The 529,711-nt window shown below is 40.4% G+C and overlaps 6 protein-coding genes across 21 annotated transcripts in view; 4 read left to right on the forward strand and 2 right to left on the reverse strand.

Moving 5' to 3' along the window:
- Positions 1–22,815: 22,815 nt before the first annotated feature.
- TSEN15 (tRNA splicing endonuclease subunit 15) lies at positions 22,816–45,430 on the reverse strand. Of its 6 annotated transcripts, XR_003122101.1 has the most exons (6): positions 45,200–45,430; positions 42,616–42,697; positions 42,185–42,320; positions 26,323–26,437; positions 24,726–24,867; positions 22,816–24,195 (listed from the first exon to the last, which is right to left on the reverse strand). XR_003122101.1 is itself a non-coding variant. In XM_025403949.1 (5 exons), exons 1-5 carry the CDS (start codon positions 45,332–45,334, stop codon positions 24,182–24,184), a joined length of 405 nt encoding a protein of 134 aa, XP_025259734.1. In that variant the 5' UTR covers positions 45,335–45,430; the 3' UTR covers positions 22,816–24,181. The 6 variants fall into 6 exon arrangements, 5 of the variants coding, with proteins under 5 accessions (XP_025259734.1, XP_025259725.1, XP_025259714.1 ...); XM_025403949.1 differs by lacking the exon at positions 26,323–26,437 and having other exon boundaries at positions 24,830–24,867; XM_025403940.1 differs by lacking the exon at positions 26,323–26,437.
- Positions 45,431–58,855: 13,425 nt separating this feature from the next.
- Positions 58,856–159,940, forward strand: COLGALT2 (collagen beta(1-O)galactosyltransferase 2). The gene is made up of 13 exons (XM_025403910.1): positions 58,856–59,090; positions 59,242–59,576; positions 119,361–119,471; positions 122,784–122,901; positions 124,294–124,428; positions 128,307–128,511; positions 133,760–133,879; positions 142,811–142,887; positions 146,522–146,628; positions 152,302–152,434; positions 154,330–154,457; positions 157,856–158,062; positions 159,595–159,940. The coding sequence occupies exons 1-13, from the start codon at positions 58,887–58,889 to the stop codon at positions 159,869–159,871; spliced, it is 2,157 nt and encodes a 718-aa protein (XP_025259695.1). The 5' UTR covers positions 58,856–58,886; the 3' UTR covers positions 159,872–159,940.
- Positions 159,941–170,039: 10,099 nt separating this feature from the next.
- On the reverse strand, positions 170,040–459,974 carry RGL1 (ral guanine nucleotide dissociation stimulator like 1). Of its 5 annotated transcripts, none has more exons than XM_025368437.1 (19): positions 459,525–459,974; positions 358,773–358,936; positions 292,955–293,065; positions 251,186–251,394; positions 232,944–233,021; positions 218,125–218,309; positions 215,034–215,158; positions 214,006–214,221; positions 210,285–210,388; positions 206,703–206,787; positions 200,927–201,016; positions 198,590–198,676; positions 196,129–196,161; positions 193,733–193,854; positions 191,552–191,641; positions 186,174–186,360; positions 181,751–182,005; positions 176,112–176,226; positions 170,040–172,475 (listed from the first exon to the last, which is right to left on the reverse strand). In XM_025368437.1, exons 2-19 carry the CDS (start codon positions 358,902–358,904, stop codon positions 172,288–172,290), a joined length of 2,412 nt encoding a protein of 803 aa, XP_025224222.1. In that variant the 5' UTR covers positions 358,905–358,936; positions 459,525–459,974; the 3' UTR covers positions 170,040–172,287. The 5 variants fall into 5 exon arrangements, with proteins under 5 accessions (XP_025224222.1, XP_025224248.1, XP_025224239.1 ...); XM_025368463.1 differs by lacking the exon at positions 292,955–293,065 and adding an exon at positions 396,798–396,907; XM_025368454.1 differs by lacking the exon at positions 292,955–293,065.
- On the forward strand, positions 442,542–449,521 carry APOBEC4 (apolipoprotein B mRNA editing enzyme catalytic polypeptide like 4). Its single transcript, XM_025368483.1, is given in 3 exon segments — positions 442,542–442,783; positions 447,005–447,689; positions 447,692–449,521. Coding segments are annotated over 2 exon segments (1,086 nt in total). The 5' UTR covers positions 442,542–442,783; positions 447,005–447,034; the 3' UTR covers positions 448,123–449,521.
- A 105-nt stretch (positions 459,975–460,079) lies between the features above and the next one.
- ARPC5 (actin related protein 2/3 complex subunit 5) lies at positions 460,080–471,951 on the forward strand. 4 transcript variants are annotated; one of them, XM_025368502.1, is made up of 4 exons: positions 460,080–460,504; positions 462,655–462,736; positions 465,174–465,350; positions 468,039–469,427. In XM_025368502.1, exons 1-4 carry the CDS (start codon positions 460,362–460,364, stop codon positions 468,099–468,101), a joined length of 465 nt encoding a protein of 154 aa, XP_025224287.1. In that variant the 5' UTR covers positions 460,080–460,361; the 3' UTR covers positions 468,102–469,427. The 4 variants fall into 4 exon arrangements, with proteins under 4 accessions (XP_025224287.1, XP_025224297.1, XP_025224306.1 ...); XM_025368512.1 differs by having other exon boundaries at positions 462,664–462,736; XM_025368495.1 differs by lacking the exon at positions 468,039–469,427 and adding an exon at positions 471,762–471,951 and having other exon boundaries at positions 460,238–460,504; positions 462,664–462,736.
- A 26,896-nt stretch (positions 471,952–498,847) lies between these two features.
- NCF2 (neutrophil cytosolic factor 2) overlaps positions 498,848–529,711 on the forward strand; it is a 36,255-nt gene continuing 5,391 nt past the window's right edge. The window contains exons 1-14 of one of the 4 annotated variants that reach the window (XM_025377249.1): positions 498,848–498,932; positions 499,419–499,622; positions 502,767–502,849; positions 511,412–511,520; positions 514,487–514,621; positions 515,815–515,922; positions 517,202–517,261; positions 518,867–518,910; positions 520,703–520,844; positions 521,062–521,130; positions 522,269–522,344; positions 524,024–524,049; positions 524,469–524,620; positions 524,747–524,858. In XM_025377249.1, coding sequence (XP_025233034.1) covers positions 499,449–499,622; positions 502,767–502,849; positions 511,412–511,520; positions 514,487–514,621; positions 515,815–515,922; positions 517,202–517,261; positions 518,867–518,910; positions 520,703–520,844; positions 521,062–521,130; positions 522,269–522,344; positions 524,024–524,049; positions 524,469–524,620; positions 524,747–524,858 — 1,290 coding nt within the window. In that variant the 5' untranslated portion in view covers positions 498,848–498,932; positions 499,419–499,448. The other 3 variants (XM_025377257.1, XM_025377263.1, XM_025377270.1) reach the window with 3 other exon arrangements.

The following is a 529,711-nucleotide window of genomic DNA, read 5'->3' on the forward strand; positions in this document are numbered from 1 at the left end:
AAGGGCACAGGTGCTCTCCAGAAGAATTCTTGCCCCCCATTCCCTTTCCTCTGGCCTGGTTGGCCACCATATGCACTTTACTACTGGTGCCCAATTCATGTGAAAAACAGTCCTTAAACTGAGCTTTAATTCAGTTAGCTACTACATCTTTCTCCTGCCCCTCACCTCCATTTTTCTTGTGGGCAGTACTACATTTGTGTAGCTATATGCTTGGACCCATCTCTGGAAACCTACTTATAGAATCAGGCAATTAGGATAGCATTCCAACCCATTTGTAACAGGTTTGGCCACCAACATAACAAATTCAAAGCTACATGCTAATTAACTATATGTTCAAGCCAGATAATAATATATACTTAATTTTATCCATCTTAATATCACCCTTGTAACAAAACACATCTATTTTTATAGCCTTTCCTAAGTCAGTGCACTTGAGGGTTTGGTCCAAGGCAAGTCCATTCTCCAGTCTTCTGAGAAACAAGAAAGGCAATAAACTTGGTGGGGTATTTTTGTTAGATTTTATGGAAGCCACAGAGAACCTCTAATAGACCAATCTCTCAGCTCCTCCTGAGAGAAAGGGTTGGAATTTTGGAATAGAAGAAGATGGATTCATTGATGATATTTTCTCAAATATTGAAGGTGATTTCCTTTGTCCCTCCCTCCTTTTCTTTCTTTCCTTTCTTCTCTTCTTTTTTTCTTTCTAGGCCAAATCATTATGTCATGCAGCTTATCAATACCAACATCACCAGCTGCCTTTAGCCATACAGCAAACAGATTGATTCTCTCAAAACAACCTGCTGGCTGCTTCTTTTTCCCAATTAAATTTTCTCCCTCCTAATGTTCCTGTCTTTTTCTTCCCTCCTGGAAGGTCACCTCCAGGTCCCTGGTGCACTCTTCAAAGCCTTTCTCCATACCTTGCCCTTCTCCATTGCCATATGTTAGTAACTATTTCTCTGCCCCTCCACTACACTGGAGCCCTTGGAAGCAGGATCAGTGTCTCATTTGCCTTAGCATCTCCAGTGCCTTTAAGAGGGCCTGGCACATGGTGAGTGTTCAGTAAATGTTTGAATCTAATGAATACATTAAAACAACGTTAACTCAGTGAACAGTCTGAGAGGCACAAAAGAAGTTGGTTTAATGATACAGATTTGAGTACTTCATCCATCTGTGATGAAGTAATAAAAAGCAAGGGATTCTATAGGCTACAACACCCCATCCTGTGAAGTCAGGGCAGTGGAGAGGCAGTAACACCAAAGGACAATACAGATTTCAACTGTGCCTTATGTAGTCTTTGGGGACAGTTGGAAAATGCTGATTTAAAGAGAAACTTGGGGGAAAAACACACACAAAAAAACTCCTTCAACTGGTTTCAATCAAGCCAATGTAACCCCCTTCCCATGTTTCAGAAGTCAGCATAGTTTTCCCCCTCTTTATAAACCATTTGGAGCTCTGACCAATGGACTTAGATGGTTCTGTTTTTTTCAAATACATTTTAGGGCCATTTCTATTGCATTCATCTGAATTGAAAATGCAGGCACAAAGAACTGCAATTGCTGAGGGACCTTTTCTGCCCTCCTCCCTGATCTGTCTGCAACAGTCTGCAGCCCACAGGTCCATGTGGAGGGCTTGACTGGGGTGTCCTGAAGAATGTGAATGTTATTGATATGGTTTGGCTATGTCCCCACCCAAATCTCATCTTGAATTCCCACGTGTTGTAGAAGGGAACTGGTGGGAGGTAACTGAATCATGGAGGTCGATCTTTTCCATGCTGTTCTGGTGATAGTAAGTCTCACGAGAGCTGATGGTTATTATAAGGGGGAGTTTTCCTGCACAAACTCTCTCTCTTTTTGCCTGCTGCCATCCATGTAAGATGTGACTTGCTCCCCCTTGCCTTCCACCATGATTGTGAGGCTTCCCTAGCCACATGGAACTGTAAGTCCAATTAAACCTTTTTCTTTTGTAAATTGTCCAGTCTTGGGTATGTCTTTATCGGCAGCATGAAAATGGACTAACACAGTTATGAAACCAGAACCTCAGAGTTTTGGAGAGAAAGCAGTCTTTTTTTTTGTTTGTTTGTTTGTTTTTGTTTTTTTTTTTTTGAGACAGAGTCTCGCTCTGCCGCCCAGGCTGGAGTGCAGTGGCGTGATCTTGGCTCACTGCAAGCTCCCCCTCCTGGGTTCACGCCATTCTCCTGCCTCAGCCTCCCGAGTAGCTGGGACTACAGGCGCCCGCCACCTCGCCCGGCTAGTTTTTTTTGTATTTTTTAGTAGAGACGGGGTTTCACCGTGTTAGCCAGGATGGTCTCGATCTCCTGACCTCGTGATCCGCCCGTCTCGGCCTCCCAAAGTGCTGGGATTACAGGCTTGAGCCACCGCGCCCGGCCTGAGAAAGCAGTCTTAAGAGGTCCCTCTCCTGATGTGCCTGTGAGTGAGAGTTAGCTGGACTTCTAAAAGTGATGGAACAATCATTAGTCAAGGCTAACTTAGACTTGAAGTAAAATCTGTCTTGTACCGTAAGCTCAACCCTGTGATTCCTAAAACCAACCACCTGGCCTGCTTCCAGACCACACAGCCTAAACCACAGAGAAGGTGGAATAAATTTGATTATCTGATTTTATTAGTGCCCCTTGGTGCACAGTCCTAGCCTCAGGCTCCCAGCTATCTAAGACATTCCCTTAGTTCATCCTCAGGATGTAAACATTTGCCTGATGGATAAGTAGTTGACATAAGCACATTAAGTTCCTCAGAGGAAAGATGCAGTCATATTACTTGACACAAATCATCATGACGTACGTACAGAAATAGGATCAGAAAATTTCAGTGAATGTGGTTTCTTTCTTTCGAGTGCCCTCAATTTCTCATCAGAAGCTCAAAGTGGATTTGCAGACTGTTACTGGAGTTTCCAGAATTCTTCCTCTCTCTCCTAGAAGGGGGGGTGTTTTGTTAGAATGAATAACAATGGCAATTATTGGTAGTGCCATTATCAATAATTATTGTTATGGTATTATTACAATTAATGAATCTCTACTTTGTGCCTGGTGCTGTATCAAAGCACTTTATGTTAGTTTGCTAGGACTGTCGTAACAAAATACCACAGACTGGGTGACTTAAACAACAGAAATTTATTTTCTCACAGTTCTGGACACTAGAAATCCTGATCGAAGTGAAGGAACATTCCATCTCTGATGAGGCCTCTCTTCCTGGATTGAAGACAGCCGCCTTCTTGCTGTGTCCTCATATGGTCTTTCTTCTGTGCACAACAGGGAAAGAGAGAGAGAAGAGAGAGAGAGACACACACAGAGAGAGAGAGAGAGAGAGACAAGGGGGAGAGAGATAGAGATCTCTGGTGTCCTGTCTCTTCCCCATTTTATAAGAATATTAGTCCTGTTGGATTAAGGTCCCACTCTTATGACCTCTGTTAATTTGATTACCTCCATACAGGCCCTAATTCCAAAAACAATCACACTGGAGATTAGAGCTTCAGTGTGTGAACTGGGGGGTTTGGAGGGGGATACAATCAGTCCGCAAGAACCTTACTGAGTCCTCACCACAAGTATGGGAAGCCAGGGGTATTCTCTACATTTTATCAATGAATAAACAGAGAGCTCAATTATTTGCCCAAAGTCTCACCACCAACAAGTAAGTGGCTGTTAGTGGTGTTGCTCTTTCTTCTTATTGAAGAGAAGTGGAGTTATGGAGCACTCATCTGTATAAATATGGGGGTTGCTCATAGCAGTGTCAGAAGGAAACTGTCAGGTGGAGACTAGAGCAGAGCACTGAATCCACGGCCACTCTGTTCAGTCAAACAAGTCATGGGTTACTCTGCTGAGTTCTGGGGAGAGAGAGACAAAAAGACAGTCACTGTCTTCCAAGAGCTCAGAGTCTCAGCAACAGCGAAGGAAGTCTTCCTTTCCAGGTCCTGATCTGGATACACGTGTAAAACAGGCAAATGACCCCTTCATCCCTTTCCTTTGCTGAGGGGTGCTTTTGGGTCCCTGTTTGTCTCTGTAGATGCTAGCATGGTACCTATTAACTTGAGATTTTTAAATGGACCTGTGTTCCTCTCCTTAGAGGCCATGTCCATCAGAGGCCACCTCCAGCCTGGGAGCTAGCACCCCAGCTCACCCAGACTCTTCAGTGATGGTGACCCACCTCTTATCCTTCCCTCATCCCCTACCCTACTGTCCAGAACTTTCTTGATCTGTCTTCCCTTGAAACATCTTTGTTCCAAGTCCCATCCCTTGAGGCAAATCTCTCAGAGAAGAAAGGAAAGATCACAGTTCATTTGCTACTTCTGGGTAATGTACTGCTATTTTATTGGTAGTCTCTGGAGACTGATGGCTTTAGCACAAATTTCAGGCACCACAGCAGGCAGTGTGGTGGGAATCATTTGATGGTAGGTGGGTTTGTCGGTGACCATCAAAACAGTAGTGAGAGAGACAGCGTTCATCCTGAGCTTTTCACAAAATAGGCTGTTCCTGCTATGGCACAGAATTATGCTAAAGGGTGTATCACAGACCCTGTCAATGCTCTGCTGACATCCCTTAGGAGAAATCAGCAGAGGATGGTGTGCAGGCCAGCTCCCTCCTCACACCATGCAGTTGGTAGCCCCTGTGGGAGCCTTCCAGGACTCACCCTTCCATCCTCTGCACAACTGCTGAAGGAGGGTGAGGATCCCATAACAGAACTGGTCTGCCTGTGAAATGCTTGAAGAGTACAGTCCCAGCTGATTGTGTTTTCTTAACTGTAGACTCTAATCTCTCCAGGTGGAATCTTAATTGAGGTTGGCTCTGCCAGGGCATGTACAGGGTCCTGGGAATTCAGCAGAATTAATTCAACAGAATGCACGGAATCTGATGTCAGGAATGCCTTGCTTGTATTCTGACCGTACCACATATGAGCTATGTGGCGATTTAACTTTTCTGGGTCTTATTTTCCCCATATGTAAAATGGGAGAATAACCGCTACATCAAAAAACTATTCCAAGATGATAATAATAGCTAATAAGATTCGGAAGCGGGGCATGAAGTGAATATAGCTCAGCAATCCTATGAGGGTATATCATAGATCCCCAAATCTCTGGAAACCAGATGAGTTTTGCAACTCAGAATGCAAAATTAATAAAGGCAACAGGGTACATGTAACAGATATTACAGAACCCCCACCAGGGTCTGAGGTGGTCCCTTAGAATCAAACCCAATATTTCTGCACCCAAAATAGAAAGATTTATATTAAGCAAGTAAAGCCTATAAATAGTTTCAATTTGAAGTCACAGATCAAGGATTGTGGCCCAGTGAACTTAAGCAACTGGTTCAATATCACACACCAAGTTTTGAACCCTGAGACTAGAGACTCTGCTCTAATTACTACAGTGCACTCCTGCAGTAATGAAACCCTCTCACCTGAATGAATGAAGGCGTTAAGGGATTTGGATCTGATTCACAAGAAGGTGAGAGCTGCTTTTTGTTAATACCATTAATAAATTTATACAGATTATTCCTCCTAGAAATAAAATTAAAGATATGGTTGCATTTGATATATTAACGCCACAAAGTACCTACCTAGAAAAAAAATAGCTACTATTTCTTGAAAATGTGCTAAGTTACATATATTCATCACATTTAATCCTCACAAGAACCCTAAGAGACAGATTTTATTAGTATTGCCCCCTTTTAGAAGTGAGAATAAGGAACGTACCCAAGGTCACCCCAAAATAAGTGGCAGGGCAGTAGATCCAATTGGGTTCTGTCAAATCCTGTGCCCTTTCCACTCCACCGCCCTGCCTCCAAGGGGCAGTACATGTCGCTGACCATGATTACGTGGGTTGCCTAAGGTCATAGGCAGAGCCAGTGTCCAGAGCACTGACCTCATGACCTTAAAAGGCCTGGCAGTGATTGACTTCCACTTAGAAAAGCTTTGCAACTCAATATCATCTCTTTTTGATGCCTACTCTTGCCACTCTAAGAAAAGAACAGTACCTAGTGTTCACAAGAAGATGCAACAGAATTGATCGGAAAGAAAATTTTATCTTATTCCAGTCCTGTTCATAGTGTTGTACCAGTCTATATTTAGATAAATGCTTCACATAGCCAAAGAGGCAATAAAAGCAAGTTAAAAGGTACTAGGTTCATGCCAGGAAACAATAAGGAGCTGCAAGTTCCCATTCTTTGCCCAAAGAATGACTATTTAAAACACAAGAGACAATAAAAAACAAGCAGTCTCAGCAAACACAATGGTGCTTTCAAGTCTGGGGCATCTCATCATCTCAGGGCAGTTGAAGAAAAATAAGGATGTCAGAGCCCTCTTCTGTCTTTACAGAAATGAGGCCTTCAGTAGGGAACCCACACAGGTCTCAGTCTGAACTACTTGTGAAGGCAGGGAAGAACACTGATAGGAAAGTCATGGGCTGGCCTGAGGGAGCTTCTCAATGCCCAGAGGATCACTACTACCCCAGAGACCAAATCTGAACTCTAGTGTTTCAGTAAGATGAAAATGAGTTTGAGAAACAACTGACGTTTATTAATTCATTCATGGGTTTCAGGGCTTGATGAGAAACCTAGGTCCAAGCTCCCCAGTCCTTTTGAGAGCCCCTATTCTGGGCTACCCTAGAATGCTGTGATTCTTGCATTATTTATAGCAATGTATGTTTCAACCATTAACTGTCTTCCACTGCAGTTATTTGTACACATTTTTGTCTTTTCTACTAAGTTATAAACTTCTTGAGGGCAGAGAAGAGTCCCTAGTTATTTCCTAGTCTCTGTAGATGCTAGCATGGTATCTATTAACTTGAGATTTTTAAATGGACCTATGTTGCTCTAAGACTTTTTCAGTGACATATTCTATGGGTGAGGACAATAATGCTTTTCCAATCCTGTGAAACATCAGATTTCTGGACTCTGTCTAGACTATTTCATTTCTGCACTCATACAAACGAGTTCTTAGCAGAGCACATCTATCTGGTTATGCCTTGCTGAATACAATAAGTAATAGCTAGCCTCTCTCCTGGAGATAAAGACTTGTCAGGCACTGGGCATACCTTTTAAATAATCACCAGCAACAGATTTACCAAATGCTCTGCCATCTCTTCCACAGGTCTCCATCTTCCCAGCCTTTGATATCAGTGTCTGTGCCACCCACTGTCCAACTGCTGGGTCGATGCAACATATCTTAGGTTTTTCTTACATTCACCTCCACTTCAAAGTGCCAATTTCTAAATTCACCAGGGCAATTAACACTAATGGCTACAATAAATAAAACCCAGAATTTCAGGGACCTAACCCCAAATAAGATTGTTTCTTTCTTATAAAACAGCCCAATGCAGGTGTTCCTGGGTGAGAGGTAGCTGTCTCCCAGGTAGTGACTTAAGGACTCCAGGCTCCATAAATCTTATGGTTTCACCATCTTCTAGGGGCTCTTTGTTTTCTGCTTCCAGTCAACAGAAATGGAAAAAGACATTAGGGAAGGCCTGTCCTTTTCTAAAATCTTTACCCCAGGAGTAACACACAGCTCTTACATTCCATTGTCTCCATGTCCTAGATCCACACCTGCATGCAAGGAGAAGTGGGGGGCTGTCTCTGCCACTACAGCTAATAATAGTAATAGCTAAAATACATTATGCACCTTCATTGTGCAAATTGTATACATTAACTATATTATATAATATATATACCAATCCTAAAAAGTAGGAATTATCATCACTATTTTAGAAATAAAAAAATACTAAATATATATATCAATTTCTGAGGCTTGGTGACTATATATACTGTACTATACTACATAATATGTATAAAAACATACATTCTGGAGCTCAGAGAGGGTAAGTGACTTGCTCTAAGTCACCCACTCAGTAAGCAGCAGGTCAAGATGTGAACCCAGACTCCCATCACACTTAAGCCCCTTTTCCTTCTTTTGGATCATGGAACAAGAGATACATGTGCTTTGAGGCTGGAGGGTAGGAAGGATTCAGGACAATGACTCAAGCTGTATTTTGAAAAGTAAGTATCTGACCAGCCAGAGTGGTACTGAGACTGGAGAATGACGTTTCTGTAAAGGCAATGAGGCCTTTGGCAGTGGTATGTCTATGGAAGACTTAGAAATAATTATAGTGTTTAGATGGTATTAATCAAGGGTCTTAGGAATATCCAAATCATTTCATAAACCTCAGCCATCCCTCTCCAAAATGTCCCTGAGGGAGCTGTATACTACAGAAAATTGGTAAAGAAAAGAAAAGCAAGTGTCCCATTCTCAGCTGAAGTCGGTCCCCTACCCACAGTGCACAGCCCTTGTAAGCTGGGCTGGGACACCTGAGCAAGCCTGGAGGATCAGAGATGGAACACCTTTCCTCCTCATAAGCCCAAACTCAACTTCAACATTTCACCACACCTCATCTGCCATAAATGAAGACAGAAATCCAAACAGATGAAAATGCTTGATCAGGCAACATAAGAGCAAAATGTTGGCTGGGCACATCCTAAGCAGGAGGAATATCCCCATTCAGGCCATATGGAGGAAGAAAGAAGAAAAAAGAGTTAGGTCTTTAGACTGCTTCTGTAGCACACATGAAAGAGGGACAGGAGATAATACACCTTTGTATGTGACCTTTTGTTTACATCGACTCTACTGAGGTATAATTTACGTGAAAGAATATGCACCCATTTTAAGCATAACTTTGATGAGTTTCAAAACTATAACGAGACATGGAAACACCACCACAATCAACATATAGATCATTTCCATCATCTTTTGCCTAAATTCCTTCATGTCCTTTTGTATTACATACCCTCCATCCCAAGCCTCAAGCAACCATAGATCTATTTTGTCATTATAGATTAAGTTTGCCTTTTCTTGAGTTTCATATAAATTCAGATAGCATAAATGCTTTGGGTTCCAACTTCCCTCATTCAGCAGAATGTTTTGTGAGTCACCCATGTTGTAGTGTATGTCAGTGGCTTGTTCTTTTTATTGCTGAGTAGTATCCCATTGTAAAGGTTACTACTGTTTGTTTATACATTTACCCATTGGTGAATATTCAGGTTATTTCTAGTCTGACTGTTATGAATAAAGTTGTTGTAAATCTCATGTACAGGTCTTTGTGTGGACATTATGCATGACCTTTTAGTGGGCAGCAAACGTTCTACTAGCAAACATGGTCCAATGTCCTAGAATATCACCAATCTATAGCAACTCTGCCCCATAGGATAGAGCGGAGGGTGGAGGACTGGGGAGCATGATGGGGAAGCATCACTTCTCTTCTACAAACCTAAGACATAGAGCTCGATAACATCCAAGGGAAATGCCCATGAAACCCGTTGAATTGCATACATTTTCCTCCTATATTCTCTCTCGCCTACTTCCTTCTTGCATCTGATTTTTTTTTTTATGTTTAACTTTGAGCACTGGAAAGAATGACTGTTTATTTTCCACATGCTATCTAGCATCCTCATGAATGACTTTGATATTTCATTTACTATTAAATATGAGATCTACTTGAAGTAACCTGGCACTTATTAGAGGAGTCACCACCAAAACGTGGCCAATTGCACCGGGATCACTCCTCTCCCACCACCACTGTGGGAATCTGCCAGGGGAATATGCCATTTTCCATATGGTCTGCCGTTTTAGGTGCCTAAAAGAGGAAAAGGTCTCAATACCTCACATAGGTCTGCTCACCTTCCAGAAGTGGGATTAGCCAACAAATAGGGCCTTAGCCATTATATTTTTTTCTTAGAGAATAAAAAAAAACAAGTAAGCAAACAAAACACAACCCAGATGAGCACTGAAGGTTACAGTAGAAAATGTAATAGAAAAAGACAATGAAACACGACATGCATACTCATATAAAGCATTTAGATTAATGTCAAAGACTGGTGCACTGTGGGTTGGTAAGAACCCACCAACGTGTTTTATTTAATCTGTAGTGTTTAAATAAAATTGATATTTTGTGAAGTTAAAAGTGGGGAAACTTCACTAAAAAATTTCACACACAAACATAAGAACATCTGGCAAGTAGGCCCATGTTGCCACTTCACAAGAATCTGCTGGAGCTTCGCAATAGCTGCTCCCTTTGGCCAAGCTCATGTGCTATGTACGCTCACTTCTCTCGGGTGTATTATCTACCTGGCCGTGACAGGCATTTTAGTTTGCAACCCTTGCATTAAAGCATCACTCTATTAAGGAACAGGAAGTGGGCAGACACACTTCACTTTAGGTGCGTAAAAGAGGGAAGGGTCTCAATACCTCACATAGCTCTGCTCACCTTCCAAAATAGGATTAGTCAACAAATAGGGCCTTAGCCATTATATCGTTTCTTAGAGAATAAAAACAGGCAAGCAAGCAAACAGAAAACAACCCAGATGAGCACTGAAGGTTACAATAGGAAATGTAAGTAGAAAAACACAATTAAACATGGCATGTGTACTCATATAAGGCATTCAGGTCAGGAGTTCGAGAGCAGCCTGGTCAATATGGTGAAATCCCATCGCTACTAAAAAAAAGAAAAAAGAAAAGAAAAAAAACATTTTTTTCTTCACTAACAAGGATACATATTATCTGAGATGGAGAATAAAGGCCAAATTCCAAGGCAGGAATTCTTTTCTTCTTTCTTTCTCTTCCTTCTTTCCTCCTCCTTTTCCTCTTCCTCCTCCCGCTCCTTTCGGCAGCAAAGAATTCCACTTATTGAATGTATTACAAAAGAGGTTTTCATTAAAAAGACCAAAATCCATGCCGTCAACAGACTCTCAGAATCTAGGAGTTTTTAACTTCCGATGCTTTATCCAGACACTCCTTCCCCCTCCTACTCCCCTCAGTGAGCTCTAGCCTTCACAGCCTGGCCAGGGAGCTCTTGCCTCCAAGATAACGCCGCAGTGTGGTTCTTGTGGCCCCTCCCTCGCTGCTAATAGCCAGGTCATTCTGGGCCAGGAAAGCAGGCCTCCCTGGCTGGTGCCCACAGCTCAGAGGCATCTTCCTGAGGTGGCTCCACTCTTTCTTCCTCAGCTGATTCTGCCTCCACAGCAAGCTACTGAGAAAACTGGAACTTTCCACAGTGCCTGGTAGTTTCATAGCAATATCATAAAATTATGAAGCCTTGCAGTGGTTCTACCAGGAGCTTAGGTCTCCCCTAAGCTCCAGATTTATCCATCCACTGTCCACTAGATTTCTTCTCCTCCAGCTCCGATAGTATCTCGACCAAAACTTTTCCAAATCTATAGCTGTAATCTTACCTTGTCATCCTCCCAAAGCAAACCATGTTTTAACTCCTCTATTTCCTTTTCTTACAATTTTCCTCACAATGACCCGAGCCAGAAGCCTTGGAATCATTCTAAGTGTCTCTGTCTTATTACATCTACTTTCTCACAACCAAATGGTCATGGGACCTGCTACAAACCACCTCCTTACTATCTTTCATACATCGGCTCCTCTCCATCTTTAGTATAACTAACCCCATTCAGGCTCTCACATGGAATGTTCTGAAAGTCTCCCGAATATGTGCTTATGTCTGGGCTTGCCTGCTCCATCCCTCCACGTTCTACACGTCGAACAGTGAGAGTGACTTCTAAACCAGGAGTCTGATCATAGTGCTCTTCAGCTTAAACGCTTTACTGGGCCCTCTGTTTGGACAATGGATACAGACTATGGTTCTCGGTGACCTATTCTTAACTTCTGGCCTAGCTCTCTAGACATGCACTGTCCACATGTGGCTCCTGAGCACTTGAAATTGTGCTAGTGCAAACCAAGGGATGCTATAAGTATAAAACACACACCAGATTTCAAAGAGATAGTACAAAGAAAAAAGAGTCTAAAATATCTTGTTATTAATTTTTATATTGGTTATGCATTGAAATGAAAATATTTTGCATATATAGAGCTAAAAGCATATTATTAAAATTACATATTTTCTTTTTAACATCTTTTAGTGTGGTTACTAGAAAATTTTAAATTACATATTGTCTTGCATTATGTTCTAGATGTTTTCCTCATCACACCTTTCTACCCTCCACCCTGCTAAACAACAGGTATGCTAAATGACTGACAGTTTCCAACAGTAAGCCATAGTATTTAGTAATTTTATATAGTCCCTTTTAAGTGAAAATTAAAATGCTCTTTAACTATCACACTCCATCCCACCTGTGATGGTTTTAAGATATTATCCATAAATCCTTTTGATACTCCCCCCTTTCAAAAGGTAGACTCGAATACACCTCTCATTCAGTATGGACTACACTTGGCAACTTGCTTCTAATAGATAGAATAAAGCAGAAGTGTCAGTGTGTGAGTTCCAGGGTTAGGTCATCAAAGGTGTTGGAGCTTCTCTCTCTCTTACTCTGGTCATTCACTCTGAGTGAAGCCAGCTGTAATATCATGAGGAGACCCAAGGTGTCCTATAGAGAGATCCACATGGCAAGAAAGCAAGGCCTCCTCCTGCCAACAGCCATGTGAGTGAGCTATCTTGGAAGTGGATCCTCCAGCCCCAGTCAAGCCTTCAGATAATGGAAGCCCTAGCTAATATCTTCATGGTAACCTCATGAGAGACCCTGAGCCAAAAAGCTGCTCCCAACTTTCTGAACCACATAAACTATTGTTTTAAGTAGCTGAGCTTTGGGATAATCTGTTACACAACAATAGATTACTAATATACCATCCATACGCTATATCCCCCCCACCCCAACTTCCACCCAAGAACAGGAAGACAGAAGAGAAGCTGCTAAGAACTGCAACTTATGTGTTGCCTACTTAGATGTCAAGATTTGATTCAAAATCATCTCCTTTATGATGATTAAACCAAAAGGATTTATGGATAATGTCTTAAAACCATCACAGGTGGGATGGGGTGTGATAGTTAGAATAACAGAATATCAAACAACAAAATGGACTAAGACAGCCTTCTTCATACCCTGCTAAACATCTAGGTCTTATTCCTTGGAGGACTGGCTCTCAACTAGTTATCATGTATTCTCTCCCAAGGTGGCAACCTGCACATCAGTGGGAAGTGCTTGGAGGCTGCAAAGGGAAGGATTGATAATTTATTGTGTGCTGGGCTTCATTTATCCTCACATAACCATTTCAATGTGTGGGGAAAACACAACCCTAGAAGGATACATTTTGTCCTTCATTTTACAGATGAGAAACTGAGGTTCTGGGAGATTATACAACTGTCCCATGTCACTGTTGGTTTTCTGAAGTCAAAACTCTGCCTTGCAAGTCTCTTGGGCCTCAAAAATTCAAAGGAGCATAATTCTAATGGTGGATTAATAAGGCCTGTGATGGAAGGAATATGTTGTTATTGTTTTTAACAGGGGTAGAGGTGGAAGAGGGTGATGAGCGTGAGGGTGAGAGGGAAAGATCTATGTGGCAGAATCCTTCAATTATAGGATCACCAAAATATAGAGCCAGAGGGGATCACAGATAGTATCTGCACCAATTCCTTTCATTTTGTGGGAGTGGAACATTAAGGTCCAAAGTGGATGAATTATATTCATTTATATCTAAAGGATTGAGAATGTACAATCCAGAAAAAAAGCAACATTTATAGGACCCAAGTTTTCTAATGATCTTACTTGGGATGGGAGAAGAGATGACCAATTTTTCACCCAATATTCAAAACCACAGCATCCCCATCTGTGGTCATCAACAGAAGTGCAATCCACAATAATTGTATAATTATGTGAGAGGCATTACCATTTCTAAGCAGAGTTTCCAAATTTAGCAGTGTTTACATGTCTTCATTTCCCTCAAAAATGTTAAATAAATAAATGCATAGGTTTAGCATAGGAAAGTATGTGTAATCAAATAATAAGTAACCTTGCCAGGCAGATATATTTTGTTTAGAAATCCTTATTTTGATTTCTCAGAACTCTAAGGCAAGGGATCAAACTATAAAGGACCTCGTAGCATAAGCATGCTTACAAAAGCAAATTTCATGGGATGGTGATTTGTCTCACGGCCTGAGGTACGTGCAGCTCTGCTTTCTGTACAAAGTGGACAGGGCAGAAAAGCAGCTGGTCCTTGTCCTGCCACTGGAATGACAGGAATAGTATGGGGTGGGTGGTAGTCCATTTATGAACACTTGAATGCAGTCAAATAAGACTTTTATTGAGCTTCTACTCTGTGTCAAGTACTGCGTTATCATTAGGTGGGATGTAAGCTGATAGATAAGATAAAATGTACCCTCAGAAAATTAAATAGGTCTAGTGAGTATCAATATGAATTTTAATGACAATTAACACCTTCTGTTTGTGAATGTAGCTGGATAATTTTTGATACATTAACTGACATATTTTCGCTTCTCAGTAATTCTTGTTACCTGTGAACTTTTTTCCCATACAGACTTTCTTGGCACACTGCCTCAGGAACAGGATTATGCTACAGAACAAAAAGAGCAAATTCTTGACTTTCTAAATCCAAAATCTAAAATCTTGGCAAAAACAATATGTTTAGAAGGAAAATCGATCTGGAAATGGTCAGCATCAGTTTTTCCTACCCCTAAGACAAAATAAATCTGGAGGGAAAAAAACCTGTTGGGGATAAAAAGTAGCAAAAGCAGAAGAGTTAGAACCTTGAACTGGTCATGGAGCAGACACCTATGGTCCGTGCCCTCCACCCTGACCCCAGAAGTTGCTGGTGCGGAGAAGAGGAAATAGAGGAAATGAAAGGGAATCTGGCCAGCACCCCCCCTACCCTATACCCCCCACTATGCCTCCAGGCCCAAGTAAAGCTCCACATACCCCACATATCTCAGGCTCTTAGGATCTTTCTCCAACATGTTATGGAGACAGCAGAGAAGAACATATGGCTGGGAAAGTGTGTCTAAATGGAGAGGACCCAAAACAGCCTGAAAGTTCCCCAACATGTCCCTGGAGTTCAGGACCAGACCAAATATTTTCCAAGTGCTCAAGAGAAAAAGTCATGAGAGACCCAGATGGACCTCAGGCACTGCAGGATGATGACCAAATCAGCCACTACCCGTGTGACTGATGAGAAACCCTAAGGACTGATGTCTGTTCCCCAACTCTCTCCCTGTCAGATGCTAATGCACCCTGAAGGTGTCCTAGATCTATACAAACACTCCATGTTCACTATCCCACATAGACAACTATCCATCCCAGAAGAGTTGCCACCAGTCTCTTCATAAACCCAACCCCACCCATGCATCCATATTTAACCAGCTTCCTTCAGAAATATTCTCGCAGAGTTCCACTAAATCTTCTATACTACAGGCACACCTGCTTTCTTTTTTCCATGCTTACGGAAGTAAAGAAATGGCCAGGACAACATAGTCTGTGTAACATCTGGTGCATCAGAAGAACGGAAAGAATAAAGTCTCCAGCAACCTTAGGTTCCTGATCCATACAAGATCTTCTTTCTGATCTCCAGAACCTGAGCCATGAAGTGGGAAAAAGTCCTCTAGGTGGCCGTTTCCCAACCTGGTGGTACTTAGTGCCCTTTCCTTCTTGCAACGTCCTCTCACCGTCTTCCCAAAACAACCTGAAACTCACTCCCATTAAAGTGACGGGACTCAATAGTTTGAGGTTTAACTCCAACTCCTTTTCTGTTCACACAGCTATCCAGTTGTTAAATCTACCTGCTGGCTCTCTCCTCTCCTTTCTATTACCTGGAAGTGCTGCTCTCTGTATATTCCTTTTCCTCAATCCAGGAACATGACAGATTTGCACTTTCCCTCTTTCTTGAGGTACATCACGGCCAGTCATGTGGCTTCCTTTGGCTAGTGAAACGCGGACAGGAGTAACACGGGCTGCTTCCTAATTGCAGTAAGCAACACTGCAGCTCTCTGCCTCCTGCAGCTGGAACTGACAGCATTTCAGATGGTGGAGGCCCTGTCACTCTGATTTCCAGAGTAAAGGGCATGTTATGGGCCGTTTCAGTCAATGGGCATGTAAAGTGAGCAAGCAATAAACACTTGTTAAATGAACTCGCTGGCTGTTGCTGCATAATAATCTAACCCATCCTGACTAGTACGCCCAGGCTAGCTAGAACTGGGCATATGCCTAGAACTGGGGTTCAGGCTCTCGTTTCTCACCAAAGCTTTTAACACATGCCACTCAAAGTGTGGTTCATACACAGGTATCAATCCACAAACTATTGCTGCTCTGCAATGATGTAAGTATAGAAATTGAGAATAAACATTTAAATATTCTTGTAACAGTTAAGCTGATGAATCTGACCTATTGAATCTAATAATAACATATTTGGAATTGTCTTTCCCCCAGATCTTAGCACAATGTCTTACCCACGAAGGTGCTACCAAATTGGATTATTGATTCATGATTAAGAAACAGAATTATGTTAGGATTCCAAGCACTGGCAGGCAGATCTGAGGAATACTTGGGGTGCAAGACCCTTCTTCATTGAGGTGAAATGATCATTTATAAGTTTCTGGATTTTCTGTTTGTGCCAGCACAAAATTTAGCGTCAACAAGCAGAGAAACCTTATGAGTTCTTCTGTATTTACTATTAAATATTGTTTTAGGTTTGCCAACATAAAAGCATGAGCATGAATGTGTTTATCTTCTGGAATGAAACTCTGTAAATACATTGCTTATGAATATGTTTTTCAGAATTACCCACAAATAGCTTGACATTTTGATACATTTGTTCAAGTATCAGAGGATAATGTAATTGATCCCAAAATCACTTCCTAACTCCCTCCAGAACTGAATAATTTTTTCCTCCCAAAGACTCTTTGGCACACACTAATATATTTCTCTGCATCATACAAGAAAAAGGCAACATAATATTCTGAAAACAATAGAGTGCTAGGTATCAGGAGACCTGGATCTAATCTGCATTACCCACTCCATTTGCTTTCTACTACATGGAGCTATTAGTTAACCACTTGTGCCCTAACTTCTCTCTTTTATGAGGATAAAAAGTTAGTAACATGTAAGTAACATCAGCTCTGTTGTAAGCATCAAGATACAGGGTTCTGAAGCACTTAGTAGTGAATAAAGTACAATATGATTATAATTTTGCATTTATATATAATATTGTCCTTGTAATGCTCTCGAATTATTCTGTACCTAGATTTTCTCCTTTCAAGCGAGACAATAAGCTCCTTAGAGGTTCACTGTGCACTTTTTCTTTGCATATGATCCAATGCTGAGTCCTTTAGGACAAATAATACACATATGATGATGGTTTGAAAACTATTTATCATAAGTTGTCGAACCCCTTCACCCTTAAGTGAACTACACAAACTTTATACACTGCAAGACAAGTATTCCGCAATTCACACTAACAACAGGTGTTTAGAATTTTGGCTAAAGAGAGTTGTAATTGCCTGAGTTCCTTGAGGGCAGAGGTCATGTCTCACCAATCTTTATATCCCTAGACTTACCATAGTATCTGAGCACAAAGAAGGAGCCCAGTTTATATGGAATGCATTATGTATCCTTCAAATTCATATATTGAAATCCTATCCCACAATGTGACTGGAATTGGGGATAAGGCCTTTAGGGAGGCAATTAAAGTTAAATGATGTTAAAAGGATGGGGCCCTAATCTGATGGTGCTGGTGTTCTTATAGGAAGATGAAAAGATGCCACCAGAGAGCATGCACTTGCACGTGCTCTGACTCTCTCTCTCTCTTTTTCTCAATCTCGCCATGCCCCAGAGGAAAGGCCATGTGAGGACACAGCCAGAAGGCTACCATCTGCAAACCAGGAAAAGAGCCTTCCTAGCACCTTAATTTGGAACTCCCAGCATCCAGAACTGTAAGGAGATAAATTTCTGTGTTTATGCCACCCAGGCTATGGTATTTTGTAATGGTTGTCCTAGCTAAGATACCAGTTAATGTCTGAAGATAAATTGATAAATAAATAACATTTAATAAAATACTTATTACTTCCACTTAGTACCCAGAAACCTAAAAGGCCAATCTCTGATTTTGCTTAAATTGGCTTTGGGAAAATTTTCAGAATCATTTAAACATTATAATAGCACATCCACCTACTAGACATTTGATTTTTCCATCCACTTTCCTTAGTGAGTACAAGCAGTTCTTATCCAAGGATCATTAAGAGGATTAGGCTGCAAGAATGGGGGTGGTAAGGAACAGAAGAGTTATTGGCCAGAAAGAAGGGAAAATTGTACTATTAATTGTTCAGAGGATAGCACATCATTCTGCACATGTAAACACTCAAGGTAAAATATGGTAGATGAATAAAGAGCTTCTGTATAGAAGAACTATAAACTTTGGCAGGAACCACTGTGCTGCAGTAGTGAAGAGGTCTCCTGCTAGGGGCTGCAGTGGAAAAAGTGACCTCAGAGAGGAATTCAGAATAGAAATACTCAGCAAGAGATGAAACACCATGAAGTTTTGGTTAAGTCATTTGGTTCCAGACTTATAAAAGGGAAAAGCTGTTTTAGTAAAAAATAAAAAATAAAATATAAAAATGCTGACTACATGAACTTTGCAGATTATTCTTCTATTCTAATTGTAAATTTGAATTCCAAAGTACCTCTTCCTTCATGTTCTTGACAAGAGATCTATAGTGTTTAGTAACTTATTCTTCTAAAGAGGCTCAGCCAGGAGAAGCAAATACTTAGTCTGGAGCCATAGGACCTAGCTTAGCGTTCCACTGAGCTGCCCTAGCACAGAGGGCACATTGATTAGGGACTCCAGAAAAGAAAGGCAAAGGCAGCACCAGAGAGAAATCCTCACGTGCCATTTCCCTCTTTCATGCCCCAGCTAAAGAGGGCATCCCTTTTACAGAAAAGTTTATACTGGCATACCTTGGACATATTGAAGGTTCAGTTCCAGACCACTGCAATAAAGTAAATATTGCAATAAAACAAGTCATACGATTTTTTTGGTTTCCTAGTGCATATAAAACTTACATTTACACAAACATGTAGTATATGGCATCATGTCTAAAAAACAATGCATATACCTTAATTTTAAAATACTTTATTTCGAAAAAGGCTAATAATCATCTGAGGCTTCAGCAAGTCATAATTTTTTTGCTGGTGGAGAGTCTTGCCTTGATGTTGATGGATGCTAACTGATCAGGGTGGTGCGTGCTGAAGGTTGCAGTGGCTGTGGCAAAGTCTTAAAATAAGATACAATGAAATTTGCCAAAATCATTGACTCTTCCTTTCACAAAAGATTTCTCTATAGACTCTGATGTTACTTGATAGCATTTTACCCACAGTAAAATGTTCAAAGTTGGAATCAATCTTCTCAAACTCTGCTGCTTCTTTATTAACTAAGTTTATGTAATTTGCTAAATATGTTGTTATCATTTCAACAGTGCTCACAGTATCTGCACAAGGAGTAGATGGAATCTACTCTTTGCTCATCCATAAGAAACAACTCCTCATATGTTCAGGTTGTCTCATGAAATTATAACAATCCATTTATATCTTCAAGCTTTGCTTCCAATTCTAATTCCCTTGCTATTTTTACCACATCTACAGTTACTTCCTCCACTAAAGTCTTGAATGCTCAAAGTCATCCACAAGGGTTGGAATCAACATCCTTCAAACATTTTTACCTTCTCCCATGAATCACAAATGTTCTTAATAGCATCTAGAATGGCAGTTCCTTTCCAGAAGGTTGTCCGTCTACTTTGCCCAGATCCATCACAGGAGTAACTATCTATAGCAGCTACAGCCTTACAAAATGTAGTTCTTCAGCAATAAGACTTCAAAGTCAAAATCACTCCTTGACCTTATGGAATGGATAATGTGTTCACAAGCATGAAAACAACATCAATCTCCTTGTATATGTCCCTAGGGCTCTTGGGGGACCAGGCGCATTGTCAATGAACAGTTTATTTCGAAAGAAATATTTTTTTCTGAGCAGTAGGTCTCAATTGTGGGCTTAAAATATTCAGTAAACCATGCTGTAAACAGATGTGCTTTCATCCAGGCATGGTTGTTCCATTTATAGAGTATAAGTAGAGCAGATTGAGCATAATTCTTAAGGACTCCAGGATTTTCAGAATGGTAAATGAACATTGGCTTTAATTTAGTCATCAGCTGCATTAGCCCCAGACAAGAGAATTAGCCCATCCTTTGAAGTTTTGAAGCCAGGCATTGGCTTCTTTCTAGCCATGAAAGTCCTAGATGGCATTTTTTTTCAATATAAGGCTGTTCTGTCTACATTTAAAGCCTGTTATTCAATAAAGTCACATTCAACAATTATCTTAGCTAGATTTTTTGATAATTTACTGCAGCTTCTACATCACGATTTGCTGCATCACTTTGCACTTTTAAGTTGTGAAGACAGCTTCTTTCCTTAAACCTCATGAACCAAGCTCTGCTAGCTTCAAACTTTTCTTCTGCACTTTCTTTACCTCTCTCAGCCTTCACAGAATTGAAGAGAGGTAGGGCCTTGCTCTGGATTAGGTTTTGGCTTAAGGGAATGTGGTAGCTGGTTTGATCTTCTCTGCAGACCCCTCAAGCTTTCTCCATATCAATAATAAGGCTGTTTGACTCTCATTCATGTGTTCACTGGAGTAGCACTTTTCATTTCCTTCCATAACTTTTCCTTTGCATTCACAACTTGCTGTTTGGCACAAGAGGCCTAGTTTTCGGCCTATCTCATCTTTTGGCATGTTTTTCTCACTAAGTGTAATCGTTTCTAGCTTTTGAATTAAAGTGAGAGATGTACTACTCTACCTTTTACTTGAACACATAGAGGCCACTGTAGGGTTGTTAATTGGCCTAATTTCAATATTGCTGTTTCTCAGGGAATAGGGAAGCCAGAAGGGAGAGAAACCGCAGAAAGCCTGGTTGGTAGGGCAGTCAGAACACACATAACATTTATCAACTAAGTTTGCTGTCTTATATGGGCACAAATTGTGGCACACCAAAACAATTACAATAGTAACATCAAATATCCCTGATAAAAAGATGACCATATCAGATATAATAATCATAAAAAAGTTTAAAATATTGCAAGAATTACCAAAATATGACAGAGAGATACAAAATGATCACATGTTGGAAAAATGGCATCGACAATCTTGCTTGAGGCAGGGTTGCCGCAAACCTTCAATTTGTAAAAAACACATTATCTCCAAAACAGAATAAAGAGAATTGTAATACAACAAGGCATACCTGCTTGTATTAAAGCAGCAATACATATCTTTCACCATCAGCACTTAGCCAGTATATCCCACCCCATCTACTCCTACCCCAAACAGCCTTTTATTTCTAAATATAGATCTACATTTCAAGCAAAGCATGAATCAAGTCACGTATTTAATGTCAGTATAATTTTAGAGGCATGCCAGAAAGAAAAAGGGGAGGTGAGTATGTAAAATTTACTTATATTTTTATTTATGCTATTTCCCACAGATTGAAAATAAATGTTCAAGAGCATCACTTCTCCAGCCAATCTACTCTTAGTAGAGTCTGAAAATGCTGTGGTTATCTAGCAGTGCCCTCTGGTGTCCAAATGAATTGTTTTATTTGCCTTGAGGGAAAAAATAAGCCATTATATAATCAGACATGTCTATAATCAGCATTCATTCATTTGCCAAGTATTTACTGTGGGTTTACTATATGTGAGTTACTGTGCAAAGAGGCAGGATACAGAGATATATTAAAAAATACATGATTTCTTGTTATGTTCTTAAGGAGTCCAGTCTAACAAGGAGACAAATATAAACTCAATTACAAAATTACTTAAATCACTTTATCTAGTTTTTCATTAAAATGAGACACACACAGCTGGGTGGCCTCCCTTTCCAAACAGTTCTGGGCCATTATTCATGTTAGGATGTATCTGGCTGGCTTTGGACAGAACAACTTTGGTCAAGTACACAGGGAACATTCTGAAATAGAGTAAACATAGCAAGACATACAGCAGGATTGAATCCTAGTTTTAAAGAGTTGAGAAAGCACCTTTCACAGCCAATCCCAAATGACACTTTCGGTTTTGTAGTTATATAGGAGCCCACTGGTCAACAGATCTGACATACAGATCTGACATTCATTATCCTTACACTTCTTTCAGAAAATGCTATTTTCTGGAATTATAATGAAAGACCTCAAAATTAATCAAATGAGAGACTTAACAAATCAAGAGACCCTAAGAATTTATCATAAACTGTTTTAGGATTCTTAGGCCTGCAAATTTTCCACTAGAGTCACCAAAACACATATCGTTCCGAATAGGTGCATCTTCATGTCTTCTGGGGAAGCAGAGGGAGCCTGAAGGAGTTTTGGAGACCTCCCACCAAGAATAAAAGTGAAATTCAAATACCATCCAAGGAAGGAGTCACAAATGACTACAGATGAAGAATGATGCTTTATACTATTTTGTGATGGTCCTAATTTTCATCATTTTTTCCATTCTTGTTAATGTTGTTTCCTAATCAGCCATGAAACCCTAGTGTGTAGGCAGGACCTATGACCTGCTTCCAACCAACAGAATATGGCAAAGGTGATGGGATGTATGTGATTACATTATATAAGATTATACAGTCCATCTTGCTGAGACTCTCCTTTGCGGGCTTTGAGAAAGCAACCAGTTATACTGAGAAGGCCCATGTGGCAAAGAGTTGAGGGTGGCCTCCTGCCAATGGCACATAAGCATTGAGCACTCTCAAGGAACTGAAGGCTACTAATAACCATGTGGGTGAAAAAGCTGACCCCTCCCCGGTCAAGTCTCAGATGAGACTGGAGCCCTGCCCAACACCTTGACTGTAGCCTCACAGAGGACCCAACTAATCTGTGCCCAGGTCCCTTACCCACAAAAACTATAAGATAATAAATGTGTGCTGTTTTAAGTTGCTACATTTGTGGTAATATTATTTTGCAATGATAGATAACTAATACAGATTTCAAGACACTTTTTAATTTTAAAACATTTTTATTATAAAAGTAATACAAATAAAAACATTAAGAAAAGACAAAGTCATCCATTTTCTGCCTCCCATCCCACTATAACCGGTTAGTAATTTGATTTACTTTGTTATCTTTTTATAGAATGCTTGGTCTGTTATTTCAGCCATGATTACATCCACTCATACACTTTTCCATCTTGCAATTTTTACTTAATGTAACATTTTCATGCTTTTAATAATATTCATTACTAATTTTTAGTAAGTACATTATGTACCATTTGTATATATCTGTTTATTGACTATTCCTTAGATGCAGGGATGCAAACTATGGCACCACATTTGTAAATAAAGTTTTACTGGAACAAAGCCACGCCCATATTGTTTATGTATTGTCTGTGGCTGCTTTTGTGCTTCATACAGCAGTGTTGACAAGTTATGACAGAGACAGTAGGTTTAAAAACCTAAAATAGTTACTTTCTGGCCCTTTATAGAAAAAGTTTGCCAATCTTTACCCCAAACTTTAAAGTGGTTAATAATCTGGGCTACTAAAAGTAATGTCACTTGGAATATCTTTGTGCATATAATTTTTCACACTTTGTACAATTTGAGAGACATTAACAAAAGTGGAATAACTGGGTCTAATTAATGAAGACATTTTTAAGGTTCATACTCTCCCACACTCTTGTAACATTCAAGCTATGATATGTGATAAGAATGAAAAGGATAGCCCAGAACTCTTGTAGGTAACATGTCTCTGGTTCCTGTTCCTCAGGACACTTAAGTTTACACTCTGGATGAACATATTTTGAGTTTTGATTTAAAGTTAACCAAAAAAGAGAAATAACAGTAATTGCAACAGGAAGACCAATTGAAAGAAATCTTTTACTTTCTACTGGAGAGGAAAAAGCAGACAGAAGTAGGTGACAAGGTATATATAAAATGCCATTCTAACATAGCTGCAGTGGCCAAAACGCACTGGGGAGAGTTGAGTAAGAAAAAGAGATGGCAGTCTCAACAATGAGCTGGCAGTGGCAGCAAGAAACAAAGAGGCAACTATGAGTGTGGGATGACAAAAGCAGCAGACAGGTCCCACCCATTTGAACACATCCTAGGCATAAACCTGTATACAACTGTAATTAAACTGTCTCTAGATAAGAAAGTTTTAAAGAAATCACTCTATATTTTTTAAGAAGGAGAAAGTCTTCTATCTAGGGAAGTTTTATTCTTCAGAATGAAAACCTTATGGAATGGGGAAGTCAACCCTCACTATTTAAGTCAACCCTGACTATCTCTGAGATAAAAGCAGTCTGATGGTTCTCAAATCCAATCTTGTATGAATAAAACAAGCATCAGGAAACACAGATGTCATCTTCTAAGAGAAATATTCTGGAAAAAAAAAAAAAAAGATCAGGATGGACTTTTCTCCAATAAACAATGTAATCCAAAAGCAAAATTAGAAAGCTATTTAATGTAATTATCCAAATTATGCCAACAAAGTATGTAAAGAAATCACATATAGCCCATTTATCTTATTAAAATGTTCCTGTCAAAATGTCAACCAATTTAACATTTCTTAAAGAAGCGTTTTTTTAGTTACAACTATTGTTAGCCTTTACATTCCACCTCAGTTACTCACTAAATAATTAAATGCATGATGACTTCATAAAATACTTTGGAAAACCATGAAATTCCCCATAGAGTAAGGAAATCAATTTTTTTGCAACAATAACTAGGAACACACTACTTTGAACAAAATATAACCAATTTTCTGAGGTATGAAAATCAATACTTTTTTTCTTAAATTTTCCCTATGGCAAAGGAAGTGGCAGTTCTGTGAATGACTTGAGTCACACTTAAAATCATGTCATAATTTTCCTCTTTTTGTACTTGTTGCTGTCAGTTACCTCAAAACTGACCTGAGGGTCTGGCAGCATAAATCCATCAGTAAGTTTATAATAGACTATTGTAGAATCAGACTCCACTATGGCCAAAGTAAAAGACATCGGCAAATCTGGATCACCTTGCAATTTTCGAGATGCCTTCAAGATCTCCCTTATCCTGAAAATAAAGTCACAATATACTTAGCAGTTGCGGTCACTCAATTAGACTAGATGTGACACAGAAGAAAGCACTAGAAAACTTGAAAACAGGTCACAAGAAACCAAACTGAAGTACAAAGAGAAAAAATAATTTTAAAAAATAACATCAGAAGCTTCTGGTATAGTATCAGATAAGTTTAACATACACATCATTGGAATCACAGACGGAAAGCAAAGAGAATGGTATAGAAATAGTTGACAGTTTTCCAAAATTGATGTCTCTGCATCTGAAGTATATCTTTTATAGACAGCATATAGTTGGATCTTGTTTTTAGCTCCAATCTGACAATCTCTTGTTTTTAGCTCCAATCTGACAATCTCTGCCCTTTTGAGTGTTTATTCACATTTAAAATTAACATTGGTATGGTTGGATTCATGCCTGCCATTTAGCTATTTGTTTTCTATATATCACATGTCTTTTTTCTTCCTCTCACCCTCCTTTATCACTTTGTTTTTCTATTAAATAGGTATTTTCTAGTACGCCATTTTAATTAATAATTTTTTTTTTTACTATAGTTTCTTGAGTTTCTTAGTGGTGACTCTAGAGATTACTATTGTGTCTTAGTTTATCACAATTTCTCTCAGCTTAACACTAACTTGATTCTAAAAAATATAAACTGCTCCAATAGAGCTTTATTCCTTTCCTCCTCCTTTATGCTATTATTGTCATATACATTTATATATTTAAACCCAGTAATATAGTGTTATAATTATTACTTTATATAATTTTCTTTTTATAAAGTTAAGAGGAGAAAGGAAAATATATTAGGGTCTTTTTACATTCACATATTTAATATTTCAGGTATTCTTCATTTCTTCATGTAACTATCTGGTGTCACTGTTTACTCCAATATAGCTTCATTCCTTCCCCCATCCTTTGTGTTAATACTGTCATATAAGTTACTTCTTAACCTGCTATAAGCCTGGTCAGTTGACTTTTGACAAAGGTACAAAGGCAATTCAACGGAGAAAGTCTTTTCAAGGATACTTGAAATGAAGATAGTAGTACACCCTTATGTCTACACATAAGATTATTATATGAATCAATTAAATGGCATATATGAAAAGACTTCGTAAACTGTCAAGTGGTCATATTATGTAGTACATATACCAGCTTTGCTACCTTGCAAATCGGGATATAATATTTATAGATAACCCTGCCTCTATGATTATTGCTAAAACTGAATACTAACCCAAACATACTAAGGTACACTGTGCCATTAGTGGAATTATAGAAAATGGTTATTTTCTGAAACAGTCTGAATCCCAGAAATTGACTTAGTCCTTAAAAAATTATTTCCACCTATGCTGAACTATATTACAATTAGCTAGATTCTTATTCATAAGAATGATTTACTTTAGAGAAAGATATTCTGATAAAGCAACTATAGATATTAATCAGAAACTTCATTACTCAGCACTGATGGGAAATCACACTGTGATAAAAGGCAGCATATCACAATGGATTCTTCAACGCAAATCTTTTAGTAGCTAAGTATTTTCCTTCTTCAAAAGTGGCACACCAATATCTAAATTAATAATAATAGAAAAAGATCAATTTTTATAGGCTGTCCATCTTGAATTAATTTTTTTCTACAAAGATGGAAAAGAAGAAACAGACAATGGATCAACTAAAATTTTAACTTATCTACATCTTTTATTGTCAGCATGTATCATGATTACTTCACAGTATGCAACATACATAAAACCCAGTGTATAATGCACATAAAGCCACTTCAATGCCACAAGATATATTTCTCTAAACATCCCCAACTGGTAGACTGTGATGAGAATGGGACACAGACAAGAAGGAAGCCTGTTAACACAACTTTTACACATTTTCCATTTCTGAAGATATAATGTTATTTAAATCAGAAAGTGTGTTTGTATGTGTGTGGGGGGGGGTGGGGGGTGTTCCCTAAGGAAAACTTTATGGGAATTCTAGCCCATATACTGAAATTTAGAATAGAAATTTCCATCTTATTCACTACTCTTTTTCCATTCTCAATTTATATTTGTTTCCGGAGTTCTTTGATTTAAGCGGCAAAACATTTTCATACTTACCCCAAATACCCACGCAGGAAACCCTAACATTTGAAAACTAACTCAGAGTTGTAAAAGGGGTTTTGTTTTCAGAGTTGAGAGAAATCACTGTCAAAAATGAAATGGAAGTTCCCATTTCTGAGGCCTTGTTTATGGTACTTGGTTGGCGGGGGGCAGGGATTGTGAATTACTAGTGAATCTTCTCGGTAGTAACAGAAAAAAATAGTTTATCTGCCTCTGTTACTCAAAGTACACTCCAGAAGTCTCACACAGTTTCTTGTTCAGGATCTCTTCTAGTCGATTTTTCAAGTATGTTTAAAGCAAAGCCATCATCTTTTCCTCAACAAACAAGAACAAGACCTTTCTTGTTTGCTTCCATTATAGGATATTGCATAAAATCCTACAAATGTTTACTGTGCCTTTTAGTCAACAGGTTATACTTTCTCAATCTATTAATAATAACAGTAAAAAAAGATTTTGAAGTTCTTAAAAAAACCACATATGATTGTAAAGATCCCAAGAACATTTAAGTATCAACAGACTATAATCTCATTTAATTTCTAACAAGCTTATGGCTTGAAATCTTACTTTAGAAATGACAGAATATTTCCTTATATGTATAAATTTTAATAGCTCAGTTCTTTGGAAAAATATTGTGACAACATTAGAAATATTGTATGTTTCATCACACAAATCTACAATTATAAACGACAAAATTCTTTATAGTTCATACTGGATAGAAATCAACATATGAAAAATATCACCTATGTATTAATAATAACAGTTTCAAGTTTTAAACTCAGTTATATCTAAAGGGAAAAATCCCACCTAAAGAAAAATATATATCAAAAATAATAGCTATTTTATTAACAGTAACAAAATTTGATACTCACAACAGGTGTTTCTTTCTCATAACTGTTCACAGAAGAACTCTGTGTACAGAAAAAAAATTATTCCAGAGCTTCATATATCTAACTTGAAAACAAGCCTGAAGCAAATACACAGTTAACACTATTTGGCTAACACCTTCAGTCCAAGCTATTTAAATGCTTTCCATAAATCTTAGCATTGATTTTTCTACAATGATTCTAAAACAGAGACTAAGTAATCTCTGAAGATTTACAAAGAGGACAAGAAGTTGAAGACCACATTACTTTTAACTTCAAATGCTATTGAAATGAATGTATCATGGGTTAAAAGTAGTATTAATTTCAACCCATAGAAAGTATCTCTTTCTTTGCTCTTCAATGTGGCCAAATAATATACGCTATAGCCTTATTAGTAAAAGAGAATAACTCCTTGATTTGCCTCATTATGATATAATGCAATGACATACCATAATGCAACTCTGAAACATAATGCAAAATTAAGTTGGTGCCAGAGGCACCAAAGAAGCGTTATTCATCCACAGGCTCGGTTCCAAAGAAAAGTTTCAGGGATAACAGACCTCCTCCTTGAGATTCATGCCAATGCCTTCCTAGTAAAAAATCAAGGCAGCTAAAATTCCAAGGGGGTTTACTGAACAATCAAGCTATCCACCCCAGTGGGAAGTCATTCTGTAATAAACTGCAAGCTTTTTTTTAAGGGTAAGAGAAAAAAAAATGCTGTATCAGTTAAAAGAAGCTACCAGAATTGAGGGTTTCACCAGCAGCAGATTTCTAACAGAGGTAAGGTGAGGACACACATCCTAATATGCAGAGAGGCCAAATGACAGAAGTCATTTTGCAGTTATGAGACTTCGGGACTCAAATAAAAAGTGGTCATTATAATGAATTTGTAATAAGGATTATGCTTTCAGAAAGTGGCAACATTTTTCCATTACAGGAAAATAATAATGGATGGTCCTTCAAGAAAGTATGTAGCATTTGAGGATTAAATCTCGTATCTAAGAATATCTGCAGAGACGTTCTAAAGAAAGAACTAGTTCTGGTAACCCTTTACTCCAGAATTAATATTAAGTCCTTTTCCCAAGGCACTAGGGAAAACGAAGGGTGAAAGGGCAGAGAGAATATAAATGAAAAGAAATTCAACTAAAAAGTAAAGAGGTTATTCATAACATTGGCAGGTTACAATGTAAAGCGTGGAAAATGGTGATAAATCCTGCAAGTGGATGGATTTTGCAGATACGTGTGTGTGTGTGTGTGTGTGTGTGTGTATTTGTTTGTTTGTTTGTTTGTTTTTTGAGAGAGTCTCGCTCTGTCACCCAGGCTGCAGCACAGTGGTGTGACCCTGGCTCACTGCAACCTCCACCTCCTGGGTTCAAGTGATTCCTTTGCTTCACTATGCCTCCCAAGTAGCTGGGACTACAGGCACACACCACCACACCAGCTAATTTTTTGTATTTTTAGAAGAGACGGGGTTTTGCCATGTTGGCCAGGTATCAAACTCCTGACCTCAGGCGATCTGCCCACCTCAGCCTCCCAAAGTGCTGGGATCTGCCCACCTCAGCCTCCCAAAGTGCTGGGATTACAGGCGTAAGCCACTGTGCCTGGCAGATTTTGCAGATATTCTAATTTTTTGGAAACTCTTAAAAGGTTGCTTATAGTACATTCTTATGATCTTTAAGGTATTATTTAGCAAGTCTCTGCTGCAGGAACACAGTTAGCCTAAGATAGCTTACCCAATCTTTCAACAAATACTTACTTAGCACCATGTACGAGGTACCAGGTTAGACCCTAGGGATATACCAATAAACAAAACAAAGTTCTCACTTTCAGGGAACTTACTTTCTAGTGCAGGAAAACAGACAGTAGATAATCAAAGAAAACCAAATACGCAATAGGTTTACTAGCATTAATATAGCAAGTGTTTTAAAGGAGGACCACTTAGTAGGTCCAGGAGGTGAGATAATAGCAGCTTAAGCGAGAGTGGTAACAGTTGTAGAGAAGTGGTAAGACATGGACAGATTCTGGATGTATTTTTAAGGAACTGACAGGGTTTATTGATAAATTAATTTGGGGGTATGAGAAAATGGAAGAATAAAAACTAAGAGATTATAGCAAGGTTACAGGATACAAGGATAATATACAAAAGTCCACTTTATTCCTATATATCAGCAATGAACAACTGGAATTTGAAATTAAAAACAAAACACCATTTACATTAGCTTCATAAAAGATAAACATTTAGGTATAAATCTAAAAATATTTATAGGATCTATGTGAGGAAAACTGTAAAACTCTGATGAAAGAAATCATACGAGATCTAAATAAATCGAGAGATAGTCCATATTCCTGGATACCAATTCTTCTCAATGTGATCCACAGTAAGTGCAATCCCATTCAAAATCCCAGCATGTTGTTTTGTAGATATTGACAAGCTGATTCTAAAATTGATACAGAAAGGCCAAAGAGTCAGAATATCCAACAAAATGTTAAAGAACAAAGTGAGAGGACTGATTTTATCTGACTTTAAGACCTATTACAAACCAGGCACAGTGTCTCACACCTGTAACTCAGCACTTTAAGAGGCTAAGGGAGGTGGATCACTTGAGGTTAGGAGTTTGAGACCAGCCTGGCCAACATGGTGAAACCCTGCCTCTACTAAAAATACAAAAATTAGCCAGACGTGGTGGCACGCACCTATAGTCCCAGCTACTCGAGAGGCTAAGGCATGAGAATTGCTTGAACCCAGGAGGCAGAGGTTGCAGTGAGCCGAGATCATGCCTTTCCACTCCAACTTGGGCACAAGAGTGAGACCCCATCTCAAAAAAAATACACAAAGAAAAAAAAAAAAGACCTATTGTAAAGCTATAATAGTCAAGATCATGTGGTATTGGTTAAGGAATAGATAGGTCAATGGAATAGAATAGAGAGCTCAGAATTTACCCACATAGTCAGTTGATCTTTGACAAAAAAAACAAAAGCAATTTGATGAAGAAAGAAACATCTTTTCAACAAATGGTGCTAAAGTAACTGGATATTCACCTGGAAAAAATCAGTCTAAACACTGAACTTACATCCTTCATAAAAATTAACTCAAAATGGATCATAGACCTCAATGTAAAATGCAAAACTATAAAACTTCTGTAAGACAAAATAGGATGCCTTGGATTTGGTGATGAGTTTTTAGATAAAATACCAAAAGCATGATCCAGGAAAAAAATTTTATATCAGATTATATTAAAATTTAAAACTTCTGTTCTGCAAAACACAATGTTAAGAGAATGAAAATATAAGCCATGGATTGGGAGAAAATATTTGTAAAACACATATCTGATAAAGGACTTGCATTCAAAATATACACAGAACTCTTGAAAGTTAACAAAAAGAAAACCGAATTTAAAAATGGGCAAGAAATCTGAACAGACACCTCATATGTGGCAAATAAGCATATGAAAAGATGTTCAACATCATATGTCATTAGGAAATTGCAAGAAGTTTAAAAAGCGGCAATGAGATGCCACTGTGTGCCCACTAGGGTAGCTAAAACCCAAAATGCCATGCTAGCAAGGATACATATTGCTGAGTGAAAGCCAATCTGAAAGGCTACATACTGTATTATTCCAGCTATATGCCATTCTGCAAAAGGCAAAACAACACAGAAAGTAAAAAGTTCAGTGGCAGCCAGGGGTGGGCTTGGGGGTGAAGAGAGGGATGAATAAATGAAGTATAGGGAATGTTTATGGCACTAAAACTATTCTGTATGTGACGATGAATACATGACATTATGCATTTGTCAAAAACCACAGAATTATGCAATAAAAAAACCCCTAATGTAAATGACAAATTTCAGTTAATAATAATAATAATGTATGAATATTGGTTAATTGTAACAAATATACCTTACTAACACAAGGATGTTAATAACAGGGGAAACACTGCTCGACTGGGACTTAGATGGGAAATCTCTGTACTATCTGCTCAATTGTTTCTGTAAATCGAAAATTGGTCTAAAAAATAAAGTGTGCGTGTATATGTGTGTGTGTGTGTGTGTGCATACATTTTAAAATGACTCTAAGGTTTTTGGCCTGAGCTTCAGAATGAATACAGTTGCCATTTATTGACATAAAGAAAACTACAGAAGGAGAAAGTATAGGAGCAAATCAAGATTTCTTTTTGGACATGCTAATTTGAGATGCCTTTTTAGATCGCAGTAGAGATGTCAAGTAGGCAGTTACATATATGAGTCTGAAGTTCATGGAAGAGGGTGAGATGGAGATAAAAATTTGGGAGTCATCAGTATATCGATGATATTTAAAACCTTGGAACCAGATGATGCTGCTTAGGGAGTGAGTATAACGAAGAGAAAAGCTCAGATGACTGAGCCCTAGTCACTGAACCTCCTCAAATCCCCAAATTAGGTTCTTGCATTAATAGCTAAACATCTATATCCTTACACATTTGCACATTGTAATTGGTATCCATTACAGAAAACAGAAACAAGCATTACAATTCCTAATATCCCGACTCAATCTTCTCACCTTTGTTTCAGGATTTCCTAAAGATTTTGTAGTGGCAAACTCTTGATTTAACTTTCTCTTACCTTCGACTTCCTTAATCCTTAAGAGGTTGCTTTTCCTGAACTGTTGCTTCCCAGGAGGAGAGTTATTTGTTTGTTTTTTCATATTTTTTCTATGTCTATCTCTCCTTTCCTCCACTCCTTTTCTCTCCATTCCCATCTCTCTTGTATCACACATACTCACTCCTCCTTCTCCACCCACCCCACACCAATCTAGGGCTTCTCACCAACGGCAGGCAGGTACTCTCTCTGCCATTACTACATACCCAGTCATAATGAACTATTGGCAAATTTCAGGCCCTCTCAGCCCTCAATACCTTGCTCATATTATTACTTTAACCAGGGCATCCATTCCCATCCTTGTTCCTTGTTCCTGTATATTTCAAACATCTTGTCCTCCAGTAAGTTTTCCCAGACTCTCTCATCTCTTTATCCCACCAGTCGAAGTTAGGTCTCCTCCCTCTGTGGTCTTCCTCAGTACCCTGCACATATCTGTCATTACATTTCTCACACTGGATGTAAATGTCTGTCCACCTCAGCTCTAGACTGTGAGCATCTTGTAGGCAAAGTCTATGATATTTTGTACCCCTTGAGCCCAGGCAGCCAATAAATAAATAAGCAACTTAGAAAATACTGGAATAATTTGCAATTTACCTTTTTATTCTATCCTAAAACCAAATTTTGCCTCTAGATAGTATATATGTTTATATTCATTATATTTAAATAAAAAGTATAATTAAATACATTTATAACATTTTTAGTGAAGGGTAAGACCACTAAATAAACTTTTAATTTTCCTTACACATCACAGTGTATTAAAATATTAGTTTTTTTCTTCTCCTCATGAAAACACAAAGGCAATGGATTTAAAAATAAATAATCTGTCCATTTATATTATCTGGGTTACTGCTGTGATAACACAAACAGCTAATAAAATGTTCTTTAATCATGTCCTTTAAAAAAAGAAAAATTACTATTGACAGCCTTTAAAAGCTATATTGGGAAAAATTAATTCTGACAAAGAAAAAATAACTAAAATTCATTGGATTCAATGTATGAGAAAAAGAGAGTACATTCTTTTGAAAACAACATTGAGGGAAATAGGATGTAATATACATTAATAAGCTAAGCATCATATTAAGCAAAGCACCTCAGGCTAGGAATCCTAACTTTGGCTCTGACATTCATTTCTAATGTGCACAGAATTATTTTCACTTCTCTTAAGGCATAAATTCCTTTAATTGTACAATAATCTTGCCAAAATAATTTTATTCAAACTAACTTTTAAAAGCTCTTAGACTTTTAGCTTCATGGTAGCTGAGCTTGCAGAGGAGCAATTTGGTAATTGAATGTTTACATCTTTTTCTAAACTTCTCAAGTAATATGCGGATGCCAAGAAGAACTTTTGAAATATTTTTGTCTTAGATAAGATGGCTGAGTGTATTCAATTTAGAAAGGTTACCAACTGCCATGAAACAATAAAAACAAAAGAAATGCCACTATTTGGGGTCCTAGGGAAACAAAATGGTGATGGAAGAGGCTCCATTCTCCCATCTACTATTCTTCTTTGACACTGAGAAGAAAGAACCATTTATAATTTCGTCAGGTTTGAAAGGATGAATGATTCACATATTACTAAAAAAGGAACTACAATCCTTTGGGGGAAAAAAAAGGAGATTAAGTTTTAGAAAGCTGTATCTTAACTGTGCCTGGATTTTATAATTGTATAAGACATTTCACTTCGCTCAGCTTTTTTTTAAACTTATATATAACCACAGATGAGCTTAAAATATGTCAACTAAGGTTTTCCCACCTCTTGTATCTTACTGAAGAAACAAAATTTACATTGGAATTGGGAGGTGACATAGAGCCTATGAGGGGGAAAATAAAAAACCCTACCAGTAGTTAAAGACTAGAAAATCATTTTGTTCCCTTATCATTTGAGTCCCTGTATAAGTCACTTAAGATATTTTCCCATTTGCAACTACCTGTAGTACTACTACTATTACAGAAAAGTGTAATACTATTATCCTAACTTCGGTATAGTATACTTCTACCATTTAGGGCACTCAATAAATACTAACGGACCCAAGGTGGTCCAAAGTGAAGCTAATCAGGCTATCTGAACATAAATTTGACTTCATTTGCAATCTTAGCACTGAAAAAGATAGGTCACTAGTTTTAGTTTGTATTCCTCTTGTTGTCTCATCTTTAAATCCATCAGATCTCTTTCATCTCTGTGTATCTATGAATATGATTTTATATCATTGCTGTGTCTGAGGAAACTGTACCTCTACAGTCATTTACCAAAGTTGCTTCATGTATTCCTTAGATTCAATATAGCATAGAAACAATCTAGAGTACTCTCCATATGGATGCCATACAAATATACAATTTAATATGGCATTATAATGCAAACTAAAAATTATTTTACGTTAGCTTTAGGAAGTATTTTTAGATGAGAGAAACAAGAAACACTAGCAATTAATTACTTCATAATCCATCAGCAAAATCTTCCCACTAGATAATCAGAAATGGGCACTTTATCAATTGTATTATCCCATTACAGATCAGGAAATAACATTAAATCAATATTTTCATAAGGACTGTTACACACAAGACCTTCTGAAACTTGAAAAACATGACAAAGTGTTTCAACTGTGATCACATACCATATATAACTGCTTTAGAGAAAACATGAATCACAAACCGTACTTATGCTCAAAGTAATGCATTCACTCACAGTGATTCAAATACACATTCACCCTGTAAAGGAATCTGTCTACTCTCTTGCCAGAAAGTATGTATACAAAATCACCAGGTCTAAAGCCTGGGAAAGTAAGTGGGAAGCCAACACTAAAAACTGTTCAGGTATTCTTAGAAAAGCACACAGATATAATGTTAAACACTGCCTAGAACAATTACCTTTTAAGGAGGCAGAAAATACATATACACCAAAAAATAAATAATAAACCATATAAATATACATGCCACTCTGCCACATAACAGTCAAGTGGTGACTGAAACAGCGGGACTATTTGTCATCACTAGGGAAATATTTTATAACTAAGTTGTAGTTAACTATGTAAATGACAGACTTTGGTCCAGTTTTACAAACAACAGATTATAAAATTTGTCTCCTACAATAAAAGAGACAGTTATCAGGCCTTATGTGCTATGCTCTTTGTAAATAATAAGAAATTGTAGCTCCAGGAAACTGCCAAGTCCTCTGGCTCTACAGCTACGTATGCCACCCAACTCTCCTACTAATAAAAATGTTATTTAAGGTTTTTTGAGGAATACGAAGCATTTTTTAAAGCACTATATTCAAGCAGCTAAGAAGCAGAGTCTAAAATGGTGATTTACAACTGCTGTGCTGAGGTTGGTTGTACACTATGTGGCAAGTAATTCGTTTCTAACAATAGAGTACTAAAGTTGGCAGGGTATTTTTAAATATAAAACTAATATTCCTGATAATATTATCAGTCTCACCAGTGATATTCCAACATTTTTTCTTGAGTGAGAGTCAAAAGACAAAGTTAGCGCTAAGAGGTCCTGGGAACAATACATGGGCCAAAGCCCATTATTATTATAAAAGAAAGAATAATGGCTACTTTTGGGGGGAAGAAAGATTATGATTGGGATGGGGCACATTGAAAAGTTTGTGAGGTACCTAGAAAAGTTCTATTTCTTGACTTAGTTATAATCACAAGAGTTCTAGATGTTTGCCTTATAACTCATTAATCTATACATTTGTATTGTGTGGTTTTCCGTAACTAGTTTCATTTATAATAAAATATTTTTAAAAACCAATAAAGCAAGAGAAACTCTAATAGCTGTGAAGCTAACTGAGACCCTGGTACAGCTCACTTAATCTTTTATTATCTTTTGGAAAAAGTGGGGGTACAAATAAAAATACACTTTTAACCTCAGCTTTTTGTATGTAAAGTTAGGATAAAACAAACACCCTGTATACCACTAGAGATTTTGTTGCTTTTAATGAATTTAAGCAACATTTAATGAACGTCTACTTGTAAAAATATTTTGAAATACTTTGAAATTCTGTAACATTCTCTGCAAATGCAGAGTATTCTTAAAACCACACAGAATAAACAACAGCCTCACTTCCTTGCTTAAAGCCCTTCAATGACACCACCCATTTAGCAGTAATTTTCACAGTGTTCTTTATGGAAACCTAAGACTCCGTAGACATGCTTCAGGGGCAGGGCATCATGCACAGATATGCAGATTGTGCTTTGCACAAGGGTGCCTGGCACAAGTGGATCTAAAATCTGGCCTTTGCTGTTCACCAAGCCTTGAACCTTAGTGAAGAGACATTTTTCTTTGTATGTCGAGAGGGAGCTCCTTTTCCTAAATTGTTCAAAGACTCTCTAAGTGCTAGCTGGAGTTCTATTCAAAATTTCCCCATAACAGTACCTTATTTTTGTCAAACAATAAAAACAAACTATCTGAAAGTCTTCTTCAAAGTTAAGACAAATCACAGACAAACACATTTTATATTTTTAATTCCCTGATTTACAAACATACTTGAGCATTCGAGTTCCTCTTCTGTGAGTTGCCTGTTCATATTCTTTGCCCACGTTTCCCACTGGGATTTTTTTTCTGAAGTCACAGAAGCAAATTCTAAATTAATCTGTCAGTTATGCACATGCTATAAATCTTCTCCCAGTCTGTGAAAACTTACACATTGCAAGTGCAAGTATAAACTAGTAATACCCCTTTTGGTAACAATTTAGCAATAACCAGTAAAGATGAGGGGATAGGCCAGGCCCAGGGGCTCACACCTGTAATCCCAGCATTTTGGGAGGCCAAGGCGGGTGGATAACTTGAGGTCAGGAGTTTGAGAGCAGCCTAGCCAACATGGTAAAACCCTGTCTCTACTAAAACACAAAAAATCAGTTGGGTGTGGTAGTGCATGCCTGTAATCCTAGCTACTCAGGAGGCTGAAGCAGGAGAATCACTTGAACCTGGGAGGCGGAGATTGCAGTGTGCCGAGATCGCACCACTGCACTCTGTACTCCAGCCTGAGCAACAGAGCCAGAATCCATCTCAAAAAAAAAAGAAAAGAAAAGAAAAGAAAAGAAAGAAGTATAAATGTCCCAGCTATTCTTAGGGAAACTTTCATACATGAGTACAAGGAGGTACTCATAAGGCTATTCATTAGAATACCATTAGTAATAAGCAAAAAAGTAAAAACAATGATGGCCTTCATAGTCTAAATAAACTTTCCCATCTAATTTTCCATCCTTTCCCTCTTTTTTCTGAAATTTTATTCATTCATTTATTCATTTGCTGTCTTAAGGAATATTACTATACACCTACTGTGACTAGACACCATGCTAGGTAGGCAGTCATGCTTAATTACTTACAGTTGTCCTACTAAACCATGATCTCTTACCGGCTAAAGAGACTTTTCCTGTCCTTCCTCTGAGTTTTGACATAACTTTGTACATAACCCTGTTAAAGTACTTATCAGTACTCCATTATCCTTGTTATTCAATTATCTAGCTACAAAATAAGTGAAGGCAGTCCCAAATCACACATTCAATTAAATATCTGAACAAAGGGCAATTCTGGTTTTTTAGATTCCATCCAACAATTACCAAAAAAAAAAAAACACATGTATTTTCTAAGCTAATATTCAGTGCTAGGATACTACTTTCATGAGGATGTCATGAAAGTATTTGTTCATCATGGTATCCCCAGCACCTAGATCATTGCCTGACACGTAAGAGTCACTCAATAAATACTTGTTAAGACCAAAAAGCCCAAGCAATATTATCTGACAAATAATATTTAAAAGTGAAAACAGAATCATTAATTTATGTAGATGTTTTATCACTGAATAAGTAAAAGCTGTTTTCCTTCTTAAATAAAAAGTATTTTTTCTTTCATGATGAGTTACCCTCACATCCTCCCACCAAATACTTTTAGGACATGTCCCAGTGAATTTCTCTGCTATACGAGGTTATCAGAGACTCAACATCAATCATTTTCTTCTCTGTGTTACTAACACAGAAAAATTCCCACATTAACTATGAAAGGCTGGAATTGCAACATTACTGTTAGACATATAACATTTTATATCATAAAATACACTAAAAGTAAAAATAGATAAAAGTATGCCTACTACCTAAAAGATTGCCCTGTTAAAGACTTGAGTAATGAAATCACACATACACACATTTCCATTTGTTAAAATGTTATTTGCATAGTTTGAGTTGAGAAAATGTTATGCACTAAAAGACATATAAATCTAGTATGTATCAGGCCTCATTTGTGCTATTTTCTATATTAGTATTCTACTGTATAGTATAGTTAAGAATATTTATATAAAAACAAGACATAAAGATTTAAGCTCTCTCAGTTATTAAATGCAAGAGCATCAAAATGGCTTACCAAATTATCACTCCAACTAATTCTACTTGAAGAAGAAAACAAGCTTTAGCCATTCAAGCTAGAAAAGCATTAATTACCACTTGGAAAATACTAGAAATTAACAATAGAAACAAATTTGTACTTCTAGACTTATGAAATGATTTTGATTAAAATAGGCTATTGCTTTCATTAATTTTATTTTTTAGGAATAAATGCAGGTTAATTTCAAATAGTAGCTCCTTGTCCAAACAAATAATATAACATTAATACTAGCTAGGACAATATTTGTTACAGTAATTAAAAGACAGAAATAATGAGTTCTCAGGAAAGAATTAAGACTCTTGGATATAGGATGGCTTGAAAAACATGCTAGTAAAAACTGGAAAGTACTAGTGATTAAATCTGATGTCAACGCTAACAACTATTTGTAATTCTCAAACACAGAAAAAACCCCACAGTAAGGAGCTTCTCAAAGAAGCATATGAATAGACTGATATATTAAAAAACAATTCTCATTATGAATCATAAATCCAAAAAATACTTCATAGAAATTGCAAATTTAGTTTAATATGGCTTTATGAAATATGCACAATGAAAATAACCAGTTATAGTAGCTTTAATTTAGAAGGGATCTTGCATGTACTGGTAATCTAAATCCCTCAACGACAAAAAAAAGACAAGGAAACTGAAACCCAGAGAAATTAGGTGTGTTGCTAAGCATCAATCAAAATGTTAAGTGTCAGTCCCAAGACTAGAACCCAGGTCTTAAGACTTTATAGTCTAGGGTTCTTTCTATTAGACTGCTATATATTCAGTTATAGTCAGCTAGAAAAAAATGTAAGTATTCATCGACGGTATTCATGCTGGAATTTAAAAGGCTTTGCTCTTTTCCCTACTTATATGCCACCCAAATAGAGCTGTGTTTTCATTTGTTCATTCTTCCCATACCCCAGTCTCAGAGGTTTACAGCTCCCCTTTACATGCCCAATATTACTCTCTTCCGTTATCCTCTTGAATCCATCCTTCCTCATCTCTCAAGAATCTTGCTCCATCAATAATTGCCATCTCTTTTCTATTTTCAGACTTTCTGTAGGACAGCTCACGTGGCAGCTGGCTTCCTTTATAGCAAGCAAGAGAGAGTGCCCAAGATAGAAGCCCCAGTCTTTTGTAACCTAATCTTAGAAGTGACATCCCATCATTTTTGCCAAATTTTATTCATTAGAAGCAAGTCACTGAGTCCAGATCTCACTCAATGGAAGAGAGTTATACAAGGGAGTGAATACCAGAATTATAAGAAGCCATCTTAGAAGCTGCCTGCCACAGCTTCTAAAGAAGAAATGCGTAAGGGAGGTTTGCTAACCAGATACCAAGACTTCTTACGAAGCAAGCGATTAAGCGATGTGGTATTGGCAAAAAGACAGATAAACTGACTAATGGAATATAATAGAGAACCCAGAAACAAATTAATATGTGTTTGGAACTTTGGAAAATGGCAGAAGTGATATGTCAGATAGTGAGGAAAGGAGGGCCTATTCAGTAAATAGGGGTAGAAAAAGTGGTTATCCACATGGCAATGGTATCCCTAACCTCCTCTCACATCATTAAAAACAACAAGAACAACAGAACTCTTAGTGAAAATATAGATGAATATTTTTTAGACCATTAGATAGAAAATATTTCTTAAACTAGACAGAAAGACGTTGATTATAAAAGATGGATAAATATGATTATATTCAAATTAAGAACGTTATTCATTGAATGACATCTTAAGATAGTGAAAGACAGATTTAAAAACTGGAAAACACAATCAAAAAACTATTAGTGTCAAGAATATATAAAGAATTCATACAAGTCAATGAGAAAACGAAAAACAACCCAACAGGCAAAAGATATGAACAGATATTTCTTATACATAATACATATATAAAGAAATATTCAGTATTATGAGTGATAAAAGAAATGTAAATTAAGACCACAGTGAGAATAATCCATTCCGTTGGCAAAAATTTAAAAGTCTGACAATACTAAATGTGAGAGACAATACACCTCCAAAGGATCTTATTTACATTGCAGGTAAAAAGTAAATTGAGGCAACCACTTTGAAAATAGTTTGAAATTATCTCCTAAAGTTAAACATTAGCAACACTCCATCATTGAGGGAGTGGATGTGAAAATGGGGGTATAACCACACAATGGAATATTATGTGGCAGCCCAAAAAATGCACAAGAATGAATGAATTTTAGCAAAATATTAAGTGTATAAGGTCAGCCTTAAAAGATAAGGTTTTTAAATTAAAGTTAAAAACATCTAAAATTTAAAACTTCCCAATGAACATGGAATTCGGAATGACAGTTACCTCAGGTCAGTGAAAGCACGTTAAGGAAGGAACTTATAAGATTAGATGTTCGTTATTGTCCAAAATCTAGTTTTGCTCTGGGTGATGGTTACAGAGATACTTATTACATTATGAAAAATAACTAGGTAAATAAATAAACACCAAGCATGAACTAATAATGAGAGTATGTCATGAAACAAAGACATGTTTAATCCAATGCTATGTACCTAAGTTTTTTAAAAAAAGGTCCCACAAGCTACATGAAGCTTTGATTTCAACTTGCATGTTAATCATGCTCTTCACCAACTCCTATATCAAGTATGATTTGTATGATATGGTACATCTTATAATATCTGTTATTTCAAATGTAATGGTCTTACTTCCTTACCAAGAATATAAATATTTCTACCATACATACTGTCTCTGAAAAGTACTGACCATAGAGTAAATGCTAAATACTTGTTAAATGCTTGATATACTTTGTATATTTGTTCCTGCCCAAATCCCATATTGAACTGTAATCCCCAGTGTTGGAGGTGGGGCCTGGTGGGAGATGTTTGGGTTATAGGGGTAAATCCCTCATGGCTAGGTGCTGTCTTCAGGACAATGAGTTCTCGTGAGATCTGGTCATTTAAAAGTGTGTGGAACCTCCCCCTCAACACTCTCTCTCTCTCACTCCTGCTTTTGCCATATGATGTGCTTGCTCTTGCTTCATGAACTTCTTCCATGATTATAAGCTTCCTGAGGCCTCCCTAGAAGCCGAGTAGATGCCAGCACCATGCTTACTGTAAAGCCTGCAGAACTATGAGCCACTTAAACCTCTTTTTTTTTAAAGAAATTACTCAGTCTCAGGTATTTCTTTATAGCAATGCAAGAATGGCTGCATATAACACTCATATTTAACTTATTCCTCAAATAGCCAAGAGTAAAGCTATGAAACCTGCATCCTAAATTTCTTTAAAAATATTATATCACCACATTTAATGTTTCCTACTGCTTTACTTGGGAAAGGAACTTAGACCAAAATCACCTTCTCACCTGTTATGGCTGAGGGAAGCAGTGATGGGGGTCGGCACCACAATCTGTAACCCCTCCCCTTCTATCTCAGTACCAACAAGGCAGATGAGCTGGAGTTCTGGTAATCCTACACAGTTTACTTCATGCCAGCTTTTGCCTGAAAGAACATCATTGAATGGACAATAATGTTTATTAAATACAAAAGATAAAAACTCCAAACTTCTACCTAATACTCAGCTGAGCAAATATCACTCATAACACTACCTCCTATCTTTGCTTTTCTAATAGCTTCTGTTACTCAATAATTCCCAATGTAAATAAATAAATTGCAAAATTAATAGCAAATGCATAAAAGATTGCTTATTATAATGTTAAGAATGCTATAACCCAATCCAACCCCCTAAATCCCTACCACAGTCCCAATAACAAAACAATATAAACAAACAACTTACTTTCCATGAGGTCCAGGTAAACCAAGAATGCTATATAAACTTGAGTGGCATCTCCTATATCTAATTCCATCATTTCTAAATACTGAAAATAAAATATAATTGTCAAATTAAGAAGGAAAAATTATTTAATATTTTCTTTCAATCAACAAGTAGTCATTAAGTATATATAATCTATAAAATTCTTCTAGGTATAGTGGAAGTTAAAATGCAATATAAGGTCTTAGAGATCACTGTCTCTAAAGAACTTGTGACTGTTAAATACATGCACACTTAAAATTGTTAGGCAAATAACAATATATGACTGTAAGTGATTAAAAACCAGGTAAACGGAATAAAAAACATGACACAGCAGGTCAGAAGAGCTCTATTCAGAGGGATTGGTGAAAGATTTATAGCAGAAGTGGGATGGGATACAAGTTGAGCACTGAAGAACATTATGATTTAAGTAAATGGAGAAGTAGAGTAATAGGGCAGGTAATCACACAAAGGTGGGATTAAGCCACATACATTCAAGGGCCTGTAAAGAAACCTATCTGCCAGCAATAGGGAAACCTTTTTAATAAAATTTGTGTCGGGACATGTTGGTGGGTACTGTGTATTTCCCTAGCCTCTTATTTGCATATGGAGAGAATCTGCTAAGAGTATCAGTCCTAACCTCTCTACCCACTCTTTCTCACTTTAAGAGTAGGGAATTATTTCATCATTAGATTTTTTAAAAGGGATTGACAAGGAACTAGAGAAAGCTGCTTCTTTCAGACTACTGGTCAGCATAAGGGGAACACTTTCCAGGGGCCTACACCTGCAGGAGAATTCTGAGGCTGCCCAGCTATGCCAGTGACTAGGTGGATATGCAGGGCTAATGCTGAGTTGAATTATTAGCAGACCTGCATGGGGACAGGCCTAAAGTCACATTCTCCCATCAGCTTCCGTGTAACTGGAGGATACAGTTACAGGAGGATAAGGGTTATTAGTTGTCTACTTCAAACATGTTTTGAAAATAACACCCAAAACAATTTTGAGCCAGGTTACAAGGCCTTGGTGGTCAAGCTATACGTGTGATTTTATCAGTATGGAAACACTGAGGATTTCTAAGCAGGAGAATAATAAAATAAAAGTGTGTTAGAGGATAATAAGTCTGATACCATTTTACTGGATGAACCTACATAATTTTCAAATTAACAGAAAGGTGAAATTGGAAAAACAAACAGCCCCTATCGCTTTATTACTTCTTTTCTTTTTCTTCTAAAAATTAATCTGATCCTTCAAGAAGAGAAATCAAAAGGGGAGATTTGATGGTCAGGGTGCATACAGCCATTAACTTGAAAAAGAAAACAATCTACAAGTATATAAACCGAATAACAACACCAAATCTAGATAAGGTTTTAAAAAGTTGTTACTGGTGTTTCATTTATTAAGTACTTATATAGTGCTCTCTGTATGTTGAATGTCTTACAAATATTAATTAATTTAATCCTGTAACAACCCTATAAGTAAGTATGGACTATTAATATCCCCATTTTTCAGGTGAGGAAACTAAGGCATAATGAGATCAAGCAATTTGTGTCAAATTACAAGGTTGATACGTGACAGAATCAGGATTTAAACTGAGTCTGATTTTGAGTTCACGCGCCTAACCAATATGCTGCCTCTGCATGTTATTGTTTCCCTAAAAGGGCACTAAATAATATTTCCATGCTATTGTTTCTTTTTCTCACCTTTTGGGAGGATGAAGGGGACAGAGTAGGAAGATAAAATTAAGCAAGAGAAGCTGAAAAAGGTTAACTCTTCAAACTTATACCTTTAAATTTTTTCTTGGCTGCTTTTAGATGATCACGAATTATTGCTCTCTAGCAGAAGAGCGCAATTCTGTTAAAGTACCGTACAGACCAGTTTTTGAGATTCTTACAAAACCCACATCTCCATTCACTGCCTGTTCACTGCTTGGAACCTTACTGGTACAAGGCAGTAATGTCTCAAGCAGAAGCAAGCAAGGGACTATCTTTATCTCGCTTGCTGCTAATGTAGAAAAAGACACGCAAAATGTGAGTAGCTCTGCATTGAGCAAGAACCTATTCAAACTTTCGAAGAAATCTGAAATACTAAGAATCTGCACCTTTGCAAAATAAAGATGCACTCTGGGCCCAAGGCTAAGTGTAAACGTGACTGTGCCTAAATCTTTATCATTATGGACCCGCAGACCTTACCCATTGCCCACAAATTGTCTTGCATGGTTACTGTGAGGATTAAATAAATTTATCCCCCAAAGGGGATCTACCTAGACAGCAAAACCTGTGGAGCGCTTATTAGGGATCTCCGGCTTGAGAGGGGCGGAGTTACTGTCTGGCTCTCAGTTCCAGAATGGCTTTGGCTGGGGGGTTGGGAAAGTGTCGGGGGATAGTGCAACTTGTTTAAACAAACAAAACCGATGCTGCCTGAGGCTGGCAGTTGTGCACACCGGTCCCCCTCGGTAAGGGGGACGCGCGTCCTCAGCTCTCCCGCTGAGGGAGAAAGAAAGACAGTTGCCTGGGAGTTCTCCCCGGGTTAGGGGCCTGGACGGCGCCCTGCTCCTCTCGCGCCTCCTGACCTTAGGGTGGGTGCCCATCCAGGCGTCCTCGGGGGCCCACGAGGGAGCTCCGCCGCCGTCGCCAAAGCCGCGAACGCCGCCCGGACCCAGGCCGCTGCAGCCGGGGATCGGCTCGGAATCGCCGCGCTCCTCCATGCCGGCCGGTGCGGCGCTCCCGTGGTGCACCACTACCCGCGCCCGGCCAGAAGCAGCGGCGCGCGCGCCTGTGGGTTCCGCTTCCCCGAGGCTCGCAGCGGCCGCGCGAGAGGGCTCAGAAACTGGGAGGAAAGTTGCATCAGCCCCTCCTTCTGACCAAGGTAGCTAGAACTTTCGCGAACGCTCTCTAGTTTCGCACTGCGTTTATTCAAATCTGAACAAATTCTAGCGTGAAAAATATTAAAGAGTAGCCTGCGCCCAGAAGCTCTTAATCCTCTTTAAGTCAGTGCTGCCGATGACTCTCTGAGAAAGTTGGGGGATACATACGTCCTCTTTGCCTTCAGTAGTGGGGTCCTGGTTTCTGATTGCTGGGAACGGGAAAAGCCTAACTCAGTGCCCTGACATAGAACTTTAAAGTAGAACCATAGTTTCAGGGTGGACCCACGTTTCAGGATTAGAGGAAACACGAGTTGCTGAATGAGTGTTCAGAAAGGTAGGATACAAACTAGCATAAGCATGTGATCTGGAAGCCAAGGATGAGGAGTTTCAGACAGGCAGAGTAGCACATTTTAAGTGTTTTTAAATTTACTGTGAGTGAAATGGGAAGCTATTGGAGGCTCCTGTCATATTTTCATAGGATCACTCAGACTGATATGTTAAGGATAGACTGGAGGGAGCAAGGACACAAACAGGGACTGGTTAGGAGGCTATCACATTGAACAGGACAAGGGTTACTCAAAATCCAAAGTCCCAGGCAGGACATAACTTCTGTTTTCAACCATGATAGACTAAAACCCTACTGGACCATCCCCCAGCAGAAAACAACTTGGACACAATGCAAAAAGCTGAATATACTAGAATGTGAACAGTGGACTGGTAGGAAGGGCAAGCTTGCTTGAAGATGAGGAACTCCACTTCAACACAATACAAAAAGCTGAATATACTGGAATGTGAACAGTAGACTGGTAGGAAGGGCAAGCTTACTTGAAGATCAGGAACTCCACAGGAAAATTCCTTTCTCTTTGGCATTTAGCTTGTGGCAAAGTGCAGTCCAGAAGTTAGGCTCAGCAGTACCAAGTGTGCATGTATAAAACTTGTCAGTTATTCTTACCTGGGGAAGCAGAAAAGTGAAGACAGAAAATTTTGAATTCTGAAGAGATTAAGAAATCCCAAGGAAGGAGTCAGAGAGTGGATCCCCAAACTGTCAACCCACATCTCTGAGAGCTCCTGAACCACCCAAAACAGAATCACAGCAGCTCAGTTAAAAACAAAAGATCTGAGCTGAGACCAGAGCTATCTCCAAAAGGGAGAGAGTTTTCAGTTACAATCTAGCCAGGAAAATTACCTACTAATACAAAGGAAATAACACCCATCAGAGAAGAATAATAGAATCCAGACTCTCTCCTTAACACTCATGAAGTCCATAATACTATCCAAAACTGTCTGACGTATGAAATTCAAGGAAATGGATTGCATACTCTAGAGATCGACCCTGAGACGAATCAGATGTTGAAACTGACAAATAAGGATTTTAACGTGGCTATTATAACTATCCTCAATGAAGTAAAACATGTTTTCAATGAATGAAAATCTCAGGAGACAAATAGAAAATCTCAGCAAAGAAAAAGAAAAAAAGATTTTTAAAACGAAACAAATTCTGAAAATTGAAAATTATAATTTTAGAAATAAAAAATTCACTGAGTGAATTTAACAGCCAAAAAGAAATTACGGAAGAAAAAGTAGGGAACTGGAAGATAGAGCAATAGAAATTATTAAAAGTAAACAACAAAGGGAAAAATTATCTTTAAAAAGTGAGTAGACACACAGAGATTTGCTGCACGTCAGACAATCCAACATGCATGTAAATAACAGAAGTAGAAGAAAAAAAGGACAAAAAATTTTTGAAGAAAGATTTCCCCAAATTTGATGAAAAACATTTACCAATACAAAATGCTAAATATACAGCAACTAAAATAAACACAAAGAAGTCTACATTATAATAAAACGATTGAAAGTCAAAAAGATAAAGAGAAAAGCTTGAATGCATCAAAAGAAATAACACAGCATATACAGGGAAAAGAAGGGCATCTATTATTGAATGAAATATAAAGCCACACATGAAGATTCATATGTTGCCCTCAAATATATTACATTTGAATGAGCGTTTGCCACCACAAAGCAGCTACTAAGCCCAAAAGAAGAAAATGGCACTGAAATTAGTAGGGTCATTGAAGCACGAAACAATGACACTAATTCAAGTGATTGGAAGTGAATAAATCTCTCCGACTCCTAAAGATCCAAATCAATTCATATGATGGCGTTTTTTAAAACCTTAAGAGTATTTTGTTGCTAAACTGAGTAGAGGGAAAATTTTGTAAATCAGTAAGGATATCCAATGTGATTAGGGACTGTATGAACCAGCCTCAAACATCTTCAGGGGAAGAATTTCAGCTTATGTTCAAGAAAAAATAATTGGGGGTATGGAAAACTAGAAGGATGAAGAAACCACAAATCAAAAAAGCAACAGATAAATGCCATCCTTTGGCAAATAGATTAAATACTGTTGCTTAGAAAAAGCATGGTACGTTCAAGCATGAATATTACGTGCTTTTCAAAAGAGTTGAAGAATGAAAAGGGAGTGTCTCTTAGCTTCCCTGTTAGTGCAAACTTTTAAATAGGTCTTGGTGATTGGGAATGGCTAAGAATGAGCACAAAGGATTTGGGAACACTTAGACAAACTAGTATTTAAAGTACAGAATCAAAATGGCTATTGTGTCAATCTAGAGTGAAATCCACTAGAGAACAGAGGAGAGTTTCAGTGTCTGGTAGCCTGGAGGATTTCTCCTTTTGTAAATGCTTCAATAGTTCACTCTATTAGAGAAGCAAAGTGGGGGGGGGGGGGAAGCTAGATAAGAAGCTAGATAAGAAACAACGAATGAAATCCCCTCGAGTATATTGGATTTAATCAAATTCATTGTAATCTGGCACTTGCTGAACTCATTTCCCAATGATATCCTGATTCAGATCATTTTATTCCTACAAAAATCTGTAATGTCTAGCCAGAGACATATTAATTCAGTAAGAGTCTCAAGAGGAAATGCGAACACTAAATTGTGATGTGAATCTCTAGTGTGGAAAGAAAATTTTAAAAAAGAAGAAGAAAAGCTTTTACACAGTGTTGTGTGAGACCGTGATTCCAAGCTGAAAAATGTAACCTAGCATTCTGGATCAGCTTTTCATTCACTGGTTGTAAGGAGGTTCATATGTATCTTGTTGCTTGTTTTGTACACAAAACACACAATTTCCCATTCTCTGTGTTTCAAGAACAGAGAAAGATTCAAGAGAATGATTCAATATTGTAAAGATGGCAATTTCCTCCAAAGTTATTTACAGATTCTAGCAATTCGAATTAAAATCCCAATAAGGATTTTCTTAATACCTGATAAGCTGAAATGTGGGCATAAAGGGCCGAAAATAACCAAGACTCTTTTTGTGAACAAAAGGAAGGAAACTTTTGAAGTTAAAGTTCTGAAATATAAACATCTTATAAAGATAAGGTTTTAAGCCAAATTTAAATTCTTACAAAGATCTCTAATTACAAGTATGTGATATTGTCACACGGATAGGTAAAACCAATGAAACAAAATAGGGAGCCAGGCAACAGACCCATACAAATGTGGACAGAAGTAACACTGCAGATGCAAGAAGGGAAGGAGAGAAAGGATGATTGACTACATGATGTAGGCAAACACTTTTAAATCTCTAGGAGAAAATATAAAAAGAATATTTTATGACCCCAAGATAGAGAGCGATTTCTTAAACAAGACACAAAAAGCACAAACCATATGCAAAAAAAAATTTGGTAAATTTAACTGTATCTCAGTTAAGAATTTCCAACCCTAAGAAAATGGAGGGAAAATGACATCTGTAACACATCATTGAAAGAAAAGATACCCAGAATATATACAGAACTCCTAAAAATCAATTAGGAAACAAAACAAAACACTCCTTAGGTTAAAAAATGAGAATAAACAGAAGAAAAGAGACAAAAAGTCAGCAAACATAACTTGATGTTCAGCCACAATGATTGAGTGAGAAAATGCAAATTAAGGTAAGAAGATACCATAATACACCTATCAGATTAGCAACAAAAACCAAGAGTTGGCGGAAAAGTAGACCAAAGGAAAGATGCACAAATCTATGATCCAACAATTCTAGTCCCAGGTATATATTCTAGAGCAATATTTTTAAATGAAGTGCCAGGACCTGTTAGTGGTTGTGAAATAAATTGAGTGGGTTGAGTACAGTATTTAAAAAGGAATTATTTAAAACATACATAGATTTCCAATCAACAACTTGAATGAATCTCATAAAAACCTAATGTATAGTCAAAATGTTCGTTATAGAAGAGTATATACGATATTTGATTTGTAAAAAATTCAAATATAGCAGCTTTATTCATAATAGCCCAGAAGTGGAAACAACCCAAATGTCCCCCAACTGATAGAATATATAAAGTGGTATGTCCATACAGTGGAATATTATTCAGCATTAAAAAGGAATAAAGTACTCATGCTACATCAATAGACCTTGAAAACATAGTAAGTGAAAGAAGCCAATCACAAGGGATCACATGTTGTAGAATTCCGTTTATGTGTAATGTCTAAAATAGGCAAATCTATAGAGACAGAAATTAGATTAGTGAGAGAGTAGGGTGAGCTGGGTGACATGAGGATTGATCACTAATGAGTATTGGTTGCTTTTTGTGGTGATAAAAATGTACTAAAATTGATTGTGATCCTGTTGCATAACTATGAATATACTAAAAACCTTTGCAATGTATACTTTAAATAGGTGAATTGTATGGTATTTGAAGAAAAATTCAAATGCAGCAAAACTAACACAAATTTAAGAGATGTACCAGAGTTCTCCAGAGAACAGAAACAAAAAGAGAGAAAGATATTAATTTTAAGGAATTGGCTCATGTGATTGTGCAGGTTTGAAAACCTGAAATCTGTGGAAGGCAGGCTGGCAGGTCGGAGACCCAGGAAAAATCTTATGTTGCAGTCTTGAGTCCAAGGACAATCTGGAGTCAGAATTCCTTTCTTCATGGAGAGTCCCATTCTTTTAAGGCCTTCAACAGATTGGATGGCAACCCACATTATGAAGCGTAATCTGCTTTACTCCAAGTCTACTGATTTAAATGTTAATCACATTTGAAAAATATCTCACAGCAATATCTAGACTGGTTTGATCAAGCAACTGGGCACCCTAGCCTAGTGAAGTTGACTCATAAAATTAACCATCACAGGAGGCAAAGTTCTAAACAAAATGAAGAGACTGATTAACACAAAATTCAGTCTAGTGCTATCTCTGGAGAATGGAACAAAGCATTGTGACAAGAAGGGACTCAGGGCTTCAGACTTAATGGTCATGTTCCGTTTCTCAAGGTGGGTGCTGAGTATATGGATATTCATTTTATTAGTAATATTTAAATTAATATATTAGTTTATGGATCATATCTGTTAGTTTATAATATATTTCATGTTTATTAAATATTTTTATTAAAATTTTTCTAATATCTAGTGCAAAGGAATAGTAAGTTAGGCAATTTCTATAAATAAACAGATGCGTATATGCAACCTTAAATAATGCCTGGCTTTGTAAATATGAAAAGACATCAAAAGCAACCCATGGCCCAAAAAATATCCCATCTCTATCTCTAGATATTTAGTCAACATCTGTTATCAACATGGATATTGAGTCTCACTGAAGAGGACTGAGTACAAACCCACATTGAAAATGTGCAAATTAAAAATGCCCTATTAAAATTACCCCAAAATGTTAATGGTTGTGGTGGAGTAGTGAATTATGAGTGTTTTTTTTTCTTTTTTTACCCCATTTTCAACATTTTTTAAAGTTCTGTAGTAAAATAAACTTTAATAAATCATTGAATTTTAGTCTTTAGCCTAGAAGGACTGATCTAACACTCCACATTCATGTTAAGATATCTCTTACGGCATATTTACCTTGCTTTAAATGTCCCTCCCTGCTTTCTTCTATTCCTCTCTCCTTCTCCCTCACTCTGTCCTTTCTTCCTTATTTCCCTTCCTTCCTTCTTTCTTTCCTTCCTTCTTCTCCTCCCCATCTAAAATATCCAGTACAACATTAAACAGACACAATGAGATATGATATTCTTATCTTGTTCCTGATCACAGGAGGAACACTCAGTCTTTCACCATTAAGGATGATGTTAGCTGTAGGCTTTTTGTCAATGCTGTTTATTACATTGAGGAAGTTCCCTTCTATTCCTATATACTGAGAATTTTTATGAGGAATGCATGTTGGATTCGTAAATGCTTTCTTTGCATTTCTTGAGATGATCATATGGTTTTTCAAGTTTGTTAATAAATCGCATGGATTGATTTTTTCTCATTCTTATTGTTGTAAAATACCTATAACATAAAATTTACTATTTTAAGTGGTATTAAATATATTCATAATGTTGTGCAACTATTACCCATATCCATCTCCATGACTCTTTTATCTTTAAAACTGAAACCTATACCCATTAAACAATAACTCCCCATTTCCCCAACCTCATCCCCTTGGTAACTACCATTCTATTTTGTCTCTGTAATTTTGACTAAGTACCTTATAGAAGTTGAATCAATATTTGTCTTTAATGATTAGCTTATTTCACTTAGCATAATGCCCTCAAAGTTAACATGTTGTAGCATGTCAGAATTTCCTCCCTTCTTGAGGCTGAATACTATTCCACTGTATGTATATACCACATTTTTCTTTTCCATTCACTAGTCAGTAGACGCCTGGTTTGCTTCCATATTTTAGCTATTGTGAATAATGCCGCTATGAACATGGGTGCACAAATATCTCTTTGAGACCTTGCTTTCAATTTGTTCAATTTGTTTGGGTATATAGCCAGAAGTAGAACTGTTAGATTATATGGTAATTATATTTTTAATTTCTTGAAGAACTGTCATACTGTTTTCCACAGCAGCTGTACCATTTTACATTCCCACCAACAGTGCACAACGTTCCAATTTCTCTCCACCCTTGCCAATATTTGTTATTTTCTGTTTTTCTAATAGTGATCCTAATGAGTGTGAAGTGATAAATCTTATAGTTTTGAATTGCATTTCCTAATGATTAGTGATGTTGAGAAACTTTTCATGTGCTTATGGCCATTTGTATATCTTCTTTGGAGAAATGTTTATTCAAAGTCCTTTGCCCATTTTAAAGAAATGATTATATATACAATTATATAAAATCATATAACTTTTTAGCTTTCTCTTTTGCTACTTCCCATCCTATCTCCCAGCCATGCTCTGTTCATTGTATCTCTCAAGTGTGTCATGCTGTTTCATTCCTTGCTCCTGCAGTTCCACCTACCTGGAATTTCCATCTGTTTCCCCTTCTGTGTTCCTTTTCTTAGTCCATGCTACTCATTCTTCTATTCTTATATTATGAATCAGATTATCTTTTTTCAACTTTTATTTTAAGTTCAGCAGTACATGCGCAGGTTTGTTACACAGGTAAACTTGTTTCATGGGGGGTTTTGATACAGATTATTTCATCATCCAGGTATTTAACCTAGTACCCATTACTTATTTTTCCTGATCCTCACACTCCTCCCACCTTCCATCCTCCAATAGGCCCCAGTGTGTGTCGTTCCTCTCTATGTATCCATGTGTTCTCATCGTTTAGCTCCCACTTGTAAGTGAGAACATGTGGTATTTGACTCTCTGTTCCTGCATTAGTTTGCTAATGGCCTCCAGCTCCATCCATGTCCCTGTAAAAGACATGATCTCATTCTTTTTTATGGCTGCATAGTATTCTATGATATATATGCACCACATTTCCTTTACCCAGTCTATTATTGATGGGCATTTAAGTTGATTCCATGTCTTCATTATTGTGAGTAGTGCTGCAAGGAACATACACATGCATGTGTCTTTATGATAGAATGATTTATATTCCTTTGGGTATATAACCAGTAATAGGATTGCCTGATTGAATGTTATTTCTGTCTTTAGGACTTGGAGGAATTGCCACACTGTCTACCACAATGGTTCAACTAATTTACACTCCCACCAACAGTGTATAAGCGTTCTTTTTTTCTCTACAACCTTTCCAGCATGTTATTTCTTGACTTTTTAATAGCCATTCTGATGGTGTGAGATGGTATCTCATTGTGGTTATCCTATAATTGTCAGCCTATCACAGCTGCCCCAGAGGCATTTATTTCCTCCTCTTCTTGGCTGTGGTTTTTACTTGAACTTCTCTAATAATCAGTGATGTTGAGCTTTCCTTCATATGATTGTTGTCCACATCTATACCTTCTTTTGAAAAGTGTCTGTTCATGTCCTTTACCCACTTTTTAGTGGAGTTGTTTGTTTTTTTCCTCTTGTAAATTTGCCTAAGTTCCCTTAGACTCTGGATGTTAGACCCTTGTCAAATGCATAGTTGGCAAAAATTTTCTCCCATTCTGTAAGTTGTCTGATTACTCTATTGATAGTTTCTTTTGCTATGCAGTAGCTCAGTTAATTAGATCCCATTTGTCAATTTTTGCTTTTGTTGCAATTGTTTTTCACATCTTCTTCATGAAATCTTTGCCAGTGCTCATGTCCTGAATGGTATTGCCAAGGTTGTCTTCTAGGGTTTTTAGAGCTTTGGGTTTTACATTTACATTTATAAGCCATCTTGAGTTAATTTTTGTGTATGGTGTAAGGAAGGGGTTCAGTTTCAAACTTCTGCATATGGCTAGCTGGTTATACCAGCACCATTTATAGAATAGAGAATCCTTTCCCTATTGCTTGTTCTTGTCAGGTTTGTCAAAGATCAGATAGTTGTGGGTGTGCAATCTTATTTCTGGGTTCTCTGTTCTGTTCCATTGATCTGTGTGTCTGTTTTTGTACTAGTACCATGCTGTTTCGGTTACTCTAGCCCTGTAGGATACTTTGAAGTTGGGTAGCATGATGCTTCCAGCTTTATTCTTTTTGCTTAGGATTGTCTTGCCTATTTAGGCTCTTTTTTGTTCCATATGAATTTTAAAATAGTTTTTTTCTAGTTCTGTGAAGAATCTTGATGGTAGTTTAGGAATAGCATTGGATCTATAAATTGCTTTGGGTATATGGCCATTTAAAAAATATTAATTCTTCCTATCCATGCATGCTACTTATTTTTCAATGCTCAATTCAAAGACATCTCTTTAATGAAACATTTCCTAACTATCTCCACCTCTCTACTTCCTTACTTATGCTCTTTTTCCATCATAAGACATAAAATGACTTATAGTATTTGTGCATTTATATGACACATCTTAGTTATTCATGCATTTCCAGCAACTATATCTTGGCACAGAGTAGGCATTGAGCAAATGTTTGAAGGAATGGGTTAATATAATTTAAGGGATGCATCTATTCTTAAATGAGACATAGAAGTGTAGTTTAAATTTGTATAAACTTGTTTTGAATTGGAAAACATTCTTCTGTAGTAACTATTATATATCTCTTGGATGCAGCCAGAGCATAGACAAAACTTTGACACTGAGATAGTATAATTTCAGCCTTTCCCACCTCAGTCAGTGCTCTTTTTCTCCCTTAATATTCATTCCCTTCTTAGGACCCAGAGTCCTCAGGCCTACGTATCAGAAATCCATAACATTTGCTTTGTCACCAAAGAGTCCTATGCTTCAAATTAGGATCCCATTCAGTTCCCTTTATCAAAGCTTCTTATAGTCCATTTCAGTTTAGGTGCTGAGATTTAAAAATCTGATTGAATTAAAAAGATATCATCAAATGTTCCTCTATCAAGGATTTTCATGTTGAAATTGGCAGAATTGTCAATTCAAGTAAATTTTACATTGTAGGATTTTAGGCTGGATAAGAAAAGTGAGTAAAACAAATCAGATAGTGAAAGAAAGATATTTCAGTACAAAAGAAAGAAGCCTGGATAATTCAGCCAAGATACTCTTTCTGCCAACTATGGCCCAGCAGGACTTCTGAGGGGCTGACCACTTTCTCCCTCTTTTTCCAGGGGAGAAGTATTCAAATATTCAACGCTCAAATGATTGGCATTTAGCAATTTCATAAATGTTTGTTGAATGAAAAAATGAGGCAAGCATTTAAAACTTTTTTACATAAGAAGGAATTGATGATCAAAAAGGTCAAGTTTCCAAGGTCACAAAGAGAATAAGTGACACAAGTGAGATGAAAATTCAGCTCCAAGTGTCAGTTGCTCTTTCAAGCCTATCACAGCTGCCCCAGAGGCATTTATTTCCTCCTCTTCTTGGCTGCTGGAGCCATAGACATCTTGAGAAGCTTTCCTGCAAGAAGTCCTCTGGCCACCTCATAGGCCCTGCCCCCACCAGATTGCACTAAGGGTGACAGTCCAAGAGGTTTTGTTGTCCCAGGAGGAAGTCCCTTGTGCTGGAACAGTATGGCGAGGGGATATGAGAGAAAGTGCTTACTTCTAACTTTATGTAGAATCTGTTGGAACAGTCTACTGGCAGTGGAGACAAAGAGATATGTGTGTACAACCCTGACTTTCCATTCAGCTGATTTTCCATGGAAAGAGCATTATAAGCAATGAATATTTTAAAATATAATTGGCTTTTATTTTTAAATTAGTTTTTTTTTTTTAAATTAACTGTCTTATAACATCACTCCTATGAGGGGGGGAAACATTCAAATTCACATTACTGATTTCTGAAGAACTTATGAAACAAATCTGTTAGTAAGATGGGGACTTAACTTTTCCCAGGCTTCCCCTCCACTGCCCCCCAGCCATAATTACAATGATCTTCTACTGTTGCATACCCTGTTATGACCTTAATATTCTCAGTCACTAAATGAGCACTCTAAATTAAAAGTTTTAAATAGGTGCTTTGTAAGTTATGTGGTTGGGAAACCCTTGACTTCATCTACAGAACAGGTTGTAGTTATTTCAAGAGAACTCCGTGGAGCCGATTTCATTATAATGTCATTAGAGATCATACAGGTTTAGATGCTTCATCATTGAAAAAATAGACTCAGATAAGCTGTTGACTTTAGGTAACTGTATTTGTCTGTCCTCATGCTGTGAATAAAGACATATCTGAGATTGGGTAATTTATAAAGAAAAAGAGGTTTAGTGGACTCACAGTTCCACATGGCTGGGGAGGCTTCACAACCATGGTGGAAGGCAAAGGAGGAGCAAAGACACATCTTACATGGCTGCAGGCAAGGGAGCATGTGCAGGGGAACTGCCCTTTATAAAACCATCAGATCTTGTGAGACTTATTCACTATCACGAGACCAGCATGGGAAAAACCTGCCCCCATGATTCAATTACCTCCCACAACACGTGGGGATTATGGAAGCTATAATTCAATATAAAATTTGGGTGGGGACACAGCCAGACCATATCAGTAACAGAAGGAAAATAAGACAGAAATGTGGTTGCCTAGCTTTAAACTCCCTCTGTTTGCAGTGAAGTGAACAAATGATAACTATCAAACCAAGTTTGGCTAAGGAGTGAGGATTTTAGAATTGAAAGATGAGTGGGACATAGTTCAAGAAAGGGAAACAAGGAAGACAGAACAACATGGAGATTGTCTCCATGAAACCTTTCTAACAGTCCCATCACTACCTCCCCTGTGGAAATGACCACACCTTCCTCTATCCCTTCACTGTTGCTGGTACATCTGTTATGGTACTTCTAACAGATGTTTAACTGTCAGCCTCCCCTATAAGACTGTGAGCCCTTTGAAAGTGGGAACAATTCCTGAAAATGGATGGAGGGGAAGGAAATGTCTGTAGGCCATTAGATATAAAAATATGAAGATTAGAGAAGAGATTAGAGCAGAAGACATAGATTTTGAGGATATAACCCCAGAAGACCATATGGAGTGGGAAGACTAGCACACTGTAGGGAGGCACACAGTGAAGGGGCTTGGCTCAGAGACAAGTAGTATCAGAGGAGATCTAGGATGGGAGATTATGTAACCGAGGTCCAGGAAGGTGAGAACCGAAGAGTTTACTGAATCCGCCAATGCTGAGGCCATCTGTTGGTTTTGCAGAACAGTGGGGAGGGCTGACGCCTTACTGCACTGTGATGGGAAAGATGGGAGATGAAGAAGTGGAGAATACAAGTATAGCTCTCTCTTCCAAGGAGCTTGGTCAAGCAAAGGGATTGCTAGAAGAAGACACAAGATTTTTTAAAGTTTTTTTTCCTTTTTCTTTTCTTTTTCTTTTTCTTTTTCTTTTTCTTTTTTTTTTTTTTTTTTTTTTTTTTTTTTTGCAGATAAGAGAAGATTGACCAAGTATTTAGCTTCAGAGAAAGGAGTTGACAGAGATCAATTGAAGATTCAGTAGAGAGTGGAATAATAGAGAAAAATCACGGGCTCGAAAGGGAGGCCTCTCTTTCTAGGTGGTGATATGCTTCAAAAGACAGTGGGGAAGACGTCTAATAGTTGCTGAGAAGGATTGATAACAACTAATAAAAAGACTATGGGGTAGATCTGAGGGTGAGTTGGGATTGGAGATCATTAATGTTCACTGGCACCAAAACATCCTGTGTACTTATCCATCAAAGGCTACACAATATATCTTCAAAAGTAAATTTCCGGTCAAGCATGGTGGCTGATGCCTGTAATTGCATCACTTTGGGAGGCCAAGGTGGGCAGATCACTTGAGCCCAGGAGTTCCAGACCAGCCTGTACAAAATGGTGAAAACCCGTCTCTACAAAAAAAAAAAAAATATATATATATATATATACACACACACACACACACACACACAAATTAGCTGAGCGTGGTGATGGACACCTGTGGTCCCAGCTACTCGGGAGGCTGAGGTGGGAGGATTGCTTGAGCCCAGGAGGTCGAGGCTGCAGTGAGCTATGATGGTGCCACTGCACTCCAGCCCCAGCAACAGAGTGAGGCCCTGTCTCAAAAAAAAAAAAAAAAAAAAAAAGTGAATCTCCTTTCTTTAGCGGTGAGTGTATGCCAGCAGTTTCATTTTATGTACTAATTGTGTTCTTCCTTCACCCCTTCGTTTCTTTCTTATCTCTTCTCTACTCTCCAACATGCGCGAATTTTCCCTCTTTGTTACTCTGTCCTATTGGTTAATTATGGAAAAAGAAAACCAGCTAAGTGAATCTACTCTTTCACAGCCCTCCTGTGAGGAGGCTTACTGGATTCACAGTAAAGTGAGGCTTCAGGACAGTGTCTACCAAGGGCATTCTTTTATTTTGGGAGGTCTGATCTGGCTCCAAAATTCTCCAAGTCTTAAAACTTTGTGTTACTGGGTGTCTACTCAGTCAAGAATGAATTTCAGAAGCTGAATGTATAAGAAAATACAGACATGCTGCCTTTGTGGTGGTTAAACAAGTGTTTATCATAATCGTGAATAGTTGGGGAGACTTTTCATTTTAGAACTCTACTCAGTCAATAGGTGCATTATGAAAACTGGATACATTGCATCACTGTGAAGGGCTTCAGTCTGCGGTTTGCAAAAGCAGAATAAATTTTCTTGGGGTTGTACCGTTATGTACACACACACACACACACACACACACTCACAAGCCCATTGGCAGACAGGGCCACACCTCACGGCTCTGGGGAAGGCCACAGACCTCAGCTGTACGAGCGGAGCCTGGACTAGAGGAACTTTCCGCAAGACTCAGGGCACAGAGCCCCACGGCCACTACTGCCTGCGGGCCGGAGGCGGAGGGGAGCGCCGGCGGCTGCAGGTACGCTGCGCACCCACATTAGGGCCTGGGCGGTGCAGCGGCGGCGGGAGGGTCCTGGGAACCGCAGCCGCCAGGGCCAGTGTGTGAGCCGGCCGGCCCCGGCAAGCCGCATCCCCCGGCCGCCCCTCGTAGCCTCCTTGCTCCCTGGCAGCCGCCGCCTCCCTCAGGCAGCCCAGCCGGGCGCTCGCGGCAGGACCTCCCGCAGCCCGCCTCGGCCCCGAACATGGCTGCGCGCCCTGCCGCCACCCTCGCCTGGTCGCTACTGCTCCTCTCCTCAGCCCTGCTCCGCGAAGGCTGCCGAGCGCGCTTCGCCGCCGAGCCGGACTCGGAGGACGACGGAGAGGAGCCGGTGGTTTTCCCGGAGTCGCCCCTGCAGAGCCCCACGGTGCTCGTGGCGGTCCTCGCCCGCAACGCGGCGCACACGCTGCCGCACTTCCTCGGCTGCCTGGAGCGGCTGGACTACCCCAAGAGCAGGATGGCCATCTGGTGAGCGCTCACGGGCCCCGGGCCGGCGCGGCGGGAAGCGGGGGCGGCCTGCCCAGACCGGACAGCTCCCGGAGCAGCCGCTGCAGGGCGAGGGAGCCGCGGGGGGCGGGGGGCACGCGGGAAACCTGGCGCACACACCCCCTCGCTGCCCGCGCCGCTGGCAGGCGAATCGGACGGTCGGGCTGAGGAGGGACGCGCGGGTCAGTGTGCGCAGGGGCTGCTGATGGGGAGAACCGACCCGCTGGAGCTCTGGAGGGTAGCCTGCGAATTGGGCGGCTTTGTCCCACAAGGGCAATGGGGGACACCCCTCAAGGAGGCTTTCAGTTCCCTCCCTTTCAAATCTTGAGGATTCCTCTTTCCCCACCTCATACTGCTAGCCCTGACATGAGGGGATACGGTGCCTGTCGCCGTATTCCCCTGTAGACGCGACAGATGGAACGTAACTGCGGTTGGCCAGGGGTTCCATAGTGGCTGGGGCGCCGAAGTGCGCTGCTCTGACTTCCCGGTGCCAGGCTTCTGCTCCAGGCTGGAAATGTGCTTCTAGCTCTCCCAGGGGGACCTGGACCTAGGGGTGGAGATTGGGCGGGGCCCGCGGAGAGTGCCCAACCATGGCACCACCTGGGCCTGGTCTCCTGAGAGCGCTCCGCGCTGTCCCTGCCAGTGCGTCGGGGTTCCATGTCCTGGGGAGCGACGAAGACGCCCTGGGAAAGATAAACAGCCAAGTTTTGTCCCCGGAGGAAAGAAGCTTGGACTTGGTCTCTGTGTCTGCTGCGGGGAGGGCCAGGGGATCAGTGCGGGTGGCTGCCCGCCCCACCTCGTAGAACTTGGTCGTCTCGCACCTTTTATAAACGCGAAGATCAAAGGGCGAGAAGTTAGTTGGTGGCGAGGCGAGCCGCTGAGGAGCTTGTGGAGGACGAGGAGGTGGACGCTGGCCAGGGGAGATGGGCTGTCAGGTACTCAGACAAGAAGACTCTGGCCCCCTGAGGAAGACAGAGCCCAGGTGACTCTGTCTTGTGTTGATAAAGGGAGCTGTTCTCAGTCGAGACAAATCCTTAAAGCAGCGGTTGGGCAAAGAGAGGAAGAGGACTAAAAGCAGCAGCTAGAATTGGCAGCCTCAGAGTACCTGGTGGGAGAGGTGCAAAGGTGCAAAAGCAAACATGTGATATAGTACAGCACTGTGCTGTACACTGCTTTACTATACACCCTGCCATACGTGACTGCCTCGCGGAGAAGGGCATATTACGTGGAAAGAGAGCACTGGGACAGCCAGGCTTTAAAAGAGAAGGAATATTTTTTTTTTAACCACTTCAGTACCAAAATAAATTCACACATATCAGTTACCTTAGTTGTTTTTTTTTTAAAGAGATATTTTAAAATATGGTTTTGATCTTTATGCACGATTTAGTTTTTTAAAACGTTACAGTATTTACCATAAGAAGTTGGTGAGTGGTGAAGCAGGTGTCACGCACATGTTTTGCTACCCGATTTAGAGACATTACCTCTTTTTATCATACAGTAAACTTTTAAGAGGATACTATGATGTTTATTTTGCAAGGAAGAGACAGACTTGCATCAGTTCAGTAAGTCACTTAAAGTCACAGAATTAGTACATGGTGAAACTGGAATTTGAACCCAAGCATATCCCTAAAGGGCACTCTAAAAAGGCAGGGAACATGATATAAACAAAATTTAAATCAACCTGTAATCCACAAATTAGGAGACTTGACTTGTTTATCACTAGTCTGATATGTGATTTGGGGCTGGTTGCTTGGAATCCATAGGCATCAGTTTCCTCATCAATAAAACAAGGAAGTTGGAATAAATGATTTCAAAAATTCTTTATGACTCTTGAATTCCGTAGATTCTGCAATATAATTAGGATCAACCAGCATCAATGTACATCCTAAGTTCCCTGTAAGTTCCAGATAGTATGGACACGGGTGTCTTATTTAGATGAGAGAATTCCAGTTCTGCATAGACCTTTGAAATCTTTTTTCCTTTATGTCAAGCATTGGCAGGTTAAGCGAAAAGTACAAGGCCATGCTTACATCAGTCATTGAAGACTCTTCTTTGAACAATCTTGGTTCTGTCTTTAAAACATTGTATAATTCTTTAGGTAACAATAATACAAATCCCAGTTTCGAAACAGTTCTTTTCAGCTCACAAAGGAGCTGTAAAGAACCTTTGGAAATAACTTTCATGTACTGTTATCTCATTTGATTCTTACTATCATTCTGTGAAGAAATAAAATTATCTCTATTTCCCAGAAGAAGAAATGTGTTTAAAGTAATTGACTTACTCAAAATTACATTTATTTATAAATTCCACACGTCATAATAAGAGCTCATGGTTCTTCTAAGAACTTTACATTCATTTTCTAGTTTAAGCTTCCAAATGACCCTATCAGATATGCACTGTTGTTATACTACTTTACAGGTGAGAAAACTGAGGTACAGAGAGACTGTATAAGCACATTCTTCTAATGCATTTTTTAAATAAGAACCAGCCAGGTCAGGGCTGAAAAAAATGTATTTAGATATGTGTGGTTTTTACAGATAAATATGATTCATTTTATTGGGCAGTGTAAGGTGATCTGAATGGCTTTTAAAGGGTTTGGGGAAGAACCAAATGATTTATAAATCAGATTGGGGCAGTTGTATGGATATGGATGGCTCCTTGATGAGTTGACACTTAGTTTGAACTAAGTTTTGAAGGAAGAGTAAAAATCAACTAAAACCTGGGAAAGAAGGATGGCTCTAGAAAAAGGGATCAGCAAGGCAAAAAACAAACAAACAAAAAAGATGATAGGGCATCAACCAGAGTTTTCTTTCAGGGAGTTGAAGTGGGTGGCAGGTCTAATGACTGCAAGTCTACAGATGGATTGTATTGTACCATAGAATCTCTCTGGAAATGCTGACTTCTGGTCTGGCCCTACGGGAACATTTGGCTGGGAAGTTTATGGGATATAACACTCTGATGGGAGGTGGTACCTCAGTTTAGGATGTTACAACTTTGAGGTGCTTCTGCCAATTGCTTGCCTCTAGTTTCTCATTCCCAAGCTCTATGCAACATTCCAAGGTACCAAACTGATTAGTATCCATTCTGCAAAGTCAGCACATGCTGATGTCAAAAATGGCTGTGAGCTACCCAGAACTTTATACAATAGAACTGCAGTGAATACAGAGCCACATGGAGTTCAGCTTCCTCTGAATCTGATCTCAATAACTCACTCTGTGCAGACTCACTCTTCTCATTCATCCACCCACGGGCTAAAGGAGCATCTGATTTCTGTCCTAGGTGGGTCAGTGAGAGACCTGGCTTATTGATCACATTCAGACTTCCCTGTTATGTGATCATTTTTCTCACTTTAAGTTCTGGACCAGATCTGCACTGCACATACAGGTAAAATGAGTATCATCAAATCGACCTGGAAGATCGTGCTGTTAAAGAATGTCTGCAATTATCTCAGTTAGCATCAAGTTTATTCAGATTAGTCTGAACAAAGGAAAATTTATATTTTATAGATACTTTGTACAAGCAAAAAGGAAAGCTATTTACATTTACCTGTCTGATCTCAAAGTCCACCAAACTAATTGTTTTCCTTCAAATATCACAATCCTGTGATAAGAACCTAAGGAAGATATCTGTCTCATGTGTCCTAAAACCTGCACTAAGTTTTAGGGAATTGGCAATATGCTGAGGTGAAGGGAACTGTGAGGCATTGCGACAAGTGGCAGTGTACTTCAGTGGGTTATCCTTAATTCAGTGGAGCCGTGAGCAAGTGGCCTTAGCAACAGAGGGAAGGCTGACCTCATCTCCCTTAAACCTATGATTAGGGAGAGTGGGGCTAAGTACCATGAGAGTGAAAACTGAAGCATGGCACAGGGAAAAACATTTGCCCCAAATGAAACATTAAGTTTTTCTTTTGGAGAGCCTGCTGTTGCTTGTGGGAAGACAGTTGGGATTCACAGAGCCTGTGCAGGCACAAGGCAGTAACTGCTATGTAATTATAGAAAGATCTGGGCATTTTGTTTGGTAGAGTTTTGAAAAGTAACATACTAAATTGGGAACCACTTTATGGATTTTTAAATAAAGAGATGAGCTTCTGTTGACATAAACATAAACAGTGATGAGCTGGGGGATGATCCTAACATTTTGCATACTACTTTATTTCTGCATTGTTTGGGGATTATCTTGAATTTATCTCCACACTTTAATGTCTAATCAGTAGCATTTTCATAACTGTTTAACTAGAAATGCTAATATACTTTGTGTTTATAAAATGTTCCAAACTATTATCAGTGACATTTTTCAGCACCAGTGGTAAGAATGGTGTCATATTTTATCATTACAATCTTGACATTAAATATTGTATGTTATCCCTACAGATAGAAGTCTTGGTTTATGACTGAAAAAGCAGATGATGCCTTAGTCCCCTTCTCTCTGTTCATCTATTTTCCTCACCTTTTTCTTCCTTTCCTCGTTTTCCCAATCTGGTAGTTTAGCGTGGAGGGCATCAACCAGAGTTGGAGGAAGAAATATACAAGCTTAGGGTCAGATAGACTAGAGCGCAAATCTGTGTGTTTGTGGGCACATCAGTAAACTTCTAAGACATGATTGCCTTGTCTTCAAATAACTGATAGTAACAACTGTCGCAAAGAGTTATTGTTACAAGTAAATGATACAAGGTATGCACAATGTCTTTTACATAAATGCTACTAAGTCAATGATAGTTGGTATTTCTTTTCAATCTTTTCCTTTTTCTCCTATCTCCTTTACCTTTACCTGTCAAAATCAAGATTTTAAAAAATCTTCAAATGGAAATTCGTTTAGTTTCTTCTTTCCAACAACAACAACAACAAAATATTAGTATAGAAAACTAGCATTTACCTGGATGCAGTGGCTCATGCCTGTAATTCTAGCACTTTGGGAGGCCAAGGTGGGCAGATTTCTTAAGCCAAGGAGTTCAAGACCAGCCTGGGCAACATGGTGAAACGCCATCTCTACAAGAAATGCAAAAATTATCCAGGCACGACGGCATGCACCTGTAGTCCCAGCTACTTGGAAGACTGAGGTGGGTGGATTGCTTGAACCCAGGAGGTGGAGGTTGCAGCAAGCCGAGATTGAGCCGCTATACTCCATCCTGGGCAACACAGCAAGACCCTGTCTCAAAAAAAAAGAAAAGAAAAGAAAAAAGGGAAGGGAAGGGAAAAAGAAGAAGGAAGGAAGGAAGGAAAGAAGGTAGGAAGGAAGGAAGAAGGGAAGGAAGGAAGGATACATTCATGGAGGCACTGTTCTAAACATTTTGGTATCAAAACTGATTTACTCCAGAGAACAACCCTAGGTGGGAGATGCCATTACATTCTACTCTATTATTTTACACAGAAGGAAACTGAGGCACAGAGAATATAAATAACTTGCCTGAGGTCACTAGGCTAATGCATGATGGAGCCAGGATGTGACCCAGGCAGCTAATGTTGCAGACCGAGTATAGATGGTCTGCTTAAGATCATGAAAAGACCAATTAGTTCTAGTTTTTGCTTCTGTCAGTTGACCCAACTTGGGAAGATAAGAACGCTAGTGTTTCTTTCAAATAAGAATTGTCGTTTCCACTTGAATGATGCAAGGGTCTCAGTGGTTCTCTTCCGCTGTCTTGATAATTTCATCACTTAGTTCAGGCACTTTTTAGTGAACTCTAATCTGTTTTGGTATATTTCGTAGGGACAAATTACGACTAAAATGTGAGTTATACATAAATAGGTCACTTGCTGTGATCATAGCTACATAACAGTAGAAAGAAATTTCTCAAGTATTATTAGTGGCAAATGATTAAGGCGGCACTGATCATATATGTATTGGCTACATTTTCAGTTTGCAATGGTAAAATAGAGGTTCCATTTTTCAGCCTTTTTAATCAGTAGTCTTAGATTTGGTTGTCCCCTGAATTCAGCTTAATTCCAAATGATTGAAGAAATTATCAATCCTCCCTGCAACCTCCAATTTCAAAACATGATTGGACCTCAGAATAGTTCCTTTTGGTAAAAACTGAAGTGACTAATAAATGTCACCAGTCCTGTTGTTCCAATTATGACAACTTAACTGCAGAATTAGAAAGGATACCTAAATTGCCCTGGTTTTATTACATTGAGTTCCATGACGAGGGATCTAAAGCACAGGGCAGTGAAGAGATTTCCATGGTGATTATGGAATGAGATAACTGATTTCTAGATTTTTAATCCTGTGTAGCTGTTTTAATGCTGATTATTTTATCATGAATATTCTTCTTGGTTTAAAGGAGCATGGGGAGTATTTTAAGCAGAGTTTGGTTTTCCCAGATTTGTGTTAGCTCCTTTATCCAAGTGATTATGCCAGGGAGTTTCTTTGTGACTCCAAATACATAAGCATGTGCTTCTTAGATTCCTTTTGCTTGTCTGTCTTTGGTGGTCATAGGCATGAACAATGAATGCCTTGTAACTGAGAAGGCTGCTGGTCGTCCCTTGGTTCTTTTTCCAACACTTAAACGTGCACATGGGTCATATTGCTGTGTGGCACCGTCTCCAAGTCTGTGGCACAGTATAGTAGAACCATTATAAGGCTTATATAGGACTATAGTAGGACAATAATAAGGCTTGTTTCTGCACATTTCTTGACATAGCATAACAACATACCGTAAAGTCTGAAAGAAAATCATTAGCCTATGGTATGGCCACTACACCTATTCCCCAGTTACCATATCATGAAGAACTTTTACTGTATGTGTTTAAATTATGGCTATTATTCATCAGGAATTACAAAACATATGTATTGTATGTTTTGACATTTTTATTTCAAAAGACTGACTTGTTCATTTAATTGCATTTAATTGATATGTTGTCAGCCTATCAAAAATTGTTAATTTTTTAAAATCTGAAGCCCTTAGGGTCTTTGTGGGTTTTTAATAGTAATTCAGTTATTTTAAGAATTTGCTCTTCTGGCTTTTTAAAATGGAAAAGTAATATACTTGCATAATAAATTTTTTTTAAAAGTATGGTTGGGAATATAACAAAAATTAAATCTCCCGTCTACTCTGTACCACCTGCCAGTAACCAATGTTAACACTTTCTTGTGTATTTTTCAAGAAACCTTCTATACATGTACATATATCCTTTTCATTTTATCCCAAATATGAGTGTTTTACATATCCAATTCTGGATAAGTGTGATATGTTAAAATCTATCTCTCTATCCTATGTTCTTTAAACACTGCCAGCCTACCTACAGCCATGACCTGGGTGGCACAGTAAAAGCCAGCTTCATATAACACCTGTTCCAGGCAGGTACTCTGAAGGCCTCTCTGATAACACCCATCCTGCTCTCTTGTCCTTGTCTCTCTGGCCTCTAGAAGGTCTGGCTCTAACAAAAAAAACTTTTTGATGAGGAATAATATTCATCCAAAAGTTCATTTATCATAAATGTGTAACTTGATAACTTTTCACACACAAAACATGCCATGTAACCAGCACCTGACCTTGCCAGGCCTGGATTCATACATAGCAACTATTGTTGGAGCTGAGTAGCTGCTGTCCCCTGGATTTTGTCCAGGCAGCCCAGTCCCCATCAGACACACACTGTGTGCACTTGCAGTTAGTCCTCGCTGTCTTTCTTTGACTTGACTTGCCTGACCCCTGTTGGCATTTGGGTGGTGACCTTTGCTCCCACCCCAGGCTGCTGAAGGAACCCCAGGACCCAAGCAGTAACTGCTTTGGGGAGCCAGCAGGCTTGGCAAGCTGCCAGCAAGTGACCTAGTAGTAAAAGGATCAAGATTGTATTACTTCTCCCTTAGCTCTCTACTCCTCTGGTAGGAAAGCTGTGCATTAATGTTCATAAAAATAGAAAAGAAGCTCATTATAGGTAATAATTGAAAAGTCAGTCAGAATATAAATAGAGTGGCTGTAATTAATTTGCTGAAACTTTCTGTAGTTCAGATCCATGAAAATGCAGCATTTGTGGTCGGTGGCATTACCCAAGCCTCTTGCATGAATTAAACCTCAGATTTGGCTGCAGGGCATTTCTTTTCCTCTTTAGGAGCACCATACAGAAATCCTTTCAGAGTTAGTCTTTGAATAATAGCTCCATGATATCCTGCCAGGGCTGACTTTGTAAAACGTGTTTCACTTAATTGAAGCAACAATTATTATTTTAGTTGTGTGTCAAATTCAGCAAGCTAAGGCCTGTCCCCTGACTTGTTGGTTTAACTGATAAGATTTTGTTCCTCTGCAAACATAATGCAAAATAATCTCCTTCCCTCCAGTGTTTTCTGATTAGTGTTTGAAGACATCTTAGAAGATATGTCTTTCAGAAACACAAATAATAACATAAAAAATGATCTTGGAATAGTGATCTTGGGCTGTATGCCCCCAAGAGTATGGTAGAAGATGAATCCTGGGACGAGCTGCTGAGCTGAAGCATTTTCATAAGTACCTGATTTCATTCACACATTGGCTTTATTGGAATAGTTCATTACCTCCAGGTTGAATCACTTCAAGGCCTATTGAGGGATACATCAGGCTGCAGAGAGGAGGTTCCTTACATAGAGCTTTCTGCATTTGGACTGCCAAGTCCAAAGTGCGTACAATTGCTGCCAAGAGGGAAGTAGGACTCCTTCTTTCCAGCCCCTTTTCTTTCTGAGAGTGATTGTATATGTTTTGGAGATGAGGCGGGCAGTGGTGAAGGCAAATATCTTACTCTCACAAGAGAGAGAGAGACATAACTCTAAGACAGGAGGGTCTATGGAGGTACATTGATTGGTGTTCTCCCTGAAAGCCATATTAAGTGAGAAATTGCTGCTTTTTAGAGTCTTGGGAAAGGTAGAATTTTCTAGAGACTAACAGTGGAACTTAAATTCTTGGGATAGTTGTGAAAAATGTGGTTGTAGACATTTGGGGCCATGGCATTCCCGACACAGAGTCCCTTGCTGGACTAATAGACTGCTTTTTAGTTTCTTGGTTGCCAGCCAGCCCCATAATCCTGTCTCAGCTCCACACACCACAGTGATTATGGTTTACACCCGCCAAGATAGTGGAAAGTTGCTGCCAAGCGGAATCAGGATTTTTCATGTCATCACTGCACCATTGAACAGTAAGCTTGTATGTAGCTCCCACGCCACTGCTTTCCCTGTGCTAGAAACAGGTTGGGCAGTAGAGCATTCCGACAGTCAGACCATGTCTTGTGTTGCAAATGGGTTTTGTGGAATTGGCATGTAAGGCTTGAAACAGCCAGCATACAAAAATATTTTAGAAAAGTACAAGCCTCTTCTCTGTCTTTCCTCAATCTTGTTAGATTTTAATAAGATTTACTGGGTACATTGGTTTCCATTGTAGGCTTTTTATTTAGCAAGACAAACTATGGATTTCTAAAACAATGGATTTAAAAAGTGTTAGGTACTTTCTTTTATTTATTCCACCATCATTGATTGTCTGTATGGATAAATCCAGGTGATCACATTGAAATTAGTAATTGAGGTGGCCTAAAAGTGACTTGTCCCCATTAGTCTAGTTCATTGGCCATGAATGGACATGGTCCTTACCATTGTTCTGCCAACACTTTAGTATAAAGCTGCTGGATTCAATAGTGTTTCCCAAATACAGGTTCAGAGGCCAGTTGCATCACAATGCCTGGAGCATTTGTTAGATACACGGATTTCTGGGGCCCACTTCGGTCACATTCATCAGATGGTCCACAGCGGGGGCCTAGGAATTGGTGTGTTAAGCATGTACACAAGTGACTTGGATGCACTTCTTCTTGGTTTGGGAACTGCAGAAGATGAGCTCCTAGACGGCTATGTATGCACTTAAAGTACAGATCATGGGGTTTTCAGAGTTTGGAAAGTTGGCATACTCTGGAATATTCTAAACTCCAGATTCCAGATGCTTAAACCATCAAAAAGACCAAGGGGTTTTCTTATTCAGAGAAGTCATAATGTACAGGATTATACAGGAGAAACCCAGCCAGGCATGCATCATTTGTGTTATTATTATTATTATTAAGTCAAGCACATATGTTCTGTCTCTAATAGTAGCAATTTTTTAAAAGGATTTTTTAAAAGACGGTGCCCCAAATGTTTTGCCCACTGTATGAAGCTCCTTGCACTGGGACTCAGTATAAAACGGCACTCTGTCACACTCTTTCCTCAGTGTATCTTACACAATGAGTTCATTAAGCCTTTAGTATTGCAGAAGAAAAAATGCCTATTAATGAACATCTTTTAATAGAGTACAGGGAAATCAGACCAGTGCATTTCCTTAAACTAAATAGAATTCATTTGAGCCACTTCAGTCGCCATGTTCCCTAATCTTGGTTTCTTTGTTTCTCATATTTAATTTTCTTTGATTTTTCCCGTTGGCATGCCATTAAAAACTCCTCCCCTCATTTGTGACAAATGTAAACAGTCTACTAAATTAGCCTGTTTTTAGTAGCTGGCAGTTCAGCCTTAATTACATGATATTACAGAGTCCCTAAGCCTGGTGTCTTCACTAGCTATGAACTCAAAATATGGCGTTTTAGAAATTCACACAGTTCTGTTCTGCTATACAGAGGATTGTTCTGAGTTTGCTGCTGCTGCATAACAAATATTTTTTAAGGAGTTGATATGGCAGCATTATTATAACTGCATGTACAGCAGCCTCCTGTGGGAAATATTGCAACTTAGTTGTTAAATCTTAAACTGTTCCATATCCTATTTTCTTGTGTTGTTTTGGTGGCAGGGCAAAAATTCTACAATAAAGGTTCTTAAGTGTATGCATCCACTTTATTTTTGTATCTTTTTTCCTTCTCAAAAATGTGAAATGCATACCACAGCTTAGCACATCCCATCAAGAAAACAACAATCACCTAGGGATGAAGTGAGGCTGGTGGCAGTGGGGTCCCCAGGACAGTTGCCTCTAGCCAAAAGCATCCTCTTTCATTTTTCCCTAGTGTGAAAATATGCTATCTGTGTTGTCCTGTGAAAGGTCTTGGAAGCATTGCTCATGCTGGGCTGCTTTGAACAAGTCACTTACTATCTCCGGGCCTCAGTTTCCTTTCCTGTAACATAAGGTAAATGTGCTAAAATTGTGGTTTTCAAATGCAGCCGCCTATTGGAATCATTTGATGATCCAGGTCAATTGACATATTTTGAAAACTTCCCAGAGGGTGGTAATATGCAGTCTTGCTTGAAAATCTCTGGATGAGATGTTCTCTGAGTCCTTTCCTAACCTAACACTTTCCTCTTCATGGAGGTAACCATTTCTGAAGAACGTTCACATAACTGCATACTCGATGCTTCCTGGACCCTCAGCCCAACTTTAGATCTCTGTGGGGTGGTCTTAAAAACTCTTTTTCTAGGAAGCTCGTGGTATTTTATCCTATTGAATACTGTGCCAAAGGTGTTTGCTAAGAGTGTTGTCTCCTTGGGAAGGCATGTGCTTGATGATGACTGAACTCCCAAGGAACGTGGCAACATGAGAGCTAGCCTTGCAAGGGCATATATTGGACCTTCTTATGAAGGAGCTGTGTGCACCAGGTAGAGAAGCAGCAGCAGCCCAGGAGGTCCTTCTTTTAGCACACAGATGGCTTCCTCTTCGCTAAGGGAGCTGCATATATCAAGGCTTCTTCTGAGCACATCTAGCCAGGCTCTGGCCAGCTCAGGATTCCTTCCTACAGTATGTGTTTTGGTGTGTTGCCCAGCTTTGCTTTTAGGTTTCCTATTTCATACTGGTGTAGGGCCTCTAATCATCTCTGGGTATTGAATTTCTGATGTTACTTCTAATGGCTTTGGAGTTTAGCTTCTTTTGTTTCCAGATTTGCATAAACAGTGCTGCCTTTGTCCCCTGGTCTTGACACAACTTCAAAGCTTTGATGGGCATCAAAGACACACTGGATCCTCATTTCTTAGACGTCAGATCGCAGCAATGCCAGCAGGTGACTGAAGGTTATAGCCCCACTTCTGGGCCAGTTTTCTGTCTCTCAGTCAGAGAAGATTAGGTTACATTCTGCCAAGTCCTCTGACAATGGTTCTGAATCTTAACAGCTTTCATAAGGCCTGTGCAAATACCGTTGAACTAAAGGGGAACTGCTGGTGTTTGTCTAAAGTGGAAAGGGCAGTAACTCCCTAATATTTGCTGAACTCTCCTCACCCTGAGAGGCAGATTATTAAGTGTACCTCTGGAAAGCATGGAACCTCCAAGCCCATTGGCCAGACTTTGCTACTGATAATCGTCTTATGAGAGCCAAGACTTCATTTTCCCATGCATCTTATCAAAATAACAGCAGTACTAGAACTATCAGTTAACTATGCGGGGATTGTCAGTATGTTGGATATATAGAGGCCAGTTTTGATAACAGGTCAGCTTGGTCCAATCATGCAACAAACCCTTGAGCTCTATCTCTGTCTCTATGTTGCCTAATAGTTGTATGTTTAGAGAACAGAGCCTAATTTTTATCTCTGCTCAGGAAAAAAAAAAAAAAAAAAGGGTTAGGCTGGGTGTGGCTAACAGGTGGATTTAGCCTGTGGGTTACAGGTGGCTTACGCCTGTAATCCCAGCACTTTGGGAGGCCGAGGCAGGCAGATCACCTAAGGTCAGGAGTTCGAGACCAGCCTGACCAACATGGTGAAACCCCATCTCTACTAAAATACAAAAATTAGCCGGGCGTGGTGACCGGCACCTGTAATCTCAGCTACTCGGGAGGCTGAGGCAGGAGAATCGCCTGAACCCAGGAGGTGAAGGTTGCAGTGAGCCGAGATCATGCCACTCTACTCCAGCCTGGGCGACAGAGTAAGACTGTTTAAAAATAAAAAAAAGAAAAGGAAAAGAGAAAGAAAAAGAAAAAAGCTGAAAGGTATTCGGCAACATCCCATACAGAGCATTCCAGTACCACCAGTAATATCTGATTTCTTAACTGCTCTTTTGCATTGTCTATGTCATGTACCACTGTATTTTCAGATTTTCTTCAATTATTTGCCTTGCCTTGCTCTCCTCACCTGTACAATGAGGGTTGCATAGACTGATCTTTAAAGACTTTTCTAGCCACCATATGCTGTGTATTTGAAGTTCCACCGCTAATGCCATGACAAATGAAACAACTCACTCTATTGCCACATTATTTAAGATGGCATTTTGAGCTTTTTTCCTTTATTTTTACTTAGATTTGACGTCTTCTGTAGTTTTGACTTTTCCATGTCTCAAGTCCTTGGTGGTTAGACTGATGATTCATGTCTATATAAAAATTGTAAACAATTATTTGCCCTCTAACCTGAGTGAAAAATGCTCTTTTTTCATGAAGAACAGTAGCAAAAAAGGGTTATAATGAGAAGAAAAAAAGCTCAGAGAATTATGTCAGAACTATGTTAGAGGAGATAGTTCCAGGTCTGAAAACTGGGAAATCTACTGCTGTTGACTCTAGGAGTGGAATATTTGCAGCATAAGTGTACGTGTTGCAGGTATTTGGTTAGATTTAACTTTTATCATGCATGCAAAATAAGTAAGTGCAAGTCTTCCCTAGAATGCTCCCCCTCTACCCCAAGCACTTTTGGAAAAAGCAAAAACAGCCGTTTGACATTTGCCATTGTGATGGGAAACAGTATGTGTATTTGTTCTTTGCAAAAGTTACTGGTGTTTTTTGCTCAGTCTGCTGTGTAAGGAAAGCGGCCTGCATGTGCACTTTGGAGGTTAGAAGAACCTGCCAGTTGGAATTCAAGTCTCACCAGGCTAATGGATTATTACACTGAAGTGATAGCTCCTCCTATGGAAAGACTTTACTTCACAGTAGTATCATTATATAGAAATGCTAAACATTGGCGATACCTTCAGAGGCTAAAAGCATGAGTGCCATGAAAGGTCCCTGTAACATGAAGCCGGTTGGGGCTACCTCCCTCCTTGCTGACACTTTAGTGTAAGAGCAAAACAAAAGTCAAAGGACGTAGAGATACGGGAGACTGAAAATCACTTGTCTCCTGAGTTTGAGTTTACATGCTACAGGAAAATCAAAATCAAGACAGCAAAAACTTGCTTTTTCAAGGAGTCTTCCCATTAGTAACTCTTTGACTTACACTAGAGGTTTGGTTTCTAAAATCACACTCTTCCCTTTCTGAGCTATAACTAATAAATTAAAAAGCACATCCTGCTAGGTCAGAATTATCTCGAGAAAATACTGCTCTTTGGCTGACTCCTTCGTTCCTCTCCAGTCTTGTCTGTTCAGCTGATACTCTCCAGCTGTAGGCCAGCTGCCTCTTTTCCCTGAAATCTGGTGCCAGCTGTTTTGAGTTTCTGAAGGAAGGTTTCTCTTGGGTGCGTTGGTAACACTAGGGCTCAAGCATGAAAGCGTAAAATGCCCTAATGAGTTTTCACTTTGATATCATAGTCAATGTGATTTAATGAACTAAGAGTGAAACTGTTTCTGCCCTGAGGCAAAATAGATTTTGTAGCTTTTCTCTCTCTTCTTTGTAATAGAGTATCTGAGATTTAGCATTGCTTCCCCTAATCTATATATCAGTTGTTAAGTATTAGATAACAAATTGTCTTCCTGTTCTATAGCTTTGAGCCAGAAAGCAACAGTTTCCCTTGTTTTGATGTCAAAGGAGCAGAGGAACCATAGTCTGTGTTTTACCTTCTGAAATAATTTCTCCTGAATTGATTTTTTGGAGTGAATGTAGAGTTCTCATTTTAATTTAAATCTCACTCCTACTTGTACTAACATCGTTTATTTGGCTCTATTTTCTCTTTTCTAATTATTTTCTTTCTGTGTTTCCAAACAGGCATTTTTCTAGGCAAATCTTAAGGCTTCTCACATTGGGGATCAAGTTTCCAACACGTGAACTTTGGAGGACACATTCAAGCCAGAGGAGTCACTAAAAAGAAATTCAGACTTTCTTCGGGCTCCTTAGTTAATTTATTGATGGATTGATCTATTTATTTTTTCATGTAATTAGTTTTAGTCATTGTAGTAGAAATTCAACTGTCTTATCTGAAATAATTGGGAGAAGGTGTTCTTCCTTTCACCTTGTACAAAATGATTGTGACTTTTAAAAAATCCAGACAGGTAATTCCTGTCTTCAGCAACTTTACAAATATATTTGCCTTCCCTAGCTTTTGAGCCCTGAGACAATAAAGGTTACACATGGCTACAGCCTGTAGTTAAGTTTACTCTGGGTGCCAGAATAATACAAGATCCTTTCCAGACCCCTGAACAATCAGCTGTTAACAAGTGAGATCATTTTTGGTAGAAGAATTGCATATGTCATTGTCTCAAAAGAGACATGGGCTGCAAATCCTGTCTGCGGACTTGCTTCCAAGTACTTGTTCAAACTCCTCCCAGCTTTGTCTGCACTTGGCATTAATCCCACATTGACATTCAAAGAGCTTGAGTGCTGCACATTCTCAACTAAATAGATAGTAAAACAAAACCAGTAACTTGTTATTAAATACAAAGTGAAGGGGGCAGTAGTCATTTTATGATTCTTTTCATTTATTCTGTCACTGTCTTAGTCTGTTTTGTGTTGTTATAACAGAATACCACAGACTGGTAATAATTTATAATGAACAGAATTCACTGGCTTATGATTCTGGAGGCTGGGAGTCCAAAATTGAGGGGCTGACGTCTGGCAACGGCCTTTCTGCTGCATCATTCTATGGTGGTAGGGCAAGAGAGGGTGAGAGAGAACAAGAGATGCCAAACTTGTCCTTTTCTAAGGAACTCGCTCTCATGATAACAAACCCCCTCATTCAATAACAATAGCAGTCCACTCATGAGGGCAGAGCTCCAGTCCCAATTACCTCTTGAATGTCCCGCCTCCCAACATTACCACATTGGGGATCAGGTTTCCGACACATGAAGTTTGGGGGACACATTCAAACCATATAAGTCACTAAAAAGAAATTCATACTTTCTTTAAATGCCTTAGAAAAGCAGAAAGCTTTAATGATTTTTAAAAGTCCTTTAAATGTTGAAGTAATGTATAAAAATATGAGGTTTTGGAACCTCAAAGGCTTGCTTTTTTTGAACAGTGAACTGTAACAGCACCATCCTCTCCCAGTGGACCCAATGATCCTTGCCTCCTGGTAGTCACTCCTTCTATAGTCTTCCCATGCTGAATCATGTGACTTGACAGGATAGGCAGAAGTGAGATCCTGTGACTTCTCAGGCCAGATTATAAAAGGCATTGCAGTTTCTGCTATGGATTTCTTGCTCTGGGGAATGCCAGCCCCCATGCCATGAGAACATCCAAACAGACCCAAGCAGAGGCCTACATGGAGAGAAACTAAGGCCTGCAACCAACAACCAGCACTGCATCTACGTACAACCTCATGAGAGACTCCAAGCAAGAATGTCATAAGTGCCTGACCCATGCAATCTAAGAACGTAATAAATGTTACTGTTTGAGGTGCTGGTGGCACAGAAGTAGACCCTGCTCTCACAGAATTTATAGTGCGCTGGGAGAGGCAGATGATACACAAATAAATAAACAAAAAAGATTATTTTGAAAGATGTATTAAGGAGAAAGTAAACCAGAATAATGGGGTAGAGCTCTGATAGGTGAGTACTTTGTATATAATGTGATCAGAGAAAGGCTTTTTGAGAAGGTGCTATTTGAGCCCCAAGATAGAAAGAGCCATCTTGTCAAGATGTTGGGGAGGGGAGGAATGGAGAAAGGTGAAAAAAACAAAGAAAGTTTGTATGGCTGAGTCTTTTTTGGACTTATGTCAGATTTGCCTTTAGAATAGCATGCGATTCTTTGAGCTTCTTGAGAGAAATATGGTCAGTTTTCAATATCGTCAACAACAGTATAATATTTTTTCATTTTAATTCTTACCAATCCATTTAACTATACTATTCAACATCTACCAGTTAGTAGAATGAAATATTATTTGCTCTGTTAACTCTTGTTTATTATATTAGCAAATCTGCTACCTTAACATCCTCTGCATCCTTATTTCACAGTGGAATATTCTCAACTTTTTCTTGGCTCTCCTGTCATCAATGGCAGTGTCATTACTAATAGGATTGGGGGGGCAGTATTTATGAAAAAATGCTTTATTTGAACATAACAAAATTAAACAAAATGTACCACTTTGACCATAAATGAAGACTTTCTACACTGCCATCCAATGAGTCTAAAAACCAGGCGAGTGCTGGACACCAACAGATCTGCATTTATCTCTTCTCTTACTTACAGCACAGGTTAGGAGTTTTGGAAGTACGTGCTAAATTTACAGCATGCATCACTGCGTTTTAGGTGAATTTTTTGCTGTTCCCTTATGCTTCTCCTTGTTTTCTTTAGGCATAGGGCAAACATTTGCAGCAATATATAGATCAGTGTTTTGGATCCTGCTCTGTATCTTCCCACAGAAATCATTTGAATACTGTCCACTTATGATGTTTCTGTTTCCTTGGTTGACATCACAGCACATCTCATCTTGATTAAAAAGAGCGTTTCTCAGATTGGCTCTGGGCTAAACAGAGCAATTTATTTTTGGTTTGCTTCAGTTTGTACTTAAGTTCTGAGTCTCAACAATGCAGTATTATTCCTCTGAAAAGCTCTTCTATCGTTTTCAGTTCTTTGAGGCTTTGATTTCTGCATCTCCTAAAATAGGAATGAGGCCACCAAACATAAAAATGTGTATTAAGAACAATCTGCTTTAGTTGAATATTTATTTTCTATTTAATCTAGTTCATCAGTTAACATAACAGAGAACTTTGTCAGGCCCAAGTACAGGTAAAGCATACTCATTACTGATTTTAAAAGAGAAACCCCGTAAATCAATATTTGAGCTATGTTTCCTGCATAAACCCATTAGCTGTGTCCTGAAGAAAAGTCTCAATGCGTAATTATTTCAAAGCAGTGAGCTCATAGCTGTCTGCTTGGCACAGTTCAGCTCTGGTTTCTTCATGAAAAATAAGATAACTGCCAGGATTTTTTCTGTCTCCTACCTGAGCCCTCACAAGTACTGCTTTTCACCTCAGTGGACTTCGATTCTTTAAGTCAATGCCATTTATTCTGCCTCCCACAGAGTGCAACCAAGAAGTGAGTTGCTATTGAGAAGCCAGAAATCAGAATAGAAAGCAATGATTTATTTCTCTTTGAAAGGAGAGGCACATTTTTAGGGACCATGAGAAAGGTCCTCGGCCATTTAAATTCAAGTGATGAAACTCAAGATGTTTGAAAGTCTAATCTCTAATAAAACACGAATTATAATCTGGTTTGCTTTAGGCAGATGTATGGTCCCACGATGAACCCCATTTGTTTTTTAAAAGGCTTCCCTTGCTTCCCTGCATTTGGCATTTTTACTGCTTGCTACTGGCAGGAAATATTTCTTCCTTCTCAGTTTATTCTGATCCCTGCTGTCTGGAGAATCTCGCAGCATACTAATTTATGACTTTGAAAGATTGTGTATTCATTTATGTAGAGGCTTCTGTGTCAAATTTGACTCTAAAATACCTCATGCCTTCTCACGTAGATATTTTGTGCAGTATTACCTATTACTTAATAAATATTTAGATTTTCAAGGTAAAATAAAGAATTTATATAGTCTGAAAAAAGTTTATCGTGTTCCTAGATTTTATTAGCAATGAAAAAATTTCCTATGAATAAAATTATTGTTAGGATTTGTTTTCCATTTCGTTTACTTTGCTTCTGAAGATATTTTGAAACCTTGATTTCTGGGAATGGAATTCTTTATGTGCTTCCTAGGAAAGGAAATATAACACACCAGTTAGAATAATTAATACTAGAAAAGAAACATTCTTCTTCCTCCTAAAATGCTATAGGGCAACAAATCACCTACCCCACCCCACCCCCATTTCAATTATAGTGAGATGGGAAGAGGTGGCATTCCATCTGTACTAGTTAAATCTCTCAGATATAATTTTTTTTTTTCTTTTTGAGGTAGGGCCTCACTCTACTGCCCAGGCTGAAGTGTAGTGGCACGATTGTAGCCCACTGCAGCCTCAAGCTTTTGGTCATATATAATTTTTAAAAAGTAGTTTCATTGTTTTCAAATATATACAGTTATTTAGGGTAATAATAAAATTACAAAATTAGCTTTAATTAACATATGACAATTGTGTCTGCTTAATGTCTTTATTGTTTGTTGGTATATGAATTATTCTTCTAACCAGTTCGTTATGTAGTATCCTGCAATTTATAACATCTTTTGCTTAATCATGAAAGCTAATATTTATTAAACATTGACTGTTATTAAACATTGTGATAATGGTTCCCATGAATTAACTCATTCTGAGCTCACAACCACCCTGTGAAACACATATTAGTAGTAGTAGCCTCATCTCACTAAGGGGAAACTGAAGTTCAGACAAATTAAGATTTTTCCAGAGTGCCATGCTTAGGACAAAACAGTGACCTGCCCAGGCCCAGAAGTGGTTAACTGTGAAGCTAATGAAGCTTGCACTTTACTCTGCCTGCTCCAGGGGCCCATCACGACGTATTCACATTTGTTTTGGTAAAATCTGTGACAGGAAATGTTTTATAAGCAATTGGCTAAGACCACTTAGCCAACTTCCCCTCCATCACACTTCTTGTTTTGGGTAGCACTGGGAATGACCCTGGACATACCTGTGATCTGGTTGAGAGGAAATTAACTTGGGGATGCATTTAGTTTGCGGTCGGTAGAATAATGTGGTTTATAGGTACTTCCACATGTAGTAGGTTATTACTCTTGTGGTTCACTTGACACGTGGAAAAGGACCAAAGGCTCTGTCGTCTGACTGGTATCAGAAGTAATTGAGGGCCAGAGGAGAAACAACAATTGAAACTTGTCTCAGGAAAATACTTTCAATCCTCAGACATGAAAAATTTCAAGTGAATGATTTACTTCTCATTATGCCTTGTCAAAACAAAACTGCCTGAAACATGCTTGACAATGCAGTGAATACAATTTAATATAATTATAAGTACATCAGATACATTTCTTTTTTTGCTGTAAAAATCACATGAATTAAAAGATACCAGAATTGCTGTGTTGGAAGAGCACAAACTTGTGGCAGTACTATGAACAGAGAGTATGTCCAAGTACATAACATTTTCTACATTACAACACCTTAGGTTAGACTGTGTTCTAGCAGATCAAAGGCATTTAGCCTGACAAAGTTTGGCAGTTCCATTTGAAATGGCACGTAAAACTGTCATCAACACAGTGAAATGGCTTGAAACTTTTCTAAACTGTTAGTAAAACCAAATTTCAGTCAACTTTGGTTGACGGAAGACTAAATTATATGGCTTTTCTTTTTATACAAAAAGATATAGATATTTGTTATATGAAGAGGTTGAGAGTATATAAACAATAATATTTAAGGAAGTAAATTAACAGCAGTATGTCAGGCAGTTAACTAATAAAATATTTTTCTGGGTTTTGAATGCTTGTGGCATTACTCAGCTTTTAAAACTGTTATAATTTCTTTTCTCATTTTGAACAAATAGTTACTTTTTATATATATATAAAAAGTTCACTTTTGAAATTTAATTTTACATTTGGAATTTTGTATCCTTTTTCTTAAAATGGGTTCCCCCAGGTTATATAAGCTTCCAGCCCCACAAGAGCTAGATTCAATCCTGCCCAGGTCTTTAGCTTTAAAACACAGCACGTGCCCTGCTGCCCCACAACGCCACTTGAGTGGTAGAATTATTCCTTTTGAAAACTTGTTTTTACTTTTGATTACTTCACACACCAGCTGTTCTTTTAAAGTTCTATGTTAGAGCTTTCCGAATTAATGAATTTCAGCCTTAACACTGAAATCTCACTGCTGATAAAAAATAGCATGCCTAAATTTGTGGTTATACATAGTATTTTAACACCCACATTTATTTCCCACAATAAAATGCTTTGCAAACATTCCATATGGCTGCTTTTGCCACATTGACTTAGACAGTTCTTAGCATGAGAAGTCCTACTCCAGATTTGCTACATAATTTTTCCTGAATCTTTGGTGTAATTCAGTGAATGATAAAAAATTTAGTGACTGATAATTTATAATCAAAATGAAAAATTCTAAATCATTTTGTCTCTGAGATAAATTTAATAACCAAGGGTTATAGTGCATGAAAAACTCATTCTGTCACATTTTATTAACTGTGTATGGCCTCAGAAACCACTATGTGTCTATAAATAAAGCCACACATGACAGTTTGAGGTCTGGAGTAAGAATTCATTTTTATAGCATCACCTTTGACATTTTAACTTCTGCAGCATATTCACTAAAGTTAATAGTGACTGTCAATAAATTATAGTGAATTAGAATATCTAACATTTAATAGTTTGACTATCACACATCTACGGCATCTACAGCTGGGACTTAGGAACTCCTTATAGTTTCATGTAGATAGCTTTTTACTCAGTTTACCAAATTCTCTACACTGCGAGGTGTTCTATGAACTCCCTGGCTTGTCAACTGCCACTAAAACATCACTTCTCCTTCACATCAGCCCCACAGTTCCTTCTAGAGCCTCTTCCCTAACTTTCAACAGAAGAACGTCATGGCAGAGGGCCAGGGATCTGCTGCATGGGATCTCAGAACTTAGAATACTCCATAGGTACCTACACAGGGAGAGTGAGCACAACAGTCTGCATTTCACCAAATTAGAAGATGTGCAAACATGCGGAGACATTCTTTCATTTATTCATTCACTACAGGTATCAAGAATGTCCTCTAATGGCAGGAATTGGACTCTTAGAATGAGTAAAATACTGCATCTCTCCCCTTGGGAAGACCAGCATCACAAAAGAAGCTCAGTGGGTTGAGGAACAAGACACCGTTCTGAGAGCCGGGGGGGCAATGCGATAAGGTTGGTAACATTGGTTAGAGCACCTGGTCATGGTGGCCAGATCCTAAAGCAACAGGATAGATGTGTATTTACCTTATATTCACATAGAATATCCCTATATAACAAACCTTCAGCTCTCATTCTGCCATGTCCTCTATAATCTGATCTTACCTTCTTTAAGACCCTCTTGATACTTTACTTGCTAACAAAGTTTCCTTTGGTCTTCAGTTCCTTCTAGTGTGGACCAATTGCAAATATCTGAGATTCCCTTCCTCCAGCATCTTTTTATTTTACCCACCTAAAAAAAGCCCAATCCCAGATCAGTCCTCCTGCAGTCTCTAGTTCTGAGGACTGTTCATCCGCCAGTCTCATGTCAATGCTAATTTTGCCACGCAGGGTGAATCTCTCCACCCTCAAGTGGGCCCTCAGCTGCCCAGTGATCTTTCTGTTTCCCTAGTGAGTTTGCTATTTACTCTTCTAGATCTACTTACTTCATCATTTCCACTGACATTTTCAGTAGATCACCTTGCTTCTGAATTCATCAACAAAACTAAAGCTAGTGGATGAAAATTATTTCAATTTTGTGACCTCTTCTACTCCTGTTCTTCTGGAAGAGAGATTTCATCCTGTCTAAAGTAAACTTCTCATTTTCACTCTGAATCTCATCCTTTTCCTTGACCCATCCTCCCAGTAGCCTTTGCCTCATCTTCTTCCCTTGTTTATAATTAATCCAATAGATATTTATTTATCACTTGTTGATATTATACCTCAAGATACAACAGAGAATGAGGCACAGTGCCAGTGCCAGCCTTCAAGTACTTAGAGTCCAACTTCTTGAGAGAATGGTCGACATTTGCCAATTTTCCATTCTTACTTGCATTCATTTCTCATCTGGTTTCCGTAATCTAGTTTCCACACTCACCACTCCACTGAAAGTTTCCTTGCCAAGATCACCATTTAATGAACAATCCCCCTTATTAAATCCAGTGTCACTTTGACTTTACTTTCTCTTCAGTCTCCTTTCTGCTGCCTTCAATCATGTGGACCAATTTCCTTTTTTATAACAGTGCCTTTGCTCGGATCCATGGTTCCACCTTCCTAATTTTCTTCTTACCTTGCTGTCTTCCCTTTGGCTTACTCATTTCTCACTGCATGTTTCTTAAAAGTGGTGTTCCCCTGGGATCTAGATTTGGCTTTCTTTTCATTGGAAAACCTCATCTCAAGTAGTCTGGTCCATTCCTGCTTCAGTTACCAAATGTATGCCTATGACTCCCAACTCTTTATTCTCTCCCTGATGGTGTCTCTTCAGCTCAAGACCTAGAGATCTCTTGGCATTTTCATGTGAATGGTCCAGAGATTCCTCTAATTGGTATCTCAGACTGAGCTCTCCACTTTCTCCTTCCTTTTCTCAACCAGCTCTGTCTCCTATATTCCCACCACCATGCAAGCATTTGCCCAAAACAGAAACATGGACCTCTCCCCCGTCATCCATATCAAGTTATTAAGCAATTTTTGTCAGTTGTTCCTACTTAATCCTCTAGAATTTTTTTTCACTTTTTTCACTTTTCCCTATCTGCTCTGCCATTTCCTTAGTTCAAGTCACTGTCATCTCCCATCTCCTAATGGATTGCTCTGGCCTCTGTTTTACCCCCCACCAATTCATCCACTGTAAGCTACATGACCTTTCTTTAGGTAAAACTTGGCCATGTTACTCCCAAACCTTCAAAGACCTTTGAGGGTGAAATCCATATACCTTGGAATGACATTCAAGACCCTTCAAGATATAAGGGTTCTGCCAGTTTCTCCCGCCTCATCCTTCCCCATTCCTCCCTCATGCTGCAATCATGTTGAACTGCCTTCTGCAAGGCCACAACTCTCTCTGGCCTCTGGACCTTTATAAATGCTCTTTTTAGATCCAGACTGCCTCTCTACACGACTTGCCTATTTTTTAAGGCTTGTAACAGACCATACCTTCTTTGAGTAGATTCTTGCAGGCGTTGAAATCTGGGCTGAGACCTATTGTGTGCTTTACCGAATCTCCCACAATGCTGTTTTGTTTGTTTGTTTGTTTGTTTGTTTTGAGATGGAGTCTGACTCTGTCACCCAGGCTGGAGTGCAGTGGCACAGTCTTGGCTCACTGCAATCTCTGTCTACCAGGTTCAAGCAATTCTCCTGCCTCAACCTTCTGAGTAGCTGGGATTACAGTCATTCACCACCACACCCAGCTAATTTTTGTATTTTTAGTAGAGATGGGGTTTCACCATGTTGGCCAAGCTGGTCTCGAACTCCTGACCTCAAATGATCCACCCACCTTGGCCTCCCAAAGTGCTGAGATTACAGGTGTGAGCCACTACGCCCGGCCCCCCACAACACTCTTATAACTATTTTTAATTATGTTTACTTTTTTGGATCTGCCCCCTAGGCTCAGCTTCTTTCTTTTTGAATCCCCAGGTTCTAGCACTGAGGTGCCTTATAGGAAGCTGCTCAGTAAATATTTGGGAAAAGGTAAACAAGTTACTGTAATAGATTTTCACATCAATACCCACTTTATTTGCATTTTATGATAAAACTGAGATCCTCAAAGACAGCTAATGGTTTCCTCCAAGTTCCTCAATGGCCTATCTGGTTACAAAGCTTTTTTCAAGAACCAGAAAAATTGGAATTCTCTTCTGTGGGACCCTTTTTCTTATTTTGCTTATTTGATGATAGGAATAGACTGTGTTTTGAAATGCACAGTGAGGATGAATTTTATGTTTATTAGAATTTCCATATCCACACTGAAAATGTACAGTTTCTTGATTTTACTACTAAGTTCAGTAAAAACAAACAATGGTTCATTGTTTCCAAGAGTCATCCACACTTATTATGAAAATAGATTCAATCTTTTTTCTCTCTCTTTTAAGAAAAAGAACTGGAAATGTGACCCAGCATCGTGTTTTCATTTTGTTTAAAAGAAAACATTGTTTTCCTCTAACAATCCTAGATGCTGTGGGAATACCACACACATGGTTGGCTTTAGATTTGGTGACTATCAAAATCTCTGATTAAATAGTTTCTTTTCTGTGTTTGTATTAGTAGTACAATATTTTACAGTGTTTTTAAATACTTACAGAGACATTTGCACAAAAAGGCTTATAAGATTAGTGGATTGGAAAAAATCATTTTTACTCATCTTCCTAAAGAAAGAGGCAGCAGAAATGTAGGATGGTGAACTATGATGGTCTAGATGTAGGAGAGATCATGGGAAAACTCTATTCTCTTTTATTTGATATCCTATTTTTCTTTATTCTTTTTTGGAGAAAAGGAGAAATGCCATCCTCAGCAGGCATGAGAAAGGACAAAGAAAAATCATTCCTTTTCTGCCCTTTTCCTTCCCTTATTTTCTTATAGTTTTCTTGGAGATTACACAATTATGAATTATAATTAAGTTTTCTATAGTAAAGGCCAGTGTGAGTGCAGAGAATGTGTAAGATTTTCATTTCCATTCAAACCCTGCTGGTCAGTTACACTTATTATTGGTTTATGTAACAGTCTGGGAACATACTAACCAACTGCCCAGACTGATATCCACTTGCACCTCACATGTTGGTTTTACATACAGGGTTTACACCGTCTAAAAGTAAGACAAGACAGACAGCCGAGAGAGCTGCCTACTGACCGTAACTACACAGTGACATTGAGCGCAAAGGAAGAGTTTGAGATGGTGACCCCTTAAATTACTAAGAGAATGCTTCCTGATCACAGGTTTAAGCATGACAGCGGATTGGAACAAGGAAGCCGGGTTTGTACCTACTGGCTGGCTCCTTAAATAAGAGTAGTGAGGATGGAGGCTGTCTGGGTTTCTTATGTAGCAGATGGCAGTAAACAAGGAAAAGGTTTTCAGCAGACAGATTGGAAGGTAACTGGAGATTGGAATTACTCTGGAGTGAGTTGGAAAGAAAAAGGAGGTTGTGCATAGTAGAATGGTTTCTACTGGCTGTCCTCTCTGGGTAATTTCTCTTTCCTAGTTAAGTTGTCAGACAACTATGTTGGAGAACAGGCCCTGAAATGAAAGCTTTACTGGTCCCAATTCCAGCTTTCATTAAATCAGCTCCCAAAGCAAACCATGGGGCTGGCACCTGCATAGCTAGCGTTCACTCTACAGCTGTGAACAGTGTCTTATGTGCTTGACTCTGGTAGGGAAATGCACGAAGGAGAAAGAGGAAATGTGGATTTTATTCTGACAAGGTTTTGAATTGTTTCTTGAAAAGGCTGAAATAGCCCTTGGATCTCCACAATCCTCTTTGGTAGATTGCTGCCACTGGTAATAATATATGTCAAGTAACGGCCTTCTCCAAATTCAGAGTCCCTCACTGAGCCACAGCATGATGCCACTGAGAATTAAAAACAGGCCTCCCTCCCCACTGGCCTGTTGTATTTGCTTCCTCTCTGGCTGGAGGGCACTACTGGCTTCCTACTCTATGGCTGTCATCCATCTCCCAGGAGCTGATGATCCTTTATTTCAGTAGCCAAAAGTCTGGACAGGAGATTCCATTGATGCCATTGTGAAAGGTGGCCAGTACTTTTGGAGCAAAGGCTGACTGAGTTCAAAGAAACTTTGAAGCTCTTTCCTTCAGATGTTGATCAAAAGCAAGGTATTTGGTGGCCCTCAGTTTGGATCTGTAGTTACTCTGTCATATTTCCTTTCTGTCCTCACAATAGCCACTGTTCTTTGGTCATGGTTCTAGGAGATTCTCCTTCATTCAGGCCTGTGTACCTACCTCATTCTTTGAGAGAACAGAGCGGGAGACTGGTAGGAGGAAAGATGGAAACAAAATCTCATCATTTTTAGAAAACAATTATTTACCTCTAAATCACCATGATGTCTTTGGTTCAGTTAGCTCCTTGCCCCACTGTGCCTTTCAAGGTTTGGAGACATTTGGTGATTCCACAGCAGAGCTCTCCCAGGCTGCTAGACTCTTTAGTGAGGAGACACAGTTGGTAAATACCTGTAGCAGAGATCCTTAACTAGGTGCCTGTGGGCCAGATTGAACCTGCAAATGTGTTTTGTTTGCCCTGCCTGCTCTTTTTAAATTGCCAATATTTAAGGATTTCCTATAAAAATCTGAATCCCTGCCTTCTCTTCAAGAATTGGAAGCTTTGGCATTACTGGGCCTGAATTTCAAAATGGCAAAATAATGGCGGTACCTTGAGTTGGGGTATGTAGTCTCTCAACCACATCATTCACTTGCATGACTGGCTGGTCCCTATAGATTTTTAAGTAAAAAAATCTAGACCCCAGAGCCATGCTGGGGACCTCTCTGTATCCAATGGAAGATTTTGCAGGATCCTCCCCCTTGATGAAGTGACAGCAGCTGGCAATTCCTGGTACCTCCAGGAATCTATAACATGGACATAGTCATAACTGATGAGTTTATGGAAACTGGACTTGTCTTTGGAATGTTCAGTACTTTTGTATTACTTAGCTCTCTGCATCAGGCAAAGCCTTGGCATGAGATCTGTGATGTCTACAGAACACAAGCAAGAGTAGAATAAACAGAAATTACTACAAGGCTACAGTAACCAAAACAGCATGGTACTGGTACCAAAACAGAGATATAGACCAATGGAACAGAACAGAGCCCTCAGAAATAATACCACACATCTACAATCATCTGATCTTTGACAAACCTGACAAAAACAAGAAATGGGGAAAGGATTCCCTATTTAATAAATGGTGCTGGGAAAACTGGCTAGCCATAAGTAGAAAGCTGAAACTGGATCCCTTCCTTACATCTTATACAAAAATTAACTCAAGATGGATTAGAGACTTAAATGTTAGACCTAAAACCATAAAACCCTAGAAGAAAACCTAGGCAATACCATTCAGGACAAAGGCATGGGCAAGGACTTCATGTCTAAAGCACCAAAAACAATGGCAACAAGGCCAGGCTTGGTGGCCCAAGCCTGTAACCCTAGCACTTTGGGAGGCCGAGACGGGCGGATCACAAGGTCAGGACATAGAGACCATCCTGGCTAACCTGGTGAAACCCCATATCTACTAAAAAATACAAAAAACTAGCTGGGCGAGGTGGCGGGCGCCTGTAGTCCCAGCTACTCGGGAGGCTGAGGCAGGAGAATGGTGTAAACCCAGGAGGCGGAGCTTGCAGTGAGCTGAGATCCGGCCACTGCACTCCACTGTCTCCTGAGCGACAGAGCAAGACTCCGTCTAAAAAAAAAAAAAAAAATCAAAAACAATGGCAACAAAAACCAAAATTGACAAATGGAATCTAATTAAACTAAAGAACTTCTGCACAGCAAAAGAAAATACCATCAGAGTGAACAGGCAACCTACAGAATGGGAGATAATTTTTACAATATACTTATCTGACAAAGGGCTAATATCCAGAACCTACAAAGAATTCAAACAAATTTACAAGAAAAAAAAAAACCATCAAAAAGTGGGCAAAGGATATGAACAGACACTTCCCAAAAGAAGACATTTATGCAGCCAACAGACACATGAAAAAATGCTCATCATCACTGGCCATCAGAGAAACGCAAATCAAAACCACAATGAGATACTATCTCACACAAGTTAGAATGGCAATCATTAAAAAGTCAGGAAACAACAGGTGCTGGCTTTGTTTGTGGGTGGGACTGTAAACTACTTCAACCATTGTGGAGGACAGAGTGGCGATTTCTCAAGTATCTAGAACTAGAAATACCATTTGACCCAGCCATCCCATTACTGGGTATATACCCAAAGGATTATAAATCATGTTGCTATAAAGACACATGCACACGTATGTTTATTGCAGCACTATGCACAATAGCAAAGACCTGGAACCAACCCAGATGTCCATCAATGATAGACTGAATTAAGAAAATGTGGCACATATACACCATGGAATACTATGCAGTCATAAAAAAGAATGAGTTCATGTCCTTTGTAGGGACATGGATGCAGCTGGAAACCATCATTCTCAGCAAACTATCGCAAGAACAGAAAACCAAACACGGCATGTTCTCACTCATAGGTGGGAATTGAACAATGACAACACTTGGACACAGGAAGGGGAACATCACATGCTGGGGTCTGTTGTGGGGTGCGGGAGGGGGGATGGATAGCATTAGGAGATATACCTAATGTAAGTGATGAGTTAAGGGGTGCAGTACACCAACAAGGCACATGTATACATATGTAACAAACCTGCACGTTGTGCACATGTACCCTAGAGCATAAAGTATAATAATAAAAAAAAGAATATAAGTAAATAGAACAGACAAAAAAATAAATAGAAATTATGACCAAGAGGCAGGAAGAGAAGTCATATTTTAAAATACCACAATAATTATACATTTTAAATTTAAACAAAAATATTTTGTCTTAACTTTCTCTGTCTCTATTAACTTCTTGGACCATTACTACCAGGGTTCTGGGCATTCAGTGATTTGGAAAAAAGTGGTATTGTCTTCTGTCAACAATATGAATATAATCCCCAAGATGATCTACTCATAACTCTCTGTTTAAAATCTGAGAGAATCATAAAAACTGTTGTTTTGAGGTTTAGAGGAAGTAAGGCAGACTTATATGGAGGATAAGACAAGAAAAAACAGAGGATAAAATAAGTAGACATAATCTGAAGAGTTGCCATTTACAATCCAGGTTTAGGAACTTTCTGGCATAACTGACCAAATATAATATATATTGAGAAAGGGACAAGGTAAGAATCATACATCTGTTAATTTTACTTATACCTCACCCATTTCCACAAAGGATTGAAGGAAATTACATTGATTATGAAAATGTCAATCTCTTAATAAAATGCAATTTCAGGATGTTGAAATAGAAGGAAAATTTTATTGCTCTTAATTCGCGTTTAACAAATCATGTTTAATGCTGACAACTGCCTCTCTGATCTTGACTTCGTTCAGGTTCATTTCTCAGGATGTGGAGATTAATGTGTCAGAACTCATAGCACTGAAATTTGCAGGCTTATTTGTCTATACTTCTTGTCTATTAGATCTTATCTTTTAGTTTAAGAATAGAGTTATCTTTAATGGTACTACAACCTTACAAGTATACACAAAAGACTTTCATGTGAATTATCTATTGTTTTACTTTTTATTTTGAAATAATTTCAAACATTACAGAAAAGTTGCAAGAATAATACAACGGTCTCTCATATACCAACATTTTGTTATATTTGCTTTATCATTCTCTCTCTATGAGTGTTTTTATACATATTATTTTTTAATTATTTGAGATAGTTTGCAAACCTCATGCCCCTTTACCTAAAAATACTTCAGTATATTTTTCCTAGGTACAAGAATATTTTCTTTTACACATCTGTAGTTCAGTTATCATATTCAGGAAGTTCAAACTGATGCAATGTATTTTTTAGAGACAGGATCTCATTCTGTTGCCCAGGCTGTGGGCAGTGACATGGTCATAGCTCACTGCAGCCTTGAACTCTGGGGCTCAAGGGATCCTCCTGCCTTAGCCTCCCAAGTAACTGTGACTACAGGCGTGCACCACCATGCCTGGCTAATTTTTAAAAAAATTGTAGAGATGGAGTTCTCAGTATGTGCTCAGGCTGGTCTCGAACTTCTGGCCTCAAGTGATCCTCCCACCTCAACATCCCAAAGTGTTAGGATTACAGGGATGAGCCATAATGCCCAGATCTGATACAATACTTTCCTCTACAATCTACATATCATCATTTTATTAATTGTTCTAATGTCATTTATAGAATTTTCTTTCTGAAACAAGATCCAGTCTAAAATCATTTATGGCATTAAGTCATTCTGTCTCTTTAGTCTCCTTTAATCTGAATTAATATTTAATTTCAGCCTTTCTCTTTCATACTATGACCTTAAAAAATACAGGCCTGTCATTTATAAAATATTCCATTGCTTCTCCAGTGTTTCCTCATGATTAGCTTTTGTTTATCCATTTGGAATATGGTATAAGTCGTGTGTCTTTGGTATCACATCTGAAGGTTGATGTCTGTTTGCCCCTTTCTGGTGATGTTAATTTTGATCACTTGCTTAATGTATTTCCAACTTCTCTAGTGTATAGTAGTATTTTCCTTTTGAGATTAATAAAATTAGACTTCTAGTTCCTGGTTAGCAGGAAGGATTCTGTGTTCCTATTTCATCTCCAGTGCCAAGCATGGGCCCTGGTAATGGTGGGTGATGAATATTTGTTTAATAAAATGGATCTGTGTATATATTCTACTTTAACAGTTCTGAGAGATTTTTATTGAGAAAGGTGAGGTAATGTTGGTAGAGGAAAGAATAAAGAAAAACAGTAGGGTAGAGCTCTTTCCAAAATGTTTGAGGAACCTGGGATAAACTTGAGGACCCTGGGGGCTATGGCCACTGTGAACCAATTTCACAGAGCTCCACACCAGCTGGAACTGTGGTCTTGGTTCTTGGCATAGCTGCAGTCCCCAGGAAATGTGCCCTATTCTAACTCTTCTCTAAGGAGGAAGGAACACATTAGGAGGGCAAGACCTACCCGCAGATTAAGGTAAAATTCACATGATTTGTTGCAAGTATTACATATCGTTTGAAAATTACTTCCATTTCCATTATTATAGAATAATCTCATATTTTAAAATATGATATTTAATCAAGTCTGATATACCATGATTTTATGTATTGTAGAAAAAGAAAGGAAAGCCACAAGTTAAACTGTAACATAATTATTTCTTATCACTTAGAATTTTTATTTTATATTTATCAAAGTATCTCTTTTAGAGTTGTTGAGACCTAGATGTTTATCTCTTGTGAATACATACAATAATAAAAGAAATAAAGGGATTGAGATTTGCCAAAAACTTCACAGGCAGAGTCCAACTCTCCAGAATCACCTGGTTTCCAAGAGTCATAGAGGTCTGCACTTTGCACATGGTGTTACTCCCTGTGCCTTCATGAGCTTGGGGTTGCAGCATTGCATTGTGCTCTGCTTTTGGTTCTAGAATTTTCTTCCAAGCCACTGAGACCCATACCGCACATTTTAATGCTGCCTCTGCCTTGATCTTACCAGGATGTGTTAGCAACCCTGGCTAACACTGCTTCCTCAAATGGTCCCTAAGTGCTTTTTGACTGAAATCTTGAGGGATAGTCGTCGTTCAATGGTAAAACTAGAATGAACAACCAAGTTCACTCATCACAGATAACTAAGTGACATATACTGCCTGGCCTAAAGTGATTGGAAGACGCCAGGTATTGCAAGGTGCCAGTGAATTCAGAGATGTTAAGATACAGGAGGGAAAATATGTTATTAGAATCAGTAAGGTACAACTTGTATATGGGTTGTTTAAAAGTAATTAGCAAAGTTAAAACAATGATATTATGCAGGGTTGGTGAAGATGTGGAATCAGGCATTCCTAGTACTATAAGTTATTACTTTTCTGAAGGGTAGTTTAATACAAATAAATAGCCTCAGTTATGTTAGTATCCTTTGCCCTCATAATCTTTTTGTTGTTGTTGTTTGTTTTTGAGATGGAGTTTCGCTCTTGTTGCGCAGGCTGGAGTGCAGTGGCGCGATCTCGGCTCACCATAACCTCCACCTCCCGGGTTCAATCAGTTCTCTTGTCTCAGCCTCCCAAGTAGCTGAGATTACAGGCATGTATCACCATGCCCAGCTAATTTTGTATTTTTAGTAGAGACGAGGCTTCTCCATGTTGGTCAGACCGATCTCGAACTCCCAACTTTAGGTGATCTGCCCACCTTGGCCTCCCAAAGCACTGGGATTACAGGTATGAGCCACCGTGCCTGGCCCATATTCTAATTTTTTTAGCTCTAGTCTAAGAAAATAACCAGAGTTGCAGTTAAAGATTTATGAACCGAATATTCACCATACATTATTTATAAAAACGAAAAATTGGGAACAAGTTAAATGTTCAACATATGGGAGTGGAATGAAAGAATGTTTTCAAGGAAGATTTAATTATATGAACAAGTGCTCCCTAGAGCATACGAAACTGTACATATAGCATGCTCCCAATTTTGTTTAACCATGTACGAGAAGGGAGAGAGAAATATAGCGGGATGGAGAAAGAAACTGGTATAAAGATGGTTTCCTTCCAATAACTCTCCTCCAACAGCAGGGGAAGAGCTTTTATTTCTTATATACCTAAAACTCTTCCCAGGTTTCTATGATAGCAGCAACAGATTAACATTTGCCACTGGGTCCTGTTGACTGTCTCTGACATTCTCATCCATTCAATAACTTGCACTTTCTGTCTCATGCTGGGGTTTAGGCACCACTGGCCTCATCTGTGAACTCCTGAGACAGGCCCAGTGGAGGAGAGGTCTCATGATTCGTACCAGGGCTGAGGCGTCTCCTGGGAAATAAGTCAAGTTCTATCAGCACTCAGGGGCCAGCTCTGCAGAGATATGACTGGTGACTCGGTGGAGTGAGGACGGAGAGGCAGAATGTGGGTGGGCTGTGCAGAGTGCTGAGAAAGCTTGCAGGAGAAAAATCTTCCTACCAAAGACTTCCAGGTAGGAAAAGCATAGGTGGGAATTCTGAGTATAACCAGGTGACTCTTTTCAAATTGATCCTTAGCCTAAATCCCACAGAGTTGTCTGGGCCTTAGAGATCACATTCTGTGTCACACTGAAGGCTTTGCCCCACTAACCAGAAATATCCCCACTCCCCATCCTTCTGCCACCGGCAAGGAAATACTATGTCAAGGGAGCAGTTTAGCAACTAGGAGAGATTAAGATAACCAGCTCACATGAAGTGATGGGGTCAGGGAGCCTCTGCCAGGACTAGAGGTCCTGTGTGAGAAGGTGAAGGAGAAAGCCAAGCTTTTTGAGGAGCTGACACTTTTTAACAGGTCTGTATCCATAGGCCCAGGGAGCCTGGAGAAGTTTGGGACTTCCTTGCTAGTCATTCATTCCACAGATGTTGACTGAGCCCCGACTCAGTGGCGTGCGCTGGGTCCTTGTCATGGTTCCAGGCAGGCTGAGACAAAGAGGGCTGTGGAGCACTTCCGGGAGCCCTCGGCCAGCATTCCATCATGCCTCTGTTTTCAGGGGCCTCCTCCCCCAGTGTGGAGACTCTTGCCTTGTTAATGGAAACAACAGCTTCCTTTGAGTGTAAAACATTAATTATTCCCGATGATTTTCGCAAACTTCATGATATGAGGAAGGTTTTTGATGGCCTTCAGAATCAACTCCATGACAAACCACCGATCCCTCGAGGGAAGGATCTCTCTGTGACTCCCACCTCCCCCTCCTCTTGTCCTGTGCAGTGGCTCCCTGTGGCTCTGTAGTGAGACTGTTTTGCAGTCCAGCAAAATGAAAAATTGGGAACAAGTTAAATGTTCCCAATGACTAGAATAATTTTTCTACCAAATTCCCAGAACATTAATGTTCTCTATGGTGTCTATCAAGGGCCATTGTCCCTCAGGATGTTTGTAAATCATCCACGGTACCAGCTTAGAGATTAAGGAAATAGAAAATTCTGTATCATATATACTGTTTAGTTGCTGAGTGATTTTTATAGAGAACTAGTTGCCTCTGGTTACATCTCCTTCTAAAAGGGTTAATTAAAATTAAATGAAATAGAGAAACTTAAAAATGCCTAAAAATGTTATAGAACACAGTTAAGGATGTAGATTGCTCCGCTTTGCTATTCTTTGCATATTTCTGATATTCTTGGAATAAATCCTTTGTGTTACTGGTTACCTCCTACTTTTTCCATTAACTTCAAAGTTTTGCAAAGTGGGTAGTTATGGGTTTTTTTCTCCTATTATTACCAGACTTCAGGACACTTGTATGAATTCCAAAGTTGTGCTGCTTTCTTGCACCTTGCCATGGTTAGGGCAGAGTGACAGCCTTTTAAATCTTAGGTTCTCATTTAGCCTCCCAAAGCCTTCCTTGGATAAACTAGACACGAATTTTAACACTGTAGCTAGCTTACCGTTTGGAAGATGTGAAGTGAAGGTTATATTCAACCTGCACCTTAATCTATGATTAAAATAATGCCATTTTAGATCCTGCGTGGTGGTGGTTTTCTTTTTTAATTAATAATTTGTTGTGAAAAGAAAATACTGATAAGGTTTGTATCATGTTGACATACTGTAGTTGTGGGAATATGATATCTGATTTTAAAAACTAGAAAGCCTGGAATATCCATTTCATCTTCTTTGAACTTTTTCACATGTGCTCAGTGGGGATTTGTGCTTTTAGGGTCGTGTTACTAGTGGAAGCCGGCAGACCTGCTTGTCTCTGGCATCATAGAGTTTCCTAACAAATGTCCTTATTTTACATAGACTTGGAAAATGTAATGATGTATGTACATGGTAATAGAAAAATTGAAATGGTATGAAAAAGCAAACAGTGAAGAATAAGTCTTTTAAAACATACTATCTGTGCAAGAAGCCACCTCGAACTTGGTATCATAAAAGGACAACTATTTTACTACAATCATCAATTCTGTGATTTGGAAATTCATAAAGGGCACAGCAGGGATGACTTTTCCCTACTCCATGATATCTGGAACCTTAGCTTAAAAGATTGGAAGGCAGGGAGGCTGCAGCGATCTGAAGGCTCATCACTCCCATGACTGGTCCCTGGACTGGATGGACTTGAAGATGAGGACTATTGAGTAGAGCATCTATTGGGAGTAGATCATCTACTCGGTAATAGATCATCTACTCAGTAGTAGAGCACATGGTCTCTCCATGTGGTTTGACTGGTTTGGCTTCCTCACAGCATGGCAGCTTCTTACATGGTGACTTTGGACTCCAGTCATGAGTCTTTTTGCCCAACACAGAAAAAGCTGCCTTGCCTTTTCTGACTTAGCCTTGGAAGTCAGACGGTGTCACTTCTGCTTCCCAGATTTGAGAGGAGGGGACCTAAACCCTATCTTTTGATAGGAGGAATATCAAGGTCATATCATGAGATGAGAGATATTGTTGCGGCCGTATTTGGAAAGTTCAATATATGATCTTTCCCCCTGAAATGTGGAGATTATTCCATATAGATCTCTGAGACTGTTTATGGCTACTCAATAATGTATGTGTCATTTTCATACCCAGTCACCTACTGTTGAATATTTAGTTTGTTTCCATTCTTTTGATAGCACAGTATTTTGATATTTTTATTATATATTTATTTCATTTCCATTCTTTTGATATCACAGTCTTTTGATATTTTTATTATATCTTTTTTTAGTTTGTTTCCATTCTTTTGATGGCACAGTCTTTTGATATTTTTATTATATATTTTAATGCTATTCCAGTGTATTTATAGGATATAGTCTCATAAGTGGTATTGCTGGGTTAAAAATATGAGAATTTTAAATTCTGTTAGATATTAAGCCCAGTCTTTTGCATCAAGAGTATTTTGGCTGAGAGCGATGAAAAATCCAAAATAACAATGACATAAAGATAGAAAGACAGAAAGCATGGAATAAGAATTCAAACCTAAGTCCTTTTTTCACTGTACCAAACTAGAATAGGACTACGTTATAAACTCAGCATTTATCAGCCTCTTCTAAAATATTACCGCTTGTCTCTGAGATCCTATTAAGGTTATTTGGCCCTATTTTATATTTGTGGTATCTGCATTGTATATACAAAGATTAACTTTCTCTATAATAATTATTCTTTAAGTGGAAAATTCTCTTCCTGTCTCTATAAAGCTGCAGTCAGCCTAGGAAAAGCTTCATTTTCACCTTGATTTGAATGGCTTAGTAATCTCCTTTGCTGTTTCTTCTTTCAGATCTTCTAGCCTCCTACTCCTCACACAGTAAATCCTTTCATAAAGAACGGCTGAGTCATGAAAGGGAATGCAGATGGCCATGAGTTTATTTCCTGGCATGGAGTCCAACCGAGGTTTCTTCTCACAGTCTGTGGCAGCCGTCACCTGACAGCAGTAGTCCTCTCCAGGCCAAGTGGACCTCGTTTACTGATGGGGCCAGGCCCTCAAACCCTGCTGGTGATAGAAGCACAGCCCATGGGACAGGCTAGATAGGAGCCCAGGATGGATGTACAGTGAGCACTGGACTGGCTCCCAACCCAAACTTCTACTAGTCTAGTGTTTGCTTTCAGTAGCAGCAAAATGGGAAAATCATAATCTTCAAAATGGTGCGAGGAAGATAAAATAGGAGCAAGGGGTAGCATAGCTAGAGGGTTTAAACTTTGTCATTCAAAGGCTGTACTTGGAAGAACCTTAAAAAACAATGAAATTTTCTGCCAGAGAAACGTTAGGCCCAAACTTTTAGACCTGTGGGGTATTCCCAACTACACCTAAGGAGTTGGCCTTCCAACTTTACCTACAGATTATAATGACTACGAGATTCAGGGAGTAAGAAGCAGGAAGTAGGGCATTTCATGGGATATTATAAATGATACAGAATATTGCTATGTGATTTCAACTGACTTTCCTAAAACCCAAGAGACCAAGAATCATAGTTCAATAAGTATGTAAATTAAATTGGTGTGAAATGAATGTGCTGGGGAATATTTGATTATCTGCATATATGAAAATGTGAAATAGGGATATATTAGTCATCTCTAGAAATGAAAAAATATGATGCTTTAAGTACAGCACAAGAACAAATTAACAAACTGGAAAATAGAGTTAAACAATTATACTGCATGCAGTATATAAAGTCAAAGAGATGGAAACTATGAAAGAGAGATTTAGACGTATGGAAGAAAACATGAGAAGCTTTAATATATGCTTGTTGTAATTCCAGAAGTCTATTTTTAAAAGATTAAGGGATAGACAGTATTTGGACAGAATATGGCTAAGAATTTTCTAAAATCTATAAAAGATACCAATCTTCAGGTCCAGATTCCAATGAATCTCAAGCAGAATAAATAAGAAGAATGCCACAACTTGATGCATCATAGTTAAGCTGAAAAATATTTATTTTTTTTAAAGAAGTAAGAGACCTTTAAAACAGCAGAGAGAAAGGATAGGTTACCAAAAAAGAACAACACAGTACAGCTGACTTTTCAAGAGCGAGTATCAAAGCCAGAATAATATCTTTAAAGTGCTGAAATACACCATCCTTTTAGAATTGGACACCTAGCAACACTTCCTGTCAATAAGGAGAGTCAACTGGAGACATTTTCAAATAAACAAAAATTGAGAGAATTTACTACTAATAGGTAAAGAATCACCTAAATCCATGTACTTCAGGGAAAAGGTAAATGATACCAGAAAGACTTAAGATGCAGAAAGCAATGTTGAACAAACAAAATATTAAACATGTGGGTGGATCTTAAATTAATTGACTTTATAAAATGATAACAATACTGTGTAATTTAAGGGATTACAAAATCAAGATAAAACTAAAATATGATATAGCAATATTTCATTTGGGATGGGGGTGACTGGAGTTAAATCATTCTAAGTTCCTTGTATTGATTCGCAGAGGGTAACATTTTCATCAAATTTAGACTTTGGCAAGTTAGACATACATGTCTTATTTCTATGATAACCATTAACTACTGAGGGAGAAATATAAAATGAGAGGAAAACATGTCAATCAATCAATAAGTTAAGAAAAGAAAAATTGAAAAAAAGTACCACCACTGCAGAACATATTTTCTTCTCTGACACACATGCACCTTTTACAAAAAATAGACACAAAAAGGCCAAAAAATGAGACTGAAAAGTTGAAAGGAATTCGCATCATATCACATTCTCAGAATATATCACAACTAGACAGAAACCGAAAACAAAATAACTCAAAAATTGCCATGTATTTGGAAAATAAAAGTCACAATTATAAATAAGTCAAGGATCAAGGAAGAAATAATCATGGAAATTTAGAAAGCATTGACTTTTATTTTACTAAATAAACTAAGTGGTGAACTTAAGACATTAGGGGGGTTAAAAAAAAAAAAAAAAAAAAAAACAGAATAAACCCAAGGAGAGGAGGAAGAAAATAATACATATAAAGACAGAAATTAATGAAATAGAAGCTGAAGATATCAAAGAGGACTAATAATCCAATATATGGTTCTATGAAAAGAATAATAAAATAAAATCCTGGTAATACTGGTCATACAAACAGTCTAAGGGATGAAAAGGAGAATACGTATTATAAGTAATGATGTAACTAATATTGAGAATATAAGAATACTATAAATACATTTATACTAATAAATTTGAGAAATTAGGTAAAATATTTAAAATTCTAAGGGAAATACATATAACAGTCTGACTTATGAAGAAAGAAATCCTGTATGTTTTTATAAACATTGAAGAAATTGAGTCAGTAGTTAAAAATCTTCCCCCAAGGAAACCATTAAGCCCAGAAGATTTTATAGGTTTGTTGTATTATTTCATGAAAGATCATTCCAACATTATATATACTCATTGAGTGATTAGAAAAGCAGGGAATACTTTTTCCAATTTATTTCATGAGGTTAACATAACCTATTACTAAAACCATATGAGGACAGTATAATAAAAGAAAATACTCCCTAATTTTACCCATATACATAAATGTAAAAATCCTAAGCAAAGTGTTAATAAACCAAATCAGACGACATGGCAAAAAGATACTGCATTGAGTTGAGTTTATACCAAGAATGGAAAATTAGCTCAACATTAGAGAATCTACAGATGCATTTTATCATATCGACAAATTAATGGGAAAAAGCCACATGTTCATCTCAATAGATGCAAAAAGTGTTTTATTTCAGCAATCATTCGAAATAAAACTCTCACCAAGAAAATTTTCTCAAACCAATAAATGCTACCCACAAAACAAAACAATAAGAAAAGCCAAACACCAAAGCAGACTGTAACAAATATCATATTTGATGGTGAAATGCTATAAAATAGGAAGTAAAAGGTTAAAAATTATAAAGGAAGAAGTAAAGCAATCATTAGGTATGTATTTAGATATGATTATCTACAGAGAAAATGCAATAGAATTTGCAGATAAATTATACAAATTGGTAGAAAAATATAGCAGAATTCATATATGAAAGTCAACTGCACTTCTGTTAGCTACCAATAGAGTCATTTATTTAAAAATATTATTTATAGTAGAAACCAAAAATGTAAGGTACATAAGAATAAATCTAACAAAAAAACTTTATGAATTCTGAAACTTTATTAAAAACATTAAGGAAGTCCAAAATAAATGTGGAGACATAAATGTTCATGGATAGGAATAATTGATAAAGATAATGATTCTCTCCAGACTGACTATTAATTTAATGCAATTCTAATAAAAATCCCAAGAGGATTGTTCATGCACTCTGAGATGCTGATTGTAAGATTTATTTGAAAGAGCAAAGGACCAAGAATACTCAAGTCATTCAAAAAGCAAAACAATAAGATGAGGGGACTTTCTATCAAAAGACACCCTAAAAATAGTGGACAAACACCAATAAAGTGGGAAATTATTTTTGCAACTGACAGAGGAATAGTATTGAGAATCAATCAACCAACAGAGGAATAATATAGAGAATCAACAAAGAACTCATGAATAAAAGAGAAAAATCAAAAAACCTAACAGAAAAGTGGGCAAAAATACAAACAGGTTTCACAAAAGAGGAAGCACATGAATGACTGTAAATATATGAAACATTCCACCACCTGATCAGTAATAAGGAGATGCAGATAAATACCACAATAATATATCATTTCTTAGCAGCCAGGTTGGCAACAATTTTTAAATCTGGCAACATCCCTAGCATTGCTGGGGATCTATATACAACAGACACTTGCATATACTGCTGCTGGGACTATCAATGGGTGCAACTACTTTGAAAACAATGGAATTCCCTAGTAAAGTTGAACATGTTCAGACCTATGATTGACCCATGAATTCCACTCCTAAATGCACTATTGTTCATATACAGCAGGGGATACATGCAACAAAGGTCATAGCAGCATTGTTTGTAATTGCAAAAATCTGGAAATATGCTAAATGTCCATTGGCAGTCAAATAGATCACTAAATTATAACATAATAACACAGTGAAGTATTACAGCATTGGCAGTGAATTTATTAACTACAGATACAAGTATCAACATGTATAAGTTTTATGTCAGTGTTAAGGTTACAGAAAACACATGTAACATGAATCTATTTACATAAAGTTCAAAAACAGCCTAAAGTATAGTTTGTTTGGGGTTATATACGTATGTAGTGAAACTATAAAGCAAGCTTGTCCAACATGCAGCCCAGGACGGTTTTGAATGCAGCCCAACACAAATTCGTAAACTTTCTTGAAACATTATGAGGTTGGTTTTGCAATTTTTAAATAGCTCATCAGCTCTCGTTAGTGGTAATGTATGTTATGTGTAGCCCAAGACAATTCTTCTTTCAATGTGACCCAGGGAAGCCAAGAGATTGGACACCCTTGCTATCAAAAATCCTAAGGGAATTAATAACCAAAAATTCAGACTGGAGATTATTGGCCAAGAAGGAAGAGGAGTAACTAGGGAAGGCACAAAGGGGACTTCAAATAAATTTACTTCTTAAGCTAGGTGGTATGTATAAGGGTTCATTTATCATTCTCTTAAACATCTATATAATCTTACATTATAAAATTTATAGTAACACGTATAACAATTTATAATGTCTTACCTATACAGATGACTGTTGGAGGAATCTTTTTATTTTATATTTATCTTCACAACACCTCTGTTAAGCAAAATGTAGCTTTTTTCTACAGAAAATAAACTTGAGAAGTAAATTGATTTGCTTGAAATTCCATGCTAGGTTGATGATGGGCCTTTGACCAGACCTTAAGCCTCTTGTTCTATAGAGCTTTTTCCACTGCCTGCCCCTGATCCATGCCATGAATTTGTTTATTCATTTGTTCACTTGTCCATTCACTCATTCACCTCATGTGTATTGACCCCCTTCCCGACTCAGGCACTATACTATTGAAATTCTTTCAAGGATAAGCTCAATAATGTAAAAAAGCCTAAGTGGCAGTGCCCTCTGGGTGCATATTCACCCCATTTATAACAGGTCATTTCCTCAGCCCACGTAGTATTTACTTTCTTAGGGTCTGGACACCTGCTGTATGTCCAGACCTTCAGTTTCTCTCATTAGGTATTTCTCACTCGAGAGAGAACTGCAGGCTTCTCCAATTAGCACCCTCACCCTGTGTTTAGAGAAGGCCACTGCACTGAGGTTTTAAGGCAGATAAGCAGTGTCAGCTGACAGGTCCTCACCTCTTGGCAGGCCTTTGTTCACCAGATGGGGAACTCACAGAGCCTACAGGAATGTCAAAACATTTACTTTTGTCTGAGGATAGATAACTTGGCAGAGAATATCCCTTTTCAGAGCTCCAGAGTCCAAAAAATGTTTTGAGCTAGGTCTCCTTATTGTATCTTCATGGAGTTTTCTGCCCATTTTGTCTCATCAGTCCTGATTTTCAGATCTCTTTGTTCAGCACTGAAGCTCAATCACTGTCTACACATTTAAATCACCTTATCTTTAGATGGGCATTCCAGCTTCTAGGGATTCTAAACATTGTTATCACTTCAGCTTTCTGCCTTCTCTTTTTCATATAGATTTTCTTCTGTTATCCTGAAGAGATCACAGGGTGATTTCCCTGAGAGTTTATCAGAGGTGCAAGGAAAGGGTGGGAGAAGCGTGTGCGCCTCCTCCCCAGCATGCAGGCGCGCTGTGGTCCAGTGCAGAGCTCTTTATTTCCTAACATTTGTGGCCTGTCTTTCATGGGCCTGGCACTGTACAAGGCATTGGAGGTAAAACTAGTTGGGACAAGGCTAGAAAAGAATACTATAAGACTTAAAATACAAGAAATACAAGATTCGTTTACCGAGATAGCTCAGATAAAAGAGTTTAAAAGAACAGCACTCAATACGATTGAAAAGTTAAAAACATATTATAGTTGGGATTGAAGATAAGGACAATAAACAAGGAGTAAAAAGGAGTAAAAATATCATAATAAAATGGGCTATACATAATTTTTAAAGTAAAATGTAAGATTCAAAAGGAGAATAGGATAAGATGACAAATTAGAATACCCCATAAAAGTGCAATGAAAGGGATAAAGAAAGACAATAAACTTATATGTGTTAAGGTAATTGGAATATTTTAAGTAAATTGGGATATTAAAGGGGAAAAAAATGTGAAGAAAACCCAAAGGTTTCCTTAGAAAAACAAATAGTCAAACCGAAAAAAGAAAGAAAAAAAAAAAGTACACACCAGCTGGAAGCAAACATACAAGGTAGTATACAAGAAGCCCTTGAGCGCTTGCTAGCCTGACATGACTCTGGCTTCTGGAGGCTGCGCCTCCACTGGCACAACGTCCTGCTTGAAGAACTCTCTGGATGGTGCCTAGGGATTTCTCCTGTTCCTCTCCCCCCACTCGCCGCTCACTCAAGAGGATGTTTATTTTACTGAGTTTGACATGTTTGCTGTATTCTACTTTGCTACGGTTTTAAGATTTTTGTTCGTCTATGTTCAGGCACGTCTATGTGCGTTTTGAACTGTTCATTATAGGTTTGGAGTTCCAAAATCACTTTTGCCAATAAGTTAGATTTTTTTAAAATGTTTGCTTGTTTGAGAAATTTTTTTCTCTCAATCAGGGCCAAATGCCTTTTATTGGATTATAGCACTTATTTCTTTTATTGGTGAAGTACTTATATTTGCAATTTTCTTGCTACAAGTTTGGAAATTTTATGTATTCAAAAATGACTATTGATATGTATTCATGTTATTGTTTTTCTTCTCTTTGTTTTTTTTTTCTAATAAGTTTATTCTTTTCATATGTGATTTCTTAGTCTTTATAACAATGCAAATGTGGAAACTAAGGCTTATAGAGATGTTAAGTAATTTAGCCAGGATTAAATAGCTGAAGGGTTTCAGAAGTCACTTTACCATACCGCCTTCTGGATAAAATGGAATTTATCTATAGGCAGTATAGTCAGATACATTTGGCTTTATTTTCTGTTTTTAAAAAATCTGACTAGATGTAAGATCCTTGATTTTATGCCAGATATTTTGTTATTACTCCTCATAAGACCTCACCAAAAAGAAATCTCTTCATTCCTTGCTTTTGAAAACTCACCTTTAATTTGCAGATTAAGGCCAGGCGTGGTGGCTCTTGCCTGTAATCCCAGCACTTTGGGAGGCTGAGGCGGGAGGATCACTGGAGGTCAGGAGTTCGAGACCAGCCTGGCCAACGTGGTGAAACCCCATCTCTACTAAAAATACAAAAATTGGTGGGGCGTGGTGGCACGCACCTGTAATCCCAGCTATTCGGGAGGCTGAGGCAGGAGAATCACTTGAACCTGGGAGGCGGAGGTTGCAGTGAGCCGAGATTACACCGCTGCACTCCAGCCTGGGCTACAGAGCAAGACACTGTCTCAAAAAATAATAATAATAATAATAATTTGCAGGTTAATTAGGCTTGAATCATGGAACCATTACTTACCAGCTTTGTAACTATTTTCTCATCCATGAGATAGGGAGAATACCTACTTCCTAGGATGCTGTAAGAATTAAAGGAGAAAATGAATATGATTTATTTTACTGAATCCTTGTCTTGAGTGCTACATTATACCGAAAGGCTTCTGTTATGTCTTCATACACATAATAGTCCTGATGAAAATTTTGGTTCCTTTTGGATCCTCTGCTGAAGAAACTTGGGTCAGTGAGTTCAAATCTAGCTCTGGTAATGCCTAATTCCCTCTCCAAACATTAGGATGTGGGAATGAAATTAAGAATTTTAACAGTGAAATATTCTGAAATAATTTACAGAGGCAATTGAAAAATTAGGAAATTCTGGGGATGTGAACTTTGAATGTTGAACATTGTTGACTTCCTTCACATGGCACCTCCAAAAGAACGTGGTGGCACCTAGAGACTAAAGCATGCCTTAGACATGGCCTGACCTGGGGCTGGGGAAGGAAGGGTGTTCAGAGCTGCCCTTGGTCTACTTGTTCCTCAGGGAGTCATTGGGTCCTTTTTTGTGTCTGAAATGTGGGTTGCAGTCTTCTCCCTGCGTTGGCTGGAGCTGGACTCTGTTTATAATGATGCATACCAAATCCTCTTGATGGATTTCTAATTTGGCTTAAAAGACACACCCCAATGAAAGCCAGGAAGAAAAATTACTCACCTGTTGCCATATTTACCATCTACCACAATATATTTGCTTGAACCTCTGTCCTGGCCAGATATTTCCTGGGTGCTGCCTTCAAAGCAACTGATTACATTCCCCACTTCCTCTTAGATAGATTAGTGGGCTCCCCTGGCCTTCAGCAGCTTAATACCAAACAGCATCTGATTCCCTCCTGTTTCCAGAGCCCACATGAAAATCAAACTTTCCAGATATGGATTATGAAAGATAGAGGAAGTGCCCCAAAAGACATTTTATCATCTTTATCTGATTGTGTGTTTCATTTTTACTGGTGAAAAATACATATTTTAAATATTTAGAGTTTTATTTAAAAAAGTGAGGACAGCATTTTTGCATCAGGTTATTCATTTAGCAACCATTTATCCAGTGCTGATGCCAGGCACCGTCCTGGGCTTGAGGATACAGTGATGAGCAAAGACAGACATATCCCTGCCCTCATGGAGCTTATAAACCATTGGAGGAAAAATAAATTATTGAATACCATAGAAATAAATGTAGAATTACAACTCTGATAAGTACTAGAAAGAAAAGATACATAGTACCAAAAGCCATATAACTGGGGGATTTCACCATTTGGGAAGGTTGGGGAAGGCTTGAGCACCTTGGAAGTCTAGAGCCCAGTATCCGTGTCCTACCTTCCAAAGTCACCAGATGAAATCTGGAGCAGGCTTTTAAAAAGCTAGTGTATCAGGCATCCTTTCAAGTGATTACTCTATTCACAGCAAGAGCAAAGATTCTTAAACCTGTCAGATGCCAGATAAACAACTTAACTGAAGGTTTTGAGAAATATTAAAGAGGAGAGTCAATCAATCATCATTAGGTGTCATTCCTTCTTTAAGACACCACTGAAAATTATGAGCGCTTCGTTGACTACCTTTCTGAGGCCCATGACCCATGGGGGCTTTAAGCTAACTTAAATGGCCTGTGGCTGCAGCAGTTTTACTGATAATGTAAAGCCTGCTGATATACCTAGCACTTCGAAGACAAAGTTAAAATTTACCCTCTACTGTCTTTAAAAATATTTCCTTCTGTTTTAAACTTCACTCCAAAGGATAACTTCAAAATAAGCCTCTTGGAGTAGTGGTAGATGGGACAGTCATGAGTCCAGCTGTCCGACTCACGTCTGGCTCTAATTCTTACTACCTCTGAGACTTTGGGCCTGATGTGTCACATCTCTGGACCTGATTTTCCTCCGCCGTATAATGGAGATAGTAAGTATAGCACATCATAGGGTTGTCGTGAGGATTAAATGAGATATTACTAGAGTTCTAGGTCAATGCCTGGCCCGGAGTGAGCACTTAGCTGAGGTTTGCTTTCACTGCGCCCCTCTCTGCAGAAGCGCAGTGAGTAGTAAAGGCAATAGCAACACATGTATATGCTGTGTATTTATGCGTGCGCCTCTCCCGGGAGCATGTGACAAAGCCACACAGATCCTGAGAATGTTAGGAGCACACAGTGTTCCTTCCCTCTGACGGTAGTTTTCCAGAAGAGAAATGGAAACCCCCCCCCCAAAAAAAAAAAAACCATCAGAATAGCCTCCTGTTTGCCCTGACACTACGACTAAGTAAAATAACTCAAAACTCCTCAAAAATATGACTTGGTTCTGTTCAACTGACCTGTGGCTGTGAGTATAGGATATGAACATGTATCTAACACCTGCCAAACTGTAGTCTCCCACAACATCCCCACCCCAACATGTGAAGGAACCACAAATGAAGTGATATGGGAAGGCCAGACTGAAAACTTCTCCAGGCAGGTAAACGCAAAGCAAACATTTTTCTCTGCCTCCTGAGATGGCCAGGAGTGTTGTTCCTGGAACCAAGGCAACAGGTATTGGATAACAGTGACTGACTGGGCTGACATTTTTTTTTTAGTCAGGTCCAAGTTCTCATTCTGGGATACTCTTTGGGAAAACAGCCTTGAATTCAGTTTGTAAATTTATACTTTTTCTCTTTGTTCATGTTTCTAGTCCAACTTTCTCAATGGAGAAACAAATACTATAGCAGAGAAAAGTGTGATGGCTTTTTACAAAAATCAAAATGATTTATATGCATCGAATGTTGTTCTATTACCGATTTGCTGGTGCTTTTCATTAAGTAATAGACCCTTAACAAATATAACCACTTTATTTTCGTTCATGTCATTGATTTTTACAAGCATTTATTTGTTCACTTAGTCATTCAACAAGCACATGTTAAGTGTTTACTTTGGACACATGATCTGGGAGGTACAAATGAAGTTGTGAAGAAAATGGGTCGGAATGTTAGAAATCACACCTTTCCCAGAAAACCCAGACTATGTGGCAGATGCACCTGTGGATGGAATTGGAACTGAATAAAATAGGCCAGCACATCACGTGTTTTTTGAATTTCCTCTGAGGAATCAGAGAATAAATGCATGCTCATGCTAACGGCAATACCTGTCACAATCTGGAAAAATACATAATTTCAGAGAATTATACATCAGTTTATTTTTTTAAAGGAGGGCAGGATGCTAGGGACCCATGAAAGGGGGTCACCCTTCTTCACTGTGTCCTGTACCTACCCCATCCCTGACAACTGCATCAGCCCTGACACCTCACAGCCATCTCACCCTCTCGGCTTTTAAGTTCTAGCCCAACAAATTTACGTGGAGTTCAACAAACACATCAGACTGTTACATCCCTTTCTGCCTCCACATATGTTGTTCCTTTTTCTGGAACATTCTTCTTTCTACCTTCCCTTAATATCTGCTCAATCTTCCAATCCCAGTTCAGGTCTCTGATCCTTTGAGAAGCCTCTCGTGGCCCTTCCCACACCTTCCTAGCCACTCCCTCCTCCCTGGTACTTGGAGACCTTGTCATATATCCATCGTCGACAATGTCATACCGAATTACAGTTATTTATTTACACATCTGTATTTCCTGTCCAGCTGTGAGAAACTGGGTGCATCTTGATGTGAGTGACAAGGTGTTGCTTTCCAGCAAGTGCCACGATCACTGGCACAGAAGAGATGCATAGCTGGTGTCTGTTGAACTGAGAAAACTGTACAGGTGTTTTTACAGTTCTTATTAGGCTAGGAGTTTGATGTGAGAGGAACCATTCAGCAAATATTTATTGAGCACATACTATGTGCAAGGCACTGTTCTAAGTGTTAAGGATGGAGCAGTGAACAGAAGAGACAAATGTCCCTGCTGTTGTCGAGCCTAAAGTTTACTCTTTAGACTCAGCTAAAAATTGTATTACTAGGGAGAAAGAGAAGAACTGATATTGAGATAATTAGCAGTCCTTGCTGTACATTTCTTTCACTTTCTCGGTGATAATGGGCATGTATATCTTTTTTTCTTAAAAAATGGTAGGCTGTAGTAATTGTAGTTTGTTTGCCTCAAATGCATGTGTTGAACTTTTTTGCATGTGTCTTAAGAGCGTATTCAACAAGCTGTCTTATTTCTTATTTGAGGATGTGTGTGTGTGTTGGGGACAGCCAGGGGAAGGAAAGTATTCTCGAAAGCTCCTTCACATGCTGTTAGCTCCTCAGAATAACCCAGTGAGCTAGGTAGATGCAGCAGATGTTATTGTCCCATTTTACAGATGGAAAAACAAGGCACAGAGAGTTCAAGTAAATTCATTAAGATTACAGAGTTAATTGGTGAAAGAGCCATGCCTCCTGACTTCATACTTTTTATTTGATTAAGGATATCGTTAGCGAAATAGTAGTGTCAAGGAACTCAGGATTAATAGATAACTTAAATATTTATTGTCATTCTTAACTGCAGTTGTTTTCAGAAATGAATGAATCAAAGTAAATCTTTCTACACAGAACACAGACACTTCCTTCAGCTTTCTCCCAGTCCTCAATCCAAGAGACCACTTTGCCTTTACATTGTCACTGCAGTTCAGCCAGTTCTCCTCCATATAACAGAGCAGATCCTGGTGGGGAGATCCTCCTGTCAATAATTGCTGCACGTAGCAAGCCCAGTCCTTGGGCTGTGACTTTCCCTGTGGTTGCACTGGCTCCAGTTCCCCATGACCTCATATTTCAGAGGCTCCATGTTTTGCTGTAGCATCGCTCTGCCAGGCCCAAGAACTAACTGTTTACATGGACCTAGCCCCATCATTAGGCAGTGCTGGACATCCCCCCTCAGAGTTTAATCATCCATGTCCTGTTTCAGCTGCTCCACCTAGCTCCTCTGCTGAGACCTGACACTTCTCACTTCCTTGCAACTGCCCACACATTCCTGGGCCCTTGCATCTGCTCATCTCATGTACAACCAAGATACTCATGAAGCAGAGCAAAGGATTCCTCTCTGCTACACTGGAACAGAAAACTGAGAATTTCAGAAATTAAGAAAAATACATATCAAAGATCAGGTATAAATGGAAAGAAAACAGTATTTGGAAGAGAGTCTCTAAGCCTCACATTCCTCTTCTGTAAAATGGGGATAATAATACTTACAGGAGAATTACTTTAAATGCTAAAGTTATATATGTAAAATGGTCAGCTTAGTGCCTGGAACATAGTAGATTCTCCACAAAGGGTAAAGAATAAGAAAATAATTTTTTTTCTTTTTCCATAGTATTTAAAGTTTGAGCAGCCATACTCAAGGTAAATGAAACCATATGTTCACACAAAAACTTGTACATGAATGTTCATAGCAGCATCGTTCATAGTAACTAGAAAGTGAAAACACCCAAGTGTCTATTAACTGATAAATGGATAAACAAAATGTGGCATATCCATACTATGGAATATTATTTAGCCATAAAAAGAAATTAAGTACTGATACGTGCTACAACATGCATGAACCTTGAAAACAGTTGCAAAGTGAAAGAAGTCAGACACAAAAGGCCACAATCGTATGATTCTATTGATAAGAAAGGACGAGAATAGGCAAATTCATAGGGACAGAAAGCAGAAAAGTGGTTACCAGGGGCGGGACGGGTGAGGAGTGACTGCTAATGGGTGTAGGGTTTCTTTTTGAGGTGATGGAAATGTTCTGGAATTGGATAATGGTGATGGTTGCACAACTAAAAACCACTGTATTTTATACTTTAGAAGAGTGAATATTCGGTATGAGAAATGTATCTCAATAAAGTTTTTAGTAAAAAGTTTGTGCAGCAGTAATCATGTCTTAGTTGCTGCGCAATGAGAGGAGGTATGTACGGTGTTTGCAGGAAGTGTACACTTATACTCATCCCGTGGTGCCGCCATCATTTTTTTTTCTTCTTTCCAATTCTCTTGATATTAGACTGGTTGAGAGAATTACTTACACCTTGCTCAATCTATGCATGTTTGTCTTTTCTTTCTCATGGAAGATGTTTTCTGTTTTGTGAAAGAAGCGAAGTTATTATTGCTATCCTCCCAGCCATATTTGAAATATTTAATTACTGAAATATGTGCCCTGAGTATGTGTGGATGGATGGACCTGGGCTATTAAGAGATAAAACAATGTGTTTTTTATGTTGGTTTCTGAGACCTCCTGCCAGGCTGGAATATTTTCATGGCATTTCAGCCTAAAAGTTTGTACAGGTTATAAATAGACATTTATCTCTAAAAAGTAGATAGCCAGCTTCTCTTGAAACAATTTGAAAGCCTAGCATTTCTGGGCACACATTCCAGCGCAGCAGCAATCAGCTGGGGCCCACATGTGCCTATTCTCAACAGTCCTTTCAGGCTGTTGGCTCATACACGGCCCATTTCACTTCTTTGTTATCTGTGCTCAGCCTTTGTAGGCATTTGGGTTGGATGAGGAGAAGTTCCCTGAAATTGTTCATTCATTCACTCATGAAACTCATGATAAGTGCTTATTTTATAGTGAACTGTTAAGTACTGGGACAGTCCCTGTCCTCAGAGGAAGAAAGTCGAGTAATGAAGAAAGAAATAGAACCAATTAATTATAATACAGGAGCAGCCTGTATTATACATATACTGTATACATACAGTGCTGGAAGCACGGCAAGCTAGTGTTGCATAATTACAGAAAGAGGGTGTCCAATCTAACCTTATGTGTTTGGAGGGTGCAGAGGTTCAGGACTCCTGGAGAAAATGTTATTGGATCCTGCTGTGTCTTCTCTTTAGTACCAGTGCTACATTTAACTAGTAACTACATGTCTTCAGGGTACATCCACAAAATAAAGAACTTATCAGAATTGGAAAATCCAATAGGGACGAGAAAACGGGCCATGATGAGTGGGTAAAAAGGGTGGGAAGAAGAATAAATAAGGGACAAAGGAGAACAAAAACAGGAAGAGGGTACTTAGACAAACGAGAAACATATTTGTCTTGTCTCAGATGCTCCCACTGATATTTTCATGGAATTCCAAGGGTTGTGACTCCAAGGAAAATCATGCTGAAAGTAAACCTAAGCAAAGCTTTCAGGGAATGGATGAATCTTCCCATTTTTCTTTTGTTTTTTTTTGCTGGGACATTTCCATCCTGTCATCCTGAGATGATCATATTGGTCATATTGATTTATATTCTTGACAAGGTAGAGAACTTCCAATTTGACAGTGTTTCCTGGTCATCTACTCTCTGTTGGACAGGTGTGGTGGGGAGCCTGGGGTCGGGGGGTGGGTGTTGAGGGACGGATTAGAAGGCCTAAATAAAAAGGCCAAGATCTAGTACCCACCATTTGCATGACTTGAGCAAGTCATAACCTCTCATCCTCAGCCTTCTTTTCTATAACGGGGGAAATAAAGATAATGAGTAATTTAGTTAATCATAAGGCTAAAAATGGATTTGTATGTGACATAATGTTGACAAGAAAAATATATCTCAGAATCATGAGTATCAACAATAGCTCAATTATAATATGCTTAATTAAGTTTATTAATTTTATTAAAAGATGATACTGGGCTTTTGAATTGACTGTTAACTGGTCAATCAGCAAATTTTACCATCAGGAAAAATTTAGGTATGCTGTTTAGGGATGAAATTGATTGGTTGCTTGAATTTCTAGAATCAAATATTTATTTTTACATCACACATACCCAGACTTCAGGTGTGTTGTGTCTATGATTGTTTCTGGGATGAAATGAGACATACTGAGGAGGGATGTTGAGGCAGTATAAACATTAATTTTGCTGGTGAGGAGGTTTTCATAAGAAGTGAGTTTTTCTGATTTCTTAGTTCATTGTGAAGAATTGCAACTAATTGACTTGGTATGAATAGGATCTAGGAAAAGCTTTTTGTGGGAGGAATCCCCAGGTCCCCAATCCATATTCATGCCTTAACTATATCCATATCTAGTTTCCACCCACAAGAAGGGTTCCGGATCTTTAGACAGAACTCTACCCGGTAACCAAGAAGCAAGAATCAATTGGCATATTTTGCTGAGTAGCTGAGCGTGTCTCTGCCTTTGGCACGTCTGTTGCTGGGGAGGCGTTCCTTGAGACTGGACACAGAGGTGGTGGGACTCGATAATATGACCTCTCTTGAAAATGAATTACAGTAGTTGCTTTCATTAGTGGAATTTTATTTTTAGGTGGAGCTCTTTATTTTCTACACAAATGAGTCTTCTTTGCTGGATGAAAACAAGAAGCATCTGAGAGGGTAGTTCAGTGTTTGAAGTCTTGAATTGGAAAATTTACCTTTGCCAACTCACTAGTCATGGTGAGGATTGTCCAGGTGGTGACTAACTTTGTTGTTCATTCCATTGCCATTCCCTTGAGCCTCTGGGGAAAGTATTTTGTGGGTTCTCAGGCACCAAGATCAATAGATCAGTCGCTGTCCAGTGTTGCCATCCTGCTGCTCCACCAGTCGCAGACCTCTTCTATAGTGACAGAGGTCTAGACTTTCCGGGGTGTGACAGGGAAGCTGAGGACATTCCCTGAGTCTCAGTACAGATGGAAGTGATCAGAAGTACCATGTCCTGGCTGGGCGCGGCAGCTCATGCCTGTAATCCCAGCACTTTGGGAGGTTGAGGAGGTGGATCACCAGAGGTCAGGAGTTCGAGACCAGCCTGACCAACATGGTGAAACCCCGTCTCTACTAAAAACACAACATTAGCTGGGCATGGTGGCACATGCCTCTAATCCCAGCTACTTGGAAGGCTGAGGCAGGATTATCACTTGAATCCAGGAGGCGGAGGTTGCACTGAGCTGAGATTGTGCCACTGCACTCCAGCCTGGGCAAAAAGAGTGAAACTTCATCTCAAAAATAAAATAAAACAAGGGAGTACTGTGTCCTCAATTTCTGTGTCCCACCTGCTGAGAGATCCAGTCTGCATCTTTAATATGATTCCAGTGGCCCCATGCTTACCAATATGAATTTAGCCCTAACAACCTCAGTAGGACTTGTGGTCAAAATAAATGAGTCAGTTCTAATTATTTCTAGTTGGCGCTGAGTCTTAAGAGGCAAGACTTAGAAATGAAAACTAACTTCTGGAACAAGGAGAAATGTCAGTGTTTTTAGACATTGCCAGATAAATCTCAATATTTTTTTTCCCACAGCCAAGCATCCTGCAAGGATCCTTCCAAGCTGTCTCATCCTGCAGACATGTTGACTTCTTGGCCTGCTCTTTGTGCTCCCTTCCATGTAGTGGTGACAATGCACCTGTTGACCTGGGAGCATCATCAGTTAAGGGGATCCCTACACATGTTGTGATCACACCTCCAATACGTGTTTCCCTTAGTCCCAATTCGATTTTGAATTCAAGACTCATGGGCCTTTACTAACTTGCACAGCTGGAGAAGAGGAAGAAGGGGAAATAGGAACTAAAAGCAGAATCAGAGGGAAAGCAGACGGGCAGCACTAGGGTGAGAGGTGGCCAGTGTGGATGTGGCACCTGTTTCTACCAGCGCTCCCTTTTCAAGTATTAGCTCCAAAGAAAGCAAGCCAGGACTCATGGACAGAGAGGAAGCCAACTGTGAGCACTGAAGCTGTCTCAGGGCCACAGCTCCCCTAAAAGTGGAAGGGAGAGACCTTGGGGCTGGCCGGTACCAGGGCTCCTTAGAGGTAAAGGAAAGTTATTGTCCCAACGTGACCTTCAAAGAAAATTAAAAACAGCTCAAGAGCTGAGCTCTCCTTGCTGTCTTTTTTGTTGTTGTTGTTTTTCTTTTGAGACAGTCTCGCTTTCTCACCTAGACTGGAGTGCAGTGGCATGATCTCAGCTCACTGCAATCTCTGCTTCCGGGGTTCAAGCAGTTTTCCTGCCTCAGCTTCCCAAGTAGCTGGGACTACAGGCACGCACCATCACGCCTGGCTAATTTTTGTATTTTTAGTAGAGACGGGGTTTCACCATGTTGGCTGGGCTGGCCTTGAACTCCTGACCTCAGATGATCCACCTCAACCTCCCAAAGTGCTGGGATTACAGGCGTGAGCCACTGCACCCAGCCTCTCCTTGCTGTCTTATCCTGAGTCAGAGAGACCCAGGGAAGAGAGAGTGAGTGGAGGTGTTGATTTAGGTGTGAATCCACTCTAGTAGGAGAATGGAGGCAGACTGAGCTGTGTGAGCCTCCCGGAAACATGGTCACCCAGCCAGCCCATGTTTGTATTTTTCCAGTTTGATTACTAACTGTCAATTACTTGCAGATCACCTCTCCAGATGTCCAGCTGTCCTTGCACATTATTTGTTTTCTTCAAGTAATCTGTTAGTGATGTCTGCAATTTTTCCGGGTGCCTTTTCTGGTCTGATTGGGAGGAGGATGACAGATTCGAGGCAGTACTCATTTTCCACAGGAACCGCAAGGAGCCTTCAGACTGAGAGAGAGGCCACTGTGCCTCACCTCCTCCTGAGGGGCCTCACACATTCTGGGTTCTCAGCTTCCTAACTTCATGGAAAAATCTACCTCAGCCGCAGAGGTTTTTGTGTCTAGCTGCTTGTGGAGTGCTGCAGCAGGACAAGCACCGCGCTGTTGTTGCCTTGTGCTACAGGGCTCTGAAAATAGAACCGTTAGCACCAGCCTCGGGTTTCCTCCAGAGAGCTTGCATCTGAGCCTTTGGTATCTCTCTCTGTCCAACCCTCTGAATAGCCCAGGGCCTGTAATGCTTTCATTATTATGCATTCAAATGGAAACATACTTTTGTCAGAGCGATTACAAGGCAGCAGTTAGGAGTGTCTGCCTGGATTTCTTCGTTTTTGCCTTTTTTTGACAGTGGGGAGGAGGAGCAGGGAAACTCAGTCTTCAGTGGGGCTGCGAGGCTTCCTCGGTGGGCTGGTGTGGCCAGGGCCTCTTCCTCCTCTGGGAATGAGTGTAGGAGAGATTGGCCCTGCACTTCAAAGACCAGGATGGATGCACCTGTCTCCAACCACAACTGGAGGACATGTTCATTTCCTCAGAAGCCTGAGAACAAAGAGAATCTTAATTCAGGGAAGTAAGAGTACAGACAATTTTTTAACTCAGTAAAGAGAATATTTGAAATCTGTGCATCTGTTTTTAATTAGACATCTTTACCTCTGCATACTTCTAAGGCAGCTAATTTCTAAGGGTGTTCATCAGGAGTGGATGCTTGGGCAGGTTTTAGAGTTGTTTAATCTGTACACCAGGAAAATGCATTTCGTACAATAAGACCAACTCTGTCAAAAGGATTAGGAAATGGGAATGCATTGATGTAGAGAAGGCAAAGAGAATTTAAGAAGTCCTGTGTAATGAAGAAACAACAACCAGGGAAAGAAGTAGATGATGTATAAATTACCTAGACTATTTCTTTAAGAGATGGGGTCTCGCTATGTTGCCCAGGCTGGAGTGCAGTGACTATTCACAGGCACAGTTGTACTCACTGCAGCCTGGAGCTCCTGGGCTCAAGTGATCCTCCTACCTCAGCCTCTCAGGTAGCTAGGACTAAGGGGGTGTGCTACTGCACCTGGCAAATTCTCCTACACCATTTATAAATAATTTAAGAATAATGTAGAATTCTCATAACTTTTGGCTAACACTGTGATGAGGAATTTTTGTTTTGTTTAGTTTTAACTTACTCCTCTTCATAATGTTTTGAGTGAAGAATAAGGTGCTTTATGGTAAATTCCGAGTTTCAAGAATTGCTCTCTGCATGCTTCCTGTTACAAGACCAGTGGTAGGACTCTCATTGTGCTCTTCATGGCCACCTGTTACCCTGAATGTTGGTAGCTTGTGACCATGAGTCAAAATGGATGTGACTTTTGCTGACTTTGCACTTTTTGGCACAATCACAAACTCGGTGGAGCCTGTGGCCTTCTTCCACGTTGCTTTCTGGGCCACTTTCCCACCTCTGTGAGTTGCTAAGGGCTCCTCCTACCCCATCTTGGTCCTAAGGTGCTCACCTCGCATCCCTCAAAACTGTCAGCTTCACACATCACCTCTCTCCCTCTCCAGGCCATGGAATGTCCAGGTGGACCTGTGGGTCTTTCTCCCTCCTAGACCTTGCCGTGAAGAGAGGAACTGGTTCTCATCTAATTTCAAGAAGACACTTGAAAGTAGATCAAGTTGGCCATTGGTGTCATCTCTAGTTATTGGATAATGTTTTTAATTAGCCTAGTTTTAGTTTAAGTATCTATTTTACAAAATAATATTTTCAAATACTAGTTATGTACCTCTATGTCCCATTTTTCTATACCCTATGACTTAAGTTACATAGTTTTAAGTTACTTGGTATTTTACAGAAATGTATTCCCTATCTAAATAGAGTTCCACCATGCATTGCTTAACAATGTATTTTTCTCTCTTGAACATTTCTGAACATTACCTCTCTTCAATGTTATTTTTTTAGGAGATAAAGAAATTTGAATATATTTAGAGGCAATTTAAAATCAAGTAAAAACTATAATGGTTCATTTTAATGAAAAGCACTGTTTTTTATGTGTATGCTTTATTTATTTATTATATTTATAGAGACAGAGTCTCACTCTATCACCCAGGCTGGAGTGCAGTGGACCAAACTTGGCTCACTGCAACCTCCACCTCCCAGGTTCAAGCGATTCTCCTGCCTCAGCCTCCTGAGTAGCTGGGACTAATAGGCACGTGCCACCATACCCAGCTAATTTTTTGGTTTTCTTTAGTAGGGATGGGTTTCACCATGTAGATCAGGCTGGTCTCAAACTCCTGACCTCAAATGATCTGCCCACCTTGGCCTCCCAAAGTGCTGCAATTACGGGCATGAACCACTGCACTCGCCCTTTATTTATATTTTCTTTCAATTTATTTTAAATCATCCTACAAATCGCAGTGGAAGTAATGATGCAATAAAAACTAAATTATTTCATGTGTACCTCTGATCATTTTTCAAACCTGTATTATATGTATATATATTTTTGGTGAAACTTTATTTATTTGTAAATTTCCAATTTCATTTTAGATACAGGGAGTATATGTGCGTGTTTGTTACATGGGAATGTTACATAATACTCTTATCATACACTAAATTTCTATACTTTCTGTTCTGTGCCGCTGGGCTCCCTGTGTCATTTATCCCTGTGTCATTACCACGCAGTTTTAATTGTAGTGGCTTGTTTTTTTAGTATCTGCTTGCATTTTATTCTGTGTGGTTATTAAAAACCAGGAATAGGTGTGGAATTTTGTTAAAGACTTTTTACACATTTACAGAGATAATCATGATTTTTCTCCAGGTCCATTAACATAGTGAATTATGTCAATGAAATTCCTTCATATTAAACATTCTTAGACCATGCTATATTTTCTTAATAAGATGTTGGACTCTGTTTGCTAATACTTTATTTAAGATTTTTGCAGCATATGCATTAAAGGATATTGGCCTATAGTTTTGTGTGTGTGTGTAAATCTTCATAAGGTTTAGACATCAATATTATACTTGCAATATTAGAAGAACTTAGAATTTTCATTTTTTTCCCTACACTCTGGATAACAAGCTGTAGAGCACTGGAAGTATCTATTGTAGGATTTGGTAGAATTCCCTTGTAAAAACACATGAGCCTAGTTGGGTTTTTTTTCCTCCTTACTGTCTTCATGGAAGTTATTCATTTAAGCTTTATATCTCTTCAGGAGTTAATTTTGCTAACATGCATTTTTTTAGAAAATCTTCTATTATATTTAGTTTTCAAAGTTATTTATCATTGAGTTGTACAAAGTAGTTGATTACACATTTTTAAAATTTTTCTTTCAAATCAATCATATTGTTTCCCATCCTTACCATTTCTTACTGTTTTATATTTGTTTGTCTTAGGTAGATTAACTAGGGCTTGTCTTTTATTGATTTTTCTCAAAGAAGCAGCATTTTAGTTTGTTTCTACTCTTTTCCTGTTTTATATCTCACAACTTTCTACCCTTATGTTTATTAATTTCTTTATATATGTTTACTTTGTTGCTTTTCTCCTAGCTTTTTGAGTAGAAATTTAACGCATTTATTTTTATTTATTTAAGCATATAAAACTGAATTTTTCTCTAATTACTGCTTTAATTGTATCCCAAAATTCTGGTATGTAGTGTTTTCACTATTAATTTTTGGAAGTTCTGAAATTGTCTTGTATTTATTTTTTAAAAAAGGACTTTGTAAGAGAGTTTTTAGTGGATTTAGGGGGTTTTATTTTATTATCAACTTCTATGTATATGTCATTTAGATCAGAGAATGTTGTTTATATAATTTCAATTTTATGGAGGCTTTCTTTGGGATGTAATTGTTGGTCAGTACTAGTAGATGTTCCATGTGCACTTGAGAAGTCTCTATTAAGTGCGTTGTATAGATCCTATATATACTTACTTTTTCCCCATTTGTACCATCTTTAACTGGAAGTGGTATGTTAATATCTCTTATTGTTATTTCTGTTTTTCTTTACAGTTTCTATACTTTCTACTATATTAGGGGTCAGCAAATTATAGCCTACAGACCAGCTGCCTGTTTTTATAAATAAAGTTTTGTTGGAACACAGTAATGCTCATTCATTTACATATTGTTTATGGCTGATGTATCACTACAATGGCAGAGTTAAGTAGTAGTTGCAGATAGTATATAGCCTGTAAACCTAAAATGTTTACCATCTATTTCTTGAAAGAAAGTTTGCCAACTCCTGTAATATATGAAAGTGCATAGAAATTCACACTTGGTATATTTTGATGTGAATGGCCTCCTTTAGTATTATAAAGTCTCTTTCTTTGTCATCTTAATGCTCTTTGTCCTGAATTCTACCTTGTTTGTTGTCCGGATTACAACTCCTGCTTTTTTCTCTTTTTCTGTTTTTCATTTCATTATCTCTTCATTTATAGGTGTTCTGAATAACTGTTTTACATGTGTTGGGTTTTGCTTTGTGATACAATTTGAAAATACTTTTTTTAATAAATGAGTTAAGCCCCTTTACAAGCGAATTCATTTGTTAAACTTTCAAGATAGAACAGGCACAAGTTTTGTATACATTATTTAAAGACTTTTGAAAATGCTCTATTTTGTAAATGTGATGATAAAGTTAATCCAAAATAGATAATGGAAGATACCTTAATTTTTGAGTTTTATATTCAGAATTATTATTGTAGCTTCACAATGATTAAAGCAGCACTGACTAGATATTTTGTGGTGGTCAGAAATTGACTTGAAATGAAGATAAAGCAGAATTATTGCTCAAATTGAGGGTCATTGTTAGTGAAGTTGAAAAGTGGAGTTTACATCCCGGGTAACTGAAAATTAAAACATATAGAAAAATTTCCAAGAAGATTCATTAATTGACCCTCAGTTAATTCATTTTATCCTTGGTGTTTTCATGTGCTTATTTATTAATGCAACTATTTACACGTTCTTCAATTGGCTGAGCCCTGTTTAAGGATCTAATGACACAAAGATGATTTTAAGCAGTGTCTCTCACTTTAGAAATTTATTGTCTAGTTTGGACTATGAGGGAGTTACTTTCACATATACATTTTTTTTTTTTCCAGGAGTAGCCATTCTTCTTTCAGTTAGTTTGGTGTCTTTGGGATTTCCCTCTCTTTCTGTGGATGACATAGTTAAACTATATTGTGCTTTCTCTCATGCAGGGCAGCCACTGATCACAATGTGGATAATACAACAGAAATACTCAGGGAGTGGTTGAAAAATGTACAGAGACTCTATCACTATGTCGAGTGGAGGCCTATGGATGAACCGGAGTGAGTAGCAAGAGCAAAATTTGTAAACTCATTATTTACCCTTCCTCTTTAACTAGCTCTCTAGGGCTTCCAGGTTTGGAGGCACATGTGCTTTTCATTGTCTTTCATTTCTGCACCTATGTGAGTTCTGAATATCTGCGATTTCTCCCTTTTAGAGATCTTCACAGTACTCTCTTCCTGTTTACTCCCACAGCTGCCAGTCAAGTTCAGGTTTTCATTACTTCATAAATAAATTGACATGACAGTGTATATTTTTAAATATTGATATTATTTATTCATATTTTAAACATAAACTTTTATATTTGAAGGATCATAGTGAAAATGTGTATACTTTCTACATATACCTTGCTTTTTTCAACTTATATCTTGGTAATCATTCTATAGCAATAGTTAAGGAGCTAATTTTCTTTTTTTCTTTTTTCTGCATAATCATTGTTGTGTGTGCATTTACCATAATTATTTAATCAATCCCCTACTGATGCTCATTTAGGTTATTTCTTATCTTAACCATAGAAATTCCTTCTTTCTTTCTTTTCCTTCTTTTCTCTTCTTTCCTTCCTTCCTTCTTTCTTCTTTCTTTCTTTCTTTCTTTCTTTCTTATTTTCTTTCTTTCTTTCTTTCTTTCTTTCTTTCTTTCTTTCTTTCTTTCTTTCTTTCTTTCTTTCTTTCTTTCTCTCTTTCTTTCTTTCTTTCTCTCTCTCTCTCTCTCTTTCTTTCTTTCTTTCTTTCTTTCTCTCTGTCTCTCTTTCTTTATTTCTTGACAGGGTCTCACTCTGTCACCCTAGCTGGAATGCAGTGGCATGATCGTAGCTCCACTGTAACCTCGTACTCCTGGGCTCCGGCAGTACTCCTCAGTCAGCCTCTTGGGTAGCTAGGACCACAACCATGCACCACTGTGCCTGGCTAATTTTATTTTTATTTTTTGTAGAGACATGATCTCACTATGTTGTCCAGGCTGTTCTTGAACTCCTGGCCTCAAGCGATCCTCCCACCTTGGCCTTCCAAAGTGCTGGGATTACAGGTGTCAACCATTGTGCTTGGTTACCATAGCAATTTATTTTTCTTTTTCTTTCTTTTTTTTAGATGGAGTCTCGCTCTGTCACCCAGGATGGAGTGCAGAGTCGCGATCTTGGCTCATTGCAACCTCCGCCTCCTGGGTTCAAACGATTCTCCTGCCTCAGCCTCCTGAGTAGCTGGGACTACAGGTGTGCACCACCACGCCTGGCTAATTTTTTGTATTTTGAGTAGAGAGGGGTTTTCACCATGTTAGCCAGGATGGTGTCGATCTCCTGACCCCGTGATCTGCCTGCCTTGACCTCCCAAAGCGCTGGGATTACAGGCGTGAGCCACCGCACCTGGCCACCATAGCAATTTCTTAATTGCTTCTATCTCCAAGTCATCCTACGTACCATACAGTCAAATCAATCTACCTCAGATACAAATGAAATGGTTTCATTTCTTTACTAAAAATACTTTACTTACTCTTTAGGACCTGAACAAAGTTCAAACACCTAAGACTTATATTTTTAAAATCCATGAATTTAGCACCAAAAGAAAATGTGCTTTATCCAGAACGTTCCTTTTATTTCCAAACCCCACACTGTTGCTTATGCAGGTCCTGGAAGACCCTTTCCTTCTTTATAACTAACTCTTACCTTAAATCACGCCTACTATAGAAACCTATTCTTAATCATTCAGTTATAAATATCTACCTTTGTCTCAACAATTGTATTGCTTATATTCTATGTCATCCTTTTTGGCACAATGATATACGTAACTAACATCGTTAATTAACTATGCAATTAGTGTATTTTTTTCCTAAATAAATTGTAAGTTCTTTGGCAGGGGCTAGAATATATAAACACTTTACATTCCCCCTATCCCCTCAGAGCCATATTCTTGGCAGGCACTAAATTAATACTGGTTGGATGAACAAATAAGAACAAGAATAAATGTGTTTAAAACTTACTATTATAAATGTTCCCAAAGCTACTACAATTTTACCTTCACCAATTGTAGAAATAGAATGAAGGAGTTGCCTGAATTTCTTCCCCAGATAAATCATTTATTGAAAGTCGAATTTGTATTATAGTAATAGTAAATGCTATTCCAGAACAAGTTTCTGTTCTTCTAGTCTCTCCATATGTAAGAATTCTTATAAATATTTATATTATAAAATAAATATATACAATATAATATAATATATACCTATTTATTTCTCAAATTCAAGCAAAATTTAACAGTGAAGTCTGAACACCGTAAAAGATTGTAAACACTCGTTTAGAGTGCCTTATAATGGAGTTTGGCCTAATAAAAATGGCATAGAAATATTTTGTGTCCCTTCTTTGCATCTTGGTAATGTTCTCTGCAGCCAGGTTTTGACTAAATCTATTATATGCCAAGGTCAGTGTGAAAAAATATTAGAGCAGGCATTTTTGGGGGGGAATATATTTAGAAAAATGAGAATTCCATTGATTTTCATTGAAACAATAATTGGGGAAGACATTCCAGAAAATTCCTGTGCTGTATATAGTTTTATTAACCTTGTTTGTAGAGTTACAGTCTCATTGTTCTTGCAGTTTTTTGTTCACTAAAACAAATGTACTGCCAGTGCAGCTATGAGATCTTGAAGTGGTGGCCAGTTTTGGGTTACTGCAACAGTATCAATGTCCGTGCCAGTTGGGTGCCTTCAGAAGGGTTTTGGAGTGTGCTCCAACCCACTTGCCTGTGTGGCCATGGAGGAGTCTTGGCCTGGCTGTTTTGTGAATCTTGATAGAGATTCCATGACCTCACTTTATCTAAGACAGATCAATGTGTTAGACTGTGTGGAATCATTTGTGGAGACACCAACAAGTAAATTAAACCTTTGTTTTTCCTGGGAAACTCATGTTTTACACTGCATACTCTCTAAATTTATTTGATGTTGGGATGTATAAAAATTGTCTAGGAACATGAGCTTTTTGCTTGGATTCAAATCTTGATTGTGCCCCATTGTGTAACATTGGATGAATGACTTAACTGCTCTACCCCAATATCTTCACCTATGAAATGCGGAGAACAGTAGTACTCACCTCAAAGGGCTCTCATGAGAACCCATTGAAATATTTCATGTAAAGATTGTTGTTTACAGTGAGCAGTGAGTTACTTGATTCTCATTGCTCCAGTTTCCTCATCTGTAATATAGGGATGATTGTAATAATAGTATCTACTTCCTGTGGTTGATAGAAGATTGAATGAATACATATAAACATTTAGGACAGAGCCTGGTACATGTAGGTACTCAATAATGATGAGCTATCATTATTATTTTAGGTCTTACCCTGATGAAATTGGACCAAAGCACTGGCCAAGCTCCCGGTTTGCCCATGTGATGAAACTACGACAGGCAGCCCTTCGAACTGCGAGGGAAAAATGGTCAGACTACATTCTGGTAAAAACAGATGTTTGATTTCTTGACAGCTGTCATCTTGAATGTATCCAAATCAGTCATCCAAAAACTAGAACCATGGAAGCAATCAAAACAACTTTTGGCTTAGGCAGTGCCTCCCCAACTTTTTAAGAAAGGAACAAGGAAATTTTTGGTAGTTTAATATTGGGCTACCTGGACTTCATCTTCAGGCCCACATGCATTTTCGAGGGTAGGTGAAGAAGCGCCTGAATTTTTGGTCTCTGTCATGCAACAGGCATAAGAACTCTGCATATTTCTAGTTCATGGGAAATGCTGTAGGTAAAACAATGTAAGTTGTTCTTATAACTTTTTGGAAGAATTTGGGGATATGAAAAGTAATTATCTAAAAAAATAATTGAGCCGAACAGCTCTGAAACAGTTCCCTTTTGCTCCTGAATGATCTGGGGAGTAGCATCTGTTACTTGGCTTCCTGGTTGCTCCCAGTGATGCTCTCTTTGAGAACTTATGTCCATCCCCAGTCCCTCCACCACAGTGAAAATCTGCCCAATAATGTGTCATGCACACTTGTGACACAAATCCTTTCATGGAAGTTTTCAAATTGTACTGACAATATTTAACGTTGTATAGCTGTTTAAATGCCATTGAAGTGTACAAATGCTAAATCACAAAATTTTGGGTAAACAGATGGACTATCATAAAAATGAAGACTTCTGATTTTTTTATTGTGATAAAACCTACAAAATGTAAAATCTGTCAGTTTATCCCTTTTTCAGTGTACAGTTCAGTATGATTATTTCTTTTATATGTTAGAATCTGTTGTTATACTGTCTCTGTAAATAAATCACCGTTAACATGGACTTCTAAGAATAGGAAATAGTTTCAAAAAAAAAAATTTAAAAAAAAAAAGGAAATAGTTTCACTGGTTAGCATGGGTTGATATAATGTACTTAAACAAAAATTCTACTTATAACATTAAACTACATTGATAGATCTGTTTTGAGCTACTTTGGCATTACTATAGAAAAACTAAGTAGGTATGCCCATCTGTACCTAGACTGGGCAGTCAATAAGTGTTTTTGAATGAACCTTTAATGGCTTGGGAACCATTAATATCTTGTGCCTAAAACACTAGCCAAAGTGTAGGATGGGTCCTGGTTGAGGCTGTGCCCAGTGTAGCAGCACCGATTTATTGCTTAGTGCCTTATGCAGAGCCCAACGTAGGAAAGTTAGACTACATGTATTTTGACTGAATGAAAGTCACCTAGCTGCAATGGGTTTCAATAAGGAGGACATAGATAACTAGTTCCATATGTCATGAGCAAGTTTCTGGGATCCTTCAGAAGGGTTGGGTTATTCTCAAACTCATTACTGAAAAGTACCTTTTCACCTAACATTATCCTTTTCTTTTCCTAGTTCATAGATGTTGACAATTTCCTGACTAATCCACAGACCCTCAATCTACTGATTGCAGAAAACAAAACTATTGTGGCCCCCATGCTGGAGTCTCGGGGCCTGTATTCTAATTTCTGGTGCGGAATCACCCCTAAGGCAAGTCTTTTGCTTAAATGAATTAAGGCTACTAGTTTTAACAAGGCAATACCGGGTCAATGTAGTCCCATTCACCTTTCTCCTGTTTACTCCCTTGAAACGTGCATGTCATTGTGTTCCCAGAGCAAGCATGTTTCAGGAAGGGCAGTAAATCTAGGTCCAATGCTACCACCCAGTTGAGCCCTTCTGTATTAATTAATTATTGAAGAAAATAGTCTAAAGAGCTTAGCCTTAGAAACTTCAAATTAGCCAATAAAGCATGCTGGAATTTGTACTTTCCCCCCACCCAATTCAAGAATTACTATTTTTAATTAATTCTTTTTGTCATTACAAAACTAACATAAGAACACTATAGAAAAACTTAGAAATTAAAAAAAGTTTAAAAGAAAACCAACAAAACATGTTAAATCCCCATCACTGTGACAACATCATAGATAGAAACTTGCACATTTTTAATAACTGCATTATCATCAAGTGGCTATATTCCAATTTACTTAACCTTTATCTTGGTTTGAAAAACATTTAAATTATTCACAACTTTTAACTATCATGACCATCATGATTAATATAATTTTTCAGCATTTAAGATTATATCCTTAGGATAGCTTTTCAGAAGTGGAATTACTGAGACAAAGACTATAAATATTTCAATGACCTTTGATGTATGTTGCCAAATTTATTTCCAAAGAGTTCTAATAATGAAAACTACCATATTAGGTTATTTTTATGAAATTCAAGTTAAAAAAGGTTTGAATTTTTATTATTTCTTTTTTTCATAGTAAAATCTTCAAGGTGTAGAGGTCTGTTTTAGTGAATGCTCATGGCTGGTTGTATTTTTTATTCTTTAAAGAATTAGAGAGATAAATTCAACTGATTAATATAATATATATCAATGTAGGATAAAAATGTGCTAAGCAAAATAAGGTATATTGGCCAGGAGCAGTGGCTCACGCCTGTAATCTCAACACTTTGGGAAGCTAAGGAGGCACAATTACTTGAGCCCAGGAATTCGAGACCAACATGGGCAACATGGCAAAACCTCATCTCTACAACAAATGAAAAAATTAACCAGGTGTGGTGTTGTGCACACCTATAGTTCTAGCTATTCGGGAGGCTGAGCAGGGAGGATTGCTTGAGCCCAAGAAGTTGAGGTTACAGTGAGCTATGATCACACCACTGCATTCCAGCCTAAGCGACTGAGACCCTGTCTCAAAAAAACGGAGAGTATGTTCAATGTATTCTCATGGCCAAAGGGCTAAAGTTTGAGTCTCCCCTTTATATTTGGTTTTATTTTGGATGAGAAATAAGGCCAGTAGTGTGCTGATAAATGTTTAATAACTGGCTTTTTGTGGGAAAAACCGTAGTTGATAGCATTTGCCAATTTTTATGGTTTAAATGCTCCCACCATGCAAACAACTTAAATGTTGTTAAGCTAAGGGAAAGGTTAAGTAAACTGCAGTATCGCCACTTGATGATATAGCTATTAAAAATATGCAAAACTGCCACCTGAGGTGTCATTAGAGTGTTGGGGATTAACGCGATTTTTGTTTTTATGGATTCCAAGCTATCAACATGTCAACTGGTTTGCAAAATTTCTGAAAATTTAACAATATGTGGTCTGGTATACCACTGGATGAAACATTCCTCTTTTGTTGTAATTATTTCTTCTAGTTGTAAGAGATTTTGAATGTGTGCTATTTTCTATGTCTCTTTTGGGAAGGTAATATGTTCATATTTCTAAAGGCCATTCACTTCCTCACTTCCTTGGGAGAAAACATTATATTGGTTTAAATTCATACACTTTCAGTGTTTCCATGGCAGAGTCACTTGAGGGTTGCTTTTAATGAGTTGTGCTTTGACACCAGCAACAAGGGTGGGTTATCCTAGTGGCCACAGCCTACAAATTTGTATTATCTCCTTATTTGCTTTCAGGCTTAAAAGCAAATAGGAGAAATGTGCTCACTTATTTTGTACAGTAAAATTAAATTCTGAGCAACTTAGGGACAATTATTATTTTCCTCCATTTATTTTTGGCTTTCTACCATCCCAGTTAGTCTCTACTAGAGCAGGATTAGAAAAGGCCAGTGACTTCATAACCTCAAGTAAGGGCCTGGTTCCCAGAGTCTTTAAACGCATTCAAAATAAAATGACCTTGATGTTGTCTGGCCAGTGAACAGGAATTATTACCAACAAGATTCAATTTATATGGAAAAAGAAACACATTCATCATCTCTGCCTCTTTGCAGGAGGCATATTTATTCTCTCTCACTTTCCCTGCTTCCTTCCTTCTCACCCCCACCCCAAGGATATTCTGTGATTCATCATCATCATGGATTTTCCAAGCTTCTCATTCTGGGAATATTGTTCCTAAGTAATCTAGAACTTTATATTGGACACAAGTACTTAGGCAGCCTTTTTAAAAACCCAAGTTCCCTTTATCCCTTGGAAGACTGCTCATAAACTGAAGTATTAGGAGAAATCATAGAGGATGTTAAATGATCCTTAAGTTAAAGGCTAATAAAAAATTATCGTAATAATAATACTTCATATAATGAATTGCAGTTTCCAAAATAGGTTCATAGACCTTATCACATGTGATTCATTCTGCAGCTCTTTGAGATTGACAGAGCAGCTATTATCCCGTTTTTCAGGAGAAAAAGCTCAGGCTCAAAGAGGGTAGCCATGGGCTAAGATCAAACAGCTAGAAGGTGATTAAGATGACTCTGAGACCCACATCTTCTAAGTCCTCATTTGTGATCCTCCTCCCTTATCATGGGGTCAGCATTAGGGTTAGCTAAGCTAGGACACTCTTCTAGAACTTGAAGGGAATGTCAGAGAAGTAGATGAGGCTGTAGCGCCTTATGTGTGGATGCTGAATGACAACAGGAAATGTGACCATAAAGTGATACAACTGATTAATGAGCACATAAGAACTTCTGCATCCAGAGTGCCGTGCCCTTCAGAGTGCTGGCCTTGCAAAACTTCACACTCGTCCGAGTGAGCTGCCATCACCTAGAATGTTTTCCAAAATGCCTGGCAAAGCTTCCACAAGTATGTTTCGTAAGCATGTTTTGTTGAGATATATCTTCATCTTTTCTGGAAATGACTTGAGCTTTGGAATAAGGAAACTGGTTGTCCCGTGTTCTTGTGCAGAAGGAAGTTTCAGAAGTTGAATCCCCAAAAACTGTGGAGCAGCTGCAGCTTCACCAGTATATTGACTAAGTAACTGCATTGAAAGAAGACCCTCATTTGTATATCTTAGTAATGCATGTTTAACTACAAATATTAACCATAGTGTAATGTCATTTTAATAGGAGCCAATATTTGTTGATACATTCTTGGTGCTGGGCAGTACACTCAACACTATTCAGGTTCTACCTTACTTAAATTTTACAGCTAACCCCGTGGAGTAGATAGTGCCATCATCCCTGTTTTGGAGATGAGGAAATAAGTGCAGTAAGGTTGAGTCACTTGCCCCATACCCACAGACAATAAGTAGCTGAGGTGGGATTTGAACTCAGGGAGTCTGACACTGGAACCTGTGCTCTTAACTGCTCTGTCACTTCTTAATACTCATGCTTCATATTTCATCATAAGTCAACATAAAATACACTTTTATGAAATTATTAAATCAAGAGATATGTTGAAATCAAAGTGATTTCTTATATCAAGACCCTTTTAGTATTATTTTATATGTAGATAGCATTTCCTGTGCTCACCTGGAAGTTCATAGGCCATGATAAGAGGAGTGAAGGTGGCTTTGTTTGGGAGCTTGTATTTAGCTGGTGACGACTTGAAAGGAATCAGTCTAGCAAATGACTGAGAAGGATGAAGACTTCAGGTCAGAAAACACAACCCACCTATTTGCTCTTTTACAGGGCTTCTATAAGAGGACCCCAGACTACGTCCAGATTAGAGAATGGAAGAGGTCAGGCTGCTTCCCCGTCCCCATGGTCCACTCCACCTTCCTAATTGACCTCAGGAAGGAGGCCTCGGACAAGCTGACTTTCTACCCCCCACACCAGGACTACACCTGGACCTTTGATGACATCATTGTCTTTGCCTTCTCCAGCAGGCAAGCAGGTACCTTTTGTCTTTGGTTGTAGTACCACCATGGAGACACAGCAAAATGACCAGCTCCTTTGTTTTGTGCATCTTATTTTTAAAAATACCCTCATATTTCGGGTAGTGAGAGGCAATAAATTGTCTGCAGTAACCTTACCAGCACCCTCTATGTTGCTGTCCCTGGGAGCACCAATTACCAAGAGCCAGGGCTGGCCTCTACCCAGGAACCCACTCTGTTTTGGGTTGGAGGGACTGGTGGTGATGTTGGGAGTTATGGGAAGGTGATTGGTTCTCTATGGTGCTACTGCATTGCAATTGTTTATCACAGAAGTCCATTTATTAATTAGGAAACTGTCACAGAGGCCTAAAACAACACTGGCAGAGATCCCAGACTTTAAAAATGGAAGTTTATTTCTTCTTGAAGAAGTCTGAGTTGCTATAGTGGCTTTGTTCCACAAAGTGTTCAGAGTCCCAGGCTTCTCACTCTCCACGAGGTACTGCCCTTAACTGTGGAGTCCCAGGTGTCTCACCACCACGGATGCGTTTCAGCCAGCAAGGCAGAAACAGCAGGGAGAACTCTCCCTGTCCCTTGAAGGGTGCAATCCAGAAGTTGAATGCAGCACTTCCATGCAAATCCCGTTAGCCAGAGCTTAGTTACAGGACAATACCTCACTGTAAGGGAGGCTCAGAATGTCATCTTTATTCTCTGCATGCATGCACTGCAATTTTCACACTCCAGAAGAAGGAAAGAACAGATAAAGAGGCACCAAACAGTCTCGGCCTCAGTCCCTGTGGAAGGAGAGGCAAAGCGAGACTGAAGTCTTTTATGAACCACTGGGAAAGCATTTCTAGTGAGGCCTGTAGATTTTTGAGAAAGACAAGTCAACAGGAAGGAAAGTTATTTTTCTCATTTCACCCTACACTTGCTTCAGGAGGACACAATTCACAAGAGCAGTTCAACAGCAGGACACATGGCATCTAACAGAGCAAAGCTTTATTAGGATAATTCAGACTTTCCTGACAGAAGTTGGGTCCCATTATTAATGTGCCAGAAATGTGTCACTTAACTACTAGCACAAATAGGTTATAAACCAAGAAGATGGTGAATAAACTCAGTGTGGCCATATAACTGAGGGTGGAAAACATGGTGCAAAGATCTTCAGGCAGCTGAGAAGGTGGCTGGCAGATGAGAATGTTAATACAAATTCAAGCTACAGTTCACACATCAGATTCTCCTTAAAGCCATAGGTGTCCCATTCATCAGTTGTAGATTTGCTGAGAATGAGAATATTTGGTAGAAATGGATCAGGCTGATTTCCCCCTTGGCTGCTAGAGCAATTTAGACCCTTTGGCCAGGTGCAGGCATTTTGTAGCCCTTGTGTTTAGGCAAAAGCAATCTTCATATGATTGGAAGTTTTTTGCAAAGATTCCTATGTCAATGTTAATGGAACCTGCTTTTTTCATCTGGTCTGTGATTTGCTCTGACTTCCCCAGGATAGGAAACAAAGACAGAGCCATCTGAGTCCTTGAGTGCCAATCTCTTTCCTTCAGAGGCTGAAGCTAAGATGTTCCAAGAAAGTGAGATATTAACAATTACACGAATGGCACTGCCTAACAGAGTCCTCCTTTATAGTCACTGCACAAAGCGTTATTATGAACCCATGCACTAAATTATGATGATACATTGTATGAAACCAATACCTAGATACTGGGGTGGGAAAAAGTGATTCAGGTCAAGCAGGAATTTTTCAGCTCTGCCCTGTGCTTCGCCTGTTCACCAGGACTTTGTGTGCTGTTGGTCAGATTTTGCAAAGGCTTTTTTAGAACACTGAAAGCAGGTAGACACCCACAGTTGTTTGGTGACTCATTTGGGAAGAGGAGAAATAGAAAAGGAAAGAGAGAGATGAACTCCTAAGTGTTTCCTTCTGTTCCTGGCACTGTGTTAGTTGGGAGTTAAGATTTTTATGTGTGAAAACACAACTAATAGTCATGAAGCAGTGAAAGCTAAGGGCCAGATTGGCGGTTCAGACCATGAACAGGGCAGGAGTCAAGGCAGGAAAGATTCAGTCATTTTGGGGAAATGAAAGGTATTTCTTGACAACTGTGGATTTTAAGGTAATATTGTACTTATCTCTAAGTATTTTCCAGAGAAATGTGAATGAGCCTGGGAGTCATGTGCAGCCCGGGGCATGTCTCTAGGCTCTTCTTCCTTAGTTTTAAAGCAAAGCACCTTCCCTCTTTCTTCATGAAATATGATTGGTATTCTTTTGTTCTCACTCTTCTGAAGCTCCCTAGCTGTGTATCATCTATGTCCCAGGCAGGACCATTCAACCACAAACCTCGGTCCTAAATCTTTCACCCCAGACTCTAGCCATTGCGCTGTGTGGGTGATGAGTGAGGGGCAATCCAAGTGTGCTGGTGAGTGGGACTTGGCCACCCAGCTAGCCCAAGAAGAGAGCACATATGGTCACAGGTGAGTCTCTGTGACTGTAATGAGTCCAGGGTCAAGAGTTCACTTCCCATTGTGGCTCATGATCTGGTTTCTGTATTATGGCCACAGGAACCATCCCGGCGCCAGTCAGTCATCTTCCAAATGTCTGATGTGAGTCAAAAGAGGCAAGTGATATGGGCAATAGGCAGACAGATCCTGGACACCACTGGTAGTGGTCACATTTGTCCCCATGTGGAGGGATGGCAATCCCCTAGTGACTAATAGTCTTGGAACTGAGTTTCCAATTACCCGGTGGGTAGAAAGCACTTGGCATTGGCTCTTTAGGGACAAAGAATTGGCACTACTGACCTACTATGTGGCCTTGGACAAGTGACAGCCTGAGTCTGATTTTTCATCACCAAAGATAGGGATAATTTTATCAATCTGCAATGTTAAGTTACTATGTGAGTACAAGAAAATGTTTTATATGTTTAAAAGAAAAACAAAGTCCTTCAAAATGTAGTGTAATTCACTTTTCTTTTTCAAAAGAAAAATTGTCTTCCCCAGAAGCAGCTTTCACTGGGAGTGCAGACTCTTTCATAGACTTTATCTAATTATTAATACATTTTCTTTTATCAAACTGCCCGTGCACATGGTTGAAAGTATTCTTATAGTTCCCCATGGTTTATTAAGAAAAGAACAGTCCGTTGCACATCACCCTGCATCATTTCTGTCCTCCAGAAGGCAACCACTGTTATCTCTTTTAAGTGATCATTTTAGTATAATATTTACATCCATGTTAAATAATATGCATACATTGCTACTTCTTGATTTTCTGGCTTCACCATAGGCATTATATATTGACTCTCCACTGTGGACAGTGAGGAGTTAGCTCTCTTTCTGCCTTTTGCCCTCTGCATGCAGACACATTCTTCGCAACACCCTGTTCTCCCAATGTCATTTCAAACAGATTGATGGTCAGTGTTCTTGTTGTAATCATGCAAGCTTAACTACAAGCTTGGTCATTTATAGGCTATGATTAGTTTTCCTTTGCCATTAATTTTCTTTGGAGGCAATTCCTTTAATAATTGCCATTTTTTGTTTAGTTTTATTATTACTAGTATGATCCAAAACTAATCACTAATTACCTCAAACTCCTCTTAGAATGTTCAGATTTGTCAGATGTCCTTTTTTGCATGTTTGTGAAGATGTCTGTCCTGGAGCCTTCTAATATATTCTAATCCGAGTGGTGCTGCAGCTATTGACCTAAGACTTATTTCTCTTCTCTTATACACTGACTCTTCTGTTCGTGTTGTTTATAATCTTTCTTGCTGGTTATGATCGTCCTCCTCTTCTTCCTCCTCCTCCTCTTCCTTCCTTTCCTCCTCATCCTTCTCTCACATCATCCAGTAACTTTCTGAAAAAGTATGATGGCAAGTAAATATATTATGGTCTTGCATGTCCAAAAATGCCTTCCTTGTACCCTCACACTTGATGGATAGTTTGGATATGTATCATATCATTTTTTTATGGAAGCCTCAGAAAGTTAATTGGTAAAATGGTTTGTCTAATTAGGGTGGAGATGCAACTTTAATATCTTTTTCCTTCCACTTCCTGAATTCATCATGACTTTACAAGAAGGTGCACTTTGAAGCTCCCCAGAAGCATTCATGTGGGCAAATAGCAGAGCTAATGAGTTTGCTCGGTGAAGGCAAGAGAAGGGACAGTGCTTGGTAGACCAACCTTGATTCAAGCCAGATTCCATAAAAGCAGGGAATAAAGGTTATTTGCTTTTCTCCTTCCTCTCTGTTAATTCCATGAGACAGCTTCACCTGATTTGACAGATGATGTAGCCGACTGGAGGAAATTTCATCTGCACAAAATAGAGGAGTCCCTATGCAGAAAATTCTCTCTCCAGAAAACAGTGATGATTATCACAATTAACAAATCAGAGGCTTGGATACATGGACCAGAGGCTTGGATACATGGCGGACTCATCCTTTTCACTAAGCAGTCTTTTCATTGATCAGGAGTGTCAATTGCTGACCAATGATCTGTATAAGACCATCCTGATTCCTGTATTTCTAGCTGTCTGGTTAAACACAGATGCCTTATAACTGTGCAAGTTATCAGGTGGGGCTATGAAGACCAATTTGAATATGAGAAGGGTATTGCATGTTTCTGGTATTGTCACACTACAGGTTCTTAAAAGGACATTCTGAAATGCAGACTCTTTTGTCTCTATAGGAACTGATTTTGGAAGTTTCATATCTGTTGGTTGGCTCCAAATCCATGCCTGCTAAGGGAAGCAATAAAACCAAGGAGAATCTTGGAGAATTTTAAATTTCCTTTGTTTTTTTCGTTTTTTGTTCTATGTATGCCTAGATTTAGCTTTAATAATCTGTCAGCGTTACAGAATTTTCCTGTTTGCTTTCATATCAGATGTGGATTTCATTCCTCATTTTCTCGTTATTTCCTGTAGGTGGATTACAGTGTTCCATTCTGCTCTCCGGAATGGGAATTCCTTGCCTCCCTTTTGATCCTTTCATGCCTTTTGTGTTCATTCCAGGCCATGAGTTTGGTTTTTCTTCAGAGAGAAAAAATCAATTTCCTCTGGGTTGAAGAATAGCCCAGTGTTTTTATTAGTCCCCAATGCTGTGTTTTACTTTTTGAATAAAGGAGCATTTTTAAGGTCTATAGACATACCTGAAACAACCACTTATGTAATTGCAATGTCAAACTCAGCATCAGACACAGTTCAGGTTCCTTCTCCTCACTTGTCACTCAGCAGTGTGTTTTCTGATTGTTGGCTTTGTCCCTCTCTCGGATCCTCAGGCATCCAGATGTACCTCTGCAACAGAGAGCACTATGGCTACCTGCCCATCCCCCTGAAGTCCCATCAGACACTGCAGGAAGACATCGAGAACCTCATCCATGTGCAGATTGAAGCAATGAGTGAGTGACCCAGGAGCGGGGGGGATGGCTGTCGTTCCATTGCCACAGTGACCGTACCAGCCACTTCCCTTCTCTTCCAGGATTGGAATCTCACAGCTGTCAGTCTCCTCTGGCTGAATACATAGTTATTCATTTGTTCATTGTTTCCTAAACTTTTCCTATGGGAAACATGAATATGACAAGGTCTTTGCCTTCTGGGAGCTTCCCATCCTGGAAGAGAGCTGGGTACACAAGTCAATACTTTCCAAAAGATCTGATAAGTGCTCTAACAGTGTTTTGTGGTGTGGACTTAAACCCTAACTTGGCTGCTTTCTAATTATATAACTTTGAGTAAATAATATCCTTAGTTGTAAAATGGAAATAATGAAAACTTTTTGTTTTTGGGCAGATTCATCATGATATATGTAAAATGTCTAATACAGCCACAGTAATTATGATTTCAACTTAACAATAGCTCGTGATGTAACAGATACCACTGTTACATCATAAAGTGCTAAGCACTTTTTGTACATTGTTTCATTAATCCTTGCAACAACTCAATGAAGGGGTTTTATTATGCCCATATTAAAGATTAAAAATAATGAGATGTTGCCTTAAGTAACTTGCCCTAGAGCATTCTGCTAAACAAATGACAGATTGGGATTTGAACCCATCTTGCTATCTCCAAAGTTCATGTCCTTAAACACTATTGTTATTGCCTCTGGGTCTGGCATGATGCATGAATTGCTGTGCTCAGTCATCAGTAGCTATGCTTTTTATTATATGTGATGTACAATGGTAGCTAAAAGAGAAAGTAACCAATCCACCTAACCTAGGGGAAGATGTTGAAATGGCTTCCCAAAGTGGGGACTATTTTCTGTTATTCATCAGTAGAGCATAGGAGGTATATATGTGGGCAGTGGAGGTTGTTAGGGAGGAACAGCAGGAACTGAGGCTAGAAAGTGGGCAGGAGCCCCGCCAAGAGGCTCTGATGTATAAGAAGGTATTTGGGCTTTAGCTGAAAAGATGGGCGCTCTCAAAAAGATTTTAGCACAGAAATGTCAGGTTGAATTTGGATTTAGAAAGGTCACTCTAGTGGTTAGAAAAGTGTAGGTGGAGCATGCATGGGATGCATGGGCAGTGGCTGCTGGTCTCAGACCAGAGGTGAAGAGACCACTTTGGACATTTCACGGCTACTGGGCAAAAGGTGGTGAAGACCTGACCTAGAGCAGTAGCAGTGGGAATGGAGAGGAAGGAACAGAAGCTTAGGACATAGTCTTGAAAGGACACAGCCAAGAGTTAATTGTAGGTGGATGAGCAAAAGGGAGGCATAGAGAAAACTCCTAAGTTCTGTCTTCAGTGTCTGGGGATGATTTTAGGAAATTTAAATGGAATAGGGCATGTAGAATAAAGGAGAGGTTTGAAAAGAGACCATGGCCGGCGTGGTGGCTCATGCCTGTAATCCCAGCACTTTGGGAGGCCGAGGCAGGTGGATCACCTGAGGTCAGGAGTTCGAAATCAGCCTGGCCAACATGGTGAAACCTGTCTCTACTAAAAATACAAAAATAAACCGGGCATGGTGGTGCATGTCTGTAGTTCCAGTTACTCAGGAGGTTGAGGCAGGAGAATTGCTTGAACCCAGGAGGCGGAGGTTGCAGTGAGCCAAGATTGTGCCATTGCACTCCAGCCTGAGTGACAGAGTGAGACTCCATCTCAAAAAAAAAAGAAAGAAAAGAAAAGAGAAACCATGAGTTTATTTTTAGATTCATTGAGTTATCTATGAGTATCTGTTTCCCACTCCCTTGCTACTACACTATAAATTCCTTTTTCATCATGTTAGTCTCAGGACCTAGCACATTGTCTGTCACCTGGTAGATGCCTAGTAAATATTTGTTAAATGACTGAATGACTGATGATAAAATGATGGAATAAGAAGCTGGTTCACTGTGACAGTATTTCTTGAACCAGCCCTCAGTAATCTCCTTTGTGAATTTCTTTAATACATACTTTTTCTGCCGCTTTCCCTATGTTCTAGGCCCTAAAGGATATGGATGGCATCTTATTGCTTTGAATCTCAAGCACTTAGCACAGTGCATGGCATGTACTTGTTATGAAAAAATATCTGCTGAATGCATGAACAAATAAACAAATGAATGAATGAAAACTGTATTGACAAGAGCACTGAAACCAAAGCCAGAATAATGGGCTTGAACGTAGACACTGTCACTTATGAAGAGAGAATCAGATTTCAGGACTTTCGTTTCTTCATCTATAGAGCGATTTTGCAATGTTGAGAGGAGCAAACAAAAGAATATATCAACTCTATGAAATCGTGAGGTGCTGCTATTATTATGACTCCTTTTAGCTCTCGATAAAGTGCTGTCCCTTATTATCCCTGTTTCATGGCTCTTGGTCTTGACTCCCAAGTAGGGAGAGTCTCTCTGAGCTCAGAGAGAGGCCGGCCAGACCTTATGTTCTCTTGTTTTCTTCCACAGGGCTGAGAGTGTAAGTTCTCAGTACATAGAAATACACATGTCATCAATAAAGATTTTAATGATTGCAAATTACAAATATGCACACTACCATGCTAGCCAGGTAGAGTTCATTTGAGAAGAACCTGTAAATTATAACTTTCATCATTGATCTTCCAACGCATGCCACCTCTAGTGCTAAGCACTTTACATATCACATTTTATTTTATTCTTATACTTACCTCCTTTTCTGAACTTTAAAAATATGAGCATAATCGGGATAAGAAAATGTTGGAAAAATCAAATTTTGAAGGGTATAATGCAGAAATATGGCCTAGAGGTCCATGTAAGATTAATAAAAAGTTGGCAATGACAAAATCCTGTCAGTCAAGTATCCTTCTCTAGTAAAAGATTAACTAGTTGTTAAAACTACTTTGCATAGTGCCTGGAACCCAATGAGCAGCAAATAAATGGCTGCTAATAGTGTTGTTAGACTGCACTGATTGAAGAATAGGAATGGGGTGTCCAATATTTTGACTTCCCTGAACCACATTGGAAGAAGAAAGATTGTCTTGGGCCACACATAAAATATACTAACACAACAATAGCTGATGAGCTTAAAAAAAAAAAATCACAAAAAGAATCACATAGTATTTTAAGAAAGTTTGCAAATTTGTATTGGGTCACATTCAGAGCAATCCTGGGCCACATGTGGCCGGCAGGCCACGGTTAAACAAGCTTGCATTAATACATGCAGTTTATTCATGAGCAAACATAGAATGCCTGTAATGTATGTGTCTTCTATGAAGGTACTGGGGATTCAAAACATTTTATGATCAATTCTCTGTTTTCAGGTACTTATGATTTAATAGGAGAAACAGACAGACGTTTAAAAAGAAAAAAACACTCACAATGCAGTATAGCATTTTGAGAAAGGAGAAAATATCAAAGAAATAGGAATTTGGGATAGAGAGAGATTGCTATGGCCTGTGTGATCCAGGAGAGCCTCAAGTCCTAATGGTTCTTAAGCTAAGCTTGGGTAGAAGTGTAAAATTTAAACAAGAGGAGTGGTATGGTGAGGACTCTACAGGCAGAGGAAACAGACCAAGAAAAGACAAAGTATTCTCACTCTGAAGGAGAGCTGACTTAAAACAGTAGGCAGAAATACAGTTTGAGAGGGTGAGGTGGCTTCATTGTTGTGGTCCTTGAATGCTCAGATCAAGAAGAATGGCCATCTTAAGGAACCAGTGAAGGTGTTAGAAGAGATAATCAGGCTGTAAGGATTTATTCAACACATACTGTACCCCGCAGATTGTTCAAGATGCTGGCATACAGCAGTGAACAAAACAGACAGAAACCCTGCCATCAGGGAGCTTATATTCTAACACAGAGAGTTAGACAACAGACAAAATATCCGGGAAGCAGCCACATGAATATTTGGGTGAAGAATGTCCCAAGTAGAAAGAATAGCACATGTGAAGACTGTTAGACGGGAAAAGCTTGGGGGTGTTCCAGGGACAAAAGGCCAGCGTGATTGGGGTATAAAGAATGAGTTGGGTCAAGGGAGATGGAGTAATGGGAGAAGAAATGTCCAGATCCCACCGAACATTCTGGCCATGGTAAGGAATTTAGATTTTACTCCAAGAGTAATGGGAATCCCTGGAAGACGGGGGGTTGGCCTGATGTGACTTGTGTATTTAGAAGGCTCATTTGGGCTGTGGTGAGGATACCAGAGTGTAGGGGACCAGTACACTCTGGTGAGACATGATGGTGATTGGGATGTGAACGATAGCAAGGAGGTGATGAGAAACAGACAAATTGAGGATATATTTTGGTGATGGAGCCAATAGGACATACAGAGACCTGAATGTAGTCCATGACGGAAAGAAAGGAATCAAGAATGAGTCCAGGATTTTAGCCTGATATGCCATTTACTGAGATAGGAAAGACTTTACAGAAAAAGACTCAGGGGTGGGGAGGTAGTTTTGGTCACGTAAGCTTAAGATATTTATTAGGCATCTAAATAGAAAAGCCAGAAGATAGTTGGATATATGAGTCTGGAGTTCAGGGAAGAAACTCCAGCTAGAGACAGACATTTGAGAATCATCAGCATCGGAAGGATATTTGAAGCCGTGGAACAGTGTGAACTCATGCAGTAAAATAACACAGGACGAGAAGAGGACAGATCCCTGGGGAAGACAAACAGCCAGAGAGCTGGGAGGAAAAATTGAGAAGTGTTTCAAGATGGAGCCAAGATGCTGCTGAGAAGCCAAGGAAAATGAGGATAAAAAATTGGTCATTGGTTCTGTCAAGACAGAGGTCTGTGATGACCTTGATAAGGGCCACTTCAGTGCAATGATGAGGACACAGATCCATTCAAGTGTACTGAAGAGAAGCCAATGGGGAGATGAGAAAGCTGAATCTTGATGGGATGGGGAATGGAGAAATCAGATGGAGGCTGTTGGAGGTGGGACGTCAAGGGAAATATTTTTCTGGTTGGGTTGGGTTTGTCTGTTTGCACTGTTTTTAAAAAAAAAAAATAGAAATATAACAGTATGTTTGTATGCTAATCACAAGGATCCAATATATAAGGAGATCTTGATGATGTAGAAGAGAAGGTAATTGTAAGGTGAAAACAAGAGGGTTTTTATCCTTGGTTGCAGCCCAGGACAATATTGGAGAGGCTATACTAGATAGACATTTCATCTACTGTGGCAGATAGGATGGCAGAATGTATCGATACACATGCAGTTTGGTTTGTGGACTTGAGGTGGATTGAAAAGGTAGATCTAATTTGATTTTGAATATTTTCTTTCTGAAGTACATAGGCCAGTCATGAGCTAGACAGAGATTTTGGAGATTTCAGGAGAGAGAAGGCATAAGATACAATCTCTCAAAGAGTGGGAAAATAAATTTACTATGAAGGGAGAGTTACATCATTTGGTGGTATCAAGTGCCAATTTGACATCTGTGATTGTAGCTCCGAAGTGACTCAGTCAGCACAATAGTGTGTGTTTCTAACAGTAGTCCTCTTGGTGCTGAGTAAGTGGGCAACGAGTTTAACCAGGATTAGGGTTTTATCGGGCATCAGTGGATGAGAATTGAAAATCTTGTGAAGGGTATGGTCAGGAAGTTTCTGAATTGCAGACTGGAGTTTTAGAAATCAGAGTTGAAGAATTTGAGTGAGGTGAGGGAAGGGTTATGATGACAATGACTGACACTTATTAAAAGCACCGTACCCATCTCTTTTCATGTGATAACTCATTTAGTACATTAGAAGTTGCACAGAGAATTTGGGGGTGTGCTGCCTTTGGAAGATGAATGACAGGAGGCCAGATCTTGTAAAGATGTTAGATTTAAATGGTTTATAAAGCATGAGGAGATTACTCTTGCAAATTACAGCATAAGGTGATAGGAAGGCTCAGGTACCTGCTCTCAGTATTGACATTTTGAAACAACAGTACTTCATGTAAAAATTACTAAGATAATTGGATTTGAAGTCAGGTCTAAAACTGAGTTCCAGCTTTGCCAGTAACTCAGTATTTGACCTTGGACAAGTCTACATCTGGCTTGGTCTCAGTTTCTTTATTTGTAAAAAAAAAAAAAACAAATAAAGAAAAAAAAAAAACCACAAAAAATTGAAGATAAAATTACATGGTGACTATGAAAACACCTAGCAAGCTGTTAAACCCTTAAATGTAGCATTGAGTGTGACTGTTATGGTTGAGAGCAGAGCTGTGCAGCAGAATATTATTTTGACAACAGTGAGCATGATTAATTAGAAAAGGAAAGACTGAGAGCATGTTAGTGTTTGAAAAAAATCAAAAACAGCCCAGACACAGTGGGTAAGCACCCAAGCTAGGCTACAACAATGGAAGAAGTTTAGGAGAAATTATAGAGAAGAAGCGGTAGAATTTGATCCAAGTACAATCTATCAGGTACTTTTCCAGACATGACTGGGCTTAAATGAGCTACTCTAGACCAAGCCCAGTTGCCTTGTTGGCTAATACCAGTGGCCACCAAGGACTAGCTCTGGGGATGATGTGGAATGGGAATTAAGAGCTCCAGTGCAGGAGTCAGACCTGGGTTCAAATACCAGCTCTATCAGCTCTGTGATCTTGGGCAAGTTATTTAATGTTTGTTACCTTGTCTCTAAAAATTGAGGCACTCATACATATCCCATAGTACATGTGAACATTAAATATTTGTGATTAGATATGTCAAGTATATATGTGACATATATATCACTCACAGAACCCAGAGTTCTGTGAGTGATAAGATCCCTGTAACAATGGCTGTAATTATTCACACTAGATCTTGAAACTTTCCCGAAAGCAATGAAGCCTGTTGTCCCAAGTGGCAGTGCAGGGAAGGATTATTTCCAGGAAGGGATTTAATGAGAGATCAGATGAATTATGAATGATGGAGTCAGAAATGACTACAAACAGAAGCCAGGATATACCTAACCTTCAAGTCTGTTGTCAGCAAAGATACATCCTTCTCCCCACAGACTAAGTTTCTTAGGTGACTCACTGTATCACTTCCTGTTTTCCTCTATGGCTTACTGCTGCCTTCAGTGGCAAAACCCAAGCACACTTCTCTGATATTTTTGCTCAGTGATGACTTTTGGGAGCCAACCACTTGTGGCTTTTTTTGCAACACTTGTCCTGTGAATGCAATGACTGCCTGTGTTTGATGGAAACAAAGTTGCTAAAAGTAGTCTCTTTGGCTGAAATGTTAAAGCCACACAGGCCATGTGAGTCCAAAGGAGACCAGCAGCCTAGAATGGGTAACTCAAAATGTAACGTCCTCCCAAGTCTCAGGCCCCAGGAAAGAGAGCGAGACAGCTCCTCAGACAATGTCATGAACAGGAGGAAGCTGGTACATTAAGCTTCTTTCTCTTAAAAACCTAACCCTGTACATGGTGGACCCTCCCTGTTGATAAGGAGTGGAATGGAGCAGAAAGGACCAGAATATTCTGGGCTGCTGTTAGGAAGACAAACACAGGCGCTGCATATGCACAGAAACATGATTGTGTCAAGTTTGAAGTAATAAGACCAGCTCTTGTGTTTGGCCTAAGAACTCTGTCTCACTATGTTCTGGAATTTCACATCATTCGCCAATAAGTAAAATTGGATGTCAGGATTTCTCTATAATATTTCAGTGAAGTTAAACAGATCATACCCTTTGGACAGTATCTCAGGATGGGCAAAGTTATGCTGGAATATAAAAATCTGATTGGCATCATACAACAATGGCTTATTTCTTGCTATCCAAGTCTGCAGAGCTGGTGTCTTTCCTGGGAGCTGCCCTCCATGTGTTGATGCTCCACGTTCCAGGCTGCTTCCAATTCGCAGCTGCTCCATATCCACACATGCCGCTACGAGCACTGTGGTGGGACCAGGGTCAGGGTCAGGGGAGCTCTTGGAGAGTGGAGCAGCAGCATTACACTGTAAACTTTCCCCAGAAAGTCATATAGCCCTGAGTAACTTCAAGGGCAAGAGAGTGTATTCCTCTCCTGTGCCTGGAATAGAGAGGAACAGATACATTACAGTAGTCATGGCTATCACCCATAGTTCTTTCAACAACCCAGTTATCAGCTCTCATTTTAAATTTTCTTTGTATTATCCCTTCAAGGAAAATCAAATGAGGACTTTGAATTTGTATAATACTAAACATCCTTCAAGGCCTTTTCAGGTTTCTTAACCAATATTACTTCCAAACTTTAAAATACCCAGTTTGCAAAGGAAGCTTTTTTAGAGTATCAAATAAATAAAACTGTCATTATTGGAGAAGTAGTGTCGCTCCCAGCTGGAATCTTCCCATTAGATGAGGGCCAGCTCTCCGTGGTTAGATCCTGTTAAAGCAAAGGACCTTTTGCGCACCCACAGCTAAACCTGCCCAGGTGGGATAAAAATAGTCCCACACTTTGACAATTTTAAATGTAGAGAAAAAAGTATTTTTCAGTAAAAATTCTAGCCTATTTCTGAGCTTTTTCAATAGCTAAGAGTTGTTGGGCATTTACCATGTTAAAGTGATGAGTGTTTTGCAGCAGGTCTCATTTAAATTTTATAACACAGATACACTTCTATTATCCCAATTTCATACCAAAGAAATGAGCTTAAAGAGGTCCCCTACCTCTCCTACTCCTTCACAAACCAAGATTTGGACCCAGATCATCCAACTCTGGAGCCCTTCCTCTCCACCATTATCCTAAACTGCCTCCCAAATATTCTTGAAATAAGTCTTAAGGGAAGTGGAGCAAATGTTGCAATTTCCATATAAACAAATGCTCTTGAAACCAGTGCCCTGACCAGCAGGGTTCCTGTGTGGCTACTCAGTCCTGGAGAACTGCTACCATTGTCCCCTGCCCTGTATTTCCAAGTTGTATTCCAGCCCTAGAGATCAGGCATGCGGATGGAATTCTGATTTCTGACCCTTTCATTAACAAAGCACTCTGCATGTTTCTTGTGTCTTCCAGTTGACCGTCCTCCAATGGAACCCTCCAAGTATGTCTCACTTGTCCCTAAATATCCAGACAAGATGGGATTTGATGAGGTAGGAAAGGTGTCTATATGTGTGTGCACGTGCACGCGTGTGCAGGCTTATGTGTTCATTTTGTAACACAAGCCTGAGCTTGCATCTGAGAGCCAGCAAGATTGGCTTGGCTGCTGAAATGGCTCTGAGGTCTTGGGAAAACTACTTGGTTTTTGTTGTTCCTTAGTTTCCTTATCTTAAAAAAGGGAGGATCATGATAAAAGGTAGTTAATCATTTACTCAGAAGGAAGTTACCATTTAGTAATGAAAGTGAATTTGATATTTTCTAGGAGCAAATATTGTGATATTTTTAATCAACCTTTTTATCAAAGTTCAAGAGTAAGTTAGAGAGGATACATGTTTTAGATATGGAGGACTTTAGCTTTATTCTGCCACATCTGAACGAGTGGAAACTATTCTGAGACTTTCTGTGCTTTCTTTTCTTTCTACTAGTCTTCCATGGAAAAAGGTTGGAGAGCAGGGTTGAGAGGACAAAGAAAGAAAAAAAAAACATATTTGTTCTAAAATTCTGCCTTTCAGCAGGCAAGAACTTCCTAATAATATTCTAAGGGTAGTATTTGTTATTAAGTTTTAGTTGTATAAAGAATGAAGCAGAAATATTAAGAGGTACCCCTCCTGGTGATATGCATAACAGATACTTGGCAGGGATTGTGACTCCACGTCACCGTCTCTCTCGTGGGTCTCTCCGGTAGCTGCTGAACAGTATTCAGAAGGAGCTTTGTGGTCTAGAAGCTAGGGCAGTGCATCAGGAGTCCACAAACTGAGAACTCTTCCATGGACTCTGGATATGTAACAGATCAGGCTTTGAGCTTGGTGCTCATTGCCACTGCTTAATCGAAGGAAAATGCCTTATCACATGGTAACATATACATACATGTCCCCAGAGTACAGCCTTCTCAAAGGGATTTGACGCTAGAACTGGGATTTGAGATTTCTTCCATAAAACTGATTTGGAGCTATACTTCAGGAATGGGGAAAGGGTATTTCATGAATATTAAATGGGGAAGAGTTAACAGCTACTATGCTGTTTCCACAGAGGGCAGAATGAGAAGAGACGAGCCACATGTAGTAGAGAGGAATAAGACTCATTTGCAAATAGCTTTCAAAAATGATCAGAGCTACAGAGAAGGTTGTCCCACACCCACAGTGGACCAGCTTCCACATATTACTGTAGCTTTCCTTCCCCATACCTCTCTCTTGGTTCCCTAGGTGAAAGGACCCATGTCCTTACATAGATTCATTTTTCCTCCTAAAAACATTCCTATGAGGACAAAACCAAAGCAAATAAAATAAGACACAAAACCAGGATCTTCCAGTTCTGGTCTTCTTGGGGCAGGACACGGTGTAAAGACTGGGTCACTCCTAGAGCCCTTCAGGAGAAGGCCAAGTCCGTGAAGTGGCACAGGCTTGGAGACTCTACTTTCCTGAGTCTGGGGTTAGTCACCTCTGTATGGAACAGAGATAGCATGGTAGAAAAAGGGCTTTTCAGGGACTTTTCAATCCTCCTCGGACTCTGTGACCTCATTGGTGGTGTCTGGGCTGCATTTGGCTGTGAGACTCTTTTCTCTGTTTACTGTTCACTAAGTATGAGCGAGCCGTCTGTGTTTTTACTTCGTGGCTACAGTTTTATTGCACTTGTCCTGGCAGGGACTGGAACTGGATTGTTATTTACTAAAAGTCTTCCCAGACTGGAGGTCTCTGGTTTGGGGGACCTTTTTGGATTTATTTCTGTTGATTTTTTGTTCTGTTTTGTTTTTGTTCTCCTAGAGTGACCTCAGGTGGCTTCATGTTTATACCTGAGAAAATGCCCTTTCCTTTCTATATCTGGAAAATTAGGGAATGAGGCATGACCCATCACAGTATGATTCTGACTAAAAGAACACAACCCATTAAGTTACAAAGTCCCAAGTAATAAGACAAATACAGTCACCACAGAAAATTATGTTTTTTACAAAATAATTACCCAGTTAGGTAAACAAGGAAGGTAGTAAAATTAGGATGCACTTAATCTACTTGGCCCCAAATCAGGTGGACAGTTTCTTCAAAGGGAACGTCTTGCTCCTACATCAGTTTCTATGCCCAGGGATCTATAAACGGATAGAAATGAGAATATTTTGCAAGGAAGGGTTGAAATTTTAGTGTAGCTTTTAATTCCAGTGAAACATATATTTGTGACTGCATTCAGAATGACCATGTGAACCAAACCTTGACACAGTAAAATCTGAACTCCAGACTGGTTCTAAGGCAGTGTTTCTCCTTTATTCTGGCTATAGCAGAAAGCCAACTTTATTATAAACCACCTATCTTAGACATTTTAATCTGTACTGAATTTGAAAGATGAGTTTGTTCACCCCCCTATTTTTATAGAACTGGACCCAGAAACATTAATGTCTTCTTCAAAGTCATCCAAATGGTTAGTCAGGATGAAGTCAACACCACCTGACTTGTTTCTATAGGTTTATGCTTTACCATGCTATGTGTCATCATCATTTCTCACTGACAGTTAAAGTCACTAGTTTAACATTTAAAATGAGTTTCTTACTGCTTATAGCAAAAGGACTTTATTAAAACATTGATTTACCTGTAATGGCATTCACAAAGTTTTAGATACTTCTATGGTTCATTAAATCTGGGAATAGTGAGGACATCCTCATTATCTGTAACTCTTGTTGTCCTTGTCGAAAATGAGTTGACTGTAAATGTGTGCACTTATTTCTGGTTCTCTATTCGGTTCCATTGGTCTATGTGTTGTCTGTTCTTATGCCAGTACCATGCTGTTTTGTTTACTATAACTTTGTAGCATATTTTGAAGGCAGGTAGTGTGCTCCCTTGAGCCTTGTTCTTTTTGCTCATGACAGCTTTGGCTATTCAGGGTCTTTTGTGGTTCCATGAAAATTGTAAGATTTTTTTTCTGTTTCTATGGAAAGTGTCATTTATATTTTGGTAGGGATTGCGTTGAATCTGTTTATCACTTTTGATAGTATGGACATTTTAGCAATGTTAATTATTCCAATCCATGAACATGGGATATCTTTCTATTTTTAGTGTCCTTCCATTTCTTTCATCAGTGTTTTATAGTTTTCATTATAAAGATCTTTACCTTCTTTGGTTAAATTTATTCCTAAGTATTATTAAATTTTTTTGTAGCTATTGTAAATGGGATTGCTCTTTCTATTTCTTTTTCAGATTGTTTGTTGTTAGCATATATAAATGCTAATGATTTTTCTGTGTTGACTTTGTATCTTGCAACTTTACTGAAGTTGTTTATCAATCCTAATGGTTTTTTGGTGGAGTCTTTAGGTTTTTCTAAACATAGGATCATGTTGTCCTTTGACTTCTTAAAGAGTTTTTTAAAGTTTCCTATTTCAAGAGAAGGGAGAACATATTTATCAATGAACATCAGAGAAACAAAGAGAGTTAAGTCACTACAAAGAGTTGAGTTTTGAAAATAATTCAATTTGAATTAATATCATTTACCTTAAACACTGATATGAGATAGAAATGAATTTTCACCACAGTTCTTCCTATCCTTTCCACTCCTTCTTCTATCTAAAACATTTACTAAACTTTTCAAATAGCCTAAAAGAAGACTTGAGTAATTTATGTGTCTTTTCCCTTTTTCTTCTTGTATTAGATTTTCATGATAAACCTCAAACGCAGAAAGGACAGGCGGGACCGGATGCTGCGCACACTGTATGAGCAGGAGATTGAGGTCAAGATTGTCGAGGCTGTGGATGGAAAGTGAGTTGGGTTTCTTCTCCCATTGCAGATGTGATTGGAGTGGGGATGTGCCTTCTCTGACAGAGAGTTAGTCCTGGGTGGGGCTATAAGTCTCTTTGGTCATTAGAGGATAGTCATGTTTTTAAAACGGCCACCTACAGTAGCATTTAAGTTAATTTCATCCTGTAGAGCAGGCCTGAAATTCCCTCACCAGCCAGTGGTCTTTGGTCTTCATTACACTGAAGGCTCACATTGGATGTGATTGTCCCATCTCTCGGGGTTCTTGCAACAGTTGTGGTGGTTTTCAGCTTTCTGTAGTGTAACAGAAGGAATGTGTTCAGAATTGTGTTCAGAGCTGAATTAGAGCATAAAGTGCTAAAACTTGGGCAACTGGAAGAAAATGGATGGAAAAATGCATAAAGGTCTACATTTCCTGTTGCATGAGATGCCTGCTACAATCTGCCTGGACCGATCATAGTGGCCACTTTTCCTGGAAATATGGCAGGAAAGGAACACAGGGAACCTAGTTAGATCCCTTCTTTGTGTTTTATCTTGTTTGGCTTTGCCCTTTTATTTGACACCCTAAACTATTTCTAAGCATAGATTTTTATAAAATGTGCCTTTCCGTGTTATATGTTGGTTTAGAGTATCAGTAGCTTTGTTTTCTATTTGCATAACCCCAGCTGAGGAGTATGGCTAGCAGCTGTTGAAGTTCTTATGACTCCCTTAGAGAATCTCATCAGTGTTTCTCAAAGTATGACCTGGACACTCACATCAGAGTCCCCAGGGATGGTTAAGGGGGCAGCTCCCCAGTCCCATCTCAGACCTGCTGAATTATGCTCTCTGAGGCTAGATCCAGGATCTGCATTTAAGAAGCCTCAAGGTGATTCTTGGGTAGGATTGCCACATAAAATACTGGATAGCCAGTTAAATTTGTCCCAGACATCACATGGGGCTTGGTTATACTAAAAAATTATTCATTATTTATCTAAGACTTAAATTTGACTGAATGTCTTGTGTTTTTCACTTCCTAAATCTGTCAGCCCTATTTTTGGGTGCAGTAGAGTTTAGGAACCACTGCTTCAAATACCTCCAAGAGCCCCAATCCCATTCATAGACCACATGGACCAGGGAAACTAGTTGAGTAGTGAGAGTTCTTTATATAACCTGGATGCAAGTCCTTTATCAGATATGTAATTGTCAAATATTTTCTTTAACTTTATGCATTATAGGTTGTCACACTTTCATGATGATGTACATTGAAGCAAAAGAGTTTTTCATTTTGATGAAATCCAGTTTATTTTTTGTTCTTGTTGCTAGTAATTTTGGTGTTATACCTAAGAATCCATTGTCAATTTCAAAGCTATGAAGATTTACTTCATGAAGTTTTCTTCTGAGAGTTCTACGGTTTTATCTATTACATTTAGGTCTTTGATCTGTGTTGAGTAAATTTTTGTATATGGCATGAGGCAGGGATCCACATTCATTCTTTTGCACATGGTTATCCATTTGTCCCTTCACCATTTGTTAAAAAGACTTCCTTTCCCTCGTAGAATTGTCTTGGCACCATTGTAAAAAATCAGTTGCCCATAAATGTAAGGGTTTATTTCTGAACTCTCAATTTTATTTGATTGATCTATATGTCTATCCTTATGCCAGTACTCTACTGTCTTGATGACTGTAGCTTTGTATGTAAGAAGTACGAGTCTTTCAATTTTGTTATTCTTTTTCAAGTTTGTCTTAGCTATTCTGGGTCCTTTACATTTCCATGTGAATTTTAGAATTAGCTTGTCAAGTTCCACAAAAAAAAGAAAACAGCAGCTGGGGTTTTGATAGGAATTGCATTGAGTCTGTACATCAACTGGGAGAATATTTCCATGTTAACAATATGAAGTCTTCTGATTCATGATCATGGAGTGTCTTTTTACTATTTAGATCTTCTTTAGTTCTTTGAATGATGTTTTGTCATTTTCAGTATACAAATCTTGCATTTATTTTGTTAAATATACTCCCAAGTATTTTACTCTTTTGGTGCTATGGTACATGGAACTGTTTCCTTAGTTCTGCTTTCAGATTGTTCATTGCTAAATGAATAGGAATACAATTGATCTTTGTATATTGATCCTGTATCCTGCAACCTTACTGAACTCTTTTATCTGTTCTAATAGTACTTTTTCCTTTATATGTGTATATTCCTTAGGATCTTCTACATATAAGACCATGTAAAATGCAAGTAGAGATAGTGTTATATGTTCCTTTCAAACCTGGATACCATTTATTTCTTCTTCATGTCTAACTGTTTTTGCTAGATCATCAAGTACAAGGTTGAAAGAACTGGTGAGACGAGAGTTTCTTGATTTGTTCCTGATCTTAGAGGGAAGGCATTCAGTCTGTCACTGCTAAGTATGATGTTAACTGTGGATTTTTCACAGATGGCCTTTACTGGGTTGAGGAAGGTCCCTTTTAGTCCTATTTTGTTTAGTATTTTTATTATAGAAGGGTGTTGGATTTTGTCAAATGGTTTGTCTGTGTCTATTAAGATGAACATGTGACTTTTGCCTGTTAATATGGTATGTTACTTTGATTGGTTTTCACATGTTAAACTAAACTTGCAACCTTGGGATGATCCTGGGACCCATTTGGTCATGCTGTGTAATTCCTTTTGTAAATTGCTGGATTCTGTTGCTAGTATTTGCTTGAAGATTTCCACATCTATATTAATAACTGAAATTGGTCTGCAGTTTTCTTATGATGTTTTTGGTTTTGTATCAAAATAATATTGGCTTCATAAAATCAGCTAGGATGTGTTCCCTCCTCCTCTTTTTTTTTTTGGAAGTTTGTGAAGGATTCGTGTCAACAATTTTTAAACATTTGGCAGAAACCCCTAGTGAAGCCATCTGGTTCTAGGCTTTTCTTTGTGGAAACTTTTTTTATTACTAATTAAACTTCTTTACTTGTTATAGGTATATTTATACTTTCTGTTTCTTCTTGAGTCAACTTTGGTAGTTTGTACCTTTCTATTAATTTGTCCATTTCATCTAGGTTATCTAATTTTTTGCCATACAATTGTTCATAGTATTATCATATAATCTTTTTTACTTTCATAGGTCGGTAGGGGTAACCCCTCTTTCATTCTTGACTTTAATAGTATAAGTTTACTCTTTTTTCTTTTTCTTTTTTTTTTTTTGAGACGGAGTCTCGCTCTGTCACCCAGGCTGGAGTGCAGTGGCGCCATCTCAGCTCACTGCAAGCTCCACCTCCTGGGTTCATGCCATTCTCCTGCCTCAGCCTCCTGAGTAGCTGGGACTACAGGCACCTGCCACCACGCCTGGCTAATTTTTTGTGTTTTTAGTAGAGATGGGGTTAGCCAGGATGGTCTCGATCTCCTGATCTCCTGACCTCAAGATCAACTTTTGTTGATCTTTTCAGAGGACTGACTTTTGGTTTTGTTGATTTTCTCTATTGTTTTTCTATTCTCTAGTTCATTTATTTCTACTGTAGCCTTCATTATTTTCTTCCTCCTGCTTGCTTTGGGTTTAATTTTCTCTTTATCTAGTTTCTTAAGGTGGATGGGAGGATTATTTATTTGAGATATTCTATTTTACTGTAGACATTGGCAGTTGTAACTATATCTCCGAGTACTATGTTAGGTGTATCCCATAACTTTTGGTATGCTGTGTTTTCATTCATCTCAAAACATTTTCTAATTTCCCTTGTGATTTCTTCTTTGACCCATTGGTTTGGAGTGTATTGTTTAATTCCACATTTCTGAATTTCCCAAGTTTCCTTTTGTTACTGGTTTTTAATTTCATACCATTGAGGTTGGAGAACATACCTTGTGTGATTTCAATCCTTTTAAGTATACTGACACTTAATTTATGACCTGTATGGTCTTTATGGTCTAAAAAATGGTATTTCTTAGAGAATGTCCCATGCACACTTGAAAGTGTGTATTTGGCTATTGTTGGGTGTAGTGTTCTATAGATGTCTACTAGGTCTGATTGTTTTAAGATATTATTCAAGTTTTCTGTTTCCTTGTCTTCCTCCTGCCTAATTCTATTATTGCAAGTGGGAGATTGATGTCTTCCCCTATTATTGTTAAGTCGTCTATTTCTCCTTTCTGTTCTTCCAGTTTCATGGTTCTGAGGTTCTGTTAGGTGCATATGTATTTATAATTGTTATGTCTTCCTGATGGATTGACCTTTTTTTTTTTTTTTTTTTTGAGATGGAGTCTGGAGTCTTGCCCTGTCACCCAGGCTGGAGTGCAATGGCGTGATCTTGGTTCATTGCAAAGTCCATCTCCCAGATTCACACCATTCTCCTGCCTCAGCCTCCCAAGTAGCTGGGACTACAGGTGCCTACCACCACGCCTGGCTAATTTTTTGTATTTTTAGTAGAGACAGGGTTTCACTGTGTTAGCCAGGATGGTCTCGATCTCCTGACCTTGTGATCCGCCTTCCTCGGCCTCCAAAAGTGGTGGGATTACAGGCATGAGCCACCGTGCCCGGCCAGGATTGACCTTTCTGTCATTAAAAGATGTCCTTCTTTGGTTCTAGCATGAATTTTGTCTGAGATTTATTTTGTCCAATATTAGCATAGCTCTGCCAGCTCTCTTGTCATTGCTGATTACATGGTATATCTTTTTCTATTCTTTCACTTTCAACCTATTTTTGTCTTTTAATCTAAAGGCTGCCTCTTGTAGACACCACATGGTTGTATTAATTTTTAAAACTCACTATGCCAAATTCTTCCTTCATTGCAGTGTTTTATTCATTTGCCATCACTACATTTTTTTCCAGATCCTTAAGTTCAGCCAGAGGTGAGAGACTAGGGACTTTTCAAGTTTTTCCTGGGCATGTGGACAGCCCTGAATATGCCTGGGGTCTTCTAGATTCTCAGGGATATTTTGGAGCAAATCAAACTCCCTATGGATCTCTTATTCCTCGGTTTTTCCTTTTAAGTTTTTTGATTGGCTTCTTGTTAGCATCAGCTGATAATCCTGCTTAAACAAATGTAATGTTAAACAGTTGTTGCTCATGGGTTTTGACAAATGCCCTGTAGATAGTACTGTTCACAGAAAATGAACTCTGAGCCAGGTCAAATCAAGACAAGCTCTGAGAATGTAGCTTTTCAAGGAGCTACTAGACAGGTTGAATAAAGATTATTTTCTAGGGGCAGGTCTTTAGGGAAGTCTCAGCCCATTTTGTCCCTGCCAGTGGTGCTGGGTTGGTAGGGTTTGGAGCTGTCATAGTTGTGAGGCTACTGGTTTTCAAGACTTTTGTAGGGCTGGGGGGAACAGGTTAAGATTAGGGCAGCTGTGAACTTCACAAAGCTCACTGTGTTAACAGAGATTCAGCTGCGGGTCTGGATCAAACACTCCTTGGATTATTGCAATACTTTAGCTAATTTCCATAGGAGTGTACTTATTAAACATTGTCAAAAAACTGATGATGCTTAGAACTATGTTGGGCACTATGAAGGATACACAAAAATATGATACCCTCTTGTCTTCCCAGACCTCATAACACTACTGTGACACATTAGCCTGGAGGAACTTGTAAGGAATAAAGGGAAGCCTCTGGGTCTTTGTCTGTGTGGGGGAGGGGTGTTTGCAGAACTAACTCTCTCTTTCTCTGGCCTTTGTAGTGGGGACCTTTGACTTGTTAATTTCCAGACGTGTTTTCTGTGATGCAGGGCACTCAACACAAGCCAGCTGAAGGCACTGAATATTGAAATGCTGCCTGGCTATCGAGATCCCTATTCCTCCAGGCCTCTAACGAGGGGTGAAATTGGCTGCTTTCTCAGCCACTACTCAGTCTGGAAAGAGGTAAATAATGCTTTATTCAGATTGCAGTTTTATGACGAGGAGAAAGGAAAGCAAGCTATCGCAGGTGAATTAGGGCCAGATATAAAATGAGCCCACAACTGTTCTGGAAGTGTGTGTGAGAGCTGCTCCTGCCTTGTGTCTCCCTCTGACCCAAGACCAGCAACAAATGGGCAAGGAGGAGTCGCTTTGGTGCCACTTGGGATGGGGACGGGGAGATACACATATCCTATATGGTACACTCTTATTAATTCATTCTCATCATGAGCAGGAATGCCTTCTATTCTACCTATTATGACATCACTTATTAAGTGATTTTATACAAGAAATCACACAGAAGTCATGTGAGGTGGGTTGGGAAGGACAGACCACTTTTACCCAAGAAGAAATTATTAAGTAGCTTGTCCAGGTAAGAAGTGGCAGAGCCAGCATCATCACTAGCCATCAGAGAAATGCAAATCAAAACCACAATGAGATACCATCTCATACCAGTTAGAATGGCAATCATTAAAAAGTCAGGAAACAACAGGTGCTGGAGAGGATGTGGAGAAATAGGAACACTTTTACACTGTTGGTGGGACTGTAAACTAGTTCAACCATTGTGGAAGACAGTGTGGCGATTCCTCAAAGATCTAGAACTAGAAATACCATTTGACCCAGCCATCCCATTGCTGGGTATATACCCAAAGGATTATAAATCATGCTGCTATAAAGACACATGCACACGTATGTTTATTGCAGCACTGTTCACAATAGCAAAGACTTGGAACCAACCCAAATGTCCATCAATGACAGACTGGATTAAGAAAATGTGGCACATATATAACATGGAATATTATGCAGCCATAAAAAAGGATGAGTTTGTGTCCTTTGTAGGGACATAGATGTAGCTGGAAACCATCATTCTCAGCAAACTATTGCAAGAACAGAAAACCAAACACGGCATGTTCTCACTCATAGGTGGGAATTGAACAATGAGAACACTTGGACACATGAAGGGGAACATCACACACTAGGGCCTGTTGTGGGGTGGGAGGAGCGGGGAGGGATAGCATTAGGAGATACACCTAATGTAAATGACGAGTTAATGGGTGCAGCACACCAACATGGCACATGTATACATATGTAACAAACTTGCACGTTGTGCACATGTACCCTAGAACATAAAGTATAATTTAAAAAAAGAAAAAGAAAAGAAAAAAGAGGTGGCAGAGCCAGAACTGGAACCCCTGTCTTACAGATCAAGACATATCTGGAGGGGGTATTGGTGTGTGGGGTTCCTGATAAACAGTTTCCACAACCAAACAGAAAGTCCCTGAAGAAAGGCCCCTTGAACAGTTTCTCTTTTAATGATCCAGTCTATGCCTGCCTTTGTTTTCTTTAAACTTTAAGTGAAATGTGATTAAATAGGTATAAAAGTCTATAGATCAAAAGATACAGCTCAGGGAAATTTCGCAAACAGAACAACACACCCATGTTAATCAGTTCACAGATCCAGAAGCAGGTCACCAGCATCCCACAAGCACCCTCTGACCCCGTACTTCCTTCTAGTCACCAGTCCCCAAGGGTAGTCACCATCCTGACTTCTAAAGGCATTGAGTAGCTTTACCTTTGTTTGTACTTTCCTATATATGAATGGAGCCATGCAGTATGTGGACTCTCCCAACATGGCATTTAGGAGATTCACCCATAACGTTGCATTTAATTGTGGATCATACATCCTCACTGCTGTGAATATGCCACAGTTTATTTATCTATTCTACAGTTGATGGCCGTTTGCTTAGATTCCAGTTATGAATCTATGCTACTAGACTCATGACTTTTTAATACTTATTTATCTAATAAAAATTGGGTATCAAGCTTTTCATAGGGTATCTTCCTACTGATGACTTTTGCAGGTAATTGATCGAGAGCTAGAGAAGACTCTTGTAATTGAAGATGATGTGCGTTTTGAGCATCAGTTTAAGAAGAAGCTGATGAAGCTGATGGATGACATTGACCAGGCTCAGCTGGACTGGGAACTAATGTGAGTGACAAGATGATCTTATGAGAGGGCTCTGAGAGGCACTCAATCCTTTCCAATGGGCAGAGAGCCCTACCTCCACAGCCAGTAGAGATACAGCTTAAGCTTCTACTTACCTAGTTTTCTTTCTATAACTGTTCTCAGAAATAAAAGTGGGTAGAGGTTAGCCGCTGGATTTTGCATCCTTCTACTCTTCAGGGTGGGAAACTGGAAGACTGTGTGAGACCTGGAGTCTGTCTGCAGATCAGGGGCCTTCAGACAGAACCAAGGTGTGGCACTGAGCACTTACTTAGGAGCACAGCAGAAATCCACCCTCAAGCAACGTGGCACATGGAGTGGGTGTGAAGCGGGAGGGGAGGCCATTTATTCAAGCGCAAAAGTCCTGTGTCATATTTAAGCCTCAGCTCCCAGGACAGCAGGTTGCCTCTGCAAGTTCCGAGAAGGTGGGAGGTTAGAGGGTCAGCCAGGGAGCTCCTCTGTTGAAAAATGGAGTTGCACAAACATGGAGACCATGGACAACTAGATTTGGGGAAGGGTCTGAGGCTGACGCAGGAAAACCAGGCTCACCAAGTGAGTGCTGGCTCTGAGCTGACATTTAGTTAATGTTCTTTGTCTACTGTCTCTGGGAATTGAGCGGCTTCTACTTTTTTCTTCCCTTTCCTTTCATTTTTCCTCTCCCTCTCTCCCTCCCTCATTTCCTTTCTTTTTTTTTCCTTCCTCCTCTGCCTCGTCCTTCTTTCTCTCTCTCACTTTCTTTTTAAAACAAATGACACTTTCAGTTTCTCTCCAATGAAGCAGAAAGTTCTCAAGCATTGTGTTTGCTCCCAGCTGTGTGTCAAAGGCAATTCATCAACTCTGAGCCTGCTTCTTTTTTCTGCTTCTTTTTTTTTTTTTTTTTTTTTATTTGAGATGGAGTCTCGCTCTGTCGCCCAGGCTGGAGTGCAGTGGCCGGATCTCAGCTCACTGCAAGCTCCACCTCCCGGGTTTACACCATTCTCCTGCCTCAGCCTCCCGAGTAGCTGGGACTACAGGCGCCCGCCACCTCACCCGGCTAGTTTTTTTGCATTTTTAGTAGAGACGGGGTTTCACCGTGTTAGCCAGGATGGTCTCGATCTCCCGACCTCGTGATCCACCCGTCTCGGCCTCCCAAAGTGCTGGGATTACAGGCTTGAGCCACCGCGCCCGGCCTGAGCCTGCTTCTTTGGAGCAGCTGCAGCAGAGGAGCTGTCCCTGCTCCTCCCACCCGCAGGGGGTACTAACCATGAGCCCAGGTGGAATACTTGTTCCCTCAGAAAATGGGCCACTGTGAGCTCAGAAGAAACCTAGCAATGGCTCAACTAATGCATTACTGTGTAATAAGAAGACACCTGCGCCCTGTCAGATTTCAATCATGTGGTCATGTGGTTAGATCTGGCATTCTGCACAGTCCCTTAAGATCACTGTTTCTTCCTATATCCTCTGGAAGTTGCTGCACTTCAACCTTTCTCAATGGATGGCTCCGCAGCCTATGGTTAAGGCCTCACAGGCCTGGAAGCTGCTTGATGCCTATGTGACTTGTATAAAGGCAACTTTCACTTAAGCCTGATAATCACAGAAGACAACCCAGGGAATATAAGGTTTAGAGCTGGCATACGTTCCTGTTCACATGTAGTTCGGTGGGTGCATTTCTCAGGACAAAGTACCAACAGATCCAAGAAGGAAGAACAGTTGTCTTGATAAGGATACAGGAAAAGAAAAACGTTTTCTAAATTTCACAGATTGTCAAAATATCCCCTTAAAATCTATTATATAGTCTCAAAGAACTGTAACAGTTTTAAATTGTACCTGTCATTTTCTAAAACAAAAAAGAAACAAATGTTACTTCAACCTGAAACATGAAAGGTAATAAGCTGTTCGTGATTGCCACATTACATTTTTCTGGGAAAAGAGAATAATAAAAGGGGAGAATAGAACAAGTCATTGGAATCATCGAGGGAGTGTTGTTCAATAGAAATATAATGCAAGCCACATATGTCATTTTCAGTTTTCTAGTAATCACATTAAAAAGGTAAAAATAAATTAGGTTAAATTAGTTTTAATATATTTTATTTAACCAAATATATCCAAACAGTATCATCATTTTGGTATGTAATTAATATTTTAAAACCATTAATGACATAGTTTATCTTCTCTTTTTTTGTACCAACTCTTCAAAATCTGGTATGTATTTTACACTTAGAACACATCTCAATCCAGAAGCAAATTTTCAGCTGTTAAAGTAAACTGTAGTCCTACCAAAACAATGAACTTGTTTCATGGAAAAAATAAATATATTTCACACAGCTTCAACATTTTAAATTAAATTAAGTAAAGTTAGAGCACTGACTCAGTACCTCTGTCACTCTAGCACCTCTCAAGTGCTCGATAAGAGTTTCCCTTTCAGTGGATGAGATACGAGAGAAGCTCAGACTCCGTAATCTGAAGAGACAGTGGCTGGGGATAAATGTTTGCTGTCCTCAGAAGAACTGAAGGTTGAACATAGACTTGTTCTACAAATCCTGGGATGCTTTCACTAGGGGAAATTCCTTGAATGTTGAAAGAGATTGTTTTAGGGCAAAATAGAGGAAGTACTGCTTTACCTGGCAGGCAAGGAGGAGGCAACTCCTCAGCTTGCTCCAGTCAAGCCCAAACCAATAGGTTCCAGACAAAAGTAATGAAGCACAGACCCATGGGTAGACTAGGGAAGATGGGAGTGGCCAAAGGTGCATCCCGCGTTGTAGAAGTTCTTCATGGAGGACAGAAGGTGCCTGAGGGGTCTTTCTCTGAGCAGCATGTCTGAGAGGAAGCCTGGCCACAGCTGGGCGAGTGTGACGCAGGAGAATGTCTGTCAGGAGCTGTCATTCATACTGCCCAAAAGGAACCCTTAGGGCCGCTCTTGGGTTCCCAGAACCTTCACTGCAGACTGATTCTTTCCCCCAGCTTATTTGGTCCTGTGTTTCCCACCAGTACTTGGAGCGCTGTGCAGAAGGCATCCAAGGCTGACACTCTGGGGACCTGAAGACAGCAGCCTCAGGATTCTCCCATCTGGCCTTTTTTGTGCCTTTCCAACCTCTGTAAACACAGCTGGAAGCCTCATCCCATCTTTGAGAAATTATCTGAAATATCTTTTAATCTTACTACATCTTACTTTCTGGCTTGAAAACGGTTCACTAGGCAGGAATAGTGGGGTTGATAAATGCGGCCAGCAAAATGGCCCCAGCGATGGCAGATGGCAGTCATGACTGGTGATTGGATCCACTTTAGGGTGTGATACATCATTTAATGACAGACAAGAGTCAGTCCAGGATTTCAAAGCTGTTCTCCATCCTTATCATGGCATAATAGTCCAGGTAGAATTTTTCTCCTCTGCTATTTCCTTATAGTTATATTGGTAGGAAGAGGATGCAAGTAAAGGAGCCAGAGAAAGCCGTGCCCAATGTGGCAAACCTGGTCGAAGCCGACTATTCCTACTGGACCCTGGGCTACGTCATCTCTCTGGAAGGAGCACAGAAGCTGGTTGGAGCCGATCCTTTTGGGAAGATGCTGCCAGTGGATGAGTTTCTGCCAATCATGTACAACAAGCATCCTGTGTGAGTCTCCCTGAACTGACTGCCTTCCCTTGAGTACAGCCTCTTCATGAATTATGCTCTCCATTTCTGGCAGTACTTGATATTTTCTAAAGTTGTACTGCTTTCCTAAATGATCTTTTCATAATTATGATTAAGAGAGCCTAACTCAGATGATTATCCCTTTGTACAGATGGGAAGGTGAGGCAGAAATGGTGAGTGTCCTGCCCAGGGATTCTTGTAATACCCAGTTTGTAGTTGCACTGAATGTAATGTGCTTGGTCCCCTCCTTGTCTTTGCTCTTCTTATTTCCATAACCTCATACACCTCAAGGTGAAGGTCATCTTCCTAAGCACCTCAAAATTTCCAGTTCCTTTGGTTCAGGTCATTGTGTGTACTTTTGGCTAGGCAGAGATACCCATTTTTGAAGAGGTCACAATCTGGTCAGGAACCCCGACTCGTGAACAAATCATCACGATATATTTTAATTCCTGCAATCACAGGGATGTATAAGAGGTTCAGAGAGTGTGGACCTGATACCTGAGCATGATGTCCATGGAAGAAGGGCAGTGTGATGCCCAGGAGCTTACCCTGACCTAGCGCTTATCAAAAAGTGTGGCAATTAATGGTTTACCTGTCAGTCTCCCCAGTAAACTGTAAATACCCTTTGGGGCAGGAACAGTCTTATGCCTCTGTGTCCTTAGAGCCTAGTCCAAATGCTACACATAACAGCAGCTCCTAAATCATGAATGAATGATTCCTAAATTCATTAATGGAGCAGCATAAGTTCTAACCTTGGCCCCTTCTCTTAGTTGCTGGGTGATCTCTTCACTAGATGGCCTTCATTTTAGCGTTGAGATTTCCTATGCTGCCACCAGTTCATTTTGTCTCTTGTCCTCAGTAAAAATGGAGCTGTTTGCCTTCGTGTACATAACATGTCAGAGACTGACTTTATCTCTGTGTCCTGGCAGAAACATGGAGGTCAAACCATTATCCCCTAAACAAAAGGGAAATTACTACATTCATATGTCACCTCATATACTCTGTGCAGGAGCCCTGGGAGGGAGGCCAAGTTATCCGTCTCCTTTACACCTGCTGGAGCCCAAGTGGTGAGCAGGGAGCTAGCGCACAAAGCCAAGCCTGCATGCCTCCAAGCCTCCACGTGCCACATGCCCCATCGCTGCTGTCCAGATCTTGGGTGTCTCATTTATTAATCCAAGAGCAGGACATTTTTTGTAAAGTGATCGTAAATATTTATCATGGTCTAACAGGGCTTGCTTTTTAACTTTTGGAGTCAGACCTGAAATTCATCTTTTAAACTAGTCTATCCAAATACATCAGAAATATCCTGACCTTTTTGCTTGGGAGCTTGTCTTTGGAAAGCTTTTAAAGAAATCTTTGTGTTTGTAGGCTAAAGTGTTTCACAAATGACACAATTTAAATAATGAACTCATGACAATTTAAGAGGTAGCCAGCAGGGCTCCTTCACTCTTTGTCCCTGTTCCGTAAGTCTTCTTTCCACCCCCTCATGTGTCCGGCCACCTTCTTGTTTTCAGAGCTGAGTACAAGGAGTATTATGAATCCAGGGACCTGAAAGCCTTCTCTGCAGAACCCTTGCTCATCTACCCTACGCACTACACAGGCCAGCCGGGGTACCTGAGTGACACCGAGACCTCCACCATCTGGGACAATGAGACAGTGGCCACCGACTGGGATAGGACACATGCCTGGAAGTCCCGGAAGCAAAGTCGCATCTACAGCAGTGCCAAGAACACAGAGGCCCTGCCACCGCCAACCTCCCTGGACACTGTGCCTTCGAGGGATGAGCTATGAAGCCTCCCTGGGAGTGTGACCCACATCGGTTCAACATCCTTTGGTTTTTCTAAAGGGCTATTCATCCGTTTGCTCCAGTTTTCTGTTTTGTTTTTAGTGGTCACAGTCATCTAACCAAAGTGATCTCATGTGATAAATCGAAATTAACATACTTTTGACAGTGGAGGGAAATAAGGAAATTCAACACAAATTTCCCAAGATGGCTAAAAGACAGGCTTTCTGGAAACTGTTAAGATAAACTGTAATCCAGACACCTAATTCTTCAGTCCACTACCCATGTGACACTGATTCCCACATTGAGGTTGAACAACATGGCTCAGAGTCTTGTTTAAGAGAAAGTGATCACCAAGCTGTCCCATCAGCAAATAGGTAGTCAAGGCAGCCAGGCCAACTAGACCCACACTTATTGGTCTAGCTGGTCCATTTTATGTGACAGATGGGACCTTGAAAACGCCAAACCAATTGGACAACCTTCATTGGTCTAGTTTCTCCGTTTTATATGACATTGAAAACTTGTGTATGCAACGTTTGGGGGACAGGAATCAATCACTTAAAATCATATTTATTTGGCTTTTTATTTAAAGGATTCTGTCACAAACCTTATTGAAAAGTCAATTTTTAAAAAAAAAACAACTTAGTCCTTGTTATCTAATAGGGATGGATATTTGGGTCTGGCTGAGACTTGGCCTGTGACCATCATGACAGCTGGAGCTCCCATATAGAGGTGACCAGTTTGCCATGTGGATATAATTTAGTAGACATTTGACAGTTTGTGTAGGTATTTGAGGGAAACAACTCAACATTTGGCTTTTTTTATTATGGCCACTTGGGTCAGGATGCTCTATTTATAAAGATAAATGTAATATATGAAGGGTGAGGGCTGGCTGTGCGTCCTGCCCTGTCCCGGGTTTGCGCGCTGCTACAGAGCTTCACGCTGTCCGCTCCACCCCTTAGCCTGAGAACCCACCGCAGGTGTGAGTTCTATGAGTCACTGCTAGGAGACAGAGCACATTTTCAGGCCAGCAACTATTCTTGCCAGGGTTTTTCTTTATATTTTGAATTATTTATTTTGCAAAATATGGCGAAGACATTGTCTTTAGGATAAGGCAGAGAAACAGATGTTGCAGACTTCCATGGCACCCAGGGGAGAAGTGGGTGTGGACACATTGGTTCGGCAATCTGATTCTCCTGAATTTCCCAGCCAGGCTCTTTCAGGGAGGCCTGTGGATGGGGGATTTGAACTGTTTGGAAACAAATGATTCTCTATCTCAGGTGAGAAACCTGGTCAGAAACAAAGGGCTGGTCAACTGATTTAGGCCAGCAATCAGGGAAGCTCTTGGAATCAGAATCCCGGCAGACACCCTTTCTCAAAAGATATCCCCTGAGAGTCCTTTCTGCTTTCTTCACAGATTGATTTTATGTAAAATGCAGAGTTGGACTACACGATTTCTTCCCACTCCACAATCTGTCATCCTAGTATAGATCCTGGTGGTTTTCCTCAAGTTTATGTTCTCATGCCCTCAATCTATAAATTTTTGTCTCCAGAAAAACCCTCCCAGGCATCCCATACAAGCACCATTCCTCGTCAGTGTCCATGCACCATGCAGCCATATGGGGGGCCTGCACACCCCAAATCCTGAGCTTCACACTTAAACTCATGGGGAAGGCCCTTCAGAGCAGAGCCCACAGGCGGGTGGTGTTACATACACAAGCTTAGTGTATGAGTGTAAGATAAACTTTAAACCAGACACGTAATTCTTCAGTTCACTGTCCATGTGATACTGATTCCCACATTAAGGTTGAACAGCATGGCTCAGAGTCTAGAGAAAGTGATCACCAAGCTGTCCCATCAGCAAATAGGTAGTCAAGGCAGCCAGGCAGCCTCACCTCCCCAGGCGAGGGGCGGGTCCCCAGTTTAGGACAATAGGCAGCTTGCCTTCCACCAGACGCCAGCCTCGGCCTTCCTTCCCGACTCACTGTGGGTACCGTTCTACGCTGACCAGCAAGCCAGGCCGCTGAGGAAAGGGCTCTCGCCCAGCTCTAAATTGTGCCGCTTAGACTTAGCAGTCAGTGTGACTTCCTTTCCCACCCACCCCCAGAAAAACAGAAAGCGCATCTGGGGAGCGAGCGAAAATTCCTTAGGTGATTCCTAAGATTTCCTTGGGTATCTGGTTTTTGTTTTCATATTTGAGTGTGTGCATGTGTGCATGACTTTAATGATTTTTTTAATGGGGTGGGAGGTGGCTGGGGTGCTGGGGTTGAAGGAAGTTTGGGTTGATTTTTGTGGTGTTTTGTTTAATAAAGAAGTTTTTTTTTTTTCCTGTTCCCCTGTCAGCTGGTCTGACAGATTTAAGAACTCTCTTTCTTAAAAGACATTGGACTTACATTCTAGCATTTTAGACTAGGACTGTTCTACTGTGAAGTTCTGGCTCCTTTAGCCCGGTTTGTTTCTCCCTGCTCAGGTCTAGAATCTCAAGCAGTATTCTTTTCTGGTGAACATTGTGAGCTGAAGATGTGACTTTTTTTTTAAAGTCATCTCTTTAGCAATCCAGAGGTTCCTCGACCTCATTATTTGTCCTATCTCTCCCTTATAGTCCTAAACCAAGACAGTTGACCTTTGCAGTGTCACGTGAGGCCGTCAGTATAGAGGCCTTTGCATCTGGCCCTGGCACCCGCTCTCTGCCTCTGGAAGCTAAAGCCTGTCTGGATTCCTCTTGGGATCTAACGTGGGATCTTCTGGACAGACAACCGTGACGTCAGCAGTGCTGGTGCTGCTGTGTGTGGACTGAACACCTGCGCTTTGCAGGGGACGCACTGCATGGGCCCCGCTTGCGGTTCACTCAGGCCTGCTGCAGGAGCTCTGGAGAACCAGAAACAGCGGACAGCCAGCACACTGCATCATCTGTCTTGCATGCTGTTTCAGGGCGGGAAGTGATAAACTATTTGCCTTCTGGAGCTCTTTGTGAAAAATTAAAAAAAAAAAAAACTTAACGATATGATTGTCCATTGCTTCCGCAGGCACTCTTCAATGGCCAGCGCTGCAGAGATTCCCAGGTCTGCCCTTGACCAAAGATGTGGGTGGGGGTCAGGGGGAACGGCTATGTGATCCCCATGGCAAATGAGGGGAGGGTGGTTGTGCCCTTCCTGCGCAGTGAGGGTTGTTTTAAACTGATGGGCATTGGTATGTTAGCTGAAAGGATTCCAAGGTACGGAAAGATGGAAGAGAGCCCCCAATGGGAGGGAGTGGAGGTGTCCATCTTGCATTTTGTGCTACAGGTCAGTCTATCCATTCATCAAAACATACTGAGATACTGTGATACTGGTCCGAGGCCAAAGAGCTTTTTCCTGGGGAAAAATAGCAGCAGCAACAAACAGAGAATCCTCGTTGATCTCAGTGACTGCTTGAATTTTTAAATCAAGCTTCCCCCTAATCTCAAAAACTAGGCTGTGAACACTGCCTTGCTGCAGGCTTTGTGCTGGGCACTGAGACGCTCAGAGGAGTAGGTAAAGTCCCTACTGCTGTGTGGGGCCCACATCCAATGGAGGAGCAACATAAAGCAGGTGACTGCCAAACAGGACGGCTTTATTTCAGAGATTAACACAATGGGTGGAGGAGGACTATCAGAGCCGCTCTGCTGGGAAAGTGACATTTGAGTTGGGTTTTGGAGGATGAATTGGAGTTCAGAAGAGGGAGGAGGGTTGGGCACAGTGGGTGGAGATGCTGTCCAGGCATTGCCTGGCAGGACTCTGAAAGGGCCTCAGTGGGATTCATGGGAATTCGGTAGGGCGGAAGAGTTAGGCGTGCGTTGGGGTCGATAACAACAAACAAGACAGACACGATCACGCTGGCAGAGCAAGTTGGCTGCCTCCTTCTCAGGGCTGTCTCATCAGAAGTAAGAGCCCAGCGTTTCTGGGAGAATTCTAAGTTTGGTTACCATCTTGACAGATAATACAGAGGCTTCCAGTAAAATGTCGATGTCCAAAACAAGAAATGTTCCCACTCAGCTACAAATTTGGGAGTCTTATGGTTTTTCCTTCATGATTGGAGCAAATCCCTGCCGCTAGTAACTACAAAATAAAGATGTGTCTTCCCAGGAGGCTTTCTATAACGTGCTTTTGAAACGTTCTCGCCAACTAAACAGAGGAAAGAAATGATCCAGAGGTGATCTCCCTGACAGAAAATTCGCTAAGGAGTTAAATAATGACAAAGTAAAGTTAAAATGAGGCTGGCTGTGTGAGAAGAAAATAGCATGTAATGGGTGGCACGTTCTGAAAACTAAGAACAGACAGCTTTGGAAATAATTGTCACACCCACATGATGTTTTGTGGTGATGTTTATTATTTCAGGGGAACCTGCTGTCCCTCAATTAAATGCGGCTGAGGGAGGAGGGCCAGCAGGAGAAGGGGGTGCATATGAAGGGCTTCCCTGTGAGCCCACGGCCCTAAGTCAGTGTAGGGCAGCTGAGACAAGAACCAAAGTCTGGACAATATCCTTTTGTGCCTGCTTGAAGAAGAGAGAAGTAATGATGGTAGATTTTAGTACATTTTATTACAAAAGATTACGTGAAAAATGGTGCTCCCTCTTATCCCAAGGACAGAGCAAGAGGAGTTTAGGTGAGCTTGCAGGAAGAATTCATTGACAGAATTGTCAGACACTGAATGGGGTTCCAAGGTAAGTGGTGGAATGGCTCCATTAAACTTGGTTGTTGGGCAAAAGTGTGGCTTCCTTTCTGCTCTGTGAATTACTGAAATGCCCTAGTTTTTTGCTTCCACCCATAGCTGATCTTTGTTCAGTAGCCTCTGTGACACCAGCTATGTTGCTTCCAACCCAAAGCCATCCATCCTCCCATCTGCCCTCAAAAAGAGTGGAAAGAACGAAGAATCGTCTCTGAGGATTGCCTTCTCTTTATTTTTAATTTATGGAGTTTGTTTTTATGCCCCTCCCTGTAGTTTTCCAGTCTGGCTTCCTCTGGAACGGGTGCTTTAATAAACTTGCCATGTCTGAGCAATCCTAGGACCCACAGAGCACTAGCTCTGCCCCCATGGACCTGGCAAGGCTTTGCTGGGGGTTTCCCATTCCAGGGTGCCGGGGTGGATGTCTGGGCTCTTGCTAGTGGGGGAATTTGATTTTCAAAGTGGAGCAGGCAGCTCTCTCTCTGTTCTTAGATGCTTAGAAAATAATCAGCAACAATTTCCTCTCCCAAAAGGAAATGAGAAGTTTGGAACAGACCCTCAGACAGGAGTTGAGTTGTCCAGGCATTCTGATGGTGTGGTCTGAAGGGCTTTAACTGCTTTTTAAAACTGCTAGCATAAATTGCGAAGACTTGAAGGGGATGATATTGTTGCTCAGGCCTAGCCCAGGGGAGGAAACCATGAGCAGAGCTGAGTGCAAGGGACAGAGTGGTGCAAGCCTGTTGAGAATCTGAGGGGAGAGGAAAGAGGCGGCTTCCAGAGCACCACACATGGAGCAAAGTCCTGCTGCTCAGAGCAGTCTGGGAGAGAAGTGTAAGGAGCAGGGAGAAGAGACTAAGGCAAGCCCATCGCTGGTGACAGTGATGCCAGTGCACAGGCCAAGAAAGAGAAGAGGGAACCAATGGGGGAAGTAGTGTGGTAGGAGGGAGGCTTCAAATGGAAGTGGTGACAACCCTGTCCTTAGAGTTTTATCCTTTTAAGTCTGCAACTGTGGGAGAGACTGAGGTGGTGTTGAGTTGAATCGCTTGCAAAGGAACAAGTGAGGTGACCAGCGCCCCCAATGCTTGGGGAACAGCAGTCACTCACAATCAAGCATCTCCATTGTCCCTGGACAGGACCTCTGGAACCAGAGTCAAAAACCACTTCCTGTAGGAAAGACACAGGGTCTGTGGACAGACACAGGAGGGAGTACCTAGGAGCAGGGAGCAAAGCTTCTGGTGAGAGAAATCCACCCAAGAAGGTGGGACTCATGGGAATTGCTGCCAGCTCTGTGTGGTGGCCAATCTCTCAGGCCCTGAGAGGGACACTCCAGCCCAGGGCTGCTTGACATCAGCCAGTCTCTCCTGTCACAGCCCGTCCAGCGCGAGTGCACGCTGCAAAGCCTGTAGGCTGGCCAGGGAGGTTGTGCTGGGCCCACATCCCCGTCTCTGTGAACCTTTTTGGACCCCAGCCGTGGAACAAGCTGCAGGAGCCCTGGACGCCCTCCAACTCCATGAGTCAGTCCCTCCCCAGAGCAGCAGCAGCTTAACTTTTCCCAGGGTGCTGTTCCACACATGGAAGCCCCACCTCTAAGAGCTTCACATCTGGACCATTTGGCTCATCCGGGCAGGAGGTTGGAGGGCTTCTTTGAAGACATGACTTCCCTTAGGCCAGAAGCTTCCCAGGAATAACAGCAGCTAACTCGTATCATGCACCAAAGTGAACCGCACTTTCCCTACGTGTGCTGTGTAGTTTAATACAGCATGAACCTCAAGAAGTAGGAACTATTCATTAATCCCTATCTTTCAGATAAGGCAAAGAGCTAAGGGAAGCAACTCGCCTAAGGTAGTAAGTGGCCTGGGAGTCAGACAGAGGCAGTCAGATCTCACCAAACTGCACCCACTTCCAAGCTGCTGGGGGATAATCTGTCTCGTTTGTTTTCTCAGTAACATTTAACGTTTTAATCTCTCACTCTTGCACTCTCTCTCTCTTACCACACACACACACAGCCCGATACATAAAGCTGGCACCTCTAACCCATGTCTCTCTCCCCTATGAAACCTCATATACTGATTATTCAGCTGGTCATACTGCAAACTCTCAGATAACGTATTGCTGGAGACTTGGATGTTAGATACTGAATAAACGAGGAACGAAATTTATGTCAAGGGGCAAGCTAACAGTTTCATTTAGAATGCTTCTCCCATTTCAAAACTGATGCCTTGATTGTTTCTTATGGCAGGAACGACTCAGAAACAGCTTAAATCATTCGGTCTTTTTTTTTTTTTTTTTTTAACTTCCTGTACTGGTAACCCTTTTCATTCTTGTGTAAGAAATTGGAACTGTAGCACATAATGAAGCTTTGGTATGAAACAATGGTAGGAATAACAACGATTTCTTCTGAGAAGCCTGTGTTAAAGCACTTGGACACTGATAACTGGCTTACAGGGAGGGTGATCTGGGAGGTCTTAAAACTGGCTCTCCTGAACACCACTCAAGCCCCAGTCCCATCCGCTCCCCCTTTGTTAGCTCCTGTCAGTTGGTGCCTTTCCTAGGAGTTTCTCCCGCTGCAGCCACCCCTGGTAACACTCGAGTCTATAGATAAGAAAGGGATTTCAATCCATCTGGGGTGCTAACTCAAAATAATCATCTTTATGGCTGTTTCTTCATCAGTGGGATGGAAGTGATGCTCAGGATAGTAGGTGGCAGTGCTCTGACCCTCAGCACGATGTTCCTCAGACACTTCAAAGAACCAACCAGGTGTCCAGCTGACCGAGATAGTTTGTGGGAATTCACATGACTGGAAGGCTGGGGATGGAGCCCACAGATCCCAAGGATTCTCTCCAGCTCCGTGAGGCTGTGGAAGTGTCTGTCAGGAGAGCCTCCTCCATTTAGTGCCTGGCCCAGTGTTATATGCTCAGAGTGGGGTTTGATGATCCAGAGTTCTGTCCCTAAAACTTGGGCAACTTAACCGTTCTGTGTCTCAGCCCCGTATCTGTAATATGAGGCCGCTGACTACATGATTTGTAAGGTGCCTTCAAACTCTTAAGAAAACATTACCTACATTGGATTCCTTGAAATGTTAAATAAGAAAATTGCTTCCACAAAGGTTTCTGGGTAGAGATATTGAGAATCCACACCCGATAATGGTTGCCAAATTGTGAGTCTAAAATAATTAAATTTGCCTGGCTCCTATTTGATCTGTTGGGTTTTGCATAAATACTTACATTTCCTAGGTTTCTTTTTTTAACCTGACTTACATCTGTAAAGTAGCTCCTAGTTTCATCAAAGTAGGAACCACATCAGAAGAAAATGAATTGTTGGTGAGTGGCTGTATGTTAAAAATTAGAAATAAATTAGATCAGCTGGGTGCAGTGGCTCATGCCTGTAATCCCAGCACTTTGGGAGGCTAAGGCAAGCAGATCGCTTTGAGCTCAGGAGTTGGAGACCAGCCTGGGCTTCATGGCGAGACCCTACCTCTACAAAAAATACAAAAAAAAAAAAGCAGGGCGTTGGTGGCTTGCGTTTGTAGTCCCAGCTACTCATGAGACTGAGGTTGGAGAATCGTTTGAGCCCAGGAAGCGGAGGCTGCAGTGAGCTGAGATTGCGCTACTACAGCCTGCGCAACAGAGTGAGACCCTGTCTCAAAAAATTAAATTAAATTAAAAAATAAGATCAACGCTAATTCTAGACAAAATTAAATTGTTATTTCTAGTATTTTCTCCTTTCAGCATCTTTCTTCAACTCTTCCTCGTTTCTGTGCAGCCTCAAGTCCTCACTGCCATCTCTCCCAAACACTTTCTGATGACTGCCAGTGGTGAACAAACCCCTGCACCCTAGGAAGAAGGCATTACCCCTCTGTGGCAGAGGCGGTCGTGTGCATCAACTCCTCCGGGTTTCTCCTGCATTTCCCACCTCCCCTGCATTCACATCGGGGCCGGGGACTGGTCGATGGGCTGTGAACAGAAGTGACAGGTGTCGCTTTGGTCTAAGGCAGTTGGGAACAGTTGTGAGTTCTCTTTACTCTCTTTATCATCACTGTGACTAGAAGGGAAACACCGAGATGGCAAAGTTGCAAGATGGAAGCTGCCTGGATCCGTGAGCTGCTGTTAGAGAAAAGCTACTAAGGAATTTCCTGACTTGCATTACACAGTCCCATGAAAGAAAAAATAAACCTCGGTCTTAAGCTGTTGAGATTTCTTGGTTTGGTACTTCGGTCCAGCCTAGCCTAGCCTAACACATCCCTTCTGAAGGCATTTAATTTTAAGAGAGAGTCTAGGGGGAAAAGCAATGAAAAATGCAATGGAAATAACTTCTCCTAGTGGAAATGTAGGCATCTGCGGAAAAAGAGGTTTGAGTCAGGAACCTTCTTAGTCCCACTGAAATCAGGACACATAGGGCAATATTGTATGCCTCCTAATGATCCTGTGCTGCAAGGAGAATTTACAAATGCTCCAAAGAAGACAAGTTTAAGACAGTATTCCTTCAGGCAAAATGTACCCAGGCCCAGTTTCTAGAAAAAGGTAAAACAAGGGAAACAGGCTTTTAGAATGATCTTGAAAAAACAAGGACCAAAGACCAAATTTCCCTTTTTTCTGCCCCACCCCATATTATCAATTTCCTATTATTAAAATATCTACTTGGCTTCCTCTAAAAATTCCACAAGGGCACAGAACATTTGATAATTTGGATCCATTTAGGAATCCACTGGAAAATAATTCTGGGAACTTTTTAACAGTATGATAAATGACAATACTGTGCATCTGCGGTGAATCTGGCCTCAGACCTAATGCCTTTGGGGAAACTGCATGGATCAGTTTAAAACGATTTCAAGTGTAATTCTTTTAGGAATGCCTTTCCTCCCTCCATAGAGGTCCCCCTGGGTTCCAGGGCACCATAGGTGGTTTCAAGAACTATGCAGGTGGTATCCATCACAAAAAGCGGGGAAAGGCTCTCAGAAAAGCGACAAAATGCTAACTTGGACCCTCACTCTAAGTTGGATTTTATTAAGTGTCCCCATGCTGGGTGCAGTGTAATCCCAGCACTTGGGGAGACCGAGATGGGTGGATCATCTGAAGTCAGGAGCCCAAGACCAGCATGACCAACATGATGAAACCCCACCTCTACTAAAAATACAAAAACTAGCTGGGTGTGGTGGTGTGCACCTGTAATACCAGCCACTCAGGAGACTGAGGCAGGAGAATTGCTTGAACTTGGGCAGCAGAGATTGCAGGGAGCCGAGATCGCACCACTGCACCGCAGCCTGGGCGACAGAGCCTGGGTGACAGCAATCCAGCAAAGGCATCATCTCTAACTGCAGTTTCCTAAGGAAGTCATTCTTCCCCCCAAAGGCTCGTGACACTTGCCAGTGGGAAGGATCCCACCTGACTCGGCCACTGGCTTTCCCTGTGCTCCTCCAACCGATCCAGTGGGCTTCCCAAAAGCTTATTGACACACCTGGAACCCAAAACCCACCTGGTTAATAATCCAGATACAATCCCTTTGGGTCTGGCAGCACATGCCAGCCAAGTCCCAAACTAGTTTATTAGTTTAACCAAAAGGTAAACAGATGATGGAGATGCAGAAAGACAAGCATGCGAGCAGCTAAAAGCATTACCCGGCTGTCCACCAGGAAACAAATTTAAGACAATTTAAAGTGGCATTAAATAAATGAGGCTAAGTTTGAGCTACTTGGGATTTCCATTGTCTTTAAAAAAGGTAAATATATATATATATATATATTTTACATTGCAGTATATAAATCTAGACTCTACATATACAGTATAAATACACAGGGTGAGCACAGGGGCACAACACTTATGTCTTGGTGGCCACACCCTCACCCAGGCCAATGGTTTTCTATTTTCTTTTCGACCTTCACACCAAGAATATCAGGCTGGGGCTACATGTACTTCAACCTGCATGAGGGCTGCCACCCTGGCCATCTCTCCGACAAGCACAGAAGCACAAATTGATCAGGCATTGAAAACAGAAGAAAGTGCTTTTTGACTAGCTGAAACCCAGTCTTTACAATGTGTAGTCCAATCTCCTGGAAAGACCAAAGGAAATCGGAGGACTTCCTGGCCTGTTCTTCGGTCCATTGCCACAAATCTCTAAACTTTCCCTGGTGTTTCTTGCAGAATTCACATGGCTGTTTATGTAACACAAATCCCGCACAACTATTAGGAGCTGTATTACTGGATTAGGAAAAAAATAGCTCCATGTTACAATCTGCACTTCATATTCTGGGTTTGTTCTCTTTATTTTTGGAATAAAAACTGGTATTTTGAGAATCATTTCTTAAAAAGGACAACATTCTGAAAGTGCTTCTTACACATGTCAATATTCCACATATGGCTTTTAGTTCAAACCCCAGCACAGCTCAGACTTGGAAGGAAGAGTGTGATGGTGTTATGAGAGACAAAAATGTCACTTAACAGTGATACTGTGATAGCAAGCATGGGAACCTGAAAACCAAAGTTATTGATTCCATCTGGAAGAATGTACCTCTTAGACGAATGAGTCAGATAATCAATGCAGCCCCATCTCTTTCCCCATGACTAGGCACAGTAATGCTATAAAAGTTAATAAGTAAAATAGGATGCTGCTATCAGCAGGAAACATCTTCTGCGGGGCTACTAACAGGGCAATCACTGTTCAGAAATCTTTCACAAGCTCAAACTAACCAAATGTAGTCAGTTGCAGTAGAAATTTCCACACCTGAGGAACAAATTGCACATAATAAAGAGGTACTAGGATCCAGATGGCAAAAGACTCCAGACACATAGTTTTACATGCAAAAGGCAATCAGAGAAGGCAATGAAGTAGTGACATTCCAAGACAGGTAAGAGTCCAAATGAGTCACCATTCTTTTCGCGCTTTCTTTTCTGGCTTCACTACCAAAGAACATGGTTATTTGTGCAATGATTATGGTATGTTCTTTAGGGGAAAACAGAAATACACGGGGTTGCCAGAAACTGAAATGAGCTTGTTTCAGGAGCTTGACACCTCCAGAGGTGTCGTGATGGCTAGACCAGTGGGGCAATGGTCCTCCGAAGCTCCTCCTGGCCTCCCTGGGGTAGCAGAAAGCGGCAGATGCAGGCAGAGGTTGAAGGCCACCAGCTCATCCAAACCCTTTTCAAAGTGGCCTTTCATGCAGCCTGTGGCAGTTCCAGCCTCTGCAGTTGTTTTTATCTGATGGCACTTGATTGAGAAAGTCATCTTCTCCCTTTATAAAAATAAAGTTTGGGCTTCTTGTAATACTGGCACAAAGGACACTCTCTATTCCCAGGACTGATTCCATTCACTCGGAAGATACGAGACTAGGTTCTCAGTTTCTTCTATTTCCCTGTAAAAAGTGACCTCAGCTTCCCAGGCCATTGTGCAAATTTGTTTTTCCATAGTCCACACTATCCCCTAAAGTTCCTCTTACATATTTTCATATATATACACATGCATACCAAATATGTGTGCATATATATATTTTTTAAATGTGGGTAATTCTGCATTTTAGTCTCAAATAAGTCAAAGAGAATCAGTGAATCATTCATCCTTTTCATGTCAAATTCATTTCCAATTTCCCCACAATGCCTATCATAGTGCTCTGCACGCCACAGGAACTCAATAAATATCTGCTGACTTCACCAATGATCCTGGAACACTGGATGGTAATTGCAATCACCACAGCCTGTTCTCAGCCCCGGCCTGTCTGCCTTTGGCAAACAAGGGGCCATTGGTCCCTCCCTTCAGAGGGTGATTTTGCTGTGTCTGTTACTCCAGCAGCCCCGTTTAGCTGTCCTGGGCAATGTCAAGCTGGTCCGGCTACGCAGTTTCACTTGCTCTTCCATGCAGTTCTTTTTGCGCAAAATGAAGTCAAAGTTCACTTGGCTGTTCATGGCATAAAAGACATTGGCTGAGTCTGGAATCACAAGTTCTGAAAAAGATAAGGAAAGATAAGGTGGTCAGCTTGTGGAGCTCCGCTCAGCACTGACAATGGCAGCTGTAAACCTCGCCCAGACACAAGAATGGGACTATGGCCCTTTGTGTCTGGAACGTGACCTGAACCAGACAGTGACCACCACTGCCCCGAAAACTGACCCCAGCTTCTCAATCCCAATTCTAACAATTAGTACAAATGAGATTTTAGAAATTCACTCCATGAACTACATGTTCCCATAGAAAATGTTAAAGCTAGAAAAAAAGTACAGTAGGAAACAGAGACCAAGAAAAGTTCAAGAAAATTCCCAAGATGGCAGCTACTGAATGGCAGAACTGGGATTTGAACTCAGGTTTCCTTTCTCCTGCAGTCCATTTCCCACCCCAGTATGCAGATTTTCTCAAAGACTAAGAGAATCCAATGACATGGAAAAAACAGAAAATCTACAGCACTCCAGAATTCTACTTGAAATATTAAAATTTTTTGGAAGTAATCCCGTCAAACGAGTATTTTATTCCCCATGTAGGAAAGTGTGTATCTTTTTTTCTTTTTTTAATTTTACTTTAAGTTTCGGGATACATGTGCTGAACATGCATATCTTTGTTTTACTGTATTTTACTTTAAGTTCTGGGATACATGTGCAGAACGTGCAGGTTTGTTACATAGGTATACGTGTGCTGCACCTATCAACCTGTCATCTAGGTTTTAAGCCCTGCATGCATTAGGCATTTGTCCTAACGCTCTCCCTCCCCTTTTCCCCCACCCCCTGACAGGCCCCAGTGTGTGATGTTCCCCTTCCTATGTATCTTTTAATATTTAAACTATTTTCAACTTCAATGATTCCCAACTAGACATCTGTAATTTTCGAACAAGGATTGTTCCAAGTGTAATATGAAATCATCAAAGCAAAGTTATTTTGACTCAGTTTTATGTTATTTTATTTTGTTTATTTAAGTTATTTATTATTATTATTATTTTATTTTTTGAGATGGAGTTTCGCTCTTGCTGCCCAGGCTGCAGTGCAGTGGCACAATGTCAGCTCACTGCAACCTCTGCCTCCCGGGTTCAAGCGATTCTCCTGTCTCAGCCTGCTGAGTAGCTGGGATTACAGGCGACCGCAACCACGCCTGGCTACTTTTTTTTTTCTTTGCATTTTTTTTTGTATTTTTAGTAGAGACGAGTTTCACCATGTTGGCCAGGCTGGTCTCGAACTCCTGACCTCACATGATCTACCTGCCTTGGTCTCTCAAAGTGCTGGGATTACAGGTGTGAGCCACCATGCCCGGCCTCACTTTTATTTTTACTTTTTATTTTATTTTTACTTTTTATTTTATTTTTACTTTTTATTTTATTTTTACTATACTTTAAGGTCTGGGGTACACGTGCAGAATGTGCAGGTTTGTTACATAGTATACACGTGCCATGGTGGTTTGCTGCACCCATCAACCCGTCATCTACGTTAGTTATTTCTCCTAATGCTATCCCTACTCTAGTCCTCCACTCTGCGACAGGCCCTGGCATGTGATGTTCCCCTCCCCGTGTCCATGTGTTCTCATTGTTCAACTCCCACTTATGAGTGAGAACATGCAGTGCTTGGTTTTCTGTTCCCGTGTTAGTTTCCTGAGAATGACGGTTTCCAGCTTCATCCATGTCCCTGCAAAGAACATGAACTCATCCTTTTTATGGCTGCATAGTATCCCATGGTGTATATGTGCCACATTTTCTTCATCCAGTCTATCATTGATGGGCATTTGGGTTGGTTCCAGGTTTTGCTATTGTGAATAGTGCTGCAATAAACATACATATGCATGTGTCTTTATAGTAGAATGATTTATAATCCTTTGGGTATATACCCAGCAATGGGATTGCTGGGTCAAATGGCATCTCTGGTTCTAGATCCTTAAGGAATCGCCACAAGAAAGTATACAGTATTTAGCACTCAAGTGTAATGAGCATTTGAAAAAAACAAATGGAATTTAAAAAGGTAAAATGTACAAGTCTAGCTCTGCGGTGGTGGGGTGGGGGGGGCAATCACAGAGGCATATGGTTGTAAAACTGGACAAAGTGAGTCTTAATTCAACTTCAAACACTGAGATCCAACAGCAAGACTGATAGGAGCAGGTTCCAAGTGACTCTTGTACATTCTGTGCACAAAGGCTCAGTGGAGAACAACCCCCTCAGAGTGTCCCATGCTGCTGCCCACATACTCGTGGGTCAGTAATAATAGTCCTCACAGTTATATATCATTTAGCATCTCCCCAAGTTCAGGTACATGATTTCTTGTTATCTTCAGAATCGCCTTGTGACATATGAAGAACCAGCAGGGTATTGTCTCTAATTAAGGACCAAGGCCCAGAGGGTCCAGCAGCTTGCATTTAGGATCACACAGCTGAGGGGCAACACTGGGTCCTGGCTACCCCTCAGGACTCCCGGACCTTTAGACCCACCAGCCTCACCTTAGTGCTGCGTTGTGAGCAAAATGGTACAACTTGAGACCGTCTTTTAGGCTTAGAATTATAACTATAACTACATTAAAAGGTTATAACTGAGAAAGTGTTGCCCCACAGCCTAAGCCTCAGCTGAATGAATGAGAAAAGTTCCAAGAGGAAACTGAAAAAGAATTTCCCAGAGGCTGTAGCTTTTGATCTCTAGGAGAAGGTAGTGTTCTAATTTCAGCCACTCTCCTCTACCCAGCGATAGAGCCCGGGGTGCTATGTTGATCCTAGAGCCTAGCTTGTGGAATGCTTCTCACTGATAGGGGACGCTGCTTGTTGGTGAGCAGAGGACTACTTAAGGTGGCTGCAATGGACAGTTTGGGGTCTGGTGGCAGAAAGGGTTGGCTTTGGTCAACAATATTTGCTGCTCCTTCTGTACTTGGAGAAGAGACCTATCCTGACAGTCACTGTCTGTGAAGTGACAAAGTACAGAGGAGTTATCTACCAGCCTTGTTTTCTTCTCTCAACAAATGCAGTCCCCAAATTCATATTAGCAGACAGATACATGCAAAGGTGATTATTTGCCCAAAAAGTCTTCCATAAAAGATATTTCTTTAAATAACATGTTCCCAGGCATATTGAAGCCTTTCATAGATTACCAATTCTTTGCCTCAATACATGTGAGTTAAATAACCTTCAAGTTAGAGGTTTGTGTTATTTTTAAATTGATCATGAATAAAGAAAATAACTCTCATACATGATTAACCGGAACGATGAGAAATTATTATAGGAACTGCTAAATTTCAGATTCACACACAACTTAGAAACACATTCTTGGGTAAAGGAGGTGTGTGGCCACCTGCGATGCCCAACAGACTCCCCTACCCTCTGCCTCCTGGCGCAGGGAGACACTTCTTCCTAGAAAAGTGTTTGAAGAGCTCAGAAAGACTGGGCAGAAGAAATACTAGTCAAAATTGCAGGAAAAACAAGAGCTGGGGAATCAGGGAGGGCTTTGAGATACTTAATTCTACAAGTGAGGTGATGGCACGGTTGTTCACCATTGCGCTATCAAAAACCACCACGAGGTCCCGATAAAACAGTACGTATCCATTTTCTGCCTTCTAAGTGTGGAGCGCTGTGGACATGTGCTAGCCACCTGCCCTGGGAAGGAACACGCCTGTCTCAGGAAGATGCCCACCTTTGTCCTCCGAGATGACCTGCACCAGCTCGTACTCTTCGGCGGGGTCTGAGTCCAGATTGTGCTTCAGCATGGCTCTCTGGATCACTGCAGGGGTTTTATCCTGGCTCGTCAACTGCAAAGACAATGAACAGGTTTGTAAAGTACTTAGCTTCACATTTCCTGAGGGAGTTCTCCTGACCCTCTCATTCTTGCCATCTTGTGTTGTGATGCCTTTCCAGAAAGAATGGACTTGTGGAATTGGAACTGGACCAAGAGCCAGGATCCCTGGTTTCTAGTCCTGATTCTACCCTTAGTAGCCACAGACGATGGGCGAGTCACCTAATCTTTGAGTCGCAGCATCATCCGCTATTGAAATGGAGAGAACACTTTCCTTGCCAATCTCCTCCACAGTGGTTGAAGTTCCCGTGAAAGAATATATATGAGGGAATTGTGAAAAATGTAAAGTATTATTAGTCCTGGACCAACATTATCCTCCCATGTTGAACTGCTTCTATGGCACTGGTTACAACCCACAGGATAAAAACGGTCAGTTCTGCCCATTGACCATTTCAAAAAGTACAGGTGAACCTGTGATTCAGCAGTCCCACTCCCAGGCATTTACCAAGCAGAATAAAAACATATGTCCACAAAAGGACTTGTACACAAACATTCATAGCAGATTTATTCACAATAGCTAAAAACTGAATCAATCTGAATCTCCATCAACAGGAAAAGAGAATAAATCGTAGTACATTCATAATAGACTCCTACTGAGCAACTGAAAGGAACTAAGAACTGGCACATGCAACAATGCAGACGAATCTCACAAACATCTTCTTGGGCAAAAGAAAGTAGACACAGAAGATTACACACCAGTGGCGTCTATTCTTTCAAAAAAAGGAAAAACGAATCTGTGGCATTAGAAAATGAACCTCTAGGTTAAGAGGGGATTGATTGGAAAGGGCACAGGGAATCTGGCAGGCGAGATGGAAATGTTCTTTATCAAGATTTGGGGTAGTAGTTTCATAGATATATATAGTTATTAAAACTCAAAGAATCAAACATTTAAGATCTGCATATGTAAATATATGCAAATTATGCTTCAATAAACATGAACTTGTAGGTGTTTTAAAAGCACAAGTTAAAGGTTTCTCTCATTCCCAATTCTGATGTTCTCCCTTTCACCTCTCTGCCTGCCACCCAACTATTTGCAGGGTGTGCAGAGCAACATGAAAAGAAAGCAGACTTACGTACCATATCTTGGGTGATTTCTTTAAATTTGAAAGAAGTGAATGAAAACTCAGATTATTCTTACTTAAAAAATAAAGCTGTTCTCACCGGGGGCAAGAGAACTATACAAAGAAAGCCCCCTACGACCATCCTCGACACATACAGAAGCCTCATTTCCTCCAAGAAACTGCCATTGTGTGCCTGAGGATGGCAGTGCCGAGATGCCTGGCTCCGATCTGCGGCAGCAGCTGGTGTTTGTGATTCAATACACAATGTGCATTACAAAGGGGTCCTTGTAAGCAGCAAAGATCTTGTTCATGTGTCTGATACCAAAACATCTGGCATATTCATTTACAAAGGAAAAGTAGGTGCACACAAAATTCTAAATGAGGAACACATGCTTTTTGATAGTATGAAGAAAATGCTCCCAAAGCTGGGTCACACTGAACTAGTAGCAGAAGGCTAAAGGAGAAGATCTCTCCTCAAGGGATGCAGGTCAGGCTAAGGTGGGTAAGTTATATGACCCAGCCAGGCTACCTGCATTCTCCTTACCTTAAACTTCCCCAGGTATGTCCAAATGAGGACAAGATGACCAAGGGCTTTCCCTTGGGTGTTTATTACTTTGTACCATGAAAGCCATGCTGAATGGAACTGATGATTACAATGAGGATTCCCAGCTCAAGCGGGCATCCTTATGCGGAGAGACGGAACTAGCACTCATAGGTATCGAACGTGAGCCACATATTTCATTTTAAGTTTCTAGCAGCCACAATTAAAAAGTTTTTAGGATGGGTGTGGTGACTCATGCCTGTAATCCTAGCACTCTGAGAGGCCGAGGCGGGTGGATCATGAGGTCAGGAGCTTGAGATCATCCTGGCCAATATGATGAAACCCTGTCTCTACTAAAAATACAAAAAAGTTAGCCAGGTGTGGTGGTGGGTGCCTGTAACCCCAGCTACTTGGGAGGCTGAGGCAGGAGAATGGCGTGAACCCGGGAGGCGGAGGTTGCAGTGAGCCAAGATCATACCACTGCACTCCAGCCTGGGCCACAGTGTGAGACTCCGTCTCAAAATAAAAAAGTTTTTAAAAAGTGATATTTAACTTGAACACCCCAAATACTACATCAGCATATATAATTAGTACAAAAATTGTTAACACGGTATTTTACTTTTTTGTACTAAGTGTTCAAAATCTGGCATAGAGTTTACCCTCACGGCTCATTTCAATTTGGAGTATTCCCATTTCAAACGCTCCATCGCCACCCGGGGCCAGTGACTGCTGTACTGAACGCACGGTACTGAACGACGCTTTGGTGTCACCTTCGTTGACTTTCCTGTGACAGAAATACTGCATTCCCTGTGTAAGGGATTTTGGGAGACTGACTCTGTGATTGACATAATGGAGAGAAAGATCATTTTGAAAGAGTGATGGGCTCGGTGGTAGAAGACATTTTTCCATGGTCACTGAGGAGGTAAGTTTACAAGGGCTAATTGCTGTCTCTCCTACTTTCTATGGAAGGGCTTCGGATTCCAGGGACATGAGTTGCTCTTGCGAAGCAAGTCCTCTAGGCCACCAGTTCTCAGTGCAATCTCTGGCCCGTGGGGCCCTGAAATCCATGAGGGGATCCATGAGACCAAAATTATTTTCATGACAATACTAAGATGCTGTTTGTCTTTTCTTTGTGTGGACATTTGCATGTATTGCAGAAGCTATGGTGGACGGAAGTGCTGGCACCGTAGCACAAATCGGTACAGTGGCTCCTAACTACAAGTCTACTAGCTGTCACTGTATTCTTCAGTACACTGCACTCACAGTCAAAACAAAACAAAACAAAACAAAACAAAACAAAACAAAGCAAAGCCAGTCTCACTCACATTTTAACAGGCTTACAGAAATGGAAAACAATGCCACTCTTCTCGCTCAATAATTTTTGGATAAAAATAGATATTTTTCATTAAAAAATAAAATTTACATTAACATGCAAGGTGTCCATTATTGTTATTTTAAATGAATGAATCAACACTTTGAAAGTTTCTCAGTTTAAATATCTAATGTGGTAAATATCAACAGATACAACCCACATAGTCTGAAGCTCTTCGGAATATTCAATGCTGTTTCAGAGTACAAAGGGGTCCCGAAAACAAAAAAGTTTGAGAACTGCTAGTCTCCCCTGAACCTGGACTGATTTATTTCCATCCTCTGGTCAACAGCACACAGCATAATACATTTCACAAAGGGACTTCCTGTAGAGCCAAGTTTCTCCTGAGAGGCCTAACGATGAAAACAAGAGCACAAGAGCATTGTGTCATCTCTCCAGATCAAGCCTGTGACACATGCAGGATTCTCATGAAAGGGGAGGGGCACCACCTGGTGAAATATGAAGGGCCACAGGAACGGGTTGGCAGGAGAGGTGATTCTCACAGAGGCAGCCCATTTGCTGGGGAAGGAGGAATCTCCGGGCAGGGGGCAGGGGATCTTCTGCTCACTACCCTCCCAACACTCAGAGAGCATGCACAACCTATGACTCCTCCTGGGCAGTAGGGGTTCGTGCAGTTCAACCACTCACAGCTCTCCCCAGACTGAGCAGAGTGCACGTTGACCAGGCAAGTCCCAAAACATAACTGTCTGGTGTACAAATCCATGCTACAATTCAGAGACACCGCAGAGTTACACAGTGGAAGTTCTCTCTGGTTGGCGCAAGTAAGAGGTGCCAGGGGAACAGACCATGCTGAGAAGACAGTAACCACATGGAGGACCTTGGCTTCCCTGTGCTTCCTCTACCTCTCGGGTGCTCCTTTATTAGCCGCTCCCGCGTTACCACTTGCATTCTGCCTCATCCTACACTCACTCTCGCAAGACCGCATCCCCGCTGTGGGGCTTGACAACTCCCAATTTTGATCTCAGCACCAGCTTTGCACCCATGTTTCTGACCATCTATCAGACAATGCCATCTGATGTCATACTGGTACCTCTGATTTCAACGTCCCTGAAATATCCTGCTCTGGTAGTTCATATCTCACAGACCCACCAACTGCCCAGACAGCCTCTAGTCCTCCACAACAGTAACCAAAAAGTTGGTAACTAAATGAATGGATTCTACAATTCTACCTCATCAAAAGCTTTCAAAAATCCTCACCATCTCCAGCCACATGACCGTCATTCAAGCCCTTATCCTCTCCTACATGGAACATGATACCAGCTTCCTAACTTGCTTCCCCACCTCCAATCTACCCCCACACTCCAGCAAACACAATGCCATGACTTTCTTAATGAGCAAATCCCATCACTACTTAAAAACCTGCAACAAGACCCTATTGCCTGCAGGATTAACACACTCCTCTGTGTGGGCCATAAGGCCCTTTACAACCTGATCTTGGCTCTGTTATTTCGTACATTGGGAATAATGCTTTGTGAGCTCCCTTTCTGATTAAAACATCCTCAAAGGTAGAAATGTCTCACTCATCTCCCTATCCCCCAAGCCTGATCTAATGACTAGTAAACAATGTTTGATATTTTGTTGATTCAATAAATGCTTTAGCAAAGCTTTTATGTGGAGCCTCCATACCACTTATGCCACATTCAGACCTGATCTTGTAAGCACTCAGTGTGCCTTCAAAGAGGCAAGTCATAAAGATGAGGAGAGATGTGGAATTAGCTGTGGGATTTTGCTACAAAGGATAACGTGATTTCTAACACACGATTATCTCCCATAAACTAAGGAGTTTATATTCTTGTGATAAACATACCAGACCTTACATACCCGAGGTTATTGCCATGAGAGGCTCTGTGTGTATTCCCAAAAGACGGCCATTATTAAAAACATCTTTGTAATTGTCCTCAGAAACATACAGATTTTACAAGAAGCTCAAAAAGGCTGGTCTCATTTTATAAGCATCATTGCTCATTAACCCAAACTGCATTTCTAGCTTGATCATCCACTTTATTAACTAGGTTTGATCCAAATGACTAAATGACAAAAATTTGCCATCAGGGGAGTACACTGCTAAGAATGTGTGGAAATTCAATGATAAAACCAGACATATAATTCCATAGGAAGGCTTCCAGAAACGTGTGAAGCAGTGGCATACTCCTTGGAGCACATTGACACAGTCACCCAAATTGAGAATTTTCAAAAGGCTAATACTGACCTAAACAAACACGTTTTAGCATTTCTTTAAGATGTGAAAATTATATCCTATATACACTGTGTGTGTACACACATATGTATATATATTTTATATACATACATCACTCAGCATCTATGCCCAGGGAGACCTGGAACTGACACACATCCCTTCTGTGTGAATGCATATATATATATGCTAATATTGTGTGTGCATATTTAGGGTGGTTAGTCTGAGCGGCTGATAGACACAGACACACAATCTAAATGGAAGCCCGCTCCTGGGTCAGGGCTTGCTCCTCACCATAATGCTCTTGTACATGTTGCCGTTGTTGTCTTCCACACTGATGCGGATGATGCAGGTGTCTTCGTTCTGTTGGTTGTAAACAGGAGGCAGCACAGTCGAGGTAATGGATGTCACCGAGACAGAGCGCTTGTGGATTTTGGGGTTGTTGTTGCAGGATGGAGGGGAGGAGAGGGGGTTCATTAAGGAAGACATCCCTGAGGAATTTGTGTCCATGGAATGGATAGAAGAACAGGATGAGGAGGACTCAGAGAGCTGGAAGAGTAAACACACCCCAGAAGAAAACAGATTAGAACGCTGGTCAACAGCTTTGTAATTTTCAAAGCAGAGGTAGATATTAAGACTGATAGACTGCAGTTATTTCCTCCACAACAGTCCACAGCACACATGTATCTCATTCCTGGTGTAAGTACTCGAGTCCCCATCAGTGGTAGATGCCTATCGGTGACTCAGTGTGACCTAGTCACTCTATAACCACGTGAGGCAGAGCAGCTCTCTTTATTTCCCTAGGTTTTAGCTGTTCTTATGGAAGTTAACCAGCAGGTGGCAGCCGACACCAGAAACTGGAGGCAATATGGGTTCCCAAAGAAGTCAGAAGCTTACCCGGCTGGAGGAAAGCCTTACCAACAGTTGATTCAGTCCTACTGCAGTCAGATTTTGCAGTGGGAGAGAAAGTTTTGTATTTTTAGAAGTTTCTAAGAGAAGTACTCCAGATTATATGGCTCTGCATTGAATATTAGTGCTAGAAAGGCCTTGGACATCAACTAGTCCCATACCTGTTCTGCTGAGGAACCTGAGACCCAGGGAGAAAACTGGGGCTCCAGGTCCAGACAGCTAGTTGACAGCACTCCTAGAACAGGAACCCAAGCTGATTCCCACTACTGAGTTCCCAGAGCAAGAACATGGCCAAGGCTCAGCCTGTGGCTGATAATAAGAAGATGAATCAACATAATATGCCGCTACCTTGCTATGTTTAGCACTGTGGGGCTTATGATGAGCTTTCATATATCTTATCCCATTTTAATTCCACAACTGTCTTGTGAACAAAATGCAGAGCATTATAAAGACGAGGAGAATAAGATTGAGAACATAAAAGTGACTTGCTCAAGGGAAATACAGCCTTTAAGCAGCTTCACCACTTTCCACATTTGCTAGTAGAGCCAACTGTACACATTTTCATGATGTGTATCAAGGACAATTAAGAAATGGAGTGCTACAGTTAATGTGCTTTTCTGATTAATTACACATTTCTCATCCATGCAATACCAATAACCAAAGAAAGAGGTTATCGGAAGAGGTACTTTTAAAAATCATTAAATTGAACCATTTAAAATATCAATTCTTATTGTAGAAAATTATAAACAAATTCCTGGAATGACTGAAGCTAAATTATACCATGTTAATCCTATAAAATATTCTGGAAGTAATTTATAAAATAAATAACTTATGTCTTTCATATTTATCTGCCTTTCCATGGAAACAGTAGAGAAGTTGAGCTTTCTGGTTACCAGGCTTCTGATTAAAATGGAGTCTATTAGCTTATTTCCTGTAGATTTCCTCCTATGGCATAACTATACATTCAATTCTACTGCATGGTTAGTTTACAGCCAGCCAGCTGATGTGACAATTCTCATGGGTAGGGGTCTGATTGTGGCTCTATCATAATATGGTTTAGTTTTTGTTTTGGCTTTTGGGTTTTTTTCTTCCTTATGTTCCCAAGTGAATCAACTTAGTGGCTCAATTTGAGGACTGATGATGGATAAGTTAAAAGCATAAGTTTCTTTGCAGATATATTAGTTAAGGGGGTGCATTTTCCAATTAATCATTCGATTTTTTCACTTTCATGTTCCTCTATCCAAACTCTATGTCCTTTGTTAGATTTTTCTATGATTCTAGTGACATTTATAGTTAAGATAAAGCCTAGAATATGCCTGGGTTATAGCAGCTCTAAACAGACTGCCTGATGGGCCCCCAAATTCCTATTGAGAATTTAAGAAGTGAGGAGCAAGTGCAAAAATCAATGTTTAGAAATCATGATCAGGGGAATGAAGAAAGGAATGCAAATAAATTACCCTTCACCTTTAAGAGCAACCTCACAGTGTAGCCTGTGGGAAAGGAAGAATGACAGTCTGGAGGACTTTTGGAGAAGGCGGCTGTCACAGGCTCTCAGAGCAGGAAGGAAGTGTGGAGGTCAGTCCAGTCCAGCTATGTGCCAAGCAGGAGAACCAAGAGCCTTTCTAGCTAATATGCAGGGATTGTGCAGCCCAGGAACTACTTGCAACCAAGTGAATCACTCATGTTTAAGTCTACAGAAATGTATGACTCTGAGAAAGGTTCATCCAAAGAATAAAGAGTCATGACTTCTGCAAGAATTTAAAAAGCCAGTGTGATAAGGGATGGGACAGAAAAGATGAAGCAAGGGATGTGAAGGAGACAGCACACTGGGCTTCTGCACAGTTTTAAAAGGTACCATCTGGACCAATGTACATTTCCACTGTGCCACAAGGTGTGACTGTGATTCCATCTCCTTCCTGGAGAGACGGAGAAATCCCACAAAAATGTGGGCAATACCTCAGTTGTTACTTTCCTACAATGTCTACCATCAGAAATGGAGCCTACAAAACCTCCGAGGCTGTGAAAAAAGTGAATGTAGAGATGGCATTCCAGATTTTGACAGATTCAATTTGTATGTCAAGTCACAAAGAATGACTACATCCCGGGTTGACGAAAAATGCCTTTTGAGAGCATGGCCAGTCTGTAGGTGTCCACAAAAGCTTTCTTTCAACATTCAGAGCATGAATGATTGTATCCTGGATTTCAAAGCAGAAAGGTGAGAAATCCAACTAGAACAGTAAATTAGTCATCTCAGTTTGATGAATCCTGAATATGATGTTCTTCCTGGATTGGCCACATTATGACAAAGTCACTTGAGGGTTCCCCGATTACCACTGTTCTTTTAACTCCATGTGAAGCAACACACATGTCCCCTTGAAGAGCAGCAGATATAAATCGAAGGATGAAACCATTGCCAACATTCTACCTTACTGACCTATCCATAAGCTAATGAGCCAGAAGTCACTATGGAATAAGCTTGGTTAGCCAGAAACCTTCCCCAAATGGTGCAAATTCTAGTTATGTCCTAGTTGACTCTCTGATCCAAACCCTTCAGCCAACAGATTGAAGCAGATGTGTACAGAAGATTAACATTGATATTGGTGGGGTGCAGTGGTTCATGCCTGTAATCCCAGCACTTTGAGAGGCCGAAGTGGGTGGATCACCTGAGGTCAGGGGTCTGAGACCAGCCTGGCCAACATGGTGAAACCCCATCTCTACTAAAAATACAAAAATTATGCGGGCATGGTGGCACACGCCTGTAATCCCAGCTACTAGGGAGGCTGAGGCAGGAGAATCCCCTGAACTCAGGAGACAGAGGTTGCAGTGAGCTAAGATCACACCACTGCATTCCAGCCTGGGCAACAGAATGAGTGAGACCTCATCTCAAAAAAAAAAAAAGAAGACTGGTCTTAAGATTTTAAGATTAAGATATTTTGGTTTTTAAATTTTTATTTATGCAGTCATGGAAGATAGAAACTCAAAGGAAACTCTTTTATCACCTCTCATCAGTTTCCTTTTTTCCAACATGGGAGGATGCATCCTTGTTACCAATCCCTCATCTTCCCCTGCATCTGTGCTCTTTGCACTGTGATTTCAGAGTTCCTCCCACTAAAACTGGAGCCTATTTCTCTGCTTCATTTACTTATGTGGAATGTGGCCACATGATCACTTTAGCCAATAGAATGTTGGTTGATATGACTCAAGTAAAGGCTTGGTATGTGCTTGCGAGTTGGGCTTGCCCTCTTGCTTGTCCGTCTTAGCATGCTAGAGGCATGCCCTGGGTAGCCCGTTACTCCAAAAATAATGAGAGGCAAGTAGAGCAGACCTGGACCAAATCTGTGGCCTAGTGTCAAGCCCAACCCAGATCAGCCACCAGCAGATGCGTAAGAGAAATAAATGGTGGTTGTTTTAAGTCACTGAGTTTTGGAGTGGCATGCTATACAATATTATTGTGATAAATGCTTAGCTAAGACAAAATATGGTACCAAGAAGCTGACACATCTCCGTCTCTGACTTTTTGCTCTTTCTAAGTAGTCCTACTTCCCCTAAATAACTCCAGTGCCTTAAGCTGTGGGTATAGAACAATGTTTCAAAGGCTGAATGAATAAACCAAACTGCTTAGTGCTTTTACACCTGTTTCTATTAGGAGTATGTCCCCAAATTGAACTCTTCTTTTGATGCCTGTTCAAAACATGACTTTCAAAATACTATAGAGTGATACACTTAAAAACAGACATTCCTTGCTGTGGTGCGGCAAATAGCATGTAGGTGCCTGTATTAGGAATTAAGAGAAAGGTTGAGTATATACCTTTTTTTGAGGCTCATCAGGGGTGTCCATGGGAGTAATGGAGCCCTCCTCAGCCTCTGAGTGGTTTGACTCGCAGGATGACACGCTGACAGAGTCCATGCTCTCACCAGAGCTCCCGCTGGCGGTGGACTTGGGCTGCTCTTTGGTGGGAGTGGGACTGGTGATCAAGTCAGACCCTAGAAACAGTCTGGAAAAAAACAGAATGCCAAGCATTTGAGCTGTTACAAATCTGGAATCCATGATTAAGCAAATATTTTGTGTTGATTAAGCCCTTGATGTTTTTTCAGTCTTGTGTGTTCTGTCATTATTATTTTAGGAGGGCATTCGCTATAAAGTTTCTAATAAATAGCAGTAAACATCTTGTCCCAAAAGAGTATTTCCAACTTCAAAGAACACCTAGATTATTCGGTAGTAATCTGAAGTCTTTCTAGGTCGATGGCCCTCTACATTTTAACAGTCTATGGGCCACCTTGGCAGGATCAAGACACCATCACCATACCCCCATCACTTCCTACCATAAAATGATCATCACAGGCTAAGAAAGGATGGCACTGCTTTGGGTAAGAAACCAAGGAGGAAGACTTCTATTTCCAACAATCTGTGAACTACAATATCCTAAACCCTTCCTCTATAAAACAGCTAGATAAGGAATATTAAAAACTCTTTTTAGTTGAGCTTGCAAGATAGGAAGGGAAATCCCTACAGGCCTTAAGTGAAAAAGGAACTGAAAACCAGAAGCATGCAAGCTAGTTCTGCAGCTGCTCTGGTGGGGGAGTGGGAGGTGCCAATCTTGGCAAAATAGTGATGTGGGTTTTAATGCACACGCAGGGCCCAAAGATGAGGATTTCTATTTATGAAAGGTGAGGAGTTCGAACCAAAACTATATACAGCCAGGACCCACAAAGGGCTATACCCTTAGTAAAAAGACAGGCCAGAAAAGTATCTTTCTACTAGCATAGGAAGACAACAGGGAGCCTGTTTTCGCCTGCAAATGGAAAGAAGAAAAATGTCTCCTATGAAGTCGTGTGAGCTGGGTCTGTGCCTCATTCCAATTTGCTATTTATGTGGTCTAGGGGTTAGAAACTCTCAACCAGTGACACTGCTGGTAAACTAGACTTTTTCTTTAAAAAAAAAAAAAAAGGAAAATCTTGCTAGAGGGATATACCTTCAGCCCAGGCTTCAGAGAATCCCCTGATAAAGATAAACTTGTGGTACAAAATTACAAAATACACACAAGGAAATATTCCACTGAAAGAGAGAGCCAACAGGCATAACAAAAAGCAGGCTTAGACTCCTGAGAACTTCAAATTTGAGAACTGTCAGAACAAAACTAATAATGTGCTTATTCATCCAACAAATATTTGCATGTCTCATAAGCCAAGCTACAAAATAAGTATGTTAGAAAATATTAAAAACATAGAAGAAGAAATTGAAAACTGGAGCTCAGAGCAAGAGATTCTAATAAAGGAAGAATATAATTTGAAAAACATTTCACCTCTAAGTGAAAAAGGTGGTGACTTAAATTTAAAACTCAGTGGAAGGATTAAATAACTTGAAGAAAAAAATCATGAACTAGACGACAGACCTGAAGAATATCCTCAAAAATCATCATCAAAAGATAAAAACATAGAAAGAACAGTGAAAAGATATTGAGAAAGCAATAAGAAAGCCCCACATATGTGTAAGAGGAGTTCCAGAAGACATGGAGAGGATGGAAGAAGGCCCATATCAGAAGAGATGGTGGCTGAGAGGATTCCAGACTTGGTGAACCATAGGAATCCTCCCATCCAAGAGCCACATCCTGAATAGGGTAAGACTACACTCTCACTTAAACTGGTATATCAAAGACAAAAGGAATTCTTAACATCAACAGGGGGCCGGGCACAGTGGCTCTCAAAGTGTTCCCAGTACTTTGGGAGGCTGAGGCAGGCTGAGTTCAGGAGTTCAAGACCATGCCAGGCAACATGGTGAAACCCCATCTCTACTAAAATACAAAAAATTAGCTGGGTGTGGTGCTATGTGCCTGTAATCCCAGCTACTCAGGAGGCTGAGGCATGAGAATTGCTTGAATCCAGGAGGCAGAGGTTGCAGTGAGCCGAGATCATGCCACTACACTCCAGCCTAAGCAACAGAGCAAAACTCTTTTGAAAGAAAGAAAGAAAGAAAGAAAGAAAGAAAGAAAGAAAGAAAGAAAGAAAGAAAGAAAGAAAGAAAGAAAGAAAGAAAGAAAGAAAGAAAGAAAGAAAGGAAGGAAGGAAGGAAGAGAAAGAAAGAGGAGAAAGAAAGAGAGACAGAAAGGAGAGAAAGACAGAAAGAAAGGAAAAGAAAGAAAGAAAGGAGACAGAAAGAAAGAAAAAGAAAGAAAGAAAGAGAAAGAAAGAAAGAGAAAGAAAGAAAGAAAGAAAAAGAAAAAAGCAAGCAAGCAAGCAAGCAACAGGGATGGGAACATAAGACAGAGGAATAGTAATTAAGCAGATATCAGACATCTCAAAAGCAACCATGGAAGTCAAAAGACACTGAATAATATCACCAAAGTGCTGAGTGAAAGTAATAGTCAGTTTTGAATCCTATACCCATCTAATATAATTCTGAGAAGGACAGCAAAATAAAGACTTTCTCAGACTAATACTGAGAGGGTTTACCATTAACTGATGATACCACAAGTAGTGGTAAAAGGAGGGCAGGAGTCAGATGTAAGAAGGAATGGCATGCAAGACAACTAGCAAGTGGGCTGAACCTAAACAAGTACTGACTATAAAATAACAATAATGGAAATATTGAAGATGAACTTGATTTTTTATTAAATATTTTCAGAATTATATGCTTGAATTCCAAGAGCTCAAGCATATTTTTGCTCTGCCTCATCTCCACCCTGCTATCTCCAGCCCCATTTTCCATGTCTTCCTTTTATAACCCTCCAAGCATCACAGGGACTATAGGGGTATGAGCTAAACTCTGATCACAGAAGCAAAAATAATGCCCTTGTCTTACCGCTCCATAAATTACAAGGTAGATCTTTGAAGGATGTCAACTAGTGGTCCTCCATCCATTATCTCATCAGAGTCTCTAGCGTTCTTCCATTTCTACAATTCAATAAGGTCCTGCTTTGTCCTGCTTTGTGAAGGTTCATTCTGACTCAGTAGCAGGCATCTCTGACTTTCAAGGCCTAAGCACCCAAAGTTTTCCCCAACCTCTTTGGATGATGAGCCATTAAATGTGGGAACAGCAAAAATACATTTTCCAGATTTGTAAACATGCTAAGAAGATCATGAAACCTTTTGAAAATAATGGTATGCAAATATCCTTGTATGTACAAGAAATAAGATGGGGGCATATGACCTCCTTTCATAACAGAAGCTCAAACTCAACTGCAGATACCAAGGGTTATCCCAGCAAGATTTTACTAATAAGAGATGTACTGAGTGCCTACCACACTTTGTGAAGGACATAGCACCCTCACAGTCCTGCCCTCTCTGGATTTCACAGTAAATGTTTTCATAGGACTGAACACTTGTCTGTGTCAGTGAAGAGAGAGGATCCAGAGGTATTACAGCACCCACCACAAAACATATAGATCCCAGGCTTGGAGAGGAGTACAGAGAAGCAGTAGCATAGAAATGAGGATGGGGAGAAGGCAGGAGGACAGAGGTAGCGGCACTCAGGATTAGGCCTGCCTGCATTGAGCATTTTTGTTTTTTTCCTTAAGAACCTCTGACCACCATAGTGAGTCCAGAAGCTCCCAATTCCTTCTGCTGCCTCAGTTAGCAGAGTGGACACCCAGGATCCCCTGCATGTCTGGACTCCTCTATCAGGGAGCTGATTCCCTGTGCACATGCCAGTCTTACCAGCTGACAAGGCATGGTCAGTCCCCTCAGATTATCTCAGTAGTTTATTCCCCCATATCTGCAAAGATGAAAAGACAGCAAAATACTATGAAAAATTTCCTCAAGAGCTGACTCCAAAAGCTCATAAATTTAGAGTTCAGCAGGGCCAGAATAGCCATCTGAACAAAGAAAGGGTGAGCAGAACATAGGATTATCTTCCAGATGCTTTCTACTAAAGCGCATGTTCCAACTCATCCACAATGCCTCATATCATCTGATGGCAGGTAGCAGCCTGCATGGCCGCTGGTGGTGGGAGACCTTGCTATCCATGTCCAACAGAGGTCTTTATGTTACACCGGGGACATGGTAACACTCGAGGTCATGTGCCATCCCTGCCTCTGTGTCTCAATGTGACTCACTGAGGTAGGTGGAGAGACAGTGCTGGGAACGATCAAATGCCCATAAAGACAGTCGGAATCCTGATCCCCTCAAATCCTCAAAAAGATATTAACTAATTAATTTCATTAAAAATAATGGTGACTTTTCAGGCACATATTGAAAGTTAGACACTGAATATATATACACATACACACACACATAGCATGCATGTATACATATATATACACATATATATATAGTTGTTGTTTTGTTTGGTTTTGTTCTTCGAGACAGGGTCTCGCCCTGTCATCCAGGCTGGAGTGCAGCGGCACAATCATAGCTCACTGTAACATTGAACTCCTGGGCTCAGGCAACCCTCCCACCTCAGCCTCCCGAGTAGCTGGGACTGCATGCATGGACCACAATGCCTAGTTAATACTTGAAGTGATTTTTTTGTAGAGACAGGATCTCACTACATTGTCCAGGCTAGTCTCAAACTGCTGGCCTCAGGCAATACAACTGCAAGCATGATAGACAAGGTTCCTGTTCTCAGGTTGCTTACGTTCCACTGGAGGAAGCAGCTAACATGAATGAGAATGAGGGGTGGACAGCAACATTAGAAAGGGTTCTCTCTTGGCACATAACATTTTTGCTAATATTTGAAGGAGCCAGCCATGAAGAAAGAGCATTTCAGGCCAGACACAGCCAGTGCAAACGTCCTCAACACTGGTGAACAGAGGGCAATGCTGTGAGAGAGGGAAGGCTGCAGGTTAAATCACGTAAGGCCTAGTAAACCAGGATACAGAGTTTGGGTTTTATTTTAAAATAAAAGCTATAGGGGTTTTTATACAGGAAGCAACATAATCTGGTGCACATGTTAAAAGACAACCTAGCTATTTAGTAGAGAATGAATGGTTGGTAAGGGGCAGCCAGAAGACAGTGAAGATGTTACTGGAGAGATCCAGGAAGGAGAAGATGGTGATTCACGACAGAGAAGGCAGTGGAGAATGAACTTAGCAAATGCTTTGAGTTCATGACAGAAGGATAAACAGCTTAACAAATGAGTGGAGTGCTCTTCACTTTCACCCTGGCTCAAGGTCATCCTGTTGAAGACATCTCCACTCACGACTCTGATGGGACCCTCTTGGAGCCCCAGAACCCCTGGGGGACACTCACAGGCTGAGTCTCTTCACCATGCTCTTCCGAGGCTTGGGCGAGGTGGTGCTGGCGTCGGCAGCTGCTTCAATCTCACATGACAGGGCATAGCTGAGAAAGAGAAGGGGGCTCCATGAGGTCGAAGTTAGAGAATTGAAAAACAGATTTAAATTCACACAATGTGCTGGTTTTGTTTTAGAGAAGGCTCTTTGTTCAAAGTAAAGTCATATACAAACCTTGTTCTATCATAAACATCAGGGGGTACTGACTTAATGGCCCGATTTGACACATTTATCCTACGTGCTTCCTCCCTCACCTCCACTGGCATATGGATTGAGGCTATTTAATTCTGCGTGTTTCAAATACAAGGATATATGCACTTTGGCAGCATCAAAAACTAACTCCATTCTGATCAGTCTCATCCCACTGCTAGGCCAGGGGAATAATCTTCCTTCCTCTACTACCTCCCCCTCCTATTTCTTCTCTACTACCTCCTTCCTACTCTTCTGTATGTGTGTGTGTGTGCACATGCACATATCACTTAGTTTTATCCAAAGAAAATGAAAAGACTTTTGTAATCTATCTGCTCGTCAATGAATAGACATAGGCAATTATATTACTGATAAAGATATATATATATATATATATATATATTTATTTATTTATTTATTTTAGTAGAGATGGGGTTTCACCACATTGGCCAGGGTGGCCTACAAATATTTTTTTAAATTTTTTAATTGCCAAAACATCCTCAATTTAAAATGCTCCAGGTTCAGACCTCTATCTGCCAGGCAGATATAACAAACACAAGCACAAGAGGAATTTATATGTGATTCCAATTGTCTTTTACGAAAGCTCGTAGCTCTAGACAGTAGATGTATTTCGTTACTGGGTAGGTGGGGAAGGGTGCCCGACATTATACAGCCATCTTCAGAGCTTACTTAGGCTGTAGAGTCAGGCAGACCTGAGTTTGAATCCAAATGCTGTCATTAATTCATTCCAGTACTTCTCTAAACATCATTTTTTTTTTGTCAATACTTATTTTGCTGTCAATTTCACTCTCCCTTATGATAAACTTCCAGAGAAATTCCCTGGGCTAGGGTAGGGATGGGCCAACTTCTTCTGTAAAGGACCACATAGTATTTTAGGCTTTGTGGGCCATATGGTCTCTGTTGCAAATACTCAACTCTGTCTTTAAGGCATGAAAGCAACCACAGATGAGATGTAAATGAATGGGCTGTGTTTCAATAAAATCTTATTTATGTAGATACTGAAATTTGAATTTCAAATAACTGTTTCATGTCACAAAATATTCTTTTTTTGTTTTTTTCGCCCCAATCATTTAAAAATGTAAAAACAGGCAGTGGGCCACATATGGCCTGCAGACCAATCTGCCAACCAGCAGGCTATAGGACAGGGACAAGCTGGGCCAGCGGGCAGGGCACTCAAGTGAACGTGCCTTTCTATGCCCATCCCACTATTTTGAAACTGTTCCTTGTGTCCCTGCCACACCTGAGTTATCACTGTTCCTCCAAATGCCAAGCATGTCAGGCCACCAAGCTTTTGCTTGTGTTCTCTCTTGATCTGGAATGTTATTTTCCAGTTCTTCTTTGTTATTACGGCAAAATCTTGTTTCTCTTTTTTTTTATTGTCTCTCTTTTTAATATTTCCAGCCTAAATATTAATGCCTTTATATTTTCCTTATTTTCCCCAATTCTTCCCATAGGTTCTGTAGCAATGTAGTTACCCATCATATTTCAATGCCTCATGAGTCTCTCACCCCCTCTAGGTTGAAAGCTCCCTGGAAAGGTACCATCAATTAACAGGAATGACAAACACGGTGACAATGGTGGTGGTGATAACACTAAGGACACGCATTCTAACAAAGCAATCCCACAGAAGATCTTAGTTACGCCTCACAAACAAACACTCTACAGATGAGCATCCTGAAGATAGGGAGGAACAAATGACTTGTTAAGGTTACAAAGATAAATCAGTGGCTAAGCAAGAGTCTGAAAGTACATCTTGATGCTACCACCTCAGCTTTTCCTGCCACACCATGCGCCTTTGAAAACCAAGGACCTGGAACCTAGCAGCTGCTCACTAAATAGTTGTTGAATAAATGACCCGGCGAGGTATTAAATGCAGCATTTTTCTTGCCAACGCTTCAGTTCTCCCCTGATGAAAGACAGGTGAGCCCACCTCTCCTCTTCTGTCAGGAGCTGCTGCCTCTGGAACCACTGGATGAACTTTGGGTCTGGGGTCATGCAGTAGCTGTTGCAGGCAGACTGTAAGAGCTTTATCTGGGCGATCACTTCAAATTCCTAAAGCAGACAGGATACCAAAAATTTAAAAAAAAAAAAAAAAAAAAAAGACTGGATAATAAGGCCAACCAAATATAGACCTTTTCAACATGAAAATATACCACACTAGGATAAAAGATGAAGAAAACCATCTAGGAGGATTCTGAAATACTGCTTCCTTAAAAATAAAGGAGCTAACTCAAACTCTCCAAAGTCCTTGTATGCTTTAATTTTTAATCCTCTTTTCTCCTTGAAAAAGCAATTTATAGGAATAAAACAAGCTACCAAAGCAACCCAAACTGGTCACTATGTAAAGTCCCAGTGGCTTCCTTTTTCTCTTTTTCACTTTCATCCTTGGAATAGAAAAATGATTTTTAAGGTTGTAAGTACTTCATAAATATATGAAAAATTTCTATTCATATTTCTTAAAAAAAAAAAAAAAGAAAACAAATACTTTAATCAGGGAGCTCCCAAGTTCCCCATCCCCATCTTCTTCAACCTTTATCCCTCAATAAATAAGTTTTGGTAGGGCTGAGAATCTAAACAGTCCTAGGTCTCATAAAATTGAATGTTTAGATTTCCTGAATCCTTGGGTTTTTACTACGCCACTAAATCATTTAACTAAGTCTTTTAAAACTCACAGAGAGGCAAGTACATAATTATGTTGAAAATTATTTATACTTCTTTGGATGTTTCAATAAAAAAAATTTAAGTCAGCAATGGGTATAAGCTTTAGGTTTAGGTTTTAGAGTCAAACTTTCCAAAAGTTTAATATCCTAGTCTAAAAAGGAAAGAGATTACCAACCAGGGTTATTCTGAAGTTAAATGACCGAGAGGGGAACTGAGGGGGCAATAACTGAATTTATTATCATTACAGGACATGACAGAAGTAACTCAAGAACTGGCAGATTCTCCAAATCGTAACTTTCCATCCAGTGACCTCAGCCCTTGGTCTCAGTATCCTCAAGGAATATCTACCATCATGCTAAAGAAAAAAGGATCGTCTATAAGGGACAGAAAATTTACATTTGTCCAGGTTAGTATCTTGTTACTGAAGAGCCCAGCTTGGTTTAGCTCCTCTATGCCTTTTTGGTTTTAACTTCAATGTCATTTTCTCCTGGAAGTTTCTCTGGCCCTACAAGTTGGAGATAGATACCCCAACTACATACTTCTCTAATACCCACGACTTCTGCTTACAAACCCTTGTCAGGTTGTATTACAACTGCCTGTTTATTTGTCTACCTCTCTCCTGGATTGTGAACTTTATGAGGGCTGGGAGCTCTGGTCTTTCTCTGCTGTAATTCCCAAACCCCCTACATAAAGTAGACAGTCAATATTTGTGGAATGTGAAAGTACTAAAGAATAATGAGAATACTACAGGGTAAAGTTATTATTTTGCTCACTCATTTTCCTTTGAGTCTTTTAAATATCTATTTAAATATACCATTTGAATATAAAAATCATAGAAAAATTTCAAGAATGTTTTATCTTGAATAGCACAGTTCAGAACTGTGCTGTCCACAGAAAGACTGAAATTGATGTTGAGCACCCCTTCCTATGCTGACAGGAAAGGAAAAGAATAACTACCTACACCTAAGACAAAGACTATTTCCTTTCCTCTCTCGAGTAGACCCACGAGAGTTTACCATCTTTATTAACTCTTCTATGTCACTTGCACATCGGAAACCCCTTATCCTTAATAGGGTAAACCTGGTTTTTATTTTAATTGGCAAATTAAAAAACTGTTTGTATTTATGGTGTGCAACATGATGTGCAACATGATGTTCTGAAACATGTATATACCGTGGAATGGCTAACTCAAGCTAACGTACGCATTACTTCACATATTTATTTGTGGGGAGAATACTTAAAGTCTACTCTGTTAGTAATCTTCAAGTATAAAATACATTGTTATTAATTATAGGGGTGAGCCTGCTATTGCTGAAACTAATTGTAAAGGAGATAAGGAGTGGACAGGGAAGAAGTGTGGGCTTTGGTGCATCAGGACAGGATGAGAACCCTGGCTTTGCCACCAAGAGATTCTGGTCCAGTAATTAAATCTCTTGAGTCCTAGCTTCCTCACTTTTGAATTGAGGATGATAAAACCCACCTCATAAGGCTAGTGGGGGATAACGTATAGGAGCATGCCAAGCAAAATGGTCTATGATAAACGTTCAATAGGTGATAACTCATTTTTTTCTGCCTCTACAAAGAAACTTAAGTCCCCATTTATTTCATTTTTTTCATGGTCAGACAAAGGAAAACAGAAAACCACAGCCAATCAACTCTACTTACCCTTCTCCTTTTCTCAAAGTTTATCAGTCCACCCTGAAAGAAATTTTAATAAAAAGAGTGACCAACCAAGCTCCTTTAAAACACAGCCTTATGTTGCTGTAGGTCACATTAAAATAGATCAAAGGGGTGATAAAGTCACAGTTATCAATGATCCTATAATTATGGCTACTGAGGAAGAAGATAATCCTGTTTTGCTTTAAAAAATGTCATTTATTATTAAAAGGCAGGATAGGCAGAAAGTCTTCTCTTGAAACGTCTGAAACCAACTAAAATAGTAATGATAAATAATTACAAATCAGGATCCAAAGACACTTGCAGAAGCAGTAAAGATAAAAGCTAGAGTAAATATTCCATTACCCTTTTTTCCCTTACCAAAAGCAACTAAAACAGATGGTCATTGACTCATATGGTTTATCAAAAGGGAAGTCATTTCTCCATAGCATCATGAAAAGTTAAGTTTCAATTCTTCATCCCCTCAGCTCCTATTCTCAGTAGGCTGAATTTAACTTCTCAATCTTTGATTACTCCCCAAAATTCCCCAACGCTGATGGGTGTTTCCTGAGATAAGCTGAGGAAGAGGATGTGAAGAGACACAGAGGTCAGGAAATACAAAATGAATAAACATGTCCTCAACACTGTGGCAAATCCAAAGGTAGGTAGATCTATGCAAAATAACTTCTACTTCTTCTAATTAAGATACAGTAAAAGCAGGCTGGTTGCATATGATAACCAGGGGGTAGGATATGCTGAAATAGACAAGCAATCTTTCAATCTCATCTCCAATTTGAAATTTCTTCTTCACTTATTATTTTATTGCTGCTACTAACAAGTTGTTTGTCTGAGTTTTCATGTATTTTCCCTTTCAGAGAAGAGGGGGATGAAGGCAGTAGGGGGGTAGAGAGGGGGAACAGAGAGGAAGAGGGAGGGGGCACAGAGAGAAAGAGACAGAGAGAGAGAAAAATACCCCGCAGCAATACAAAAGAAAACAGCAATACAAAAAGAAAAGCACATTTGAAAAATCACAAATTTGACTAACTCCCTACCCCACCAAGCAGTCCTACTCAACATTAAAGTCTTGAGGGTTTTTTTTGTTGCTTGTTTGTTTGAGACCGAGTCTCACTCTGACGCCTAGGCTGGAGTGCAATGGCAGGATCTCAGCTCACTGCCACCTCCGCCTCCCAAGTTCAAGTGATTCTCCCGCCTCAGCCTCCAGAGTAGTTGGGATTATAGGTACCCATCACCGTGCCTGGCTAATTTTTGTATTTTGGTTTTGTTTGTTTGTTTGAGGCGGAGTCTTGCTCTGTCGCCCAGGCTAGAGTGCAGGGGCACAATCTCAACTCACTGCAACCTCCGCCTCCTGGGCTCAAGCAATTCTTCTGCCTCAGCCTCCTGAGTAGCTGGGACTACAGGCATGTGTCACCATGCCTGGCTGATTTTTGTATTTTTAGTAGAGATGGCGTTTCACCATATTGGCCAGGCTGGTCTCAAACTCCTGACATCGTGATCTGCCCGCTTCAGCCTCCCAAAGTGCTGGGATTACAAGTGTGAGCCACCGCGCCCAGCCTAATTTTTGTATTTTTAATAGAGACAGGGTTTCACCATGTTGGCCAGGCTGGTCTTGAACTCCTGACCTCAGGTGATTTGCTTGTCTTGGCCTCCCAAAGTGCTGGGATTATAGGCATGACTCACCGCGCCTGGCCTTGAAGTCTTGTTCAAACCCAAACCTACTCCTTCATAAGCCCTTTTCATCACAACCCCTCATAAGAGTTAATTGTGGGCCAAGTGCGGTGGCTCAATGCCTGTAATCCCAGCACTTTGGGAGGCCAAAGCGGGAGGATCACCTGTGGTCAGGAGTTCAAGACCAGCCTGACCAACATGGTGAAACCCTGTCTCTAGTAAAAATACAAAAATTAGGCTGGGCGCGGTGGCTCATGCCTGTAATCCCAGCACTTTGGGAGGCTGAGGCGGGCAGATCACGAGGTCAGGAGTTCGAGACCAACCCTGTTTCTACTAAAAATACAAAAAATTAGCCGGGTATGGTGGTGCCTGTAATCCCAGTTACTCGGGAGGCTGAGGCAGGAGAATTGCTTGAACCCAGGAGGCAGAGGTTGCAGTGAGCCAAGATCATGCCATTGCACTCCAGCTTAGACAACAAGAGCAAAACTCCATCTCAAAAAAAATAATAATAATTGTGATCTCCCATGTTCTCTCAATGCATTTGTTTGAATTTCTGTTACTACTACTGTTCACTGCTTATTTTGATATATTATTGCTTCCACTGGATTTTGAACCACTTCTGGTGTTAGTGTTTGGTATTATTCTTTGTATTCCTCCTAGCAGCTAGCACAATGCCATGTACTTTTGGACCTTCAAAAGATACTAAGAGAAGTTAATTACTCTTTGGGGTATCCAGTGAGAAGGAAGGCTGCAGGCCCAATCACACCACTCACATGGAACTCACCTCAATGTAGTCCTGCAGGGCAGTGTCAAGCATGGTCAGGTCAGTCAGGAAGGTGCCCAGGTAGGGCACAGTTCCCTGCATCACACCCTGAAGAGCAACCAAAGCAAAACTGTCTTTATTGTTATTGAAAAGTTGAAGGGTTTTAGGAATCTTCAAGCTGGAGCAAATGGATGTATTTAAGGCCTAACTGGGGGCCAGTGGTGCTAACCTCCATGAATAACATTTTTAACATTTCTACACAAATAGGATAGAAACTCCATGATCTAATGTCTAACTTGTGAAATCATGAAAACCAAGCCTCAAAGCCAGGAGATCATACACATCTGTTCAAAAGTGTTGACAGTGGGGTTTATGTTTTGCTTTGGCTCAAATGAGAAGGATATCTGTTCTCTCTCAGAGCATGGGGACATTCCTGGTAGTTTGGAATGGTACTGGATAGTCAATGTCTCACCACTGGCTGTTGCACACCAAGAAGTATGTACCACAAAAGTATGGGGCATCACTATTAAAATGACCCCTTGGGCTAGACTTAGTGACTCACTCTCATAGAGGGGGGAAACAGAAAAACAGTAACCTCTAAGGGAGAACCTGGCTAACTCTACCTTAACCAAGTAATAAAGATCACCATCATTCGTGTCACCATCAACATGACACCAGACGTCACACAGAAACCGTTCATTCACTCCTTGATGTGATATGACGAGAAGGACACTGCACTCTGTGATATTCTTTCTAAAAATCCAGAAGCTCAGTCTAATCACTAGAAAACAGCAGACAACCTCAAACTGTGGAACATTCTACAGAATACCTGGATGGACTCCTTAAGACCATCAAGGTAATAAAAAACAGTCAAGAAAACACTGTCGTAGACCAGAGGAGACTGGGATGACAGACAACAAAATGCAGTTGATACGCTGGATTGGGTCCTGGAACAGAAAGAAAATACTAGTGGAAAACTGGTGAAATCCAAACAAAGTCTAGATTTTAGTTAATAGTATTATGCCAGTGTCAGTTTCTTAGTATTGACAAACGTGCTATGGTTTTAGAAGATGTTAACAATGAGGGAAACTGAACTTCTAGCTTTGCAGCTTTTCTGTAAATCTAAACTCATTCCAGAATAAAAAGTTGGAAATGAAGGTGAAGGCACTTCTACCTACCACTGTAGGGATACACTATATTCATTTCACTAAATCTCCTTCAAAATCATCTCTCTTCTTCATGAAGCCACCAAGGCACTAACCATCCTAAAGGAAAAGTAAAAAGGGGTCCCCATGGATCCCTTATCCTAAATCCCATCGAGCTAATTCTGGAAATTTTAGCAGGAACACAAAGGCTCAACCAGGGTAAAGCCAGGTTACTTGACATGAGGCTGGCTGCTTCCTCAGCCAGAACTGCTTTGTGAGGTTCACACCAAGGAGGGTTTTGTCCTTCAGGAACTCACTGTCAGCTGCAGTGTGCCCTTCCCATTCTGTGTACAAGGTCTCATCCTGTACTAAAATAACGTATTTTTTGGTAACAGCTATTTTTAGCTTGTCTTTGAACAACCAAAAAAGTTTGTAACACTGTGAATGTTTTATAGGTTTCATGTTGCAGAAGAGTCCTATCATTCAAAAACACTTCTTACTTACGCTCAGCCTTCCAAAGAAAGAGAAAACCCTCTTAAAGCAGAATACTTAGAGTTTGTCAGTCTCTACTCTCCTCCCTCTGGTCTTCCATACTTTGTGCTAACAGTCGGAAGTTTAAAGTGAAGTTAAAGTTGATAATAACTATCTTTCAGTCTTAAGGAGGGAGGCATAATGCTCCTTTAAATATTGAAAACTATAAAGATTTGGTTAGCCTTGGGATTAGTAAGGAGAGCTGGGCAATGACTAGAGGGTTTAGAACAAACAAAAGGATCTCTGAGTACAATGACCAGGGCCCTGTGGAGAAGACACTCTTTCTCCTTGGTCACCACGTATCAGAAGATGACTACGGTAGGAAGCTCAGGAGGCCCTCAGGCCAAGGTGGAGCAGCTTCTAAGTGCAGGAGAGGGTGGAAGAGACTGCAAGAGGGAGGAAGACTACCTGCTGTAAACTCCCGCTCACCTTCAGAAAACAACTTTGCCAGAAAACAGGATTTGCAACCCAGTGTTTACTTCCTACTGGTTGAATGGGGGTAATCATCTGTCTCCTACAGACCTCCCAGGGCTGCTGAGAACAAATGGGGTAGAGAATGGGAGACCCTTTCTTGGAAACCTGGGTGCCCTGTTGACTGAAGGTGCCAGTGCCATGTGGGAGCCCAGCCGCAAGCGCCCCTTCTCCTCTGTGAGCTGTCAGGGAAGATGAGGGCCAGACATACCATGTCCTTCTGGAGCTGCAGCCGCCTCTGGGTACGCTTCTGGTTTTCTTTCACACTGCTGTCCAGGTTTGCAAATTTTGAGGTTCCTTCCTAAGAAACAGAAATGCACACAGAAGGAATTGATACAGGATGCCACAATGGAGAGAAGTAAAGAGGCATCTAGTTTCTCACACACAACCCTGCATAACTCTCGCTCAGAATGCCATGCAAAATGAAGAGGCCTCTGGCAGGCTCTCACAATATATATTATGCAAATACTTGGCTGGCTTGTTGCAAGTTGTCTATTTATAATGAGGCTGGTGGACTTGGATTTTCTTGTTCTTCCCTCAAATTCGGTTTTTTTTTTTTTTTTTTTTTTGAGACGAAAAAAAACCGCTCAGTCTCGCTCTGTTGCCCAGGCTGGAATGCAGTGGTGCAATCTCAGCTCACTGCAACCTCTGCCTCCCGGGTTCAAGTGATTCTCCTGTCTCAGCCTCCTGAGTAGCTGGGATTACAGGAATGCACCACCACACCTGGCTAACTTTTATATTTTATTTTATTATTATATATATTTTTTTAGTAGAGATGGGGTTTCACCATGTTGGCCTGGCTGGTCTTGAACTCCTGATCTCAGATCATCCACCTGCCTCAGCCTCCCAAAGTGCTGGGATTACAGGCGTGAGCCAGCCACCACACCCAGCCTTCCCCTTACTTTGTAAGAAGATTACCTGACTTGGTTATGAAAGTAATCATCAATATAAGCCAGGCAATTCGCATAAATGAAGACACTTTTACAGATCCCAAATTAAACTCAAAGTAATCAGATATCCTGAAAACAATGATCAACTTCCTCTGTACATTTTGTGATTTCTTGATCTTGGCCTGACATGGATGTGCCAGCATTCTGTGAAAGAAAGGGACTACTTCTGTAGTATTTCTTAGCTAAATGAAACTTTTGCACCAGAAGTTTTCTGAGGAAGTCCAATATTGTACTACATGACCAATCCATGAAAGCCGAACTTTCACACATCCCCAGCCCCCGGTCAGTTCTTCTAAATTGCCTCTAAGGTTTGAAACTCTTACAAATCAATCCTTCCTCCTGGTGCCTGAGGACACATGGCTACCCTTTCTCTCCTCCTGTCTATTGTAACAAACAACTCTTCTACATAGAGTAATCACGAGTTTGCTGACTGAACATTAAGTGCTTTTGGTTTTGTGGTTGTGGGGTCTTGCTAAGTTCTCATTTTCCAGGAACTGCATGAATGGGGGTAAATTGCACAATTCAGTAGTATATAACTTCTATACTAGTTTTTCCTTAGTCACTTTTCCTGAGATTTATGTATTACCAGAGCACATGACCTTCCACTACTATAAAACCGCAAAAGGATTTTTTTCAGTGGCTTGGTCTTGCTGATAGTGACAGAGCACCAACATGCTCCATCTCTCACCAGCCTTAACTCAGGTCCCAGGTACACCACTGGGACGGAACCCACAGTAACTCATTATCTATTTAAGTTCTTCCCATCACAAATGATAATAAGAGAGCTACTAGTTAATGATCTCCCACTCATTGTTTTTCCCAGGGATGGATGAAAATAGCCTATACCAGACATGGTGGTGTGCGCCTGTAATCCTAGCTACTCAGGAGGCTGAGGCAGGAGGGTTGCTTGAGTACAGGAGTTCAAGTCCAACCGCAGCAACATAGTGAGACCCTACCTCTAAAAAAAAGAAAGCAGCCTAATATGCGCCTTTCCTGTGCTAGATAGTTGTGAGTCCCCCCACATTTTTGAGAATTTGCTTAGAGTGAGAAATCAATTATGTCTGACTTGAGTACGAGGGCCCACCTCTTTCCGGTGTGTAGGTCCTTCTGGTCTCCCTTCAGTATGTCAGTTATGGGCAGAGGAATAATGTATCATAAATTATTGTAGACATGGCTAAAATTCCTAAAGAGGATTTCTGAAAAGTTCAAAGGTTCCTAAGAATCACAGAGTAACAGAGGTGAAAGGGATCTCAAAAGAGGACTTAAGACCACCTTCTCATTAGTCAGGAGAGAGAAACACCTGAGATGGGGAACTACAAGACTGGTTGATTCCATGACTTTATGATTTCATGAGAATGAGATTCCATCCCTGCTAGAGATCTAAAAAGACTGACAAGTCCCAATTATTCCAAATGAGGTGTCAACTGAAAATCCACTTATCTGCCACATCCAGCAGTTTCAGTTTTTCCTTCCTCAGCCCCAAATCTCCTACTCTGCAACGTCGCGCAACACCAATCCCTTGAACCTTCTTGAAAGTTTTCATAGGTTTTTGTGAGTGTATCACTCATTCTCTCCCCCTGGCTCTTCTGCTGTTTACATATTTTCTTAATGATTCTTCTTCTTGTCAAAGTCTTCCTCTTGCTTTTTGCTGTATTCATGTCTTTGGAAATACCATCCAATCTCATGACTTTAATCACCACCTATGTTTGGATAAATGCCAAATCTCCCTCTTCCTCCATCAATCTCCTTCTCCCTCTCTCTCTCCTTTTGTCTCCCCGCTCTGCCCTTCTCTTCCCTCTCCATCTCTGTAGTGCAAATGGCTTGCTTAAGTCTCACCTTTTCTTTATATCCATCTTTAGCAGAGTTCAGCTACCCTCATCCATGCTGTTCCTGGACTTCAGAGGGCCCTCTTCTACTAGGTCTAGATGGAACTTTTCTACTAGACTCTGGATCCATATCAATAAATGTTGGTTAACTTAAGCTCAGTAGTTACCAGCAATTACAGCTCAGAACTGTCACAGCTGTAACAGGCTCTTGCTCTAACTTTGAGTTTAGCATGTTTTGGAGTGTCACTGAACATACATCTCCATCAGGGTTGAATTTCTGGGACTTTCCAGCAGTCCTTTATATAAAGTCAACCAAAAAAAATTCTCACCAAGAGTCATGAGAACCAAGATTTGGTGGCATTCTGCTTTCTTTCCAGATGTTTTGAAATTTCCAGACTATAATTCACCTGCTTAGAATTACCCAGGTTTCAGAAATCATAAGGACATAGCAGGTTTAAGACAGTCTTTGAGAGGAGATGAAACAGTTTTTTAAAACAATTAAAAGGAAAACCACAGATTTTTGCTAATTATCATGTTGCCTGGGCCATATTATATAAGTGGCACATTACATCTTCCCAGAAGAAGAGAAGTTAGGTCATTTAAAACTAAGAATCCAGGAGTTTGAGACCAGCCTGAGAAAAATAGTGAGACTACATCTCTACAAAAAATAAAATAAAACTATTATACTATTACCCAACTATAAATCAGTATAAAACCAGGAGTAACTAGAAACAGAGGCCAGTAGTTTTTCCTAGTGACTCTTTTGAGAACTTAAGTACCTTGTGATTCCATTAAAAAAAAAATGTGCTGACAATTTACACTCAGAATTAGACGCTTCACTTGAAGAATGATTAACAAAAATGACTGGAAAGGGACCTACAGATATACATGGATTGCCCAAAGCATTTCACTATCATTAATGATAATGCACAGACCATATGAATTCACTGCGAAGTTTTTCCTTTCTTTGGAATCTGAGTCATATCTATAAGAAATTTAATTTAGAGTACTGGAGTAACGTCTGCATTTAAGAAAGGTTTATGGGATCTTTAATGTCTAGATACAGCTTTGCTTCTAAGCCTTCAGCCAGAAGGCTGCCACCAGGCAATGAGCTGCTCAGTATTCAATTTATCTACTTTGGAAGGATGACTCAGGGCTATTTGGATTTGAATGTGTGGCTCCAGTTAGTCTAGCTTCGTACTGCTGACAGGGAGACCACTAAGCCATCTCCTTCCAGCCAGATGGGTTTCCATTTAAAGTATGCAAAGCCAGGGGGATGTGAAGCAGGGAGTAACACGATCTCAGCAATCATTGTTTAGTGTGCAGTTAATCAGGTAGTCCAAAACTAAAGTCAGACATCAGCACATACTGCCCTGCTCATATCACCTACTCCAAGAAGGGCTAACAGTGGGCATATTGTTAAAAAGTCATGTGAATGATAAGACCCATCAATTCATGCAGCCAAACAATAGCTTCTGAACGCTTACTGCATGCCAGGCACTGGTTGGACTTTACGGATACAAAGTGAAAAGATACATACAGCCCCTGCCTGCAAGAGGCCTACAGACCAGTAGAGAGACAGGCAATTGCAATAGAGCATGTGACAAGTGCCAGGACAGAGAAATGACAGCTTCTCCTGGAGCATAGGGGAAGGCACCTAATCAGACCTGAGAATGAAGGAAGGCTTCCAGAAAAGGAGGAGTCTACACTGAAACATGAAGGATAAGTAGGACATAGGACAGGAAGAGTCATGAAGACCATAACAAATGCCCTTACAGAATCGACTAACCTAAGAGTTAGCACCTGGATGCCTTTTCTTACTAACCCCACCTCTACCTATTTTCACTCCTACTCCAACTATCTTCCCTAAGCTCAAATATGCAGCTTATTCTTTATTCATTTTCATTTGTTATGCATACTTTGGTTTTACATGAATATAGCTCACCAAATACAAAAAATAACTTATATTTGCATAGCACTTTCAAGTATTTTACCACAGTGAATCTTCAAAACAATTCTATGAAGTCAACAGACCAAATATTTTGATTGGCTCCCATTTATAGAAAAGGAGATTAAGGATAAGAATCACAACTTTTGATTGCCCAGTTCAGGACTTTCCCCTATGGTAGGACATAGCACACTATTTTATAAATGTTTTACCTCCTCCATGAGACTGTAATCCCCTTAAGATCAAACACTGCCTTTAATATGGTTACATCTCCAACACCTAGTGGGTGCTCCACCAATATTTATTGAACTACTAATTTACCTTCTCTATGAAGCTGGACCTGATCCATCCTGCACCCTACTCTAAAAAGGTCAGAAGAAATAGCTTTGCCTTGGTGATAAAAGCACAGGTTTTAGAGTCTCACCAGATACATTCATAGTTTAGCTCTACCACCTATTGGTTGTATGCCCTAGGGCAGGTTACTACCCTGTCTGAGTCTTGGCTATCTACAAAATGATGATGATAAAATCTACTTTATAGAAAGACTATGAGGATAATATTTGGTCTATGCTAGTTTCCCTCTGACAGTTGTTCACAACCTGTTAGTTGTCTTTGACTATTTATTCTTGTTGTTTAGTGTCTGTATACCCCAATTAGAAGGTAAACTCCAGGAAACAGTGTTTGTGTTACTCATCTTCATATTTCTAGAGGCAGGTTCAAAGCTTTACAAATATTAGGCATTTAACAAATGTCTGGAGAGATAAAATGAACTAAGCTATATCTTTACCTAGTGTGTCATTCAGAAGTCAGCACTTATTTGGTGTTCAATAAATACTGCTGACTGACAGATTGTGCAATTTAGTCCAAATAAAGGATGTGGAATTGCAGGCAGGCTTGGCCTCTGTCATTCTAGGAGATGTTTTGCTGAGAAGGAATATTCCAGGGCCTCTCACCCATCAAACTGCCAGCACTTGGTATTTGCAGAGTAGCTTGTTAAGGAGGTACATACGCATATGAACTCAAGTTTCACAATCTGCTTGCATAACAGGCAAGCTAAGGGAGGTAGAAAGAGAGAGCTCAACTGGACTTAGAATTTTCTCAGCCCCAAGTTTCTTAGATTCTGCATTAAAAAAAATTTTTGCCTTCTAGTTACTTTAGGCTTTCTTTGGGGTTGAAGGAACTTAAGGAGCCCTCACGCTACTCTTCCTTGAATGGATTCCAGAGCTATTAAGCACTACCCAGCACCCTCACTAAGAGCCTCACCTTCATCAGTAGTTCTCGGCTGGTCAAATGGTTATTATGGTCTGAGAAGATATCTGAAAGTTCTTCAAACATCAGCATTCGGTCTCTATGAAAAGGGATTAAGAAAATATTAACAATGAAGAGTTAGGAATAACCCGACACCTTCAGCCCAGCTGTCTTCAGGACGCACGTCTAAGGAGGGATTGTACTCCTCTCAGGGTTGGTGGGTACTGCAAGCACAGATGAGGCCCATGAATTTTTTTATGCGGGGTGACTTTTTATTTCTTTTAAGGTGGACTTGGCCACCCATGTGAAGAGAGGTATATTTCCCTAGCAATGCATATTATAATCATAAAAAAGCGTTATTCAATTGGGGCATCAAGTTGTTCAATTAGGACATGTTCTTGTCAGTGAGTTTTAAAAAAAAAAAAAAAAGACTGTTAGCAACACACACAGAGCCCACAGATCTGAGAGGTCATCTTGGCCAGGCCCCTAACTTCAGAGATGAAGATGCCAGAACCAGGAATTTTCCCAAATTTCCATGAATAACTGCCGAGAGTTGCAGGTATGGAAGCCAAATTTGCTGGCTCACAGGCCACTATTCCTACTCCCAGAGTCAGAGGAGAATGGTGGAACCAGGATGAGCTCTGCAACCAGAGGTGGTGAGTTCCAGTTGCAACTCTCCACTCACTTTCTGAATGATCCTGGACAAGCTGCTTAACTTTCCTGAGCTTCAATTGTCTCATCTCTACAAGGGAAATATGACAGCACTTTTATGGGACTGCTGGGAAAGTGAGTGAAACCACATATGCAAAGCATCTGCTCTGCCCTCTCCCTTTCCAGGATACTACATCTCTGTGACCCTTGTGGTTTTCTCTACACACCCTCCAGGGTTAATGGGTGCATGATTCTGAAGACAAAGAATTAACAGGGGCAATATCACTATTTATGCAACATTTTCATTATTATGAAAAAAACATATTATTAAGAGCCTGTTTGTTTTATAGTGAGTGTAATATTACTCTAAATAATAAAGAAAATCATTAAGCTACTCATATTTGGAGAAAATCATTTCAAAATTAACTATATGTGGCCCTAAATGAATAGGTATCCTCTCTGTCTACTTAAAGCAACAAATGTGAAGGATTATAGGGAAAGTGATAACCAAATAAGATATCTTTTTTTCTTTTCTTTTTTTTTTTTAATAACAGCTTTATTGAGATATAATCCACATACCATTGAAGTACACAGTCCAATACTTTTTACTATATTCACAGAGTTGAATAGTCATCCCCATAATCAATTTTAGAATATTTTATCACCTCAAGAAGAAATCTTCTATCCTTTAGCTATCACCCTGTGACCCTACCATCCTCCCAGCCCCAGCCCTAGGTAACCACTGATCTACATTCTGTGTCCACAGATTTGCTGATTCTGGACATTTCATATACAAGTCTAAGTATATGATGTGTAGCTGTTGTGGCTGGCTTCTTTAATTTAGCATGTTTTCAAGATTCCTTCATGTTATACCATGTATCAGTACTACACTCCTTCTATGCCTGCAAAATATTCCATTGTATAGATGCACCATGTCCAAATAAGTTATCTTAACACTGTTCCTTGAATTTTGCAATAGAGAACATGTGAAGCTGATATAGAAGTGTGTTCTCTAAGGAACTGTGACACTTCTGTAGTGTCCTCGCTAAAACACACGCAAACCAACTAAGAAACAAACCCGAAACATATGTTATACAGAATGCAGCTTAGAGGGTTTTTCATTTGTCTTTAGAAAATAGTTTTAAAATCCAGCTAGAATAAATCTTTTCATATGGCAACCAAGGAGACTAAGATACAAGTCCATTAATTTTTTTGCTCATGTTTTAGTCTCAGACTTGCTGTGGAAGAAATCTTAGGCTGGTTACTTGACTTTCCTTAGTGTTCTTTTTTCAACAACCAAAGAATTACCTTTCGTGGCAATCAGACAAGGCTGCAATCAGTCGAGTAAGGCTGCATTTTAACACTTGACTGTCCCTTTGTTTTTGATACTACAGTTGAGTGGGGAGTGGTGATAAGGGAAAGAGGAGGTGAAGTAGAGGTGTGGAGGGCAGGGACACTGCATGCTTCTGATTTTCCCATCGTATTTCACCAGTGTCTATCAAGTAATGATTTTATATGACCCCATTGTTCTTAAGGAGAAATGTGTGCAGAGGAAAATCAACCAACTAATCTCTCTTTAATACACACAATCACCTTGATTATTCAAAACAGAGAAGAAAGAACCCAAGAAAAGAGTAATAATCATGAAAATTGCATTGGTCTTTGAAAAGCCTGCCATTTCTTCTACTGATAGATATTGGCGTCAGAAACAAAGCATGGGCTTTGGAGTGCAAGTAGCTGTGGCTTCTACAGCTCTGTAACATAAGGCATTATAAACATCCACTTTATTTTTTTTCTTTTTACCCATCAAAGAATCACCTAATAAATAATTTGGCTTACACCAAGTGGACTATCTCCTGAATGAGAATATGAGCTTATCAGCAAGCTTGAGGATTGTGGCACTCATTTTTCAGCATAACTTTATGAAGCTCTGGTTTATCAGCTTGGGGCTCTTGCAAATTCAAACAGTGTCAGTCCCTCAGGGCTTGATCAACTCTGAGTAAACTTATGAAACTGAGGACCTAGACCTTCCATTCTGCCCCACTAAGGCAGCCTGGCTGGGAAGCCAGCTGGTCTCCCGCTCCTCCTAACTGAAACTGACTATACCATATGTGGTATAGACCATACAGAATTTATACATTCTTCCCTGATGTAGCCCAAATTCCTGACTAGTTCAAACCTAGGCAGACTTGTTTAATGTAGCTGGCCTAGTTGTACTTACAACACAATCCCCAGCCTCTAAATCTGTAGTGACAGAGAATCAGAACTTCCCCCTCCCTCACCTTTCCTTCCTTTGCACAAAGTTCTTTGATCTACAGTGAAGTTCCAGAAATGGAAGAGATGGCAGTAGTGCAAAAATCAGGAAATTGAGTTGTTAATTATTCCAAAGGTTGCACCAAGAAATATTGAAGAAAAACAGCATAGGATGTGGCCAGTTAATAATTTCAGGTACTTAGAAAAGAACATTTAAAGGTTTTTAATGCCAATAAGATAGCTTTTAAAATGCTGAAACTAAAAGGACAACTAAATAGTTTCCTACTGAACATCAAGAACTAATGTCCTATCTGCACACATTACCCCTTGAGTCCTAAAATAGCTTAGGGCTTTGCAGTGAGTCTGAAAAATAACCAGAAGTAATGGCAAATTGCTGTAACTTCATCACTCCATGACTTTATCCCTCAAAATCCAGATAATAAGCACATCCTTCAGATCATCCCCAAAGCCAATAACCTTGGCTTTGGTATACTTAGAATGAGTTTGATTTCTGCACGAGCCCTGCCTCAAAAGTCATTAATGATTATGTGTAAGACGCACCCTGCCTGAAACACACAGAGGATTTCAAATATGTTTATCTAGTTATGCGATATGAGCTTTGAAGGTGAGGACCCATCGCAACAACTAATTATTCTGGCCAAACAAAAGTAGAGCAGACACTTGGGAACTTACCTTGGGACAGCAGCCCAAGTCTTTTTTAACCGATAGATGGAATTAGACTGCAGTGCCGAAACGATGGCCCTCAAGGAGGAAAAATTCTTCAGGAGTCTACATTCCTGCATGGGGAGTGATTAAAACATAAAAGACATTTAACTATCAATATTACAGTGACTTGGTGGTTTCCTGTTTTAGAGGTATCACAGCTGCTATGAGTTCTTACCACTAAATAGGCAGCTGTATAAATACTGAACATCAAAAAGTGGCTCCTTCCTCCCACCCCAGTCATCGAAACACTTTTATAGATTTTGGCACAGTATGCTTGTTTTTCTCCCGTCAATATATTTTTTTGTGTTGTTGTTACAGTTTTATAGTTTCCAGCTTTCCTAGTAAAAACACTAATGGAGGTAAGTCTACAGAGCTATGCTAGAAAGAGCAACTTTCTTCTGCTGAAAGCACACAGACGTCCTAAAAATATGCACTTTTAGATCTTTAGATCCACAAAATGAGGTGGGCAGCAGCCACTCTGAGGTCAGATGGTATTGAACAGCTCATGACCAACCCTTGTCCACAGAGGTGTATATAATTTGGCAATAAAAATTCACCACAAGTTGAACTTTGGCTTTTATGCTCTTAGCCAAGGGGGATATTTTTATACACATTCATTTGGTTTCAAATTGGCTTGTTCTGCAACCATAAACATTCAAAAACACCTTGGTACTTCAATGCTTCCAAAATAACTTGGCCTTTTAAAATAAAATTCATTTTGGCAATGTTTTAAAACAAAACAGAAAGAGAACAGGAAACATTCTGGATGCCATTTTCTGGGTAAAGAGAGAGGCTCCCTATTTAAACTTAAGCTACCATAAGGATCCTATAGCATCAGCAGTTAGTGACCTTGGAGTCAAAGTCCTGTGACTGAATAGTAGGGACAGCAAAACAGACAGAGAGAAAGTCCCATTCTTGGCTGGCATGGGGAAGGTAGCAATGTGAGGAGGGTGGACCAGGCCTTATGTCAAAGGAGATGCTTCATATACAGGCACGTGACAGTGTAATAGGCCCAGTGTTTACAAGTAAGTACACCATGTGAGCACGTATTTGGCTTTGTGTACAGTATCTCAGGTAAGAGGTCCCAGAGTGACTGGGTACAAATGTAAATCACTTCGAGAATCATTCCACAAAGAAATGTTAATCCTGAATATGAAGGAAAAACAGCACTCTAAGTTAGCATTGTCAAAATCTGGACACTGAAAACTATGCCAAACAAACCCTCAAACGTTTTCTTTAGAGTAAATGCCAAAGTACTTAATAAAAGTCATGTCCACCCTTTTTAAATGCCTCAATGTCCTCCCCTTATTTGGAAAGATATAAAGAGAAAAAGAGAGAGAAGGAGAGAGAGAAAGAGAGAAACAAAGAAAGAGAGGAAGGAAGGGAAGGGAAGGGAAAGATGGGAAGGAAGGGAAGGAGGAAGGGAGGGAAGAAGGGAGGGAGGGAAGGAGGGGAAGAGACAGAGAACAAGAGAAATGTTCTGAATTGCAATCTGGAAACTAAGCCTATGGGAGCATGGTTCAACAAAGGTTCACAAAAGTTATATTCTAAAAATCAGGAAACTTGCAATAAAAAAAGGAACTCAGGCACAGATATATCATGCAAATTGAAATAAACATATGGAACACATTACTCAAAAAAAGGTTTAAACTGAGGGTTTAAAGGAGTACAAAAGGCATCTGGCCCCATTTCTAGAAAAAGAGGCATCTTCCAGGACATGTGATGCAAAAGTAAAAACATACCATTAAAGGCAGTCCAAGAAAATACAGTCATTTTAAGTCAGAAAAATTTTCTTTTTCAAACATTCTTTCAATAGAAATTGACTACGGTGAATGCAGGAAAAGTAAAATAAATCTTGGTAGCAAACCACTGGTGAGTCTCATTATTTTATTACATTTCCCCACACAATTGCAAAAGATACAACATACTCAATATTAGGAAGTGATATCACCAAAAAAAGTAAAAGCCCTTGGCTTTATTATTAGCACATGACATGGGATTTGAAATATACTTCAAATGATTCAACTTGCATTTCTTATTACCACATAATGCACAATTTATATTCAATTTGGACCAAAAGTCATCCCTTGAGCCCCACTATGTCATATACACAGATGTTATATTGTCACTATAGCCAAAGTAGTTGAATGAATTGGGGTAGACAGTCTGCTTTTGAGACATGCTGTGACATTTATGGCAAAAAAAAAAAAAAAAAAAAAAAATTCCTTATCATTCTAAAAAGACAGAGAACTTCCACGCTATATCTCACTCAGAACTTCTTTTGTATCTCTTACTTGCTGAGCAATAAGCTTGATTTAGAATAGGAGAAATACAATAAGTTGTTTATGCAACTTATACTCTTTGTTTCTTGCTGCCTTTTGTCATACACTAAGAAGTCTGTAATAACAGACTACCTGAAGACTCAAAACAAGGCAAATTATCTGGCACAATTGTGTCTCTGCTCTTTAATCAAAGACAACAAAAGAGAATGTAACATTATGCCCTATCGATAGGGGCTGAAGGAAAAATATATTTAAGGGGATATAAAGCAAAACGTGTTTTGGTTGAGAGTTGACCCATAGAGCCCAGAACACAAATTACTATGATATTTTCATAGTCATAATTTTTCACAATCATTATTTTGCTGATGTAATTTATTCTGCCTAGAAAAAAAAATACCCCTCTATTCTTCAAATACCAAAAATCTTATCTGTTATTCAAAGTTAATTTCAAATGTCAATTCATCTGTGAAACCTTCCTTGATCACCCAATCAGAAATGATTCCTCTCTCCTCCACTTTTACAGCGCTTATCTCCCATGGCCCCACTCCTCTACTGCCTCAGGCTGAGATAATTCCAGTGTATCTTAACTTCCTTGTTTGAGTATGGGTTCCTGTAAACAAACAATTATGCTCTATCCTAGTATGTCCTCTAAGTACATAATATTGTGGTTTACACACATTAGGAGTTCACAAAATATTTGGTGGCCCACTGACTGCACACTGTTGCCATTTTCTCAGTCATGACATAAGATGCTGTGAAGGGGAGGTCCCATGGTACGTAAGCAGTTCATCCAAGAGACTAGACTCCAACACTCGGAAGAAGGTGAGTCAGACCTAGGAATAGACTCTTCCCCTCCAACTTCAGATTAATATGAGATATGACCTCAGATTAATATGAGATCTCTGTAAGTGTCTCTGTCCTTTAGAAAAGAGATTCAGGACTCTGAGAAAGTACCAGCTCTTCAAAACTGCAGAAGATGTAACGCCTCCAGGTACTAGGAGGGGGCATAGGTAATCACTCTGGGTTGAAGAGCGGTCTGTTTTGACATGCAGACCATCCATTTATATTTACTGAACATGGTGCTGAAACCAACACTCAGTCTGTCGTGAATACAAAGGGGAAAGCAGACAGAATGTCTTACTCTGGAGAGGTAGCAGTATGAGAACCCATAACTGGGAAGAAGTGAGCAGGGGACCAATTTTTTAAAAAAGAGGAAAATAAATAAGCTGCCAAGTTTAGAAAGGCAACTTTTTTCTTACTCTGGAACAACAACAAAAACCCAGTGGGCTCTCATATATGGTCTTTTGACTGCCTTTTCAACCAAACAGCTAAACCATTTAAACAAAGTGATGGAGTAGTCTCTTGCATCTACCAAACACAAAGAATATTTTATAAAAGACAATTACATGAGCGATGTTGATCCACTTCTCAATGATTTTGGCTCTCTGCTGAGTTTTGAGTTCTTTGCCCCCCAGTATAGTGCTGACAACACATTTGGTGAGGGTATTAAACTGAGAGATGGTGGCACGGATCGTAGGAGCCAAATGTTTGTTTTCCTTCTTATCCCTTCGAGACCAAATGCAGCCCAGGCAGTGGTGAGGCACTACTTTCTTGAAGAGTTGCTGGAACAAAAGAGGAACTGACTTTAAGGACAACACAGACATTTCATATGGCAAAGCATGTCATCTGGATCATCTGTAAATTGGTAATTTTGTGAATGCCTGAATAATCCTTTTCTACTTGATTTGCCTCATGGTGTCCATTTCAACAGACAAAAGTAAATAATTAATATACTCATCGATAATGTTTACTAGAAGGAAAATCTCCACCATGTTCCATGCTGCTTTCTCAAAAGTGGTAAAGCAGAAGAGCTAAAGCTACCACGATAACTCCTCACAGTCCTTTTGTATTTATCAGCTAATGCCGACCTATGCAATGTGACTGACATACTCAAATATGTCCAGCTCACAAAAATATTCGAACTTCAAAAGTACAGAAAGCACACGTGGAAATGAGGAGCCAGATACAATCACATGTGGATTCTGTGAATTTATTTTATCCTAACTTATACTTTGATCCCTTTATAGTCCTCCAAATAAACAGTTCAGATCTTGAAATATTTATGAGTGTAAAGGGAGAAAAATACCCACAGAACAAGGCAGATTTTGTTTCACAGGGATTCGAATTCTTATTTCCCTCTGTGTCTTGAGCTCCAAAAGCACCTTCTCCTAGAGTTGCAAGAAGAGCTCAGGCCTGAATTATTCAGATGATTGATTCAAGTCACATCTTAACTCTGCATCTGCAGGCACAGCCTCTCTCAGGGATTCAAAAAAACTTAAAATCACATTATCCCACTGCTTTCTCTGGGGCACCAGTGCCATCACTCTCCCATGTTTTAAGTGAAAGTACACTGGATCACAAAGAGAAGACATACTGCATCCATGTAGGTCAGCTGCTCTGCCACGAGATCTTCTGAGAAGCACGTGAATTCTGCTGACCCTCCACCCTCCAGTTCCTCTTCCTCTTCCAGGCTGAAGGAGACCGTGTTGGGAAGCCCATCTGTTCACATATGGAAAAGATTAGTAATTTGGTGCCAGTGTATATAGTCTTGCTTATAGAGTCATCAGACTTCTATTATTTAGGAAGAAGAAGGCTAATCCTCCAGAACACTCTCAGGGAGACAACCACAAGCACAACACATCTAAGAGCAATGGAGATCTTCTCATCTCTGCTTGTTCTTGGATTCTCTATTAAGACCAGAGCCCTCATGCTCTCACTCTGACAAACCACTGGCTCCTAAGCCAAGGACAGAACCAGGATAGGCAAAGTCTAGAGACAGTCCTTCGTCTAGGGCTCTTGCAAACTCTTTGATCAGATCAGCTCCAGGACTAATCCAACTAACTCCTAAACCCTAACCATGCAATTCTTGGTTGCTGGGCGACTTATAACCAGAAGCCTGGAAGGACTCGTCATGAAGGCAGGTCAGACTCGGGCAATAAAATGAGCCATTTTGGTGTTAGAAATGCTGACGAAGCCCTCAAAATTCTCAAAATGTTCCACCCAAAGCTAAGAATGCGTGAAGCAGAACAGTCTTCAACTAAATTCACCTGAACCTATCACAGACAAGATCATCAATTAGCAAATTACATAGGGCACAGCATGGAGAAAATCCATACCCAGGACTCCGAATAAAAAGCAGAAGAACCCACACCTGGAATAGGACCTCCAGTCTCCATTTGGAAAGACTGAAATTTGATGAAGTTTTTCTGACTTAAATCCCCAGCCTTCCTTTCCTGGAACCTTTCCCCACTGCTCGGGTTGTTTCCCAACCTCAGCCCCTTCACACTCCTCGCACTGCTTCCTGTCAAACCTGTCCTCAAGGAAAGAAAACTCTAGTTACATTCAGTTATATCTTAGCAGAAATGTAAATCAGCATGTTACTACTCCCCCAGAACGCTTATATTTTGAGCCTTTTCTTTCTTTCTTTGTAGAATTAAAGACTATTGGGCATCTTGGATTAAGTCACAATGGCTTTTCTTCATTTTCCAGGGAAAAGGAGCTTCTGAGAGTGGACCCTACACCACTTCCCCTTTGGGGCAGCATGTGGGTATCTGCCTACGCTGGTGGCAGGTATGTGATTTAAGGATTGCCCCTCTATCCTGGACTTGAAGGTCCAGATGCGAATGGGGTTGGATTATGACTGGAAAACATAGGAGGGGATCACTGCCTATCCCCGGAGTCTGCGACACAAACAGGTACAAGCTAAAGGAAGCTAAAACCCCATGACATGGAGGATGTTAAGCAATCTAATTTCATAATTCTTCCTCCATACAACTCTGGCACTGTTTCATTTAGTGGAGTAATTAGAAACTTGGGATCCCAAATAAAGGTTCAGAAAGGGCCTCTCCCCTACCCTGTCAACAAATACATACATATATCCCAGTTGCCCTGCAATGCAGAGCCTAACCCACTTCAATCAAGGAGGACGGTATGTGCTAAGGCTTGATCTTTCCATTCATTCATTCATCCATTCATTCAGCAAACACAGCAGCTCAATGTGTGTCTATAATGTTGCTGTGCATGAAGATTACATGATCCTTTCTCTCTGGGGTATAGTCCATGCCTTCACTGTTTTCTGCTTTTGATTCTCCTCCAGAGGTAAGTAAAAACATGAAGCATAATTTTACTTTTTAAAAACATATAGGAGAGCTTGCTGCTTCTGCAGGAGTAAAATTGGGTAAAAGAAGCACATGGGAACTGAGGCAATCTCCCTCTCCCCTGCCTCAGCCTGCCAAATGAGCTCTGCCTTGCAGTCCCTGTGTTGGAAACAATGAATGACTGGTCCCACCGGTTCCCCCAATTAGGCTCGGAGCCAGGGGCAGCCCCAGTGGGGAGAGCTGGGCTCCAACACAGCGTTTTCCACTCCAGCACAAAGCCAGGCATGGAGGCCCTGAAGGGAGCTGAGGTCTGCAGCTGGAGGAGTGCCCCTGGTATTCAAACATTCCTGGCAGATGAAGTCATCTGAGATATAGAGTATTTGGCAGTCAGCTTCCAATGATGCAACTGCATTTCCCTCTCTCTGGGTCCCCCATCCACAAGAAATTCAGCAGGTATTGTTTGGAATTTAGGTCTATTTTCTTTGGAGCTGATGCAGCTTTTCCTTATTGGTTCTGAGGAACATTTCCTTTCCCTCACTGATGAAGTCAGCCATCCCTTCAGGGAAATGCCTGTCAGAAGCTCCAAGTGGGTCAGCCACCATGGCAACTATCACCCAGCACCCCAGTGAAGGGATACAACGTCACACTGGAAGCCTGTCCCAGCCTCTTTCTGACTTTCTTCAAAGCCTAATAGTTCCAAGCACCTCATGGCCTGCAGTGGTTGCCTTTCCTTTGTCCTTGAAAATAGGAGGTCAATTCCTCAGGGAAAAACAGCCACAGAAACTTCCTTTGATGAGGCCTTTAGAGATGCTAAATGACGATAATCTGCACTGGCAGGGGACCCATTACAGTGATGCTTTTCCATACTGAAGGACAAACACCTTTTCCAAGCTTTTGGGAGGGCAGGATCAGAACTGGACTTCATTCTTTGACTGCTAGATGGGGGTGGTTGGGATGGAAGGATAGAAGGAGCCATTAAGCAGGTAATAAAATGCAAATTCAGGTTCAGCATGGTACATGTTGATAAGGGAAGATTAAAGTTCATGAAGGAGACCTTCTTCTTGGTAACAGAAGAAACCAGGAAATTACTTAATTTTTCTGAGCTGGAGTTTCCACAGTTTCCTCATCCATAAAATGAGGGAGCCAGACTAGGTAGTCTTGAAAATCCCCTTCTCTGTCTAAAATTCTAGGCTCTATAATTAGTCCTTCAGTAACCTTGAGAATTTTATACCCAAGCCAATCCTCCAGCAGCATGTTGTTTTGAGGGTACTAAAGTTTCCTATTAGCGAGCACAGGGAGAAACTTTCTCCAGCGTGGAGGCTGGAGAATCAGAATCTAGCCTTGTACTGTGAACACACAAGTACTCACTGTCAGTTTCCACTTCTTGCTTCTGAAACTGCTCAAGAAGATTTTGTGCTCTTCTTTCTGGGTCAGAGCCTGGCATCATCCTTGTGAGATAATCCAGCAGTTTCTGCAAGCAAGGGAAGTGAGGGGGCTCTCGGAAGTCTTCTGCACACTGGTCAAGCCAGGCCCTCAGTATTGAAGCGATCGCACTGAGAAAGAGAAATGGAGAGTCACTGCACCCAACTGGCTGTGCGGAGGCAAAACAATCCCTGGACACCAGGGCAGATCCCAGGGACACCCCGGGAAACTTGGGTAGGTGGTCAACAGATCATTCATCCAAAAGTTCCTAGAAACATCAATGGATTTAAAGCACTTGAAAACAAACTAAACTTTATTGTTTTAAGTGGAGTGCTGCAGTGAAGCTGATAAGGTATTTTTGTTGTTGTTTGTTTGTTTTAAGGAGGCTAAACTTTGGAAAAACCCATACAGGGCAGAAAAATTGATGTGTAGAAGGTTTAGTGAGTCCTGAAGAAACTTCAAAGCAATCTGTACACAATAAGATTATGCTCAAATTAAATCCCACAAAATCTGCCACCTAATATGTTAGGAAATAACTGACTGCTGGTAGGCCAGAAATCCATCTGATTAAACGAAGTGCCTCAGGTTGGAAAGAAAAATGCATAAATTCAAGTTGACAAGGATCACGAGGGCTTCAGCATGAACACTGAAAATGTCCGCATAAAATTATCCTTTTGTTTCTCAAATTACAATGAGGAGAATATATTTCAAGTAGGAGAAATAGTAGGTAGCCAAGTTACATCTTTAAAAGACAAAGGAGAAAAACTTGATAAGCAAAGGTGATTTCTTCTGATGGCTCCGTGGATCACACAGAGTCCACCTTGGGGAAGACAAGCTTCCAGGGCACAAAAAGAGACCGGGTCATTTGTGTGTGCACAGCTCCCTCCAGTATGTTAGTAATAACACAGCATGTTGTCTTTAGGTTAGCGGCAGCCACTCACTGAAGGCAAGAGACAAATAGCTGAAGGATAAAAAGAATAAAATGTTTTGAGTGCCATTATTCTACGCTTCATCTTCAAAGAGGACTTTACCAACACTCCTGACTCAATCATATGCCACAGACAAGGAGAAGAACAGAATACTCTGCCTGCCTAGCAAGCAGTCACCCCATACAGTCCAGGCATATTCACTGCTGAAGGCTGGAGAAGATGACAGGGACTATAAATTAATCCATGCATATTTTATTGACAGAGACACAACACCTCATCTTAACTATACACTTTATCAAAATTTTTCAGCCAAAAAGAATTTTTTAGCACATTTTAAAATTATCATCTAATTATACTTCAAACAAATTGTTTTTTTTTAGTTAAACTGTAACTGGACTAAGTTATTACCCACATGTGTGAAACTGAAAGCTGGGCTTTCACAGGTGTGTCTAACTTTCTTCACATCTTGATTTCACACCAAGAAGCTGGACTATCATCAAAGCATAAGTATGACTAAAGCCAATTTAATGCTTAACTTTTGGAATTGAAGTACAAACAGAAGGAAAATAAATGCGTTACTGTTTTCACTATGGTGTACATCATTGTTTCACTAATGTGGAATGTTAAAGCAATTGGAACTATAATATTCAATTATCTGCATCTAAAGTAGATACGTAAAACCATCAAATGAAAGTCATAGCAATAATTCAATACTCCAAATATTTAGTCCAGATTAAATGAAATTATGAACAATAATTTCACTTCCTTCCAGAAAGCCAGAAGAAATTAATTGAAAACCTGATATTTGCATACATCAGCTTGACTTTTACAGAAAAAGAGTTTTGTACCTTTAAAAAGAGGGATGAATTAATCTAATTAATACCACTAGCTTAATGTTTCTTAATATTTCAGTGAAAAGATACTCTTACGACGACACTGATGGAAAAACAGATATGGAGAGGTGACAATTCACATCATATACTCAAGTCAAAAACAGCAGCAGCCTAACAAGAAGACAGTGTTTCACTGAAAAGAACACCCAGACAGAAGCACAAAATTACAGGTAAGAGTCAGTGATGCTAATATATTATTTACTTCTTAAATGCCTGTGATCCTTAATTATTATGATAAAACTCATTATTTATTCCAAAAAGTAAGTCTTACAAATGTATATAAACTAAAAAAGCGAAATACCTACTCTCTCCCTTCATCTTAATCCCATCCCCAGGACCTTTTGTTAACTGTTGGAATATATCCTTCTAGGCTTTTCTGTGGATATGTATACACATTTAAATATACGTAATATGTGCTGGGTGTGGTGGCTCACACCTGTAATCCCAGTACTTTGGGAGGCTGAGACAGGAGGATTGCTTGAGCCCAGGAGTCTAACACCAGCCTGGGCAACGTGGCGAAACCCCATCTCTACAAAAAATACAGAAAATTAGCCAGGTGTAGTGGTGCACGTCTGTAGTCCCAGCTACTGAGGAGGCTGAGGTGGGAGGACTGATTGTGCCCAAGAAATAGAGGCTGCAGTGAGCTGTGATCACACCACTGTGATCACTCCAGCCTGGGTAACAGAGCGAGATCCTGTCTCCAAAAAAAACCAGATAGATAGATAGAGAAAGAAAGAAAAAGAAAGAAAGAAAGAAGGAAGGAAGGAAGGAAGGAAGGAAGGAAGGAAGGAAGGAAGGAAGGAAGGAAGGAAGGAAGGAAGGAAAAAGAAAGAAAGAAAGAAGGAAGGAAGGAAGGAAGGAAGGAAGGAAGGAAGGGAGGGAAAGAAGGAAAGAAAGAAAGAAAGAAAAGAGAAAGAAAGAAAGAAAGAAAGAAAGAAAGAAAGAAAGAAAGAAAGAAAGAAAGAAAGAAAGAAAGAAAGAAAGAAAATCACATGGGCTTTTTTACTGAGCAGTATGTTACAGATACTTCATCATTACCTCTAGATCTATCTCATTGTTCCTCATGATATGGACACACCATAATTAAGTATTCTTCTACTGCAAGGCAGGTATTTAAGTTATTTTCAGGTTCTCACAACTACAAAACATGTGCATCCTTGCTTCCATCTCTGCATGCTCGTGTGAGTATTTCTGATGGGCACACAGCACGTACCTCCATGGAAAGCTGCAGCCTCAGAAGAACTAGGGGAGTTCTAAAGAGGAGCCTTCGTCCAGATTGGACTTGCCCTTAGGTGGACATTTTGTGTTCCTCAATCTGATGTTTTTAATGAACTCTGGCGATCTATGCATTTTTTTTTACCCTTTGTGACAGTGACCTTCCTGTAGCTTAGCCTAAGAAGGCTTTGACAGTTCACCGCAAACTCAGACACTGAATCAACCAGAAAAAAGCATTTTCACACAAAGGAGGAATGAAGGGGGAGGAGGAAGAAGAAACAGAGAAAGGGAAAGACATACACAAACAGCACAATAGAACACGAGGCAGACCCCTGCCCTCCTCATCGGCAGAGCGTTTCTCAGCACGCCAGGCAGGGAGGCTTTCTGGAAAGGCCTGGACACATGCCCAAGGCTCACAGTAGCTTTGTGTGTGCCAGCCCTGGGAAGAAACTTTCCGTTCTTGATAGATTTAGAAGCAGATACAAATGCGAAACTTTTAAGATTTCAAAAAAGAAAGCAACATGGCAAAATAATGATGAAAAGAAAAACAGGATTACTGGCCAATGCCTTTTCTGTCTTACCCAGCCTGGCACCACTCCTAAGATCTAACTTAAATACGAACCAGAACAGAGTCGGGGAGATGTCAAGAATCTTATAGCTGAAGGGAAATTCTAGTTTGAAGTCACAAATTTACAGGACTGGTATGTCTGTTAGATGACAGAAGCCACTTGGTGCTGTACACAGACCCAGACAGGATGCTTGGAGACCCGGAGAAGGACAATTCTATTCCTCAACCTGGCTGTCCCACTAGGGAACCAAGGAAGCTTGGATAGGTCAGTTAACTCCACTGACCCCCTCTCTGGGGAAGAGATATAATAACACCTTCTTCATCTTCCTGACACTGATCAGTTGTGATTTCGAATAGTAAAATGTCAATAAGGCCATTTTGAGATACCTGGAGAGAAACATTAATTGTCAACAGTCTTACAGCTACTTGCCAGAAGTCACAGAAGGAAGCGATTGAAAAGGTAACATGGCTCAGCGAAAATCATCAGCACTCACAGGAATTGACTCAAAGAATCTGCCACCTCTCACAGGAACAATGACACAGGATACAAGCCATGCTATGACACGTGTGGCTTCAGGCCTGCTGGAAGAAGATGGCTGCTGTGAACACACACACAAACACACATGCACATATGTGCCCACATACGTATACCTTGAGGTATCCTCTCTGGGACAAATCAAAAACATTAAACTGTAGTATTAACTGCAAGAGATGATTCTTGAATAACTTGTAAAGACAGAAGTAATTCCTGAAGCCAAACTGGATGATTACAATTGTGACATAACCTAAATTCAGTCAGGAGAAAAGTCAGTATGTGATTTCCTCTTCCAAAGTAATCTTTGGTGGATCACAGAACAAAACTCCTCAGTCACAAGGGGAAATATGTTGGGTAGCTGACCAAGGCCAGGGGCCCAAAACTGACAGCAGAGGAGACAACCAAAATTGAGTTTTCCACCTCAGGCATTCTTGGCAACATACAAAATTCTGTAGTGTGTGAGCCTTTTCCAACCGACTGCAATCATCTATAGGGGAAGGAAGACATGCTCAGATGTCACTGTGTGAAACGTACTAAAACAGCTTCTAGGACTTTTGCTTCTAAGAAAACAGACCCCTGGGGAGAATTCATTCACCAATTAAACTAATATTTGTTGAGTGCCCTTTATTTTCCAGAGTCACAAAAACAATTTATGCGATGAGCATCACAATACAGGAAGTCCAGGGTCCCAGGGAAGCACTGAACTTCAGAGGCAGCTGACCTGGTCAAGGCTTTAGGGAGGGTCTCCCTGAGGAAATGATGTGAAAGCTGAGATCTTAAGCGTTAGGTGTCAGTGGGATGAAGACTCTAGGGCAGCAATGAGGCAGAGGTCCTGTGGTGAAAGAGCTAAACACTTGTAGAGGACGTAAAGATCTGTCAAAGTAAAAAATATAAAGAGTTGGGGGAAAGGAGCATGATGAAATCTGCTATACTCATTGATTTTTTTTTTTTTTTTTTTTTTTTGAGACAGAGTCTCACTCTCGCCCAGGCTGGAGTGCAGTGGCATGATCTCGGCTCACTGCAATCTTCTCCTCCCAGGTTCAAGCGATTCTCCTGCCTCAGCCTCCCGAGTAGCTGGGATTACAGGCACCACCATACCCAGCTAATTTTTTTATTTTTAGTAGAGACCAGGTTTCACAATGTTGGCCAGGCTGGTTTCAAACCCCTGACCTCAGGTGATCCACCCACCTTGGCCTCCCGAAGTGCTGGGATTATAGGCATGAGCCACCGCACTTAACCACTCATTGATTTCTCAGCCAACCAGAAATCACACCTAATAACACCTGGTTAGAAGACATTAGACAGATGCACCTTGGCTGAGAGATAAAAGAAAATGGTTCAGAACTTCTAGCCACCCCAGGGATCTTCAGGCATGCAATGCAGATAGGGCTGAGGCAAGCATTTAGGCGGTGATTATGCGCAAACCACAGATTTTTTAATGAATGCAGATTTTAGGTAAACGTATTAAATCATATTAACATTCCATAGGCAGTAAAATACTCTATAATTGGTCAAATGTTCAATACAAATTTTTCCAGGTATGAAGTCACCTCTCCCATGATGTGTAACCTCTGAGCCAAGAAATAGTATTACCGTGACAAAAAGAATAACACTATCCATCTAGAGCTCTTTTCCTTCCCCAGAAATCTATTTGAAATAATAATTTTTTGCACTTAATCATCAGCAGAAAATAAGACATAGAACTATTTTTCAAAAGCAGCAAAATGTTTTTCTATTTTAAGACATTCTCTGAGAACTGGATCTTCTCTTCGCTGCAGATAATGAAAAGGTAAGAAGATTTACGCAGAGGGTGGGCCTTTCAAGCAATGAAGTAACTTCTGTCAAGCTCTGAGGGTGGGATCTAATACACTTCGTCCTTCAAGGACTTAAGTCTAAGTCAACCTTGACCCCGACTCTGGGCTGGATCCTCCACCTTGCTCTCCTAATCACAGAACAGTTTTCCTGTTTCAGGGAAGGCTGCCGGATAGAAGCTGCCTCTGAGACCTCCAGCTAGATGATTTTCCTGATGAGAAGGAACAAAGAAAGATACAGAGCTTTCCTCTTTGTTTTTTTCCTGCAAAAGATTAAAATATTATTATCTGGACCTGTCAAGGTTGTCCTGCATTGCTTTTTTACACTTTACATTGTCACATTTCAGTGCTATTGGTAAATAGAAATTCAAATACTAGGAGGAGATGTGGAAGAGAGATTGAGAAAAGACAAGGGAAATAAATGCCAACAAAGCCAGAGTCAGATCTAAGCACTAAGAAGGCAAGGGCAATGCAGGGGCTATGGGGAAGGGAGAGAAGAGAAAAAAAACCTCCACGGCAAGAAGGAGGAAGAAAAGGATTAGGAAAGGAAGACATATGGAAAGACAGTAAATGTGAGTGGGAGAGGGCCTGGAGTAGGATGGATAAGCCTGAAGCCAACTACCCAAAGTCAAGGTTATTTACACACCTGTCTTTCATTCCCAAGCTAAGTACTTAAGAGAAATATTTTCATTTTTATCAGAGGAAAAATAGCAAAGGTCACGCAGCACAGAGGCTAAGGCCTGGGTTAAATCCCAGCTCTTGCATTTATTCACTGCGTAGGCTTGGACATGTTCCTTAACCTACGCCCCAGGTTCCTCCTCTGTAAAATAAGAATAATAAGACATAATCATATGAGGATTTAACAAGTATGTACAGTACTTAACACAGGGACCATTCCTACTAAGTAGTCAATAAATTCTAGCTATTATTAGAAAACGACATCGCCAGTCACCAAAATTATCTTTCAGGGACCTCAATAACTCATTCCCCACAGTCCAAGAAGGGAGTTTTCATGTTATAAATAGAACTCTATTGAAAAAAATGGCTGAGGCCTTCTATAGTTTTCACCACTAGAACTGAGTTTCCGTTGCTAGTTATAGATGCTACAAGGCATGAGGAACAGGAAGCAGGTTCTCCTTTGATGGGCCTAATTTGGTCTTGTTTCCTCACATCCTTCAACCCATCTCCTTCCCCAGGAAAAAGGTCTAGCTTCCACATTTCTAACAGCTGTGTGCAAACCTTGCTCAGGGTATTCATTCAATAATAAAGCAAGAGCTAGGCAAAACAGCACTGAGCAATGGAAATAATGACAAATTAAAAGATCTCAGAATAATAACAATCTAAAACATTAGTCACAACAGTGATACTGTAATCTAGTTCTTCATGTACTTCTGCAGTCTTCTTATTATGATATAGGCAAATGGGGAGGAAAATCTTGAGTATCTGAGATCCCAACACTCTTCTATGAATGGCATGCCTGGGCTTCCCACTCAGGTCTTGGAGTCAGTTGGACGAGAGTTCAAATATCAGACCTGTCACTTAACCAGATGTCTGATTTTAGTCAAAATACATAACTTCTCTGAGGCTTCACTTTATATCCTATAAAGTGAGGACAATATCTCAGCATATTTACAATGGTTGAAGAAGACACAAATATAAAGTACTTAGCAGAATGCTTTGCACAAAGTAAGCATGCCACAAATTGCAGCCAATGGTGGTGGCAAGGGCGGTGTCATCATTTTCATTGTTTACAATGCTGTGCAGTGAATCAAAGAACACAGTCTAATTGTGATGTCTGTTTTCCTTTCTAAAAGAGACATTCTTTAATGTAGAAAATGCTACTTGCCAGAACTTAACACAGGGTTCTTAAGTACAGTACTTAAGACACTCATAAGATTGACTTGTCTTCTTTTTGAGTCATTGATTATCAATGTTGTTTTATTCTTCCTCAATTATTAGAACATCAGTTTCTGCTCGGGGCTTTCTACCCATGTCCCTAAAATGCAGACTTGACTTAGAATGCTAATGACTTATAAAACTACATTTTTTTTTTTCTTTTTTCTTTGTCCTGTAGGGATATTTTAAAGAAAATACCAGACTCTTCGCTATGGCATATCACTTCTTTATTTCTTTTGTTTCACTTAAAATAAATTCCTTTCACATTATAACCTTTAATTCTTGTAAACTGAAGTTTTAAATCTTGTTTTTGCTGTTCTTCACCCCTCCTCCTTTTCCCCATTTTTGTTATAATCACTCCAATTAATTTCAATTGCCTTCTTAGGGCATCTGAATTTGCAGGAATGAATATTGATTGCAAACTCTCTGGGAAGATTTTTTAACTTTCCACTGTGAAGTTTCTGAGGCAGTAATGTAACACAGCCAACTTTAACTCCTTTCCTTTTTCTTTAAAGTGTGTCCAATGTCTTGGATTACTACTATTTACATGATCCTTTACCAGTGACTGAAATCTGGTGTCATTGTTTACAACTTCTGGGAAAGATTACAAGAACAATATACATATCTTCGAATATGTGGAAATGAAAGCAGAACGATTTCAACAATTTGAAGTACTACTATGGTAGAGAATTTGATAAAACAAAACTTGGCATTCCAGAAGGAAACTGATGAGATTCAATTAAAGAAAAGAAAACAGAAACAATTTCAACCTTATAATCGTCATTAAAGGAAAGAAATAAAGCATCATTTCCTGAGGAGTTTTAAATCTCTTTAAATAAAGTTATATGTAGAGAGAGGGAGATATGGTCATCTTAAATAAAACTCAGAGAATGAAGATTCATGGTGTAAAAGCTCTACATGGTTAATATCCCTTCTTTACATTCTCTTCACTTCTGAATTCAATGACTGTAATAAATCTGCCCTAGAGACAATTTACTTTTTCCATCTTCTTCAGATTTTATTTAAAAAGACAGCATTTTATTGTGTAAAAATGTCAGCAGGAAAAGGGCACAGGTAGAATGAATATAGGCAGAAATGTTTTCTTCTGTCATAGAAAGTGAGTTTCCTAATTGATAAATAGTGGCCAGTTTAGGGATCCTAGAAATAAATGTGGCATACCTTATATAATCAGTCTAGCCCCAACATCAGAAATCACCGTGAGGCAAAGATTCCAACATCCAGAAGCTTTGGAAGTTGAATCCTTTGCAACTGAAGACATTCTTGTTTTAGCCAGATAACTTTAGAGGGTCCTGACATTGTACAAAGCCTGAACTCTGGACTGGAATTACAAGTACTCCGCATGTGGGAGTCCCTGCACAATCTGATACTTTTTTAAATGCATGAAGAACACTAGTCGGTTATGGCCCAAGACATCAGAAACCAATTTTTCATCTTGAATGCTTCATCTGTATTTCCACGTTTGCCTTCTTTAAAGTTCTTTTACCCTCTGAAAGGTTTAAATCCATATTTGGAAATACAGGAAAGATTGTACTTGGTACTTGGGAGCCTATATAAAATGTAAGGGTTGCTCTTTGCTTTACAGCAAAAACGGAAAAACAGACAATATTTGGGTATTTTTCTGCTCATGGTGAAAACCAATAGTGAGTCCCTGTCCCCACCCCCTCCTCCACCCAGGTCTGCAAAACTCAAGGCAACTGCCCTAAACAGGATGTTTACTTCTTGAATGTCGTTGGATTCCTGCTGTTGGTTTTCCACCTGAAATCACAAGAGAACAGATTCATAGCAAAAGAAAACAATGGGCATTTTGCCACTCCTTGCCTTACTCCCACAAGACAATGCTTTAGCTCAGCTCTTTATTCATGAACCCAGTGAGCAACTGTGATGTCATGACTAATAACAAACAAAGCTTGTGTATGTGTTTCTTCCTGTCTCTTCAAAACTGGTGACACACTTTCCAACAGAGAAAAGTGGTCGAAGGTACCGTACTCTCAAAAGTCCACTGTGCTGTGTGGACCATATCTCTGTTTCTGTTATTCATTTTCATTTTTTAAGAGAGAAAGAAAAAGCTAAATAAATTTTATCTCAGACATCACCTAACTTAAAAGGACCTCAGTGAGCATTTATTCCAAGCACTAACTTTTCAGGTGAAGAAACTGAAAGAAAGGGAGGTGAAGTGACTAAGCCAAGGTCAGATGACTGGTAAGTGACAGAGTGATAGAGAAGGAGTGGGATGGGAGTTCTCCAGGCTCCTTCACCAGGGCCTTTCCCTCTCCATGTGGCTGCCTCTGGATCACTTCCACATTTGATTCAGCTCCTTATAAAAAGGGACACAAATAAAGAAATTTCCAAATAGGCCTGCTCCTATTTTTATATATGTTAGGTATTCATAAAGACAGTTTCACTTGAGAACTAGAGCCTCAACACTATATAGCAGGGTTTCTTACTTAGGCACTATTGACATTTAAGGTCAGATCATTCCTTGTTAGGGCGGAGGAGAGTTACTTTGTACATGCTGAAAGATTCTCTCCCGGGCCTGAAAGCTTGAAGGGATGAGTAACTCCTCCCTTCTCAGGCCCAGTTCCAAGGCTCGAGGCCACTTGCACCAGCAGCACGCGTCAGCAAGACAGCAGAAGCAGGAAGAGAGCGGGCCGGAAGACACCTACCCTGGCCGGAAGACACGTACCCCTGAAGACCGACAAAGAGGCCGTCCGAGTACTAGGTAGTAGTCACGTCAGACTGGGATACTTCCTGTTTACAGAGGACTATAAAACCCCTGTCCTGTCCTCACTTGAGGCTGATACCATTTTAGGTCTCAGCCCGCCTGCACCCGGGCGCGCATTAAAACAGCGTGTTGCTCCACACCGCCTCATGTTGTCTGTTGGCACACTCTTAGGGTTCGAACCGATACAAGAATCTTTCCCCTGCTAGGATGTTTAGCAGCATCCCTGGCCTCTACCCATGAGTTGCCAATAGCATCCCCCCACCAAGTTGAGACAACCAAAACTTCTGTAGGGCATTGGCAAATGTCCTCTGGAGGATAACAGTCGCCCTGTTGAGAACCACTGCCATACCTCCTGCACATCTACTGGTCATCAGGAAGCCCTCAATCATTGCTGCAAGTCAGATGCCAGAGGTCTGGGATGACCAGGAAATTTACAATACATTACATACAGATGGGAGAAGGTGCTTGCCTGATTTCCTCTCACAAAGACAAAGACAAAGCAGTAACCCTATCTAGGCACAGAAATGATCAGGAGAAGGATAGTTTCAGAAAAAGAGAGACAAAAAATAATAGTGAAGTGAGATGAAAAACAATAAAACGTGGGGAAAAAACAGTGAGAAAGAGAGAAATAAGAGAAATGGAAGGAAGAAAGAGGTCACCCGTAAGAAGGAATTTTAACATTCCAGAATCTGTAGGACAGAGCAACCCATTATAAGATAAAGTGGCATATTTTCATCAGGCATAATTTTTTAAAAGGCAACTCAGTCTGAGGAAAAGGGTCAAGAACTTTCCACCAAGTTATTGTGAGACTTTAGGAAAGGGCCATTGTCCCCAGAGGATGGACCCCTCAGGGGAGTTCTGTGTGAAGCTCTTTGTTAAGCCCTTATATGCCTAAAACTCTAAAATCCTTTAAAACAGCTTAGCTTGGAGTTTCATTCACATTAGTGTTCCTGGTATACAACGAATTCGAATGAGACTTTAAAAGAATGAACATGACTCTTCATATCCAGGGTACAATTTTCTTAACTGCTACTTCCCAAAAAATCTATTTTATCTCAAAACACCTCATGGGACAAAGAAGCTCTGGATTTATTATTATTATTATCATTATTATTATTATTTATTTTTAAGACAAGGTCTCACTCACTCTGTTGCTCAGGCTGCAGCACAGTGGCACAATCATGGCTCACAGTAGCCTCAACCTCCCAGGCTCAAGCAATCCTCCTTCCTTAGCCTCCCAAGTAACTGGGACTACAGGCATATGCCACTACACCCAGCAAATTGTTTTAAAAATTTCTGTAGAGACAGGGTCCCACTATGTTGCCCAGGCTGGTCTTGAGCTCCTGCCTTAAGTGATCCTCCTTCCTGGGCTTCCCAAAGTGTTTGGATTACAGGCGTGAGCCACTGTGCCCGGCCAGCTCTGGATATTTTTCAGATTGTGACTCTCCTCAGAGTGGACAGGTGGCTAATTGAATGGTAGCTCTAGATTGGACTGAGTTCCAAAATATGTGCATAATAGCATGTCTATTTCTGAATCTGCTCACAAGTCTAGATTACACTCAATTCTTACAGTATCTCTTTTTGTATATGCTCCAGAATGTCCATTATAAAAAGGCTCTTCTAAAAAATCATTATCTTAGTGAGTTTTCATAGAATCCTATGATTCTCAAAACTCTAAAGTGCATAGGAATCACTTGAGAATCTTGTTAAAATGCAGATTCTAATCCATTAGGTCTGAGTGGGGCCTGAGAGTCTGCATTTCTCACAAGCTCCCACCCAGGAGATGCTGATGCTGTAGGTCCACGGTCACACTTTGAGCGAGAAGGATCTATGTCTAACTCATTCTGAAAAAAAAAACACCTTTTAGATTATATTGTTTCCCTCCTATAAAAATTCATTACTGCTGACTGCCCACTGCTTACCAGGGAAAGTTCAAACTCTCCTGCAAGAAATTAATGCCCTTCATGAAGTAAGTCTAATCTAGCTTCAGCTCCACTGACTCCCCTCTCACCTAACATGTACTCTCTGCGGCAGCCACACCAATTCTGTGTTGTTCCCCAAAATTCCATGAACAGTGCATTTCCCCAGTTTGGTCCTACTGTTCCCTACACCCGGACGGCTCTACCAACAAAATCTTCATCATGCTTCAGGGCCCAGATCAAAGGTAACCTCCTCCAAGAGGCCTTCCCCAAGCCCAAGAATTGTTCCTCCCACCGTACCTTGTGCTTGACCTTCAAATACCTACACTGGTATGTCTGGTTTTCTGGAAAGTTATGATCCATTGAATAAAACTGCAAAACTAAATAGAACCTTTCTCAGGATTTAAAAAAGATATTCAGCTTTCTACTTTCACATCCCTAGTTCCGGAAGAAAGAAGTCTATCAGTAACTCTTCAAGGAGTTAAAAATTCCACAGGATACCCCCCAGACTTTTGGCCCCAAAATGAATATTTAACACTAGTGGCTTCAGGCACCCAGGTGCACATTCCATCTACTCAAGAACATCACCCCTACAGTGGTCCCCACCCCCGCATCACGGATGTTTTCTCATAGAACATTCTCATCAGCATAAAATATCTTCCATCTTTTAAAAAACACATACACAACCAAAAAAAAAAACCCACCTTCCATCCATTTCTCTATTCCCCTTTGCAGCAAAGCTCCTCCTCTAACAAGACTCACTGTCCCCATTTCATCCCCTTCATTTCTCTTGACCACCTTTCCAGCCACCAAACTGCACTTGTCAAGTCACCAAAGACCACAGGACTTCAAAGGAGGAGTCACTTTTCAGACCCTCACACTCGATCTATGGGCAGCACTGGAAGGCGCTGGTCACTCCCTCCCTGAAATCCTTTCTTTGCTTGTCTTCTGGGACACAGCTTCTTATTTTTTCCCCTCCTCCATCCTTCCCCAAAGCTGCTCTGTTCCAGTCTCCTCTGCCAGACGCTCTACTTCTCTAACTCTAAACACCCAAGGAACCAGGCTCAGTCTCTGGATCTTCTCTCCTCTATCTGCCCTTAGTTCCCAGAAAGCCACATCCAGTCTCATAGCTTTAAATACCATGTATAAACTAAGGACATCCAAATTTATACCTCCATTCCATGCCTCTCCCTGAAATCTAGACTGAACTAATTACCTCAAAATGATGTCTGTGACTAAATTTCTGATACACACTCCCCATTAATCCTGCTCCCTCGATCTTCCTTGTTTTATAAAGCCCAGGTTCTGTCTCTCCGCTGCTCAAACCGCAACCCTGGGAAGCATCTGGCTTCTCCTGTTCTCTCACATAGCCCATGCACTCCAGCTCGTCCTGCCAGCGACACCTGGAAGATCTCTGCAAAGGCTGGTCGCCTTCACTGCTATTGCTCCAGCCGGCACCACCAGCAGCCCTCATCTGGACTCTTGGGAGGGTCCTGACCAGGCTTCCTGCTCCCACCCTTGCCCCCAGCCGCACTGCCACAGGCTACTTTCCAGACACAGAGCCACAGCAGGTCTTTTAAGATATGTCAGGCCACAGCACTCTTCTCAAAACCTTTTAAGTGCTTCTTACCTTCCTCAGAATCAAATTCAACATCTTTCCCCAAGTTCCTATGAGTCCCCTTGTGAGTGGCCACCTTCCTGCCCCACCTCACAGTGCTCATCCCCTAGCACGCACTCCAGCCACATGCAGTTCCCTGCTGTTTCTCAAACACTGCTCCTGCGTCAGAGCCTTTCCCATGGTCTGTCTGCCTGGCTATTTGCAAGGCTCAGGGCACACCTCATTCCGGCATGCTCCAATGCCAACAGACCAGACAGCTCAATCCGGGCACCCTACACGTAACCAAACGCTCCAGCCCTCAGACCCTGCTTCATTCTTCTTCACTTTTTTGTGTGTATTCTCTGTCTCTTTCTGGTAAAATACTCACTTTTTATAAGCTGGGACTGTTTATTTTGTTCATTTGTTTTGTTCACTTGTTTGTTTTGTATACCTTAGCTCAATGCCTGGCAGACAGTGGTTACTTAAGATACTTTCACTGGATACATAAATGAATATTGTTAGGTAATCAAAAAATAAGCCTCTGTATGCACTATGGAAAAAAATCATGGCAACATTCAAAGGAATAAAATACTGTACTAAACTACTTTAAGATATTGTCTTGACTGAGAGTTTAGAATGCAAAGAAAAGGGAGACTCACTTCCTGATCACCATTTTGGACTCTGATGAACTTTGGCTTCCATCTTCTTCACAGTTTGGACTCGTCAGGTTTCCATACCTTTAGAGATAATAATGAACAAGCAAGCAAAAACAGTCAGTGGTGTTGGAAAGCAACTCTCTTCAACTTCGACTACAAAGTGACAGTTATACTTTTCAGAAGTAATTAAGGAAAGCTATATCTATGAAATAGCATTGAAAATGATGCAGTATTATTGATGGTTACTTAATGGATATATCTGCATATTCTAAACAGAAAAGTCATTTAACAACTAATCACACTACTTAAAACTTTCTGTTGATATTAACACTTAACATTTCTTGACTTTTTTAGATTACATTAGAGTGTTCCTCTCAGCAGGAGAATCGGCTATTACACGATACGAAGAAGGCAGACTCCATGAAACCCTGTAGCACACCAAACCCACATGTCCAACCCCTCTGCGTGTCTATGCAAGCACAGCATCCACACTCATGCCACATGGGAGCACAAACTGATGGCTCCAGGCTACACTTAAGAGTCTGGTCTCCTTGAAAATAAGTCCTGTTGTAGAGGGATTATGGAAATAACTCTGGACCCTAAAATTAAGGCTGGGATAGAGACTATATCTATAGATATAGTCTATAGGATAGAGACCCTAAAATTAAGACTGGGATAAGGACTATAGTAAAAGCTCTCATGTCTTAGCAACCAGGAGAGCAGCTGTAGCTATAATAAGGCCAGGTTGCTCTAGACACAGCAACTGGGGAGGTGGGGTACAGGGGTCCGATTTTGGGGAAAGCAATAGGTGCTTAAATTTTAAGTTTTCTCATTACCAATTCAAAATTTACTCAATAATTCATCAGTCCCTACTTACACTGCTAGCTGTTTTCCCAACTCCACATATAAGCCAGCTTATTTCATACAAATATATCATATTTTGTTTGGTTTGGAATGTAAACTTAGTAAATGCACTTTAAATTATTAAGGAGGAATCTTTAATTAACTTATAATGCCTAGACTACTTCTTCAGTTTCTCCTTCCATCAACACAGAATCCAGAGATTCCTTGCAGTTTCACAAGTGAGTTGTCTGTCCCAAAGTTTTGATAAATTCTATAACTGATGAGTTTACATTTTTAAAGGGCACACTTTTGTTCTCTACTAATGGGATTAAAGGCCCCAGTACCCTTATGGTTCCTTGTTCCTAGGACTTACAAATCCTTTTAAAAATAAAAGCCCACCATCTGGTTTGACCCAATGCCAGTCCATCTGGTCTCCCTATCATCCCATCCCGGTAGGTTCCAGTTTGCGCCCTTAGGCACCAGCTCACCCATCCACCTGCTCCTTTCTCTAGTTCATCAGCCTTATGGATTTCTTGGCCTCCCAAAGATATTTTCCACTGGTCTCCACCCTCTCTTTTGCTCTTCATTCTGTGCTGCACCTGCTATTTAGAAGGCTTCCAGGGCTACCCTTTGCTCTTCCTGAGATAAGAACTCAGATGAAGATTTACTCAACCCCACGTGAGCAAGGCAAGGATGGAAAACAAGATTCCTAATAAATAAACAGACTGAGATTTTTCAGCTGTATCCTTGGCCAACATCATAGCAAACTATGTCCTCGTGCTCTCTCACGCAGCAGGCTTGGTGGTTTATTTAAGTAGGAGAGATTACGGTGGGTGCAATCAGGAGTGGGATCTTGGAAAGCCACTGTATCTTCTATGTATCTGACTAGAAGGATCCATAAACTCTTCTCTTGCCATCTCTCAATGACTAAATGTAGTACTCAACCTTTGTTTTTGTTACATTCCATGTTAGTCCATTAATTCCCACTCCAGTTACTGTGGAAATACCACATCTTTTTTATCTTTCAACTGGAAGCTATGAAAGGTAGATATAAAAAGGGAAAACACCAGGGAAAGATACACATTTTACTGTTCCTGATAGTCTTCTTTTCAAAGTGGTTTGTACGAAAAGTTTCCAGATCTCTCTATTCTTTATCTTTGCTTTAGCTTCTCCTCTCTTCTGCTCTTTTCCTGCATTCTTCAGCCACGGAACTGAGGTGCAGGTTTGGATGGCACCAACACCTATCACAGTTCCTCCCCAGAATGTGATGCCAAACGTGTAATGAGATGGTGTCAAGAAAAACTAAGTAACTTACACTGGTGAGCCAAGTTCTCTCTCATTAACTAACCTGGTAGCATCTTCTGAGCAATGGCTCAGAAGACCACAGAAGTATTTTTCCTGGCTGCCAGAGTGTCTATGCTTTCGCAATTGGGATCAGAGTGACTGCTTGATAATAACTTGGAGACCAACAAGGGCCATGGATAAAAAGGCATGTGTGGCAGAGCACACGATGCAGTTGCTGAGGCTCAAATCTTGCAGACATACCAACTCTTCTCCACCCAACCCATCAGGAAATCCTTTTTGCTCTGCCCTTCTAATATATCCTGAATCCAAACACTTCTCATCACTTCCATTGCTTCCACCCTGGCTCCAACTACACTATCTTGGATAGTGTAAATCAAGCGTAGCCTAAATCAATACAACAGCCACCTAAATGGTCCCCAGCTTCTGCCCAGCAGCCAGAGCAATCCTGCTCTATGTAGATCAGATCATGTCACTGCTCCACTCAAAACCCTCCCATAAAAAGTCAAGCATGGTGGCACATGTCTGCAATCCCAGCTACTCAAGAGGCTGAGGCAAGAGGATCTCCTGAGCCCAGGAGTTCAAGTCTAGCCTGGGCAACACAGACAACACACAGACAGCAAGATCCTGTCTCTCAAAAACAAAACAAAACAAAACAAAACAAAAAAAGAAGAAGAAAAAAGAAAAAGAGAGAAACCCTCCCATGACTCCCATCTCACTCTGAGAAAAGGCCAAAGTCCTATGTGTCTCACAAGGCCCTAAATGATCTGAGGAGACCTCCTCCCATGCCTCCTACAATTCCTCAGCCCTCACTCCCTTTCCAGCCTCAACAGCCTCCTCCCTGCTCTACCCACACACTGGGCATCCTCCTGCCTCCAAATCTGTGCCTGCTGCTGCCTCCTCCCACACCTGTGCCAAGCGCTCACTCTCTCAGCTCCTCAAGTCTTTGCTCAGGTATCACTTTATCAGTGAGGCCTTCCCAGACTGCCCTATTTAGAATACAAACCAACTGTAACATCAGCCCCTTCCCTCCTTTACTTTTCTCTATGGCTTTTAACACCTTCTGATATACTGTGTAGCTAATTCTGTTGTTGTGTTAATTGTACATTAGAAAATAAACTCCAGCAGAGCAGGATGTTTTCTTTTTGCTCACTACTCTTTAGAGCTGGCACCCAACTCTTTAGTGCCTGGCACCCAACAGCCATGTAATGGCTACTTATTGTCAGTGCTCTTTTGGGGTTTCAGAAGCAGACACAGTAATGGACCTCCCAACTACTAGGTTCAAATTTGCCTCTGCAAAGGCATCATCTGGCCTTATTTATGCTTCTACAAGTGTCAAGCCCCATTTCTAAGGGCTTCGGAGCACAAACGTTTTAAGATAGCTGTGATTATTCCAAAAATCTACAATTAAAAAGAAAAAAGTTTTGTTTTTTTTTTTTTTTTGAGACGGAGTCTTGCTCTGTCACCCAGGCTGGAGTGCTGTGGCCGGATCTCAGCTCACTGCAAGCTCTGCCTCCCGGGTTTACGCCATTCTCCTGCCTCAGCCTCCCAAGTAGCTGGGACTACAGGCACCCGCCACCTCGCCCGGCTAGTTTTTTTTGTATTTTTTTAGTAGAGACAGGGTTTCACCGTGTGAGCCAGGATGGTCTCAATCTCCTGACCTCGTGATCCGCCGGTCTCGGCCTCCCAAAGTGCTAGGATTACAGGCTTGAGCCACCGCGCCCGGCCAAAATAGTTTTAAGATGTTAGAGTTGAGATCTTAAAGGTAAAAACTATTAAAATGTGAAACAAAAGTATATACGCTATTCCAAAGAAGTCTTTTATAAGTGAGATAAAAGGAAAGAGCCTGTAACCTTGTGGAACTTAAAGGACTGGGATGGAGGTGATTATTTGCCTCTGCACCTTTCTTACTTGTTTTTGTTTTCCCATTCAAACAGGGTCTCACTCTCTCACCCAGACTGGAATGCAGTGGCACAGTCATGGCACACTGTAGCCTTGTCCTTCTAGGTTTGAGCAAGCCTCCTACCTCAGGCTCCTGAGAGGCTGGGACCACAGATGCATGCCACCATGCCTTGCTAATTTTTTTATTTTTTGTAGAGATGAGATCTCACTCTGTTGCCCAGGCTGATCTTGAACTTCTGGGATCAAGTGATCCTCCCGTCTTGGCCCCTCAAAGTGCTGTGATTACGGGCATAAGTAAACATGCCAGGCCATCCTTGCACCTTTCTTGTCATTAAGGAGAATTAGTGCTTTACAGAAAAGAAACTAGACTAGTGTTGAAATCCAGAACTCTTTAATGTTCAGGCTAGGTCCTTTGAGAGTCAGTCCTACTAGATTAAGAAGGTTCCTTTGATGTTTTCCTGGACCCTCTCATAGCTTCCCATCAAAAATCAAAGCCAAGTTCAATTCACTTATTCCAGGGTAGTAAATAAAGTGTGCGTATGAGTGTGTGTGTTTAATTAATGGCCGTAGAATAGCTACTAACAAACCTGTCAACAATGTCGTGTCCAATTTCTACAAAGCCTCCCTAGGATTTAAGATCAAAGCTCCAACCTCTTAAGAAGGCTTACCAATGATCAACTGCTCTTCTTTAAATGGTAACTCATAAAACTTAAAATGCAAATTCTCAAAATGACTTTTGACATGGTTTTCTCTGTTATCACAAGGCAAAAGAAAAATGTACAAATGTCTCCTAAAGTGCAGCCTTAAGCAATTATTTATTGCAGCCTAAAAAGTAATAGAAAAGGGAAAGAAAAAACCAGTACAATGTTTAACTGGTTCTTAAATATTTAAACAGGAAACAATTATTTCCAGAGAGGATGTCTGTATTCTTTGTAGCCTATCTGGTAAGATGAAATGTTTTATATGTGTTTGAAGGGGAGGACCAGGTGTATGTGTGGTTCAAAGAAACCGTTAGATAAACTTGTACTCAGGGACAGTCTCTCTAGTGGGGGTCCTTGATAACCTTTGCTCCCCAACAGGAAGTCTCAGTAACACCAGATCAGGAGGGGGGTGATCCTAAAGAATCTCTCAGGCTGTGCTTGATTCTGGCAAATGATCCAGTAATAATAGCAGTTAATAATTATTGGGAACTTACTATATGCCAGGCACTGTGCTAAGGGCTTTACGTGACTGCTTGATTTAGTTCTCCTATAATTCTATAGAGTGGTGTTATTCTTATTGCTACTCTACAGATGAGAAAAATGAGGCCCACAAGGCTTAAATTAAGTAACATGCCCTCAAAGATACAACTAATATGTGCAGCAGGGATTTCAGCCATGACAGTCAGAATTCAGCAACCAGCCTCTGAATCACTACCCTACTATACAAGCTATAGTGAGCCTTTCATTCATTTATTCCATCATTCATTCTTTTACTCATTTAGTCCTCATTCAATGAAGATTATTTACTAAGGACTATGTACAGGTACTATTCTAGACGTTGAGGATACAGCAGCAAACAAACCAAAGTCTCTGTTTTCATGGAGTATACATTGTAGTGTGGGGGAGACAAACAATAATAATTAGTTAATATATACTAAGTCAGAGAGTGAAAAGCACAATGGAGAGAAATAACGCAGGTCACGGTAACCCAGTATAATGGAGGGCCAGAGGTTGGGTATTTGGGGAAGGCCCAATGTGAATGTGAAAACAAAGTAAACTCTCCAGAAAGTGAGGAAGTGGGCCCTGCACATCTCCAGGGAAAGAGCCTTCTAAGCAGTCCGAAGAGCCACTGCAAAGGCCCTGGAAGAGTGGCAGGAGGATGTTTCTAAGAAACATTAAGAGGCCAAGGAGGGGCAGAGCTGAGTGAGCACGACTAGAAAATGAGGCATAGAGGTAACAAGGACAGATCCTGAGGGCCTGGTAGGCTGTGGCAAGGACTCTGGTTTTACTCTTCTATCTTGCTTACTGCTACTTCTACTGAGCCTGGAATAGAGCCTGCACAAAGTAGACAATAAATATTTGCTAAATGAATTAATACATGCCCTCTTCTACCATGAATAAAAGAAAGGCTGGGGCGGGAAGAGTTGGGAAGGAGGTACTTTACTGGGGATAGTGAAAGAACAGAAAGGAGGAAGTAAAGGAAAGAGAGACCTCACATGAAGCTGCTGACTCAAGGACTCCTGGGAATCTTTTCTAATAAACGCTGGCCTCAGAACATCTTAGGCATTTTTCTGTAACTGACCCAAAAGAACACAGGTCAGGTATGAAAAAAATGTTCAGAAGCCAACCTTGACTCTGGAGAATGACATGGGTGAAATAGCCTGCAGATGTCTGGTGAAAACCTTAGTGAAGACTTTGGACTGTATCCACAGATCAGCAAGACGTGTGGTTTTAATTACTCTGAATAATATCCTCCACGGCAGGCACCTCTCCGCCAAGTCTGACCTGAGAACTGGGTCACAGCCACCAAGCCTACCTTGGAAAGGTCTTGTTACCACTGTGAAGTTGCTTATTCAAGGGGAAAGACAAAGGTCAAAAACAACAAGGCAAAAACTCCTTGTTCTCTTGAAGGAAAGGAAGGGGCCAACAAGACTGAGCCGAGAACCCAACACTGTGCTTTCCATTTGTGAGGGCTAGTTCTCTAGGCCATTTTTCCATGACTAGAAAAAGCTAGAGACCCAAAAAGAGCTGCCCTCCTCCCCTCTAGGCCTCTGCTGTGAAGGACACTGTACCTTCCTTGTTCTTTCATTGTCCACACTATCTCCATACTAAGTCCCTGACACTTAAGGCAACATTAACAGCAAAAAAGTACCAGATATTTCTGCCCCACTTGACAGTTACAAAATGCTATAACATTTCCCTGGAGAATAACCTTTCCTTCCAGCCCTTAACCCACAACTGTCTAAAGAGGAGATCAAGAAAAGGACACTATTCATCCAAGGGAAAGAAAAAAAGGTCTCTCTTGCCACAACTTATATCTCATGCAGATTTAAAATTATTTAAGTGTGTTGGCTCTCACACTCTTGCTTAAGGTTTCCTCTATTTTCCACTCCAAGCGTCTGTCATCCGTTTCTTTTCTCTGGCCTGTTTCTTGCACTCAGAGCTTGGTGGCCCATCAGTAGCTACTCCTTCCACTTCTAGTTCACAGCAGTGCTAAACCACCAACTGCAAACACGTCTTGTTAGTGCACTGCAATGGATGCGGCTACAATGATGGACAACAGAAGAAACAGGTAGATGGGGGTAGGGAGGAGGCAGCACTCAGACTCTGTTCATGAGTCTAGATTTTTCTCAGGTTTAAGATGAATTAATACATTATTAACAAATCAGTACAAGCCTGTGGCTCGTTTTCCCCAACCACAAAAAGTTGCTATTGCAGAACTCTTCAAGAATCTTATGAAACATGCTTTGTAACATCACATACAATGAATATGAGTTTAGTATCATGGCATCCTTTCATTTTCAAGGATACTTTTCTTTTTCTCCTATAGCTTACAAAAACTCAACATAATATTAATTTATCTAAATGAGTGCTTACTGTTAGCTTTAGTAGAGGTCAAAGACAAAAGAATTGTGTTCCCCAGGACTAGGGGCCTGATGGCACTATCAAGGGCTAAGTTCACAAAAAAATAAATGTAAAAAAATTTTTCAAATAAAAGTGATATGAAAAACCAAATTAACTCAAAACCACCAGTATCTTCCCATTTTAGATGTCCCAAGATACTTTCTAAAACCATTAAATTTACCTGAATGAACCATGAAGCGTAATTTTAGTTAGTTAAATTGATTGGTTTACTTTTCAGAGCCACACTTAAGATCTGTGCTCCAGTTATAATAAAGCTAGGATCAGTACCTGCCTCTGATTCATAATGACCGCCTATGTATCCCCTGTCATCATGCTAGGGACACTTTGCCTAGGGGATCATAACCCAGGGTCCCTGGATGAATTTATAGAAGTCTGGGAAGTCCCTAAATTTTATGAAAAAAAATCTGATATTCTCTTTTTTCTAGAGAGACGGTCCATAGTTTTAGTACATTCTTACAGGGGTTTGTGATCAATCACTCCCACTAGCTACTGAAAAATGGTCAAAACCACTGCTTTAAATGATCACCTAACTGTCCAGTTACTAACTCAGTTACCACCCATTACATTTCAGTTTCTTGTCAGTTTTGTTTTGTTGTCTCCAAATGTAAGCACACTTTTTTAAAAAAAACCTGCTGGGCAATTTTATATTCTTTTCAAAAAAAGGATAATTGCATGTCCTTGCCTCCCTTTGCCAAGTGAAATAAAAAAACAAGCTACTTCATGGAAACATTTTTATCTCTTAGGTCTCTAAATCCCATTTCAAGACAAGAAAGCTAGCCTGATTATGATCTGAGGCAAAGTCTCTGACAGCATCCCTTCAGTGTCTACTTTAACAAAACCATCACTGTCGTCCCCCAAGCTAAGGCTCTGCAGTCGCCACATGTTCCCATCCAGAATTCCCATAGTGCTGGCTGGTGAGAGTTGGGTCCACTCGGCAAAAGTAAACATTTACCAAAGGCCACCAACCCAGCAGGGAAGAAAACTTATTTCCATTTTCCCTCAAGTGATTATGGTTGGATATAATTCTCAAACAGTACCAGATTAAATTTTTCTGGTTAATCCGAAGTAACTGGCATAGTTACAGGGAGAAAATAAAAACAATGCCCACCACATTCTGGCTCCGGCTATGCTTCCTGGAGCTGTGTGGACTGAAACTGAATAGGGCATGATGTCCTGAACAGAACAAAGATGAGGGTGGACACCAACCCTCAACATCCTTCAGCCTATGGCCACTAGATTTTTCAGAGTCAATCTCCCTGACAAGAATTCCTTGTTTCTTATGTTTCTTATCTGTGTTGCTGGAATAAATTATTACAAACTTAGTGGCTTATAACAATACAAATTTACTATTTTATAGTTCTGTAAGTCAGAAGTCCAACAAGGGTCTCAGTGGGTTAAAATCAAGGTGTTGTCAGGGCTGTGTTCCTTTCTAGAGGTTCTAGAAGAGAATCTGTTTAATTCCCTTTTCTAGCTTCAAGAGGCTGCCTGCAGTCTTTGGCTCAAGGCCCCCTTCCTCCATCTTCAAAGCCAGCAACGTAGCATCTATCTGATCCTGTTTCCATCCTCATATCTCTTTCTCTGTCTTCTGCCTCCATCTTTTACATTTTTAAGGACCCTTGTGATTACTCTGGGCTCACTCAGATAATCCAAGATACTACTAGTACCCATTTGGCTACTACTAGTTTCCATTTGGCTCTGTGGGGGGTTACTAAAATTAATGAAGAGAATGGTATGGAATTATTTTGAAAAATTTCCTATATAAGTGATAGAAGTTAAACATTAATAAATAACTCTTAGAACAAATGAAAAGTTTAGAAAAATATCAAATTATGAGTTTATGTTCTGTTCAGGACATCATGCCCTGTTCAGTTTTGGTCTACACACTCAGCTTTAGGAAGCATGGCTGGAGCCAGAATGTGACTAGCATTGTTATTATTTTTTCCCTGTAAAAAAAATATATATATATTTATGTATATATGTTAAGGTTTTATATATATGTTCTGTTATATATGTGTGTGAGTATGTGTATGTGTATGTAACCCATCCAAGTTTTTTGGGGCTTTTTTGCCTAGGAAGTCATTAACACCCAGACCTAGAGAAAATCTATTTAAACTCATCTGTTCTAGCAAAAATCTTAAATAGCAGCCTTCACTTACTAAGGAATTCTCACCCTAGTCAGGATATTCAATATGATTGTATGTTAAGCTGGAAAGGAAGCAAAGCAATGTTAAGATTTCCTGAAAGCTTTTCTACTAAATAAATGGGATGTGCATCCTGCAGCCACCAACCACTAAATCTCAACTGTTCCATGCATGGGTGGGTTGCGGGGAGGCACAAAAGACTTAACGAGTGACCGTCTCTGCTAGTTTCCATTTGGCCCTGTAGGAGGTTACTAAAATTAATAAAAAGAAAGGTATGGAATTATTTTGAAACATTTCCTATGTAAGTGATAGAAGTTAAACATTAGTAACTAACTCAGAATAAAAAGTTTAGAAAAAAATCAAATTATGAGTTTCATAGTAACAAGATTTAATGTAAGTGTTCATGCTATAAGAGACCAGCACCTAGAAGTGACCTATGGTCCCAGTGTCACCTCTAGATGCTGGTGACCCTAGAGGCGACACTGGGACCATAAGTCACATGAAAATGCTCAGAGACCCTTTGTGTGGGTTCAGTTTCCAGTATGTTTCCCAGTGTTCTCTCTGCTGACAACTTCCTTTCCTTGGACCTGGAAGAGGAGAGGAAAGATATTAGAAACCTTGCCTCTTACTGAAAGAAAAGGAAGTACAGGAACATGAGCACTGCATGCCAGCATGAATCTAGGAATATTTGGCAAGTGCCTAGTGTAATTCCAGCACTAAATAAAAAATTCAATTATTTTAAGTGAAGTTTAACAAAAAGTAAATTGGAACATATTGTACGCATCTCAAAAACACCAGCTTCTCATGCTACGAAAGCATTTGAGAACTGAATGGATTTGTATAATGGGCTTTTTATAGAAGGTTTACAACTACCAGCTCCCGGGGGGAAAACGTTTTCATTAAAAATGCATATTCAGCCTCATGGCCTTGACAGTGATGACACGAGTCTATAGACTTACTTGTCTCTCCCACTACACATGGGCAAAGACTGGGCAATGTTCACTGCTGGACCTTTCAAAGCACCTGCTTGGAACAGGCATGAATAATGATAACCATTATTTATTTGTTAGACAAATAGTTCCCAAGCACCTATTGCAGGCACGATTTTGAAGTCAGAGCAATGAATAAGACTACTACCATGGTCTCTGAGTAGGACAGACAGTCAAGAAATAAGCAAGATAAATAAGATAATTTCAAAGAGTAATAAATGCCATGAATAAAGAAAACAAGGTAATAGTAATCTCTTAAGCACTTAATATTTTTCAGCCACTATACTAAGAATTTTACCTACATTATCATCTTTTAACTTTATAATAACTCTATAAATTAGGTGCTATTTTTGTTATTTTATAGATGAGAAAAACTGAAGCTGGTAAGATAAATCAACTGCCCAATACCACAAAGCAAGTAAGGAGTGCAAAACTGGAATAAAATTCAAATTTCTGACTCCTAAGCCTATGTTCTTCACCATTATACTATATGCCTTAAACCTGAATCTCATGGCTAAAAAAAAAAAGACAGGAAAAATTGCTTTTCCCATAATGTATCCTAAAATTCTGAAAAGAAAAAGTCTGTTTGACATCTATGACAAAATCTTTGGAAATAAATGAAATTTTTCAAGCTTTATATCTGATCAACTCCTCTCTACACTGTGGAAGAACTGGTTGCACTAACAAAGGCAGCTCCGTTCTGCTGGTTATTGGCATGTCATGTTTTACATATGAAAATGTTACTCCAGGTGACATAAAGAATGGATTTCAGGTTTCTATTCCCACGGTGGTACTATACTTAATTCACCCATGCCTCTCTCATTTGCTATCCCTGACCCTTCAGGAAAAGCTGATCGAGGTCAGGGATTTGGCCAGAGCCCATTCAGTACACAGAAACATTCCAAACACAGACACAGCAATGACCTTTATGGCCCATGATCTAAGTGATCACCTAAGATCCTGGCCAACATTCAGTTTTATTTGGGTACAGCCCTCCAAAATATCCTCTATAACTCTGCGTTATAGAACCTTTTATCTCCCAGTGGTCTATCAATTTTAATTATATAAATGTATTTGCACACTGATTTGTTTAATGTTATTCTTTCCCACTAGACATTCAGCATGAAGAAGGCAGGTTTGTCCACCATTATACACACAGCACCTTGTACAGTACGTAGTACACATTAAAGAGCCGACAAATATTGCTTGAGTAGACAAATGAAAAACAGCACTGATGCTCAAGTGAACTGCTCACAATTGTGTGAAGGGAGGAGCCCTTGGGAAATACAGTTTCCAGGGAAAATCACTTGAGGTAGTAGTGAAAAGGATGGCTAAGAAGGATTCCCAAAAAAGGGTTCCTTTAAAGGTGATATTAACAAATCAAGAAAGGTAATATTGTACACTTGGAAAGAACTTTCAAGTCAGAAAGGGGTAGATTTTAATTCTAGCTCTGCTACTTACTGATTGAATGTTTCTGAGCCACAATTTTCTAATCTGTAAACACAGGGGTAAAAATAAGTGAACTAAATGAGATAAAGCCTGTGAAAACACATGGCAAGCAAACATGGGAAGAAGAAATAAGTTCAAAGACCTACTGAATTATTCTCTTCTTTGCAACATAAGCAAGCAAATTTAAGTCAGCTAATCTTAAAGCATAGTGTTTACAAATGACTCCAACCTTTAAAAACCCCGAATGTCCTCCACCGGGAGAATTCATTTGAAATTAAGGGAGTAATTCAGACTATCATTCAGTGCTTTCCACAGTGTGACCCGAGTGCCATCAGCTTGGCAAAGGTTTCTGGAGACCTAGTTAACCCCTACTCTGGTTCTTGTTGGCATTCTGCTTACTTCTTTTTTTTTTCTTTTAGACAGGGTCTCGCTTTGTTACCCAGGCTGGAGTGCAGTGGCACAATCTCAGCTCACTGCAACCTCCGCCTCCGAGGCTCAAGTTACCCTCCCGCCTCAGCCTCCCTAGGGCTACAGGCATGCGCCACCATGCCCAGCTAACTTTTGTATTTTTAGTAGAGACGGGGTTTCGCCTTGTTGGCCAGGATGATCTCGAACTCCTGGCCTCAAGTGAACTGACCGCCTCAGCCTCCCAAAGTGTTGGGATTACAGGCATGAGCCACTGCACTCAGCACATTCTGCTTAATTCTGGTAACAGAGTACATATCACAGAAAGAGAGAATGTTCAAGAAATGGCCCAAAAGGGAGTTATTGTGACAGCATCTGAAGAAAACTCTAGATATTTGTGCAAACATTTCATGGTTCTCACTGAAGGTCACTAGCTAAAGTAGGTTTCTACCTACATTTGAGGTTGGGCATATTCAGTAGTATCTAACACCCTTATGTTTAAATGGTATGGTGGAGAGAACAGATGATTTTTTTTTTTTCCTCAGACCAAGTCCTACTGCGTTGCCCAGGCTGGTGCAATTTCAGCTCACTGCAACTTCCGCCTCCCAGGTTCAAGCGATTCTCCTGCCTCAGCCTCCCGAGTGGATAGGACTACAGATGACTGCCACCATACCAGCTAATTTTTATATTTTTAGTAGAGATGGGGTTTCACCATGTTGGCCAGGCTGGTCTCGAACCCCTGATCTCAGGCAATACACCTGCCTTGACCTCCCAAAGTGCTGGGATTACAGATGTGAGCCACCACGCCCGGCCAGATTTTTAACTGAGTGAGTGTATGTTTGAAGTTAGATAAAAGAAAATCTCAAAGCCCCAACACAAACTGCTGGCCCCCAATTCAACAACTTCTTCTTGGGTTAAAAGTAGGCCAATGTGGTCTACAGTGAACTCCGAGCCATGTTGAGAAGCACAGGAAACAGTGGTCCTTGGGAAATGGTCACCCCAAGTAAGGGGTAAAGCAAACACATGGAATTAGCTATACGTGAACTCAAACCACTGTCTATTGGCCAATCACAAAAGGCTCATATTATAGTAGAATAAAAAACTGTCAAAAGATAAAAAAGAAATCCCAGAAAGCAAACAGTTTCATATGAGAAAAGCCACATTATTAGAAGTCTTACGGGAAATCAAAGCTTGACATCAAATAAGCTTCTCTGGTGGGAAATAAATACTGCAGTATCTGTCTTCAATCCATTCTCAACTGATTATTGTATGATTAGCACATGCTGTAATAGCTTCTCAGTGTTAATTTCACAACAGATAAGCAAACTACTATAAAAAAACAAAAGAAATTATTTTTAAAATTATGTCAGAGACCCATAAACAAGTCTACCACAATCTACTGACAAAATAATATTTCAAATGCTCATCTTCAGAATAGGCAAGTTTATACAACGTAATTGCTTCCTCTTTATCATAGAAATTAAAAGTCTCAACAACCAATTTAAGAACCCACTGTTTCACAGAACGCGCATTTTGGTTAAATTTAATTAAGACTGAAGCCTGGTCCAAGATCTAAGTGTGAGTAGGAAATGAAGCAAGGAAGAAATTCATGTTGAGGTTTGTACTTATTTGAACAAATCCAAATTTCTGCAGAATAATCTAAATAAATGAGATTTATTTATCTGAACTTCTATATCCTGTTTCATCTGCAGAACATGTTAGAACTTCATCTAATACCATCTCAAGCAGTTATCTACTTGTTTCAGAAATGCAAACCTTAATATTTTATCTTGTGCAGCAAAATATTAAGTACTGAGGGGTGGATCCAGGTCTTATGGATATGTAATTTGAAGCCATATGTAATCTGAGGGATCCTCTCAAAGAAAAATAATACAAAATCATGAATATAAAATTATGCAGAGGGCACTCCAAGTGAGTGTCCCTTGAGGTTAAGTACCAGTGGCTTCATAGTAAATCCACCACTAAACTATCTCAAGGCATGAACCAAGTCTCATATTTCTGAATTCCATCCGCATGGTGTCTTGCAGAAGCTGGGTATTGTGTAGGCATTGAGTACTTGTCAATTCTATTCATTTCAGAAGCAAGCAAAGGATCTGTTTATGAGATTAAATTCAAGGTCAAGCCTTGGCCCATCCAAATGGTACAAAATAAATCCTAACTCTCCATTCAGTTATACCTTACATGACAGCTTGAATTCAATGCAGTTAGATTCATGTTCAATGTTAGTCAGTCATCCAGTTAGTGTTTTAAAAAGCAAAAATATCTATCCTCTATAATAGAACAAAGAAAAGATTTTTAAAATATCAAGAGCTGGATGTACATGAGTCATAGACTAAACACTCCAGTTCCTGTGTGTATATGTCCTCTATTTAGGATGAACAGCTGGAATTTACGTGCACTCCTTTATTGACTGTGGACATCTGTGGCCTATTATCAATAGTCACCCCATAAATAGAAGAGGTTACCAATTCCAAAGTAAACTTGTAGGAGTTTTTTAATGTTTTGAACAGTCTATTCATACTGCCTGCCAACAGCATACTGCATTTTTTTTATAAACATGAAATACCAAAAAGATAAAATTCATACAATTTTTCAATTTCTATGTACAGGTATGATTTACTACATAAGCAAACAAACTATAAAAGAAATACCTCACCAATCCAAGTTTATATTCCAGGCTTATTTTGTCAAGCACTGCTATGCAAAAAACTACAGAACTTCCTATCTGTGCTGCAGCTCAAAGTATCATAACCAGATCAATGTATGACAAAGAACAGACATTTTGTGAGTGTTCTTGAAGATTGACATATTAATAACCATTGATCCAAATAATCTTACTCTATACGCATCTATGAGAAAACTACGTTGAGGGAAAACCCACTATTGTCAATAACCTTACTTACACTGGAATATAACTTTATTATTAAAGGTATTTCTTTAGACAAATAGATATGACTACACAAAAATGTTAATGTCTTTATAAAAAATTTTAATAAATAACTTTTAAAACGAATGAAAAAATTAGGAAAAATATTTCTAACATATGATAAGCAACAAACTAATTTCCTTAATATGCAGAGTTATAATTAGATGATCAATAATTAGATGAAAAGAGTCCAAAAGAAAAACAGGCAAAAGGATATGAAAAGACAGAGTTCAGAGAAAATACAAACAGCCAATAAGAATTTTAAAAGACACTAAACCTCACTCATAAATGTAAGAAGCATAAATTCAAAAACAACCACTGTCATTTGTCAGTGGTCAGGTCATGGTAAAGATAGTTTCAAAGGTACAGAGAAAATATCCACAGTTGGCAAGTGTGTGGGGAAAATGAGGAAATAGGTACTCCCGTTTTCTGCGGACAGGAATGTCATTGGTGCAATCTGGCAGTTATCTTTCAAATCTTTAAATGCTGATATATTTTGACCCATTAGTGACTCTTGTATGAAATTATCCTATAGAATTCTCAAGCAACTATTCAGAAGATATGTATTCAAAAACGCTCCTTGCAGTACTGTTTACAAAGTTTAAAAAACAAATTTGCTGGGTGCGGTGGCTCACGCGTCTAATCCCAGCACTTTGGGAGGCTGAGGCAGGCAGATCACAAGGTCAAGAGATCAAGATCATCCTGGTCAACATGGTGAAACCTCATCTCTACTGAAAATACAAAAATTAGCTGGGCGTGGTGGAACATGCCTGTAATCCCAGCTACTTGGGAGACTGAGGCAGGAGAATCGCTTGAACCCGAGAGGCAGAGGTTGCAGTGAGCCGACATTATGCCACTGCACTCCAGCCTGGAGACAGAGCAAGACTCCGTTTCAAAAAAACAAAAATTAAAAACTGGAGAGAACTTAAATGTCTATCCACATAATAACCCATTCAATAAATATTATAAAGCTATTGAAAAGAGTTTGATAGATTCATCTATAGGTGCTGATTTTGAAATAAGAATTACATTTTTTGAGCTTTCAATATGCCAGCCACTGTTCTAAGCCTTTTATGTATACTAATTCACTTAATGAGTAAAAAATCTCCAAGATACACAGATAAGTAAAAATCGAAAATTGGCCAGGCACGGTGGCATGTATCTGTCATCCTAGCAACTCAGGAGGCTGAGGCTGACCTCTTGAGCCCCAGAGTTGGAGGATGCAGTGAGCTATGATTATGCCACTGCACTCCAGCATGGACAACAGAACAAGACCCTGTTTGTAAAAATAGAAAAGAAATTAATTTTAAAAAATGAAAATTGCAGAACAGACTGTGTACTGTGATTCTATCTGTATCACAGATAAGTATATTATGTCATATGATAAATATATAAACATATCATATATATGACATACAGTACATAAATGCGTGTATATATATATACATACTTCCTATACACCCAAAAGTGTGGGAAAAATACAAAAGGAATGGTTTACAGTGATTTCCTGGGAGGAATGGGATTGGAGCTTGAGGAAAAAAATCTTTTACTTTTAATTTTTACAATTATCTGGACCTATGTGGTCCAGAAGGAACTTTACACCATATACATGGATTACTTCTATTTTTAAAATGTTAATATGTGTTACTTGCCTAGTAGATGGTCTATTTAATTTTCTTCTTACTACTAATATTTTTAAATCTAATAAATATTATTTGGGGAAAAGGTAGCAATATGAATAAACTTTTAATATTTTGCATACTCTTCCACAGTGTAAGAACTTTTAGCATGAGCACAAATTACTTTCAAAACAAAAAAATTTAGTTAACAAACATCAATACTCAACAAGCCCAACAAAAAGCCATATCTCATTTCCTTCCTTATGCAGGAAGCCTCAGAATATAAGGATTTAGATGAGGATTCTCCTGATTCTAAAATAATTGTTTGGCTGACAGTTTTCTTCCTCCCACTATCAAGTTGATTTAATGATATTTTCTGAAAGACCAAGTTTAATTCTAAATAAAACAGAAATAATGAGGCAAATCTAAAGATTAACAGTGTGTAAATTTCAATGTATACTGCTCTGCTACATGTAATATGTAGCTTAACAATACGGATCAAGGATGATATTTATGTGCATATCTACAAAACAGCCAATACATGCTGACTGTTGATAGTTATCACCAGCATTGCATCATCATCGCCACCGTTCCTAAGCTGCTTCCTGTGGGTGTAAGAATGCGCTCCTCACTGCACACATATTAGCACATTTCATCCCCACAACATCCCAGCAAAATTCTTGGTCAACTGATTATTTACTGAATAATATAAAATTATAAAAATATGGAGAAATTTAGGGTGGCAAATAGTGAATGAAATCCATAAAGTAACTGAATCTAGATTTACAGTATTTACTCTCAACTCTTTCATAAATCTTTTAGGAGACATTTTTCCCCAGCAACAGACCAAAAGTGGCTCCTGAATGATCTTCTTGCCATTTGTGCCAAAGGTCATCCCTTCCCGTTAATCTTTCCTCACATATCTCTCTCTGCATACCAAGTGCAGGTGATTCAGAACCTCGTGCTCCACTCCATAAACAGTCTATATTTCTTTCACCTCACAAGCTCCTTTACATTCTTACCTGTCCAGCAGCAGTTCCAGCACTTCTTTAGTGGAGGCAAAGCCTCTGTACGTTGACAGAAAGATGCTGATATAGGTAAAGTCATTGTCCCCAAAAGCTGTCAGCAGGTTCTCCACAAGCTTCTCCAAGGTGCCAGCTTTTATGGTCCTGATCTTACAGGTCTCATATTGACTGACTGTGTGTCCTGGAGGCAGCTGGTCCCCTTCAACCTGTATAATAAATTAACAATTACCATAAGGAGGAATGACTCCCTAAAGTAAAATTGGAAGCATTGAAATAGTTGAAGGCCATAGCCTGTTACGTTTCTCCTTATTCTTATGTATTTATCCCCTTTGTTACCCAGGCTGGAGAGCAGTGGTGTGATCACAGCTGACTGCAGCTTGGAGCTCCTGGGCTCAAGTGATCCTCCTGTCTCAGCCTCCCAAGTAGCTGGGACTACAGCTCAGGCAACCACGCTCTGCTAATTTTCGTACTTTTGTTTTTGGTAAAGATGGGGGTCTCACTATATTATCCAGACTGGTCTCAAACTCCTGGGCTCAAGCAACCCTCTCATGTCGGCCTCCCAAAATGCTGGGATTATAGGTGTGAGCCACTGCATGCAGCCTACCCTCACTCTTACTTAATTTCTCTACACGTCATGTAAGGCAATGCTCTCTCCTGTGAGTTTAGTGTGGTAGGGTGGCGGTGGTGGAGGCACGTGTGTTTCCTTCCTTTCTAGAAGTAGAAGTATTACTTCATAATGGTTACATTTGCTTCTACTTACTCCCCTATCAATAACTAGTTTGCTGGCATAATTTTACCAAGGACATTTTTAATGATCCCAGGATCAGGTTTAGCAAGCATTCCCTTTGTTTTGTTCCATGGAAAGTTTTCTAACTCGTTCTTTTTTTTTTTGAGACTCTTGCTCTGTCGCCCAGACTGGAGTGCAAAGGCATGATCTCGGCTCACTGCAAACTCCGCCTCCTGTGGTCAAACAATTCTCCTGCATCAGCCTTCCGAGTAGCTGGGATTACAGGCACCCGCCACCATGCCTGACTAATTTTTGCATTTTTTGTAAGGACAGGTTTTCACCATGTTGGCCAGGCTGGTTTCAAACTCCTAACCTCAGGTGATCCGCCCACCTCAGCCTCCAAAAGTGTTGGGATTAGAGGCATGAGTCACTGCGCCTGGCCAAACTCATTCTTTTTTGTTGTTGTTGTTGTTGCTGGGTTTTTTATTCCTTTTTTTATTATTATTACTATACTTTAAGTTCTGGGATACATATGCAGGTCTGTTACATAGGTATACACGTGCCATGGTGGTTTGTTGCACCCATCTACCCATCATCTACATTAGGTATTTCTTCTAATGCTATTCCTGCCCTAGTCTTTCACCCCTGCTGACAGGCCCCGATATGTGATGTTCCCCTCCCTGTGTCCGTGTGTCCTCATTGTTCAACTCCCACTTATGAGTGAGAACATGCAGTGTTTGGTTTTCTGTTCTTGTGTTAGTTTGCTGAGAATGATGGTTTCCAGCTTCATCCATGTCCCTGCAAAGGACATGAACTCATCCTTTTTTATGGTTGCATAGTATTCCATGGTATATATGTGCCTCATTTTCTTTATCCAGTCTATCACTGATGGATATTTGGGTTGGTTCCAAGTCTTTGCTATTGTGAACAGTGCCACAGTAAACATATATGTGCATGTGTCTTTATATTAGAATGATTTATAATCCTTTGGGTATATACCCAGTAATGGGATTGCTGGAACAATGGTATTTCTGGTTCTAGACCCTTGAGGAATTGCCACACTGTCTTCCACAATGGTTGAACTATGAGTGAACAGGCAACCTACAGAATGGGAAAAAATTTTTGCAAACTCATTCCTAAAGACAGCTCCTATGGTAGGGTGCTGGAGCCAACTCATACTGGTTTTGGAGAACGGATTGTTAAATTTTAAGAATTTGTGTGAAGCCAGCTGACATCATGTTGATAGCTTGAAAAACTGGCCATGGTTGGAGTATATTCTCCGTGGAAATCTATGGAGATGGAACCATGATCTGACTTTCTTCAGTCCACAGAGGGCAATGTGCATTTTGATTCAATATCATCAGCAATCAACAGAGCTGACTGAGAAAATGGTTGTACCAAGCAGCACTGGGTTAAGCTCTGGGGAGTGATGAAAAGGGTGGGTGGGTGTATGACCCTGCCTTCTGGAAACTTGCAAAGTCTAAAAGGAGACATTTACTCATGAGAAGCAGCTAGCACATGAAAATGAAACTGTAAATGAATATTGGTAGATATAATTGTACCTTGGTAGATATAAACCATAATACATAAAAATTCATTGGTAATAAAATCTTTACAGCTTAAATTTTTAGTATGAGGGAAGAGAATTAAAATGAAGAAAAATATTGGTGTGCCTTACATTCTGCAGTAAATCTGTGCCTAACAAATTATACAGAGATGCAATTTTGAAAGATTAACTCATCCTTCATAGGCACTAAGGAGACTGCTCTACAGAGAGGAGGTCTATTTCTAAAGCAAGAATAATCCTAAGTGATGCAAACAATCGCCAGGCGGTTTATCTGAATCGTAAGTTGAATTGTTTTATATCAGATTTCCTAAATTGAAATAATCACGTGAAAATTAAAGAAGAGACGCAAATAAGAGAGAAGTGGATCTCTAATGATGATATTGTGCTTACTAAGTAGCATGTTTGCTTTTCCTTCAACTGGCCTGTCAGAAATCAAACTACTGGAAGGAAACTAACAGATGGGATTGCTTTCAGAAAGACCAGAGTGGTGGCAACTGCTTTCAGAAGGGGGTTAGAATAGCTTAATGTCATCATGTCAAACTGCTAACAGGAATTAAAATTAAGACTCCAGCTTATGTGGTAGATGGCTTTATCTCTTTACTTAATTTTTTAAAGTTTTCTAGGGAGAGGGATCTGGTTCAGGCAAAATATCAAACGTTTCTTTAGGCCTCTTAAGACAGTTGACTCAGATCAGGGTCTAATAGCTGTTCTTTATCACTCTATATGTAGTTTTAGAATAAACCTTGTAGTACCCATCTGTTCCCCAGAAACTCCAATTAACTTTATCAGAAACAATAAGTGAAAAAGATATATGGTTTAGAATTCTGTATGTTATTAATTATTTGGTTCACTGTTGCTTTAAGTGTGTGCTGTAAAACACTAGTTCCAAAAAAAAAAGTCCTGTGGTCAAGTTTGGGAACTATAGAGTTCAAGAAAGTCAATGACATCTCTTTACTGCAGAAATCCTCATGCACTTTAATATGCCAACATGTGTTAGTCAACTCCAAGAGAGGGATATGGTATATGGCATTTCCAAATGGATTTCTCTTTAGTCTCACAGCATCTTGCAGAACTTCAGAATGCACATACTTTGAAAAATTTTGGCTTATTAAATTACTGTAATGCATTTAAAACTTAACTCATATTTACCACTTTTCATTTTAAAAAAGAAAAATCAAAACGTTATAAAATGTAATGTTAATTTTTATTTTCAAATGTGTATTCCTTTGATCTCTTTATTAATACAAAAATGTAAGGATGTTTTTGCATTTTGTACTTTGTCACTTCAAAAGACCTGGCCAAAATAATTGTCAGCCTGCATGATATTCAAAAGTAGAAGTTAGAAAATATACTTCAGGATGGAAGCGGTGGCTCACGCCTATAATCCCAGCACTTTGGGAGGCCAAGGTGGGTGGATTACCTGAGGTCAGGAGTTCGAGACCAGCCTGGCCAACATGCTGAAACCCCATCTCTACTAAAAATACAAAATTAGCCAGGTGTAATGGTACGCGCCTGCAGTCCCAGATACTCAGGAAGCTGAGGCAGGAGAATCACTTGAACCTGGGAGGCGGAGGTTGCAGTGGGCTGGAGATTATGCCACTGCACTCCAGCCTGGGCAACAGAGCAAGACTCCATCTCAAAAGCAAACAAACAAAAAAACCCATGAAAATATACTTCAATGTCAAATATTAACAACAAAAGGAATGGCTTCTCAGTGGTTAGGGATAGTCAAATTCTGATTTAAATCAAGCTTCCTCGCCTTGTGATAATATCAGTGTTCCCTTAACAAACGATGTTGAAATTTGACGATTCTTATTTTATTTACAATGGAAACTCTAATACTAAATCTTTCTTACCAAAAGTAATGATTATTTAAAAGAACTATTTTTTCACTGAGTATTGATGTGTCCCAAAATTCAAACACAGAGAAAAATGCTTGTCAAAGGATCTGATGAAGTGGGTCCCATTTCCTGCCAGAAAGCAGAGATTTGGCAGAAAGCCAGGGTTCTCCCTTGGAAATGGAATTATGTTTCTCATTAACCCAGCCTCTTCCTTTCAGTGCTTTTTTACTCAGAAAACAATTTCAATATGCATACATGATTCCCGTAAGTCCCTTTAACAGTATTTGTTCCTCAGTGTTTGCATCTGTGCATTAGGAAGAACCACATGTGACCTAACAGAAGACTAATAAAATATTTTGAAATTTTATATTTAAAAATAATTTTCAAAGTGAACATCAAAGACAATATCATAAAATAAGTGTAGAATTGCTCTTGTGCCTACAATCATTCTCACAAAAAATAACAATGCATGTTATCAGAGAATTCGCTTAATGTCATTTTCTGTAGATCGGCTAAATATCCTAATATCTGCTTATTATGGCAGGGGAAAGATCTGATGACTTCTAATTTGCCAACATTCAAATAGAGTACATTTTTTATGAAACAAAAACTTAATCTGCTTACCACTGAAATTATTTTGAAATGAAATTGTACAGAGGGGAAACACAAAAAAATACTCTGCCATATGGCCCGAGGAGAGAAGCTAAAATGTTAAAAGTTTCATTTTTGCAGGAAAAGATTCAATAGGTCTCTAAGTGTTTTAAGAGACTTTAGGACCTGTTTTTGCTTATATTATCTTAGTAACTTTGAATTAAAGTTTAAGACGAAAGGGGTGGAACCCTTGTCAGACAAGTGCTTAATAACCCAGACTTAGAAAGCAAGACACGGAGGCCTGAGCCTGCCCTGTGGGTTAGCACGCTAACAGGAAACAGTTCAGTCTGGATTTAATCATAGACCGTCGCTTTACTGACAAGATCATGGTACTGAGACCACAAAAATGTTTCATGTTGTTTTTTTGGTTGATCTTTGTGCCTTTAGAATCCAGCTTTTTCTAAGAGAACATGTCTGAGTTCTATGGGGTAAATATCTAAAATTGTGCCCAAGTGTCCTACCAGGTAATTTCCATAATTATCGATTTTGGCATGAGACAGAAAGCAAAAAGGGCGTGTGAGAGATGAAAGATGCCATATTTCAATTCCGTTTCCAGTCATGGAGAAATAAACTCTTTCACCTTTTAAAACATAAACTGTTAACCAGTTGGGTGTTTCTAATTTGGAAAAAAAAAAAAAAAAATCCCTTCAATCAAAATAGTACTTCAGTCATCTGACAGTTTAACAGGGAACGTGTTAAGTAAACAACCTCATTAGAATGGAGACAGTATGGAGTCCTCCACACCATGATCACTCTTCAGTGGATCGGTTCTCAGGCATCCTGGCCTGAGCAGCAAAGTAAATAGTGAGTACTATTCTAGCTGCTAACTCCCTCCAAAAATCTAAAACCCATACCCAATCCCTACATTCATCCCCAAACACCAAAAGTAAGTTTTATACTTCCTTTTCAAATGCCCGACAACCACCCTCTGGCAACAACAAACCACCACAATACAGGCTGAGGATCTTTTATCTCAAATTCTTGGGACTGAAAGTGGTTTGGATTTCAGATTTTTTCAGATTTTGAAATATTCCCATTATACTTACCATTCAAGCATCCCCATTCTGAAAATCCAAAATGCAAAACACTGCAATGAGCATGGATGTTGGAGTACTTTGAATGTAGGTTTTAAGATTAAGGATACTCAACCTGTACAGGAAAATCCACAAGCTGACTCACAAACAAGCTCTGCTCATCTCTCCAAATTACTCAAATGCATATATTTCTTCACCATGCATCATTCTCTCAGCAGAAATCATGTTTGTAATGACATGCAGCAGAACACGACAAGGCCAGTACACCTGAGTACTACAGTGACTATTTACACACAGGACACTCAGAGATGTTAAGGTAAAGTCTAGAAAATACTTTAGGGCCCATGATGTCAAGCTCAACACAAGCTTCTGCTTTGCGTGAACTTTTATTAGGTTGGTACACCAGTGATTATGGTTTTTGCCATTAAAAGTAGTGGCAAACTTAATAAAACTTAAACCAAAACTTGTCACAATCACCTTTGTGCTAACCTAATAATTTGCATGTGAACTCACTTTTTTGCTAGGTTAGGGTTGACAGATAAATTACAGGATGCCCAGTGAAATTTTAATTTCAGAGAAATAATGAATAATTACATACTGTGTAGTATAAGTATGTCCCATTCCATGTTTGGGATCTATGCATACTAAAAAAACTATTTGTTATTTATCTGAATTTGAAATGTAATTGTGTATCCTGTATTTTTATGCTACTAGCACATACACAGTGGCTGTCTTTTCCATTTATTCATCTACATATTCAGCCACACGTTAACTAAACAGTATTATGTGCCAGGCACTGTGCAAGGTACTAGACATATAAAGGTAAATCGCATGCGGTTCTGGCAACCAAGTTACTCAGTCTGGTGAAGGAAACAGACACAAAGAAACCACTACAATAAAATGTGAGTAAAATGATGGAGAGAGAGGCAAGACATGGAGGAAGCACCAAGAGGAGCCCAGTGTAAAGGAGGTATCAGAAAAGGCTTCCTAAGTAGGTTCTGCCTGTACTGGGTTGTTTTGTTTTGTTTGTTTGTTAGAGATGCAGTCCAGCTCTATTGCCCAGGCCGCAGTACAGTGGTGCAATCAGGGTTCAATGCAGCCTCAACCTCTGAGGCTCAAGCAGTCATCCCACCTCAGCCTCCCAAGTAGCTGGGACTACAGGTACGCACCACTCCAGCTAATTTTTTTTTTTTTCTTTGGAGAGACAAGGTCTCACTATGTTGCCCAAGCTGGTCTCAAAACGCCTGGACTCAAGCGATTCTCCTGTCTTGGCCTCTCAAAGTGCTAGCATTATAGGCCTGAGCCACCATACTTGGCCTGCACTAGGTTTCACATAATGAATAAGAGTTAACTATGTTGGGGAGGGCACAGTAGGCAGAGAAACAAGCATTACAAAGTCATGAAAATGATATCCCAAAGTATGGAATTTTGACATGCTGAGGACTTTGAACTAAAGGAATTGGAAGGCCTCAGAAGCAGCCTCAGAAGCAAATTCTCTCTCTGACCTTTTCCTGCCCTACTGTCTCCTGCACTTCTTTCTCCCTGAAGTGAATCATAGAAACCAGGATTCCTCCTTCCCCAAGGTGAGTCATAGAAACTAGAAACCCCTCTAACCCTAAAGCAAGGCTTAAAGCCTGGAAATAGTGCTCTAACCTCCCTCACCTTTTTGTTTAGAAGCTGGCCATAAATTCTCTGACCTACCTTGTCTGATAGATCGTAAGACCCCTGTTCCAGAGGGGTCCTGGCCCACACCCGGGGGGAAGAATGCTACACAGAGTGGCCAGGAAGAATCTGAAAAGACAGGCCTTGCTGGGTTCCCCCTTAGTCTACTACCATTAGATCATACCCTTTTCATCCAATCACATTTCCACATGGCTGTCCATTCTTCATTGACTCTTAAGCATAAAAATGGAAAGTTTCCCCTGGGTCTTTGGGCCATTATTTCTGAAGGCTCCCATGTCACATAAAACTTTGATTAAAGAAATCTGTTATGCTTTTCTCTTGTTAACCTGTCTTTTGTTATAAGAGTTACCGATGACCCTTATGACGGGTGAGGAAAGGCATACCTTTCCACCACTACAGGGGGAAAATGTGTGGTTGTATAAGCAATATGACAGAGGAAAGGAATGCTTTGGCTGGAGAGCAGCAGGAGACTACCTGATTATGGAGGACTTTGGTTGCATGCTAAGGAGCTGAGACTCCATGTCCTGTTGAAATGGGAGACCAATGATGAGGTTTTAAGCAGGGTCAAGGAAATCAATGTGGAGGACGGACTTGATGAGGACAGTTTTAAAGTTGGAAAAACCAGTACAAAAGTTGTGGATACTCCAGATAAGCAACTGCAAGGGCTTTAACTAGTACAATGATAATAGGAATAGAGAAGGTAGCAGATGGGAGGGACACATTTACCCTCCCATCAAATCATCAAAAAGAAGATCATCAAGACTTCTGATCAATTGGATGTAGAGGATAAAATGAAGGAAAATAAAGAATCTGGAAACTTCACCTGATTTCTAGTGTGGATGGCCGGAAAGATAATGGTGCCACCTACATGAAAGAAAATTGAGGGGAGGAAATCAGATTTTGGGGTAGGTACTGAATTCCATTTTGGAATGTAGGACTTGAGGTACTCTGGGGAACATGCCAATGTTAAGTCCAATAGGCAGTTAGAATCTGAAAGTTGGGAGAAGGGTCTAAGATGGAAATATGCAGAAATTACATCAATTAAAATAGGAAGAGTAGTAGGCTAAGGATGGTATCTGGATGAACACCAAAATTAAGAGGGTTTCAAGAGTAAAGATGGGCAGCACTAGAAGAGGCACTTGCACATGCGGCAAATTCATACGTTGTCTGATCTATGATGGCATTTCTGGGCAGAGAAACCAGAAGTAATCTTCACCATCAGATTCACATATATGCTGACATATGTACCTTCCCTCTAATTATGCAAACATATCAAGGCCCAGCCAGCGGTATGCTGGAGCCAGCTTGAATCCCTTGCATGAGCCAAATGTGCACACTCCTCACCTCCGTGTTCAATGGCATTACGTTGGTAGTGTGAGTTCAGCCGTGGTGACACTATTTATGCCATGAAAATTAGCAATGCTACAAATAAGGGCTTTTATTTTGGAGGGCCAGTTTATTAGCATACCCCTACCCAGAAGTCCCCCTCAGATTATGTCAATGTCAAGAGACACCTTCGCACTGGCTGAAACATTTTCTTTCTGTGTACGTTCCAGTTAAGGTATTTGTGTTGTCACTACGATCTTTATCTGATAGAAGAGGGGAATTATGCATCTGAAGTATGAAGCAAGTAGAAATGTGGAGGCAGGAGAGGCAGAAGAGCATGTGTATGACAAACGAATGTGCTCTGAAAAAACTACCAGAGCCCCAAGAGTTGACCTTGCTTGAAGCCACTTGTTAGAATGAAGCCACATGGTCAGGCTTCTATGATGAATACCCTTCATCCTCAGGAAGATGTTAAGGGAGCTGGAATAACAAACAATAGCTAGTGTTTTATCACACGGAAATCCCATCCCTCTTTGCCATCCTTTCTCAGTAGGGTTTCCTAGATAGAGTCCAGGAACCCTCCTGAAGGAAACAGGAAGCTATGTTTCTCATCTCCTGAAAAAGAGCAGTACTCTTGCAGTCTTGATTCAACATTAATCCATAACAGATTCTATATTCTCTAACACAAATCTCCATTTCTGACATTCTGGTCATCCTTTAAGGATTCCAAAGTTTCCCAGAAAGCAAATTTAAACATTAAGTGGATTTTAAGAAGTTTGCTGACCACATTTTTCAAATAAAATAATTTCACTTTTATCTGATACTTTTCTGCTTAAAACTCAGAATGCTAATAAATAAGGCAAGGGTCTCCAACCCCTGCACCACGGACCAGTAGCAGTCCATGGCCTGTTAGGAACTGGCCCACACAGCAGGTGAGTGACAGGTGAGCCAGCATTATCTCCTGAGCTCCACCTCCTGTCAGATCAGTGGCAACATTAGATTCTCATAGGAGCGCCAAGCCTATTGTGAACTGCACATGTGAGGGGCCTAGGTTGTACACTTCTTATGGGAATCTAATTAATGGCTGATGATCTGAGGTGAAACAGTTTCATCCTGAAACGAACACCCCTCAACCCCCATTCATGGAAAAACTGTCTTCCACAAAACCAGTCCCTGGTGCCAAAAAGGTTGGAGACTGCTGAACTAAGGTGCTATGAATGAACAGACTGCATTTCCATTTGGAACCAATTTACTATCAGACCTAGGGCAAAAACTTAGTTTCAATGACTTCATTACCTACTTTATAAAAGGAATACATCACATGTAATTTTGAGAAGTTCAAGGATTTAAGAGTTGCATGGGGGGAGGGGAGTTTGAATTAAAATAGTCACTGCTCCATTTGCCAAATAAGATCACAAATTGTCACATACAAATTAGTATCCAGAGTGAACTTCCAAAATTCATAGCTCCCTCCTTTTTCTCTCATTCAGAGCCTCAAATGTCCAAGGTCTTGATAACCTGAGGTCACAGGTTAACAGGTGCCCTGGCTTGCTGGAGTCCATTCTGTTTTTGTGCAGCCTAGCCAATCTCTGTCTGTAAAGGTCAGCAGCGGGTAGTGAGCGTCTGTGTGACCTAATAATCTCTGTGAATGAAGCCTGTTATGAATGGAGAGGCTTCCCCACAGCCCAGAAGCTTTCCCAGCATGCCATAAATCCCACAGACAGCTCCATGGGGCTTTATCTCCTTGTGAGATTTATAAGTGCTCCTTCACCAATCCTCCAGGGAGAGTACGGGGAAGGGTGGCAACTGACTGATGTTTCCAAACTTTACAGTCAAGTCATTCATTTTTGATTATTACTCTGTATACCACATTAAGGAATCTTCTTCACTTTCCCTAGGCAATTCCCATGAGAACATTTAGTTCCCACTATTATGATTACTTATTATCGTAATGTTAAAAACCAAAGCCCCATTATTCAAAATGACAATAAAATCATTACTCCCCTGAATCTTGGAATTCAAGTAATAATAACACTGTTTAGTTTGATCCCTTCCCCCCCAAAATGAAATCTTTAAAGTCTATGTGGACTTATAAATTCAGATGTAAGATGTAGCTTTATGATTCACACAAAGCTCTGGGCTGCAGGGCCTCTGGCAAGTATTCTATCCCTCAGTACTGTTTTTGGCACAGATAATATTCCTAGATCATGGGCTTGCTAGAATTGGCTACTGATAAACCCATCAGGTATCTTTCAAGCATGTTACCAGGTGATCAAACCTAGGGCAAAGTTCTATGAAAAACAATTTCTTGTATCCTGAATACATCTCTTTGAAAGATACACTGAAGGCCAGGTGCGGTGGTTCACGCCTGTATTCCCAGCACTTTGGGAGGCTGAGGCGGGAGGATCACCTGAGGTCAGGAGTTTGAGACCAGCTGGCCAACATGGAGAAACCCCATCTCTACTAAAAATAATTTAAAAAAAAAAATTAGTTGGGTGTGGTGGCGGGTGCCTGTAATCCCAGCTACTCGGGAGGCTGAGGCAGGAGATTCGCTTGAACCCGAGAGGTGGGAAGTTGCAGTAAGCTGAGATCGTGCCATTGCACTCCAACCTGGGTGACAAGAGCAAAAGCCCATGAAAGAAAGAAAAGAAAGAAAGAAAGAAAGAAAGAGAAAGGAAGGAAGGAAGGAAGGGAGGAAGGGAGGAAGGGAGGAAGGGAGGAAGGGAGGAAGGGAGGAAGGGAGGAAAGGAGGAAAGGAGGAAAGGAAGAAAGAAAGAGAGAAAGAGAGAGAGGAAGGAAAAGGTAAATTGGCTTTTTTTCTTAATAGGTTTTCTTCTGCAGAAGCTATAAATTAATTCTAAGAAAACCATTCTTACACTGTAAATGAAGAGGAAGAAAGAAGGCTAACTTGTATTTACCGAGTGCACATTATGGATTAGATGCTCAACTCTTGCAAAAATCCTGTAGTGTAGGAATTATTCCCACTTTACTTAAGGAAACAGAGGTTTGGAGAAGTAAGGGGTCACATCCAGAGTTACCCAGCCAATTAGCATAGGCATCAAAGCAAGGATATAAAACCAGCCCTGTCTTTCAATCGTGGGATATTGCCTAAAAACACAAAGCAATACGGTATTGGGCACTCAATCTCCATATCTGTACACCCAAGAATATCAGAACTCAACTGCCCAGAATCTACAGACTTCATAGGATTTTTGTAAGAAAGAGAAAATTAGATAACAGATCTAAAGCATGTTGAAAGATTACAAGCTATTCAGCACTCTACAAATACTTTTCACTTTCTTTCCCCTACACCAACTACTTTCACCTAAAATTAGGTCTGATTACATCTGGTATTATCTCTGGTATTATCCTTCTTACCTCTTGACACTGACTGAAATCCTTAACACCTAAAGACAAAAAATAATGTTTTAGTGCCAAAGACTCTCTTTGGAGGGAAACAAAATCCCTCTCATTATTATAGTTTCTCAAATGAGTAAATTTAGTCTAAGGAAGATGGATGAATGACTTAATCCAAGGGCTCAAGGAAAGCCAGGAGAAGCTGGCTTCTGGATGAGAAACTACTGGGTAATATAGACTGGGAATCCATGGGAAGCACTCGTGTTCTGCTCTGATTTCCAGATTATTAATTAATTTTCCTACCTGCTAGGTTTAGAAATCTACTCTCTAGTCAAAAGACAGTTTCCTTCCATTTTCAGAAAGAAAGGGAAATGAAAGCAGAATGACAATATGATTGATTATGGGATATAGCCAGACAAAAGGGCAGATTTATAAGTTCTGACTTGTAAAAAAACATTTAAAGAAGAAAGTAGCATATAGAAAGGTCTCGTAGCTGGCAAAAAAAAAAAAACAAAAAAAACAAAAAAAAAACCCCACACACACAGATCCAATTTGTCCACATGACCAGAAACCAAAAAAACAAACATTTTGTTTACTAGCTATTAATGGTCAAAAATTTATGTAAAAAGATAGGCATGTCGTTTGTAAAGAAAATATTTATCCTCCTAAGAGGATGCTCATCATTTCCATGGCTCATGAGCTGCTCTTGGTATCAGTCATTAACACAGCATTAAAAGCGCTTCGGCCAGGCACGGTGGCTGATGCATGTAATCCCAGCACTTTGGGAGCCTGAAGCAGGAGGATCGCTTGAGGTCAGGAGTTCAGGACTAGCCTGGGCAATACAGTGAAACCCTGTTTCTAAAACAAATTAGAAAATTAGCCTGGGTGTGGTGATATGTGCCTAGCCACTCGAGAGGCTGAAGTGAAAGGATCTCTTGAACGGACAAGTTCAAGGCTACAACGAGCTATGATTGTGCCACTGCACTCCAGCCTGGGCAACAGACCAAGTCCCTGTCTCTAAAAATAAAAACAAAATAAAAAAAAAAAAAAAAGAGAAGAACCTCCATTGTGCCAAGGACCCAAATGAGGTACTAAGGAAATCTATAAAAGAAGTAAGGGATTTCTACTCTTTAAAACCCTCATAGTAGAGATGATAGTATGAGTGTGAATTTCTTCATTTAATGACGTGTAAAGAAAGGGATGTACAGAGCTTAATACTAGTGCATATGCCACAGACATTAAATAAATGCCAGGTAAATAAGTAGGAGCCTCACACAGGGAGTTGCAGAACTGACGGGGTAAGGCCTCTGGCAACGTTAGAATTCAATGATAAGAGTGGCAGTCAAGAAAAAATAAAGGGGCGGAGGGGGCGGCAGCGCAAGGAACTAGATTCTGTTTCTAGTTCCAGTTCAATTAATTATCAACTACATGCCAGTGCTTTATAGCACTAGCTATCTTGGTAGTGAGCTAGGATAATTCCTTTTGACTTGGTTGTTTTTGTTTGTTGCTAAATACACTTGAGTAGATACATTCATTCATTTGTTGAGTTCCTACTATGGGGCTGCTGGAAGCCAGAGATACAACAAAGTAATAGACAGATAAGACGCCAACTCATGGCCGGGTGCGGTGGCTCAAGCCTGTAATCCCAGCACTTGGGGAGGCCGAGACAGGCAGATCACGAGGTCAGCAGATTGAGACCATCCTTGCTAACAAGGTGAAATCCCGTCTCTACTAAAAAATACAAAAAACTAGCCGGGTGAGGTGGCGGGCGCCTGTAGTCCCAGCTACTCGGGAGGCTGAGGCAAGAGAATGGTGTAAACTTGGGAGGTGGAGCTTGCAGTGGGCTGAGATTCGGCCACTGCACTCCAGCTTGGGTGACAGAGTGAGACTCTGTCTCAAAAAAAAAAAAAAAAAAAAAAAAAGATGCCAACTCATACAGATAAATGCACCTCCTCTACAATTAAATGAGAAGAAAGCAGATTCACGAGCCTTTTACCACATAGACCTGACCTAGACTCTTATGAGGCCCCACCTTCTAGAGACAGAGTCTTCAAAGTTACCTGAGCCTCAGAGTTTTATGCTGCTGTCCTAAAAAAAACAGAGAGAGATATGGCTCATTTCAACATCATATGCATACTGAAGCTATAAATATAGGGAGAACAACTCTTTCTAATCAATACTATATAACTAAAAATATGAACTGCAGGTAGGGCCATTAACCGAATTGATATAAAATAGAGTCCTCAGCCATAGCTTCTCTGTGGCATCTCCCGCAGTGCTGTGGTAACTTACCAATAGATTCTACTATTCAGTTGTATAGGTCAAATCAGTTTTACTTTTCACCAAAAGTACTATTCAACTCCAAAAAGATGGCAAGTCATACAATATGTTCAGAGCAAGGTTCTAAGGTTTTAGTTATAGTAGTTTGAGTTTCTGAATACAAAATATTTTAACACTTTTTCTGTGAAAAATCTCACTAATAAACAAGGTACATTTATGGATTTATTTGCCTGTTCCATTAAATACACTAAAGGGTTTTCAAGAGAATCACCTGGAGTGCCAGTTAGAAACACTGATTCCTGAGCTCATGCCCCAGAGATTCCGATCAGTAGACCCAGAATAAGGGCTAGGGGGTCTGCATTTTAACCAGCATCCTAGGTGATTCTAAACTGCAAAATATCTATTGATAACCCTTTGAGCTATACTATGCTTGACAATGTGAAAACAAGGATGACTAGGGTTTACTGATGGCATGATGGAGAAGTTGATTAGTATAAGCTTGGATAAAGTAATCTGGCCTCTCTTAGTCTTAGTTTCCTCAATTGCAAACTAAGAATATTATCTTCATCTTCCTTAACTCACCTTGATGTTATGAGGGTGATTCAAAAGAACACAGGACACACTTTGACCTGCTTTAAATTAAAGAAGTATATGTTAAACTAAGGTATTACTAGCATTCATGTCAGTAACCTGAGATGCTTTCAAGCAAACCATGTGATCTTTCTTGTGTGTTTATGTTATGAAATTCAATAGGTGTTCCTACAAAAAGGGAAGGTATTATGATTAGCCTACAGAGTTTGTTTCTGCCCTCATTACTCTTCCAGCTGGTTGTCAATCCTATGGAAATGTTTTAGCACTTACCTACTGTGAAATCCCTGTAGACCTGGCACTATTGATTCCCTCCTGAAACTCTACCTTTTGCTTGTAAACATCATTTTCTCAAGAATAACAATAACAATTCCAAGCCTTTTGTATATATCTTATAATAACCTTATAAAGCAGGTACATTTATTATCCCCATTTTACAGATACGAAAACTGAGGCCCAGAGAGGCTAAGTGACTCATTCCAGGTCACAACAGCTAAGAGGCAGAAAAGCCAGGATTCAAATTCAAGCAGTCTGGATCCACAGTCAGACTTAACCACACTATCTTATCTTCCTCAAAGATCTCCTGTGACTCTAAAGGCTCATCAACAGTTCCTCATCCTTCACTTACCATCAATATGGAAACATTTCTAACCACAACCTTCTTTCCTCTTTTTCTATACTCTTTCCAGTCATCCCACACATATATCCTCACAGTTTCACCTAACACAAATCTTTATCTACAGTTTTTACTTCTCTTCTGAATTCTAGACTTGAATTTCCAATTACCACGTTCACCTGAATAATTCATAGACAACTCTAATTTAACACATACAAAAGGAAAATCATTTTATTCCTCTAAAAGCTCACCCCTTTTCTGGCCTCTGACTTAATGACCCAAGTCATAAATGTAAAGATCATCCTTACCCCCTCATCTCCCCAGAATCCAACCCATTCCATCTCCTATAATATCTTTCCATTCCATTCTCATTCCTCAGCCTCACTGCCTTTGCCTTAATTTAGATCTCAGTCCATAACTGGGTATGAGTAATAGGCACCTAACTAGTCTCACTTGCCTCTAGTCTAATCACTTCAACCACTCATCCATATACAAAATCATCTTTCTAAAGTACAAATCCTGCTTTTATAATAAACTCCAACAAACTACTAAAGCTTAACATGCCTATCCCTATAATTCACCAATTCACTCAGACATATTCTCAACAGAAATGAGTGTATATGCCCACCGAAACACATGGCCAGAAACATTTATTACAGTTTTATTCATCCTACCCATATACCTTCCATATTAGGTTGTATTTATTTAATTACAGGTATCCCCCACTAGACTGTAAAATTTTTAAGGGCAAAGACTATTCATATTTATATCTCTAGAAATTGGCCTACAACCAAATCAGTAATAAGCTTTTCTTGAACATTAATTAAATGGATATGTTTTTAATCTAATGAATCTATCTAGTGACATTATTACGGTCCCTAAATAACCTGTACTTGCTTCTTCCAAATTCAGTCAAATAAAAATATGTACATATAAAGTCTGTACATACACAATAAAAGCATGTAATGCTTGATCATCACCTCTCAGCTGGACTGTTAAAATAAACAACCTTTTAAATTGTTCTTATGGTATCCATGGTGATCTTTTAAAAATACAAATCAGATGGTGCCGCGCCCCTACTTAAAACCTCCCACTGGCTTCCCATAACCCTTTGAATGAAATCCAGCCTTCTGCCAGACCTCGCAAAGCCCTTCCTACCTATCTCCTTGACTTCACCACCAAAACCATCTCCTTCCCTCTCTAGGCCCCAACAACACTGGCCTTCTTTCGGTTCCTAAAACACAGCGAGCTCATTCTCATGGAAGGCTCTTTGCATTTGTTCCTTCTGCCTTAAATGCTGCTCAGCCTGTGCATGTTCTCAAGCTGGCCCCTTACTCCCTTCTTTTGATTGGGCAGTACTTACTTAGATAAACCCCCAGAGCAGCCCTCTGGTCAGAGTCGCACTTCCCATCTTCCCCTGCCACACCAGATTACCTTATCTAGACTAATTTCTTGATAGTACTGACTTCTTTACTTGTTTGTTGCCTGTAAAAACTCCGTGAGTGCAGAGCCATTATCTGTCTTGCTCACCACTATGTCTCTGGTGCATAAAATAATGTCTACTACATAATGAATGCTCAATAAATATTTTGGAAAATGAATGAAAAACAAAGTAATACTGTAAGTAAATTGCATATTATTTTTAAATCTGAATTCGATGCATGCGAAATTCCATGAATACCTTGAAAAATACAAATATCTGTTTTTCTGAACTAAAAATTTCAAGTAAACAAAGTTAACTGGTCCCATCTCTTCATAGCAGTTGAGAACTGCAATGAATTTATTAAAATGACTGTTCTGAGCTTCTTTTGAAGATCAATTAATTCTATATTTGGTTATCATGATTTTAAAAATTACTGAAGTCATGGGGGTTTTTTTCTCCAGAATTCTTTTCCCATCAAGATTGAGATGCCGAATCAAGCTACACATAACAAGGATCTCTCATTCTCTGGGGCTGACATAGCTCTTATTGTTCTATCTGATGTAGATGCTATTGGGCCAACTGTTTGCTTCGAAAACAGAGAGTGGGAATATGCACTTATTTGATTTTTTACTACTCCAAGTGGGAATATCTGAGGAAATGAATATACAATCTAATCAACCAGCTACGTGATATAAATAACCTTTACTTGATTCTTCCAAATTCAGTCAAATAAAATGATGTACATATAAAATCTGTACATATACAATAAAAGCATGTAATGCTTGATCATCACCTCTCAGCTGGACTGCTAAAATAAACATAAATAAATATATTGCAAGAAATTTACTTGTGAGGCATTGGACTACCAAGCAGCTTCCAATACTTTCTGCATGCAAGATATCACGCAAAATATGTCAGGATTTCATCTGAAATCTTTATAACTTCCCTTTTTTCCCATACCAGGTTCTAAGCGTTGAACACAAAGGACATTGTTTGAGGTCTCCGAACTTATAAGAAGTTTTTATCACTGAAATAAACATCTCATTCTAGAATCCTAAGTCAGGCGCATTGCCACTTTATAAAAAAGCCCACCCACTGCCTCAGTCATTAAACCCTGGGGGTGGAGGTCTAGAGCATCACTTCTTTGCCACAAATCCCACTTTCATTCATTTATTTATTCAGAATATTTCCTGAGCTTCCACTATGTTCTGCATACTACTACAGGACACTGTGGATACAGAAATGAACAACACAGACACACTCCCTATCCTCATGAAGCCAACATTCAAGCAGAGAAGATAATTTAACAATTGTCTAATGGCAGTAGAAATAATTGCTCCCTATAAAAAGCTGCTTAAAAACATGAGAGGATCAGGTTTTGTCTTAGAGATAAGAGAAATTTCACTGAGGAAACATGGGAATAACGAGTAGGTGTGCACCAGGTAAATGGTGAGAGAGAGAACGTTTCAGGGGAGGGAACAGCATATGCAAATGCCATGAAGTAACTTGGAATACAAGAAGGATAAAAAGAAGATGATGTGGCCAAAGGAGAGTGAACCAAGGGAGAGTGGTGGAAGCTCAGCCAGAAGAATTTTGATATTAAACCTAATATCAGTGTGAAGCTTTTAAAGAGTTTTAAGCAGGTGGGTATATCAGGATCAAATGTAAGTGTAAATGTGAGTATATCATGATGAAATGAGTTTACATGAAGAATGAACTATATGAAAAAAAGAAAAGATCCGCTTAGAAAACTACTGGAGAAAGCAACAGTGATGGGAGCAAAATTTCCTAAATGTGGATCATGATCTACATTTTTTTTTTTAACAGAGTCTCGTTCTGTTGCCTAGGCTGGAGTGCAGTAGTGCGATCATGGTTCATGCAACCTCTGCCTCTCAGGCTCAAGTGATCCTCTCACCTCAGCTTCCTGAATAGCTGGGACTATAGCTATATGCCACTATGCCCAGTTAATTTTTTTATTTTTTTGTAGAGACGAGGTCTCACTATATTGCCCAGGTGGTCTCAAACTCCTGGGCTCAAGCTATCCTCCTGTCTCAGCCTCCCAAAGTTCTGGGATTACAGGCGTGAGCCACCAGGCCTGGCTAATCCACCTTCATCAGAATCACGTGGGGGTGCTTACTAAAAGTAGATTCATGGGCCCCACCTCCAACTTCCTAAATCCAAATCCCTGTAACTGAAGAAGGTGCATTCAATCCCAGTTATTATAACAAACATTGATGATTCAGAACCATGGTAACAATATTAGAGAAATTCCAATGAGGACAAAATGAAATAAACCACGACTGAAGTAAAGTCATCTGCTCCTACTGAGCACGGTGTTGTCACTCTCCTCGCCAACTCTCTTCCTCACCCACAGAAAGGCGCCAGTTTGATTCTTTTTCCATAGTCATTGACTGAAACCAGTTTTATTCCGAGCAGAAGCATACACTTGCTTTAACTTGTTCCTGACTGCAGCAGATCAGAGGAAATGAATACAGAAGTCAATCAGTGTTACAAGTTCATTTTTGACTAGTAAATTTCAGATTGGGAATCATTATCTTCGGTTGTGTCTAATATTCAAAGCCCTTTTATATACACAATCTCATTTGATCCTCACAATAATCCCAGTTTATAGATGAGGACACTGAGGCTCAAATGGGACACGCAATCTACCTGGTCACATTACTAGTAATTGACAGAGCCAAGAGTCAAACCCAGATCCCTCAGACTCCGAAGCCTCATGGAAAGAGCAGCACCAGATAGCCGAGTAGGTCAGGCCCCCCATTTGCTCACTGAAGACATCCCCATGTGCTGCCCTCTACCCTCACTCCACACATGCCAAGCAGTAAGGACCTACTCCATGTCAGATGCTGTGAATGAATCACAAACTCAGCAACAGGTCAAAATTCCATTTATGGGGTGCTGGAAGGGAAAAGACATCATCGTAGGCAAATTAAGTCATGGCTGTTCCATGTTACTGAAACCATTTGAAGACAAATATTGAGATTGCATATTAACAGGACAGAGGTCATGTGACTATGGGAAATTATAACTGTCTAAATTAAATAAAACATAGGTTTCTCTTTTCAAAGAGATGTAATGGTCGTGTCACTAGCAGTAATAGTACGTTTGGATTTTCAAAAATGCATTCTCCTCTCCTACTAAAAAAAAAAGTTGCAACATTTCCCTTTCCAGGAATGTGATTTAACTTAAAAGCTAAGCTAATAATCACTAGCTATTTATTTGGTGAAAACAAAGAAAGCACTGTCTCTGCAAGTGGACACAATGGTCCTGGATGTGAAATGGATTTAAGTATCTGTTGTGAGTGACCATTATATTATGTAACCAATGGAGCGGCATGAATACCTATTACATAACTCCATACTGCTTTGTCATTCTAATTAAAGTGGGGACACTTTCCCTTCACATTAAAAAGTTTTCCTCAGTCACTACCATAGATTGTAAGTTTAAAAACTTATATTATATTCAGCCAGAGAAATAGCTAACACAGCTATTGTATCCAATGTAAATAATGAAAGAGAGGGAATAAGAAAAAATGTTTTTTCAAGGACTAAGAGGCAACTGTGGAGAAGGGTAAAATGTGTAGGAGGTCAGGCTAGGTCTCTTGAACTGAAGAGCTATGCTTTGCAGCTACATCTTAATTGAAAATGCAGCATTTTTCAAATCTGCTTACGCGATTTGACAGGCATCTTGCAGTTATTTAGAAGCACTTACTCATTCATTTTGCCAAAAAGACAAGAGAGGAACAAACAGGCCACTGATGTCCTACAATAAAGCAACAGTCTGTGAAAGCAAAACTAGTGGAAGAGATTCCAGTTTAATAGTTTTTAAGTTTAGCTGCCATATATTTCTCTGTAGCTCCAACATCTAATTCCACACCTTTGGGTTAAAGGTCTCTGAGACTGGGAAGAAAGGAGGCAAAACCTTTAACACTTCCTTCCGTGGACCTGGAAGAAAGTTGTCCAGGGTGTCAATGAGGTTAAGGAAAAATCAAATTTTAAGAAACCAGTACACAGCCGGACGCAGTGGCTCACACCTGTAATCCCAACACGTTGGGAGGCGGAGGCAGGGGGATCACTTGAGGCTAATAATTCAAGACCAGCCTGGCCAACATGGCAAAATCCTGTCTCTATTAAAAATACAAAAATTAGCTGGGCATGGTGGCGCATGCCTCTAATCCCAGCCATTTGGGAGGCTAAGGCACGAGAATTGCTTGAGCCTGGGAGGCGGAGGTTGTAGTGAGCCAAGATCATGCCACTGTACTCCAGCCTGGGCAACAGAGACTCTGTTTCAAAAAAGAAAAGAAAAGAAAAAAAAAAGGTACATTTAAATCACATAACAATGGTCATTCGTGGGAGAATTTAGTGTTCAATATAGGAATATTTTCCCAAGGAGGAACTCTTTAAACATCAACATTCTAAAAGTTTCATTTATTTGATTAAAATGTTACTGAAATATGTTATTTTTCTGCCTTCAAAAACAGAACATCCAGAGCATGGTTTAACCTTTCATTTTCAGCTCAGTAGGCCATCAGTGCTACAAGGTACTGTAGTATCTTCCCCTAGAGAAAACGACATAAATAGAAGTGCTTATTTCAAAGCTAAATGATCTCATATACCTATACACTTTTCATATTTTCATGCCTGGTATTTAATCATCATCTCCTTCTTACATGCATTTATTTCACAAATAATCATGTGTCTTCCATCGGCTAGGTGCTGTTCAAGACTTTGGGAATACAGCAGGGGGCAAAAAACATCAAAACCCATGTCCTCATGGAACTTACATTCTAATGTAGGAAGCAGCACTCAATCAAACAATAACAAAGAAACAAACGAACAAATAAAAAGGTATGTTAGACAGTGGCGTTAAGGAGGAAGTAAAGCTGAAATGGAGGATAGGCAGTCCAGGGTTGGGGGAGTTGCGATTTATTGATTTATTGATTTATTTATTTATTTATTTAAAAATTAGAGACAGGGTTGGGGAGAGTTGCGATTGATTGATTGATTGATTGATTTTAAAAATACAAACAGGGGCTCAATACTTTGCCCAGGCTGGTCTCATACTCCTGGGCTCAAGCAATCCTCCCACCTCAGCCTCCCAAAGTGCTGGGATTACAGGTGTGAGCTCTGTGACCGGGCTTGATGGTTGCAATTTAGATGAGTGATTAGAGAAGGCCTTACCAAGAAGGTGACATTTGAACATAGGCTTCCACTGGGATTGTCAGTTTTTGTTGCTATGAGTGTGTCTGCTTCTAAAAGTCCCACTTCCTTCAGATTTGCTACTTCTACTCAACTGGAACAAGGAACTTCATGTATGACTTTATATAAACAACCAACTTTATTATGCATTCAGAAATGACAGGATATGCATTAAGAATGATAGCCTCCTGGCCTTTCCTATCGGATGAGAGCTATTTGGATTACTCAGAGAACTTTTTCATTAATGTTCAGTTTTAAAATATGCTTTGGAAAGCTGAAATGACCAAAAGCCAGAGGACGTTACTTGTTTTTAGAGTACATAGGCTCATGTATTTAAAACTTTGGCCTCCCCCAAAGTCTATGACAATGAATTAGCCTGTTACTGCTGCTACCTCCCTAGCTATGCTTTTCTGACTCCTAGGCTAACTGGTCTCTACCTTTTGGTCCCCTGAACATGACATTACCCACACTTGGCCTGCAATACTCTTTTATTTTCCATTTTCTCTATATCATTCATTCTAGCCACTTAAAGTATCACCTATGTGTAAATGATATCCAAATGTACACCTCTAACCCCAAATCTCTTCTAATCCAGAAATCCTTCCAGCATGATATGTCTAAAATTCAAATAATTATATCACTACCCTCCCACCAGCACCACAAAGAAGTTCTTCTCAGAATCTCTGTTTCTACTAATGATACCACTGTTCTCTTTGTTCAAATACGAAGCCCAAAAGTCTTGGAATTATCTTTGACTCCTCCCTGTCAGTGTACAAGCACTCACCAATAGATATCAATGCTTTCTTCTAGGTTTTTATCTACTCTACTGATAGGAGGAAATAAAAATAACTATTAGTCCAGACATAATTATGCTCAGTTATGAAAAATGATTGCTGCAGGATATGTAGAAACCTGGGCAGAGAGTGATTATGCTCTTGTAGAGGTGTATCCCAGACATGTATCCCAAACATTAGGAAAGCATTATTATATAAACCTTCTTTAACAGGGAAGAGGCTTCAAGAGAGGTGAGACAAATATTTAGAATATGCAATGAAAGAAATCATCTAAAGAGATCAAGGTGGTTGTGCATGTTTTCCAAATTATAAAAGACAGAAAGCAGCTCCCATAATTAAACTGTACATATACTTAGGGTAGCACATACTTATAAAACATAGTAACATGAAAGTGAATAGTATAATGAACTGAGCCTTGTCAAAATTGTTAAGGTCAAGTAAAAGGACTTTTTTCAGCTATTTTAGGAGCAAAAATAGGAAGGGAGTGGTTGCTGATAGTGGGGTAATGTTAACTGATAACACAGAAAAAGCAGAACTACTTCACTCCTCTTTTGCTTCTATCCTCCCTATCAAGGAAAATGATCTTCAAACTGGAAAGGGTAGGACCAGCATGGGGAAGAGGAAACTAAAGCCCAAGATAGAGAAGGTGACAGTAAGAAAGCACTTAGCCCTTTAAGTGATTTCATGTCTCCAGGGCTGGATAAATAACCTGGAAGGACACTAAAAGGAGCAGCAGATGTGACGAGTGGAATCTTCCCAGAAATGAAAATCACAGTGGTGTCTAAAGGGCGTACAAGAAAGTACACCAATTTTTAGGCAGGAATTAAGGTAGACTGAAAACAATGGACGGGCAGTTCTGCCAACAACTGTTGCCAAAATCCCAGATTTGGTTTGTAAGCAATGATCACTACAAACTAACATAAAATCACTGAGAAAAATAAAATCAGCCAGGCATAGTGGCTCGTGCCCATAATTCCAACACCTTGAGAGGCCAAAGCAGGAGGATCACTTGAGCCCAGGAGTTCAAGATAAGCCTAGGTAACATAGCAAGGCTCATCTCCAAAAAAGAAATTAAAAGAATTAGCCATGGGAGTTGCATAGGCCTATAGTCCTAGTTATTCAGGAGGCTGAGACAGGAGGATCTCTTAAGGACAGAAGTTTGAGGCTACAGTAAGCTATGATCATATTGAACTCCAGCTTGTGTGACAGAGCAAGACCCTGTCTCTAAATTTAAAAAAAAAAAAAAAATCTAACTTTCCATCCTTTTCTGATTCTATACAGGTAACATGGAATGTTACAGACATGATAGTCATTGACTTCAAATAACTATCCCACCAACTCTCTCCTTAGATCTCCATAGCTACAGTGGAACTCTGTAAGTTGAATAATTGTAGAGTTGGCTAGATATGTATCCAAATCAGATGTCACAGAATACTGAATGCTGAAAACAATGTTAACTGGCAAGCATTGCTGGGAGTGGGGAATGTCTCCAGCAATATATCACAGAGCTTTATCTTTAGCCATGTTGAATAAATCATTTTAATAAATAAAGTAGATAATTATACAGAACCTTATTAAACTACACTGAAAGTTATAGCTGATACATTGGTTTACTGAATCAAAATTTTAGATGATTAGCTAAGACAAACAAAATTAAAAATAGATATTTTCTATATTTAATTTTTTAAATGAAACTTCCAAGCACAGGTTTAATGAAACTTAGTTTAATAATAACTCACATTTTTGAAGAAAAGAATCAAAGAATATTTCTGGCTATAAGTCTTGGGGGTAATATGTTTATAGAGGCCTAACTGAAGTTCCATACAATAACACAGTTAATATCAGGTGGAAATGTATGAAGCCGCTAATATTTAACTACTTTTAACTTATAAAACTGGTGATTTCATACAGTTCACTCTAAGAAGATTATGTGTGGTGTTAAAAAAGAAGTAAAAAGTGCTTTGGCTTGAGAGAGGAATCACTTATTACCTTTTGAGAAACCAGAGAGGACTCACCGAAGTAGCATTTGAGCTAGTATTTGAGTGACGTCTGGGGATTTAAAGAGAAAGGGAATTAAGGAAAGGAGGACATTTTAGACCCTGGCAACAGTGAGAGAAAAGACCCTAAAACAGGAAAATAACCCAGTTAGCAAAAGTGTGGAGTTGCAAAGGTGAGACATAGGAAATCACACCAGAAACGGAGATTGGAACTTGACTTTGCAGCCCTCAAATCACCATGATAAGTGATCTAAAATCCTATGATTTTCCTACAAAGGCCACCATTTGGCATATAGGAAGTGCTCGAATTTGAGTGAGTCAGTGAGTGAACAAACAAATTGTTTGCAATAAATATAAAACAAGAGGTCAACATAAACATAGCTCCTGACTGCCATCTCAGTCCGTCACTGGAGTTATAGTACTTTCCATCTACAAAGGACCTTGACGATCTTTTAGTCTAACTCCCTGAAAGATTTTGGGCAGCTATCAACAGGACTGGAAATACTCAAGCGAAGTACAGGCAAAAGACTGCCTGTTCCTCTGCCAATTCCTAGGGTAATCTAATTCACCAGGGCAAAATCTCCAAAGGAGATTTTGGTTCCATAACTCCTAAATATTGCACTTTTGGATTCCTTCCTGAAAATGAACGCTATCTAAGTCTACAAGTTTCAGAAAAAAATGTTTGGTGGCTTTTGTGGGCAATTGTTTTTAAAAAGTCAAACATGTCTAAGGTATAATTTTTAAAGAATCTGGCTCCAGGAGAAAAAGCTGAAGCATTAGTCACATGGTTTACATTTCTTCCTCTTGCCTGCCAGATTTTTTTTTTAATTAAGAAAAGAAAAATGGGTCAGCCCAAAAGAATTTTTACAACTGTCAGAATAAATACGAGGCCTATGTAACCCCATAAACTTCATTTTTGGAGCCTTTTCTCCCTTCTCTCTGTGGCTTACAGTGTCATTTATTTAGAACCCAGCCAAAAGTACAGCCCTGGTGACCACCACTACATCTTCTGTACTGTAAGGACATGTTTTCTGTCAGGCAGGAAGAAAACAGATGTGCTCCTAGATTAGAATACAGCCTCGTCTGATTTCAACAGGATATGATGCAGGGAGGATCTGAGGGTCACAGGGAACCCTGTCCAATTCATTTTGGCTCTAAGGTCATTAGGAAATCACCCTGCTTCTTAGAAAGTATCACCACGCATGAGACCATTTTGAAAAAGTCTCCGAGAAACAAGTAACCGGACAAAAGGCAATCTTGGACTTCAGGGACACTTTAGGGTTGAGCACACAGGTCCAGCCTTCAGTAGGGAGAACTGCAACTATCCTTAGTTCACCCTTCACTCTGGAAGTCTCCTGAGTGGCCACTGCTTTTAGGATGAGCACTAATGTTTAGGTTTACTTTCCTGCAGGGTCTGGTCTAGTTGAAGAGTCCCAGAATAGCTTTTACCAACCAGACCTAAAATCTATGAAGTGTTCCTGGTACCAACGTGCCCTCTTACAGAGCAGACCAGGCCTCCTGCTAATGCTTCAGATTAAGTCAGGCCACCCCAGATTACTAACCTTCAAACTTTTTAGCCATGATTCATAGTAAAAAGAAAAAATACATTTTACATGGGATTCAGTCCATACATGCACATACTTAAAATAAAAAGTTTTACAATAATGACATGCTAATATTTTCTATTCCATCCTGTTGTAATTTTAAAATATTGATTTTTAGCCCACCTAATTGACTTCAGAATCCACAAATAAACCACAAGCCGCATTTTGAAAAGTAAGGCCGGAGAGCAACACTGTCTAGCAGAAATATAATGCTAGCCACAGGCAATTCTAAATTTTTTAGTTGCCAAATTAACATTGAAAAGAAACAGGTAAAATTATTATTATTATATTATTACTATTATCTTAGATGGAGTTTCGCTCTTGACGTCCAGGCTGGACTGCAGTGGCGCAATCTTGGCTCACTGCAACATCTGCCTTTTGGGTACAAGCAATTCTCATGCCTCAGCCTCCCGAGTAGCTGGGATTACAGGTGCCCGCCACCACATCTGGCTAATTTTTGTAGTTTTAGTAGAGACAGGGTTTCACCATGTTGGCCAGGCTGGTCTCCCAACTCCTGACTTCAGGTGATCCACCTGGCTCAGCCTCCCAAAGTGTTGGGATTACAGGTGTGAGCCACCGCGCCCAGCCGTAAAATTAATTTTAATGATACATTTTATTTAACCCATTATACCCACAATATTATCATTTCAACAGGTGATCACTATAGGAAATTACTGAGATATTTTACATTATTTTTTCAAATTCTGGTGCGGGTTTTACAGGTACAGAACATTTCAATTAGGACTGTCTATATTTCAAGTGTTCAATAGGCACATATGGCTAGTCGTTACCATATTGAACAGCATAGGCCTAGAGAGTTCTGGACCCACATCCCCCAGAGCAAGAGACCCGCAATGATGTCTGGAAGCAGAAGGAAGGAGCACCATCCACTCCAGCTGAATTCCATTGCACGTTTATCACATACCCTCATCTCATATGGTGCTATCAGTGTCCTCATGAAAGCTCCACACCCGGGATACAGGATGGGAGATTTTGTCGGGGTAAAAAACAGAAATGAGGCTCATTAACCAATAATAAGCATTATCACCTTAAAACTCCTCAAACACAAAGTCCAAATGCATTCTTTTGTCTGTGACATCAGAAACATAACAAATATCACAAACAATTAAACTAGAAAGTAAGTTTCAGAGAATTTGTTCTGAAAAATATTTCTTGCCTATCACAAACTGAATAGATAGCATGATTGCAACTATGTTAAAATGTGTGCCTGTGAACAAAAATTGGAAAATAACAAGTAAAAGTGAAAAGAACAGTGTTATCATGGCAGAATTATAGATGACCTTCTTCTTCTTAAAAAACAAAACAAAACAAAACGGGCTAGTCATGGTGGCTCATGCCTGTAATCCCAGCTCTTTAGGGGCCCAAGGTGGGAGGATCGCTTGAGGCTAGGAGTTCAAGACCAGCTTGAGCAACACAGCGAGACTCCCATCTCTACAAAAAATTTAAAAATTAGCCAGGCATGGTGGTGTGCACCTGTGGTCCCAGCCATTCAGGAGGTTGAGGCAGGATAACCCTTTGAGCCCAGGAGTTCAAAGCTGCAGTGAACTACGATCACACCACTGTACTCCAGCCTGGGTGACAGAACAGGACCCTGTCTCTTAAAAAAAAAAAAAAAAAAAGTATAATGTTGCTTCATCATTCTTTTAAGAATGGCATTCCTTAAGAAAATTCCATCCTTCTTTTCTAAAGCAAACATTTATACCATTGAACACCAATGCAAAGAAAAAGGTAAGGAAGCATGCAGGAAAGTTCAGAAGCCATCAGAACACTTGATTTTTTTTTAATTTTTTTATTTTTGAGACGGAGTCTTGCTCTGTGGCCCAGGCTGGAGTGCAGTGATGCGATCTCGGCTCACTGCAACTTCTGCCTCCCGGGCTCACGTCATTCTCCTGCCTCAGCCTCCCAGAACACTTGATTTTAATGGAGCCAATTACAGTTGGGACAGTGTAAATGAAAGCACCTAAAAACAGAATTCTGAATTTCTAGAATTCTGAAAACCTCCTACATAAACTTTACATTTTGCCTAAAGTAAAAATTTCAAAGTTAAGAATGTAAAACCACAGAATAAAGAAAAGTATTAGAGGGCCAGAGAGCAAGGGAATTGAGTTTTGCTAATGAAAATGTAAAAGTACATGGAAAATATTATGAAATTTATGTCACTTATTAAGACTCTTTTTGCCTGTGAGTTCTGGTAAGAAGGGTGCACCACAGAAAGTACACTACATGACAAGCCTGCAACATAAATCTCAGAGTAACAGGCCTCATCATTATGGGCATAACCTTCATTATGATGTTCATGGAGATGTGTCAGATCCCTTCACAAAAATGTGTTATGCAGGGCAAAACCTTACTGGTTTGACACTGGTTCAATGAAGGTTTGAAGCCAATTATAGGCCTCAGATACCAGATATAATACGATATATGAAAATCCTAAGTAGAATAACTTCAGAATTCAAAGCAGAAACTGAGTTCCCAGAGGTCTATCCTTGACCCATAACTCAAACCTATATGTCACTAAGAAGTATATGGATTAACTCTAAATTCCAAGTCATTCCATCTATAAAGGTTACTGTCAAAACTAGGTCACTTCTCATACAATCATGAAATGTATAGGTTAAGCAATGATGACAAAGATAAGGCAAAAGCATCACTTTCTTTTTTTATTGTATCAGTAGTTGGAGTGTAAAATATAAGTTAAATTTAGCTGCTTCAATGTTTTCCTTTTGTTTCAAAAAATGGAATTTACAATATTACCAAATACCAAAAAAGTCACTAAAGATACATGTTCTATAATAAAGATAAGGCCAAACAATGTATAAGATGCTCACTAAGTACTATGTCTCAAACACTGTCCCAGGTTACGGGAATGTGACAATTAATTAAATATGACACTCACCCTTGAAACACTGAAACGAACAGGGCAAAGATAAACTTTTTTTAATGTGGTAAGTGCTGTAATACAGCTTTCGGTAAAGTGCTAAGGAAACTCAGATAAAAAGATCATTAATCCAGAAGACAAGCTGGGAAAAGTAGAAGAGTAAAGGTAACATTTGAGCTGCAACTTGAAAGGTAAGTAGGATTCATCACTCAACCAGGGAACAGAAAAGCAGGGCAGGCAAATACAATGCCAAGCAGTGACACTATGATAACAGAGCTGCACATAAATGTGAACTTTACTGTGGCTGATGAAACCAAAAACTCTGGATTCTCTACTAAGAATAGGACCAGTCCTTCTCATGGAGACATAACCACAAAGGTTATGTCTGGAGGTTCAGATGGAAAGAAACCTTTGAAACCATCTTTTGCCACTGAGAAGAGGAACATCATCCCTGCTGCTGTAACAAGCAGCATAATAGTGAGCTCAGGTTGGGGCTGGGCACCAAAATCAGAGCTGCTGTCATCAGCACTTTTTATCTCAGCCATCTGAAGTTTTACGCGCCTTTATCCCTCAAGCAGACACTCATTTGTGGATTGTCTAGATCAACATTGGATAGGAAGTCATTTCTATAAAGAATATCATAATCTTCCAACTCTAACCAAAGAATGTTCATGAGGAAACACTTTAATCAACTTTCAGTCCCTGAGAAACACTTCTGTGGGAACAAAACAGCAGCAGATTCCTCCAGGACACCCTTAACAGTATGTTGTCTGAAAGCTGGTTCCTGAGGTTCAACTGGTCACAGGATCATTGTTTTGCACAAAAACGAGTGTTACACGCGTGCCTTGAGTCAGTGTACAAAGAGTCCCTTCTCCTCTACCACCACACACAGTCAGTAGATTCAGGGAGAATTCAGTGTTTGTTAGTAACACTTAACATAAGTAAATCACTTATTAAGCATCTTTGTAGGAGAGATTTAATTTTCAGTTACAGCTCTGAGTACAAGGGTCATTTAGCTCCGTAAGTCAGCTGAGTACAGGCACAAATGAACAGGGAAGGAATGCTGGCGTTCAAGTGTCTTGAGAGAGAAGGAAAAGATCTTCAGATGCTCAGGGGGATCCCATATGAATAGAAGGAAGGTCGGATTTGTGGCCGAGCAGCCAAAGACCCTGGAATCTATTTTTAAGTCAGAAGAAGGACAGGAAGGAACAGGAACAAAAAAAGGAACTCACACAAGAGAAATGGAAAGCAAGAAGGAAGCAGCTATAATCAGCAAATGGAAAGACAGTGAGAAAAATAGATCTTTAAAACTGTGTTCCTAACAGGGAGGCCAGGAACACTGCTGGAAACGACTGAAAGAGAGAAGAAAACATAGAAAGCAGCGACAGGACTCCTCAAAGGAAGTATTTTAAATGTCTACATTTTATGAGGGTCAGTGTTGGTCAGTTGGTATCATTCTTGCCTCTGGCATTAGGTCACAAGTTCAAGTCCTACAATGGGATTTCGCTTCAGACCAAAAGTTAATTTTCCAGGACCTCTGCAAAGATGGAAGCACTTTCCATTCCTTGGTGCATTATTAGCTTTACCACCTTTCTCACAACAAAGTAAAAGTACCAGAAAGAAAAAGAAGAATCAAAGAACAAACAGAACATATTCAAACACAAGATATCCACTGCATTTGTCTTAAGAATCCTGTGAGTATGGGGTATTTTTTCCCACAACCAACCTACAGACAGAAGCCTCGCCGTCTGCATTCTCAACGCACCTGGAATCCCAGTGGGGACACCGGTGGTGGCAGACGAAGTGCTACTCCTAGCTGAACATCACCTCTAATTAGGTAATCAGCAAGTGGGAAGAACAGAAAGTAGAAAAGATTGCCTCTGGAATGAAGGAAGAAAGGCAAGACTAATGAACAGAGCCACACGCCAATCAAGCACTTAGGTGGTGAGTAGAGAGAAAAAAAGAGAGGCCTCTAGATTAAATGACAGTAAGAATATCCTTTTATTTGTATAACGACTTACATATTAAAAAATATTTTTATATACATTAACTCATGTGATCCTCACAAAAATCATAGGCAGAGTAAAAACAGTTATTATCGCCATTTCACAGGTGAGGAAATGGAAGACTCCGAAAGTCATGTGATTCAGAAAGTCACAACCTCACAAGCAACTCAGCTCATTCCTGGCTGAGGCACTGGGGCTCAGGCATTGTATCAGCTAATCAACACGTAGCACAGTAAGAAATTTTATCTTTATCTCATGTAGTTTAGTCCAGGACTTGAAATTGATGGTGCAAGAACAATTTGCTAACATCCTAAATTACATCCTATTAAGAAAGATTAGCATAATGCTTACCAAGCAGTTTTTAGAAAAACTGTTTCCTACTCTTTGATTTTTCTGTCAGAAATGGCAAAACACAAGACAGAATATGGCCCACTGTTAAGTAGTGAAATATTTTTTAAAGCATAAAAATAATACCAACAAATTACTATAGAAAAACTGAAGGAATTTCCAACACAAAATGTTGGACCCACGGAATAATACAGTCTCTCAGTATGTGAGGAGCCAGAGAGATAAAATACAATAGATGTTATTTCTGATATACGAGGATTACTAAACCCTGCCATGATTGTTCCTTCCTCTCAAATGTACAAAATGAGAGAGGGATGTCAATGACATATCTTAAAACCTTGCTAATACTGTTTCTCACACAATCTGGGGTTACATAGAACACCAAGCTTCAGGAGGCCCATGTAAGAAAGCCACCCAGGTCTCTCCAAGGTTCCATGGCAGGGTTCGAGAGGGCCCTGACCGTGGGGGTGCTGACGAGAGCCCCACCATTCAGTGAGTGCATACCGTGCCAAACACCTTACATACACAGCTCATTTACTCCTCACAGTCATTCCATCAGGAAGGCACTGCTATTCTCCCCTTCACAGGCGAGGAGCTCAGGCCTAGAGAGGTTAAGTAACTTCACAGCTCAGGCCTGTATAGCTCACATGTGGCAGAGGTGAGTTTTGCATGGAAGTCTGGATCTAAAGCATAGGTTCTTGACCACTGCACTAAGCTACCTCCCTATACCAAGGTTCCTGCTGAACATACCTCTGAAAAGGAAAAGCAGCCAGGAGGTGCCCGTGTCTACAAAGTCCCCAACTAAGCTAATTCCCTAGCCAGGCCTTGATGGCTCCGGGCCCTAAAGTCATTTTTAAAACAGACATGTTTATTGTGTCATGTCTTTAGAAGGAATCAGCCTTTGGACAGAAAGTGGCAAGTCTTTTCCCTGTGCTTCACAAACTAACCAAATGCTTCAATTACCCGAGTTTTCTATTTAGGAGTATCAGTTATCTCAATAAACAATTTCAAGTATTGCAATTTAATTTTTTTTTTTTTTTAGATGGAGTCTCGTTCTGTTGCCCAGGCTAGAGTGCAGTGGCACCATTTCTGCTCACTGCAACCTCCACCTCCCAGGTTCAAGCGATTCTCCTGCCTCAACCTCCCCAGCAGCTGGGATTACAGGCACATGCCAACACGCCTGGCTAACTTTTGTATGTTTAGTAGAGATGTGGGTTTTCACCGTGTTGGCCAGGCTGGTCTTGAACTCCTGACCTCAAGTGATCCACCCATCTGGGCCTCCCAAAGTGCTGGGATTACAGGCGTGAGCCACCGTGCTCAGCCAAGTATTGCAATTTTAATTGGAAAAGTCATGACTATAAAGCATTTTAGTTTTAGCCAATGTCTAATCCAGTTTCAGTTATTTTTACCTACATACTTAAATGTTCTTTTCTTAGATAAATATTGTCCACAGACTCTAGCTCCATCACTTCTACTGCCAGAAATTACGGGCATAATAAGAACAGCACATACCTATGGAAGAATTACTAGCAACAGGGTTGCAGAGAGATTCAGTTGACATGACTGACCAAAGACATCCTACCCTTAGCAGAAAAGGTTGCTTTTGCCTTCAAATTGTCTTCAGAATTAAGAAACTGGAAATACTCAGCCTTGGCTTCATTTTTACAAAAGATGAAAATAAGTATTTGAAATAGCAGGAAACAAGGGAAAAAAGTTGAATTGCTGAATTCTTTGCGGAAAAGAAAAACATAAAAAACTTCTGGGCGAGTTTACATAGGATTAGATTAACTGTGCTGAAACAAATTCAAATGAATGGACCACAGATGGCATAAGCAATTAAACGCTAGAAAATGTAGGGTAATGAGTCTGTGAGAGTTTAAAAAAGATCTAGAACCACCAGCAACACCCCACCCCCAACCACCACCACTGTTATCCTCAGAAGTCATACGCTGCACAACATAAAGGAGAAGGTGGCTTTGAGGAAGCAAGCCAAGCAGAGGCCCGAAGCATTGGGAAAAATATGCAGTCACATCAGTGGAAAGACACAGGTACTTCTACAATGATAAGACAAAAGGATCAGTGGGAAATGACATGACTCTGTCTCTCTCTGTACAAGACTAACTGAGCTTCCTACAAGGTGGTGTCTTCTACCAAATGTTGTCAGCTTGTTCTCCTTTTAGTCCTTCCTTTCTTCCTCTGTTTTTATTCTTTTTGAAACTAAAAGTAGTTCTCCGAGTAAAGTCAATCAAACAATCTCAATAATGACACAATTAAGGGAAACCAAGCAAAACAGGACAAAGTCAAGCTTTGATCAATTATATAGAAGAGGCCATAAGTGACATTATAAGGTGAACCAAATCCTAAAAAATAAAATGTGAAAAGACATTTTAATATATAGGCTGTGTGTGTATTTAAGTGAGAGAATGAGACTGAGAGGTGGTAGCAGTAAACTAGGGAAGCATTCTATCTTACTGAAATTTGTCTTTTATACAAGGAGTGAGAATGAGCAATCAGAGTGAGCCTCCAAGAGCAGTCATGTCAGCTGCTAGGATAAAGAGTATCAGACAGAATTTAAACACATTGTGTAGGAAGATGGAAAAAGACCAGGACACCTAACCATAAAATTTCTTGTGTCCCTAACAACAAAATTATAAGTTTAACTGCTGTTTTCTAAAATACAACTCTGTAATCATAGTCCTGCGGGTTCCATATTTATTCTCTCTCCATGGTCTGCAGATTCAATTTGTTTGGTGTGTAGGGAAACAGAAGACTTTAAAAAAAGAAAAGAAGAAAGAAAAAGAAACCACCAGCTCTGCAAAGTTCTCTGGAATCTGAGAAGTCAAGCAGTGCTTTCTGCCTTATTCACGGTGAGCCTAAACTGAGATTTCATCTCTAGACATGACACATCAGGCATGCCTGGATCTGGTTTTTCTGCCGAGCCTTCTGATAGGAACACAGGCATTTGCTAGTGTATATGGAGGAAGGCTGACTTGAAGTCCCCAGTACATTTCACCCGAAGTCCCCAGTACATTTCACCCAGTGAGAAGAGGACAACACTGACTCCAGAAAGCCTTTTGCTGACCTGCTCTTTGAAACCAGTGTGCCTGCCAGGAATCCTCGCCCTGCGCCCCGCCTACACTCATCCCCACCTACCTTGTCCACTCTGCTGCCACAGCTTCAGTCAAGTCCTCATCCCTTTCTTCACCTCATTACCACTAAAGAAAGCCTCCTCCTGGGTCCCCATGCTCCAGTCTGGCTCCCTTCCGATGTATCTCCACTGCAGCTGTCAGTCATTATTGTAAAATGCAAATCTGACCATGCTACTCTGCTTAAAACTCTTCAATGACTATGCTAACATTAAAGATGAAGCAGATTCCATAGCTTAGCATTCCAGGTTCTTGGTGACATGACTCATGCCTTTCTCTCCAGCCCCCTTTCCTCCCCCTTTCCCACCAGGTTCCCTTATCTCTTCCCCAGGCTGAGCCTCACAGGGGAAGTCTCATTTCAGGCCTCCATGCCTTCCCACAGGCTGTGCTCTCTAGTTGGAATGCTGGCCCCCAGGGTCCCAGCCCTCATTTAACTCCTACTCATCCCTCACTTCTCCACTGAAGGGCCCTCTCCTCTGTGCAGCCTTCCTGGACTGCCCACCTGTCACTCACATTTGATTTAAATGCCCCCGATTCTGGGCTCCCCTAGCAATGGTTACACTGACCACAATATATTGTAATTAATTTAACTTTGTCTCCCTCACTTACTTGTAAGTTCCTCTAGAACAAGGAGTATTTTACTTTGTATTCTCAAGATTTAACATGGTGTCTGGCTTAAAGTAGGCTTTTGATGAATAAATGAATGGTATGGAAGGAGAGGTTAGCAGGCTCAAATGCAAATGACAGAATCATACAGAAATATGCAACAGCAGTGAGAGAGTTCACACTGGATGTGTTTACTAGCAAATGACCAAGAAACTGCCAAAATCTCCAAAGAACTCCAAATGAACTCTATGTCTCGAGATAGTCACACCTGCTGGCAACCCAGACACAGAGCTGAGCTTCTCTGCTGGAATGAAGTAACATTTCTTATCTTCCCCCATTTAACTAAAACTTTTCTTGCTCTGTTCATAGAAATTAATTTTTTATGTAAAAAGTATATGATGGTATAAATTAGAATGTTTTACTATATAGTGTATTTTTGCATATCTTAACATAAAATATGTAAGATAGTCAAAAGATTATGATTATTTAGAAGGGGTAAGCTTAAAGAGACACATATGCCATGGGCAAAGGAAACTAAAAGGAGTGGGATTGGGCAGTGACAAACTCCAGCTAAGCTCTAAAGTGGAAAGGCACAGTATTTACCTTATTTCTCTCATTTTCTTTCTAAGAGTAAAACTCCAAGAGGCTTTTTCTTTGTAATTTCACAGAAATAAGAATAAAATATGTTCATAAAATTATTTTAACAGAATATACATTTTTAAGTATAAGGAATTAATGTGCCTCTTATATTTATCCCATTATGTATTTGCCGGGAGTTGACATGTATTTTGAACTCAGTTGGGTATTCCCTGGACTGGTAAATTGAAATGGATATTCTTGATTACATGTCACATATTCGTAACACAGATCCCAACAGATTCTGAAAGCACCAAAAGGATCCAGTGTAATATCTCAGGCAATTTAAATTTACTGTATTTTCTTGATTGATAGAGGCTACCCTATCACTGGATTAATAATTTTAAAAACATATTTCTAAAGTCAAAATTAAAAATACCAGTTGGTTCATTTACAGATAGCTGCTAAATTCTGAAATCTACTTTCTAAAGCCTAAATTAAACATTCCAATAGACACATATAATGCAATCCAAAAACCTGTTTTCCTAGATGAAAACAAGGATGACCAACTATAAACTAAAGACTCCTCTAGGGCTTATCTCCTTACAATTCTAAAATCCCACTCCTGCACTTTCCAACCACACATAATTGTGATGCTAGCCAATGCTTTTTAACTCATGCATTGCGTTTTTTTCCTCAACATTCAGCAGCAAGAAAAGTACAACTGGACCTCTTGGTTTTAAAAGACACTGGGGAATGTTCGTTAAAATGAATAATTGATAACTTTGTGCCCTGCTTTGTTACCGAATGCGTGTAAGACAGCTATAATCAATATCTAATTGATTTTTCTTGCTCCCATGCCCCTCTCTTCTTCTTTGTAAGTGAACATCTTCATGTAGACTTTGTTTTAAATGAGAACCAACTATGCATTCATACTTATAAAAACAATTAGTCCCCCAAAGAAGGATGAGGCATGATCTATTCATTCAATAAACATGTATTGAGTTTCTGCCAACTAGATGGCCATGGTTGCAAGCTTACAGTCTAACGGAAGATAACAAACAAGTAAACAGGCAATTACAGCAGAGTGAGGTAAATGCACGACCGGGAGACGCAGAATGGACGCCTCATCCAGAGCTGGGGGATTAGAGAAGGTTCCCAGAAGTGAAATTAGCTGAAAATTCCAGGAACTGTATGCCATTTGAAGGCAACATGGATAGCAACAACGCAAAAAGGCCAGGTAGAGTCAATCCGAATAGAACATCCAAGTGAGAGTCAACTTCTCAATCCAGATGTGACACATGGTTATCTTACCACGGTACCCACGTAACCCACAATTGGTCACAATTTGCCCAAATGCCACGTTCTATAACCTAACGTTTCTAGTTTCTTTTATTTCTACATATATTCAACTTTCTCCATTCTATTTCACTCTCTTTACCAGTCTCCCAGTTATCTTGCATTTCAACTCGGTCCCACAAACATTTATCAAGAGCCTATGTGGGAACCGGTGTGACAAATACTGGATACAGGGCAGAAAGGCCCCAGTGCCCTCCCACAAGGACTGCACGATCACAGAAGCACAGGACTAAGAAGAGCGACGTGACTAACCACTGATCATTCCACTGCCCACAAATTCTGCAGAAGTGACCTAGCACTCACAATCCTGCTTGTAAAACAAATATCCTCACTTGGAACTTATCTTAGGCTGACATATTTTTTGGACCCTGAGTCTGTCACATTCTGAAGACAACAGCATGAACTCTTGACACCAAAGCCCTTCCCTAACAGTTGAATGCTTTTCCTCTGTCCCTTCGAGTATTCATCCTGAAATGGTACACTTCCTGTTTCCAGAGGATATTGATATTTTCTTAATTCATTTCTACATTATCACTGTCCATATACAACCACAACACTGGGACCAAAGACAAATAACAAGTTTTGACTCTTTGCTCTTCCAAAAATCACAAGATAAGTGAATGTCTGGGTGAAATTACTTCTTTTTTTAAGAGACAGAGTCTCACTCTGTCACCCAGGCTAGAGTGCAGTGGCACAATCATGGCTCGCTGCAGCCTTGACCACCCCGGCTGATGTGATCCTCCCACCTCAGCCTCCCAAGTAGCTGGGACTACAGGCACACACCACCACACTCAGCTAATTTTTTAATCTAATTTTCTTTTTTAGTAGAGACGGGGTCTTGCTATGTCACCCAGGCTGGTCTTGAGCTCCCGGCCTCAAGCAATTAGCCTGCCTTGGCCTCTCAAAGTGCTGGGATTATAAGAATGAACCACTGTGCTAGGCTCAGAATTGCTCTTTAATGTCTCTTCCAATCCTAAGATTTTTTAAATTTTGTGGCATAATTGAAGTCATTTTTCTTTGAGAATTATAGGTGGGTAAAATGATCCCAGCCTAAGATGTTATTGTAAAGGGAAAATAGGTCAGCATTTCAATATTTGGTTTTTCAAAGTTGCCAACATAATCTCACTGTCAATGGGCAAAGATGCAGCTGCATGTATAAGTAAACTGGGCCTGGGACATACTTGGTTGTAGTTTTCCAAACACAGAGTTTTACTTTAAAAGATCAACTGAACACAAAGTTTAACAGACAAAATAAAAAAGAATGACCTAAATGTTTTGGACTGTATAATACTTCAGGTCTGAGGATATGTAATTATTTTGCTCTCCTCCCCAAAATTGAATCTTAATTATGTTTTGAGATCTGAGTACTATAAAATACAAAAATTATATTCCATCTTTTAGGCATCTGGAATAAGCATTACAGACATGTAACAAAGCTATGCCTACCCTTATGTGCTACATAACCTCATACGTATCTTCATGTCTTCGATGCACCCTGCTTTAAACCTCCAAAATGGGGAGTTTATCAATGAGATACATAGCTTCACAACAAGTATCTCAATTTGCAGCTTAAGTTATCACTCTAGACATGAAGAAAAGAAAGTTACATCTCTCAAGTCTTGCAACATTAGGGAAAAGCACACCCAAAGCATCCTCAGTCTTTTGAGCCAATGTTCTTTCCTACTACTACGGAAACAGCCTCAAGGTCCCAGGAAATTCTTCATAACAAGGAGCTAACCATCTGGATTTGAATCTGGTGTTTACCACTTCATAGCTGTGTGACCCTGGCAAGCAATTTAAACTCTCTGGGCACTAGTTTCCTCATGTTAAAAAAGAGAGAGAGAGAGAGAGAGATCATCACAACACCACCTTCCTCAGAAGGTTGTCATACTGCAATAATTTCCTCACCTGACCCCATTCTCTAGTAACTCTGAAACTAGTCACTTTGAAGAATTTTGAAAGGGTACTGGAATACAGGAAAACAAACATGGGGAAGCCACTCAGTTCTAAAGAGAAAGGTTTTGTAATTGCTATGGCTCAGTGGGCTGAGTCACATTTAATTAAGTCTGGAATTTTCAAGGACAAAAACAGAACTTCCCAACAGGACACCTAAGACAAGAAAACATGTAGATTAGAGCTGCAGAGCCCCTAGGAACTTGCAATTAAGGAGTAGGCTGGTAGCAGCGAATCACACTTTATTGAAATGGGGGCGAGGGGAACAGATTCCTCCATCAGCTAAAGCCAATCTTTTCACATTATCCTCCTTCTCAATATTTCATATCTACGGTTGAATCCAGGGTGAATTAACTCTGAACTATGTATAAATTTGAGAACACTGGGAGAAGAGAGAGAGAAGAAAAGAAGTGAAGTCAAGTGAAGAGAACAGTCAGTGGGGATTGCTAAATAACTCTGAGCATCTAAATACATGACAGTTTGTAGATGTGGGGCATACAGAGTGAACCCCTCCATTTCCAGTGACTTACTCATAACTAATGTTGTATATGGCTAAAAACTAAAACAGTCACCCAAGCAACATCAGTCTCATTAGAAAGAGAGGAATAACCTGATACCAAAAAAATGCAATGACCCTTCTGAAGACAACTGGTTCAGAAGCTGTGAATCATTCTGAAACAGCTAGAGGCCAAACCACATGGACGCCACATTTAAATAAAATACATACACACAACCACCAAAAACAAAGTGATGACTTGTCAGAACTCTAGTTCTGCTTTCCCTATCAGGTCTGCTGGTGATGTACATAATTAATTTTAAAATCATATTCTGAGTAAGGTAGGTTCTTGGTAAGTAAAGACCTCTAGTTCTCACTGGAAGGTTCCTATCTTTCCAGACCACACCTGCAGATTTCATTAACAGTTTATGGCCCTCATGGGTGATACCTTGGCCCAAAGTACAGCAGCAGGAAAGGCCTAAGTTGAAGCAGCTGGGGAAGCCCAAAGCAACAAATGCCTGTGTCAGCAGACTCATGGCAGAGGAAGTGATTGCTGCCGACCATGGGCCATCATCCTGCCTTAAACTCCCTGGAGTTACAAGTCACACATTACCACTACTCTTAACACGAGGACCTGTGCAATTCTGTGTCCTGTCCTCCTTCACACTCCACCTTTGAATGCTGCTCAAAATATTCTGAATTTTCAGAGAATCCAAGCCACTAAAGATGGGATGCAAGTGCATAAATCTTCAACACTGTGAAGCCCATCGGCTAGAATAAGGCCAGCCAGGTGAAATCACACTCCATCCCCTCTATTCAGCCAACCATTCTTTTCTTTCTCTAGGCTTTTTGGGTCGCCTCTCACTGCCTGGTCTGAGAATTACTTCTCTTTCCAGATCAAGAATCCCTTCATTCTTCCACATGTTTGACACTTGCCCAAGTAGTGATCCTGTCACCGAGCTTTCCATTTCTCACATTCGCTTTATTTGGGATGTGTTGAAGGATCTACTAGGTGATATCTACAAACTTGCATGACCTCACCCAAAATTTTAGAATCTCAGTGGAAAAGAGTCCTGTTTACAGAAGCAGCATTTTCCCAAAGGCCCACCACTCTACACACAAAGTAGTAGGTACGAAGCATCCATTTGCCTTCTCCCAAGATATAGAAAAGAGATCACAATAGGAAATCTACCACGCCTCAAAGGATGCAGACTTGGAATGCTCTGTCTCCTGAGCAGTCTGGGTACCTCCTAGAGATATAGGAGCAAGGCAGACACTGACAACATCAACAGGGGGAGGGCAGAGAGAGACAAGGGTGCCTTCTGGGCAAAGCTGCTTATGGCTCTTGTCTAAGAGAGTGCTGCTCTCTGGGCCTGTATTGTGTGTGTCATCTTCTGCCACTCCACCCCCAATCTATTTGCCAAAGACCTCAAGATGTTTCTAAGAGGTTCTAAATTATTGAGAAGCCTAGGGAAGATGCTTTTGAAAACATTATATACAAAAAGAGACCTGTTCAGCTAGTGCAAACACTTGGTCATTAGCATTTTCCTTTTTAAAGTGAAAAGAGGAAGAAAAAAAAAAAAAAGCCTGCCTCTGTTAAATAATAATGATATTCACAGAACAACAGACACTGAAATTCCAAAGTTCACCATCTCGCCAGCTTTACTCACCCCTAGCCATCTTGCTCCTTTATTGGCAGCCTGTTGAATCTGGACTCTTTTGAGGGTGACATGGTAAACAGCTCCTTCCTCTACCTCTTCACCCCAGTCCTGAATCGAGCTCTGCCAGGGACGGGATAAAGAGAAAGAAAAAGAGTATTTTTTCCTCTCTGCTAACCACAATCTATCCCAGCTGCCTTGCTGCTTACAACAGCACTCAGGGCACAAGATGGGCTGTTCAAAATAAATATTACAATCCGAGCAATACAAGACACATTTTGATAGAGGGAATGCTGAGATTTTCTTGGCTTGTAGCCCCTTCCTGTGGTATCAGGATCCCCGGACTTTTCCATTTAGTTATTTCTCCTAGACTTGCTCACATATCTTAAATAGTTTGAAGTCTTTCTTTTTCTTTATAAAGAAACTAGTTTAGTCCTGATTAACTTGTCCCCCTTAAGTGAAAGGAAAAATAATTCTTTGTAAAAAAAAAAAAAAAGAAAGAAAGAAAAGAAAAGCAAAGAAAAGCAAAAGAAAAGAATAAGTTTGTACTCTTTAAAGTGTCATTGAAGAAACCAGATTTTAAACTCAGACACAAACAAGTGTTTAAAACGCCAAGAGTCCTCACTCCTTTGGAAGTGAAGTGGTTTGCTTGTCTCTTTCTCCACATTGTTTTGGAGCCCACAAAGTTAGCGGGGGTGGAAAGTTTATATTTCCGTAAAATAATCTGGCAAGTGCAGAAAAAGCAACACATCACCAGGCAGTTTCTACTAAAATCTGTGCAGCGACCCCCTGGATTTCCATGTCCCCAGCTAAACCTGAGGTTTGTGTTAAAGAGCCGCTGGGACGCAGAAGCGCTGCGCGGTTCACCCACACTAGCAGTTCTTTTTCCTTCAAAGTTCTCCCCTCCTGACATGCATCTGGCCCCAGACACACCACAGGCAATTGCTAAGAAAGTAGGTATGGTTGAAAGGGAGAAGACACGCAGAGAGAGAGGAATACAAAGTGGAGTGAGAGAGCTTTAGCTCACAAGTATAGAATCGGATTGCTCCGTTCACTCCGAGGGAGTCCAAAACACGCCCAGCGAAAGCGGGAGAAGATTCCCCACCAGAGAAGCCTCGGGAGAAGGCAGAGAGCTCTCGTTACCATTTTAGCTTGCCAAAGCAATTTCATTCTCAGTTTTCTCTCCGGTGCGCGAACGCTGCATGATGTGCCCTGCTCCGAAGCCAACGCAGTGTCTGCTGGGCTCAGCCCGCGGCGCCTCGCCCGGGTCCGGGTCCCGAGCGGCCGCCACGCACAGACACGCGCCGCGCTGCCCCCGCCGCCGCCGGTGCGCGCGACTCGGGCCACAAAGGGAGCGCGGCGAGCGAGCGAGCGAGCAAGCGAGGAGCAGACTCCTCCCCACGCCACTCCGTGATGTAAGGCTTTCCTGTTTGTGCTTGTGAGCACACTCTCCCTTTCTTCAGTCCCATGGATAAAGTCAGCATGAAAGCGTTTCTCTCCAGCGCTGAAGGTGATTGGGAAACAACACTTTCAAGTTTATCAGGTTTTCCTGACGGTCGCCAGATGCCAAAATAGAATAGTGTGGGATGGAGGATTTGTGTGTCTTCTTCCTTCGCTAAAACAATGGAAGGAGAAAGTCCGAAAAACTTCCATTATCTGCCTATTATCTATTTTGATTTTACAATAATTAAGTCAGAATGACCCCAATGAGAGCCGCAATACTAGAAGCCAGGAAGTTTTTCATTAGGACAGAGGATAAGGTCAGAGGACACCTGGGTATTCCAAAACCGTGTCCAGGGGCTATGCCCTCTCCTGCATCAGCACACTGCCAACAGGAAATCGCGCTGGGCTTTTCACCACCCATTATGATAAGGCTCAATTACCGAGTAACTGGCCATTGTGGGTGGGAAGGGAACAAAACAGGGTAAGGTTTTGCTGGGACTGACGGTGTCCTAGAGGTTCTGTGAGTCTTTGTGAGTAGCCACTATGGGTTGAGTTGTTTGTACTGTAGGGACACAGTAAGATCATAGCCACAGGGAAAAGCTCTTCATCAGATGACTACCAGCAGGAGTTTTATCATAATGGAAAGATCTACTATAGGGATAAAAGATTATTACATTTTTTTAGATCCAGTTTTAACAAGTCAACAGGAAGAGATACCAGATAATGCAGTCAAACTTGACACCTGCCAGAATTCCATGCAAATTGCAAATACCTTTAGGGCTCATGTCTTTCATACTATTCACCCTAAATGAATTTAATCACCTTCAAATTAAAAAAAAAAAAAAAAAAAAAGGTCTCCCACTAATTGCCATATTATGACATAAGCCCGGGTTTTGGTTAATAGTAAATATATCATGAGCTGAAAATTTAGAAAATCAAGTGTACCGATGTTCCCAGGAGAGCAGAATAAATGACAACAAGGGCACATTAAGGAAAAACAAAAGGATCTGTGGACACTTGAGAACATCTTCAAGTCATTCAGCCAGGTTATCCCCATACAACCAGAACCTAAGGGCACAGTGACTGTATAGAGATGAGATGCCCTTTTAGCAAGCTGAAGTGGTTGTTCTATAATGTAAAAAACAAACAAAAAACACATAGACTAAATCCTTCTATGATGCTCAGGACACAATGTTGCTGGGAACCAGAGGAAAATCATGTGGAGGACCTACCTCCCTGCTTGTTAAGCCATCCTCAGGAACCCAGGCCCACCTCTAGAGGACCTATTAGGTGATCTTGGAGACCACAAAATGCAACTGAGGACAGTTAAACAACCTGTAAGATTAACTTTGCCACTACTTTAACCTGATTTTTGGCTACACATTTGGCAGTAACTGAAATGTTTTCATTTCAGGGATATTAAGCAGTTTCTTCAACTTCACTCTTCCAGGAAACCTTCCTGGACAGAGTGGCTTATAATTCACAAGGCCCCACTCAGGTTTCAGATCTCCTCACCTTTCTCTGTACTCCAACCTAGTGTGTAAAGGGAAAAGAACTAGCTTCAAGGCAAGTGAATACAGCTTCACATCCAGCCTTGCAGTGAGTGAACCTGAATGCTACCACCCTGGGCCTTAATTTCCTTATCTGAAAAATGGGACAAACACCTAGCTGAAAGAGTTTGAAAGAGGATCAAATGAAATAATGCATGCAAATCATCAAGCCCATGGTAAGTGATCCAAAAAAGTTCCACTGCCTCCTTACTGCACTTATTGCCAAACCATATTGATCCAGACTCACTGAAAGGCGTGTTATGTATGCAACACTAGGAAATCTGAAATGATGTCTTCTCATGGAATTACTTTAAAATTTCAGAGAGGTTTTCCAAGAATAACTATTTGTATTTATACCTCACAATGTATGTAATTTTGTATAAATGCTGTTCTGCAAAAAAAAAAAAAAAGAAAAAAGAAAAGAGGCAGACTTTATGCTAAATAGAACAATTGTGTGTTGCAGTTTACAAATTTTTTAATATTCATTTAAAAATATTTCATCAGTAAGCAGTTAAGTCCATATTACCTTATTACCTGTACCTTTGGGTTTAAGTACTCCTGGTCAATATGTGGGAAGACAAACCAGTAAGCCATTTATAACTCAGTTGGTGTTTATTTACTACAGTAGCCTTCCTGCAACCTAACAGAGTCCTGAGAGGATAGGTCAAGTTTAGTTAAAAGATCAGGAATGTTTTATAGTTTTTAAGAGCAAGACTTGCATCTCTGGTTCAGTTTATTACAAGGTACTTTATTCTGATACTATTGTAAATGGAATTGCTTTGTAAATTTCATTTTTAGATTGTTGTTAGTATATAGAAACACATTAATTCTTTATTTTGCAATTGACTGAATTTGTTTATTAGTTTACAGGGTTTTTTTTTGCTGATACACCTAAATAGAAAGACATCCCGTGTTTATAGATTGAAAGACTTAATATGTTAAAATGTCCATATTACCCAAAACTTTCTGCATATTCAATGCAATCCCTCCCAAAATCCCAAGTGTATTTTTAACAGAAATAACCAGAATAACCTTAAAATTCACATGGAACTACAAAGGATCCTGAATAATCAAAGCAATCTTGAAAAAGAAGATTAAAGCTGCAGATCTCATGCTTCCCTATTTGAAAACATATTACAAAGCTAGAGTAATCAAAAGTTTATGGTACTGGCATGAAGACAGACATACAGACCAATGGAACAGAACAGAAAGCCCAGAAATAAACCCAAGCATATGTGGTCAACTGATCTTCAATAAGGATGCCAAGAATATACAACAAGGAAAAGATAGTCTCTCCAACAAATGGTGCTGGGAAAACATTTGTACAAAGACTAGATCACATGCAAAAGAATGATATTGGACATTTATTTTACACCATACACAAAAATCAATTCAAAATGGATTGCAGACTTAAAAATAAGACCTGAAACTATAAAACTCCTTAAAGAAAATTGCTATAGTTTGGTTTGTTTGACCCCTCATAATCTTATGTTGAAATCTGATCCCCAGTGTTGGAGGTAGAGCCTAATGGGAGGTGTCTAGATCATGGAGGCAAACCCCCATTAATGGCTTGGTGCCATCCTCAAGGTATTGTGTGAGTTCTCACTTTATTAGTTCCAGTGAGAGTTAATTGTTACAAGGAGTATGGCCCCCATCTCTCTCTTGCCTCCTCTCTCACCATGTGATCTCTGCACATGCTGGCTCACCTTCCTCTTCTGCCATGAACTAAAGCAGCTTGAGGCCCTCACCAGATGCAGATGTTGGCGCCATGCTTCTTATATACAGCTTACAGAACCATGAGCCAAATAAACTTCTTTTCTTTATAAATTACCTGCTCTCAGGTATTCCTTTATAGCAACACAAAGGACTTAGATAAAAATATAGGGAGAAAGCTTCATTATATTGGCCTTGGCAGTGATTTCTTGGATATCACACCAAAAGCACAGGCAAAAAAATTAAAATTAGAGAAGTGGAACTACATCAAACTAAAAAGCTTCTGTGCAGTAAATGAAACAATCAATAGAGTGAATAAATGACCTATGGAATGGGAGAAAATATTTGCAAATCATGTATCTAATAAGGGGTTAATACCCACAATATTTTAAGATCTCTACAACTGAATAGAAAAAAAAAAACAATTTTAAAACAGGCAAAACACCTGAATAGATATTTTTCCAAAGAAGACATACAAATGACCATCACATATATAAGAAAGTGCTCAACATCACTAATCATCAGGAAAATGCAAACCAAACCGTACTGAGATATAACTTCACACCCGTTAAGGTGGTCATTATTAAACACATACACACACACACACAAACAAGTGCTGGAGAGAATGGGGAGACATTGCAACCCTTGTGCACTGTTAGTAGGAGTGTAAAATGATGTAGCCACTATGGAAAACAGTATGGAGGTTCCTCAAAAAATTAAAGATAGAACTACCATATAGTCCAGCAATCTCAGTTCTAGGTATTTACCCAAAATAATTCAAGTTGAGATCTGAAAGCGATACTTGCACTTCCATGTTCATTGCAGCATTATTCACAATAGCCAAGATGTGGAAGCAGCCTAAATGTCCATCAACAGATGAATGGATAAAGAAAATGTGGTATTATTAAGTATTAAAAAGAAAGAAAATCCTGTCACATGCAGCAACATGGATGAACCTTGAGGACATTAATCTAAGTGAACTAAGCCACTTACAGAAGGACAAATACTACATGATCCCACTTATATGAGGTATCTAAAATAGCCAAACTCTTAGAAGCAGAAAGTAAAATGGTGATTGCCTGGGGCTGGAGAGAGGGGAAAATAGGGAATTCCTGTTCAGTGTGTACAGAGTTTCAGTTATGCAAGATGAATAAGTTCTAGAGATCTGTACATTGTACTTACAGTTAACAATAATGTACTGTACACCCAAAAATCTGTTAAGGGGGGGAGACCTATATTTAAGCATTAGTATGTTGCTAGGAATAGTTTTGTGTTGCCATATTTGGTGGGCACTGACAGTAACAACAGAAAAGTTCTAGCATATAAGAGGAAAGAGGTATGGAAGAGCACCAAACTGGGGAGGAAAAAGTTTTTCTTGCTTTACAGTTTTACCAGAGCCAATAAATAAAGAGCAAATGCAAGCAGCTGGTGTGTTGATTCTTTAAGAGAGTCTGTCTAGAAATGGAAGTATATAATATATATACCCCATTCATTTATTTATTTATGTAGTCATTGGTCTCTATGACACCACATTTTTCTACACTTTATTCTACCTCTCTGGCTGCAAGAAGAAGTAAAAAATACAAAAGTTATGACAGAATGTACTTATGTAGGATGATATGGAGTGATATTTATGTATCTGGGTAAACGATGGGACATTTGGCATATGAGTTTAAATTCTAGCTCTAGATGACTTGCCAAGCAAGAGTCTGACCCTCACTTCTCACAGCCTTATTTTCCTCATTTGTTTCTTGTCATGCTTGTCATGAGGATTAAATGAGATATACTACATGAAGTATCTGATAGCGCTTGGAACATAGGAGGCATTGAATAAAAATGTCTCTCCTCTCTCTACTCTCACACCATTTCCCTTTAATGTAATTTTGTATCTGTTTACTGCTTTTGGTTTGTAACCTGAGTGTTCTTTATACTTTTGCCTGGGTAAGATATTATATTGCATAACAGAAAAGTAAGGACAGTGAAAGTATAATGGACACTGTACTTCGAAATAAGTATGTAATAAAAACTTGTCTTAAAAACCATATATCTGATAAGCGGTTAATATCCAAAATATATAAAGAACACATACAACTCAATAGCAAACTAACCAACCTGATTTTAAAAATGGGACAGGGGACTTGAACAGACAATTTTCCAAAGAAGACTGACAAATGGCCAACAGGTATATGAAAAGATGCTTACTATCAGTAATCATCAGGAAAATGCAATAAAACCAGAATGAGATATCACCTCATACCTGTGGGGATGGCCACTATCAAAAAACAAATGATAAGTGTTGGTGAGGATGCAGACAAAAGGGAACCTTGATATGCTGTTGTTGGGAAAGTAAATTGGTACAGCCACTATGGAAAACAGTATGGTGATTCCTTAAAAATTAAAAATAGAACTACCATATGATCCAGCAATTCTAGTTCTGGGTATTTATCCAAAAGAATTTAAATCAGTATCTCATAGAGATACCTGTACTCCCATATTAATTGCAGCATTATTCACAATAGTCAAAATATTGCAGATACAATTATTATTCAGCCTTAAAAAAGGATGAATAATAGCCAAGCGCGGTGGCTGACACCTGTAATCCCAGCACTTTGGGAGGCCGAGGTGGGCGGATCATGAGGTCAGCAGATGGAGACCATCCTGGCTAACACGGTGAAACCCCGCCTCTACTAAAAATACAAAAAATTAGCCAGGCGTAGTGGCAGGTGCCTGTAATCACAGCTACTTGGGAGGCTGAGGCAGGAGAATGGTGAACCCGGGAGGCGGAGCTTGCAGTGAGCCGAGATTGTGCCACTTCACTCCAGCCTGGGTGACAGAGCAAGAGTTTGTCAAAAAAAAAAAAAAAAAAAGGGAAATCCTGCCATCTGTGGCTACATAAATGGACCTGGAAGACATACTAAGTGAAATACACCAAACACAGAAAGACAAATACTGTATGGACTCACATGTGGAATCTAAAATAGTCAAGCTCATAGAAGCAGAGTAGCATGGTGATTGGCAGGCTGAGGGGTGAGAGAAATGTGGTGGTGATGGTCAAAGGGTGCCAAGTTTCAATTATACAAGATGAAAACCTTCTAGGGATCTACTACAGGTCTATAACACAGTGCCTAATAGCTACCAATACTATATTATATACTCAAAATTTTCCAAGAGGGTAGATCTTATGTTAAGTGTTCTTCACATACACACACAAATAGTAAGAATATGATACTAATAATAATAAAGGAGGAAGGAGGAAGCTTTGGGAGGTGATGATATGTCTGTGGCTTTGATGGTGGTGATGGTTTCATGGGAGTATACTTACCCCCAAACTCATCAAGTTGTATACATGAAATATGTACAGCATTCTACATCTCAGTCATACCTCAATAAAGTTGTTTTTTTAAAAAAACTTGCCTTGAAGATGGCAATATCAACATAAAATGGTAAGAAATGACAAGGCCTTGGCTTTGTCATCCTCAAACTCAAGGCTGCACTGTAATGTCCTATGCCCAGTCAAAAGTTTAGAAGAAAGCGGTCCTGAGAGGGCAATAATAATAATAATAACCATGCGAAGAAAAATAAATAAGTGAGAGGGCAGGATTTCCATTCCACACCTTAGTACTACTGAGCACAAATTGCCTCTATTTACCTATAACCACTACCTAAGCAGACTAATGTGAAACTTCTCCCACTCACTGGTAGTGGACTTTTGAACAAAACTGATAATTGTCCTTTTGCAACATTTTACTCATAAACTATAATAAAGATTATAGATCCATTAAAACTTTTGGAGGAGGACATAAGCAAATAAATCTGGTACTTCTTGATTCCTTCCTCCAACAATATGAAAGCATTGTCAAAACACAAGGTTTTTAGTTCTTCCAATGTCCCTATGAAATGCTTCTCCCTAGGTTTGCAGGCTGTGTTCCTTACCAATCAACTCTCCATCTTCAGTTTTCCTCTATCAGTTGGGCATTCTGCTATGGTTGTTCCTAGCTATGATAACTGTGGTTTCACCTGCTTTTTGCTTGAAGTTTCAACCTTCCTTTGCAAAGGGTAAAGAGCCAGTCATGTTTGGTTAAAGATGATCAGGCCTCTGAAAACTCCTTAACCAGTAAGCAGTTGCTTCCATTTTCTGAAGGACCAAGTTGATTTTATTAGTTATCACAGAAATACTGTAAGGTATGAGTTAAAAATTCTCAATGCTCTGTTATTACATTTTTACATTTAGGCAAGCAAATTACAAGTCCACTTTAGGCAGACCTTTTACAACTAAAGAAGGAGGCTGCCTTAAGGTATAGAAAATGAAGACAGAAGAAACAAGCAAATAGCACTCAACAGATGGTAGGCCAAAGGCAGAGAGCTCCTCGGGCCATGATGGCAAACATTATTCAACTAATAGTTCACCAATTGTTGGCAATTATTCTTTTTTTTTTTTTTTTTTTTTTGAGATGGAGTCTTGCTGTCTCACCCAGGCTGGAGTGCTGTGGTGCGATCCCAGCTCACTGCAACCGCCACCTCCTGGGTTCAAGCGATTCTCCTGCCTCAGCCTCCCAAGTAGCTGAGATCACAGGCGCCCACCACCACGCCCGGCTAATTTTGTATTTTTTGTAGAAACAGGGTTTCACCATGTTGGCCAGGCTGGTTTCAAACTCCTGACCTCCAGTGATCCACCCGCCTCAGCCTCCCAAAGTGTTAGGATTACAGGCGTGAGCCACCACGCCCGGCCAATTGTTGGCAATTATTCTTAATCGTTGATGATGCTCTCCTGAGGAGGAAGCTGGATACTGAAATACTATTTGTAACTTGGACTAATGAGCATTATTACCTCATCTAATTATATATTTCTATAAAAGAAAAAAGGACAGCCCACCAGAAATTTGTTCACTTGGTTGAAAATATCAAAACATACAACCATCAACTCAGAAATAATGCCAGGTTGTGTGATATATAGTAAAATAACTGCAGAATGGGAGCTGGGTGAGCTGATGCCATGGAGACTTTGACCAAGATTGAAGAAGGATTACTGGGCAATTAGCCAAATCATATCTTTTTGTGGGGACTGAAGCAATCTCCTTTTTCATAATAGTGGTATTGAAATGGTACTGAAAACCAAGATAAACTATAACTTCTATAACAAAGTAGCTAAGAATAAAGGCTCTGCAGTTAGAGACAACTAGATTTGAGTCCTAGACCCACCACTTCTCTCTGAGGCAAGGTCTTTAACACCTCTAAGCCTATTATTAAGAAAATAGGGATACAAGCTGGGCACAGTAGCTCAAGCCTGTAATCCCAACACTTTGGGAGGCCAAGTGGGTGGATCACAAGGTCAAAAGATCGAGACTATCCTGGCCAACATGGTGAAAACCTGTCTCTACTAAAAATACAAAAATTAGCGGGGTGTGGTGGCACACGCCTGTAGTCTCAGCTACTCGGGAAGCTGAGGCAGAAGAATTGCTTGAACCCAGGAGGTGGAGGTTGCAGTGAGCCAAGATAGCACCACTGTACTCCAGCCTGGTGACAGAGCGAGACTCCATCTCAAAAAAAAAAAAAAAAAATAGGAATACAAACACCTTCCTCACTGGCTTATAGTAGGAATTAACTGAGATAATTGACAACATGCCTTTAGTACAGTGTCCAGCAGCATACATAATGTTTTCTATTATCTAGACACTAGATGCTAAACTCTAGATACTAGATAATGTTGTCTATCATCATCATCATTATTATCCGTTACTACTACATGTTAGGTCAATGAATTGCAAATGTTTAGGAGACTATGTTAAAAATTAGACCCATATTTTGAGTAGCTCAAGGTTCTTTAGCTTGAAGCCAAATACCATGATACAGAGATTACAGCAAGAACTATAAGCCCCACACACTGTCCAGTCGATGAGCAACATTTACTGAGCTGCTACACAACATAGAAAACCACCATGCTTGATTTTCTTGCCCACTTCAATTTATCCTCCACACACTGACCACAGTGATCTTTTCAAAACCCCATACTATCCTTTCCTGTTCTTAAATCCCTCCAGTGGCTCCTCATTGCTGAGTATAGAAACCTAAAGCGTTTTCACATGCCATAGGGCCTTGCCCAGGTTGGCCCTTGCCTACCTCTCCAGCTTCCTTCCACTCATCTACCTGTACTCTCTGGGCTCCAGCCACCCCAGTCTTCTTTCAATGTCTTGAACATATCTGGCTCCCTCCCTTCACAGAGCCTTTGCTCATGTGGTTCTCCATCTTTGGGACATTATTCCCTGTTCTCCTCTCCCACCTCAGTTAAATACCCCTATTATGTGCTCTCATGGTACCATATTCCTTTCTTTGTAGCTCTATCACAGTTGTAATTTTACACTTAATTGTATGATTATTTGATAAATATCTGTTTCTCCCGTTTCTCCCATTAGACTGTACACTCTATCAAAGCATGGGTAATGTCCGTTTTTTCTCATCACTGTATTTCTAGCACCTCACACTGTGCCTACCACATAGCAGATGCTCAATAAATAATTTGATATAGATAGATACCATGCTATAAATTCAGTAAGCATGGCTGGGCATGATGGCTCATGCCTGTAATCCCAGCACTTTGGGAAGCTGAGGCAGGAGGATCACTTGAGCCCAGGAATTCAACACCAACCTGGGCAATGCAGCAAGACCCTGTCTCATAAAAACAAAATCAGCAAGTGCTTAGTAATTATAGCTGAATGATATAAATAAATCTTAGATATTGTCTCTACCTTAAAGTTGCTTGTACTCTAAAAGCAGAGAAAAGGCATAAGGTAAATGACTACATGATGTTACAAAGCCACACATCAGCAAGTACAGATTAAGAGAGCAGGGCAGACTAACAATGTGGCCCTGAGACACTGAGAAAATGAGTCAGGTGGTGCTCACTCTTAAAGGACCAGGTAATTTCAGCTTTTATTAAGGCTGTGTTAACCACTACCTTTGAAGAAATAGAGAAATATGTTTGGGGAGGAAGAAAGAGGAGTCTTCCAAATGGCATGTTCAAAGGAGATGGAAAGAAATGATATTTGTTTGGAGAAGTAGACCATATAGTTCAGGTAAACAAGGTGTGAATAAAGTAGCCAGGTGACAGATTTTTAAAAATTTTTCTTGAAAGATAAATGAACAGTGTGAACAAGAGGACTTTTTTATTGATACATATTTATGAGGTACATGTGATAGTTTGATACATGCATACAATGTGCAGTGAGCAAATCAGGATACTTAGGATATCCATCATTTCAAACATTTAACATTTATTTCTGTTGGGAACATTTCAAATAATCTTTTAGCTATTTTGAAATATACAATAAATTACTGTTAACTCTGGTCACCCTACTGTGTTATCAAACACTAGAACTTAATCCTTCCAACTGTACTTTTGCACGTATTAACCAATCTCTTCTTCATTCCCTTCTCCACCTTTCCCAGCCTCTCTGGTAACCATCATTCTACTCTCTTCCATGAGATTAACTTTTTTTTAGCTCCCACATGAGTGAGAACATGCAATATTTGTCTTTCTGTGCCTGGCTCATTTCGCTTAACATACTGACCTCTAGTTCCATCCACATTGCTGCAAATAACAGAATTTCATTTCTTATGGCTGAATATTATTCGTGTGTGTGTGTGTGTCCTCATTTTCTTTACCCATTCATCCAATGATGTACACTTAGGTTGATTCTATATCGTGGCTATTATGAATAGTGCTGAAATACACATGGAGGTGCAGGTAGCCCTTTGATATACTAATTTCCTTTGATATACTGATTTCCTTTCCTTTGGATAAATACCGAGTAGTGACATTGCTGAATTGCATGGTAGTTCTTTTTTTATTTTTATTTTATTTATTTATCTATTTTTTTTTTACAAACTCCATGCTGTTTTCCATAATGGTTATACTAATTTACATTTCCATTACACTGTATTAGAGTTTCTTTTCCTCTGCATCCTCACCAGCATTTGTTATTTTTTGTCTTTTTGATAAGTCATTCTTTTTTATTTGTATTTCCTTGATGATTAGTGATATTGAGCATTTTTTTCCATATACCTGTTGGTGATTTGTATGTCTTTTTTTGAGAAATGTCTATTCAGATCCTTTGCCCACTTTTCAATGGAATCGTTTTGTTTTGTCTTTTTCCTGTTGAGTTGTTTGAGTTCCTTATATATTCTGGATATTAGTCCTTTGTCAGACGAATAGTCTGTAAATATTTTCTCACATTCTACAGGTTGTCTCTTCACTCTGTGGATTGTTTTGTTTTTTTGTTTTGTTTTGTTTTTGTTTTTTGCTGTACATGTTTTTAGTTTAATATAGTCCCACTTATCTATTTTTGTTTCTGTTGCCTGTGCTTTTGAAGTCTTAGCCATAAAAACTTTGCCCAGACTAATGTCCTAAAGCATTTCAGGTAGTTTTATAGTCTTAGGTCTTATGTTTAAGTCTAATCCACTTGAAGTTGATTTTTATACATGGTGAGAGATGTGGTCTAGTTTCATTCTTCTGCATATGAACATCCAGTTTTCATGGCATATTACTGAAGACAGTATCCTTTCCCAATTATATATTCTTGGTGCTTTTATCAAAAGCCAGTTGGCTGTAGGGATATAGATTTGTTTCTGATTTCTCTATTCTGTTTCATTGGTGTATATGTCTGTTTTAAAACCAATACCATGCTGTTTTGGTTACTACAGCTTTGTAGTATATTTCAAAGTCAGGTAGTGTAAGGATTCCAGCTTTGTTCTTTGTGCTTTGGCTATTCTGGCTCCTTTGTTGTTACATACAAATTTTAGGATTGCTTTTTCTATTTCTGTGAAGAAAATTGGTATTTTGGTAGGGATTGCATTGAATCTATACATTGCTTTGGGTAGTATTATTATTTTAACAATATTAATTCTTCCAATACATGAGCATGGAACGTCTTTCCTTTGTTTGTGTTCTCTTCAATTTCTGTCATCAGTGTTTTGTAATTTTCATTGCAGAGATCTTTCATCTTCTTCATTAAATTTATTCCTAGGTATTTTTCATAGCTATCATAAATGGGATTGCTTTATTTCTTTTTCAGCTAGTTCATTATTGGCATATAGAGATACAACTGATTTTTGTATGTTGATTTTGTATCCTGAAACTTTACTGAATTCCCTTATCAGTTCTAAGAATTCTTTTTTGGTGGAGTCTTTAGGTTTATGTATATATAAGATCATGTTGCCTGCAAAGAGGGAGAATCTGACTTCCTCTTTTCCAGTTTGGTTCCTTTTATTTATTTATCTTGCCTGATTGTTCTGGCTGGGACTTCCTCTACTATGTTGAATAAAAGTGGTGAAAATGAGTATCCTCATCTGTGAACAAGATGATTCTAATACTTACCCATAGGTTAGCTTAGAGTGGAGAAAGGACATAGGAGAGGATATTACAGCAATGTATACACCAAATAATTAACACCTAGGCTGAGTGAGGCAATATAATAACGCTTATATTGAAATAAAGAAATGAATCTGAGTGATATTTAGGAAAAATAAATGTTACAACTTGATAATAGGCAGCATGTTGCAAGTAAATGACAGAGTAAAGCAAAACAAAACAAAAACAAAAAAAAACACCAAGAAACTGCAAGGTTTTAAGACTAGTACGCTGAGATTGTGGCGAGGACATAAAAATAAAGAGAAAATGGGAAGGTATAAGGCTTTGGGAAAAAATATCCGTTCAGTTCTGGGGATAAAGAAATTGGATATATTGAAGAGTGGTAGAAAGGAGAGATAAAGACTAAAAATGAAGAAAGTGACTTGTAAGTTAGTACATACATATACATAAGAAATTATTTGAAACCATGAATTCACATGATTCTTACTTGGAAAATGAGCAGGCTAAAAAGAGTCTCAATATGCACCCATCATTGAGGAAGGAAAAAACAAAAATAATCAGGGAAACGAGCAAGAGGGAAAGAAGAGCAAGAAGAACTTGAGTTATGAAAATTAATGCTGCAATGTCAGACACATTAGCATCAGTCTTGGAATACAGTCAATGGACTTTAGAATACTTCAGGCAGGAGATTTACCTCCTACACTTATCAAAAGATGCTGCATATATTTTAAGAGAGCTTTCCCTGTTTAAAAACATACAAAAGTTTTAAAAAATTATCACCAGTTATTCTCTTCTATGACACTCTTCAATAAAACGCAACTGAAGTTAATTGGAAGTCTTAGTGTGGTCAGTTACATAACACTAGAATTGCTGAATAGCTTAAACACAGTGTTTTCCCAGAAATATTTGTCTTTTGGATGAAACCAAGAATGGAAAGTTTCTGCTTTAAAGGAGAACTTTTGAGAAGGTGGAAAGAAAAGAAAAACATATATAATGGAAATATAATTGTAGCAAAAATTAAACAAAATTCTACAAATATAACTACTCACACAGAGACACACCAAAACACAAAGAAAAGGGAATTTTACCACTTCAGAAAATCAACTGTGGATTGTATATCAATTAGATAACGTCTTTCTAAAAATCAGAAAATATCTCATATGTTGCCTTTGCCAAGAACAAATTTAGACAGATCTTTGGTTTTTGTTATTTTCCTATTAAACTGGCAGAATCATCTCATAATGACCCACACTGATCCTGTTTTGTCTAGGACACAAAGTGAGGTCTACAGAATGAAAATGTTTAGTTTGGGGAGGGGGAAGGGAAGGAGTAGTTACTTTCGTTTATTCAGCTTCTTCTAGATGAGTGAATAGCTAAAGGTCTAGAAAGCTGCACCCAGCTCTCACCCCTAACCTGATTCTTCTCCCGTTTCCTCTCTCTTCTCTCCTTCCCTCCAGAGATTGTGTGTGTGTGTGTGTGTGTGTGCGCGCGTGCGTGTGCACGCGCACATATATATGCGGTCTGTGCTATGTGTGTATATATCGTGGGAGGGGAGAACTGATAGAGTGGGTTGGCCTTCATTTCAAACTTCTATCATAAGAATTAATGACTTATTTCCAGAATGACATAAACCCAACAGAAAGGTGTTGTAAAGAAATAATGGTGCAATGGTATTTTGTGGCAACTTTATAGCCAAACAAGTAATATACTTTTCCTGATAGCTAAATAGGTAATATAGTTAACATTGTTCCAAGCAATTTCTCTTTTATAACTTGTTAGAATGCCTTTCTGTTAACTTAGGGTATCCTGTGCCTCAGGAAACCATACCACCCTTGTTGAAGGCTGCTTGACCTTGGCATAAGAACCAGCTGGCATTCTTATCATACATACCTAACTAAGGCTAAGTTATTAGTCTTTCCCACTTGAGAAGGCTTGAGGGTAAGCGTGGATTAGACAAGCAGTGAGAAATTGTCCAATTTGATTAATTCTATAAATCCATACCAGACGCAAGCTGCATTACAGGGTCCAGAAGGTCCTCAAATCAGTTCAGGTACCCAAAAGAAATTAAATTGGCTTTGGGTGTAGGTTCCAAGGATTCCAGGACAAAAGTGGACCTACTGGGACTGTGTCATGTCTGTGAACCATGGGAACGAGGGCATCATCACAGGATGTTGGAGCATCAAGACAGCAAAAGCCTGGAAGCTGGGCACAGTGGCTCACGCCTCTAATCCCAACACTTTGGGAGGCTGAGGCAGGTGCATCCCTTGATGTCAGGAGTTCGAGACTAGCTGTGACCAACATGGTGAAACCTCACCTCTACAAAAAATTTTTTTTAAAAATTAGCTGGGTGTGGTGGCAGGCGCCTGTAACCCCAGCTACTCGGGAGGCTGAGGCAGGAGGATTGCTTGGACCCGGGAGGTGGAGGTTTCAGTGAGCCAAGATCGTGCCACTGCATTCCAGCCTGGGCAAAAAAAAAAAAAAAAAAAAAGTAAAAGCCTGCTTCTGACTATTAGGTTGGTGCAAATGTAATTGCGATTTTTGCTATCACTTTTAATGGCAAAAAATGCAATTACTTTTCCACCAACCTAATATCCCAAAGAACAAAGCTGCCACACCATTCCATGACTGCCTATCTCTGGATTGTTTTGTGACAAAGAAAATTCCTTCTTGTTTAAACTGGCACAAATCTGTGACAGGCAGCCAAACCTATATTCCAATTAATATACCTGGTTAAATAGAACAGAAATCAGTAGAGGTAAAGGAGCCATTTAGCCAAAGCCTTGCTTATAATAACATCACAAGACTTACTCTGATGTACTCCGATTCCAAATTGCTCTGGCCTTTGCCTACTAATTATGTAATGAATATTTATTTTGTGACCACTATATACCAAACACTGTGCTACACATGGTAGAACTTTTTGTTGTTGTTACTGTTTTTTGTTTTTCTGTTTTTTGTTTTTTGAGACAGAGTTTCACTCTTGTTGCCCGGGCTGGAGTGCACTGACACAATCTGGGCTCACTACAACCTCCACTTCCCGGGTTCAAGCAATTCTCCTGCCTCAGCCTCCCAAATAGCTGGGATTACAGGTGCCTGCCATCACGTCCAGCTAATTTTTTTTTTTTTTGCATTTTTAATAGAGACAGAGTTTCACTATGTTGGCCAGGCTGGTCTCGAACTCCTGATCTCAGGTGATCCACCGCCTCAGCCTCCCAAAGTGATGGGTTTACAGGCATGAGTCACTGCACCCAGCCAGTAGAACTAACTTTCAACATGACAGACATGGTACCTGCCTCATGGTGCTAATGGATTAGAGAGAGAAACAGACAAAGCACTTACACTACCATATGATAAATGTTGAAAGAAAAGCTAAGAGTATACAGGCTAAGCCCATAGAATTCAAGAAAGACTTCCCAAAGAAAACAATCTCTAAGGTGACATCCAAAAGATGAGGTAGAATTAATCAGAAGTAGTAGAGGAAGGGGTGGTAGGGGAAGAGGGCAATCTAAGCAGAGAAGACAGAATGGGAGAGTTAGAGGGATCACAGATTAAAAAGAATCCTGGACATGCCCCCCTAGTTCACACACATGCCAAATAGGCTAATACTGTATATTTTTCCTAAATAAGAATAGCAGTACATCTTCTCTTCTTCAGCACTAATTTGTTTTAATAGTATAATATACTGTGTGTATGTTCCTTGGAAACATGAGATATGTTTTTGTTTTATTTTATGTAATCCCATAATCCCTCAAATAATCCTCTGTCAAGGGCCAGGTAAATAAATAACTATTTTAGTGACCTCAACAGAACATGTACTGTGCGTAAAGTACTGAATGATACATACTGCTCCTGGATCTAAAGTAAGGGAGGTGTGATGGTTAATTTTACATGTCAACTTGACTGAGTCAATGAGTATCCAGATTAAGCATTGTTTCTAGGTATGTCTCTGGATTTAGATCAGCATTTGAATCAGTAAACACTGTAAAATAGATTGCCCTCCCAATGGAAGTGGATATCATCTAATCCATTGAGAGACTGAGTGGAACAGAAGGAGAGGAGGGAGGAATTTGCCCCTTTTTTCCCTGCCTCACTGCTTGAGCTGGGACATCTCATCTCATCTTTTAATGTGCTTGGACTGGGATTTACATCATTGGCTCTCCTGATTCACAGGTCTTCCAGACTCAGACTGAATTTTGCTGCTGGTTGCAGACAGCAGATCATGTGACTTCTCAGCCTCCATGATCGTGTAAGCCAATTCCCGATTAAATATATTCCTATTATTTCTGTATTTGTAGTGAACCCTGACTAGTACAGGAGACAGACAAGGGAATGAACAAAGTAAGCAGGTAAAAGGGAAGCAAGTGAGTGTAGGCTTCTTTCCTACTCCATTTCGCGTTGCTATAAAGGAATACCTGAGACTGGGTAATTTATGAAGAAAAGGCTTATCTGGCTTATGGTTCTGCAGACGCATCACCAGCATCTACATCTGGTGAGGGCTTCAGGCTACTTCCACTCATGGTGCTACTTCCACTCATGGTGAAGGTGAAGGGGAGCTGTAAGAGATCACATGGTGAGAGAGGAAGCACGAGAGAGAGCAGGGAGGTGCCAGTCGCCTTTTTTTTTAACAATCAGCTCTTGTGGGAACGAATAAATCAGGAACTCACTCACTACAGCAAGGATGACACGAAGCCATTCACACGAGATCTGCCCCCATGACCCAAACACCCACTTTAAGCCCCACCTCCAACACTAGGGATCAAATGTCAACATGAAGTTTGGAGGGACAAACATCCAAACTATAGCGGCTTCTACGGAACCATCCTGACCCTAAATTCCATATTCAAATGCTAGTGTCACCAGTTGCTCCATTTAATTCAGCCATCCTACCACAGGTCTGGCACATGTCTGGGGACAGGAATACAGGCTGGATGGAATGGACTCTTTCAATTTCCGCCTTGGAAATACTTAGGTGTTAGTGCTATCCTTGACCAGGAAATGGAAGAGAAGATGATATTGGGATCTCTCTTGAGAGAGGAAGAAAGACAACTTTAGAAGTACTGAATGCTATGAGCTTTCAGACAAAGAACTCATACCCCATTGAGGCATCCTGAAGGAGACTTAAAATGTGAGTAGAGTTTTAAGGTGGTAGGGCTGGGGTTTAGTGAAGCAATGTAGGAATGAAGAACAGAGCAATGCAAGCAGAGAAAATAGTGCAAGCCACAGTTAGAGGTCAAATGTGAAGCCATCACAGACCGGGCACTGGGAAGGAAGCCACTCAATCAAGCCACCTCTTGCTCACTCTCTCATCAGCTCATTCCATGAGTTGTATTGATGGAATCTGTCACGTGACCATGTGTAAATTGTCCATGTTCCTCTGTGCTAGGATGGTTTGCTTGAGATTTACATTACTTTGAGTAGGTCCCGATTATGTACAATTTAATCACTACAGCAAGTTTATCACCTACTTGCAGGTATAAATATTTTTGTATTGGCAATAACTAGTGTTTTCTGTCACTTTTCAATTTGCAAGGTGCTTCTACATATACTCCCCTAATACTCACAATGAGCCCCAAAGGTAGAGGTATTACTATCTCCATTTTGTGACCTAAAAAACTGAAATATCAAGACTACAGACAACATAAATGCTGGGCCAAAGTCTTAAACCCGTCTTTTGACTCCAAGTATTACAATACTCTAAAAAGAATTTTTTTTCCTTAGAACATTTGTTCACATCATTGCTATTTTTAATATTATTTAGGACTTAGGGCATTTTATGAAGTGCATTAGTTCTTCATACTGATTATTACAGATTGAGTGCCAATGTGACATTCAAAGGGAATGCTCATTGGAACATTTTAGATTTCAGATTTTAGGATTAGGGATGTTCAGTTGGTATAATGCAAATATTCCAAAATCTTTTAAAAATCTGAAATCTGAAACATTCCTGGTCCCAAGCAATTGTTTTGGTGTGTTGTTTGTTTGTTTAGAGATAGGATTTCAGTGTGTCACCCAGGTTGGAGTTCAGTGGCATAGTTCACTGTATCCTCAAATTCCTGGGCTCGAAAGTCTCCTGAGTAACTAGAATTACCGGCATACATCCTGATGCTCAGTTAATTTTTAAAATATTTTTTTAGAGATGGGATCTTGCTATGTTGCCCAGGCTGGTCTCAAACTTCTGGGCTCAAGTGATCCTCCTGCCTTGGTCTCTCAAAGTTGTGGGATTACAGGTGTGAGCCACTGTGCCTAGACAAAAGCATTTTTCGTATTTTATTTCATTGATTGATTGATTGAAAGGGTCCTGCTGTGTTGCCCAGGCTGGAGTAGAGTAGTGTAATCACAGCTCACTGCAGCATCAAACTCCTGGGCTCGAGCAATCCTCCTGCCTTAACCTCCCAAGTAGCTGTGTCTACAGGCACACACCACCATCCCCAGCTAAGTTTTCTGTTGAGACGGGATCACACGATGTTGCCCAAGCTGATTTCAAACTCCTGGCCTCAAGAGATCCTTTAGCCTTATCCTCCCAAAGTGCTAGGATTATAGGCATAAGCCACTGTACCTGGCCAAAAGCATTTTGAATAAAGGATACTCAACCAGTAATTAGAGGTCAATTTACATGGTTGCCAGCACTCACAAATTACATTCTTGATGAGTGTCTTATCCTTTTCATCCTCAATGCCTCTATGCTGGTTCAGGTTCATTTCACCTGGCACATCTGCCCCATTCATTCATTCATACAATCATGCAGGCAGCTATTATGCTCCAGGTACTGTGCTGGGTGCTGGGCATGACGTAAGGACCAATACAAGTTCCTATTTTCAAAGAACATACAGTCTAGATAGAGGATAGAGATAATAGGACCTCAAAAATAATGCGAGAAATGCTGTAGTAGAGCAGGCACAGATGTGGCCCCTAGCATCAAGGAGAAGCACCTAATCCACAGTCAAGGAGTCAGGTATGCCTACAGCTGAGACCTTAATAGGAGGCAAAAGTTAACACACGAAAAAGGGGAGAAATATTCAGTTCAAGCAAAGGAACGGCATGAGCAAAGGCATGGATGCCAAATAATACAAAGTAATTTCACGGCTGGACCGAAAATAGTTTGATATACCTAAAGGATGAGTGCAATGGGAGATGAGCTAAGGCCAGATGACAAAGAGGGTGGGGGCCATGCTAAGGAATTTGGACTTTATCCTGGGGCAATAGAGACTATGGGGAGATTTCATGCAGTAGAGCTACATGAGAAGACTTGCATTTTAAAAAGCTCTAACCGAAATATGGAGAAAGGATTAGAGCAGCACTGCTCCATTGAAAAATAATGTGAGCCGCTTATAAACTTTAACTTTTTCCAGAAGCCACATGAAAAGAATGAACAGAAACATGTGAAATGAATATTTTATCAGTTTATTAATTATACTAATTTTACTCATGTAGTTTATGCCACAGTATTAGAAGGGGGCCTGGAGAGAAGTGAACACACTGGAGAAGTGCTTAGGAAGGGGAACGGCCGAAATTTGTTACAGGTGAGGACTCACTTAACTGGTTCCTTTTACACAGTAGGATCAAATTGATCTTCCTGAAATACAGCTCCAATTAAGATACTCCTCTGTTTTAATTTTTCCATTGTTATCCTTTTGCCTACTAAATAAGACCTAGACTCTTTAGCCAGCAGTGGACCCTGACTGCTTCTCCAGTATTTGCATCCTCCCCTCCAAACAGCTGGACCGCTCTGCTCCCACCTGTAAACGCAGTGTCGAAGATCAGTCATAACCTTAAGCAGATGGCATTAAAAGACTTTGGCTCAGCACTCTGGAATGGAGTATTGAACCATTCTTACTGCTAGTCAGGCCCATGTTCCAGGTCTGACTCCTGGCTTGGAAATCTGCCTGGTCCCTCTGGGGCTGGGGCCCAGCTTCTTGCTTTCCATTCTGCTGTTTCCTCCCAGAGCTTGGAAGTCTGCCCATGAACCTGAGCATAGCGGCTGGAGCCTGCTAACTGCTGACAGACTTTCTTATTCCCTTAGTCTTCATTACATTTCTAAGTGCCACCTGTTCCTGTATTTCCCAGTATCAGCACCTTCCCTCCTTGAGACTTGTCTCCTACCTCTCAGTACCAACTTGTCTGGGTGACCGCTTGTCATCTATTGCCATATTCTTCTGCACATCTCTTCTAACGCCTTGTCTGCCAGCCTAGACTTCCTCACAGTTCCTGCTCAATCCTCGAGGGCAGATCTGGTCCCTCCCAGTTTGTCCTGTCTTTTGCAGCAAACCAGGCCATTTCTAACAATTATCTGTAACTATGACAATGAACATTCAAAGCCCTGCAGATTACAGCCCCACCACACCACTGAAACTTCTTTCTAATATGCTTGTGTACCCTTCACTCAGAATAATCTCATCATTGTATGCTATTCACGCCCCAAGATTGCAGACCTCCCTGATTTATTTCTGACAACTCCACACCCTGGAAAGGTCTTTTTCCCATTCCATCCTTACTTAACTTCGGCATTCATAATAAATATTAAACTCAAAAATATGACAATCCATAATCTCCTCCCCACTCCAACTGGAAATTACATCTCCCTCCTCTGAACTCGTGTGGCTCATTATCTGGGCTTCCATTATAGATTTTATTGCATTCCTCCTTATTTTAAATGTCTTATCTCCCTAAGAATATAAATATCTTGGGAATAAGATCCATGTCTGATTACTTAGCAAAGCAAAGTAGCTAGGGGAAAGGGAAATAAGGAGAAAGGGGGAGAGGGAAAGAGAGACTTGGCTCAATTTCACAAAATGAGTAATGGTCCATCAAGGATTATTATTGAGCAAGCTCACATTGTCACATGCCTGTTTAGTATCCTTAATCAAATCATTCCTGAAGCAAGGCGGGCAAGGGCTCCTGTCCCTATGGACTTAAGGAAATCTCTGTGAGTCCTTAGGTAATAATATTGGGTTGGTGCAAAAGTAATTGTGGTTTCTGCTATACTTTTAATGGAAAACCGCAATCACTTTTGTGCCAATCTAAGTATTTATATGTGTGTGTGTGTGTGTATGTGTGTGTGTTCCTTATTTTCTTCCCTTTGCCTATCTATTTGAACTTATCTCTTCCCATCTCCCCTTCCCTCCCTCTCTTGTTGAATTCATCTGGGAGCCCCCACTCCTCACCCCAAGGTTTGAGAGTTCCCCAAAACGGAGCTGGAATAAATTCAGCAACCCAGTAGAAATCCCCTCAGTTCTTCCTTTCAGCACCCACTGGACCCACAAATAAGCAGCAGCTTTCCCCATTGATAGGAAACTCAAGGATCCTGGGAATGCAGCTCTACCCTCCCCCCGTTATCTTTTAGAAATTCAGTAGCAGTGGAAAAGGTTCAGGCCGGAGAACTAGATATTTCTGTTTATGATTAAGGTGGGCAAAGTTGATTCTTGCATCCAGTACAATACTCAGCCTCTTGTTCCCTGTAAAGCAGTGAGATCTACACATGGAGATCTGACTACCCTCTCATTTTGCCATTGTCTGCACCCCCATGGCACTGGGAGAGTTAAGGAGACTGTTCATCATTATTTTGTACTCATTTTCCAGCTTTCCTCTTAGGAATTCCAGATACTTTAGAAAATATGACAGCAATCTCACCAAATCCCTGCATGGTAGCTAGAGCACATTACCAACAAAAATAAAATAATTATAATCCACCCACTACAACATCTATTCTGTCTGCATTGCTCTGTAATATTAGACATCTGAGTAGCTCTCATGTGTATTACCACAGGCCATGAGTTATGAAGAAACAATAGTTGCAAGTTCTATGATGCCAAACAGCCATCAAAAATGAAGTTTTATGAAGAAGCATTTAACTATGATTGAACACACTTCAAAGTGCTTTTAAGTGGTTATTTCTCCCAGCTTCCCTGTCCATGTAATGAGCTCCATTTCCCTAATGAAGCTATAGGCACTGAGTTTCCTTTAGAAGTATCAAAAAAGATTCTATCTTGCCTCACAGATTTGATGGGTCTGTGTAAAGGCAGCAGAGTTGGCAATAACCTCTCAAAATACCATGTGTCTGGGTGGAGATGGAATAGTAAAGTCCTGTTTCCTGGGATATGTTTTCTGGAATTGAAGCCCTGGTAACTTTGTGGCTGGTATCTGGGGACAGAGTGCCCTCAGTGGACAATCCTCATAGTTAGAACCCACATCCTTTTCTGGCCAAGCACAGGATGAACATTAACTTGTAAGGTGTGGAAGAAGAGCTATTCTATTGATTAGCTTAAGAGCTAGATAGGAACATCACTTATTTATGTATCAGATGTTCATAAATTAGAACACAGAAAACACTTTAAGAATAAAACCAGAAACCAGCTACATGAGTCTGGGAAAATAATATTTTTCTATCTATCCAAACTGGATTTTTATACTCTTGAGAGTGCAAATGGGCATAACCTTTTTAGAACACAATTTATTGTGGTTTTAAAAACACATCAATATGTCCATCAGTTTAGAGACAGGTTAAATGAAAATGGCACATCCATATAATGGATTAATATGTAGTCAGAATGAGATGGATCTGTGTGGGCCAATATGAAAAGATTTCTAAGACACATCATTAAAGGAAAAATGCCAGGTATAGAACGATATGTACAGTATGATACCTTATATGTTAAAACACACACATATATGTAGAGATGGGTACACGTATATATTCAGGTATTCTTTCTTCTGTAAAGAATCTCAAGAAGTGGTTAACAGTGGTTAACTTTCAGTAAATGGACCAGCTGGGGTGGAGAAATAGCTTAACAGAGTGGAGTGGCATTTGGGAGAAAAACCAGGGCCTAGTTTAGGTTTCTTATACTCCACAGTATTAAAAAACTTAATAAATATTCCATAACTATTTAAATGGGTTTCTAAGTTAGTGTTTTCAATAGCAACTGGGTATGTGGCCAAAGAGGGAAGAAGAAGAGAGTTCTTAGCAGAGCAATCCATAATACTTTCAGCCAGCTAAGTTAAAGGGGAAGTATTCCAGTCTACATAAAAGAAATTGGTCTCTCCAAAAAAAAGTTTACTGTGTGTTAGGAAGGAGGAAGAAGTGGAAAAAAGAAGAGTAATAACTGCTTCATCTGGGTTTTTAATTGAATTTGAATTTTTTTCTGCTTATTTTACTTCAGAAAAGAGATTTTGATAAGAGAAACTAGTCCAAGCCTGAGAGTATGAAGAACGAAAATGTCCTAGCTATCCAGAAAGTCGGAAGGATCACTCTTATCCCTGCCCCATCCCGCTAGCCAATGGAAAGGCTAGAAAAGAGGTGCGTGGAGGAAATGTTGACAGACCTACTTAGCAATAGGCCCTGAAGTGTGAGGAATATAAACCAGCCGCAGAGAACAGGCCTTCAGGAGCTGCTGGTGGCTCCGTTTCCACTGAGCAGCATGACTCCTTTGTTTTCTTGGGCCTGGGAAAGGAAAAATGTCTTTTGCTCTTGTGTACAGTCTTGAACTGCAGCTTCATTAATCCATTTCATGGTCAGGGCTATTGTGGCATATTTGATTATTTATCCAGACAGTATGAAGAGATAAGGCAAAACTGAGACTCCAAAGAATCCACTGAACTGAAAGTATCACCTGTCACACACCTTTTGTTGTGACACACATAGAGGCTTTCAATTGGCCAAAACCCATCCTCAAGTCTGTACACAAATCCTATAAAATCAGCATGACTTTAACGTTTTTTTCCTACCTGATGGTAATCCCATAAAGCACTGAATCTCCCCCTCTTCTCACTCACCATCCAAGCATTCTGTGCTGGGGCAGAAGAGGGCAGGTTGGCAAAACGAGAAAACTTATTGGATAATTTCTAAATGCTGAAGCTTCTTCAGGGAAGCAAACCTCCCACCCAGGGCAGGTTACTTCAGCTAGTTACAGCACAGGGCTAAAGAGGCCAAGGTCATGAGCTTGTTTACCCTGAGGGCCAATTAACTTTGATCTACTTTATGGCCTATCTACTTTATCCCTCAATCCAAACAGCTGTTTCAAAAATGGATGCCCTTGACGACAAGGGGGACTGTTTCAAAGTAAAATAGATGTAACAGTTCAAATTTATCATGCTCCTGAAAAATGACACAAAGGATATTAGAAACATTATGAACTCATTTTTCCACCAAAATAATTCTTTGCAAAAAATCAAGTCACCTAGCACATTAAGAATGTTGCATTCATTCACAGGGACTAAGTTTTATCAAATTCTAGACCCTTTCTATCTCACTATTTTATATAAAACTAAACTGAATCAATGTTTTAGACACTATTTGATCTGAGCATTCTTCATGCTAATTAGATACTGATTTTCTCTTTTATAAATTGATAATTATTTGAATTGACCCAGTTCCTCCTTCACAAATACATTCTTCACCCACAGACTATGCATAAAATACCTCTGTTTTCAATGGGTTGCAGAACTCAACACTGATGCTTTCCTATCATTAAAAAAAAAAAAAAGATACAAATTTACAAACTGTCTTTCCTCACACTTCTACAAAAGTCCTTGTTTTTTAAAGTTTCCTATGCAATCCACAAATCCAGACCTAGAACAAACTTTGAGTCTATCTGACATACTCACCTTGACCCAGAATTAACTGGGGGCTACCTCACACACTGTCCTAGAATTAGCATCGAGGGTCATCTTACACACTCATCTTGAAATCAGAGCACGTCTTGATCTCAAGATAATAAAAGGAAATTTTGGCCAGGCACGGGGACTCACACCTGTAATCCCAGCACTTTGGGAGGCTGAGGTGGGTGGATCTCTTGAGGTCAGGAGTTCAAGACAAGCCTGGCCAACATGGTGAAACCTTGTCTTTACTAAATATACAAAAATTAGCCAGGCATGGTGGCACATGCCTGTAATCCCAGCTACTAAGGAGGCTGAGGCAAGAGAATTGCTTGGACCCAGGAGGCAGAGGTTGCAGTGAGCCAAGATCCAGCCTGGATCCAGCCTGGGTGACACTGCATTCCAGCCTGGGCGACAGAGCAAGACTACAAGAAAGAAAAGAAAAGGGAGGCGAGGAGAGTGGAGGGGAGAGGAGAGGAGGGGAGGGGAGCGGAGGGGAGAGGAAAGGAGGGGAGGAAGAAAATTTTGAAATTTTGCAATGCTCGAAATAAGAATCACCACTTCTAATGAACAGCTACATGGCTTCCTTACTGATAGCAGTCTGTCCTCCAAGGGAGGAGGAAGTTTCACCTTCTTTCTTCCTCCCAGCCACCTAATAGGTGTCTGTGAAAGACTGAGAGAAGAGTCTAAGCGGGGCACCAGATCCACCAGTGCCAGGTGTACAATTCTGCCAGGGGGCTGGAACAGGACCATCCCTTACAGAAACTGCTCCACCTATCACGGCCCATTTGTCTTCAAAGGAGCACTGAATCCAGGCCTCAGGAAAGATGCAGATAATTCCCTAAAGGATGAGCCCTCTTTTGTAATGATCTGGGAAAATCATCTCACATCACTCTGCTCAGAGAGACGTATGCTGACCATGTATATTTTGATCCAAAACCTGAGACATGTGGCTGAACCATGGATGTCATACATCAAATCAGACTAAGGACAGAGAATTTGGAATATATAATCCAGACCCTTTTTCCCATCCTAGATTTTCCACTCTCCCCAGCTTCTTTAGAGAACCCTCCCAGTTCTCCACGGGCTATCAAGCTACCCCACAGTTTCTCTGTTTACCCCCATAAAGGACAGAAACATATCATATAAAATAAGGTGCCCCAAATCCCTGAAACCGTAAAGGATTATATATAAACATCATTTTATTTAGTAAAACTTTACATAGTATATAGTTTTCCCCATACTACTTGTTTATGAGGTCACTAGGAAAACCCATATTCTTTTATGTCTTCCCTCTCCTGTTTATCTTTGATATCCTCCCTTCTCCCCCACTAGATTTTTCCTTCTTTCCTATCCTATAGTACAGAGCCCCTTTTCTTCTTTACTGTATAATTCTAAACACAAGCGCTGCCAATAACCCTAAGCTATGCTGCATCATGCTGATTTGCACCAGCTGTGCCTTATGGCGGTTAACCCATGCTTATAACAGGGTCTCCTTAGATCTTCCTGTGAGAACAAAATCCACATATACATCTAAAAGTCACAACCAGTGGGGTGGAAAGTGAGCCAAAAATAAATAGATCCTGCTTTGAACTACTGATCACATTAAATAAGAAAAAAATAGAGAGCTAGAGGAAAGAAAAATGCTAACCAGAGCTGCAACTTAAAAATTTTCGTGGACACATGAAACAAACTGTAAAGGTAATCTATTCCTTCAAACATCCCACTTCCAAATGAAATGTTAATTTTCTCAATATTAACAGGGTTGGGGAGAAAGGAAGATCAGGGTAGGGAGTGGAGTAAAGGAAGACTACCATCATGAAGAATTCAAATGACAATAAAAAGTACACAAAACTCAAATGACAATAAAAAGTATACTCTAAAATTAAAAGATAATGGCCAGGAACTTTGTCATGTAATTAGAGTTTGCAAAGCTTAGAGTCTTTGAGAATCTTATATAATTACAAAAACCAAGTCCATAGAGCAACAGTTGGGAATTAGAGTACAATGATGTTATTCTGCAACTTTGGGCAAATCACAATCTCAGATCATCAGTTTTACTATGAGCTCCCTCCCTGAGGAGTCACAGGCAAGGTCACCAAATGGTTTGTGTATACTGAATTGTCTGGATCGCTTATTTTCCATTATGAAACCTTCTGTAATGGTCCTGTGTTTGAACATGATCAGACATTGCAAACGACTGTCGCTGGAATGTAACCCTCCTTCATCCCTGCCCCAGAGTAACTGTGTTCTAGATTCTCCAAACCAAACTCAGGTTGCCCTAGCTCCATAGGATAATGGATACATGCCACTGGTTTTGTTAAAAGAAAAATCTTCCAGATTGTAAAATTATTTATTAGTTTCACAAACTCTGGCTAACCTCAAGATCAGGGACACAAACATGATCCATCTGATGCAAGAAAATGTCAGCAGTCTAAGAAAAATAAGATAAAGTTAACTTTGTATTACAAAGCTCATGTACTTATAAGTTAGGTTCCCAAAGGCCATCTTCAAGTCTGTTTCTCTGAAAGTCCAAAAAGAAATTAAACAAAATGCTAATATCTTCTGCTGATGGTAAGCAGAACTGGTACACTTTGGCTCAGGACAGCTTCAATCCATCTATAAAAGTCCTTAGGTTGAAAATGTGTAGGAGAAAAAGCCTCTATGCTCATTTTATTCACTTGAAACAGAGTAAGTTTCTGTCCACTAAAAATAGCAGCACCATGATTCTGGGTTCCCCAGAAACCACAGCATTCCATCAGACTTCAAGCACTGAATTATTGGTGCCTAAGCACCACAACATTAGTACAAAAAAGAGAGACCTCGCTAACAGCGACAGATGGGGGTCATGTTTTGGTGGATGAACTCTCCCCAGGAGGTCCAAAGCTTCATGGCCTTTCATGATCAGACCCCTGCCCTCCTTGCAAGCCTTGTTTGTCCCCACACCTTCTATGTTGAACCCTATGTTCCATCCATATCGAACTATTCTTCCTTTTCCATTCCCTCTAGCCTCTGGTAGTCACTTTTTCCTTTCCATGGGACACTCCCCACCTCCATCCCTCATTCCTATTCATTCTCTGTCTGCCAGTTTATACATCACTTACTCTTGTACATCATTAATTCCTCTTAGCTTTTCCTAATCTCCTAAATTTAGGTAAAATGTGCCTCATAATGTGCTCCGTTACAACCTTGTATTTCCTTTCAATTGCTCTGATCACGTTTTTTTAAAAAAATCTATATTCCCCACTGAACTGTAAGCTCCATGTCAGTCCTGTTTATAGTAGTTGCTCAACAAATGTAACTCAACTGAATGACTCAATTCACTATTCTATATTTATAAAGGTAGGAATCAATTGATTTTTGATGTTTTATTTAATAATATCTGTCATTTTATTTAATGCTTTTGTTTTTTATGTGTTTAATTTTTATAATTGTTAAAGACATAGAAAAGCACAAATATATATAATCATGGTACCATTACTACCACCAGGAATTAACAAATGTTAACAATTTTCCATATTACTTCCAGTCTATTCAAGACTATTTTCAAAGAGCCAAAGATCAAGTGGTTTTGTTGTCAATCCTGAGTTAACTAAAGTGAAGAAAAACAGAAATAATATTGTTAAGTCCTTGCTGTATGCCAATCATTGTGCTAAACGGTTCATATACATTGTATATTCAATCTTCCCATAAGGATATTATTATACACATTTTATAGATGAAAAGACTGAGACTTAGAGAATTAACTCTTGCCCAAGGTAATATAGCCAGTAAATGTCAGACCCATGTTCAACCTAAATTGTTTAAATCAAGAATCCATGGGCTTTTCTCTTTATTGACTATATCCTCAAATTCTGCCTATGTTTGGAAGTAACCTGAACTTCCTGAGCCAGAGAATGTGCTTTCACATAAGTTACTCATCCATTCATTTAACAAATATCAATTAAGTGCTTTCTATGGGTTGTATGTTATTATCTCATAAGCGTGCAGAAAATTAAATCAGTGCACTGCATTCACAAGCATTCTGGTTAATTTAGCTGAAAAATAAGAAGTTAAGTGGTGATACACACCATAGAAGTTTTTCCACTGAACAAACATGTAAGCATTAAGGCATATAGAAGAAATAGCATTAGAAGGCGGAATATGTTACCAAAACACCATGGGTTCAGTCCTGCTGCTCACAGCACAGAAAGTCAATCACTGAGACAATGAGTACTGCCAAGGAAGAAGGCTTTAATTGGCTGCTACAGCTAAGGAAACAGGAAATCAGTCTTAAATTCATCTACCTAAGGGACTAAAGTTAGGGGTTTATACAGTAAGGAAGAAATGTAATATTGTATGGGAAAACAATCTCAGGAGGGGTAAGGAAGCAATCATAATGAATGAAGGACCTGACATCTCATTGTCTGGATGCTGTGATCTGGTGAGTTTCAGTTATTTGATACCTTCTGAGAGGACTGGAGGTCCTCTCCTGAGGAAGGAATTCAGAAATAACAAACGTGGGCTGGGCATGGTGGCTCACGTCTGTAATCCCAGCATTTTGGGAGGCTGAGGCAGGTGGATTATGAGGTCAGGAGTTTGACACCAGCCTGGTCAATATGGTGACACCCCGTCTCTACTAAAGATACAGAAATTAGCCAGGCATGGTGGCGTGTGCCTGTAGTCCCAGCTACTTGGGAGGCTGAGGCAGAAGAATAACTTAAACCCAGAAGGCAGAGGTTACAGTGAACCGAGATCATGTCACTGCACTCCAGCCTGAGCAACACAGCAAGACTCCATCCTAAATAAATTTTAAAAAAAGAAAAAAAGAAATAACAAATGGGAGTTTCAAGCTTTAAGACCAGAAGAGTCAATTTCTATGTTTATCCAAAAGAACTGCCTGTGGGACTACTGGATTGCTTTCGGTTAAAGATGGCAAATGACAAGTTTCTCCCAGTCCCACAGTCGTTGTGGTTGTGGTGTGACAAGACTTTATAATGAGATTAGATACTTAAAAATCATCTGTCCCTTATAATTTCTGCAGTGCCCTGGGTTTTTGCTTTCATAACAAAACAAACAAAAAATCAGGAAACATTTCTTTATATGTCTTTTCGGTTCTCAGTTCACATTCTTATGGGTGCTTAGTGGCCGGCACCTGCTTGGTTCTGTAGTTCAGGTCTGGGACAGTGAAGCCTCTGCACCTTCTTCCCTGTGGTCCCTTCAGAAAATGGAAGACACCATGTTCCCTGTCCAAAAGGGGTTACTTGTCTTCGTATGCATACTTTGTATCAAGGGGTTTGCTACACTTCTTCCGGTAAGTTCTGTGCATCTGGCAATCACTCACTTTTGTTGTGACAATATTATCAGCACTTTGAACTTCTTTTAGTAAATTATAATATGTCTGCACTCCCATATGAAATCCTAGCTTTTTTTTCTTTCCCAAGTCTGTACTACCCTCAATTATTCCTTAAAAATAACTTCCCCTCCCACCTTGATACAGCATGACTCTTCCATCATAATGTTTCAAGTCTCTTTGTTTGCCATTTTTTTTATTCCTTGATCACATTTTTACTTTGAAGAAATTCGGATTTGTTCTTGCATTGTATCCATACTATGAATGTTTTGAGGCAACAATGAGTTAGTTTGGAAGCATGACCTGACCACAAGGGTAAACAAGAGTGGGAAGACTCTTGCATGCTAAAAACTCTTTTCATCAGGTTATTTGCTTTTGTTGTCACTATTTTTACTACACACATATGTTGCTGATTCTCAGAAATCCAGTAAAATTATAATGGTTCTTATTGTTGGCAAGCACAAGTCACAGAACAAAACATGTCGTTCTGAGCCTTGGGTCTGCTCTTCTACGATATCAGAGAAAACACCATTAATTCCCAGAAATCCTGTCACTCACGTGCTCATCTCAGGGTGAAGCACAAACAGGCAAAGATAGTTATATGCCCATTCCTTTATTTGTTAATTAATTAATTCAACAAACATCTCAACATTGCAGTGGTATAAATTGGATAAGTGCAGTTCCTTGTGTTAGAAGCTCATAGTCTACTAGAAAAGAATATAAAACAAATAACTGCCATATAATGTAATAAATGTACATAAAGGAAATGCAGAAAGAAAGGAAAAAATAAAGGAGAGAAAGAAGAAAAGAAGGGAGGGAGGAAGGAAAAGAATAAATGATAAGGGCACACAATGTGGTCTGCGGAGAGATCAGGGAAAACTTCCAGAGTCTGAAGGATGAGCAAGAGCTAAGTGTTGTGAGAGAACAATATAATGTACAAAGGCATTGGGACAATCAATATCAGAGTGCAATTTTTTTTAAAGAATGTTAACTGTTTCCTATACGTGAGCCCGCCACCCCCAAAATCTCCCCCTTTCTGAAATTTTCTTCATCAGCAAAGTTTCCTGTCGACCAAGGTTTCCCATCAACTAAAGCGGGTAAATTTCTCAGATGCCAGGACATGGGAGTAGAGTTTCCAGTGAAGGTTTTTCCATTTCTATTGCTGTAGGAAGAACTACTAACTTTCCCAGATACCCTACATCTGTTAGCTAAGGAAAAATTTAAATAATATCATTTCTTTCTCATTTCTGCCCTCTTAAAGTGAAATGACAAAAGTTCCCTTATCCCCTTCCCAGGACGTGTGACGGGGGCGTGGCTCGCTTCTTCAGTGTCCTGCTGCTCAAACCTCTAGGGGAGCGTACCGACATGGGCTCCAACCCCACAGCAGAGTTTACAGTTCCTCAATCCCAGTGGGCATGTGTTACAAGGTGCTTCTTAGTTTGCCATCTATAGGCAGCTTGTGTTAACCAGCTCAATTAGACCCTCCACCTTGTCACAAGAACAGATGGTTTTCTGTATCCCGGGTTCTTGCCTTGGAAGAATCGTGGGCTTGGGGAATAAGTGCAAAGTTTTATTGAGCAGAAGTAGCTGTCCGATGGGGGAGCCAGAAGGGAGATGGTTTATCCCTAGAGTTGGGTCGCTGGGCAGCAGGAGCTCTCCTGGGACTGCCCTGTCCAAACTCCGTCTAGACCTGCTGGTCAATAGCCTTCCACAGTACGTGTGTCCGTCAGAATGTTCTTCCACTGGCGTGTTCCCCTCCATGTCCTCTCACCGTACAGCTGCTTGTGTCTTCTTCACCTATTTGCTCCGCTCCATGTCCAGCCAATTCTGTCTCTGCCTTGCTAGGGTCTCGGGTTTTTATAGGCCCAGGATGGGGGCATGGCGGGCCAGGGTGGTCTTGGGAAATGCAACATTTAGAAGTGAAGGCACAAGTCCTGTCCTCACCTAGGTCCGTGGGGGTGGAGCCCTAGCCAGGGGCCATTCCTCCTCTACCCAACACTTCCCTTCCCTGCTTCCATATCATTTAAAGGGACAACGCTCTTCCCTTCCCAGCACTCCCATATCAAAAGGAAGGATGAGCTTAAAGAACAGATGCTTCTATTCCCTTTCATGGGAAATATTTCAGTGTTTAAGTTCTTACCCCATCCCCTACCTGTTTATTGCCTGATGTCAAGCTTCTCTTGACATACGGAGTTTTCAAAGGAATAAAAAGGAGACTCCAAGTTTTCAAAGGAATACAAAGGAGACAGTGAACATATTTTGGGAAACAATAGGCTAAAACAGAACTGCCTTGCAAACTTTGTCTTAGAGACCTAAGGCCCCAAGAATGAATAATTTCCAGGCCCTGAAGAAACTGGTCACTTTTCCTTTTTTTTTTTTTGTTTTAATTTTTTTTTTTCTTTGTTTACTAAATTCCACTGGAGTTTACTTAGCTCTCTACACTAAAATGTAAAGCAACGTTCATGTCTGGTATAGTGAAAGCAGGACTCATTCTAGGCCTGGGAGCCAAACAGAGGAGGCTAAATTGGCTGCAAATGTCCAACAGATTTTTACAGGACCAAGCTCTCTAGAAATAAGTCCTATCTCATTTTATCCTCTTGGAGAAGTTTTGCCTTTTCCCATTCAAATAACCATCACCTGAACAACCTGAATAAGCAGCCAGGATAAGGTAAGGTTTATAACCCAGCCTTCCACTTGGGTTCAGGAACACTTCCTCTGAGAAGCACAATGCTTACTGGAGTATGGTACCACCTCATCCACAGGAGACAGAGGGAGTAGAGATGAGTGGTTCTAACACTGAAACCAGCCCAATTGTCTCATAGAGCTGATCTTTATGGTTTCTTTTGACTGATCATAGAAATTGACCCTCCCAGGCTTAAAATTTGAAAAAGTTACATTTGTCTTATCTGGGTTCCTTTCTCAGGAAACCAACCGTAAGACCTCCCGGGAAGTATCAAGGAACTGAAACTTACCAGATCAACACATCTGGACAATGAAATGCCACACCCCTCACCCATCATGATTGCCTGACTTCCTACTTCCTGTTGCCCAACTACTTCTTTTCCCTCGCTAATTCCTGTCTTCCCACACATGGTTACATTTCTTCCTTGCCACATAAACCCCTAATTTTAGTTGAGGAGATGGATTTGAGACTGGTCTCCTGTCGCCTCAGGTGAAGCACCCAATTAAAGCCTTCTTCTCTGGCAATATTTCAGTAATTGGCTTTCTGTGTGGTGAGCAGCATGACCTAGACTGGCTCCCTGGTGTTTTGGTAACAGATTTTGGTTCCCTTATTGGGAATGCATGGTCCAGGAGTCTCAGAAGCCCTCCTAAGCAGCTGCCTAAAACCTTTTTTGGCCAGAGATGGGTTTCAGTCTCTCCCTCTCTCTAACATCACTGCTGGCTCCAACTTTTTTCCTGATTGCCTAGGAAGAACAGCCTTTGAAATTTGTCATCTGCATCTGGACAGATGATGTCTTTCCTGGGTAACAGACAGCAGGATCTGGTCCTCTCAATTAGGGGAATTCTGAAGGAGTTTCCTTTTGCAGGTTAAACAAGCCCAACCAATTGAGAAAGAAATACACCTCCACTGTTTCAGTTTGGACATGCTTGGGGCTTGTTGCTGCAGCAGTGGGACGGTGTTGTGATGATTGTTCACGTGTGTGTGTTAATAAAGTCATGGGAAATCAGAATTTTATAAACTGGTCTTTTGTAGTACTATTTTGCCCCAATATTCTTTGCAATCTATAGAAGTGTGGCCTTTCCATGGGCCTCATTTTTATGTTTAATGAAAAAGTGGAATGGAATTTCATGTATCCAAGCTTTTATGCTGTTGTTCTAAGCTGAGTCCGGCCTAGTTAATACATGATGTTCTATGGTGCTGTTCGAGCTGTTTTCTTTGGAGTGTGAGGAGGTTTGGCCTTTAAAAATCAAACTGCCACAGAAACTGCCTTACCCAAAATTTTGGGTCACCGCCTTCATTAGATTACCTATCAGGGCAAACAAACTGTAGCCACGTGAACGTGTTTGTAAACTGTTGAGTTTGTATTACTAACTCATGGCTACAGAGTTCCAAAGTAAAAACTACTGGAGCTTTATTTTTGTGTATTATGTTTACGTATAACATTTACTATATGTTGTGTCTACCAAATTGGCTTATAAATAAAAGAAAGCTCATAAATCTATCCAAGCATGTTTCAAGTTCATGTTACTTAACTAAATCTTTAATAAGCAATCTAGCTTTAAAATTATTGGTAAGATAAAAATAATGACTTTGGAATTGTCAGCATACATTTTTGCCTGGGTTTTGTATTTGTCTCTGTAGATATTTTGAGGTGTCAGGGTTTGGTACCGAAGATTATACAGTTATAAACTTAGCCAAAACAAAATGATCTTTGTGCAATTTTTGCCAAATAAGACAAATTTAATGTTGGTTTAATGAATATAGCTGAGTCTTCTGAGTATTAGTGAAAATGTGTCCGGAATTGGTGGGTTCTTGGTCTCAATGACTTCGAGAATGAAGCCACGGACCCTCGCAGTGAGTGTTACAGTTCTTAAAAATGGTGTGCCCGGAGTTTGTTCCTTCAGATGGTCAGCTGTGTCTGGACAGTGGGTTTGTGGGCTCGCTGTCAGGAGGGAAGCTGTAGACCTTTGTGGGGAGTTTTACAGCTCTTAAAGGCAGCGTGTCTGGAGTTAATCCTTCTTCCCGGTGATAGTCTCGCTGGCTTCAGGAGTGAAGCTGCAGACCTTCATGGTGAGTTGCTTACAGCTCATAAAGGTGGAGTGGACCAAAGAGTGAGCAGCAACAACATTTATTGCAAAGAGCGAAAGAACAAAGCTTCCACAGTGTGGAAGGAGACCCAAGCAGGTTGGTCCTGGCAAGCTAGGGCAGCCTGCTTTTATTCTCTTACTGGCACCACCCACATTCTGCTGATTGGACCATTTTACAGAGAGGTGATTGGTCCATTTTACAGAGCACTGATTGGTCCGTTTTACAGAGAGCTGATTGGACCATTTTGACAGGGTGCTGACTGGTGCATTTATAATTCCTGAGCTAGACACAGAGTGCTGATTGGTGCATTTACAATCCTCTAGCTAGACATAAAAGTTCTCCAAGTCCCCCACTAGGTTAGCTAGATACAGAGTACCAACTGGTGTATTTACAAACCCTGAGCTAGACACAGAGTGCTGATTGGTGTATTTACAATCCTTGAGCTAGACACAGAGTGCTAGACGGAAAAGTTCACCAAGTCCCTACTAGGTTAGCTGGATACAGAGTACCAATTGGTGTATTTACAAACCCTGAGCTAGACATAGAGTGCTGACTGGTGTACTTAATAATCCCTTAGCTAGACATAAAGGTTCTCCAAGTCCCCACTAGACTCAGAAGCCCAGCTGGCTTCACCTACTGGAGCCTGCACCAGGGCCACTGACAAGAGCTGCCTGCCAGTCCCCTGCTGTGCACCCTTACTCCTCAGCCCTTGGGCGGTTGATGGGGCCATGTGCTGTGGAGCAGGGAGCTGCACTCATGGGGCCACGTGGGAGCCCACCTCAGTCAAGGAGGAGGTTTGGGCATGGCGGGCTGCAGGTCCTGAGCCCTGTCCCGTGGGGAGGCAGCTGAGGCCTGGCAAGAACTTGAGCACAGCGCAGGCCGGCTGGCACTGCTGGGGGACCCTGCATACACGCTGCACCTGCTGGCCTGGGTGCTAAGCCCCTCACTGCCCTGAGCCGCCAGCTCTAGGCGCCACTGCGAATGCAGGGCGTGGGCCCGCCCAGCCCATGACCACCCTCACTGGAATTCGCACTGACCTGTGAGCACCGAGGGCAGCCCCAGTTCCTGCCCGCGCCTCTCCCTCCACACCTCCCCGCAAGCGGAGGGAGCTGGGTCCGGCCTCGGCCAGCCCAGAGAGGGGCTCCCACAGTGCAGTGGCAGGCTGAAGGGTTCCTCAAGCGCCACCAGAGTGGATGCTGAGGCCGAGGAGGTGCCGAGAGTGAGGGCTGCTAGCACATTGTCACCTCTCAAAAATACCCATGTAGTTAACTTTAAGGACCTTACTGGTATTCACAGGTTACAAAATTGTTAACAAGGAAATGATGACTAGCTTTGTCTAATATCTCAGTTCTCATGAGTAATCTAGGTAAAACTGTTAAAAAATGAAAAAAATGAATGAAATAGAAATGGAATGATGTAATTTAAAATCTTAAAATCATTTTTTATGTTAATTAGATGTCTAGGTAATTCCCAATTAAGAAAAGGTTATGATACAGGGAAACATGCTTCTAAAAATTGTGGAATTGGTCCTTATCTATAAAATGCTAATATCTTATGTGACAGTTCAGGATTTCTTGCTTCCTAGGTTTTCACTAAAATGTAAGGATACTAAGAATAAGAATTGTAGTTAATATGTAATATGTAATTCCATATATAAAATTGTTGAGAAAAAAAATAATTTTGTTTAATTCAAAAGTTACTGGCTGGCTCATGCCTATAATCCCAGCACTCGGGGAGGCCAAGGCAGGAGGATCAGTTGAACCCATGGGTTCGAGACCAGCCTGGGCACCATAGTAAGACTTCGTCTCTACAAATTTTTTTTTCTAATTAGCCAGGCATGGTGGCATATGCCTGTAGTCCCAGCTACTCGGGAGGCTAAGGTGGAAGGATTGCTTGAGTCCAGGAGGTTGAGGCTGCAGTGAGCTATGATCACACCACTGCACTCCAGACTGCACAACAGAGCAAGGCCCTGTCTCAAAAAAAAAAAAAAATTATATAAAGTTTAGTTCAAATTATGGGCTTGAAAATGTTATTTATGAAATAAGGTAGAACAGAACCAGTAAGTAGGGGAGAGAGATGTGAAGAAAGTTATGCATATGAAGATGTATTTTCGGTTTTAAAAAAAAAGTTTATAAAGTAAAAAAGAATTTTATATGAGAAAGAATCTTGGAATGGTAAATTTTTGTCCTAAAGTAAAATAACTGGCTATTTAAAATAAAGAGATTTTAGGACAAAACAGAAAGTCCATGCATGGTCTTTCTGTTGGTCTGTGTAAGTCATATGTAGTTTTTTTTTTTTTTTTCTGTTTCTCTGTGTGTCTACCTTCATGCACATACAGAGAAGATAGAAGTTTAGACAGTAAAATATTCTTTAAAACCTAAGAGAAAATTTGAGATATTGGGCTAATTAACATTGCTCATAGTTAAAGCTCTTAGCCTTGATAAAGTAAAACAAGAAATATTATAAAGAAATACATGGCAGTTTGGCAATTTTTTTTTTTTTTTTTTTGAGACGGAGTGTCACTCTGCCACCCAGGCTGGAGTGCAGTGGCGCTGTCTCAGCTCACTGCAACCTCCGCCTCCTGGGTTCAAGCAATTCTCCTGCTTCGGCCTCCTGAGTACCTGGGATTATAGGTGTGCACCACCACGCCCAGCTAATTTTTGTATTTTTAGTAGAGATGGGGTTTCACTATGTTGGCCAGGCTGGTCTCCAACTTCTGACCTCAGGTGATCCGCCCACCTTGGCCTCACAAAGTGCTGGGATTACAGGTGTGAGCCACCATACCTGGTCAGCAATTCTTTTTTAATATTGTTGAGCATGAAGCCAGATTTAGCATGGAGTCAAATTTCACTAAATGCTTGCATTGATTTGTTTCACACTATATTTTCTATTCTGCATAGATAGTACTAGCACTAAAGTACTTAACTGATCACATCCCTGAAGTGAATTTCTTAATTGCACAAAATGTATAGTGGTGTTGGTGGACTTAGACATTCATTTGTATATCAGGAGCAAAATATCCATCATATGCTTTTGTGTTTTAGGCTGTGGGTAACACTTTAGCCTCCAAGGTAAACTGAGTAAGAGAAAAATTTGGGGTTGGCTTCCTGTGTATCTGTTTCTGTTTTTAATTTTCATTTATTTGCTGTTTGTTCTCTTTTCAGTTTTACTTATATATACATATATAAAACCATTGATGGTCTTTACTTTCTTTTTTTTTTTTTTTTTTTTTTGAGACAAGATCTTGCTCTGCTGCCCAGGCTGAATAGACTGGAGTACAGTGCCATGATCATAGCTCACTGCAACTTCAAACTCCTGGGCTCAAACTATCCTCCCACCGCAGCCTCCCAAGTAGCTGGGACTACAAATGTGTGCTACCACACCTGGCTAATTTTTTTTTTTTTAATTTTTAGTAGACACAAGTTCTCATTAGGTTGCCCAGGCTGGTCTCAAGCAATCCTCCAACCCTGGCTTTCCAAAGTGCTAGGATTACAGGGGTGAGCCACTGTACCCAGCCATGCGTTTTTAGTTTCTAATGAAAAACTTGCATTTGGTTCTGTGAATAGCCATTTGGTTTCCCATGTATTTCCAACATTCATCATTTGCTCTATTTATCTAAAATTCCTAAATTACCTTCGTCAAGCCTCAAAAAAAAAAGAGCACAATAGTCTTTTAAACTTGGATTGGTTTTGTTCTCTAATGATCTATAAGATCATTAGCATTGGTTATGCTCTCCTTTAAAGGTCTGTAAGAGTTTATAAAGCTCCTGGACAAAATTAAAAGACTTACTTTTATAAGTTCTGAACAGAAATAGTACAATATTTTGTTATTTGGAAAAGTAGATGGGAGTAGATATGTTTAAATGGTGTTTATTTCCAAGGTAATTCAATTTAATCAATAATTTGAGTTGGTTTCAGATCTTTTCCTTTAGGAAATGAGGAAAAACTTGATATGGGTACAAAGTTGTAATGTTCAGGAAACACTGACCCTGTCCTTTGGAAAATTATATTCACTGGGGTTTCTCCCAAATTACTTTAGCTGTGTTTACCATTATTCATATTAAGTGACAGTCACTTGAATTAAGTAGTATTTTTTAAAAAGTGAAACTTTCTACTGATTTTTTGGTCCCAAACCTTATCACTGTTGGGCCTTCATGTGTGTACTTGACAACAAAGTATGTACAAGTGTTGTACTGGTTTGAAGATTCTAGTGGTAAAAGTTACCCAATCAGTTGTTAGTACTGTATCTAGAAACCAATCTTGGAAATGTGTGATGATACTTTTTTAAAAAGCTGAAAAGAAATCATGTGCTTGTTCTTACTTTGTCCCTGTTTTGTTATATAGTATTTAAGTGAAAGTAGGTTATTTACCCTCATACTGAATTTCTAAAACTGATGTTTACATTTACCATTTCTCAAATGATGGAGAGAAAATTTAATTATCTTACTTTGGTAAGTTTGGCTTAGGACCTATCATATTTTTTATGCTTTTGGTCACAGTTCTATCACTAGAATTCTAGCAATTAGACATATGCAAGGAGTAACATGAACCCTTTAATACGATGGTTTGAAGTCCTGCAGGCAGTAACAACTAGATACCAAATCGTAGTGTTTTAATTTGTGACATGATAAAGAGAATGATAGTATAAATATCCTATTAACTAAGCCTCATGCTGTTAAGTTATAGAACTTTGACTCTTGGGTCTGAACAAGAAACCAACTCCTACTAAATCTTGAACACTAATACCAGTCAAAGCCCTACCTTAAGACCTGGGAAAAAGTGACAATCAAACTGCTTTGGTGAGGCACAGGACTAGAAATTAAAACCATTCAATCCCCCTAGACCCAGGGAGTATTATGGAAGGGGAGGTCATGTGAGATTGTAAGGGTCGATTTTGAGGGATAAAAATGGTTCAGAGTTTTCCTATAAATTAAACGTTAACATCAAAAGCACACTGCCGCAAGGCCAGCATGTTGGCCCCTGTATCAGATTAACAGGGTTTTCTTGGAACATTGATCTTTTCTTCAATAGAAAATTGTAAAAAGTTATAAAAGGTTTATGGAAATCTTACCTATGGTCAAACTGATTAAAATTAGATAATTTGTTTATAAGATTTCATTAAAATTAGCTTTAACATTAATAATAAACCATATAAAGGTAATCTCTTTTGAACACAATTTTTGTATAATATTAATGAGATAATAAAAGATTTTTGTTTACCTTTTGAGTAAACTCCAGGAAAAAAAAAAAAAAAAGGAGGTAAGAGAGACAGATTTAGTTGGCCTCATGCTATCTTTATTAGCTCTTACTGTATGGGATACTGACTCTCCTTTCTACCAAAGAGTAAATGTTTTTGTTTTATTATTTTGGCTAAATGAATGACTATTTTACAGTGACCTATGATCCTATTTTGTGATATCAAGTGTCTTAAACCTTTGGTATTTGACAAGCTTCCTAAAAGCAAAATTTCAAGTTCTAAATTCAGTCCTTTTGACCTCAAACTATCTTTTTAAAGATATTTTTTAAAGATATTGGGTCCACTGAGGTCCAAGAGAGACATATTAGGCTTATTTAGTACACAGGAAGCATTGTCAAATGTGAGATGGTGGTTTTTTGTTTGTTTGTTTGTTTTTTGAGACAAGTTTCACTCTATCACCCAAGCTGGAGTGTAGTGGCATGATCTTGGCTCTCTGCAACCTCCACTTCCCACTTCTGCAACCCCCACTTCAAGTGATTCTCCTGCCTCAGGCTCTTGAGTAGCTGGGGTTACAGGCACATGCCACCACATCCAGCTAATTTTTGTATTTTTAGTAGAGACAGGGTTTCACTATGTTAGGCTGCTCAAACTCCTGACCTCATGATCCACCCACCTCAGTCTGCCGAAGTGCTGGGATTAGACATGAGCTACCACACCTGGCCAAGACGGTGTTTAACTTTCTTTGGGATATTTTTATATAGACATGTTTTAGGATTGTATAAGATTCCTGAAATTCTGATATGTCTCAATATATGTTATTAGTAATAATTATTATTTTTATGTTAAATTGTTGGATGCCACGGAAATAATCAAACTTTCTTGTCAATTGCATCTTTGACTTATAGCTATCCTAAGATTTTTATCATCCACAATTGCTGCTTTGCTTTGATTCTTCTCAAAAAGCAGCTTATAATCAGCTACAACCCAGGGCTTCCTTGGGAGAGTTCATGAAAAGAACTCCTGATTGCAGGTTTCTGATAACTTTGGAGATTGTGCCATTGGACCAGAGAGAAAACTTCCAGGACACTAATTGAAAGGCTGATGTGTTCATAAAGACTGCTAACCTAATATAAAGCAGAGCAAGAGTTGATTGCATGGACTGAACTACAGGAGGACTGAAATAATTTTCATGGCTTTTTTTTTGTTTGAAACGTTACTGATTCTTTTTGTTTTGTTTCTCAGAGTCTTCAGAATTTTTTTCTTTTGAGCAATTTATAGCCTTTAACAATTAAGTAGAGTATACAGAAATGAGACATATTTCTCTCTCTCTGCCAGATTTATCCAGAATTCAGAAACTGTTTGTGAATGTTCTTAATTCATTGCATTGTGGTTATTTGCATAAGATCAGTAAGAATCTGTTTTCTTTTATATTTGGAAACAATTGGAGGCACTGGTTATTTTCTAGGACTTTGACTAAAATGGCATGTTTTGGGATATGAACACACAGCTTTGAGGAACTGACATTGACTTTATAGAGCCAATGAGAACTCCTCAGGAAGATGCCTCATACCTTGTCTATGCAGTTCCTTTGCAGGATCCCTGCCCTGTGATAAGTAGAGAATCACCTTCCTGGCAGGCCCAGGAACCACAAGTTCTTTTGGGGCCTTGGAAGGAGAGGAGTTCACCCAATTCATGCACATATCTGTGACACAGATGGATCCTTGGCTAGGCTTGAGAGGCCTTTGGAGGTTGAGTCTGAGATTCCTTGTGAGAGGTTCCAGCAAAGCCAATGTAGAAGAGTCTATATGGACAATGATTCTTTCTGCAGTTTATGTGGGTAATAAGGCCAAGTATAGTGGGACTGATGTTTATTTTTCAGGTAGGTTGGTCCTGCTATTATTTGTCTTTGGTGGAAGTAGTGGGTTGGAGACATACAGATTGTATCGCAGAAGAAAACTATGGTATTAGATTAACGTTTGATTCCTGGGTGGCCACGTGGTCACCCATGATATGGAGCTGCTCACAATGCCCCGTTTTTAGCATGAAGCATCCTGAAAGATCGACGACCATATTCTCCATGATTCAGGAACTGATAAATAGAAAGACCGGGACCGGAACCAGCCCAATTGTCCCACAGAATTGATGTTTATGGTTTCTTTTGAATAAATATAGAAATTGACCCACTCAGTATTAAAACTTGAAAAACTTACATTTGTATTATCTGAGTTCCTTTCTCAGGAAACCATCAGGCCTCCCAGATAGTAGCAAGGAACTGAAACTTACCAGATCACCACATCTGGACAATGGGATGCCAGACTCCTCACCTATAGTAACTGCCCAACTGACTACCTACTTCCTATTGATCAATTCCTCTTCCTTACTCCTCCCTGATTCCTGTTTTCCCATACAGTTATATTTCTTCCCTGCCACATGAGCCCCTAATTTTAGCCAGTTGAGGAGATAGATTTGAGACTGGGCTCCCATCTCCTTGGCTGAAGCACTCAAACTCTTCTTCCCTGACAATGCTCATTATCTCAGTGATTGGCTTTTTGTGTGGTGAGCAGGAGGACCCTGAACTGAAGTCCTGGTGTTGTGGCAATAATACACCCATATCTGGTCTCCCCTGCAAATAATTTGTATATCTCAACACAATGCTATTTAGTTCAGGCCAATTGTCTTACTTTCCGAAAGGTCACCCTTTACAAATATTAGCAGGGTAGTCTCATTGAAGTCAAACAACTGTGTCACCCAGTAAAAATTCTACAGGCACTTAAAAACAAAGGATCCTGGGGTGTGAGGCTTTCCAAAATGTGAGGTAAATCTTGAATTTAGGCAGCAGGAGTCAAAAGCAACTATTGTACAATTGGTAGGCCCATGTGGTGTAACATTTTGTACTATTCCCCCACTGATTCATTCAATAATAACAAAAGTCTACATCTATTGCTTATTATGTACCAAGCTATATTCCAAGTAATTTACATATTATAGCTCAATTCTCATAACAATCCTATTAGTATACCCACTTTATAGATAAGGAAACTGAAATACAGATTAAGGAATTTGCACATCATGGTCAGTCTGTCTCTAGAGACCAACCTCTTAGTCCCTCTACACATTTTCTCTATTTAATAAGTACTTGTTAGGTTCTCACTATGTGCCAGATATTGTGAATAATATTGGGCACATAAAGATGGATTATGACAGAGGTCCTGCCCTTGAGGAGCTTACATTTTAGTTTGAGAGACAACAATATGTAAATATACAAGTATAGGCATGCAGCTTGTTTTCTTGTGCTTCACTTTATAGCACTTAGCAGATACTATGCGTGTGTGTTTTTTTTTTAATTATACTTTAAGTTCTGGGGTACATGTGCAGAACGTGCAGGTTTGTTACGTAGGTATACACATGCCATAGTGGTTTGCTGCACCCATCAACCCGTCATCTACATTAGGTATTTCTCCTAATGCTATTTCTCCCCTAGTCCCAACCACCTGACAGGCCCCAGTGTGTGACGTTCCCCTCCCTGTGTCCCTGTGTTCTCATTGTTCAGCTCCCCCACTTATGAGTGAGAAATGTGGTGTCTGGTTTTCTGTTCTTGTGTTAGTTTGCTGAGAATGATGGTTTCCAGCTTCATCCATGTCCCTGCAAAGGACACGAACTCATCCATTTTTATGGCTGCATAGTATTCCATGGTGTATGTGTGCCACATTTTCTCTATCCAGTCTATCACTGATGGGCATTTGGATTGGTTCCAAGTCTTTGCTATTGTGAACAGTGCCGCAATAAACATACATGTGCATGTATCTTTATAGTATAATGATTTATGAGCCTTTGGGTATATACCCAGTAATGGGATATCTGGGTCAAATGGCATTTCTGGTTTTAGATCCTTGAGGAATCACCACACGGTCTTCCATAATGGTTGAATTAATTTACACTCCCACCAGCAGTGTAAAAGCATTCCTATTTCTCCACCCCGTCTCCAGCATCTGTTGTTCCCTGACTTTTTAATGATGGCCATTCTAACTGGTGTGAGATGGTATCTCATTGTGGTTTTGATTTGTATTTCTCTAATGACCAGTGACAATGAGCTTTTTTCCCTATGTTTGTTGACTGCATAACAAATTGAAGGTTTGTGGCAACCCTGCATCAAGCAAGTCTTGCCATTTTTTTCAACAGTGTGTGATCACTTCATGTCTCTGGACATTTTGGTAATTTTCTCACAATATTTCAAACTTTTAAATTACTATTATGCATTCAAAGCATGATGTAGGCTGAAAAAGAATTGATCAAAGCTGTGTATGTTCTCACTGCTCCACTCACTGGCCATTCTCTTGTCTCTCTCCCTTTCCTCATGCCTCTCTATTCACTGAGACATGACAATATTGAAATTAGGCCAATTAATAACCCTACAATGGCCTCTAAGTGTTCAAGTAACAGGAAGAGTTACACATCTCTTGCTTTAAATCAAAACCTAGAAATGATTACACTTAGTGAGGAAGGCATGTCAAAAGCTGAGATAGGCCAAAAGCTAAGCCTCTTGTGCCAAATGGTTAGCCAAGCTGTTAATGCAAAGAAAAAGTTCTTGAAGGAAATTTAAAGTGCTACTCCAGTGAGTAGATGAATGATAAAGCAAAACAGCCTTAACGCTGATATGCAGAAAGTTTTAGTGGTCTGGTAGAAAATCAAACTAGCCACAAAATTCCCTTTAGCAAGGCCTAATCCAGAGCAAAGCCCTAACTTTCTTCAGTTCTGTGAAGGCTGAGAGAGGTGAGGAAGCTACAGAAGAAAAGTTTGAAGCTTGCAGCAATTGGTTCATGATGTTTAAGAAGAGATCTCTATACTTAAAAGTACAAGGTGAAGCAGTAAATGCTGAAACAGAAGCTACAGCAAGAGCAAGTTATCCAGAAGATCTAGCTAAGATCATTGATGAAGGTGTCTACACTAAACAACAGATTTTCAATGTACACAAAATAGCCTTATATTAGAAGAAGATGCTGTTTTGGACTATCATAGCTAGAGAGGAAAAGTCAATGCCTGAGTTCAAAGCTTCAAAGAAGAGGTTGATTCTCTTGCTAGGGGCTAATGCAGCTGGTTACTTTAAGTTAAAGCCAATACTCACCATTCTGAAAATCCTAGAGCCCTTAAAAAGTATGCTAAATCTACTCTGGCTGTGCTCTATAAATGGAAGAATAAAGCCTAGATGATAGTACATCTATTTACAGCATATACAGCTTACTGAATATTTTAAGCCCACTATTGAGACTACTGCTCAGAAAAAAAGAAATTCCTTTCAAAATATTACTGCTCATTGACAATGTGGCTGGTCACCCAAGAGCCAGAGATGTGCAAGGAGATTGTTGTTTTCATGCCTGCTAACATGATATCCATTTCACAGCATTTCATAACACAATATCCATTTCATTTCATAGGTCAGAGAGTAATTTTGTCTTTCAAATTTGATTAGTTAAGAAATACATTTCATAAGGCTATAGCTGCCATAGATAATGATTCCTCTGATGGATCTAGGAAAGTAAATTGAAAACCTTTTGGAAAGGATTCACCATTCTAGATGTCATTAAGAACATTCATAATTCATGAGAGAAGGTCAAAATATCAACATTAACAGAAGTTTAAAAGAGGTTGATTTCAACTCTCATGAATGACTTTGAGGAGTGCAAGACTTCAATGGACAAAGCAACTGCCAATGTGATGGAAATAGCAAGAGAACTAGAATTACAAGTGGAGCCCGAAGATAGGCTAAATTGCTGCAATCTCACAGTAAGCTTGAATGGACAACGGATGACTTCTAATGGATAAGCAAAGAATGTGGTTTCTTGAGATGGAAACTACTCCTGAGGAAGTGACTGCGAATGTTGTGAAATGACAACAAAAGATTTAGAATATTACATAAACTTAGTTGATAAAGTAGCAGCAGGGTTTGGGAGGACTGACTTCAGTTTTTTGTTTGTTTTTTAGAGATAGGGTCTTGCTCTGTTGCTCAGGCTGGAGTGCAGTGGTGCAATCATACCTCACTACAGCCTCCTGCGTGAGGATTGCTGAGGTTCATGCAAGCCTCTCAGCCTCCTGAGTAGCTGGGACTACAGGCACATGCCACCACACCCAGCTTTTTTGCCTTTTTTTTTTTTTTTTTTTTTTTTTTTTTTGCAGAGACTGGGTCTTGCTATATGGCCCAGGCTAGTCTCAAATTCCTGGCCTCAAGCAATCCTCCTACCTCAGTCTCCCACAGTGCTGGGATGACTGGTGAGAACCACCATGCCCAGCCTGACTTTGGTTTTGAAAGAAGTTCTACTGTGAGTAAAATGCTATCAAACAACATTGCATGCTACAGAGAAATCTTTCAAGAAAAGACAAGTCAATGGATGTGACAAACTTCATTAATGTCTTATTTTAAGAAACACAGTCACCGCAACTTTCAGCAACCAACCACTCTGATCAGCCGGCAGCCATCAACATTGAGGTAAGACCCTCCGCCAGCACAAAGAGTATGACTTGCTGAAGGCTCAAATCATCATTAGCATTTTTTAGAAATATAGTATTTTAAAATTAAGATATGTACTTTTTTAGATATAATGCTCTTGCACACTTAAGAGACTACAGTATAATGTAGGTATAACTTTTATATGCACTGGGAAAACAAAAGAAAATTATGTGACTCATTTTATTGCAATATTTGCTTTACTGATGTGGTCTGGAAACAAACCAGGTATCCAGGAGGTATGCCTGTGCCATTAATGTGATGAGTCTTTATGAGATAGATATGCAGAGATGTCATAGTACCACACAGGAGGGTCACTAACCCTGACCAGAAAAATCAAGGATGTCTTCCTGGAAGAGGTGATACTTCAGCACATTCTAATACCAACAATGAAATTTAACCATAATGAAAGCTTTAATATCCTCAGTGTCCACCTTTAGTTTAGACTAAGAAACTTATTAAATGCATCATGTCATATTCAGGTGGTCTTAATCACAAGGAATCTTGAGACTGGAAACAAGGGCCAATGGAAAAGAATAAGACAGTGGACAAACTGGAGCTGGAGAGACTTCCCTGACTAGAGGTATGTGTCCCATGGTAATAGTAGGCTGTTTGGTAAGATGTGTCCCAAGGACTGTATTGTAAATATTTTTTAATTTTCTGTATATTATGATGTTTTGATGTCTTTAAAAACTTTACAACTGGGAGAGACTGCCTTCCCTGGGCTAACTAATTCTTAAAGATAACAAAACTCAGAGAGCATGCCTTTGATGTGCAAATTAACCAAGAGCCTTATCTCCTCTGTTTGGCCTGGGTACTTCAGGAGACAGTATTTATCTGCCTTAATCATCCCAGGGCCAGGTACCAGGCAACTAGAAACTACTCCTATAGCCCAAAACCCACCAAAAGTGCTCAAACTAACCAATCCCAAACATTCTGCCTGCCCTGGCATGCCTTTTCCTTGAAAACCCCAATACAGAAGTAGGCTAAGCTTCCCCCTCACTCCTGTCTTCTGCCTCATGACCACCATCATGTCTTCCCATGCAGAATGCCTCCTGTCTCTAGGACCTGCGAGTGTAATAACCTTTTCTTTCTCTGAGCCTCTCTTGTATCTCTTATGGCCGCACATGACTAACCAAACTCAGAAGGAACACAAAATAGGGGCATAGGAAAACGCTGATGTGATTCTGGCAAGCTTTCATATCCAAGGAAGCAACAGGAGTTCACGGACTGGGTAAAAATAGCCAGGTTCCAAATAGACTGTTTACAATTAGACTCCAATTAATAGCTTGGGGTAAGTGGAACAGAGCTCAATTATGCAGAAGACAGAGCTACATGGAGCCTAGCAGAGTTCTAAGTTCTATTTAAACAGGATGGCGTTAAGGGCACCATTTAAATAGGTACAGTTTCTCTGAGAAACTGGGTCCTACTATGAACTGAATATTTATGTTCCCCAAACTTTGTTAGGTTGAAAACAGAAACCCCCCCGCCACCCCCACCACCCCCTCCACCTCCCCTGCCCCCCGCCACCAAGTGTGATATTAGGAGGCAGAGCTTTGGGGAGGCAATAAGGTTATAAAGGTGAAGTCTTCATGAATGGGATTCATGCCCTTACAAAAGAGACCCCAAAGAGCTCTCCACATGAGGACACATTGAGAAGACATCATCTGTAACTCAGAGAAGGAACCTCACCAGAACCCAACTATGTTGGCATCCTGATGTCAGAGTCCCAACCTCCAGAGCTGTGAGAAATAAATTTCTATTGTTTATAAGCCACCCAGTCTGTGCTATTTCATTGTAGCAGTCTGATTGGCTAAGACAGATGATATATAGGAGAACTGAGATAGAAGCCCAGCCACACCAACTGAGACAGCACTTTGAGGAATGGAAGAAGATTATGACTCAGTGGGCATACTGGTATTTGTTCGCATGGGCATTGCAGAGCCAAGGTCTATCAGAGCAAGATTGGCACCAGTTATTGAGCTGAAGTTGATGCCCTGGCCAGGAGTGGTTATGGTCTGGACAAGAAAACTAAATGTAAAATTAGAGCGATTTAACAATTTTGTTAGTTTGCTTCATGAGGAGATAAGAGTATAGAACAAAGATAAATGAGAGGCAAATAAATTTCAGTCTTACTCTGCCACCAAACAGCTATGTATATTTGAACATGTGCCTTAACCTCTAATCTTCATAATCCTTATGAGTAAAATGAAAATGTACCTATGGCTCTGACAAATACATTGATAAATATGAAAGCAGCAAGTACAGATCCTGACACAGAATAGATGCTCAATAAATGATATTTTCTTTTTCTTGTAAACCCAACAGAATATTATTCAGTCTCGATATTCCATGTCTCACTACTGATGTGTCTATTTTACCCATCTCAGAGATTCATACATCAAAGCATTTTTATGTATTAATAACTCCCTAGAAAGTAAATTTCTATCCCTTTGCCTCATGAAAATGTGTGGCAGAGAGAAATAGAAATTCATGCAGAGTCATAAAGAAGGACTCTACCTCTGTCATCAAACCACAATTCAGCAAATAGCTGGCTCTTCACAGTTTAATACAATATACTCCCACTGCTTGCCTAAATTGCCATCCAGTTTTTAAAAACTTCTCTCTTCCTGTCTCTCAGATGTGTATGATTTAATCTCCAAATCATGTATGATGAACACATTACTACTTCCTCCTCCAAGAATGTAATATTACATTCCTGAGCTGCATAGAGAAGAGTTCATATGTCCAGTCTCCATACAGACGTTCACCAGTTTAATTTCACACAGAGAACATCTCTGTTCCATAGCCACAGAGAACATTGCATATCGTTGTGGTATTCTTGTAAAACACTGAACATAGATAAGTCCAGCGCACAGTGGATGACTCAGTGCAAATTCAATCAGCAATTCAAAAAAAAAACCACCCAACTAAGTGTTATCCAATGGTGAGGCAAATGAATCACCTTTGTACCCAAAGATGACAACATTCTGCTTGATGTTACAATTTAGAGGGACAGTGTATTACCATTAAATAATGAAAATAATTCATTAGTCAATCATAAGGTATTTATTTCAACCTGTGTCTAGTGGTACCAGTGCTTTGGGAGTCATAAGTGAAGTAGAATTAAGACTAAGGGGGTGACCTATCAATATGGGAATATAAATTTTTTAAAAAGAAGAAGACTAAGAGGCCTGGTCTCAAGAACAGACAGTCTAGTTGGAGAGGAAGAATCACTATCATGAAAAAAAGAACAACCCCAAATAATCACTACTTGAGCACTGGCTAGCACAGGGTGGACAGAGAAGAGAGAGAGCAATGTGGGCTACAGAGGTTTTGAAGTATTTTCAGCCATCCTAAACATGTCTGACAGACTAGCATTTCTAAAAACAAATCTGAATATGTCACTAGCCTGCCGAAAACTTTTCATTGACTGAGCAGTGCCCACAGGATACTTCCTAAGTTTCTAAGTAAGGCACATGAAGACTTTCGTTATTTGTTTCCTCTTGGCTTCATCTCTTGCCATTCCTCTTCTGCTACAGATGCTCTAAGCGGTAGGACATTCTCTCTGACACTCCCCTTTACAGTTTTCCCTGCTCCAGAAATATTTGCTCCAATTCCCCTTCAAAAATTCCATTTGCCAGGCTAGTTTCTACTTTTCCTTTAAGCGAACCCGGGAGGTCGAAGTTGCACTCCAGCCTGAGCAACAGAGCAAGATTCCATCTCAAAAAAAAAAAAAGAATGAACTCAGGCCAGGTGCAGTGGCTCACATCTTTATTCCCAGCACTTTGGGAGGCCGAGACGGGTGGGTCACCTGAAGGCAGGAGTTCAAGACCAGCCTGGCCAACATGGTGAAACCCCGTCTTTACTAAAACTACAAAAAATTAGCTGGGCATGGTGGCAAGCACCTGTAATCCCAGCTACTTAGGAGGCTGAGGCAGGAGAATCGCTTGAACCCGGGAGGCAGAGGTTGCAGTGAGCCGAGATTGTACCATTGCACTCCAGCCTGTGCAAGAAGAGCAAAACTCTGTGTACAAAAAAAAAAAAAAAAAAAAAAAAAAAAATGAACTCAAGTATCAGCTCACTGAGAAGCTTGCTTTCCTTGACATGCACACCTATGAGTGCCCATACTCATGCTGGATTACATGCTCTAGGCTCTCGAAATACCTGTGGACACTTATTACAGCACACTGTATGACAATGACTGATTTATTTATTTAATTCTGTTCCCTAATCCCATTGCCCGTTTTTTAAGATCAACTTTGTTGAGGTATCATTTACATATAATAAAATATGTCCACTTTAAATGTATAGTTGAATGAGTTTTGACAAATACGTACACCCATGTAATCACCAAACAATCAAAAAACAGAACACATCACCACAAAACATGTCCAATTCTCCCATTGCTTCCTTGCTCATTTTTTTTTAAAAAAAGGTACTGAGATTATGTAAAGATATTTTTCATACTTAACCCTTTGATAAAGATTTCATTATTTTCTACTACATATAGATATTATTCATCTTTTAAATTTTAAATATTTGAATTTTAAAGGCATAGAATAGTTACAGTTAATCACTACATTGAAAACAAAAATAATATTTTCATTTTAAATATACTTGACAAACTGATTTGTGACCACATAAAAACTTTTAAATGATTACAAGATGTCAGTTATGAATATTCATGTGCAAGCAGGCACTTAACTAAATATGGCCAAAAAATTAACTAAATATGGCCAAAAAAATAGACATTCAACATTATCTAGATGCTACTTTCTGACCAAGTGAAGTAATTTTTAAAAAATAAGTTTAAAAATATAATTCATTAGTCAATCATAAGGTATTTATTTCAACCTGTGCCTAGTAGTACCAGTGCTTTGGGAGTCATAAGTGAAGCTTGTGAACTTTTAACTTTTAAGATCACATTTCTAAATAACTCACAGGAGTGTGTAGGACTCAGTTCCAGCAGTACGGTGGACTAAATACCCTAATTGACTCTCCCACTACAAATAACTAAAAAAAAAAAAAAAAAACTTGATAAAACTAAAATATCTTTTATAATACATGACAGGCTGGCAAAAAATTAAGAACTCTTAAAAGCCAAAACATAAATGAAAGCAGAACCCACAGATAGGCACTGAAATCAGCTTCCATTCAGACATCATTGGCCAAACCAGGTAAATTTAAACTTTGTTTTCTGTGACACTTAACTGCCCACCAAAATTCAATTTGTATTTCACTTTCCATAGTATTGAGTCATCACTGGTAAGTAGCAGCTCAGCCAGAGATTACATCTCCCCATCACACATCCTTCATAACTGTATGGAACAATAGGACTAATTCTCAGTCATAGAAGGTAAACTGATACAATGCATGTCTGGTCAAAGAGAGTTAAGAATTGGGTGTGTCTTCTTCAACCTCTTTTTTAGTGAATTGCCAGGTGAATACAAAAGATTCCCAGGTCCCAGAGGATGGTGGAGCTTCAAGAAGAAAGTAGCCTTGGTCCCTAAATTATCACATGAAGAAAAGGGGGACTCCCACCAGAAACACCTAAATTGGACTATTATATGATTGAAAAATAAACTTTTATTATGTTAAGCTACTTAAATTTTATACTGTATGTGTTACAGCATTAATGTTACTCTAACCAACACAGGACTTGTTACCTTAAAGCATGTAGGGAACAATATACAAAGCCCAGGGTTGGCTTATGGGAGAGAATCTAACAGGAAATTCCCACTGCATAAAACTGAGATCCTAAAATGTGATTCCTTCAGCATCAAGGTGAGCTAGTAATACTGTGTCTTCTGTGACAGTACAAGGAAAGTTGAGTATCTTTATATGTGATGCTGAGGAGGGGTAGAGAGGGGGAGTCATTTTCTCCGTAGAATTTACTACCACAAGCATGCTCATCTGTAGATTTCTAGCCTGTAGTCACATTAAGTGGTCTGAAAAACATCAAGCTAAGAATTTACTTTAAAGTAGTTTTCCGTTGGTAGTGCTCCCAGAAGCAAATGCAAATTCTCTCTGGAGAAAATTTCCTTCTTTCCAAGAAATAAAAAATGAACCCACAGTCAAAAATCACAAAACTCACAAAGAAACAAAACACCATGTTCAAGAGCCAAAAGAAACAACAGATAGTACCCTGAGAACCACAGTTCTTAGAATTACCACACTCAGAATACAAAATCACTATATATAATATTGTTAGGAAACAGTACTCCATGGGTCTCTCTTGTTCCTACATGTCTTGCTATATATGCCAAAAGTTCAAGGCCCTGGCTGATCATTACCCAGATTATTTTTCAGGATTGGGCTTGTAGCAAGAAAACTTGAGAGATGAGCTAATACTTCCCTCTTAAAATGCCAGCTTGTTTATTATCCACTATAAAATGGAAAGTTTCCCAAAGTCAGTGTTCCCTTCCTGTGCAAGTATCTATCTAGGCCCATTTCTAGGAATTGGAACATAGAAAACCAAAACAAACATGTTGACAGTCTGGCTGCTGCTCTTGCTGTGAGTAATAAAGTCTTTTGCTCTTAGCCAAGCGTCTCATGTCTTCTTTCAACATCCACAAAACTGTGGATTTTAAAAAATTAAAATCTCATAGCCTTCACAGTTCTTGACAAATATGTCTTAAAAACATAAAAATATAAATAGGAAGCAAGAGATTGAAAAAATTACTAGAAGATTTTTAAAGAACAAAACAAAACTTCTAGAAGTAAAAAAATACAATAAGTGAAATTTAAAAATCAATGATTGAGTTAAAGGACAGATTAAAGCTGAAGAGAGAATTATGGAATTGGAAGGCAGACCTAAGATTAATCAGAATGCAACACAGAGAGGAAAAAGATAGTAACTCTAAAAGAGAGGTTAAGGGACATAAGCAGAGAGTGAGAAAAGCAAACATAAATCTTGTTAGAGTTACAAAAGGAGAATGAGGTAAAATTTGAAAAGAAAAAATTTGGAGATATTTCCAGACTGATGAAATACACCAATTCAACTATTTGAGAAGGCTTTGTACCCCAAAGTGTTAAATAAAAGGAAATGGAAAACCAGAAGACTGAAACTTCAGGACAGCAAAAAATGTAGAGATGATCTAAACAGTTAGAGAGAAAAGATGTCACATTCAAAAGAATACAAATTAAACTTAATGCTAGCTCCCCTTCAGTGCAATGGAAGGCAGAGGACAATGGAAAATTTCCAATGTACTCAAGAGACCTATAATTCTATACTCATCTAAACTATTATTCTGAGAAGCACACAAAATAAAGACATCTTAAGGCCAAAGAGAGGAAAGGAGAGAGAGAGAGAGAAAGGGAGAAAGAGATGCGCTACTGTTAGACCCTCAGAATAAAAAGTATTAAGGAAAAAGAAAAGTGATCTCGAGCTGAGATGCATAAAGAATTGATGAGCAAAGAACGAGATTCTATTTTATATCATCTAGATTTTAAAAATTAAGAAATCTAGGCTTGGCACAGTGGCTCACACCTGTAATCCCAACACTTTGGGGGGCCAAGGTGGGCAGATCACGAGGTCAAGAGATCGAGACCATCCTGGCCAACACGGTGAAACTCATCTCTACTAAAATTACAAAACTAGTTGGGTGTGGTGGTGTGCACCTGTAGTCCCAGCTACTCGGGAAGCTGAGGCAGAAGAATCACTTGAACCCAGGAGGTGGAGGTTGCAGTGAGCCTAGATTGTGCCACTGTACTCCAGCCTGGTGACAGAGTGAGACTCCATCTCAAAAAAAAAAAAAAAAAAAAAAATTAAGAAATCTGACAATTCCAAGAATTGACAAGGATAGGGAATAGGGGAAACTCTTATGCACTGCAGGTGAGAGCATAAATTGGTACCACCACTTTGGAAAACAACTTGGCAATAACTTGAACAAGAGAACTTGCACATATCTACTCAAAATTCACCTAATAGGTATTAACCTGGAAAAACTCTTACATATGGGCAAAAATAAGATATGTAAAGTATGTGGGGATCTGGCAAGATGGCCAAATAAGAACAGCTCCGGTCTGCAGCTCCCAACAAGAACAATGCAGAAGGCGGGTGAGTTCTGCGTTTCCAACTGAGGTACCCAGTTCATCTCATTGGGACTGGTTAGACAGTGGGTACAGCCCACGGAGGGCAAGCAGAAGCAGGGTGGGGCGTTGGTTCACCCATGAAGTGCAAGGTGTTGGGGAACTCCCTCCCCTAGCCAAGGAAAGCTGTGATGGACTGTGCCATGAGGGAAGTTGCTCTCTGGCCCAGATACTATGCTTTTCCCACAGTTTTTACAACCTGCAGACCAGGAGATTCCCTCAGGTGCCTACGCCACCAGGGCCCTGGATTTCAAGCACAAAACTGGGCAGCCATTTGGGCAGACACTGAGCTAGCTGCAGGAGTTTTTTTCATACCCTAGTGGTGCCTGGAACTCCAGAGAGACAGAATCATTCGCTCCCCTTGAAAGCAAGCTGAAGCCAGAAAGCCAAGTGGTCTTGCTCAGCCGGTCCAACCCCCACAGAGCCCAGCAAGCTAAGATTCACTGGCTTGAAATTCTCACTGCCAGCACAGCAGTCTGAAGTCAACCTGGGACCCTCAAGCTTGTAGCAGGAGGGTCATCCACCATTACTGAGGCTTGAGTAGGCACTTTCCCCCTCATAGTGTAAACAAAGCCATCGGGAAGTTTGTACTGGGTGGAAACCACCACAGCTCAGCAAAGCTGCTATAGCCAGACTGCCTCTCTAGATTCCTCCTCTCTGGTCAGGGTATCTCTGAAATAAAGGCCCCAACCCCAGTCAGAAGTGTATAGAAAAAACTCCTTTCTGCCTGGGACACAGCACCTTGGGGAAGGGGAAGCTGTGGGTGCAGCTTCAGCAGACTTAAACATTCCTGCCCGCCAGCTCTGAAAAGAGCAGCAGATATACCAGCACAATGCTCCAGCTCTGCTAAGGGACAGATTGCCTCCTCAAGTGGGTCCCTGACCCCCATTCCTCCTGACTGGGAGACACCTCCCAGCAGGGGATGACAGACACCTCATACAGGAGAGCTCCAGCTGGCATCTGGTGGGTGCCCCTCTGGGACGAAGCTTCCAGAGCAAGGAGCAGGCGGCAGCAACCTTTGCTAATCTGCAGCCTCCATTGGTGATACCCAGACAAACAAGGTCTGGAGTGGACCTCCAGCAAACTCCAGAAGACCTGCAGAAGAGGGGCCTGACTGTTAGAAGGAAAATTAACAAACAGAAAGCAATAAAATCAACATCAACAAATAGGATGCCCACACAAAAACCCCATCCAAAGGTCATCAGCATCAAAGATCAAAGGTAGATAAATCCACGAAGATGAGGAAAAACCAGCGCAAACATGCCAAAATTCCAAAAACCAGAAGGCCTCTTCTCCTCCAAAAGATCACAACTCCTCACCAGCAAGGGAACAAAACTGGATGGAGAATGAGTTTAACGAATTGACAGAAGTAGACTTCAGAAGGTGGGTAATAACAAATTCCTCCAGCTAAAGGGGCATGTTCTAACCCAATATAAGGAAGCCAAGAACCTTCATAAAAGGTTACAGGAACCGCTAACCAGAATAACCAGTTTAGAGAAGAACATAAATGACCTGATGGAGCTGAAAAACACAGCATGAGAACTTCTTGAAGCATACACAAGTATCAATAGCCAAATCAGTAAAGCAGAAGAAAGGATATCAGAGATTGAATATCAACTTAATGAAATAAAGTGTGAAGACAAGATTAGAGAAAAAAGAATGAAAAGGAATGAATAAAGCCTCCAAAGAATATGTGACTATGTGAAAAGACCAAACCTACATTTGATTAGCGTACCTGAAAATGATGGAGAGAATGGATCCAAGTTGGAAAACGCACTTCAGGATATTATCCAGGAGAATTTCCCCAACCTAGCAAGACAGGCCAACATTCAAATTCAGGAAATACAGAGACCACCACAAAGATAATCCTCGAGAGGAGCAACCCCAAGACACATAATCATCAGATTCACCAAGGTTGAAATGAAGGAAAAATTTTAAGGGCAGTCAGAGAGAAAGGTCAGGTTACCTACAAAGGGAAGCCCATCAGACTAACAGCAGATCTCTCTGTAGAAACGCTAGAAGCCAGAAGAGAGTGGGGACCAATATTAAACATTCTTAAGGAAAAGAATTTTCAACCCAGAATTTCATATCCAGCCAAACAAAGCTCATCAGTAAAGGAGAAATAAAATCCTTCACAGACAAGCAAATGCTGAGGAATTTTGTCACCACCAGGCCACCCTTACAAGAGCTCCTGAAGAAAGCACTAAATATGGAAAGGAAAAACTTGTACCAGCCACTGCAAAACCATACCAAAATATAAAGACCAACAACACTATGAAGAAACTGCATCAACTAATGAGCAAAATTAACAGCTAGCATCATGATGACAGGATCAAACTGACACATAACAATATTAACCTTAAATGTAAATGGGCTAAATGTAAATGGGCAATTAAAAGACACAGATTGGAAAATTGGATAAAGAGTCAAGACCTATAGGTGTGCTATGTTCAGGAGACCCATCTCACATGCAAAGACACACAAAGGGGTTGCAACCCTAGTCACTGTAAAACAGACGTTAAACCAACAAAGATAAAAAAAGACAAAGACGAGCATTACATAACGGTAATGGGATCAATGCAACAAGAAGAGCTGGCTATCCTAAATACATATGCACCCAATACAGGAGCGCCCAGATTCATAAAGCAAGTTCTTAGAGATCTACAAAGAGACTTAGACTTCCACACAATAATAGTGGGAGACTTTAACACCCCACTGTCAATATTAGGTCAGTGGGACAGAAAATTAACAAGGATATTCAGGACTCGAACTCAGCTCTGGACCAAGCGGACCTAATAAACATCTGCAGAACTCTGCACCCCAGATCAACAAAATATACATTCTTCTCAGTACCACACAGCATTTATTCTAAAATTGACCACATAATTGGAAGTAAAACATTCCTCAGCAAAGGTAAAAGAATTGAAATCATATCAAACGGCCTCTTAGACCACAGTGCAATCAAATTAGAACTCAAGATTAAGAAACTCACTAAAAACTGCACAACTACATGGAACCTGAACAACTTGCTTCTAAACGACTACTGGGTAAATCATGAAGTAAAGGCAGAAATGAATAAGTTCTTTGAAACCAATGAGAACAAAGACACAATGTATCAGAATCTCTAGGACACATTTAAAGCAGTGTTTACAGGGAAATTTATAGCACTAAACGCCTACAGGAGAAAGCAGGAAAGATCTAAAATCAACAGGCTAACATCACAAATAAAAGAACTAGAGAAGCAGCAGCAAACAAATTCAAAAGCTAGTAGAAGACAAGAAACAACTAAGATCAGAGCAGAACTGAAGGAGACAGAGATACAAAAAATCAATGAATCCAGGAGCTGGTTTTTTTAAAAGATTAGCAAAATAGATAGACCACTAGCCAGGCTAATAAAGAAGAAAAGAGAGAAGAATCAAACAGACACAATAAAAAATGAAACCACTGATCCCACAGAAATACAAACTACCATCAGAGAATATTATAAAAACCTCTACACAAATAAACTAGAAAATCTGTAAGAAAATCCTGGACACATACACCCTCCCAAGACTAAACCAGGAAGAAGTCAAATCCCTGAATAGACCAATAACAAGTTCTGAAATTGAGGCAATAATTAATAACCTACCAATGAAAAAAAAGCCCAGATTCAGATGGATTCACAACCTAATTCTACCACAGTTACAAAGAGGAGCTGGTACCATTCCTTCTGAAACTATTCCAAATGATAGAAAAAGAGGGACTCCTCCCTAACTCATTTTATGAGGCCAGCATCATCGTGATACCAAAACCTGGCAAAGACACAACAAAAAAAGAAAACTTCAGGCCAATATCCCTGGTGAACATCGATGTGAAAATCCTCGATAAAATACCGGCAAACCGAATCCAGCAGCACCTCAAAAAGCTTATCCATCACAATCAGGTCGGCTTCATCCCTGGAATGCAAGGCTGGTTCAACATTTGCAAATCAATAAACATAGAGCTTCTGCACAGCAAAAGAAGCTATCATCAGAGTGAACAGGCAACCTACAGAATAGGAGAAAATTTTTGCAATCTATCCATCTGACAGAGGTTTAATATCCAGAATCTACAAGGAATCTAAACAAATTTACAAGGAAAAAACAAACAACCCCATCAAAAATTGAGCAAAGGATATGAACAGACACTTTTCAAAAGAAGACATTTATGCAGCCAACATACATGAAAAAAAAAGCTCATCATCACTGGTCATTGGAGAAATACAAATCAAAACCACAATGAGATACCATCTCACACCAGTTAGAATGGCCATCATTGAAAAGTCAGGAAACAACAGATGTGGAGAGGATGTGGAGAAATAGGAACGCTTTTACACCATTGGTGGGAGTGTAAATTAGTTCAATCATTGTGGAAGACAGTGTGGTGATTCCTCAAGGATCTAGAACCAGAAATACCATTTGACTCAGCAATCCCATTACTGGGTATATACCCAAAGGATCATAAATCATTATACTATAAAGACACATGCACATATATTTTTATTGCAGCCTTATTCACAATAGCAAAGACTTGGAACCAACCCAAATGCCCATCAATGATAGACTGGATAAAGAAAATGTGGCACATACACACCATGGAATACAATGCAGCCATAAAAAAAAAAAAAGGATGAGTTTATGTCCTTTGCAGGGACATGGAGGAAGCCAGAAACCATCATTCTCAGCAAACTAACACAGGAACAGAAAACCAAACACTGCATGTTCTCACTCATAAGTCAGAGTTGAACAATGAGAACACATAGACACAGGGAGGGATGGGGGGCAAGGGGAGGGATAGCATTAGGAGAAATACCTAATGTAGATGACAGGTTGATGGGTGCAGCTAACCACCATGGGACATATATCCATATATAACAAACCTGCATGTTTTGTACATGTATCCTAGAACTTAAAGTATATAAAAAAAGAACATATAAGAAAGCTAAAAAAAAATACATGTATAGTATGTTCATATCAGCATTGTTCATAATGGCAAAAAACTATAAATAACTTAAATGTTCATCCACTATGAATAATTAATCATGATATAACCACACAATGGTATATTGTACAATAGTGAAAATTAACGAAGTACTACTGTATATATTTTTGTGGCTGAATCTTAAAAATCTTATAAACATTATGTTGAGTAAAAGAAGTGAATCACCAAAGACACCATATATAAAAATATATATGTGTTTATATATACATACCTATGTAGGTGCATATATGTGTGTGCGTGTGTGTGTGTGTGTATAACTCAACAGTATTGTTTGAGGATACATGTATGCAGTAAAGACTTTTTAAAAAGCAAAAGGATGATTAAACACAAATTTCAGGAAGATGGGTACCTTTGCAAGGAAGGAAATCAAAGAGATAGTATGTGAAGCAGTTCACATATAGACTAAACAAACTGTTTCTTAAGTTGGTTGTGGACTTACAAGTATTTGTTCTAATACTATACTCCATAACTTGCATGTGTATTATTTTGTAAGTATCAAATATTATAATGTTAAAAAATCAGCACTTAGCAAAAAAAAATGAATTGAAGGAACTTCTTTAGCCTTAGTTATCAAAATCCTACAGCAAAACAATGTGGGATAAAATATTGGTGAAACATTAAGGATGAAATATCAAAGCATAACCTTTAAAGTCAAAAAGACGACAAGATAGTCATTGAATATAAAAATGTTGGTACTCCCCAAATCAGTCAATCAATGTACTGAAATCCTAATCAAATTCCCAACAAGCTTCTGCTTAATTTTTCTTCATATTTGCAGAACTGAACAAGCTCATCCTAAATCCATATGGAAAATCTAAGTTCCAAAAACAGCCAAGATAATCTTGAAGATCAATAGTTCAGCAGAGAAACATTCCCTATTGGATACTCGGGGCCTTTTTTAGAGTTAGAATAGTTAAAGGAATATCATATCCACAGAGAGGATATCTATAGTAACATAATACATGAAAAATAGCATTATAAACTGAAGAAGTAATTGACATTCAAAAATGATACTAGATAATTAACTATCCATATGGAAAAAAACATCATATCCCTACTTCAGACTGTGAAATAAATACTAAGGAAATAAAAACAAGCATTTAGAACTTTTAGGAAAAAATATAGGAGAATATCTTTATCGTCATGAGGTCAGAAAGAATTTCTTAAAGCAGAAAAACACTAACCATAAGGAGAAAAGAAGACTGATAAATTTTACCAAATTAAAATTTGAAACAAAAATTTAGGAGTTGGAAAATATTGTTTTAGTGCATAAAATCTATAAAAAGATTGTATAGTAAACAATACATTAGTTTCCAGAAATCAACAAGGAAAGACAAATGACCCAATGAAAAGAAACAAGCAAAGGATAAGAACAGATAATTCACAGAAAACTAAATGGCCAATATCCATGTGAACAGATGCTCAACACCACAAGAATTCAGGGAAATTTGTGTTATACAAGGTCCCATTTCAAAACAATCAGATTGGCCAATATTTAAAGGTCTGTCAATATCAATAACAGGTGAGGATATATAACGGGTGAACTTTCATATGCTGCTAACAGAGATACAAACTCATGGCCTCATTTCAGAGCTGATCTAGTAATATCTAGCAAAGCTAAAGGTATTCATACTTTACAACTCAGCATGCCACTTCCAGGTGTCTATACTAGAAAAAACTCTAGCATATGTTCATGAGGAAAAATATATTATACTGCCAACTGTATTGAAAGAAAACTAAAAGTTAATCAACAAGAGAATGGATAAATTGACTATATTAATCAAAATAATGTAAACAACAGTTAAAGATTAATAAAGTGAAACTACATATGTCAGCATAAAAATAGAAACAAATAAACAAGATGTAGAAATAGATGTACAGTACAAGGCTTATATAAAATTTACAAGATATAAATCAATACTGTATATTGAATATATAGATCCACATGCATGTAGTATAAATACTGAAATATGCATAAAAATGATAAACACCAAATTCAGATTTATGACAGGGCCAGGACTGGAGTGAGACTAGCATCAAGCCTAGGGTGCAAAATTTAAGGATGTACTCAATTTTGTGCAAGTATAGGGCATAAACCTTAAGTTTTGTGCCCTCGGCACAACACTCATCTCATCTTATCTTGGACCTGTTAGGTGAGATACAGAAAGACTTCATCTACCACCTGTGGAGTTTATTTCTTTAAAAAAATAAAAATAAAAAAGTCTGTTGTGCAAGTATATCCCTAGAGAGAAGGTTTGTATTTGCTTCTGCTGGATTTTACATGTTCAAGACTAGTTGTTAGGTTACTTTCTTGGATTGGAATTGTCATATTGTGTCAATATTAGGAATCTGAACTTCAAACACAAGTGTAGCAAGGAGTTGGTATAATAATTTCCCATGGAAGATTCCTCTTTCTCTTTACAGAATAATCAAAAGAAAGGCATGCAACTAAACTTGGCAGTGAGCTCCTCTCTCCCACAGCTTTGCATCCTGAGCAGAATATGAGAACATGGAGGGGAGGGGACCAGTTTGGAATTTGTGCCAGGGTTGGCGCCCTGAGCAGTTTCTACTGACTTGGTTCCTGTCTTATTTCCAAGCCTAGTTCTCCAAACTTCTTACCAATTCTGTAAGCTTCTCAACATCCTCCAGCAATTTCTCATTCTCCTTAATTTAGTCAATTTCTTTTGCTTGGAACCAAAGAGCCATACCAATATACTTAGCCTCATGCTGTCAAACAGAGAATTTATATATTTCCACTTGTTATGACTCCATCCTTAGGAATCAACTTTCTTAGCATTATTTGATTTCCCATTCGGTTTGCCTACAAGGAGAATATGTACTAAACATTTTAACTTGAGTATTTCAGAAGATAAAACTCTTCTATTTGTCTTTATCAATTAAGGAATTGCCATTTTCTTTTTACATATTAGTTGTATAAACTTAATTCATGTGAGTTTTCCCCACAAATTTCTGTTGGATACACGAGAAAATAAAATTTCCAAGCATATAAGCTAAGGACCAGACCCTAGACAACTACCCAAGATCATGAATATCACCCAGGTAAGCCTCTCAGAAAATAGCTGCTGGTCTTTCTGGTAGCCAAAATACCATTGACAAAGTGTTGTCTGTTTTCCCTATTACATTTCTATACTACCTCAGTTGTTTTGAAGTTCTTGCTTTGGTACCTCTCTCTGAGATGCTCTTTCCCATGTATTAAAACCTCTAGCTTTTGGGGCTGGGCACAGTCACTCACACCTGTAATCCCAGTGCTTTGGAAGGCAGAGGCAGGAGGATTGCTTGAGGCTAGGGCTTCAAGACCAGCCTGGGCAACATAGTGAGAGTCTCATCTCTACAAAAAAATTAAATATTATCCAGATGTGGTGGTGTGTGGCCTGTAGTCCTAGTTATTTGGGAGCCTGAGACAGGAGGATCGCTTGAGCCCAGGAGTTCCAGGCAGCAGTAAGCTATGACTGTGCCACTGCACTCTAGCCTGGACAGAAGAGCAAGATCCTGTCTCTAAAAAACAAAAACATACAAACCTCTAGCTTTCATTTTATTTGCTAAGCTGGTAAGATGTGCACAACCCAAGCTCAGGGAAGTTAGGCCTTTCCATGATCTGGTTAATAATTCCATTCTCTTTTCCAATCTTCCTTTTATACCTCTTCATGCCTATATGGAAATGGTTTTCAATATCTTGCCATTATGTATGATTTTACCTTTAATGCATAATAAAAATAAAAGCTTTAATTTATAATTTCCATTGAAAGAATAAGAGCATCTCTCTCTCTCTCTCTTTCTCCCTGTCCCTCTATCTTTCTCTCTCTCTCACACACACATACACCACAAATATACACACAAATATCAGCATTTTATATAAGTCAAAAGAAACTTCAACAACAATAGACTTGAGAGAGGGAAGTCACGGAAGGGCAGCCTTGAGAAAGAATATAGCTAACAGGATACCCGCAGCTACACTGCTGATATCTGAAGCTAAAGTGCAGATTATATGCGTATGAGCCTTAGATCACCATTTTTTAAGTGCTGGCTTTCAGTGTAGCCTCCTTGGCCTGAATCACTGTGTAGTCATTAATGTGCAAAGGACATGCTCCTGACTTACTTGTTCTCCAGTCATGGCTACGCCTACAGCACCTGAATAAAGATTTGCCAAGCTGACCTGTGGTGCTGGCTACACAAAGAATTATAGTCTCAGGTATGAACAAATCCAGTATTTCACCAACTGTGTCATTTAGAGTCATCTTACCTCCTCTGTCTTTAAAACTTCCCATATTCGAGCATGATCTTCCACCAGCCAGTGTCCCGTGCTTTCTACCTTGGTGGAAAGTTTGAATTTAGACACCTCCTGAGTAGGTTCTCCCACAGGTTTCACCTCCATCTTGAAAGAGGCAGGCAGGAGGCATTACGGATCTGTGTGGAAGAATAAAGTGTGATCCAGATTAAAACAATGAGTAACATTAAGAGAGACATGGAAGCAAATTATAGGCATCAACTTTTATGGCCACTTTTATATTCTAAATATTCATTATTGGTATCTTAATGCAGGCTTTGGGAGGTAAGAACGCATTCTGATAACGGCAAACTGGTACAAATTTTAAAGCAAAGCGCAAGCCATCATCTGCCTGTTATACCTGCTTATCACTTGGCTTTGGCGCTCTCAGGGGGAGAGATGGAAATGGGTAGCTGTCAGGCAAACCTGAGTGATGTTTTCGTATTTCCATGCCAAGTGCTCCATGTGGAAGAAGCACTGGCTATGATGTCAACAATTTTACTCTTCAAACATCTATTATGTACTTGTGTATATGAGGCTCCATGCTAGGCATACACAAATAATTCAGTAGTTTGCCTCTTAACCTTAAGAAGCTTAGAGCCTCAGGGCAGAAAGGTTGTAAACAAGTATTAACAATATGATGTATTACAACATAGTGTCTGAAATGCCACAATAATTGTGTTTCTAAACTGCAATGAAAGCAGAGGAAGATTCCTTTGATATTCACTGGCTGTGCACTTTCTTGGGCCTTGGTTTCACTAACAGTTACTGTAAGATATTATTTAAAAATTGATGCCAATCTTACAAGGTCTACCTCTTTGACATCTTTCCATTGGCCACTGGCTTGTTCAGAATCTCATCATATCTTGCCTGGCTCAGTCCCATACTATCATAAGAGTCTCCTTGCCTCCATTCAAGTCTCTTTGAGTCTATTCTTGGTGTAATTCTAAAAAGCAAAACTGTTACTGATGTTCCATCTACCTAAAAACTTTTCCTAAAGAATGAAACCCAAATTCCTTCATGCAGCATCCAAGGATCTTTACGTCTGGCTTCCTCCACCTCCCTTCTCCCACCTCATGCATGCACTGCTACCTCCTCAGCTACTGTTTCAGCCATTTGAAAGTATCTATGGACCCCAGATACATCTAGTGCCTATAGCCTTTGTTTGTGACACCTTCTCTCCAATCCCCACCCCAAGAGAATACAGGCCTCCCTCCTTTGTTACTCTATGTACTCCAGACAAACTTCTATCATGTCACCTGTAACACCTTATTATATTTATTTGCTTTCAATTCTATTTCCCCCTTCTAGTCTTATAAGCATCTTGAGACTAGAGATAGTATCATACACAGAGTAAGTACTAAATAAATGTTTTATGAATCATTAATTCAACATTTAGTAAATCATGACAATCCATTGAAAAGGAGGCAGCAGATCTTATATATTCAAGTAAAAGATGTAAAAGTTAGGTTACCTCTTCCTTTTAACTTTTTTATTGACTTAGTGGGCTATAAGTTTTTCATAAAAAAGAGGTAAGTCTAACATTCATCGCACACTCCCAAGCAGCATATAATGCAAGATAGAATTGCTCATTAGTTAACAACAGGCTGGTTTTCATGGAAATGTCTTCAAGGAATTATGTCTGCAAAACCCAGGTGTTAGGCTCACATAACCCACTACCCAAATAAAAGTAAGTGGAAATTGAAACCTATATGAGTGACAGGAGTGACAGGTCAGTGGATTTAAGAAAATCATCATCTGCAGAGAAGTTACTTCTCTGCTCTGGGGCTTCCCATGCTCCATCTAAGCTATGGAGAGTAAGCCCATCTGCTTGCAGAGAGCAATGATGAAGAAACTGATAACCAAAACCATCGTGAAGTACTTAGAAACACAGAGCACTTAATACCCTCCCACTAGGAACCAGGAAACAAAACCTACATAATTAATGAACAAAGTTCCTCTGAGTGGACACACTAATAAATGATGCTGACACACACATACAAGGAAATAAACAAAGCAGAATCATGTAGAGATTTCAGTCCAAAAAAAGGAAATTAAAATAAACAGGCAAAATGGAAACAGGCCAGATTAGTAGGAAAGGAAATTCCATTGTTGTTATTGGAGAAATACTGTAAACAACAACAAATAAATCAAAACAAAGTAGGAAAACTACATAAAATGGTTTTGGCTGTCTCCTTCGTATATTATGGAAACAAAACTGGATAAAATAGACAAAGTATGAAATCCCATGGGAACAATGGAACATCTGTAAGTGTAACGTGTTCCAGAGACCCCACAGCTTACTCTACTGTCTGCCCACAGCTGCTTTCTCATCTCCGCAGTGTGGGTGAAAGTTGGCAAATTTTCAGTGTTGAAGACTGAACTCTACTGTGCACTGACTTCCCACAGATTGCTCCTCACCCTGTTTGGGAAGAAGATGTTATTGTGAGTTTTAAACCATTCCAAAGCACTCAGGAACTAAGGAGGGACTCAAGAGAGGCAGCCAGTTCTTACAAGGCTCTTCAAGCATTCTGAGATCCTCCACCCTATCTGAGACTGGAAGTCTTTTTCATTTATCCTCAGTGTATCTCTGCACTTATTTAAATGACCATATGTAGAATATATCTTGAGCTTCCACTGCATACCAGCCACTGCGCTAGGCGTTTTCCACATTATCTGTAATCCACACAATAAACCTGAGAGGTAGATATCACCATTTTACAACAATGAAAAAATGAGATTCAGAGAGGTTAAATAACTTTACTACACTGCTAGAAAGTTGCAGAGTTCCCAAGTTCATGCTGTCTCTCCTAGATCAGTTCAGAAAGCCTTCAGCTCCATCCTACTCTCCCATCACTGGCAGAATGCAACCTCCTTCTCATGCCCCTTCCTCCATAGACTAGAGCCAGAGTGTCTGTGTCTCAGCTCACTGGCACCATGGTGCCCCCTTGAGATATGGTCACATCTGATAAGTACATAGGCAAGGACAGCATAGAGGTAAGAAAACATCACAGGGAATGGATCATTCCTTTTTCTTTTTACTGACATCTCAACTTCTGACCAGGGTGAGCTCTATGAGTGTGTGACCTACGAAGTCACACAGAGCCCCATGCTCAGAAGAGCTTCGTGCTTTGTTTAATGCTTTGCTGTTGCTACCTTAAAATTCTTAATTTTTGAACAAGGGGCCTTCTATTTTCATTTTGCACTGAGCCCCACAAATAATATAGCCAGTCCTGCTGCCAACCTGTCTTTTCCTCTTCAAATCTAACATTTTATTCCATACTTTCTTTATTCTTTTCTTTTTTTTCTTTGAGACAGGGTCTTGTGCTATCACCCAGGCTGGAGTGCAGTGGTGCAATCTCGGCTCACTGCAACCTCTGACTCCCGGGTTCATGCGATTCTCCTGCCTCAGCTTCCCAAGTAACTGGGATTACAGACGCCTGCCACCACGCCCAGCTGACTTTTGTATTTTTAATAGAGATGAGATTTTACCATGCTGGCTAGGCTGGTCTCGAACTCTCGGCCTCAAATTATCCACCTGCCTCAGCCTCTCACAGTGCTGGGATTACAGGCATGAGCCACCTCACCCAGCCTCCATACTGTCTTTAAACAATTCATGCATTATAGGTTTCCTACCTATTCCCTTCTAGCTCATTTTAGGAGCTAGAAGTCTATGTTACAGAGTCATCATTTATTTGTTAAAATTAAAATAGGAGGCATATGTAGACTTTCCACTACCTCTGATATATGGTGCATATTACAGTTGAACTACTGACTTCTTTCTTTCTTTTTTTTTTTCTTGAGACGGAGTCTTCCTCTGTCACCCAGGCTGGAATGCAGTGGTATGATCTCAGCCCACTGCAACCTCTGCCTCCAGGGTTCAAGTGATTCTCATGCCTCAGCCTCCCAAGTAGCTGGGATTACAGGCATCTGCCACCACCTCCAGCTAATTTTTGTATTTTTTAGTAGAGATAGGATTTTGCCACGTTGGCCAGGCTGGTCTGGAACTCCTGACCTGAGGTGATCTGCCCGCCTCGGCCTCCCAAAGTGCTGGAATTACAGGCGTGAGCCACCGCACCTGGCCTGCCTTCTTTCTTAAAACACATAGTCAAGGGTTACAAGACAACCTCCAGGCAATACCATTAATATGGGCCCTTCAACAGAATCATCAGATAATATGAAATCACTGGAAACCTAAAAGGCAGAACTTTCTATTCTAGTTAAGAATTGGTCTAAAATATCATAAGCCTTATGGACTCTTTTGGAAATCAATTTTGAATAATTTTTAATTTAAAACACCTGATGCCCAAAACAGAATTTTGTTTAAACCACTAGACAGTAAAATCAGCCTTAAGTTGGGAGTGGGGTGAAAAAAGGAACCTGTATGTATAGAAAGGTAAATCTGATCAGAGAACATAAAAGCAAAATTTTTCTCAAAAATTAAAAAAGAAAATTGCTTGGGAATTTTTTTGTAATTGTAAAAGGATTGTGATTGTACACTGCCTCTACCTTATGAAGCACAGAAATAAAATTAAAACAGGGAAGACAAGTGTGGTGGGATGGAAGAAACATGTGCTTGCTTGACAGAGAAACAATCTGCAGATGAGAAAGCCATGGAAAGATTTTTTTTTTTTTTTTTTTTTTTTTTTGTAGAGACAGAATCTCACTATTGCCCAGGCTGTTCTCACCCGGGCTCAAGTGATCCTCCTGCCTCAATCTCCCCAAAGTGCTAAGATTACAGGCATGAGTCACTGTGCCTAGTCTTCTTTCTAAAATATTTACTAACACTATGCTTATACTATCTATAATATGTAATCATAACTTATTTCTTCTATTCCTTCCAAAATAATCATCGACTGGAGGTCATAACATTTTCCACGGTCATAACAAAGGGCGCAGCTGATGGCTTCATATCCTAAGTGATCATTATGCACCAAAACTAAATGAGTGGCTTCTCAGAGGCTAATCTTGAAAACTAAGTATTAAAATGACAATCTAAGAACACAATAATTTGCCATTACTAGTGTCTGTTCTTGCTATCAGATAAAAATTATCCATCACTTCCATGGATGCCCTTTTTTTGAAACATGGCTTTAAAAGAAAGTGCTAGGACACAACTCCACTCAAGTCTGTATTTATTTTATTAACCTCCATCCTGAACTTTGTTTGATAAATCAATTTGTAATTTATTGAATTTTACTTTCCTTCTTATAATAAATAGCATATGAGACATCCCTCATAAATCATTATCTTTTTTCTCCTCTCCCTCCTCTTTAAATATGTTTGGAAGGAAAATAAAGTGTTTAAAATTCAGAAACTTACTGAAATGATTTGGTGCTTCTTATCTTTATCTATTAGGGTCATGCTTTTCTTCTTCCTTTGCAGACTCCATTATATGTGATAATAATAACATTTCTGCTTACTTCCCTTTTGCTTCACCTGAAGAAATCTTTCAGTTTTTCAAACTCAACTCAGATTTCTTCTAATCTTGAAAATGTCTGGCATTTACCCTGTTCCAGTCCCTTGCCATGATTATTTGTCTTTCTAGCATTTCTTTCCTCCTACATTCTCTCTTCCTCATTCCTCTTCCTAATGAGCTGAGGTTCTGTCCAGATAAGATAGGTTTGTTTATCTTTATCTCCTACTGTCTTCAACTCTTCCACCTAGAAGGCTATCAAGAGCAGTCTTTGCATTTTAGTTTTACTCAAAGGTTCAGAACTGCATAATGTAAAGTGCACTGAAATTCTAGTCACAAGACCTGAGTTAAAATCATGAAGCTACAGTTAATTCTCTGTGTAACCATTAAGCAAGCCATTTCACCTTTCTTAGCCTCAGTGTCCTCATCTTCAATATGAATAGGCTACAAGACTGCTGAGCCCTCTTACAGTTATAAAAATAAAGCATTCACCTCCCTCGAATGTAGAAAGCGAAACTAATGTGCATTGAATTGTTTTTCCAGAAGAACTGAAGGCTCCAAACCACTAAACAAAACAGTGAAAGGTGATTTCGGTGTTTCACTCACATATTGTACTTAGTACCATATTATGCATTCATTACTCAAAAGTCAAACAAACAGCATGATATTAAAATAGCCCCTTTACATTCATGTGTACAATATCAGGGCTTTGACTATTCAGAGATAACCCAAAACTCTCTGACATGTAGTCAATTGTAAGTGTGCCAAGGCTTTTTAAAGCTGGTATTTGGACACGCTCACTCATCCTTAGCATCTAACTCCTGGTTTGATGGTAGACTTCTCTAACCATGATTGCTATTGTGATATCTACAAATTGTGGGATCCAAGAAGGTCTCAAGATACAACCTCCTAATTGTGGAGGGGGCATTATAGTGATCTCACTAGTCTATTTCTTCTGAGAACACAGAGAGAACCAGCTATCCAGAATCGAAGATTACCATATGAAAATGGAAACTGGGGCACAGACAGACATCAGAAGGGAAGGACTCCAGAAAGCCACAGCAGAGAGACAGATTCCTACTGCCCTGAGAAAGGAAGCCCATCAGATTATTTCGTAGTAATACTAAACGTTGCTTGTGTTTGAACTAGAGGTATAAGTCAATGTACTAGGAGGTAAGAGAGCAACAGATTCCTATTATCTCTTCCTCTTTGGAATCTTAGCAGCATTTCAGGTCTATCTATATAAGGCAACTCAGTTATATCCTGAGTATTGCTTTCTTTGCTTTCCATAACTTACTCTGGTCTCCCCTGCTGGTCTGCCAGCTCTTTAAGAGCAAGATTAGACACACGTTTGTTACACTGCTTCAAAGTTTTACAAAACTCCATCACTCTTTTAAAAAATAGATTTTTACTTTTTTATTAAAGAAAATTTACTGGAAGAAGGAATTCAGCATTCAACATGATAAGTATTTTGGAATAAATGTCAATCATTGGGCAACCATTTTCAAAGGAATTTTAATTATATAGTGTCTCCCTGAATGCTGAGCAAGGTTGCACAATACTGTCTGCACAATACTGAAGTGACTCTGGGAGCAACTGTCTCCTGTTAAATGTAGAAAATTAAAGAAGTGCAAGGCATTCCTGCTTTATTCCAGTTGATATTTTAAAAGACTCGTCCAACTGGTCTTCACACCGCATACTTTCTCCTCCTTACTGATAGTATTTGGCAAAAGTTTTTAATAATAAAAAAAAAGAAAAATCCAGAGTGGGTTTGTACTACCCTGTGACCCTCCCTGGAGAAACGCTGCTCAGCAATCCCTGCTTTGCTCAACAATCCCTGCTCGGCACAGAGAGCCAACACAAGGAAAACAGTTGGGCTCCCCTCCTGGTCTCCATTCAGTGCAGCCGTCTGGTCACAAATCTGCAAAGACAGACGTGGGGGAGGGAGAGGATACCTAAACAGAACAGAACTGAGATCACAAAAAATACCCTTTAGCATTCTAAGAGAGATAGAGGGAATTCCAGGGGACTGCCTTTTTTATGGCCTATATTTTTATTATGATAAAAAGTTCAGTAATTATGTTGCTGGAAAGCATGAAACGAGACAAAACTGTAAATCACATGACTGTCCCAGGCTCAAATGTTTCACAATTCTGTAAACACCAGCTTTAACTGGGTGAATAAAGGCAAAATGCAAAAACCATTAGGAGAGCATCATCCAGTTCAATAGCCACAGGCTAATTTTTATCAAGTTGAAGGAAATTAAGCTGATTTAGGTCATAGCAATCCTTTAGGTCTCAACAATAACAGCAGCAACATTGACAACACGACCCCCTCCCCCACAGTTCATTCAATATTCACTACACCAGGTACTGGGCTAGCATGTCACAAGACTCAGTTTATCCTCAGAAGCTCAAATCAAGAGAGATTATGGAATAAGCCCTAGGGTTTCTCTCCGGTTATCCTGACCCAGAGCTGTGCCCTCACCACTCCACTCCACTGCTATCCTTTAACAGTCAGTGTTCCACGTACAAAATAACATCATGCAGATGTTCAAAAATCTGAGCTCCTAGGAATCTGAACTCTCGAAAGGATTCGGAAGTGGACTTCTCATGGGAGGAATGCGAAGATCTAGAAATGTTATATTCAGGGGAAAAAAAATCTGTTGAGTTTACCAGTTAATACACAAAATCATTTTAACTAGCTTCCAAATAGACTAGCCCTTCCACATTTCAGGTTAAAGAGCAATCTGTTCTCAATCTTTTACTTCACCATAAACAGAAGTTGAATCTATTTAATTACAGTCACTTTACTAAGCCAGAGGAAAATGGAAGGTCCCAATGGGGAAAAACTCTTTCAAGAAAACACTTCTGGGAGAGCATGTAGAGTGAGCTGGCTCTGAGCCAATCCTTATCCCCTCTCACAGTCTCTAAGTAGCAAGGACACCATGATTTTCACATATACCGTATACTGCCAAATGTCATCCTCCTTCATTTGATCAGATAACACCTTATCCCATTACAGAAGACTCTTTGATTAGTGTCACATAATAATGATCTAGTTAGTGCTGAAGACCAAAACACCAGGTTGCTAGATTAGGTGCAAGAAGCTTTATATACAGAGCAGCAATTTTATTCCCATCTAACTATGCTGTTTCTTCTCTGAATGGGAATAAATCCTCTGGAATGGGAACAAATCCTTGTAAGTGGTGCTAAGGACAAAGGAATTGGTCCAATACTCATCCAGCGGGGAGACGGCAGAAGCTACGTGCCTTGGTTAGAGGGAGTTATACTACTGGCTCAACATGGTGAACCTTTCACATGTGGGATCAAAGACTCAATAACCCAGATGAACACATGAACACAGGGACAATGAAACCAAGGGAAAACCACTAGAGATGCTGCTTCCTGACACTGCCTTTGGCATAGATCTTGTGACTTTTCCCTGATGACCTGGTGCCCAAAAGCAAATACAAAGTCAAAGCCATATCTTACAGAATCCTAAAAAACCCTCCCAAAGACTTGAGCTTGACATAATATAGTGACATTTTTATCAGTAAATTCAGTAAAAACTGTTGTGTTGGTCACGATCCATGTATACTAGAGAAGATACAATCCCTATTTTTAATGAGAGACCCATTTGTCCTTTAGCAAACCCTGTAAGGATACTCCAACATTAAAAAAAAAATTGTTTCCATATTTTTTTCCTCTTACTCAGAGCTCTGTGAGGGTGTACTGTACCATAGAGAATGCATCCTGCATTTATAAATATGTATCAGAGGAGAAGCAGCTGTTGAATTTACCCTCGATAGTCCATTAAAGATGAAACCCTCGCATTATTTTAGAGTGAACCAAAAGGTTTTAAGCCTAAATGAAGCCTTTGAAAGCCAAATTCTACTCTCAAATTTCAAACAAGTTTTCAAAACATGTTTGGAAACTGCTTCGCATAGCAACAGAGTCAGAGTATTTTCAACTCAGCCTATTGGAAGGACATTACTGGGATACATTCAATAGTTACTCAATTAGAACCTATTTTTTTCTTTAAAATTGCAAATATTCCTAGCAAAACCAAGCCTGGCTTTCTCATCAGGCCTTCACAATAGCACCAGCCGTTCATCACAGTCTTTCCAAGGGCTGCATTAAATGACTTGTGTACATCTGCAGGGCTTCTGTGTTTGATCCTAGATTATATTTTCACTGAGGTTAAGGGTTAGAGTTTTGACAGATGTGGCTGTGTTCTAATTGGCCCATTTTATCTGGCCCTTTTCCACACACATACAGTATTCGATAGCCAAGTTTGTGAAGTGCCTCAATTTCGATACTAACAAATGAGGGGTGGATGGAATGTAGGGCTTGAGCACTCAGTTGGGTGTCGGCTTTAGTTTCAGAATCCATATGAAATCCATGCTAACATCTGTCTTGGGGGGAAAGAGGATCATTTCATTCTGTGTTGCCATTTCATTCCAACTGGGTTACAGTTTCTTTTCTCTTCCTTTTATTCTTCCCTCCTTAAACTTTTACAGGACTTTCCATTTTTTTCATTGCCACAGATTGACCTTGCTATTTCCAATAAACCAAAGTGTAAACTGAACTAAGATTGTGTCTTGCGTTCTGACACCTTAGTGCAATAGCAATCACGCAAATATAAGATTTAGCATTCCTGACTTCCTAGCTGGAGGGTTAATGGGCCATATAACAAGATGGCAAATTTGCAGGGGCATGCCGTGTAGTTTGGTTAAATCTCACCAAGCACCATGCTGTCACAGGAGGGAAGAAGTCCCTAACATTTTACATTTTACGTAGCTATCGCCTAATTATTGTGCCAAGTGTGTACGGGGCAGGGCAAAATAAAGATAAGTAAATCTGTGTTCTCCACTAATCGGCCCTTGAGCTGAGAGTTCTTCATCTCAATTCCTGGGAAGTCTACAATCATATGAGAAGAAAGAGATACATTTCAAAATGACAGATTATACTTCAAAATGATAGGATAGGTGTTAGAAGAGAGAAATACACAAGTGTATTACACCAAGTGCTCTTTGAGGTAAGTATTAATTCCCCATCCAGATGAAACTGAAGCTCAGAGAAATTAAGTGAATTGCCCAAGGTCACAGAGCAGGGTCCAAATTTGAAAACAGATCTGTCTGACTCAGAACAAAGCTTTCATTTTCATTTTGTCATGGCCTTTCAAAATTTTCACAGAATTGTGGCCATGTTACTATTTGGCTTTCTAACTTTAATGCTTAAGGAGAAACACGAACTCTCTGCAATAAGGTATCAGGGAAAGGCCAAGAGGGTTATCTGAAATTTGTGCTTCCTTATCTGTGCTACCTTTTCTACCAAAGCTGAGAGTCAGTTTCTTCTATCTCCCTTCATATTCTGTTTTGTCAGCTCCTCCACATTCTCTAGTGCCTATCACACTTCCTCTGCCCTGCCCTTCAAGAGCTAAATAAATGAACACTATTAAAAAGAAGCGGCAGAAAACAGAAGCAAAAATTGGACAGTTATTTCACTTCTTATTCACATATGTAAATTTTTGCCACAGAAATATGGTAACCCGTAAGTCATTATTTTTAAGCCTTCTTTAAAACAACATATGGAATCTATTATAATATTCAATGACTTCACTTTTGCTTCTGCTCTAGAGATTGATGGGTTTATGATTTATAGCTCAAATGAATTCAGTTCTCAAGTTCATTGCTCCAATTTTGGTTGACATTGTTTCTGGATACCACAAAGATATTAATTGTTAACTTCATTGTGTACTGAAAAATGACTTATACACTAGCAAAACTTAAGTGGACTCAGAGTTACAACTTCTATGCACCCACTCCGTTTCTCCACTTCAGACAGGACAAAAAGATAGTGTGTTTTACTCTCTTGTGTGTCCTTAAAAGGAATTTAAGGCTTGTTACTTTGAAAGCATAATATCATTAACAGGATGAAGTATAGTGAAATTAGATCCAAATAGTTTTGACGTCTTACCTGAGAAATAAGTACATTAATTAAGTCAGCCTAGAAATCTGTCAACAGCCTGCCTGGGTGAAGGTTGATTAAATCTCTCCCTCCTTCCCTGTTTCATTGCCACAGACCTCCAGAGTTGTTTAGATTCTACTCTAGTTCCTACTGGACCAATTAGTCAAAATTATGTTCTGTACTCTACAAATTAAAATCTGCCAACACTAGCCTTCCATGTATAATGGACTGTCATAGTTGGTTTCACGCAACCACAGAGGAAATTGAAATAGAAAGACAGGGGCTTAGATACATTCGAGCAGTACATTAGCAGTGACATCAATTTTAAACATAGGAGTCCCTGACGCTTTAGTCTGAGCCACTGAGCCAACCTAACACACTCACTCCATTATCTCAGAGAGGGAAGGCAGTGAGTTTTGTGGTCCTCTGAAAGAGACCTGTGGCCGAAACAGACTGTGTTAGCACCTTCCTCTAGGTCCAGCTTGGGACTTCTAGGAGGGAACCTTGGCTCTTGGTCTTAGCCAGTTTTTAAGGGGGAAGTTGCTTTGTATCACAGCCAAGAGTCACAGGAACGCCTGACACAGTGCCCAATATGGAACAGGCTTCATACTATGGAGAAATTGTCAACAACTTTATAATGTTTCTCTTTACTGACTTCAAGACCTTGCCCCTCAAAAACAGCAACTACTACATACAAGCACAATTTTAATGAGGGATAATTTACATATCTCATGTTAAGGGTATATTCTATGACTTTTGACAAATAGTACACATCCATGTTACCACTGCTAAAGTCAAGATTAGAACATTTCCATTATTTCAAAAGGTCATTCTCTTAAGCCCCTTCCCAGCCGATTTCACCCTATCACTGGCCCTGGGCAACCATGAACCTGCTTTCTATAAATATATGTTAAGTTCTTCTTTCTAGAGGTTTATATTGAATATCTTACAATATCTACATTTTATTCAGTCTGATTTCTTTCACTTACCACATTTATCTTGAGACTCATCTATGTTGGTACATATTCAAATAGTTTATTCCTTTTTAGTGCTAAGTAGTACTCCATTGTTAAACATTTTATTTATACATTTACCTGCTGATGGACATTTGTGTTGTTTCCAGTTTGGGTTACTTTAAATAAAGTGAAACAACTCTTGTGTACGATTCTTTTTGTGGACACATGCTTTCATTTCTCTTGGATAAACACCTAAGAGTAGAATTGCTGAATCATATGGTAAGTGTATGTTTAACTTTATAAGAAACTGCCAAAACTGTTTTCCAAAGTGGTGGTACAATTTTATATTCCCATCAGTGGTGTATGCAGGAAAATCTCAGTGGTTTCATATCCTCATCAACAGTTAGTATTTGGGGTCCTTTTAATTTTACCCACTCTAATGTTCTAACGGATGTGTAGTGATATCACATTGTGGTTGCAATTTCCATTTCCCTAATGATGAATGATATTGAGCATCTAGTCATGGATATATTGGCTCTCTGTGTATCTTCTTTGGTAAAGTTTGTTCAAATGTGTCCATTTCATTGACTTTATAATTGGTTCTATCAGTGAGTTGAAAGAGTTCTTTATATATTCTAGATATCAGTCCTAATAAAATAGTATGCACACACACACACACATATATTTTCTCCATCTCAGGTCTGCCTTTGCATTTGCATTTTCTTATAAACAGGGGTTTTAAATTTTGATGTAGTCCAATTTATAAATTTTTTATATTTTTTATGTTTATGCTTTTTTGTGTCCTATTTAAGAAATCTTTTCCTACCTGAAGGTTATAAAGTTTCTTCCAGAAGTTTTATAGTTTTAACATTTACACTTAAGATTATAATCCAGTTGTATACCATAAAGTAAGGGTTGATGTTAATTTATTTAAATGTAGATAACAAGTTGTTCGAGACAATTTGTTGAAAAGATAATCCTTTCCATATTGAATTACTTTGGCATCTTTGTTAGAAATCAATTGGCCATGCACATGCTGGTCTATTTCTGGGTTCTCGATTGTGTTTCATTGATCTATGTGTCAAAACTATGCCAATAACACACCAACTTGATTGCTGTATCTTTACAGTAAGTGTTAAAGCCAGTAAGTTTAAGTCTTCTAACTTTGTTCTTTTTCAAAATTGTTTTGGCTATTCTAAGCATTTAGGTTTTAGAAACAGCTTGAAAATTTCTATAAGAAAATCCGTTTGGATTTTTACTGGAATGTCATCAAATCTATAAATCAATTTGGGGAACTGAAATCACAAACAATTTCAGGTCTTCCAATCTACAAACATCATAAATCAATTCACTTAGATATTCTTAAATTTCACATAGAGATGTTTCCAGTTTTCAGGGTAGGGGTTTTAACATATATTTTATTTAATTTAACCCCTTTGGAGTAGTCAGGGTTCTCCAGAGGAGCAGAATCAACTATATATGTGTATAAATTGGCTATATATATGGAATTGGCTAATGTAATTATGGAGGCTGAGAAGTCACACCATCTGCCATCTGCAAGCTGGAAACGCAGGAGAGCTGATGGTGAACTTCCAGTCCAAGTCCTTACACCTAAGAACCAGAAGAACCAACAGTGTAAATTCTAATCCAAGTCTAAAGGCTTGAGAATCAGTAAAACTGATGATATACATTCCAGTTCAAGTCCAAAGACCTAGGAGCCAATGGTATAAGTTCCAGTCTGACTGCAGGAGACCAGTGTCCCAGCTTAAAAACAGACAGAGAGAGGAAATTCTCCCTTTCCCTGCTTTTTGTTCTATTCAGGCTTCCAATGAATTGGATTAGATGAGACCCATACACACCGGAGAAGGCAACCTGTTTTACTCAGTCTACCCATTCAGATGTTCATCTCATCTGGAAATACTTTCATAGACATACCCAAAAGTAATGTTTAACCAGATACCTGGGTACCCTATAACCCAGTCAAGCTAATACACAAAATTCATCATCATACTCATGTATTTCATGCTTTGAGATGTTATTGCAAATAATATTGTCTTTTTTTAAATTTCCATTTCCATTTGTTTATTGCTAATATATAGAAATACAATTAACTTTGCATCCTGAAATCTTGCTAAAATCACTTATTAGTTCTACTAGTTTGTGATAGATTCATGAAGATTTGCTGCATGCTTGATCATGTCATCTGTGAATAAAGATAGTTTTACTTGTAGCTCTCTAGCCTATATGCCTCTTATTTTTCTTCCTTGTCTTACTGCCCTGGCAAGAGTCTTCAGTAGAATGTTGAAAAGTGGAGAGGGTGACCATCCTTGTCTTTTTGATCTTAAGGCAAAAGTATTCAGGTTTAACACTAAGTTACCAACAGTTCTTTAAAAAAAAAAGTTTAATAATTCACATACCATAAAATTCAAACACTTAAAGTGTAAAATTTGGTAGTTTTTAGTATAGTCATAGAAATGTGCCATCATCAGCCTTTTATCAGACTGAGGAGGTTCCCTTCTATTCTTAGTTTACTGGAAGATTACCACAGTATAATATGATAATATGTAATGGATGTTAATTTTATCAAATGGTTTTTCTGCATTTATTGAAATTATGATATGGTTTTTGTCCCATTATGACAATAAGATGAACTACATTCATTAATTTTTTAATATTAAGCAACCTTGTATTCCTAGGATAAACATTACTTGGTTATCATGTATTATGTTTTTTATATATTTCATTTTTGGTTTGCACATCTTTTATTGAAGATTGTTGGGGAGTTTAGGGATGGTATGAAAGGTTTCACTTCAGGGCACATGTGCTGTGTGGGTGCCAGAGGCAAAGGATTGGCTGTTCTCTGGTGTTTTTTAGGAGCCAGGCACAGACAAACTGTACTTCCAAGCTATCTTTTTACTCTAATATTCTGGCATTAAACTTTCCATTAATGATTTTTAAGGCCTTGCTATAACTCCCTGGTGATTCATCAGCTGTATTTTTCCTTTACTTCATTTCATAATTTTCCTTCTGCTATATATCTTAGTGAATCCTTCCTTTTGCTTTTGGCACACTCTATTTTTTTAAGGCTAATTTTTCTACCATCCTTTCCCTTCATCTTCCAGTTTCTTTAATCATACCTCCCTCAATAATTTTAAATCCTCTCTCCTTATAATGCTACCTTCATTCAGCTTCTCTTCTTTTCACCCCACCAGACCATGTTAATTTGCTCTCAAGGTCCCCTTTCCTTTGCAATTTTTTTTTTCTTTTTTCTTTTTTTTTTTTTTTTTTGAGACAGAGTCTCCCTCTGTTGCCCAGGCTGGAGTGCAGTGGCACAATCTCGGCTCACTGCAACCTCTGCCTCCAGGGTTCAAGCAATTCTCCTGCCTCAGCCCCCTGAGTAGCTGCAATTACAAGCATGCGCCACCATGCCCAGTTAATTTTTGTATTTTTATAGGGATGGGGTTTCACCATGTTGGCCAGGCTGGTCTCGAACTCCTAACCTCAGTTGATCCACCTGCCTCGGCCTCCCAAAGTGCTGGGATTGCAGGCGTGTGCCACTGCACCTGGCCTTTAATTTTTTTTTCTATTTTTTTTAACATTCTACAGAACACACTTTGCAAATATTTACATCTTCCTAGTAATCCCCAGTTATGTCACACAAAGGCCCTAAGGCCTTGGCAGAATAAAGAAGGAAGCCTCAGCAAGGACATCAGGAGACACAGCCAGTGCCATCAGCTTGTCCTCAGGAAGAAACCAAGTACTCTTCTCTAGATTGCATCTCCCTACACTCTAGAAATACATGGGCACAGGGAGAGAAGGAAAATCTGTAATTTCCTTGGAATGACTTCAATGAACTACAAGGAACAGAAGAGACCACACCGTAGTCAAGGTGCAGGCCTGCTCAGCAAGTGTTTCAAAATATACTCAACTTGGACTATCAATGAATGAATGAATGTCAATCAATAACACATAAGGCAAGTAGGAAGGAATGAAATGAATACTGTAGTTTGCCCCTAAGTGCTACTCCAGTTCAGCAAAGGGCTGGATTTCACAATTTACCTTTCAGCCTGCTCTGCAACCATATGAAAGATAATAGAGTTCAATCAGCACTATACAGTTGAGAGCAAAGTTATAATGTTGCTAATATAGAAAACATTGTTCAGCCCTTATTGTGAGATTAGCACTTTACATGCATTATCTCACTTAAACCTCAAATTTCCTCCTTCTTAGGTGCTTTTTTTGTTTGTTTTTGTTTTTTGTTTTGTTTTGTTTCGTTTGAGACAGAGTCTTACTCTGTTGCCCAGGCTGGAGTGAAATGGTGAGATCTCGGCTTACTGCAACCTCCGCCTCCTGGGTTCAAACAATTCTCCTGCCTCAGCCTCCTGTGTAGCTGGGATTACAGGCATGTGCCATCATGCCCGGGTAGTTTTTTTTATTTTTAGTAGAGACGGGGTTTCACAATGTTGGTCAGGCTGGTCTTGAACTACTGACCTTGTGATCCACCCGCCTCAGACTCCCAAAGTGCTGGGATTACAGTACTGTTTTACAGATTCAGATGCTGTTGCTCACAGAACTGACCCTTCATCACACAACCAGTAGTGGATCCAGGATTCCAACTTAAGCAGCCTAAACTCAAAGCCCGTATTCTAAGCTACTATGTCAGTGGTTTTGAAAGTCCTTTGCTCATGTACCCCCAAAAACATTTTAATAAACTAATTACCACTTATACATTTTAGGTTGATATGAAAAATTTTCATTATAAGTTTAAATATTTGCAAATTATATAATTTATAGTGTATGGAACTATTGAAATATTTTAAATATCATAAACTTACATCATTCCTTTAGATGTATCCAGTGGGAATATAAATACTACAGCAATTTGAGGTCCATCAGCATCCATTTAAAATACACATAAACAAGCTTCTCTTTTTTTTCTTTTGAGACCAACTCTCCCTCTGTCACCCAGGATGGAGTAGAGTGGCGCTATCTTGGCTCACTGCAACCTTCACCTCCCAGGTTCAAGCAATTCTCCTGCCTCAGCCTCCCGAGTAGCTGGGACCACAGGCGCCCACCATCACGCCCAACTAATTTTTTGTATTTTTAGTAGAGACAGGGTTTCACCGTATTAGCCAGGATGGTCTTCATCTTCTGGCCTTGTGATCCACCTGTCTCAGCCTCCCAAAGTGCTGGAATTACAGGCGTGAGCCACCGCGCCCAGCCATGAACAAGCTCTCTTTAACAGAAATAAGCTCTGCTTCCCTTCCACCATATCCATGCCCCAACCTGAGAAGATGTATTTGCTCAAGAGGAGAGAAGACCTCTTCTGTGCTCATACCAAATGCCACTTCCTCCGAGAGGCTTTCTTTGACCACCCTCCTGCTTACCTTCTTCATAGCATTTATCATGATCTAAAAGTATCTTGCACTTTTGCTAATTTACTTGTTTATGTCTCCTCCACTGGTTTATCCGCCACAAGGGCGAAATCTATCTGAGTCATCACCCGAGTACACAGTCATTCCTTTAGCTTCTTGAAATTGTATTTCTGTTTCGCCTTTGCTATAGAATTTTCTCTTAGGGCAAAATAGTTTTAAATTTTAAAGTATCAAATATAAATAAAAAAATTTTTAAGTTTCTGTCACTATAAGGCTATACGTTAAATAATGTTTTACTGAGCTGTATTCTCAATTATAAGTGGTACATAATTGATCAAAACAACATAACTACATATACTTTTCACAAATTATTACTAAACATAAAAAGCAAAACTTTTATTGTAAATACACTCTTTAATGTGCCAGATGGAGAAAGTATGTTTAATATCTTGAATATAAATGACACATATTTTTTAAAAATCACTTTGGTGCCCTAGAGGTTTCTACACTTGGAACAATGAACTATGTAAGACACAGGCTGAGTAAGCAGTAGACTTTTGTTTATAAAGGTAGAGAAGCGCAATTGTGAATGGGGAGGTGGGAAAGAAAAACTAACAAAACTCTTTCATTGTAGATGTTCTTTGATCAGTTTAGGAGTAGGTACATATAAAAATTAAAGATAACATCCTCTAAAAATGCTGGCTGTAACACCTAACCCTCTGGAAAATCTTCATGTGAGCCAGGGACACACACCACTTAGAAGACCCCTACAAACACAGTGAACCACCACCCATGAATCAATGCTTACTATGCCCAATGAATAATAACTTATCCAGTACAGGCTCAAAAGAGCCCCCAGACTTGGTTCCCTGATTTGCCAGTATTAAGTCCTACATGAGACAAAGTTTGCTGCATGAACCAGGACTTTCACTGCATCCAGGCAAAGAACTAGCTGTCTTCACATGGAACATTTTCTTTTAAAGAACAAAACAGAGCCATAGAATTCTAGAGCACGAAGCCATTTGGGATATCAACCAGCTTTTACATTTTACAGATAAGAAAAGATCACCAACCAGTTAATAAGAAAGCCAATTCCAGAACTCAGATCTGATTTTTCGTACAGGGTATAGTGGACAGCTAGCTATTCTCTGAAAATTTAGAGACATGCTGGGATATGGGCTGCCCAGCCAGGGACTACGTTTTCCAGCCGCCCCTGAACAGTTAGGTGCAGCCATGTGACTGAGTTCCATGCAAAAGAATGTGACAGAAAAGACTTGGGCCATTTCTGGTCTAGCTCATAAAATCCTCTCATGTGGCACTTCTCCATGCTCTTTTCTCCTCCCAGCTGGTTAAGATGAAGACAACATTTGGGCTGACTTCAGAAGCTACATATTAGAGATGGAAGAGGCCTCTTTTAGCAGGGACTCTGCTGACCTGGTAACTTGATCAGTACTTTGTAACAAGCAAGAAATGAACTTCTTTTATGATTAAGCCAGTATAGATTTTGGAGTTTATTTGTTATAACAGTTAGCTTACCCTAACTAAAACAGAGTTTTTTTCTGTGTTTATATTTTTAATAGCATATCACCTTTTTCCCCTTAGACTGACTGATTCACTTCAACACCTCTTGAAGTGTAGAAACATAATAGTTCTAGTATATTGTAATGGTTAATTTATTTGTCAACTTGGCTAGGCTATGTGGTATCCAGATAGTTGGTTTAACATCGTTCTGGGTATGTCTGTGGGAGTGTTTCTAGATAAGATTAACATTTGAATTGGCAGACTGAGTAAAGCAGATTGCCCACCCCAGTGTGGGTGAGCCTCATCCAATCCATTCATTGTCTTTGAGTTGGAACATTAGTCTTCTGCCTTCGGTCCTGTCCCCAGACTAGAACTTGCACTATCAGCTCTACTGGTTCTCAGGCCTTCAGAGTTGGACTAGAACTACACCATCAGCTCTCCTGAGTCTCCAGCTTGCCAACTATAGATCCTAGGACATAGCCTCCATAACCACATGAGCCAATTCCTTATAACTATAAGGAAGATATTTCTCCATCTTTCCCTCCCTCCCTTTCTACATTTATAGATATAGAAAGATATAGGTATAGAAAGATATAGGTATAGATATAGATATAGGTCTCAATTGGTTCTGTTTCTATGGGTAATCGAGACTAATATGTATCTGAAGATAATGGTTTGATCTATGAGCTAAGGATTGCATGGGCTAATTGGCAAAATAATAGCAATTCTTAGTTATTTGGTGTTATGTGAAAATAAAGTGTTAATAGTCTCTGTCACCTAATTATTTAAGATGCTAGTAAAAGCATAGTATCCTGAGAAACAAGGCTTACACCTAAAAGAAACAAACTTCTGCAGTCTCCAGTGGTCCTCTTAGCACACTCTCCTGGAAGACAGATGTGTGAAAATCTATATAACAATCAGTTCACCAACAGCGACAGAGGGGTGGACTAAATCTTCAAAGCCAAACATCACTTAAAAAAAAAAAAAAAAAACAAGATCACATGTGCAAACTCTAGAATTTGTGACCTGGAAGGAAAGTCAGAGATCATCTGAACATTTTCTTTTCAGTGAGGCTCAGAGAGGGAAATTGGGCAGTAACTTTTGGGTAGTATTATATAGGCTGGGGTTCAAATGAAGCTCTGCCACTTATTAGCCTGTGTGACCTTAATTTAAACAAGTTTCCTAACCTTTCTAAGCCCTGGTTTTCCTCATTCCTAAAATAAGAATAACCCATACCTACCTAGTAGGGATGGTAATTAGGACTAAACAAGGTAAAATACATATAGCATGGCAATGGCTCGATCAGAATCAGAATCCAAGCTTCCTCACTCCACCCCAGTTCAATGCCTTTCCACCTGCACCAGACTGCCTCCAACTCCCAGTTCACACCCTGTGAGCAGCGGGTCTTCACGTACTCTCCAAGACTCACCGATGCCAGCCCATCAAGCTCTTTCAGGTGGCCAGGTGCTAGTAGAGTGCAAATATCAAAACTGTTAACATCTATACTCTTCTTTCTGGCCTTAAGCATTTGATACATAGTTATTAAAAGATAAAAAGACATTTGTTCCCTGTGGCATGCTGTGACAGTACTATGGAAGGAATTTACTGTCAGTCAGAGGGCGTAAGTCTTAACTCCAGTTCTCACACATCCTTACTTTGTGCTCAGCAGGGCTTTGGTTTCCTCAGGTACAAATCAAGGGGCTTAAATTACATAATGAGGCAGAGATTATCACTGATTCTAAAATTCTATTTGTTCACTAATGTCTCATCAAAAGCATCATCTTCCCTTAATCCTGGTGTGTGATTCTCATTTCGGTGATTGTGTGGCATTGGGTGTTTCTGTGTATGCTGGCAAAGCTAAAATAGATGGAACAGTTTCTCTAAATGATCTTTTATACTAAATCAGTCCTCAGTTTTAAAAAGGACAAGATAGACCACCTTGCAAAAACAGTACGTAGTCATCAGAAAGCTGAACTGCATTGTTCTCTGGCATGGGTTTGAGTATGATTCAAACGTAAAAAAATGAAACACCCAGTAGTAGGGTTAAGTTAACATCACAGGGGACATCTGCATGAAATAATAAATGAAATAAGAAAATAAATGTCTGCCCAATAAGAGGAAAACTTCCCCACCCAGGACATGTATTCATTCAAAAAATATTTTTGGAAAGGGTGAAAAATCTTTGGGTAGTGATTTCACAGAAAATTACTGTGGTGGAAACAAGTCCATATTTCTTGTGGCTTAAGATTTTAGCACTTATGACATCCATGCAGATGATCCCAAAATGCAAGCATGAGCCAATACCCAGAGATCACTCCTAATAGGAGGTTATAGCCCTTTTTCGATTGGTTCATTCATTAAACAAATACTTATTAAGCACCTTAAATATATGTCAGATCATATCTAGGGCCTGGGGATACAGCAGTGAATAAAATATGCAAAATCTCTACATTCATGGCATCTTAGTCCAGTAGGGCTTCTATAACAAAAGATTATAAATTGAATGGTTTATAAACAACAGAAACGATTTCTCACAGTTCTGGAGGCTGGAAACTCCAAGATCAAAGCTCTGGTAGATTCGGTGTCTGGTGAAAACCCATCTTCTGATTCACAGACAGTGCTTTCTCCCTGTGACCTCACATGGTAGAAGGAAAGAGGGATCTCTGTGGAACCTCTTTTATAATGTCTTTAATCCCATTCATGAGAGTTCTGCCCTCATGAACTAATTACCTCCAAAAGGCCCCACTCCCAAATGCTATCACATTGAGAATTAGATTTGAACAAAGGAATTTTGGGAGAATATGAATATTTATAGCACATGGAAATCACGTTCTAGTGACTAATTTATCCCTTGTCCTGGAATTTTTAAAGATTAAGTTTCAGTCAAAGGGGTCATTATAAAAGAGGGGCAGGGGGTACTTCTAGATTTTTTTCAAAAAGGCAATACAGCTCCTTTTAAAATCCTCCATCCCAGCCAGGTGCAGTGGCTCACACCTGTAATCCCAGCACTTCGGGAAGCCAAGGATCACCTCAGGTCAGGAGTTCGAGATCAGCCTGGCCAACATGGCAAAACCCCGTCTCTACTAAAAATACAAAAATTAGCCGGGCATTGTGGTGCGTGCCTGTGATCTCAGCTACTTAGGAGGCTGAGGCAGGAGAGTCACGTGAACCTGGGAGGTGGAAGTTGCAGTTAGCCGAGATCATGCCACTGCACTGCAGCCTGGGCAAGAGAGGGAGACTCTGTCTCAAAAAAAAAAAAAAAAAAAAAAATCCTCCATCCCACTGACAGGCGATTATCAAAGGCAAAGGAAGGCCATGCAGGTGATAGCTATGCTGTGGTCTATTCAATGCCAACCAATAAAAATCACCTCCTCACAGTTGATTTGCTCACCTGGGGTCTTTAATAATCTGTGGTGGCAAAATTAAGATTCCACAGGGACTTCCCAACCCTTTCCTTTTACAAGAAAGCCACAAAACATTTATTTTAGACCAGAAAACTTGATTTCCACAATTCCATTCTACTTTAGGAACTGGGATTAAGGTCTGTATGAGACTATCATTCTCGACTGTCCCTTGCTATCAGCCAAACTCTGCAACAATGAAGACATAAACTAAATTACATGACTTACTATGTTCGCTTCCTTGTCCAAAAAACAAATCATCCTAGCAAAACATCCTTAATGCCAAGCCTCCAAAACCTAAGTAGAATGTGGCCCATTGGTAATCACAAGTGAGTGAACAGAAATTGTTCACATGAATGTGTGTGCATGTGTGCACACATGTGCACACACACTCTCTCTCTCACTCTGTCTCTCTTTTATTCATTCACTCAAGCACATATGGAGAGTTCCTAAGTCACAGGATTAAATCACCAGCAGGAGTTATTGCAGCTGAACTAAAAATGAATCGCTTACAATCTGAGGCTGCCCTTTTGGCCACTGAAGTTTCTCTCCCATTAGAGTTGACAATGGCAGGCTGTCAAGTGAATACCTCACGGCCTCCTCCCGCTGTCACAGGCCTCACACTGTAGCTTTACAAAGATAAAATAATAACCACATGCCAGTCAGCCCTTCTTAAACTAGTTCTGTGCAACATCTGTCAAGGGCCCTCCCAGGCCAGTTCCTGCCAGGAAATTACTACTGCCCAAGGAATGGCCAACAGTTCAAGCATAGCCCCTCACAGGGTCTCTTAGTAATTATTTTTCTCATTTCCATGGTTCTTCAAATTTGGAAAATACTTTATGTTCATTTTAATTATATGATTTAGGGTACTTTGATCCTGAGAAAAACCTTGCCAAGTAAGTCTGCACTGCTACTCTAGATTTATAGATGGGAAAACTGAGAGGCTTACTCAAGACCACACAGCATTTTCCATCTGTGACTAATGATTTAGCTCTTGGGTGGATAGAGTCTTGTAACAGTATCTATTTGCTATCAGAGATGTCATCAGAGGTGTTAAGTGTGAATGTCTTCTTCTCCTCCACCCGCCCCCACACCCCATTCCCAGCATTCTGTTAACATAGTAAATCTTATGAGAAACTTAATGAGTTATGGCAACTAGGGCTAAGCTTAAGACAGTTGCCGAATCCACTGAGCACCACAGGTTCAACTGAATGTAGAGCCGACCTCTCTGGATAATTATAACAGGACATGGAATGAATTGCCCTCCAAGGCTTTCCAAGCAGACAACTAAAGGCCCCTAGACTCTCACCTTTGTACCCCATTCGACCTTACTAATCTTAAGAGGGGGTTGGAAAGACCCAGTAAGAGTGGGCTGTAGTATTTCACTCCTCTCTAGAGTGCTTCTCTGTCACCTCACCCCCGGCAACACCTCCTATATACTCATTAAGTGCAGTGGTGGGTGGGAGAGTTGGAGCGTTCCCAGAAAATTGCTCACTGAAGCTGGGAGCGACTGCAGGCTCCATGGACTGAATGTCATTGAACTGCATCCATGGACAGTTCATGAGAGAAAATGACACATGTCCTCTGGAATCTGGGTGTCTATGAACACAGAGCTTGGGCTCTGTTTCTCACTGAAGAGTTGGTTGGAACCGGTGTGCAAAAGTAGAGTGCAGAGGGTGTGCAGCAGGCTACCCTTTGCATAACGATGTGAGTTGCCCAGGATCTGAGTGCACGCTGCAAAGGGTAACCCAGCCTTGAGACACTGTGTGTGACCTGGCCTAAAAGGGCTGACTCAATAACAGGTTGTGGGGTCAACCTCCAGGAGCAGGAGCTCAGGATAAATTCGAAGAAGGGTAAAGCACAGACATCCCAAGTGAGGGACCTCCAAAGATGCAGAAGTGTAGCTCAGGAGAGAGAAGACATAGGTAAGCATGTCGCATCTGGAAAGCATCAAGGGCCAAGAGAAAGATGGCACCCAGATAAGCAAGCGACTTTTGCCCTTTTTCTTCTAGTCAAATACTTCCACTACTTCTGTGATCCTGGTGATATGGTTTGACTCTGTGTTCCCACCCAAATCTCATCTCAAATTGTACCTGGTGGGAAGTGACTGGATCATGGGGGCGGTTTCTCCCATGTTGTTCTCTTGATAGTGAGGGAGTTCTCATGAGATCTGATAGTTCAAAAGTGGTAGTTTCCCCTGTGTGCTCTCTCCCTCTCCTGCCAACATGTGAAGAAGGTCCTTGCTTCCCCTTCACTTTCCACCATGATTGTAAGTTTCCTGAGGCCTCTCTAGCAATGCAGAACTATGAGTCAATTAAACCTCTTTTGTTTATTAATCACCCAGTCACAGGTAGTATCTTTATAGCAGTGTGAAAATGGACTAATACACCTGGGAAACACCTGTCAAAAAACAAGGTACGCAAAAACAGAAGAGCAAGAGGTCTGGCCTAGTCATGCCTTTCAGGAGTTCAAGTATGATAACCTTCCCCCCTCACCACCAGTGCCTTTCCTGACCAGATCTCTGCCTTCACCCTCCTCCCAGTCTATACAGGGACCCAGGCACCTTCACAGGTCTTGAAGAAGTAAAGATGGTTCTCAAGTAGTAAGTTGGGGCTTAGAAAAGGGTAGGGGGAGGCAGGCAGGATGAGCTCCCACAGCACTGGTAACAGTGTGCATCTGCAATACCGAGTGGACCACCTGCTGAGAGCCATGAAGCATGAGCAACAGGCCAAGCATTGAGAAGGGTGACCATGTAGAGTGAAAGTGGCACACAGGCCTGGAGGAGAGCAAGTTGTGGTTATGCTTCAAGGAGCTCACCAATGACACGATCACCACCAACAATAGCAGGAAGTTGTTTCCAGTGCTGAACATGTCTGGCCTGGATTTAAGAGCCATGCTCTCCTTCTTGCTGGACTTCATGGAGGTCCACAGTAAGCGCTGGAAGAATACCAGAAGTGGGCACCAGGAATGGGTGCCAGAGGGCAAGCCCGAGCTGCAGGCACTCAGCTGTGTGTCCATCCAGTCCAACTCCCCCAACTTAGGGCCCTACTGGATGAAGGTGCCCAACTCCCTCAGCAAAGTCAAGATCAACAACTAGCTACACAGAGGGGGCCTGATCATGTCAAAAGAAACACCAGCCTCGAATTCACACTGTGAGAGTGGCATGTCCACAACACATGATCACTAGCCATTGCTTTCCGAGACCTAGTTCATAAATAACTGTGACAGCTTATCAGAATGAAGAGCTCACAGCTCAAAATTAAACACAATCCATTTGCAAAAGCTTCCCTGGATGCAAAGGAAAGAAGCAATTACAAAGATATGATGGAAGAACGCCAAGGCTGCCAGGAAGAACCCCAATCTAGGTACTCCCATTTAGTGGGTAGCTTATTCCTGGAACCAGTACCCTCTGTCCACTTGCTAACTCCCATCCTCAGTTTGGAGGCCCCCCTCACTTCCTTCCACATACAGCTGTGAAAGGTACCCTGCCCTGAGGAACCAACATTCATCCTGCTACCCTAGCCCTGTGCTCACTGGAACAATTCTCCAACACATTCTTGAAAAACTTTCCCTGAGGCCTGGAAGCTGGGCGGGAAGGGAGGCGGTGGGTGAATAACTTGTCCCTCCTCAGGCCCAGTCCCAAGGCGCAAGACCACTTGTACCAGCACAGTGCATCCGCAAGATAGCAAAAGCAGGAAGAGAGCTGGCCGGCGGAAGACAGGTACCCCCTGAAGACTGAGAGAGAGGCCACTGGGGTACCATGTAGCAGTTACATCAGACTGAGGCACTTCCTGTTTACAGGAGACTATAAAACCCCTGTCCGGTCTCATTTGGTGCTGATGTCATTTTAGGTCTCAGCCCGTCTGCACCCAGGCACACATTAAAACAGCATGTTGCTCCACACCACCTTATGTTGTTCATTGAGGTGCTCTCAGGGTTCAAATTAATACAAGAGCCTTACATCTGGTGCCGAAATCCGGAAAGGGCTCCAGCCCGCGTCCCTTGTGTCCCTCCACCCCAGAGAGCAGGCCAAAGCAACCAGACAAAGGAAGCTCCTCAGCCTCCAGCCGCCTCTCTGTGCATGCACACCAGTCACTGATCTCGCCTACTGGTAAGTTTCCCGGGAGCCCGGTTAACAGAGAAAAATCCTCACGACCTCTCTTGGTTTCTTCAGTCCAAAAATCCAACGTTGGTCCAAGAAGGCTCCGGCATGTGCCAGGCACTCACTGATCACCTGGTCTTAGGGGGATGCCTCTAAGCCTGGTTGGGGACTGCCTCTGCATCACTAGGCTGGGCAGGAGCTTGGTGATGAATTGTATCAGCATGCACCTGAGCTAGGGTCCAGATATGGTCCCGGTCTTCTGGGGTGAGGGTGGAAGAGAGGATAACACAGAGGTCAGGCCAGGTTAGCTCATAAGACTGGGTGAGGTACTGAAACTCTCTAATAGAAGACGTAGGGTCTTCTGGAAATGAACCGAGTCTTGTTAATTTGAGAGAGATCAGTGAGGGAGAAGGAAACATGAACAAGTCCTTGAAAAAGGCAGTGGTGACGATCACTCCTTTTATCGTCTCCCTCCAGCCGTGCAGGATGGTCTCCTTTTCCCTGTTCTCCCGAGCCTACCCTCCGTTATGGGAAATTCCCAGTCGTCCATTCCAAAAGACAGCCCTCTAGGCTGCCTCATAAAAAACCTGCAAACCTTAGGCCTCACGCAAGATACCCGCCTTAAGCGCCTTGTCTTTTTTTGCAATTCAGTCTGGCCACAGTACAAATTACATAACGCATCCAAATGGCCCACAAATGGAACATTTGACTTTACAATTTTAACTAATTTAAGCAATTACTGCCAACGACTGGAGAAATGGGGAGAAATTCCTATGTCCAGGCCTTTTTGCACTCAGATCACAACCTGACTTCTGCAATTCTTGCTCACCTGTTCAAATCATTCTCCTCCATTCTCACCACCCAGATCTCCTTTCTCCTCCCCACCCCACCTTTTTCCTTGTTTGATCTAGCAGACTGCTATCCACCCCTCCCAGCCCCTACCTCTCCCTCTCAACCATCTTCTTTAATCCCTAAGCCTCCTCTTTATCTTTTCAGTCACCATCTTCCCAGCCGCCATCTTCCCAGTCAGCAGTATTCACTTCTTTTTCTACACCGTCCCCTCCTCAGGACAATTCTAGTATCACCTGTACCCATTGTCCTCCTCCACCGCCCTCTCCTGAGGCTTGCAAATTCATCCCACCACCTTACGCCCCTATCTATCCTCCACTGCCTGTTAACTCAACCTCCCTTTCCCCATTCAAACCCTCAGCAGGAACCACTTCCAGGTTCTTCCTTCTCTCCCGCCCATACTCGCTCAGGTGCCATCTTTGTCCCATGCCCCACCCTTACTTCAGTGCCTGTGCTAGGGTGCCCACTTCGGGAAGTAGCAGGAACTAAAGGTATTGTTAGAGTTCATGCTCCCTTCCCTCTCACTGATCTCTCTCAAATTAACAAGACTCAGTTCATTTCCAGAAGACCCTACCTCTTCTATTAGAGAGTTTCAGTAACTCACCCAGTCTTATGAGCTAACCTGGCCTGACCTCTGTGTTATCCTCTCTTCCACCTTCACCCCAGAAGACCGGGACCATATCTGGACCCTAGCTCAGGCGTATGCCGATACAATTCATCACCAAGCTCCTGCCCAGCCTAGTGACGCAGAGGCAGTCCCCAACCAGGCCCCCCACTGGGATTATCAAGACGGGGCCCTTGGATGCCGCCATCAAGACCATATGATTTTGTGTCTTCTTGCACCCTTCAAAAAGGGTGCCCATAAAGCAGTCAACCATGAAAAACGTTCAGAAATCACCCACGGTCCTGACAAAAACCCAGCCCTTTTCTCTCTCATTTAACTGAAGCCATGAGAAAGTATACCAACGTAGACCCAGACAGCCCAGAAGGAACCACTATCTTAAACCTTCAGTTCATCTCCCAATCCACCCCCAGTATTCGGCGCAAGCTTCAGAAGTTCAATGACAGCCCTCAGTGAGATCTTCTTAATTTATCCTTCAAAGTCTTTATCGATCGTGATGAGGAAAGTAAAAGGCAAAAAACAGACAGAGTTTCAAATGCTTGCCTCTGCCATCAGGGACCCTGTGGGCCCACGGGGCCACAGCTTCACACAGAAGCCTCCTAGCAATCCACCTCCACCTGGCACCTGTTTCAAGTGCGGCAATGAAGGCCACTGGTCCAGACAATGCCCAAACCCAGGTAAGCCCACCAGGCTGTGCCCCCTCTGACCCAACTGGAAGTCGGACTGTGAGCAGTCGCTACAAGGACTGCCCCCATTCCTTCCCGAGCCAGTCAAAACCTCCTACTCGGATCTCATTGGCCTTGACGCTGAAGACTGACAGTGCCCTGGAATGGACACCGCAGCAACTACCATCTCTTCATCCAAGCCAAGGGTAACCCTGATGGTGGCAGGTAGGCCAGTATGTTTTTTAATCGATACCTGCGCAACCTACTCTGCTTTACCTAATTTTTCAGGACCCACCCTGCCCTCCCAAGTCTCTGTTATGGGAATTGATGGACAAGCCTCCAAACCCCAAGCCACCCCTCCACTTTTCTGCTCCCTGCACACCTTTTCCTTCACTCACTCTTTCTTAGTCCTAGCTTCATCCCCAACTCCACTCCTGAGCAGAGATATCCTTTCAAAACTCCACACTACTCTCCACTTCCACGTTCCCCATAGTACCCAACACATCAACCCAGACCCCTCCAGGGCTTCTAACTTTCTTCTACTCCTCCAACCTCCCACCTTAAAACATGCAACCTTTCCTTATCCCCCATCCATAGTTAACCCCACTGTTTGGGATACTACTTCCACACCCTCAATCACAAAACACCACACCTCTGTCCACATTACCCTTAAAGACCCCACCCAGGTGCTATCACAGAAGCAGTATCCCATCCCCCAAGCAGCTCTCATAGGCCTAAAGCCTATCATTTCTCACCTCCTCACCAGTCACCTACTCTGCCCAACATACTCCCCTTTTAACACATCAATTCTACCTGTCAAAAAGCCAGATGGAACTTATTGCTTAGTCCAGGACCTCAGGCTCATTAACCAAGCTGTACTTCTAGTATGTCCAGTAGCTCCTAAACCATATACTTAACTTTCCGCAATTCCCTCCTGTTTTTCTGTTCTAGACCTACAGGATGCTGTTTTCACCATTCCTTTACACCCTGATTCCCAAAACCTCTTTGTTTTTACATGGGAAAACCCCAACACCCACCTTTCACGTCAGCTCACCTGGTGCGTACTACCTCAAGGTTTCAGAGACGGCCCCCACCTTTTTGGGCAGGCCTTTGCTTGCAACCTCTGTACCTTATCCCTAAAACTGTCCACTCTTCTTCAATATGTTGATGATCTACACCTGTGTAGACCCTCTCAAAGAGACTGCAACACCCATACTATCTTTCTTTTAAACTTCTTAGAAGAATGGGGGTATCGGGTCTCCCCTAAGAAAGCACAAATATGCACCCCTCCAGTCACCTATCTACGCCTAGCTCTTATCCTGCAAACCTGAGGGCCCACAACCGACCGCATATCCCTCCTCTAGTCCCTCCCACCTCCACAAACTAAGCAAGAAATTCTCTCTTTTCTAGGACTAGCAGGATATTTTAGGCTCTGGGTTCCCTCCTTCGCTCTACTTGCCAAACCGTTATACTAAGCCGCTAAAGGCCCTCTCCATGAGCCTTTAAACCCCGCACAGCCTACTACCCAACCTTTCCATCTACTCCAGAAGGCTCTCACCTCAGCCCCCGTCCTCACTCTCCCAGACCTAGACCTCACCAAACCTTTCTCCTTCTATACCGATGAACAGCGTGGAGTTGCAACAGGTGTTCTAACCCAGTCTAAGGGACCCACCCTCCAGGTTGTTGCCTACCTCTCTAAACAGCTTGAAGCCACAGTATTGGATGGCCTGCCTATCTCCAAGCATTGGCGGCAGCTGCTGTCCTCACCCCTGAAAGCTTAAAACTATCTCTTCACACCAACCTAACAGTTTATTCAACCCATAACATCAAAGACATGCTAGCTCACTGCAGTGTACTGAGTCTTATCTCTGCCCAACAGCTCCTCCAACTGTATGCTCTATTCATAGAAACTCCCCACATCACCGTGCTAACCAGCTCCTGTCTAAACCCGGCCATGCTCTTACCTGAAGCTACAACCACCCAAGACCCTACACACTCCTGTGTGAACACTGTTCAAACCTTTCTTACACCTTTTCCAAACCTAACAGACCAACACCTTCCAGATGCCTCCTTTACTTGGTTTGCAGATGGCAGCTGCTTCCTACAACGAGGACTCCAACATGCTTGCTATGCTATAGTGTCACCCCCCCACACACACTATTGAAGACAATCCGCTTCCCCTAGGAACCACCTCCCAAAAAGCTGAACTCATTGCCCTCACTCAAGCTCTCACTCTAGCAGCCAGACAACAGATCAACGTACATTCAAATTCTCACTATGCGTTCCACATAGTGCACTCACACTCGTCCATCTGGAAAGAACAGGGTTTCCTAACTGCAAAAAACACTCCTGTCATAAATGGCTCTCTCATCAACAAACTCCTTAAAGCTGCCAGGCTCCCACAGAAAGTTGCCATCATTCATTGCAGGGGCCACCAAACCCCATACAATCCTATAGCGGCTGGAAATGCACTAGCAGATCAGGTAGCCAAACAAGTACCCCTACAACCTGTGCAAGGCCAGTTTCTGTCGCTGTCCTTGTTCTCTCCTCTTTACTCCTCAGAAGAAAAGGAGGACTTCTGAGCCCAAAACCTTCAGAAGCAAGGACCATGGTATATCAAGGAAGGGCGCTTTGTTCTTCCTCACTCTCAAACAATCTCTATCCCCCAAAGTCTCCACAACTTTTCCATGTTGGTTACAAACCTCTCTTACAATTTCTCCGCCCTAGTCTCACTTATCCTCACCTTTCCAGCTGTGTTCGAGAAATCACCCAGTCCTACTCTATCTGCCACTCAGTGTCACCCCAGGGCTCCCTTCAGCCACTGCCTTTTCCTACCCACCAAGCCCAGGGCCAGGTACCCAGGCAATATTGGCAAGTATAGACTTCACTCACATCCCGCCCAATAAACAGCTCCGCTATCTTCTAGTCTTTGTCTGTACTTTCTCCAGGTGGGTAGAAGCATTCCCAACAACTTCAGAAGGTGGGGTCTGTGGTAAGTTTAATATATCCAATTGTTGTCTTAACATAGACGATAATGGAAAAACAGTACTAGAAATCGCTTCAAACATCAGAAAAGTAGCCCAGTCCAAACCTGTAAGGGATGGGACCCAACAAACCTTCTAGGAGGGTGGTTCTCTAATTTTAGGAGGATTTAAAATGCTGGTAGGGACAGCAATCTTCATCACTGGACTCCTCCTGCTTCTCCCCTGTATTATCCCACTAATAATAAAGGCTATTAAAAGTCTTGTTGAAACTATAGTTAACCACCAGACAATACAGATGATGCTCCTGCTGCAACATGATGAACACCAACCCATCTCTCAAAAATACCCCCAAAATTAAGTTTTTGTTTCCAAGGTGGCCACATCATCCCCCATGTCATGCTTGAAGTAGTTATTGAGAAAGTCGTCCCTTTTTTCTTTTTCTATAACCAAATAGACAAGAATGAAAGACTTTCCCCAGGGCCTGAATGCCGGCGGAGGGGAGGTGGTGGTGAATAACTCCTCCCTTCTCAGGACCAGTCCCAAGGCGCAAGACCACTTGCACCAACAGCATGTGTCAGCAAGATAGCAGAAGCAGGAAGAGAGCTGGCCAGAAGACACGTATCCCCTGAAGACCAAGAGAGGTACTGCCAACCAGGTACTGCATAGAAGTTATATCAGATTGAGACACTTTCTGTTTACAGGAGACTACAAAACCACTGCCCCATCCTCATTTGGTGCTGATGCCCTTTTAAGCCTCAGTCCGTCTGCACCCAGGCACACATTAAAACAGCGTGTTGTTCCACACCGCCTCATGTTGTTCATTGGTGCACTCTCAGGGTTCAAACCAATACAAGAGCCTTACAATTCTGACAATTCATCTGCGCGTTTATCCATGCTCCAATCCCCCGTCAGTCGGTCCAGCCTTGAATGCCTGCCCACGTCAGCATGTGCCCCATGAGTCATAACACCAATCCATCTACTAGCTCTAGGGTCCCCACTGTATAAAAGGACTGTCACAGACACAGACACGCCTGACAGACAGTACAATGCCTCAGCCCAACCTTACGTGGTAGCCTCATAGACAGCCATGTCACCACCTTCCATGTGAATCAAGACCTTTGTCTTGAAATATTCAATGACTTTGCAACTAGTGTTCATTTGATTGATCTACTACGTATAAAATGGAGGTCTCATGGGTCAAAGGAAGGAAATAAAGCCTTATTAACTTCATTTTAAAATAGAAGAAGAAATACATATTCTATTTATCAAAAATTTCCATCACCAACTCCCACTTTGCTGGTAATCTGCAGTGGCAGTGTTGTCCTCAGTCATATAGGTGAATTCAAGGATGGAAGCAGTGCAATACAGTTGGTCTAATTCACCATGATTCACAGAAAAAAAAAAATTGTTCACTAGGGTCCAGAAACTTCTTGCTTGTTTCTCATATAGCATATAGATGACTTTGGCCTACCAGAATTTGTAAACTCCAATGGTCCGCCTTTAGTGAGAAAAACTTTTATTCTCTTCCTTGTTGCTCTCAAGTAATGTTCAGGTCTCTTTTGCGTCAGCTAGAGTTGACATTCCTAGAGTTTTGACAAAGTAGCCAAAGACAATAAGCAGAAAGCATTTTCTAGAAAATAAAGACATTATGCAAAAAACAATAAAATCTTATTTTATTTCATTTTTTTTCTAGATGGAGTCTTGCTCTGTCACCCAGGCTGGAGTGCAATGGTGCAATCTCAGCTCACTGCATCCTCCGCCTCCCGGGTTCAAGCAATTCTCTTGCCTCAGCCTCCTGAGTAGCTGGGATTACAGGTGCCCACTACCACGCTCAGCTAATTTTTGTATTTTTAGTGGAGATGGGGTTTCACCATGTTGGCCAGGCTAGTCTCAAACTCCTGACCCTGTGATCTGCCTGTCTCGACCTCCCAAAGTGCTGGGATTACAGGTGTGAGCCACTGCACCTGGCCAATAAAATATTATTTTAAAAAAGAAAAATGGAAAAATTAAGAGCCTAACATTATTGAAGGCAGTGGAGGGTGGGGTGGGATTTTGGGTAGAATCTGTTCCCTATTTCACTTCCTACTGAATTCCATCCATTTAATAAAACTGGTTGCACAAAAGATTGAGAGAGGACTTCAAGCCTTTCTTGACAGACCATCCACCTCTGTCCTACTCTACCTCTCCATCCCATCAGTCATACAATACAGGGTAGGGAAATGGAACATACTTCCTATTCTCTGTCATCAGTACCTTGAAAATGAGGGTTTAGACTAATAACCAGGTAATCTCCAAGGTCAGTTCCAGACCAGCTCTAAAATTAAATTACCTTAAGGCTTCAGAGAACTAAAAACCATTCTTTCATCAAATAGTTGGAAGTCCCTGGGACAGTGGATTGTTATTCTCCAAAATCAAAACCTAGGATCTATTCTACCAACAAATCTGTGTGTGATCTCAAGGGCAACAATTGATCAATCTAAGTCTCAATTTTCCCATCTGTTGCAAAAGATTCTTTAATCTTGCAGCCATAAAAAAGAACGAGTTCATGTCCTTTGCAGGGACATGGATGAAGCTGGAAGCCATCATTCTCAGCAAACTAACACAGGAACAGAAAACGAAACACCACATGTTCTCACTCATAAGTGGGAGTTGAACAATGAGAACACATGGATACAGGGAAGGGAACATCACACACTGGGGCTTGTCGGGGGCTTGGGGGCAAGGAAAGGGAGAGTATTAGGACAAATACCTAATGTATGTGGGGCTTAAAACCTAGATGACAGGCACAGTGGCTCATGCCTGTAGTCCCAGCACTTTGGGAGGCCGAGGTGAGCAGATCACGAGGTCAGGAGTTCAAGACCAGCCCGACCAACATGGTGAAACCTCGTCTCTTCTAAAAATACAAAAATTAGCTGGGAGTGGTGGTGTGCACCTGTAATCCCAGCTACTCAGGAGGCTGAGGCAGGAGAATCACCTGAACCCACGAAGCAGAGGTTGCAGTGAGCCGAGATCACACCACTGCACTCCAGCATGGGTGACAGAGTGAGACTCTGTGGGGGAAAAAAAAAAAAAAAACCTAGATGACAGGTTGATAGGTGCAGCAAACCACCATGGGACATGTATACCTATGTAACAAACCTGCACATTCTGCACATTTCCCGGAACTTAAAGTAAAATTAAAAAAAGAAAAAAAAGATTATTGAAACCTGCTTTCTGTCCATTTTTCTGAGACACAGGAAGATGTCATGTGAGATCCCATATTTATGATATTATACACATGCTCCTGGAATAATACTACGAAGTTGAAATCCAGCCATTATGTTTCCCTCAGAGACTGGATCCAGCGCTACCAACTCAACAAAGCTACTATCATCATACTGCGTACTGCATACTACTGCATACTACTAACATACTGCAATTCCTTTCTTCCCATAAAACCATTCATCATAATTGAAGTGGCTAGTGGTGCAGTATGGTTTTTTGTGGGACTTAAATGGGTGGGCAATTTCCTATTACTGTCAGGTCTGAGCAGGTTGAGGGTAGGAGTGGAAAGAGGGATCAGAACTTAAAATCAGTCTGGTCACAGCCACTAGTATACTCCCATGCAATATGGGAAGGCTTGGTCTGGCAGGCAAAACACCATATCTGATATGCAATGGTCCAGTCAGCAACAGCAAAAACAAACAAAATGAGGTGTCATTGCACAACATAACATCAGAAAATTGTGAGGCAGACACTCCTAGGAAGGTCAGGAATGCGGATCATAAGCTTCAAGGAAGTCTGTCAACAGATGGTAGAACCCAGACTTCAAGCTGGAATTTGGGCTTGAAGAATGAGGAAGGGGCTGATGAAAAGGTGGGTAAACAAGAACCAAGACAGTCAAAGGCTGGTGATTTAAAAGAGAGTATAAGGGACAGCATATTAGAACAAAGTAAACATTGAAACATTCCACTCAGGGCTAAAAGGCAGGGGCAGGCCAGCAGCAGTGAGGGATATAAATCGGAGGCAGCCTGCACATACGATCTAGTGATCTAGTGGCTCTAGCTGGGCATAGAAGGGACCCCTTGATAAAGAAAACCAGACTAGGCCTAACCTGGATATTTATTAGATTGATCAGAATCTGCAGACAATAGGATAATATGAAAATCAACGAATCTTTCACATTAAATTTCATCACTTGCTCCACTCTAAATAGACTGATTATACAGAAAGATGGGCTCTCTAGAATGTTCCTTGGAGGACTCTGTAAGGTGGGCATAGAGATGAAGATGGAGTTAAAGTCCAAGTCTATGACCTGGAGCAATTTTGGAGCAAGCCTTGACGTAGGACTGTAGATGGGACTACAATATAGTTTCAAGGATGCTTACTCAGCCTGGACCTGTAGTATTCAAATGGTAAAAATGAATTTTAAAACATTGTTCAGGGTAAGTTACATCAACACATGTGAAGGAAACACACGGGGTAACCCCTATTACCTCCTGAGCTACTGACCCCACAATGAACGTGTTAGACGACCAGGCTGCCCTGCCTCTAAAATATTGGTACCATTGTCAGATATCACAGCTCACAGTACCCAAGACTGGGCATCCAACATATGTGATGAATAAGGCAGCTAAAATCTTTACAATTCAACTAAATGAGAGTATGGATGTTATAGCTCTTCCTATTCGCCATTTTTGTACACTTTGTTCCTGTGGCCAAACCTAAGGGAGTTTATAGCCTTGAAAAACACTCAATACATACATCAAAACAGAAGACGATATTTAAATGACTTTGAATATACCATGAAGTAACTCATCCACAATGTGACCAAGTCTACAAATGATGAGTAGGCCATAGGAAAGCAACTGAAAATGACTTACAAGAAAAGCAATTGAAAAAAGTGTTCGAGTAGTTCCCATAAGCTTCAGAAACAGTATTAGGAGATAACAAAATGGCAGCACCATTTAAAACTATGTTGGATAATGTCACATAAAGTGTTAACTATATTAGAGTACTGTCTTTAAGTTGTAGCATTTTGAAATAATTTGTAATAATTTTGGCAATGAGATCACAGATTTACTTTTTGTATCGAAGTATTTTTATGTGTTCCAAGGCAAGGCACTGGTGCAAATATTTCAGATGAGACGAAGATTTTTGTTTTGTATTGCTGCTAAAGGTTCTCTGAAGTTCACTCAAACATAGCATGGTTGTTCTACTTTAGGTGTGGTATCAAAATATAGGAAAACAGAAATCATTTCCTGTTTCTAAAAGGGAAGGGAATTAATGCAGGAAATTCTTTACAAAGGTGACCAAGGATTTGAGTCCTAAACAGGGAAAAGTGAGTAATTCAGGGATTAGCAACAGCTGGAAGCCACTACCGCTCCTAGACCCAAGAGAGAAAAAGGAAAAAGGGGTATTACAGAACACAAGGGCTGAGCCCACCAGGGTGTGCTGGTCAATGTTTAACAAATTGGTTCTCTGTCAGTGGAAAGCCAGGATTTGGCCTATTTTAAGTCATCAATGTGATATTGATGGAGTTGGAAAAACATAAGCAAGGAGTTGAAAAAAATAAACAAAACTGTCCCTCTTGAACTGGTGTGAGCTGGCTCACACACTAGGATGGAATCATTTGACAGAAGCTGTGGCCACGGCAGGAAGCTGACAGCAGCAGAGAAGGAAGGGAAAATATCGTGGCTTCTCCAAGCTGCCTCTCATCACACACTACTGCCTGCGATTGGGTCAACCCAGACAGAAAGATGCCCAAACAAGAGAAATGCAACCTGCGGGGACCAGCCCCGCTACAACTCACACAGAGTGAGAAAGGGAGAGAACTGAGATACTTGGAATCCTGCTGGTACTTTCAATATACTCAATTAGATTAACTTAGCAATGTAGGGTGGAAATGCATGAGGCCTACATTTGCAGATAAAGTATCAGCATGCAACTGAAAGTTCAAATTTGGCCTCAACATACAAAACCAATGACGGTTTTTAACCTTTGAATAAATATTTAGCAGGAGTGGGCACGGAGGTATCTGGATTGAACATCTCATGATGTTACAACATGCATTTATGAGGCATTTTGTGCAATACAAGGAAAATTTAAAATGATTAAAATTCCATTCATCACATTTCAAATTTCAAAGTAAACACTCACCATGCATTCAGTTCATTCAGGAACCATTTCTCTGTGCAAACTGTTCCAAATACTTGGCATATAGTAGTGGACAAGATGGACAAAATCTCTGCCCTTGAGGAAACTGCACACTAGTAGAAAAGCAAGACACTAAAAATAAATAAGCAAACTATGTAAAATATTAGAAAATAATAAGCACAATAGGGAGAAATAAGCAATGGAATGGGGATAGTGAGTGATTAGGGCCTTCACAATTTTTAAAAGGTTGGGAGGGAAAGGCCTCACTGATAAGGTGTCATCTAAGCAAAGACTTGAAAGAAATGAGGAGTAAGCCATAGGGGTTTGGGGCGGGAGCAGGGGAAACTGCCCCAGGTGGAAGTTGCTCAATGTATTTTAAGAACAGCAAAAAGACTGCAGCAGTCAGGAAAGAGGCACTACAGATCACGTAGGCCATTGTAAGGTTTCCAACTTTTACCATACATATTGTAATTGGGAGCTACTGAAGAATTTTTAGCAAAGGCCTGGATCACTCTGGCTGCTGTGTTTGAAATAGACTGTAGAGGTCCAACAATGAAAGCAGGGAGGTCAATTAGGGGGAATAGTTCAAGCTCTAGAGAATGATGTGGCTTAGGTCAGGGTGGTAGAAGTAAAGGTTGCAAGAACTGGTCAGATTCTGGATGTATTTGAAATATAGGTATAATAGGATTTGCCAAAGGATTGGATGTAAGATGTGAGAGAAAGACCAGAAGTTCAGGGATGACTAAAATTTGGGCCTTAGAGATGACAACTCCGAGTGGAATAGTTTTTGGGGAAAAGATCAGGTTTTGTTTTTGAACATGATAAGTTTGAGGTGTCAGATATTTACAAGAGGTTGCGTCAAATTGGATAGAACATTATCTTGTGTTCAGATATAGGCCTGGGCTGGAGATGTAAATTTGAGAGTTGTCAATATATAGATGGAGTTAAGGTCATGAAAATGCATCAGATGCCTAATGTTTGTGGATTGGGCCCGGCAACCTCTGTCAACTGAGGTTATGTGAAGAAACATTAAGACAAACCCCTAAGGCACCCATTGTATGTGAAGGATTAACTTCCTTCCTATGCACCTAGAACTAGTTATTTTTCTTGGAAAAAGTTGAGAAAATGTTCTCTGAAATCATTTTTTTTGTGTCCATGGTTCAGATGAGAAACCATGGTTGAAAAGGACTGCTAGGGAGTTTGAGGTAGTCAGGACAATGACGGGGGCGCAGGAAGGAAACTGAGAAGTCCTTTGCAATGGGAAGAAAGCCAGGAAAGCGGGAACCTTGGAGAGTAAGTGGAGTGATCAGGAGTGTCAAATGCTGCTGATGGGTCCTATGAAGTGAGAACTGAGAATTTATAGACAGATTTGGCTACAAGGAGGTCTAGGGACCTTGACAAGTACTGTTTCAGAGGATGGTAATTGGACTGGGCTTAGGAGAGAATAGGAAAAATGAATATTTTCAGGTATAGTTAGATAGTGATTCAAACTGGGTCCAAAACTACCTGTTAATCATTTCTCAAGTGTCTGATTCAATCAGATTGAAGAATATTTTCAGTAGGCTTAGCTTTTAAGAAAATTATATGTATTTTCAAGAATTTATCATAAACTTTGTTTTTTTTCCTTTTTTTCCAAGGCTCCAACTCACATCCACAAATCTAGATTTCAAATATTTGTGTTCATAAATAGCTCTGTTAATGTTACCGGTTAACTTGAAAATAAGTAGGTATTAGAAACCTAAACTTGTGAAATAAATTCATGCTAAAATAGAACTTGTAGCTTTAACATATTGAGCTTTTACTTAAGTTTCATTTGCAGAATATTTAAAAATCACTGACACAATCTAGTCATTTCTATTGTTTTAAACTTCTTTTTAAACACATTACATATATGGAGAGCTTCAACCACTTGAAAGTTGGTGGCTGACAGTATAAAATATACATTCTATAGTCCTCATGATCCACGAGTCTGTTCAAATAATTTGTGCAGATCACATAAATTCTCTGAAACCTGGTTTCCTTTTCTATAGAACAAGAATCGTAACACTGGAAGCATTCATTAAAAATGCTTTAAGAGTCTAGCAAATACAGTCTCTCATTAGTGATAGTGACATATTAACCCTGGACTAACTAGACCAATTAGAAAATGTAAGATGTTGGCTGGCTTAGGCAGATGGCCCAGCTGACTCAGGTGAATGGAACAAGAAAGAATCTAAAATAATAGAAAGTGGAAATATAATGTGCAGAGCTCCTATCAAGGACTTTTTGGCATATTCGCTGTCAAGCCAATGCTCTCCTGGAAGCTTTTGGGGGCCACAGGCATGATGTCATATCTGAAAGGGTAGCCTCCACACATGCACTGTGTCATACACACCTTCACTTACATGGCTTCAGCTCTTCTCCACTTACATCATCCAAGAGCTTTAGTGATTGGGGCATGGATACTTGAGATTCTGTGGACTCCTTTGCTTTTCACATTCAAGACTTTCTGAAAACAGCTGCAGAAATACCAAGACCTTTGGAAAAGGCTGATCTTAGTACATTTTCAGCCAGACTGCAAGCTGAGAGAAGTGGAAATATTACCAGCCTGTTTTCCTGAAATCCCTGTCAGAGCTGCTCCAGCAATTTCTTGGCTTTCCACATGACCTCAAAACAGGACAATCTCATTTTCCAAATCCATCTGCTTTTTTAGCTTTACTTCTAGCCTTACATTTAAATATGCAATTAAGTCAGGCACAATAGCCCCACAGTCCCAATAGTACCCAGATCTGCAAATCTGAGTTATGATGACCATAGAACACATAAATCCGATGGTAAACTCAAATCACAAATCCTCTACCCAATGGTTCAACTCCAAGAAATTCATTACCAGCAACATACTGCAACATATTTTCAGACAAGCTAAAAGACAAATGCTTTTATGTTGAAGTGATCTTCAGCAAGGGCTGTGACTAGGGTTGGCAAATGTCAAGAATTTCAGTTAATATTATCTCATAGCTAGAGATTTCAAATCCAGAATAACCTAGAGGAAGGACTGAAAGAAAAAATGGTTACCAATGTTTAATGTAAAGAATATGGGTCAAGAACTTCAAACTAATGTTTCATTCACTCAGTCTAGTATTAGCAGATTCAGGAAGCTGTTGTAAACAAGCAGCTCTGCACAGCCCACTCCTGCCTGTGTGCAACTCCACACACTAGCCACAGCTCAACACACAGCACTCTGCTGGGGACTGCTGCATCCAAGAACTCATGCAGCCAGTCCTCTTGGATATAAAAGTTAACCTTCCCCTTCCCAAGAGACATAAAACTCTCTCTCTGATAGTCTCTCACTCAGAGCTGTTTTCTGGGCAAATGTCCACAGCAACCCCCATTCAGAAAATCAGAAATCAGGTTGCCAAGGAAATGAGAAGTTAAAGAGACAGTATTGAGAAAACAGGCCATGTTGTGCCATGCCTTAGCAGCCTTTCCAAAATTTCTAGGAGACTGATTTAAATTTGGTTCAGGCCCAAGACACAAATATATTTTTTCAAAGGGACAGAGTAATCCTGGGAAGTCCAATCCAAAGAACACTAAAGGGTCAACTTAAAGTCTCTTACAAGGGTCCTCTGATCAGCTGTGGACTGCATCCAACTTCTGGTGCCTGTCTCAATTCTAACTCAAAGCAGGTGCTCAGCTCCAGAACAACACTTTACTGCCTGACACAGGAAGGCCTACAGGTAGGGTTGAATGTCACAAGTGTATTCTGGTAAGTAGTGAGGCTTCACTTTTCGTTTTATTCTGGCTCAACTGTCCACCCTCAGGATTGGAGCAGAGCTAGACCAGATTTTCATCCTCCCTTCATGTCCCTTCCACCAGTAGGCACTTGTGACCAAAAAAAAAAAAAAAAACAAGTAATCTACAATGCCACTTCACCATGTCAGATAGCATGAACTTAAGAAAGAAAGAAAGAGTAAAGAGGGGAGGAATGATGGAAGGAAAGAAAAGAGAGGGAGGAAAGAAGAAAGGAAAGAAGACAGGTCTATATATATATATATATATACTTTTTTTTTTTTTTTTGAGACGGAGTCTAAAGAAAGATAAAAGAAAAACTAGGGGACCAAATCATTTTCAGCTTCCAGGTAAAATGTGCCTCCCACCAACCTAAGATGTTCAGAAACAGGCAAATGGCCTACTTTTAGGACTCAGGCTTTCCTACGGCCTACTAGGACTGTTAGGATTTACTTTGTTCTGTTGTGCATATTTGATATATTAAAATTTTCTGGCTGGGCGCGGTGGCTCATGCCTGTAATCCCAGCACTTTGGGAGGCCGAGGCGGGCTGATCACAAGGTCAAGAGACTCAGACCATCCTGGCTAACATGGTGAAATCCCCTCTCTACTAAAAACACAAAAAAATTAGCCAGGTGTGGTGGCACACGCCTGTAGTCCCAGCTACTCGGGAGGCTGAGGCAGAACAATTGCTTGAACCTGGGTGGTAGAGGTTGCAGTGAGCCAAGATCGTGCCACTGCACTCCAGCCTGGGTGACAAGAACAAGACTCCATCTCAAAAAAAAATATTATTTTTATTTCCCTGCTAGCATTTTTTGCTTTTTAAAAACAATTACCATATAGTAAAATGGACTTTTGGGGGCAGATGATTCTAAGAATTTTAACGCACATAGATGTGTGTAAACACCTCCACCATCAGGATCCAGAACAGTTCCATGACCCCAAGAAACTTCCTGTTGCTACCCCTTTATAGTCACTGCTCCCACCCTACCTGCAACCACTGATCTGTTCTTCATAAATAGATTGTTGTTTGTTCCATATTCCCAAACTCGTAATGCTATTGTTTATAGAATGAGAGTTAAGCATCTCGTTACTGTAGTTGTTTTAACTAATTGTAGCAAAATGTATTCAAAATAAAATGTAAATTTATGTTAATAAGCATGAAACTATAAAAGGTGAACTACCTGAACCACGACCTTTAATTCCAGCCAAAGTCAACCTGGGCCTGGGCAACCTAGAAAACTCAACCCTGTTCACAAAGGCCTGGACCTTCTCTCCTTCCCCAGCAAAGCTTCATTCACCCTGCTCCTGAATGCCCTTTAACCAGCCTCATTTTCAGAACTGATGATGTATATGGTTCATCTAGTCGTGGCCCACTGCTCCCCACTGGGATGGACTGCACTCTCTCCTGTGCACTAGCCACTTCTGGATCCTCCAAGTAATTTGTTCACTTGGGCCAACCTCCAGGCTTTGGCCCCAAGCCTTAGGAACGGCCATAAGGCCAATACACTTTCTTACTCCAACCTCATCCCTAGCAAGTGGCAAGTTCTGAAGATAATACATTCTTCAGCTTGCAATACAATAATCTGAAATATCTCCATATATGTATCTGCCACATATATGACTTTATAGAAAATATAAGATATTAAGAACTCAAAAACTATATTACACAGAATGTAATAATATATATTAAAATATGTATTATGATTATCATATTCACAGAGACATAAATATACATTACCAGATTCAGTAAATGAGATTAGATCACCACAGAAATGATAATACATTTTGAACAGTCACTGAAGTGGCCCTTTATGTTGAATCATTAAGAGTTGAATAGTCTATTTCTCATAAAATTATATGATCTGAGCATTTTGCTTAATGCTTGACTTTAAGTCTATTACAATTCAACATTATTAAATTAACATTAGTTATGCATATTTCAGGTTTATAAATCAAAAATGCATACAAGTTTCCAGTGTCATCAAATTTCTCAGGTCCTCCAATTAAATTGAATTCTATGTAAAAATATGGCTTACTAATGTTTAAGATACAATTGAGGCTTATATACCTATTCCTTCTCTCAACATTACTATATTCTTTAACTATTATCCAATTAATTACTCTCCTAATGATAGAATTACGGGGCAATCCCCTGTTGTATTATTTGTTTGCATAAACTTAACAACTTTTTTGTTCCTCAATTACTGGGCTCTTATCAATTACATAAACCAATAATATGAAACACTTTTTTATTGCAGTCCTTTTTGGAACAAGCCAGGAAACAAAGAAACAGCTTATTTTTTCATAGATCCCTCCTTAACTCACAATTGTGACATGATAGAGCTATCACTTCAAGGCATGTTTCTGATAGCGTTAACACTCACTAACCCAGAAGTAGAAATCCATCACTCCCATCTCTGATATATTAGTATGTTAACATCTAGTTGGCAATGGCCCAAAGAGGGGCTCCAATCCAAATGTTTTCTATATAAAGTGAGAATCCAATATGAAAAGAATCTGCATATATGGCAAATAACCAAGTCATATTCATTATATTCAATTTTTATAATGAAATGCAGATTTTTCATTATGAGGTAAATCCCTACATTCAAAACCCTAAATAGAATAATCCTTTAAAAATAATGTTTGCTGATTAAAACACTAACAACTTTTTAAAATCATTTCTGCATTTGAATTAAGTAGATTTTCATTTGGGCAACAATGGGATACATTTTCATTCACTTTTAGTTCGGTAGTTTCTCTCAAACAGGCAGTGTAGCCTCTGTTGCTTTGATGATCTCTTTTGATAACCAGCTAAAGATACTGCATGTTACTGACACACTTTCAGGGAAAGATCATTTAATAAATATTGAGACCTATATTGTTAGCCTGAATCTCCCTATTCCCTTTGCCTTCCTACCCATCGGATTCCTCCTTTTTCCCTTTCTTTAAGGCTTCATGAAAAGATAAATAATCATAATGCTACCTATTCGAGACTGCAACTACAAAACTTAACATTCTTTTAAAATCTGCATCTACTTCTTTCAAAGCTGAGAATTCTCCCTGGAAAACTGTTCATATAAACATACATACGACAGTTTGCAAATAATTCCAGGGGTTCAAAGCATCTCTAAAATCCATCCATAGGTGTAGAAAGTGTCTGTGGTCCCCCAGAGTAAACACTGCTCCACAAGCCAATTCCCACACAGCCACCCATTCAACTCCCACCTAGCCCAAGGCTTGCCACCTCATCAGCCCTTCCTTCAGTCAATAGTGCTGAGCCCAAATTAACTTGTGGCTCCTCATGAAGCCTTTCCAAGCTCTTTCAATTCGTGTGGGTTTCTAACTTTTCTAACTTCCTCATAGAAACAGAGTCAAGTCTTAGGACTTAGCCTTCAGTTTCCCTCTAGATGATTCATACAGGTAAATTAGGCCCTTAAACCTAACTGGTAAACCCCTGAAAGCAGAGAGATGTGCCTTACATCTCTGCAGTTTCCCCCACAGCACCTGGCACAGTGCCAGAAGCTGAATGAATTTTTTTTTTATTGTGTAATCAACCCACCCATCTGCTCATCTTCTGGGTAGCCTCTGTCCCACCACCCCTACTTGCCCCACAAGGATGGGGCCAGGAATCACAACTCTATGAGTTGTATCTATGTTATGCAGTGATCAGGAGCTATCACTCACTTTTTTATTTATTCACTCAGCAAACATTTATTAAGTTCCTACTATATGTCAAGTACTAAGGTAGGTACTGGAAATACAAAAGAGACAGAAATGTAAGCAAATTATTGATGATGTGTTACATGCAATAACAGAGTTACATATAAGGCAGCAAAAGAAAGGAGTAGAAAGGAGCAACTATCTATCTAGAGATGTTAGTGAAGTCATGATGGAGAACACGGTGCTTGAAATAGATGCTAAAAAAAAAATTGGTATGAATTTAACCAAATGACCCAAGAGGGGAAATGCATCCAGGAGAGAAACAGCAAATGCAAAGACACAAATGCATGAAGACAACATGTCTCTTATCCTCTCCTCACATTCCCTGGTCAGCCTTGGCATAAGCCTCCATTTCAGGATCATTAAGCCTCCACCTTTAGGATCATTTACATGAACTAAGTCATGGGAATTTGTTTTTTTAAATTTACTAAGATGCACTGCCTAGCAAACATGAATTTCAAAATACTAAATAAATTTAGTATTGTGGGTTTGGAAATCCAAGTCAAATCCAAATTATGGGTTTGGAAAGAAACACATGTGACTAACTCAACATTCATTTTATTGGGTTACATATTTTTATAGAGAATATTTTTAATACAATTTTAATTTTAATGATCTGTCTGCCTTTAAGGGATAAAATAACATCAAGAAAAATTGCTGTAAAGTTATTTATTCAATGTTTCCATTCCTGTATCATTTACCTCTCCAAGTGAGTTTCAGTTTCTCTGTCTGCTGGCTTTGTAAACCTCTCATTGGACTTTAACAACTATGGAATCACTTTTACTGTGAAGTTTAATATCCTGCTTTAAAATCCAAATATGATTCACATATTGCATCTTCAATATTTCTAAAGCAAAATGGTCTTCTTGGGAATTTTTTTAAAATGACTTTTCTCCAGAACACTTAAAAACATGCCTTCCAATATCTGGAAAGGGGACTTATTTAAATACATGCATAATACTGTTTTCCTGCCTTTTATTTTAAAAAGACAAATTAATAATACTGCTAAACTAATTTTAAGAAATACTAATGGTATTAAAATGCATCAATAGTCTGGCTAAACAAAAAAAGTTGAAAAAATGTCAAGAACAAATGGTTGCAGAGGTGTCAGTCTTGGCACTTAATACTTTTTCAGAGACCTGAGCCTGTAATTGCTTTTAAAGACATGAAAGTCCTTGCTGTCTCTCTCTCTCTCTTCAGTAGATTCAGAGATTTCATTTTGAGAGCCTAGAAGATGCTCCAAAATTTATAATAAAGACATAAAGCCTCATTGATGGTGCTATATAAAAGGTATTTTTACAGTTGTTAATCTCAGATACACATAAGCAAGCAAAAATTTCCCAAGGAAGTAATTTAAAACTATTTAGAGCTGTTTCATGAATCTCTGAGTTCAGATCTTGGCATCTTTGTAGCCATTGGAGTTCTGGGACCACAAAGTTGAAAACAGCAAGGGAATGAAGCCCTGGATCCTCATACGAGAATGGTGAGATAATGATAATCAGGATAATATATTACACTTGTATTGTGCTTTATAATTGTAAGAATTCTTTCTCAAGATTCATCTCATGTGATCATCCTAAACCTCCAACAGAAATAACAAGCCTAGATTTCAGAAGCAACACATCCAAGGACATGTGGCCAGCTAGTGGCAAGACTAGAATCAAAACCCAGATCTTGCTGACACAAAATAACTTTTCCATTACACTAGATATAGAATGACCAATCAATCTGTCTACCCACTCTTCCCGCATTTGTTTTCCATTTTTTAACAGAATCATTGATTTTTTTAAATATATAGTATTTCAGGATCCTCAGACCTTCGTTTTAAGTTTCCAGTTTTAAAAATGTATTCATCGGCTCAGTATCAAGTTCCTCTTTATTCAAAGTTAGCCTTATTGGAAGAAGGGCAGTCCAAAGCAAACAAAGATGTTTTGCATTCACTTCTCTTTGTTCCCTTTTACATCATTGTTGAAGAACATACTGAATACCTCTGTTAACCAGCAAATTTTCTTCTCAGTCATTTGTTGAGCCTTGCTTCTCTGAGAAAGCACTGTAATTGGTTTCCTTTTCGGGTTTCCACAGAAAATCTCCCAGAAAGATCTCAGGGAGCATAAAATGCATGCAGCAAGGCCTAAGTGATACTGTATATCTAAGATAATAAGACTCTAATATCAATCTCAAGAATGCATTATTAAATAAAAGTTTTTCCATTCTTTCAATGCTATACAAGAAAGCCCTGAGAAAACCAGCAAAGGAATAATTTTTCCTGAATTCCCAACTACTGAACAAGCACCAGATTTCTTCTATTAATTAATTTGCTCATTTATAGGTTCGACATGAAACCTACCTGCCAGCAGTGTTCTAGGTCTTGGGGATTCAGTGGTGACAAGATAAAGTTTCTGCCTTGCAGAGCTTACATTCTAGAAGGAGAGTAAGACAGACAATATAGCCAAAAGCAAATAATACCAGACATTGTTATTGTTATAATGAAAAAGTAAAATAAGGTAATAGGATAGCACATAATGGCAATGACAGGCAGAGAGGAAGCAGGAAAACCAATCGGGATGTGATTATGTTAGCCCAGGTAAGAGATGAACTATTCAAGGGGTGTGCCCAAGATGGCCGAATAGGAACAGCTCCAGCCTCCAGCTCCCAGCATGGGCAACAGAGAAGATGGTGATTTCTGCATTTTCAACTGAGGTAACAGGTTCATCTCACTGGGGCGTGTCGGACAGTCAGTGCTAGTCAGTGGGTGCAGGCCGACCAGCGAGAGCCGAAGCAGGGCGAGGCATCGCCTCACCTGGGAAGTGCAAGGGGGAAGGGAATTCCTTTTCCTAGCCAAGGGAAACTGAGACACACAACACCTGGAAAATTGGGTAACTCCCATCCTAATACTGCACTTTACCAAGGGTCTTAGCAAACGGCACACCAGGAGATTATATCCCACACCTGGCCTGGAGGCTCCCACACCCACGGAGCCTCCCTCATTGCTAGCACAGCAGTCTGAGATCTAACTGCAAGGTGGCAGTGAGGCTGGGGGAGGGGCACCCACCATTGCTGACGCTTAAGTAGGTAAACAAAGCCACCGGGAAGCTCAAATTGGGTGGAGCCCACCGCAGCTCAAGGAGACCTGCCTCCCTCTGTAGACTCCACCTCTGGGGACAGAGCATAGCTAAACAAAAAGCAGCAGAAACCTCTGCAGATGTAAATCTCCCTGTGTGACAGATTTGAAGGGAGCAGTGGTTCTCCCAGCACAGAAGTTGAGATCAGAAAATGGACAGACTGCCTGCTCAAGTGGGTCCCTGACCCCTGAGTAGCCTAACTGGGAGACATCCCCCACTAGGTGCAGACCGACACCTCATACCTCACACAGCTGGATACACCCCTGAGACGAAGCTTCCAGAGCAAGAATCAGACAGCAACACTTGCTCTTCAGCAATATTCTATCTTCTGCAGCCTCCACTGCTGATACCCAGGCAAACAGGGTCTGGAGTGGACCTCAAGCAAACTCCAAAAGACCTACAGCTGAGGGTCCTGACTGTTAGAAGGAAAACTAACAAACAGAAAGGACACCCACACCAAAACCCCATCAGTACGTAACTATCATCAAAGACCAAAGGCAGATAAAACCACAAAGATGGGGAAAAAGCAGTGCAGAAAAGTTGGAAATTCAGAAAATCAGAGCGTATCTCCCCCTCCAAAGGAACGCAGCTCATCGCCAGCAACGGAACAAAGCAAGACGGAGAATGACTTTGACGAGTTGAGAGAAGAAGGCTTCAGTCGATCAAACTTCTCAGAGCTCAAGGAGGAACTACGTACCCAGCGCAAAGAAACTAAAAACCTTGAAAAAAGAACGGATGAATGGATAACTAGAATAATCAGTGCAGAGAAGACCATAAAAGAACTGATAGAGATGAAAACCATGACACGAGAACTACATGAAATGCACAAGCTTCAGTAACCAACTCGATCAACTGGAAGAAAGACTATCAGTGATTGAAGAGCAAATGAATGAAATGAAGCAAGAAGAGACGTTTAGAGAAAAAAGAGTAAAAAGAAATGAACAAAGCCTCCAAGAAATATGGGATTATGTGAAAAGACCAAATCTACGTCTGATTGGTGTGCCTGAAAGTGACAGGGAAAATGGAGCCAGGTTGGAAAACACTCTGCAGGATATCATCCAGGAGAACTTCCCCAACCTAGTAAATAAGGCCAACATTCAAATTCAGGAAATACAGAGAACACCACCAAGATACTCCTTGAGAAGAGCAACTCCAAGACACACAATTGTCAGATTCACCAAAGTTGAAATGAAGGAAAAAAATGTTAAGGGCAGCCAGAGAGAAAGGTCGGGTTACCCACAAAGGGAAGCCCATCAGACTAACAGCAGATCTCTTGGCAGAAACTCTACAAGCCAGAAGAGAGTGGGGGCCAATATTCAACATTCTTAAAGAAAAGAATTTTCAACCCAGAATTTCATATCCAGCCAAACTAAGTTTCATAAGTGAAGGAGAAATAAAATCCTTTACATACAACCAAATGCTTAGAGATTTTGTCACCACCAGGCCTGCCCTACAAGAGATCCTGAAGGAAGCACTAAACATGGAAAGGAACAACAGGTACTAGCCATTGCAAAAACATGCCAAAATGTAAAGACCATTGATGTTAGGAAGAAACTGCATCAACTAACAAGCAAAATAACCAGCTAATATCATAATGAAAGGATCAAGTTCACACATAACAATATTAACCTTAAATGTAAATGGACTAAATGGTCCAATTAAAAGACACAGACTGGCAAATTGGATAAAGAGTCAAGAACCATCAGTTTGCTGTATTCAGGAGACCCATCTCACAAGCAGAGACACACATAGGCTCAAAATAAAGGGATAGAGGAAGATCTACCAAGCAAATGGAAAACAAAAAAAAAGCAGGGATTGCAATCTAGTCTCTGATAAAACAGACATTAAACCATCAAAGATCAAAAGAGACAAAGAAGGCCATTATATAATGGTAAAGGGATCAATTCAACAGGAAGAGCTAACTATCCTAAATATATATGCACCCAATACAGGAGCACCCAGATTCATAAAGCAAGTCCTTAGAGACTTACAAAGAGACTTAGACTCCCATGCAATAATAATGGGAGACTTTAACACTCCACTGTCAACATTAGACAGATCAACAAGACAAAAAGTAAACAAGGATATCCAGGAATTGAACTCAACTCTGCACCAAGCGGACCTAATAGACATCTACAGAACTCTCCACCCCAAATCAACAGAATATACATTCTTCTCAGCACCACATCACACTTATTCCAAAACTGACCACATAGTTGGAAGTAAAGCACTCCTCAGCAAATGTACAAGAACAGAAATTATAACAAACTGTCTCTCAGATCCCAGTGCAATCAAACTAGAACTCAGGACTAAGAAAATCAAAACTGCTCAACTACATGGAAACTGAACAACCTGCTCCTGAATGACTACTGGTTACATAACGAAATGAAGGCAGAAATAAAGATGTTCTTTGAAACCAATGAGAACAAAGATACAACATACCAGAATCTCTGGGACACATTTAAAGCAATGTGTACAGGGAAATTTATAGCACTAAATGCCCACAAGAGAAAGAAGGAAAGATCTAAAATTGACACCCTAACATCACAATTAAAAGAACTAGAGAAGCAAGAGCAAACACATTCAAAAGTTAGCAGAAGGCAAGAAATAACTAAGATCAGAGCAGAACTGAAGGAGATAGAGACACGAAAACCCTCCAAAAAAATCAATGAATCCAGGAGCTGGTTTTTTGAAAAGATCAACAAAATTGATAGACCACTAGCAAGACTAATAAAGAAGAAAAGAGAGAAGAATCAAATAGACACAATAAAAAATGATAAAGGGGATATCATCACCAACCCCACAGAAATACAAACTACCATCAGAGAATACTATAAACACCTCTACACAAATAAACTAGAAAATCTAGAAGAAATGGATAATTTCCTGGACACTTACATTCTCCCAAGACTAAACCAGGAAGAAGTTGAATCCCTGAATAGACCAACAGCAGGCTCTGAAATTGAGGTAATAATTAATAGCCTACCAACCAAAAAAGTCCAGGACCAGATGGATTCACAGCCGAATTCTACCAGAGGTAAAAGGAGGAACTGGTATCATTCCTTCTGAAACTATTCCAATCAATAGAAAAAGAGGGAATCCTCCCTGACTCATTTTATGAGGCCAACAGCATCCTGATACCAAAGCCTGGCAGAGACACAACAAACAAAGAGAATTTTAGACCAATATCCTTGATGAACATTGATGCAAAAATCCTCTATAAAATACTGGCAAATCAAATCCAGCAGCACATCAAAAAGCTTATCCACCATGATCAAGTGGGCTTCATCCCAGGGATGCAAGGCTGGTTCAACATAAGCAAATCAATAAATGTAATCCAGCATATAAACAGAACCAAAGACAAAAACCACATGATTATCTCAATAGATGCAGAAAAGGCCTTTGACAAAATTCAACAGCCCTTCATGCTAAAAGCTCTCAATAAATTCAGTATTGATGGAACATATTTCAAAATAATAAGAGCTACTTATGACAATCCACAGCCAATATCATACTGAATGGGCAAAAACTTGAAGCATTCCCTTTGAAAACTGGCACAAGACAGGGATACCCTCTCTCACCACTCCTATTCAACATAGTGTTAGAAGTTCTGGCTAGGGCAATCAGGCAAGAGAAAGAAATAAAAGGTATTCAGTAGGAAAAGAAGAAGTCGAATTGTCCCTGTTTGCAGATGACATGATTGTATATTTAGAAAACCCCATCATCTCAGCCCAAAATCTCCTTAGGCTGATAAGCAACTTCAGCAAAGTCCAAGGATACAAAATCAATGTGCAAAAATCACAAGCATTCTTATACACCAGTAACAGACAAACAGAGAACCAAATCATGAATGAACTTCCATTCACAATAGCTTCAAAGAGAATAAAATACATAGGAATCCCATTTACAAGGGATGTAAAGGACCTTTTCAAGGAGAACTACAAACCACTGCTCACTGAAATAAAAGAAGACACAAACAAATGGAAGAACATACCATGCTCATGGATAGGAAGAATCAATATCGTGAAAATGGCCATACTGCCCAAGGTAATTTATAGATTCAATACCATCCCCATTAAGCTACCAATGACTTTCTTCACAGAATTGGAAAAAACTGCTTTAAAGTTCATATGGAACCAACAAAGACCCCTCATTGCCAAGACAATCCTAAGCCAAAAGAACAAAGCTGGAGGCATCATGCTACCTGACTTTGAACTATACTACAAGGCTACAGTAACCAAAACAGCATGGTACTGGTACCAAAACAGAGATATAGGCCAATGGAACAGAACAGAGCCCTCAGAAATAATACCACACATCTACAGCCATCTGATCTTTGACAAACCTGAGAAAAACACGAAATGGGGAAAGGATTCCCTATTTAATAAATGGTGCTGGGAAAATTGGCTAGCCATAAGTAGAAAGCTGAAACTGGATCCTTTCCTTACTCCTTATATGAAAATTAATTCAAGATGGATTAGAGACTTAAATGTCAGACCTAAAACCATAAAAACCCTAGAAGAAAACCTAGGTAATACCATTCAGGACATAGGCATGGGCAAGGATTTCATGTCTAAAACACCAAAATCAATGGCAACAAAAGCCAAAATTGACAAATGGGGTCTAATTAAACTAAAGAGTTTCTGCACGGCAAAAGAAACTACCATCAGAGTGAACAGGCAACCTACAGAATGGGAGAAAATTTTTGCAATCTACTCATCTGACAAAGGGCTAATATCCAGAACCTACAAAGAACTCAAACAAATTTATGAGAAAAAAACAAACAACCCCATCAAAAAGTGGGCAAAGGATATGAACAGACATTTCTCAAAAGAAGACATTCATACAGCCAACAGACACATGAAAAAATGCTCATCATCACTCGTCATCAGAGAAATGCAAATCAAAACCACAATGAGATACCATCTCACACCAGTTAGAACGGCAATCATTAAAAAGTCAGAAAACAACAGGTGCTGGAGAGGATTTAGAGAAATAGGAACACTTTTACACTGTTAGTGGGACTGTAAACTAGTTCAACCATTGTGGAAGACAGGGTGGTGATTCCTCAAGGATCTAGAACTAGAAATACCATTTGACCCAGCCATCCCATCACTGGGGATATACCCAAAGGATTATAAATCATGTTGCTATAAAGACACATGCACATGTATGTTTATTGCAGCACTATTCACAATACCAAAGACTTGGATTCAATCCATATGTCCATCAGTGACAGACTGGATTAAGAAAATGTGGCACATATACACCATGGAATACTATGCAGCCATAAAAAAGGATGAGTTCATGTCCTTTGTAGGGACATGGATGCAGTTGGAAACCATCATTCTCAGCAAACTATCACAAGAATAGAAAACCAAACACCACATGTTCTCACTCATAGGTGGGAATTGAACAGTGATGTCACTTGGACACAGGAAGGGGAATATCACACACCGGGACCTATTGTGGGGAGTGGAGAGGCGGGAGGGATAGCATTAGGGGGATAGATATACCTAATGTAAATGACGAGTTAAAGGGTGCAGCACACCGACATGGCACATACATACATATGTAACAAACCTGCACGTTGTGCACATGTACCCTAGAACTTAAGGTATAATAATAATAATTTTTAAAAAGAGATGAACTTATGTTAGGGAAACGTAGTAAGAATCAGCACGTGCTGATGGATTGATGTCAAGCTTAAAGAAGAGAAAAACCAAAGGTTATTCCAAGGTTTGTGCTTGAGCAAATGGATAGCTAATGATGCCATTAGCTAAAATGGAGACGTCTTTGGGAGAAACAAGGTAGTGGTGAGGACATCAAGGATGCTCTTTATTGCCAAGTCAAGGTTTGAGATGCCACGGATGTGGAGATGTTCTTTTAAAAACTGCATATACAAGTCTGATGCTCGGGGGGAAGGCAGGGCTAAAGACACAAATTTGAGAGTCATCTCAAATACGGATGGTATTTAAAGTCCTAGGACCGGAGGAATTCACCTAGGTATATGTGTAATCCGAAGGGGTTCAAATCATGGCTAGTCACATGTTAGCTAACTTGGGCCAAGTCATTAAGCTTTCTACAACCTTTCTATGTATGGTTAATGTATATCTGAACATGCCAGGAAATCCGTATAGCACTACAGAGTGTTGTCATCCAATGCCCAGTAAATCCAACACCACAGGAAGTGAGAAACAGCAAAACTAGGAATAAAAATCAAAATTTCCTATCAGGGTAATGAAATTCTCAGTTATCTTAGCAGACGAACAAAACATATTGTCAGCAAATTCTCTGGAAGAAAGTGCCACTGAGGAAATGAAGATGGGGTGCCCCTACCTCTGACCAATTGAAAAGAGAAAATATTTTTATTAATAAATGTAGCAACTAAAAATAATACACCAGACTGTAAATGGTGATTATTTCCAGGGGTTGAGTTTATCAGGAATGATTACTTTAATACCTGAACTTGCATCATGAACATATATTACTTTTATAATTAGAAAAAGAAAGTGACACAAAAGAGCAATAAAATAAGGAGGAATCACTTCTGAAAATAATGTTGATTTGTCATGATATATATAACTAATGAAAAAAATAGCAACTCATGAACTATTTTCAAGAAGCTCCAGTGTGAGACTTGGAATTACCAATGGATTGCTAACACTGGTCTAGTTAGTGATTCGTGCTAAACTCTCTAAACTAATATGTGTTGATAACGTAAAAAGCAAAATACAAATTGAATAAATATTTTTGCAAGGTGCTGGGGATTTTAAATATAATTATTCTAAAACCTACAATGGTCCCATGTATTTATCTATCACAGACTTAGAACTAATGAATAGGTAAACATTATTTTTTCCAACTGGATTCATCAATATTTGTTAACTGTTGAAAAGAATTTTCAAAAGTAGCAGACAAGCTAAAGAACACAAAGTTACTGTATTACCACATGCTAGGTCTGAAGGAAACAGCATTATGTGATCACCTACCTGCCATGCTTTGACTTATCTATAGCTGCTTACCTTATGTTACAGATATATCCAATTTAACCTATAATCCTAGGTTTTATTACAAATTAGAGCTGCTGCTACAGAAAATGTTTCATGTACTATGTTTTTGAAATTATAACTGTAGTTTTAAATATTACATACAGTAACATTTAATGTAATTGTATGTAACATTAAAAGCTCAACATTAAAAGGTCTTGTAGAAAACTGTGGTCTTTGCCATATTTGTAAAGGAAGAACCCCCACTGATTATATAAACCAAAGTCTTAAAATGGTGAGAAATGCCTTTTACATTCTATGTAAATCACTGAACATAGAGTAGAATTTCTTAGTCTCTCAAATCCCATGTTGGTGCTTCTAATTGTAATTCAAGGTATTTACCACAAGATGGCACTGCAGATCCGATTCGTAACCAGGCTGCCGCGTTTCCTTTCCAGGTTTCACACTAAGTTTGAACCCGGGAGGCGGAGCTTGCAGTGAGCTGAGATCCGGCCACTGCACTCCAGCCTGGGCGGCAGAGCGAGACTCCGTCTCAAAAAAAAAAAAAAAAAAAAAGAATTTTTGTTATTAGCAAAATTAAAGTTCTTGAGTTAAATAACTTTTAAGCATTTTAAATAGGAAAAAAGGTCAATTTAGAATGTTCTCTACTATATACACTTATCCAATTTCCATTACTCTAAATCAAGTGGTCAAGATAAAGTTTTAAATATATAACTACATATAAAAATAAATGTAAATAGAAGATGGCCAAATAAAAACAGCTCCGGTCTGCAGCTCCCAGCGAGATCAATGCAAAAGGTGGGTGATTTCTGCATTTCCAACTGGGGTGCCTCATCTCACTGGGACTGGTTAGACAGTGGGTGCAGCCCATGGAGGGCGAGCCAAAGCAGGGTGGGGGTGTCCCCTCGACCGGGAAGCACAAAGGGTCGGGGAACTCCCTCCCCTAGCCAAGAGAAGCTGTGAGGGACTGTGCCATGAGGGACGGTGCACTCCGGCCCAGACACTATGCTTTTCCCATGGTCTTTGCAACCCGCAGACCAGGACATTCCCTCGGGTCCCTACACCACCAAGGCCCTGGGTTTCAAGCACAAAACTGGGCAGCCATTTGAGCAGACACCAAGCTAGCTGCAGAAGTTTTTTTCATACTCCAGTGGCACCTGGAACACCAGTAAGACAGAATGGTTCACTCCCCTGGAAAGGGGGCTGAAGCCAGGGAGGCAAGTAGTCCAGCTCAGTGGATCCCACCCCCACGGAGCCCAGAAAGCTAAGACCCACCAGCTTGAAATTCTCGCTGCCAGCACAGCAGTCTGAAGTCGACCTGGGATGCTCAAGCTTGGTGGAAGGAGGGGCAGCAGAGAGGCCTGTTAGAAGGAAAACTAACAAACAGAAAGGAATAGCATAAACATCAACAAAAAGGATGTCCACACAAAAACCCCATCCAAAGCTCACCAGCATCAAAGACCAAAACTAGATAAATCCATGAAGATGAGGAAAAACCAGCGCAAAAAGGCTGAAAATTCCAAAAACCAGAACACCTCTTCTCCTCCAGAGGATCACAACTCCTCACCAGCAAGGGAACAAAACTGGATGGAGAATGAGTGTGATGCATTGACAAAAGTAGGCTTCAGAAGGTGGGTAATAAGAAACTCCTCCAAGCTAAAGGAACATGTTCTAACCCAATGCAAGGAAGCTAAGAACCTTGAAAAAGGTTAGAGGAATTGCCAACTAGAACAACCAGTTTAGAGCAGTATATAAATGTCCTGATGGAGCTGAAAAACACAGCACGAGAACTTTGTGAAGCATACACAACTATCAATAGCCGAACTGATCAAGTGGAAGAAAGGATATCAGAGATTGAAGGTCAACGTAATGAAATAAAGTGTGAAGACAAGATTAGAGAAAACAGAATGAAAAGGGAACAAACAAAGGCTCCAAGAAACATGGGACTACGTGAAAAGCCCGAACCTACATTTGATTGGTGTACCTGAAAGTGATGGGGAGAATGGAACCAAGTTGGAAAACACTCTTCAGGATATTACCCAGAAGAACTTCCCCAACCTAGCAAGATAGGCTAACATTCAAATTCAGGAAATACAGAGAACACCACAAGATAGTCCTCGAGAGGAGCAACCCACGACACATAATCATCAAATTCACCAAGTTTGAAATGAACGAAAAAATGTTAAGGGAAACCAGAGAGAAAGGTCAGGTTACCCATAAAGGGAAGCCCATCAGACTAACAGCCTACCTCTCTGCAGAAACCCTACAAGCCAGAAGAGAATAGGGACCAATATTCAACATTCTTAAAGAAAAGAATTTTCAACCCAGAATTTCATATCCAGCCAAACTAAACTTCATAAGCGAAGGAGAAATAAAATCCTTTACAGACAAGTAAATGCTGAGAGATTTTGTCACCACCAGGCCTCCCCTATAAGAGCTCCTGAAGGAGGTACTAAATATGGAAAAACCGGTACGAGCCACTGCAAAAACATACCAAATTGTAAAGACCATCAACACTATGAAGAAACTGCATCAACTAATGGGCAAAATAACCACCTAGCATCATAATGACAAGATCAAATTCACACACAATAATATTAACCTTAAATGTAAATGGGCTAAATGCCCCAATTAGAAGACACAGACTGGCAAATTAGATAAAGAGTCAAGACCCATCAGTGTGCTGTATTCAGGAGACCCATCTCACGTGCAGAGACACGCATAGGCTCAAAATAAAGGGATGGAGGAATATTTACCAAGCAAATGGAAAGCAAAAAAAAAAAGCAGGTGTTGCAATCCTAGCCTCTGATAAAACAGACTTTAAACCAACAAAGATCAAAATAGACAAAGAAGAGCATTACATTATAATAAAGGGATCAATGCAACAAGGAGAGCTAACTATCCTAAATATATATGCGCCCAATACAGGAGCACCCAGATTCATAAAGCAAGTTCTCAGAGACCTACAAAAGAAACTTATACTTCCACACAATAATAGTGGGAGACCTTAACACTCCACTGTTGATATTAGACAGATCAATGAGACAGCAATTTAACAAGGATATTCAGGACTTGAATTCAGCTCTGGACCAAGCACATCTAATAGACATCTACAGAACTCTCCCACCCCAAATCAACAGAATATACATTCTTCTCAGTACCTCATCACACTTATTCTAAAATTGACCACATAATTCAAAGTAAAACACTCCTCAGCAAATGCAAAAGAACAGACATCATAACAAACAGTCTCTCAGACCACGGTGCAATCAAATTAGAACTCAGGATTAAGAAACTCACACAAAACCGCACAACTACATGGAAATTGAACAAGCTGCTCCTGAATGACTACTGGGTAAATAATGAAATGAAGGTAGAAATAAAGATGTTCTTTGAAATCAATGAGAACAAAGACAACATACCAGAATGTCTGGGACACATTTAAAGCAGTATGTGGAGAGAAATTAATAGCACTAAATGCCCACAGGAGAAAGCAGGAAAGATCTAAAATTGACACACTAACATCACAATTAAAAGAACTAGAGAAGGAGGAGCAAACAAATTCAAAAGCTAGCAGAAAACAAGAAATAACTAAGATCAGAGTGGAACTCAAGGAGATAGAGACACAAAAAACCCTTCAAAAAAATCAACGAATCCAGGAGCTGGTTTTTTGAAAAGATTAACAAAATAGACTGCTAGCCAGACTATTAAAGAAGAAAAGAGAGAAGAATCAAATAGACACCATAAAAAATGATAAAAGGGATATCACCACTGATCCCACAAAAATACAAACTACCATCAGAGAATACTATAAACACCTCTATGCAAATAAACTAGAAAATCTAGAAGAAATTCCTGGACACATACACCATCCCAAGACTAAACCAGGAAGGAGTCGAATCTCTGAGTAGACCAATAATAAATTGAGGCAGTAATTAAGAGTCTACCAACCAAAAAAAGCCCAGGACCAGATGGATTCACAGCCAAGTTCTACCAGAGGTTCATAAAGGAGCTGGTACTATTCTGTCTGAAACTATTCCAAACAAGAGAAAGAGAGGGACTCCTCCCTAACTCATTTTATGAGTCCAGCATTATTCTGATACCAACTTACGAGGGATGTGAAGGACATTTTCAAGAACTACAAACCACTGCTCAAGGAAATAAGAGAGGACACAAACAAATGGAAAAACATTCCATGTTCAGAGATAGGAAGAATCAATGTTGTGAAAATAGCCATATTGCCCAAAATAATTTATAGATTCAATGCTATCCCCATCAAGCTGCCATTGACTTTCTTCACAGAATCAGAAAAAACTACTTGAAATGTCATACGGAACCAAAAAAGAGCCTGTATAGCCAAGACAATCCTAAGCAAAAAGAACAAAGCTGGAGATATCATGCTACCTGATTTCAAAGTATACCGCAAGGCTACAGTAACCAAAACAGCATGGTACTTGTACCAAAACAGATATATAGACCAATGGAACAGAACAGAGGCCTCAGAAATAATGCCACACAAGCAATGGGGAAAGGATTCCCTATTTAATAAATGGTGTTGGGAAAACTGGCTAGCCATATGCAGAAAACTGAAACCGGGCCCATTCCTTATACCTTACACAAAAATTAACTCAAGATGGATTAAAGACTTAAATGTAAGACTTAAAACATAGCAACCCTAGAAGAAAACCTAGGCAATATTAGTCAGGATACAGGCATGGGAAAAGACTTCATGACTAAAACACCAAAAGCAATGGCAACAAAAGCCAAAATTGACAAATGGAATCTAATTAAACTAAAGAGCTTCTGCACAGCAAAAGAAACTATCATTGGAGTGAACAGGCAACCTACAGAATGGGAGAACATTTTTGCAATCTATCCATCTGATAAAGGGCTAATATCTGGAATGTACAAGGAACTTAAACAAATTTAAAAGAAAAAACAAACAACCCCATCAAAAAGTGGGCAAACGATATGAACAGACACTTTTCAAAACAAGACATTTATGCGGCCAACAGACATGAAAAAAAAACTCATCATCACTGGTCATTAGAGAAATGCAAATCAAAACCACAATGAGATACCATCTCACGCCAGTTAGAATGGCAATCATTAAAATGTCAGGAAACAACACATGCTGTAGAGGATGTGGAGAAATAGGAACGCTTTCACACTGTTGGTGGGAGTGTAAATTAGTTCAACCATTGTGGAAGACAGTGTGGCAATTCCTCAAGGCTCTAAAACCAGAAATACCATTTGACCCAGATATCCCATTACTGGATATATACCCAAAGGATTACAAATTATTCTACTATAAAGACACATGCACACGTATGTTTATTGTAGCACTGTTCACAATAGCAAAGACTTGGAACCAACCTAAATGCCCATCAGTGATAGACCAGATAAAGAAAATGTGGTACATATATACCATGGAATACTATGCAGCCATAAAAAAAAAGGATGAGTTCATATCCTTTGCAGGGACATGGATGAAGCTGGAAACCATCATTCTCAGCAAACTAACACAGGAACAGAAAACCAAACGCCGCATGTTCTCACTCATAAATGAGAGTTGAACAATGAGAACACATGGACTCAGGGAGGGGAACATCACACCGGGGCCTGTCAGGGGGTGGGGGGCAAGGGGAGGTATAGCATTAGGAGAAATACCTAATGTAGATGACAGGTTGACGGCTGCAGGAAACCACCATGGCACATGTATACCTATGTAACAAACCTGCATATTCTGCACATGTATCCCAGAACTTAAAATATAATAAACATAAATAATAGATGTAAATATAAAAATATTTAAATCAAAGACTGGTGTGCTTTCAGATATGAATTATAACTTAAGCAGAAATTTAAAAGGTTCTACAAGGGAAAGACTAAGTTTTAGGCTCTGCTGAAGCAACCTGCCCCTCACATCTCAAAGGCATCTGCAGGAGGAGCCAAGAACAAATGATGGGCTTAGCCTTTCCTCCCTCTGATATGCTTGGGACCTATATATAAATGCTCTTCCATCCACTTTGGTACTCACATCTCCTGGTCTTTCCACTTAAAAACTGGAGGTGTTAATATGGCAAATGCCCAGCCCCAGCGGCTTCAGTAACTATTTTGGGCTTGTAAAAGGGGACTAACAGTGACAGTAAGAGGCCTTTGCCTCACCCTTGGAAAGGCTCTTTTCTACCCCTTCTGTCATTCAGGTAACCAGCCAGTGTGGGACTGGATCTTCAAAGAAGCTAACCAGGCCTCTCTGAAAGGAAAAGCCTTAGGAAATAGACTCATTCTTTCAAACATCACAACTTTTTTAAAAAAAAAGAAATCTTGCTTAGAAGAATCTTGCACTTAAGTGAGCCATGATCATACCACTGCACTCCAGCCTGGTGACAGAGGAAGACCCTGTCTTGGGGGAAAAAAAAAATATCTTGGTGTCAAAAAAAAGAGACAAAGTAGCTCAACTCACCAGCAACAAAACACAAGTGTGAGAGAAACATTCTTAAAGTTAATATGCGTTGGCCATTCACCAGTTCATTCATATATTCAATTATAGTGCCTACTTTTTAGTAATAGACAATGTTAGTAATACAGAAGCAATATTTTTAATGTTGCTGATAAGTCAACAAAAAGGGATGTAACCTCAAGTTCTCTTTGGAAGTAAGTCTGATATAAATCAATAAAAAACTCACTGATTATGTTATCATGATAGAGAAGAATATAAATCTATGGAAAGTGGGAAAATAATTCAAAGGGAGGCACTTTGATCTTTGGTGCATCAATCTATTCCACAGAAAGCTAACTATTTCATTGCCTAGGAGGTTACACACAGGTGCACATATTCTTTCATTTGTATGACGAAAAGCAAAATAGACATTATAGATGTTTTAAAAGAAAACAAACTGCACAGTGTCCCTCAAATTATTAATCCTCCACCCTCCAAAGTTCTACCTCATCCACATCTGCTTTAATAGTTTCACCTTTATGGAAATAATTGATATTTTAAATAAGGACTATGAGTTCTCAACAGAATGATTAATTACATATGGAAGTATAATTTTATCACATCAGAAAAAAAGCCTTCCAGTTTAAAAGGCTATGTTATCAACAACCTCTGCTCAGACCTTCATTCTGAGGGTGCCCTGTTCTCCAGGCAACCTCACCATACAGACTGGATTCAAGTCCCAGCTCTCTGCCTCACTACCTATGTGACAACCTTGCTTCCCTCACCCCTAAAATGGAGCTAACGCCTAACTCATGGTGATGCGACATTGATCAGGGAAGATGTATGTGTAAGATGCTCACAACACCCCTAATTTGAGGGACACTGTGCTGTTTGTTTGCACATAATAAAGGCTCAATACATAGCAACCATTAATGTTTCCACAGGGCTTTATGTAAACCCTGTCTGGTAAACCCCATCGGATAACCTCAGTTTACTTGGGTTAAGACACAAAGCAACCTTTAAGGGACGTCAGCTCCCTAGGAAAAAGGACTTGAAAATAACATGAAATTGAGGATTAGTAAATATCCTGAATGACAGAATCAGAATCCAAAAGGTCTTCACAGAACAGAATGATGGGTCAAATTAAACCCAGGTAATTGGGCCCAAAGGGGACAGTCTCCCCTTTGGAGTTTCTAGTCTGAAGCTAAGTTCTGCCACTTGGCAAAGAAAAGAAGTGTAGCAGTGGGCAGCGGGCTCAGGTGAAACTTCAGTAGGAAAAAAAAAGAGAGAGAGAGAGAGAGAGAGATCCCGTCTTCCACGTAAATCCAAAATTGATCAAATATTTAGTGAGAGAAGATGTGGCTTTTACCTAGGATGGCACACAACTGACGAAAATATTAATTCCTACTGTAAAAATATGATTTGGAATAAGCAAATCTGAGGTTCTGTCAGAACCTTTCAGAATGAAAGGGGGTCCCGTTAATTATGCCAGGACAATAGGTAACAACTAGGGCTACCCTAGGCACAATGGGACATATAATCTCACTATTTATACACACGCTGAAAGCTCTACACGTCTGAGCTGATGAAATGTTCAATGAATCAATAATTTGCTGATATTGCTTGAACAGTATTTGAGATCGCTAAGTGCTTATTATATGCCTTTTTCTGTCCTTTACATGTATTAACTCATTTAATACTCACAAATATATATATATCCAAAAATATTATAAAATACTGCAACTTTGAAATATGCTTATATTACAGATGAGGAAATTGAGGCATAGAGAAGTTAAGTAACTTGCCCTTCGTTACTCTTCAGCTTATCTGCAGGCTTACACTGACTAAACAGAGACTCCAAAGCCAGCGGCCCCTGGGCTGCGTATTTCATCACTATGAGACACAGCCCAGGGGCCTCTGGCTCTGGAGTCTCTCTGACACATCCTCACCGATCTAATCACTTCAGGCTGCATTAAAATGCAGTGACATGCATTCTGCTCACCAAGAACAGGGTAGTTCTATTTGCCCCTGTTTCAGTTAGAACACAGCTAGGGACATTGTTTTTGATTCCAGGTCCCAATTTTTCATACAAACTAGGTTCACTGAACTGTGTTCAGTGTGGCAAGGAAATGAGAGACTGTGATACATATGGATGAGTGGAAAGAAATGGAAATATTTAGTTTAGGGAAGAAAAGACTTGGTGGGGCATGAGAATGGCTCAACTATGTGGGTGGCATAGGGAAGAAAAGTGAGACATGTTCTATTCAGCAGCTTTCAAACTCTTTTGACCATTGAGATACAGTGCACATACATAATTAATTATATAGTTAAATAACTATAAAATCAAGACAAAGGTTTCATGAAAACTTTACTGTTTGTGATATACTCTGATATTTTCTATTTTGTTCTACTCTCATTCTAATCTATTTGTTCTTCTCCTTTTATTTATTTATTATTATTTATTTTTAGAGACAGAGTCTCTCTGTCACCCAGGCTGGAGTGCACCAGTGTAATCACAGTTTATTGCAACCTTGACCTCCTGGGCTCAAGCCATCCTCCCACCTCAGCCTCCTGAGTAGTTGGGACAACAGGTACACATCTCCATAGCTAATTTTTAAATTATTCTGTAGAGACCTGTTTTCGTTACATTGCTGAGGTTGGTCTCAAACTCCTGGGCTCAAGTGACCCTCCTGCCTCAGCCTCTCAAAGCACTGGGATCACAGGCATAAGCCACCACATCTGGCCTTTTTCTTCTCTTTTAATGATGGTCATAACCAATTAAAATTATCTCACAACCCTGAATTTCAGCCTGAAATTTTAAAAATACTGTTCTATATGGTCCCCAAAAAAGAAAATAAAGAGCAGAGGATAGGCATTACAGGAGAGTATATTTTAGCTCAACATAAACAGTAACTAAATAACAGCCAGAGCTTTTCAAGATTGTAAGGGGTAATGCAGGGCACAGAAGTTTCCCAACACTTGCAGGTGATGTAGATATCCCATCATGGGCTGTGACTAGACTGGAAACAATTTAAGTATTAGTTAAATGGCTGAAATAAAGGAATCCTTGGGTTATTTCCAAATCTGAGGTTCCATTATTCTAAATCATATTTTTGTAATAGTGATAACATTTTTTCTTCAACAATGTCCATTTTCCAAAAGACTTAGATATGTTCCAAGATACCAAAAGAGGAAAAAAAAAAAAGTAGGTGGGCAGGTAGGAAGGAAAGAAGGGAGGGAGGAAGGGAGGGAGGGAGAGAGAAAAGAAGGGAGGGAGGGAGGGAGGAAAAAAGGGAGGGAGGGAGGAATGAAGGAAGGAAGGAAGGAAGGAAAGAAGGAAGGAAGGAAGGAAGGAAAGAAGGAAGGAGGGAAGGAAGGAGGGAAGGAAGGAAGGGTAGAGGGAAGGAAGAAAAGAAAACAAAGAGAAAGAAAACCATATAGAATTGAAATGTTTCCTAAGTAAATTAAAGGGCTTTGCCTTCAAAATAAAGTCTAAAGCTCCACTTTTCCCATCCCAACCAAAATGTAAACTGGGTTCATCCAGAGTGCAAGATTCCTGAGTGCCCTGTGTAAGTAAAAGAAGAAAAAAAGGCATCTGAAAATCACTCCAGGCTCTATGATTGGTTCTGATGGTTTCCTTTTGGATCATTCTGGATGATCAGATCAGAACAGAAGAGCTGAGACTGGCTCATAAATTGATGTGTAAAATAGCTTTCAGCAGGGTTTGGTCAATTCCTTTTGACAGGTATACACGTTGCAACAATCTTCAAAGGCAACTTCTGGGACAGTCTGCTAATTCCTTTTGAAGATACTGCCAAGAAAGAAAAGACAGAAACTATGAAGAGAAATCTAAATAAAGACAGAATGATTGAAAGGGGGGCAGTAACACAAATCCTAAAGGATGCAATTGATAGATGAAAGATTAAAGATTCTATTAGACCACTACCCACCAACAACCATGCAACCCATCATTTCAGAGGGCTCATTACCAGTACACAGTGCACTCCTGCCTCCAGGTATCTTATTTAATTCTCAAAGCCATCTTCAGAACCAAATGCTAACTCCACTGGCACAAGACCAGGGGTTATTCTCTAAGGAAAACTGATGTTTCAGTAATGATCTCAGCAGAGCTTCCTAAAAGAGATAGAAAAGTCCAAACTGGGATAAATGATCCATCAAGGCTGCCAAGAGTTCTCTGGATGCTTTCCACCAAACTCAGCTTCCTTCCAAGGTCTCAGAGAAAAAGGGTTGCATGGACTAGAAGAGCCACAATCCAGTCACAGCTGGTTTTATTTGATACACAAGAAGATGGCTATACATGAATTAAGCAAATTTTAAAAAATCAAAAGGGTATCCTCAACTGTAAAGGGTATCCTTCCTCCTGACAAAATCAGTGATACAGCATTTATCTTCAATTAATACTATAGGTACAAATGTTATCAATATATAATTGAAAGTCTTTGGAATTTATGTACTCAGTAACAAGTGTTGTTTTTTTTTGTTGTTTTTTTTTGTTTGTTTGTTTTTTTAACGACATATAAAGTTAGAAGCTATTTGCTCAGACCATCTTGGCATCCTAGAAATGTGAATCCTGAGCTGGACTCACTCCCACAGTGTTATAAACTGTGCTACAAACCCTCAAATCAGGGAAAGCAAGTCCTTTGTGGAAAGATGAGTCAGGAAATAAACTGAAACCAGACCTGAGTTTAGCAAGTGAGTGAAGACAAAGACTTGGAAACACAAGAAAAAGAATAGATGTTGACATAATTCAGGTAGGTTGGAATTCAAAGGATGCCTAGACTTTGGCAACAGAGACCAGATGGATTAAGACAAAGCCAACACCAAGCCGAGCAGAGTGGAGGAACACATACAAGCTCCAGGGGCCTGCCAGGTAGACACTTGCAAACCCAATGCACCATGTCTAAAGACACTGCAAGTTCACACTTGGTTTAGGTAGGCATCTGGAAAAGAGGATGATCCCAAAGGGTGGGGCATGGTCACAAAGGTAGAGAATGCTATCATAGCAAGACTTCTATTTCTAGCAATAGTGTGATGTTAGTACAGAGAAAAACTGAGAATTGTTCAATAAAATATAACAAAGATTCTAAATGCACAGCTGAGCTCTCAGGGAAGTAAGAGGTATTTAGAACCAAAGTCAGAAAAAGACATAGAACTAAAGACATAAACATAGAACTGCTGCACAGGCATTGACATTTAAGTCACAGAGAGGGTATTTGTTAACACTGGTAATCAAGAAGTTCAGGATTTCACAGACATACAGAATCAACAATGAAGCCTTGGGTTTGCTCAACGTAATAAAGTAGAACAGAGCCCTTCCTTGCCCCCATGACCCCTAAAGGGCTACTCTCTAAGTGCAAAGAGATGACAAGCAATCTGTTTATCTCAGCCTACATGTTTGATGAGAGAAAGAAAAAGGTTCCCCAAACATGGGTTTCAAATTTATGCTACCTATATAGTTCAGGAACCCAAAGTTGAGACACTGATATTAAACTGGTCCAGGGCTGAAAACTCACTCATAGTGCCTATAAAAATCAAAGGCAAATTTTCTCTAGAGCAATGGTTCTCAATCTTGACTGTGAGGTTTTAAAAACACTGATGCTTCAGTCTCATACTCACAGTATCTGAGTTAACTGGTCTGGGGTTCAACCTGGCATCTTGACATTTAAAGGCTCAGTAGATGAATCTAATGTGCAGGAAAATTTAAAAAACACTGCTCCACACCAGGAAGAATAGCTAATGGATGCTGGGCTTAACACCTAGGTGATGGGACGATCTGTGCAGCAAACCACCATGGCACATGTTTACCTATGTAACAAAAATGCACATCCTGCATACGTACCCCAGAATTTAAAATAAAAGTTGAAGAAAAAAATGGAAACACTGCTCTAGAAAGACATGCCATGAATGTAAGCCACACAGGATCCCCACCAAGTATGACTTACTAAATAAAATTTTACCACACCCAAAAAGCAATCCAGGTAAGCAAGAGTAGGTAGAAATAACAAAAAGCAGAGTTAGACTCCCAAGAACTTTAGATAATTTGTTATAGTCTATATTATAAGAACATTTAAATTAATTAAAGACCAAAATCCCTAAAGCATGTAGAAATGATAAAAATAAGCACTGGATTTTTAAAACCCCTTAACTAGATTAAATAGCAGATTAAAGACCTGTAGAAAGAAGTGGAGAACTAGATGACTAATCTGGAGAAATTAGCTAGAATGCAGCACCGAAAACTGAATGATAATTTTTATAGGTACTGCAACAGAGAAATGAAGAATCATGTAGAATAAATGAAAATGTTCCCATCCTGGCTAACATGGTGAAACCCCGTCTCTACTAAAAATACAAAAATTAGCCGGGTGTAGTGGCGGGTGCCTGTAGTCCCAGCTACTGGGAAGGCTGAGGCAGGAGAACGGTGTGAACCCGGGAGGCAGAGCTTGCAGTGAGCCGAGACTGCGCCACTGCACTCCAGCCTGGGCGCAGAGTGAGACTCTGTCTCAAAAAAAACAAAAAAAAAAAAAAGAAAGAAAATGTTCAACATACACCTAATCTATGTTCCAGAAGACAGGAAAAGAGAGAAATATTTTTATCTGTTGAGAACAGAGAAACATTTCTCTGTTGAGAAAATAAGACTCAGAAAATAATGATTATATTTCTGAATTAATGAAAAATAAGGATCATGAAATTTGGGTTTTAAGCAGGATAAACGCATACCTAAACACATCATAGTGACATTAAAATATCAAAGGTAAGGGCTGGGCGCAGTGGCTCATGCCTGTAATCCCAGCACTTTGGGAGGCCGAGGCAAGTGGATCACCTGAGGTCAGGAGTTTGAGACCAGCCTGGCCAACATGGTGAAACGCTGTCTCTATTAAAAATACCAAAATTAGCCAGGCATGGTGGTGGGTGCCTGTAATCCCAGCTACTCAGGAGGCTGAGGTAGGGGAATCACTTGAACCTGGGAGGCAGAGGTTGCAGTGAGCTGAGATCGTACCACTGCACTTCAGCCTGGGTGACAGAGCAAGGCTCTGTCTCAAAAAAAAAAAAAACAAAAAACAAAGATAAGGAAAGTTTCTTAAAAGTCACAAAGAAAAATTATCTATAATGAAACAACTAGACTGACAATGAATTTCTCAACAGCAACCACTTGGAGGATTTTCAGAGCTCACCATATGCCCTACTGAGTCTACAGCCATAATACTTCCTCTCAGTTTCCATATACTCTACTTAATTGGAAAACCAGATTGAACTGAGCTTAGCTCCATTTGGAAGAAATTGGGACAAGAGAAGTTGAAAATGGTGATAATTTAAATATCAAATTTCTTGATAATTATGGTATCTTTGGAGATTTATTGGGCATTAGCTACCCAAATGAAGAAAGTACAGTACTACAGAGTCCCATCCACTCTTCATTCCCTTTCTGTCAAACGGCAAGCTTAGAAGAAACTAGTCTTTCTAAATTGATATAGTTAATGCTTCCTTTCACTGACAATACCAAGTGTTGGCAAGGATGTTGAGCAATTGGAATGCTCTTAAATTGTTAGTGGGAATGTACAATGGTAAGCCACTTTGGAAAACAGCTTGGCAGTTCTTAGAAAGTTGAAATGTATTTATCATAAAACTTAGCAATTCCACTACTGGGTATACATGCAAGAAGAATGGAACATATGTTCACACAAAGACTTAAACATGGATGTTCAGCGTGGCTTTTTTCATAATATCTGACATGGTTAGGCTTTGTGTCTCCACCCTAATCTCATCTGGAATTGTAATCTTAACTTCCACATGTCAAGGGAGAGACCAGGTGGAGGTAACTGAATCATGGGGCCAGTTTTGCCCATGCTGTTCTCATGATAGTGGGTGAGTTCTCACAAGATCTGATGGTTTTATAAGGGGCTCTTCCCCCTTCACTCAGCACTTCTCCTTCCTGCCGCCTTGTGAAGAAGGTACCTTGCTTCCCCTTCCTCTTCTGCCACAATCGTAAGTTTCCTGAAGTCTCCCCAGCCATGCTGAACTGAGAGTCAATTAAACCTCTTTCCTTTATAAATTACCAGTATCAGGCAGTTCTGACAGAAGTATGAAAATGGACTAATACAACAGCCCAACACTAGAAACAATCCAAATGTCCACCAACAAATGAAAAAACAAATTGTAGTATATCCATACAATGGAATATTATTCAGCATTAAAAAGGAACAAACTGGTTCAGCATGTAAGGAGCTTGGAAGTTGCTACTCCATCCTAACATCAAGTAAAAACTGGATCAGACCGAAAAATCAACAACTCTTCTTAGAACCATCAGAAAAGTAGAGTTACAGGACAAACCACTGCCCCAAATACCAGAGAGACAGGAAGACACTGAGAATCATAATTTATCAGAACATAAACTCCCAAGCAAAAACCTCCACAGGAACAAGTGCTAGGATAGGAAAACCTGAACTGTAATTAATGGATTGTTAAAGGCTCAGTGGAGACAATGGTAAGTTTAAAACTCCAGAGAGACCCAGCCATATAGGGGCTTCCACACTTTCATAAGTTTTACATCCAGGAGCTCTACCTCACAGCAAATGTCAGAGAAAAATTCCCTCATGATTCCAGCAGGGGGACACAAACTAAAACCAATTTTGAAATGTGCCAGAGCATTCTGTTCTTAAGAAAGCCTGGTCTCAGAAGAAACTATTTTACCAGAGCCTATTGGGGTTTGATCAGAGCCTAATCAACCTGGGGAAAGGGAAATAGCCAACCCCAGCTCCTTCTAGCTTTCCACATGGAAGAAAAGAAATACCCAATTCTAACCCTTTTTAAGTCATTCTTTCCCATGTAAAGTGTGGGAGCAGGAGTGGGGACATGGAGAGAGAGAGGGACAGGGAAACAGAGACGAAGTTCACAATTCAGGGGCACAGGCTCACCAAAAGACTGAGACTTACTCGTAAGACCACAGAATGCTTCCTGATATGGTTTGGCTGAGTCCCTACCCAAATTTCATCTTGAATTGTAGCTCCCATAATACCTATGTCATAGGAGGGACCTGGTGAGAGGTACTTGAATCATAGGGGTGGTTACCCCCATGCTGCTGTTCTCATGACAGTGAGTGAGTTCTCAAGAGATCTGATGGTTTTATAAGGGGTTCTTCCCCTTTTTGCTCGCCACTTCTCTCTTGCCTGCCGTCATGTAAGATGTGCCTTTATTTCTCCTTCACCTTCTGCCATGATTGTGAGGCCTCCCCAGCCATGTGGAACTGTGAATGCATTAAATTTATTTTTATTTATAAATTACCCAGTCTCAGGAATTTCTTCATAGCAGTATGAAAATGAACTAATACACTTCCCCTTCCTCCTACACCTTACCACTACATTACTAAAGGCCTATTTACTGTAGTTCTTTTTACCCAGTATATCATGTGTACCTTTTAACAAAAAATTATAAGGCAAACTAAAAGACAAAAAACACAGTTTAAAGATATGAAGAGACTGAACAAGCGTATCTGAACAGAATCGCATATGGCAGAAACACTAGAATTACCAGACCAGAAATTTAAAACAACTGTGCTTCATATGCTAAGGACTTCAATGGAAAAAGTAGATAGCATGCAAGAACAGGTATATAATGTAAACAGAGACATGAAAATTCTAGGCCGGGCGCGGTGGCTCAAGCCTGTAATCCCAGCACTTTGGGAGGCCGAGACGGGCGGATCACGAGGTCAGGAGATCGAGACCATCCTGGCTAACACGGTGAAACCCCATCTCTATTAAATACAAAAAAACTAGCCGGGCGAGGTGGCGGGCGCCTGTAGTCCCAGCTACTTGGGAGGCTGAGGCCGGAGAATGGCGTGAACCCGGGAGGCGGAGCTTGCAGTGAGCTGAGATCCGGCCACTGCACTCCAGCCTGGGTGACAGAGCGAGACTCCGTCTCAAAAAAAAAAAAAAAAAAAAAAGAAAATTCTAAGCACAAAAAAGAAATCACAGAGATTACAAAAAAAAATAGTATAGCAGAAATAAAGAATGCCTTTGATGAACCCATTAGTAGACTGGACATGCTGAAGAAAGAATCTCCAAGCTTAGCGACATAACAATAAAAATGTCCATGTAATCCCAGCACTTTGGGAGGCCAAGGTGGGTGGATCACGAGGTCACGAGATTGAGACCATCCTGGCCAACGTGGTGAAACCCTGTCTCTACTAAAAATACAAAAAATTAGCCGGGCATGGTGGCATGCGCCCTAGTCCCAGCTACTCGGGAGACTGAGGCAGGAGAATCACTTGAACTCGGGAGGCGGAGGTTGCAGTGAACCGATTGCACCATTGCACTCCAGCCTGGCGACAGAGTGAGACTCCGTCTCAAAAAAAAAAGAAAAAAAAAAAAATGTCCAATACCGAAAGCAAAAAGAAAACAGACTGAAAATAAAAACCCAGAACAGAATATCCAAAAGCTGGGGAACAACTACAAAGGGTGTAAATAGATGTAATGGAAATCCCAGGAGAGGAAAAAGAGAAAAGAACAGAAGCAATATTTGAAGCAATAATGAGTGAAAATTTCCCCCAAATTAATGTCAGACACCAATCCACAGATCTAGGAAGCTCAAAGAACACCAAGCAGGATAAATGCAAAACAAAAAGAAAACAAACAAAAACTATGCTTAGGCATAGATATTCAAATTTCAGAAAATTAAACATAAAGAAAAAATCACGGCCAGGTGTGGTGGCTCATGCCTGTAATCTGAACACTTTGGGAGACTGAGGTGGTAGAATCGCTTGAGGCCAGGAGTTCCAGACAAGCCTGAGCTGAGATACTATCTCTTTAAAAATTAAATTAAGTTAAATTAAAAATAATTCATAAAACACCTTATGAACAGAGAAGTAAAGATAAAAATTATACCTGATTTCTCAAAAACAATGCAAGCAAGAAGAGAGTGGAATATTTAAAGTGTTGACAGAAAAAAACTCATCAACCTAGAATTCTGCACCCTGTGAAATTAACGTTCAGAAGTGAAAGAGAAATAAAGACTTTCTCAGACAAGCAAAAACTGAGAGAATTTGTTGTAAGCCTGACCTTCAAGTAATATTTTTAAAAGTTCTTCAGAGAGAATGAAAATGATATAGCTCAGAAACTTGGATTTACATAAAGAAAGGAAGAGCATTTGAGAATGAATACGTGAGAGTAAAATAAAAACTTTTATTTTTGTATTCGTAATTGATCTAACAGATAACAGTTTAAAAGGATATTAGCAACAATGCATTTAATTACACACACACACACATATATATAAGCATGTAAGTAAATAAATGACAGCAATGATACAAAAGATGAGAGAGAAATATTTTGTTATTATATAGCACTTGTACTACCTGAAGCTGTATAGTGTTACTTGAAAGTGCACTTAGATTAATTATAAATGAATATTGCAAACTCTAAGACAATCACTGAAAAACGTTTAAAAAGAAGTAGAACCGATAGACTAAGAAAGGAGAGAAAATACAATCATACAGATTGCTCAATAAAAAAAATAAAAGGTATAAAAAGTGTGGAAGACAAAAATAGAAACAAAGAACAAGAGCAACAAATAAAAAACAGTACTAAATAAGGAAGATATTAATCCAAACACCAATAATTTCTTTAAACATCAATCATCTGGCTGGGCATGGTGGCTCACGCCCATAATCCCAGCACTTTGGGAGGCCAAGGCGGGCCAATCACTTGAGGATGGGAGTTCGAGACTAGCCTGACCACCATGGAGAAACCCCATCTCTACTAAAAATACAAAAATTAGCTGGGCGTTGTGGCACATGCCTGTAATCCCAGCTACTCGGGACGCTGAGGCTAGAGAATTGCTTGAACCCAGGAGCCAGAGGTTGCGGTGAGCCGAGATCACGCCACTGCACTCTAGCCTGGGCAACAAGAGCAAAACTCCATCTCAAAAAATAAAAAAAAAAAAAATCAATGATCTAAATACATCAATGAAAAGACAGATTGTCAGAATGATCTAAACAACCAAAACCTAGCCATATGTTGTTTAAAAGACACCCACTTTAAATATAAAGGCATATATAGACTGAAAGAGATAAAGAAAGATATACCATGCTAACACCAATCAAAAGAAAGCTGAAGAGTAACTACACTAATTTCAGAGCAAACTTCAGAGCAAAGATAGTTGTCAAGAATAAAGAGAAGCATTACGAAATGGTTAAGGGATCAATACTCCACGAAGACATACCAATGCTTAATGTGTGTGTGCCTAACAACAGAGTATCAAAATATGTGAAGCAAAAACAGATAGAACTTCAAGGAAAAAGATTAATCCAGTATTAAAATTGAAAACGTTAACACTCTTCAATCAGAATGGGCAGATACAACCTGCAGAAAATCAGTAAGGAAATAGCTGAACTCAATAGCACCATCAATCAACTGGATATAATTGACATTTATAAATTACTTCATTCAACACCAGTAGAATACACATTCTTCTTAAGCTCACATGAAACACTTACCAAATTGGCCATATTCTGGACCCTAAACCATACCTTCACGGATGTAAATGAATAGAAATCATACAATGTCTGCTTTCAGACCACAACGGAGTCACAACTAGAAATCAAAAACAGAAAGACGGCTGGAAAATTCCTGCCAGGCATGGTGGCTCACACCAGTAATCCCAGCACTTTGGAAGGCTGAAATCAGGGGGATGGCCTGCGTTCAGGAGTCCAAGACCAGCTGGGAAACACAGTGAAACCTCGTCTCAATGTTTTAAACAAGAAAAAAGAAAGATAGCTGGAAAATTCCACAATACTTGGAAATTAAACAGCAAATTTCTAAATAACACATGGGTCAAATAATAAATCGCAAGAGAAATTTAAAACTATTTGAACTCAGTGAAAATACAATGTTTCAAAATTTGGGGGATGCAGCAAAAGCGATAATTAGATGGAAATATATATAAAATGCATATATTAGAAAAAAAGAAAGACATAGGCCCAGGCTTGGTGGCTCATGCCTGTAATCCCAGCACTTTGGGAGGTCAAGGCGGGCGGATCACCTGAGGTCGGGAGTTCAAGACCAGCCTGACCAACATGGAGAAACCCTGTCTCAACTAAAAATACAAAATTAGCCGGGTGTGGTGGTGCATGCCTGTAATCCCAGCTACTCTGGAGGTTGAGGCAGGAGAATCTCTTGAACCCAGGAGGCGGAGGTTGCAGTGAGCCGAGATTGTGCCATTGCACTCCCGCCAGGGCAAAAGAGCGAAACTCCATCTCAAATAAAAAAGAAGAAAAGAAAGACCTTAAGTCAATCATCTAAGCTTTCACTCTAGGAAACTAGAAAAAGTAGAGCAAATTAAATTCAAAATAAGCAGAAAAAAATGAAATAATAAAAACCAGTGCAGAAATCAATAAAATTAAAAACAGAAAATCAATGGAGAAAATCATTAAACCAAAAGCTGATAAGTTTTCTTTCAAGATAAATAAAATCAATCAGCCTCAAGCCAGGTTAACTAAGAAAAAACAGAAGGACACGAATTACTAATATCAGAAATGAAAGAGGGGACATCACCACTACGGATCTCACAGACATTAAAAGGATAATCAAGGAGCATGATGAACGATCTATGCTCACCAATTTGACAACCTAGATGAAATGGACGAACTCCTTGAAAGACATGATCTTCCAAATCTTACGCAAGATAAATAGGCAGTCTTAATAGGCCTATATCTATCAGACATCAAATCAACAATTAACAACCTTCCAAAACACACAGCACCAGGCACAGATAGGTTCATGAATTCTACCAAAAATTTAAGGAAAACATTTAATTATCTACAATGTCTTCCAGAAGATAGAAGCAAGTGGAATACTTACTAACTCATTTTATGAGACCAAGATTACTGTTATACCAAAACCAAACAAAGACACTACAAGAAAAGAAAACTACAGACCAATATCTCTCATAAACATAGATGTAAAAATTCTCAACGAAAGTATTAGCAAATTGAATTCAAGAATATATAAACAGAATTACACATCACAACCAAGTGGGATTTGTCCCAGCTATGCAAAGCTGATTCAACATTTGAAAATCAATTAATGTAATCCATCACATCAACAGACTAAAGAAGAGAAATCCTATGATTTTTCCACATATCAATGAATGTGGAAAAGGCATTTGACAAAATCTAACACCCATTAATGATTTTTAAAAAATAAAAAACTCTGCAAACTAGGAATAGAGAGGAACTTTCTCACCTTGATTTTAAAAAAATCTACAACTAACATCATACTTAATGATAAAAAACATAAAGCTTCCCACTAAAATCAGGAACAAGGCAAGGATGTCCCCTCCTACTACTGCTTTTCAACGTTACACTGGAAATGCTAGCTAACACAATAAGACTGGGGAAAAAAGAGTATACTGGTTGGAAAGGAGGAAATAAAACTGTCTTTGTTTGCAGATGACATGATCATCTATGTAGAACATCCAAAAAGAATTGACCAAACAACTCCTGGAACTACAATAAGCAATTACAGCAAGGTTGCAGGATACAAAGTTAACATTTTTTTCTTGTCCTTAGCTTTATCACTGTCTCACTTCTGAAATATGATTTTTCCCATTTATCCTAAGACTAGTTCATACATTTGAAATTATTTTCTTTTACTGAAAAAGTAGGATGTGATAGCAGGATTATGGCATTAAAAAAAAAGAGTATGCCCTCTGGAGTTAGAGTGCAAGTGCTTTGGGTTCAAATCCCAGCTCTGCCAGTTACTAGCTATATAATCTTGAGCAACCAACTCTGACCCCAAGTTCCTTTATTTGTCAGATAAAAATTATAATACTACTAACCTAATAGGGATATGAGGCACGTAAAATTTTTGCCACAGAGTATGCATTCAGTAAATGTTAGTCTCTGTTCAACAAATTATATTTTCATTTAAATTCTTCATCATTTCCCAGCATCACCCTGATAACAAAGCCAGATCAAGACACCACAAGAAACAAACAAACAAACGAAAAACTATAGGGCAATATATCTGATGAGTATGGATGAAAACATTTTCAATAAAATACAAGCAAATCAAATTCGACAACACATCAAAGAAATTATACAAACTGTGCATGGTGGCTCACACCTGTACTTAACAGCACTTCGGGAGACCTATGAGGGAGGATCACTTGAGGCCAGGAGTTCAAGACAAGCCTTGGCAACATAGTGAGAACCTGTCTCTAGGAAACATAAAAATAAAAAAATTAGCCGTGCATGCTGGTGCATGTCTATAGTCCCAGCTACTGGACAGGCTGAGGCAGGAAGATGGCTTGAGTCCAGGGAGTCATGGCTGCGGTGGGCCATGTTTGTGTCCCTGCACTCTGTATAACAGAATGAGAGCCTGCCTCAGGAAATATAAAGATAAAAATAAATACATAAATTTTAAACATAAAAAAATTGTTTAAAGATATCACAACATGACCAAGTGGGACTTATCCTTAGAATGCAAGGTTAATTTAACACATGCATATCAAACAAGGTGATACGCCAAATTAACAGAATGAAAGATTAAAACCACATACATCTCAGAAAAAGTGTAACAAATTTCAACCTCCTTTCCTAATAAAAATACAACAAAATAGATACTTTAAAAAACTTCTTCAACACAATAAAAGCCATTTATGAAAAGCCCCCAGCTAACATCAAAATCAATGGAGAAAAACTGAAAGCTTTTCCTCCAAGATCCCATACAAAGCAAGGATGCCTTCTATTCAATACAGTACTGGAAGTACTACCAAGAGTAATCAGTTAAGAAAAGAAAAAAAATGCATTCATACTGGAAAGGAAGAAGTAAAATTATCTCTGTAAATGACATGATCTTATATGAAGAAAACTGTAAAGAACACAAAACAAATTAAGTTGCAGGATACAAAAATCAACACACAAAACACAGTTGCATCTCCTTACACCAATAATAATCTATCCCAAAAGGAAATCAAGAAAAATTTATAAAAGAATTAAATAAAATTCTTTTATAAAAAAGAATAAAATACTTAGGAATAAATGTAATCAATGAGTTGAAAGATCTATACACTGAAAACTGTAAAACATTGATTTAAAAAAACTGAATAAGACACAAATAAATGGAAAGATGTCTCTCATATTCACGGATTGGAAGAATTAATATTGCTAAAATGTCCATATGACCAAAAGTGCTAAACAGATTTAACAGAATCCCCTATCAAAATTCCAAGGACATTTTTCACAGAAATAAAAAAAATTCTAAAATTCATATGGAACCACAAAAGACCCAATAAGCAAAGCAATCTTTTTTTTTTTGAGACGATTTTGTGAACTTAGTTAAGAGTCTGCCTAAGTTCACTGATTTTGTTTTGTGGGGAAAGAATGTAAAGCAAACATTAGGTAGTTTGGCTAGAGCACAATTATTAGATTTTCTGATTTTCAAAAACTTTAAAAAGAAAGTTTGATGTGCTATTTTCACAATTTTCAGTAGCAAATAAATGTGGGTATAGAAAAACAATAAAATTGATATATTTGAGTACCCTGTAAAAACTCTTGGATGAGTGCCAGGGCTCACGCCTGTAATCCTAACATTTTAAGAGGCTGAGGCAGGCAGACTGCTTGAGCCCAAGAGTTCAAGACCAACCTGGGTAACATGGCAAAACCCTGTTCTCTATTAAAAAATTAAATAAAACAAAACCAATCTTGTTCTCCTTGATTTTATGCTTGTTCTTACTATGCATTAAGTGAACAATAATTGTATCCTCAAAAAATGAAAAATTAACATCTTGAGCTTTTGAAATTGCTTTAAGATCTCTTCCTGTATTCCCATCAACATACTTCTTGAGACTGGCTTTCTCTATTATGGTGCTATTAAAACAAAGCATAAAAATAAGTTAGATATACATTACATCCTGCAAATGTTATCGTCAATTCAACATAAAGTAAAAAGCAAAAAGCAAGTTAGTCGGTCACAATTATAACAGTATAAATAAATATGCAAAATATTCATACAATGTATGTATATACAACTGTGTATTAAATATAGAGATTAACTACATCCTTGATAACTTTTTAATTTAATTACAATTGTAGGATATAATGAGAGTAATAGTGATTCTCTATATTAATTACCTATATCCATACTTTCAATAAAAAACATATATAGTTTTGTAATTCTTTTCTTTTTCCAATGTTTGTTCTGTTCATATTTACATAAATACAGACATATAAACCAATGAAACAGAACAGACCCATGCATGTATGGTCAATTGATCTTCGACAAGCATGTCAAGACTACACAATGGGAAAGGATAGTCTCTTCAACAAATGGTAATGAAGAAAACAGGATATTCACATACAAAAAAATGAAATTGGACCTTTGTCTTACATTATACACAAAAATCACTCATGATGGACTAAAGACTTAAACATAAGACTTGAAACTAAAACTCTTAGATGAAAACATAGGAGGATAAGTTTCATAACTTTCGTCTTAGCAATGATTTCTTGAATATGACACCAAAAATACTGGCAACAAAGCAAAAATAGAGAAGTGTGCTGTTTATATTTATTGAGGTGCAATTTTAAAATTTTATAGCTGTTGATCTGTTTATATCTGTTTAACTAATTACCAAAACATAGGTTTATGTTCTATATGGTTTTGTTCTTCTTTCTATAATATCATTTTTATTAACTTTTACAAAAGTATTAGTGTATGATGTGTTAAAAGAAAAACATTGGCCAGGTGTGGTGGCTCACACCTGTAATCCCAGCACTTTGGGAGGCTGAGACAGGCAGATCACAAGGTCAGGAGATCGAGACCATCCTGGCTAACACGGTGAAACCCCGTCTCTACTAAAAATACAAAAAATTAGCTGGGCGTGGTGGCGGGTGCCTGTAGTCCCAGCTACTCGGGAGGCTGAGGCAGGAGAATGGCGTGAACCCGGGAGGCAGAGTTTGCAGTGAGCCGAGATTGTGCCACCGCACTCCAGCCTGGGCGTCTGAGCAAGACTCCGTCTCAAAAAAAGAAAAGAAAAGAAAAGAAAAACATTAGACAAATTAAATTTAACAGAGTTTAATTGAGCAAGGAACAACTAGCAAATTAGGCAGCTCCCCAAACTAGAATAGGTTCAGAGCATCTCCAGCGCTGCTGCATGATCAGAGAGGATTTGTGGACAAAAACAGAAAGTGGCATAAGGAAAATGGAAGTGAGATACAGAAACAGCTGGATTTGTTACAGCTTGGCATTTACCCGATTTGAACACGGTTTGAACTGTTGGCTGCCTCTGGCCAAAACTTGGTGATTGGTACAAGAGTAGGTTACAGTCTATTTACATTCCAGTTAGGTTACAGTTCTCTGTGTACGAAGAAACCTTTAGGCTGAACTTAAAATATGTAAGGAGGCAGCTTTAGGCTAAACTTAATTTAACAATTCCCCACCTTGAATTGAACAATGAGAACACTTGGACACATGAAGGGGAACATCACACACTGGGGCCTGTCGTGGGGTGGGAGGAGGGGGGAGGGATAGCATTAAGAGATACACCTAATGTAAATGACGAGTTAATGGGTGCAGCACACCAACATGGCACATGTATACATATGTAACAAACCTGCACGTTGTGCATATGTACCCTAGAACCTAAAGTATTAAAAAAAAAAAATCCCACCTTTTGGTCAACCTCTCAATTTTGACACTGACCAAAACTTTAGGCATTGATGTCACTCTGTTACCACCATAGATGTACTTATTTGGTCTCAGATCCCACTGGGAAAGAGCAGAACAGTTGATTTTTAAGGTGGGAACAAAGATTTCGGGTTACTTTTTTGTAAGAGTTAGAGAGCCATGGGGACCTCCTTGTGCTGGAATCTCCTGTTTTCATGAGAAAATTAAAAAAAGAAGAAAAAAAAACCTGGTCTGCTTTGGGATCTATCTGCTTCCTTAAAATTTCAGTTTATGTCACATTTAGCACGACTGACTCCATTTTGGTTTGGTCTGGTCAGCTGGGGCCTAGTGTACAAGCTCAGCCCAAAACAATGGCCTCCCATCACTATGTTTTGGTTTGGAAACGTCAATTGGTCCTTTCCCACAGATAGCTGGAAGTCTTCTTCAGAGCATCTGAACAGTCTCTGGAAGTAAAGATGGTGCCTTTACCCTACACTTTTCCTCAGCTTAAGTTTTAGGAGTCATTTTTAATTCTAAACATTTACTGCTGTTTCCCCTAGGATAAAGAGGAAAATCAACATGGAGGAATTCTGGGAGAAAGTCTGTGGTGTTAGCAAATTAAGGGTGGCCCTACAGAAAGCTCCCTGCTGTTAAGACTGTGCTGCCACCTTGTGGCCATCCTGTTTATGACCCCGAGCTCGAAGATCCACCCTCTACTTTTTTGTCTCCTTTTGGTCTCAACTCCAGTGCTTTTCTCATCTTTCCCATCTAACTCCTTAGTGAGCTCCACGAAATCGACTTAATCCTCTGATCTTTACTTGAAGCTTGCTTTCTAAATTCAGTTCCTTTTATCACGTAGTTTGTTACTGCTACATGAATTTGAGCATTATTGTTCAGTGTCAACAAAACTGCTACTAAAGTGATGAATTATATAATTACTTGGGTACAGTAGGTTCAAATAAAACTTTAACATTTTAGCAATAACTTACAAATATTTTACTTCTTGCCACCCGAAGAGAAAGTTGCCTTACAAGCAGCAACTAGCAACACACAAGCCATCTTGGACATACCCCAGATTGGGCTGCCAGGACATAGATTAATAATTTTTGGAGTGCCAAACTGAGTAAATGTCTCTTAAAAATTTAGATCATTGTAGGAGAGTTTGGTCTTTGTAAATCTTCTTCATTATAATCTCCTAATATCTTTATATAAATAATGTACATCATAACTCATCTGAATGAAGATGAAACATGGCAGATTAACAAAGGAAGACAGAAGAGACAAGAAAGGAGTCTGTTGGGGAAGCTAGACATTTCTTCCAAGCATTTCCTTTCTGATACATGTCAATTTCGCTGTGAACAGGAACCATGGTAAAGGCCGTTTGTTTCCTCGTGATGAAATTCAGTCTTACGAGTCATTCTGTGCAACCTAAATGGAATGTTGCCAACTTAACCTTCCTTGAAGTCTTCCTACATCTAACAGACAACTACCTTCAAAGAATAATGGCTAATTGGGGTTGCCCATCCCTAAAATCACCCTAAAATGCAATAGGTAAATGTGCTAGTGGACAAAGGCTCATTTTTCCTGTTTCTTTAGGTTTAACCTTACACAGGTGTATCATTTGCTGAGCATCTAATCCACCATGGAAGCTGCACAGTGCACCTGGGATGCTGGTGCAGATCTGGGGACTATATTTTTTGTCTTTTCCTCCCCTCACCGGAATCTGTCAGACAGCTAATACTTTCTTACAGAACTGAGCAGGCCCTGAGAACTTGATTCTTTGGCTAGCAGGAGAAAAACCCTAACACGTTCTCTTCAACAGTCAGCTATTATCCTTTTACCCAACTTTTGATAATACTTTTAAAGTAATGTTTGCAATAGATTATCATTTATTAGGATGAAATAAAAGATGAGGTATGAGGATCGACTTTCAGTTTCATATTTACAAGTTCATTCAGTTAGAAGAGAACAAAGGTATGACCCATGGCAAACGGTGGGGAAGGGACAGGACGCAGCAGTGACCCTGTGCCAGAGCAAGCACCAAGGAAGATGGAACTGAAAATAACCAGCTGAGGAGTTCATGAATACACCTGTGGCCCTTAGGAGACAAAAACATCTCGTCTAGTAGGAGCACTCTGGATGAGAAAGGATGTGTGCTGTGGTGCAGACTGGAAGTCTGACTGTGGAAACAGGCGTGGCGAAGCTTCGAGAAGACAGGTGCCCTCTGGGTGCTCAGTATCCCTGAGTTATTTTTAGAGTATGTCTGCTTACAGCCAGTAGTTACTACTGGAATGTACACGATAGTGATCCCCACTCGCTCCTTCAGATGGCCTGGGGAAGAGGAATGACGGAATAATCCAGAGTGATTCACAAACAGTGAATCGTGACTATCAATGTGCCTTGTGTCTAGGAGATGATGTGGGGGTCAAGGGAGACTAAGGAAAAGAATGGAGAAGGACAAGTGGCTCTTCCGTTAGCCACAGAGAAAGGGCTACAACTGATCCAGGAACAAATCTTGTCTTAAACTGGAGGGAACCACATACATACCAATAGCAAGAGTCTCCCAGGCAATTTCTAAGAGGAGGGAAACTGCTAACACATAGCCTAGGTTTAGACAGAATCAAAAACACCCCCTTCAGGAACTATGGGCCCCTTAGAGGAAGTCAACTCTCTGCTCCCTCTCACAGAGGGCAAGCCTCCCAAGGAGAAGCCCTGGCACCTGCGCAGGCAACAGAACCGCCAGGCCTGGCACCCCCTCTAGACCAGGAGAAAGGTGCTGAGGAGCAGGCCCTCAGAACTTGATTTTCCAGCCAGCAGGAGAAAAACCCCAACACATTCTCTTCAACAGTCAGCTATTATCCTTTTACCCAGACTGGAATATGCAGTCCTGTATATTTTCATCCTTGGAACAGGTGGCTTGATATGCAAATAAAGTAATAAGTGTCAGAGCTGTATCCTAGCAGTAGCTACTTTGCAAATGTTACCATGGCACCCATTCAACAGTGTTCTTAGAGGTAGCCACACCTCAGCAAGGTCTTTCTAACTTGGAACAGCAAAGTTCAAATGAACGAATAGACACAAACTGTGAAAGAGTCCTGAACCCATTACAAGGTGATTCTTTACAGCACAATTGCCCTCTGAAGCTACTTGAAACAGGGCATGGGACTTAAAGGAGAAAAAGAAGGAAATGGACCATCTCTTCTAACACCTGGAATGTGATCCAAGCCTGGAGACAAATTGAGGGTAATTATAACTGCTAACATTTGTTTTTAGCTGCTAACAGATTGTGCACAGATTGTGAAGGGCAAACTCCATTCTCCAATTACTCCAGTGCAAACTGTGCTTTAACAGTACTCACTAAATCCTAGTTGAGTGAAATGAGAGCAGATTGTCCTTGTGGTGTGGTTCATTTATGTTAAACTATGGAAAACTGGGACTGTCCCCCTACAGTCCCAGTCCAGGGGCCACTCACAGCCAGATGCAGAGAGCCCTACAGCACACTGGGCTCTACACATCTCTGTTCTTACTGCCAGCAAACCTGCTCTACAGGGTATAACATGTATTTCCCAAGCACAGACAAAGCAAAAGGAAAAGGGCTAGACATCAGCTGCTGGGGAAACAAGTCTTAAGCAACCTGGCTTGTGAGCCAATCAAGGTTGCTGAGGTAGGTCCTAAGCCAAAACAGGGTACATTTCCACCTGGTTAGGGGAGAATAAAATAACCGATACGGAAAGTTAACAAGATAATCTGTGATCGGTAACAAATTGATACAATAAACCATGAATTCTATGAGAGTTCAAAGAGGGCAACAGTTCTTTCCTGCTTCCTCTTCAAATGAGGGTGATCAAAGAAGAAGCCCAGAAAGACCATGAAAAAGTGGAAACTTCACCAATAGGAAACTACAGTTTGTTGACACTGAAAAGCCATCAGCAAGAATGAGACTACAGAGCTCCCTCCACTATGTGTCAAAGCCACAGTTCTCTCCATGTCCTTAAAGACAGTAATGATGTATCATTTCTGGCTGAAACAGTCACAGAAGACAGGGGTGCAAAGGAAGGAGCGCTTAGAAAAGCAATAGGGAGTTTCCATTTTGCTACCTTTATTTAAAAACACACAAAGGGTAATTTTGTTTCCCAAAAGGGTAATTATGGGACCATTATATATAGTTAACTCCACATACGCATCACCTTAAGAAATAGTAATAAAGACAGAAAAGTGCCTCTTGGTTCTGTTTCCATAACATTTAGCCAAATCAATCTGTAAATTGTCTGTGGGTGAGTTGAAATTGTAATTTGAGCAGTAACCTGGATGTCCGACGTACCACCTAGGGGTCGACCACATCAAGGGCACAAGATTAAAAAGCGTGAGAATTTGGGCTTGGTTGTGGCAAGTTCTGATGGAGAGATCCATCCAGCCTGATGGAGGCTAAGCGAGGAGGAGGTCCAGGGAGGAAACAATGCTCGGGAGCAAGCAAGAAATGGCATCAGGTTCTAAGAGATGGTCCACTGCCAAGGGTTAAATCCAGCTCTCTGGAAGGAAAGCTATGACAAGGTCTAAGAAGCCTCAGGGCAGGAATTCAGTTACATCAAGAAAGCATAGTACTAAGGAAAAAACAAAGCTCATGTCCAATCCTATGGATTAAGATGACACAGCAGAGGCTAGGAGAAATCTAGAATCTGGTGGGTATGTGGTGCCAGAGTTACTGCAGGATATTAGCCACTAAGATAACGGTGACATGAGTAAAGCCACACTCCACCTATAGCTGGATTGAGGCTTTTAACATATTTTCTGCCCAGGACAGGATTAGCATAGGAACTCTGCAGGTGTCAGGCTAGAGATCAAGCTGTATCAAATACAGCAATGACTGAGCCGAGCTGGGCTGAGGAAGACAGACCGTGAACAGAGCACTTCCATATGAGAGGCCATAATTTATTTATTAGCACAAGGATTTATGATGATAAGTGAGATTTTGAAAAGTGAAAAATATATTCTGTTGCAATGGTCAGTTTATCTCATTTAAATTTTCTGCCTTATCAGTTTTGTTATCCGACAAAGTTAAATGTAAAACATGAAACCATAAATACTAGAAGAAAATATGGGGAATACTTAATTATGCTTTGATGAGGAAGGCATTTCTTAATACATTAAGAAAAAACCATAGGAGTAGAGACTGGATCACATAAAAATGTAAATTTTGGTGCAATTAAAATAACATTGGCATAATTAAAAGGCTGTATAAACCAGGTAAAATATTTGCAACAAATGTGGCAGATTTAATATTCTTGATGCATAAAGATGTCTTGCAAACCAATAAGGAAAACCTCACCCAAAAAACAGGTAAAAAATCAAATATATTTCACAGAAGAATAAATGCCACAGACCAATAAGCATGTCAAAAAGTGTTCAACTTCACTAGAAATAGTAAGGGCACACATTATAGCAACAAAAAATACCAATGCTCACTTCTCAAATTAATGTGATAAGATTGGTACACCTTCCTAGGCAGTGATTTGACAATGTTTGACCTAATACTATGATTTCTAGTAATCTATACTAAAAAAAAAAAATCTGATTCTTTATAATAAATATCATATATGTAATAATTTATTTACAGAAATATTCATTAGTGTTATAATAATTAAAAGAGGCAAGAAACTGAATGTTACAGTTACATAATAAAAAACTCATTAGCCATGAATATTGTGTTTTTTGTTTTTTGTTTTGAGACAGAGTCTCACTCTGTCGCTGAGGCTGGAGTGCAGTGGCACAATCTTGGCTCACTGCAAGCTCTGCCTCCCAGGTTCAGGCCATTCTCCTTCCTCAGCCTCCCAAGTAGCTGGGACGATAGGTGCCCACCACCATGCCCGGCTAATTTTTTGTATTTTTAGTAGAGACGGGGTTTCACCTTGTGAGCCAGGATGGTCTCAATCTCCTGACCTTGTGATCTGCCCACCTCAGACTCCCAAAGTGCTGGGATTACAGGCATGAGCCACCATGCCCAGCTGAATATTGTGTTTTTTAAAGAATTTTTAATAACATGGGAAAATGCTTATGGCACAATATTAAGTGAAAAAGCAGGGTATAAAACATGACTTTATTTATATTATACATAACTTACACATATAGCAAAAAGACTGGAAGGAACAGACCTGTGAATAAGCATGTCAAAAAAGTGATGGAAGGCTGGGCATGGTGGCTCATACCTGTAATCCCAGCACTTTGGGAGGCCAAAGTAGGAGGATCACTTGAGCCCAGGAGTTTGAGACCAGTGTGGGCAACATAGCGAGATCACATCCCTCCTAAAAACTAAAAAAATTACCTGGGCATGGTGGTGCATACCTGTGGTCCCAGCTACTCGGGAGACTGAGACAGGAGGATCACTTGGGCCCAGAAGGTTGGGGCTGCAGTGAGCCATGATCATCCCACTGCACTGCAATCTGAGCAAGAGAGCAAGACTGTCTCAAAAACGAACAAAATAGGTAGCTCCTAGGGCATTATAGGAACAATGATAACTGAATGAATATTTTTTAAAGGAAAAAAATCATTACTTAATGATCTCAGCTTTTTTAGTTTAACATCCCAGAAACTACTGATTTGAAATATTCCAAAGAACTATATTTGCTCTCTGTAACAGTAATTTTTCAAAAATCTTCTAACAAGACCAACTCACTGGAAAGAAAACTCTACATGTCAATGAATGAGTGTCCACAACCCAAAGAATACTCATGTGGCACTTCCAGGAAGTCTCTACCATTAAGCAAAAGAGATCCCATGATCCTAGTCTCGCGGGGCGGGGGGGGAACCCTCCAAATTATTACCAGTGATTTTAAGAAAGATGATGTTAAATGCTAGCACACTCAATAGTTCTGCACAATACATGAGTTCTGCACAATACTTAACATATTCTGAGAAGATCATGAATAAAATGCAAAACCCTTTTTTGTACTTTTATAATTAGGAATAATCTACATAACCCTAGGATTTGTACTTTTACTACTAAGAGCTAATATTTACTGAGTCCTTACTATGTGACAAGCACATAGTGAAGCATTTTTGCCCAAGACCATCTTATGAGGTAAATACTATTAATATCTTCATTTTACAGACAAGTAATCTGTGGCTCCCAAATGTTAAATAACTTGCCAAAGACCACGAAGCTGATAATTGGCCAAGCCCAAATTTAAAACCAGACAGTCTGTTTCTAGAACTTGCATTGTTAACTCATTTGCTTTACTGACTTGGAATCTATGAAACAGGTAAAGTTGAAGAATGCCTTTCTCTTCTGTTTCTTCTCCATGCTCTAGGAGTCTCAAAAAATAATGAATCCTGAGCTTTTAAATCTATGCATATATCACTATCTTTATTATGCTACTTCCTTTAAAGAAAGTATGGTTTAATAACTTAATGCACTGTCTTCAGTTTTTCCTGCACTGGTTTCATATGTAATTTCTCTTCCTTGTTTAGGTTTGCGGCTAGAAGACAGTAAATCTAGCAATGGAGCCCACATATGAGGAATACCTAGCAAATCATGGAACAATAGTAAAGCCTTATTACTGGCTAAGCTTCTCTCTAGATTGCTCTAATTGTCCTTACCATATTCGAACAGGTGAAGAAGCAAGAGTTTCCCTCACAGAATTTTGTCAGATTTTTGGATTCCCTTATGGGACAACATATCCTCAAACAAAACACCTCACATTTTATGAATTAAAAACTTCTTCTGGTAGCCTGGTGCAAAAGGGCCATGCTAGCAGTTGCACTGGGAATTATATCCATCCAGAATCAATGCTCTTTGAAATGAATGGTTACCTTGACTCAGCCATATACAATAATGACAGCATCAGGCATATCATTCTGTATTGCAACAACTCCCCTTGTAATGAAGCTAACCACTGCTGCATCAGCAAAGTGTACAATTTCCTGATTACATATCCAGGCATCACTCTTAGTATTTATTTTTCTCAGCTCTATCACACCGAGACGGACTTCCCTGCCTCCGCATGGAACCGCGAAGCTCTCCGGAGCCTGGCCAGCTTATGGCCGCGGGTTGTTTTGAGTCCAATAAGCGGCGGGATTTGGCATTCTGTCCTCCACAGCTTTGTTAGTGGTGTCTCAGGATCACATGTTTTTCAGCCCATTTTAACAGGGAGAGCACTGACAGGCACAATGCATATGAAATCAATGCCATAACAGGTGTAAAACCTTTCTTCACTGATGTTCTTCTCCAGACAAAAAGGAATCCGAACACAAAAGCTCAGGTGGCTTTAGAGAGCTACCCCTTAAACAATGCCTTTCCCGGACAGTCTTTTCAAATGACGAGTGGAATACCTCCAGACCTCAGGGCTCCTGTTGTTTTTGTGCTATTGCCTCTCAGGGACTTACCACCAATGCATATGGGCCAAGACCCAAATAAACCCAGGAATATCATAAGGCACTTAAATATGCCTCAAATGTCATTCCAGGAAACCGAGGACCTTGAAAGGCTTCCCACTAGAAGGTCAGTGGAGACAGTGGAAATCACAGAATGGTTTGCAAGTAGCAAACAGGCAGATGAAAAGACGAAGAAGAAGAAAGGGAAGAAATAAAATCTACCTTCCCACAGCATGAAACCAATTCCCAGCGGGCTTATTAGATAGACAACAAAAATCTGGAAACTTTCTCTCTTAGGGCTGAGCCAAGAAGGAGATAAACTGACGCACTAAAAGCAAACCTTGAATTATTTACCATATGAACTGTTATAAAGTCACACTCTTTTAAACATAATCCAAAATGTTTCCATAAGTAACTTGATCTCTCTCCTTTGAAAGTAGCAGTATCAAAATGGAACCATTAGCAGCTTGCTAATATTTTGGTGCAGAAAAGGAATCTCATTATTCTATTCTACTCACATTACCTTTTCACAACAAAAGCCCATGGACAAAATAGCTACCTAAATTGATTTCAGTAAAAAAATTTACTGTAAAACTGAAAAACAGCCTGAAGCTACTGACATTAAATGCTGTTTACAAGAGCAAACCAGTGATTTTCTACTAGTTGTTAATCATGGACAGAAGATTTTAGGTAGTTCATTTTTTTCTAAAGTGATTCAAAATAGTTTTGTGTGGGAAAAAGCACTTCTGTTGATTACGTATAGCTATAAAGATTAAAACCTAGGCACCTGCTCAGTTTGCTCTTCCCCAGCTCAGACCTCTCCCTTCTGAGCAGATGATAGAGGCAAGATGATACATGAGAACCTCCAATGGCTCCTGTCATCACATACCATATAAAATCCAAGTTCCTCTTACTGGCTTTCAAGGATCCTCCTTTAACTTTCTGTTGCCTTGTATCATCAGCAAGATCATAAGTACCCACAGGTCAAGCGCTGTCTCTCCCTTCCCTTTAACTTTTCCCTTAGGATCTAGCACGTTATCCAGCAAAACGTGGGTAGCAAGGCTGAAATGACATCTCAATAACTTCACCAATGACTATGAGTCAACATCCCTTCTCCACCCTGGCTGAAAGCCTACTTAACCATCCTGCAACAGATGTTTTTCTTTTTGTTAGCATCCATTCCCCCTTCTAATGCAGCTCCCAGTGCATAATGTGTGTTTTACTTCCCTCCTTTCTGACTCCATCCTCGTCACGAGTGAATATTTGTACCTTCTCTTAAAATCTTCAAAACACACTTCTAGGAAGTGCTCCTTCACTAATCCTCTAAGCACTTAAATGAAAGCACTTTGCTTATGCTTATTTCACATTTGCTGCCACTTGCCTCTTTGAAATATGTAAAGATACATTACAAGAAAAATATACATTTACTTGTAACTTGCTATTTTTTTCTATATATATATGTATATAAAGCTCCTATTATCCTAAGCTAATAAAAGAGTTTGCCATGACATTAAAACATGTAATACTCCATGAAGGAGGAGGAGAAAGAAAAACGTATTTTAGGAATAACAATTAGTATTGTGGTTAAAATAAACATGAATAAAAAGTTTAAAACAAAGTTCTATTGTTAGCATACAAATTTTAATGGAATTACTGGAATACAGTTTTATTGTGGTTATATAGTGAGTATTATTTAAAGAAGTACTGTTGAGGTTTATTTTTATTTCATGAAATCCTATGTCCACAATTTGAGATATTGAGTTAAAAAGATCCCAAATGACAAATCCAGCATCTCTGATCATTATTAAAATAGATCCAATTTGTTGCCAGAAAATGGCAGACTACAACGTGAACCAGGCTACAGAGAATCCAGTTAGAAACACGGTCTGAAATAGATGATGAACTTATATTTCTAATGTGAACCTGGATATCAATGGTATACAACAAAAGGAGAAGTTGCCAGAACTATAGGAAAGAAAAGTGCCTTTGGCAGTTAAACTTTTGTAATGACTTGATAAGACTAGGGCTAGGAAGAAGATTACTGACAGGTCATAAGCTCAGGCCAATACAGCCAACCTTAGACAAAAGGCTATTAGAAGAACATAAAGATATACTGCCCAAGGCAAGTAATCTGTTTCCTCATCTGCAAAACAAGAAAGGTGGGCTAGTTCATCTTTAAGGTTCCTTTCAGCTCCATCTGCTATAAGAAGGCATATAGCAAAGCAACAGTTCCACAAAGTGAGATCCTGCAGTGCAGTGATTAGCTTTCCTTGCTCACTACACAGTGATTCTTGGTCATGTCAGGCTGGCCCAGCGATTGAGAGAGAGAAGTTGGGTTGCTCCACCCCTCTTCAGCAAACTGGCAATGTTGATATGGAAGAATATCTCTGCCACCACACATATAGAAATAATAGAAATAAAGAAAATAGAAGTAAATTAAGGCAGCTAGTAATATGATGATCTGGAAAAGGCATTGGGATATATCCCAAGAAAACAATGAGACTGAAGGGAGGGACACATTATCTTGGTGACTCTACCAAGGTCCAGGGTTTGGGGGTCTTAGCTTTGCATGCTCAACTACCTACTTAGTAAGTACAGGGAGAATGGATTTACCCATCGGAAGCAGGTTTGGATTAACAAAGCTCTTGAGACTGATATGTAAAGACAAAAAACTAATGTACTGATTTCTAGTAAGACTTATAACTACATATGCAAGCATATATTCAAGTCATCCAGGTTATATAGCCTCTCCATGTACATAAGCTACATTGCAAGTCAAATTATCATAAGGTTGCCTTATGGATTAGAGGAGTCCATTATTTGACTCAAGTGTTTAGTGCTATCAGATTCTGCTTTCATAGTGGTGATTGACATCTGCTTAGAATGAAGTGGTGGATGGGGTATGTACAAGGGCATCTCATTCCTGGACAGTGTTTGGGAGGGTCCAGACAGCAAGAGACAACACAAACCTCTGTGACCAACTCCTGTCATGGCATTGATTTGCTATGTGACTAGAAATCTGTTTTCTATGTTTCATCAAGCTACAATCCAATCCATATAATACTAAACAGATGAGAATTAATCAAGCTATAATCTAATCCTGCTCATCTGAGAGCAAATCCTATTTCTTTAAATTGCCATTACACCTTTTTCATTCATAGTATACGCAATCTAAAAAGTTCCACAGATGGAATCTTACTCTTCTTACTGGTTTTTAAGGAAAGCCACATAAATTTAAAAATTTTTAAAAATAGTAAATTTAAAAAGGAAAGCCACATCATAACCTGTACTAATTTAAAATAATATTATTCGGCCAGGCGTGGTGGCTCCTGCCTGTAATCTCAGCACTTTGGTAGGCTGAAGCAGGAGGACTACTTCAGCCCAGGAGGTAGAGGCTGCAGTGAGCTATGATCACACCACTGCACTCCAACCTGGGCAACATAGCAAGACCCTGTTTCTAAAAAATAATAATATTACTAACATTGAGTGAGAGCTATATGTCAAGTATTTTTCTAAGCACTTACATGTATTCATTTAATCCTCCCAATAATCCTACGAGGTAGATATTATTATAATACCTACTTTACAAATAAGGAAATTGTAGCACAGATAATTTAATTAACCTCCCAAGTAGTAAATAAAGGCCGAGCTGAGCGTTAAACCCAAGAAGTCGAGCTCCAGAGTCCATGTTCTTAATCATTATGCCTTAATGCTTCTCTAAATAATAACAATGCAGATTCACTACAAAGCCTAAAAGAATCCATATTTATTTAGGACCTGTCCTGAAGCTTGCCTGTCATTCTGCTCAAACCACAGTACCAATGGGCATCCTCTAAACTATGGAAGCCAGGTAGGCAGGATGGGCTAGGGTGGAAAACTTTAGTAGGTTTTAGTTACCAGAACTTTGGCCCTGCCCCACTCCCCTGTTGCCCAGGACCTCATGCCAAACATAAATCCCAAGATCATCTTGTCTTAGATGTCCCTGACTTTCAGGGATGTACTAAATCTGGGACCCAAGGCAATGGAACACTGTTTTACTGCATTGTCTAGTTAAGTGTAAATGGTTCCTCAAAAAATTAAAAAGAGAATTAACATATCATCAGGCAATTCTACCTCTGGGTATAAAAAACAAGGTCTTGGCCAAGCACGGCGGTTCACGCCTGTAATCCCAGCATTTTGGGAGGCTGAGATGGGAGGATCATTTTAGTCCAGGAGTTCAAGACCAGCCTGGGCAACATAGCAAGACTCTGAATCTATTTTTAAAAAGTAAAGTAATTTTTTTTTATAAAACAGGACCTCAAAGAGATATTTGTACACCCATGTTTATAGCAGTATTACAATAGCCAAAAGGTAGAACCAAACCAAGTGTCCATTGACAGATGAATGGATACCCAAGATGTGGTATATACATACAATGGAGTATTATTCAGCTTTAAAAAGGAAGGAAATCTATTCACGTGCCACAACATGGATGAACCTTGAGGACATTATGCCAAGTTAAATAAACCAGTCAAAAATAGGCAAACACCACGATTCCACTTACATGTGGTAAGTAGAAAATGGTGGTTGCCGGGGGCTGGGGAGCAGGGAACAGGGAGTTATTGTTTAATGGGTACAGAATTAGTTTTGTAAGATGAAAAGAGGTCTGGAGATGGATGTTGGTAATAGCTGTACAACAATGTGCTTAGTACTACTTAATTATACACTTCAAAATGGTTAAGATAATGACTTTGTTTTATCTATTTTATCATAATCTTTTTTAAAAATTGAATTACTAGTTGACACCTACTGATCTCTCTAAATACAAAAAAAGTGACATCTTTTCTGTTAGACTAAATATTAGAAATCAGGCTCTATGTCGCCGGGCACAGTGGCTCACACCTGTAATCTCAGCACTTTGGGAGGCCGAGGAGGGCGGATCACCTGAGGTTGGGAATTTGAGACCACCCTAACCTTTGGGAGAAACCCCATCTCTACTAAAAACACAAAATTAGCTGGGTGTGGTGGCCTGTAATCCCAGCTGCTCAGGAGACTGAGGCAGGAGAACTGCTTGAACCCAGCAGGCGGAGGTTGCGGTGAGCCAGAGATCGTGCCATTGCACTCCAGCCTGGGCAACAAGAGAGAAACTCCGTCTCCAAAAAAAAAAAAAGAAAAAGAAAAAGAAATCGGGCTCTATGTCTAGTCTCAAAATACAGAGATAAGGTAAGGAAAGCTCACAGTAATATCTAAAAAACGAATATCCTTTAAAAAATCATTAAAATAACACAGTTTTTTTAGGTTCACAATTCACAGTTCATTTCAAGCTCTTATATGGGTTTGTTTAGACCTTTGATACTTGGCTATATACTTATTTTTAGAAAAAAGTAATTCCAAATTATTATAATTTGCCACATCATTCTGCCACCTGCTGATTGAATATCATTGGCCAAATTACATAACCTCTCTGAGTTTTAGTTTACTCATTCATAAAATGGGAACACTAATTTCTAGGCCATAGAGCTACTCTGGGGATTAAATAATGCAAGTAAAGGGTTTATTTACCAAGTGTCTGACACACAATAAACTTATTAAGTGGTTACTATTATTAATAAAATATGAACAGGATAAGGATAAAGAGTAGGAAATTATAAGGATTGCAGGATCTTTCAAATATTATCAAAACTATGAGTCTTAGATAGTTGACTTCCTATTTTCTTTAAGAAGTAAAGATAGGTCAGGCACGGTGGCTCTCGCCTGTAATCCCAGCACTTTGGGAGGCCGAGGCAGGCGGATCACGAGGTCAGGCGATCCAGACCATCCTGGCTAACACGGTGAAACGCCGTCTCTACTAAAAATATTTTAAAAATTAGCCAGGTGTGGTGGCAGGTGCCTGTAGTCCCAGCTACTGGGGAGGCTGAGGCAGAAGAATGGCGTGAACCAGGGAGGCAGAGCTTGCAGTGAGCCGAGATCGCGCCACTGCACTCCAGCCTGGGACAGGGGGAGACTCCGTCTCAAAAAAAAAGAAGTAAAGATATGTTACTAGAATTTGTGATAATCAGGTTGGGGAACAAAAAGTTGATTTCAATGTTTTGCTGAAAGAGTTAATAGTGGTAATGAGAAAAGAAAAACGTCCATGGTCATGGCAGATACTAAAACAATTATAAGAAAATATTTTGTGCAACTTCTTGCCAATAAATTGGCAATCTAGATGAGATGCATCATTTTCTAGAAACACATAAATTCTAAAATTGATTTAATAATAGAAAGAAAAATCAAACAAATCAATAATCATAGAAGATAAGAATGATCGAAGATCTACCTCTAAAAATATCAGCAAGCCCAGGTAGTTTTGCAGCACACTCTATAACTTTCAAAGACCAAATAGCATGATAATTTCTCATCATTTAAACTATTGCAGAGCGTAGGAAAAAAAAGGTGGAAATCTAAATTCGTCTACAAAGTTAGGCTAACACTAATATCAAAACTGGATAAAGATAGCACAAATAAATAAAATTATGGATCCATCTTACTTAAAAACAGAAATTATGACCAGGCATGGTGGGGTGGCTCATGCCTGTAATCTCATCACTTGGGAGACCAAGGCTAGAGAATTGCTTGAGGCCAGGAGTTGAAGACCAGCCTGGGCAACATAGGGAGACACTGCATCTACAGAACAAAATTTTTAAAGGCAGCACGCAGTGCCTCACATCTATAATCCTAGCACTGTGAGAGGCCGAGGCTGGCAGATTACTTGTGCTCAGGAGTTCAAGACCAGCCTGGACAACATGGCAAAACCCCATCTCTACAAAAAAATACAAAAATTAGCTAGGGGTAGTGGTGTGCTCCTGTGGTCTCAGCTACTCGGTAGGCTGAGGTGGGAGGATGGCTTGAGCCTGGGAAGTCGAGGCTGCAGTGAGCCAAGATCACACCACTGCCCTCCAGCCTGGGCAACAGAGTGCGATCCTGTCTGAACTTTTTAAAAAAAATTCTGAAACCACACAAACAAAATATAAACTAATCAAATCCAGCAAGTAATTAAAATGGTAATATTTTACAACCAAATAGAGTTTATTGTAGAAACATGGGAATTTTTCAGTGTAGAAAAATATATATATTCACTACACTCATAAATTCAAAGATAGAAACTATACGATTTTTATGATTAGATCCCCATAAAAGGCATTTGATAATTTTAGCAGTCATTTCTAAAAGTCATAAAGCAAAAGTAAATATGTCAACTGGTGAAATACCAAAGACATTTCCATTGAGACAGGAACAAAGCAGAAGAGCCCAGCACTCAATTTTTCAACACTCTTTTCAACATTCTAGCATATACAATAAGATAAAATAAGTGACAGAAATATTGGAAAAGAAGATGTAAATTATCATTACCTCAAATGTTATACAGTGTGATAAGAGATGCAACCTTAAAACAACTGTTAGCATTAATAAAATACCCCCATGCTAAGAAAGAATACAGGATAAATATGTTTTAAAGTCCATAGCTTTCATTTTATATCATAAGCCGTTAAAAAAAATCAAATGAAAAAGTCTCATTCACAATACTTTAAAAATAAGACTTATTCTTTGGCACTAAATCTTTTTCCTGAGGCAAGAGTACAGATTTACAATTTTTTTTAATCTTTGAAGTACTAATATATGAATAAAGGTTTATGAAAGTTGCAGATACCAGGATGAAATCACTTTTTGTCAAACACAAACTAGAGCCAGGAGAGCACAAAGGAGTAGGGTTCATGATTGCATGGACGAGATAAAAGACATTTTTGGAAGTCTTGTCTCAAGGACTTTCTAAAATAAGAAATTCTGTAGGACTGCAGCAATTCAGATAAAATGCTCTCAAAACAACACCTGCCCAGTAATAGCATCTCCTCCTCTAAAATGTCGCCAAGTCTGACTTTGAGTATCCAAAACCAGTATCTGTTTCCAACCAGCTTATGTGAACTTCTCCTTTTGCCAAATAAAAGTTTCCCTTTGGCCAGGCGCGGTGGCTCACGCCTGTAATCCCAGTACTTTGGGAGCCCAAGGCGGGCGGATCACAAGGTCAGGAGATCAAGACCATCCTGGCCAACAGGCAGAAACCTCGTCCTACTAAAAATATAAAAACTAGCTGGGCGTGGTGGCGTGCGCCTGTAATCCCAGCTACTTTGGAGGCTGAGGCAGGAGAATCACTTGAACCAGGGAGTCGGAGGTTGCAGTGAGCCGAGATTGTGCCACTGCACTCCAGCCTGGCGACAGAGCGAGACTCCGTCTCAAATAAATAAGTAAATAAATAAATAAAATTTTAAAAAGTTTCCCTTTATCCTCCCTTCTTTGATGCATATGTAGCTTGCCACAGCTATGCATCTGAGGTTATAATCCTCCTTTCTAATTCCCAAATAAATTCAATGTATTTAGAGATTTTTTTTTTCTTTAGCTTACAGGTTTTTAGTTGACAAGTTTGAGTAGAAAGTTCACCCTATCTACTCCACTTTAATGTGTAATCATAAAATTATATAAAGAAAAAACTTGAAACAAAGAAAAAATGAAATTTTGAAGGTTCGTGTTTTAAAATTTAACACATAACCAATTGATGCAGATATTCATAGGAGCATTAAATCATAAGATAATCTATGCACAACATGCTAAAAATATTTTTATATTTTTATTTATTATGTACATTTATATATATTATGTTGCCAGAGAACCCTGGTATTAAAGCATCCTTACCAGAACTGAATTCGCTTATTTATATTTATAATACATTTTACATATTTGATTAGCATTGATTTTGCACTTCTATTTCAAATAATAAAAATAAATAATGTCACATTGCAGGATTCAATATCTTTTTTTTTTTTGAGATGAAGTGTCTCATTCTGTCACCCAGGCTGGAGTGCAATGGCATGATCTCGGCTCACTGCCACCTCTGCCTCCCGGATTCGAGCAACTCTCCCACCTCACCCTCCCAAGTAACTGGGACTACAGGTGCGCACCACCACCCCCAGCTAATTTTTTGTATTTTTAGTAGAGACAGGGTTTCCCTATGTTGGCCAGGCTGGTCTTGAACTTCTCACCTCAAGTGATCTGCCCGCCTTGGCTTCCCAAAGTTCTGGGATTACAGGCAAGAGCCACCGCACCCAGCCAGGATTCAATGTCTTTATTTGTTGTTTAAGTATTTAGTGGCAAGTTTGGGGAAGAGAAGCATATGTTAGAATCCTTGGTTTAAAATGTCTGAAAAGAAAGACCTATTATAGCCTTATTAAAGTCCCTTCTAACTGAAAAGATCCTTGGCTGTTTGCATCATCACAGAAGATAAGGAACTACATATACAGCATTAACCTTGAGAAAATTCAGATTCAGTCCTGCTTCGGTATTGAATCAAACTAGGTTATTTGCACAACAAGTAAAATGTCTTAAAACCTTATAAACCTTTTATATCAGGGTAAGCACTCATTTGAAAAATTAAAAGGAAAATAATATTACCTAAGATGAATTAAGTATCATGATAAACATTAAAAATTTAGAATTTGCAAGGAAGTGAAATAATGAGCTTTCTAATTAAAAGATAATTAAGGACAGATTTCTCCACATACACACAAAAATTTCCCTAAAGCTTTATAAAGATATAACTAGCTAATAAGGTGGAGAAGTAATTTATGTGCCCATTAAAAAATACTCAATCTCTGAATGTTAGTCCAAAATTAAGTTGTCAGATCCTTAAATCATTGGCTAGAAACACGCTGAGTACCTAGTATGTACTAGGCACTTGGATCATTGTGAGACAATAAAATTTACTGCATTAGAAAAGACATTTTTCACATCTTAAATGCCATAAGCATTATTTGGCTGGCAATTAATTACATTTAACACATTAAACATATAGAGCAAAATTCTGAGCAATCAAAATTATACCCTTGAGCAATCGATTATTTAAATTCCTCTCACTATTCCCTTAAGCTGATTTCTACTCTGGGATTCTTTCACAGTTCTCAAATAAGAAAATAAAAAATTTCCTAAATAAGGCAATACAAAAGAATAGAAATGTAAGAGAAGAGATGTATTAGCTCTTGAATCTATCCTTGTTTCCATTTGCTCTCAATAGTGCCTCTATTGTTCGATTTTCTCTCCAAAGAAAAATACTGATTTAAAAGAAGAAAAAGTACAATCACCTTTAACAGCTAAAGTGTACTGATTAACATCTACTAAAGTTAGCAAAGACAAACTGAAAAAAAATTGTAAAATCTCTATTCTAAGTTACATAATGCCATTCACCATAGCAATGATTTTATACTTCGGTATATGGTTTTTTAAAATAAATATTACCAACAGGTAAAATTTTTTCCTTTGCTGTCTTAAGACAGTCCTAAGATAATTTTTACCAGTGTGTGTGTTCATAACTTGAATGTTAATTTAAAGCAATGTTACTTCTATCACCTAAATGATATACTTACAGAACAGTGGTTTAATTGGGAACAGAAAAACGCCACATTGCTTCTTCCCAAGAAAAAGGGATGTATTCCATTCTCGAGGTCTCTCTCCCACTCTCTATTTATATATAATATACTGCACAGATAAATACACACACATATATATGTACTTTTTTTGAACTTAAAGAAGACTGGATGTATGTATTTACACGTATATATCCAACAAATATTTAATTTTGAGATCTCTCTCCCTCTTCTGTTATTCTCAGTATGATTCTCAAACTGTACGCTCTTTCATTTTTCATTCATTCATCAAGCACGCATCGAGTCCCTTCTGCATGCTTAGTTTTTTGTCGGATAGAAGGAAGATACAAAAGAAAAACTGTCTCTGCCCTTCAGAATCTTTCCATCTCTTCCAGGAACAAGATAAAACACCATATATTATTAAGCAATTTATAAGACTAGTCCCAAAACCAATGGTACAAGTAACATGCATTTTACATTTATGTAGAATTTTAGAGCTTGGAAACACTTTCGTGATATTTAATCCTAAGAACAATCTTGTAAAGGGCACATTATTAGCTCCATTTCGGTGATGAGGAATCTGAGACAGAATTTCAAGTGACATATCTCGTTCAAACATTATGAGCGGAAGAGTCAAGACTTAAGCCTGAGTTTTCTGATTATAAGCCCAGTGCTCTTTTCAACACAGTACTGGAAACCAAAGATTGTGGCACACAACAGGACAACAGCCAGTCTTCTGTTCGAGGTCCAACTAAACTGGACCCATACCTGAGCAATGTCCAGCCAAATGTCCAAATTAATTTTATCCTGCAAATATTTGTTCTTCAGTGTAATACACACAGCACAACTACCATTTCCTTCGTCTTAGTGCCTTTATCTCCTACATTCCGAAAATGGGGATGTCAAATATTTTTTTTTAAATCTGGCCTAGATGGAATCATATAAATCTTAAATCATAATGCAAATCTTAAAGGTCTGGTTTCCACCAATCCTTACCCATTTTGTTTTCCCCCAGCACTAGAGAGCCTAACCTACCCTCACCCCTTTTCAGCATTCTTGCTCCAAACAACCACCTATTTTAAGATGTCAATGACCCTTTCCCAAATTCTACAAATTCACCCCAGTTTTGCCAACCGACCCCAGCGCCTGCCCGGACACATTCCCCTCCCTCCCAGTAGATTTGATACCGAGTTCAGGTTCTGCAGATCCCGTCGTGATGCTGTCACACAGCACTGACAGATAAGATTTGACCTTTCGCCTCCGTCCTTGGGGACCTCCCGCTGGCCAAGTAGGGTAGTTCCAACCCCAGGAAACGGGCTTCCCGCTCAGGAACGCAGCCCCTAGCAGCGCACAGTCCGAGGTAACGTCTCCGGCAATTAGAACGATGCTGGGCGCCCGGGTGTGCATCACTCCGCCTCATACTCCTGCCAACTGTAGGGCACTAGGTCCGGCAGCCAGTCCATCCCACCCACATCCAAGTCCCAGCCAGTCGGACCTTACGCAGGACCCGGATGACAGGTCGTTGACGGCTGCAGCAAAAGTCAATGCCACCTGCCGCTGCTGCCCATCACCGACAACCTCAGACCCCCTAGACTGGACCGCAGAAAAGCGTTTCTATGGGAACCCCTGGGAATCACGTGACGCACTCGGACGACCAATCGTTTCTTACCTCCGCCCGCGATCCTGGTTTCGGCCCTCCCTCTCGCCCCCGCCTCCTTCGCCCAGCCCCGCCCCTTGCCTACGGAGAGCCCGCGCCTGCGCGCTGTATCCTGCGCGCTCCCTCCCCCGCGCGCGCTCTCCGTGAAAGAGTGGGGGCGGCGTGGGAGGCGCCAGGAGAGCGTGAACCTGAGGAGGAAGCAGCAGGGTTGGCGCGCAGGCCCAGAACCGTCCGAGCCACGGCAGCCGGCGACGCCCCAGAGCGGAAGAGGGAAGTGAATCAGGCGCCGGGCAGTGGGCTGGTGGGCTCGGCTTGCTGAGGTAGAGGCAGCTCCAAGAAGAGGCCTTTGCCGCTGGTAGGGATTGGGATGTCGAAGAACACAGTGTCGTCAGCCCGGTTCCGGAAGGTGGACGTGGATGAATATGACGAGAACAAGTTCGTGGACGAAGAAGATGGGGGCGACGGCCAGGCCGGGCCCGACGAGGGCGAGGTGGACTCCTGCCTACGGCAATATCCTTGCATTCGCCGCCCTCCCCACCCTAGCCCAGCCCAGCCCGCCCTTGTCCAGAGACCCGGGAGCCTGAAGGATCCGCGGGGCACCGGCGCGGAGCTGCCCTGTCTACCTGCGGCTAAACCTGTCTCTTTGGGGTCTCCTGCTCTGAGAGGGCAGGAGGAAGCCCCCGTTTCCTACTCAGGAGCCAGGAGACGCGAGGGTCCCACTCTTGGAAGCCTGCCCTCACCCGCGCGCCTTCCACGCCCCCAGATTCCTCAGGTTGCACCCGAGTGCCTGCCTGCCTCGGGAACCGGTCCCGCCGGCCGCGCCTTCGCGGCGTTGGGGAAGGCGGCCCGGGCTGGTGGGGAAGGCTGGTGCCGAGCGCCTAAGTTTTTCTTCCTAGAACTCTATTTCCCGGAGTCACATTAGCTCCAGAAATTTCTGATTGTGGGGAACCTGCGTCTTTCCTTAGTGATTTTGTTTTTTGTTGCGTTTTTGTTATTGCTAGCATTAAGATAGTTTATTCCTTACCGGGGGCAGAAGGTAGATGGTACGGTTCGAAAATTGAGGTCCCCTATGCTTTCAGCCCATTGGCCTTTAAAAAAAGAAAAAGGGAGGGGGGGATTTGACAAAATATACATTGCACAGAATTTGTTAACCGGGGGAGGGGAATGAATACAATTTTTTGTGTTCCTAAAATTGATTCCATTTTAGTTAAAATATGGCTGTCAGTTCCCGGTTTCTGTTTTTGCATATTTGAATATTCATAACTTTGACTTCGTATTTGCATTACATCTTTTTTAGAAAAATGTAAATGTTGCAAAAAACCGAAGCTATAGTTTTAGAAAATCTCAAACACTGGCTTTTTATGCATTTCTAATTATTGGATGTATTCATAAGGAAGACTCAATGTCCTGTTATATGAGGAAAATGTGAGTGAAAATATTTAATGGCAACAGTATCCTTTTTTAAAGGCACCTAAATATAGCATTAGACATTTATCAATATATAGCTAGTCCTTTGATTGCCACAACTTTCACAATTAATTAGCTGTTGCTCTTTTGTATTATTTAAATAAGTGCTTGGGGTCATAAAAAATGAGCTAATCACATGAGGCATGCTTCTCTAGAAATCCTTGCAGCCTTGAAAATAACAGCTTGTCAACCAGAGATTTTGTGTGTGTAAGAACTTTTTCTGCGGAAGATAAATGGTGAACATGCTTCCTAAAAACATTTGTGATGGACAGATGGTGTTTTATGAAACCCCAATGTATTTTAGGTAATTTATGGTGACTGCTGTGTCCATATCAGTGGATCCGCTTTTTGATCAGTACATCTTAAAATAAAAAGATACTGTCTTTTCTTACCCTTACATACAGCCAGGAAAGACAGCCCTAGTGGTGGGGTACTAGAGATGGAGGAACAAGTGAACTCTGTGGTTTTCCTTTTAGGGGAATGTCTGGTACATTCTGACAGTCTGATTGGCCTTCTGTTTCTCATGCTTGCTAACTCACTAGTGCTTTCAAAGAGAGTCTGAATTTAATAGGTATGGTCTAACACAGTTTGAATAACCTTTGTGAAATATGAGAGAAAATATCTAAAGCAAAAAAGCTGCCACCTAAGGGACGTATGAATTATTACATCTTCTGTGATGCCTCTTTTCATCAATATTGAGAGACTACTAATGTGTATCATTGAGATTGCTAATCTGCCAGCATGTTCTACCAGCATTTCAGTTAATATAGAATATAGTAAAAGTTTGGTCTTTATTTTTTCAATTAGAATCACAGGAAAAGACATATTTTGGTTGATAATAGGTTATTTCATTTGGGGGACTAATAATTCTGATACATATTTTAGAATTTCTTTAACACCACTCTAGGTAATGTTTGCATATGTATCTCACTGGGCAATGAAAGACTATCAAGGTGTTCATTTGATAGTTAGAACCAAAGGTGAAACAGTCTTTGCTTTATTAAAAAGAAAGTCTAATGTTCTGTTTTGCTTTTGATATCTTGCCTTTGATTAACATCCTGGAAACCAACACATTGAATTTCCAGTATTGAACATGGTGACCAGTAATTTTCTTTTTATATGTAAAGCAAGTCTTCAGAACCAGTGGTTATAATACTTTCCTGGGGGCCATGCTTTGCTGCTACACCCTTAACTTCCATCACAGGAAACATGACAGCTGCCCTACAGGCAGCTCTGAAGAACCCCCCTATCAACACCAAGAGTCAGGCAGTGAAGGTGAGTCGCAGACTACAACACAGTGATCTCTGCTGATATCTTATTCTTAGTAAAATCCTCTGCAGTTGCAAAAAAAAAAAATCAATATTTTAACCGTTTGCTAACTTTGACATAGAAGAGTTTATAATGTAGTTTGATAGGTAAAAATTTCACGTGAAAAAATAGCCCTGTAATGTAGTTATGATAATGCTGCATGGTAAGACGCAGTGAATTCAAATAGTGAAATCATTTATGTGTGTTTTTAGAGGAGACCACTCAGGCTGAATTTGAACAAAGGTTTGAAAAATAAGTTAAACCTTTACAAAAATAAACAGATTGTAATTGCTTTTTAAAGATTTTTTAAAACCGTACAAATACTAAATATTTATTATAGAAAGCTCAGACATATGGGAAGGTTAAAAAGATAGTCATTTATGGTCCCACTACCCAGAGATAACAGTTACTACTTTGGGGCCTTGCTATATTGTTAGAGTTCCCTTTTGTTTTTTAAGAATGAAATTTTATAACCTGCTTTTTCGGCTGTATGCAATGTACAAGAGATTTCCTTCGCAATAAGTTTATTTCTATAGCATTTTTAACAGTTGTATATGGATAAGCTGCAGTGTATACATAACTAATCTTTTGTTATATATTTAGACTGACTTTTCCTATTGTGAACCACTGAAATGAATATTTTTTGGTAAATTTTTAATTGTTCTCTTTGAATAAATTGCTAGCAGTGAATTACTGGATCAAAGAACACACTTTTTTAAGGCTTTTGGTACATGTAGTGTTGCCAAATTGCCCTTCAGAATGGTTGTGCAACTTACATTCTCTGCAGTCTTTTAGTAGTTCTTAACCTATTTAAGTATTTATTTAAAATGATGCCCATAGCATCAACCTCATTGTCCATAGCTGTTCGTACATCCTAGGAGCTTCAAGAATCTCAATTGAGTAGTAGTAAGTAATAACTTAGGTAAATGCGTAATAATTATCTAGGTAACATAATTTTTTATCGGGGAAAAATTGCTTTGGTTTTTACAAGTTGTAAAGAATGTCGTTGAAATTTCATTTTTACCCTGGATGCAAAGATATGTTTTCTAAATGTGGTGATTGCATAGTCTTTAAACCAAAGATAACAATAGGTAGTAGAAACATTGTGTGAAATCCTGACCAGTAGGAATGCTGGAGGTAGCCCTTTGTGTTGAATGGAAGAAGAAACGAATTGTTGAAAAGGTCAGTTAAGTGTTCCCTTTGCTTGCTTGAATGGGTAAGAAAATAACTGCTTTTGAAGCAGGCTTTTGCTAAAGAAAAAAGATCATTATTAATGAACATCACTATATTTCGTATCTACAGTCAATTCATATAAATTACAATTTTCTTTTAAGACAGCTTTGTTTAAAAATTTTAAAAGAAAGTTTTTAAGAAAAAATTACTTCTGAAGAATAATTCAAGGTGGAAATGCAAATCTGCTTCCTTGTTTTATGGGGTTTCTTTTTTTTTTTTTTTTTTTTGAGACGGAGTCTCACTCTGTTGCCCAGGTTGGAGTGCAATGGCGCAATCTCTGCTCACTGCACCCTCCGCCTCCCGGATTTAAGCGATCCTCCTGCCTCAGCCTCCCGAGTAGCTGGGATCACAGGCACCTGCCACTATGCCCGGATAATTTCTGTATTTTTAGCAGAGACAGGATTTTACCGTTTTGGCCAGGCTGGTCTTGAACTCCTGACGTCAGGTGATCTGCCCATCTCGGCCTCTCAATGTGCTGGGATTACAGCTGTGAGCCACCACACCCGGCTGTTTTGTTGGAATTTTGTTTTTAAGATCAAGACATAAAATTTAAATGTTGTTTTAATAAATTGTTAAATTATCACATTGATCTGTTAGCAAATCCTCTTGGCTCTGCCTTCAGTTATGTCAATAGTTTGTCTAGTTTTTAACCACCTCCACTGCTACTGTGCTCACCACATCCGGCCTGTATTACTGCAATTACCTCCTAATTGCTCTCCCTGCTTCTGCCTTATCCCCTACCCCCACCGCTTATTCTCTGTAACGTAGATGCCAAAGCGATCCTGTTAAAATGTGAGTCAGATTATGGCACTGCTCTTAAAACCTTCCAATGTCTTCTTATTTCTCTCAGTAAAAGCCAAACTCCTTACAATGCCTGGAGACCTTACACGATCTGTCCTCCCATAACCTCTGACTTGCTCACCTGCTTTTCTCCCACCAGTCCACTCCAACCACATTGGGTTTTTTTCCTATTCCTAGAACACACTGAACACACACTAATAGTGTGTTCTTTCCTCTGTCTGAAACACTTTCCTCAGTTATCCCAGGCCTTCCTCTTTCACGTCCTTCAGGTCCTTACTCAAATGTCACCTTCTTAGTGTGGCCTTTCTGAAATTCTAAACCATCCTCATACAGATATGTCTAAATGTTCTGTTATTTACTTACCCACCAGGACCGGGCAGGCAGCATTGTCTTGAAGGTGCTCATCTCTTTTAAAGCTAATGATATTGAAAAGGCAGTTCAATCTCTGGACAAGAATGGTGTGGATCTCCTAATGAAGTATATTTATAAAGGATTTGAGAGCCCCTCTGACAATAGCAGTGCTGTGTTACTGCAATGGCATGAAAAGGTAAATTATGAATTATAAATCTACATAACTGGTTCTTTTACAATAGGGGATGACAGTGACGACCTCTCTCACCTAAATAACCATTTTGACTTGGTTGTACATTTTTTATTACAAATAAAATGCATGAAAATGATAGTTCATATTTATGTTTACTAGCCTTGGTCTTAAGAGATTCTAATTCCAACACTTGTGTTTATTCAGCAACGATTATTAGTAATTAAACATAATCTTGAACTCTGAATTAAATCAAAACTTTGTAAAAGAAAATAAGCAGTATAAATCAAGAATTCTTTCACAGTGACCAAAGGGTGAAAACAACACAAGGATCATCAACAGATGAACAGGTAAATTGTAGTACATACATACAATGGAATATGATTCAACCATAAAAAGGAATGACATTCTGACACATACTATAACATGAGTAAACCTTGAAAACATACCATGTGAAATAAGCCAAATACAAAAGAACTAATATTTTATAATTTTACTTATATAAAATAATCTAAGATAGGCAAACACAAAGGGACAGAAAGTCCTTAGAGGTTACCAGGAAGTAGGAAAAGTAAGGAATAGGGAGTTAGTGCTTAATGGGTACAGAGTTCCTGCTTGGAGTGGTAAAAAAGTTATGGAAACAGATAGTGGTGATGGCTACAATACATTGTAAATGTAATTAATGCCAATGGATTTTACGCTTAAAGATGGTTAAAATGGCAAATTTTGTGTTAGATATTTTACAACTTTTTTTTAAAGAATTAGGGGTTTGGAGGATCAAGAATTCTTAAATCATTTTTTTCTATTTTCATGCATATATTTTGCAATGTAAGTAGATGCTGGTACATCATCTGTCAAAAGAGTACAAGGGATTTTGAGCTTTGGGTAAAAAACTGGATAACATGTAAATAGAACCAGCCATAAAAATATTAAGTGTTTGAAGTGTATCTGAATGAAAACACACACATAAGAGAAAAGTACATAGTAAACTTCTTGTTTAGCCTTGGTGAAGTCACTTTATCCCTCATACACTATCAAAAAGAACTAACATTTATGGATAGGGTAACCATTCCTCACAATTTTCCCAGGATAGCCCCAATTTATGCTTGTTGTCCCATCATAACTATAAATAGTTCCCCCTTTTACTCTAAAATGTACCAGTTTGGATAGTAATTTATATGGCACCCCATTCATGGAACACTTTCTGTTGCCAGGCACCATACTATTAATGTTTTAATTTAATCTTTACAGCAACCCTATGAAGTACATAAATATCTTTATCATCCTTAATTTACAGATGAAGAGCCAGCTTTAAAACCAAGCAGCCTAGTTCTAGTATAGCCTCAAGATTGCAGTGAACATTGATTAAGCACTTATTATATTCCAGATACTCTTCCAAGGACTTTATAAATATTAACTCATTTAATCCTCATGAAAACGGAGGGAAATGTTTGCTATTATTCCTCTTTTGTAGCTGAGGAAACTGAGGCATGTGTGAAGCCTTCATTTCTTCCAAATGTCAGTCACCAGTTTTTACCAATCTTCTAAGTATTTCTGAAATCTATCTGTTCAAGTGTATCTAATGCAGCTGTTCACAGCATCTCTCCCAGTCTGTTGCCATAGCTTCCTGACTGGTTGCCCAGCTACCAGTTTTGCCTCCCTCAAATCTGTTCTCTACCCAGCTAACAGAATGATCTCTTTAAAATCAGAATTGCCCTTGTCAGTCACCTGCAGGATAAAGTCAAAGTTCGCAAGTCTGGTTTCATCTTCCATGTCATTCTTCCCCTCAGGCTATAGCAATGCCAGCCTTTTTCCTGAATGCACCATATCGTTTCACACCTCCATACATTTGCTCATGATTTTCTGGTGTTAGCCTGTCACCTGCTCGTTCTTTTAATGTGTCATTTCCTCCAGGAAGCCTTAGCTGAAACATTCCTCTGTACTGTTAATCTGGGTATAAACCACTCCCTGGTGCTTTAATAGCACCTGAAGCACAACTCTCATTTCATACATTAGATTAAAATTATCTGTTTATATGTCTGTCTCCTCGTGCTAGACCAGAAAATGCTGTATTTGTTCACTTTTGTATCCCCAGCATCTGGCACAGTACTCAGTATACAAAGGTATTCCATAAATATTTTTGAACAGAAAGAAACCAGAGCTCAGATTCCTAATACTTGATCATTACTCTCTGTTTTTCAAATTAGAGTCAGAGTTAAAGTTTCTAAGTTCTTAACTATTAAACAATACCTTCTTTCTTTGGGAGAAAAAAATCTGACAAAGGCTAACTAATCGAAGTGGAAGTTGGGATGGTTGATCCCAGTTTGAATTTTCTCCTGACTGTGTGGTGAGAATGAGAGATGCAGAATGTCCACCTGTTTTGAGCAGGAAGACTACACTGCAGATTTTTTAAAACATTATTTAGAATTAATGTACTAGAATGTAAACTAGTATCTCACTAAACTGTAAGCTCATGAGGGCAGGGACTTTCAAGGTTTTGTTTATTACTGTAACCCCAGTGCCAAGAACAGTAGTACCTGGTGCGTAATTGGCGTTCAAGAATTTATTATTTGTTAAATGATAAATTCAGGGTCTATAGCCATGCCCATTTCTTCTGTAAGAAAAATGTTTTACTTAATATGAGAATTGACCTTTTACGATTCTGTCAACATTTACATCTTGGTTTGTTTTTAGGCACTTGCTGCTGGAGGAGTAGGGTCCATTGTTCGTGTCTTGACTGCAAGAAAAACCGTGTAGTCTGGCAGGAAGTGGAAATCTGCGTCAGGAGTGGGAATTGCTGGTACAAAGACCAAAACAACCAAATGCCACCGCTGCCCTGTGGGTAGCATCTGTTTCTCTCAGCTTTGCCTTCTTGCTTTTTCATATCTGTAAAGAAGAAAATTACATATCAGTTTTCCTTTAATGAAAATTGGGATAATATAGAAGAAATTGTGTTAAAATATAAATGTTTCATCCTTTCAAAACCATTTCAGTGATGTTTATACCAGTCTGTATATAGTATAATTTACATTCGAGTTTAATTGTGCAATTTTTAACCCCTATTGGCTGGTTTTTTGTTTTGTTTTGTGTTATTTTTACCTAATACTGAGAGATTTGGTTAGAATTTGAGGCCAGTTTCCTAGCTCACTGCTAGTCGGGAAATGATATTTATAAAAAATATGAGAGACTGGCAGCTCTTAACATTGCAAAACTGGACCATATTTCCCTTATTTAAGCAAAATATGTTTTTGGAATAAGTGGTGGGTGAATACCACTACTGAGTTCTAGCTTTGTTTTTGCTTGCCTCCTGATTATCTGTACTGTGGGTTTAAGTGTGCCACTTTCTCTCAGCATCCAATAATCATGGCCTCTCAATTTATTTGTGGTCGCCCAGGGTTCAGAGCAAGAAGTCTTGCTCTATACAAATGTATCCATAAAATATCAGAGCTTGTTGGGCATGAACATCAAACTTTTGTTCCAATAATATGGTACTGTTTGGAAAAAAACTGTAAATCAGAAAGAATGATTTGCAGAAAGAAAGAAAAACTATGGTGTAATTCAAACTCTGGGCAGCCTCTGAATGAAATGCTACTTTCTTTAGAAATATAATAGCTGTCTTAGACATTATGAGGCATACAACTAGTATTTAAGATACTATTTAATATGCCCCATAAATGTCTTCAGTGTTCTTCAGGGTAATTGGGATCTCAGAAGATTTGGTTCAGATCCAAACAAATACACATTCTGTGTTTTAGCTCAGTGTTTTTTTAAAAAAGAAACTGCCACACAGCAAAAAATGGTTTACTTTGTTGGACAAACCAAATCAGTTCTGAAAAAATGACCGGTGCTTATAAAAAGTTATAAATATCCAGTAGTTCCAAAACAAACCACCTGATCAAGGAGGAAGTCAGCTTGTGATTAGTATTTACATTGGACACCAGTTTTGTAATCACTGACTTTGTGCAAACTGGTGCAGAAATTCTATAAACTCTTTGCTGATTTTGATACCTGCTTTTTGTTTCATTTTGTTTTGTTTTGTAAAAATGATAAAACTTCAGAAAATAAAATGTCAGTGTTGAATAATTTATTTTTCTTTGACTTTAACACTTACGAATGTATGGTTAATTAAGAGGAAAGGTTTTCTGCTTCTAGCACCAAGTACTATACTCTTAACAGGAACAATTTGGTAGGGTTTTTATAAGACTATATAGATAGAAGATGATAGAGAAGAGAGTCATTAATGATGTCAGAGCACTGCTGAAGCCTTTGGAGTGATTCCATAGCCCTCTGGATGGCAGCTGAATACCTGTATGTAGTATCACTGCCCAAAGACCTGGACTAGATAGGGCAAAGTAGCCTAGCAGCTGCAGTCATTCATTCCCAGCCTCCAAAATTCTCTTTCTTACACCTCAGATCTATTTATTGTACTGACCTACTCACAGCAACTTCTGTTTGGTTTCGATCTGCGCCTGACTAGATTCCCACTTTAAAACACTTCCAGGCAATTCCTGGGTTAAGATAAGCTAAGCAATAGGTATTATTTTTAAATGTTACTTAGAGATAGGGACTTGCTATGCTGCCCAGGCTGGAGTGCGGTGGCTGTTCACAGGTGCGATCATAGTGCACTGAAGCCTCAAACTCCTGGCTTCAGGCAATCCTCCTGCCTCAGCCTCCGGAATAGCTGGAACTACAGGCGCACATGCCACTGTGCCTTAGCCAATAGGTATTAGCGGTAGTCAAGTAGGTATAGCATAACCAATTACAAACTTTAAAATCAAATGATACCAAATGTTTTTTCATAAAATCCTTAACATCACTTTCATAACAAGCATTTGGAAAAATTCTGGAGTTCATATTCTGTGTTCACATGAATGGATGTATTTAGAATCTGCCAGTCTATCAGCTTTACTGAGGGGAGATAATAAAAATATTTAACAAGTAGTATAATGTAGAGACCGAGTCAAAATGGATACCAGCTGGGAACAACTGGTTCAGCTGTTGCCTCCTGACTAAATGTCAGCCCAGGGTGTAGTGACCATGACACAATACTATCCTTGGTGAAAAGCGTTGGGAATAGGATTAATTGTGGGGGAAAAAATGCCATAGGGATACTTTTAGCACAGAAGTAGTTGTTTACCTCCCATTCTCCTCTTTTAATCTCAGTGGTTTTATTATTTGGTTTCTTTTTTGCCATTTTACAAAGGGGAAGAGGAAAACATAACCCCTTCTTGGTCATTGGGTAACAGCACCATTTAGGTAACAGTCATACTTGATGGCAAGTATGATGATATTTTAAGGACATGAAATCAATGTGTAGATGGTACAAATTAACCATATTCTTTTTAAAGCATTTCCTGTGATCCCAGGCTCACGAGGACATAACAGAAGAATAAGGTCTGAATCTTGGGCACCAGTTTGCTGTCAGCCTAATTGAGAAGTAAGGTTAAGCACTTGAAAATCAATGTCATACAAAAAAAAAAGAAAATTAACGTCATACAATTTAGCATTTGACTGTAAATGCAGTAGTCAGTGTTGGGAGAACAACAAAATCAGGGTGGATCAGAGTATTTAAAGTGAGACATTAATTTGAACTAATCCTTTGGAGGGGCAGAAAGGACAAACAGTCCAAGTGAAATGAACAGAGTAGAAAGAGAAAGTTAAAAGTGGGCTTAATAATCACCGTTCTTGCAGTTTTAATGTTTAACATAAAATTCTAGATGGTGTATTAGGATCAGAAACTATCTCCATGGTAGATTCAAGAAAGTCAAATTATAGGAAATCATAAATTTTTATTAGCTGAAATAGACATTGAGGGTCACTCACCCCATGTAAAAGGTAAAAAGAAAGGGAAAATTAATTTTTTTTTTTTTTTTTGAGATGGAGTCTAGCTCTGTCACTCAGGCTGGAGTGCAATGGCACAATCTCGGCTCACTGCACCTCCCAGGCTCAAGCGATTCTCCTGCCTCAGCCTCCAAAGTAGCTGGGATTACAGGCACACGTCACCGTGCCCAGCTAATTTTTGTATTTTTAGTAGAGATGGGGTTTCACCATGTTGACTAGGCTGGTCTTGAACTCCTGACCTCAGGTGATCCACCCGCCTTGGCCTCCCAAAGCGCTGGGATTACAGGCGTGAGCCACGGTGCCCAGCTAGATTGATTAATTTTTAGATACACAGGTTTTCCTTTAGATTTACAAATAACATCACCTTACAGACAAAATATTTTAAAAGCACCGAAATAATTGAAAGACACCCAGTTACAAAACAGACCAACGACCTCTGTAGAACCGAGTGCCCTAAAACAAGGCTTCTTCTGTCCATATTCCTGCCGCGGTACCTCTGCCGCACTCCCTCTCCACCTCAGCCCAGTGTCACTAATACAACATGTGAAAACCCCAATGTGAAAACGTTCTGTGCAGGTGCCTCTTGTACGATTCCAGATACGGAGGCCCGGGGAGCCCACAGAGGTACAGCAAGTCATCTGCCTCAAGGTGGCGCTACTTGACCACATTGATGATCCAACCACAAGCAACATGGGACACAGCATTCACTTTAACATTTCTGTTTTCCTTTATCATTTCTGCTTCTCAAGTGTGTAAGAGTAATAAATTATCTATGTTTACATCTCTTATTTGTCTCTGAAACAGTTCGCTAGAATCCACACCACATGAAACACAAATTGAGTAGCGTATGACCCACCTGAATTACAAAGCATTCTAAAACTCCCATGTTTTTCAGCCTAGCAATTAGCTGCTGCTCTGCAAGACACACCATCTTGACCTTTCTGCTAGACTGTATGGGCCCCCTGAAGTCATAGTAGCTGTCTCTTACTCATCCCCACATTCCCTTGGCATAGTTGATGTTCAACAAATATCTCTTGGTTGCGTAACATTGAACGAGCCAAGTCACCTAAGAAATCCTTAACGGCTGGGTGCGGTGGCTCATGCCTGTAATCCCAGCAATTTGGGAGGCTGAGGCGGGTGGATCACCTGAGGTCAGGAGTTCGAGACAAACCTGGCTAACACAGTGAAACCCCGTCTCTACTGAAAATACAAAAAATTAGCCAGGCATTGTGGCGGGCGCCTGTAGTCCCAGCTACTCGGGAGGCTGAGGCAGGAGAATGGCGTGAACCCGGGAGGTGGAGCTTGCAGTGAGCCGAGATCGCACCACTGCACTCCAGCCTGGGCGACAGAGCAAGACTCCGTCTCAAAAAAACAAAGAAATCCTTAACTTATGCACAGGTTCTTAGGGTCCCTGAATAGGACAACACATCAGAAGTACAAATTGAGAACTATACAAAGAACAAAATAATTCTTGGGTTCAAATACCCTAGAGCCAATCAAGTTTAGTCACAAAGAATTTCAGTTCACTTCAGTGTGGACAGTTAAGAAGGGAATTGAATCTATCAGCCTCAGGTGGAAATCAGAGCCACCATGAGGAGCATGTGCAGCCCCTATAGTGTTTACCTCTACCAGAAGTCACCAGATAAAGTGGCTGAGGGACAGAATTCCAGCTCACATCTGGGTAACAGTGGTACCATGGGAGTTTATATGAACTGCTCATTATTCTGTGGCATCACCTTCTAAGAGCAGAGATGTGACCCAATACCCCTTATTTTCCTTAAAGATAACCATTAAATTATATCCATGAATTTATATCACCTTCCTTGACTTTATACCTAGATTTTTCTAATTCTGTCAACCCTTAGGGTAATGAATAACTTAAATGGCCAATGCCTCTGAATAACATCATGCTTCCTTTTGTTTCTCCAAAAATTTAATCAAGATGCCGGGGCAACTAAGATTTTCATCAATTTGCTAAGTTAAAGATCAGTGTATTCATTAGCCAATGATTCTATATTTTATTCATTTTAGTTTTTATTCATTTGTTTTCAAATAATTTGTTCATATTGTTCAATATTTAAAAGGTAAGAAATATGTACTGTGGTAATTTTCCATTCCACCCTAGTTCCTCTTTTGACAACCAAATACTATCACTTAATTCTTAGGCAGCCTTCTAGATATAGATATAGTGTATGTATTTACAGGCAAATACCTATATAAGATTTCTCCCCTTTGTGTACATAAATACTAACATACATAGTGTTCTGTGCCTTGCTTTTTTCATTAACAGTGTATTTTGCTGGTAATTTTCCTATCAATACATAAAGAACTTCCTTATTCTGTCAGAGGCATTTGAACCAGAGCAACTCCGTCTTGAATAGGAGCTGGGTAAAATAAGGCTGAGACCTACTGGACTGCATTCCCAGATGGTTAAGGCATTCTAAGTCACAGGATGAGATAGGAGGTCAACAGAAGATACCAGTCATAAAGACGTTGCTGATAAAACAGTTTGCAGTAAAGAAGCTGGCCAAAACCCACCAAATCCAAGATGGTGATGAAAATGACCTCTCCCTCTGGTCATCCTCACTGCTGCACTCCCACCAGCGCTTTGACAGTTTACAAATGCCATGGCAACATCAGGAAGTTATCCTATATGGTCAAAAAAGGGGAGGCATGAATAATCCACCCCTTGTTTAGCATATCATCAAGAAATAACCATTAAAATGGGCAACCAGCAGCCCTCGGGGCTGCTCTGCCTATGGAGTAGCCATTCTTTATTCCTTTACTTTCTTAATAAACTTGTTTTCACTTTACAGACTCGTCCTGAATTCTTTCTTGCGTGAGATACAAGAACGCTCGCTTGGGGTCTGGATCAGGACCACTTTCCAATAACAATTTTATTTTTATGACTGCATAATAACTCTATTCTGTAAATAAATGTACCATAATTTACTTAACCATTTCCCTGTTGATTTAGGTGGTTTCTGATCTTTTGCAATTACAGACAGTGCTACAGTGAATAGCATTATACACAAGCCATTTTACATATGTTCAAGCCTATTTTAGATCAATTCCTAAAGGTGAAAGTTAAGGTCAATTGGCGGGCATTTAAGGGAGATATTGCTAAATTGCCTTTCTTAAAGGTTTTATCAATTATACTTTCTCTAGCAATGTAGAAGAATGCATGTTTTCCTGCCCCTTTACCTGTTCTATGTGTTTGTCATAAAACATTTTTTAATCTTTTCAAGTCTGATGTTTTAAAAATGGTATCATATATTTGCATTTCTCTTAATGTAAATAAGATTCACATCTTTTCACGTCTAAAAGCCAGTTATATTTTCTTTTCTATATTTTTGTATTTCTATATTTTCTTTGCCCTTTTGATGGTCTTTTTCTTACTGATTTGTAGGAGCTCTTTTCTACAGGAATGTCAAATATTTCTTGCATTTTGAGTTTCACTTTATAATAGCTTTTGCTATAAATAAAAAGGTTATTTTTATTTTTATCAATTAAGTTTATTAATCTTTTCTTATGGAATTTAGAGTTCAAGTCATACTTAGAAAGATTTTCCCGGCTCCAAAATTTAAAAATAGAATTTTCATGAAGTGTTCTTGGATGTTTTTATGATTTTAAATTTTAGGGTTTTTATTTTAAAATATTCATATTTTTCTTCTCAACAATTGCTGCTCCAAATGTAAACTAGAAGAGATTAGTTGGTCCCCATGCGGAAGTCTTATCCTAATATATTGACTTGGTTGGTTTTCTCAGGACTTGAGTGTGTTTTCTTAAGACAAACTACCCAAAGTATTTCGCATGTGAAAGCACAGTTTCACTGTCATTCAGTCAAGTATTTACATGCTAAGGCTGCTTAAAATATTTAAAATACAATCCTTATCCTGCGGGATCTAGGTTCTAGGTAAGAGACACAAGCAACAACTAAAATTCAATAGTAAACAAGCTATAATAGAGAAAAGAGTAAATTCATATACAATAACAGATGGGGAGCAATTACTTCTGCAAGAGAGAATGTCAAGGAAAAGGTGTGAAAATGGAAGCATTTCAATGGGCCTTGAAGGCTAAGAGTTTACCAAATAGAAAACAGTAAGGGAATAGCAAGTCAAAGAAACAGCATGATTTCAGAATTCACACAATTAGTGAACATTCCAGAATCCTGTTCATTATTAGTATTAAATCAAGTTAATTAACTGATACCATGTTACCACTAAGCTTGAAGACTGGTTCCAAATTTTCTGGGCCCTCAGATCAAAAGTGTTTATTCTAACGAGAGGGAAACCATCTGCTGCTGAGATACAGCCACTTATGAGTTTCATGTTATAGCTGTTGTCGGGCCACGAAGTACACAGGCAGCGTATATCCTGATTGATAGTGACTCTCTGTGGTGCTGTATTGAGTAGGACATGTTTGAGCTCAGCAGGAAGATGGGCCATGAGAATTAGTGATGTCTGCCATGGGTTTTAGACATGTAGAATCACAACACTTATTTTATTCCTGCTCTAAATGATATATAATACCTGTATTATTTGGCCCTGGCCTTTATCTACAGCCCCATCCCCAACTGAAAGTAGGACCGCCTCATAGCACAAGCCCAGGGGACACCATTCATGCCACACAGTTGTGCTGTAAGGAGTGCCGTTCATATGAAATCAGTATAAACCAGGCTTCTGGGAGCCGTACTAATACTGTTTAATACTGCCTAAAGCTCTGCTTAACTTTTACATGCCAGCCACTGAAAACTCATGCTTACATTTCTCTGCAGGTCTGCTCCATTCTTGCTTTTATCACCAATAATCAGCCTCCTCTGCTTGACCAGTAACATGACAAAACACTCCACCAGAAGCCCCCTAAGTTTTCCATCATAAAGTTCAGGCACCAAGACCAAAACTGACTTTTCTTTCTCAGTTCCACTTCCGAAGTCCCAGGGAAGGATTCTGATTGGTCCAGCTTGAGTCTAGACTCAACCTCTGGATCAGTCAACTGAGACGAAGGCTGGATCACATTTTACTAATATAGCGACTTTCTTTGTAACTCTGCAGATGGAGTGTAAGGACAAAAAGGTCTCAGAAATGAGATTCTTATTACACAAAATAATAAATGTGTGTTTCATATATAAGTTCTGCTAGGTTAGGGTCCATGGATTATTCATCTTTGGTCACTTTATGAAACCTTGTGCATAATTAGGGTCCCTTATATTTATTGAAGTATTAAGGCACCTTTTGGTGAATAAATGAATATAGGTATTATTACCCCCATTTTAATGAGGTTAACTTGGAGAAGTATATTGCCTAGAAAAAAGTACATGTTACGGTGATCAATTAGAATTTAGGTGTCTGATTATTAACAAGACTTTTTTCACTTCAAGAAGGACTGCAAATAAAGTCTTATAAGAAGTGTGGGCAATGTGGCATAAAAAAAAGTTTTTACTTTGGAAAAACAGATCCAGCAAGCTATGTGGCCTCTGTCCAGTAACTTAACCTTTCTGAGCCTGTTTCTTCATCTGTAAAGTAAATATATCATCTACAACATGAAATTGTTATGAGACATAAATCAATAAGGCATGCCATATGTCTGGCTTATCTAGTAGGCTTTCAAGTAAGTTATATTTCCTTTGTGTACTAATTGATGGATTGATCTGGGTTTTACCTGGATTCATTTCTCAAATTTTCATCTATCTTATGTGTCTGCATGTTATTCTATTTGAACTTACCTTTTTTTGTTTTGTTTTGTTTTTATTTTTTAGAGGGTAGACTCTGGGAGGCCAGAAACTATGTCTATAGAGATTACTCTTTTTAAAGAATACCAAGCGAAAGGCTGGCTATGCCTGGGAATTGTAAACATGTTATTTGATGATAACAAAATCTAGATTACTGTTAAATGCCTAACTGGTCTCCTGACTGGTGATCTTCAACCAATTCTCTACACAGCAAGATATTTTTAATCAAAAAATTTAAAATCAAAATTATATTTTTCTACTTCTTAAAAGACTTTAAAGGCTTCCTATTGCTTTTAGTATCAAATCCAAACTCTTCAATATGGCCACACAATTTTGTCTCCTATCCTTCCTATTCACCACACTGTTCATGCCAGCCAGAGGTAAGATTCAGTTTACTTTCTCAGAGAAACTGTTCCTCACCCCATCTATCCAAATTAGATCCTCCTCAACCAGGCACAGTGGCTCATGCCTATAATCCCAGCACTTCGGGAGGCTGAGGCAGGAGGATCACTTGAGCCCATTAGTTTGAGACCAGCCTAGGCAACATAGGGAGACCCCATCTCAAAAAAAAAAAAAAAAAATTAGCTAGATGTAGTAGTGCACAGCTGTGCTCCCAGCTACTTGGGAGGCTGAGGCAGGAGGATCACCTGAGTCTTGGAGATCGAGGCTGCAGTGGGCCATGGTCATGCCACTGCACTCCAGCCTTGGTGACAAAGTGAGACTCTGTCTCAAAAAATGTATATAATAAATAAATAAATAAGGCTGGGTGCAGTGGCTCACGCCTGTAATCCCAGCACTTTGGGAAGCCGAGGCGGGCGGATCACGAGGTCAGGAGATCGAGACCATCCTGGCTAACACGGTGAAAACCCGTCTCTACTAAAAATACAAAAAAATTAGCCGGGCATGGTGGCTGGCGCCTGTAGTCCCAGCTACTCGGGATGCTGAGGCAGGAGAATGGCGTGAACCCGGGAGGCGGAGCTTGCAGTGAGCTGAGATCTGGCCACTGCACTCCAGCCTGGGTGACAGAGTGAGACTCCATCTCAAAAACAAAAAACAAAAGCAATAAATAAATAAGGCTCCCCTCATACCCTTGAGTAGATATTGCCCTTTTCCCATGTAGTGTTTGGCATTACTGTAATTTATGTTTATTATTTGTATTTTACAAATATGATTGATTATCTGTGTTACCACTACATGGCCCACTCCATGCAGACAGTGTGTGTGTTTCTGCTCACCTCAGATCTCCCATGTCTAGCACCCAGTACAAATTACTTGTCTGTTACTAGACAAGGCAACTATGTCCAGTTGCCCAATAGATAGCAGGTATGCAGAAAATATTTGTTGAATTCCTAAATGCTGAACAATAAAACGGACCAAGAATGTATTTGCTACCAATTACTACATAACAAATTACAACATAGTAGCTTAGAACAACAATGATTATTAAGACCCCTCATGTAAAATACATATACAAAAGAGGCAGGGCACCCTTCCGTGGAGGCTTCTCTACCCTCCCTAGAAGGCTTAGTTTCCAAATTCAGAAATCCTAGACAGTGAAGGTCATAAGAGGTGACCTGCCATACAGATATAGTTAATTTACATGTTATTGCCCCTAACAACGTGTTTCTGCCCCATTCGAATGGCTAGAAGGTCAATTTAGTTTTCCTACTATATCATTTATCTACTGCTACATTAAAAATTACCATCAAACTTAGAGGCTTAAAACAACGTACGTTTATTTATTATCCACAGTTGTTGGGGGTCGGGACTTTGAGCACAGCTAAGCTGGGTCCTCTGGCTGAGGGTGTCCCCCAGGCTACAATCAAGATGTGGGGCTGGAAGCTGTACTCATCTCAAGGTTCAACAAAAGCAGTGCCAGTTTTGCACACGTTGCTGGACTAAGGACCTCAGTGTATCCTGCCTGGCTCAGCCCAAGCACACCTCTCTTCAGGATGCTGAGAGAACAAAAGAACTGTGGAACTTCCTGAGCTCCAGCCTGTCCCAAGTGAAGCCCCTGGTGTTGGCCCTGAGCCCTTTGCTCAGCAATGGTGCATCTATTGTCGATAGTGAACAGCACCAGGGATGGAGTAACAGGAGACAGGAGAGCATCTCAGCACAAACAAAATTTGCGACGTGATACTGTGAAGTATTCATGGATGAGTCCCCCGCCCACCCTCCCTTTTATTTTGTGACTTCCTCCACCTGCCCCCATTCCTGTGGAGAAACAAGAGGCTGCCGTTCGTCCTACAGAATTGCCGTGGTGGAGCCAGAGAACAGAAATGACAAATAGTTGGCAATGGTCCACATGTCCCAGTGAAAGACAGGATGAAGAATGTTTGCTGACCAGTCTCCACTCTCCACCAGCCTCTCCTCTTCCAGCCACACTCTGCTCCTGCCCTCCCCTCCACCCCCCAGAAGATAAAGAAGGGAGAGAGACCAGCTGAAGGAGAAACAAGAGTTGTACGCTGGACAGGGATGCTGGAGTCCAGAGGAGGGAAGCTCACCTCTCCCAGAAATAGCTAGCTTCAAACGGAGACGTGACAGACCCCTGAGAAAAGTCTGGGGATTTCAGAGTAGGGAAACTTGAGTAGGTTTAACCCTGAAGTGCCTAAGAATGCCTGGAACTGAATGAGATGATATTTTCTGCCAGAAGAAACAGAACTAAAAATAGAGAGTCTGGAAAAAAAATAAAGACTTTTGTTTTGAGTATTCGTATTAGTGAGAATACGCATATTTGCCACAGAAGTGCAATTTTCTGAAGTGGATGTTTTTTGCTTTTGTTCTGCATCCCTCTTATCACGAAGACACGTTTTCTAAGCCTAGAAATCACATGTGTACTAACTGGTACAGTTTTAAAAAGAAAAAAAAAAAGGAGATTTATGGTTCAGCTCCAGCCCTCTGGAGATTTTCATCCGGAATGCTTAGATACTGAATGGGAAAGTAGACGGCACTAGATTTCCCCTCTACCCTTGCCAAAAAGATATGTTTCCCAGGCCCCTGTGCCCAGGCCTGCCAGACCCAATTAGGGAAAAAGAACCACATGACACTGAGGCTCATTTCACAGCCCTTTTTACTTCCCCGTTCTGAATGTGACTCAGGAGACACCCAGGAACTGGATGAGGATGAGAGGGCTCCATTTATCATTTAACAAGTGCCGCCTGGTGGCCTGCTATGGAGCATGCAAGAAGAGAGACTAGGAATAAGATTCATGCAAAAGAGACACTATGAATTCCCAAGCCTGGACTCCCCACCGTGCCTGGGTCCTTTCTCCTCTGCCCTCCTCACACCCTAGCCTGTGCTTGGCCTCCCCCAGAAGCAGAAAGGCTCTTCTTTTTCACCCTGGATGTGGGTGGTTTAGTTCTGAGACCTGAACTGGGGGATCAATTGACCAAAAGTAACAGGTGTTTTCCCCCCAAGTTGAGGAAAAGAACCTAAGAGTCTATGATTTTACCTCTCCAAATGGGTGCTGGTGGACGGAAGCATGGAGTAATCAGCTGAAGTGCAGCAACCTCAACTTGAGTGATTAAATGCTTGGGAAATAGCTTCTAAAGCAAGAGCAGTAATAACCTATCAAATGCTGGCTTGAGATACAGCAAACTGGACCCCAAAAAGTCATCTGAGGTCTAGATAGGTGCTTTAGTTTCACACATTATAAAAGGCACAGAAAATCTTACTGAAAGTCAAGGGGCTGAAAGATAGCCAAAACAAAAACAAAAAAACAGGCATCCTTTTGGTTCACTGAAGTGGCACATCAGAACAGCCAATCTGCTGGAACACTTTAATTCTGGAACAAGGCAGAGTTCATTTAAATATATGTGTTCAAAGTCCTAGGAAAATAAGCACAAGGCAGTGACATCTTCTGGAAATGGTGTCCAGCCCATACCACATAGAGCTTACAGGAGTCCCCCCTTATCCATGCTTTCACTTTCTGATGTTTCCATTATCTGAGGTTTCAGTTACCCGTGGTCAACTGCAGTCCAAAAATATTCCATGGAAAATTCCAGAAATTAGTAATTCATAGTTTTAAATGCACATCATTCTGAGTCACATGATGAAATCTCATACAATCAGAATCTACCCTGCCCAGGATGTGAATCATCCCTTTGTCCAGTGTATCCACACTGTATATGCTCCCTATCCATTACTATACAGCAAAAAACATAGTGTATATAGGGCTTGGTACTATCTGAGGTTTCAGGAATCCACTGGGGGTCTTGCAATGCATCCCCTGCAGATAAGGGGGAACTACTGTATTTTCTTTCTTTCTTTCTTTCTTTCTTTCTTTCTTTCTTTCTTTCTTTCTTTCTTTCTTTCTTTCTTTCTTTTTTTTTAATGAGAAAGAGTCTCATTCTGTTTCTCAGGCTGGAGTGCAGTGGCCTGATCTCGGCTCACTGCAACCTCTGCCTCCCAGGCTCAAGCAATTCTCCTGCTTTGGCCTCCCAAGTAGCTGGGATTACAGACGCTGACCACCACGCCTGGCTAATTTTTGTATTTTTAGTAGAGACAGGGTTTCACCATGTTGGCCAGGCTGGTCTCGGACTCCCGACTTCAGGTGATCCACCCGCCTCGGCCTCCCAAAGTGCTAAGATTACACACGTGAGCCACCACGCCCAGCCAACTACTGTATTTTCATTTGGCCTAGCATTGTTCCCTGAATGTTTTACCCAAGCCTTTTATATAATCCTGAATTACATATAAGATTTTTCGGGACAAGGATCGCATCCCAGTCTTTGCTCAAGAGACCAGTGCCGTATGCGAATTGGTGCTTTGTAATTATTCGAGGACTTAACTAAGTTTGCCATCAACCCTGGATTTCAGTTCTCCTTTTCCTTTTCTTAGTTAAAACAACAGTGAGAATAAGGACTAATAAGAAAATGATTACAATGTAGTTCAGAAGATATTAATATTAATAGTTAATTCAGAGATACAACATTGTGAATTTTGCATAAACAAAATGAAACTGAATTGCTAGACCTTGAATTGCTAAACTTAAAAGCATGACCATTTGGCCTAAAGATATAACAAAGAACCAATTTGTTAATTAGTTACCTGAATTGAGAAGGTAGTATCTGATATTTAAAGCTACTTCATGGTCAACTAAACACATTTTTTTCTTCCTCAGAACTCTGTCTTGAGAGGAAAAATAAAGTCCTCTGCAAAAGGACATTTCCTGTTTGTGAAGTGTGCGGTGCTCTTCCTCAGGCCTGGCAGGCCAGCCCCACTGTGGGTCTGGGTCTCCAGCTGGTACCCAAGTTGCTCTAGAACCTAGAATCTGAAAACAGCTCAGTGGGAGCATCGGCAGGTGACACAGAGTTTTTCCAGAGAGTTAAAATGAAAGTCCCAGGGTGCCAAGATTCACCTGTTTCTTCCTCAGACAGACAAAATCTAAGCAGTTGAGTGTCTCTGTGTGGCTTTGGCAAATTACCTTAGCAGGACTTTATTTGTAGTTTCACAAATAATCTCGGGAAAGCTAGAAGGCACCAAACTCCAGTCCTACTGGAGTGCAGGACAGTCAGCTCGTCTGCCTACATTTTCTTTTGTCTTTTAGTTGTTTGTTTTAGACAGGGTCTCACTCTGTAGCCCAGGCTGGAGTGTAGTGCCATGATCATGGCTCACTGCAACGTCAACCTCCTTGGCTTACAAGATCCTCCCACCTCAGCCTCCCAAGTAACTGAGACTACAGGTGCCACCACACTGGACTAATTTTTTTATTTTTTATTTGTGGAGACAGAGTCTCATTTTGTTGCTCAGGCTGGTCTCGAACTCCTGGGCTGAAGGGATCCTCCCACCTCAGCCTCCCAAAGTGCTGGGATTACAGCCTCCCAAAGTGCTAGGCACACCTGTCCCCGGCTGCCTACCTTTCTGTCAAGGTGTCCCAGCCCAAGCCAGGGAAGAAATCTGGGAACGTGCAGGTGGCCCTGTGGGATTTGAAAAGGCAGTTGGGTCCAGGGAGCTCACTGACAGCATGGATGGAGCTACAGGCCCAGCTCCCTTCAGCCAACACGTTTGAGCTGAGGCAATGGGGTGCGCTCTTAGGAGGCCCCCACCACAGCTGAAACAGGAAAAACACAGCACCATGCCAGAAACTCCAAATTCCAAATGTCTCAGACATTTTTAAAAGATCTGTCTATTTTGTATTTATTTTTACATGTATCTACCTTTGCAGAAACTCATTTTGGTCCCCAGAGTAAGGAAACATTTCTAGTTTATTTAAACTTTTTAAATGTTAGGAAGCAAGACTGTGAATTCAAGCATGAAGTCCCTCAAGATACAATGTGTCCTGGCAGGCTCTCATGCTGATGGAAGCCTCTGACCTCTCCAGCTCCCAACCTCTTCCCCAATTGCCAAGGTCTGGTCTTAGTCCCTGCTGCCCTCAGGAAATGACCGCTTCTGTACTTGTGTCAGTAGAAGGGTTTGGGTCTATCAGGTCATAGATCAGAATTTTAGAACACTTCTAAGGGCCAAGTCATTCCCTGCCCTAGGCAGGATAGCATCTCTGCTTTTATTGTTTGTTTGCTTGTTTGTTTTTGAGACAAGGTCTCTGTCGCCCAGGGTGGAGTACAGTGGCAGGATCACCACAGCTTACTGCAGCCTCAACTTCCCAAGGCTCAGGTCATCCTCCTGCCTCAGCCCCCTGAGTAGCTGTAACTACAGGCGCACACCACTACATCTGGCTAACTTTTGTATTTTTTTTTTAATTTTTTTGTAAAGACAGGGTTTCATCATGTTGCCCAAGCTAGTCTTGAACTCCTGGGCCCAAGTGATCTGCCTGCCTTGGCCTCCCAAAGTGCTGGGATTACAGGGGTGAGCCACTGTGCCTGGCCCATCGTGTTTGTTTATTCTTCATAGGAAAAAATAGCCAAGTTTACAGCTGAAATGTCTTTGACATGCTTTGGATTCAGGAAAGAAAAAAAATAATGAAATGTATTTAGATTCAGTGAAATGCTGGGGAGGTGGCAATTTCTCTTTCTTTCTTCTTTATGGAGCACAGCTTGGCTCTAGAGTCAGACAAACCTGGGTTTAATCCTCATGATTTATGAGTTCTGTAACCTTAAACAAGTGGTTAATACTAACCTAAGAATTAGCTTCTTTAACTATCAATGGATTTGGGTAAGGAACAAGTGAAATGATGCATATCCAGCACTTGAGAGCTTTCTTGGCATGTAATAACTCACAGAGAATAACTGTTACTGCCAGGACCTCTCCTGCCCCTGAAGGATTGGAAGCCTCTGCAGCCACAGCAATCAGATATATAATTGTCCTCAGGGCAAAGCTTGCAAATATGGACTCAGGCTCACCTTTGGGGAGCCACAGTGACAATGGGCAGTGACAGTAGAAAAAGAGTTTGTAGCAGGGGAAGGTGTCCGGCAGGTCCTGCTCATTTTTGGCAGAGGCCTGAGAACTCTGCGCACAGTTGGTCTCAGCCTTCTGTTCCCCAGCCTTCTCTAAGGTAAAGTGAGAACATAGGTAGACCTGTGCCCTTCCCACTTCCGCACACCTATTTGGGGAGGTCTTAACGCTGGTTGGCTGCAGCCATCACTTCCTCTCTACATCCACACTGCCTTTGAGGTGCGCCCTACATCCTAACTTCTGTGTTCAGAGGAGGGCAAGTGCATGTGGGACATGGCTGCTTCTTTACCTCAGACCTTGGCCCTGGGCAGCTGGGGTCTGAAGAGCCCCCTGAGTCCCTGTGACTTGATACTGACTCCTGTGAGGCCGTAGGGATTTCTCAGCTTATTTGGTGAACTTTGTTGGAAATGAGTTGGGGTTTTGGCCTCATTTAGCTGCTGAGCTCTGTTCAGGAGGAAGGCAACTCATGCAGATGCAGAAAGGAGAAGAAAAACATGTTTCATCACGGGAAAGGTGTTACCACAGAGTGACCAAAGTTTCAGAAAGACTTGAGCCTGCACAGGCTCGGGAGCCCAGTGTGAGGAAGACACAGAGGCGGAGGGGCTGGGGCTGCAGACCCAGGGTAGACCTTCTCCCTGGGCTACTCCACCTGTGGGCAGCATAATTTCTTCCTTTTCAAAGTTCAGGGAGAGCATCCAGCCCTTCTATCCTCTCAGCCCCCACTATCTCCTCAGCTCTTCACAACCTTACTTCTGCCTCCTCTGCCCACTGTCCCAGCTCAGCCATGACCTCATCATGGTCTTCAGCTTCCCCTCCCCGCTAGCAGTTCTCTACACCGTCCACCTCCCTCCTTGAAGAGATGAGTCAGATGTGGCTGACTGCAGTGGTCTCACCTTTCTCCTGCCTCTCTGACACTTTCCCACAGTCCCCACCGGCTCCTTTTCCCAGGGATCCAGCTGTCTTAATTAGGGCCTCCCCAAAGTTCAGTCCCCATTTATTAAAGGCCATATCAGTTGTCTTCAGATTTCTGCTCTCGGGAGATAATATGGCCAGAAGCATGCCTTGAGAGTCACTTGTATAAAAGTGTCGGGGTGGTTGAGGTTACCATTCCATTTCCTGTGGCAGTCACGGGTATCGCCAGCCTCCCGGTCACTCTCCTTTGTCTCCATGTGAAATACTACGTTGTCTTTTGCATTTATCCACATCCATCCTCTCTTCCTGTGGCTGCCTTAGCATTGTTATTTCTTGCTTGAAATATTGCAATAGCTTCTTGTATGTTTCTTTGCTCTGCTAGAAACCACTTCTCTAGAATTCAGAATACCTCTCCCCCATCTTCCTCCCACCATTCTACCTCCCAATGGACAGAAGTGGAAGGAGAGAGCAAGAGAGAATCTGGAAAAGCAGTGGATGTAATAAAGAGATGTCCACAGCCGGGTGCTCACGCCAGTAATCCCAGCACTTTGGGAGGCCAAGGTGGGCAGGTCACCTGAGGTCAGGAGTTCGAGACCAGCCTGGCCAAGAGATGGTGAAACCCCGTCTCCACTAAAAATACAAAAATTAGCCCAGCGTGGTGGCAGGTGCCTGTAGTCCTAGCTACTTGGGAGGCTGAGGCAGGAGAATCGCCTGAACCTGGAAGGTGGAGGTTGCAGTGAGCTGAGATCACACCACTGCACTCCAGCCTGGGTGACAACAGCAAAACTCCATCAAAAAAAAAAAAAAAAAAGAGATGTCCACTTACTAAGCAGACTGTACTAAGCAGACAATCCAAACACGGAGACAGGGAAGTATGAGAAACTGTGTTTAGTGACAAATGACAATCAATTCTAAAGTAGAAAGTCCAGTGTTCTGTGTGAAAGGGGACTTCCACAGCATTTAATGACCCTGGACAGTGTTGTGAACTATATGGCTTTAGTAGTACTGCGCTGTGATGAACTATTCTGCAAAGCTTTTGCGTGCTAGGAATTCTAAGGATGAAATGGCTACAGAGCAAACTGCAGCTGAGAGCAAACTGCTTGGAGTTTGGACAGAGGTAGAATGGAGTGTCCACGGGCCAGCTGAGGAGGTGGTACCCAGCACTCTACAAATCCTTTTCTCAAGTCAGCCTGGAGTAGGAGGTGGGAATGTCAGGACAGAGGACCAACACCCCATGAAACAAACAAATGCTATGTTCATTTTTCTGTCATAAATTTCAGTCTCACAATAAACAAGCAAGTTGGGCATTGCTCTGTAATCACTTTGCAGATGAGGAAACTGAAGCTTTTGAGAATTGGAGGGACTTGTGAAAGTTCACTCGGGTAGCACAAAACACAGTCAGGATTTGAATCCAGGATTTCAGACCCCAGGCATGATGCTTCCTTGGTCTAAACACAGAATAAGAGGGGCACAGGCAGTTAAGTGCTTCCATGGAGCTCAGGGGCCTAATGGGGAAAAAAATCACCAAGGCACCTGCAGGCCCAGGCTCTGACCAGTGAAGACCCCCAGAATACCCAGGGGAAGTTGGTACTAGCCTCCCAAAACCACTCTCCTGAGTGACATTGAGAGCATCCTACGGAACGATAGCACTAGGACAGATGGTGTCAGCAGAGGGGACTCCAGACCACAGCAGAAGTGACCAAGCTTTAGCCTCCTTAGATGGCCCCAAGGATGGGAGGCTTCACACAGCCGTAACCTTCAAGAGCAATAGGAGGCAGTTGGTAGGTGGAGGTGGATGATAGGAGGGAGGAGGCCATGTATGAGTGCTTACAGAATTTGCAGGGTCTTCATGCAAAATGAAAACATGGGCCTCTTGTTCTGAATTATTAAGAATTTTACAATGGTGACAGCAAAGAAAGCAAGGGTGGCGACCTTCTAAGCATGGGCCCCTGTGTGACTGCACAGGTCACACACATGATTATGTATTGTATCTAGCTTAATTTCAGGCTGCCATCATAAATATGCTTATGGAGAAGGCGTGTTGAAAGGGAAAGGTGCTAGCCAGGACAAAGATTCTGACTTCTCTTTCTTCCCCAAATTCACTCAGAAGAGCTGAATTATAATGGCCACCAAGCAACACACTTTTCCATAGAAGAAAAATGAGGCTGCAAGACTCACAGTCAGCTAGAGGAAAATCACATTCAAACACAAATCCCTTAACTCCAAAGCTCTCTCTTTCCCGGTACCCTACCTATGACACCTTTGAACCTGTAAGAAATACAGACTTTAGGAGCTTCTGGTAGGGAAAGTGATAATTCTGTTCTAGGTCAGTGTTTCTTAAACTCCAGCCCTTTACTTACTACTTTCATAATTTTTAGCCATATTTTCAAACCACCAATGCTGAGATTTGCTCAATATTTTTCTCACACTGATTCATTTTTTTTTTTTTTTTTTTTTTAAGACAGAGTCTTGCTCTGTCGCCCAGGCTGGAGTGCAGTGGTGTGATCTTGGCTCACTGCAAGCTCCATCTCCCGGGTTCATGCCATTCTCCCGCCTCAGCCTCCCAAGTAGCTGAGACTACAGGTGCCCGCTACCACTCCCGGCTAATTTTTTTGGTATTTTCAGTAGAGACGGGATTTCACTGTGTTAGCCAGGATGGTCTTGATCTTCTGACCTCGTGATCCACCCCCCTCGGCCTCCCAAAGTGCTGGAATTACAGGTATGAGACATCGCGCCTGGCCTGATTCACCATTTTAAAACCTACCCTCATTATAAAAAATGCAAAAATGAAATTGTAGATTTGGTGTGCTAGCTATACTTTAAAAAAAAAAAAAAGCACATTAGAATAAATAAACACTCTGACTCAGATATTCTACTTCTACAAGTTTATCCTATAGATATGTTCACAGACGTGTGAAATGATGTATATACAAGAACATTCATCACAATGTGATGATAGCATACAATTGGAGACTCTGTATTGGAACTGGAAAATGGGGCACTTATTATACGACAGAAAATTACACAGCCATAAACAAAGAATGAGGAAGCTTTCTATGTACTGATAAGAGACTATTGTTAAAGAGTGAGCTGCAGAATCGTGTATCTAATGATATGTGTGTAGAAGAGGAGGGGACAGAGGGTCTACATTTGCATGTGTTTAAATCTTCTCTGAGGGAAGAATGCCAAGAAACTAATAAAAGTGGTTTCTGATGGGCAGGAAGAGTTTGACACTGAGAGGAGGAAAATCTTTCATATTTGTTAATTTTTGAACCATGTGAATATATTATTTTTCCAAAAAAATTAAGGAACTAAAATAAAACAATAAATATTTTGATTAAAATATATGCCCATGTAGTGCCTAAAATGATCTCTCAAGCTATTGATGGTATATATCCCTGCGTGGGGAACCACAGCTCTGATGTGGTCAATGGGATGATGGCTTTCGTGTGTGCTGTCACCTCTGTCAAGTAGGTGAAAGTCCTGGACAAGATAGGCCCAGCCCTAGTGCTGTGAAAGAAGTGAAGGAACCCATCATTCTGGGGAGCTCTTCTCTCAGATGATCTGCTGATGAAGGCCATGTTGCTGACTGTCCTGAAACCCAGAAAAGAGTCCAAGTCCAAGCCCCAGAGTGAAGAGCCTGTGTCTCTTGGTGGAGAATGTGCAAGCCATGTCTGCGTTGGTAGTCGAACTGTGACCAGATGGAAAAAAAGACTGAAATAAAGACTTTCTAGACAATGTCTTCTAATCTAAGCCAAGAGTTCTGGGGAAATGGATGTGAACACCAGTCAGTTCAGAATGACAGCCCCGGATGACAGATAATGGTTGCTATGAACAGAAGAGGATCTTTGAGAGCTTGTTTCGAATTGGGGAATTGGTGCCAGTTTCCTGCTCTGGCCAATAGAGAGATTACCCAGGTCTCTGGGTAGGGCGGGTTATTGAGTCAAGAACCATCTGACACAAGAGTTGGGTGCACTTCTGTTAATGCAGCCTAAGATTGCATTAGCTGTTTTGGCAACCACATGATTCTGTTGACTCATACTGAGCCTGCAGTCAATCCAAATGGCTAGACCTCCTTCTGATGGACTGCTTTTAAGAATTGTCAAGAATTGTCATCTTCCAATGTTTGGGCAGTTGGGTTTTTAAACTTAGAAGCAGATCTTTACATTTGTCTTTATCAAACTCCATTTGGAGCTTTTGTGAATCAATGTGAGTCAAGAAATATTTTAATTCTGATGTACATGTTGATACTCTCTCCCCAAACTTTGAGCTATTTGTGAATCTGATCCAAGGTGTTTATAGAAAGGTTAAAAGCACAAGGTGACATTAATATGTTAAGAAGATTCGGTGGACATAATATTTAGCCAAGTAAATTGTCTAAGGAATATCTTGGCCAAATATCTTACTGATATTGGTAGATGGCACCGTCCCAGTTCACCTATCTGGAAAATCCTCTCAAAAAAAGAAAAAGAGGGCAGGGTACAGTGCCTCACACCTGTAATTCCTACCATTTTGGGAGGCTGCGGTAGGCAGATCACCTGAGATCAGGAGTTTGAGACCAGTCTGGCCAACACGGAGAAACCCTTTATCTACTAAAAATACAAAAATTAGCCGGGTGTGGTGGTGCTCGCCTGTAATCCCAGCTACTTGGGAGGCTGAGGCAGAAGAATTGCTTGAACCCGGGAGGTGGAGGATGCAGTGAGCCGAGGTAGTGCCACTGCATTCCAGCCTGGGTGACAGAGCAAGACTCCATCTCAAAAAAAAAAAGAAGAAAAAACAAAAAGAGGTTCTGTTTTGTTCTGTTTTGCTTTGTTTTTAGAGACAAGGTCTCTGTCCACAGGCTGGAGTACAGTGGTGCAATCATAGTTCACTGCAGCCTCAAACTCCTGGGCTCAAGCAATCCTCCTGCCTCAACGTCCTGATTAGATAGGACTACAGGTGCTCACCATGACACCCAGCTATTTTTTTTTTTTCTAGTAGAGACAGGATCTTGCTACGTTGTCCAGGGTGGTATCAAACTCCTGACTTCAAGCAAATCCTCCTACCTCAGTCTCCTAAAGTGCTGGGATTACAAGCATGAGCCACTGTACCTGGTCAGGAGTTTGTTTTGACCTGACTTATTTTGAGTGAACTCATGCTAGTTCCTAAAGGTAATAGCTTCCTTTTGGTTTGTAAGTGCCTTTGTTTAATAATCTATATTTTATAATTATTTCCAGGGCTCAGCCCATAAGTCTTTGTTACCATTTCTAGAATTCACAGCTTTTAGAAAACTATACTCATACTTGTCCATACATCCTGGCTTCCTGAGTCTCAATACTGATAAGATTTTAGGGATCACACTTGCAAATTCTATCGATTCCTGGTATTTAACGAGTCTACATTTGATAAAATGAATTTCTTTAAAGCAGCTAGCAACTTTCTCACCATCCTTTGTCTAGATCTTCAATTCTCTGTATAGCTGGAAGCAAAATAGGAGCTGAGCAGTTCTGCTTTCACTCTGACATCTGTGAAACTGACGCCATCTCCACCAAGCCATGACTCTCCCTCTCCCTGTTCTTCTTCCTCTGAGACTAAAAAGACCTTTGTGCTGTCCTTAGTAATTTTTTTTTTTTTTTTGCAGCCTCAGCTCACTCTGGGCTTTGTCTTTCCTTATACTCAGCCTTTGATCTCTGCCAAGCATTTGGATTTCTCCTTGGTCAGAAGCCATGCCTTCCATCATCTGTGCATGTCTGGCCTCCTCAGAGCGTTCTCTGGGGAGTCTCATTGTCTCTTCGTTTCCTTCATCTCTGGATTCCTGAGTAACACATGGTTATGTTTGTTTGTGAGAATCTCCTATCTCTCTTCAGCAATTGATTATTTTACAGTCTTGGGCCAGGGGCTCACATCTATTTCTCACTTTGTATTAGTCAAGTCTATTTTTCGGCATGCAACAAAACTAACTAGAGCAAACTTAAGCAAACACTGAAATTTATTGCAAGGGTCTAAGCTTGGGGCAGGAATTTGGACGGGGCTCAGGAAAGGCTGGAACTGGAGACTGGAAAGTTTCTCTGTCTCCTGTCTCTGCTCCTTGCTGGGCATCTCTTCCATTCTCTCTGAGTAGTCTGGCTTCCTCTGCTTTCCAGGGCCTCAGGGCACAGCACGGTAGAACCACAGCTCCTGAGTTTATACATCTCTCAGTCCTAAATCCTGATTTACAGGAGACATAACCTAATGAAGCCAGCTTGTCAGACGCCCACCAGGGTCCAACCAGCCAGGACTCAGGCAGTACAAATGTGGCCACGGGGCCTACCAGCCTTCTATGGATTACACAGGCAGTTCCCAGAGAAGAGAGATGCACATACCCTAACAGATGTCCACTCTTCACTTATTTATTCATTCAGTGATTCAGCAAATAGTTATTGTATGTCCAGACACTGTCGTTAGGGACACTGCAGGGAAAGCAAAAGGGAATCTTTAAAAATGTTGTTTTGAGGAAAATCTAATCTTGCATGTTCTCACTTATAAGTGGTAGCTAGACATTGAGTATACATGGACACAAAGATGGGAACAATAGACAATGGGGACTCTAAAAGTGGGAAAGGAAAGGGGTGGGCAAGAGTTGAAAAACCACCTATCAGGTACTATGTTCACTATTTGGGTGATAGGATCAATAGAAGTCCAAACCTCAGCATCAGGCAATATACCATGTAACAAACCTACACATGTACCTCCTGAATCTAAAATTTTTTTTAAAATTCTGTTCTGCTAAATAGGGGGTACATTTCTAACTCTTCTGTGCCCCCTCTGCTTTTTTGTAAAAGAATGACATGATCAGTTTCTACTCCTTCAACATCAGTAACTGTCTTGTTAGAGCATCATTTCCCCTTAGATACTCACTGGCTTGGGAAACACACACAAAAACTATCCTGAGACAGGAATCTTCCTAAAGAAAAAGACCCATGGAGTTTTGAACACATGTAAGAGAGATCCCTGGCTCTATGACTAGATTGCATTTAGTGAATGGGTACTCTAGAAGAAAAATGCGGGACTGAAAAGGCCAATTGCATCCAAAAAGGGACAGTTACTAAGATATGCAGGACTAAAATCATGCCACATAAGCCATATTTCTTTTTTACTTTTTAGATCAGCACATATTTATTAAGACTTTGATATAAGATGTTAGGTGCCAGTTCTGTGGGAAAAGTAAAGAAACAGAAAGCCTGTTCCCTGCCCTCAAAGAACTTATTTATAGCTAGCTGGATAGATAAGGTAGAAACAAAGAACTTATTTATAGCTAGTTGGATAGATAAGGTAGAAAATAGATAATGTAATAGAGTGCTTATGTTTTGGGGTTTGATCATAAAATGCTTTAGGAATTCAGAGAAAAAAATTGCTAAGACTAACGTACATCAGGGAAGACTTTATGTAGGAGGTGAATCTAAGCTGAGCTTTTACAGACGGACAGGATTTGAATCTGCAGGGAAATGTCAAAGGGCAATTTTTTTTTTAGACAAAGTCTCATTCTGTCACCCAGGCTGGAATGCAGTGGTGCGGTCTTGGTTTACTGCAACGTCTGCCTCCTAGGTTCAACAGAGTCTCCTACCTCAGCCTTCTGAGTAGCTGGAATTAGGGGTGTGTGCCACCATGCCTGGCTAATTTTTGCATTTTTAGTAGAGAGGGGCTTTCACCATGTTGGTCAGGCTGGTCTCGAACTCCTGACCTCGTGATCCACCCACCTCGTCTTCCCAAAGTGCTGGGATTACAGGCGTGAGCCACCGCGCCTGGCCCAAAGGACAATTATAGTGAGGATCCAGTGTATTTACTTGCTTCACTCAGGATTCAGATCTTTAATCCCTATGCATTCATTCATTTATTCATCAGACTTTTATTGAGTGACCACCTATGCAGGTACTAGACATTGTGTGTGTAAAGGGTACAAAGATGAAAAAGAGTGCTTAATATGAGGTGCCTTTAAATGAACAGGCATTATACATGCCCTCATTTTCATCTAGGATGCTAGGACAGATATATTTAGCCAAGCAAATTAAGTAATCACACTGACTTTAAAAGCACCTTCCATGGTATCGCTATTTAACACATATGTTAAAAATCCACCACATGATGGGCACAAAAGATACAGTGGAAAAATCAGACACAGGTCTTGTATTTTTGGGGCTTACAGTTTAGTTGAGAGACAGTCACTTAAACAAGTAATTACAACCACATGTGCTTGAACACACATTAGGAGAGGTAGAGAGAAACTTCCTTGAGTACACATGGGAGGAATAATTAATCTCACTGGTAAGTCAGGGAAGAAGACTGGAGCTGCTGAGGTGTGGCAGGTGGAATTCTAAGATGACCCCTGATGATCTCTGCCTTTGTGTAATCCCCTAGCCTTGAGTGGGAGAGACCTGTAACTTGCTTTTAATCAATGGAACATGGCAAAGGTGAAAGGATTTTTGCAGAGATGATTAACATCCCTAAGCAGCTGGCTTTAAGTTAATCAAAAGGGAGAATATTCTGGGTGGGCCTGGACTAATCAGGTGACTCCTTTAAAAGAAGGTCTAGAGGTGAGAAACTTAATGAAGCAGAGATTCTCTCTGCCTCCATTGCTGGCCTTGAAGAAGCAAGCTTTCATGAATTCTATAGCTACAGATGAATTCCACCAACAAACCAAGGGAGCTTGGAAGCAGATGCTTCCTCTGTCAAGTCTCCAGATGAGAATGCAACATAGATAACACCTCAATCTCAGCTTTGTGAGACCCTGAGCACAGGGCCCAACTAAGCCGTGCCCAGACTCCTGACCCGTGAAAACTGTGACATAGTACATGTGTGTTATTTTAAGCCATTAAGTTTGTGGTAATTTGTCATGCAGCAATGGAAAACCAACCCAGTGATAGATTAGACAGGACTAACTTGCCTTCCTGGAGAAAGAAGATTTTGAGCCCTGAGGCTTTCAATAGCATTGCTGAACAACAAGACCCCTGTTGACTTTTCTGTATCCTTCATGTGAGATACAGGCCAAGTTTATATCTAATAAATGAGGTCTCCTGCTTGCTTTCTTTAGGGTTTCCTGTCTTGTACTCAATGAAACTATCTACTCAATGTTAGAGTTGAGGACAAAAAGTGCATTATTTTCCCTACTAGTCTAAATGTACCTCCCTTTATGCAACTAACATGATACTGACAAACTTTACAAAACTATATTTTTCCAAGTAGGATTCAATTTTCTCATTTTTCAGTTTATTTAATCAGTTAACCAACGATTACAGAGCAGCTGCTATGTGCTAAACATGGTGAAAGACTGAAGGACAGTGAAGAGTTGGCTCTACCCTTTGAGGAGCTTAAGAAAGAAGCCTCAAGTAACAGAAAAAGTTAAAGAGCAATAGAACACTAAACTCTAAATGCAGGAATGAAAAAGTATTTCCTGAGTGCCCAGGAATAATGAGTTTTATTTTGATTTTACAGGGTTCTTCCTCAGAAAAAAACGGAGGGTCTTGGGTTTGTTTTTGGATTCCAGCTGAATAAATACATGCAACAGTAGTTTGTAATTCGTTAACCAATCATATGCAAATCCTGCTTATTCAGAATTTTAGAATAATTTTGAAAACATCGAGATGAAACTGAGTTACCCAACCAATGCCTCAACAAGTTTTATTTAACAAGTAATGTATATTGAACACCTGCTATATGCCAAGCCCTGGACCAGATACTGAGAATCCGGTGGTGTGTGTGTCAGAACATTTTAAACCATAACTAATAGAAAACTTGATACGAATAACTTAAACAATAAACAAACTTATTATCTAACCAAACAAGGAATTCCAAGGTAGATCAGTGTCAGACTTGTAGAAAAATGTTATTTTTGTCTTTTAAGATATGGAGTCTTGCTCTGTCACCCAGGCTGGAATGCAGGGGCATGATCATCGCTCACTGCAGCCTTTGAAGTCCTGAACTCAAACAATCCTCCAACCTTAGCCTCCTGAGAAGCTGGGGCTACAGGCAAGTGCCACCATGCCTGGCTAATTTTTAGTTTTCTTCCGTGGAGCTGGGGTTTGGCTTTATTGCCCAGGCTGGTCTCAAACTCCTGACCTCAAGGGATCTTCCCACCTCAGTTTCCCAAAGTGTTGGGATTACAGATGTGAGCCACTGTGCCCAGCCAGATTTGCAGAAAACAGATAATGCAACACATCTCATCAACATAATTAAGCATCTGAGCTCTTTGTATTTTTCCATTCTCTTTTCTTTCAGACAATGGCTTGTTCTTAGCTGTCTCCCCTCATGGTTATAAGACAGCTGCCATGTTCCAGACACATCTCACAATGCTGTCTAGTAAAGAAACAAGTGCTGTTTCTTCTCATGTGTTTTATTTTTCATCATTGGGGAAGAATCTTTCCCAGAAATTCTCAGCAGACTTTCCATCCTGAAGCACATGGCTTCAGGAAACTGGAGGGTTCAACAGAACTGGGGTTCTACCAAACAGAGGAAGGCGAATGAATGGTGGCTGAACAGACCAGCTACTAACAGCACCAGGTAATGATTAAATAGACTGCCCCTGCATTGAGGGACAGAAACAATGTCACAGATGACATACAATTACAAACTGTAACAGATACGTGATCAGAGGAATCCTGCACATAGCAAGGTCATGGATCCAGAAGGGCCAGGCACTCTGAGGAAGTGAAAGATGAGTAGGAACTAGCCAGGCAGGCTTGGGGGAAGAACGTTACACGGGCACAGGAAGAGGCTGGCTCGTATGAAACCATGAAAGGAGGCCTGTGTAGCTGGACCTCTTGGGAGGGGAGGAGGGGAAATGGCATGGAATGGGCACGGGGCAGCAGGCAGCAGGCTTCCTGCACCATGGGAAGGAGTTTGGGTTATATCCCGACTGCAGTGCAAAGCCATGGAAGGTTTAAAAACAGGGGGCATGAAGTGATCTGACTTGTGTTTTTAAAAGCTCAATCTGGATAGAGAGGCAAAGAATGTTAGGAGACTATCATGTTCACCTGGGAGTTGACAGTGGCTTGGCCTGGGTGGTGACAGAGACGGGGAGGGAAAGTGGATGGAGTGGAGCATGACTGGCTTTGCTAGTGCCCTGGGGGATACAAACATGGGTTAGGCCAGGACTTCCTCCCGAGGCACACCGACTATTTGAGGTGTTAAGACTTACATGCACATACATTGGTGAAGAGTGATTAAGGGCCACGTGGGAGGTGTGGAGAAGGAGATGCAGGAGTTCGGAAGGTGAGATCATGGGTTTGAGTGCTTTCAGGCAGGACTGATTTCAGGGCAGTGTGTTAAGGAGGGTGATATTTTAGCAGGCTTTCGAAGGCTATGAAAGGTGGGTCTGAAGGCGCAGACATGGGAGAGGTCAGCCTGTAAAGAGGAACTAGCACGAGTCGAGGCACGGATGCAGGAAATGAAGGCAATGAAGGCATAGCGGGAGAAGAGTAAGCAGCAGAGTTTGTATGGGATTGTGAAGGAACGTTCTGGGGATAAGGCTAGAAAAGTCTTGGCAGTCAGATTAAGGAGAGTCCTGAGTGTCAGGGTAGGATAATAGGAGGGCAAAAACATATTTAAAAAATAAAGTCTAATTTAGCTACAAATCCATTTGGTTTTCTCAGAAATAATGAATGTGCTGTTCAAGTCCTGATTATCTATTCACTAGATGGAATAACAATACCTCTTTCTACCATCACTGCTACCTGCAGGTCATTTACCAATGATTTCTAATTTCTTTTAGAATGCATCCCTTCATCATGTATTGAGTATCAGTGCTAGAGATCCTAGAATGAAAAGCCACGGTCCCAACTTCCAAAGGGCCCAAGAATTGAGCCAATGAAGAGATAAATTGCAATAAGTATGATGGAAGTGTTTGGGTAGAGGTGGTACAAAGGAGGGGAAAATTCTCCTATTACCTGGAGTTGGGGGCTAGATTTAGCAGAGTTGACGACATTTAAACTGGGCTTTGAAAGATGAGTAGGAGTTTGCCAGGCAAAGAAGTAAGCTGGGAAGTCCTTGTAAACACAGGAAAGCAATCTGTGCAAAGACACACGTGTCTTCTTAATTCTCACACCTTCAATCCTACAAGCACTGTGGAGTATACATTTTTTTTTTCTTTTTTTGAGACGGAGTCTCGCTCTGTCTCCCAGGCTGGAGTGCAGTGGCCGAATCTCGGCTCACTGCAAACTCCGCCTCCCGGGTTCACGCCATTCTCCGGCCTCAGCCTCCCGAGTAGCTGGGACTACAGGCGCCCGCCGCCTCGCCCGGCTGGTTTTTTGTATTTTTTAGTAGAGACGGGGTTTCACTGTGTTAGCCAGGATGGTCTCAATTTCCTGACCTCGTGATCCACCCGTCTCGGCCTCCCAAAGTGCTGGGATTACAGGCTTGAGCCACCGCGCCCGACTGGAGTATACATTTTTAAGTTTTATTTTCAGACTTTTAGGGGAAGCTTGGTGACAATAAGTGAGTTCTTTCAATTGCTACAAAACAAGAGTTTGCATCTAAGTATTTGACCCCCATAAACATGCATTTTTCCTAAAAAGAAGCCAGGATTTTAGTAAGCCAAATCAGCTGTACCCTTTACCCCCAGTCATTCCTCTGGGAGGTTTTACTGATTTTTACTTTCCCAGGAAAGCAAGGAAGGAATTCTTAAATTTGTTTTTTCAGAGACTTTAATAAATTCATTAGTCATCAATGCAGGACCTTCATCTCTTCAATTTTTCACTGGAAGATGGGAGAAGTCATAATTCACTGTCATATCTGGCTCCCAGTTTTGACATTTGCAGGAAATTGGTCCCCTCTGAACTTCCTGAATGCTCATAAAAGTTATTTCCAGCGGGCACGGTGGCTCATGCCTGTAATCGCAGCACTTTGCGGGGAGGCCAAGGTGGCCAAATCACCTGAGGTCAGGAGTTTGAGACCAGCCTGGCCGACATGGTGAAACCTCATCTCTACTAAAAACACAAAAATTAGGCAGGCATGGTGGCAGGCTTCTGTAATCCCAGCTACTCATGAGGCTGAGGCAAGAGAATTGCTTGAACCCAGGAGGCAGAGGTTGCAGTGAGCTGAGATCGTGCCACTGCACTCCAGCCTGGGCAACAAGAGTGAAACTCTGTCTCTAAATAAAAAAAAGTTATTTCGGGCCCGGATCAGATGAACATCCAAAGACTATCCTGTCTCAAAAATGTGTTAATGATCATTTCAGCTCAAGTTAAACACTAACATATTAATACAGCCTATGGGATTACAAAAAAGTGAGCAAGGAATTCATTCAAGACTGGAAAGAATTATCCTCTCATCCAGCACTCCCATTTCACAAAGGTGTGGAAGTCAAGGCCCAGCGACACAGGATTTTTTCCCCATCACTTTGTAAGCCAGGGACCTCTGGCTGGTGACACCCTGCCCATGCCTCAGTGGCCACGCTACCTGCTGCAGGAGATGGCCTGCCCACTCAGCCTGGGTGGGGAGTTTTATTGAGTGATAAAAGCAGCTTTCAGTGGAGAGGGCATGCAGGGGTGGTTCCCCTACCCAAAGGCAGGAAAGTCCCCCCAGTGCAGGTGAGTCTGAGGCTTTTATGGGCTCAGAATAGGGGAGGGGCAGGTCGTAGGTAGTGCTGGAAAAGGCAACATTCAATTGGTTAAAAGGCATTAGTCAGAAAGAATTAATTGGGAAAGAGCAGACACACAGGAACAGAAGTTCTCACTCTAGGTCATGGGTTTCATTTGGGACCAGCAGCCTAGTGTTTCAGCCTTCAGGCTGTTTTTGGCTTGAAGGTGGGGTTTCAGCAGGGGCCTGCCCCTATCTGCCTAGGCATTTGGCTGCCTCCTGTCACTATCACCAGGGGCGTCAGGGGGGTTCCTCCGCCTGTCAAGGTTGCCCTGGCTCTAGAAGCAGAGGTGGCCAGAAGCTACCACAGAACAGGAGTGGGAGAGAGAGGAGGAGCTGGGTGACAGAGCAGAAGCATTTTGGGGAACTGATCCTTCAGGCAGCATCTGATGTACTTCCTCTCTCCTCCACACTCCACCCCCCACTCGCCCTCTCTCTCTGCTTCTTTCCTTTTCTCTCTCTTGGTAGCGTTATGAGTCAGTTGTCAAAAGGTGGGGACATTTCCTGATGCATTTGCAACACTGAGAAGTTATCTTAAGGGAGGCTGGGCCCCATTCTGCTCATCTGGCCCGGAAAGTGAACACCTTGGGGGCCACTAAGGCAGCCCTGCTGGGGGAGACGCCCCACCCTGTCTTCTCCCTGTCTCCTGGCAGCTCTCTTGGCCTCCTGGTTTCTACCTGATCATGTCCCTGGCGGAGGCCATCAGCCTCTGGAATGAAGGGGTGCTGGCAGCTGACAAGAAGGACTGGAAGGGAGCCCTGGACGCCTTCAGTGCCGTCCAGGACCCCCACTCCCGGATTTGCTTCAACATTGGCTGCATGCACACTATCCTGAAAAACATGACTGAAGCAGAGAAGGTGAGTGGAGGTGCCTCTTTCCGGGCCTCCTCTGTGCATTTGTTATTATGATTCTCAACCCCATTGCATTTCAGAAATCTAACCTCTGGGGAGATTGAAAAGAACAAAAGTTGCCCAAGCTCCACCCCTAGACAGCCTGATTTAACTGCTCTGGGAGGGGCCCCAGGCAGCCAGTTTTAAAAGCTTTCCAGGTGGTTCTGAGGGGCAGCCAGGGTTGCGTCTTTCTCCATCTTCTAAATTAAAATCATTCTACAAGTGTCTTTAACACCTTTGTGAAGGCTGCCCTAGTCGTACTTTCTTCTACACAGAACTCCTTCTGGGCACAGAATCTCTATCTATCCCAGCACTTTACACCTGATTATTGATTCTAAGGCACCTGTTTTTGCTTTCCAAGACTTTCATGTGTGTTGACTTTGCCTGTTCAAGAGATTTAAGGGAGGCATTTACAAAATATAGCTTTTACCCCAAGTGACAATTCTGATCAATTATAAAGGAGACTCTTTTAAGGATGCCGAGGCTGGCAAGAGGAAATTGTACTGTGATTGATTAGTGATATCTGCTGGGGGCATGGTGTGGGATGTCTCGCATCTTTTTTGTTACGTTTTCTCACTCAAATACCGTAGTATGGAGGTAAGCATTCTCAACAATTATTTTTTGGATTGGTCGTGGTAAGGTGGGAAGGGTGTGGATCAAATCCTAGCCTCTGCCTTTCTCTGGACTTTCAGTTTTTAACAAGCTATGTAGTCTATGTAGACATCTGGCTTTCGGCTTCCTGAGTTTCTAAATATCATGAAAATTAAGTGAGATGCCAAACTATTAATGTCCTGTGGAACTTCACACCACTGTATAAGAGTTAGTTATTATTTTTACCATTTACTGCCAGTCTTTGCAAAGTGTGGATGTGTGGACAAATGGCTGACTCCCCAGGTCCCTTAAAGAACCAGTGCCTTCCACACTCCAACAGCAGGTAAACAAGCCTCAGCCACACCCTCCTGACAGGAAGACAGAGAAGTGACTGAAATGTTCTCACATAGCTTGACAAGTCAATCTCAGGCTCCAAAGCAGAGCATGCCAGGACTCCCCGCCTCTGGCTGGAGGGAGGACAGTGGCCCCACCTCCTCTCAGGGGCCTGCTGAGGGGCTGAGTGAACAGCACCACACATTCTGAGGGCTGATGGACACAAAATGTACATTGTCTGGGGGAAGAGATTGGCAGCTAGTCTGGGCACAGCTATGCCAGCAGGGACTGTAGCCTCCTGCCTTGGCCTGGATATGGGATCCTTGGCAAGGTTGCGTGGGCCACCACTCACCTCTCAGCTCCCAGGCGTTCACTCCCACATGTCTCTGTTTCTCCTGGCATTCCTCTGCCTCTAGCCTTCTCATTCCCTCTGCCTTTCTTTGTTTTCCTGCTTGAGCCCTTCCTACTAGCATTTATATGCATTCTTATTTGTTATCATTTCAATTGCATACTACTCATGTAATGTTTGTATAGTAAACAAATATAACAATGTATATAATACACTAATTATTGTCATTTGCAATAAATTTTATTATTTAAGCTGAATGTTCAGTACATTCACAGGAATAGAAGAAATGCAACAAAGGTTAGAATTTCATTATTACATTAGATATCATTTTTTCTTTCCTTCTTTCTTCTTTTTTTTTTTTTTTTGAGATGGATCTCACTCTGTCACCCAGGCTGGAGTGCAGTGGTGCGATCTCAGCTCACTGCAACCTCCGCCTCCCTGGTTCAGGCGATTCTCCTGCCTCAGCCTCGCAAGTAGCTGGGATTACAGGCATGCACCACCAAGCCCGGCTAATGATGTTTCATTTTTCAAAGAAGCTTCTCCTATTTCCCTATCTTTTTTATCTTCCATGGAGCAATAAATAGTTATTACTACTCTCCTGGACAAGGTGCTCCGTTGTGTTGCACAGGAATTGTATCTTTATGTTTCACATCATTATCACCTCTAAAAACTCTACCTTCACTTCACAACACAGTCTCGCTGCATTGTTTCACAGTAAAATTGTACTCTACTCAAACTAGGAGAACTCAAAGAAATTAGAGCAAACAGCAGTTAAATTCGTATGAATGAAAGACAGAAGACCAAAAATTTTAAAGTACTGATTTAGTAACAGTGTCTACTGGCTCAAAACTTCTATCTAATCATATTATTAAAACAGCAATAATAGAAATGAAAGTTACACTAATGAAAAAGGAACTCGGGAATGAGGTCATTAAATATAACTCACTATATTTTAAATATAGATATTATGTATTTTTTATTAGTATCAGGTAAACGTCTAAACTATCTATTCGGAATTCTACTCTCAGAGAAGGTCAGAGACAGTTACAAAGAAGGTGCTTCATATTATCAAGTCCATTTTTAAAATGATGAGCTCCTTTGGGAAAATGCTTTAGTCCTTTTTAATCTAAGATTTCTGTTGGAGATAATCCCTTAGTGTCTGCACCCTTATAGTCTACTTTGTCTTTATTTGTATCATTGGATTTCTTTTTTTTTAGAGACAGGGTGCCTCATTTTGCCGCCCAGGCTGGAGTGCAGTGGTGCTGTCACAGCTCATGGCAGTCTCCGCCTCCTGGGCTCAAGCGATCGACCCACCTCAGTCCCCCAAGTTGCTGGGACCACAGGCATGTGCCACCACACCTGACTAATTTTTAAATTTTTCATAGAGATGGGGTCTCACTATTTTGCCCAGGTTGGTCTTGAACTCCTGGGCTCAAGTGATCCACCTGCCTTGGCTTCCCAAAGTTCTGGGATTACAGGTGTGAGCAACTGCACCGGGCCATTATTGGATTCTTGTGTAGCTTTTCTAGGCCATATATGACTAACAAAAGCGGAAATCAGATGGAATATGTATGGCTCCAGGAATGTTTTGTAGATCCACAGCAGAACTGAAATGACGATGCAAGGGATGCACACCACTGTCCCAGACTCGAGCTCCTAAATAAATGTGAGAGTGAAGCGGAATGCACCGTGAGAGCACAGGGTGGGCCTCGAGGTGCCGAGGAGGGCAGACAGGAGAGCCGGGCACCGCAGGGGGCTAGGGTTCTGTGAGCCGTGGCTCATCTCACACCTCCTCGCTGCCTTGCATCATGGCCATGTCTGGACCCTTCTCTCCTCAGGCCTTTACCAAAAGCATTAACCGAGACAAGCATTTGGCAGTGGCTTACTTCCAACGAGGGATGCTCTACTACCAAACAGAGAAGTAAGTGGTTCCAGGTTGCACCAACTGGAGAATTTCAAAGAGAAACCTAAGGGATCTCAGTGTTGCTGACTTGGTGTTTGAGAAGTACCTTCCCAGCCTCTGTTGGGAAATGTGACTGGCCCTTCTGGGGACAGTTATGCAATAAAGCAGCAGGTGAGGCAGAAGTTCTCACTGGGGAGGGAAGGCAGGTCTGCCGCCAGATTATAAACCAGCTGTGTCACAGGCACAATGAGTCTAGGTAACCACCACGGGCCTGATACTCAGCTGGTGTGGCACCCCACCAGTGTCCCTGATGGGGTCACCCATGGAGGTCTCCTATGAGGTACTGAGCTGTCACAGAATGGGGATGACCATGAAACTGCATAAAACCTGGCTTCATCCCAGCAAAATGCATTTTCAAAACCTGGTTTAATCCATTTGAGGAGATATAATTCAGCTGCAAAAACAATAATACAAATTAACATTATAAGAACAAATTAATACAGGTAAGTAAGTAGCATATGTACTTATACAGAAGAAGTCTGCAGTAGATGTTAATTTTTTTTTTCTTTTTTTTCCCTAGACGGAGTTTCACTCTTGTTGCCCAGGCTGGAGTGCAAGGGTGCGATCTCAGCTCACTGCAACCTCCGCCTCCCGGGCTCAAGTGATTCTCCTGCCTCAGCCTCCCGAGTAGCTGGTACTACAGGCATGTGCTACCATGCCCAGCTAATTTTGTATTTTTAATAGAGATGGGGTTTCTCCATGTTGGTCAGGCTGGTCTCGAACTCCCGACCTCAGGTGATCTGCCCACCTCAGCCTCCCAAAGTGCTGGGATTACAGGCGTGAGCCACCATGCCCGACCACATGTTAAATTTAAAAACAGATTTCAAAACAGTGTGTATACTATAGTCCCATTTCTGTATCACAGAATAAAGTCTGGAAGGCCATAGACCAAAATGTTATCAATAATTCTCTCTGGATAGTGGGATTATAGGAAAATCCATTTTCTTCTATCACCCTATCTGTATTTTTAGCTTTGTTTATAGTCAACATGGAATAATTAGTACAAATATTAATAAATTCAAAATGAAAGTTAATCTCAATTCCTCCTCCCTCTCATCCTGCACGAATATCTCATAACAAATAACAAAGGAAAAAAATTCTAAGTGATAATTTCAAATGTTTGGGGGAATGGGAAACTGACCCTTTGTAGAAATTGTTCCACCAGTGTGCATAAGTTCTAGGGAAGAGGAATTTGGCTCAGGCTAATGAAGAACTTTTTTTTTTTTTTTTTTTTTGAGACGGAGTTTCGCCCTGTCGCCCAGGCTGGAGTGTAGTGGTGCGATCTTGGCTCACTGCAACCTCTGCCTTCCGGGTTCAAACAATTCTCCTATCTCAGCTCCCCGAGTGGCTGGGATTATAGGCGCCCACCACTACGTCCTGCTAATGTTTGTATTTTCAGTAGAGACGGGATTTCACCGTGTTGGCCAGGCTGATCTCGAACTCCTGACCTTGTGATCCACCCACCTCGGCCTCCCAAAGTACTGGAATTACAGGCGTGAGTCACCGAGCCTGGCCTAATAAAGAACTTTCTGACAGTGAAAATGGTCTGTGCATGGTGTGAGTGGGGTGAGGGTGAGGCCAGGCATGGATGGAGCAGCAGGGAGATTGTAGATGATGTCCAGACATCAGACAGAGGGCTGGGCTCTGATTCTCTTCCACCCTGAAAGGCTTTGATCCTATGGTTTGGTCAGAAACAGCCTGTAAAACCTGTGTATGCAACTGTTGCTAAGGGCAACCACAAGATGCTCAAGGGACTTTAAAGATGTAGATGCAGTTAGTTACCTGAAGAAGTGAAAGTAGAAGTGAAGTCTTTTCTAAAAGAAAAACCAGACACAATGGCAATCTGGGGAGAAAGAGAGCCTGGGATTGAGGGAAGATATCCAGGCATTTAGCTTTTTCTTCCCCCCATATTTAATGTGACATATTTATTATGACTTTGTAAACTTTTTTTAATTTTACTTTTTTTTATTTTAATGTTTGTGGGTACGCAGTAGGTGTATATATTTGTGGGACACATGAGATATTTTGGTACAGCAGGTGTTTATCTTGACTGACATTTTGCCTCCGTCTAACTGCCTGTCCCCTCTCTTAACATCCTTCTCTTTCTCACTCCCCGCTACCCCATCTCCAGACTATAGAACATGCAGGGAGGCCTAACAACAAATCGTTCAGCCGATCTTAAATCTCAAAACACAAACTCTAAGGCCATTCCTTAGTGAGCTCTAATAGCCTATAAAGAAGAAATACTAACTGGCAAAAGAGTGAAGGCTCCCAGAAAGAATTTCCTCGAAAAAATGCCCGTGAGTCCCAGGATCTGGAAGTTTACGGTTTTGAGTGATTAGAAAGATCTTGGAAAGGTCTAAAAGTAAGACCCAGGATTCAATTAATCTGTGATTGGTAATATTAATAGTTACACCTGAGAGAAAAATCTACCAAGTTTTATCTGTAATTCAACAATGAGGAAATTATACAAATGAGGCACTAATCTCAACCTCAAGCCGGCTCTCTTGCGCAATTCCCTAGGTGTTGGTATTCCCTTTGAAGTTCTGTTCTTGACCCTTTTCCCTGTTACGACTGCAGCAGTGGTTGTTAAATGGCAAAATGTGTTTCCAGAAATACACTCGCAAGCACACACATTCGTTTATGTACAATTCAGGGACTATGGATACAGAAGTCTGTATGTGACCCTTGAGGATCCATTCCTGGGCAAGGCCACCCTCTCCCATACGGCTGGCCTCCATTTCTCATGGAATCTGTACCTGGGATCCATCCAGGGAATGTCTCTTTCTCTAAACCTCATCAGGTTGACCTCTTAAATATTTCTTAAATCCACCTATTTCTCTCCATCCCCACTAGCACTACCTTGGTTGAGACCCTCATTTTTCACCAGGACTACTGCAGTCACTTCTAAACTGATTTCCCAGCCACTGCTCTTGTCCCCTCCATTCGTATTCCAGAGTGATCTTGTAAAAAAACAAACAATGCAATCTGTGTGAGAACTTCCAGTGGCTTCCATGACTACAGGATAAAAGCCAAATTCCCTTGCCTGTTCTTATGTGGTTCAGTTGCTGCCGCCCACTCATGCATCCTCCGTGCCTTTGCCCCAGCCGCGCCCAACCACTAGGGCAGTGCCCACTCCCTCTTTTGAGCCTCCTTTTGTAACATGCCTGGCCCATGACAGATATTTGCTCCCTGTACGTATTTGTCTTCTCCACTACTCTACGAATTTCGTAAGAGAAGAAATCTTTACTTACTCATGCTTGTATTTCAGTATCCAGCATAGTAGTTACTCAATAAATGAGTGTTGGATTAAATAAAAGTGAGCAAAATATAGTCTGTTTCAAGGTATTTATAAATTAAAAAGGGGAAACAAGTCAAGAACACCAGTAACTGTAATGCAAGGCAGAAGCGGGTAAGTGCTGTAAAAGGTAGTTTTAAGTAAGTGGGATGGGGGCTAGAGAAAGTACTTCTTAATGTGTAGGATAGAAATTCCCTCAGATTGGCCGGGCACGGTGGCTCACACCTGTAATCTCAGCACTTTGGGAGGCCAAGGTGGGTGGATCACCTGAGGTCAAGAGTTCGAAACCAGCCTGGCCAACATAGCGAAACCCCATCTCTACTAAAAATGCAAAAAATTAGCAGCACATGGTAGCAGGTGCCTGTAATCCCAGCTACTTGGGAGGCTGAGGCAGGAGAATAGCTTGGACCTGGCAGGCAGATGTTACAGTGAACCGAGAAGACACCACTGCACTCCAGCCTGGGCAACAGAGCAAGATTCTGTCTGGAAAAAAAGAAAAAAGAAATTCCCTCAGATTACAAAATGCAATTGTTTAAGGCTGATAATGTTATGGATGGAGGTTTTTTCCCCCCTCTATTTCCCTCTATTTTCCCCACTTTCATATGTTTTTGTATTGCTCTTCCGTCATTATGAAGTTCCAACAGAACAAAGTTAGAGCACATTTCTGAAAAGGCAGGCGGAGTCTCAGTGATGACCACGGCCAAGCTGTCTCGCCTCTCTGGCCCAGCCTTGTCATCTGAAAGGCACAGGGGCTCAAAGCTGTCTTTCAGATCCTGTGCCTTATGAATCCTAGGGCATGACAATAAGGGTGAGACCCATTCCGTGGAGCTGGCTTAATGAGGCTCCATAGCAAAGCCTTCTCCCTGCTGACTTGGAAACAGGAAAGGGAGTGGGCCCAAACCTCTGTCACAGCAGCCACTGCAGCACCCCAAAGGTGTCTGACGTTTGGACGTTCTTTCAGCTTGCTGAGATTCCATTATCCTGGGTGCAGGTGTATGAGCTGCGGACTCTGGACGCATGGGGCACTGGCAGCACGAGAACAAGCAGTTCACTTCAGTGGTTCCTAAGAAACCTCCCAGGAGTATTACAGAAATGGGGATTATAAACTCTCTCAAGCCTGGAGCTTGTGAAAAGCTATGGCCAGGTTGCTGCTTCAGCTGGTGGATACCCTGCCTGGGAGGAGAGGGGGCTTTGGGTGCAGTCAAGGCGCCCCACGGGGTGTCACTGAAGTGTGAGTGTGAAGAAAGCACCCACGCCCAGCCCAGCAGAGCCCAGCGGGAAGCTGCCAGCACCTTGGCTGCCTCCTGGGGGATGCTTCCACATGGCCCCAAAGAGAACCACTGAAGAAGGGCTAGAGGGAGGCAGGGGCTGCGGCAGCACGGGCCACTGGCACACAGCGCTGAGTGCTATTTTGGGATTCTCATACTGAGCTTATCGCGACCCTGTACAGTGGGAAAAGAGCTGTGTGTCAAAGCAGAACCCCCTTCAGGGCTGCAGCTCTGGGTAAACAAGTGGAAAGGCTGAAGAGAGGCTTGCAGCAGGGAGGGAGGGGGCTGGGAAGCAGGCCGATGCTTTCAGAGACATGTTTAAAAACGACACTGAGCAAGGATGCCCCCTCCCTGTTTTAAAAATTAATTGATTAGTCCCTGTGCAGTGGCTCACACTTGCAGTCTTGCTGAGGTGGGAGGATTGCTTGGACCCAGGAGTTCGAGACCAGCCTGAGCAACATAGTGAGACCCTGTCTCTATAACAAAATTAATAAATAAAATAAGTAATCTTTTTTTTTAGAGAAGGGGTCTCACTATATTGTCCGGGCTGGCCTCAAACTCCTGGGCTCAAGTGATCCTCCTGCCCCAGCCTCTGGCGGAGTAACTGGAACTGCAGGCTCAAGCCTCAGCCCCTGGCCCCACCCTGTTTTTTTGGTTGTTGGGTGTTCTTTCTTTTCTTTCTTTCTTTTTTTTTTTTTTTTTTTGAGACAGGATTTCATTCTGTCGTCCAGGCTGGAGTGGAGTGGTGCAATCGCGTCTCACTGCAGTCTTGACTTCCTGGGCTCAGGTGATTCTCCAACCTCAGCTTCCTGAGTAGCTGGGACTACAGGCACGTACCACCATACCTGGCTGATTTTTTGTACTTTTAGTGAGATAGGGTTTCGCCATATTGCCCGGGCGAATTCATGCTGTCTTTAAAACAAAGCAAACGCTCTGAATAACTTGTCAGTTCTTTCTCTCTCTCTCCCACCAGGCCCAAATCTGTAGACACCTTTTTTTTTTTTTTTTTTTCCAGTCAGAGTGTCGCTCTGTCAACCAGGTTGGAGTGCAGTGGCATGATTTTGGCTCATTTCAACCTCTGCCTCCTGGGTTCAAGTGATTCTCCTGCCTCAGCCTCCTGAGCAGCTGAGACTATAGGCACGTACCACCACACCCAGCTAATTTTTTAGTATTTTTAGTAGAGACGGGGGTTTCACCATGTTGGCCAGGCTGGTCTCAAACTCCTGACCTCAGGTGATCCACCTGCCCCAGCCTCCCAAAGTGCTGAGATTACAGGCGTGAGCCATTGCACTGGGCCTCTGCAGACATCTTGATGGGCTAGGGAATTATTAGGAGGATTTTGCTGGGCCCATGCAGTGCCAGATAGACCCAGGTGGTGTCACTTCCCAGCTGAAATCCATCTGCTTAGCCAGCTCAGCAGGGAGGAAGGCGCGTTGGTAGGTTAATGCTGACGGCACATAAAGTGTGTGCCCTCTGAGACCTTCAGCGAGCTCCCAAACAGGCAATAGAACACAGTGGAAACTGCAGCTGCCAGGGAACAGGACACCTCTGCTTCTGTCTGTCCCCTTCACGGTGGAAGAGGCTCAGTGGCTCAGTGAATTGAAGCTAGTTACCCCGCCTTCTGGCTTAGAAAGAGGAACCTGATTTCTGGGGTACTTCTGGGTACCTTATTCATCTTTCCAGGAGCCCAGAAAGATGCGTGGAAAAGACATGAAAGGCCCATTGCTACTTAAAGAATGGCCTGCATGCATTTAGTAGATTTTACAGTCATCTTTATTAACAGGGATACTAGAGAAAGCCACCTTCCTATTTCACACCCAAGCTCTCTTCTCTTATTTCCCACATAGCCACTGCTGCCGCTGTGTGACTTACCTCAACCCTAACAGTGATGGCTTCTCCCCCAGTCACACTAGCACCCATTCCTTTTGATTGCCTTGACCAACTAGCCCTTGTGCTCAGCTCTAAACTTCCATGAGATCAGAGTTCCAGCTTCTACATCATGTATTTTTAAAATATCCTGATAATGGCTTATATGGCATGGAGCTTTAAGTAAGCATGTAATAAGTGGCTGGTGTATGGATTAATTGGTAGAGTGTTAGAGCTAAAGAAAGTAAAATAACAACAACAACAGTAATAAATTACTGTGTGTGCCAGGTACTGTCTGAAGTACCCAAATGCTTCATCTCCTTTAGTTCTCACAGTGACCCTGTGAGGTATATGCTGTTATTATTCTCTTATTCTAAAGATGGGGAAACAGACTTAGGGAAGTTAGGTAACTTGCCCTTTCTCACCAGACAGTAAGTGACAGAGCCAAGACTCCAGTCCAGGTGGCTTTGACTCCAGAAATGGGATCCATATACTGGCAAGCTCCCTATATGCTATGTTCTGTGCATGTAACCTGTCCCTGTATACAATATGCTGCCATAATGTTGGCGTGGCACTTCAGGCCAGGGAAGTGACTTGCTAGGGTCCCCCAGTTAGTGGCAGAGCTGTTGGATCTGGACTCTGGCTCCTGGCCCCTTCGCTACACCACACTGCCTCTCGAGGATTCCTGCCAGCCCGTGTCCACATTCCAGACTTATCTCCACGAGAAGCCAGGTTGGCAGCTCCGGGTCAGATGGTGGACTAGGGACTTACAGACTTACAGTCCAGTTGCCCAGGTGTGAGCCACAACCAGGCAACCAAATTTGTTCCTGCCAGGTCAGGAGGCTGAGGGTAGCCGGGCTGGGTAGCTTGTGCCTGCTGCTCCCACTCCCTATGGCCCAGCAATGGCTCCCTTCCACCAGGGCTTCTGTGGAGCCCATGGTCAAGGCCCGGGCCAGCATCCTCAGGAGTGTGTGTCCAGGTCCCACCCACATGCCTGTGGGTCCCACTGATGTGGCCAGCTCCCATTCTCTGCTACAAGTCCCAGGACAGCAGCCCTGATATACCTTGAGCCAGTCAGCTTCACGCCGATCCAGCAGCACAAGGCAATGGGAGCAGCATTAGAAAAACTATCTGGGGCCAGGCATGGTGGCTTATGCCTGTAATTCCAGCACTTTTGGGAGACCAAGGCGCGCAGATCAATTGAGGTCAGGAGTTTGAGACCAGCCTGACCAACATGGTGAAACCTGGTCTCTACTTAAAATATAAAAAATTAGCTGGGCGTGGTGGGGCTCACCTGTAGTCCCAGCTCAGTCCCACTCAGGTGGCTGAGGCAGGAGAATCACTTGAACCCGGGAGGTGGAGCTTGCAGTGAGCTGAAATCCTGCCACTGCACTCCAGCCTGGGCAACAGAGTGAGACCCTGTCTCAAAAACAAAACAAACAAAAAAGGAGGAAATACCATATAGCTTAAGTGGTTGTTTTTTTCTTTTCCAAAGTGTGGGGAGGAGGCAGAAGTGGGGGCGATGAGGAAACAAGACCACAAAACCAAGCTCTAAGCTGAACTCAAAAGAAGCCATGGGCGAAGGCAGTGGGCAGGGGGGTGATGGTGGCAGCTGTGAGAAGGGGCCCCTCTGAGCTGTGCCAGGCTGGCCTGGCCTGATGGTGGGAGCCAGGAGTGAGCAGTATTCCAAATCAGCTCTGAACACTCTGCAGGGACACAGGCTGGGGGCAGGTGCTGGCTCTGCTTGGAGCTCTCAAGAGAGAATGAGAGCTTCACTGGAAAGCGAGAAGCCAGGTTGTCAGAAAGGTGACAGCTGTATGCAGTCAATAGAGAAGAAACTCCCTGTGACTGTCCAAGACGAGGCGCTCAGGGTTGCTGCGAGGCACAGCCCTGGGTGGGGCACCATTCCCAAGGAGTTCTATAGAATACTTGGGCTCAGGATTGCTGAAAACTAGAATGGGTCAAAAGGAACTGAAAGGCTTCTTGTCCCAGTGAAATAGATGGGGAAGGCAGAAACAGACTCACATTTTATGCTGCATTTATTCCTCCATGCACTAGACTGCTGTATTTTCTCCCTCTGCCCTGCAGATACGATTTGGCTATCAAAGACCTTAAAGAAGCCTTGATTCAGCTTCGAGGGAACCAGCTGATAGACTATAAGATCCTGGGGCTCCAGTTCAAGCTGTTTGCCTGTGAGGTAAGGAGAACAGGGCCTGGCCTGGGCAGGTGGGGATCATGGCTGGATGGACAGCTGACAGTTCAGATGCACAGTGATCTGTTGACACCTCCAGGAGCTCGGAAAAGCCATTTTACCTCCTCTGCCTTGAGACTCAGATTTTCCTTGAAGAAAAGACTGAGATGGATTATTTCAGGCTCACAAGGCATTGTCATCAGTTACTTGGGGGCATACATTTTATAAATGTGAAGCGCAAAGGACCATGCAAAAATGAGCACACTGGGCTCTCTGAAGGGAGGCTGGACACGAGTGTGTTGGCTAGTGGAAATATTCATGATAATTTGCATGTTTTGTTTAGCAATTCAGATTGACAAGCTATTTGTTCAGCATTTTGCTAGCAAATCCAAAATCATGAGTTCATTGTCCATGCAGGACCTGCCAGAACCTTGCTCAGTTCTCAGGTTTATAGACCACACTCTTAACTATCCATGGTTCTTACCCCATGTATTTGATTGATACCTAAAGAGAGAGTGAGGATAATTTGGAATAAATCTGTCCCCTCTTGCTCAAAGAACAGCTCAAGGCACATATTTAGGTAAAGATTTCTGCAGAACAACTTCTTTTCTCTGTTATCAAAAGGGAGAGACATGACTGACTTTGACTTTGCAGGTTCATTTACTTTTTCCAGTTGGCCCTTCCCACCCCTCCTACTTCCAAATATATACTAGCAGTTTTGAAAACCAAAATTCCTGTAAATGTCACAGACCTTTCTTTAGAAAAATCGCTGACAAAAGTCCCCTTGCTTTAGTTTCTCAGGCACAAGAAGTCAAGTGTTCCCAGGGTCGCTCGGGGCTAATAATAGAGTTTGTAGCCACCCTCGGCCTCTGGGGACATGTGGCCCCACCTCTACTCTGCAGCAAGCTAGCAATGAACTTCACTTCTCACAGTGTGGGAAGATGGGGCTTTGCAGTGGGAATTGGCTGCCATTTGACCAGCTTCTCCAGTAGGGTTTCTTAGTCGTAGCTCTGTTAATGTGTTGGACCAGACAATCTTGTATTGTGGTGGAAGCGAGAGGGGTTGTGGTGCATCCTGTGCATTGTGGGAACTTTGACAGCATCTCTAGTGTTTAGATGCTAGTAGCACTGTCACCACCACTCCCCATCCAATGTGACAGCTAAAATACCTCCAGACATTGACGATAAGCCAATGACAGCCACTTATACAGATTAAAAAGTTGGGGGACAAGTGGCTCTAGAAAAAGGATTATGTCACAGCAGCATCAAAGTACAATTCCGTGGGAGGAATGTTTCCCCTGGAGCTGGGGTTAAAATGGCTCTGGGAGGACAGAAAATACTAAGTGACCCTCTCTGCAAGTAAAGCTGAACTTTCCAGGGTCTAAGGCCTTCTTCGTCACATGGGACCTTCTAGTCATTTCCCTACTTATAATCCTTCTCTTCCTGATGTGGTATGATCCTGGCTTCTGAGAATCACATTATTATGTTTGAAGAGTGTCAAGGTTATTCTCATCATCAGTTCATAAAGACTGATTGCAGGAAAATGTCTTAAGAGAAGGCAGCTGAGAACCAAATAGGAAGTTTTAAATGATCTGAGTTCTTTCTTTCTGCACACAAGGTCGGGAGTGGGCTGGAGAAGCCAACGAGTTCAGAAGGCAGTAGTAGCTCACTGACTCTCAGAAATAGGCCTGAAAGGAGTCCAGATTCCACTTCTGGGGTTCATCCTGGCCCCCACCATTCAGCACCAGCCGCTAATGCCACAGAAACACCAATCCTGCCACCTGTCTGAGTTTGGCAAGTTCACGTCGTTGTTGGCAGGAGGCCTCAGTTCGTCGCTGCATGAACTTCTCTCTAGGGTTGCCTAAAGTCTTGTCATGACATGGCAGCTGGCGCCTCTGAGAGCGAGTGACCCAAGGGCAAGACAGAGTGTCAATGTCTTTTATCATCTAGCCTCCAATGTCACACCCCCTCATTTCCATATGTCCTATTTAAAACATTTCTTTCAGTCAAGCCATTTTTTTAGATCTTGGTAATGCATCCAAACGATTATTTGATTCTGTGTGTATATTGTGAAGCATAATAATGAACACTCCAGAACCACAGCCCAACTCAACACCTGGAAAAGTATGACTACTGTTGCATTTACCATTCCCTCCCCACCCCGGGCGAAGGTGCCCCTGGCTTCTGGGCTAACCTCTGTCTTCTGGGTTCAAGCAATTCTCCTGCTTCAGCTTCCCGAGAAGCTGGAATTACAGGTGCCTGCCACCATGCCCAGCTAATTTTTGTATGTTTGGTAGAGACAGGGTTTCTCTGTGTTGGCTAGGCTGATCTCGAATTCCTGACCTCAAGTGATTCACCCATCTTGGCCTCCCAAACTGCCGGGATTACAGGCGTGAGCCACTGTGCCTGGCCTGTGTTGCTACATTAGTCTTTTACTCACATGGTCTGGGCCAGGTTCAGCTGGTGCTGGTACAGGAGGTTGCATCTTGATCCGTCTTCCTGCCCTGTACCTGTCCAGTGTTTCAGCCTAGGCGCAGTGGCAGGAGCTGGACTGGAAGGCCACACACCTGTATTTTATTCCCAACCCTGTGTCTGCCTCTAGAAGGAGCCTTGAGCAAGTCACTCTTTCACTAAAGCAACTCACACTAAAACAGCACAATTCTTCTTCCTCTTTTTTAACCGGTTTGAATACACTGTATACAATAGTTCTTGTCCGTTCCTAACCTATTTGGTTGTTAGAAGAGTACACATGATGTTGCATTTATGCATTCCATGGTGTTTTCTCAACAACATGTTTGTGTTTGATGTACCTCAATAGCAAGACTAACTGCACTATATTTTAGATATTCCCAGGAGAGCTGAGGAAGGGAGAAAGGCTACCAGCAACACTCCCGGACTACACGTGTGAGCCCTTCCCCGGCACCTTGATTGGGAGCAGTCTCAAATTTTATGTTGCGGTCTGTACTTTTCTAGGTGTTATATAACATTGCTTTCATGTATGCCAAGAAGGAGGAATGGAAAAAAGCTGAAGAACAGTTAGCATTGGCCACGAGCATGAAATCTGAGCCCAGACATTCCAAAATCGACAAGGCCATGGAGTGTGTCTGGGTAAGCGTATTGGTGATGCAGGTGGGGAGAGGATTTCACTGCATTCTCATTTGTCTCAGAGGACATGCCATTGAGAAGCCATAAAAGGGGTGCTTTTACTTTCTGTGAGTCTGGGTAACACAGATGTTCGGGTATAGTTCCACTTACGATCTTGAATCTGTGCTGAGAACCTGAGGCCTAGAGTATGGGATGGCAGAGGCCTGGCAGCACACCGCCCTCGCAGTGGGGCTCCTGGGCAATGCAGAACAGGATACTGGATGCTGGAGCGGCGCTGCACAGACTGTAAGCACTGAGAGGGCAGACACCATGTCTGCTGGATCACCACTGAGTCCTCACAGCCTGGCACAATGCTAGGCACATAACAGCTCTCAGCAAAAATGTTTTGTTTTGTTTTGTTTTGAGATGGAGTCTCACTCTGTTGCCCAGCATGGAGTGCAGTGGTATGATCTCGGCTCACTGCAGCCTCCGCCTCCTGGGTTCAAGCAATTCTCCTGCCTCAGCCTCCTAAGTAGCTGGGATTACAGGCGCATGCCGCCATGCCTGGCTAATTTTTGTATTTTTAATAGAGATGGGGTTTGCCATGTTGGCCACGCAGGTCTCGAACTGCTGACCTCCGGTGATCTGCCCACCTTGGCCTCCCAAAGTGCAGGAATTATAGGCGTGAGCCACCACGCCTGCCCAAAAAATGTTTTGATTATGTGAATCAGTGATAAAAATTATCCATCGTTCAAGCATATTCGTGAATAAGGCTAGCTTTAAATCTGATTTTTAAAACACAGAGAAGAGGACTCAAGTCAGTCTTTATATGCCTATCCTCGTCAGCAGACACTCATCCAAGGGAACACTCTCATGAGCCTCGCCCAATCCCGGGCCAGCCTCGTTGCGGTGGTGCCGTCTACACCATTAGAGAACCCCACGGACACCACACAGAGAGGGAGAGGAGCAGTTCCTCTGGGAAAAGAGGGTGCTGGGCATATAACAGCAAACAACGTCCACGTGGCCTCGCAGCAGAAGGTGGTATTCAAACCAAGGGTTCCTACCTGAACACCCTAGAGTAATGACAACACTCATTTGGAAAAAGTGCTTCTATGTGGTTATCTCAATACATTCTTGCATCTATTCACTGAGGGAGGCAGGACAAGCATCGTCACCCCATTTTCAGATAAGGAAATGCTACGTTTTCTGTGTTACAGAAGCAGAAGCTGTACGAGCCAGTGGTGATCCCTGTGGGCAGGCTGTTTCGACCAAATGAGAGACAAGTGGCTCAGCTGGCCAAGAAGGATTACCTAGGCAAGGCGACGGTAGGTGTCCCCTGAGTCTCCTGTGGCCTGGGCCATGTGGAGCAAGGTGGGAGGGACTCTTGAGAAGAGGGCAGCCTCCTTGTGGCTCTGTCCCTGGGATGGCAACAAGAGACTTCTTTATAGGACAGAGGTTTGGCTGAAAGATAGGCAACCACTTCTAGTTTATTTTCTCCAGGCTGCTCCCATTCCTCCCTTCCAGCTTGACCCTGGGTGAGAGCCACAGGGTTCCCCACAGGATGCTGAGTCTTGGGGACTGAGCCAGTGGAGGGAAAACATAGCCATGAGGAGCTCACTAAATGTGAAGAGAAGGCCGGGCAGGGTGGCTCATGCCTGTAATCCCAGCGCTTTGGGAGGCTGAAGTGGGAGGATCACTTGTGGCCAGGAGTTTGAGACCAGCCTAGCTAGTGGAGAGGCTGAGGCGAAAGGGTCGCTTGAGCCCAGGAGTTCAAGGTTACAGTGAGCTATGATTGCACCACTGTACTCTAGCCTGGGCAACACAGTGAGACTCTGTTTCTAAAAAATAAAAATAAAAATAAATATGGAAAGAACATGTTGGGGAAAGAGATCAGCATGGGATCCTCTTGGATTAATGCTCCTTGTAGTTCACGTGTTAGTGGGCTGAGGAGTCTTTCCCCACTTCCACAGCCCTGTGTTTAGACTATGTCTTAAATTGGACTTCTTCTAAATCCAGGTCTTGGCCGGGTGTGGTGGCTCACGCCTATAATCCCAGCACTTTGGGAGGCCGAGGCAGGTGAATTATGAGGTCAGGAGTTCAAGACTAGGCTGGTCAACATGGTGAAACCCCATCTCTACTAAAAATACAAAATTAGCCAGGTGCTGCGGTGCATGCCTGTAGTCCCAGCTACTTGGGAGGCTGAGGCAGGAGAATCGCTTGAACCTGGAAGGTGGAGGCTGCAGTGAGCTGAGATTGCGCCACTGCACTCCAGCCTGGGCAACAGAGCATGACTCTGTCTCAAAAAAAAAAAAACAAAAAAAACACAAAAAAGGGTAATTTGACGTTATACAAATTGCACCTCAATAAAAACATTTGTTTTTAGAGAGGAGAAAGCAAGCCTCTGTTAGCAGGGGTGGGGTGAATACTCGTTTCCTCAGTTGCTGAAATCCTAATCCAGAGGATCAGGAATCTAATCCTCAGTTACTGTCCACGTCTGAAATCAGACTCAAGTGAGAACCGGTCTAGGGCATGAGCAAGGAGGGAGACCCAGAAGAATGGAAACCTTGTTGGCAGAGCCTCACACCCTCCTGTCCTTGATTTCAGGTTGTGGCGTCTGTAGTGGATCATGACAGTTTCTCTGGGTTTGCCCCTCTGCAACCACAGGTGAGGCAATCCTGACCTTCTCCATGGACCTAGGTCTCAAGAGCTTTCTGTGAAGCATTCGATTCGAGAGACTATGTGTGCTGAGCTGCCTTATTGAAAGGGCTCCTTCAAGTGGCCCCCGGTGCAGCTGAGGGATCTGCCTGCCCTCTCTCAGTCCTGGGTTCCATGGCTGGTAAGGAAATAAGGCAGTGTCAGGCTTCACCCCAAGTCCTCTGAAGCTAACTCTCCTGCTTCCCCACAAATGCCAGTCTTCACGTCTCTAAAGAGATCTGCTGATACTCTCTCTGAAGCCTCAACCATTCTCTCAGGAAGGTGAAACACAAGCTATGGAATGCTTGTTAACAAAGCCACTTCTTGAGTACTGGGGCAAGAGGGGAACCCTGTGGGGCCTGGGTCTCAGGTTTGGGCTCTCCTGGCTCTACCCATCTGCTCATGTGCAGGCGTTTCCTTCGGGAACACAGGCAGGGCGCTGAGAGTGAACCCTTTTTCTGTCCAAACTGGGCTTGAAGAGGTGGGCTCACATGAACTGGATGACAGTGGATCTAGAAATGCAGACAGAGATTCCTTGTGAAGGGAAGAGGGGAAAACGCATTGAGGAACATAGGAACTCTGTGGCAATGAAACTGTGATGGTGAAGAGCATTGGTCAGCACCAGCAGAGGGCGGGTTTTCTGAGCAGGGGCAGGTATGTTCCAGATCTAGATTCCTTGATCTCTTTCTTCACAATAAAGCTGATGAAAGCCTTGCTGAAGTCCCTTGAGCTTCAGTTCAGCCAGAGGCCATGAAGGGAACACAGCCCAGGTCACTGGATCCCATGGTATTCAGTGTAGAACAGGGGAGGAGATTCTTGCCCAGTCAGTGGAATCCTGTGTCAAGTTTAAATACTCAGAAGTGGCCAGGCGCAGTGGCTCACGCCTGTAATCCCACCATTTTGGGAGGTTGAGGTGAGCAGATCACTTGAGGCCAGGAATTCCAGACCAGCCTGGCCAACATGGTGAAACTCCCATCCCTACTAAAAACACAAAAATTAGCAGGGTGTGGTGGCACATGCCTGTAATTCCAGCAACATGGGATGCTGAGGCAGGAGAATCACTTGAACGAGGGAGGCAGAAGTTGCAGTGAGCCAAGATCACACCACTGCACTCCAGCCTGGGCGACAGAGTGAAACTCCATCTCAAAAAAAAAAACAAAAAAAAAATTTAAATTAATTTTAAAATACTCAGAAGTGTCATGTGACATAGTAGACATTAATTACAGAACAGAGCTTCTGGAAACTCTCCTGGGAAAAGGACAGAGCTCAAGGTCAAAGCATTCTTGTGACACCATGTTGCTGTGTGACTGCTAACCTCCAGAAACTAGCTCTGGCTCAAAATGAATTGCTGTGCTAGTGAAACCTACACCTGGGGAGCTGGTGGGAGGTGTTATTTCCCAGTGTTTAGTCAGGGTGACTGTGCCCCCTTCCTAGACAGTGTTCCCATCAGTCAGAAATGCATTATTTGATTTTCTGGTCTGAAAGAATGCTCAAATTACCATTAGCCATTTGTTGTCTCTCCCCTGCTTTCCCTCATTGCCTTTTCCATTTTCACTTCTCCTGAACATTCAATAGGCAGCTGAGCCTCCACCCAGACCGAAAACCCCAGAGATCTTCAGGTAAGTTAGATTTAAATCCATATGCAGAATATCTAAACTCCAAGCCTGAACTGATGGCAAGAGAGGGAGGGAAGAAGATGAAGCTGGGGTCAGAGTCTAAATCCTGTGGAATTTTCTAGAATGTCAGGTTTCTTCTAGAATGTCAGGCTTGAAAGGAATGTTTAGAAGAATGTCTTCTAGAATGTCAGGCTAGAAAGGAATGACATGTGGGGATGGGAGTCTTGACCATGGTGGAGCTGGCCATCAGGGCCTGGCTGCAGCTACATGGTTCCCAATGGCCCTCTGTCCATGTACACAGCCACCCACATGGCAAGGGGTTGTTGCTGAGGGGCAGTGGTGTCCTGTGGAACATAGCTACCCTGGGGACCAGGATGCTGACCTCACATTGGAGATCAGTTTCGCATTGGCTGCGGTCCCCTCTGATGGGGGGAAGGCCAGAGCTCTCCGGAGTCAGGAATGTAGAATGGCATCCTTTTTCCTGTGTAGGCGTTTTCCACTCCCTATCGGCACATGCTTTCTGAAGAAGTAAAGAGGAAGGACTCAAGAAAAGGAAGTCCTTCTTCTGTAAGATGAAAAACAAAGGGTGTCATAACCTACAGCTTTCTTAAGAATTCTCTCGAAGTGATGAAGCAAGCCTGGTCCTCCCACCCAAAAAGGAGGTTTTAAAAAGTGATTGGCCAGGCGTGGTGGCTCATGCCTGTAATCCCAGCACTTTGGGAGACCGGGGTGGGCGGATCACTTGAGATCAGGAGTTCGAGACCAGCCGGGCCAATGTGGCAAAACCCCATCTCTACTAAAAATACAAAAATTAGCTGAGTGTGGTGATGCGTGCCTGTAATCCCAGCTATTCGGGAGGCTGAGGCAGGAGACTCACTTGCACCTGGGAGGCGGAGGTTGCAGTGAGCCAAGATCACGTCGCTGCACTCCAGCTGGGGCAACGACCAAGATTCCGTCTCAAAAAATAAAAATAAAGCTAAAAAGTGACAAAAGTACCAAAGCAACTACAAAAATGAGGGGCTGGATGAACTCATTCCTAAGCTCCCTGTCAGCTCAAGGGCCTGTATCCCCTACAGGAATAGACACGATGTCTGGAAACAAGGAAGGGCTGAGGGGAAAGTAACAGAGTGGGGAGTAAAGGGAGGGAAGCCTGAAACCTGAACACCAGCCTCTCAATCACACGTTCCAAAGTGACGCCAATCAGAGCCTCAGAGCCTAAAAGCATGAAGTCAGACTTAAGGGAACCGACACTGCACCACAGCAGCTGGGCAGTCTCAGAGCCCTCTATGTGCCTCCCTCACGCTCCCTGTCACCTACCCTGCTCACCGTCTCCCTACCCTGGCCCAACACTGGCTCTAGGTGGTTTCTCCTTCCTCCTCTCCCACTGGTCTTTCTGGCCCAGCTGGCTCTCACCTGACTTCCGCTTTGTGCTGTTGCCCTGACCACAGTCACCTGATCCACCCCAGCCCAGCCTTGGGAGCTGGCCAAGATGACCCAGCCAGGGACCTTCCTCCTCAGAGGGGAAGGGAGGGCAAGGATTGTAAGTCCTCACTAGTGTGTGGGGTTTTTGCTTTTATTCTTGTCCCTCTGCATATATGGTTATGAGCAGGTGTACACCAGTTTCTTACCGAGACCTCTCGGGAGCCCAGGCAGGCTCAGCGTCACCTCGGCAGTTGCAGTCAGATGTGGAGTTAGAGCCAGGCTGGAGCCAAGTCCCTGGCTCCAAGTTCACTGTGTTTGCGCCACGGCACTGTGTGAGGGGATGTGGGCTGGATCTTGTGTCTACCCTCTGCAGGGCTCTGGAAGGGGAGGCTCACCGTGTGCTGTTTGGGTTTGTGCCTGAGACACAAGAAGAGCTCCAGGTCATGCCAGGGAACATTGTCTTTGTCCTGAAGAAGGGCAATGATAACTGGGCCACCGTCATGTTCAACGGGCAGGTATGCAGAGGATCAGGGGGTGGTGCGACGGGCGTGGGATCCTGGCAGCAAATGCAGTCTTTCTGTGGAGCAGTATCTGCTGCCTTCTTTGCAGACCGATCAAGTTCTTTCGTCTGTTCATCCTCCCTTCCCCAGGACTCTGGGCTGTTCTGTGGTGTGGGTACTGATGAGCACATCTTTATTTTTTCCTTTCTGATTCTGTGGTGCTGCACTGCAGAAGGGGCTTGTTCCCTGCAACTACCTTGAACCAGTTGAGCTGCGGATCCACCCTCAGCAGCAGCCCCAGGTAATGTGATGCCAAGGCCTGACCCATTTCCTCTCACCATTTAGAGATCTCTCCCTGGAGGGGAGAAGAGCAGTGTAAAAGAGGTACTGTCGGGACCCCTGGAGAAAGACTCACTACTCTTGAGCCCGCCTTGAGATGGCACCAGCTACCCAGAGCTGAACCTGGGAATGAGGGGAAAAAAGCCCAGGTGTGCTAAGTTGGAGGCATCTGTAGGTCCCATTGGGCCCCCCACCTCCGTGACTCTTCCTGGTCAGAAGTGACTTGGGAAGCAAAGCCTACAGTGTATGAGGGGGTTAGGTCTTCCCAGGTGTGTCTGCTTCACCTGGAAGAATAGTCAATGTGTTGGCTGGTACAATGCCATTAGAAATAAAATGAGGCCAGGTGCAGTTGCTCATGCCTGTAATCCTAGCACTTTGGGAGGCTGAGGTGAGAGGATCACTTGAACTCAGGAGTTCGAGACCAGCCTGGGCAAAATAGAGAGATGCCACTTCTATACAAATAAAAATAATAAAATGAGATCTGCCTTAGAGCTTTGAATCAGAGTGGGCCTTGCCAGCCACTGCTTCTAAACTGCTGCTACTCCCTTCCTCACACTTCAAAAGTTTTGTCCTTCTGCCAGGCCTAGAGAGCTGTCTTTATCAGATCTGAGCATCCCTGTAAGTGACTCAATGGCAGTGGGGCCTCTCTCTAGACTGTGCAACCAGTTGTATATAAGCTCAGCCCTCCCTGGTCAGAGTCACCCTATCCAGATGCTTTGAAAAGCTTCAAATGCCATGCAAACGAGAAGTGGAATTTTTCCTTTCTCAATGCCTTCTGCAGTGGAGACAGGAGCTCAGTCCTCCCCCATGTCCAGTGGATTTCCAATATGGCTGAAAGAGATGCTAAAGCGGCAAGGGCCTTTTAGCGGGTTAGGATTCTTCTTTCTACTATGATTTTCATTTTCATCAGGCCAACCTTGCCTCCTCTTTTGGCCAGCATTTCCTTCATCTTCCCCAAATGTCACTACCATTCCAACTTTTAGGGAGTTATTTGCATCTGGCTCCTTTTCATGGGGTCTCTGTAGGGGCGTCTCCCCACATCCACCCCTGCCTGGGAACTTTGAATGAAGGTTCTGACCATCACTCCCTGTTGCCTTCAGGAGGAAAGCTCTCCGGAGTCCGACATCCCAGCTCCTCCTAGTTCCAAAGCCCCTGGAAGACCCCAGTTGTCACCAGGTGAGTGGCCCTGGAGCAACACCCTAGGTCTGGGCACAGGAGCATGCCAGGCTGCTTCCTGAGTTCCTCTCCCCGCCTTCCAGGAAATTCTGGTTTCTTCTTCTCCCAATATGCCACTCAGCTAATGACCACGCAGCTCCAGAACCCTCCTTTCCTGCACCACCCACCCACCCCAAACATGAAATCAGTGCCCTGTCTCCCTGCCTTCTGCAGAACACTCATGGGGCTTGGGTGAATACAGCTGGTTCCTGAGTGACTCACGTAGTCACCAAACCCCTTGATCGTTAGGTACTGAAACCATATCTCAGGAAGAAAAATTGAAGTAACTATACATGCTTACCTCAGAGGGGCATGGAGTGACTGTTTTCAAATGTCTGAGGCACTGTATCTGGAAAAGAAATTGCTCTGTGGAGCCCTGAGACTGAACAGAGAACCAGTGGGCAGATGTGAAACGGAAACGTTCTCTCCGAAAGGCTGTTTCCTAGTGTGGAGGGGGCTGGCTTGGGAAGTGATGGGCTTTTTATCACTTACGCACTTGAAGCCGATTCTGGATAAGTGCTTGGTAGAGACGCACAGAGTGAGTGGCCGGCCGGATTCTAGATCAGTGACTGCCACACGTGCCTGATCATCAGAATCACTCAGCATGCCCTTCCCCCATTTCTATTTTGAAAAGTGTCCAACCTACAGAAAAGTTGACAGTAGAATACAGTAAACATCAGAATATCTTTCACTTAAACTCACCAACTGTTAACATTTTGCACCATGACCTCGCCCTGCTCCATTCTATTTTTTTACCCCGAGCTAGTTGAAAAAAAGTTACAGACTCGTGACACTTCACCCTATACAGCTGCAAAAACACAGTCTCCTGCATAATCACAATAGAATCACGGTATCTAGGACACTAAACATTCGTATGATAACATTATATAATGCATATTCCATATTCAAATTTCTCCCATTGCTCCTGCTCAATGTCCTTGACAGCTTTTTTGTTATCTTTTGTGTAGAGGCTCATCAAGGATCACATATAAACCTAGGAAGATTTTGTGAATACAGGGTCCTAGGCTTTGGGCTCTGATTTTTTAGGACTGGAATGGGGCTCAGGAATTTGTATTTTAGAAAAAAACTTCCCATGTGATTGTAATGATCAGCTAGGTTTGAGATCAGTGGTCTTTTCCGTCATGTACCCCCTATGGTAAATATCTTCATGCATGCTTCTCTTACATAAATTATATTAGATTAATATATTAAATTAATAAACTTTAGGAAACATACACAAAAATAAAGAATAAGATGAGGATCAGTGGTTCTAATAGTTCTTCCTGTGGCCTCTGGCTCACCTTGCACTCCTGATTTTCATTGCTTTGGATCCTGTGGGTTTAATTGACCTTTGGGATCCCCGCTAACCTTGTGGATTGGTGAGGATACGCTGGTCCTTTGATAATTACCTATAGGCTCCCTAGAAGCAGAGACCAAGTTTGTTCATGTGTTCATGACCTTCATGCTTCCCCAAGGTGAGACCTCCCCACAGTTTACTAAGGTTAATAATTGCCCCACAGATTAAAGGGTAAGAGGTTGGGGGCCCTATTTGAAGAGGTTTCATCTGTGTGTAGCAGGGGCTGGCTAAGTGTGTTCATTCACCATCTTCTTTTGTTTTACTCCCTACTTTTTCCATTCAGGTCAGAAACAAAAAGAAGAGCCTAAGGTAACATTTTTCCCTCGTACTGTTTCAAGTGGTAGAAGATAGGATGGCTTGGGCTATCAACCACAGACGTGTCTGTCTGGGTTATAGGAAGAGCCCCAGTGGAAGGGTCGAACCAGTTGCTACCTTACAGGGTCCATGGGCTAGGGACCCTCTTGACAGCCTCCTCCACTATCATGTACACACTTCCTACTACCCAAGCTAGTGGGCCAGATCTTGCTCAGTAGGAATTCCTGTCCAAGCAAGGGTGGGGCTAAACGACCTCTGGAGGCCCTTTTGGCTACTATGAAACCAGTTACTTATTGGCCTCTCCCCTGCTGCATGGGGTACCCCCTGTGCCAAATCACCAAGCCTCAGTGATACAGGATGTTGAGAGAAAGCCTCAGACACTCAGGAGTTCCCTTTGCTTCCTCCCCACTCAGGAAGTGAAGCTCAGCGTTCCCATGCCCTACACACTCAAGGTGCACTACAAGTATACGGTAGTCATGGAGACTCAGCCTGGACTCCCCTACAGCCAGGTCCGGGACATGGTGTCTAAGAAACTGGAGCTCCGGCTGGAACACACTAAGCTGAGGTGAGTTCCATGCAGGCAGCTGTGAGGGGAACAGTGGGGACCTTGTGCTGGCCTGGAGGAGGGAAGAGGAGGATGGTTTTTGTATGATGTTCTTTGACTGGATTCTTACTCATTATCCCCACCCAGCTATCGGCCTCGAGACAGCAATGAGCTGGTGCCCCTTTCAGAAGACAGCATGAAGGATGCCTGGGGCCAGGTGAAAAACTACTGTCTGACTCTGTGGTGTGAGAACACAGTGGTGAGTGCAGTGAAGGGCATCTAAAGTTCCATTTCCACTGAGCCACTTCCTCAACAATTTGACATTTATCAAGCACCTTCTGTGTACCAGGCACTATGTGTGGTTTTGGGGATATGGTGGGTAACAAGTCACAGCTCTGCCTCCCTTTTACCTGCATCCTCACCCCATTTGCAGCAGGGAGAGGGTTTCTCACAAGAGAAAAGCAGGCCCAGCAGGACAGGAGCTCACAGAAAGCCTCCTGCCCCTCCATTGGCTCCGTGCCTGACTGTGTCAAACATCCCATCCATCATTGTCAAACAAGGTTGGAATGAAGTCATAGCTTAAGGCTCAGCTCATAGCCATTCTTCACCTTCTTAAGTTTTCTTTTCTTTTTTTTCCTTCCTTCCTTCCCTCCCTCCTTTCCTTCTTTTCCTCCATCCCTCCCTCCATACCTCCCTTCCCTCCCTTTTCTTTCTCTTTCTTCTCTTTCTTTCTTTTTCTTTTTCCTTCCTTCCCTCTTTTTTTTCTTTTTTCTTTCTTTCTCTTTCTTTCCTTTTCTTCTCTCCTCCCTTTTCTTTTTTTCTTTTTCTCTCTTGCGTTGTTTGCTCTCTCTGTCTCTCTCTTTCATCTTGCTCTGTCACCCAGGCTGGAGTGCAGTGGCACAATCACAACTCACTGCAACCTCTGCCTCCCAGGCTCAAGCAGTCCTCCCACCTCAGCCTCCCGAGTAGCTGGAACTACAGATGTGCACCACCACACACAGCTACTTTTTAAAATGTTTTGTTTACAGTATATATAGTCTCACTATACTTCCCAGGCTGGTCTCAAACTCCTGGGCTCAAGCAATCCTCCCACCTTAGCCTCCCAAGGTGTTAGGACTGCAGGTGTGAGCCACTGCACCTGGCCAACCTTCTCAAGTTAACATGAGGAAGAACACTTTCACACGAGGGTGAAAGAAAATAGCATTTATTTCACCAAGAGATAATTTGGGTAACACCCTATTAACAGCAAGTATCTACTGAGAACTTCCCATGTGTCAGATACTGTGCAAAGTGCATTTTTTTTTTTTTTTTTGAGATGGAGTCTTGCTCTATCGCCCAGGCTAGAGTGCAGTGGCTCGATCTTGGCTCACTGCAACCTCCGCCTCCCGGGTTCAAGCAATTCTCTGCCTCAGCCTCCCGAGTAGCTGGGATTACAGGTGTCCGCCATCACTCCTGGCTAATTTTTATATTTTTAGTAGAGACAGGGTTTCACCATCTTGGCCAGGCTGGTCTCAAACTCCTCACCTCGTGATCCACTTGCCTTGGCCTCCCAAAGTGCTGGGATTACAGGCGTGAGCCAATGTGCCCAGCTGCAAAGTGCATTCTGTGTGTTAGTTCTTACAATCTTCATAACTCTGTGAGGTAGATATTATTTTCTCATTTTATAATTTAGGAAACAAGGCAAAGAGAGGTCACGCAACTTGACCAAGATTAAATAGCTGGTTAGTAGTGGAGTCGGACTCAAGCAGATGTTTTGATTCCAGAGCCTGCCTCTATTCCTAACTACCCTGCTGTATTGATGGTTCCAGGGCACGTTATCTTATTAGCCTGAGGTCTTATTAGCCTGAAGTCTGACTTCCAAGTAAGAACAATGGGAGTCAGATGAAAAATTAGAGGCTAGAAGCATTCATAGAAGCAACAAGGTAACACTCCAACTCCGTCTGTTGGTCTTTAGGGGAAAAAATTGTCATTTCTTTTTATTGTTGACATTAATTCCCTCCCCCAACTCTAGACCCAGAAAACCACCCATCTGCCTTCTGTAAATATACTTTTTCCTTTTACATAATTTCATGCAAGTGGATTGTATAGTGCGTGTTTAGTCTTTTTGTTTCACTGGTCTCATCCTTTTGATTGCTAAATGGTACTCCACTGTATGGATACTCCATTCCGTTTATCTGTTCACCTGCTGGTGGACATTTGGGTTGTCTGCTAGTGACATTCTTCAACAAACACTTGCTGAGCGCCTAGGGCTCTGTAGCTAGGCAGGCACATGAAGCCTCATGTTGTGTAAACTGACGGGGGTTCACAAATGGACGTACTGTGTTATGGAAGCACGTGGTGTACTATCTAACCCAGAAATGCTGGAGGGAAGTGGAACAGGTAGGAGTTGTCTTCCTGAAGAAAATGCTGCTGAGATCATCTTGAAGCTTCACCGTAAAACAATAAATAAGAAATTAGTGAGGTAGAGGAGGAAAGGATGCATTTTACAGATGGAAAGGAACCCCATAGAAGTCAGCATAGTGGGTAAAGGGGCTCAGTGTTACTACTGAGGATGCAATGGGGAGAGTGGTGGGAGACGGGCTGGAAAGGCAACATATCATGGAAGGCCTTGTACACTAGGATGCTGCTGTGAGCAGGGAAGAAAGTCAGGTCTTGCTTTGAAAGAATGGTTATGAGGTATATGAGCAAGGCAGGGACTGAGCTAGGCTAGCCAGTTCTTCCCGATGAACCAGCTCCCATCCAGTCCTGAGGCTGGAGAGAGCTCCAGATACAGCATTAATGAGGCCAGTCTCCACTGACCAAAGCTGTTAATTAGGGCTGTTTCAAAAGTTTCAGCTCTCCTATTCACCTCACCTGTTTTTCTGACTTTGCATTTTTAGGCTGTTGCATTTGCAGTTACACTGGTGCAGGGAGTATCATATGAAACAGTTCATACATGAATCCTTGGGAAAGTTACCATTTTCTACCTACAAGTGGATTTGGAGATGGTAGAAATGAGCAAGTGGGAAATCTATTCTGGCTCATCCAGGCCCAGAGCCACAGTAGGAGGCAGAGTCCTTCCTGCAAACCTCACCCTCGCAGCTGGGCTGAGGCTTCTGTTTAAAGCAAGGGGTTCTTTGCTAGATTCTCACTCAAATCAGAGACAAATGTCTGCTGGAAAAGAAAAAAAACAAAGTGGGAGAGGAAGAGTGAAAGAGAACGAGCCTAGAAAGGGGCAGTGTATAAACCTGTTTTAAGGTATCTTCCCCGGTCAGAAAATTGCCTTCAGGAAATACGGCCACTGGGGATGAGACTCCCTGGTGTCTCTGGCTGAGACAAAAGGCCCCAGGACCTGGGGTAAGAGTGAGTGTGAGTGTAAGGGGTCTCTTGGAAGTCTGAAAGGTCACGCTAGGTTTTCCAACTGTCTTTGGATTAACCCCTTCAGCATCTTTTTATTTTTATTTTTTTTTTTTGAGACGGAGTCTCGCTCTGTCACCCAGGCTGGAATGCAGTGGCCGGATCTGAGCTCACTGCAAGCTCCGCTTCCCGGGTTTACGCCATTCTCCTGCCTCAGCCTCCCGAGTAGCTGGGACTACAGGCGCCCGCCACCTCGCCCGGCTAGTTTTTTGTATTTTTAGTAGAGACGGGGTTTCACCGTATTAGCCAGGATGGTCTCGATCTCCTGACCTCGTGATCCGCCCGTCTCGGCCTCCCAAAGTGCTGGGATTACAGGCTTGAGCCACCGCGCCCGGCCAGCATCTTTTTAAAAAGATTCTTCCTAGAAGGAGTTTTGCTCTAAATGTGAACTACTTCACTTAAACTTTTTTTTAATTAAAAAATTTTCCTTTGACAGGAGCTTCAATCTATTTGGTGGCTACATGTAGCCAACCCTCTTAAAACTCCCAACAATCTTTCTGCAATTTAATCCAGGCTCAGGAGTCACTGCTGAATGTTCTTTATCACTATCCATTATTCTCGGAGGCAGCAAGGCAGGTTTTCACTCGCTAGGAGAAAGAAAACGGGCGCAGTGGCTCATGCCTGTAACCCCAACACTTTGGGAGGCTGAGGCAACATGGTGAAACCCCGTCTCTACTGAAAATACAAAAATTAGCTGGGTGTGGTGGTGCACACTTGTAGTCCCAACTACTTGGGAGGCTGAGGCAGAATTGCTTGAACCCAGGAGGCAGGGGTTACAGTGAGCTGATATCGCACGACTGTACTCCAGTCTGGGTGACAGAGTGAGATTCTGTCTAAAAAAAAAAAGAGGCCTGGTGTGGTGGCTCACGCCTGAAATCCTAGCACTTTGGGAGGCTGAGGTGGGCCAGATCACCTGAGGTCAGGAGTTTAAGACCAGCCTGGGCAACATGGTGAAACCCCATCTCTACTAAAAATACAAAAAAAAAAAAAAAAAAAAGAAAAGAAAATGAACTACCATTTATTAAGCATCTACTCTATGCCGGAACACTTACCATTAACCAAGTCTAAATATTTTTACATATTTAGAAGAGTACTGCCACAGAGTAAGTGTTCACTAAATGCCAACTACTATTATTCTACGTCATCTCATTGAATTCTTCTAGCCTCAATTTCAGGTGAGGTAACTGAGGTTCTGAGAAGTTACACTGCTTGCTTAGGGACACAGAGCTGGTAAGCAGTGGAGGTGGGACACAAACCTTGGTCTGTGGACTCTCTAGGGCCATTTCCACCTCATTGTACTGCCTCTCAACAAAGACAATATACCAAGGTTCAACAAACAGCATTAAGAAGCTACAACTTGTAACACTCGGTACATACAAGCCTAGCAGCATTTCTAATGTTGATTTGTTAAATTCTATGATTTACATCTCTAGAAACTGCATCCTTCTCCTTCATTTGTGAAGCAAAAGTGACCATAATGTGGAAGAAGTCTAAGACCAGAAGTCTAAGATGTATAAGAAATGTTGTTACAGATAAAAGAAGTATGGCATTGTGCAGTGGTTTTCAAACTTTAGCAAGTATCAGAACTCCCTAGAGGACTTAAAATACAGATTGCGGCTGAGGCGGGTGGATCATGAGGTCAGGAGATCGAGACCATCCCGGCTAACACGGTGAAACCCCATCTCTACTAAAAATACAAAAAAAAAAAAAAAAAAA

The sequence above is a fragment of the Theropithecus gelada genome, chromosome 1, assembly GCF_003255815.1.
Source record: "Theropithecus gelada isolate Dixy chromosome 1, Tgel_1.0, whole genome shotgun sequence".
Lineage (NCBI taxonomy): Eukaryota > Metazoa > Chordata > Mammalia > Primates > Cercopithecidae > Theropithecus > Theropithecus gelada.

Excerpts from the sequence above, each read along its gene's own strand:
- TSEN15 (XM_025403921.1), bottom strand. The coding sequence starts at position 45,334 with ATGGAGGAGCGCGGCGATTCCGAGCCGATCCCCGGCTGCAGCGGCCTG. Across the intron at positions 42,698-45,199 it reads GGATGGGCACCCACCCTAAG|TATTTAGAAATGATGGAATT; the intron begins GTCAGGAGGCGC and ends TTTTATTTTCAG. Across the intron at positions 42,321-42,615 it reads TTACCTGGACCTCATGGAAA|GCAAAAGCTGGCATGAAGTA; the intron begins GTAAGTTGTTTG and ends ATGTTCTTTCAG.
- RGL1 (XM_025368437.1), bottom strand. The coding sequence starts at position 358,904 with ATGGAGGTGAAACCTGTGGGAGAACCTACTCAGGAGGTGTCTAAATTC. Across the intron at positions 214,222-215,033 it reads AGCTGACCTACATGGATGCA|CAACTCTTCAAGAAAGTAGT; the intron begins GTATGTCTTCTC and ends CTTTTGTTCCAG. Across the intron at positions 182,006-186,173 it reads CTGATGAGCCTCAAAAAAAG|CTCTCTGAGTCCTCCTCATC; the intron begins GTATATACTCAA and ends TTACTCTTCCAG.
- COLGALT2 (XM_025403910.1), top strand. The coding sequence starts at position 58,887 with ATGTACACACACACACACACACACACACACTCACAAGCCCATTGGCAG. Across the intron at positions 124,429-128,306 it reads GGTGCGGAATCACCCCTAAG|GGCTTCTATAAGAGGACCCC; the intron begins GCAAGTCTTTTG and ends GCTCTTTTACAG. Across the intron at positions 146,629-152,301 it reads GTCGAGGCTGTGGATGGAAA|GGCACTCAACACAAGCCAGC; the intron begins GTGAGTTGGGTT and ends TCTGTGATGCAG.
- ARPC5 (XM_025368495.1), top strand. The coding sequence starts at position 460,362 with ATGTCGAAGAACACAGTGTCGTCAGCCCGGTTCCGGAAGGTGGACGTG. Across the intron at positions 460,505-462,663 it reads GTGGACTCCTGCCTACGGCA|AGGAAACATGACAGCTGCCC; the intron begins ATATCCTTGCAT and ends AACTTCCATCAC. Across the intron at positions 462,737-465,173 it reads CCAAGAGTCAGGCAGTGAAG|GACCGGGCAGGCAGCATTGT; the intron begins GTGAGTCGCAGA and ends CTTACCCACCAG.